This window comes from Antechinus flavipes, chromosome 1 (genome assembly GCF_016432865.1).
Source record: "Antechinus flavipes isolate AdamAnt ecotype Samford, QLD, Australia chromosome 1, AdamAnt_v2, whole genome shotgun sequence".
Lineage (NCBI taxonomy): Eukaryota > Metazoa > Chordata > Mammalia > Dasyuromorphia > Dasyuridae > Antechinus > Antechinus flavipes.
In genome coordinates this window covers 281,653,940-282,230,655 of record NC_067398.1, presented here as the reverse complement: position 1 = coordinate 282,230,655, position 576,716 = coordinate 281,653,940, and the positions used below count along the sequence as shown (strand labels likewise).

The 576,716-nt window shown below is 35.2% G+C and overlaps 1 protein-coding gene and 1 pseudogene across 1 annotated transcript; both read right to left on the bottom strand.

The window, feature by feature from the left end:
* Positions 1-153,672: 153,672 nt before the first annotated feature.
* On the bottom strand, positions 153,673-439,816 carry PGM5 (phosphoglucomutase 5). Its single transcript, XM_051961710.1, has 11 exons — positions 439,147-439,816; positions 422,600-422,762; positions 415,801-415,947; positions 411,894-412,019; positions 409,769-409,959; positions 406,348-406,502; positions 259,179-259,294; positions 248,069-248,204; positions 229,010-229,193; positions 185,592-185,726; positions 153,673-155,195 (listed from the first exon to the last, which is right to left on the bottom strand). The coding sequence occupies exons 1-11, from the start codon at positions 439,405-439,407 to the stop codon at positions 155,106-155,108; spliced, it is 1,704 nt and encodes a 567-aa protein (XP_051817670.1). The 5' UTR covers positions 439,408-439,816; the 3' UTR covers positions 153,673-155,105.
* Positions 350,077-392,368, bottom strand: LOC127545942 (G protein pathway suppressor 2-like; annotated as a pseudogene).
* Positions 439,817-576,716: the final 136,900 nt, after the last annotated feature.

The following is a 576,716-nucleotide window of genomic DNA, read 5'->3' as shown; positions in this document are numbered from 1 at the left end:
TATCTATATATGATATATGTAAATTTATGTGTATATAAATAGTATTATACGTAGTACGCACATATAAATATGTTAATTATATATATTAACTATGTAAGTTTATATTTAGCAAATAGTTAATCTAAAATATGTAATGCAAGTGGATAATAAACTGAGCCTAGGGTTAAAAAAGAAAACAGGTTGTGTTAGACGAAAAATTTTATGGTGCTTTTAATGATTTAAGCTGAGCCCATCTATTTAACACCAATTCTCCCAAATTATACTATATGGGTATGAATCATGAAATACATAATTTCAGAAGAATCAAAATGTCAAATTAATCAAAAAACAAAAGAGAGGTATTGGATTTAATGAGCTTGTACCATATTGGAAACAATAATTTAGGAATAAAAAGCAGCATAAAAGGCATCAGGAAGGACACAGATGACTAGAAAAGGAGGTGAATTCTCCCTGCAACTAGTGTCAAGTGATACATCAAGTGCTACCCTGGTATCTAAAAAAAAAAAAAAAAATACTAAAAGCTCTGGTAAAGGACTAGAATATTTTGGGTACTAGAATCCTCTACATTGCTGGTCACTGTACTAAAGGCTTTAAAAATATCTCATCTGTGGATAGATTTCAATCTGCATAAGTAGAAGGAGAACTCATGCCATTAGACCATGAGCTTCTTGGGAGCAGGGAGTGACTTGCCTTTCTTTGTACCTCTAGTATTTAGTATAGTTCCTGACACATAGAAGGTGCTTGTTGATTGACTAATTTATATACTGACAAGATCCATCAAAATAAATTGAATTAAGAATATTACAACTTCATAAAAAAGGTCAAGAAGGAAATTTGAAGAAAGAAGGATCACTTCTACTTTGGAAGATAAGGAAGATCCCGAAGGATGAGAAGATTGCCAATTGGCCTACCAGGGAAGAATATATATCCAGTCCTGGAAGATATACCTGAACAAATGCAAAGGACATTTGGAATAGGACAGCAATAAAATATAGAGAAAAGTTAGTAGCCCCAAATGCCAATATAAGTAGTAAGCAAAGAAAAGTAGTAATAAAGGGATGCCAGGTTTTGGAAGGCCTTAAATACCAGTCTAAGAGGATTGTATTTTCTATAGCATGTGATCAGATCTAAATTATAGTTTGGCAGCAACTAAAAAGAAGGGAGAGAATGAACTGAATCTGAACTAAACAATTTTTCTGAAAATGAGGTTAACCTGTTGTTTCTTTTCTCCTAAACTGTTTCATTAACCTTTCTATCTCCTTTTCTTTCCCTCTCAACCCACTTGTTTAAGTAACAAAAATATACTATGTTAAAGTGACACCTTCTATGGTCTTTTGAAAGTAGCACTAATTTCCCTAGATCAACTTACTCCTAAAATAATTGTAATAATATGCTGTTAGCCTTGAATAAAAGTAGACATTGTTCTTATTTTACTGGCGTGAAATCCAAAGTTCAAAGAATCAGAGAGACATAGTAAGAGTAGCAGATAGAGGAAGAAGGTGAAAGTTTCATTTCTCATGGTTGGATGCTCTAGTACAGAATTTCTTAAACTTTTTCCACTTGTGCCTCTTCCATCCCCCCCCCCCCCCCCCCCCCCCCCCCCGGCTGAGGTAATTGGAGTTAAGTGACTTGCCCAAGGTCACATAGCTAGGAAATGTTAAGTGTCTGAAGTGTCTGAGGCAGATTTGAACTCAGGTCTTCCTGATTTCAGGGCTGCTGTTGTGACTCCTTTTTGCCTGAAAAAATTTTACATGACCCCAAGTTTATAAGTACATAAAATATGTACTTATATATAAATATATATTTTATATATTCAATATAATAAATATATATAATATATATAAATAAATAAAAATAAAAAACTATAAAATAGGCATACCGATCAAACATTTACTGATAATAAATCATAATTTCATGACCCCCACATTTAGTCATGAGACTCTCTATGGGATTATGACCCATGGTTCAAGAAGCTTTGATATAGAGGACATTAAAAAGCTAGCTAATTGTGTAGTTGCCATTTTCCTGTCCCCAGACTCACCATTAATCTCCTTCTGTTCCTACATGCATGAATCAAGGCCACTTTTTTGCACCCCTCTTCTTCTCCCTCCCCCCCCAAAAAAAAACCTTGTTAGTAACAAGAGGCTGCAGCCAAGCCCAAGTGGATGAGGAGATGGATATCATGGGAGTGAATGTGGATAAAGATTTTAGAGAAGGACCAGCAGTTATCAAAACTAGATAACCATGCAGGGTTCTCCAAAGTCTCTCTTCTCAATTTGAGACAAGAATTGCTTAACTCAAGAGCAAATAATGATGGAAAAATCTCAGAATGATGATCATCTTTGGAGTGATAAGAACCAAGATCCTTATCCTCATCATTTTTTATTTCAGCACCTAAGATCATGGCAGGAACTGTCCCTGCTCTGAGAAGTACCATTCTAACCTTCAAGATGCTCCCTTTGGAGAGACCTGGTATATGTTTTAAAATTAAATGTTTTGGTGGACTAACAATTCTACCACTCAGAGTTCTCCTCCACATTCTTACTCCCTATATTTGGTAAAGGATTCCAAGATATTCTCAAAAGGATCCCTCACACTTAGCTGGGATAAATTGGTAAACCTTACTATATTATGATTCTTATCCAGAAGGAAAAGCCACGAGTCATTGGGACTGCCACTGTCATAGGGAGTATGTTAATCAGTCAATCAATCAATAACTTATGGTGGCTGAGGTACCGGGGACATAAAAAAGGACAAAAGACAATTCATAGCTTTAAAGGAGCTTATACTATAATGGGAAAAACAACTTACAAACAAGTATATACAAAGCAAGCTATATACAGGATAAATAGGGAAATAATTGACAATGGGAAGAAATTGGAATTAAAATGGGTCGCAAAAGTCTTCTAGTGTGATCCTATCTAGTGGATAAATCATGTAATCTTGTTTGCCTCAGTTTCTCATCCATAAAGATGAAATGGAAAGAGAAATGGCATGCCACTCCCAAATCTTTACCAAGAAAATCCGCAATGGGGTTATGAAGTGTCAGACATGTCTGAAATGACTCAACAAAAAGAAGGGATATTAGTTGGGATTAGTTGGGAGTTACAGAGATCAGTAGATGGTGTGGAAAAGGAGAAGGGAAAGTATTCCAAGCATTGAAGATGGAGTGCTTGATTCATATAACAGCCAGGAAGCCAGTGTCATTGGATGGAAGAATACATGTTTCAGAGATAAGGTATAAGGAGAGTAGGAAGGAAGAAGGGGTTAGATTCTAAAGAGTTGTGAATGTCAAATGGAGCATTTTGTATTTGATCTTAGTGGCTAGAGAGGGAAGGAGATAAGAAACCCATCACAAGTCTTCCATGTATTTTCTCCCCTGTGGAACACCTCCAATGTAAAGAAGAAAACAGAGATCATTCCAGGGTTCCTGAGACAGTTTGCAAACCTCTATCAATGCCCACTTCCCTTAACTGCTTCTGATAATTCAAGGAAGGAGAAAGTAGTGTTTGCCAGAATGTTGTTGTTGAAGAGGGGGATATGTCTTATCCCCTCATTCCCCCAAGAATGATTCTAGTAAAATCTTTCAGACTGAGAAGAATTGGCAGTGGAAAGAATAGGGTAAAAAAAAAATCTTTTGAAATGACATGATTGAGGGAAGGGGAGACTGGGGAGTAAACAGTCCTTTTCCTTGCCACTAGGTCTTCCTATCCCCCACTCTACTCTTTGGGAAGAAAGCCTACTGCACTTGGGATGGTGGAGGTGCAGATGGTTAGTTCCTTTGCCTTTAATTCTATGGCAAATCCACAATTTGAAAAATGTGCAAAAATATATCATGAGAAACAAACAGAGAAAAAACTGGTTAATCTTTTAAGGCAGCAAAATTGTTAAATTTGGAATAAAAGATATCTTTCATTTTAAAATGTGGATATGCTTCCACTTTTATTAGCATTGGACCAGAGAATCTGTCTTGATTGAGCATAGTGTTGAGATACTTGCAAAACTGACTACACTTGAAAGACTGCAAATTAATGCCTGAAATTTAGCAGAGATCAGAATTGGAAGAGGCTTCAGAAATTGTTTATACCCATTTTAAAGGGCTACCTCATTTTAAAGGGATACCTTTTCTATTTTGACAAGTGTTACATAAGTGAAGCCCTCTTATGAGGAGTTACTCACCTCATCTAGAATCAACCTACTATGTATGCTTCAAGAACTCTAATTCTTTGTAAGTTTTCTTTTTATAATGGATTAAATCTGTTTCTTTTTGTTGTTTTGGGAGGCAATCTGATTAAGTGACTTTCCAGGGTCACACAGCTAATAACTGTCGGAGGTCGCATTTTGAATTCTTGACTCCAGGAACAGCACTCTATGCACTGTACCACTTAGCTGCTCTAAATCTGTTTCTCAAATAATTTCAATCCATCACTTTCAGCTCAACTCCTTGGGCAAAGCAAAACAAGACTAATTCCTCTTCTACACAACAACTATAATGATATCATTTAAAGGACAACAACAAACTCCTTCAGTAATTTAGAGATGAGTATTATTCTTCCTTTAAGTAGAATATGAATGGAGGTTTGGTCTTAAAGTCAGGAAAACCTTATATTAGAAGTTTTATAAAACTAGGTACATCACTTAATATCTTTTTACCTCAGTTTCTTCATCTTTAAAGTGAACAAGTTGGGCATCTTTTCTAGTGCTAAATCTAGTTTTCCTATGATCTTCTCTTCTCCAGGCTATATATACATCCCTAGATTCTTCCATCTTATTTCCTTGATTCTGGTCCTTTCATCATTTGCTCACTCTCTTCCATACTATATTCTGGTTTGTTAATTCCTGGGGACAATAAATCTGGTCTGACTGGGCCACTTTTCTCACTCTGGATATTGTCATCTTTTAATGTGCCTTTGACTGGATTTCTATAGTTCTTTGGGCCACCATTTCATAATGTTGACATATATTAAGTCTACTAATGTTATGGACCAGAACACTGAACTTGAAACAAAGGATTCTTACAAGGTGCTAAGTCAGTGGGATTGATAGAGACAATGGTTATCTAGTTTAGCATGGTTCAGTATGATTCATTTAATCCTGTGATATAATGATTGGTTTATACTCAGTGTGGAGCATATAAGCTGGGAGCCTCAGCTAGGTTAAGTCAGAGCTGGAGAGATTCAGAGGATAGAGAAGACAGGTGGGAGCTCAAGCTCTTGGAATCAAGGAGAGAGATAGGCCTCTAAAGAAAGCTAACTGGGCCTCAGGAAAGGAGACAAGACTTTGAAAGAGATAATAAAGGATTTGGAATTTAACACCTCATTACTGAACTGAAACAAAAGCTTCCCAAAACCCCCAGAGACCCCAAGAAAACTGAACCAGAGAACATTACATTTTGGCACCTGAATGTGGGACCAAGAACCTACATCTGTGAAATTAGGGTGAGTATAAGAAGGAAACTTTGTAAAGGGCTAAAGTAGTATTCCAGTTAAAATGGGACAAATGTTTAGAAAGGAGATTTCTCTACCACAAGGAAAATTTGTTGAAAGTGTGGTTAAACATAAAAAAAACCAAGGTTTGATTGTAACTTTGGAGCAGATCATTGAACTTTTAGAAATATTACAATACACATCTCCTTGGTTCTCTAAGGAAAAAGAATTAGATCCAAACAAGTGGAAATTAGTAGGAGAGCAACTATGTGAATACTACAATGATAATAGACCTAACTCAATTTCCAAAGAAACACTTTATACATATAACTTAATAGAACTGGCTTTAAGAAATTATATAAATATTAGAATAAGGAAAAAGAAGAAAGAGCAGGAGGGGGAGAATATAGACAAACTAGGTGAAAAGGATGAAGAGTCAGATAAGAATGGAGTTAAGCACAATTCTGATGAAATTAAGGAGTGTAGTGCTTCACAGCAGGAGCTATTAGGGCACTTCCTATCCCCTGACCTCCCTCCCTCAATTAATCTTCATGGATAGAGAGAGAAGAAGGAGGGGAAAGGGCAGTAATACAATCAGTACCACCGATGAAGCAACCTATGACAAGATTACAAAAGGCATTAGTTAAAGCAAAAAAAAAAAAAAAAAAAGATAGTATATATGTGATTTGATAAATGCATTCCCTGTTATTGAAGGGTTCGACTCTTCAGGTCAACAAGGGAGAAGATACACTCCTTTTGATCTGGAAAAAATTAAGGATCTGAAAAAGGGTTGCACTCTTTATGGGGTTACATCATCTTATGTTAAGATGTTAGTAGAGAATTTAGCTTATGAAATCTTAACCCCTAGTGATTGGAAATCTATAGCAAAGATATGTTTAGAACCCTGACAAAACTTGTTGTGGCTTTCAGAGTATCATGAATTTTGCAGGATACAAGCCCAATGAAATAGGCAAACTAGAGTTAATATGCAAATCACCTTTGACCAACTAGCAGCATATGAGCAAATTGCTGCTGCTGCTATAAAAGCTTGGGGCTCCCTCCCAGGAAAAGATGGAAGTGAAGCCTTCATGAAAATAGAGCAAGGTCTCAATGAACCTTTTGCTGATTTTGTGGAATGTTTGCAAACAGCTGTCAGAAGAACCATTGGAGAAAATGCAGCTACAAGAATTATGATAAGACAACTAGCTAAGGAAAATTACTAATGAGGTTTGTAGAAGAATTATATGGGGACTACACAAAGATGCTACTTTAGAGGAAATCATAAGACACTATGCCACACTGGGCACAAATGCTTATTATACCCAGACTATGATGCAAAACATGGGAAGACAGGATCCCTCTTGGCAGGGGACTTATAGAGAGACTCAATGCTTTCAAGATGGAAAAATAGGGCATCAGAAAGCCCAATATAGGCAAAGAGATAGAATGAGAAGACAGGGAGAGAGAAGACCTAAAACCCTATGTTCAAAATGCAATCAAGACTTCCACTGAGCCTCAGAATGTAGATTGACCCAGGGAAATGAGAGGCAGGGCCCAGGTCTAAGACCTCAAACAAAAGACAGCTGGGGCATGAGGGCAGCCGAGGTTACACCTAGAGAATCTGTAGAAGTTCAGTACCCTGATATCAATCATCAAAGAAGCAATCTGATAGAAGAAAGGCATTACATGATCAATCAGCAAAAAACCAATCAGATGGGAGAAAGGAATTATAATTAGGGATAATATAGACTTTTTAACCCAATAGAAGGACAGTGTCCAGTGCAAGCAGCTCCAATGTAATTGCCAGATGATGAGGAGAGATCTAGAAAGTGATAAAATAGAAGGGACTAGATAGGTTAACTGCTTGGGAGAAAAGATTTGCTTATATATTTACAGATGGAGAAGGAATCATATGGGTGCCAATGAGTACCTGGAGAGAGACAGAAAAAGAGAAAAACCTCTAAACAAAGGAGAAGACCTAAGAAACATCTGACACTGAAAGAGCAGGACTGATAATGAGATTATTGTAGGACTTCAAAACCAGCAGGGATCATTGGATTTCCTGAGATAAAAAAATTGATAATAAGACTATTACAGAACTTCAAAACCCCACAGGAATCACTGGATTTCCTGAAATAAAAAATTGTTGATAAAACTGTTGCAGAAACCAACAGGAATCATTGGATCATTGAGATGAAAAATTGTTAAGACTGTTGCAGAACTTCAAAATCTGCAGGAATCATTGGATTCCCTACACACATGAAGTAATGGACAATAGATTGGTTTTGGACTATTTCTGGGACTTATGGATATGTATAATTCTCATATTGATTTATGTTATTTGTCACATCACTACTAGCCTGTGTTACTATGTGCTTAAGTAATTTATGTAATTATGTGTAATACCTCCCATGTTGATGTATTTATATATACCTGTTTCAAGTGAGACCCTTCAGAAACCCACTCAATCTGGCTTGATTTCCCATTTCCCTTTGGTGTTTTCATCTCTCTTCCTGAGATATCAGGGAGGGTGTAATCACCTCCTTTTGTGGTATTTTTCACCCCTTTTTTTGAGGAATCAGGGAAGGCGTGATCAGTTCCTTTTTGGGGTTCTCAACTCCTTGAGAAATCAGGGAGAGTGACCACTCTATGTTCTAAAACAAAAGCAAGCGAGAGATGTTATGGGTTAGAAGTCTAAACTTGAAACAAAGGATTCTTACAAGGTGCTAAGTGGAATTGATTGATACAATGGTTATCTAGTTTAGCATGGTTCAGTATGATGGATTCAATCCTACAACAATGGTTTCCTAGTAATATACCGTGTTTCTCTGATAATAAGACCTATCCCGAAAATAAGCCCTCCCCTTACTGTGTAAGGTTCCTCTAAAATAAGCCCTCCCCCGAAAATAAGCCCTTTGAGATTGCTACTATAGTGAAAGTGATCCCCTGCGCTACACGCTACATTACGGTACCCTCTGTATGCACCGTTCCCTCCTCCCTCCTCCCCCTGGGTGAAACGAAGACCGAGCTCCGAGCAGCATCCAATCAGAGCTGCAGCAGTGACCGTGTCATCCTGTTCTTCCCCAGTGATTTGCTTGCTGGTGCCATTGAGAGCAGTGCTGCGGAGGAGAGCTGAGGCAGGACAACATAAAAACCCAGTATGTAAGCGGGAGTGAGGAGGCATGATGGAGGATAAAATGGGCATGATGGAGGATAAAAGAAGAACTCAGGGGGCATCATGGAGGATAGAAGGAGCATTCAGGGAGCATGATGGGCTTAAAACATTATTGAGGGGCATGATGGAGTGAAAAGAAGGACTGATGGTCATAATTTTATTATTCTGTCTATTTTGACCCCCAGACATGAGTACAAAAAGGAAGAGCTATACTGTTGAGTACAAGAAAGCAATTGTAGAGGAGTCACATGGCAAGAATCTTGCAGTTTTCTGTAAAGAAAAACTTTTGGATCTTCGAATGGTCAGAAAATGGAGAGCAGATTATAATAACCTCAATCAACAGGTGGATGAGGGAAAAGGGAAAAAGTGCAGGTCTGGATCAGGTCGGCAACCCTTTTATCCTGACTTGGAGATCCTCATTGGTGAATGGATTGCTGACAGGAGAGCAAAGGCCTTGGTTGTGCACAGGGCTGATATTCAAGCATTTGCTCTTTCAATGGCACCAGAGTTTGAAATGTCTCAGAAGGATTCAAAGCATCACAACACTGGTTGGACGGTTTCCTTCAACGGTATCAACAACACTGTTTAAGCTGGAAGATGCTGAAGTTATTAAACGTGCACTTGCATTCAAGTCCTTTATTGATAGGATCGACATTTCCAAGTACCAAACCTGCAATATAATTGCTATGGATGAAACGGCAATGTTTATGGGACCAGGATCTCAAACAACAATTCATCACAGGGGTTCAACGTCAATCTACATTCCCACCACTGGCTATGAAAGTGCACGGGTCACCTGTGTTTTGGCAATTCGTTTGGATAGAAAGAAAGCCACACCTCTAATCATCAGTAAGGGCAAGAAAGATAAGATTGAACGTGTATCAGGCATTTACGTTCTTGAAACCGAAAAAGCCTGGTGTACACAAACTGTTATAAGAAAGTGGGTTGATTTAATGCTGCCACTTGTTATGCGAGGTAACCAAAGAGGTCTGATAATCTGGGATTCAGCCAGCACTCACTGCGCTAAAGAAATGAAGAACTTCCTTGCAGAGAGAAGAATAGATCAAGTAATGATTCCTGCAGGAATGACTGCCTATCTCCAGACCCTTGATATTGCAATAAACAAGCCATTCAAGGACCATTTGCACATGGAAGTCAATGACTACATTGAAAATAGAATGGAAAGAAATCAGCGTGGAAACTTTGTGAAGCCCTGTCTGCAAGAAGTCATGACTTGGGTGAAGAAGTCATGGGATAAAATTACTGACAGCTGTGTTGCCAAGGCACTACGAGCAGGTTACCTGGACAAGACATGTTCATTTAAAGAGAGCTATATTGCTGGACATGACAGATTGGGTCCACTTCTTCTGAAGGAAATAGAGGCGCAAGACATCCAGGACGGAATTCAGGGCATGGACACTTATGACAATGTTGTTGAAGAAGATGACATGATCATTATTGAATAAAGGTACTTTTTTTTGTTCGCATTTGCCTGTTTATTAAAATTGCTGTCAATGTTCATTAAAATAAGCCCTCCCCTGAAAATAAGCCCTCTGGTGTTTTTCTGTCCAAAAAAATAATAAGATAGTGTCTTATTATCAGGGAAACACAGTAATGATTGGTTTATACTCAGTTGTAGAGCATATAAGCTGGAAGCCTCAGCTAAGTTGAGTCAGAACTGGGGAGATTCAGAGAACAGAGAAGACAGGCGGGAGCTCAAGTTCTTGGAACCAAGGAGAGAGATAGCCCTCTAAGAAAACTAATTGGGCCCCAGGAAAGGAGACAAGACTTTGAAAGAGATAATAAAGGATTTGGACTTAATACCTGGCTGTTCTTGTGGTGATTACTAAACTGAAATGAAGGCTACCCAAAGACCCCCAGAGATCCCAAGAAAAGTGAACCAGAGAACATTACATATTAATACCTCCCCTTTTTTGCACAAACTATTATCATTATCTGGAATTAGAAAGACCTGAGTTCAAATCCAGCCTTGGACACTAGCTATATGACCCTGGGTAAGCCATTTAAGTGTTGTTTGCCTTAGTTTCTTCATTTGCAAGATTTGCATAATAATAACACCTGATCCTATTGGGGATCAATTGAGTTATTATATGTAAAATGCTTTGTAAATTGTAAAGCATTATATAAATACTAGTTCTCCTTATTGCTTTAAAAGGGCCAAGGACAGATCCCTGGAGGGATCCAAGCAAATATTACCTTATTACTGATTACTATTTTGGTCTTATCAGTTAGCCAGTTCTGTTTTCATTGTAACCAGGTCAAATACTTTTCTTTCAAAAAATTGTCATCTCCAGAGAGAAAACTGATGAACTCTGAGTATAGAATTTTTTAAATTTTATTTTTCTTGCATTTTTTGCATGAATTTTACATGTTTAATGGATATCATATTGATTGCCTTCTCAATGGGTGAGGAAAAAGTTGAAATGACAAAAAGAATTTGGAACTCAAAATTAAAAAAAAATTAATATTACAATGTGTAAAAAAAAAAAATAAAGGCAGCTAAATGGTGCAATAGATAGAACATCAGACCTGGCATCGGGAAGACCTGAGTTCAAATCCCACCTCAGACACTTAACAGTTACTAGCTGTATGATCCTGGTCAAGTTGAAGAGAGTGAATTTTGTATGACCTGAGTGAGCCCTGTAAAATTATGTAAAATCACAAAAAAATGTCCCTTTTTATCTATAAACCCAATGGTCTGGCATCCTCTCAGAGCAAGATAAGCTTTGGTGGGGGAAGTCACAACCCCAGGCAAGATTTCACATTCAGTTGAGACTTCCCTTAGACTCATACATAAAATGGGTCTTCAAAAAATGACTTTTTGCAGTTCACTTTCTCTCTTGAGAATGATATGCCTGCCAAGAGAATCCCTCTTAGTGTTTCTTTAACAATAAAGCCTTTTTTTTACCATAGCCTCTGGGTTTAGCAAATACTTTCACTCAGAACTCCTCTTGGAGAAAAGGGAATCTCACCCATTCCTGCCTAACCTCTTTATCTATACTCTCACCAAAGTCACTTAACCTCAATTGCCTAAAAACAAACAAACAAACAAACAAACAAACAAACAAACAAACAAAAAAAACAACCTGGCACAAAAAAGCAGAGTGATATAATACAAAGAAATACACTTCTGAAATTGAGGAACAGGATTCAAATTTTGTCTCTTTTATTTAGTACTTTGTGATACCTTGGGTATTTAAATTCTCCGGGTCTTATTAGCCTAGTCTGTGAAATGAGCAGATTGAACTAGATGGCCCCTAAAATCCCTGACAGCCTTAGATATAAGATTTAATGAAGCTAGAGAAACGAGGAGTTTCTTCAAGTACACTGGGAGTTTTCAAACACAATAATCTCTATTCTATCCTTTGTACTCTCTATGAAGGATAAAGGAAAGGAATGTCTCCTCTTTTATCTGGGCCAAAAGCCCAGTAACAGTTGTTTAAAATAGCCTGATTGATTATTGAGTATAACTAAGGTTGCAATAGAATATTAGTTTGCAATAGCTGTTACTCAACTTGTTAAATCTGTTTGAACCTCTCTTTCTAGATGTTAACAATCATAGCATTTGTTATCTGAATTACTGAACATACAATCTGGAATTCTTATGATGAGGGGACCCTGAAACTCTGAAAACTCCTTCAAGGAGAAAGTTTTCTTGAATTCTGCCTTTGCAGGGGATCCTGCTCTAGGGAAACATCTTAACAGCTTCATTCTGTTTTCCTGAGAGCCAGGCACCACCCCCATTGATAACAATCACTACTGATTAAGCTTTCCATTGAATTGAAGAGACACTCATTCAATTCTATTCAAATTCCAGCTCAAGCTGAAACCCAGCCATCAAGAGCAAAAATCCCAGTTTGTAGTCAAGATTCCTATTATAAAAAGAGCCAATTTTAAATTCAGTCCTTGCAAAGGAGCTAATATGTCATCCCTGGCATAGCAGCATTCTCTGCCTGCTGAAATGATATTCTCTTTCAGCATTACCCTCTCTTTATCCTCACCTATTTCCCTAATGAGACTTCATACCTCTCCGTTGGGATTTCTCTGCTAGAAACTTTACTTCTCTGTCAGGGCTTTGCCACTAAGGAATTCAACCTTTCTATTCATGCATAACAAAGGCTTCCAGGGCCAATAATAAACTTCTTTTTATCAGTCTAGCTTTTCGGGTTCATAAATTCCTTTATAAAGGACCTCTGCGCCTCCAAAAGGCGCAACTCCCTACTTTGTGCTGAATCCCAAAAGGGATTTAGGGGAGCCAAACCTCTTCATTTGGTTCCCTGAATCCCACCTGCCACTAACCTCATTATTTAACTCCCTGACCACCAGGAACCTTAATCTCATCATTTTGGTTCCCTGAATCTGATCTCATCACTTAGAGATTTTTTGAGATAGTTAAAGCCCAGAAAGTTGAAAGTGTCATAAAGCCTCTTGGTACCAGAGCTGAAACTGGAGCTCTTCATCTCTTAAATGTTAAGAAGAAGTAGTGTGAACTGAATCAGCAGGGAGAGTTTTCAGTAGCTTTTGGAACTTCTAAAATAGGGCAAGGCCTAGGGTACCCACTTGGGATAGGGGGTATGGCTCTTTCCATATATGCTTTTTATTTAAAAAGATGGTTTTATTAATGTCTTTTTTTTTATTATAGTCATTTATTATTATACCGTCCCCTTCCCTCCCCCATGCCATCTGCTTCCTCTTCCTCCCTGATGTCTCTTGTAACCAAGAAAAACAGTTAAGTAAATATAACCAATTTTTTATATTGTCTGACTATATATACAGTCTTCTGAAGATAATCTTACCACCACCACCCTCTCTCTGCTGATAGGAGAAGGTTTGTTACATCATCTTCTCCAGGATAAAATATATTTCCCCCATTACTTGTAGTTCAGTATCTTGTTAGGGATCTTTCTTTTATCTTGTTGTAATCCTGTATATAATTATTTTTCTGCTTCTGCTAATTTCACCCTGTTGTTACTTCAAAAAAATCTCCCCATATTTATCCAGATTCCTTGCAATCATTATTTTGTTCTATTCATCTTTTCTTCACATATCCATTTGTTCAGCCACTTTCCAGTCAATGAAAACTCACTTGGTTTCTGATTCTTTGATTCACACACACAAAATTCTGTTTTTTACTTTTTCTAAACACACAGAAGAAAACAAGATGTAATTTAGAGGATATCTAAATAATCAGGATGAATTTAAAATTAGTATGTTGGATTTATTATATATTTATTTTGTTATATTTCTTAAGTATACTTTAAAACTAAAGCTATGCATAATAGAAATGATAATGGGATGCAGTCCTCTTTTTCTTTTTTATGTATTGAAAAATTCACCTTTATTGGTGTTTATCAAGTAAATATTTAAAGATACTGGGATGAATGCTTGGACATATATTAGAAATTTGTTTCTGTCTTTGATTGCCTTGGGGTTTGCCCATAGTAAGGGAATTATTGGATCAAAAAATATTAACTCTTAAATAATTTCAAATCATCATCCAGAACAGTTAGGTCAATCCACAGTTCTATGAATAAAATTCTGATAACCCAAAAATATAATATATGACTAAAAATAATGAGAATGATTAAAACAAATATTGATTAATTCAACAAATATTTATACATTTATAATACTTATGCATATATGTTATGTATAATGCAATGCAATAACATAAAAGATGATTAAGATAAGCAACATTTACTCCTAAACCTTGACTTGCTTCCAATTTTTTGTTTTATGCTTAGCCTAGTAGGGAACTCTGGGTAAGAAATTCCCTCTGCTAATTTGGATCATCGACTTACAGTCTTTAAGAGTTGCCTGGGGTGTTGAGAGTTTAAGTAACTTGCTCAAGATTAAGATGGCTACAACTTTTTTTTTCCACTAAGAATAACTTTTATTTTTATTATTTATTTATTTATTTTTAAAATTCATATACCACAATTTATTCAGCCATTCTCCAATTGATGGGCATCTACTCAGTTTCCAGTTTCCGGCCACTACAAAGAGAGCTGCCACTCGTCTAATTTCATATTTTAAAAAAGGATATGATTGAAGTCTAAATATGTTTGCCTGACAGACATAATCTTCCCTTACTTGTTTTCATTTCTTTTCTACATTGTATATTCACAATTTCAGACAGTCCAATCTGTTTTTACTATTTTCTGCACTGATCAATTTCATTTCTGTCTCTGTGCCCTTTTTTTTTTTTTTTTTTAATAACTTTTTATTGACAGAACCCATGCCAGGATAATTTTTTACATTATCCCTGCACTCACTTCTGTTCCAATTTTTCCCCTCCCTCCTTCCACCCTCTCCCCCAGATGGCAAGCAGTCCTATACATGTTAAATAGGTTACAGTATATCCTAGATACAATATATGTGTGCAGAACTGAACAATTCTCTTGTTGCACAGGGAGAATTGGATTCAGAAGGTATAAATAACCCGGGAAGAAAAACAAAAATGCAAGCAGTTTACATTCATATCCCAGTGTTCTTTCTTTGGGTATAGCTACTTCTATCCATCCTTGATCAATTGAAACTGAGTTAGATCTCTTTGTCAAAGAAATCCATTTGATGGCTACAACTTTTGAAAGAAAGCTCCTTGAGGAAAAAAGACCATTACCCTTCTTTGTTTATCTCTAATGCTTGACTTATAATGAAGGCATAATAAATATTCATTGGCTGATTTATAGTAAGAGCAATAAAAATTAAATATGTAACCATTGTACCATCTTAAGGAAGAATCAGATATGCTTGACCAGTGTCTCACTTTTCCGGCTTATTGTTCCTTTTTAGATAATTGAAAAATTTTGGTATCTACCATTCTTTCAAAGGAAGTCACCAGTTTCTCTTTTAAGTTAACAGGTTCACAAAAATTAAAAACAGAAAGCTTGTCTTATAACATATTAGAAATAGGACTTATTTTGAACAAATAAAATATAATTAGAGTGTTTCTCCACCATTAGGTTTCTCCAACTTTCAAGAAAAATTCAGTCTTTATGATTTTAAGCACTGATCTAGGTTGGGTTCCAGGGGAAGATAGCTGGGGTCCCCTTGAATTGGTGTTCCTTTCATTGTTTGTCTTGCTGTTCCAGCAATTTTCATCTCCTGCCACTCTCCATGGATAATTCCTGCTGCTGTCCTTCTCTACTAAGTTGCAGTCATCTTGGCATTATCCTTCACAGTTACTGCTTCCTTATTATACAGTGTTTCTCTATTTCTCAAGAGATTGCAATTCTTAGACAAGCACTGTTCTTTGCAGTCTCAGCTTTTTGATCCTCTGGATTTTTAGTTCCATTGACATTTCTGTATTCTTGGCTCTGATAATTACCATGATATATTCAGAAGTCCTGTTTTCCTTTGGCAAATGATATATATCTCCCATGGTTTTAGTCATTCAGCTCTTTCTCTGCTTCCCTGCACACCACTATCTGCCAGGCTTGCTCACCCCAGCACATATTGCTCATTTTATTTCCCTTAGGATGAGCTCACTAACTAGGCCTATTTGGAAACAAGTCTCTGGAAGTTTTTTCAAATTTAAAAAAAGACTCCTCAAAACAAATGTTTATAATGATAATAATAATATAATGACAACAATTGGAATTTATATAATACATTATTGGTTACAAATGGTAAAGAATTAGACATTGAGGGGATTTCCTTTAGCTGGGAATCACTGAACAAGTTGTAGTATTTGAATGTACTGGAATATTATTGTTCTGTAAGAAATGATAAGCAGGAAGATTTCAGAAAAACCTGGACTACTTACATGAACTAATGCAAAGTGAAGTGAGCCTTATGAACAACCATAAGAGACTTAGTTATTCTCGTCATAAAATGATCCAAAACAATTCCAAAGGACTGCTGGTGAAAAATATTATCCACCTCCAGAGAAAGAACTAATGGAGTCTGAATACAGAGCAAAGACTACTAGTTTCACTTTTTCTTTCTTTCTTTCTTTCTTTCTTTCTTTCTTTCTTTCTTTCTTTCTTTCTTTCTTTCTTTCTTTCTTTCTTTCTTTTTTTTTGTTTGTTCCTTTTTTTTACAATATGACAAATTTGGAAATATGTTTTTTTCAAATGTTCGCAAAGCACATTGCAAGCATTATCTCCTTTTCTCCTCATAACAACACTGGGAGATAGGAGCTAGTATTATCCCCTCTTTACAAATGAAAAAACTAAAGCTGGTGAAGATGAACTGACTTGCTGAAAATCACACAGCTGGTAAGTGTCTTTGTTGTGCTAGACACAGCTATTATTGTTCTTATTGTCATGAAATTGATGAGGGGGGACCTGAAAACTCTTTCAAGGAGAAAGTTTCCTTGAATCCTGGCCTCTGTAAAAGACCCTGCCTGAGGGAAATAAAACAAACAACTTAATTCTGTTATCCTGAGAGACAGGCACCACCCCCATTGATAACACTCACTACTGATTAAGCTTCCCATTGAGGTGAAGATTAGCCCAGAGACACTCATTCAAATTTGATTCCAGCCCAGGCTGCATCAGCCCCCATCAAGAACTGCTAGCCTAGGTTTCTATTATAAAATGAGCTAACTTGGGGCTCAGTCCTTGCAGAGGATCTAACATGCCATGCCATGCATAGCAGCAACCCTCTGCCTGCTGAAAGGATATTCTCTTTCAGTGTTACCCTCTCTTTATCTTTCTTACCTATTTCCCTAACAAGACTTTATACCTCTCTTTCAGGATTTCTCTGCTAGAAATTCTGTATCTCTCTGCCAGGACTCCTCCACTAGAAAATTTATACTTCTCTGTCAGGACCTTGCTGCCAAGGAATTCCGTCTTTTTATTCATGCATAGCAAAGGCTGAGTTCCAATGCCAATAATAAACTTCTTTTACCAGTCTAGCTTTTCAGGTTCATAAATTCCTTTATGAAGGACCTCTACGCTACCAGAAGGGGGTTCCCACAACTTCCTGCCCTGCACCGAATCTAGGAGAATCTAGGGGACCCAAACCTCATTATTTAGTTCCCTGACCAGGAACCCTGAAATCTAGACCTCATCAAAATCTCTTTTTATGTGTGATTGCAGTATCTCTAAAATTCACAAAACAGGCTATAAGAAATCTTCCTTTGTAAGTGTCTGACTGGCTTTCACTTGGTCTCCAGATTTAGATAATCACTACTATTCCCTTCCTTTTCCCTCTGCTCCCTGATTTCCTCTATTATCAAAATTAAACAGTACTACTTTTCACTCAGTTCATCCCAATGCAAAAAGAAGGAAAGATGATTGGATTATTAGAAGATATCCAGAAGATGCGTTCAACCCCCTTTATTTTATAAAAAAAGACAAGGAAGGAGGCTAAAAGAATTTCCTGGAATCATGCATTTAGTATTTGTAGAAGAATTTGAACTCAACTCTTCCTGACTTCAAATTAAAAGGGTGCTTTATCAGTACTTGGAGGGTTAGGAGGAATGTGTACATATACACTTTTAAGTTTAATCTGCATTATTAAAACTTTCTGAAATTTAAACAATCAACAAAATAGTCAAAATCTGATTTATAAAGATTGCAGATTTATGAGCTGGAGGTAAAACAGGAATTTGAACATCTATCTTCCAATTTCAGAGTTAGAACAATGATTTAGGAGAGGGCTAGACATAAATATAGAAAGACCTGTCTTCAAACATTTACTTCTGTCTTCAGACACTTACTAGTTGTGTGATCCTGGGCAAGTCACTAAACTCTATTGCCTTAATCCAGGAGGAAATAGCAAACCAGTATAGTATCTTTGCCAAGAAAACCGTACAGACAGTACTGGTGTGCTATGGTCCATAGAATCATAGAGAGACAATTTCTAACTTCATTATTCTTTCTATTATTGGGTAGATATACAATTATTTGAAAGCTATTGTTGCTGCTGCTCAAAATGTTTTTTTGAATTCCTCTTTGGGAATCACCTTCCAATCTTGGTTGCTTTCTACCGAAGAAAATGAATCTCATTATTTAATAATTATGGACTTCTTCCTTAGTCTCATGCCTCCTTCTCTCCTTTTCCCCCCCTCTTTTGTTTCCCCCTGCTTAATCAATTAATTCCATTCCTTTCTCTGCTATTCTGTTGGACAGAGCTGAGATTCCAGACAAATAGGCCATCATAGCTACTTAGTATTCACATAGTGCTTTAAGGTTTGCAAAGTGTTTTACAAAGATTAACTCACCCCTCCTCATCAGTCTATTAGGGGTTATTATTATCCTCATTTTTTAAATGAGGAGACAGAGGCATGTCAGGAATGGCAGATTCCCTGCTTTCTAAAAGGGAGTAAAACCATTTTTTGGGCAAGGATGGAAAGTATATCTTATTTGGAAATTTATCAGGTCATCTTGTAGGCCTTCAAAGATAGCACACAAATGTCTGCAATGTTTCTGGAAGTTATAAGGGGTAACAATTTTTCTTTACATAAGATAATTTGAAGGTGGTGCTGAGATAACAATTTCCTTTAAATTAAAATATTTTATGAAAGCACTGAACCTCTAAACTTAGCTCAGAGTTTTTCTTTAATTGAAAGTGATTGATAACTTTTGCATCTAACTTGAGAGAGAAGAGCTGAACTTTTGAACTTGAGTTTCTTCATTCAGAGAGAAAAGAGTTTAGATTGTTATACAAAATACAAAATAGAATTAATTACAGAGGGATATCAATTATAAAATGTCAAATCCATATTTGATTTTCTCAATATTATCTAATTCAATCCCTTTATTTTACAGATGACAGAGTGAGAACCTGAGAAATAATGTAATTTACCAACATTACACATTATACAATTAGAATACAAATTCTAGAACTAGGGCTAGAATTCACATATGCAAAATCCCAGTCCATTATTCTTTTCACAGCACCACATTGATAGAATCACCAGTAGTCAGGAAACCAGAAGTCAAAAATACACAAAACTATAGAAGTCAAAAAGTTGTATTATTACTTTGTAACTTTGGACAAATTTTGGGCAACTGTGTTCCTCTTTTTCCCATCTTGGCCTTTGTCATTTTGCACATTAAAAACAGCTTACTAGAAACTTAGGAAGAAAGAGACAGTATGACATAATAGTTTGAGAAGCAATGCAATCTGAAGAAAACCTCTAGGGAGTATGCTAGTAAGCATATAGTTATCAGCTCCTTATTAGAAGAGGTAAGGGGAATTGTATGCAGAACACACTTTAAAGTTAAACTACATTGTTAACATTTTCTTCAGTTTATACAATCTATAAAACAATCAATCAAACCCCAGTTTGTGGCTTTTCCACATCCACATGCACCTTTAAAACAGTGAAAATGAGAATCTGGACAAGCCCACTTAATTCCTCAGAATTTCCCTAGACAATCCTTTAAGATGACAAATCATGGGGGATTTTACCCTGACTATAGAATGAGTTTCCTCAAGTGAGAATTCCTTATGGTAATGAAATTATAGGTTAGGGTCAATAATTTTCTATAACTCTAACTCTTAACTAGTCACAAGGAGTCACATGGAATGACAGGAGTCACAAAATTCAACCAAGGATATTATCAGCATCTCTGCTTAGATCATTGTCATTTGTCAACTTCCCAATCTGTTGTTGATGAGGAAGCTTCTTTGCAATCCTACTCACTTCCATGGCCTCAAAAACAGGTACTGAATCCATTTCATTCGTGGCCATTATTTTCACTTTCAAATTCATCTCCTTCTTTCTCAGCAGATCCTTGCTTATTATCTGCCATGTGCCTTCAGATTACATTCTGGAATATATAGTCTTCTCCCACTGGAGCCCACAAAATATTTTGCTTTAGAACTCTCTAATTCACTTATATGATGTTATATATTATACTTGTTTCTGTGTAATGTGCTCCTAATAAATTCTAATATATATGTGACAACAAGGACTATATTTTTTCTAAACTTTATTTCTCTAGGAAAGGTCTTAGATAATGTCTTGGAAAGAAAACTGAATTTGACATCAAGACATATTTCAGTTTGAATTTTTGTTCTATCAACTTAATGCCAACATGATCTTGGCCAAGTAATCTCCTTAGGCCTCAGTTTTTTATGTGTGAAATAAGGTTGAACTAGATCTCTTTTGTCCCTTCTAATTCTCTTGTGGTTCAGGGCTTAGTACAGACCTTTTAAAATATTACTTAATAATGATTGTTTTTTAATTGAACTGATTCTCCTCATCTGAGTAACTAAGATTTTTGTACCTTTTTTTATGATATTCAGTTTTTACATTCTAGTTCTAAGTTAGCATCTATCTTTTCAGTGGCTATATAACATCATGGTATACCTTATCTCTTGCTTCCAAAGACCTTGGTTACCTCTCCTACCCTTTCTTTGGACTATAGACTTTCTGCTTATCCTTCCCCAAAACAATCTCATCCACCATCTGATCTCCAGTCTTTTCTAATATAAGCTCAGCATAACCATAGGCTTTCATATTTTCTCCTGCTTCTCCTGTTGTGAAGCTGGTTGCACATAACCATCTGACCTTGAAGAAGAATCTTGAACCATCTAACCCTATGCCATCTAATCCTATGCCTCCTTCAACAGCTTCTCAGCCTAGACTCATTTCTCAATAGCTAACACATTCCCACTTCCTTATATTGTTCATATTCCAGTGATTCTGAACTCCAGGCTGCCCATGTACCAACCTTTCTCTATGATCATCATTCATCAACCCCTCCTACCCTTGAGGTAATGATCCAAATTTATCATTCAATCTACATCCTTGTAGTTATTATCTATCATACATAAGACTCTCACCCCAAACATTCTCTGCCCTTCCTCTATTATTTTACTATCTCATTTATAATTTTTTTTCTTCACTCCAACTCTTGTTCTGACACTAGGAAACTTTGATATTCATATTGATATTCCCTTAGATACTATAATTTCCCAGTTCTTAAATCTACTTGGCCCTTATTATCTACTCCTCCACTCTACTTCTCCTACAAAAAGAAATGATTATAACCTTTATCTGGCTATTACACACAAGTATTCCACTTTCTTGTTTACAAACTCTGGAAGTTCTTTTATCTGATTATAACCTTGCATTATTCTATTTTCCTTTGTGTGTTGTGGTTGGTTGTAGCTCTATTCTTCCTCCTCATGGCCTTCATGCCTTCTGTTCTTTGGTTCTTTCTCAGGCCATAATTCCTGTCCTGGCTATATTTTTCTCTCTTCAACTCTCTTCTCTATACTCCTAAAGTCCTTGTTCTCTTTGTCTGATAAGACAGTAGAATTTCTTCCACCTTTGTTCAGCATCATATAAATAGAAACATATGAGGTAGAGGGTGGGAGTAAATCAGACTTGGGCTTTGACAAGATATGATCAATTATCTTGCCAAACCTCAAAGCTAAATTTTTTCCACCCTCTAGCTCCTACACAAATATTCATATGTTGCTGAACAGAACTAGAAGAAATCCCAAAACCATGCTGATTGGTTCCACAGCAAATTTGTGTGCTCTCATTAACTGGCTCTCACTATGGCAAGGCAATTATTTTATTTCTCTCTTTGCAATTCACCCTGTCTACACTGTGACTGTTCTAAACTGTTTCATCTCTTCTCAAGTCTCCTGTGGTACTCATTTTCTTAGCTATCTTGCCTAGCACTTCATTTTTATTTTTATTTTTATTTTTATTTTATTTTTTTAAATAACTTTTTATTGACAGAACCCACGCCAGGGTAATTTTTTACAACATTATCCCTTGCATTCACTTCTGTTCCGATTTTTCCCCTCCCATCCTCCACCCCTCCCCCAGATGGCAAGCAGTCCTATATATGTTAAATAGGTTACAGTATCTCTTAGATACAATATATGTGTTCAGAACCAAACAGTTCTCTTGTTGCACAGGGAGAATTGGATTCAGAAGGTATAAATAACCTGGGAAGAAAAACAAAAATGCAAGCAGTTTACATTCATTTCCCAGTGTTCTTTCTTTGGGTGTAGTTGCTTCTGTCCATCATTCATCAATTGAAACTGAGTTAGGTCTCTTTATCGAAGAGATCCACTTCCATCAGAATACATCCTCATACAGTATCGTTGGTGAGGTATATAATAATCTCCTGGTTCTGCTCATTTCACTTAGCATCAGTTCATGTAAGTCTCGCCAGTCCTCTCTGTATTCATTCTGCTGGTCTTTTCTTACAGAACAATAATATTCCATAACATTCATATACCACAATTTACTTCACCATTCTCCAATTGATGGGCATCCATTCATTTTCCAGTTTCTAGCCACTACAAACAGGGCTGCCACAAACATTTTGGCACATACAGATCCCTTTCCCTTCTTTAAGATCTCTTTGGGATATAAGCCCAGTAGAAACACTGCTAGATCAAAGGGTATGCACAGTTTGATAACTTTTTGAGCATAGTTCCAAATTGCTCTCCAGAATAGCACTTCATTTTTAAAAAAATAATGTCATTTGCCAAGAGTTCTCTCTCCTCCTCAGTTCACATTACTCAAATATTTTCTCCTAATTTCCTCATCTACTCCAATCTCAAATGATGTGATGACTCTTCTACCTGGCAAAACTAACCTCTCTATCCTTAATCCATCTCCTCTCAACTCCTTAGCTATATCTATCTATACAGTGCCTCCCTCTCTTTTTCTTTCTTTGTCTCTGTCTCTTTGCCTCTGTCTTTGACTCTCTGTCTCTTTCTTTCTCCCCCTGTCAATTGTCTGTTAACTTTTTCTCATTCTCTTTTGCTGGTTGTTCATGAATATCACTCTCTATAAATGTGATTGTCCCTCATGGCTTTATCCCCTATCCTCTTCTCTTTTTTTCTCTATATTATTTTAGATAGGGATCTCAATTATCTCTTTGTAAGTTATTTTTAATCTCTTTCTGGTCCTATATTCACCTATCATCAGCTAAGTTTTGAATATCTCAAACTAGATGTCCTTTAAGCATATCAATCTCAACATGTCCAAAATAGAATTCTTTTCCTCCCATATTTTGATCCCTCATTATTTTCTGAACTTCTTTTTTATTGTTGATGGCATCACTGTCCTCCCAGAGAGGTGGTATTGCAACATGTATGTAATAGTAAATCCTTCATCTCACTTTTTTCATATACCTGATCAATTGACATATCTTCACATCCTTTCATGTGTATATATACATATATGTGTATATGCATATGCTTATTTACATATACACAGCTGTATACATGTATGTACATACATGGTATATGTGTGTATTCTCTTTTCTCAACTCATACAGTAACTACCCTAGTTCAGGCCTTTAACATCTCTCATTTGGGCTGTTAAAAAGTGTCATTCCTACTTCAAGTTCCTTCTTAAGCCAACTCACCCTACATTCATCCAAGAAAAATGATTTCTCAAAAGTATATATCATCTTTCAACTCAAATTACAGTGGTCATCATTATTCTAGGATCAAATAAACTCTTCTGTTTGTTATTTAAAGTTCACAATCTGTCCCTTTTCTGCAACTATGTTGTATATCTAGTCATTTACAGGTTGTCTCCCCTATTTAGATGTGACTTTATTGAGATAAGGTTTTATTTTTACTTTTCCGTGTATATATAATACTTAGCACAGTGCCTAGCACATAAGAACTTGATAAATGCTTGCTATTTGACTGAATGACCAGATGATGTACCCTCTTATTCTTGGAGCCTCTCTGCTTCAAATCAATTCCAAAAGACAACAGACATTTCATTCTTTGATTTTGTTTCTTGAATCTCCTGTTGGGCAGACTCAATTGTAGAAAAAAAGTGATTGGTAAGTTCTAAGCTCTGTAAATGAATAATCTCAAGATACAATTTTTAGCCTTCTTTTTCAGAGGAATGACTTTCTAGAAATCTATCACTGTTTAATAGTAGAAAATGTTTTACACATACAATAACAATTTTTTAAAAGTTTCCATTTGAAAGCAGAAGAACAAGGGGACTGTGTATGGTAATCAGAACTTTGGAAAAGAGAAAAGAGAGGAGGAAAAGATAATATTAAATAATATAATTTAATAAGTCCTTTTATCCTATTTCTTTTCTTGCTATGACACATGAAGTGAATGAAACTGACTTCTCAGTCATCTAACAAGAATTTTCTGAGCCCCAGAAAGTGTTATATGGCTAAATGCCAATCTTGCACCCTTCTCTTGGTATGGGACCAGGGAATAAACTCAGCTACCTGCTGATAGAATCCAGATTCTGGACTGTATTTGATATTATAGCTTTACAATCACTTGCTCTTTTAAATGATATACACTGTATAGATTAGGCTTTGTTTCACCACAAGGCATGACCCAACATTATAGTACTTTCCCATATCACAAGGAGAGAAAATCCAAGGCCATGATACCATAGTGATGTTGTTCAGTACCTCCTGGCTTTTCTGTGTGCTTTCTTATCAAATAGTCTTTGAAGTCCAAATGTTACACTGACCTAACAAGTTGACAAATGTGTATCAAGAATTACAGAAGTCACAAATTGAGTGCACAGGAATTCTATGTTGATTTTATATTGCTAACAATTTTATTAATGATTTTAATAAAGACATAGATGTGTAACATCGTATTTATCGTATTTTCAGATGACACCAAACTGAAAGGAATAGTAATAGTAATATCTAGCATTTACATAGTACTTTTAGGCTTGCAAAATGATTTACATTCAGTTGACTGGATGACAGGATTCAAAGAGATCTTGACTAATCAGAATTTTTGGCTTAATCAAATAAGATGAAATTAAATATGGGTAAATGTAATACTTAAATACTTCAATTCAAAAAATCAAATTTGCGAGAAGCGGAGCAAAATTATCAAACATGAAGACTGCAGGTAGAACATTTAAAAATGCTGACTGAACTATCTTCAAGTGTAATTGGGAAATATTTAACAAAATAGATAAAAATATAATAAAATACAGATGATGTTACATTTTAAAACCAAGTCAATATGCAGTCTGAAGAGATCCTTTTGTATAGGTTAGTTTATAGTGTTTTTGCATACATTCATGTACTAACATGAATTATAAGCAAAATGAATTAGTTTGACTTTTAGTGTTCATACTTCTAGAAGCATCTTGTCATTTTTTTTCTTTATATGTTGGGCACTTCTTCAAATGACTTATTCCTTTTGGCCATAATTCCTTTAAATAAATACAAACAATATTTTTCTTTCAAAAAAAAAAAAAAAGAAAAGATGCTTCTAGTGTGGTGCCACAGTTTCCTTTTATTGTCCTGCCTCAGTTTCCCTAAATAGTTCTGCCTCAGTTCCTTGAATTGTTCTGCCTTAATCCCCCTGGTTGCAAATCCCCTTTCCTGACCATTAGGACTGAGATAATTAGGGCTATAGCTGGCCACTCTAACATTCCAAAAGATAAAACTCCAAATAGACATCTAAGTTTATTTCAGATAGGTATCTCAGTTACCTAAATGGCATCCTCTACCGCTATCTCTCCAGACTTCCTGGCTTTAGTTGGACACCTCCTTAATTCCCAATTGTAAGAATTTATAGTCCTACTCCCAACCTATCAGAACCAGATTGATGGTCCTTTTTTGGAAATTCCCGCTCTCAGTGTTCCCCACCTTTGTGTCCCCGATCTTGGAGGCACATATATAATTCATTGGAATTTCACATTTGCTGCTGCTGCTGCTGCTGCTCCTGCTGCTGAATGTTTTGAGACATCAGCTATGGGACCAAAATGGATCCTTTGATCCCAGAAAATCTCTCCCTCTCAGAAAGCTAAATAAAATATTAAAAACTCTCTAATCTCTATCTTGCCTCAGTTTCCCCAGCATTACACTAGAAGTATGAATACTAAAAGTGAAACTAATTCATTTCATTTTGCTTATAATTCATGTTAACACATGAATGTATGCAAAAATACTATAAACATTATGCTGCTATGAAAGTTCTCTTTGGGAGAAGGAAAACTCATAGAAGAAATTTAATCAGGGTTAAGAAGAATTTGGGTGGGTAAAGTATTTCATGTCCCAATATCTTTTATGAAAGAAACAGGACTTTTCGTTCTAATGGAAGAATGGCATGGACAACTATTGTTCCAAAGTTTCAAATACTTGCAGGGTATCTTTAAATTCTAGAGGGATTAAATTTATTCTGTTTGGTCCACTTGGGTATAATTAGAAGCAATGTATAGAAATTACAAGGAAGAATATTTTGATGTGATGTAAGGGGGAAAAAAAAACCCAAAATAATAATTAGAACTAACCAAAAGTGAAGTGGATTGCCTACAGAGGTAATAAATTTCTCCATCACTAGAGATCTTCAAGTAGTGACTGGAAGACCCATTGTGGATTACTGCTGTAAAGGGGTTTCCTGCTCAAGTTTGGGATTCTTTGTGGTCTTTTCCAACTCTAAGGTCCTGTGATTCTTTTTAGTTTTTATTAGACTAATTCAATGCCTTCTACACTAAAGTATATTGATTAAAGTAAAATGATTGATCATCATTTTGTTGTTGTAAAGTCATTTTATAGTTGTGTCCAACTCTCTGTAACCCCATTTGGGGTTTTCTTGGCAGAGATATTGGAGTGGTTTGCTCTAGCAGATCTTTCCAAATTGGAATGACTTTGAGTCCAGTCCCAAAAGACTTGATATCTGTTTTCTGAGAACCAACCTTGTTCAGAGAAGTTTAGTTGTTATAAGAAGATTGGATACTGACTAGATGGTGATTTTCTTTGGCCACAACAATTCATGAAACAATTCATGGCCACGAGTCATGGAGATGTTTATATTCTCAGTGAAAGGAAAATCAATATTGATGAAATCACAGATCTTTTGAAATTGAAGAAATTCAATGTCTAAGGATTTCTGCCTATGATAATAAAACCTATTTTCTTAATTAAATTTAGGATTCAGGTTTCTTTATTCAAATGCCTTGAATTTCAGGTCAATTAAGACCTGATGTACATGTGAATTTTGAGGCACTTGGAAAACCTTATTGTCAATAGTAGATTGTGTTTTTAGTAGAATTTTATGAAGCATATTTCCCTTGATATTTATGAACTTTTTTTCCCCATGGGTGAATGTGATGACTGCATATTTTAAAATCAGCCGGAGTCAGGAATTCAGGTTAAGGGAAAATCTTCAATCTTTATTTTTTGTGGAGATGAAAGGGGATTGGAGGTGAAGGGGGACCATGATTGAAATGTGAGCAGCTGTGACAAGAAGCCATCCAGCAGTCTCTCCCTGCCTCTCTTACTGCCCCTCTACCTTCACCCACCAAAATCGTCATTTCCTATACAACACATCAGGACTTGCACAAAGAGTGGGCGGGGGCCATTCTTTCTCCAAGCATATATATTAATAGAGTATGGTCCAATTACTATTTAACCTCACGTGCTTGGGACTCAACTCGAGCCTCAGCCCATTACCTCTCCCACTTTCTTTTGTTTTAGACCACAGGTGGTCATGCCATCCCTGACTCCTCAGGGAGGTCAGAGCCCCCAAGAGGAGGTGATCACACCCTCCCTGACTTCTCAGGAAGGGAGGTGAAAGCACCAAAAAGGAGGTGATCACTCCCCGCCTGACTTCTCAGGAAGGGAGGTGAAAGCACTAAAAAGGAGATGACCATGCCCTCCCTGACATCTCAGGAAGGGAGATGAAAGGCACCAAAGGGAAGTGGGGGTTGCTAGTGGGTTTCTGGGCTGAAGGGTCTTATTATGCACAGACCCATCAGCATGGGAGGTATTACACAAGCACATAGCAATAACGCAGAGGCTATTAGTGATGGCCCTTCCCACAGTCAGTGTAGGCTCGATGTGGTGCAACAGACATGAATTGTATATGCAAGTAGTGGTATAACAAACAATATAAATCAACATGGTGTTGTAAAAGATTGCCAGAAGTCCTAGAAGGAGGGAATGTAAACAACAATCACACATATGCCTTCTTCAGCAGCCAAGAGATAGTCCAAAACCAATCTATTGTCCATTCTTCGCATGTCAGGGAATCCAATGATTCCCCCAAGTTTTTGAAGTCTTGCAAAAGTCTTTTTATGTGTTAGGGAATCCAATGATTCCAGCCGATTTTGAAGTCCTGTGACAATCTTATCATTTCTCAGAAAATCCAATGATTTCTGAGGGCTTTCAAGTCTTATGTCTCAGAGAATCCAATGATTCCTGAGGGTTTTCAAGTCCTACAACAATCTTATCATGTCCCAGAGAATCCAATGATTCCTGAAGGTTTTGAAGTCCAACAATTTTCGATGTTCATGAGTCAAATGCCATAACTGTCATGCTCTTTCAGTGATGAGTACAATCAGCAACAGAACCACCCAATATTTCTTGAGTCTTCTCCTTCGTTTCAAGGGTCTGCTCCGTCTCTCTGTGATGGACAAGGCAAATACAGCTCGTTGGCACCCATCTGATTCCTTCTCCACCTGTAGAGATACAAGCAAACCCTCTCCTCCAAGCAGTTAGCCTATCTGGTCACTTCCATTCATTACTTTCTGGGTCTCTCCACATCACCTGGCGATTATCTAAAGATAGGGGAGCAGCTTGCACTGGACACTGCCCTTCCAGTGGGTTATAAAACCTGTCTGCCGGAGCCAGTGCATCTTTGTCAAAAATCAAGAAGTTAATAGTATAAAGGGTTAGATTTAGAAGTTCTCTAGGGTTACCTGTGGCTCCCCCTTTCTTTTGTTTTTGGAGGAGTGTCTTAATGTCTCTGTTTCTCCTCTCTACTATTGCCTGTCCTTGAGGATTAAAAGGTATGGTGTGTAAAATCTTATACTGTGCACAAAAGTGTGCAAAATGTTTGGAAGTATATGCAGGACCATTGTCTGTTTTTATTGCTTGTGGCACACCCATAATGGCAAATGCTTGTGTGAGGAATTTAGTGACCACTTGGGCTGTCTCTTTTGCTGCTGGTATTGCAAAAGTGAATCCTAAAAAGGTATCTATCACAACGTGGATAAAAGACAGGCGACCAAAAGATTTATAATGGGTCACATCCATTTGCCAGATTTCATTGGGTCTCAAACCACGAGGGTTCTTCCCTGGAGGCAGTGTAAGAGCATGGAAAGGAAGGCAAGCCGTACAGGCTTTTACTATGCTCCTAGCTTCCTCTCTTGTTATTCCAAATTGTAAACGTAAAGCTCGAGCAGCCTGATGATATTTAGAATGAGATTCCTGGGCTTCTTGGAATAAAGGAGTATTAACCAACATAGTTAGAAGGCTATCTGCCTTTGAATTGCCACCAAAAATGGGACCTGGAAGTCCACTATGAGAGTGGACATGCAAAGTATAAATCTTACCTGGATGCTTTCTCACTTGCTCTTGAAGTTTCTTAAAGAGCTGACATGAATTAGAGGCTGCAAATTTTATTTGGGCTGTGGCAATTTTTTGTACCACACCTACTGAATAGGCTGAATCAGATATTATATTTATGTCTCCTGGATAATAAGTAAGAGCTAACATGATCGCATACAATTCATTCTGCTGAGTAGACTGAAAAGGAGTTCCAATTACTCTCTTTATAGTTAAGTCATGAGAGTATACAGCACAAATATTATGTTAAGATGCATCTGTAAAGATAGTTGAAGAGGAATTTTAGAAACCTTTTCTTCAAGAATCCATTGCCAATTATGTGATAGTCAGGTTATCTTTAATGCAGAACCATGTGTAAAATTTGGAGCCATGGCTAATAAAATTTGCCACTCTGGGATGGTCTCACAACACACATTAATTTGTGTATTAGTATAAAAAGTGTATATCTTGTCAGGTCTTGTCCCAGATAATTGTACTGCTCGCTTAATGGCCTTTAATAAAATTCTAGCCACAAGCACTGGGTAAGGAGTAAGACTTTGTTCTGGTTGTGCCAGGAGGTTCACCCACTCTATCACACTGTCTCCTTGATGAAGTATTGCTGTGGCTGCCTCTTATGTAGCAAAAACTGATATTTCCAAGGGTTTTTGAGTGACTCTTTCAACCATATTGGATAAAGCCAGTTCAACTTTTCTCAAAGCCTCTTGAGCTTCTTTTGTAAGCTGATGTGGTGAATTTAAAGCACTGTCTCCCCTTAAAATATCATATAATGGTTGCAATTGATAGATAGTCAAGCTTAACACTGGTTGCATCCATTGGATATCTCCTATCAATTTCTGAAAATCATTTAAGGTGTTTAGCTTCTCTGTTCTTAAGGACAGTTTTTGTACTGTAAGCACCTTACTTCATATCCTAAATATTGAAAAGGAGCATGTCTTTGAATTTTTTTCTGGAGCTATGTACAATTTGTAATTCCTTAGTGTTTCTATGGCCTTTTGTAGACATGCTTCTAACATTTGTTCCTCAGATACACATCCCAATATATCATCCATATAACATAATAGCATAACTTTTGGAAATGCTTTTCTTACTGGAGCAAGAGCAGCAGCAACATACATTTGACACATAGTAGGGCTGTTTTCCATTCCCTGTGGCAAAACTGTTCATTCATATCTTTTATAAGGCTCAGCTAAGTTAATGCTGGGCACTGAAAAGGCAAATCTTTTCATATCCTCCTTATCCAGAGGGATAGAATAGAAACAATCCTTAATATCTATGACCCAAAGAGGCCATTCTCTAGGCAATTGAGTAGGAGATGGAAGTCCAGGTTGAAGAGTTCCCATAGTTTCCATCTGTTCATTCACCTTTCTTAAATCAGTCAGCGTCCTCCATTTTCCAGATTTCTTTTTTACAACAAATACTGGGGAATTCCAAGGACGTATAGAAGGTTGTAAGTGTCCTTGGTCAAGCTGCTCCTGTACTATATCTAATAAAGCCTGAATTTTATCGCTACTTAAGGGCCACTGTTCTATCCACACTGGTGTATCAGTTTTCTATTGGACAGGAACGGGTGAAAGTGTTGGCAGGCCTTCAACAGCAGCCCTGCCTAAAAAACCTCTGTTGCTATTTAGACATGGGGTATTGGGTCTTGTTCTCCCACCCTGTTTTCCCATTCTGTCTCTATATCAACATTGAGCTTTCAGGTGCCCTACTTTACCACACTGAAAGCATTGACGAGTCTCTCTGGAAGTCCCTTGCCAGAAGGGACACTGTCTTCCCATGTTGGGATCTTGGGAAGTCTGCATCATAGCCTGGCTATAGAAGGCATTTGTGCCCACTGTGGCATAGCGTCTTATGAGCTCCTCTAAAGGAGCATCCTTGAGCAGTCCTAGTATAATTCTTCAGCAAACCTCATTATCATTTTCCTTAGCAAGTTGCCTTATCAAAATGTCTGTTACTGCATTTTCACCCTTGGTTCTTGTGATAGCTGTTTGCAAACGTCCCACAAAGTCAGCAAAAGGTTCATTTGGCCCTTGTGTTATTTTTGTGAAGGTCTCACCCTTGTTGTCTTCATTGTGGAGAGAAGCCCATGCTTTGATAGTATTAGCAGCAATTTGCTCATATGCTGCTATGGAATAATTAATCTGTACTGCGACATCTGCATAGGAACCTGCACCTGTTAGTAGGTCACAGGTGATTGCAGCATGAACTCCACTTTGACTATTTTGTTGGGCTTGTATCCTACAGAGCTCACTATATTCAGAAAGCCACAAGTAGTTTTGTCCAGGTTCTAAGCATACCCTTGCTATAGATTTCCAGTCATTAGGGGTCAAGATTTCAAAAGCCCATATGTAGCCCCATAAAGAGTGCAAGCCTTGTTGAGGTCTTTGAAGATTTCTAGATCAAAAGGAGTGTATTTTCTACTTTCTTGACCTGAAGAGTTAAACTGTTGAATCACAGGAAAAATGTGAGCTTGGAGTTCCATTACATCTCTCCCTTCTGCCTTGGCTTTAATCAGTCCCTTTTGCAATCTACTCATAGGAGCGGGTAGATGCTGGGTGGGGAGATGCTGGTGCTGTCACTATCCCCCTCCACTACCCCTCCTTCCTCAATCCCGGAGGGTGGAGTTGACGGAGGAGAGTCAGTTACCTGCTCCTTAGATGGGGCTGAAGCTGCCTCCTGGGATGGAAAGTCACCACACCCTTGAGCCTCACTTAAGTCTCCATGCTCTGTGGGGATATGGTCATTAATCTGTTCATTGTCTTCCTCTTGTATCTCAGGTTTCCTCACCTGGCTATTCCTAGAGCTCTTTTTTTTTCTTCTAAAACTCATAGGATTTTTTAAAGCCAACTGTATTATATTATATACACAGAATGCCTTGATGGAAATTGAATGAGGGCCTTTTTTGTTGTAATATGCGGAGAGCTGTTGCCCAATTAATGTCCAATTATCTGGAGAGATTTGCTCTTCCGCTAAGAACAAGGGGAGGTGCGTTTTAATGTACCTAGAAGTTTAGCTATCTATTCCCAAGTTATAAGTAGCCCTTGTTCTTCTATCATCCTAAGCATGCTTTCTATAGCGCCACTCATCATTTCCTATACAACACATTAGGACTTGTACAAAGAGTGGGCAGGGGCCATTCTTTCTCTAAGCATATATATTAATAGAGTATGGTCCAATTAGTATTTAGCCTCACGTGCTTGGGACCTCAGTGCATCAACTCGAGCCTCAGCCCATCATAGATGAATATAGATTTATTCCCTGTTTAATACCTTACTTGAGAGGAAATGAGGCATGCTGAATATAATGCTTAGATTTAGAAAAACCTTGCTTCAAATCTTTGATGTTTACTAACTACAGCCCAGAAACAATAGATATTAAAAATGATAATACTACAATGATGATAACAACTAATTTTTATGTAGTCCTTTGAAGTGTGTAAAGTTTTTTTATATATGTTAAGTCACTTAAACCTCACAAGAGATAGGTGCTATCTTATCCCTTCTTTATACATGCAGAAGTCAAGCAGTGATGTTACACGATTTGCCCAGGGTCACAAAGCTAATTTAGAATTGGATGACTTCTTAGGAGATCATTTATTTTACCACCTATTTTTCACATATGAAGAAATTAAGGATCCCAGGGTTAAGTGATTTGCTCAAAGTCACACAACTAATATATGTCTATTGTTGCAGTGGTTATGGCTGTGGTTGTTGTTTGTCCTTTGTTCTCAAAGAGAACCAATGACAACACAATGGTGATGTCTTCACTTGTGCAAGAGTTGGATTTAAGTAAAACAGAGTTATACAAAGTTGTCAGTCTCACTTCTTCCTCCAGAGTCTTTAAAGTCCAATGGTAAGACAAATATCAAGATGACCAGTGATGGCCCAGGATGCAGTGGATGACTTTGGCTTTTCTAAATTAAGATCTTTCCCATGTTTTAGTTTGTCTAAGGCCATACCCATTCAATGAATAAGGGCTGAGTAAGAATTGAGACAAATTGATGAGGTTTAGGTTTTGGGGTTCCCTTTCAGGGAACCAAATGATGATAGATTTAGGGAACCAAAATAAAATTAGGGTTTCTGGTAGTCAGGGATTAAATGATAAGGTCTAGGTGGCAGGTGCGGGGTTCAGGGAATCAAATGGAGAGGTTTGGCTCCTTTACACCCCCTTGGCATTCAGCACAAGGGTAGAGAGTTTTGGGGGAACTCCCTTTTGGCGTGCAGAGATTTTCTGTAAAGGAATTTACAGATCGGAAAAGGCCATACTGATAAAAGAGGTTTACTATTGACATTGGAAATCAGCCTTCACTATGCAAGAATAGAAGGGCTGAATTCCTCAGTGGAGGAGTTCTGGCAGAGAAGTGAAGGCAAAAAACAAGGCGAAAAGTCTCATTAGGGAAATAGGTGAGAATAAAGAGAGGGTAACATTGGAAGAGAATATTATTCCAGTAGGCAGAGGCTTCCCTTGGCATAACATGGCATGGCATGGCATGTTCAGAATCTCTGCAAAGAAATGAGTTTAGAATTGGCTCTTTATTATAAAAGAGCTTTGGCTATAAGCTGGGTTTCAGCTTGAGCTGAATTTGAATAGAATTGAATGAGTCTCTGTAATTCAATAGGATTGGAATTATTTTAGCTCAGGACTGAACCAACCCCACCTAAATAACAGAATAAAGATGTTTATCTTGTTTCCTCTGTGGAACAGGGTCTCACAGACACAGGGTTCAAGGAGAATCTCTCTTTCAAGGAGTTTTAGAGAGTTTTGGGGTCCCTTCTTCAAAATGCTAGGTTAATTTAACTTCAAAAGATATCAATCTGGAAGGGAAAGACCCTCAAAGTTTCTAGCCAAAACAGAAAACAATTGCAATAACAATTTAAGTACTTCAAATCTTAGCCATTTCTATCTTATCAATTATGTTATAAGTTGTGAACTGTACAAGAGGCAGAAATTCTCACACAATAAAATCCAATATCGTTGACATACTGATGTAATAAAATGTATTATTATGCTATCAAAAAATAAGACAAATGAACAAAACAAAACAAAACAAAACACTAAGCTGATCAGCCAATACATAACCCGGTCTTGAGGAGTGGCAATAATGAATTCTTTTAAGTGGTCAGGTATGTTTGATTTCACAGAATTCAGTTATAACTATGTAAAATATGAGAATTGGTTCCATTTTACTACAAATGTACAATATAAATTCAAATCATTCAGCCATTTTGGGAATTCATTATTTACACTGATCAAAACCTAGCTATAACTCTTATACACAACTAGATAGAGGATCAAATCCAAAGAATTTGTTAAAAGTGGATTAATAATTTGTTGACACAAACCAATGGTGTTCCCTAAGTGTTGGTATTAAAACTTAGTATAATTTGATCCTTTTCATCTATCCCTGGGATGAAGGCAAATAAAGGATTTAACATGTTTATAAATGTAAACTAGGTTTCTCTGGGCATGTTTTGAACATGTCCAATTTGCTTAGCATGGATCCCACTGCATTCCTTTCCACATGAGTGTGGTCTACATCTTTAAAACAAGAGTGACAGTTCTACATTTTTTTCACCACTTTTTGGTTGTCCCTTTTGAGCAACTCCTATCTTTTGTACCCAGCTAGGATGCCCTGAACTGAACCAATGAGAGGAGAACAAATATTATTCCCCTACTTACTTCTCTTTTATCCTAATTAGGAAAAATGGGCCTGGGGTATTCACTTCTTCTTTGTATTGTTTGTCCTTAATTTCAAGTGTTGGGATTATGGGATTAGGATTTTGAGTCTTGTTGACTTTAGATCAAGAAATGTAGATAGGGTGATGCCAGCCAGACTGGCATGGAATCCCTTGAGATTTGAGTCTGAGGGGGTTTGGGATTTGCAAATGAGACTGTGCTCTACAAGAACTGAGCCATTTTATGAACCTAATCTACTTCCCCTACCATAAACTAAGGTAGTATAGAAAAGGAGAAGGAGTATGCTTCCCACAAATTAAGAAAATAAATTTGTATATTTGTGATTATTTCTTTGGAAGTAATTCTTTCTAAAAGTTTCTGTATTAAACAGATGACACACAAAATTTGCAGTTTGTACTTTGGAAGGTAGAACTCAGATTCAAAATGTCAGGTGCTTGTGTTTTAGTCTGGACTAAGTGTGAAAGAGCACATTTCCTCCAATTTACCAATGAATTTTATGAATTATTTTATTGTTCATAAAAACCTCTGTGTGAAGAGAAAGATTTGGAAGGAAACATAAGTAATATTTTAGAGAAAGAGTGTTTTATAAACAGGAGGAGGTGCCATGTCTGGGTGAATGACATAAGAGTGCATAGAATTTGGGCTGTTATGCAAGCACACCCTTATAGAATCTTTTCATTGGTCCTATGGAAGGTTCACTAAGAATGTTCACTTAATAGATACTGTGTCCCCAGCTTCCCACTCTGACTGTTTTTGCTGAGTGTCCTAAATATTAAGAGAAATCTTTAGGTTTGAAATGAGATTAGTTAATTCCTATGTGTTTATTAAACATTTACTATGTTCTGGGCACTAGATTAAGTTCTGGGTATGACATATGTATCAAGTTGGTATCAAACTTATCTTTTCTCTTAAATTTTCTTTTCTTTCCTATTTCAGAAATATTTATTAGTGACACAATTAGTCAGCCTATGTTTTAAATGTTTGTGTTATTTTTTGCTTTTCCCTTTTCTATTACATTCAGTTGATTATAATTCCATGCCAAATCTAGGTATATAATACCTTTCCCATCCATTAATTCTTTTCTCATTTTTTTTTGTCACCACACTAGTAAAAGCCCTTATTGCCAGACACTTAGACAATGGCAATAGTCTTCTAATGAGGCTTCTTCCCACCTCTTTCAATCTATCTTTCATAACACTGTCTGAATAATTTTCCAGCTACATCATTCCTTTACTCAATAACTTCAATAGTTTCCTACAGTGTTATGGGCCAGAACTCTGAAACAAGGATTCTTACAGAGTGTTAAGTCAATAGAATTGATAAATACAATGGTTATCTAGTTTAGCATGGTGCTTAATAGTTCTCTAGTTCAGTACATGTACTTAGTGCTTAATATAGTTCGACAAGATTCACATTTATGATAATGGAGTATGTAACAGCCAGCATGGACTAGACGAGATTCATTCCATCTTCAGTCAGGCTCTTGGTGGTTCTCCTGGGAGACTGAGAGGCTCGGAGATGAAGCCAGAGAAGACAAGCAGACTGGAGGTAGGAGCTCAAGCTCTTGGAGCCAAGGAGAGACAGATTTATTCCATCTTTGGTCAGGCTTCTGGTGGCTGGCCTGGTCTCCTTCATTTTCTAAAACTAGGTTGAAATGACTTGTTTAAGGTAACACAGGTGGTAATTTGCAGTTTGCTTTTGAACCTAGGTACTCCGACTCCAAAATACAGTGTATTTTCCATTGTATGTAGTTAAATTGCGCCTGCACATGCTCTAACCAAAATATACTTTTTTATTGCCCTGCTTATCTCTTTATCTAAAACTTTATCCAAGAGACTCCCTATATCTGCAATAGCCTTATTTTTCTGTTTGCCAGCTAAAAGACAATCATCTTTTCAAAGCCAAACTCAAGACCACCTCTTCCATGAAATCTTTTCAGATTCTTCTAGTTGTTTGGACTTCACATAGTACTTTGTTCCATGATTCTTCTATATTTGCCCATTTGTTATGCTTGCACAAGAAAAACCAAAAAGAGAAAAAACACACAAAAAAGAAGAAAACAACAACAACAACAAAAAAGTAAAAAATACTGTGTTTTGATGCATATTCAGTCTCCATAGTTCTCTTTTTGGAAGCAGATGGCTCTTTCCATCACAAGTGTATTGGAAGTATCTTGAATCACCACACTGTTGAAAAGAGCCTAGTCCATCACAATTGATCATCACATAATCTTTTTTTTTTCTTTTGGTTATAAATGTACATTCATTTATTTTTACCTATTTCCTCATAAATCATGTAGGAGAGGGAAAAAATGGAAAAAAAAACTATGAGAGAAAAAAGTAGAAGAAAAAGGAAAAAAGTGAACATAGCATGTGTTGATTTACATTCAATCCCTATAGTTCTTTCTGTGGACACAGATGTCTCTCTCCATCACAAGTCTATTGGAATTGTCTTGAATTATCTCATTATTGAAAAGCGTCACATCAATCACAGTTGATCATCACTTAATCTTGTTGCTGTGTACAAAGTTCTCTTGGTTATACTCACTTCACTTAGCATCATTCATATAAATCTCCCCAGGTCTTTCTGAAATCAGCCTACCGATCATTTCTTATAGAACGATAATATTCCTTTATATTCATATACCACAACTTATTCAATCATTCCCCAACTTATGAGCATCAAATAAATTTCCAGTTCCTTGCCCCTACAAAAAGGGCAGCTACAAACATTTTTGCCTATGTTGGTTCTTTCCTCTTTTTTATGATGTATTTGGAATACAGACCCAGTGGAGACACTGCTGGATCAAAGGATATGCACCGTTTTATAACCCTTTTGGGCATAGTTTCAAATTGCTCTCCAGAATGATTGGATCAGTTCACAACTCCACTAACAATGTATTAGTGTCCCAGTTTTCCACATCCCCTCTAACATTTATCATTATCTTTTACTGTCATCTTAGTCAATTTGAGGAGTGTGAAGTAGTACCTAAGAGTTGTATTATTTTGCATTTCTCTAATCAATAGTGATTTAGAGCATTTTTTCATAAGACTAAAAATGGCTTTAATTTAATTTGTTTTTCCTTTTGCACAATGGGTCCTAAAGAAAGCAAATGTTACCTGCATTGTAACAGATTTTGTGTTTAGAAAGGAAGCCCAGAGTGACTATCCCCTTGCCAATCCCAACTTAGACTCTTTAGTGCAATGAGTCAGAATTCTGTACTTGAAACAAGGATTCTTACAAGGTGCTAAGTGGAATTGATAAGACAATGATTATCTAGTTTAGCATGGTGATTAATAGTTCTCTAATTCAGTATGATTGAATTAATCTCACAACAAATAATGGTTTCTAGTGACATAATGATTGGCTTATACTCAGTATGATGAATGGATTTGTTAGAGTATTTAAGGGCCAAAGTCAAACCTGGAAGGGGAATCGAATAGGACCAGAACAGACTGGGGAAGACAAGAGAACTGGAGATTGGAGCACAAGCTCTGGGACTGAGACAGCCTTCAAGACAGTGGTAGTCTTCCTTCCTCTCCCACAGAAACCAAGACACATTCCACAGGACCTCCAGAAAGCTGGCTTGGGTCCCAGGCAAGGAAACTAGACTGAGAAAGAGATGATAAAGAATTTGGACTTTATCCCTGGCTATTCTTGTGGTGATTACTCTGCTGAAACAAAGTCTGGTCCAGAGACCAGAACACTGTACTTTAGGATGTAAGCGCAAATGACAACAGGTCCCTTTCAGGCTTCACTAAGAGGAAACTAAATGATTTCTAGTATTCTTGACCTATCTATACTTTTGGGAAGAATTGTTTTTTCCTTCCCCCTACTCCTTTCACTTCATCTCCTCTTCTTTCCCTGCTCCTTTCCCTTTTCCTCTCCCTTTTCCTTTCTTCTCACTTCCTTCCCCCCCTCATCTCATTATCCTCTCCCCAGGCTCCTCTCTTTCCTTTTCTCTCCTCTTTTCTCCCTCTTTTCTCTCCCTTCCTCTCCTCTTTCTTTCCCCATTTTTCTCCTCTCTCCACTATTTTCTTTTTCCTTCTCCTTTACCTTTTTTTTCTCATCTCCTTTTTAAAAAAAAAACTCTGCTTTCCTTTTCTCTCCCTTTCCCCTACTCATCTCCTCTGTGCTTCTTACCTCTCCTTCTTCTTTCCTTTTCCTTCTCTTCTTTCTTTCCTCCTTTCCCTTCTCTTCGCTTCTGTCCTCCCTTCCTCTCCCCTCCTCTCCCTAACACTAGTATCCTTTATTCATCACTAAAAGTTAATTGTCAGGTTTAGGGAATGGGCAGGTGTTTTCTAGATGATAAGCCTATTGTGTTCCTGGGACTTCAGAATTACTTGAAAATCTTCATTGAGAGAGAATCCACTTCCTCCTGAGGCAATCCATTTCATGTTTTTTGTTTGTTTTTTTGGAGGGAAGGGTTTGTTAGCTAGAAATTTTTTTCTGATAAAAAGCTTAAATTTACTTCTCTGTGACTTCTACCTATTATTTCTGGTTCTGCTAGCCGGGACCAAGCTGGTCACATAAGGACATGAGGATTTTTTGAAAGAATTAGGTATGAAATTTAGTTCTCATAAGAGACTTGAACATAAGTGGAAATTGTTTTCAAATATTTGAAGATCACTTAAGTAGAAAAGGAAGAGTTAGGCTCAATCTGCTTGATGCTGGTGAGGCTTTTGAGCATTGAATGAAAGTTGCAGAATTAAATTTCAAAGTCCAAAAAACATGTATATATAAATTCAAGCTGTTTTCAAGTGCACAGTGTTAGAGGCATTAAACTCTTTCAGAGTTCTTTGAGATAGCCACTTGCCAGGGATATCAAATAAAGAGGATTCCTATTCAAATCCAGGCTGACCTAGGTCTGTGAGGACCTATCTAATTGTACTTCTATAATTCTTTGAAAGGAAATTTGAAGCAATAAAAAAACATCCATAGAGGACTTAAAAATCTACTTGAGGAGAGAAAAGTATAAATTAGAGAAAGATTAAGTTTTAAATTATTGGTGCTGACTAAAGTTCAATATAACTCAGAGAAAAATGCTATTAAGAGACAGCTTGTTTAGAACTGTAGTGTCAAACTCAAATAGAATCAAATGCTTACAGGTGTATATTGACTTAGAAAACCACAAATTAACATTATGTTGCATTGTATAGGGCAGCTGGATGTAGAAGTGGAAAGAGCACTGGGCTTAGAATCAGGAAGATTCTTATTCATGGGTTCAAATCTGTAGTGAGATACTAGCTGTGTGATTTTGGGAAAGTCACTTAACCTTGTTTGCCTCAGTTTCTTCATTTGTAAAATGAGCTGGAGAAGGAAATGGCAAACCACGTTAGTATCTTTGCCAAGAAAACTCCAAAATGGAGTCATGAAGAGTCAAATATGACTGAACACCAATAGACAATGATATTTTCTCACATTTTTAAATTTATTTTGTTTCTTTTCCAAATACATTTTAATCAAGTGGTTTGGGCCACTTAGAGTGTACCTTAGAATATAGAAAGTTGAACTTTCAAACCGAAGATTTGGATTCAAATCCTTATTTTGATCTTTACTAGCTAATTGTGTAACATTAGATTATATACTTATATACTCAGCCTCTTCTGGTCTGCTCATGTTCAAAATGAGAGAGTTAGACTAAATGTACTCTAAATTTCTAATCTTATTGTGTTAACAAGACCTGCAATTCAGAAGGGACTTCATGTAAGAGCTAAAACTAAGCTGGGTCTGGAAGGATTTATTTTTGAGGAGATGAGGAGAATGGGAAAAACAGGATGATGGAAATTAGAGAGGTAGGAACGAATATGGCTTATGTAGGAAACAACATGAGAGACTGACCTTAATACATTTTAATAAATGTTCTTTCAGATCAGGGCTGGGAAAAAGGCAATTATGGCAGCTGGCATGATAAAAACAAGTATCTCATCTCATCAAACAAATGGCCTGTCTGAGTTTAGGTTCCAAGTCAATAATGAAAAGTTCAAATGTGAGAGGCTCATACCATAGACAAATAGAAATGCTGTCATTCTTTTAGGCTAGTGATTCTTACACTCTCTTGTCATTTTTGGGCCTCTGTTCTCTTTTCTCTCTCTTTCATTTTCTCTATTTTTGTTGTCAATTTCTTATCAGCTTAAATTCTCAGCAGAACAAATTTAGAATTAAATGAAGCTTCCCCTCCCCCCCCCCACATTTACATACATACAGACCTTGACCTGGATGAGGAAGACCTGGAGTGGCCTTTTGGCTTTTACTAGCTGTGGAAAATGAGCAAGTTGTCAAACCTTTAGAGGTCTCAGTTTACTCATCTCTAAAGAATAGCAATATTTATTTATATTATAGGTTTATTGTGAAGATTAAATAGCATTTTATAAATCTTCAATGACTATATAAAGGTCACCTATCACAACTACTTGAACTCTAGCTCCACTATTTCTTACTTCTGTGACCTTAGGCAAGTCAATTAATCTATATAAATCCTAGATTCCTAGTCTGTAAAATGAGAGAGTTTGGCAAAATTGTTTCTAAGGTCTTTTCCAGATCTAAATGTTATTATGTTATGATCCATTTATTTAATATAGTATTACGCTGTTATTTAAGTTTTCCCATTGTCTGGGATGAGTCAGGTGCAAGACCCCCTCTCCCCCCTTGCCAAGAAAGCCCCCAAATAGGGTCAAGAAGAAAGGAATAAAATAACTCAATAACAAAAAAAGATTGGGCCTTAAAAAGCTAGGTCCTTCTGATTCCTGACTTTAGTGGGTTTTTTCCATTAAACTAGGTCATTATAACTCCGTCTTGTTCTAAAATTGATCAGGATGTTTTGTCCATTGTGGAAACCAAATAAATATTGATTAAATCTGAAATAATTTTGTTAAGGAGTGAGAAATTAGAAGACCTATTCGTTCTTCACACAAAACCAAGATAATGAAATCCACAATTATTTTATAAGTCTGCACTCCATAGCCTGGAGAGTTAGGTTATTCACTAAGCATACTTGTTGGTTTGTTTAAACCAACATGAAAATTAAATTAAATTAAACAAAATGAATTAAACAATAATTAATCAAATTAAACAACATGAAAAAATAACAAAAAAAGTAAGAGGTAACCTTTGGAAGGTATTGTTTTTGTTTTGTTTTGTATTGCATTGTGTTGTGTTGTTTTCAAAGAAAAAAGGCATTTGTTTTTCCTCACTGGGGTGGTGGCAGTTTGATTTTTGTTTTTTCTAAGGTTAATTCTTTAAGCCCAATGGCAGATTGAGAATTCAGGCCTGCCAAGAACCTGAAAATAATTAAAATATTTGCTTTAGCAGAGGCCTCTGGTACCTGCCTCCATTATGTGCCTCCTAGGTGCCTGTCTCCATTATGTTATCCTCATCCTAGGTACTTCCCCCATTATGTCACCATTCTTGTTATCCTATAAAAGAATCTTGTGTCCAACATTGATGGCTGGATTCTTGGAGACTATAATCTCATTCAGCCCTGGGACAAACCATGGATCCATTTGGTCCCAGTAAATCTCTCTCTTTCAAATAAATTATTAATTGTTCTCTAATCTCCATCCTGTCTCAGTTTTTCTGTCATTACAGGCTCAGGTCTGATCTGGTAAATTCCATCCTGTCTTAGTTTCTCTGTCACTACAGGCTCAGGTCTGATCTGGTAAATTCCTGAAGAGAGACACTTGGAGAAAGCAAAAACAGAATTGGGCTAGTGAAAATGGAGGATTAATTTATCCCAGGAGATAAACCAGCTGAGCAAAGTTTGAAATCAGTCAGCTAAGTTGTGCACAACCCAGGTAGGATAGGAAACTGGTAAGAGGAGATTCAAGTCTGAAAGAGGACTTAATCCTTTGTTAAGGTGAGCTACCTGGGTAACTATGATTGGGACTGAGAGAATTTAAGCAATTAAAGTTTATAAAAGATTCCTATTTCCCTTTGATATTGTAAAACTCTAAGCAGTTTGAGTCCATAAGGGTTATCTCTCTTTCCTTTGGTAAGATCAGATGAGTCTTCCCCCAAAGAGGATAAAATGCTGTGAACCTTGGGAAAGGAACAATCTAAGTTAGCTGGCTCTAAAAATCTATTCCAGGAATATAGCCTTTTAGGAAGAATTTGGATGAAATATCAAAATTTATAGTGATTAAATACTATTGTTTTGTGCCAGAGACCATGTCCTTGGAATCAAAGAGCTAAAGAAGAATGTAATTGCCTGCACATAAATTCTGAAGCTACAACCTTATCGTAAACAAACTATACATCCTAAACTCCTGAGACAAGATGATGTGTGTCCCAGGAAATTGGCCCTATCAGCCCAGGTGGAAGATAACGATTAGGTTCCAGGATGTCTGCCACACATCTGGTGTAACATTCTTTACTTTGCAACCCCCCATTCAGAAATGTATTTAACTAGACCCTCTTCATTCATTAAACTGAGACTTTGTTTCACCCCAACTGGTCTCCCTCCTCATTTCTAACCCCATCCCTTTTCAGGCCTAGCCTCACAGACAAATGCCAGCCTCAGGACCCACACTTTGATGACCTGCGGGACGGGTCAGTTTTGGTTAGGTGTAATGCTGGAGAAACTAAGGTGAGATAGAAGTTAAAGAGTTACAATAATTTAATTTACTGGAGAATAAGTCAGTTGACTGGATTGGACTCTCATCTCCAAGTATCCAGTCCCAGATGTGGGGTATAGAGATTCTTTATAGAGAGTCAGAAACAATGACATAATGAGGAGCGGGTGAGAATGACATAATGGGGAGGCACTGGAGATGAGAAGATTATCTGATATTCTGATGGGGAAAGGTATCTGATATTCTAATAGATTGGGATGGGGAGCAGCATCTGATATTCTAAAATATAAGATCTTTTATCCTTATCAATTATTCTGATGATCAAAAGGGAAGGGTGGTATGATAGCCTGAGGTTTGGAGCAGAATGACTGAAGTAGGGCAGTTCAAGGAGACTGTGGCATTACATGAGCATGCATACATTTTCAAAGAGTCTTCAATACTTCAATATACTTCAATACTTCAATACCGGCTCCTAAGACTTCAGTTTCAGATATTGCCTCCTTGCATCCACCCCAAGGAGGGACCAAGAAAGGGAGCTGGATTGATTTAGAAAAGCTATGTGTGGGTGGGTGGTGGAGAGGAAGAGAAGAGGAGAAGAAGACTGTTTTATCTTCTATTCCTAGCTTTTAGCAAGAGAGGAAGGACTAATTCTGAGATAGGCAAAATTTTTAACTGACACATAAAAAAAAGAAAACAAAATCCTAATATTTCTACGATCCTAGAACTGGTCAATTTGGGTCTGCAGAAAAAAAAAAGTTACAATTTGAGACTAAGTTTTAAATTAATTCACAATATCTCTCAGTCAGCTAAATTGAGTTAGTCTATTATATTTTTATGTAGGCCTAATTTACATGACTAAAAGCCTTCTGAGGACCTGAACTTGAGGCATACAGAAAAACTGCAAAAGGAGAAAAAAAACCCCTCTCTGGAATTTTCTAAGTTTCTTTCCCTTGGACAGAGTTATGGAATTTGTCCTGACTAGGCTGGCATCCCTTGTTGTCATGGATTATTCTGGGTTTATTCTGGTGTCCCAACATTTTTGACATGGGCACCCAGCATTTCTGGCATGGAGGCTAATCACTGGGCTATAGACCTATAGCTGGACACTTGGGTCCAAATTTCTCCAATTCTCTCCCCCAGATCCTAAAGTCTACCAGTTTCTTAAAGTCCTCATTGCATGTTTCCCTCCGTTGTAGATAAACTTGAAAGGGCAGTTTTCTGCCACCTTAAATTTTGGGGCTGTGTCTTTAAATTAGAATTCTGATTCTGAAATAGTATAAGATAATAATAATAGTAATAATAATAATTAGTTAATCATCATTAACTAGTTTGTGCTAAAATTGTAAACTTATTTATTCTGGTATAAGATTTTAGAAATGTTGTGCATTAATATTTAAGTTTTGTTAATAGAAATTTAAACCTGTATTTGATTTGATTTTAAGTTAAAAATTTTTTTTTGTTTCTCTGGTAACTTACCTTGTTAGGTGTCTCCTAATTAGATGAAATAGATTTAAACTTCTTTGTTGCCTGCTAAATTGCACATTGGGCAATTCGAAAAAATTGTATGAACTTTGCTTTAATATTTTGTCAGCCCAGCTGGATACATGATATAAATTTTGTGAAATTTGATCCAAAGTTACTTAGATATTACTTATATTTTGAATCTTAAAATTTGTCTTGCTTTCTCTCTTTAACAAATAAGTAAAAGCAAGAAAATTTGGTGTATAAGGATTTGTAATTGCAAAACAAATTGTATCTGAAAAGTGTTTAATATGTCTAAAGATAAATGAGAAGGTTTTGAGGAGGTGTACCTCTGGAGGGAAGGAGCCTGGCTTCAAATATTCAAGTTAGGTTTTAATGAAATGACACCAGTAGGGAAACTGAGATATAGTCAACCATTTGATAGGATAGGTAGAACCTTTTCAAGAGCTCTGGTGCTGTTGTAAGAGGAGTTAGTGGAATAACAATAGAACAAATTGTACCTAAGTATGCATTGGAAGAGACCATTAATTTTAATAAAAGAATATATTTTACTTCTAAGATTTTATAAGAAATAATGATTGATGGCAGTTCCATATATCTGGGTATCTACTTTCATCAGGGAAAGTGGAAAGAATAAATCACATTTTTAAGAAATAGATGACTAAATTATTTGCCTATTGCTTTGTTAAAGAATTAGAAAGAATTAGTCCCCAGAAGTAATTTGGGACTTTCTCCATATGAGATGCTATTTTGTTTACTTTTATTTGGGAGGAGAAAGGGAAATACCTTCTTTTGAAACAAAGGATGTTTTTAAGGAATTATATACTAGCAGTGTCTTCATTGCTTTCAGCTTTTAGAAAGCAAGGATTGCTGGCCCAGACAACAACTTTGGAGTTTTCAGTTCTAGGAGATTTTGGTGCCTAAGTTCTAGAAGAAGCAGAGTGAGAAGGACATTACCAGACATTACAGATGAGTGAAACTGCTGTCTGGAAGCTGAGAATATTAAGGTTAAAGGATTTGTGGAGAAAAGTGTGGAAGACTATTAAGGACAATTTATAACCTTTAAAATTGACTTTGTACCAAGGCAATTAGGAATGTTTTGGTGAGAGGAGAGATTAATTGTGCTTAGAGGAATGTTAGCAATATTGCTGTCATACCTGTTACTTATATTTCTAGAAAAGTTTATAGAGACTCCTTGATTAGAGGAAGTTGAATGAACATTTTTTAGGATGAAATTATTAATGTTAATTCTGATAGGGTTCTTTTATGTGAAATTAGGACAATATATTCTATATTCTATGAGAGTTTTAATTTAAAGCTGTTCCCATTGTTTAGGAAGATTCTGAGAACAGTGGTCTATGTCTTGGACCCTTTGAACATGGTTAATAACTGAACATATTTTGATATAAATTGGTTATTGAGCATCTTAAAGTTAAATGATTTGTGTAATGTTGAATTTAAAACCTATCTACTTAGATATGACAATAAGCTGTAAACTTTCTAGGATGCATCTCTTACTGATATCAATGTAAGATCATAATCAATACTTATTTAGGATAGATGATCCTTAAGAGCTAAATTTACCTGAAACTTTTTTTTTTTGCTGAGGCAATCGGGATTAAATGACTTGTCGAGGGTAATACAGTAGGAAGTGTTAAATGTCTGAGGCCAAATTTGAACCGGTGATCTCCTGACTTCGAGGCTGGTATTCTATCCACTGCACCAACTAGCTGCCCCTCACCTGAAACTTTGATTGATAAGACTTGCTATTTGGGATAAAATTTCTTGAGACTAGCTGATATTATTTAGAGTTTTGAATTCAGATATGATTGTCTGATGAATCATCAAGCAAGTAATAAATATCTGAAAGAAATATGCCACAAGCTACTCAGAGGAATGTGATTCTGAGTTATAACAAGTAGAGGTTAGTTTCTGGGCAAAAATTGGGAGGACAGCCTTGGCCTTCATTTAAGGTGAGACCTTTCTGACTCAGTTTCTCAGTGGTGTTCCTTTGAATAAGAACTCACCTGATTATTCTTGAGTCTGGTATAAGGTGGAATTGTTACAGCGTACAAAAAGCTAAGGATGCTTTATCCTGTCATGTATGTGTTCTCAGACTTAGGCCTGAAGGATCAATTTTCTATTATAATTATGTCCCTACTTTTTCTCCTTATGGCAAATTTCTATAATCAGGGCAAGTGTTGAATAGAAATTATGAGCACAATTCAATTATGGAAGATCTTGCAGTTTCCTATCTGAAAATAGCATTTCTATTGTTACTGACTTTCCTGATAGGCATCTTTATTTGTGAAGAGTTGCCTACTCTAATTACCAGGGTAACAAATGGATAGGGTGATGATAAATAGCCCCAGATGGGAATTGGGGGTACAGAACCCCAATTTGTATGAATATAGGTTCATTGGACTTCAGGATAGTGGACTAGACCACTCAGACTAGAGAAGCAGTAGTCTAGCATAGGTTGTTGGCTGAAAAAGGTAGAGTTTGTGAAAAATTAAATTTTTGCTGTGTTAAAATTAATAATTAATAGGTAATAAAGGAAACTGCCAAAGATATCAGAAAACTGGCCCATAACCCATTCCAGACTTAGTGCTCACTGATGTGATCTATGATGTGGGGTTTGTCACCAAATGATGACAAGCACCAAAAGTTTGGGATATGGTCATGTGAAGAATTCACAATGACTACTCTCTTTGGCAAAAGGTAGATTTATTTGGGGGAATAGGTTACACCAGTAATGGTAAATATGAAACAGATAGATTCTTCAGAGGAACTCACAATTTCCCAGTAGAAAGTGAGTACCTCATGAAACCTCATTTCCTTAGCTGTCAGGCTAAATCCTGAAAGGGACTTAGCACCCTAAAAGAGTTAGTTAGCTTTAAGGAGGAAAAATGGGGTTGGAAAGCATAGTCGAATTAGGGGAAATACCATGTGGTATGGGGAAGGGAAAAGGTACTATAAGGCAGAATAGTGTGGTAGGTAGACCCAAAACAAGTAGCAGCCATAGGATGGCCCACAAGTACATTTTATAGGGAAAATTTAAGGGTCTCAAGAGCTTGATGCAATTTATCACAAGTAGTACAGACATCATTGATTAGTAAAGATTAAACAATCTGGAGGGGGAGTATTAAAAGGATGAGGTTGGACCCCAGTAGAGAACAAACCAGATCCCAAGGGATTGGAGACTAAGACCAAGATAGTTGAGGAAATGTATCAAAAATGGTGTAAAAGGTCTTCAAAGATTAATAAATAAAGAGGAGGTACTGAATATGATAAATTGACTGAAGACCTCTCATAGGAATGTGATCTTGACCTATGCTCTAATTGGGCCTTGAAATTTTGTAATAGTTGAACTAAAGCTAAAAGCTGCAGATGTTCAATTATCTTAGATAAACATTTACCTCCTGTCTTACCATTTCTTAATTAGCATGTAAGTACTTAATAGGTAAAGAGTTTATTATTTAATAGTATTCTTTTGTTTCTGGGATAGATTTCTGTGTTTAGGGTATAAGCCTAGACTTCCCCAGACAATGGAAGAAAAGGTCAGGAGGATGGGGGCTTCTGGTTAGGGTCAATATAATCTTGTATTTTGCAGTTTTCACTTTGCACTCCTCTACTGACACTTTGTCTAGTAGGAGTTGCTCTTTTTCGTAATAAATCCTTTTTTGCTTTTTACCTTGAGAGTCTGATTTTAATTTGAGTAAGGGGGCGGTTTCTGTCCCATATAAGGGTTTTTGGAAAGCTGTTGTTGAACTTACATTCATGAAGAACTAGGTTTGAATTTTGCCTTAAACACATAATAGCATCACCTACTTCATAGTGTTGTTGGGAGAATCAGAGCAGATATACATAATGTGCTTTATAAACTTCCACGTTTTATATAAATGGATGCTATTAGATAACAAGAAAGACTCTTGGCATCTGGGATCCAGTTAACTTGAAGTTCTCTCATACTAAAGGATTGGGGGAATAGGATGGGGAGCACCTCTAAGTTGCATTCCTTGAGGTCTAAAGCACTAGGCATTCCACCAAAGTCTCTGGCTTATTTATGGAATCATAGTTTTAGATCTAAAAGAGAACTTGGGGACAACCTAATCCTACCTGCTCATAATTCAGGTAAAAAAAATAACCCAGAAAGGTCTGTAATTTGAATTCATGTCCTCTGACTTCAGAACTGGTATTTTTTCCATTGTACCATGTAATAATCCATTAAGGAAGCAGGGAAAAGAGTTCTGGACTTGGGAGTAGGAAGATTTCTCTTTGTGAGTTCAAATATGTCCTCAGATACTTAACAGCTGTGTGACCTTGGATAGGTAATTTCATCCTGTTGGACTCAGTTTCCTCATCTGTAGAATAATTTAGTGAAGGAAATAGCAAAATACTCTAATACATTTGCTAAGAAAACCCCAAATGGGGTTATGAAGAATTAGACTTGGCTGAAAATAATTGGACAACATAACAATATTCCATTTAAATGAAGAGACCCTAATTCTTTAGTGCTATTCTCTGAAGAGCATATTTAGAATGAGTTTAAGTGAGTTTAAGAGATCTGGTAGGGCTAGGTGGTAGAAACAGCTTGGTTTCCGCAATGCCAACGTCAGGGCCAGGGTCTTTTTCTGTTATGTTGTCACTAAAGTATGTAGGGATGTCTGTTAGGGACCAGAACTCTGAAACAAGGATTCTTACAAATTATTAAGTCAGTGGAATTGATAAGACAATGGTTATCTAGTTTAGCATGGTGCTTAATAGTTTTCTATTCAGTACATGTACTTAGTACTTAATATAATTCTACAAGATTCACACCTATGATAATGTAATTATAAGACAGCATATAAGCTTGGACAAACTCGGACAGTGAGAGCCAGAGACAGACTCAGAAGGGCTCAGAGAAAGACTCAGAAGAGCCAGGCAAGGGGGGGTGTGGGAGCCAGATTTACTTACTTCATCTCACACCACCATAGTGGCTGGCCTGGCATACTGCACTTGCCCCACTGAGCCCAAGGCCTGTCTGAAAGACCCTGCAGAAGCAGGCCTTAGGCAAGGAAACTAGATTGTGAAGGAGATAATAAAGGATTTGAACTTCAACACCTGGCTATTCTTGTGGTGATTACTCTGCTGAAAAGAAGGCTACTCCAAGAGCTCCATTAAACCAAATAAGAATATTAAATTTTGGCATCTGAACTGGGACTAAGGACCTACATCTATGACCCAGAAATTAGGATGAGTACAAAAACAGACAAGAAGGAAACTTTGTTAAAAGTAAAAGTAGTGTTTCAGCTGAAATGGTACAAATGTTTAAAAAACAGCCTTCTTTTCCATCTCAAGGAAAATGTGTTGAAAGCTTAATTCAACTCATAAAAACCAAGGTTTGATTGTACCTTGGATGCAGATCATTGAACTCTTCAACATGTTAAAATATACATTTCTTTGGTTCTCTAAAGAAAAAGAATTAGATCCAGATGAGTGGAAAATTAGTAGGAGGGCAATTATATGAATATTACAATGATGATGGTCCTAATTCAATTCCCAAAGAAACATTTTATACCTATAACTTAATACAATTGGCTTTAAGGAACTATATAAGTATTAGAATAAGGAAAAAGAAGAAAGAACAAGAGGGGGAGGTTACTGAAAAAACAGTTTAAAAAGATGAAGAATTAAACAAGAAAGGAGGTTTAAGTACAATTCTGATGAAATTAAGGAGTACGGTGCTTCACAGCAGGAGCCATTAGGGCATTCTCCATCCCCTAACTCTCCCCCCTCAATTAACCCTTCTGGGTGGAGGAAGAAGGAAGAGGGGGAGGATCAGTGACACAATCAGCATCACCTATGAAGCATCCTATGACAATTACAAAAGGCTAAAAAAGGACAGGATATATCTGATTTGATAAATGCATACCCTATTATTGAAGAGTTTGACTCTTCAGGTCAACAAAGGAGAAGATACACTCCTTTTGATCTGGAAAAAATCAAGGATTTGAAAAAGGGTTACACTCTTTATGGAGCTACATTGTCTTATGTTAAGATGGTATTAGAGAATTTGGCTTATGAAATTTTAACTCTGAGGATTGGAAATCTATAGCAAGGGCATGTTTAGAATCTGGACAAAACTTGTTGTGGCTTTCAGAGTATAGTGAACTCTGTAGAATACAAGCCCAGTGAAATAGGCAAACTGGAGTTAATGTACAAATCACCTTTGACCAACTAGTAGGTAAAGGTCAGTATGCAGAAACTTCAGTACAGATTAATTATCCTTTGATAGCATATGAGTAAATTGCTGCTGCTGCTATAAAAGCTTGGGGCTTCCTCCTAGGAAAAGATGGAGGTGAAGCCTTCACAAAAATAGAGCAAGGTCCAAATGAACCCTTTTATGATTTTGTGGGATGTCGGCAAACAGCTTTATATGAATAATTGGAGAAAATGCAGCTATAGGAATTATAAGACAACTGGCTAAGGAAAATGCTAATGAGATTTGTAGAAGAATAATTTGGGAATTACACAAGGATGCTCCTTTAGCTGATCCTTTAGATCATAAGATGCTGTGCCACAATGGGCATAAATGCCTTTTATACCCAGGCTATGATGCAGAACATGGGAAGACAGGGTCTCTCTTGGCAAGGGACTTCCAGAGAGACTTGTCAATGCATTCAGTGTGGTAAAGTAAGGCATCTGAAAACTCAAAATAGACACAAAGATAGAGTGAGAAGACAGGGTGCGAGAAGACCCAAAACCCTATGTTCAAAATGCAACAAGGGCTTTCACTGGGCCTCAAAATGTAGATTGACCCAGGGAAGTGAGAGGTGGAGTCCAGTTTCAAGACCTCAAACAAAAAACAAGTGGGGCATGATGGCAGCTAAGATTATACCCAGAGAGTCTTTGGAAGTTCAGGATTCTTATATGATCAATCAGCAGAGAAGCAATCAGATGGGAGAAAGGGCTTACAATTGGGGAGAATATAGGCTTTTTTAACCAAACAGAAGGGCAGTGTCCAGTGCAAGTAGCTTCAATGTAATCACCAGGATATGTGGAGAGATCCAGAAAGTGGTGAATAGAAGGGACTAGATGGGTTAACTGCTTGGGGGAAAGGGTTTGCTTATATCTCTACAGATGGAGAAGGATCGCCTTGTCCATTAAAGAGAGACAGAAAAAAAGAAAAACCTCAAGACAAAGGAGAAGACTTAAGAAACATCTGATACTGAAAGAGTATGGCTGATAATGAGACTGTTGCACAACTTCAAAACCTACAGGAATCATTGAATTCTCTGAGATGAAAAATGGTTGATAAGACTATTGCAGGACTTCAAAATCTGCAGGATCATTGGATTCTCTAACACAAGATGAGATTATTTCAGGACTTCAAAACTTGCAGGAATCATTGGATTCCTGACACATGAAGTAATGGACAATAAATTGGTTTTCGACTATTTCTGGGACTTATGGACATGTATAATTCCTCATGTTGATTCATATTGTTTGTTATATAATACCTCCCATGTTGATGGATTTGTTTATACCTGTTTCAAGTGAGACCCTTCAGAAATCCGCTAATCTGGTTTGATTCTCCATTTCCTTTGGTGTTTTCATCTCCCTTCCTGAGACATCAGGGAGAGTGTGATCACCGTTTTTGGTGTTTTCACCCCTTTTTTGAGGAGCCAGGGAAGGTGTAATCACCTCCTTTTTGGGGTTATCACCTCCTTGAGAAGTCAGGGAGGGTATGACCACCTATGTTCTAAAACAAAAGAAAGCAGTAGATGTTATGGGCCAGAACTCTGAAACAAGGAGTTTTATAAGATGTTAAGTCAGTGGAATTGATAAGACAATGGTTATCTAGTATCTAGTTCTCTAAGTTCAGTATAATTGATTTAATCTTACAACAAATAATGGTTTCCTAGTGATATAATGATTGGTTTATACTCAGTGTAGAGCAGCTGAGAACAACTCAGTCAAAGGAGACAGAGACAGATTCATTCCATTGTTCACCTTTCTGGTGGCTGGAGGCTGAAGCACAAACCTTTGGACTCAGACTCACTTCATCTCACACCACCGTGGTGGCCTGTCCCCCTGCATTTTCTCCATTGAAACCAAGTCCCCTCTGAAGGCCATGAGAAAGCTTGCTGAGCACCAATAAATTAAAGATTTTAACACCTGGCTATTCTTGTGATTATTCTGCTGAAAAGAAGGCTGTTCAAAGACTTCAAGAAAAACCAAAAAAGAACATTACACTGATATTCTTGTGGTGATTAATCTATTGAAAAGAAGGCTGCCACAGAGACCTCCAGAAAAACAATAAGAACATTACAGGTCTTAGGTCATAATTTGTGCTGAACCAGAATGTACACAGAGTGCTTCAGAAATGGGTCAATGATAATGAAAACTATAACTGGATTCAATCAGGAGTTGCCTATGTGAATTATACCCACTTGTTCTCCTAACTTCCTCCCTAGAAAAGAGTGGCCTGGTTGCACTAAAATGCAAATTATAATGAAGGCTAGGAAAAGGCAAAGTAAATTAGCATTTTTTGAGGGGGAAGGGGAGGAAAGGCATGACATTGTTTTATGCATATGCTTTTTTATAATTCTGTTTATCACCAAAATGCTGAGAACTTCAGTTTCTGTTAAGGGCAAAGGAGGCAGACTTTTAATTAAAACCATATGCAGTAAGCAAATGAAATATTCACTGAACAGTAGGATTGCAGGATTACACTCCACATAAAGAGAAAAGGTGAGTGTGTGGGCAAAGCAGTAACCAAGCAAAGGCTGCAACTATCTAGGGCCTCCTTAACTTGTTTACTGTTAACTGATATAAGAACTTTGAATAAATAGAGAATAAAATCCCAGGGCAGAGATAAATGATGCTGGTAGAGTTAGAATTAGAGATGGCTGACTTAGGATAGTTGGGGCAAGTTTTTGGATCAGGATAGATATGGAATTTGTGGAGGGAAAACTTAAGATAGAAAGATTTAGGAGATTTTGTTTGGTGGTTTTGGATTAGTTTTTCTTCACATTCTACTATATGAGCTCAAATGCCTCCCCAATGTTAACTTCTGCCAGGTGTGGATTTAGAGAGGCATCTCCTGTCTACTTGGCCCTGGAATAGAGACCTTTGGGTAGCAAAGTGTTTGCTATTCTTGTTGTCAGAAACAAGAAAGCAGGGCACTGTCCTGGGTAGATTAGATTATAAACATGGGCAGGTAGCAATGAAATCTGGTTACAGACTCTGTTGGATAACCATATCTGATGGTGTGTGTGTCCGGGGGTCCTTCTGTCTTGATTCTTGAAAAATGATTTTTGGCATTGAGAGAAGTTCTCTCTGACATTTTTATTTAATATAATGACCATTACTTACTTCATGAGCAGGTCACCCATAAATAGACTCATTAATGTTGTGTCTTTTTTGTGAGTGCTTTATTGATACCTAGTATTCTAGGATTATGGTAATGAAGAAATGTCTCAGATTGCTAAAATACCAGAGGCTCCATACTGAGATTTAGTTGGCCTGCTATAATCCCCCCAAAAATAGTTAAAGATTCTTTAACAAATTGTTTGCAAAACAAAATTCAGAATATGTTAGGAGAATTAAACTATTCTAGGCATTTGAGGGAAGAGTGGTGAGCAGGAAGCTACTTACAGGGCTGTGTTTTGCATTGTTTCTGGGATGACCAACAAAGGAGTTGAATTTTTATATTCACAATAAGTATACATAACTAGTACCAGGATACAGAGGCAAGTAGAGACTGAATTAAAATAAAGGGGAGTTTTATTAACCTAAATCGAATGGCACCAGAAAGAAAATGCAAGGCTTATATAGAATGTTCTAATAATGCTGGGCAAGCAGGATACAGAAGCTTAACAAGCAGCTAGCCTAACATCCCTGCAGCTATTATTGTTAGTGAAATGCTTCAAAGATCTGAGTAGGAAGACAAGGGAGGAACCATGACTCAAGGTTTGTCAAGCCAGGAGACAAGGGAGGTAAAGTAAGGTCCCTCCTGGTATAATAGGGACCCTGATTCTAATAAGCTTGTTAAAATATGAAAACATAACTGGAGTCTTGATAGGACAGGAGGGGAGATAGGAAAACATAACTCAATGACTTGTCAAGGACAGGAGATGAGGAGGTGGGGGGCTACAACTAAAGTCCTAAGGGAGGTCAGGACAAGGAGTCAGGGAGGCAGACACCTGAACAATATTTTTCTTTGCCATCCTTCCTTATGCCAGAACAGTATGTGAATGGAGGGTCAGAGCCTCAAAGTTTAGGGTTTTCTTTTAAACTCAGTTTTCCCAGACCTAATTGCAAGAAGGGATTGGGGAGTGGGTGGGAGTAGGGATGGCAGCCCTATGGCCTATTATCCAGGGCCTAACAACATCTATCCACTTTTTAAGGAGATATGGTTAAAAACTATAACTATAACCAAAACCAAAAAACATTGGGGTCAGAATGCATATTTAGTCAATTGTGTATGAGTTTAAGAAAATAATAAATAGTAGCTTAGATATTAAATATGTGGACATGGTTCTAATTCATATGAAATTAAATTAGAGGTCTATAAAATGTGATCAAATCTAGCTCTTTGGCAGAAGTAGGATTCAGGGAATAGGAAGAATAATAGTTTTTTTTATCTAGTACAAGTGAAAAATTGGTATTGAAAAAGAACAAATTATAGTAATGAAATGCAATGTTCTTAGTTCAGTTTTCTGGGGGTCTCTGGAGCAGCCTTCATTTCAATTCAGCAATCATCACAAGAACAGCCAGGTGTTAAAAGTTCAAATCCTGTATTGTCTCCTTTCCTGGGCTGGGCAGCTTTCTTAAAGGCCTTCCAGAGTCTTGGTTTCAGTGGAGAAAATGCAGGAGGAGAGCCTGTTACCAGGAGCCTGACCAAAGATCACATGATACCTGTTTATGCTGGCATCTATATGTTTATATATCATTATATATTAGTTATATATATATCACTAAATATTAGTTAAATCTGACATAAAAGGGAAAAATTATACAAATTTAATTTATCCTGATTCCTATTACTTTAATAGGAATAAACATGAATACTCACTAATAATTCAAGAAAGATAAGAAATATATGATTTCTCCAAGGTGAATAAGTTTCTAAGTTCATATGTTTTATATTTTTCATATTTACTTATTTTATTTTTAATTTATGGAATAAGACAAGCATTTCCATAAAATATATAATAAAAAATTATTTCATATGAAACTGCTAATCTATTATATAAAACTTGGTATTCCTTTTAAATATATAATAAAGTTATCATGTGAATTTTTTCCCCATTTTTTCTCCCCCCTCCAATATGGCTACTACTTGACATATGTATGTGTGTGTATAAAATTATTCTCTCTATATTTCTATTTATAAATTCTTTCTTTGGATGCAGTATGTGTCTTTCTTCATATGTCCTTTATAGCTAATGTAGATATTTATAATAGTCAAAATGACTTATTTACTCAAAATAATTCTTTTTTTTCCCCCAAAATAATTCTTAAAACAATATTGCTATTATTGTATTTTCTTGGTTCTACCCATTTTCTTCTTCATTATTTCATGAAAATCATAATCCAAAAAAGATTATGGAGCTCTTATAGCATAATATTATTCCATATCAATTATATAACAGAACTATGTTCAGCCATTATTTCCAATATGATTAGCCTTATATGTTTAATTTTAATTTTGTTTTTTTTTAAATTTTTTCTAACACAAGTTTTTTTTTCAAAACACTTTCATTTACTCTCCTTTAGTTAGTCATACTATTTAGCTTCCTTTAGTAAAATAATAATAATGATAATAATAATAATAATATTTCTGGAGTCACTTTGACCTTTCTGGGAGAAAAGCCATTCCTTCTCTATGAACCCATGATGATTTCAATACAGGCCTGGGTGTGTGTGTGTGTGTGTGTGTGTGTGTGTGTGTGTGTATGCACATACACAAAGTGACTGGGGGGAGGAACAAAAAGGGTTTGTATGGAAGGTGACACTTAAGTTAAGCTTTGAATGAAACTAGTTATCCTAAGAAGCAGAAGAAAGGAGTCAGAGCATTCTCATTATGGGGGTGTGGGGACATAGCCTTTGCAAAAGGCAAAAAATGCAAAAAAATGCAAAAAAAAAAATTGTAGATGATGAGTTTAAAAGGTTTAAAGCCTGTTTCTTTTGCATCCTTCCACAATGTTGAGAAGACTAATTAGCATACACAGTAGTGCTATAATTAATAAACTAATTTTTCTTAAGTCCCTGACCTAAACACTATTACTGAGGAGGAAGAAAGTGTGTACTCAATTTTGCCCCCTTTAGATAACTAAGGAATGCACATAAAGCTCCTTGGAATAAATGCTATACTAGGCGATGGAGGAGCTACATTCACTTCCAATCTTTTTTTCTCTCCCGCAAACACTCAAAACACATTCAGAGAGTCTTCAACTTCTCTTGCTTTGTTGTTGGTTTCAACTATTTTCTGATGGATTTGTTTAAAAACCTCACTGGGATGAGACAACTCAAATACAATTTAGACACATCTAAATCAGGGCAGGCTAGTTTATCTAATCAGGAGAGAGCAGAGACATGACATCCAGCTATAGCTAGTCCATCCAATAAAAAATAGCTTTAAAGAGAAAGGTTTCCAGATCTTCAGGAGAGCCATTTTGCCAAATAAATGTTCATTCAGGGATGTAACCTAGTTTAGTTGTCTGCTTAGAAAACTTCCCTTCCTGAACATGCTTAGAGAATGTGAGACTTGCAAATCCAATCAGGGATTATACTTTATGGAAGTTAATGATGTCTTCAGATGCTATTGTCACCAAGTAAGAGAAAAGAAGTGAATGGGATAAAGGGAGTGAAGACTTCTCATAAGAATGTGGCCTTGACCTATGCCATCACTGAAGCTTTGCAATAGCAAGTTGTGCTATAGCCAAAATTGCAAGTGTTTAATTACCTTAGATAAACTTACATTTTCCTTCTGTCTGTCCTCACCTTTTTATTAGCATTAAGTTCCTAATATGGTAAAAGATGTGTCATTGGCTAATATTCTTTGTCTCTAGGGTAGATTTTCACATTCAGTATGAGAATCCAGATTCCCAGCCAATGGGAGGAAGGGCAGAGGTGGGTTGGGTTTCTGAGTTAGGGTCTATATAATCCTTTATTTTGCTGCTTGTGCTTTGTACTCCTCTATAGATGACAACTTGTCTATTGTGAGCTGCCCCTTTTTTTGAGATAGTAATAAATCCTTTTTGCTTTTTACCTTGAGAATCTCTGATTTTAAATTGGGTAAGGATCACTGATCCATGCAGGAGGGATAGAATGGCTGATAAGGCAAAAGAGAGAGTGTCTTCCCTTCTGTTTAGAAGACTTCCTTACTCTATGGGTTTTACTAGTTGGATGCTTTAGTTTCAACTCTCAGATTTCTTGATCCTATGGATAAAAAACTTCCTTGTTTCTTTCTTCCTCCCTTCTTCCCTTTTCTTTTTTTTTTCTCTCGCCTTCCTTGCCTCTTTTCCCCCCTCACTTTCCCCCTCTCTCCTTTATTCTTTCTTTTCCCTCTTAATTTCCTCATTTCTAATTTGAGCAATTTTAACTAGATAAGCTCTAATGTTTCTTTCAACTTAAAAATTTAATTCTTATTTGAAGGCATAAATAATTGGTGATTTTATTACTATAATAGAAAAGAGCATAGGATGTAGGGTCAAGAAGACTTGGGTTCCAATTCCACATCAAATACTTAATAGTTGTATAACCCTCCATAAGTACTTAATCTCTTTGAACTTTTGTAAACAGGAGATAATAAATCTACTTTATAGATTTTCTTTTTGTATAAGGATCAGGTGAAGCATTTTGTAAATGCAAGGCATTTTAAAAAAACTTATTAAGGTTCCATGTAAATATCATTATTATCATTATTATTATTACTTTGTTGGTGTGAAAACTCACACAACCAATGCAGGTTGTAATCTATCAGTTAGAATCTGAGCTCTTAGCCAGGGGACTGAAAATTTAGTTTGGGATTTGTTTTTTTAAGTATTTTGATAATTGTTGTCATTTTCTACTTTTCATGACTGAGATTTTCTTGGCAAAAATATTAGAGGAGTTTGATATTTCTTTCTCTAGCTCATTTTATAGATGAAGTAACTGAGGCAAACTAAGGTTAAGTGACTTACCCAGGATCACACAGGTAGTAAATGTCTGAGACCAAATTTGAACTCAAGATGAGTATTCCTGACTCCAAATCTGGCACTCTGTGTGCTTATGTGTGCACCACCCATCTGCCCTTCAATATCTTGATTTCTTTTATAACCCTACTTTTTTTTTTTTTTGCATGAAAAAAATACATTAATAAAGAGAGATCCAAAGGTTTAATCAGATTTCCAAAGGAGTCCATAGCCTACAAAAGTTTAAGAATATCTTACTTTGGGGAGGGTCTTTGAGAAAGGCTGTGGTCACAAATCCTATCACCATGTGAACAAATAGGTAATGAGTCTCTCCAATTTATGTTAGTAGGCAACAGAATGTGTGGCCCAAGCCTTCCTGGCTTGGTAAATCTGACCCACGCTTGGGCTTAGGTTTAGAGGACCTAGGATAGGTTTAAAGGACCTAGGATCACCTCCATGCCATGACAAAGAATTATAGTAAAAAGGATTGCTGTTGGGGCATTTATATAGCAGCTACTATTGCATTCCAGGCACTGCTCTAAGTGCATTTACAAATATAATCTTGTTTGAGACTTTGAATAATCCTTGGAAGAAAGTGTTATTTTTAATCCTCATTTTATCATTGAGGAAACTGAGGTAAATTGAAATTTGGTGACTTACCCAGGGTCACACAGTTCATATCAGAAGTCAAATTTAAACTCAGATCTTCCTGATCTAGGCCTGATGCTCTATCTATTAAGCCACAAATTATTTTCAGGAAAATATTCAACTTTCAGTAAATTACGTCCTATTACATGTTTACATCATTTTGTGTTTGCTCTTTGTTTCTTTTCCTATCTTCTAGTTTCAAATTCTAGGGCTGCCATAGATATAGGGATCAAATTCCCTTTTTAGTCAAGGAATATGAATTGTCCAGATTTTACTGGGAGGAAAGGCATGCCCTACTAACCTTTCCCAATGTTCTATTCAAGAACGAATCCATGATCCCTCCATAACATTTAGGGCCGCCGAAAACTATTCTAGGTGTGTGATTAGCAGCCACCCAAAGCCATAATTCTCTGGCCAACCAGAGAGCTCATTAAGACCAAAGACAAAGAAAGAACTTCAAAGTCCTGCCGTTTGACTGTATGCTGAATGCAAGTTGGTTGTGTAGCTAATTCTTTTATCTCTCAGTGCCCTGGGCAACTATTACAGAAGTTTTGATCCTCTTCTGGCAGAGGGAATTTACTCATTTAAAAAGTTTTTTGTTCATTTGTTTTTGGTGGGCCATCTAGCTACTCCAGGAGTTCTTTACATTAGTGAAACCATAGGTCTAGTTTATTCTTACCCATAGCAAATACAGTGACAAGAAGAGATTTCACTATGCAAATATGGACTATTCTTCCTTTAGATGATCATACCTCCAATGTATAGGGACACGTTCAGATCAAGAACATGATCTTGCATGATCAAGAAATACTCATGGAGTATAGAAAAGAGAGGATACCTTTTATTTACAATACTGCAGCTAGCTTTAGTGCTGATGATATCTATTAGCCATTTTATAAGTTTCTTCATGCCCTTCAGCAACTCCTTGCTGCCATCTACTGGGCATGAGCTGATTGATAAGCTTCTCTCTAACAAAGATAAGATGCTTTTTGGTAAAAAGCCTAAGGCTACAAGCTGTCACAAGAAGCCCAGAAACCTTTCAAATCCTCCAGGATAAGATTTAAATCTTTTAAATTTTTTAATTTTTTGAGTTCTTTCTCTACAAAGTCCTTAGACCCAGAAAATCATTTGTCTTAGGGTTAGAAATTTAAAGAAAATTTCCATTAAATCTCCAAATCTCTGTTCCCAAAATACATTTTATGTACTCCATATCTAGTCAATAAATCAGTCAACATACATTTATCAACTGTCTCCAATGTACCAAGTATTTCCCTAAAAATACTACAGGATCTGAGGGAAGGGAAGGTAGCTATTTTGGTAATGCCTCTTAAGCAGAATGTAAACACTGGGCCAGATACCAAAGGTTTGGTGAAACAGGGAAGTCCATTAGAGCGCTATCCTTGAACAATATTCTTGCCTTTGTTGTACATACATCCTACGGTTTAGGGACACAAAACTCCTGGCCTTAGGAGGACCTGAGTTCAGATTTGGCCTCAGACACTTACTAGCTGTTTGACCCTACACAAGACACTTAACCCCAATTACCTCCAAAAAAATTCGTGATTATAGTTTTAGAGTTGGATAGGAACTTAGAAGTTCAACCCCTTCATTTTATAGATGAGGAGACTAAGGTATCCAGAGGTGAAGTGACTTGCTCTGTAATGCCAGAGAAACTGAGGCAAGATAGAGATTAGAGTTTTTAATATTTTAATAGTGGAGAATTTGGAAGCCATGAGCAAATAATTCCAGAGGCTTTTATGGGGCTCTAGCTATCAAGGAAACAAAAGGAAGGGGGGGGCAGTTAGAGCACTGGGTGAGTGGAAATTCCAAGAAGGACCATAACTTTTTAATTCTGACAGGTTGGGAGTCGAAAGCCTGAGACAGGAAGTCTGAGCCAGAAAGAGAGAGTGCCATCTAGGTATTTGAGATAAGCCATCTGGAGTTTTATGACTCTTTGAAATGTGAGAGTGGTCAGAGACTCCTATTCTCTCAGTCCTAATGGGACAAAGAAGGGAGGGTTGCCACCAGGGAAACTGAGGCAGCACAATTCAGGGAAACTGAGGCATAACATTCCACACTATCTCTCCTGAATATTCAAATAATTGAATTATCTTGGAGGGTCTCAGCACCATGATTTTTGACTGACCATACCTGGAGCAGATAAGTCAAAATAAAATTTAGAAAAAGTGCAAGGACCTATGGCGAGGGCAAGTCTCTCCCTGATAATCCAAAGTTGCTATAACAGCATTCCTTGTTTAGGGCAGTACAGAGACCTCCTTGTTACAAGTATGTCAGGTCCTCTTTAGTTCTGGAGCACCATCTTAGCCCGAGAATCCATTTGAGATGGACAGTTCAATGTGAGTTAGTTCTGCAGTCATTTGTGCACTTAATTCAGCATCTGCTTGTAGAGGGAGCAGCAGTGCTCAAACAATTGTGCTAGCCCTTCTAGTAGGGGCTCTGCACAGCTGTCAGAGACTCTAAGGGGGTAAGAGTGAGGCCTGAAATTGCTCCACCTGTCCCTGCCCAGAGGAACAGGCAGGCTATGGGATACCAGATTATTGAGCAGAGTGTGGGATAATGCACACTTAGTCAGACCATCAAGACAGGCAAACCATGAACTTTCAGAGGCCTAATACCAGATTGCAACGTCCTTTGAGGATGCTGAAATACTACAGGGGTAACAGGACTGGAGAAGTGGATCAGAGAGACTGTCAGTCACAAGACAGGTGCTTGTACCTTGAAGATTTCCAAGGTTGATTTCTAGTTGGTCCCAAGAACAGGTGATCAAAAAGTGGTCCCAGAAACTGAGTCTGCCAGGGCAATTCCAACAGAATAAAAGGTTCAAAGTTAAAGTAGAACCAGCAACCACAGTCCAGCTGGACTTACAAATAATAAACCAAGCAAAGAGTAAAGACAAAAAAGGACTGCTGGGAGGGCTTTCAATTTGAACTAGTGGATTGGGAGTTAGGCAGAAGTGCCTGGGCAAAATGAACAGGAATTAATGGCATTATGGGTGGGTACAGGCTGAACAGGGTTAGACAGGACTGAGATTGTGGGAAGGATTACTATGGAGGCCAGAAAGATACCTGTAACCTGCTGCCTGAAGTTTAACTTTTGTCAAATCCACTTCCCACCTCTCCCTCAGCTGCTGTCGCTTTAATCTAATCCCTAGGTGAGTTGTTTGATGAAGGTGTTTTTCTTTTAGTGCTTTTGGGAAAACCCACCAGCTTTCCTGGTCCTTTATCTCTTATTTTCTCCTTTTGTTTTACCACAGGAATCATCCAAGGGGAAGTAAATAGGGTTCCAATTGTCAAATAGCCATCTCACATACAAATCCTGAAAGTGAATTAAAGTTCTTTACATAACAGACTAGTATAATAGGGGTTTTCTACCTTGGAACTTATCCAAAGATCCCTCAAATAATTACATGTCCTGAAGGGAAGATTGTGATCAATTAGATAATGTAGATACATACTATGAGCATCTTTTACAGCAAGTTACCCAAATTTAACCCAACATTTTTCATCCTAAATCCTAAATACACAGTAATAGGAGAAATCCGAAATACACAGTAGTAGTAGAGGACTCAGTCAGAATTTGGCATTCATTCATCAACCACTTTCAGTTCCTCCCAAATCAATTGAGGCTCAAAGTCCATTAGGGGCAGGGGCAAAGATGGTTTCACCTTCTGAAACTGCTTCCTATTAAGAATTATTACAGTGCTGAATCCTATTCCAGGGATGGGATGTGGTGTGGTATGCTGAAATCATCCAATGGGCTGATCTAGGTCCCAGAAGCAGGTCTGTACAGCTGTAATATGACCAAAATCTAGAACAGAAAACAAATCTATCAAATAAAAGTTAGAATAATTTGATATATAATATATATTATATATAAAAACATATATAACACATTAATAATTAATATATAATTTAATATTACATATATAATTATAATAATAATTCACAAGGACTGCTATAAAATGTGGAAAAGCCTATATAGATTAACCAGCAGCTTCCCATGTAAGGATACATGTTTGTCTCACAAGACAGACAAACGTTATTGTCCCAATAAACAAAATAGCAATTAGGTCTCACAAACAACTATGTCCATTGTCCTCTCATTATTTTAGAAACTTTTAAAGATCTGAATACCTACAGACACAAATATCTAGTAACTGATAGATGACTAAGATAAACACTCATTAGCCTAAGTATTTAGGATATAATGACTACATTTAGTCAGACTGGAAACACCAAGGTATCACATAATTGAATTGCATTAATGGTTTCTACTGAGTATTGAGAAATCAGCCACAGGAGGAAAAGGCAGGGACATGGCTATAATCAGTCAAATTCTTGACACAGGATAAAGTAGCCTTAACTCAGTTTTACTTCAGGTAATTGTCCTTGTAACTTTCAAATGGTGAAACTTTAAAACTCCCAAATAATATTAGCTATTGGCCCAAGAAATTTCACCTCCAATAACAATCCCATTAACCAAAGCTTCAGATGAATCCTAAACAGGTATTTATCATGACCTTATGTTGAGAATAGTAAGAGATTTGTCTCAGAAAGTTCATAGCTTATCTTTCATCTTCCTAAGTAGATGTTTTATAGGGTCAACATTTTGCTCTTAAAACAGAAAAATTCTAAATTACCTATTGTCCACAACAGAAACATATTCAAAGGGACAAAGGCAAAAAATATTATTCTCAGGGTCCTTTTTGGGAAAATCCACCTGCTTTCCTGGTGGATTTCCTGCTCCCTAATGGGCACGACCTCAAGATAACTCAACAGAATCATGAAAATTCATTCAGAAGATCCTAATTTCACATAAAAGAATCTTTCAGATTTAACATTAATTATGTCTTCATTCTTAAAAGTATTAATTAAACTTTTTTGGAAATAACCCTATCAAATTATAGATCACATTTGTTATGCACCTAAATAAACAAACATTCAGTAATTAACATCATGTAAAAGTAGGCTATTTCTTTAAACAATAAAATGCTCTCTTCAGCAAGAGAGCCAGCTGAGTTTGTCTTCACTTTTAGACAGCCACAAAAGTGGTGGTGGTGATGGTGGGGGGGGAAGAGAGGGGGTGAAGTGAGTTAAATTTTCACCTTTGAAGCCAAAAGATCCCTTCCTGTTTTTCCTTCCCCCCACTCTATTTCTCTTTATAATTAACTTTTAGGGTGCCAAATCCTTGTCAGTATTTAGCCAGGCAGTGTGTTTTCTTTATTCAAACAAATGGCAAGTTCCTCCCATTAAAAGACTTGCCTCTTTCTTTCAACTTAACTCTTCCCTTTTTCAACTTGCTTTTTCCTTCTCTTCCTTTCTCTCAATTCCTTCCTGATACTGTCTCTCCTCTACTCCTCCCTCAATTTCCAACATTATCTCCCTGCAACACATCCCATCACTGTCTCTTCTCTAACTGCAACATATTGTATTCTAACCAGATATTTCATTCAAACTGTCAAATGTTTCTGTAAATCAATCTTTCTTATCTCATTTATGTAAAATCACCTCTTTTTTCTTTTCCTTCAAAACTTTTAAAATTCACAATTTACTTCATAAAGCTCAGAGACAATGTTCAACAGAGCTGACAAAATTTTAAGCATAACTTATAATGTTTACAAATTATCCAATATATGCTTCAGAAGGTAACATACTTCACCTAATTAGGGGTGTGACCTCTTCAGATTACTTATCAGGACTTTGTTTTAACAAGCTATTGTTAAACTGAATCAAATCAATACAGCCTTTAAAAAATTTTGTCTTTCAGTAGTAATGGTTCAATATTCAAACAAATTCCTAAGATCTTATACCCAGAATAAACAGATTTAGCATGCACAAGGCAATAGTAATTATTTCTCACAATTTCAAAATCACAGTACCACTTTAGGGGTACCATGTATCACTTGGAAATTAAATTCCCAAAATTCAATAGACCAATAAACCATAAGGATGTGGCTTTTTCCCACTAAAGTAAGTTCCCTAAATCCTAATTAAATGTTACAGACAAACTAAATTGCCATTTGGTTACACACACATATATGCCCATACATACATACATACACATACACACACACACACACACACACACCCCTATATTTTAAAATTGGCTCTCAGACATTTGATTAGATAAAGAGGCTTTTGTTTTATTCCCGTCAGAGTTTTTTCTCCAAAGCAATTGACATCAACTTCTTTTGTTCTCTCTTTTACCTCCCCCCAGGCAAAGCTGCAACTTGAATCAGATATGGTTTTATTGTCCCCCGCGCCCCCCCCCCCCTTTTTTTTTTTCTTATTGGCTTTGGAAGACTGCTTTTCACTCAGGCTTTTAAAAGCAGTCAAGTTTTTTTTCTGTTCCCTTTTCTTTCAAATTAGTGCAAACAGGTTACAATTAGGCCCAATAAGAAGTTAAAAACGACAAGCATTTTTTATGCTAAGCATCTTTGCAACATTGAAGTGACCAAATGCCAAATTTCTCAATTATTGTTCTTAAAACAACAGAACTCCTTAACTCAACACAACAGACAGACCACACATTTAACATTTACATATACAAGCTAGGGGCAAACTCCTGATATCTCAAGAGTGCTGTGGAGGGGAGTTTTCAGCTCGACAATTTCTCCCTGCCAGAAACTCAAATTGAGCCTTTAAAATAGGCTTTCAAACTCCAGTCTGGTGCATTCTCTGTCTTCACAGAGAGTGCCTAGATGTAAAAAAAAAAAAAAAAAAAAAAAAAAATACCCCCAAACCCAGATTTGTGCCACAAGGCACCCAGACCAGATTGTGTTTAAAAAACACTGAGAGTTGTGCTTATAAGCATCCAGATTTATTGTTCAAAGACACCCAGAACCAGTGTTTTAAAAACACCCAGAGCTGTGCACTAAAGCACCCAGAATCAGACAGTACCATGTAGTGTCTTACTGGTACTTCCCAGAGTTTTATGGCTTGTCAGTCCAACTTTTTCTAGCAATCAGATTTTGCTAGCAATCAGACCAGACAGAAAACTTATCCTGCAGGGATTTCAAAACACTTACTCTATTGCGGTTGAAATAGAGGTGTTTGTCGTGAGCTGTTGTTGTGGCTGGAACTGCTCTCTCTGTGGGATTCTGGAAGAAACCAGATGGCTGGTCTCCCTAAAAGAGCCCAGATTCGGCAGGTTCAAGGTTTTCTGTAGAGACCTTGAAACTTGAAACAAAGGATTCTTACAAGGTGTTAAGTCAGTGGAATTGATCAAGACAATGGTAGTTCAGTAAATGTATTTACTACTTAATATAGTTCTACAAGATTCGCACCTATGATAAGAGAGCATATAAGCTCAGACAAACTCAGCCAGAATCAGAACTAGGGAAGACAGAGAAATGGTGGTAGTCCTCCTGTCTCCCCCACAGAAACCAAGACACATTCAGGAGGACCTCAAGAAAGCTGGCCTGAGCCCCAGGCAAGGAGACAATAAAGGATTTGGACTTCTAACACCTGGTTGCTCTTGTGGTGATTACTCTGAACTGAAATGAAGGCTGCTCCCAGAGACTCCAAGAAAACTGAAACAAAAGAACATTACAGAGACCTCTTCTCTAATCTCTAATCTTGCTCTCAAATCTCATATCTTGCTGGGGTTTCCAGAAATGTCATACTGGAGAAACTGAGGCATGACAGAGATTAGGGTTTTTAATATTTTAATAGTGGAGACTTTGGAAGCCATGGCCAGACAGTTGAATGGGACTCTTTGTCTCAAAGCATCCAGCCATGAGCAAGTAATTCCAAAGACTTTTATAGATCTTCAGTTATCAGGGAAACAAAGGCAAAGGTGGGGGGGGGGGAGGAGGGAGGGTGCAGAGCACTGGGTAAGTGGAAATTCCAGGAAGGACCATAACTTTTTCATTCTGACAAGTTGGTAGTAGAAAGCCTGAGACAGGAAGTCTGAGCCAGAAAGATAGAGTGCCATCTAGGTATTTGAGATAAGCCATCTGGAGTTTTATGACTCTTTGAAATGTGAGAGTGGCCAGAGGCCCTTATTCTTTCAGTCCTAATGGGGCAATGAAGAGACTGTTGAGTAAAATAATTGACAGTCTGACATTATCCACTCCTTACCACTTCATTTCACCTTTGATTATCAGACTCTGGAAGAGCTTATCAATATGCAAGACATTGTCAGATGGTTTTTCCCCTTCATTTCAGCAAGTATGGATGAACTCCTTTGATTCTTATTCAGTCGTGTCCAACTCTTCATTGTAAAGGGTCTGAACTCTGGAGAAGTATACTTGAAACAAGGGTACTTATAACAAGGTATTAACTCAGTGGAATTGATAAGATGATGGTTCTTTAGTATACATATATTTAGTACTTATGGTGATGTAATCGTTCTCTAGTTCACACATATTCAGTATGCTATAATGATGTAATTGTAATAGGGTACATAAGGGCTGAGAGGACTGGAAAGGAGACATTCCATTTTTGACCATCTACCTGGTGGCTCTCCTGCCTCCTGCACTCCTCCACTAAGATCAAGACTGGGCCAGAATAAAGACTCTAGACTCTATTCTGACTATTCTCGTGTTGTCTATCCTGCTGAGACCAAGGCTTGTTTAAAGAACCCTCAGAAAGCTAGCCCAAACATTACATTTCATGATCCTTGTGGAGTATATAGCAGGTTGATACTACTGCCCTTGAAGTTTCTTGGCAAATGTATTCAAGTGCTTTCCCATTTCCTCCTCCAAAGAATTAAAACAAACAGGATTAAATGACTTGCCTAGAATCACATAGATGATGTTGAACTCAGATCTTTCTGACCAGTCCAGAACTCTTATGTTAGCCCAATGGGCTACCTAAATAGCCATTTAGCAACCATTTTGATTATTTTCTTTCTTAAATTATACACAGAAGAACAACAAATGTGAATATTCAGTCCCACAGCCATGAAATACCACATAAGCAACAGCATAAATTTAAAAGCATTTACATAAAATTAGAGACACGAAATACTGTTCTGTTCAGAAAGAGATTCCTAGGAAGAACAACAAATTTTAAGGTCTGTCAATGCAGAATAAGGAAACAGGAGGAGGGGAGGAGCTCTGTGGAAAATCAACCAAAAGGAAGTAACCTTCGATGCATCAAGTAAATAGACTTAGACATGCAAAAAGAATCTCCAATAAATCCCCAACTTCAAAGAAATTGTTTTGCTTTGGACAAGGTCTCTTATAAAAACTGAGTGGTAGTATACATAACTTTGTATCTTTTAAAGTCATAAACAAGATGCCTGGCTCTGTCTCCTATATTATTTCTCCCAGGATCTTATATCCTTTTAGAGACTTCTTAGAGATTTCTTAACCTGGAGTTTGTGAATTAAAAACAAAAAGATTAATAATAATTTTGATAATTATATTTCAATGATTTATTATCAAATAATACATTTAATCATTCTAATTTTGATACTATATTTTAGTGTGATTGATTTCCTTGGTTAATACTATATATCCCAAAAGTCTTAGAACATTGTTGAATTTTATGCATTAAAAGAATTATTCCAAGAAGAGGGCTATAGACTTCCCCAGACTGCCAAAAGAGTCCTTGATTTTAAAATATAGATTAAGAGCTTCTGGTCTAGAGGTATGCATGCTAATTAATCCTCTCTATTCATGCCTTCTCCTCCACTTCCTCTGTTTTGTTGGGTCTAGTTCAGGCTAGTCCAATGATTCAGACTAAGGACTAGAATGAAGGGAAAGACTAGTGGTCTTTCAAAGACTTGTGGTCATAAGATGTGATAAAAGATATTTTACTTGCAATGAAAGATTTAAAAGAATACTTTCTATAGTTTACATCACAACTATTTACAATTCTGTGTTGACGAGTATTAATAGTTAAGGTGGATACTGAAATGTCAAAGTATGGATTGTGCTGGATACCTAGAAGGTATATGATGTCACCTAAAGGTAGCTAATAATGTAACACTAGCCTAATAGATTTATAAACACTGGCACTCAGATTAATAAATGGAGATTGCAAAGCATATTTTCTGCCTGGCCTCAAATATCCATTCATACTCAGTATTCACTAACAGATGGCACTTGAACAGATAGGACTTTTAGATATCCTGGCAGGAGAATGTCCTCTTGGTGAGCTCAACAATTAATTTAAGAGGGGAAGGTAAATTACATGGGAAGTACGATAAAGTAGGAAGAGATGATCACCAAAAATAATTTATCACCAGAGTGACATGAGGAATAAGATATAAAATATCACATATAAAATATAAATGATAAAGCTATTAGATATCAGATAAAAAAAGATATAGAATATAAGATATCAGATATATAAATTATAAGATATAAAATAAAAATATTAGACAAGACATGAAAATATGAAATATAACATAAAATTTATAAGATTTGATCTTTGTCCAAGTGATATCAATATAGTACACATATTGAATCAGAATAGGGCAAAATCAGTCAGGGAGCAGGGGCAGAGATTATTATCTGAAAATATTCCTCTGAACTGCTTTTAGATTAGTGCTCAGCTTTGAAGGAGCAGACTATTTGATATGGAAGGTAGTGTTTTTTGGGGAATACCTAGAGTGGGATGGGTAAAAGTACCAGGAAAATTTGACAGAGGAACATCCTACACAAAAGTCAGGCAAGGACCTAATGAGATTTTTGATGACATAGTCAATTGTTTAATGATGGCAATCCAGCATTCAATCAGCATGGGGAGGCAGCTTAAATTTTATTGAAACAACTTGCCTTTAAAAATGCTAATGTCAATTGTAAGAAAGCATTAGCTGGGGAAAAACCAAAAAAGTCTTTAGTAGGAATGATTCAAAGAAGTCAGCATATTGGGACTTCTACTTTTCAAGTGGCAATGGCTGCTGCACTAAATCAGGACAATTTTGATCTAAAAATTTTTCAAATGCTCTTAGATGCTATAATTGTGGACAGGCTCATATAAGAAAAAATTGTATTACTCAAAAGATTGACTTTAAGTCCAAAATGCAGGAAGGACAAACATTTGCCTTCTGAATATCACTCTCAGAATGACAGGGAGGGTGATTTGATATCGGGAAATCATTATGGTCCTAATTCCTTCCTTCCCAGTCAAACACTGGACACTTTCCCTTCTTTCCCCCTCAAGCTGTGCCTGCAAACAAAATACCTTAAAGTCTACTTTTTTGATAGTTCAAGATTTAATACATGCTATCCCAGGAAGTGCCAGCCTTGATTTGTCCCCCTCAGTGTTATACTGAGTGAATATGTTATCTCCTCATTGGAGTCCCACTCAGATCCTTCTTTCTTCTAGTATGCTAAGTCTCATTTTAGGGTGCATGCAGTTCAGGGGTTTTGCTAAGGTTTAAGGTTATGCCTGGAGTACTAGATTCTGATTTTTTTGGGAAAATCTATATTTGCTATGCCATTTTTCATCACAATATTTTTAAAAAAGGGAGGGAGAGCATGGCATAATTATTAATAATACCTTACAAAAAATAGGAAAAGCATCTGAAAAAATTTCAGGGTGGTGAAGATTTTGGAGATATACCGAAAAGAGGTGTTCTAGATGCAATCTATCACTGATTCTAGGCTAATTTTAAAATAGAAATTAGAAGGAATAGTTTAGTTACTCTAAATGACTATCAAAAAGTATTGAGGAATATTAATTGAATAAAACTGTATTTGAAATTGAAAACACATTAATTGACAAAATTATTGAAAATTTTAAGAGGAATTTTTAACCTTAATTCAAAAAAGAAGTCTGAGGATCAGCTGCAAGGAGTAGATGATATTTCCAGATGGTACTGATAAACAATCAGCTTCTTTATATATATTTCACCTGCTACTAAATATGTTTTTAACACTCTGAATATACACATCAGAATGAGTTATATGCAATTATTATTGCATTGTATACTGTTCAAGAACCTCTTAATGTTTTTTCACATAGAAAATATGCTGTTTATGAAATAGCTCTAACTGTGGACATCCTGCTAGTTAAATGACATTCTTTTAATATTAATTATTTCTATTGCTTAAAAGAATGATTTGTGTTTGCACAATAATAATAATTAGTTTATATTTTTCAAGTTTGTGGCTTTCAGCAAAGCAGGAATAGTCTTCTTCCATGTCATTTTTGTCCACGTCTGTGTGCCTGTTTCTGCATAGAATGTCCATGTTGTGTTTGTTCTGTGAGCTAGATTTTATTACCTGGAAAGATTTCTTAAGATCCTTAATTCCCATTTTAAAAAAGGAATAGCCTAACTTTTTCCTATGGATCCCAGTTCTGGTCAAATTTGGGTCTGAAAAAAGAAGTTAGCTATCAAAATTATAGAGCTGCAAAAATGACAGCAAATTTTCAAGATTTTGAGACAAAAGGAATTTGGCAACAAGTCAAAACAACAATTAGAGAAAGCAGCAACTTCTTTTTCCCCAGGCAGTTGGGGTTAAGTGACTTGCCCAGGTCCATACAGCTAGGAAGTGTTAAGTGTTCAAGGTCAGATTTGAACTCAGGTCCTCCTGACTTCAAGGCTGGTGCTCTATCCACTGCACCACCTACCTGCCCAGAAAATAGCAACTTTGTACTACTCCTTTTTTGACTTCTAGGTTGTCTGGAGTCTCCTTTTTTTCCACTGGGAAAGCATCCTAGGTGGGATTAAGGATTGTTAACAAGATTGAGAGAATCTGAGTCTATTTGCTAACTTCTTTAATCTCAGATCATATTAAGAAAAGAGAATGCTAAAATATTGTAGAGAAAGCAGCAACAATCTTGAGCTTACAATCTTGCCCAAACACCTCCCTAACCCATTTTGGGGGAATGGGGATAGAATAGAGGTCAGGTTCCATGGTTAGCATTCTCTGAGCTCTGGCACCTGAAACTACCATCAAAAGGAAATCCTTGCTCCAGTTACTCCAGCCTTCATCAGGTTCTGTCCCAGCAGCTGCTTGGGAACCTCGCATAACAGTATGAGGTGAACTCCTTTGTTTTCAGTAAACTCACTATTCTCTGTTTCAGTTACAGAAATATATTAGTAATGTAATTTATGGCAAATTATTTTATCTCTGTCCAATTTTCTGATTTGTAAAGATAACTGATGATTGTTGTTGGGAAAATCACATGATTGCAAAAGTGCTTAGCATAAAACAAATGCTATATGAGTGTTAACTGCTTTATTGGATAATTGCTTCATGGTTGATAACTTTGTGTGGAATGGAGATAAAGTGAAGAACTTCCAGGAATGTTTAAATTCCTTTTCTATATTTTATTTTTCATTATTTCTAGATATATTTACTTAATCTTATCTTTACTTAATCTTAAATGATGACATTTATCACTATTCAATGTCATCAATGTTTAGACTATTAGTTGAATGTTGTTAGCTTAGTAATCTAAATTTTGAAGGTCTGTTGGACCCATGTCTAACAATTCAATTAAGGGGAGAGGGCACCTATTTTCTTAATGCTCCCCAACCTATGATGTAATCCTTTGTAACCAAACCTATAAAAACTGTATATCTTTCCTAAATCTTTAGCCCTTCTACTGTGAGCTTTCTCTTTCCTTTCTCACGGTGGAATTGCTCATTCTCATAAGAATCTATTAATAAACAACAGCTTTTCTGCTTTTTACTTTGAGAAGTCTCTGAGTAGTCATTTTTGGATAGTAGTTCTATCTCTTACAACTTTTTAAATATGACCAATATACAATGCCAGTGTTGATAAACAATTATTGGGTGTAAATAAATTAAATTAAGCAAATTCAACTAAATTAAGGCATCACTAGCCCTAAGAAGATAGTGCATAGAATCTCTTTCTCTTTCCTCCTCATTCACTCCTTCCCTGACTAGAAGAAGGGTTAATAAGAGGGAGAGAAAGAAAATATACATAATTCAGTGAAATTTGTTGAGATGTGATAGTAAAAGCCATTTTAAAGGAATTTTAATCAAAGCCACTAAAGGGAATTGTAGTCCATTTGCACTAAATTTAGGAACATAGAAAAGCAATTCACATCTACTTAAAAACTGCCCAAAAACCCAGCCTGATTTTGAATTATCTAGAGTCAGGCTTTTCAGGGCCCAGCCACAAAAATTCACATTAACTCTTTCCTGGCTCACAAAAGAGAAATGATTTGTGTAAATTGGAAAATATCCAAATGGCCATTACATTTGTCTGGAACATTTAATTGATATTTTAGGAAATCTCATGAACTAAAGTAAATTTTAAAATTTGTTCTATTTCAATTTTAAAAATTATAAAATATATAATATATATTATATAATTACATATTTTATAATATACATATAGTCTTTTTTTCTCTCTAAAACAAAAATGAAAATTATTTAAGAGAATGGAAATCCTCCCTGAGAACTTCTCAGCTCAACAGTTTGGAGACAGAATAGATTGGTCAGCTAAAAGAAGATGGAAAGTTTATTTAGCCTTGCTAATCCTGTTTTATATTATTTTGTAAATGCAATTTAGAGAATTAGGTATTTATTAACTAAGTTTTTGGAGCTATTGTTGTCATGTTAAGCCTAAATCTGATAATTACTATATACAGTACAGCCCATATAAACATTAAGAAATGATGGGGGTGGATAACAAATAGCACAACACCTTCCCTGAAGCCTCTGTCAACTCAGTTTTCTTAACCTTCAGGCTAAATAAGGTCATCAGCCCTGAGAAATGAGCCTGTTTAGAAGATATATATATATATAATACCCCTGTATTTTCCTTCTATAACAAATAATTTCTATAATCAGAGCAAATGGTTAACACAAGCCATGAACACCATTCAATTATCTACTAAATAGTTTGGTGAATGAGTATTTGACAGTCATCTATCTATTATATATATATATATATATACATACATACATATATATATATATATATATACACACACACACACACACACATACGCACATATATCAAGTATAGTATTTACTAAAAATCTATAAGGTTATTTAATGAGTAATCATTTGTGCCAGGATGAGTTTAAACATATAAAGCAAGTTAAACAATATCCTGTGTCGAAGTTTTGGTAAACTTAAAAAAATTTATCTAGCCCTAAGCTGTGATCAGTAGAAATTCCTATTAGAGATAAAATCTCTTAGGACTATAACTGATATTCCTTTGAGTTTTGAATTTGATTGCCTGATCATTAAGTCACTAATTCACCATTTGAGAGAAATATCATATGTTACCCAGAGAAACTTAATCCTGAACAGGAAGAGGTCGGTATCTGGACAAGAGTTGGGAGCTTCTGTTCAAAGTGGGATCCTTCTGACTCAGTTCCCCAGTTGTGTGTCTTTGATTAAGAACCCACCTAATTATTCCTGGGTCTGATAAGGTAAGAATAATTGGATATGAAACTGAACTAAGGAATCTTTATTTTGTCATGTGTATGCTCCTAGGCTGAAGCCTGAAGAACCAATTCTGATGGTGTTCTAATCATACCCCTGTATTTTCCTTCTATAACAAATAATTTCTATAATCAGAGCAAATGGTTAACACAAACCATGAACACCATTCAATTATATACTAAATAGTTTGGTGAATGAGTATTTGACAGTCATCTATCTATTATAGATACTTATAGATGTTTGTATCTGTATGAAATAAAGAACAATTCACATGATTGCCCATAAGATCTGTTATTTTATTGTTTATTGAAACTAAAGCTGAAACATCTTTAACATTTGTATATACTATGTGTCCTGTGACACAAATATAGTTCATTACATGAAAAGTTGCTGGCCAGTCTCTATTGGTCTCTCTACATCTTATAGCAGTCCTTGTGGACTTATCTTTTTTATCTCAAATTATCCTAACTTTTGTCTGTTTGATTTGTTTTGTATTCTAGGTTTTGGTCAGTTACAGCTGCATTAGCCAGTTCCAAGGAGAGAAATCAACCATTGGATACTTTAATCAGTTCAATCAACTTACCTCCCCAATCAACAAAGACTGGGACCCTGCAGGTGACTTAGCTCTATGACCATTCTCAGCAGGAGATAGTTTCAGAAGATGAGATCATTGCCCCTACTCCCAGAAGACTTTGAGCCCCATTGATTGGAGGAGGAACTGGAACTAATTGGTGAATTGAACCCCAAATTATCCAATGTCTGGATGGGTCTCCTGTTACAATGTATTTAGGACTTAGGATGGCACAAATTTTCACAACTCAGATATGGGGTTCCATGATGTTTTCATGCATCTTAGTAACATACTGTACAAGCATATTTAAAAATATCCATAGATATTTTTAACTACAGATACTGTTTTAAGAAATAGCAATGAAATCCAAATCATGAATGTGCTAGGAGGATATATTGTAAAAATGTTACAATTGTGTTTTATCCCAATATCTTACTTCTATCCCAATGTCTTCTAATTTGCTACCCATGATTCTTATTATTGAACACCCATTCTATGTGATCCATACTGTAATATTCTGGCTTTTAATTCAGTCTGCTATCTGCTTCTATTTTATGGGAGAGTTTACTCCATTTACATTCACAGTTAAAATGACTAATTCTGTATTTTGTGCCATCTTATTTACTCCATTTTCTCTTTCTTTTCTCTTTCCCTCCTCTCCAGAATTTTGCTTCTGACCACCACTTCCCTCAAATAGCCCTTCCTCTTTAGAGTTCCTTTCCCTTTCTTATACCTTTCCACTACTACTTCTGTTTTCCCTTCAATTAGCCTCCTCCTTTCCTTTCCCCTTTCCCCTCCCACTTCCCTATAAGGTGAGACAAATTTCTCTGTGAAACCAATATGTCTAATATTCTCTTTTTGAGCCAAATTTGATGATAGTAAGATTCACACAATATTCCTTCCCCTCCTTTCTTTCCTTCAATTATAATAGATCTTTGCCTCTTCATAAGATGCAATTTCCCTCATTTTACCTCTATTTCCCTCTTTTTCCAGTACAATCCCCTTTCTACCTCTAGTTTCTTTTTTATATTATCACAGTAAAATCAAATTATACTTGCACTCTCTAAGTATACCCATAACAAAGATATAATTTTCAAGAGTTCTTTCCTTTGTACTTTTTTATGCTTCTCTTGAATTCTGTATTTGGAGGTCAAATTTTTTGTTCAGCTCTGGTCTTTTTATCAGAAATAAGTAAAATTCACCTGTGTCATTGAATGTCCATCTTCTTCCCTGAAAGATAATGCTCATTTTAGCTGGATAGTTTATTCTTGGCTGCATTCCAAGTTCTTTTGCCTTTTGGAATATCAGATTTTAGGCCCTTTGTTCCTTTAAGGTGGAAGCTGCTAGGTCCTAGATAATCCTGATTGTTGCTCCTAAGTATTTGAATTGTTTCTTTCTGGCTGCTTGCAAAATTTCTTCCTTGGTTTGATAGTTCTGAAATTTAGCCATGATATTCCTTAGAGTTTTCATTTTGGGGTCCCTTTCAGGAGGTGACCGGTGACTTTTTTCAATGGCTATTTTACCTTCTGATTCTAGGACAGGGCAGTTTTCCTTGATAATTTCCTAAAAGCTAATGTCTAGGCTTTTTTTTTTTCCATCATGGTTTTCAGGAGGTTAATAATCCTTAGATTGTTTCTCCTATATATATCTATTTTCCAGGTCAGTCGTTTTTTTCAATGAAGCATTTTACATTGTCTTCTATTTTTTCAATTTTTTTTGGTTTTGCTTTACTGATTCTTGATGTCTCATTGAGTCATTCATTTCCATTTTTTCAGTTTTAATTTTTAGTGAATTATTTTCTTCAGTTACCTTTTTTTAGTTTCTTTTATACTTAACCAATTGAATTTTTAGATGAGTTCTTTTGTTCTATGGATTTTTTTTTTCCATTTCACAAATTCTGTTTTTCAAGAGGTTGTTTTCTTTTTCCATTTCACAATTTCTATTTTTCAGGGAGTTTTCTTTTTCCATTTCCATTTCCATAGTCAAATCTATTTTGTAAGCTGTTATATGCTTTTTTTCATTTCACTAAATCTATTTTGTAAGGAGTTTTCTTCAGATAATTTCTGTATATCCTTTTCCAAACCCTCTTGCAAAGTTCTCATTTTCTTACCCCATTTTTCTTCCAATTCTCTTTTAAGATCCTTTTTGAATTCTTCAAAGAAAGCCTTGTAAGATGGGGACCAATTCATATCATCCTTTGGTGCTTCATGGGGAGATAATCTGTTTTTAGTGTCTTCAGGATTTGAAATCTGTTCTTCTCTTTCTCCATAAAAATTATGTATGGTCAGAGTATTTTTTGCTTTTTTGCTCATTTTTTTTTTTAAGACTGAGGTCTGCTTTTAGGGCAAAGAAGTGATTATTTAAACTTCCTCTACAGGTGACAGTGGCTGTATTGGGTCAGTACTAGCTAACTTCCTGCACTGGGTGGTCATGGCCAGCTCCCATAATATTCTAGAGTTTAGAGGCTCACTATTTGCCTTTTGTATTTGCATTGAATGTTTTATAGCTAATTGGCTGATCTACTGGCTTGCAACCAGGACAGAGTAGCCAACACTGCTATAGATTCCTCCTGGTAAATTATCTGGCACATGAAGCCCACACCTCCCTGGGTTTGTGCAATGCCTGCACTCGGGTTTCCTCACAGCTGCCTGTGCTCAGCCACCCCCCTTCAAGCCCAATTGAAATAGACCTTCTCTGGAGATCTTACAAAATTATCTTCTGCTGGAAATTTATTATACTCCAAATATTTGTGGGTTCTGTCACTCCAAAAACAGTTCAGAGGCTGGATTTGCTGTTAATTTAAGGGACATGTGAAGAGTTCAGAAAAAAATGTGTTTCCTCTTCACCATTTTGGCTCTCTACCCCCACTTCTTCTCCTTCTCTCCCTGCCCCCGTATTGTTCCAATTCATAAGCCTATTTTCTGAAGGGCTATCTTCTGGGACACTAGATAGATTTTTAAAGCCAGCTACCTTAGATTGTTCCTTTCCCATGGTTCACAATGTCTTGTTCCTTCTGATGGAGGATTCACCAAAGGGAAAAAGGGAACTCTCTTACAGATTAGCATTGTTTAAGAGTCCTCCAACACTAAAGAGAAATAGGAGTACTTTTACATATTTAAACTATTTAGAGTCCCCCAGTTCAACAATTTCTTGCTTACCTGTGCACAATTTATGTGACTGATTCCAAACTTTTCTCTGCTAGCGTATCTCCTGAGCTGAATTAATTCTCTATCTTCATTAGTCCAGTCTAGAGCTCTATTTACTTTAATTTTTGCTTTCTCCAAGTGTCTCTCTTTGGGAATTTATCCAATTGGACCAGGAGTTTCCAAGCCAAGTCCAAGGAAAACTCTCTGGATGGTGTCTGCTCAAGGATTCAGTATAAGAGAGAACCCTCAAGAACAGGAAATATCCCAGAACAAACCCTTAAAGTTGTGTGGGTTAACAACCATTACCTAAATTAAAATCAGAGACTCTCAAGATAAAACGCAAAAAAGGATTTATTATGATCTCAGAAGAAAAGGCAGCTCCCAGTGATAGATGTGTTGTATAGGAGTACAAAGCAAGTTGCAGAACATAGAATTATAAAGATGCTAACATGGAAGCCCCCACCCCCTTCTGACCTTTTCTTTTATTGGCTATAAATCCAGGCTTATATTTTAAAACACAAAAATCTACTCAGAGACTAACAAAAACTCTAGCTAGATATAAAGAATACCAGCCAATGACATTCTTTACCATATTAGGAACTTAATGCTATTTATCTAAGATAAGTCAACACCCATGGCTTTTGGCTATAGCACAACTTGTTATTGCAAAATTTCAAGTTATAATTAGGATATAAGTAGAAGCCACATTCTTATGAGAGGTCTTGGGGATTCTACTAGACTAGATGGCCTTTAAGGTAACTTCTGACTTAATCATCTTATTAGTCATCATTTAGGATTCTTGATTCTTTTCCTGTTATCTTCATTTTGGACCATTTTGTAGTAGCTCAGTGCCTTCTTGACTGTGTAGAGAAGACAAGATAATTTTCTAAAAAGTCTATTTTGCTACTAGTTTGATAAGTAACTTGATTAGGAAACAGAACATTTAGATTTTAGTACTGATTTAGTTACTGATAAGCTGTGTGACCCCATAAGTCACTTTTCCTCTCTGAGCTCAGTTTATTCATCTACAAATTTGTTTGGATTAGTTGATTTTTTAATAATCTCTTTCAGTGCTAGAATTCTGTTTTTGATTCAACTCAGTTGCTTTGGGAAAATGTTGAGAGGAAGAAAAATGAGCACTAGCAGTCCATAGGAGTGTTTGAATTATCTGAATTATTTGAATTATTTTTATTTTTGAATTATTATTATAAATTATTAATTTATAAGTTTTTTCCTATTCCCAGTTATCACTAAGAACCAAAAATTGATTTCATTTCAATTATGATTTAATGTAATGCAATTCTATATTTTCCTATTAATTTTTAAAATTAGTATTTATTTTCTCTCTCTTCTCTCCCTTCACACATTGGGAAAAATGGGGCTGCATCTCTTATAATAAACATGCATAATCAATACAGATGCCCATATTAGTTATGCTCAGAAATATGTCTTGTTTTACAGGTTGAATCCATCCCCTTTATGGTCAGTAAAGGAGCATTTTTAGATATGTGAAATTATCTTTCAGCCATCAGAGAGCACAAGCATGGCTTCATAGATACACCAGTCCCATTGAAGTTTTGGTTCAATATTTCTTTTTTTCCCTCTCCTTTTCTTTCTCTTCCTTCCTTCCTCTTCCTCCTCCTCCTCCTCCTCCTCCTTTCTTCTTCTTCTTCTTCTTCTTCTTCTTCTTCTTCTTCTTCTTCTTCTTCTTCTTCTTCTTCTTCTTCTTCTTCTTCTTCTTCTTCTCTCTTCTCCCTCTTCTCTCCTTTTTTCTTCCTTCCTTCTTCCCTTCCTTCTTTCCTTCCTCCTTCCCTCCCTTCTTCTTTCCTCCCTTCCTCCCTTCCTTCTTTCTTTCTCTCTCTCCCCCCCCCCTTTTTTTTTTCTTTCACAGAAGGGCTATCTGAGAGATGTTACATCCATTCATTTGGGCAATCTTCATGTTTGCCACAAAATACTAATTTCCACTGCCCTCATGCTCCCATTATTTCTTTGTGGTAGCCATATGAGCCAGGACAGACTGCCTTCCCCTCCCCCGACCCAAGACATTTCTGGAGATTATGACAAGATGGCAACATTTAACACTGATTCTTTTTTTCTTTTAGCAAGATCTTTCACCCAAAGATGTATCTATTGGTTGAATTCCGATATTTGGGAGCCAGAGGACTTCTTGATGCCCCCCAATTTAGACTAAGCAAATTGTAATCTCTCACTTATAAGGCAAATCCTGATTAAAATTGTTAGGCAGGGTTTCTTAACCTTGTTCATGGGGAGACTCTCCAAGTTCCATGAATTTGGATGGGAAAAAAAGTAAATCTTTATTTTTACTAACTTCTAATTGAAATTTAGCACTTCTTGTTAGAATCCTTACAAAGTGTTAATTCACTGGAATTGATAGAAACAATGCTTATGTACTTAAGTTTACACCTTTGAGAGTTCACACATTAGCTCGCACATTAGAGTTCACAAGTTGGGAGATTCACAAGTTACACCTCCCACAATCCCACTCTCAGAGGAGGAATCGACCTTTGAATTTACACCTCTAAAAGAGCATATAAAAGGACATGCCTCAGTGAGGATTCAGTTGAGAAGATTGAGAACCAAGAGTCAGAGAGAGCTGGAGGCCGAAGCTGGCAGAGGCAAAAGACAAGCTGCAAGAGCTCTTGGAACCAAGCAGAGAAGCCTCTAAGAAAGCTAACCAGGCTATTTTGAAGGAGACAATAAAGGACTGAACTTTTAACAGCTGGCTGCATTTAAGGTGATTATTACTTTTAACTGAAATGAAGGCTGTGTCCAGAAGCCCCCCCAAGAAACCTGCTCCCAGAGAATGATTATATTTTAAAAAAGAAGAACATTATACTTCTTTCCATTACAAATTTAAGAAAAAAAACTTTATTCTTAAAATGAGATTCAGAAGTCAAAGAAACAAATGACAGCAGAAAAAGCTAAGAAACCTGAACTAGGATAAATTCTTATCATGTCATATAATATTGAATTCTGTCATTTGTAATTTTATTGAAACCACTGATAAAAGATATTGAACAGTAATTTTTTTCCCTTCAAAAAAAGTAAGATGAAATTGTTTTTTATTTTTATGATAGATGGAGGGAATAAAATTTGGAACTCAAAGCTAAAAATATCCCAATTTATGTTAAAAATTGCTTTTATATGAGATTAAGGGAAAATAAAATATTCTTTTAAAAAAAGGAAAATAAAAATTTTAAATTAATAAACAAGACCAAACTAAGGATTCCGATGTCATGCAAAGTGACACAAAGCTGGGAGGGACTATATGTTAACTGTATAACAGGATCAATACCCAAAAGATCTTGCCTAATAGACTACAACAGATAGCCCGAGGGTCAAATCTAGCCTGTTGCCTATTTCTATGTGACCTGTCAGTTAGGAATGGGTTTCAAATTTTAAAAATATAATCATACCAAAACATGTTTAGTCTATGGCAGTTTGTGGACCCAGGGCTAGAGCAATGGATCAGATCTAATGAGATAACATTTAGTGGGAATGAAAGTAAATCCCTGTATTTATTTGTATTTAAAATCAGCTTCACAAATATAAGATTGAGGAGATGTGGCTTGGCAACAGTTTATATGGAAAAAAATCTGAAGATTTTAGTGAACTACAATATATATGGTACAATGTAAAGAGTAGTAGTTTTATATAGAGAAGTGTTATTCAGTCCTCTTTCAGTTTTTTAAACTGAACCTCCCTTTGGAGAACTGAGACAAACAAGGTACAATGATTTGCCCAGAGTCACACAGCTAGTAAGTGTATGAAGTTAGATTTGAACTCAGAAAGATGAGTTCCATTCTATAAATTCTGGCACCACCTGGATTTACTTGAATAGAGAATACCTGGATTTAAATGCCAAGTCTTTGACCTATGTGGTCTTGGGCAAATCCATTAGACTTTCTGCACCTCACTACTTCATTTGTAAAATGAACAATTTGATCTTAATTGCTCAACAATCTTAAATCCATAGGCTCATCATAAGGCTCAGTGAAATCAGGCTGCATGAATGAAGACATAATGTTCAGAAGAAGGGAGATGACAATTCACACCTGGATTATTGTATTTAACTAATTGCCACACTTTAGGAAGAATATTGACAAACTGGAATGTGTTCAGAGAAGGTGAGAAGGTGAGATTCAGAGAAGATATGAGGGTACTTTGAAGCAGGGGATGTGCTGAAATCAGCCTGAACTGGCTAGGAAGAGCCAGAGTTAAATGTTTTTACCTTTTTTCCCTTTTGTTTATTTTTTATTTCTCATGGTGTTTTTCTCTTCCAAAATGATTCATATGGAAATAGGTAAAAAATGAATGTACATATATAACCTTAAAAAAAAAAAAAGACTCATTCAGTCAGGATGGTGAAATGAAGCCAGGAAGCTAGTTGCCCTTTAAAAACACATGAAATCAAACCTCTGAATAGAGTGAAATGAAATGAAACCACTCTCCAGCTCAAGATAGATTGGAAGAACTTCAAGAAAGGTCAATCCTACTGGGATGAAAGGGGTGTTGATCTCAGCTCAGATACTGTTTTGGAAAACCAGTGAGAGACTCTTAATCACAACAGATTAGCAACTGACATCCTTGGTCCTGGCTAAATAGCAGAGCACACCAGTGGGAGAGCCTTCAGTCCCATCCCAGAAAGCAAATTCTGAGAAATCAAGCTGTTTCCGTGAGCAAGACATTAAATACAAGGTGCCTCTGTGCTCAAAGACAAGGCTCAGAGCCACACGGGAAGCTTGGGACAGTGCCCCCTTTACCCCAGGAGCAGAGCTCTACAATAAAAAGCACAAAAAATACTGCAGGCTGCTAGACAAAAACAATTCAAGTATCAAGGAGTAATAGTCAGGATTACCCAGGATCTGGACGTATGTATAATAAAGAATTGGAGGAAAATACCATTTTCCAGAAAGATTAACTACCCAGCAAGACTGAGTATCATCTTTCAGAGGAGGAGATGGATCTTCAATGAAATAAGAGACTTTCAATCATTTCTATTGAAACAAACAGAACTAAACAGAAAATTTGACCTTCAAATATGGGACTCAAGAGAATCATAGAAAAGTAATCAGAGGGAAATTTTACACACACACACACACACACACACACACACACATTATTTAAAGATCAAATTGTTAACATCCCTAGATGTGAAAATGATATCTATAACTTTTGGGACAGTTAGAGGGAGCATACATGGATAGAAGATATGGTTATGAATGGACTCTGATGTAATGATATCAAACAAAAAAAAAGGATTGTAGGGATGTATAATGGTACAAATTAGATCACATGAAGAGTCATAAAGGGCTTATTACAATAGAAAGAAGGGAGGGAAATGAGCATTATCTGAAACTTAACCTCGTTGGTTTGGGCTTGGTTATAGAAATTTATCTTACTATAAAGAAATAGAAGGAGAAAGAGGAAAGAAAAGGGAGAAGCTGGATAGAAAGGTGGGTAATCTGTAAATTCCCTGAGAGCAGGGACTGTCTTCTGAGGCTGGATTTGAACTCTGTTTCTCCTAAATCCAGAGTTGGTACTCTATCTATTGTGTCATCTAGTTGTTCCCCAACCTTCTCATTTTATAAATAAGGAAACAGGGGCTTAGAGAGGGAACCAAACATATTCTAGATTATAAATGTTAATGGAATAAATGGGACAAGGATCCAGACTCCTGATTTTCACTCAGTTTGCCTGAGAGTCTGGGAGGTAGAGAAGGGAGATAGCATATATATATATATATATATATATATATATATATATATATATATATATATATATATTTCAGGATAAGTAAAGGGATGCAAAGAAGACTAGTTTCAAATCTTCTCCACTGCAGTTCTGCTAACTTGACCCCTTTCTGGTACTGAGCAAAATATTAGCAATCAAAAGACTGGGTTCTATCACAGTGGGAATTGACTACAGTGGGGAAGAAGAAATAGTATAATCCTGACATACACCTGTGTGCCCTACAACATATTTGGTATTCAGTCAGCCAACAAAAATTTATTAAACACTTACTATTTGCTAGACACTATGATAAGTGCTGGGGACACAAAGAAAAGTAAAGCCAAAATTCTTGCTATTAAGAGGCTCACATTCTAATGCCATGGATTGTTTACTCTAATCTCTGTCTATAGATTTAAGATGCTTCTTAGCAACAAAAGGGACCTTTGCTATCACCTAAACTATGTATGTCTAAATTCTACCCAAACAACAACTGTTAGATGTGGTGTTTTTCTTCTTAAAGATAATAATTCTCTCTGGGTGAGATCAGGTTTCTTAGGGAGGTTTTCTGGAGGCAGCCTTAGTTTCAGTCAAAGGTAATAATTTCCCCAAATGCAGCCAGAAGATAAAAGTTCAGATCTTTTATTGACTCCAATATAGCCTGGTTAACTTAGAGGGCCTATCTCTCTGCTTGGTTCCAAGAGCTCCCTCTGAATGTCTCCAAATCCAAAGGTTTGTCCTTTAGCCCAGCCAGCCAAGTGGAAAATGGAATGGATCTCTCTTGTCTCAGAGAGAGGGCTTCTGGCTCCCAATCTCCCAGAGTGCTCTTCATCTGTCCCAGCGTGCTCCTCTCCAATCTAATTCAGCTGAACTCTCTCTAATCCGAAGTAAATAACTAACCCGAAGCTAAGAGCCTCTTTATATATGATTTCCCAAAGGTTGACTCCTCCTTCTGGAGGCACAGCTAAGGGAGGTGTGAATTCACAAAGTTACAAAGTTTGTTTTGTGAATTTCCTATACTTGTGAACTCCAATGAATACTGATGTGAACACAAGCATTGTATCAATTAGTTCTACTTAGTACCTTGTTTTAGGTTCTGGCCCAAAACATCTCCTTGTAAGATCAGATCAATGATACTGAACCATACTAAATTAGATAATTATTGTCTCTATCAACTCTAATGATTTAATAGTTTGTAAAGATTCCAACAGTTAGACAGAATGTTTCTCAGAAACAAAAAAATATAATTCTTTTCCTTGGTTTTTGGGAAGATTCATACTCCTAATCTGTGCCCTTAAATGAACAGATTAGATCATAGTGGTCATTCCTCAGGAGGTTTTGACCAAAAATGTCCAATTAAACATTAAATAATTACAGGGATAAGATTTCATCCTTTTTTTGGCAACTTTTTTTTTGGCTTACTGTATGGTGATGGGAACAGAATCTGGTCCTCTGATTTCATTGATGTAAAGAGATTATAGGATTATATATAGATTTAAGGATGGAAGGAACCTTGAAGGCCATATAATTCAACTCTCTTATTTTACAGATAAGGAAGATCAGACTCCAGAATATAGTGACTTATTCAGGATTATAGCCAAACATGGATGTGATGAAGGAATTCAAGTCAAATCATCCTGACATCACAGTTGATTCCTAATCCAGAGAACCACTCTGCCTGACATTTAAGAGAGCATAATTTACTAGTTCCTTGAAAGAAAGAAACAGACAGACAAGCAGACAGACAGACAGACACACACACACACACACACACACACAGACATAGAGAGACAGAGAGACAAAGACAGAGACAGACATAAAGAACTCAAAAGCATTCAGCATTTAATTTAGATGAATGTTTTCCAATGCATTATTAAAAATACTAAAATCTCTCCCAACAATTAATTTGAAGAATGTCATAATCTTAATGTCTTCTAAATGGGTGCAAAATAACATTATTGATATTTTAACATTAACATGTTAATATTTAACAATGTTGTAAACTTTATATATAAATATATAAGCACATGCAGTGCATGCTGCATTCTTCTAAAATAGTCTTTAGGTGGTGCTATGACTATATGAATCCCCCTGCCCAAAAGTGATCCATCTGAGGCATGTCCAAGAGCTTTCTGTTTGAACTATATTTTGCAAAGAGGACTCTTCTGACTTCATTTTGTTACTCTGCTCATATCAGATCTACTCCATATAGAAGCTGAGAAATAGCTTTTTCCAAATGCTTATGACCTGACACACATAACTGCGGAAGAGCAACTTCAGTGAATGAGTACAATGCAGCTTGCAAAAATACAAATTGATGAAACAGAGTGGGAAAGTTATGTCTGGGATCTCTCAGGGTGAGAAGTTATGATGGTTTTTAACATCACAATTTTTTGTAGGAAGGTTAAACCAAAGTGACAGGATGATCTTGTTTCTTGGAGCTGTGGGTCCCTCAAATTCTTCCCTTGAAACAAGGAAAATATTGGGCCTTCTAGGCCTGGGCTTCCCACTCTCTTAGATAGTGTCATCTCTGAAACATGTTTGTTGGAAGCATTTATAAAGAACGATGCTTTCATAAGCAACTGACCTCTGGACGATATTCTTCACTGCCACTCTTGGCTGAAAGCTTATATGTTGATTAAGTTAAATACATAAATGAGTCCTTTTAGTGGGAAAACAAACAAACAAAAAAACCCAAACCTTTCTTCATTTTATTTTCATTGTTTTTTTGATTAATAAGAATTTGCTTTCTCTGTTTGTCTTCTCACCCTCCCCCAAATAAATGGTTAAAAAGAAAACTTCCATAACAAATACATAGTCAAATGAAACAAATTACCACTTTGGCCATACAATAAAATGTGTTTCATTCTGTGCTTTAATACTATTACTTCTTTACAAAGAGATAAGTAGGATGATTCATCTTCAGTCCTAGAGAATCATGATAGTCATTATGCTGATCAAACAAAGTTGTTTTTCTTTATAAAGTTGTGATGGAGTAAATTATTTTTCTAGATCATTCTGCAACTGTCCATTTCATTAATTTTTGTGGCACAATAATATAGTTATATATATTAATTTATTTAATCACTCCTCAATAGGGGGTACCTTGTAAGCATCTACTTTTTGCTACCATAAAAAGAGCTGCTGTAAATATATGTATATTTTAAATATGTGTCCTTTTCTTCTTCTTCTTTTTATCTTTTTGTGATGTATGTTTAGTAGTAGTAGTGTTGAATTGAATAGCATGCATGTTTTATTGACTTTGTGGGCAAAATTTTAAATTACTTTCTAGAATGGCTGGACTACTTCATATCTTACTACTGTACTACCTCCATTTACCTACAGCTCCTCTGGCATTTGTCATTTCCTTTTTTTTTTTTTTTGTCATGTTTGGCAGTTTTATGGGTGAAAAATAAACATCCTAGAGTTGCTTTGAATTCCTTTAACTATTAATTAATTGAAGAACTTTAATATGATTTTGATATTTTACTTTGGGAGAAAAAAGCCTGTTCGTATCCTTTGGTCATGGTTTTTTGGAGAATGTCTTTTATTCTTATAAATTTGAATTAGTTCTTTATATGTCTTAAATATAATATTCAGAGAAATATAATGAAATATAATCTTTCCTATGATATGTTAAGAATTTTTTTTTTTTTTACAATTCTGGTATTCCTTTTACTTCTTTCAATTATCATTTTAAATCTCAGAATTTGCTATAATGGAAAGACCTGACTTGAAGTCCTGCCTTAGACACTTTCTACCTATATGACTCAGGGGAAATTATTTAACTTCTCTGAGCCTCAGTTTCCTCATCTGTAAAATGTAAAAATGGACTTAATGGTTTCTAAGTTGACTTTTAGCTCTATATCTGTCCTTTATCATCTCTTCCCTTTTTCAGGTAAACTACTTGTTGATGCCTCTACTTCATTTCCTCATTCTCTCCTAATCTTTATTCAATCTGATTAGTCATCTCATTACTTTATATCCAACTATTTGTTGCAGAGGTAAAAGTGTGCTTTGGCATTTCATTTGTTTGGGAAGTAGATGTGTTCAGAATTCTAAACTAAATAACAACTCTGACTCAGAGATCTGAGACAGTTGTTGCTTTTTGAATGTGACAAGTATACTATGCTTGAAAGAGGGAAGATGGAGGGAAGGAGAGAAAGGGGAGAGAGAGAGAGAGAGAAAGAGAGAGAGAGTGAGCGAGCAAGTGTGTCCTCTCTAATCTGTTTAAAAATCTCAACTCCAAATTGGTACTTCCATAATTCTCTGATTTTAGCCTTTTAGAAAACAGTATTTGTTCCAACTCTCCCCTGTTATGGGCCAGAACTCTGAAACAAGGATTCTTACAAGGTGTTAAGTCAGTGGAATTGATAAAGACAATGGTTATCTGTTTAGCATGGTGGTTAATAGTTCTCTAGTTGGAAGGAAAAGGGGAATGGGAGGAGTGCTGACTTCTGATACATCCTATGTGATCTTAGGCAAAACACAATCTCCCTGGAACTTAGTTTCTTCCTTTGTAAAATGAATGGGTTTAACTAGATAGCTTTTAAGACTTCTTGCTCTGAATCTTGTGACCAATTTTTTTTCTTAACTGTGGCTGTTTACATTTTGAAATGATAGTTTTAGGTAATTACTGTGAATTGCAACAAATATTAATTAAGAGCTTAACATATTGTGGCACTGTTCTAATTACTGAGGACATTCATAGGAGATGACATTTTGCAAAATGTACACAGATATTTAGTCCATGGTAATTTGAGAAGAGATTAGATAATAGTCAGAGTCTGAAGTAAGTACTTAATAAATGTGCATTGACTAAACTAAGAATTGAGAATTAAAGCAAAAACTATCCAAAGGACATAGCAACTGAGCTGAGTCAAGAAGGAAGACAAGAATTCTGAGAGGTAGAGATGAATGCATTCCAGGCAGGGGAGAGAGATAGTTTTTGTGAATGTACAAAAATGAAAGATAGAAAGCTGAGTTTGGAAATGTATATTGGAGTTAAATTGTAGAGGGGTTTAAATGACAGTTTTTTGAGTTGTAGAATGACATGGTCAAACGTAAACTTTAGGAATATTATTTGGACGTGTTGGGGATAAAGTGTTATGGAAGCTACCTGCTAGTGGCTGCTGGGGATCTAATTCTGGGACCAGCAGAATAGATCCCTTCATGTGAGAGGATGATAACAATACTAGGAGACTGAGAGACAGTTGCATTCTTTGACCTTCTGTTATGCTAATTTAGGAAAGGTTCAGATTCGCTCCTATAAATGACACTTTCCTACTCAATTGAAGTGAAAACACAATTTAATTATACAATACGCGAAATAGATTGCCTACAATAACAACCAATGCAGTAAATAACACATAAAAGACAAAGAATAAGGAGAACTATGATTAAAATAGAAAATAAAGAAAGCATCACCTGTCCGGCGGAGCTCCATCTCTAAGTTGCAATTCTTAAATTGCAGCAGGCTGGAGAACTTCAGATGAACAGCCTTTGAGTCCCGAATGGGGAGAAATCCCAGGTGGGTGAGGCTCTAACTACGATAAAAACTGGACTGAATTTATAGTGCTTGAAAACAAAGAGCCAACTTGCTTATATGTAGAAAGTTATGTATAGGAGAAGGAAATGCCAGATGGGCTTCCAAGATATGACTTGATTAATGTAGATGTCAGGGAAGGGGCCAACCCTCACTGGCATCCATTGTGTCCCAAGGAGTTGCTAGTTCCTGGGATTGTGGAAGTGACGCTAAACACATATGATATGTTCCTGGTCTCATAGGATTAAAGAAAGGCTAGGTTTCCATGGAGAGAGTCACGTTCTTGAAATGGTTTGAAATGAACTTATTAACAAGAAGGCATTTCTTATTCACCTTCCCTCTAGCCTTCAATTTATTTCATTCCTAATTCACAAGCAACATTTGTGTCAATAAAGACTGATTTTCAATTCCTTCAAGTAGGTTATGATTCACAGATGTGGGGGCTTTTGAAGAACTGACCCACCCCTTCACACTTAGGCAGGGTCCTTAACAATAGAGAAGGAAGTAAATAGAAGAAGGGAGACCATTTAAAAGGTCATTATAGTAGTCTAAGTGAGAGTTGATGAATTAAATGGGGAGTAGCCACATGAATGGTAAAAAAGGAATTCGTATGAAAAAAGCAGAAGGAGAATTGACACAATTCAGTAGCAAATTGCTTATGGTCATATTTGGAAGGTATGACATTGGATGACTGAGAAGAAGATAATAATGGGTAGCAGAACTGTTGGCAGCAAAATGGATTGATCACATAGGATTGGTTCATTTCCAATTTTTGACAGAGAATGTGGTTTAGTGCTGGACATGGAATCAGGAGACCTGGGTTCAAATTCTATCACAGATTCCAGGAACTCTGGCCAAGTCATTTAACCTTGTTTCCTTATCTATGAACTGAAGGTTTGGACTCCCTTTCTGCTCTAATGATCTTACAGAAAAGTACTTAATTCACTTTTCAGTCTCTTGTTTCCTCATCTAGAAAATAGGAATGATAATATTGTAAAGGTTGTTGTAAGAAAATTCTTTTCTACCTGTCAGGCAGTACAGAAATGTGAAATATTATAATTACTCCTTGTTTCTCTACTATTCTCTTCACTTGTCCCCAAACATGAGGCCAGTCAAAAGGAAATTATTATTCATTATTATAAGAGAGGATGTGGAATGGACTTGTAGGAAATAGTTGGTGTCTCAGAGTCATGAGCATGTAGTTATTATTTGAATAGAAGGCAGAGGAATGGTCCAATATAGATGTCTGGCAGACTGTAGATTAAAGGGGTCTGTTGGGCTATGGTGGAGGGTGCTTGAAAGTATGTGAAAAAAGTATGAAAATCTCATTTCTCCTAAGCTCCTTGTATATTTATTTTCTTATCAAAACCTATTTTACCAACTTATATCCTAGGAGAGGACGTAAGAGAGGCCTATGTATGATACTTGTCTGGATTACCTTTCCATAATTTGGCCCCAGCATTGTGATTCTATAGAATCCAATCTGACTACAGAGATGTCTCATTCATTTCTTAACATTTGTAGCTCTTCCTGGAAAAAAAGAAAAATGTAACTTTCTTCCAAGAATTAATTGCACCAATATTTCAATAAACACATTCTCATGAAAAGGTAATGCTTTTTTATTTTGGACTTTATAACATCCCTTGAGACTGTTTTTTATCCCCTGAGAGAGGTATTAGTGAGCATCAAGATGAAGAAAAAATTGTCCTTCCAGCATAAGAGAATCAGGAGATAAGAGGCAAGGTTGAAGTAAGATTTACTAGCAAAATACTGAATAGACTAGAGTCCACAATGGTCTAAAAATGTCAGAAGCTTGGTCTCCCCAAGTCTTCAGAAATAGAGGTGCTACAATATTTTTTATGTTAGCAAGGGAAAAAAAAGGAGAGAAAATTAATGTTTTATCACTAGGAAATGGCCAAATTGAACCATGTTAAAGTAATAGAATATTATTGAACTACAAAAAATTATGAATATGAGGACTTAAGAGAAATGTAGAAGACATGTATGAACTGAAAGAGAAGTAAACAGAGCCAAGAGAACATGCAACACAATGATTACAATAATATTATTGAAAAGAATATTAAGGCAGCACTGAACATTTTATAATTGTAATGATCAATCTTGGTCCTGGAAAACAGAGAAAGAAATGCCTTTCCTTCCTTTTCTTTGGGGAGCTAAGGGACTATGGGTGCAGAACATTGCATATGCTGTCAGAAATGTTTGCTATTTCACTTTGTTTTGTTTAACTGTTCTTTGTTTCAAGAGAAGGCTCATTAAGAGGTGTTTTTTTTTTTTTTTTTTTTTTTTTCAGGGAGGGGAGTAGGATAGTGGTAGGGCAGTGGATAGAATGCCAGAAATGGAATCAAGAGAACTGAATTAAAATCTGATCTACACTAGCTGTGTAGCCTCAGTTGGCCTTGGTTTCCTCAGCTGTATATAGTACAGTAATGGCACCTACCTCCTAGGGTCATTAAGGATCAAAGGAGATAATAATTATAAAGCACTTAGCAAAGAGCCTGCACATAGTAAATGATATATTAATGTTAGTGATGATGATGATGAAAACAAATGTGGTCAATAAAAATTTAATTTTTAAAATAGGGGTTCTGCAAGATTCTGTGAAGGACTTGGCTCTTCTCAACAAAGAGGTGATTTAAGGCAATTCCAATAGACTTGGAATGGATAGTGCCATCTGCATCCAGAGAGAGAACCATGGAGATGAAACAATATTTTTACCTTTTTTGTTTGTTTGTTTCCTTGTGTTTTTCTTTCTTGTGTATTTTTTCCCTTTTGATCTGATTTTTCTTTTTCTTGAACACAAATATGGAAATATGTTTTAAAGAATTTTACATATTTATCCTATATTAGATTATTTGCTGTCTTGGGAAGTAAAAGATAGAGGGAAAAAATCTGGAATACAAAATTAAAAAAAAATGAATGTTGAAATGTTTATATGTATTTGGAAAAATAATATACTATTGAAAAAAGAAGTTCTGTGAACCACAGATTTAGAGCTAGAGGGGCTTTAGAGGCCATTCATAATTTGAGAGTATAAAGAAACCTAGCTGCCATTTAATCTAACACATATATGAAAGGAATCCACTAGCCACTTGTTGATGAATTTCAAAGAACTCACTACCTCTCCCAGCAACTATTTCTTATGAGCTGCTCTAATTGTAGAGAGATTGTTCTGATTAAAAATTTAAATCTGTCACTTTGTGATGTAGAAGTCCTGGTCTCCTTTTTGGAAATACTAAGAAATGTAATATTATTGTATCATAAAAAATGATCGAAGGGATGATTTCAGAGAAATCTGGTAAACCTTGTTATGTATTGATGGAGAGTGACGTGACCAAAGCCAAGAGAATAATTCATACATTAACAGTATAAGACAAAAACCTTTGAAAGACTTAAGAACTCTCATCAATGAATTGATCAACCACAACTCCAGAGGCTTAATGAAAAAGCATACTATTGTCGTATCAGTCATATCTTATTCTTTATGACCCCATTTGGAATTTTCTTAGATGTTGGAATGGTTTGCTATTTTCTTCTCTAGTCTATTTTACAGATGAGGAAACTGAGGCAAATAGGGCTAAGTGACTTGCCCAGAATCACACAGCTAATAAACATCTGATGTCAGATTTGAACTCACAAAATTGAGTATTCTAACTTCAAGTCCAGCACTCTCTCCACAATGCCATCTAGTTGCCCGGGGAAGCATGCTACCCATCTTCTGACAGAGGTAGTTGATGGACTAAAAGTGATGAACTCAAGATGCAGAATGAGACATGGATTATTAGACATGACTAATGTGGGGATTTATTTTGTTTAACTGAATATTTGCTACAAGATTTTTGTTGTTATTTTTATTTTCATTGGTGGGAAGAGGAAGAGAAAGGAGAGAAAACAAATACTTGTTACTTGGAAAAAAATTTAAGAAATCAAAAAAGAAAACATTAAAAAGGTATACTGGTCTGTATCTTGTGGTTTTCCTGTTCTTCTTTTTACTGATCAGTTCAGGAAGGGCTCCCCCCAAAAAAATAATTAGAGCATTTGACAAGGGCAAGAGACCTTTGATTTACCCACTTAAAAGTAATACCCTCTGTTGTCGGACTTCCCTCCTGAGAGGCTGTTGCATTGTCTGACCTCTTTCCTCGTCCCTCTGCCTCCAATTTATTTCATTCCTAGTCCACAAGCAATACCTATGCCAATAAAGGCTGTTTTGCAACTCCTTCAGATGTTATGATCCACCGCTGTGGGGGTTCTCGGAGAATTGATCTGCCCCTTCACTTAGGCATGGTCCTTAACAACTGACTAGCTGTGTGACCCTGGGCAAGTAATTTAATCTCTTTAGGAGCCACTTTTCTCATCTATAAAGTAAAAGTATTAAACTTCATGGTCTCTAAGATTCCTTCAAGTTCTAATTCTATTATCCTATGAGGCCCTCTCTCCTCCATCTTTGCTTGCTTATGAACATTCCTTCCTTCAAAACTCTACTCAAAGTTACTTCCCGAATGAAGCCTGCTTTGATCTTTCCTCCATGTCTCCAGCTGAAGATGATATGTCATGAAATTTCTTATAATATTTTCCATATATCACACTCTTCTTTGTTTTATAGTCAATTGTTTACATATCTTTTGCTTCACAATGGGTTGTAAGTGGCTTGAGATTTTAATTTGAATTATTTCTATCTATATCTTTAATCTTTTACTGAGTAGAAATTTTTAAAATTTGTTAATAGTTTTAGTTTCACTATCTATAAAATGAGGTTGGAGCAACTCATAATGTACTAAAAATACATCTCCATCTTCCCACAATGGCTCCAACATTAATTATTTCCATCCTTGGACACCTTTATCAATTTGATGTTTCTTTCTCTTATTAATGATCTGGAACATTTTAAAAATATGATTACAAATAATTTGGAATTCTTTTATGAGGATTGTTGATTGATATCTTTTTATAATGCATCTATTGGGAAGTAACTTTTAGGCTTATATATTTCTGGGATATCAAATTGTTGTCAGATATATTTGATAAAAGGGTTTTTCCTCTTTCAATCCATTATTGTTGTTTTCAAAGAAGATTAATGATATCACAAAAGTAATATTTTAACTTACATATAAATTGAATTTAAGTTAGGCAGAATTGCACAAATTTTTGAGCTTCACTCTCTTCCAGTATCATCAAAGTCCAGTGGTAAGAAAAAAAATCAAGATGACTGATAATGACCCAGGATACATCTTCAAAGCCTGACCAAGATGAAAATGCTCCACAGTCCCTGCTTCAGCCACCTTCATGACCACTGGAACAAATTGTTCTCATCCACCTATTCCTTGGGGAATATTTATATCCTTGGGGTTTGAGGCCTGTCAATTACCCTCTTCCTCCTTATTCTAGTAGTAATAATTTTCTTCATGCAAAAACTTTTAATTGTCAATGTTAATCTATTATCTATTTCTGTTATTTGATTAAGAATTCATCCTCTAACTATTGTTGTGAAAGATAGCCGATCTGATTCTCTTCTAATTTTTTATTGGTATAATTTTTTTTAGGTCACTATTCACTTTGAATTTATTATGGTAAATGATATAAGATGTTAAACTAACCCTAATTTCTACTGGACTTCTTTCCAGTTTTACCAGAAATTCTTGAAGCATAAGTTCCCTCCTCTCCCAGATGATCTATGTTTTTAGGCTTATTGAACAATGGGTTATCAAGTTCAGAAATCTTCCATTGATCCACTTTTCTATTTTTTAAAACCAGTACTTAAATAGTTTTTGATAATGCTCATGTTCTTTTAAAAATGATGCTTTTTGTTTACAAACAAATACTGAGGAACTGATTACTAATCTTAAAAATTAGTGGCTTTAACCAGAATATGTGAGAAGCTATAGAATTGTATCTGCATATAAAGACAAAGACTTAGAGAAAGGTTACATCAGTTGACTTAGTTGTACAAAACAAGATATTGAGCTGCTGAACTGACAAATTGATAAAAAATCATGTCAAAACAAGAAGTGGGGGAAGGTAACTGCAAGCACTGAGTGCATATGCTTAATGAGTTAATTAGTATTAACTTCTCCCCAAAAGAGGAGTTTTCTGCCATTTTTGAACATGGATTGTATGATGAGGCTGGAGATACATGTCAAGGAAGAACATGGGAAGACCAAGAAGTCCATTAGGGGTGACAAGGGAGGAACCTTGTACTTAAGGATAGGAAATAAAAGACTCATTCCTGTGCCTATAAGCATGGTTCTGTCCAGGGATGACCTCTCAGTGGATTGCCAGTTCCTTGCAAGAACCATAAATAAACCAATTTACTGCCAAGTCCTTTTTTATCTTTATAGCATATTTTAACAATATATAACAGCTAGCTAGATAGAAAGATACATAGATCATTTATTAAGTGCTTACAATATTCCAGAATCTGTGCTAGGTTCTGGAGGCACAATTATAAGCAATCAAGACAATCCTCTCTTCAAGGAGATTATTTTCTAATGGGGAAGTCAATGTATAAAGTAAAAAGAGAACTAGGGTAGGCAAAAACATGAAGAGCCTGAAGAACTAGGAGCAGAAGTTCGAAGTTCTAGTTGGAGCAAGATGCAGAAGATATGATTTGGTGATGGCCAGAAAGTAGCATAGAATAGGAGTGGAGGGGGCTAGTCCCAACAAGATAAGACAAGGTTCACCTATCAAAATCCTGGGACCCAGGGGCTGAATCCCAGATATCATAAGAGAAAGATAAGGATGCTGGCTAGAGAGCACACCATATTTTAACCTCAATATCCATCAAGGACCAACAAATAGTTAACATATTTATCAAGATTTTTGCCCACAATTTAGCTTTCTTACAAGTAGGTCAGAAAGCCTTTTTTCATATTTTTGTGAATTGAGAGGATCATAGAATGTGGAAAAAGTGCATAAGAGAATGTGAGCTCCTTGAGACAAGAGTTTCTTTCTTTTTGTCTTTATAGTCTCACAATCTAGTACACTATATGGCAAATAATAGATAACTTACTGTATTTCCCCGATAATAAGACCTATCCCGAAAATAAGCCCTCCCTTTACTGTGTAAGATTCCTCTAAAATAAGCCTTCCCCTGAAAATAAGCCCTATTGAGATTGCTACTGTAGTAAAGGTGATCCCCTGTGCTACACGCTACATTACGGTACCTTCAAGGACCATTTGTGCATGGAAGTCAATGACTACATTGAAAATAGAATGGAAAGAAATCAGTGTGGAAACTTTGTGAAGTCCTGTCTGCAAGAAGTTGTGACTTGGGTGAAGAAGTCATGGGATAAAATTACTGACAGCTGTGTCGCCAAGGTACTACGAACAGGTTACCTGGACAAGACATGTTCATTTAAAGAGAGCTATATTGCTGGACATGACAGATTGGGTCCACTTCTTCTGAAGGAAATAGAGGCGCAAGACATCCAGGACGGAATTCAGGGTATGGACATTTCTGACGATGTTGTTGAAGAAGATGACATGATCATTATTGAATAAAGGTACTTTTTTTTGTTCACATTTGCCTGTTTATTAAAATTGCTGTCAATGTTCATTAAAATAAGCCCTTCCCTGAAAATAAGCCGTCTGGTGTTTTTTCTGTCCAAAAAAATAATAAGACAGTGTCTTATTATTGGGGAAACACGGTATAAATGCTTACTGAATTGATTTGAACAGAGATCATTTAGTGCAAAAACTTCATTATACAAATATAAGAATTGAAAGTTAGGGAGACAAAATGTCTTGTCTATGGTTTGTCAGCAATAAGTGACATAAGTAATAACTGGCAGAATTGGGACTCAAACTCTGGACTTTTAATTCCTCATTCAATGCTCATTTTGAAGTGTTCGAGGGTTATAGTTCATAGTTGGTTTGAAAGAATTCAAAGAGATTCTCTTATATTCACAAAAGACTTTATTAATATAAAAGGCTATACGTTCAAGGGGCTATCAAACTGTGCATACCCTTTGATCCAGCAGTGTCTATTAGGCCTGTATCCCAAAGAGATCATAAAGGAGGGAAAGGGACCCACATGTGCAAAAATGTTTGTAGCAGCTTTTTTTGTAGTAATAAGAAACTGGAAATTGAGTGGAAATTCTCCATCAGTTGGAGAATGGTTGAATAAGTTATGGTATATAAATGTTATGGAATATTATCGTTCTATAAGAAATGATCTGCAGGCTGATTTCAGAGAGGCCTGGAGAGATACACTAACACTAAGTGAAGTGAATAGAATCAGGAAAACATTGTACACAGCAACAGCAAAATTATACAATGATCAATTCTGATGGACTTGACTTTTCAACAGTGAGATGATTCAGGCCATTTCCAGTGGTCTTCCATCTGTACCCAGAGAGAGGGTTGTGGGGACTGAGTGTGGATTGCAACATAGTATTTTCACTTTGGTTGTTGTTTGTTTGCATTTTGTTTTCTTTCTCATTTTTTTCCTTTTTGATCTGATTTTTCTTGTACACCATGATAATTGTGGAAATATGTATAGAAGAATTGCAATGTTTAACACATATTGGATTACTTGCCATCTAGGGGAGGGTGTGGGGAGAAAGGAGAAAAAAAATTGGAATATAAGATTTTGCAAGGGTTACTTGAAAATTATCTATACATGTGTTTTGAAAATAAAAAGCTTTAATAAATTTAAAAAAACACACAAAAGTTTAACAAACCAATCTCTAAGTCTAGTAATTAGTATAAGTTGGGAGGGCTTTATATACTGAAACCTTTAGGCTTTAGTCAACAGACAGACTACAAGAGGAAGTGCCAGGAACAAATAAGGGAGGACCCAGGATATCTTTTAGCAAAGTATTATTATTCAGGGAAGGAATCCTGTAAAAAGTCCAAATGCAGTTGGGACTTTTACTGGCGACAAGTAAGTAGCAATGGACAAGAGGTTTTATTGTCCTGCATTCCTTAGATAGACTTGCAGTTTTGAGTATTCCTTAGACTCTGACCCATCATCTTCTCCTATCTGTCTTTTGGGGATAGGAAATTCTGAGGACAAGGGCAAGGGACTCATCAATTCCATCCCTGCATGGTACAGGAAAAGCACAAAGATTCATCTTGTTCCTCCTCTGAACTAACAATGCTATGTGCCTCTAGCATTGTATTCTTTCATTAGATTATGGAATTTGTGTGTGTTATTCATTTCAAATCAAAAGATATAATAGATATGAAATGCATCACAAACATTAACGTTCTCTAGAAATTCTAGCTATTACTAGCTGTTGTTATTTAATTCAATTTAATTCAACAAATACTAACTAGGCACCAACTATTTGTAAGGCACCACTACACATTTCCCCCAAATAAATTGTAGATATGTTAGGAGGTGTGGTGGAACAGTAACAGAATCTCTTATTCTGCTGAACTCCATTCACCATTTGGAGATACTTCTTGTAAAGATTTTTTAAAATGTTGTAAAGGATAAAGACTACTCATGGTTTTCATAAAGAAAGAATGAACTTTTGTATTTGTCCCCAATGCAACTCCAGCGATAGTGACAGAGGACTGACTCTCCTTATTCAGCACATCTTGGACTAAAAAGAAACACTTTCTGCTTCCAATAGATGGACAGAAAAAGAAATGAAGATGATAGAGGAATTAGAAGGAGTCTGGGAATCTACTCGATTCTGTTGCCATATTAGCCTCAGACAGAAAGGAAAGGAAATTGTGTGTACTCTTTAAGTGTGGAAATAATTAGCAACCTCTCATTTTCTACTTTGATACTAATAGCAGATCTAGTCTAAGGTTCTACAGCTTTTTCCATGACAATGCTTTCTCAAAATCACCCCCACATCAAGGAATAACCTTTGTAAAAATAAGAAATCTCATTGAACTCTAATGGACTCCTCCTGTTTGGCCATGTTTCTCTGATCACCAGGCTGGTTAGCATAGGCCAATAGCACGTCAAACCTAGGAAATGTCAGGAGATATGGGTTAATCATGCAATAATATTTAATTTTATTATTTAAAACAAGTGGGAAGCCCCTTCTAATATTCAACCTAGTTTTCAATCTCTTTAGTGTAAATAGTAATGCATTGCATTGCTAGCATCTATTAGATCTTTACTAAATGCTTGCTGATTGAGTCTATTGAATGGATTAAAAAACCAAACAATATAGGAAACTCCTAGTAGCAAAACTTCCTTTTCCAATGCAAATGGCACATTCTCTGCATTATATAATTTTAGAGAGCTTCCTAGAATATGAGGAAACTAACTGATTTGTTTATAAAGCCACATTATCAATGTGAGGGCTTGTTGAGGCCTTTTCATGTAGGTACTTTAGGTGTCTACTTGATTCACCCAACTTTTTATGGGTTAGAGCAACCTTGTAACAAATAAAATATGTGACAGATCCACAATGGCTATTCTCTTTGGCAAAAGATAGATTTATTTAGGGGAATAGGTTACAAACAAAACAAAGGTATAATAATTGGCACCAAAAGTGGCAAATATGAAAAAGAATTGGGAGAGCATATAATTAGAAAGGAAAGGAATTTGGAAGAATCTATTACAGGAATATGCTATGAGGCCTAAGTAGGCCATTGACTGCAGGTTAGATCCATAGAGGAGTTTAGCAGACTAATCAAAGTTAGCTAGAGTAAGGAGAAAATGTCATTAGAAGGAAGGCACTATGAAGGAGAGAGAAAATAACTCATAGTGGGTTTAATCCTAAAAAGAAGTTAGCAAAGATCTTCATCATGTTCATCTTTTTATAGGAAAATACAGCCTGGAGGGTTTCTCAAGGAAACTTGGGAAGTAAAAGCAAGAAGTCAGAGAGAAGATTCAGGAGCTAGATGGCAGACCAAGTGTGAAGCCCACATTAGCACCCTGGATACTTTAGAATCGGCTGGAGTCAGGATCAGCAAAAGTCCTTGATCTTTATTCTTTTTGGACATGAAAAGAGTGAAGTGAGAGCAAAATGCCACATGAATCCCTTCAGGAGTGACTCTGGTTTTTTCACTCCATCCACCAAATCCTCCACCCAAACTCCTATACAACAAATCAAGCTTGCAGTGTAGTGGGCAGGGCCATTCTTTCTCCAAGCATATACTGATAGAGTATTGTCCAATTGGTAATTAGCCTTACGTGCTTGGATCTCAGTGCATCTGCTTAGTTTCAGCCCATTACAACCAGGTCCTGGATCTGTCTAATGATATACCAATCAAGATAGTCTGGGAAAGCTAATTTTTTAATTGGGAAAGCTGAATTACAATCATTACATTCATCTTCTTCATAAAGGGTATGTGGGTCTGTGTTGCCCATGTAAATTATTTATGATCACATAGATTTGGTTAGATGTGGTTCCAAGGGACATGTAAAAAGCTCTCTCTAAAATTCTCCTTTGCCCACCCTTCTCCAAGGAAAACTTTAATTAAAATTTTTGGTATTATCAGAGAGCAAGAGATGGGGCCAGGAAGCTGATTATTCTGCTTTCCTTAGAGAAGAAGTACCAGGTTAAAATTATGTCTATCCATATCCCTCCCTTTTGACTCCTCAAATATTACTAGTCTATAAGAAATAATTTTTAGGTTCAAGCTATATTCTTGATCACTATTCCTAAGTAGGAAAGGAATGCCTCAAACTATATTTAAAGATCTCTCCTCTCACTAAATACACTAAATGCATCATTGCATATAGTAAATAGCAAATAATTTCATTTCCCCCAACAAATAGCAAATAGAAATCAGAGAAATTTTATAGATTAAAATATATCATACAAAACACTAAGTTAATGAGCTCTCTCATTGGTAGTTAGATAACTCCTCTAAGAAAGAGACAGAGACAGACAAACACACACATACACACACACACACACACAGAAACAGAGATACATAGAAAGATCTCCATTTCACCCACATTAAGCTGGAAATAGGGAAATGATCAAGGCACTGTCTGCTCAATCTATTGGCTTCTTTTCAGAATCTTTCTCTCCTTTGAGGAATCTCTCCATAAAGAGCACCTACAATTATGAATGTCCTTTCTCAAAGCCAGAAATTAGAAGATCTAGGACTTCTTTTCTCTCAACTCTGTCCCTCACCCAGGCAGTGAGGTCATTCTCCATCAAAAAGAAGGGTCTTGTGTAAATGGACTTAAACTCCAAATTACACATATAGGTTGACTGAAGTTCAGATAAAAAAAATAAAGGCATGGTAGCATAAAAAACCGTTTCAGATACTAATAACAGGAGACTAATGTTTCTCATAAGCCCAAATATAGCACCAAAATATTCAAGTTTTGAGACTGATAGATATCTGTCATAAAAATAGGGGAAAGTAGTTGGAAGTAACCTTGTATCCTTAGATTCCTTTTTGTCTTGGGTAAAATTCATTTGCTTAATTCAAATCAAAGAGGATCTTGGTAGTCTACAAAAGTGGCTGACTGTAGGTTAGATAATTTGTTTTATCTTTTCTTTTTTAATTAAAGCTTTTTATTTACAAAACATATACATGGATAATTTTCAACATTGACCCTTGCAAAACCTTATTTTCCAAATTTCTCCCTTCTCCCCATACTATATATATTCAATATGTTAAAATCTATATTAAATCTAATACACACACACACAATTATTTATACAGTTATCTTGCTGCACAAGAAAAATCAGATCAAGAAGGAAAAAAAAACCTGAGAAAGAAAATAAAATGCAAGCAAGCAACAACAGAAAGAGTGAAAAATGCTATGTTGTGGTCCACACTCAGTTCCCACAATCCTTTCTCTGGCTGTATATGGCTTTCTTCATCACTGAACAACTGGAACTGATTTGAATCATCTCATTGTTGAAGAGAGCCATATCTATCAGAGTTGATCATCATATAGTATTGTTGTTGAAGTATATAATGATCTCCTGGTCCTGCTCATTTCACTCAGCATTAGTTCATATAAGTCTCTCCAGGCCTCTCTGAAATCATCCTGTTGGTCCTTTCTTATAGAACAATAATATTCTATAACGTTCATATTCTATAATTTATTCAGCCATTCTCCAATTGATGGGCATCCATTCAATTTCCAGTTTCTTGCCACTACAAAAAGGGCTGCCACAAACATTTTTGCACATGTGGGTCCCTTTCCCTCCTTTAAGATCTCTTTGGGATATAATCCCAGTAGAAACACTGCTGGGTCACAGTTTGATAATTTTTTGAGCATAGTTCTAAATTGTTCTCCAGAATGGTTGGATTCACAGTTCTACCAACAATGTATCAATGTTCCAGTTTTCCCACATCCCTTCCAACATTTGTCAATATCTTTTCCTGTCATTTTAGCCAATCTGAGAGGTGTGTAGTGGTATCTTAATTTGCATTTCTCTGATTAATAGTGATTTGGAGCACCTTTTTATATGACTAGAAATAGTTTTAATTTCTTCATCTGAAAATTGTCTGTTCATATCCTTTGAACATTAGATAATTTGTTTTAAAAATCTCTCACTCAGACATAGGGATTGAAAAGAGCAGATCTACTTTTAGACTGGAGGCATTCTGCCTGTCTTTTGTTGATTATGTGTGCTATTTATGGCTGAAAGGCTCTTAATCTGCCAGTATTTGGTCAGAGGAGTGAGAATGTTTTAGCTACTATACCTAAATACATTTAAGGCCCAGCAAGGATCTGGACCAGTAAAATAACATACCTAAGGCAGAAGAGGCTCAGCAGAAATGTTTTTTGCCTAGTTCAGAAAAAAAAATTTGGCTTAATTAACCCAGTGGAGCAATAGCTCTAGTAAGAAAAAAGTTTTTTAGAGGTTTAGAAGAGATGGTTTGCTTAGCAAAAAGCAGGCCTAGTTGTTAAGAGTTCAAATGTTGGAGTTTGTTCTTCTCAGAGCACAGCCGGTTTAGAGGCTTAGAGCCCTTCGGATGTCTCCAAATCCAAAGGTTCTGTCCTTCAGCCTCTGCCTCTGCTTTCTTCTGCCTCCAACAGAGATGCAAGATCTCTCTTATCTCCTTCTGGGGAGCCCAGTCACCAACTTGCCGCGGAGAGAGGGCTTCTGGCGTAGCTCCACTGAAGTCCGTCAAAAGTGTTCTCTGCAGCAGAGTGGTTCCTCTCGAGTCCAGCGCGATCAGCCAGCCAAGAGGAAAAAAGTGTATTCTGGAATGGCTGTCTCGCCTTATATGTGAACCTTCTGAAAGAATGGGATTATGGGTTTTCTCCCATAGTGCTCTCTGGCCCAAAGAACTTTAAGGTGTGGACTCTCTTGAAGTTAGAAAGTGTACTTTGTGAAGCTAGCATACTTATGGACTCCAATGAGTAAAGGTGGGAACACAAGCCTTGTCTTGATTAGTTCTACTTAGTACCTTGTTTCAGGTTCTGGCCAAAACAACTTCTTGTAAGATTAGATCAACTCTAATTACTTAGCAGTTAGTAAGGATTCCAACACCTAGTGAAAGTAAGTTACTCATTCCATACTGACTCTCAAAGAAATTAAATGAGTTGTAAAGGATTATGCAGCTTAATTCATGCCCAGGCTTTTAAAGTTCTATATCCAACTCTCTGTTATACTATGCTATGTTATGTTGCCTAACAATGATTTGCAGACATGTGGATAGAGTGACTAAAGCATTTTGTTTTGCCAGTGATTCTCTTAATACTTATATATAGTAATTTTGTTTTCCTGGATCTAAGGTTATTTCTTTATATTTTATGCTATTCTGCTAGTATAGACACATTTTATATGCTATCACAACTGAGAATTTGAAAGAAATGGAGAAATAGTTTTCAAATATTAAATAGCCAAATTAGTAGAATATGAAATAGACATCTTAAACAATTGTGATTGGACCTCTTTACAAGAGTTGTTCCTTCCATACCCCTAACATGATTTAGATTTTAAAAAATGAGAAATTCAGGGCTTGATTGATCTAGTAGTGGGACAAACTGTATCTCCCTTCTTATAGTTTCTTTAGTGGCCTCTGGTAATGTTAACAACATTTCCTTAATAAGAGAAAGCCCTTCCCACTCAAGAGCTGCCAGAAGACCAAATAAGTCACTATATACTCCACTTCTGAATAGATGTATTTCCATATGGAGATGAGTAGAGGAACATCTAAGTATTCTTGTGTCTCTATTTCATATCTTTGCTGTGTTAAAGCTAAATAAAACTTTTGTTAATTGTTCAGTTACCTACTTTCCCTAACATCAAATCTGAGATCTGCCTAAAACAAAGCCAATCTCAGAAAATAAAATTGAACTAACCAAAGAAAAAGTAACAAAAGTGCTTTTACAGCTGAATTTAGAGTTCTCTGAAACTTTCATAAAGAAATAATGCATATACTACTCATATTATTCACCAAAATTTAGAGAGAAAACATTCTACCAAACTTCTTTTATATGACAAATAGTTTTAATATCCAAACCTGGGAAGAATAAAGCAAAGAAATAGACATATATACCACTATTACTAGTGAATAACAATCAAATAAAATCCTCGGGGGAAAAAAAATCCACTATAGAAAATGATAATTTTCTATGACCAAATTGGATTTACATCATGGATATAAAATGGATAAACATGAGGCAAAAAATAAAATTATTTAAACCAAACACAAAATATCCCAAAACGCAATTCTATTAATTGAAGTAGAAAGACTTTGTCATAGTACAATTTATGTACATTTTTAAATAAACCTAAAAATCACTGACCTAGATCACTATTTTATATGAATATATATGTGTATATATATATATATATATATATATATATATATATATACTATATACACTATATACATATACATATATATGTAAAACTGAAACAAAAATTTAGTAATATTTATAATAGGGAAACATTAGAAGCTTTTTCAAAAAAATAGATTATCAATGATAACTTTTTTTCTCACTGTGATTTGACACAATTCTAGGCATGTTAGCAATATCAATAAAATAAGAGAAAGCAATTAGATACATTACCAAAAAAGAGAACAAAATTATTCCTATTTGCTAACAAACTGATAGTCTACTTAGAAAATCCCAGAGAACCATCAAAGAAATTAACTGAGACAATTAATAGCTCTAATAATACAATGAGTGACTAAAGCATTTTGTTTTGCCAGTGATTCTCTTAATACTTATATATAGTATACTTTACAAAAGTCAACAGCATTTTGATATGGCAATTATAAAATATAAGAGAAAATAATGGAAAGGCAAATCTAATTCAAAATTACCACAAAATACATAAACATCTTAGAGACTATATTATTAATGTAATAATACTTTTTATTATTTCTTTTAAGGGTGTTTTATAATTGTAAACACCCTTATAAAAAGAAATAATAACTTCAAGAGAAGGGGATATTGAATGCTTAAAAATGGGATGCACAAATCTAACAAAATGAAGATATTACCTAAGTTAAACTATAGATTAGTGCTATTTAACTAGTAAGGGGGTACTTTACAGAGCTAGACAAAACAATAGCAAAGTTTATTGGGAAGGGGGGAAAGTCAAGAATCTCAAGGAAAATAAGGAAAAAGAAAAGTAGAAATGCAAGGTATTTTCAGACTTCAAATTATATTATAGAGCAGTAATGATCAAAACCATTTGGCTCTATTTATTAAAAAAAAAAAAGAAAACTAGATCAAAGGAACTGACAAGATAAGGAAGAATCAGAAATGTAATAATCTATAGTTTACTAAAACTGAGAACATGAATTGCTGGAAGAAGGATTTCCTACCTGATAAGAATTACTGGGGGAAAAAATGGAAAGCCATTAGGCATAAATTACTTTGGGTGAGTAGCTTATGCAAAATGCAATATTTAGTGTATAATAAGCTCAAAATGGATATGTGACTTGAATATTAAAAGTCACTTTATAGAGTCAAAATTTAAAAAAATAAAAAGATCAAGTACTTTTTATAGCTATGGTGGGGAAAAGTTATTAACCAAAGAAGAAATAGAGACAATCACAGAACAGAAAGAAATGGTTAATTTTGATTACATAAAATTGAAAAAATTCTTCCACTAAAAAAATCAGTATAGCCACAATAAAAAGGTAAGCCACTAATTAAGAAAAAAATCTTTACGTCAAATGTCTCTGATAAGATTGTTTTTCTCTTTTGAAATCTTTTTTAAATTGACCCAAGAGTGGTAGGTACCTGTGCAATTCAAGGCAGCTAGGTGTTACAGTGGTTAGAGCACCATGCCTGGGAAAAGGAACACCTGGTTTCAAATTCAGCTTAAGACATTTATTATCTGATTGACCCTGGAGAGGTCACTTAACCTCTATCTACCTCAGTTTCTCAATTTTAAAATGGGGACAAAAACAGCACCAATTTCCCAAGGTTTGTTGTGAACATCAAACAAGATAATATTTATAAAGTACTTACCATATTAAGTGCCTACCACATAGTAAGCACTTAATAAATGCTTGTTTCTTTTAAAAGAAAACCTTATTTTGATTAATTCTTTAAGTGAATAACATCTTCATCAGGCACAAACTCATTGATTTCCTTCTTTTGCTGCATATTCATCATCTTTTAGAAAAAGCTCTGATAGTCAAAATGAAACAAAACAAATGACAACAAGAGACACCCACTGGGAAATAGCTGAACAGTTTGTGATGAAAGTATGAGTGGAATATTATTGAATCTTAAGAAATTATAATAAACATGAGGAATTCAGAGAAACATAAAATGATTTGTATAATTGGTCCAGAGAAAGATAAGCAAAACGAGGGGAACAAATACACACAATGACAACAACAATGTAAAGAAAATAGCAACAAAAGACTGCCAACTTGAAATTCAGATGGTTAATTTTGACTTGACAGAACATGTGGTGACACTTATTACCTGTGTGGCCACAGGGGTTTCATCTTTCTCATCTTTAAAATGAGGAATGTAAGGTTGTCCTCAAAGGTTGCTTCTAGTACCCAGTCTCTTTAATGATTAGCTCTAAGGGTTCTTTTCTTTTGGTTTATGATTTTTTTTTCTCTTTTGATGTATGGATACCAACCATTGATTGTCGTGTATGAATAGTTAGATAGTCTCTTCCATGTTGATACTATTTATTTTCTCTGGTATGAATAAATCATTCATGATTAAAAAAAAAATCATGTCTCCCAAAGTTCCTTCTAGAGCTAAATTTAGGATCTTATGATCCTTTGCAGAGAGGTGGGAGACTACAAATTGCTATTCACACAGGGAAGTTTATCAATTAAAGCAAAAGGCATCAAAAAAAATTTAAAAACCCTAAATGATTTATATTCTAGCCACCCTTTGTTTTTTTAATTATTTTGTGGCTTATGGGATTTTTGTGCTATGGTAACCACAAGGTTTTTTCATTGCTTTTTTATTATATTTATATCATTTGTAACTTTTCTAATTTCCATTTTTTTGTATAAGCACTTCAAGAGATATTTAACATCAGCTGAGTTTCCACTATGATTAGGTCGGAGTTGCTTGCATATTTTTTGTTTTGTTTTTTTCTTTGCCATATCCAGCAGTTGTATTCTTTAAGAGTGTGAACTTGTATTATAAGACCAAGTTCATATTGAGGTGTCTTTGGTGACAGCAAATTGTCCTAACTTTTAACAATCTGACATCTGGATAAAAGGAGGTATCATTTGCTGAGTCAACACGATTAAGCTTCCCTGTACCACCTTCTTTACCCAGGAAATCTTGAGATCATTTTCCCTTTGTACTAGGGTTTCATTTAATGAATTCTGCCCAGAAATTGAGGTTCTAAGATATTAGAATCCTAGTGTTAACTCAATGGAATTTATAGAAACAGTGCTTATGTACTTGGGTTTACACCTTTGGAGTTCACACCTTTGGGAGAATTCACACATTAGAGCTCACACTTTTAAGAGAGTTTACACATTAGAACTCACACATTGGAGTTCACAAGTATGGGAGATTCACAAAGTTAACTTTGTAACTTTGTGAATTCACACCTCCCATAATCCTACTCTTGGAGGAGGAGTCAACCTTTGAGTTTACACCTCTAAAAGAGCATAAAAAGAGCTGAGTTAGTAAGAACATAAAAAGAGCTGAGTTAGTGAAGTGAGTTCAATTGAAAAAGATTGAAAGCCAGAAGTCAGTGAATTTGGGAGATTGACAAGCTAGAGACTGCAGTCGGGCAAAACAAAGGGTTCAGAGCAGTAGAACCAAGATTCAGAGGGAGCTGGAGGCGACAAAGGACAAGCTGCAAGAACTCTTGGAACCAAGAAGTGAGATAGGCCTCTAAGAAAACTAACCGGGCTATATTGAAGGAGACAATAAAAGATTTGAATTTTTAATACCTGGCTGCATTTGGAGTGATTATTACTCTGAACCAAAACTAAGGCTTTCTCCTTAGCAGTTAGTTCTTAGTTTTTGGGGAGAACCTGCTCCCAGAGAGATATTTCAGAAAAAAAGAAGAACATTACACTAAGAATCAGAGGGAAACAGAGAAAACTTGGATAAAATATAAGGCAGAACAACAAAAAAGGTTATAGGACTGAAAGCAAAATCCCTGAGAACAAGTTAATTGATCAATTGATTAATTAATTATGTAAAATAATGGCTTGAAGACAGGAAGAATGAAGAGAAAAGCTATTGTAGAGCAGATCTTGACCAGCTCTGTTCCACATGCACACAGGAGAAAGATGAAAGCAACTTAAATTGAAGCTGAAAGGGAATTAAATTTAAAATGAGTAAAATTATTCTTATACTTGGTTTTAAATACCTGAATGATTTACTGAGAAAAATTATACTTTTTTCTCACTCAGAAAATCTTTCAAAGTGAGATAGATTTTTCCCTTTTGAAAGTCATAACCTAGGCATAAAGAATGAGATTATAAATAAATTAGAGGAACACAGGATAGTTTATCTCTCAGACCTGTGGAAGAGGAAGGAATTTATAACCAAAGAAGAACTAGAGATCATTATTGATCACAAAATAGAAAATTTTGATTATATCAAATTGAAAAGTTTTTGTACAAACAAAACCAATGCAGACAAGATTAGAAGGGAAGCAATAAACTGGGAAAATATTTTTACAGTCAAATGTTCTGTAAAGGCCTCATTTCTAAAATATATAAAGAATTGACTCTAATTTATAAGAAATGAAACCATTCTAAAGGATATGAACAGACAATTCTGAGATGAAGAAATTGAAACTATTTCTAGCCATATGAAAATATGCTCCAAGTCATTATTAATCAGAGAAATGCAAATTATGACAACTCTGAGATACCACTACACACCTGTCAAATTGGCTAGAATGACAGGGAAAGATAAGGCGGAATGTTGGAGGGGATGTGGGAAAACAGGGACACTAATACATTGTTGGTGGAATTGTGAATACATCCAGCCATTCTGGAGAACAATTTGGAACTATGTTCAAAAAGTTATCAAACTGTGCATGCCCTTTGCTCCAGCAGTGTTTCTACTAGTTTTATGCCCCAAAGAGATCTTAAAGGAGGGAAAGGGACTTGTATGTGCCAAAATATTTGTGGCAGCCCTGTTTGTAGTGACTAGAAATTCACTGGAAAGTGAATGGATGCCCATCAATTGGAAAATGGTTTAGTAAGCTGTGGTATATGAATGTTATAGAATATTATTGTCCTGTAAGAAAAGACCAGCAGGATGAATACAGAGAGGATTGGTGAGACTTACATGAACTGGTATTAAGTGAAATAAGCAGAACCAGGAGATCATTATATACCTCAACAACGATAGGATACACCGTGACATTTAATTTGTTTAGGACTGCTTGCCATCTGGGCAAGGGGGTGAAGGAAAGGAGGGGAAAAGTTGGAACAGAAGTGAGTGCAAGGGATAATGTAAAAAAATTACCCAGGTATGGGCACTGTCAATTAAATTTATAATAATAATAAAAAAAAGAAATCAAACCATTCTCCAATTGAGAAATGGTCAAAGGATATGAACAGACAATTCTCAGACGAAGAAATTGAAACTATTTCTAGCCATATGAAAAGATGCTCCAAGTCATTATTAATCAGAGAAATGCAAATTAAGACAACTGAGATAACACTACACACCTGTCAGACTGGCTAGAATGACAGGGAAAGATAATGCGGAATGTTGGAGGGGATGTGGGAAAACAGGGACACTAATACATTGTTGGTGGAATTGTGAATATATCCAACCATTCTGAAGAGCAACTATGTAATTTATGTAATAATTATATATCAACTTAAAGACATACATAATTTTAGCTTTGAAAAAATTACAATCCCTACTATTACCAAAGATGATTTTTTCTTCTTTCTGGAAACAGTTGTACCACTCAACCCATCCTTAATACTAATTCAAGTCTCTTCTCAAGAATTCTTAAGACTGTTCTAACAAGAAATAATTTTTTTCTTCATCCGATTTCACTCTGTTTTTGATAATTTCTCTGGAACTATTTTTAAAAAAAAATAGTATTTTATCTCTATTCCTTGATTAAATGTCAAGAAAACTTTTAACATTCATTTATACAAGATTTTAAATTTCAAAATTTTCTCCCTTCCTCTTTTCCCTTCTCTCTTCCAAAGATGGTAGATAGAGTGATGTAGTTTATAATATGTTATCACATACAATATATTAGTCACAATTGTAAAAGAAAAAACAGATCAATAGGATAAAAATGAGAAAGTAAAGTAAATAAAAAATGCTTTTATCTGAATTCAGAGTCCATCAGTTCTTTATCTGGTTATGGATAGCATTTTCTCTCATAAGTTCTTTGTTCTTGTATTGGATCATTGTGTTGCCAAGAAGAGCTGAGTCAATCGATCATAGTTGATCATTACACAGTGTTGCCAATACTGCACAGAAAGTTTTCCTGGTCTGCTCATTTCACATTCCATCAGTTCATAAAAACCATTTTTCTGAAATCTGCTATTATGGGCATCCCTTCAATTTCCAATATTTAGCTACCACAAATAAGACTTGTATAAATGTTTGGCACATGTATGTTATTCCCCTCCTCCTCCCTTTTTATGGCAAGGCAGTTGGGGTTAATTGACTTTCCCAGGGTCACACAAAATCTTGGGCTTAGGTCCTCCTGACTTAGGGCTGGTTCTCTATCCACTATGCTATCTAGATGCCCCTTTTTCTCCATTTTAAATAATTTCATTGGGATACACACTTAATAGTGATACTGCTGGATCAAAGACTATGCACAGTTTGATTGTCCTTTGGACATAGTTCCAAATTACTCTTGAGAATGGTTGGAACAATCCACAATTCCACCAACAATGTATTAGTTTCTGGAACTATTTCAATTGACTTTCTCTTCTCTGTAAAGGAGCTTTTTGAAACAAGTGTTTCTTAACACTTAAGTTAAGTGTTGTCTTAACATTTATCTAGCACTCTAAGGTTTGCAAAATGCCTTATATATGTTGTCTCATTTAATATTCACATGATATTGACTTGCAATAAGTAGTATTATTATTTATCTCTTTATGGAGAGGAAACTGAGTTTCAGAGAGATTAAGTGACTTGCTTGGGATCGCACAGAATCTGAATTCAGTGGCCGAGTCAAAATTTGAACTCAGGAAGATGAGTTTTCCTGACTTCAGTCCCAGCACTCTCTCTACTGTACCACCTAGCTGTTCTGGGTCAACCTAATCCAGAGTTTCTTAAACTGGGTCACAACCCCATATAGGATCTTGTAACTGAATGTGGGAGGTCATGAAAAATGATTTATTACCAATAAATATTTTATTGGTTTACTTATTTTATATACCTACATATCCCAGGTATGTGTAAAAATTTTTCAGGAGAAAGGGGATCATTCATGGGAAAAGTTTAAGAAGCCCTGGCCTACTCTGCTTTTTAAAAAAATATATTAAATACTTAACAATGTATATCAATAATACCAATGAGACTTTTCCAGAAACCATTTACACTTACATTAAGTGTAATTCACAAGGAAAATAAGAATTTTCTTGCTATTCCTTTTAAGTTCTGATCATAGTTCTTTTCCCTTTCGTTCTCATTCACTTTTCCCATGAAGTTGTAGTACTTATTATATACACTTTTATTTTATTTTTCACTTTGCCTTATTCATAGATATTAAAAAGATATTTCTTTCTTCCTTTTTTCTTCCTTTCCTCTTCCCTTCCTTCCTTCCTTCTTTCCTTCCTTCCTTTCTTTCTTTCACTAATTTATTTTACAAAATCCTACTCTGACACATACTAATAAAAAGCTTTTAAAAGATCCACTTATCTTATCTGCAAAGAAAACAAAAACCTCTGAAGAATGAAGAATTCTTCCATACCATTCTAGGCTAGCTGTTAGAATTGGGAATCAAGGTGATGGCCTATGGGATGCCATAAGAGATCTTCACAGGTAGCCAGTAACAACAAATAACCAAGTATTTATATACTTGATTTATATAATAAGTATTTATATACATATTCATATATATATGTGTATATATATATATATATATATATATATATATATATACCTTTTATATGTCAGATACTGTGCTAAGCACTTCACAAATACTACTTGATCCTCATAATAATCTTGAGAGGCAAGTAGGTACTTATTCCCATTTTGTAGTTACAGAAATTGAGGAAAACAGAGGTTAAGTGACTCATCCACAGTCATAGAGCTAATAAATTCCTGAGGCTGGATTTGAAATAAAGTTGTGTTTGATTACTTGCCCAGAGCTCTATTTACTATGCCACTTGGGCACCTCCAAGTAGATTATAGTGCAGCAGTCTAGCAAGTAAAATCCATAAAGTTCTAAATTGCTCTCCAGAATGTTTGTATCATTTTACAATTCCATCAACAATGCATTAATGTGCCAGTTTTACTACATCCCCTCCAACATTTATCATTATCTTTCCTTTCACTTCAGCCAATCTGAGAGGTATGAGATAGTGCCTCAGAGTTGTTTGAATTTATATTTCGCTAATCAATAGAATTTTAGAGCAGTTTTTCATGTGACTAGAAATGGCTTTAATTTCTTCAGCCAAAAATTGTTCACATGCTTTGACCAATAGAAATGTATTCCCTTGTACTTAATGCTGCAAAATTATGTGTATTCTGCTTCCTCATTCTTCCAGGCTCCAAGGTTCTGCCCCTTCTCTCCCTCCCCTCCCCCCCCCAAGTATTCCCAGATCAACTGTACTTTTCCTCTCCTGTTTGGCAATCTAAAGGATATTAACACTAGTCCTATAGAATGTAAATTTCTTTTTTATTTCTTCTTTTCTTTCTCTCTTTCTCTCTTTCTTTCTTTCTTTCTTTCTTTCTTTTCTTTTCTTTTCTTTTCTTTTCTTTTTTTTCTTTTCTTTTCTTTTCTTTTCTTTTCTTTTCTTTTTTTTGGCAGAAGCAATTGGGGTTAAGTGACTTGCTCAGAATCACACAACTAGGATGTTTTAAGTGTCTGAGGGGCTAGTGCTCTATCCACTGCACCAACTAGCTGCCCTGAATGTAAATTTCTTAGGGCATGGCCTGTTTTAGTTTATTTCTCTGGCACCCAAAATATTTTTAGTTGGACTAGGTCTGTTATGGGCTGAGGCTCGAGTTGATGCACTGAGGTCCCAAGCACGTGAGGCTAAATAGTAATTGGACCATACTCTATTAATATATATGCTTGGAGAAAGAATGGCCCCCCGCCCACTCTTTGTGCAAGTCCTAATATGTTATAGGAAATGACGATTTTGGTGGGTGGAGGCAGGAGAGTGGAAAGGGAAGCAGAAAGAGAGATTGCTGGCTGGTGTCTTGACACAGCTGCTCACATTGTGATTGTGACCGCCCTTCACCTCCGATTCCCCTCTGCTAGCTGGCTTCCTGTCGCAGCTGCCCATGTTGCCATCGCAATCCTTCTTGCCCATATTGCTATAGTAATCCTTCTTCACCTCTTCACTTCAATAAAGATTGAAGATTTTTCCCTTAACCTGAATTCCTGACTCGGGCTGATTTTAAATATGCGGTCATCACATAGGTCTATGATTTCATCAATGTTGTGAGTTCTCATTGAGGAACTCCTTCTTTAGATATAGAAAGATACTTTCTCTGCAAATTATAGTCCAAAGTACCTATAGTACTGAGAGACTTTCTGAGCTGCCACATATATTGCCAATATATTTCAGAGCATACCCGTAAGGACAAATATCAACAAAAACATCCTATAACCTGAATGTTGACTTAGAAAACCACAAATTAACATTATCTATACTGTAGTATATTTTTGTTCATCTTGTCAAGCATTTCTCAGTTATATTTTAATCTGGTTCAGGCCTGTTCAGGAGTTACAGGGGAACTTGTGGCCTATATGAGTTGGATACCTCTTTAGTATACCACCCTGCCTTTTGATGCTTTTTCCATGAAGTAGTAATTTTTAAAATGCTTACTTGTTGAATTAATGAATGAATTTGTTGTACTGGCATAATGCAAAGTGAGACAGTTTGTCAATAGGTTTTATTTATTTAGAACTGTTCTGACAGATCTGGGAGGAAGGAAGAGAAATCCAACAGGAAAGATAATTAATAGAAGTCATAGGGAGTGAGGCCCTTCTTAAGAGGAAGAAGGGACTAAGCTTTTGCCATGCCATAAAGAATAGAGCTGGTAGAGGAATGCTCTCTTGAGCTTCTAATGGAGATATTACCCATAATGGGAATTAAGAAACCATAAAGAAAACAATTCAGAGGAACCAGTGCTTTTTCAAGCACAGAACAGGGCAACTTCCAGGCAAGTAACTGAAATCAACTAAGAACAAGGACCAACTCAGAAGAGCAAAGGAGCTCCCTGGATGCCTCTCTGTGTTTATTCCAAGTTTGTGTTTATAGGTTAATCTTTAAAGGATATTACTACTCTTTTCAATGGTTAATGAATGAATAGCTAATAGGGCCTGCTTCATTTAATTGCCCAAAGGCCAGTTAGTTCCACAGTGAATAAAGACTTGAAATGTGTAGTTAGCAAGGGCTTGTCTGGGAAGCCACTATATCCCAGGGAGCTGACAAGGAAAATCGTAGCAGAAGTGGGACCTGAGCTCCAGAAGTGGGAGGATGCAGAGAGGTAGTCTCACAGCCTTTTGCTGCTTCACCCTCTTGACTAGATTCCTGATCATCTGTCTAGAGGCCTTCTTCATATCCATGGGCTCAGGCCCTAGTTGCAGGGGGAAACTGATCCTGGCCTACTGTCTTTTGCCTCTGGGGTTCCTGATCCTCTTGAATGGCATTTTTTGGAGCACCTACCAGTAGGCAAGCCAAAGCAAGAGCATCTTCAACAGAGTGCTCAGACAACACCTAGGGCCCAGGGGCTTGCAAATTCCTATTGTAGACAGGTATGTAGCTGGGATGCCACAAGTACTGCTGATGGCAGCAGATTGGGACAGGGTTGCAACAAAGCCAGATAGTTGACTTAAAGTTATGGTGTAGGGAGAGAAACTGAACCTCAGATTTAAATTTTATCAGGAACTCCAAGGAAAAGAAATTCTTTCCATCAATGAAGATTGGCACATTTTCTGCAATTTACAGTCTTAAAAATTTCCATTATGTAGCAAGAAGTTTGCCCAGAATCACATATCCAGTGCATGTCAAAGGCATGTCTTCCTGATTCCAAAGCCTACAATTCAGGTTAGACTATGAACCCTTCAAATAGGGAAAACTATCATCTGCAGAAGTTGATCTTAGAAAGGACTTTCCCCTAATGTTTTAATGTCCTCCCTTTAATATCCACCATTCCTCTTATGTCATAAGAATAACTGACTTTTCTTTTTAAGGTTTTAACTGACTTTTCTTTTTAAGGTTTACAAAGTATTTTTCATATTATCTCTTTTGATCCTTATAACTCTCCTAGAAACTAGATGCTTCTGGGATTCTTATCTTCCTTTTACAGATGAGGAAACTGAGGCTCCAGAGAGATTCATAGACCAAGAATTGAAAGGGGCTTCCAAGACTATCTAAGCCAAACCCTTCTTTTCATGGAGGAAGAAGATACAATTAAGGACAGTTAAATAACTTTTCCAAGATCATACACACAAACAAGAAATATCAGAAGTGAGATTTGTATCTAGGTTTTCTGAACTCAGAAGCCGAAGTATCCTGCCTCCTCTCAAAGACTTGTCTAGTATTCTAGAGAAAGTAATTGCCAGATAACAAATTTGAAGCTTGGTCTTCCTGACCCCCAAGGCTCATGCTATCTCCATTAAACCATGTTGTCTTTTATTCTCCATGTTTGTTTGCTTGGAGCTCTAAAAGATGAACTGAGAAAAAAATTTCTAAGGACTGAAACTCTTTTGGAGGCATTTCAAATATTTGATGTCTGGCTCAGGGGGTTGGGGGAGTGTAGATATTTTGGTTCTGGGTATCTATTCTCCCACCCAAATCACATCATTGAGAGAAGTGTTTGTGTCCATGAATGAGTCTGGTCTTGATCCCCAAAAAGGAGTCATAGATTCTGTTCCTCATGTCCTAATAATAGACATCTTGGCAAACTCAAGCAGGCTTAGCTATTCAGGCTGTGCTCCAATTCGAGATCTGCCCTTCTTTCCACCAAGGGTAAGAGAGGGTAATGATTTTCAGTACTTTACAAAGGTGACCATGAGTCCTGGGTATATTTACACCAGAAAGAAATAGTCTGAGCTATTTCTGAGTGATGACTGAAAAGAATGCTGTACAGTAGATAGCTCCTTCAGCTACTTGGCCTTGGCCCTGATAATATTTGGAGAGAGGTTTTTGGTTACAAATAACAGTTCCTGCTCTGTTATGGTTACAAGGCCACACTTATTGTAGGTCCTGTCATGGATAGGTCTATAAATACAAAGCTGAGCAAAGCTTCCTTGTCACTCTTGCCCCACCCCTTTCTCATTCATGACAAAGAAGTCAAGATTTATCACTGAGGAAAATTGGAAGTAGAGGGATAAGATAAAAAAAAATGCTTCAAAAGATTTTTTTTATTATCTTTCAAACTTATAACATTTTTTGCCACTCCATGCATTTTTCATATTCAATTTTGTAGTGTAACTATGGGTACATGATAAGTGATGACCAAGGTAAAAATTATCTTTTTTTTTAATGTATCTCTTGCAAAGGGCCTTGAATATAGTAGATGTTTGATGAATTTACTGTCAATGAATAAATAAATGAATGAGTGAATGAAATAAATAGCAGGAAATTATCTTTTTTTTTTTTGCCAATGAAAAGCAAATTACACATGTTTCCAGCCATAACCATGCTGCCATTTGCAGAAGACTATTGGGACACTTGCCTTAAAAACGATCTTAGATAGCTTTTGTCTATATGGTTTTGTAAAACCAAGTGATTATGATAATTACTACAAGGCTGGTCATTAGATCATTTTCTTCAGTCATAGCAACCCATAAAATGGACAATAACTTAGTCCTATGCAGTTCCTTTCACTTCTGCTGAATCACACAGGTCTTGGGCCATGTGTAAAAATTAATTGAACTGTTAATAATCTTAAAGAATCATCCTTATCCAGCAAATTGCACTTTAACACAGTTTTGTCCTTGGGGAACTCCTTAAAACCAGGAGAGGACCTGTTTGTTAAAGTTACGGAAATAAAGAGACAAGATGAGAAGATATATTGATTATATTATAGAACTATTCAAGTACTTCAAGTTAAGGACTTTGAAAAAAATAGGAAGTGGTTAGTACAGAGTATCCATACTCTTTATCTTGCACTCAATATGTATTAATGGTGAAGGTCTAGACCAGTTGGCTTCATGGGTTAAAGCAGGGGTCCATTAACTATATTCCATGGACTGATTTTGGGCTTTGAATCATATTTTGGAAATTCCTGGGTTGAAGTATTGTTAATATCAGAGATTGTTTGGAATGGTATTATAATCCCAGATTTATTCTCTGAATGGTGTCATTACTCTGAACAGAAAGGAATTGTTTCAATTTGCTACCGTGAAAACAGAGGGGGTGGATTCAAATTCCAACTGAGATACTTACTATTTGTGTAACCTTAGGGAAGATGCTTAACTTCTTAGACTTCAGCCTCCTTATCTAGAATATGAGAAAATTGGACTAGAGAGTTTCCAAGGCTCATCCTAACTCTAGATCTTTGATTCTATGAACTAGAAATTTAATCTTGAGAGGCATCTACAGAGAATATGTCAGTGATGGAAAGTGGGAATTAGCAAGATGATGTGGTTGGGTCAGTAGCACCACCTCAAACCAAATCACATAGATAAGATGATAAAAAAAAAGGATGTCTGTTTCAAAATGAAAATTTCATTAATGTGAGCTATGAGATATAGAGCTTGATGTATTTGGCATCATCTGAAACAAATATTTTTGAAAGCATTTTCATATGTCTATGTGTGCTTTATTGAATAGGCCAGATTTTTATCTTCCATCTTATGAAGACAGCATTGATTTTGAAAACCATATCTCTCTGGAGCAGAAGGAGACTTTCAACATTCCTCCATCCCTGTATACTGTGAGCAGCTTACAATGCATGAACAACACTGACAGTTACAGAGATATCCCACCATCCTATGAAGTTTCAGTGAGAGGCATGTTGGTGGCAGAGATGGCTGCTGTAGTAGCAACAGAAGGAAGAGGAGGAGGAGAGGCAGCAGGGGAACAAGGCCAAGAATGCCTCAGACATTAAGAGCTCCCAGGGACTTGTGACATGTGTACCAAGAGTCAGGTGCTAGTAATAAAAATTGTCAAGAGACTTTGGAAGGAAAAACCATGTCAGTTATCCCAAGTTAGAGTTAGTAGAGAGAATATGCCACATATAAAAATAAATGGTACTTGAAAGGACATGCCAGAGCATTCATATAACCCATGGCAGGATCGATGTTTTGGTGACAGGACTGGATGTAGTCATTTGAGACTGCCCAAGAACTGAAAATGAAGGGACTAAACTTTAGCTCATAAAAGAGATAGGGAAAAAGCAATCCCAAGAATTGCTTGCCTCTTGCAGCCAAATCCATACAAAGCTATACAAATATTCTTTTCTTATTCATCTTAAGAAAAATGAAAATGAACCAGTAAAGACCTCAACTGTGACTCTACTACTTCAAGGGAGAAAGACGATAGGAAATGGATTGTTGTTATTTTCCCCCTGAATGAGAAGTGTTATACTGAGTTTAATAGTTTACCATCTCATCAGGCAAACCCAATTTCACTAATGCCATGCTAGTAACAAATCCCATTGGGCTATTGTGATCCATACCTTTTTAGGACTCAATGTGATTACAAGTCCTGTAAATATTTAAAAGCGACAAAGATATTATTGGACATTCCTTCCTATGAAGAACAAATAATATAGCACCTGGAGGAGTAAGAAATCAAGTACCATTTGTTGTTGAGTTTCTAGGCTCTCTCAAAGATAGGAAGACAATACTCAATGTGTTTTGCTGCTTTAGTACATTCCCAGAAGAAGCTATTTCAAGAGACATTGATATTACTTCCTCTTTTTCTTCACTAATAATTTCCCTAGTGCCTTGTATTTATTTTATTGTCTTGACTCAGTTTCCCTAATTGTCCTGACTCAGTTTCCCTAAATTGTCCTGCTTTGGTTTCCCTGAATTGTTTGGAGTCAGTTCCTAACTGTTTTGCAATACTATCTCTCCCTTCTAATTATGATGATCCAGATCTATCTTTTATTTTAGACATCTTGATCCCAGCCCTTCCCTACTTATCAGAATGCCTCCCCCGACCCTGTCAGGGGGATTGATAGTCTCATTCCTGCTCTTAGTGCTCTGACTCCACCCCTGCCTCGGTCTATACCTGTGGCTGAGCCATGTATATATATATAAATCATTGAGAACTCACATTGTTTGCTGGATTCTTGGAGCCGATAGTCTCATTCAGCCCTGGATCAAACCATGGATCCATTTGGGGCCAATAAATCTCTCCCTTTCAAATAAAATATTAAAACTCTCTAATCTCTATCTTGCTTCAGTTTCTTCAACATTACAAAGGGTGGACAAATTGAACCTATTTCCCTTACAAGACGTTCTCATCTTGGCTATAACATTTTCAGCTTTAAACATTATTTACTCTCTGGCACCCTTTGGTCCGTTCAAATTAGTCTTCTTGTTATTCCTCATACATGACTCCCTATCTACAGTTTCTGTGCCTTTTTAATGTCTGGACATTCTATCCCTGGGAGGCTTTCCCTCCTCCTCATCTTGAGGAATCTCTAACTTAATTCATAACTCAGCTCAAGCACTACTGTCTTTTCCAAACGAAGACTTTTCCAAATCTCTTCTCCCTCCAACTGTGTCATCCTTCTTTACACTTCCTTGTATTTATTTTTTCATATGTATTCTCTATATGGTTATTTGTACATGTTATATCTTTGTATAAATTATAAATAAGCTCCTTGAGAGCAGAGACTGCTTTTTTTCTTCATTTCTTGTATTTAAGAGCTTAGCCAGTGCCTAGCACATTGTAGCTATTTAATAAATGCTAGTTGATTAATTTAATCAATAGTTTTCTTCCCAGTCAATATGAGAGGATTAAAAAAAAATTCTACTGATCACCTAAAGATGGGAACCTCAGGGTATCTGCCACTTGTTCTTCCTTTGTTCTTTGAGAAGACCAGTGGCATCAGAACAGTGATATTTTGACTTGCAATTGAATTGTATTTAAGTAAGGCAGAGCTGTGCAAAGTCATCAGCCTCACTCTCTTCTCCAGAGTCATTAAAGTCTAGTGGGAAGTACCAGGTCAAGATTACTTGTGATAGTTCTGGATGCAGTGGAAGAACTTGGCCTTTTAAAGCTACGTTCTTTCCCAGGTTTTTTAGTTTATGACAAAACCCATTCAGTAATTAAAGACTAGGTAAGAACTGAGGCAAACAATGGCCTGGTTTGCCTTCATAAAAAATTCAGTCTAGGAGGGATTTTGCTTCCAGGTCAGAGGAGCCTCATGAGAAAAGTTATCTCTAAGAAAATAAAAAAAAATATCACATATTTGAAAATTTTAAGTTTATTGGGGAGACACATACAAGGGTCAATGTGGTAGAGGGAGAGGTCACTCTATATAATATAAAGGGAGGCATAAAGTCCATGGCAAGGTGAGAGAAAGGGACCTGAAACTAAGCTTTTGTTTCTCTAATAATTAGAAATGAATATACAAAGTATCCCAAAAATCTTAATGTAGGCTTAAGCTTTAACATTTTAAAATGCACTAAGACTTTTGGGACATGCTGTATAATCACAAAATACCTCTATAAAATCTTTAGTCATAACATTAAAGAGATAGCATGTTAGTTGTTTGCATAGCAATGAGAGGATAAATGAGCAGAGTTAGGAGATAATCTCAGACTCTGGTTTTACTGATAATTAGCTGTAGTAAAAGGTGACTTAACCACTCTAGGCATCCATCTCTTCACTTATTTATAGAGGGGATATACCACAAGGTCTTTAAAGACCTTCACAACTTTAAGCTTTTATGATTATAACTGGAGGTGGGAGGGGAGAATAGGGTTGTAATTGAGGAAGTCCACCAAAAATAATATTCTATTCAAAATTGTCCTGAGGATAGCTCTGTTCCCCTTTCTCTCCTTTTGAAAAATGAGGTCTGAGAGAGAGAAGTTTCATTTCCAGGTATATTTTCCTCCCTTCAAAGATCTGAAGTATAGTTAAGTGCTGGGGGGGGGGGGGTGAGGATTGTGGAAGAAATAGAGAATACATTTGCTTTGAAAATCCTTTCTTCCAAGGGCAGCTGGGTGGCACAGTGGATCCTTAGTTCAAATTTGGCCTCAGATACTTGACACTTATAGTTGGATGAGGCTAGGCAAGTCATTTAATCCTGATTACCTCACAAAAAAAAAAAAAAAAAAAGCATCTCTTTTCTTGTAAATATCCAGTTGATGAGGTTCGGCTTCCCTGGAATCCTGGTCAGGGAACCAAAAATGATTAGGTTCAGCATAGGGCAGAGAGTTGTGGGAACTCCCTTCTGGTGGGTGGAAGTCCTTCATAAGTGAATTTAAGAACCCAAAAAATTAGACTGCCAAAAGAAGTTTATTGGCACTGGGAAGTCAGCTTTTGCAGGCTGACTTCCTTAGTGGCAAGGTCTCGACAGAGAAGTAAAGGTGTAGCAGAGAAGTCCTGGCAGAAAGAGAGAGATAACGTTCCTAGGAGAGAAATCCCCTAGCAGAGAAATTTCCTAGCAGAGAAATATTGACAGAGAGATAAATAGGGTATAGTCCTGTTAGGGAAATGTGTGAGATAGACAAAGAGAGGTTAATGCTGAAAAGAGAATGTCTTTTCAGCAGGCAGAGAATCCTTTGCAGATAGCTATGGCAAGGGAGGTCCCTTGGACTGGCATGATTCCTACTTTGGCCTCTCTGCAAGGAGTTGAGCCCAGTTGCCCCTTTTTATAATTGAAACTTTAGTTAGGGGCCGGGTGCAGTTTGAGTTGAAATCAGAAATGTTCACAAATTGAATAGAAATTTTCCCTTTAAATGTGTGTCCCTGGACTAATCTCCAACTCAATAGAAGTCCATAGAAATCTAAATCTACAGCTCAGGCTAAGTAGGAGTGGTCCTGAAGTCAATTAGTCCCACCCAGATAAACAGAATGAAACCACTTATCTTGATTCCCTGGGGCGGGTCTTTTGCAGAGGGAAGGGTTCAATCAGACTTTCTCCTTCAAGGAGTTTCTATCTCAATCCTCCCCTTCCCCAAGTCAGAGAGACAGAGAGAGAGAGCGAGAGAGAGAGAGAGCGAGAGAGAGAGAGAGAGAGAGTGTTTTGGGGCTCCCCTCATCACAATTACTTCTACATGTTTAAATAGATACTGTACTTAGATTGTTGACATCTAATGGAGAAATGGATTGATATGGAAGGGAGTCAGAGAGCAAAAAAGAGGTAATTTCTGAAAACTTTGGGGAAGATAAAACTGAATGAGTTGCCTCTGAGAAGGTTCTAAACATTTGGAGAGCAAACTGAGAGCAAGTTGAAGAAGCTGAAGCAGAAAGAGGTTAAATGACTTGTTCAGGAATTACAAAGCTGATAAGTGTCACAGATTTCCTGGATCCAGTTCTAGTTCTCTATCTACTGTGCCAACCAGCTTCCATAGTTAGATTTGTGATCATACACATTTGTGACTTCACTGATTCTGACATACATTTTAAGGACATTCTAATTGACCAGTGTTTTTACTTGCAAGTTATTCTTCTCCTCACTTACCTGGCAGGCTAGATATCCTACTCATCTAAAATGATTTTTAACGTACTAGATTGCCTTAGGCAAAGTTGCAAAGCCAGTGATACTCAGTCTTGATGGTTTACTATCTCTGTTTCTGCCTGTCTCTTATCCCTTGCTCTCATTTTGCTCTTCCCAGAGGCACCTCACTCAGGGTTGGCCTACCACAAAGTGACGCAGCTGTTAAAACTCATGAGTGGTAAAACTAAAAAATTAGGTTATTGATATTAATATAAATAAGATACCACAAATCTCAAGTAGGGATTTTAAAATGATAGGGATAGAATTGAACTTGTGGTTTCATTGATATAGGAAACTCCCAGGTAAGGAAATTCCCCTTACTGATAAACATTTTCTGTGTTTTATATTGTTAGGCAAAATTTATATTTGGGATGAAAACACAGACAAACTGGACACAAACAAGTAGTTATCATTTAAGCGCTTGGCTGATTTATTGATATTGACAATATTTAATAAGAGATTTGAGAGCCATCTTTAAGAAATCAAAGTTAGATTGTTCCTGCTATTTCCTGAGGTGGAAACAAGAGAAAACAGATTAAAATAACAGCAAGATAGTTCCCTAGAGCAAATCTACTTAAAACTATGGTTTGGAACCCCATATTAAGTCATGTGACAATGTGGGGATTGTGAAATTGTGTTTTATTATCAGTAAATGTTTAATTTTTGTACCTCTTATATAAATATATATAGGATCATGTAAAAATTTCATAGACAAAAGGGGGTTGTGAGTAGAAAAAGGCCTACTCCAGATGGGTGACAAAACTCCAGAGAACAATCCAAACCAGATTAAATTGTAATTGGAAGGGATAGCTAGGTGGTAGCAGATAAAGCACCAGTCATAGGGCAGGAAGATCTCAAATTCAGCCTTAATTATTTATTATTATTTATTAGCTGTTGGGCAAATCACTTAACCTGAAGTGCCCAGATGAGAGAAAATACAGGACAGCCAAAATAATGTAAATTTAAGAGCATTTATTGCTAGCTAGTAACTGAACCCCACCAGAACAGAGGAGCAGTATCAAGCAATTTCAGAGACACACATTTATAGAAAGAGACATAAAAGTTCCCGAATACATTTGTCATACTAAAGGAATTTCATCCTAAACATAAGACAGTATTTCTTTATGTTTATCAAATCGTCAAGGTCTTAGGTTTTTAGGGCAGCAAATCTGGGAGTGTAAAAATACCATCTGCATTAGGGTGTGAAGAGCTAGTAACAAACTTCTAACTACAGAGTTTCAAGATTATGCTTCTCACAGTCCAGAGGGGTATTCTTCCACTTCACTCCCCCCTTTTCTTGTGACTGTTTAGAGAATGTGATTTTGGTGACCAACAACTTAACAGCCTGGATCCTCTTCCTGATATATGTGGTTCAACAGTTAATCAAATAAGGGGCAATTAGTAGAGCTAGCAGAAATAGAGCAAGGGGCCTATCAGGGAGGTCACCCAGGGAGACCAATTGAAAAGTGACTGATACCAACTGGTTAATTGTTGTTGAGCCTTCTGTTGTTCCTTGATCAACTTTCTGACTTCAGAGAAGGGGGCTCTCTTATTACCCCAGAGTTGTTAGCATAGAAACAGCAAGCTACCCCGAGGGCCATACATACACCTCCCTGCTTAAGATAGAGCAAGTCAAGGCCCCGATGATTCTGTAGGACCACCTCTGCCAAGGAGTTTAGGGAGTTCTCCAAGAAGAATATTTGATTTTCCTTTAATCCTGTACCTGGGAACCCAGGGCTAACAGCTGGCTGTCACCATGGATCATGGCAGCAGTCCCAACAGTCATGGAGGCTGCTATTCCTAGTCCCACTAGAAGGGGGATGATAATAGGAGCAGCCCTCCTTGCCCTAACAGACCAAAATGTTCTTCAGCCCTTTCTTCAGAGTATAAATACTCTTGAGGGAGTATATATACGAGTAGGCAAAGCTCAGGAAATTCTTCCAAGGCTAAAGCAAATTCACTGATACGAGGGGTTAATCCCATGGTACATGCAAAAATAGAACCCTGTCAGGACCCGTATTAGGGAATTTATAGTATTCTTGTGTGGGGGAACCTCAGTAATCACTACATAATGTTTTCTGTATGGAGAATGCTCCAGATCATAGCCTTCTGATTTGATACACTATGCCTCACCCTCCACCCCTCCAAAGTTAACCTGGGAATGTGGGCAGTGCACTTTGGGGGCAGGTTCTCCACTGAGAGTGAAAGAGTCAGGATGGAGTGGGCCTCTGTCCCTCAGGTGATACATATGCCTATGCCTACAAAGTAAGGGGGAGCCAGGTCTAAGTAAAGCCAACAGCTTGTGGCAAGAGTGCAGCTGGTTAGGTTTATCAGTCAGTATACTCCATCAAGGGCTAACATAAATATTTTATAGGGAGTCCTCCGGGGAGTGAAGGCTAAAGGGGTGTTGTTGTGGTTTCCCCCTCCAGATGAAAAGTGCTAGGAGCTGGTCTCAGGGGCAAATGAGGGAGATTACTAACTGCTTTAGGGCCTATGGGGACGTTTTCCCTTGGGAGGGTCCTTCTTTGGATTGTGTATAGGGATCCCAAATCTCTTCCTGCCACATAAAATCTGGTACCTAGGTCCTTCCCAATTCCCAGGCCTCATTATGCCATTCTTTCATTGTGACTGCAATGGGATTGCAGGTGCCTTCCTTCCGACATTGTTGTGGTGTTAACCTATGCACCTTAATATAGGAGTCGTTACCTCCCTCAGAGAGCCAATCTGCTATTGTCTCACAACCCATGATCTGACAGAGTACTGGCCTGACCCCTGATACTCACATGATCTGTCTGTCAGGCACATACAGTACTGGGTTTTCCCCAATCCTTTCTTATGCTCAAAGACCCACTTCCATATGAGGGAAGAACTGTGTTCCCACATCCCCTTAACTTAGAGGGACAATTTTTTTTTCTTCATGAGTGCTATAAAATAATGTCAGCAGGAAGGGGAGAAATTCCAAGAGCTTCCCAAGAGCTGGCATAGATCCAGATAGACCCATGGCTGCCTATAAGTCTCATTTCGGGCCTCCACCTCCCCTCCAGTAGTTTCTATTAGGTTTCACACATATCTATGGGGAGAATAGTGGCTAGACTTCCCCAATAGGGTGGGAGAAACAAGGAGGAGGATAAGGCCATAAAACAGGATAAGATATGAAAACATCATCTTCCGGGGTTGGGTCCTGCAGGCACCTTGGGAGCAGGGCAAGGCTTCATGTGCAAATGATGGATACAAGCCTTATGGTCAGCCACCTTCACTGCTGAGGGATTGGAGAGGATGACCTGGTGTGGGCCGGGTGAGCAGGGTTCCAATGCAGATCCAGGAGGAAATTTTCTGGTCAGGATCCAATCACCCAGTTGGAGGTCCTAGTCCAGCAGGCTGGGGTGGGAGAGACTGGGCAGAAGTTTGATATAGAGCTCTGACTGATGCCTGGATGTCCTGGAGAGCCTGTAGGGACTTGAAAGGGGAATCATTAGTAACATTGTAAGAGCCAACCTGCCCCAAGTGGGGAAGAATGGGGGTGGAGCACCAAATAGGCTCCTACTCGGGTCTCACCAGTTCCCAACAGGAGCTTAGAAATGTGCTCCTTAAATGTCCTATTCTTTCCTTCTACCTGACCCGAACCCTGTAGTCCATAGGCACAGTGCAGGTGCCACTTGAACCCGAGGGCCTGTGCCAGGGACTGAATAACATCAGAAACAAAAGCCGGGCCATTGTCAGACCCGAGGGAGAAAGGGAATCCAAACTGGGGGAGTATTCCAGTCACAAGTTTCTTGTCTATGACCAAAGTGAATTCGGATTTTACAGGAAAGGCTTCAGGCCATCCTGAGAAGGTGTCAACAAAAAACCAAAAGAAAACAATGTCCTTGGACCCGGGTTTCCACGTCCGTGAAATCGACTTCCCAGTGTTCAATGGGTGTGAATCCTCAGGGACACAGAGCAAGCATAGTTGGGGTATGGGCAGGGTTCATTCACCTTGGCACAGGTCAGGCATTAGTGGGCAGCAGTCTCAGTGAGGGATTCCATTCCAGGTAAGAAAAAGAAACGGGAAAGCAGATCATATAAGTGAGTCCCCCCTAAGTGAGTTAGAGAGTGCATTTTTGAAACAAAAGGATAGCTCAAAGCTTTTGGAAGAATCACAAGCCCTTCTAGAGTGTACCCCCAGCTCAGGCCATCAGCTGGGCCAGGAGGACCCGTAGGAGGATTGGTTTCATTGAACTCTCCTTTATCTAGAATTGGCACATTTACAATTTATAACCTTAGAGTAACTAGCCCTAAATTATATCAGTCCTAATGAACAGAAGAAAGGGTTTGAAAATAGGAGAACTGAGGCAGGACAATTCAGGGAAACTGAGGCAGGACCATTTAGGGAAACTGGAACAGGACCATTAAAGGGAACTGTGGCACAACAGTCCAATTCAATGAATCATCTTTCTCTAGATGCCTGGAAAGTCTCAGCACCATAATTTTAACCAACCATATTTGAGGCAAATAAACCAAAACAGAAGTAGAAAAATGCAAGCACTTATATGGCAAGGGCAAGTCTCTCCCTGACAATCCTAGAGTTAATAGCAGTACAAGGGCTCCCTGTTGCAGCATGTCAGGTCCTCTTCAATTGGAGCACCATGTCAGCCAGAGAATCTAATTTGAGATGCACAGTTCACTGTGAGTTAGGTGCTCTGCAGTCATTTGTGCATTTAACTCGGCCTCTGCTTACAGAGTAGCAAGGCTCAAGACAATTGTGCTGCCCATTCAGAGGAGCAACTCACTTGAGGGAAGAAGGGTGAGCTTGGAGTAGCTCCACTTGTTACCACCCAGAGGAACAGATAGGGCTGCTATTAGGAGACAAAAAGGATATAGATTTCTGAGCAGTATGCACAATTAGACCATCAAGCCAGACAAACTTCAAATTTTTAGAGGACTAATACCAAATTGCAATGTCCTGTGAGAATGCTGAAATACTAATTAAGAAAATGGGGTTACAGGACTGGAGCCTGCCAAATCCCAAGGTGCCTGATTCCTGGTTGTTTAAAAAAAATCCCCAAAACTGAGTCTGCCAGGGCAATTCCAATAGTAAGGGGTTTCATAGTTAAAACATAACCAGCAGTCACATCCCAGTAGGTTTAAGCAAGGAGTAAAAATGAAAAAGGACTGCTTTAAGAACTTCCAATTCAATCTGAACTAGTGAGATAGGATGTGGGGCAGAAGTGTCTAGGGCAAATTGAACTAAGGGTTCCCATTCTTCCAGATATTTTTGAAAAAAATCTACCACTTTCCACAATTTCCTATCTCTTCTTCCACTTCCCTTTTTTTTTTTTTTAAAGGAAAGGAATTATATAACTATCCCACATATAAATCCCAAGAGTGAATTCTTATACATAACAGACTAGAATAGTAAGGTTTCCTATAAATCCCTCAAACATAACAACAATAGTTACACACTTTTAACAATTTCCATCCCAATCTTAAACACACAGTAATAAATGACCCAGTCAGGGCTTAACAGTTATTCATCAACCATTTTCCAATTCCCTATATCAGTCTATCAGGGGTAGGGAGCAAAGCTTCTTATTCAAAAACTGCTTCATGCTGATAAAGGGTGAAGACAGTCAGAGATAGAAAGACTCTCCCACAAGGGCTGGTACAAGATGTGGGGAGACCAAAATAGAGTGGCCAGCAGCCACTGTAAGGTTGCTGTAAGGAAACAGGCAAACAGCTGTCAGCTATGGTCCCAATAAAAACAGCAGTTTAGGTTTCACAGACCACTGTGAAGGACTAATTTTCCTCTCATTATTTAGAAACCTTTAAAAAAAAAAACCTTGAATATTCACAGACACAGATAGATGATTAGGCTAAATACTCATTTGCTTAAGTATTTAGGATACAATGATTACATATAATCAGAATGGAAACAGCAAGGTTTGACATAAGTAAATTGCATTAACAATTCTTATTGACTATTGTTCTTATCATAAAAATCAGTCACAGGAGGGAAAAAAAAGCTGGGATATGACTGTAACATAATATAAAAACTGATCTTTCAGCCCATACAAGACACAAGATAAAGTAGCCGTAATCTAGTTTTACTCTAGTAATTGTCCCAATGGAGCTTCAAAACTCCCTATAAATACTAATTACAAGCCCAAGAAATTTTACCTCCAATAACAAATCCCGTTAACCAAAGTTTCAAATAAACCCCAAAAAGGTACTTACCATGACCTTATATTGATAACAGTAAGAAATTTGTCCCAGTAAGTTCACAATTTATCTTTCATATCTAAGTAGACAGTTCTATAAGTTGAACATTGTACAAATAATTTTGCTTTAAAATACCCAATATATAGAAAAGTTCCAAATTGCATATTGCCCATAACAGAAGAAACATTTTCAAAGGGACAAAGAAAAAACTATTATTTTCAGAAGCTCTTTAAATGATGGACATAACTTCAGGATACAATTAATACAATCAATTAAAACTTATACAGAATATCCTAATACCACATAAAAGAATCTGAAAGATTCTTAAAAAATACCAATTAAACTTTTAGAAATAACTCTATCAAATTATAGATCACAGTTATGACCATATTCCTTAACCAAGGAAACCATTATGTATCCAAAAAACCACACCCAAAATATTCAATTAATTGAAAAGTAGGCCTGTTTCTTTAAATCACAGTTTGCTCCTTTCAGCAGAGAACCAGGAGGCTGCAACTTGATTAAAAAAAAAAAAAGACTGGAATACACTTGGGAGGGGGAAGGGAAGTTGGAGCTAAATCTGCACAAAAGATTCCCTCCTGTTCTCCACTCAAGTTTCCTCATACAGAAATCCTTCCATTAAAAACTTTCCTTTTTCTCTTCCTACTTAACAAGAGTTAAGAGAAGACTCTTTCTCTCAGCTACATACTTTAAACAAACTTTAAAACCCTTCTAACTAGGTGCTCCATTGATAAAGTAGCAGAAGCAGTGTGTGTGTGTGTGTGTGTGTGTGTGTGTGTGTGTGAGTTGAATCTTCACCTTTGAAAACAAAAGATCCTCTCCCATTTCCCCTTCCACCACCTCTTCTCTTTACTTATTCCTAAAACTCTTCAAACCTACAATTGCTTCTACAAATCAATCTTTCATAAATGACCATTATTCTCCTTCTTTTTCCCTTCAAAAGTTTTAAGATTCACAGTACAGTGAATAGCAAAATAACTCCATAAAACCCACATGTCCAGCAAAACATAACTTATAATGTTAATAAATTACCCAATGTTTCAGAAGCAAACCAAATAGTATTTTTTTTAAGTTTTTCTTCCTTCTGCCTGAGTGTTTCAAGGCCACTAGCATAAACTTCTTTTCCCAGGTGGCATCAAGCAGAGGTTTTATTGCCATTACTCCTCTCTAGCAGGCTTTGAAAACCTGCTTTTCAGGGAAAAACTTCCCTGCCAGTTTAAAATAAAAAGTTTAAAATCACAAGCAAATTTTTATACTAACCACAGTTACAACATTGAAATAACCAATTGCCAAAATTCTTAATCATTATTCTTAAAACTTAACAGAGCTCTTTAAATCAAACCAATAGAAAGACAAGTCACAAACACAGAATACAAATCACAGAGATGGCACAATTACAACATTAAACAAAACATTTAATATGTTTATTATTAATATGTTAATTATAGACTAGGGGCTATCTGGAAACCTTAGAATAGCCTTGAGGGAAGTTGTTGCAGTTGAGAGTCTTTCCTCCTAGAATCCAAATGGAGATTTTTAGGCTTCCGAGCCTCAGTTTGGTGCATTTCTCTGCCTTCACAAAGAATGCCCAGAGAACCAGATAGTGCAAAAAGGTACTCAGAACCAGAGTTGTAGCACTGGCACACAGAACTAGATAGACACAAGTACACTTAAGCACAAAGAGACAGTAGACAAACAATTCCAGAAACACAACATACAACAACCAACCAGGGTACTCTGACAGCATCCTGTGGAGGCCAGTAGGTGTTACTATTGCATTCAGCATAATCACCCACTATTCTTGAGTACTTAACTGAAATTGAACTGGTTCCCAGAACGCTCGAAATCAATTGAGTCAAATTTATGTCTCTCACCTGGTCCACAAAAGTGCGTTACCGAAGGCCTAGGAACAACATTATCTCGGTGGCCACCCCCTAGAGACGATAATCCCCTTCGCCCTCCAGGGAAAGGGACTGGGGCTGTTGAACAGAGCCAAAGGCTATCTTGCTGAGGCCTCCAAATGAAGTACCCAGAAGAGAGAAAATACAGGACAGCCAAAATAATGTAAATTTAAGAGCATTTATTGCTAGCTAGCGATTGAACCCCACCAGAACAGGGAAGTCAGTATCAAGTGATTTCACAGACACATATTTATAGAAAAAGACGTAAAAGTTCCCTAATACATTTGTCATACTAAAGGAATTTCATCCTAGACAGAAGGCAAAGGTTATCACATTAAGGGTGCCCTTCCTAAACAGGCAATAAGACAATATTTCTTTATGTTTATCAAGTTGTCAAGATCTTAGGTTTTTAGGGCAGCACATCTGGGGTGTAGAAATACCATCTGCATTAGGGCGTGAAGAGCTAGTAACAAACTTCTAACTACAGAGTTTCAAGATTATGTTTTTTACAGTCCAAAGGGATGTCCTTCCATCTCAAACCCATATTGTCTTCAAAAAAAATTAATTGAGAGATGTTAAACAAGATAAATCCATTTCCATTTAAGTTGACACTACTAGAGCCTTGGGGAAATGGGTTTAAGTATTGCTCCTAATATACTCTGACTATATTACCTGGAACAAAGTTAACAAACTCAAAAGACTAATTAATGATTGACATGCAGTGGATGGCAGAAAGGTTTTATAAGAAAAGAAAAGTGTGTGTGTGTGTGTGTGTGTGTGTGTGTGTGTGTGTGTGTGTGTGTGGGATCAATGCAAAATAAATAATGTATATGACAGTTGTGGGAAAAATAATAGGATTGGAAATGGAAGATTTGAATTTGAATCTCAGGAGCTTTGCTACTTAATATTCATGTAAACTTGGGCAACTAAGAGAAACTCCAGGGTCTAATTTTCTCCTTAGTATGATGATGAAATTGTACTAATTCATCTCGTTCAGCTCTAAAATCTATGCTCCAATGAATTTCTCATAAATGGAAAAAGAATCAGACTTCTGCTTAGTTTGGGGTGATGATGAGTAAAAGTTGAGAGGCAACTTTGGTTTTGATGTGAAGATAAACTATCTATACATTAGCAAAGTATGATGAGCTGTAGGGCTTACCTAACTATAGATTTTTCAATACTATATGGGATAACTACAATATATGTATAATAGTAGAAGATAAAAGGTTGCTATTGATGTCCCCCCCTCATTGCTAGGGCTTAGGCTTCCCTGTATTACTTCAAGACTGCTCAAATGCTCATTTCCTGTAAGATATTTTCCCCATCCTATGATTTGGTAGTTCCTTTCTTCCTTTCCTTTGCCAATATAATATGATATAATTAATATAATATAATAGTACACACACAATACAACACACATACATATACATAGTCTTGTTAATTTACAGTCACCTTTGACTCTTCATTTGATGTTTTCTGATCAAAGATATTAGAGTGATTCGCCATTTCCTTCTCCAGTTCACTTTACAGATGAGAAAAACTAAGGTAAACAGGATTAAGTAACTTGCTCAGAGTCACACAAGTAATAAGTGTCTGAGGCCAGATTTGAAGTCAGGAAGATGATCTTTCTGACTCCAGGTCTGGTGCTTTCTTCACTGAGACATCTAGTTTTCTCATATTTTGAATATATCTAGTTATTTACACATAATCTCTATTAGAATGTATCCTCTTTGAGGACAGGAACTGTATTTTTTTGTCTTTCTTTGCACCTTTGCAGTTAGCACAATGCCTGTCATGTAGTGATCACTTCACAAACGCTTGTTGCCTTTTAACTTGTTGTTATCAAAGGTTTGGACTACAATGGCTTCTAATGCTGAGATTTGGGAGATTTTTAAGATTTCTTTCAGTACCAAATCTATTGATCCTGAGATTGGTTCCTGAACAAACTTATTCTTCTGTGTATATTATTAGTCTCTTTTCTTCCAGGTGGAGATTTTTTTTTTGTCTTTGGCTACAGATCTATTAGGTTGTCTCTTTCTTCCCTGCCCTCCTCTTTCTCTCTCTGTCTCTGTAGTTTTTTGTCTCTTTCACACACACACACAACACACACACACACACACACACACACACACACACACACACACACACATACACTTTTTCCTGATCTTCAATCTCATATTTGCTGTCTTTTGGAAGTTTTTAGTTGGATGTCCTACTAACATTTTAAAATCCACACAGCCAAAACTAAATCCTTTATCTTTCTTCCTGAATCCTCACCTTTTTAAAAACTTTCTTATTACTTTCAAGTTCACATATACAATTGCCTCAGAGATTATAGTCTTAGAGACTGAGAAATGGGAGGGACTTCAAGAGACATTTGGTTCATACACATATGAATGTGTATATATTCAGTTATATTACATAAGAAATGAGGACTGAACTAAGGAGACTGCTGTAAGAATGGTGAGATGGGATTAGATAACAGATAGCACATATCATTAAGTACTACAATGGGGTGCATGAGAGTGAAGAGTAGAAGATGATATTGAGGTTCGGGGCCTAGGTGACTGGGAGGATGGTGGTACTCTTGAAAATAACTGGAAAATTTTGGGAGAAAGAAGGACATGGAAGAAAAGATAAAGAGATTTGTTTTGCATGTGTTGAATTCGCACTGCAGACAGAACATTCAGTTCTTATGACAGTTAGTGGTACATACACAATAATAGCTCAGGAAAGAAGATATATGTATGTATTTGGGAAACATTGATCTAGAATTGATCATTGCACTCACGGGAAGGGGATGAATACATTTGAACTGAAGTCTTCTGGCCCAGAGCTCTAGTGAAATGTTATAGAGGGAAAAGGAAAGAGACTACAAGGCAGAAATTTGGAGATATTCATAGGTAGTAGACAACATAGATGAAAAGCTAGTAGAGGAGATTGAAGAACAGTTAGACATGAAAATAATCAGGAGAGAGAAACCCCAAGAAAATGTAGAAAGGAGAAAGCATCTAGGAGAAAGTGATCAACAGTGCCAAATGTTATAGAGAAGTTGAGATCAAAACTGAGAAAACCAGTTATTTCAAAAGTTAAATATTTCAAAGACGATCATGATAATCTTGGTTATAAGCAAGTCACACAGGAATCAGAGTAACTGGGGCCAAGCAGATATGTCAAGTAGATAATCTCTCTATCACTGCTAAGAGCCAAAGACTGATTTATTGACTGTTACATAATTTCACAGAACTTCTCAGAATCTCCTTGAGCCAGAAATGCAAACATTCCCAAGACTTCAAAGCTATCAGGAGAAAGAGGTATTTGGAATTTTGGCTGCTGTTCAAGGATTTCCTGGGCACCCCCAGCCTAACACATCATTGGCAATAGAATGGTGTCATTGACATCAAAGTCTGCCCTTTAACAAGGATTTCCCCTTCCTAATGCTTACTGAATCACTTTTGATCTTTTCCACAACAGGCAGGACATACTTGTAACTAGCTACAAGTACAAAAATTTAGTTATGGGATTGTCAAACTCCACATGAAACTAATGTTTCAAAAAAGCATTCTCCTCATGTCAAAGCACTTTCACTCATAAATCAATATGGAATGTCACTCATCACTATTCATCCTATTCAACAACATGCATGTTTGATCTGGATGGGCTGAAAGATGGTCCAATTACCATAATGGTGGCTCACAAGTTTTCATGGACAGATACAGAATTAAATAGTCATGAGATGAATTGCAATAGCCCCAGTGATGACATATGCTGATAAAAATTTTTAGAACTGGGAAAGCCCTTAGATAGCTTATCTCTCAAATCTAAACTTTATTTTGCAAATGACAAAAGAGAGACTCAGGGAGGTGGTAACTTGATTAAGGTTACCCAACTCATAAGTTGCTAGGTTTAGAAACCAGGTCTCCAGCCTCTTTAATGGTATCTAGGTGACACAATGGATAGAGCTCTGGGCCAGAAGACTTCAGTTCAAATGTATCCTTAGACAATGCCTAGCTGTGTGACTCTGGGCAAGTCACCTAATCTCTGTCTCCATTTTCTTACCTGTAAAATATGGATAATAATAGCACCTACCTCCAAGATTGTGAAGCTCAAATGAGCTATTTGTAAAATAGCAAATTCCTGGCACATAGAAGGCACAAAATATATCCCCTCCCTTTTTTTCTCCCTCCCTTAGACAAAACACTTTCTATATTGACTTCCCCTTTTTATTAACACCAATATTCTTTTAATTATGTGATATAGCTGTTGGAGAATCCTAGGATCTCTGAATCACCCAAAGGAAATGGAAAATAACAGCAGGATGCAACACATTAGAAAGAAGAAAATGTGCAAGAGAGTGTAATAAAGGATATCATCAGAGAAATGCAAAACTGAGAGGGGAAATAGAGGAACCAGTTGCATAACATGAATGACCAATAAATAACCTTGTGTAATTCATTGATATTGTACAGTGTCAAGAAAATGTGAATACAAAAACATAATAAAACCTCTTTTTTTAGTTCACCTGATGATATTAAGAAATACATATTTCTCCAGTTTAAAGTCCTTTCTAGATATATCTGAAGGAAGGAAACTTTAATGGCATTTTTTCAAACTTCTCAGAAAATGAAATCATTCATTAAATTCATCAAAATCCTCATCCCATTTTTCTGGGGTGTAATTTTTTTATTTTAGGGAAGTGTGTGAAGGGTCAAGAAGGAAATTAGTTTTTCTTTCTAGGCTCCAGAAAATGGAGTGAGAATAATGAATAACCATTAATAACTTAGAACAAAAAGTGTTTCCTTAGGATCATTGCTTTCTACTTTATCCTAAATGGATTAGAGGAACAGTTTTCAGAATGTGGTCCACAGATTCCTGGGGGTATTGAGACCCTTTTAACAGTTCTTCAATGTCAAACTATTTTCATAATAATACTAATAATTTTTTTTTACCTAACAAAATATTCCTTCTTGATTCAACTATATATCTATGTGAGGCATATCTATATTTTAGCCAAAACCTATATCAACAAATTAGAAGTCTTTTGAGGTCTTAAATAATTTTTAAAAGTATAAAGAAATACTGAAACTGAACTAGTATATTTAGGACTGTGACCACCTGGAAAACAGAGGGCTTGAATAGTTTTTGGAGATGGATTTTCAGGGGGATTTCCTAAAAATTAAGTGACTCATTCTATTTGGTGAAATAGAATATAAAACAAAATATATAATTTATGTTTTATCATATTTTGAAATTTTCCTGTTTAAGAATGTTATAAAATGTTATCTTCAAATATTTTGTGTTGGAGAATGTATGAGAAAATGCTGCCAGAAAATGCCTCTGCTTTAACCAGATTTTTCTTTTTCTAAATTCCACATACTGAATCCTGACACCAATTCAGTTCAATTCAAATAAATATATGTTAAACACCTACCATGTGTTGTGCACTGGACCAAACAAAAGATGCAAAAGACAGTCCTTGTCCTCAAGCAGATGACAATCTTATAAGTTCTTGTTTATGTTGTTTCCCCTACCCCCAAACGTGGGATGTCCTTTTGCCTGTAATCCATTCATTACAATTCTATACATTATTCAAGGTTCAGATTGTGTCCCTTCCTCTATGAGGCTTTCCCTGACCACTATAGCCTATTATTTTCTTCCATCATTTTTTTCTTTGAACTGACATCACTTCTTGCCTAGATAACTCACTTTGGTAATGATCATATTGCTGCTCTGAATCTGATTCCTTCTCTGTTCACAGAGAACCAAACCCTACAACAGCTTTCAAATTGGAATCCTTGCTTCAAGTTTCTTATTTCCTAGACCATACATCACATTGTTATAGAAATAATTTTCCTTACCCAGAGATCCAACCATGTGAGTCCTCAATTTAGCCAATGCTAAGGTTGCTAGGTGGTACTATGAATAAAGTACTAAGCCCTGAATCAGGAAAACTCCTTGAGTTCAAATCTGGCTTCAGACAAATACTTACTCACTGTGTGACCATGGGCAAGTCACTTCACTCAGTTTACCTCAGTTTTCCTTCTCTGTAAAATGAGCTGGAAAAGGAAATGGCAAAACACTCATATCTTTGCTAAGAAAACCCCAAATGAAGTCACAAAACAGTGGTCAAAATAAAAATGACAAGTTACTTTTTATTGCCTCTAAAAGATAAACTTTGCTTAGCCTCTAAAGCCCTATATAATATGATCCCAACTTATCTTTTCAACTTTATTGTACATTATTCCCTTGCAGTACTCTGTAATCTGGCCAAATCAGCAAACCCCCCCCCCCCAACAAAACACTATCTCCCACCTCTATGTCTATAATACCCTCTCTCCTTACTCTGCCTATATTGTCCCTCTCTTCCTTTAGAGGTGCAGCTCTAGTAGCATCTTCTATGCAAAGCTTTTTCTGATTCCCTCAACTACTTGTGCCTTCCCTCTCAAATTTCCTTATTTTTAACTACTTTGTTATATTTTATTTATTCATGTAATCTGTACTCTTTATGCTGCATTATATATAATTATATATTACATTAGATGTTTGTTCATATACATATACTTATAAGTAGGAATTGTTTCATTCTTTGGGCTCATCTCTTTAGTACCTGTCACAGTGTCTGGCATGTAGTACATAGTAAGTAATACTTGCTGATTGCTTGCTTGGTTGATTGAATGTATATATTGTTTCTTTCCATCTCAATAGAGGTGATGAGAACTACTATATGGGCTAGGTTTTTAACAAGAAAAAACTACTGACTGAAGAAGAAATAGAAGTAGAAACTTTGAAGAGAGAGTGGGGAGTAACTGCTCCATCTTAGAATTTATGGCAGAAAAAGAAAGGAAAGTTAAGAGTAATCTGACATGTGCCCTTGTATTGGGGAAAGCAGATTTCACTGAAAAGATAGGTATGATCCTAAAGCTTAAGGTGATAGTCCAACCAAAAATGAAATACACAAGGCATAAAGATGATCACTTCTAATGTCTGATGTAGAGGGGCTTCTCATCCAAGTGCCAGTTAAACTAAATGTTCACTTAGGGTTCTTTCAACTTTTACTCTCTCTAGTTCTAATTCCAACTTCCTAGAAGATGGGGTTGGTATTTCTTTTTCTTTTATTTAATTTCTCACAGAAATTCTTACAGAAGTACGCAATCATGGGCACTAAATATAGTCTGCTGTATAAACAGATAGACCAGATTAATCTAGAGGATATTTGGGCAGGCAAATGGGGAATGGATGTTGGAGGGTGAAGAGTGGACATTGGACACTGACAAATCCCCAGAAGTCCTACTCCCCAAGAAATCGTATTTCTTGCCATTTCCCATGGCAAGCCTATAGCTTGTCATGATTAGTACTTACGTAATAGAAAAAAGTCAATATTTAGGAGAAGATAACTTGAAATTTTAAAACAAGAGTTGATTGAGGTAACCAACTCTACAAAAGTACAGCCAATTTGAGAAAGATGTTTATAAATACAACTTCTATAAACTCTTTGAGGACGAGGACTATCTTTTATTTTTGTCATCACATTTTCAATACCCTGTCTATATAAGGCATTTGGTTTGAACTTTTGCTATCTTCCAAAGAGCATGGTAGATCTTCACTTCAAAGGAGAGAAGTGTTAACCAGAATTGAAGCTTTATTGAATTTCTAATATGTTCTGTGGCTAGCATTCCATTATCTAAATTTAAACAAGGCAACTCTACTTAAACTTTAAAATGAAAAACAGGATAAAAGATTAGATGCCATTTGGGGTTTGGCAAATTCTCAAAGACAGCTTTGGGGAATGAAATGAACTTGCCATTCCATACACTTAAATGACAATGATGCTATTCAGTTGTGTGGCATTTTCTTGACAAAGATAATGGAATAGTTTATAATTTCTTTCTCTAGCTCATTTTATAGATGAGGAAACAGGCTAACAGACTTAAGTGACTTGCTTACACAGCTTGGTCACTGAGCTAATGAGTGTCTGAGATCAGATTTGAATTCACAAAGTTGAGTTCTCCTGACTTCAGAATAACACTCCCTCTACAATAAACTGTAGCTGTTCTCATTCACTTAAAATGGATTCCCTGTGACATGAAAATGGAACACAGCATCTTCAGATCTTTTCAAAGACAATTATCTTCCACTATGTCAGTGGTTCTTATCCTAGAGCCCATGAATGTTTTTTATAGTAGACAGAGGCAAAGCTCTTTTTAAGTTCCAGAGAAGTTCTAAATTCATTCCAAATATTTTGTTTGTTACATATTTTTAAAATTCTTTTTTTATATATTATTATAACTTTTTATTGACAGAACATATGCATGGGTAATTTTTTTTTTTACAACATTATCCCTTGCACTCACTTCTGTTCCAACTTTTCCCTTTCCTCCCTCCACCCCCTGTCTTCCTTTCCCTTCTTTAGTATCTCTTTGGGATATAAGCGCATTAATAACACTGCTGGATCAAAGGGTATGCACAGTTTGATAACTTTTTGAGCATGATTCCAGATTGTTTTCCAGAATGGTTGGATTCGTTCATAACTCCACCAACAATGTATCAGTGTCCCAGTTTTCCCGCATTGCCTCCAGTATTCATCATTATTTTTTCCTACCATCTTAGCCAATCTGACAGGTGTGTAGTGGTATCTCATAGTTGTCTTAATTTGCATTTCTCTGGTCAATAGTGATTTGGAACACCCTTTCATATGAGTAGAAATAGTTTCAATTTCATCATCTGAAAATTGAAAACAATTTCAAGTTGTTTTCTCCTAATTTTATCAATTGAAGAATGGCTTGATTTCTTCTAAATTAGAGTCAATTCTCTATATATTTTGGAAATGAGGTCTTTATCAGAACCTTTAACTGTAAAAATATTTTCCTAGTTTATTGCTTCCCCTCTAATCTTGTCTGCATTAGTTTTGTTTGTACAGAAACTTTTCAATTTGATATAATCAAAATTTTCTATTTTACAATCAATAATGATCTCTAGTTCTTCTTTGGTCATAAATTCCTTCCTCTTCCACAGGTCTGAGAGATAAATATCCTATGCTCTTCCAATTTATTTGTAATCTCATTCTTTATGCCTAGGTCCCATTTTGATGTTATCTTGGTGTATGGTGTTAAGTGTGGGTCAATGCCTAGTTTCTGCCATACTAATTTTCAATTTTCCCAGCAATTTTTGTTAAATAGTGAGTTCTGATCCCCAAAACTGGGGTTTTGGGTTTGTCAAACACTAGATTATTAAAGTTATTGGCTGTTTTATCCTTGGAACATAATCTTTTCCATTAATCAACTAGTCTATATCTTAGCCAATACCAAATGGTTTTGGTAACTGTTGCTTTATAATATAATTTTAGATCTGGTATAGCTAGGCCACCTTTATTTGATTTTTTTTCATTAATTCCCTAGAAACTCTTGACCTTTTGTTTTTCCATATGAACTTCGTTGTTATTTTTTTCTGGGTCATTAAAATAGTGTTTTTGGGAGTATGATTGGTATAGTGCTAAATAAATAGATTAGTTTAGGTAGTGTTGTCATCTCTATTATATTTGCTCACCCAATCCAAGAGCATTTAATATTTTTCCAGTTGGTTAGATCAGACTTAATTTGTGTGGAAAGTGCTCATAAAGTTTCTGATTTTCCCTTGGCAGATAGATTCCTAAATATTTTATACTATCAATAGTTGCTTTAAATGGAATTTCTCTTTGTAACTCTAACTGTTGGATTTTGTTAGTGATATATAAGAATGCTGATGACTTATGTGGGTTTATTTTGTATCCTGCAACATTGCTAAAGGTGTGGATTATTTCTAATAACTTTTTAGTAGAATCTCTAGGGTTCTCTAAGTATACCATCATATTATCAGCAAAGAGTGATAATTTGGTTTCCTCATTGCCTACTCTAATTCCTTTAATTTTTTTCTCAACTCTTATTGCCAAAGCTAGCATTTCTAACACAATATTGAATAGTAACGGTGAGAGTGGGCAGTGTTGTTTCACTCCTGATCTTATTGATCTTATTCCAGTTTGTCCCCATTACACATGATGCTTACCGATGGTTTTAAATAGATGCTATTGATTATTTTGAGAAAATGTCCATTTATTCCTATACTCTCAAGAGTTTTTAATAGGAATGGATGTTGGATTTTATCAAATGCTTTTTCTGCATCTATTGAGATGATTATATGGTTTTTGTTAATTTGGTTATTAATATGGCCAATTATACTAATAGTTTTCCTGATATTGAACCAGCCCTGCATTCCTGGTATAAATACTTCTTGATCATGGTGTACTATCCTGGGGATGATTTTCTGTAGTCTTTTTGCTAATATCTTATTTAAGATTTTAGCATCAATATTCATTAGGGAGACTGGTCTATAATTTTCTTCTCTGTTTTTAACCTACCTGATTTAAGTATCAATACCATATCTGTGTCCTAAAAGGAATTTGGTAGGACTCCTTCATTCCCTGTTTTTTTCAAATTGTTTATATAGCATTGGGGCTAATTGTTCTTTAAATGTTTGGTAGAATTCACATGTAAATCCATCTGGTCCTGGGGATTTTTTTTTTTTTTAGGGAGTTGATTAATAGCTTGTCCTATTTCTTTTTCTGAAATGGGACTATTTAAGCAATTTACTTCCTCTTCTGTTAATCTGGGAAGCCTATATTTTTGGAGGTAGTCATCCATTTCACTTAGGTTATCAAATTTATTGGCATAAAGTTGGGCAAAGTAATTCCTTATTATTTCTCTAATTTCCTCTTCATTGGTGGAAAGTTCTCCCTTTTCATTTTTAAGATTACTAAATCTTTCCTTTTTAAAATCAGAATTACCAAAGGTTTATCAATTTTATTGTTTTTTCATAAAACCAACTCTTAGTTTTATTTATTAGTTCAATAGTTTTTTCACTTTCAATATTATTAATTTCTCCTTTTAATTTTAGAATTTCAAATTTAGTATTTGATTGGGGGTTTTTAATTTGGTCTTTTTCTAGCTTTTTTAGTTGCAGGCCCAATTCATTGATCTTCTCTTTCTCTATTTTATTCAAGTAAACCTCTAAGGATATGATATTTCCCCTTATTACTGCTTTGGCTGTATCCCACAAATTTTGATATGATGTCCCATCGTTGTCATTATCTTGAGTGAAATTATTAATTGTGTCTATAATTTGCTGTTTCACCCAATCATTCTTTAAGATGAGATTGTTTAGTTTCCAATTACTTTTTGGTCTATTTACCCCTAACTTTTTGTTGAATGTAGTTTTTATTGCATTGTGATCTGAAAAGAAAGCATTTACTATTTCTGCCTTCTTGCATTTAATTTTGAGGTCTTTATGTCCTAATATATGGTCAATTTCTGAATAGGTTCCATGAACTGCTGAGAAGAAAGTATATTCCTTTCTGTCTCCATTCAATTTTCTCCAAAGAGCTATCATACCTAATTTTTCTAATGTTCTATTTATCTCTTTAATTTCTTTCTTATTTGTTTTGTGGTTTGATTTATCTAATTCTGAGAGTGCAATATTGAGATCTCCCACTATTATAGTTTTGCTGTCTATTTCTTCTTGCAACTCTCTTAACTTCTCCTTTAGGAAGTTAGATGCTATACCACTTGGTGCATATATGTTTAATATTGTTATTGCTTCATTGTCTATAGTACCCTTTAGCAAGATATAGTTTCCTTCCTTATCTCTTTTAATTAGGTCAATTTTTGCTTTTGCTTGATCTGAGATAAGGATGGCTACCCCTGCTTTTTTTTTTTACTTCACCTGAAGCATAATAGATTCTGCTCCAGCCTTTTACCTTTACTCTGTATGTATCTCCCAATTTAAAATGTGTTTCCTATAAACAATATACTGTAGGGCTCTGACTTTTGATCCAATCTGCTATCTGCCTCTGCTTTCTGGGAGAGTTCATCCCATTCCCATTTATGGTTAAAATTACGAATGCTGTATTTCCTGCCATCCTAATATCCCCAGATTATGCTTTTCTTTTTCTTGCCCCTCTTTCCCCCTTCCCTTATGGGTCCCACTTGCATCGCGCAGGTCTCCCTCTTTAGGATCCCTCCTTCCTCCCTTTGAATCCCTTCCCCTTTCTTGTACCCCTCCCTTATTACCCTTTTCCTTTTCCCTTTTCCTCTCCCACTTTTTAATAAGGTGAGAGAAGATTCTCTGTAAAACAAATATGTCAATTATTACCTCTTTGAGCCAACTTTGATGAGAATTAGAGTCACACAATGTTCCTCCCTCTCTCTAAGTTCCCTCAGATAGGATAGGTTTCCTTTGCCTCATCGTGGGATGTAGTTTCCCTCTTTTTATCTCACCTTTTCCTTTTTCTGACACTATCCCTTTTCCATTTCTACTTCCCTTTTTTACATTATATCCGTAAAATTAAATTATACATGTGGTTTTTATGTATATCCACAACAGAAATACAGTTCTCAAGAGTTCCTTTTACCTTTTTCTACTTCTCTTGAGTCCTATGGTTAGAGATAAAATTTTTTGTTGAAATCTGGTTTTTTCCTTAGAAACAAATGGAATTCCTCTGTTTCATTAAATGTCCATCTTCTTCCATGGAAAAAAATGCTCAGCTTAGCTGGGTAGTTTATTCTTGGCTGCATTCCAAGTTCTTTTGCCTTTCGGAATATCAGATTCCAAGCCCTTCGACCCTTTAATGTTGAGGCAGCCAGATCTTGAGTGACCTTTATTGTGGCACCTCAGTATTTGAATTGTTTTTTCCTGGCTGCTTGTAATATTTTTTCTTTAATCTGAAAATTCTGAAATTTGGAATTCCTTGGAGTTTTTATTTTAGGGTCTTTTTCAGAAGGTGTTTGAGGAATTCTTTCAATGCCTATTTTACGTTCCAATTCTATTACTTCTGGACAGTTCTCTTTGATAATTTCCTGTAAAATAGTATCTAGGCTCTTTTTTTCATCCTAATTTTCGGGTAGTCCAATAATCCTCAGATTATCTCTCCTAGATCTATTTTCAGGTCTGTTGTTTTCCCAAGTAAATATTTGACATTTTTCCCCAATATTTCATTTTTTTGGTTTTGCTTGAGTGATTCTTGATGTCTCAATGAATCAGTCATTTCTAATTGTTCAATTCTGATTTTTAATGAGTTTTTTTCTTCATTAGCTTTTTTTTACTTCTTTTTGTATGTGTCCAATTGAGTTTTTAAATGAGTTGTTTGGCTCTATGGAATTTTTTTCCATTTCACTATTTTTTTTTTAGTGAGTTATTTTTTTTTTTTTTCCAATCACAAATTCTGTTTCCCTGCACTTCTTAGGAGTTTTTTTTACCTTTTCCAATTCACATTTCAGGAAGTTGTTGCTCTGTTGCATAGCTTCTTTTTCCTTTCCCCATTTTTCTTCTAATTCTCTTTTCAGGTTTTTAATAGTCTCTTCTAGGAGAGCCTTTTGTATTGGGGACCAACAATTGTCTGGAGACTGTTATTAGTCTCCTCGGGGTTGAATAGCTGCTCTCTTTCTTTATAGAAGCTATCCATTGTCCTTTTGATTTTTTTACTCATTTTTTAAAGCCTGTAGGGTCTGCTTTCAGAGCCTGCATGTTACCAGCTTCCTCTGCAGAGCAGTGATAGGTATATGGACCGGTAGCTGTCCTGCCAATGGGCTACAAAGAGCAGTGAGGTACAGGAGTGCTCTGGGAAAGAGTTCCCCACCAGAAAGTAACTCAGGCCTGCAGGGCCAAGTTAGGAAAGTGCCCTGCAAAGAACCCTGCTGTACAGGTTAATGACGGCCCTGGGGCTAGACACTGAGCAGTGAAAGTTTCACTAACCCAAGCCAAAGCCCACCCTGGGGCTGTGGGTATTAGCAGCTGAGCAGTGAATAGCCCTGCAGGGACCAGAAGTGTCTCTTTCCCCCCACTCCATCCCCCACCCAAGCACAGTAGTGCTGGGGAAGTTCAATTGCCCCAGGCTGAGCCCCACATTGTGCAGATTAGAGGCTGTCCTGGGCTGTGCCCCCCTGCCATGCAGATTTGTTCCTGCCCAGCAAAACCCCTGTACTGCAGGATGTGGCTGCAGGGCTGCCTGAGTCACTTTTGGGTTTGGGTGGTTAAAGCCAGATCTTGTTAGGTTCTGGCATTCTTTAGAGTACCCTCTGCTTTAGGCTTTAATTTCTCTGCCAGTTTACTGCTTTGTTATCAAGACAGAGCAGTTAGCCTATAGCAGAATGGTCTCTATAGCTTCTCTAGCCACAGAGATCACCCCTGTCCCTGGTCTGATCAGGACTCTCCCTGCCTGCGCTGGTCTGTTCCTGGCCCCTCAGGACAAACCTTTCCTGGCGATCTTCCAGATTATCTTTGGCTGGTAAGCTGTGTGCTTCTAATCTTCATGAATTTTAGCAGTCAAGCGCTATTTTTGAGGCTGGATTTAATAGTTGATTGTGAGGGGATGAGAAGAGCTTAAAAAGTTGTGTGTGCTTTTTCCACCATCTTGGCACCACCCCCAAATTTTTCTATTTTGTGATCAATAATGATCTCTAGTTCTTCTTTGGTCACAAATTCCTTCCTCCTTCACAAGTCTGAGAAGTAAACTATCCTATGTTCCTCTAATTTATTTGTAATCTTGTTCTTTATGCCTAAATCATGGACCCATTTTGATTTTATCTTGGCGTACAGTGTTAAGTGTGGGTTTATACCTGCTGGATCAAAGGGTATGCACGGTTTGATAACTTTTGGGGCATAATTCCAGATTGCTCTCCAGAATGGTTGGATTTGTTCATAACTCCACCAACAATGCATCAGTGTCCCAGTTTTCCCGCATCCCCTCCAACATTCATCATTATTTTTTCCTGTCATTTTAGCGAATCTGACAGGTGTGTAGTGGTATCTCAGAGTTGTCTTCATTTGTATTTCTCTGATTAACAGTGGTTTGGAACACCCTTTCATATGAGTGGAAATAGTTTCAATTTCATCATCTGAAGATTGTCTGTTCATATCCTTTGACCACTTATCAACTGGAGAATGGCTTGATTTCTTATAAATTAGAGTCAATTCTCTATATATTTTGGAAATGAGTCCTTTATCACAACCTTTGACTGTAAAAATGTTTTCCCAGTTTATTGCTTCCCTTCTAATCTTGTTTACATTAGTTTTATTTGTGCAAAGGCTTTTTAATTTGATATAATCAAAATTTTCTATTTTGTGATCAGCAATGGTCTCTAGTTCTTCTTTGATCACAAATTTCTTCCTCCTCCACAAGTCTGAGAGGTAAACTATCCTATGTTCTTCTAATTTATTTATAATCTTATTCTTTATGCCTTAATCATGGACCCATTTTGATCTTATGTTGGTATATGGTGTTAAGTGTGGGTCCATGACTAATTTCTGCCATACTAATTTCCAGTTTTTCCAGCAGTTTTTGTCAAATAGTGAATTATTATCCCAGAAGTCGGGATCTTTGGGTTTATCAAACATTAGATTGCTACAGTTATTGACTATTTTGTCCTATGAACCTAACCTATACTACTGATCAACTCATCTATTATTTGGCCAATACCAAATGATTTTGGTGACTGCTGCTTTATAATATAGTTTTAGATCAGGTACAACTAGGCCACCTTCATTTCATTCTTAAAAAATTAATTCCCTTGGAATTCTTGACCTTTTATTCTTCCATATGAATTTTGTTGTTATTTTTTCTGGATCATTAAAATAGTTTCTTGGGAGTCTTATTGGTATAGCACTAAATAAATAGATTAGGAAGTATTGTCATCTTTATTATATTCACTTGGTCTATCCAAAAGCACTTAATATTTTTCCAATTATTTAAATATTATTTTATTTGTGTGGAAAGTGTTTTGTAATTTTGCTCATACAATTCCTAACTTTCCTTTGGTAGATAGATTCCCAAATATTTTATGCTTTTGACAGTAATAGAATTTCTCTTTGTATCTTTTGCTGTTGGATTTTGTTGGTGATGTATAAAAATGCTGAGGATTTACGGGGATTTATTTTGTATCCTGCAACTTTGCTAAAGCTGTGAATTATTTCTAACAGTTTTTTAGTAGACTCTCTGGGATTCTCTAATTATACCATCATATCATCTGCAAAGAGTGATAATTTGGTTTCCTCATTACCTACTCTAATTCCTTTATTCTCTTTCTCAAATCTTATTGCCAATGCTAGCATTTCTAAGACAATATTGAATAGTAATGGGGGTAGTGGGCAACCTTGTTTCACTCCTGATCTTATTGGTAATGGTTCCAGTTTATCCCCATTACATATGATGCTTACTGACACTTTTAAATATGTGCTCCTGAGTATTTTAAGGAAAAGTCCATTTATTCCTATCCTCTCAAGTGTTTTTATTAGGAATGGAAGTTGCTTTTTCTGTATCTATTGAGATGATCAAGTGGTTTTTTTAAGTTGGTCATTGATATAGTCAATTATACTAATAGTTTTCCTGATATTGAACCAGCCCTGCATTCCTGTAAATCTTACTTGATAATAGTGTATTATCCTGGGGATGATTTTCTGTAATCTTTTTGCTAATATTTTACTTAAGATTTTAGCATCAATATTCATTAGGGAGATTGGTCTATAATTTTCTTTCACTGTTTTCATCCTATCTGGTTTAGGTATCAGTACCATGTCTGTATCATAAAAGGAATTTGGTAGGACTCCTTCAATCCCTTTTTTTTTTTTTTCAAATAATTTATATAGCATTGGAGTTAATTGTTATTTAAATGTTTGGTAGAATTCACATGTAAATCCATCTGGTCCTGGAGATTTTTTCTTAGGGAGTTGATTAATAGCTTGTTCTATTTCTTTTTCTAAGATGGGACAGTTTAACCAATTTACTTCTTCCTTTGTTAATTTGGGCAAGCTATATTTTTGAAGGAATTCTTCCATTTCATTTAAGTTATTGAATTTATTGGCATAAAGTTGGGTAAAGTATCTCCTAATTATTGCTCTAATTTCCTCTTCATTAGTGGCGAGTTCTCCTTTTTAATTTTTAAGACTAACAATTTGATTTTCATCTTTCCTTTTTTAAATCAGATTTACTAAGGCTTTGTCTATTTTGTTGGTTTTTTCATAAAACCAACTCTTAGTTTTATTAATTAATTCAATAGTTTTTTTTTTTTTACTTTCAATTTTATTAATCTCTTCTTTTATTTTTAGAATTTCAAGTTTAGTGTTTGACTGGGAATTTTAAATTTGTTCCTTTTCTAGCATTTTTAGTTGCAAACCCAATTCATTGACCATCTCTTTCTCTATTTTATGCAAGTAGGCCTCTAGAGATATAAAATTTCCCCTTAATACTGCATTGGCTGCATCCCACACATTTTGGTATGACATCTCATTATTGTCATTTTCTGGGTGAAGTTATTAATTATGTCTATGATTTGCTGTTTCATGCAGTCGTTTTTAGTATTAGATTATTTAGTTTCCAATTATTTTTTGGTCTACTTTCCCCTGGCTTTTTGTTGAATGTAATTTTCATTGCATCGTGGTCTGAAAAGGATGCATTTACTATTTCTGCCTTACTGCATTTGAATTTGAGGTTTTTATGTCCTAATATATGGTCAGTTTTTTTATAGGTTCCATGAAGTGCTTAAAAGAAAGTGTACTCCTTTCTGTCTCCATTTAGTTTTCTCCAGAGATCTATCATATCTAACTTTTCTAGTATTCTATTTACCTCTTTGACTTCTTTCTTATTTATTTTGTCGTTTGATTTATCTAATTCTGAGAGTGCAAGGTTGAGATCTCCCATTATTATAGTTTTACTGTCTATTTCTTCTTGCAGCTCTCTTAATTTCTCTTTTAAGAATTTAGATGTTACACTGCTTGATGTATATATGTTTAATATTGATATTGCTTCATTATCTATGCTATCCTTTATCAAGATATAGTGCCCTTCCTTATCTCTTTTAATTAGATCAGTTTTTGCTTTTGTTTGATCTGAGATCAGGATGGCTACCCCTGCTTTTTTGACTTCATCTGAAGCATAGGAGATTCTACTCCCACCTTTTACCTTTACTCTGTACATATCACCCTGCTTCAAGTGTGTTTCCTGTAAACAACATATTGTAGGATTCTTGCTTTTAATCCAGTCTGCTAATCATTTCCTCTTTATGGGCGAGTTTACCCCATTCACATTTATGGTTAAAATGAGCAATTCTGCATTACTTGCCATCTTGTTAATCCCTGCTTATACTTTTCTCTTTTCCTTCCCCCTTTACTTTCTCCCCAGTATTAAATTTGTGAGCACCTCTTGCTTCTCACAGCTCTCCCTTTTAAGTATCCTTCCCCCTACTTTAGAGTTCCTCCCCTATCCTACCCATTTTCCTCACAATTTTTGTATTCCCTTCCTTTTAGCTTACTCCTTCCCTTTTCCCTTTTCCCCTCCCACTTTTCAATGAGGTGGGAAAAGTTTCACTATAAATCGAATATGTCTAATATTTTTCTCATTAAGCCAGTTCTGATGAGAGTAAGATACACACAATGTTCATCCCCATCCATTCTTTCTCTCAGATATAATAGGTTTCCTTTGCTTCTTCATGAGATATAGTACCTCCACTTTACCCTTTTTGTGGCACAGTTTCCTTTCCACCTCTCATTTCTAGAACAAATTATACATGTGTTCTTTATATACCTTCATCACAGAAATATAGGTCCCAAGATTTCTCTTTACCTTTTTAGATTTCTCTTGAGTTCTATATTTGGAAATCAAACCTTTTGTTTAGTTCCAGTTTTTTCATCAGAAATAGATGCAATTCCCCTATTTCACTGAATGTCCATCTTCTTCTCTGGAAAAAAATGCTCATTTTGGCTGGGTAAGTTATTCTTGGCTGCATACCAACTTCCTTAGCCTTTTGGAATATCAGATTCCAGACCCTTTGATCTTTTAATATGAACGCTGCTAGATTCTGAGTAATCCTTATTATTACTCCTGTATATTTGAATTGATTTTTTTCCAGCAGCTTGTAATATTTTTTCCTTTGTCTGATAGTTCTGGAATTTAGACACTATATTTCTTGGTTTTTTGATTTTAGGGTCCCTTTCAGTAGGTGATTGATGAATTCTTTCAATGTCTATTTTACCCTCTGTTTCTATAACATCTGGAAAATAGTGTCCAGGCTCTTTTTTTCATCATATTTTTCAGGAAGTCCAATATTTCTCAGATTCTCTCTCCTAGATGTATTTTCCATGTCTGTTATTTTTCCAAGAAGGTATTTGACATTTTTTCTATTGTTTCTTTCTTTCTTTCTTTCTTTCTTTCTTTCTTTCTTTCTTTTTTTTTTTTTGGTTTTGTTTGACTGATTCTTTGTGTCTCCTTGAGTGATTCAATTCCATTTGTTCAATTCTGATTTTTAATCAATTATTTTCTTCACTCACTTTTTACATATCCTTTTCTAATTGTTCAATTGAGCTTTTAGGTGAGTTGTTTTGTTCTATGGAATTTTTTTTCCATTTCACCTATTTTATTTTTTAGAAAGCTATTTTCTTTTTCTAATTTACTAATTCTGTTTTCCTTGGAGTTGTTTACCTTTTCCAATTCACTAATTCTGTTTTTCAAGGATTTGATTTCTTTATCTTATTTTTAAATGAGTGGGATGACTTATCCAGATTCTCTTGCCAAGCTTCCCTTTCCTTTTCTCATTTTTCTTCTAGCTCTCTTGTGAGAGCCTTTTAAATTTCTTCTATGAGATTCCTGATTGTTGAGGAGCAGATCATATAACCCTTTGCAGATTCATCTATAGACAGTCTGTTTTTAGTCTCCTCAGGGTTTCAAGTGTATTCTCTATCCATATAGAAACTATCAATAGTTAGAGCCCATTTTAATTTTTTGCTCATTTTGTCAAAGAAGAATCAAAGAAAACAAACAAACAAACAAAAAAAACAAATGCAGTCTGCTTTTTTTTTTTTGGGGGGGGGGGCCTTGATGGTATTACCGAGTTTCCTTTATAGACTGTAGGGGGCACCAGTGAGGCATAGAAGGACAGCTCTGGCTGCGCTGTGTCTGCACGCTGAGATTCTGAGAGTGTGCTGAGACACTCCAGGTGGGTGTGGCCAGATCCCAAGAGACCCTAGCTTTTTGGAGTTATAGTTTTTTACCCCCTCTGTTTATAGCTTTCTTCGCTGATCTACTGGCTTGCTACCAGGGCAAAGTGGCCACACTGTGGTGAAGTTCTCCCTGCAGAAACAGCCTTTCTCTGGTCTACTCAGTGTGAACTACCTGCCATGCTCTTGCTGCCTGCCTGTCTTCAATCTGTGCTTGATCTAACCTACCCACCCATGAGCTTTTCTGGAAAATTTCAAGAATATCTTCTGTTGGTAATTATTTGGGGTTTTTTCAGTCAAGCATTAATTCAGAGGCCTTGTCATGAAATAAAGTATTCTGAGAGCAAAGAAGAAATTTAAAGAGATGCGTGTGTCCTTTCCTCCATCTTGGTCAGAAGTCCCATGAATTTTTAAAAACACATTTTCATGAGTGTATTTCAATATAAATGATTTGCTTTGTATTCCTCTGTATTTTATTTTATGCATTTAGAAATATTATTTTGAAAAGGGATCTATTATCTTCACTAGACTTCCAGAGGGTCCATGACACAAGAAAGGATAAAAAATTCTTTTTAAAGTATCACTTTGAGAAATGGTAGAGGAATAATTCACAACTCTTGATGTGGACTGAAATATTGCATTCCAATTTTTAATTAACAACTAAATATCATTGTGAATTTTGACAGATGCATACATAGAAAACCGGAAAATTTTTACTTCTTGGGGACATTTTTCCAATTGAGCACACTTTCACCATAGCCATAAGATTTTGCCATGCAATCAGATTATCCCAGGCTATCTCAATAAGTCAGTTGATGAGTGTATTTATTTCCAAAGAAGCAAAACATATGCAAATAAGTCTCATGCATAAGATGTTTGTGTTTCTTGTGGAATACAGAGGCATGTCACTACAACTGCAGTATCTTTCCCTGGTAAAGAAAGCAAGATGTGTCCATCTGTTTTCCACATTCTTACAAGGGTTTCCTGGCTCTTTTTCTATCCCAACGTCTATAAATGAGTCAAGTGTCACTCTCAGCAGCCATTTCACACCTTAATATTGGTTCTATATTCTCTTTAACTCTTATCATCAGGGAGAAGGTGAGACGGTTAACTATTAAGCATAATCAACAAGATAGTGTATCTTGGGGGATTTTGACCTCCTAGAATGACTCAATACAAACACGTGTCTTATGACATGTTCAAAGCTTGGGAAAATTAAATATGCCTATTTCCATATAGATTTTCCAATGAAGAGTTTCTCCTCATGGCCATAAATGATAGATTTGTAAGCTTAGGAGAACTTTGGTATTTCAACCCAAATTCTCATTTCTTTTCATTCTTTAGAAAGTAAATGGTTAGATACCCCATTGATATGTACTGTTAGAAAAGTGCAAATGTGTTTGAGAGAAAACTGTGGTGGGGATTCAAGAAGAAGATAGGAAGAAAAGAATTGATGGGAACAGACAGCTGAGGATCAATAGGGTCTTATGGAAAGAGTCTGCTCTTTCCATATGATCTGCTATGGACATTGGAATTGTCCTCCAAATTATTGAGGTGCATTTGCCCTGGATAACTACTTCTAGTTGCCCCAGGGACTTTATGGTTTTAAATTCATCTAGAACCCTCCATACTGGCACTGCTTTTATTCTCTCTCCTTAATTATGAATGTTTGTCATGCTGAACTAATGCAAAACAAATAGGCCACTCAACTTGTTTCTCAACTCACTTCTTCTCTCTTTGTGAATGCTGAGATCTAGAGATGGAAAGGGGGAGAAGTTTAATTGTTTATTGTGAATTACTTATGAGGGAAGATCTGAAAGGATATTGCAGCTCTAATGGACTATTAAATACATAATTGCATTAGTGAGCCAATGCAATTGGCTAAGGCTGAAATGAAATCGATGTCTTCTTTTCCTACCCATCTCGCTCCCTTTCCCAACAACAAAATAACATTTCAAAGTCATATAAGACAATCAGGTCGCAAGAAGGCATCAGCAAAGACAGCTCTCCCTCTTGATGCTCTCTTGTGACCCTGGAGCTATGAGTCTTCCTTAGTTCAGGTGATGACAGTAGGTCCCCGACGACCAGTCCTCTCATGGATCTGGGAAATTTTCAAAGCAATAGCTATAAGAGGACTCAGCACAGCCTGAAATGGAAAAAAACAAAACAAAACAAAACATGGTAAACAAAGTTGTATTCATTCTTATTTTGTATTAAATTGCTTGGTTATTAATTAACCTAGCAATTGAATTAAAAATTGCTAGGTTATAAGTCTGGGCAGCAAGGTGGCACATACTGGAACTGGAGTCAGGAAGATCTGAGTTTTAATCCTATACCAGATAATTAACAGCTGTGTGACTTTGAGCAAGTCACTTAACCTTGCCTCAGTATCTTCATTTGTAAAATAAAGATGATAATAGGTTGGAATAACAGCATACAGATATGATATTGAAAGGATGAGCTAGAATACTTTGGTGGATCTATCAAGTCCAGCAGACTTTAACTATCCCCTCTCATTACATAATACTGGATTTAGGCTAAATGAATACATAGGCCAAAGTCAAAAAAGGAAGGGATGGCTAAGAGTTTAAGCATAAGCAAAAGACAAGAGATTCAGGAATATAAATCAGAATCCTACCTTCGAGTAATTTAAGGGTAATCATGAGTACTGCATAGGCTGAATGCTATTAAGAGCTTAGGACACCAACTCCTGAGGGCAGAGACCCTATAACAATACAGGGTTTCTGTCATGGAAGTGAGTCATTCAGCAGCTTTCTATTCTAGTTGGTTCATCTTAAAAATTAAATTCTAAAAATGTTGTTTCTTCCTTTGGCATCCGAGAAGCCTGTTTACTGGAGTTAGGAATAGAGTGAATAACATCTACAATTAAGCAATTAATTTGTCTTTCAAAAGGTGATATATATTAAGTACTTTGACTAATACTTTATTTAAGGAAGAGGTAGCTGAGTTCAAATTCAGCCTCTGACTTTGACAAATGGATCTACTGGAGAAGAAAATGTTCATTATTTACATCTTGGACACCCCTGAAATTATCTAAGACACAACTTTGAGAATCTGCACAAAACTCTCTAGCTATCTCATCTTCCCCTTATTAAACCTACTTCTAAAGTGCAATAGGATGTAAATTTTCATTTCCTAAAGAAATTGTTTTAATTGCAACAAGAAGAAAGTGCAAAATCATGCTATGGCAACAATAGTTAACTACAGAACTATACTATACTAACTATAGTAAAAAAAAAATAGAGTTGAATAATGTGACTTATTTGTCTTAAATGATGATGTTTCAATTGACTTTAATTCAACCAACATTTATTTAGCATCTCTATATATGAGTACTATCCTCAATTCTAGACATAAAAAAAGAAAATGAACTTGGGAAGTAGGTTTAATAAAAGGAAGGTAAGAGATAGTTACAGGGTTTTGTGTAGGTTCTCAAAGTTGTGTCTTAGATACTTTGAGGAGTGTCTAAAATATAAACAATGAAAATAATTATTTTATATTAAGCAAATATATGTATAGAAAGATGAAATGAACATGCAGCTTAGCATAAAAGAAGTTCAGAACTCTTATTTCAAGCAGCTCAAACTGAAGATTCAGTTCAGTTTGTCACTTTACATTCTATTTTACTCCTATCTTTTCTTTTTGCTTCCTTATTTTTCACTAAAGACTTATTTCACCATATCATACCCGGATTTTTGTTTGTACCATTATTGCTCTGTGACTTGATGGGACTATTCTGAATAGACGGATAGATTGGAGATAGATAGATGGATGGATAGATAAATCTTGTTAAATTTGATGTGTTGTTTAGTCATATTTTCACTCACATTCAACTCTTTGTGATCCTATTTGGAGTTTTCTTGGCAAAGAGAGTCTAGTGGTTTACATTTCCTGCTCCAGCTCATTTTACAGATGAGGAAACTGAGGAAAACTGCACTGAGGACTTACCCAGAATTACATAGTTAGAAAAGTGCCTTAGCATTAGAAAAGTGCCTCACGATGGATTTGAACTTAGGAAGAATCTACCTAACTCCAGGCCCATCCTATAGCCATCGCAGCACATAGATAGATAGACATGATGGATAGATAGATGGATGGATGAATGCATAGATAGATAGATGATAGATTGGTGTCTAATACATATATAGATGATAGATGGATGTATACATAGGTAGACAGAAAAAATAGAGAGATAGACAAAGAGAGAAATCAAGCCTTTCTTAAGCATGTACCATTCATAGTGCACTTTTACCCTTGGGTAACTAATACAATGTCTTGATCAAGAAATTAATTGCTCAAGGAATATCTATGGACTGAATTAATAGGAGGCTGAAGAGAAGGAAGGAGGCTAAAATGTATGTTTGCATTGTAAGAAGTACTGTCTAAGGCAGAATGAAATTAACTATACAAGGTCAAGGAGAGGGACAGGACCTGTTATTCCATTAGTATAGAGAACTACCAAGTGAGGAAAGGCCATCTACGGAAGTTGGCAGCTTAATTTCATCTTAAATAGTTGCCTAGAGCATTGAGAAGTTGTCTGGGGTCATATAACCAGTATGTGTCATAGGCAGAACTCCAACCCAAGTCTTTCTGATTCTGAGATCAGCTATATATCTATTACATCACTCTGTCCATTGATTTTTAAGAGATGGAGAAGGGAAAAGGAGATGATCTATGCAAAATCCCTGAGAGGTAAGGAAACAGATGGTGGAAAAGAGAGGAAAGCAGTATTTCTTTTTTTTGTTGTTTTTCAGTTATATCCAATTTTTTTGTAACCTCATTTATGGTTATTTTGGTTTGCCATTTCCTTCCTGAACTCATTTGACAGATGGAAAAACAGGCTTAATAAGTGGATAAAACAAAGGAAAAATTAGTGGAGAAAGACACAACTTTTCTAATTCGTAAGCAGCAGCACTACTATTGGAAAGTCAAGCCAATAAAATTCTGATGAATAATAATTAAATTCATTCAATTATTTTTTTTATTCAGCACTATTTGGGGAAATATATGCTTATTCTGAAATGTAACTAAAATTAACAAACAAAATCATTTTCCTGGAATTTTTTTAGACTTTCCATAATAGTCTAAATACTAGCTAGCTAAGAGCAGAAAAAATATTTTTTCCTCCAAAGCTATGTCTAAAGAATCATATTCTGACTCTATTAGCAACATCTCAAAGTTTAAAGTCAAGTTTCTAATTACATTGACCTTCAGATCCACAGATATTTTTAAGAATCAAGTATAATGTAGCCAGAAACTAAGTCTTAAGAATTCCAGGTTGACATCTGGTATTGGCTAAGAAATAGACTAGTTGATCAATGGAACAGGTTAGGTTCAAAGGAAAAACAGCCAATAACTTTAATAATATAGTGTTTGACAAACCCAAAGATCCCGGTTTTTGGGATAAGAATGCATTATTTGACAAAAATTGCTGGGAAAATTGGAAATTGGTATGGCAGAAACTAGGCATTGACCCACACTTAACACCGTACACCAAGATAAGGTCAAAATGGGTTCATGACCTAGGCATAAAGAATGAGATTATAAATAAATTGGAAGAGCATAGGATAGTTCACCTCTCAGACCAATGGAAGAGGGAGGAATTTATGACCAAAGAAGAACTAGAGATCACTATTAACCACAAAATAGAAAATTTTGATTATATCAAATTGAAAAGTTTTTGTACAAACAAAACAAATGCAGACAAGATTAGAAGGGAAACAATAAACTGGGAAAACATTTTTACAGTCAAATGTTCTGATAAAGGCCTCATTTCTAAAATATATAGAGAATTGATTCTAATTTATAAGAAATCAAACCATTCTCCAATTGATAAATGGTCAAAGGATATGAACAGACAATTCTCAGATGAGGAAATTGAAACTATTTATAGACATATGAAAATATGCTCTGAATCATTATTAATCAGAGAAATGCAAATTAAGACAACTCTGAGATACCACTATACACCTGTCATATTGGCTAGAATGACAGGGAAATATAATGCAGAATGTTGGAGGGGATGTGGGAAAACAGGGACACTGATACATTGTTGGTGGAATTATGAACACATCCAGCCATTCTGGAGAGCAATTTGGAACTATGCTCAAAAAGTTATCAAACTATGCATACCCTTTGATCCAGCAGTGTTTCTACTGGGATTATACCCCAAAGAGATACTAAAGAAGGGAAAGTGACCTCTATGTGCCAAAATGTTTGTGGCAGCCCTGTTTGTAGTGGCTAGAAGCTGGAAAATGAATGGATGCCCATCAATTGGAGAATGGTTGGGTAAATTGTGGTATATCAAAGTTATGGAATGTTATTGTTCTGTAAGGAATGACCAGCAGGATGAATACAGAGAGGACTGGCGAGACTTACATGAACTGATGCTAAGTGAAATGACCAGAACCAGGAGATCATCATATACCTCAACAATGATACTGCTTGAGCATGTATTCTGATGGAAGTGGATCTCTTCGATAAAGAGAGCTAATTCAGTTCCAATTGATCAAAAATGGACAGAAGCAGCTACACCCAAAGAAAGAACACTGGGAAATGAATATAAACTGCTTGCATTTTTGTTTTTCTTCCCGAGTTATTTATACCTTCTGAACCCAATTTTCCCTGTGCAACAAGAAAACTGTTCGGTTGTGCACACATATATTGTATCTAGGATATACTGTAACCTATTCAACATGTAAAGGACTGCTTGCCATCTGGGGGAGAGGATGGAGAGAAGGAGGGGAAAAATCAGAACAGTGCAGTGCAAGGGATAATGCTGTGAAAAATTACCCTGGCATGGGTTCTGTCAATAAAAAGTTATTTAAAAAAAAAAAGAATTCCAGGTTGATTATCAGTTTATAGGGCTCTAGGTTTCCAGAAATAAAGTAAATTATCCCCCAACAGTATAATACACTGAAATGGAAATACTGAATATGGGAGCAATTTACTTCTATTATAAATCAACTCACTATCATCTGAAAGAAAATACCATTTTTTCCAATAGTGTAAGCCTATTTAGCAGTCTTGAATTGGAATAGGCCTGAAGTTGTTAACTAATATGGCCATTGTAAAAGATTAGTTAGGATAAAGTGAAACAAAATTAAATTGCTCTTGGCTCACATGGACTGATTCTCAAAATACAAAGCTGTCCAAAAGTCCTTATGTGAAGAAAGGGGGAAGGGACACCATTTCAAAGTTTAAAGTGAATAAAACATTCCAGAAAAAAACTTGAGCTGAACTAAAAAGAAGCTATAGTTTTGAACATGCTCAGCAATAACAAGCCTCACAAAAACCAGAATGGCCAGATAAGGTCTGTTTTTTTCATTTACCCTTTCCTGCCTTTGACAATTATTTTGGAATTCCAGGAGCTGGACAGCATTTAGATGACAAATCCAAACACAAATGAAATTGCACGAAGCTGGCTTTCTTCTTTATTCAAATATAAGCTCTATTTGGCTTTAAGAGCACAGGAATCATGTCAAAGTAGAGAGAATAGAATGAGATGCTTGAATCTGGCAAGAGATATATTTACTCATACATCTGAAAGATATTAAGGAAAATTCTACTGTCCTCATTGAAAATAAATGAGCTGATGCTACTAATTTGCAAACGAGGAATAAATACTCTTTTATATCCCTCTCCTTTCCACCTTCCTTTTGAGAAGAGCTAGCTAGATTCTTTCAAAAGTTGAGACCAACCAGGAGATCATCACAACCCCTGTATAGTTTGGAGTAAATAAAAAGTTGAATCAAATTCCCGTGAAGATAAGAACTGTGAACCAAAACAAGACAATGAACAACCAGGTGGACAGTTACATTACTGAAAAGATAAAAAGTGGAAATCTGTATCTGAAATCTTTGAGCATACCCTAGGATGTGTGTGATGGTACCCTACTTCAAAGTCCAATAGAGTTTCTTTAGCTGGAGAGCTTATGGTACCACTGCCTTACTGATGATTGGCAATCTGGACAGCTTCAGCCACTGTCATCATGCTGTAGAATTTGTTATTATTATTCTATAAATTTCTGTTGATGCTATTATTTCATTGACTTTCCTCCCTTCCCAAACTATAATTTAAAAAGAGGTAGACTCAATATTTGAAATAGCAACATCTTTATCCTTTGTTGCTCTCACATATCTCTCTTTTGGGAGGATATTTACTAAGATTGAGAGTTTGCTTTTATGAAGAATATGCATGGGGACATCAAGACAAACTAAAACCAAGTTCATTGCTATAAAATGGTCAACAGAAATGAGATTGCATAATTAAAACCAGAATTAAATTAAAACAAACTGGAGGCTTCTACTCTTTGCATTTTTTTCAGTCTTGAAAGACTCACCTTAAGCACCTTGCCAACATTTGGTTTATAATTTGTTTTATATTACTTCATGAATTCCAAAGGAACATTTCCATGATGTAAATCAGTACAGTCAGTTTTTATTTTTTTTAAAGAGTGACTTATATTTGTAATAATAATGATACCTACCTCATAGGGTTACTATGAAGACAAAATGAGACAATATTATAAAGTGCTTTGTAAACCTTAAATTTCAAGAAATGAATCAGTCAGCTTGAGTAAATATCTTTTGGAGAAAGATTGCCCACATTGGGGATCTCCTTGACATTTATATAGATCTTTTCTCACTCTTTTAATCTGCTCCCTATCCCATGTGCATTGGTGTCATTCAATTAAGATCTTAAGTGTCCAGAGAAGTTAAAGTTACAGCATTTCAAAATTAATGATGATAGTTTGCATGGGCCTGTGCTTTCCATCTAATTCACTAGGATAAATGAGTAAATAAAAGAATTAAGGGATATGATGTGGAGTTAAGGGATGTAAGGGAATGAATATGATTTTTGATGGAGACTCCAGTGGCTTAAAAGCCAGAAGACCTGAGTTTTAATCCCAATTCTGTCACCTTGATCAGACATCGAGTTTCTGTTTCTATATATTAATAACAGAATTCTGTCATGGGATAAAATAAGATCACAAACATCCAAAGTTTTTAGTTCTGTGAGGGAAAAGGAGATTAAAATCAAAGGCATTATGTCTAAGTGTAGAAAATATGTACTTCAATTCTTTATATGGGTACTCTCCCCAGTTCATACAATCAGCTAGGAGAATATAATCAGATCTCAGGTGGCTAAGACAATGCATAGATTTCCTGCCTTTGGAAATTATTCTTTTATCAGTTTCTAAAGTAGCAAATAAGTTGTAGAAGCACATTGGAAAGAAGACAAAAGGATTTTCTTCAAATGCTACCTGAGACCATAAGAAAGAACCCAATTTAGCAGAATTTGCCAGCTCTAGTGACTATAAAGGTAGTGAGAAGAGGATTAAAAGAAAGACGTCACTGTGATCAAAACAATGATCCAAAAGAATTTCAAATGACACATGATGAAAAAAGGCTATCTACCTCCACAGAGGGAAAACTGAAATATAATTTTCTAATTTTTAAAAAATTCTTTTTTGGGAGTGGGGGAGTGGAGCCAAAATGGCAGAGAAGACACACATGACATTCTAAATTCCTCTCATATCCTCAATACCAAATTCAGCTCAAAAATAGTGCTTGACAGGTAAAATTCACGAAGATTGGAAGTACAACAACTTACCAGCCGAAAATAATCTGGAAGATCACCAGAAAAAGTTTGTCCTGAGTGACAGGAGCAGGCCAGCCCAAGCAGGTGATAGAACCAGAGGCTAGCATACAGAACAAACTGGGGTGGAGGTGGTCTCTGTGGCTGGAAAATTTGCAGGGAGGATTCTAGCACAGATTGGCTGCTCTGCTTTGGTTGCAAAGTAGTAGACCAGCAGAGAAATTAAAGTCAAGGGTAGAGGGTGCTCCAAAAAATGTCAGAATCTAACAGGACCTGGCTACACCCACACAGCACCGGATGTGAGTGACTCAGCACAGACCACAGTACAGCTGTGCAGCCGCATTCTGTAGCAAGCAACTTGTGTAGTGGGCAGTCACAAATCTGCACTGCAGGGAGGCTCAGCCCAGGGCAGCCTCTAATCTTCATTGGAAGGGTGCTCAGCCTGGGGCAATAGAACTTCCACAGTGCAACTGCACTCCCCAGGGCAGAGACACTTAGTGTTTTGAAAAGATGAAACTGAAATTTGTTCTGAGACTGTCAATTCACTATTTCAAAATTTTCAATTTCACTGGAGGAAGAGGTGATTGGTTGGTTTTTTTTTTTTTAATGAAATTCGTAGACTTTCTATATATTTTTTGCTTAATGACCTAAAAAGCAGTGTTAGATCTCTCTGGAGGCAATTAGACATCTTCCCAGATCAAGAATCAAAAAAGAACCTGGTGTTTCTGCCCATATTGAGTGATACTGTCCTGGAAGAAATCAAATCCTACTAAGAAGAGACCCAAGCAGAGGCTGCAAGGGCTGTCCAAAATGATTTTAGTAGTATGATTAAAGCAAGTGACTTTTCAAATGATTGACTTGTGTACAGAAGACAGTGAATTATGTATGACATAATTTTTAATAATAGCTTTTTATTTTCAAAATGTATGCAAAGAGAGTTTTCAATATTTACCCTTGCAAAATCTTGTTCCAATTTTTTCCCTCCTTTCCCCTCACCTTCTCCCCTAGACAGCAAGTAATCTATGTTAAACATGTTTCCATAATTATCATGCTGCACAAGAAAATTCAGATCAAAAAAGGGGAAAAAAGAGAAAGAAAACAAAAATTAAGCAAACAACAACAAAAAAGGTGAAAATACTATTTTGTGATTCACATTTAGTCCCCACAGTCCTCTTTTTGGCTTTCTCCATCACAAGTTTATTGGAATTGGCCTGAATCACTTTATTATTGAAAAGAGCCATATGCATCAGAATTGATCATCACATGATCTTGCTGTTGATACTGTGTATAATATTTTCTTGGTTCTACTCACTTCACTTAGCTTAAACTTAGTTTATGTAAGTTTCTCCAGGCCTTTCTGAAATCACTCTGCTGATCATTTCTTACAGAATAATAATATTACATAACATTCATATACCATAACTTATTCAGCAACTCCCTAAGTGATGGGCATCCATTAAGTTTCTAGTTCCTTGCCACTACAAAAAGAACTGCTAAAAACATTTTTGCACATATGTGTTCTTTTCCCTCTTGTGATCTCTTTGGGATACAGGTCCAGTAGAGACACTGCTGGATCAAAGGGTATGCACAGGTTGATAGCCCTTTGGGCATAGTTCCAAATTGCTCTCCAGAATAGTAGGATCAGTTCACAACTCTACTAACAATGTATTTAGTGTCTCAGTTTTCCCACATCCCCTTCAACATTTATCATTATTTTTTCCTGTCTTCTTAGCCAATCTGAGAACTGTTTAGAGGTACCTCAGAATTGTATGACTTATAATTTTGAGAAATTTTAGTACAAAGTATATATATACCAGGGCATGGATTTAAGAATTACACTAAACAGCTAATGTGTAAATTCCTACAGCATCAGGAGTTTTAATAATATGGCAGAATTTTCATAAAATTTGATTTAAAGAAGTATTGTATTGGAGTAACCATTCCATAAATGTTTCAAAAATGTTTTAAAAAATGATTTTAAAAAATTTAATCTATTACATAATCATGGGTTTACTAAAGAATCATTTTTTTCATAGTAGAATATGGAGGAACTTTTGAGAATATTTTGTCTAACTCCCTTATTTTATGTTATTGAAGATATGGGAAAAATAAATAACTTGACCAAGGTCAAATGGGTAACAATAAGCGACAGAGGCAGAATTCAAACTCTGATCTAATTGTAAATTTGGTGCTGCTATACTACATGCTATCTGTTGGAATTAAATTTGGTTACCTCTAAGAACACTTTAAATGGTTTGGTTGCAAATTACTAAGTACTAATTACTTGGTTGCAGATTTTGATTATTCACAGGAGCTCTTCCTTGAAGTTTTCTGTCCATTTGCCCATATGTATTTTGTAACTATGTTTTCTTTGTACTTGGGTATCCTTGAATCACTGATCAATTGAATATTAACAAAAATTTTTAAAAATTGCAAATCTCCTAAAAGAAACCAAGAACTTAAAAGATGATTTAATTCCATGAGTGCAAAAATACTCTACAAAATGTTCTTTTATAAATTCAAAAAATCAGGGAGAGAGAAGTTCTATCTTGAGACAGCATCTTAAAAAAAATCAATTTCCAGGGCTGCTTCACATCTTTCCCAAAGTCCTTTAAATTCCTTCAATATCTCTAAAAATACAAATGGAATTTTATTTTTTGTGGCATTTGCCACTTAGGCTCTATTGGAGGACTACTTCCCTGCAGTTAATTAGAAATACTCTATGGACATACTCTATGATATATATCCAACTTATAGGGGATCAGTTTTGGTGCTCAATATATTTAATATAGACAATGCTTCACTTTAGTTAAAAGTTCTCCTAAAACTGCATTGAAACAAGCCATTCTTCATTTCACATCTTCCCCACCTTCTGAATCTCTTTCCTTTGCACAATGAGATAATACCATTCAATGAACAGTAAAGTAGATTTGTACCATGAGAAGTATGACAATCTATTTCTTGGGCTCTAAGTTCAAGTTCAGTGAAAAACTCAAACAATAAATCCTAAATATTTCTTAACTCTTCTATAAAAGGAAGAAATAATGACAATAATAATTACCCACATTTATGTTGTAAAAACCAAATAATATAACACATGTAATGAGCCTCAAAGGAGCCTAAAGATATCACTTTATTTTTAAATCACCATATAGATGCTAGCAATTATTATTATATAATGGCTTAAGGTTTGCAAAGCATTTTTATTTTTTAAAAATATCTCTATGAGTTAGACAGCATAAATCTTATTATTATTCATCCTACCAATTTTTCCATATGATGAAACTGAAGCAGGTTAAGCCAGTAAATTTGAACTTAGAATTCAAAACCAGGTTGCTCCATTTTTCTAGCACTGTTATCTTGTAAGGGGGAAAATTAGCCATCATCACCTAAAAATCTTAAAGCATTTTGAAAACATTTTAGTATTATCTTTATCTAGGATCAAAAGAGAAAAGTGAAAAGAGAAGATCAGACAAAACAAATGGACTTATTTATACAGCTTCTGTAAATAAAAGGACACTGGAATTGAAGTTGGGTGACCTGAATTCTAATCTAAGTCTTGACATGCATCAGCTCTGTGACTCTGAACACATCTCCCCACCTCTCCAACTTTCAGTTTTCTCAAATAATTAATGAGATTAGATTAGTCCTGCTCTAAATCTTTTTATCTTATGTAGCTAAACCTGAGATATCTCCACCAACTTGTAGGACTGACACTTTTATTCACCCTTATCACTTTCTCTGAAGTGACTACCTGACTCTGCAGATAGATCACTGGGCTTGAAATGAGGGAGATGTTGAGTTCAAATCCAGCTTCAGACACTGGTTGTATAATCCTGGTCAAATCACTTAACCCTGTTTGTCTCAGTTTCCTCATCTGTAAAATGAGCTGGAGAAAGCAATGGCAAACTATTCTAGAATCTTTGCTAAGAAAATGATTCCAAATAGTGTCACAGAGAATGAGATGTGACTGAGCTATTGTAATAAGAGCAACAATTTTTTTTTTTTTGCCTCCTTCTCCCCTTACAGACATTACCTTTCCTCTTCCTCTTTTTCACAAATCACTGAATTCTGGAAGCCCAAGCATCTGTCTGAGATAAGTGTTCTCAAGAATTTTTCTACAAACCCAAAGCATCATAAACCAGAACATAAAGACATAGCTTTGTAGAGCTCCTCTAGGTCTGTGGATTGTGACTATTAGTTAGGGCTTGTCCTCCACATCTCCAAAAAGATTAATAAGACTTTTTTTTCAAATCTTTTTTTTTATTATAACTTTTTATTGACAGTACATATGCATGGGTAATTTTTTATAACATTATCCCTTGAACTCACTTCTGTTCCGACTTTTCCCTTCCCTTCCTCCACCTCCTCCCTTAGATGGCAGGCAGCCTTATACATGTTAAATATGTTATAGTATATCCTAGATACAATATATGTGTGCAGAACCGAACAGTTCTCTTGTTGCACAGAAAGAATTAGATTTAGAAAGTAAAAATAACCTGGGAAGAAAAACAAAAATGCAAACAATTTACACTCATTTCCCAGTGTTCCTTCTCTGGGTGTAGCTGATTCTGTTCAGCATTGAACAATTGGAACTGAATTAGATCTTCTCTTTGTCAAAGATATCCACTTCCATCAGAATACATCTTCATATAGTATTGTTGTTGAAATATATAATGATCTCCTGATTCTACTCATTTCACTCTGTATCAGTTCATGTAAGTCTCTCCAAGCCTCTCTGTATTCATACTGCTGGTCATTTCTTATAGAACAATAATATTCCATAACATTCATATATCACAATTTACCCAACCATTCTCCAATTGATGGGCATTCATTCATTTTCCAGTTTCTAGCCACTACAAAAAGGGCTGCCACAAACATTTTGGTACATACAGTTCCCTTTCCCTTCTTTAATATCTCTTTGGGATATAAGCCCAGTAGTAACTGCTGGATCAAAGGATATGCACAGTTTGATAACTTTCTGAGCATAATTCCAGATTGCTCTCCAGAATGGCTGGATGTATTCACAACTCCACCAACAATACATCAATGTCCCAGTTTTCCTGCATCCCTTCCAACATTCATCATTATTTTTTCCTGTTTTCTTAGCCAATCTGACAAATGTGTGGTATCTCAGAGTTGTCTTAATTTGCATTTCTCTGATCAACAGTGATTTGGAATAGCTTTTCATATGAGTGGAAATAGTTTCAATTTCATCATCTGAAAATTGTCCATATCCTTTGACCATTTATCAATTGGAGAATGGCTTGATTTCTTATAAATTAGAGTCAATTCTCTATATATTTTGGAAATGAGGCCTTTATCAGAACCTTTGACTGTAAAAATGTTTTCCCAGTTTATTGCTTCCCTTCTAATCTTGTTTGCATTAGTTTTGTTTGTGCAAAGGCTTTTTAATTTGATATAATCAAAATTTTCTATTTTGTGATCAATAATGATCTCTAGTTCTTCTTGGTCACAGATTCCTTCCTCTTCCACAAGTCTGAGAGGTAAACTATCCTATGTTCTTCTAATTTATTTGTATTCTCATTCTTTATGCCTTAATCATGGACCCATTTTGATCTTATGTTGGTATATGGTGTTAAGTGTGGGTCCATGACTAATTTCTGCCATACTAATTTCCAGTTTTTCCAGCAGTTTTTGTCAAATAGTGAATTATTATCCCAGAAGTTGGGATCTTTGGGTTTATCAAACACTAGATTGCTATAGTTATTGACTATTTTGTCTTATGAACCTAACCTATTCTACTGATCAACTCATCTATTATTTGGCCAATACCAAATGGTTTTGGGGACTGCTGCTTTATAATATAGTTTTAGATCAGGAACAACTAGGCCACCTTCATTTCATTTTTTTTTTATTAATTCCCTTGAAATTCTTGACCTTTTGTTCTTCCATATGAATTTTGTTGTTATTTTTTCTATGTCATTAAAATAGTTTCTTGGGAGTGTGATTGGTATAGCACTAAATAAATAGATTAATTTAGGGAGTATTGTCATCTTTATTATATTTGCTCAGGCTATCCAAGAGCACTTAATATTTTTCCAATTATTTAAATCTTACTTTATTTGTGTGGAAAGTGTTTTGTAATTTTGCTCATACAATTCCTGACTTTCCTTTGGTAGATAGATTACCAAATATTTTATGCTATCAACAGTTATTTTGAATGGAATTTCTCTTTGTATCTCTTGCTGTTGGATTTTGTTGGTGATATATAAAAATGCAGAAGATTTATGTAGATTTATTTTGTATCCTGCAGCTTTGCTAAAGTTGTAAATTATTTCTAACAGCTTTTTAGTAGAATTTAGTAGAATCTCTGGGGTTCTCTAAGTATATCATCATATAATCTACAAAGAGTGATAATGTGGTTTCTTCATTACCTATTCTAATTCCTTTAATCTCTTTCTCAATTATTATTGCCAAAGCTATCATTGTTAATACAATATTGAATAGTAATGATGGTAGTGGGCAACCTTGTTTCACTCCTGATCTTACTGGGAAAGGTTCCTGTTTATCCCCATATGATGTTTTAAATATATGCTCCTCAGTATTTTAAGGAAAAGTCCATTTATTCCTATCCTTTCAAGTGTTTTTATTAGGAATGGATGTTGGAATTCATTTATCAAATGCCTTTTCTGCATTTATTGAGATGATCATATGGTTTTTGTTAATTTGGTTATTGATATAGTCAATTATGCTAATAGTTTTCCTAATATTGAACCAGCCCTGAATTCCTGGTGTAAATCCTACTTGGTCATAGTGTATTATCCTGGGGATGATTTTTTGATAATCTTTTTGATGATATTTTATTTAAGATTATTGGATCAATATTCATTAGGGAGATTTGGTCTATAGTTTTCAACCTACCTGGTTTAGGTATCAGTACCATGTCTGTATCATAAAAGGAATTTGGTAGGACTCCTTCAATCCCTTTTCAAATAGTTTATATAGCATTGGAGTTAATTGTTCTTTAAATATTTGGTAGAATTCACATGTAAATCCATCTGGTGCTGGGGATTTTTCTCTTAGGGAGTTGATTAATAGCTTGTTCTATTTCTTTTTCTAAAATGGGACTGTTTAACCAATTTACTTCTTCCTCTGTTAATTTGGGCACTATATTTTTGAAGCAATTCTTCCATTTCATTTAAGTTATTGAATTTATTGGCATAAAGTTGGGTAAAGTAACTCTTAATTATTGCTCTAATTTCCTCTTCATTAGTGGCGAGTTCTCCCTTTTAATTTTTAAGACTAATAATTTGATTTTCCTCTTTCCTTTTAAAAATAAGATTTATTAAGGGTTTGTCTACTTTGTTGGCTTTTTTATAGAACAAGTCTTAGTTTTATTAATGAATTCAATAGTTTTTTTGCTTTCAATTTTATTAGTCTCTCCTTTTATTTTTAGAATTTCAAGTTTAGTGTTTGACTGGGGCTTTTAAATTTGTTCCTTTTCTAGCATTTTTAGTTGCAAACCCAATTCATTGATCTTCTCTTTCTCTATTTTATCCAAGTAGGCCTCTAGAGATATAAAATTTCCCCTTAATACCGCTTTGGCTGCATCCCACACATTTTGCTATGACATCTCATTATTGTCATTTTCTTAAGTGAAGTTATTAATTATGTCTATGATTTGCTGTTTCACCCATTCATTCTTTAGGATGAGATTATTTAGTTTCCAATTGTTTTTTGGTCTAGTTTCCTCTGGTTTTTTTATTGAATATAATTTTCATTGCACCATGGTCTGAAAAGGATGCATTTACTATTTCTGCTTTACTGCATTTGAATTTGTGGTTTTTATGTCCTAATATATTGTTAGTTTCCATATATTCCATAGTTCCAATATATGGCATAGGTTCCATGAACTGCTGAGAAGAAAGTGTACTCCTTTCTGTCTCCATTAAGTTTTCTCCAAAGGTCTATAATATCTAACTTTTCTAGTATTCTATTTACCTCTTTGACTTCTTTCTTATTTATTTTGTGGTTTGATTTATTTAATTCTAAGAGTGCAAGGTTGACATCTCCCACTATTATAGTTTTGCTGCCTATTTCTTCTTGCAGCTCTCTTAATTTCTCTTTTAAGAATTTAGATGCTACACCACTTGATGTATATATGTTTAATACTGACATTGCTTCATTATCTATGCTATCCTTTATCAAGATATAGTGCCCTTCCTTATCTCTTTTAATTAGATCAGTTTTTGCTTTTGTTTGATCTGAGATCAGGATGGCTACCCCTGCTTTTTTTACTTCATCTGAAGCCTAGGAGATTCTACTCCCATTTTTTACTTTTACTCTGTACGTATCACCCTGCTTCAAGTGTGTTTCCTGTAAACAACATTGTAGGATTCTCGCTTTTAATCCAGTCTACTAATCACTTCCTCTTTATGGGGGAGTTTACCCCATTCACATTTATGGTTAAAATGAGCAATTCTGCATTACTTGCCATCTTGTTAATCCCTGCTTATACTTTTCTCTTTTCCTTCCCCCTTTACCCTCTCCCCAGTATTAAATTTGTGAGCACCATTTGCTTCTCACAGCTCTCCCTTTTTTCCTTCCCCCCACTTTAGAGTTCCTCCCCCTATCTTACCCCTTTTCCTCACAATTTTTGTATTCCCTTCCTTTTAGCTTACTACTTCCCTTTTCCCTTTTCCCCTCCCACTTTTCAATGAAGTAGAAGAAGTTTCACCATAAATCAAATATGTCGAATATTTTTTCTCTTTAAGCCAATTCTGATGAAAGTAAGATACACACAATGTTTATCCCTCTCCATTCTTTCTCTCAGATCACTTTACCCTTTTTCTGGTACAGTTTCTTTTCCACCTCTAGTTTCTAGAACAAATTATACATGTGTTCTTTATATATCTTTATAGCAAGAATATAGTTCCCAAGATTTATTTTTACCTTTTTAGGTTTCTCTTGAGTTCTATATTTGGAGATCAAACTTTTTCTTTAGTTCTGTTTTTTTCATCAGAAATAGATGAAATTCACTTATTTCACTGAATGTCCATCTACTTCCCTGGAAAAAAAATGTTCATTTTGGCTGGGTAAGTTATTCTTGGCTGCATACCAAGTTCCTTAGCCTTTTGGAATATCATATTCCAGGACCTTCGATCCTTTAATATGGACACTGTTAGGTCCTGGGTAATCCTTATTGTGGCTCCTCTATATTTGAACTGTTTTTTTCCCAGCTGCTTATAATATTTTTAACTTGGTCTGATAGTTCTGGAATTTAACCACTATTTTCTTGGAGTTTTGGTTTTAGGCTCCCTTTCAGTAGGTGATTGATGAATTCTTTCAATGTCTCTTTTACCCTCTGTTTCTATAACATCTGGGCAGATGTCTTTGATAATTTCCTGGAAAATAGTGTTCAAGATCTTTTTTTCATCATATTTTTCAGGAAGTCCAATAATTCTCAGATTATCTCTCCTAGATCTCTTTTCCAGGTCTGTTGTTTTCCAAGAAGGTATTTGACTTTTTTTTCCATTGGTTCATTTTTTTTTTTTTTTTTGGTTTTTAGTGTCTTCCCAAGTCATTGATTTCCATTTGTTCAATTCTGATTTTTAATGAATTATTCTCTTAACTCACTTTTTTATATCTTTTTGTAATTGAGTTTTTAAGTGAGTGGTTTTGTTCTATGGAATTTTTTCCATTTCAACAATTTTATTGAGAGCTATTTTCTTTTTCCAATTCACTAATTCTTTTTTTCAAGGATTTGATTTCTTTATCCACTCTATCTTTAAATGAGTGGGATGACTTCTCCAGACTCTCTTGCCAAGCTTCCCTTTCCTTTTCCCATTTTTCTTCTGGATCTCTTGTGAGAGCCTTTTCAATTTCTTCTATGAGAGTCTTGTGTGTTGAGAATATGATCTGTCATATCCCCCTTTGGGGGATTCATCTGCAGACAGTCTGTTTTTAATCTTTTCAGGGTTTAAAGTCTGCTTTCTAGCCATATAAAAGCATCAATAGTTAAGAGTCTGTTTTAATTTTTTGCTTATTTTGTCAAAGAAGAATCAAAGAAAACAAACTAATAAAACAACAAATGCAGTCTGCTTTTTTTTTGGGGGGGGGGCGCTGGATGGTATTACTGAGCTTTGAGCTTCCTCTACAGATTGCAGGGGGCAGCAGTGAGGCACTAGCAGGACAACAATGGTTGCACTGCATCAGTGCTCTGAAATTCTGAGACTCTGAGAGCGTGCTGAGACATTCCGGGTGAGTGTGGCCAGGTCCTAAAAGACCCTCGCTTTTTGGGAGTTATAGTCTTTACCTCCTATGTTTACAGCTTCTCTGCTGATCTACTGGCTTGCTGCCAGGGCAAAGTAGCTACACTGTGATAAAGATCCCATGATAAAGTCCTGCAGAAATGGCTGAGATCACACCCCACCCTTCTCAGGTCAGCTCAGTGTGGGCTGCCTTCTGTATTCTCACTGTCTGCTGTGCTGCTGCTGTCTGCCCTCAGTCTGCCCCTGATCTAACTGTCCCTACCCATGAGCGAAAACAGACCTTTTCTGGTGAATTTGAAGGATATCTTCTGTTGGTAATTATTTGCATTTTTTTTTCAATCAAGCAATGAGGCCTTGTCATGAAATAAAGTATTCTGAAAGCAAAGACAGAGATTAAGTAGATGTGTGTGTCCTTTCTGCCATTTTGGCCAAAGTCCAAGACTGTCTTTTGTATGTGAAAATGATGTTACCAGCAAAGAACTATATTTTGAAAATAATTTCTCTATACTCCTAACGTATAAAGAATGATGGGATGCCATTCAATTGTATCTATAGTTTCTAATCCTTTTTAGAATCGGGAGGAAACTATTTAGAGCCAAGGTGATAGAAACTAGGAATGATGGTGCTACTAATTATCCCCATTTTTACAGTTAAGGAGATTGAGGCAAATAGAGGTCAAATGCTCTACCCAGCATCACATACAACTACTAAGTATCTGATTTGAATCCAGGTCTTTCTGACTCCAGGTTCAGTACTTTATTCACTATAACAACTAGCTGAATGCTTTAAGTATTGCTTCTCAGAATAGTTCAGTAAAAAGGGCAACTTATTTTTTACTATCTAGATAAAATTTTCAGGGGGGTAATGAACTCTTCCTCTCATACTTGTTTATGGTGGACCTGGAGTACATCTAAAGACAGTAAAAGTAAAGACAGAACAGAAGAAGAATCCTTATTGGAAATTCAGCAGCTCCATATGGGGAGTAACCTGAGGAATCTTCTCAATCAGAGGGAAGTTAGAATGGGTGTGGGTGATTGGGAAATAGTTGGGATCCATCTTCACACTAAAAAGAAATATTTATCAAGTTATTATGTGTATGGCCCTGACACTGATACTCAAGTCACACTCTGGAAATGCTAATTTAATCTTGTGATCTTTTCAGCCCATTTGAGCTACTTATAAGCAATGGGAAACATATGTCCAATTCATATTAGCAGCAAAATGTGAAGTGACATTTTGATAGGCAAAGAGGGAAAAGTCAAAAAGTTACAATAGATCCTTTCCCCAAATATTCATCCAACATGAGTGGTTGAAAAGTAAAAACCCTAAACATTTTCTTCTTCCTCATCCCTTTCCAATCTATCAGGTCTAATCAGAATGAGAAAGATTATTAGATCTGAAATCAGAAAACTGGGTTCAAATCAAGACTTTGTTGCTCCTTAGGAAAATCCCTTTCTCCCTTTGGAGACTCAATTTTTGCATTTATATAAATAAGGGGGTGGGGGATTTCTCCCAGACTATATCATCTTGAAGGTCCCTTCCAGCTTCAAATCTTCCATTCTATAGATTCCAAGTGACTTGGATTAAAATACAATATATTTTAAATGCTTCTCCATACCACTAGAGGGAAACCTAACATACATGACTTTACTTTTTAAAATGATAATTATGAAATCATAAGATCTCAAAACAGTTCAGTTCATGTTTTTTGGCAATGACATATTCAAAATCAACCTAAAGATATAAATTTCATAATAGTTAAAAAAGAGAGACAGAGAGATAGAACCTAGACTTGCATTTTCATTAGTATAGGGAACTCCTAAATAAATAAACTCCCTTTACTAATTCAGGTAATACTTATAATCTTAGCGAATAAGACTTGAACTCATGTTTCCTGGCTCTGAAGGCAGCTCTCTATTTACCATGCCACTTTGCTTCCTGTCATGGGAGTAGTGGTGGGTGTAGTGTGTTGAGAGGGGGATCAGGATAATGTGACTGGTGGGATTAAGGATAATAGTGGTAACAAAAATCACCTCACATTTGTAGAGCTTTTAAAGACATGTTTTTAAGATTTCTCCTTATAACAACCTTGTTGAAAATCTATCATTATAAATATCTGCAGTAAAGATAATTCTGCAAACTATTTCTGTATTCTATTCTAATGTTTGAGAATTTTCACTGAAAAAGAGTTCTCCTTTGTAGCTAATTTAGATCCCTTCTTTCCCAGTTTGAGTTCTTTCCTCAAATTCTATATTCATTTATTTTGAAGAACATCTAATAGTATACTTTGTATTTTTGACTACCATTATCACCCATTACCTCTCCTAAACTAAATGAGTCAGCTTCTCTAATTTTTCTCATGTCTTATACACACACACACACACACACACACACACACACACACACACACATCAAATGTTGATCTTCTCTAATGCGGGAAGAAGAGAGGGAGGGAGACTCCTTGGAATTCAAAATGTAACAAATAAACATTTTTTAAAAGTCTGACAGTTTAACTCTTAAAGTAACATTTATCTTGTTTAGAATGATTTCCAGTCCAACACCAGATATAGTACTATGGGTCTGAATTCAGAGTATAGAATATCATGGGAATCTTACCTCATGACTTCCCCATGTATTATACATTTATTTATATGTGTGTGTGTGTGTGTGTGTGTGTGTGTGTACGTATGTGTATGACAAATACTTAGTTGTATGTATTTAATTCTTCATTGGAGGTTTCTAAAACAGTGAAATTATAGGTCTTCAGTCTAAATTCAGGACTCTTGATATTATATTACTCTTTCCCCTACATCTTATTCTGACACATTTCTTAACAATTAGGCATTCTTTAGTCTTTATGTCCTAAGAATATTACCTGAAATTGCCTTTGATAAACTCTATAGTTTGTTTCAATTTTATGTATGTGTATGTTCTTCCCTGTATTTTATCAACTATAATTTTAATTTTATTATCTAAGAGTTCCCAACTATAGAGCTTAGCATAACATCATATGCAAAAATATACAGGCATATGTTTTTCAGAATACAATATTTCACTCTATTCCTTTTCACTTCATTTTCATGAGGCAATAGGTTTTATGAAGAATTAATTAGTTGTTCTTCACAGATCACAGTTGTGTTTAGTTATTCTCAAAAATGGTCCTGAAACCAGGTTCAGAATGAAGGTCGAGGAGTGAAACATTAATCAATCATCTTGTCTTTATTCCCAGAACTTGTCAGTTCAACAGGAGGAATATGCATAGTTAACAGAAGTGTCCACAATGTCCATGCAGAAAGTGGAAGACCATCTCCCAGGGCCATTGATTCATTGACCCAACTCATTCCAAAATAGTAGATACTCATTGGAAAAGTGCATATTTTTCAAAATTAAATTCTTTTATGATATTATATTTCAAGAGATATTTGGGAAGATGCTGAATTAGAAATCTTTTTTTTTCTTTCTTTCTATTTTTTGCTTTCTAATTGTTGTCTCACAAACTTGTTCCTGAAGAAAAAGATCTTGAATCTATCATTTCATTGGCCTAGGAAATGAACTCTAATAATGGTAGGTACCTTTTCCACAACTTGTTCTAGTTGCTCAAAACAATTGGGAGCTATGTAACTTGCCTAGGACACATTAGAAAGATACACTACAAAGGTCTTGAAGCCAGTTTTCTCTTCATCACATCATATTTCCTTTTATCTCTGAAGAAGAGAGTAGAAATTGCAGTTCCTTCTCTTCTTTGAAGAAATGGGAACTAAAAGTTAGAAATACTGTTTATATGCTGTTAAACTCAATAGATATGCTAGTTTTAAGCAATTTATTTTCCTATTTTTAAAAAGTCTTTGCTCTGCAAATCTTAAAGTAACATAGAAAAATGAGATATTAGAGTGTTAGCATGGTGCAGTGAAGGGCAGCTAGGTGAGGTGACTCAGTAGATTGTAAGGCCTAAAGTCAGGAAGATTCACCTTTCTGAGTTCAAATCCAGTCTGTCACTTAGTAGCTGTGTGACCCTGGGCAAGTCCCTTCACCCAGTTTGTCTCAATTTCCTCTTCTGTAAAATGACCTAAAGAAGGTATTGGCAAACTAACCTCAGTATCTTTGCCAAGGAAGCCCCAAATGGGATCACAAAGAATTGAATGTGACTAAAAAATACTGAACAACAAACAATGCAATAGAAAGAGTCTGATGACCTGGATTCAAATCCTCTTTTCTAATGCCTTCTACTTGTGTGACTCTAGATAAATCATTAATATTCCTGGATTTCAGTTATCTCCTCTGTAAACTGAAGGGATTGACCTATATCCCTTTTAGCCTTAAATCTATGATCCTATTATTATTATTATCTTCTTTCATTCCTTTTTTCATTACTTCCATTGCTTCTTTCCCCCCTCCCTCTCTTTCTTCTTTCCTTTCTTTCTTCCTTATTAGGAATATGTGGGAAAACTGGGACACTGATACATTATTGTGGAACTGTGAATGGATCTAGCCATTCTGGAAAGTAATTTGGGACTGAATTCAAAAAGTTATCAAACTGTGCATACTCTTTGACCCAGCAGTGTTTCTATTGGGCCTATATCCCAAAGAGATCTTAAAGAAAGGAAAGGGATCTAAATGTGAAAAAATGTTTGTGACAGACATTTTCATAGTGGCAAGAAACTGGAAACTGAGTGAATGCCCATCAGTTGGAGAATGGATGAATAAGTTATTGTATATGAATGTTAAAGAATATTATTGCTCTATAAGAAATGATCAGAGGAGGATTTTGAGAGGTCTGAAGAGACTTACATGAACTGATGCTAAGTGAAGTGAGCCGAACCAGGAGATCACTGTACATAGTAACATCAATATTATATAATGATCAATTCTGATGAAAATGATTCTTCCAACTATGAGATGATTGATACCAGTTCCAATGATCTTATTATGAAGAGAACCATCTACACCCAGAAAGAGGACTATGGGAACTGAATGTGGATCACAACATAACATTCTCACTCTTTTTGTCATTGTTCACTTCCATTTTTTTCTTACTCATTTGCTTTCTTTTTTTGATCTGATTTTTCTTGTGCAGCAAGAGAATTGTATAAATATGTTTATACATATTGGATTTAACATATATTTTAACATGTTTAACATATACTGGATTTCCTGCCCTCTAGGGGAGAGAGTGGGGGGAAGGAGGAAAAAAAATCTGAAACACAAAGCTATGGAAGGGTCAATGATGTCAAATTATCTGTGTATATGTTTTGAAAATAAAAGGCTTTATTAAAAAAAGAAATTTAGTATATTTAGTCTGAAGAAGAAAAGAATATGGGGAAGATGTAGTAGTTTTCTTCAATTTCTTAATGGCTATCATGAACAATTAAACTTGTTTTTCTTGGACTCAGAATAAAAGAAATGAATTGATATTTCAAGATATATTTCAACCTGATTTAAGAAGGGGGGCAGCAGAGATGGGGAGAGAGAGAGAGACAGAAAATCATTTAATTAGAGCTGTCCTCAAGTAGAATAAACTGCCTCCTCTTAGAAGCCCACCCTTTTAAAACAAGGCTGTATGGTCAATAATCAAGGTGTGAGTCAGGCGTGAGTTTTATTAGGTGGTCCTTGAGATTCTACCTGAAATTCTAGTGATTCTCCACAGACATTGATACATAAAACAGTGTGTAAAGTGTGTGTGTGGGAGGGAGATTTGGTTTCTCTCCCTTACTCCAATTCAATTGAGGTAGATTAAGATGCCAAATGAATATCACCAAATGAGTCAAAGAGGAGCAGTGTGATTAGATGAGCAATGATTGGTCATATTATCAGATGACCCTTAAAAATATTATCAGTTTCAATGTATGGAGGATAGAGCCAGCAGCTGGGGAAGTACCTAGTTCTTTTCCTTCTCTCAACCTCCCAACAGTCATGGCATTTTGTAGTTAGTACCCAGAAGGAGGTAAAACTCATTCAACAGTTGGAGTGTCAGTTTGATATTTTGAGGCATAGATAAGAAAGCGAAGATACAAATTCCAGACAGACATGAATACAGAGAAACATTTGAGATAAAAAGCAATAGAAAAAGGAGCTGACTATGGATTCATAAGAGTCATTATATCCAATGAAATGTAAACTCTGGGAATCCACTTGAATAACCTGTACAACAGAGATAATGCATTCAGGGGGTAGCTTTGAGATGACTCCATAGGATAGAAAGGCCTTCAAAACTTAGTAGTATCATAAGATTAAGTAATCACATGTGTTCCCTGCATGTTTACCTTTAAGCTACACTGTATTTTAAGTTTGTATCAAATCTTACCACTGTGTATAATTGTAGAAGATGGCATTTCAGATTCACGTCTGTCTGGAATTTGTATCTTCGCTTTCTTATCTATGCTTCAAAATATCAAACTGACACTCCAACTGTTGAATGAGTTTTACCTCCTTCTGGGTACTAGCTAATGCCATGACTGTTGGGAGGTTGAGGGAAGGAAAAGAACTAGGTACTTCCCCAGTAGCTGGCTCTATCTTCCATACATTGAAACTGATAATATTTTGTAGGTCAGATAATAATTTGTAGGTACTGTTTGTATTTAGTCTTAGAAAATACCATTGCTTTATTCTTATTGAAACTGGTTCAAAGAGGGGAATAACACACACTCATCTGTCTTACTTTACAGAAAAGTAGGAAGGCAAAGGTATAAGAGAAAATGGTGAGAAATGGGAGCTGATAGAAGGGAAGGAGGAATATACTTTTAAGGATGAGCTACATGAAAGAGAGAGAGAGAGAAAAAGAGAGAGAGAGAGAGAGAGAGAGAGAGAGAGAGAGAGAGAGAGAAGGATAAAAGAGGGGGTTTATAAAATGAAGGGAAGTACCCGTGATCATAACTGTGAAAAAAAAATTTATAGAAAGTTTCTCTGATAAAGACTTTAGTTCTCAAATATATAGAAAACTGAGAAATTTATAAAATTAAGATCCATTCCCACTGATAAATGATCAAAGAATATAAACAAGTTATATAACATAGTTCCCTAGTCATTTCAAACAATTTATGAATACTTCTTATGAGGAATTTAACTGTGATTCAAACCAGTGCTGCTCAAAATGCTTTAATACATTCAGAAAAGAAATAAAATTTGATACTTTTAAAAAAGAGTATCAAAAGAGAAAATTAACTAGTTAAAATTTGGTATGTTAAAAAAATCTTATACACAGAAAATGGATTGAATTAGTAGGAATAGTTTAATATAAAAGAAGGCAGCTTCATAATAAGCAATCATTGTTTAAAAGGCAGCTCAACTAAGAAAATGGGAGTATTTAAGACTAGGTGCTAGGACAACTAGGTGGCGCCACAGTGCACAGAACAGGAGATCTGGACTCATTCATTTTCTGGACTTCAAACTAGCTGGGTGAAAGAGGGAAAATTTGGAACACAAGGCTATGCAAGGTTCAATATTGAAAAACTGTCCATTCCATATATTTTGAAAACAAAAAGCTTTAAGAAACAAAAAAAGGAAAAACAAACAAACAAAACACTAGTTGTGTGATGCTGGGCAAGTCACTTAATGCTGTTCGCCTCATTTTTCTCATCTGTAAAATAAATTGGAGAAGGGAAAAGCAAACCACTCTAGTATCTTTGCCAAGAAAACTGCAAATGGGGTCACAAAGAATAGAATATGACTGAAGCACAAGAGTAGGTAGAATCATTATGAACCATAGGTCCTTATGGAACTTAAAGGCTTTTCCTTATTCTTTTGTTGAAGCATGGAATAAAAATAAAGATAAAAAGATTAAAGGAGCAATTTTGGCTTCAATTCTATAGCAATGCCAAATTCCATTTCTTGGTAGGTACTCAAGTAATAGTTAGAATTAGCATAAGATGCTTTCTCTTTGATAAATTGAGTTTCTTGTTACAATACTCTCTTCTTCTAAAAGAGAAAGCAGGCAAAATAATAAAGGAAAGTATCAATAGAATTATAGGATAATGAAAGTTAAAAACTCAAGCTTAAAGTGATTGAAACAGATAAATTTAGAGAAAGAAGCTATATACTTAGGTATTCATATTTCTTTAAATCTTGTTCTAATTTGTAACTCTATGTAGATGTGTTATATAAATTGATTAGCATGCAGTTAATTTATGACACCTTTTAAAAAGATCTATTATTATAGAAGAAACAACAGTGATTAAAATGTGCACTTGAAAGATCTAAAATACAGTTAATGTGCCTGGAATTGTCCCATTTAACAGAATTCAGGAACCATCATTCACCTAATGCTCTGCTAATATAAGGCAATATTGCTGATACACTAATGTATCCTTTTCAGGGAAGAGATAAGAGGGGGGGAAAAGTTTACCTTACCCTTAGAGGAAATCCATAATGGGACTGTAGGAGAAGTGTGTGCTGACAGTTTGAAAGTCATTTAGGGTACTGTTACCAGAGAAGGCACAAATAGATATTGGCCTATATCTCCAGGCCAGTTATATCTCTTGTATTTTTCTTTTCCCTTAATTAGGAGAGGAGTGGGTGGGTGTGAAGGGTAGTACAGAATCTGGGAGGGGAAACTGGAAAAGGAGTTTCTAGTTACATGGCTTCTCCATAGATCTCTGAGCTAGTGGAACTATAGATATGTAGGATGACAGGCAAATCATTCAAGTTCAGTTCAACTCATCTTCTTCTTATTAATAGAAACCCCATTTCATTCTCCCATCTCCCCTACTTACTACTTACTATTCCCACTCTCCTTACCCCATATTATGTCCATTGGAAGGGAGAAAGAAGAGCCCCAACTCTTTTCTCCATTAAAATGCCAACAAAGATAAAAAAAAAAGGCTTTGCCTGCATCTCTCTGTAAACATCCATGTACAGCAACTCTAAAGAAGGAGGCCTAGAAGAAAACCGGAAAACAGCCACCTGTTTCTAAACCAAATTCTTTGCTGAACCCAAAAGCAGATGTATTTTTAGTTTTTCCAGTTGAAATAGACTATTGACCCAAAGTCAAGGATTTAGTGGTGAGAATTGCTACAGGCTTCTTTCAGAGAAGGCCTGATAATGCCTCTCTCCCCATCCTTCAAGAGATGACCCAGTTATACTTTTCTCCCAATAAGGAATTTCTAATTTATCTCTTTAGTCTTGGAAACTGCTATGTTTCAGCTGTGTGTACTAAGACAAAAAAAAATAACAGATAGAGTGGGAAATATCAGTTAGGGGATTCCCCAAATATTTTACTTGATAAATTCTGTATTACATACAGAATAGGAAAACAAACATATTGACAGCTGAGTATAATGTAAATGATTAGTAGATATTTTCATAAGAAATCAAGTATATACACAAAAATTCCTAATAGTAGTTTTGTGAGTTTCACCTTCAAGGAAGATGTAAATACATATACACACACAATAGGCATATATACAATTATAAACACAAATGTATATCTGTGTGTGTTTATAATTATATAACTAGTAATACTTGGCTCTTACATTAATATCTTTCTAGTTACTAGTTGTTTAGGTTTTATAACACTATAATCAGTGTGGTATAAAGAGAGAGACAGAGAGAGACAAAGACAAAGAGAGAGAGAGACAGAGAGAGAGAGAGAGAGAGAGAAAGAGAGAGAGAGAGAGACACAGAGAGAAACAGAGAGACAGAGACAGAGAGACAGAGACACAGAGAGAGAGACAGACAGAGAGAGAGAGAAACTAAAAGCATTTGTTTAAATGCTTTTATGTTAAATATTAAATTTGGCAACTGTTCTGCAGTTAGAGAAAGTTAGGTCCAGTCTAACCTCTATGATCCTATATCAAACCTGCATGGGTAGGAGGAATTTCCTATTTCTCAGTGTGGTCTGCAAATCCCTGGAGGTCTCTAGTACCTTTTCAGGAGATCCCTGAAGTCAAAACTATTTTCATACTATTACTAAGATATTATGTCCTTAGTATAGTATTCCTCTTTTTTCTAACTACTTAAGTATGATGCCAGATTTTCTTCATATACTTCAATCAGAACAACATATTACAACAAAGCAGAAGCAACTATGTGAATCCAGCTGTCTTCTCTCAACCCAAGCATTAAAGAAATTTGTAAATAACATGTAAAATAATGCTACTTTTCTCACTAAATTTGTTTTATAAAATATTTGATATTTTTTAAATGTTTTGCTTATGTTAACATATGAGTTTATTATTGACATTTTAAATACATTTTTCTTCATTTTGCATTTACTGCTCAGTCTAGTTTTAACTGCCTGACCCAGAGTAAATTCATCCCTTCTAAACTCATTGCCATACTACTAACTCAAGCCTAGACTGACATTACTTCCTATGCCTTCTCTCTCTTTGATTGGAGGCTGGAGGGTAGAGTACCAAACGCTTCTCAAACCCTTCATGGAGGGAAAAAACTGGATTCAACTTACTCCTCTTTACATTTCTGTCCTTCCTGATTTGAACGCCACAAAACAAGAAGCCCTTGAACCAAGTACCCCCATCCTGTCACCAGCCCTCTTTGCTACCTTCTTTTGTGTGTTGTCTCCCCATTTAGGTTGTAAGCTCTTTGAAATCAGAGACCGTCTTTCTTTTTATTAATTATATCCCCATACATAGTGCAGTGCCTGTATGTAATAGATACTTAAACTTTTGTTGAATCTAAAATATTTTCAAATTTATCAGTTTTAATTCATAACATGGTAAATATTGATAGGTATAACCTACATAAACAAAAGCTTTTTAGCATTCTCAATATTTTTTAAGAATGTAAAGGGTTTTTGAGATCAAAAAATTTGTGAAGCACTGCTCTATACCAACAATATCAGATAGTCCCTATCTCCTAACCCCAACGCAAATAGAACTGGGGGGCCACTAAACCATTTATAAGAATCTTTATCTGTGTATTTAGACTTATAAAATCATGTATTACACCCAATTATATTTGTATTTATTTTGTTAAATATTTCTCAATTACATTTTAATCTGGTTCAGGTTGCCTTCCAGAGTGTTGTAGGCTAAATAGGGTTAGTGAGGGATGAATTTGATACCTCTGTTCTATATGCACAATAGTCATTATCAAAATAAGTACTTGTGCCTTGTCACAGAGGAAAGGTAACATCTGCAATCAAAACTTTTGGAATGATGGGTTAATTTTATCATGGCTACTAAATGGCTGTATATGGTCACCATGAGGCAAAGCAGCTTTTATTTTCTAACCTGGGACTGAATTTCTTGAACTTTCCAAGGGAAAAACTAAGCATGCTTCCTGTTTCAGGAGTACTACCATTCTCAAAGATTCCTTAATTACATTTACCCTTGTGTGCCTAATCAATTGTCCAATTTGTCATACTTAATTCCACAACAACTTCAGCATAAATGTCCTCCCCTCCATTCACATAACCAGTACCCCAATTCAGGATTTCATTACCTCTCTCCTATATTATTTCCATAACTTCCTATTTGGTCTTTTGACCTTAAACTTTTCCCTCTAGAGGGCTGGAACTCTGAAAAGGTGTACTTGAATCAAGGACAGCAAGGTACTTATATAGTTAAGCACCTACTCAATGTGAGATAATTGTTCTCTAAACATACTTAATGTGATATGGTGATATAATGGTTGTACAATGCTGTAATGATATAGTCATACTGAAGTATTTAAGGGGGTCTCAGACACAGAAGGAGTCTCTCAGCCACAGACACAAGAGAAGATGCCAGATTCCAGATTCCAGATTCCAGACTCCAGACTCCCATTTTTGACCAGCCTCGTGGTGGTCCTCCTGCCTCCTTCACTCCTCCACTAAGACTAAGGAGGATCCCAAGGTCCTCCAGAGAGCTAGTTTGGACATTACATTTCCCCGTACCAATCCATTTTTCACCCAGCTGCCAAAGGGGTTTTCCTAAAGTACAATTCTGATCATATAACCCTCATATTCAATATATATCATCAGTTCTCTATTACCTCTAGGATCAAAATTAAATTTTTGCCCCTCAGAACCTGACTCCAGCATATCATTCCAGCATCCTTCCATATTAGTTCCCTTCACATACTCTAAATCTGGCCGTGTTAATCTTCTTGCAGCTCTGGGTATACACAATGTTCCCTCTCCTATCTCAGTTCCTTTCAATGGCTATTTCTCATGCCTAGAAAGTTTTACCTTCTAAACTCTGCTTCTTCAAATCTCTTGTCTTCTTCAAGACTCAACTCAAATGCTATCTTCTATAAGAAGACTTTTCTGAATTTTCTAACTGCTAATGTACTCCTGCATCAAGCTATCTAATATTCAAATTTCATATTTTATTTACATATTTACATGTTGTCTCTTATAGAATACAAGCTCTTTCAGGGTCTGTTGAATTTTTGCCATTGTACTTTCAGTGCTTAGAATAATGCATGGTATACATAGGCACTCAATAAATTCTTACTGATTGATTGATTTGAACCTCAACTTTTCATTCAGTCACTTATAAGATCCAATTGTTACCTCCACAATACCTTTTGCAGCCACGTACACCCTTCTTTCCACTTACCTTTCTAACATCTCAATTCAGTCCTCTTTCCCAGACTAGCACAAAAATCTCCTCCACAGAAAAACCAAGCAACAAACAAAAATCCTAACATGTTTTTGAAATAGAACAGGTATCATGTGACATAAAATATCACAAAATTTAAAGCCAGATATATGCCAGGTGCCAAAAAAACCTATCTGCTTTTGTTACCTGTGGTTCTCTATCATGATTGCATGGATCCTTCTCATAGCTTTCTGCATAGATCCTGATTGTAGTTCTCCTGCCACTGGATGAACTGAGCCTAAATATGAGCCTGGAGGCATTAGAGAAAATGATTCGGAGTCCCTAGGAAAGAGGAAATACAAAACAAGTGAATTAATAAATAAATACATAAAATCAAAACCAGCTGTGGAAACCAGTATATAACTATGTCCTTAAAGACTTCACAACTGGTTGTGAACAAAAAAAGACAAATCTACACTAAATGTGGCCTAGAAAGTAATTAATGTTCTGTAGAGAATAAGACAGAATAAAAACAAAGTTTAGGGAATTATCATTAAAATGGTATTTAATAGACATTTATGTGATCAATGTCAATTTTATGGTATAGTATCGTCATCAAGTTGCCACCATAGAATAATTTTCTCTAATCTCAGGGGCTTAAACTTGTGTGGGGAGGAATAGGTAAATTGATAACCCTTAGGCTAAATCTATAGGACACATCATTATTATTGAAACTCCCTTTTAGATGTATTCTGTATCCTAAAGATTTACAGGACAAGAGTACAGATCATACCAGATAAACTCATCTATTAACAAATGAGTTCCTAATAACTTTGTCTGAAGGGACACCAGCCAAGATTGCACACAAAATTAAGGGAGACAAAAGGGCAAATGAGTTGCTGCAAGTTTGGATCTATGTATCCAAGCTTCCCAACTTTGACTCTCTGGTCTGTCTGGATTACATCAGCACTCAAAGTGACAAAAGCCTTTGTATATGAATGCTTTCCCCCCAGTTAGGTATGGGTGGGAATTCAGAAGCATCTTTTCCTAAAATCATTGTCAACAGATGTTTAATGGACAATAATAATAGTAATAGCTAATATTTATATAGTACTTACTATATGCCAGACCCTATGCTAAGCACTTTACAATTATTATTTCATTTGGCACTTGCAAAAACTTTGGGATATTCAATACTTTTATTACTCCATTTTACTGAAAAGGAAACCAAAGCAAATAGAAGTTATGTGAATCAGCCAGCATACAGTAATAGAAATTAATGAGTAATAGAAATTAATGTTAGAGTAATTTAATTTGATGTTAAACTCTTCCTCCCCACTACTATTATCCCCACTAACACTTTTATTTCTAATTAAGTTTTATTTTTTCAATAAACAAAAATCGTTTCTTTTGCTCCCACATTCCCATCATCACTGAAAAAGAAAAAGTTATAAAGTCTTGTAATGTGTCTAGTCAAGCAAAAAACAAATTCCCACACTGATCATGTCCCACTACAAAATATTTCTCAGTCTGTTCTCTGAGTCCATCACCTCTTTATCAAGAAGTGGTTCACATACTCATCATGAGTCCTCTGGAACCATGGTTGGACAATGTTGATTAGAGTTCTCCAGTCTTTGAGATTGGTTGTTTTCATGCTATTGTTGTTATTGCACAAATTATTCTTTTAGTTCTGCTTAGTCCACTTTGCTTCAGGTCATACAAATTTTTCCAGGTTTCTCTGAAGTTATTCCCTTCTTCATGTCTTACCATACCATCACATTCATATAACATTCATAACTTGTTCAGTCACTCCTCAATTGATGAACACCCCCTCAATTTCAAGTTCTTTTCCATTATAAAAACAGTTGTTATAAATATTATTGGTCTTTTATATATAAACATAAAATATATATGCATATATAAATATAAATAAATATGGGTCCTTTTAAAAAAATCTTCTTTGGGTTTAGTCTTCATATCCATTGCCTCCTATAAATGCATCTCTTTCTGTCTTGGCTAATTTCCACATTCCAGTTAGATTAAAGGGTACAATTGATTCTTCAGTGCCAGAGCTCCACTGACTCTAAAAAGGATCACTGGGTACCTCTTCAGACCTTTGATCTACTCTCATTCTTACCCCAAAATACTTGTTACTGGGATGGGCCATAAAGGTAAAGATGTTGCTACTTCACTTTGACCAAGAAAGTTCAAATTCTGTTTCCTTTATAAATCCCTGTTGTATTTCACTTATTTCTGATTCTTGCTCCTTCCTTCTCCACCTCATCTTATGGATGAGGAAATTGAGGCAAATAATCATAAGTGATTTGTCTAGATTCATTCTATGAAGATGAGTCTTCCTATTCTAAACCTGATGCTCTATCAATTGCACCACCTAATTGCCCCCTTGTAAATCTCTACTTTGAACCTAACTGCTGATGTTAACTAGTTTTGTGACTTTAAGTCCCTTCACAATTGTGGAACAGCTTTTCTCATTTGTAAAATGAAGGCATTCGAAGAAATGATCTTTCTGTGCCTTGAACTTCTATGAATCTTTCCTTTTTTTTTGTGATTATATAATACTTAGAAGCTATACTGTGCTTAAAGCTTTAAAAAAATGCCTTTCACTGGTTATCCCATTTGGTCCTCAAAACACCTGTGAAGTAAGTGCTGGATGTGGAGCCAGATCTCAAAAACAAATTGTTAAATTTTCAGTATGAGCATTTATAGCTTAGAAATCAGTAAATGCTACAAATATGAGTTCAATTTATTATTGATTATTTAAACTTCAAAAAATGATAGAAAAAATTAATGATACAGATGAAGATTAAAACTAGGCACAGTTTTTCTGCCCTAGAAAGACAGTTAAACATTTATCAATGCACCACTGCCTATTTTCATTCCCATTGATAGATGGAGGAAATGTAGTTAAGATTAGATGACCTATTTAGGGCCACATAGCTATTAAATATATATTTAAAAATGAAGTAGGATTCAAGGATTCTAAATTGAGTACCCTGTCCAGTGTATCTACTATCTAGCTTCCTGGGATTCTTTTTGTTCTGCATTTCTCAGACTTTTCCATTAATACCCAGCTTTTGGGATGTGATAGTCCAACTCTATCTCAGTGAACACTGTCACTTGAAAAACACCATAAACATCTTTTCATCCAATTTATTCAGGCCAGGAATCAGTGATTAGTTGATGTCTGGAACTTAATTGTCCATGGTTGGATTGAGTGGCCTTAGTTTTTTTTTCCCCTATAAAATGAAGATAAGAACAATTATACTAACTTATAAGATTGTTATGAGAATCAAATGTAAGATATATTATTCACAGCTGTAAGGCAAAGAACAGGGACTATCCTATCTATCTATCCTTTATATTACTTCTCTCATCTCATCCCACCCCATCGAAGCTTGGGGATAGTCATCAGCACAATTCTAGATAAACTTTGGTGTAATGAATGAACAAAAGATTGTAACATGAGAACAATAAAAAGAGAGCATTGTTTACATGTGTGTTGTAATCCTCCTATTTGCTCTTCTCTTCTTGCTGACTAATGAGAATAGCTGGCTCATGAGAATTGTATCCTAATAGAATTCCTAGAAGAGAGAAAATATGGCAGAAAGAATGAGGCCAAGGAAATACAAGGATCTCAGGAGTGAGGGAATCAATTACTTTAAAAGAATAGCTAGTCTTCAGGGACTTCCGGCCAAGATGGTGAAGAGGAGGCACACAGCTGTGTAAGCTCCGCGTTTTCTCTCACTATCCATTTCATTACAAGCCTCTGAATTAATGCTTAACTGAAAAAACCCCACAAATAGTTACCAAGAGAAACCATCCTTGAGATTACCAAGAAAGGTCTGTTTTTGCTCGAGGGTGGGGACGGTTTTAGATCGGGCGCAGGCTGAGGGTAGTGGCAGTGAGGGCACGGCAGTGAGAGTGGCAGTGAGACTGGAGAGGGGGTGATCGCAGCCGTTTCTGCGGGGAGAGCTTTGCTACAGGATTGGATACTTTGCCCTGGCAGCAAGTTAGCAGCCCAGCAGAGAAGCTAAAAACACCGGGGGGTGAAGAATACAAACCCAAACAGTTGGAGTCTCTCTGGACCTGGCCACCCCTCCCCCACAGTGTCTCAGCAAGCTCTCGGAGTCTCAGAGCGCAGGTGCAGCACAGTAGGGCTAGTGCCTCACTGCTGCCCCCGCAGTCTGTAGAGGAAGCTTGGTAACACCATCCAGCCCCTCCCCCAAAGAAAGCAGACTCCATTTAGGGTCTTTTCCTTTTTTTTCTTTGCTAGTTTGTCTTTGATTCTTTGACAAAATGAGCAAAAAATTGAAGAGGACTTTAACCCTTGACAGCTTCTATAGAGATAGAGAGCAGACTCTAAACCCTGAGGAGACTAAAAACAGACTGTCTCCAGGTGAATCCCCAAAGGAGGAGATCATCTGTTCCTCAGCACAGATGAATCTCATGGAGGAAATTAAAAAGGCTCTCACAAGAGATCTAGAAGAAAAATGGGAAAAGGAGAGGGAGGCTTGGGAAAAGGAGAGGGAGGCTTGGCAAAAGAGTCTGGAGAAGTCATCCCACTCATTTAAAGAGAGACTGGATAAAGAAATAAAATCCTTGAAAAATAGGATTGGTGAACTGGAAACAGAAAACAGCTCTCTAAAAAACAAAATTGGCGAAATGGAAAAAAATTCCACAGAACAAAAGAACTCAATTGGACAATTAGAAAAATATTTTTAAAAAGTGAGTGAAGAAAATACTTCATTGAAAATCAGAATTGAACAATTGGAATTGAATGACTTGAGGAGACAAGAAGAATCAGTCAAGCAAATCCAAAAAAATCAAACAATGGAAAAGAATGTGAAATACCTTCTGGGGAAGACAACAGACCTGGAAAACAGATCTAGGAGAGACAATCTGAGAATTATTGGACTCCCAGAAAAGCATGATGAAAAAAAGAGCCTGGACACTATTTTCCAGGAAATTATCAAAGAGAACTGCCCAGAAGTCATAGGAACACAGGGTAAAATAGACATTGAAAGAATTCATCGATCACCTACTGAGAGAGATCCTAAAATCAAAACACCAAGGAATACAGTGGCCAAATGCCAAAACCCTCAGATGAACGAAAAAATACTGCAAGTGGCTAGAAAAACCAATTCAAGTATCAAGGAGCCACAATAAGGATCACCCAGGATCTAGCAGCATCCACATTAAAGAATCGAAGGGCCTGGAATATGATATTCCGAAAGGCTAAGGAATTTGGTATGCAACCAAAAATAACTTACCCAGCTAGAATGAGCATCTTTTTCCAGGGAAGAAGATGGACATTCAACGAAGTAAGCGAATTTCACCTATTTTTGATGAAAAAGCCAGAACTTAACAAAAAGTTTGATCTACAATTATAGAACTCAAGAGAAATCTAAAAAGGTAAAGATTAATCTTGGGAACTATATTTTGGCTATAAAGATGTATAAAGAATACATGTATACCTTGTTCTAGAAAGTAGATGTGGAAAGGACATTGTACCAGAAAAGGGGTAAAGTGGGGGTACTACATCTCATGAAGAGGCAAAGGAAACCTATTACATCTGAGAGAAAGAATGGAGGGGGATGAATATAGTGGGTATCTTACTGTCTTCAGAATTGGCTTTAAGAGAAAAATTTTAGACATATTCAATCTATGGTGAAACTTCTCCCACCTCATTGAAAAGTGAGAAGGGAAAAGTGAAAAGGGAAGGAATAAGCTAAGTGGAAGGGAATACAGAAACTGGGAGGGAAAGGGGTAAGATAGGGGGAGGAACTCTAAGGCGGCGGGAGGGATACTAAAAAGGGAGGGCTGTGAGAAGCAAGTGGTGATCACAAGCTTAATACTGGGAAGGGGGGTAAGGGGAAAGAAGGGAGAAAAGCATAAACCGGGGTTAACAAGATGGAAGTAATACAGAATTGGTCATTTTAACCATAAATGTGAATGGGATAAACTCCCCCATAAAGAGGAAGCGGTTAGCAGAATGGATTAAAAACCAGAATCCTACAATATATTGCTTACAGGAAACACACCAGAAGCAGAGAGATACATGAAGGTTAAAGGAAAAAGGTTGGAGCAAAATCTACTATGCTTCAGGTGAAGTAAAAAAAGCAGGGGTAGCCATCCTGTTCTCAGATCAAGCTAAAGCAAAAATTGATCTAATTAAAAGAGATAAGGAAGGGCACTATATCTTGTTAAAGGGTAGCATGGATAATGAAGCACTATCTATATTAAACATATATGCACCAAGTGGTGTAGCATCCAAATTCTTAAAAGAGAAATTAAGAGAGCTGCAAGAAGAAATAGACAGTAAAACTATAATAGTGGGAGATCTTAACCTTGCACTCTCAGAATTAGATAAATCAAACCACAAAATAAATAAGAAAGAAGTCAAAGAGGTAAATAGAATGCTAGAAAAGTTAGATATGATAGATCTCTGGAGAAAATGCAATGGAGACAGAAAGGAGTACACTTTCTTTTCAGCAATTCATGGAACCTATACAAAAATTGACCATATATTAGGACATAAAAACCTCAAACTCAAATGCAGTACGGCAGAAATAGTAAATGCATCCTTTTCAGACCACGATGCAATGAAAATTACATTCAACAAAAAGCCAGGGGAAAGTAGACCAAAAAATAATTGGAAACTAAATAATCTTATGCTAAAGAACGATTGGGTAAAACAGCAAATCATAGACAAAATTAATAACTTCACCCAAGAAAACGATAATAATAAGACATCATACCAAAATATATGGGATGCAGCCAAAGTGGTAATAAGGGGAAATTTCATATCTCTAGAAGCCTATTTGTATAAAATAGAGAAAGAGAAGGTCAATGAATTGGGCTTGCAATTAAAAATGCTAGAAAAGGAACAAATTAAAATGCCCCAGTCAAACACTAAACTTGAAATTCTAAAAATAAAAGGAGAGATCAATAAAATTGAAAGTAAAAAAAAAACTATTGAATTAATTAATAAAACTAAGTGTTGGTTTTATGAAAAAACCAACAAAATAGACAAACCCTTAGTTAATCTGATTAAAAAAAGGAAAGAGGAAAATCAAATTGTTAGTTTTAAAAATGAAAAGGGAGAACTCGCCACTAACGAAGAGGAAATTAGAGCAATAATTAGGAATTACTTTGCCCAACTTTATGCCAATAAATTCGACAACTTAAATGAAATAGAAGAATACCTCCAAAAATATAGCTTGCCCAAACTAACAGAGGAAGAAGTAAATATCCTAAACAGTCCCATCTCAGAAAAAGAAATAGAACAAACTATCAATCAACTCTCTAAGAAAAAATCCCCAGGACCAGATGGATTTACATGTGAATTCTATCAAATATTTAAAGAACACTTAACTCCAATGCTAAATAAATTATTTGAAAAAATAGGGATTGAAGGAGTCCTACCAAACTCCTTTTATGACACAGACATGGTACTGATACCTAAACCAGGTAGGCTGAAAACAGAGAAAGAAAATTATAGACCAATCTCCCTAATGAATATTGATGCTAAAATCTTAAATAAAATATTAGCAAAAAGATTACAGAAAATCATCCCCAGGATAATACACTATGACCAGGTAGGGTTTATACCAGGAATGCAGGGCTGGTTCAATATTAGGAAAACTATTAGCATAATTGACTATATCAATAACCAAACAAACAAAAATCATATGATCATCTCGATAGATGCAGAAAAAGCATTTGATAAAATCCAACATCCATTCCTAATAAAAACACTTGAGAATATAGGAATAAATGGACTTTTCCTTAAAATAGTCAGGAGCATATACTTAAAATCATCAGTAAGCATCATATGCAATGGGGAAAAACTGGAACCTTTCCCAGTAAGATCTGGAGTGAAGCAAGGTTGCCCACGGTCACCATTATTATTTAATATCATATTAGAAACACTAGCCTCATCAATAAGAGTCGAGAAAAATATTAAAGGAATTAGAGTAGGCAATTAGGAAACCAAACTATCACTCTTTGCAGATGATATGATGGTTTGTCTAGAGAACCCCAGAGACTCTACTAAAAAGCTATTAGAAATAATTCATAATTTTAGCAAAGTAGCTGGATACAAAATAAATCCCCAGAAATCCTCAGCATTTTTATACATATCCAACAAAACCCAACAGCAAGAGATACAAAGAGAAATTCCATTCAGAATAACTGTTGATACCATAAAATATTTGGGAATCTATCTACCAAAGGAAAGTCAGGAATTATCTGAGCAAAATTACAAAAAAGTCTCCCCACAAATAAAGTCAGACTTAAATAATTGGAAAAATATTAAATGCTCTTGGATAGGTCGAGTGAATATAATAAAGATGACAATACTCTCTAAACTAATCTATTTATTTAGTGCTATACTAATCAGACTTCCAAGAAAATATTTTAATGCTCTAGAAAAAATAACAACAAAATTCATAGGGAACAATAAAAAGTCGAGAATCCCAAGGGAATTAATGAAAAAAAATCAAATGAAGGTGGCCTAGCTATACCTGATCTAAAATTATATTATAAAGCAGCAGTCACCAAAACCATTTGGTATTGGCTAAGAAATAGATTAATTGATCAGTGGAAAAGGTTAGGTTCACAAGACAGAATAGTCAACTATAGCAATCTAGTTGACAAACCCAAAGATCCTAAATTTTGGGATAAGAATTCATTATTTGATAAAAACTGCTGGGATAACTGGAAATTAGTATGGCAGAAATTAGGCATGGACCCACACTTAACACCATATACCAAGATAAGATCAAAATGGGTCCATGACCTAGGCATAAAGAATGAGATTATAAAAAAATTAGAGGAACATAGGATAGTTTATCTCTCAGACTTGTGGAGGAGAAAGAAATTTGTGACCAAAGATGAACTAAAGACCATTACTGATCACAAAATAGAAAATTTTGATTACATCAAATTAAAAAGCCTTGGTACAAACAAAACTAATGCAAACAAGATTAGAAGGGAAGCAACGAACTGGGAAAACATCTTCATAGTTAAAGATTCTGATAAAGGCCTCATTTCCAAAATATATAGAGAACTGACTCAAATTTATAAGAAATCAAGCCATTCTCCAATTGATAAATGGTCAAAGGATATGAACAGACAATTTTAAGATGATGAAATTGAAACTATTACTACTCATGTGAAAGAGTGTTCCAAATCATTATTGATCAGAGAAATGCAAATGAAGACAACTCTGAGATACCACTACACACCTGTCAGATTGGCTAAGATGACAGGAAAACATAATGATGAATGTTGGAGGGGATGCGGGAAAACTGGAACACTGATACATTGTTGGTGGAGTTGTGAATGAATCCAACCATTCTGGAGAGCAATCTGGAATTATGCCCAAAAAGTTATCACATTGTGCATACCCTTTGATCCAGTAGTGTTTCTATTGGGCTTATATCCCAAAGAAATACTAAAGAAGGGAAAGGGACCTGTATGTGTCAAAATGTTTGTGGCAGCCCTGTTTGTAGTGGCTAGAAACTGGAAAATGAATGGATGCTCATCAATTGGAGAATGGCTGGGTAAATTATGGTATATGAATGTTATGGAATATTATTGTTCTGTAAGAAATGACCAGCAGGATGAATACAGAGAGGACTGGTGAGACTTACATGAACTGATGCTAAGTGAAATGAGCACAACCAGGAGATCATTATACACTTCGACAACGATATTGTATGAGGATGTATTCTGATGGAAGTGGATTTCTTTGACAAAGAGACCTAACTGAGTTTCAATTGATAAATGATGGACAGAAGCAGCTACACCCAAAGAAAGAACACTGGGAAACAAAGGTGATCTATCTGCATTTTTGTTTTTCTTCCCGGGTTATTTTTACCTTCTGAATCCAATTCTCCCTGTGCAACAAGAGAACTGTTCGATTCTGCAAACATATATTGTATTTAGGATATATTGTAACATATCTAACATATATAGGACTGCTTGCCATCTGGGGGGGGGGTAGAGGGAAGGAGAGGAAAAATCAGAACAGAAATGAGTGCAAGGGATAATGTTGTAAATAAAATTACCCTGGCATGGATTCTGTCAATATAAAGTTATTATAAATTAAAAAAAAGAAAAAGAACAGCTAGTCTTGATTAGCTATCTAGACTAAAGTTCCAGTATCCTTCATATTGAAGCCTATTCATGTTGAAAGAAACCTGGACATTCAATTTTGGAGCCAGGGAAATGATGTTCTTATAAATTCTACTCATCTGGGACATTTGTTTATGCCAAAAAGAACTAAAGACAGGAAGGTATTCAAAATTAGAATCTTGGTGAGAGACTAGAATCCAAGTCCCTTGCAGGGATACGAGACAATAACACCAAACACTTAAAAACTAATAGTAAAGATGATGATGATGATGATGATGATAGTTTTAACAATAATATTGTGTCCACTTTAAAATAGATATTGCTCTTTGGTATACTGTGCATAATGCAAGTATACAACAAAGAGCTCTAAGATTTGTGAAGCATTTTGCACATCTTATTTGATCCTCAAAACAAAACTATGAAATAGGTGCTATTATATTTTATACATAAGGAAACTGAGGCACAAAGAATTTAAATTTCTATTTGTCCATAGTCACATAGCTGATACGAATCTGAGATGGGATTTGAACTCAATTATTCATGATCCCAAGTCTGGCATTGTATCTTCTTTGACACCTCCCTCTCTTCATATCAGGCATTCTTAACTTTGTTGTGTCATGGACCCTTTTAGCCATCTGATGGAGTAACCCTACTGTGATTACTGACTACATTCATAATTGAAGGAAATGCTAAATTTAAGTCATAAAATAAAGATAAAACATTTTCCCCATTCAGATTCAAGAATCTTTTAAAATACATCTGTGGACCCCATCCACAGTCCCTGAATTAAGAACCTTTAACTACATAGAACTGACATGTGTTGTATAAGAGAGAAAAACAGGGATTATAGGCCAACAAAGACCCAAGCACCAGGTGGAGGAACAAGGAAATTTTCCAAAATAAATACATGAATGGTATTAATAACAAACCTTTGCTTTCATCAGCCCTCCTGCTGAAATTACCTCTACCACTTGTCTGCACAGGTAATATGACTCAAGGAAGTCAGAAAAACCACAGTGAACAAATAGCTGAACTTAAATTAATATATTATTATTTTAAGTTTGATACTTTTTACACAGTTACTCAACTAAGTCTTTATGAATGTATACTATATGCCAGGGCATTTCATTGATTACTGTGATGGTCAGCATTTGTAGTGAAAATTTCTATTTACATTTTATTATATATCATGATATCCAATCTTGTCCCTGAAGAAGTAAAAAGAAAATATAACTTCCTTTTTTCGTGGGACAGCGAGGGGACTTGCAATAGAAAATTGCATGTTTTGTCACATGCATATTTGAGCATTGCTTTCAATTGACTGGTTTCCTTATTACAAAGGAACAAGTATAAACAGGTAGATGGGTTGAGGATATATGCAGAAATATGCCCAACAAATTCCCAAATATCAATAAAACTTTTTTTTTTTTAAATAAGAAAGCTCATTCAAATCACCATTAGAGAAGTTTCTATTTGAATAGACTTTAAGTTTATCAAGGGTAGAGATAATTTTGTCTTTTCTTTGTCTCAGCAAAAGTTATTACAGTTTGGGGGATAGAGCCAAGATGGGGAGGAGATACATGCCATATACTCTCAGCCAATGGAAAATTTGCAGAGAGAACTTTACCCTCCCTTTTGAACTTTACTTCTTTTGTGAGCTACTTTACCTTGGCAGCAAGCCAGTAGATCAGAAGAGAAGCTTTAAACATAGGGGGTAAATACTATAACCCCGAAATGCTAGAGTTTCTTGGGATCTGGCTACATCCACCCAGCACCTAGAGTGATTTGACAGCTCTCAGAGTCTCAGAGCATAACCGCTATGCAAATGCAGTGAAGCTATTGCTATTCCAGTGCTGCTTCACTGCTACTTCCTGTTGTGTGTAAAGGAAGCTTGGTAATACCATACTGCCCAAAAAACAGACTGCACTTGCTTTTCTTTCTTTCTTTCTTTCCTTTCTTTCCTTTCTTTCCTTTCTTTCCTTTCTTTCTTTCTTTCTTTCTTTCTTTCTTTCTTCTTTCTTTCTTTCTTTCTTTCTTTCTTTTCTTTCTTTCTTTCTTTCTTTCTTTCTTTCCTTTCTTTCTTTCTTTCTTTCTTTCTTTCTTTCTTTCTTTCCTTTCTTTCTTTCTTTCTTTCTTTCTTTCTTTCTTTCTTTTCTTTCTTTCTTTCTTTCTTTCTTTCTTTCTTTCTTTCTTTCTTCTTTCTTTCTTTCTTCTTTCTTTCTTTCTTTCTTTCTTTCTTTTTTTTTTGTTTCTTTGTTTCTTTTTTGCCAAAATGAGTAAAAAGTTAAAGCAGGCTCTAACTATAGATAGCTTCTATATGGATAGAAAGCAGACTTCAAACCCTGAGGAGACTAAAAACAGATTGTCTCTAGATGAAACCCCCAAGGAGGAGATGATCTGGTCCCCACCACACAAGACTCTCATGGAGGAAATTAAAAAGGCTCTCACAAGAGACCTAGAAGAAAAATAGGGAAAGGAAAGGGAAGCTTGGCAAGAGGGTCTGGATAAATCATTCCACTCATTAAAAGATAGAGTGGATAAAGGAATCAAATCCCTGAAAAACAGAATTATTCCAAGGAATTGGAATTCCAAGGAAAACAGAATTAGTGAATTGGAAAAAGAAAATAGCTCTCTAAAAAATAAAATTGGTGAAATGGAAAAAAAAACCCAAAGAACAAAACAACCCAATTGGACAATTACAAAAAGAAATAAAAAAACAAATGAAGAAAATAATTCATTAAAAATCAGAATTGAACAAATGGAAATGAATGACTCAAGGAGACAACAAGAGTCAGTCAAGCAAAACCAAAAAAAGAAAAAGAAAAAATTGAAAAAATATTAAATACCTACTTGGGAAAACAACAGACCTGGAAAATAGGTCTAAGGGAAATAATCTGAGAATTATTGGACTTCTTGAAAATTATGATAAAAAAAGAGACACTATTTTTCAGGAAATCTTCAAAGAGAACTGTCCAGATGTTATAGAAACAGAGGGTAAAACAGACATTGAAAGAATTCATTGATCACTTACTAAAAGAGATCCCCAAATCAAAACTCCAAGAAATATTGTGGCTAAATATCAGAACTATCAGACCAATGAAAAAATGCTATAAGCATCTAGAAAAAAAATTCATATGCAGAGGAGCCACAATAAGAATTACTTAGGATCTAGCAGCATCCACATTAAAGGATCAAAGGGGCTGGAATCTGATATTCCAAAAGGCTAAGGAATTTGTTATGCAGCCAAGAATAACCTACCCAGCCAAAATGAGCATTTTTTTTTCCAAGAAAGAAAATGGACATTTAATGAAATAGATGAATTTCATCTATTTCTGATAAAAAAAAAAAAACCAGAACTAAACAAAAAGTTTGATCTCCAAATATAGGACTCAAGAGAAACATAAAAAGGTAAAAAGAAATCTTGGGAACTATATTTCTGTTATGAGTATACATAAAGAATACATGTATAATTTGGTTTTACTGTTATAATATAAAAAAGAAACTAGAGGTGGAAAGGAAATTGTACCAGAAAAAGGGTAAAGTGGTGGTACTACATCTCACAAAGAGGTAAAGGAAACCTATTATATCTGAGGGAAGGAAGGGAGGGAGATGAACATAGTATTTATCTTACTCTCATCAAATTTGACTTAAAGAGAAAACTATTAGATATACTTGATTTACAGAGGAATTTCACCCACTTCATTGAAAAGTGGGAGGAGAAAAATGAAAAGGGAAGGAATAACTTAAGGAGAAGGGAATACAGAAATTGTGAAGAAAAGGGGTAAGAAAAGAGGAGGAATTCTAAGGTAGGGAGAGGGATCCTAAAAAGGGAGAGCTGTGAGGCAAGTGGTACTCACAAGTTTAATACTGGGGAGGAGGGTAAGGGGGAAGGAAAGGAGAAAAGCATAAGTTGGCGTTAACAAGATGGCAGGAAATACAGATTAGTAATTTTAACCGTAAATGAGAATGGGATGAACTCCCCCATAAAGAGGAAGTGGTTAGCAGACTGAATTAAAAGTGAGAATACTACAATATGTTGTTTACAGGAAACACTCTTGAAGCAGGGAGATACATACAGAGTAAAGGTAAAAGGTTGGAGCAGAATCTGCTATGCTTCAGGTAAAGTAAAAAAGCAGGGGTAGCCATCCTGATCGCAGATCAAACAAAAGCAAAAATTGATCTAATTAAAAAAGCTAAGGAAGGGCACTATATCTTGCTAAAGGGTAGCATAGCATAGATAATGAAGCAATGTAAATATTAAACATATATGCACCAAGTGGTGTAGCATCTAAATTCTTAAAAGAGAAATTAAAAGAGCTGCAAGAAGAAATAGACAGCAAAACTAGGGAGATCTCAGCCTTGCACTCTCAGAATTAGATAAATCAAACCACAAAATAAATAAGGAAGAAGTTAAAGAGGTAAATAGAAAACTAGAAAAGTTAGGTATGATAGATCTTTGGAGAAAACTAAATAGAGACAGAAAGGAGTACGCTTTTTTCTCAGCACTTCATGGAATCAACACCCAAAATTAACCATATATTAGAACATAAAAACCTCAAATTCAAATGTAGTAAAGCAGAAATAGTAAATGTATCCCTTTCAGAACATGATGCAATGAAAATTACATTCAATAAAAAGCCAGGGGGAAATAGACCAAAAAATAATCGGAAACTAAATAATCTCACACTAAAGAATGAATGGGTGAAACAGCAAATCATAGCCATAATTAATAACTTCACCCAAGAAAATGACAATAATGAGATGTTATATCAAAATGTGTGGGATACAGCCAAAGTGGTAATAAGGGGAGATTTTTATATCTCTACAGGTCTACTTGCATAAAATAAAGAGAAGGTCAATGAATTGGGTTTGCAACTAAAAAAGGTAGAAAAGGAGTAAATTAAAAACCTCCAGTCAAACACTAAACTTGAAATTCTAAAATTAAAAAGAGAGATTAATAAAATTGAAAGTAAAAAAAAAAACCTATTGAATTAATAAATAAAACTGAGTTGGTTCTATGAAAAAAACAACAAATTAGATAAACCCTTAGTAAATTTGATTAGAAAAAGGAAAGAGGAAAATCAAATTGTTAATCTTAAAAATTAAAAGGGAGAACTTGCCACTAATGAAGAGGAAATTAGAGTAATAATTAGGAGTTACTTTGCCCAACTTTATGCCAATAAATTCGATAATTTAAATGAAATGGGAGAATATTTTCAAAAATATAGCTTGCCTGGATTAACAGAAGAAGAAGTAAATTGGTTAAATAGTTCCATTTTAGAAAAAGAAATAGACCAAGCTATTAACTAACTATTAAAAAAATCCCCAGGAGCAGATGGATTTACCTGTGAATTCTACCAAACATTTAAAGAACAATTAACTCCGATGCTATATAAACTATTTGAAAAAAATAGGGATTGAAGGAGTCCTACCAAATTCCTTTTATGACACAGACATGATACTGATACCTAAAACAAGTAGATTGAAAACAGAGAAAGAAATTTATAGACCAATCTCCCTAATGAATATTGATGCAAAAATCTTAAATAAAATATTAGCAAAAAGAATACAGAAAATCATCCTCCAGATAATAATACACCATGACCAAGTAGGATTTATACCAGGAATGCAGAGTTGGTTCAATATCAGGAAAACTATTAGCATAATTGACTATATCAATAACTAAATTAACAAAAACCATATGATCACCTCAATAGATAAAGAAAAATCATTTGATAAAATCCAATATCCATTGCTAATAAAAACACTTGGGAGAATAGGAATAAATGGACATGTCCTTAGAATAGTCAGGAACATCTATTTAAAACCATCAGAAAGCATCATATGTAATAGGGATAAATGGAAACATTCCCATTAAGATCAGGAATGAAATAAGGTTGCCCACTATCATATTACTTTGGCGTAAGAGTTGAGAAAGCGATTAAAGGAATTAGAGTAGGTAATGAGGAAATTATCACTCTTTGCAGATGATTTGATGGTATACTTAGAGAACCCCAGAGATTCTACTAAAAAGCTATTAGAAATAATCCACATCTTTAGCAAAGTTGCAGCATACAAAATAAATCCATATAAATCCTTAGCATTTTTATACATCACCAACAAAATCCAACAGCAAGAAATACAAAGAGAAATTCCAAAGAGAAATAACTTTCGATAGCATAAAATATTTGAGAATCTATCTGCCAAAAAAAGCCAGGAACTATATGAGCAAAACTATAAAATACTTTCCACACAAATAAAGTCAGATCTAAACAACTGGAAAAATATTAAGTGCTCTTGGATAGACCAAGCGAATATAATAAAGATGACAATACTCCCTAAACTAATCTATTTACTTAGTGCTATACCAATCAGACTCCCAAGAAACTATTTTAATGATCTAGAAAAAATAACAACAAAATTCATATGGAAGAGCAAAAGGTCGAGAATTTCAAGAGAATTAATGAAAAAAAAAATCAAATGAAGGTGGCCTAGCTGTACCTGATCTAAAACTATATTACAAAGCATCAGTCACCAAAATCACTTGGTATTGGCTAAGAAATAGACTAGTTGATCAGTGTAATCAGTAGAATTGGGTTCACAGAACAAAATAGTCAATAACTATAGCAATCTAGTATTTGATAAACCCAAAGATCCCAAGTTTTGGCATAAGAATTCACTATTTGACAAAAACGATTGGGAAAACTGGAAATTAGTATGGCAGAAACTAGGCATGGACCCACACTTAACACTGTACAAGATAAAATCATATTAGAAGAACATAAGATAGTTTACCTCTCAGACTTGGAAGAGGAAGGAATTTGTGACCAAAGAACTTGAGATCATTATTGATCACAAAATAGAAAATGTTGATTATATCAAATTAAAAAGCTTTTGTACAAACAAAACTAATGCAAACAAGTTTAGAAGGGAAGGAACAAACTGGGAAAACATTTTTACAGTACAGTACAGTACAGTATAGAAAACATTTTGGAAATCAGGCCTTTATCAGAACCTTTAATTGTAAAAATGTTAAAGTGTAATGGGCTGAGGCTTGAGTTGATGCACTGAGGTCCCAAGCACATGAGGCTAAATAGTAATTGGACCATACTCTATTAATACATAAGCTTGGAGAAAGAATGGCCCCCGCCCACTCTTTGTGCAAGTCCTGATGTGTTGTATAGGAAATGATGATTCTGGTGGGTGGAGGCAGGGGAGTGGAAAGGGAAGGGGCGGAGATACTGCTTGCTTTTGCCATTGCAATGACCTTTCAGCTCAGATCTCTCTTTCTGCTAGCTGGCTTCCTGTCGCAGCTGCCTATATTGCTATCGCAATCCTTCTTGCCCATATTGCTATCGCAATCTTTTTTCACCTCTTCACTTCAATAAAGACTGAAGATTTTTCCCTTAATCTGAGTTCCTGACTCCGGCTGATTTTAAATATGCGGTCATTACATTAAAGGTTCTGATAAAGTCCTCATTTCCAAAATATATAGAGAATTGACTCTAATTTATAAGAAATCAAGCCATTCACCAACTGATAAATGGTCAAAGAATATGAACAGACAATTTTCAGATGATGAAATTGAAACTATTTCTACTCATATGAAAGAGTGTTCCAAATCACTATTGATCAGAGAAATGCAAATTAAGATAACTCTGAGATACCACTACACACCTGTCAGATTGGCTAAGATGACAGGAAAAGATAATGATGAATATTGGAGGGGATGCATGAAAACTGGAACACAGATGCGTTGTTGGTGGAGTTATGAACAGAATCCAACCATTCTGGAGAACAATCCAGAATTATGCCTCAAAAGTTGTCAAACTGTGCATAGCCTTTGATCCAGCAGTGTTACTACTGGGCTTATATCCCAAAGAGATACTAAAGAAGAGAAAGGGACCTGCATGTGCAAAAATATTTGTGGCAGCCCTTTTTGTAGTGACTAGAAGCTGGAAATTGAATGGATGCCCATCAATTGGAGACTGGTGGGGTAAATTATGGTATATGAATGTTATGAAATATTATTGTTCTGTAAGAAATGACTAGTAGATTGAATACAGAGAGGCTTGGAGAGACTTACATGAACTGATGCTAAGTGAAATGAGCAGAACCAGGAAATCATTATATACTTCCACAACAATAGTATATGAGGATATATTCTGATAGAAGTGGATATCTTCAACAATGAGAAGATCTAATTCAGTTCCAGTTGATAAATGATGGACAGAATCAGCTACCCCCAGAGAAAGAATACTGGGACTACTTGCATTTTTGTTTTTCTTCCCAGCTTATTTTTACCTTTCTAAATCCGATTTTTCTTGTGCAACAAGAGTACTGTATGGATCTGAACACATATATTGTACTTAAGATATATCTTAACATATTTAACACATATGAGACTGCCTGCCATGTAGGGGAGAGAGTGGAAGGAGGGAAGAGAAAAGTTGGAATAAAAGTGAGTGCAAGGGATAATATTGAAAAATTACCCATGCATATGTTGTCAATAAAAAGCTATTTTAATAAAAATTATTACAGCTCCTAGCACATTCAGTTCAGTTGTTTTTCAATCATATCCAACTCTTTGCAATTCCATTGGGATTGTCTTGGCAAAGATACTGGAATGGTTTGCCATTTCTTTGTCCAGCTTGTTTCACATATAAGAAAACTGAGGCAAACAGAATGAAGTGACTTAGCCCATTATTACACGTGGCACACTATCCACTGTACCATTTACCTGAATGGCATATAGTTGGTACTTTCAAAATGCTTATTAATATGAATTTAGTTAAAAGTGGATGTTTTTCAGTGTCCAGAACATGTTAAACTCATCACAATCTCAAAACACTAAATCCAACTTCCTTATGACCTTCCCCGAAACTTAATATTTTCCCACACAGGTTTCTGCTTTAGAATTATAAAGTCATAAATTTTGTTGTTCCATATGTGGACTTCCTGTTGAAATTGTCCTCTAAAACATCTGATAAAGTAATTTATAATAAATATCCTATATATACTCACATATCACCTCCTCTCCAATATCTAGCAAAATTGCCAAAATATAATAGTGTTCAACAAACATTTTGTGAGTTAATATAAAATAAAATCCATATATTAATCAGGACAAAAAATTGGGCATAATTTTGCTAGATTTTTTGTTTGAAGAGTAAAAGTCATATTTTTTTTTAACCAGGTAAGAAAAGAGGATTTATAAGCTAACAAAAGTCAATGTTATAAAATTGTCTGACCAGCCAAAGACACATATACATGTACTAATACACACATATATCTATAAACAAACATATATGACATATGTATTAGAAGTAAATGTAGAATGAAGATAATTTTTTTTGGGGGGGGATGAGCAATTTGTGAGTGGGATGTTAGAAATTCAAGTGAATTTAAATCATGTAGTTTAGGAGTTTTAAGCTCTTTTTTGTATCATAGACTCTTTTGGCAGTCTGGTGACATATCTGAGCGCCTTCTAAGAACAATGTTTTATTGCCCATATCAACAATGAAAGGAAATGCTACATTTCAGTTTGCAATTAATGAAAATAAAGATTTAATTTTTTTTATCATCTAAATTCATACACATCCTGAAATCTATTCACAGACTGTTTTAGAAGAGAGTGTGTTCTATGTGCCCAACTTAAAAACCCTTGTTCATTTCCCCCTCGTTTTTAAGGAAAAGAGACACAAGACAGATCAGTGATGTACCCAATATTATATTGGTAATAAGGGCTGAGCTGTGATTTAAACTCTGTTTATCTAGAGGTAGCTACATATTGCAATGTGTGGAGTGCTAAGACGGGATTCAGGAAGACACTAATTTAAATTTGACCTCAGACATTTACTTGCTGTGTAACCCTGGGCAAATCAGTTAATCTCTATTTGCCTCAGTTTCCTCAACTGTAAAGTGGATATATCTTGTAGGCTTGTTGTGAGGATCAAATAGATAATTATTTTTAAAGCATTTAGCACAGTTCCTGGAACATAAATGCTCATTCCCTTCCTATGGTGTTCAAAATGAGCACCATTTCCTTGATAGGCTCTATTTTATATATTATCTCTCACAGGACACCTCAATAATATGTCTCTAAAGTGTGAAGGGAAAATATTGTTATATAACATGTGAACTATATTTCATAAAGGAAAGCAGTTTCTTAAGGATATTATAAAAGGCTTGGATTAAACTGACACATTCTCTAGTGAAAAACTGGCCAGAACTCTCCATCTTTTTTAGTTTATATCACAGAGTTAACCATGAACTCTCATTCAGAATTTATTTAAAGCAGGCTTCTTAAAAGAGCCCATATTGCAAAAATATTTTAGCAGCCTTTTTTATGTTGGCAAAGAATTGGAAACTGAGGAGTTGTCCCTCAATTGGTAAAATAGCTAAAGGAAGATTTGGTATATGAGTATGACAGAATACTATTGTGCTGTATAATAAGGGAATGGTTTCAGAAAAACCTTGGAAGACTTGTATAAGCAGATGCAAAGTCAAGTAAGCAGAATCAAGATAACAATTTATATAGTAAGAGCAACTCTGTAAAGATAATCTATCTTGAAAGACTTAGTAACTGATCATCTCAATGACCAATCACATTTCCAAAGAACTCATGTTGAAACATGCAATCCAACTTCTAGTTAGAAAGTTGATGAAATTGGACTACAGACTGTGACACATATATATTCACAAACAAACTACTTATATATGTGCACACATACAGCCATGTTTACATATATTTATATATGTACATGAGATAGTTTTTTATACATGACAAATGTGGGAATTTGTTTTGCATTATCTTGGAAATGGATTTTATTTTTCTTTCCTTCTCAATGGATAGGAGGGATGTGGGAAGAGAGTGAACTGGAAATAGAACGAAAGTAAAATTGTATTTTAAATATATATGCATATAGTATGTATACATATATTTGCATATATATGTGAGAGAATGTAAACTTTTTCCAAATTATATCCTGCTCTCTTCTATAACTCAACACTGGAAAGATGCTGAATCTTAACCTATAAACTTGAAAGTTGGGGAAGAATGACTGCCTGAAGCTCACACATCTAAAACTGAAGCCTCCAGAGTCATCTTGTTCAACACTCTGATTTTATAACTGAGTAAGCCAGCTAGAAGGATTTACCCAAGGATATAAACATCATAAACATTACTGATCAATCAGTCAATAAACATTTATTAGGTGGCTATTATGTGCCAAGCATTGTTGTTAAATTCTGGGGATAAAAAGACATAAAAAACAAAAGACAGTTCCTGCCTTCATATCTTCTATATTCAGGATAATATTCAGACATTCATACACAAGTTGAAAATTGATAGACACTAGGTGCTATTGTGTTCTGCCTAGCAGTTTGAATCTGAACTTTGGAAACAAGAAGTCCTGCCATTTCTGGAGCGAAACTTAAATAACCTGGATTTTTTTTCATGTCTCTTCTAACTTGGATTCTTCAATCAAGAAAGGGCCCAGAAGTCATGAAATTCTACCAATTCTGAAGTCATTTGTAGCATTTGGTTGATATTGGAACCAATCAATAATTAAGTAAAAAAAGCTGGCTGCCCAGATATGTATGCCAATGGGCTGATGTGGGAAAAAATCTAATTTAATTAGAACTGTTAACTGTCCTAATACTAGATACTAGAACCCCTTTAAGTTATGCAGGATAACTAAATATTTTTTCCAACTTTGAAGCTTAAAACAGAAAGGGATTTCTTCGTAGGTCTGAATTAAATAGGAAATTAATTTAGACATGGCAAGCTTCTATTAATATGCTCTTCTCTACATAGGGAACTCGATATAAACACTTTCATAATCCTCCAAGGTCTGTCTACTGGAAGGTCAATTAGGGTAGATTTATGTAAGCCCCTGGGTCACACTTCAGGGAATGAGAGAGATATACAAGTTATTATTAGTCACTGTCAATGGGTTCAGTTGAATAGAGTGATAGAGCCAAAGTGGTGGGTTTTGTTTTATACATAGAAAAATTCTACTTCACAGTTATGATCTATACTCTGACTCCAGTCAGCTTCTCCTACATGGAGCCATGGCTACATGGTAACCAGGTGAGAAGGTGGATAATTCAATGGACTACAACTAGAAAGCAATTTAAAGATTATGTTATAAAGACCGTGGGGGTAGTGCTATTACCTTTGCACACAGGATCAAATACTACAGAACTAGAAATGATTTTAGAGATCATCAACCTCCAAATTTTACAGTTATATAAATAGAGGCTCAGAGAGGTGAAAAGATTAATACAAGTCTATCCAAAACTTGATCCAGGTCCTAGGGGACCCCTAAGCGTTGCAAGAGATAGAGCACTGGCCCAGGAATCAGGAGGACCTGAGTTCAAATGTAACTTTATACTCTTTCCAGCTCCTCTGTTTCTCATTTGTATAATGAGCTGGAGAAGGAAATGGCAAATCACTCCAGTAATTTTGTGAGAAAACCCCAAATGGGGCCATGAAGAGCCAGCTACAACTGAATATCAACAAGCACCTCTGTTTCAAAATTTACTATTTTCTACATTAATACCATATTGTCTTTTCAATTAATTGCATCATTAGTTTAGGCAATAACTTATCAATATAATTTATATTGATATATTATAATGCAAGAAACATTAAGTATCCACTGTGACTGAAAATATAAATTGAGACAGTTCTCACCCTTAAGGATCTTACATCTTCTGGGAAGTATATATAATGTTCATAGATAAGTAAACACAGGATATATTTAAAATGCTTATAAAATGTTTTTGGCAGGACTCAACACAGGAGAATCAAGAAAAGGTGGATTTCACATGGGAGAAGCAAAGATTTTGGAGTGATAAAGATATAATGATGGCAGCAGGTCACTTTGGCTGAAGCATATAATGTATAAGGGGAAATGATATGAAATCAATATGGCAAGATAAGTTGGAGCCAGATTGTAGAGGGCTTTAAATGCTAAACAAAGGCAATGGGAAGCCCCATAAGATTCTTGAGCAGATGAATGAGATGGCAGGATTGGAAAAAGGACAGAGTGGAAGCAGGAAGAGTGATTAGGAAACTATTGCAATAGGCCAGGTAAGACATGGTGAGGTCCTAAATGAGGGTGATTATGATATGAGTAGAGAGGAAATATAAGAGTTTCTGAACAAAAAGAATCAACAGAGCTTCTCAACATATTTCACAAAGGGCTGAAATAAAATAATTTTTCTATAGGAAAAAATGCTAGTTCTAAAAGCTTGCCAGCAATCAACACAAAATTGAAAATTTATTTTTCTCTCAGTTCATTTCCAAAAAGCAATAGGGCAAACTGGATCTAAAGTTAACTAGATAGATTCAAAATCTGCCTTGTATAAAACAGCTGCTTAATACATGCTAGTTGGCTTGACCTGAATAGATACATGACTCTGACTCACTTAACTTTACTGTTTCAGTTTCCAAAAGAAGGGATCTGGACTTGTCTAAATCTCCTTCTACCTTAAATGGTTAATTTAGACTGAAAGCAACATCAAAATACTTAGCTATCCTGCATAACTTAAAGGGCTACTAATGTCTTCACAGTTAACAGTCTTAATTAAATTGGATTTTTTTCCCCCACATCAGCCCATTGTCATGCCTTTATGGGCAGTCTGCATTTTTAAAATTATTGATGGGTTCCAATATTAGTTAAAGTGGTACTTAAAAATGATTCAGAATTGATATAATTTCATGACTTCTGGATCCTTTCTTGATCAAAGAACCTAAGTGTTAAAAGAGACATAAAATAAGAATTCAGGTTATTTAAGTTTCACTCCAGAAATGACAGTACTTCTTTTTTTTGCAAACTTTAGATTCAAATTGTTAGGCATAAAACAACAGCACCTAGAGCTGACCTTTATTCAATTTTCAACATGTGTATGAATGTGTGAATATTATTTGGATTGACTCAGCCCAAAACACAATAAAGGAAATCCTTACATTTATATAGGAGGTAACCAAAACTGGATGCCTGGTCTGAAGGGGAGATCTCTAATGTGAGAAAACCTGAGTTCAAGTTCAAGAATCATAGATTTAGAGCTGGAAGAAATCTCTGGAGCCTTCTGGTCCAGCTCCTTTATGTTAGTTCTTACACTTAGCTGTGTGACCCTAAACAAGTCATTGAACATCTCTGAACTTCGTTGTATTGTTTGTGAAACAATGAAAGACTAGAGCTGTTCTTACGTCTTTAGACAGTTGAAAAAAGAAAAAAACCCGCAAAAAATTCTTGCATTCTTTAAAGTGATTTATGAATGCAAGCTATTATTATTAATTTCCACGTGTGGAATCCAAGACCTAAGCATCACAAATGTGATTGGACTTTGTGAATAAATAAATAAATAAATAGAAAGATAAATAAATATAGCAAGCAACTAACACAAAATTGAAAACGTGTTTCATTAAAGAATACATAAGCAAATAAATAAATGAATAAACAGAGAAGTGAATCAATGAAGAAGCAAATAAAAATTAATTAATAAGTGGACAAATGAATCTATAATAAGTAAATACTCATTTCCCTCATTGGGAAAACCTAAGAAAAGATGGTAAAAAACATTGCCTCTTTTATTTGCTTTGACATCAAAGAAACTGGATTCCCTCAAACCATTTTCAATTTTCAAAACATTGACTTTTGTCTTCATAATTGATTTGTGTCTTCATAGATTCATTTAATTGTTTTCAAATGATTTAGAGTTGAAAGGAGTGGTTGAGACTCTCAAGTTCAACTCCTTTCAATTAAATATAAATTTAATTAAATATAAATTCCAGAATTAAATATAAATTCCTATACCTAGCACTCAAAGCCCTTTGGAACCTGTGCCTCTCCTTTTTGAGGTTCCTTGCACCTTAGTCTTCTCCATATACTCTATGATCTAATGACTTTGGACTCTTTACTATTTCTCATTAAAGATACTCCAATTCCTGACTTCAGGCATTTTCTCTGACAGTCCCCTCTGCCTGGAATGCTCTCCCTCTTTATGATCTTGACTTTCCTGCCTTCCTTCAAATTCCAGCTAAAACCCCACCTTCCACAAGAAGCCTTTCCTAATCCTTCTCAATCTAATGTTTCCCCTTTACAAACAATGTCCCAACACATCCTATATATAGTTATTTTGTTCATAGATATTTGCATGTTGTCTCTTCCATTAGATTTGAAAGCTCCCCAAGAGGAGGGATTCTTCTTATTATTTTTGCCTTTTTTTGTATCCCTGATGCTTAGTACAGTATCTGGCACATAGCAGGCATTTAAAAGCTTCTTAATTGACTCTGTGTGTGTGTGTATGTGTGTGTGTGTGTGTGTGTGTGTGTGTGTGTGTTTCATATTATATAACATTTATATTAAATCATATCCTACTAATTATAATATATTAACACTACAATAATTATAATATAATCTATAATAACAATTGTATTATAACTTCTATATATGTATAATACTGTATTTGGATTCAGAAGATTTGAGTCTTGTCATTTGATAGCAAATTATGGGCAAATCACTCACCTCTGTGGACCTCATTTTCTTTCTTCTACTGTGAGGCAGGGTTGATTTAAATGATTTCTAAGGCTTCTACCAGCTTTAACATCCTATGGTTCAACACATGCTCAATTCTATTGGCACAATTGACTGAGGCAAATGTCTGGGATCTGACTTTTGCTTTTAAGGGCTTCTGTAGTCCGCTTCATGTTCCCTGAATGAGTCCCTGGAATCCTACAGGTGGAGAAGATTATACTGAATGTTTCTAGAGAAAAGAAGAAAAGCTTTATCACATTTTAGCATCACTTTGGATGGAGAAAGATTTCTGCCTCATCTCTGGAGACGTGTATAAAACAATTTTTCCACTGCTGGTAACCAGATTTAAGAGGAAAAAAATCCTGAGCTGGCTGAAAACCTTTTTCTTTTTGTGAAAACTAAGGAGGGGGTATACTAAGTGTGAATCTGAGTAAATCTGAAGGACTTAGATAGCAAGTAAGAGTTATTATTTGTGAATGAGTAATGAGAAAAAGCTGGGCTTGTATTTTTCTGTTTCTAATTTGTTAAAGGTGTCTCCAATGAGCATATTTTAATAGTATCAGGTGTTCAACAGACAGCGAAAACTTGGATTAACTTAAATGAGGTAATTAATTATAATAATAAATAGCAAGTATTTATATAGTATCAGGTTCTATACTAAGTACTTTATAAATATTATCTCAGTTGATCCTCATAATTGCTCTTGGAAGCAAATGTTGTTATAACCCTTATTTTACAGACAAGAAAACTGAGGCAAGTAGAATTAAGTGACTTAACAAGTTCATACAGCTGGTGTCTGAGATTGTATTTTTTAAAATAACTTTTTATTGACAGAACCATGCCAGAGTAATTAGGCTTTTTAATTTAAGGTAATCAAAGTTTTCTATTTTGTGATTAACAATGGTCTCTAGTTCATCTTTGGTCACAAATTTCTTCCTCCTTCACAAATCTGAGAGATAAACTATCCTATCTTCCTCTAATTTATTTATAATCTCGTTCTATATGCCTAAATCATGGACCCATTTTGATCTTATCTTGGTATATGGTGTTAAGTGTGGGTCCATGCCTAATTTCTGCCATACTAATTTCCAGTTATCCCAGCAGTTTTTTATCAAATAATGAATTCTTATCCCAAAATTTAGGATCTTTGGGTTTGTCAAACACTAGATTGCTATAGTTGACTATTCTGTCTTGTAAACCTAACCTATTCCACTGATCAACTGATCTATTTCTTAGCCAATATCAAATGGTTTTGGTGACTGCTGCTTTATAATATAGTTTTAGGTCAGGTACATCTAGGCCATCTTCATTTGATTTTTTTTTTCATTAATTCCCTTGAGATTCTTGACTTTTTATTGTTCCATATGAATTTTCTTGTTATTTTTTCTAGATCATTAAAATATTTTCTTGGAAGTCTGATTGGTATAGCACTAAATAAATAGATTAGTTTAGGGAGTATTGTCATCTTTATTATATTCGCTCGGCCTATCCAAGAGCACTTAATATTTTTCCAATTATTTAAGTCTGACTTTATTTGTGTGGAAAGTTTTTTTGTAATTTTGCTCATATAATTCCTGACTTTCCTTTGGTAGATAGATTCCCAAGTATTTTATGCTGTCGACAGTTATTTTGAATGGAATTTCTCTTTGTATCTCTTGCTGTTGGATTTTGTTGGTGATGTATAAAAATGCTGAGGATTTATGGGGAATTATTTTGCATTCTGCTACTTTCCTAAAGTTATGAATTATTTCTAATAGCTTTTTAGTAGAATCTCTGGGGTTCTCTAGTATTCTATCATATCATCTGCAAAGAGTGATAGTTTGGTTTCCTCATTGTCTACTCTAATTCCTTTAATCTCTTTGTTGACTCTTATTGCAGAGGCTGTGTTTCTAACACAATATTGAATAATAATGGTGATAGTGGGCAATCTTGCTTCACTCCAGATCTCACTGGGAAAGGTTCCAGTTTTTCCCCATTGCATATGATGCTTACTGACAGTTTTAAATATATGCTCCTGACTATTTTAAGGACAAGTCCATTTATTCCTATATTCTCAAGTGTTTTTATTAGGAATGGATGTTGGATTTTATCAAATGCTTTTTCTGCATCTATCGAGATGATCATATGGTTTTTGTTTGTTTGGTTATTGATATAGTCGATTATGCTAATAGTTTTCCTAATATTGAACCAGCCCTGCATTCCTGGTTTAAATCCTACTTGGTCATAGTGTATTATCCTGGGGATGATTTTCTGTAATCTTTTTGTTAATATTTTGTTTAAGATTTTAGCATCAATATTCATTAGGGAGATTGGTCTATAATTTTCTTTCTCTGTTTTCAGCCTACCTGGTTTAGGTATCAGTACCATGTCTGTGTCATAAAAGGAGTTTGGTAGGACTCCTTCAATCCCTATTTTTTCAAATAGTTTATATAGCATTGGAGTTAATTGTTCTTTAAATGTTTGGTAGAATTCACATGTAAATCCATCTGGTCCTGGGGATTTTTTCTTAGGGAGTTGATTAATAGCTTGTTCTATTTCTTTTTCTGAAATGGGACTGTTTAGGATGTTTACTTCTTCCTCTGTTAATCTGGGCAAGCTATATTTTTGAAGGTATTCTTCCATTTCATTTAAGTTGTCGAATTTATTGGCATAAAGTTGGGCAAAGTAACTCCTAATTATTGCTCCAATTTCCTCTTTGTTAGTGGCAAGTTCTCCCTTTTCATTTTTAAGACTAACAATTTGATTTTCCTCTTTCCTTGTTTTAATCAGATTTACTAAGGGTTTGTCTATTTTGTTGGTTTTTCTATAGAACCAACTCTTAGTTTTATTAATTAATTCAATAGTTTTTTTTTACTTTCAATTTTATTGATCTCTCCTTTTATTTTTAGAATTTCAAGTTTAGTGTTTGTCTGGGGGGGGAAGGAGGGCTAATTTGTTCCTTTTCTAGCATTTTTAATTGCAAGCCCAATTCATTGACCTTCTCTTTCTCTATTTTATGTAAGTAGGCCTCTAGAGATATGAAATTTCCCCTTATTACCGCTTTGGCGGCATCCCATATATTTTCATATGACGTCTTCTTATTGTCATTTTCTTGGGTAAAGTTATTAATTATGTCTATGATTTGCTGTTTTACCCAATCATTCTTTAGTATGAGATTATTTAGTTTCCAATTATTTTTTGGTCGATTTTCCCCTGGCTTTTTGTTGAATGTAATTTTCATTGCATCATGATCTGAAAAGGATGCATTTACTATTTCTGCCTTACTGCATTTGAATTTGAGGTTTTTATGTCCTAATATATGGTCAATTTTTGTATAGGTTCCCTGAAGTGCTTAAAAGAAAGTGTACTCCTTTCTGCCTCCACTTAGTTTTCTCCAGAGATCTATCATATCTAACTTTTCTAGTATTCTATTTACCTCTTTGACTTCGTTCTTATTTATTTTGTGGTTTGATTTATCTAATTCTGAGAGTGCAAGATTGAGATCACCCACTATTATAGTTTTGCTGTCTATTTCTTCTTGTAGCTCTCTTAATTTCTCTTTTAAGAATTTAGATGTTATACCACTTTATGCATATATGTTTAATATTGACATTGCTTCATTATCTATGCTACCCTTTAGCAAGATATAGTGCCCTTCCGTATCTCTTTTAATTAGAACAATTTTTGCTTTTGCTTGATCTGAGATCAGGATGGCTACCCCTGCTTTTTTGACTTCACTTGAAACATAGTAGATTCTGCTCCAACCTTTTACCTTTACTCCGTATGTATTGCCCTGCTTCAGGTGTGTTTCCTGTAAACAATATATTGTAGGATTCTGGCTTTTAATCCATTCTGCTAACTGCTTCCTCTTTATGGGGGAGTTTACCCCGTTCACATTTATGGTTAAAATGACCAATTCTGTATTACTTGCCATCTTATTAACTCCTGTTTATGCTTTCCTCCCTTTTTTCCCCCTTACCCTCCTCCCCAGTATTAAACTTGTGTGTACCACTTGCTTCTCACAGCCCTCCCTTTTTAGTATCCCTTCCCTCGCCTTAGAGTTCCTCCCCCTATCTTACTTCTTTTCCTCACAGTTTCTGTATTCTTTTCCCCTTAGCTTATTCCTTTGCTTTTCACTTTTCCCTTCCCACTTTTCAATGAGGTGGGAGAAGTTTCACCATAAATTGAATATGTCTAAAATTTTTCTCTTAAAGCTAATTCTGATGGCAGTAAGATACCCACTAATGCATTACTCTCCATTCCTTCTCTCAGATATAGTAAGTTTCCTTTGCTTCTTCATTAGATGTGTAGTATCCCCACTTTACCCTTTTCCAGGTATAATGTCCTTTCCACTTCTAGTTTCTAGAACAAGGTATGCATGTATTCTTTATACCTCTTTATAGCTGAAATATGGTTCCCAAGATTTCTTTTTACCTTTTTAGGTTTCTCTTGAGTTCCATATTTGTAGATCAAACTTTTTGTTATGTTCTGGTTTTTTCATCAAAAATAGGTGAAATTCACTTATTTCATTGAATGTCCATCTTCTTCCCTGGAAAAAGATGTTCATTCTGGCTGGGTAAGTTATTTTTGGTTGCATACTGAGTTCCTTAGCCTTTCGGAATATCATATTCCAGGCCCTTCGATCTTTTAATGTGGACACTGCTAGATCCTGGGTTATTTTTATTGTGGCTCCTCTATATTTGAATTGGGTTTTTCTAGCCATTTGCAGTATTTTTTCCTTCGTCTGAGGGTTCTGGCATTTGGTCACTATGTTTCTTGTTATTTTGATTTTAGGATCCCTTTCAGTAGGTGACCAATGAATTCTTTCAATGTCTCTTTTACCCTCTGTTTCTATGACTTCTGGGCAGTTCTCTTTGATAATTTCCTGGAAAAAAGTGTCCAGGCTCTTTTTTTTCATCATATTTTTCTGGGAATCCAATAATTCTCAGATTGTCTGTCCTAGATCTATTTTCTAGATCTGTTGTTTTCCCAAGAAGGTATTTCACATTTTTTTCCATTGTTTGATTTTTTTGATTTTGCTTGACTGATTCTTGTTGTCTCCTTGAGTCATTCAATTCCATCTGTTCAATTCTGATTTTTAATAAAGTATTTTCTTCACTCACTTTTTTTCTATCTTTTTCTAATTGTCCAATTGAGTTTTTAAGTGAGTTGTTTTGTTCTACGGAATTTTTTTCCATTTCACCAATTTTATTTTTTAGAGAGCTATTTTCTGTTTCCAGTTCACTAAATTCTATTTTTCAATGATTTGATTTCTTTATCCACTGTGTCTTTAAATGAGTGGGATGACTTCTCCAGACTCTCTTACCAAGCCTCCCTCTCATTTTCCCATTTTTCTTCTAGCTCTTTTGTGAGAACCTTTTTAATTTCTTCTATGAGATTCATCTGTGCTGAGGAACAGATGATCTCCTCCTTTGGGGATTCATTTGGAGACAGTCTGTTTTTAGTCTCCTCAGGGTTTAGAGTCTGCTCTCTATCCATATAGAAACTGTCAAGGGTTAAGGTCCTTTTCAATTTTTTGCTCATTTTGTCAGAGAAGAATCACATAAAAACTAGCAAAGAAAAAAAAGAAAAACAACCCAAAAGAAATCTGCTTTCTTTTTTTGGGCTGGGTGGTGTTACCGAGCTTCCTCTACAGACTGTGGGGGGCAGCAGCGAGGCACTAGCAGGGCTGTGCTGTACCTGTGCTCTGAGACTCTGAGAGCGTGCTGAGACATTGTGGGGGAGGGGTGGCCAGGTCCCAAGAGACTCTAGCCATTCCAGGTTGTCTTCTTCACCCCCTATGTTTTTAGCTTCTCTGCTTGTCTGCTGGCTTGCTGCCAGGGCAAAATATCCAATCCTGTAGCAAAGCTCTCTCCACAGAGATGGCTGAGATCACAACCCATCCCACTCCAGTCTGCTCGGCTGTGAGATGTCTGTCAGACTCTTGCTGCCACCCGATCAAAAACCTTCCCTGCCCTCGAGCAAAAACAGACCTTTCCTGGCAAATTTCAAGGATGTCTTCTCTTGGTAACTATTTGTGGGGTTTTTTTTTTTCAGTCAAGCATTAATTCAGAGGCTTGTAATGAAATGGATTCTGAGAGAAAATGTGGAGCTTATGCAGCTGTGTGCCTCCTCTCTGCCATCTTGGCTGAAAGTCCTGAGATTGTATTTGACTCATCTTCCTGAATCCTTAGCACTCTACTAACCTAGCTGTCAGGGAATAGGATCCTGAGATCTGTTCATTATGTCATGCTGCTTTTTTTTTTTTCAAGTCTATACATTGGACACATTTATAAAAATAAAAATAGATTCTCAAATCAAATTATCCAATAATATTAATTCCTGACAATCCTAAAGATGGCAGAGTAAAGACAACAATCCATCTAAACTTTCCCAATATTTCCTTTCAAATTACTGTGCAATAATGCATTAAGATGAACTCAGGAACTAGCTAAATTAATCTATTTATTTAGTGCTATACCAATTAGACTCCCAAGAAACTATTTTAATGACCATGAAAAAAGAACAAAATTCATATGGAAGAACAAAAGGTCAAGAATTTCAAGGGAACTAATGAACAAAAAAATCAAATGAAGGTCGCCTAGCTGTACCTAATCTAAAACTATATTTGTAAAGCAGCAGTCACCAAAACCATTTGTTATTAGCTAAGAAATAGACTAGTTGATCAGTGGAATAGGTTAGGTTCACAGGACAAAATAACCAATAACTATAGCAATTTAGTGTTTGACAAACCCAAAGACCCCAACTTTTGGAATAAGAATTCACTATTTGACAAAAACTGCTGGGAAAACTGGAAATTAGTATGGCAGAAACTAAGTATGGACTCATACTTAACACTGTACACCAAGATAAGATCAAAATGGGTTCATGATCTAGGCACAAAGAATGAGATTATAAATAAATTAGAAGAACATAGGATAGTTTACCTCTCAGACTGTGGAGGAGGAAGGAATTTAGGACCAAAGAAGAACTAGAGATCATTATTGATCACAAAATAGAAAATTTTTATTATATCAAATTGAAAAGCTTTTGTACAAACAAAACTAATGCAGACAAGATTAGAAGGGAAGCAATAAACTGGGAAAACATTTTTATAGTCAAAGGTTCTGCTAAAGGCCTCATTTCCAAAAGATATAGAGAATTACTCTAATTTGTAAGAAATCAAGCCATTCTTCAATTGATAAATGGTCAAAGGATATGAACAGACAATTATCAGATGAAGAAATTGAAACTATTTCTAGCCATATGAAAAGATGCTTCAAGTCATTATTAATCAGAGGAATGCAAATTCAGACAACTCTGAGATACTACTAGGCATCTGTCAGATTGGCTAGAATGACAGGGAAAGATAATGTGGAATGCTGGAAGGGATGTGGGAAAATTGGGACACTGATGCATTGTTGGTGGAATTGTGAATACATTCAGTCATTCTGGAGAGCGATTTGGAACTACGCTCAAAAAGTTATCAAACTGTGCATACCTTTTGATCTAGCAATGTTATTACTGGGCTTATATCCCAAAGAGATATTAAAGAAGGGAAAGGACCTGTATATGCCAAAATATTTGTGGCAGCCCTTTTTGTAGTGGCTGGAAATTGAATGGATGCCCATCAATTGGAGAATGGCTGGTTAAATTGTGACATATGAATATTATGGAAGAAATGACCAGCAGGATGAATACAGAGAAGCCTGGAGAGATTTACATGAACCAATGCTAAGTAAAATGAGCAGAACCAGGAGATCATTATGCACTTAACAACAATACTCTATGAGGATCAATTCTGATGGAAGTGGCTCTCTTCCACAATGAGAGGATCCAAATCAGTTCCAATTGATCAGTAATGAACAGAACCAGCTTCACCTAGTGAAAGAACACTGGGAAATGATTGTAGACCACAACATAGCATTTACACTCTTTCTGTTATTGTTTGCTTGCATTTTTGTTTTTCTTCCCAGGTTATTTTTACCTTCTTTCTAAATCTGATTTTTCTTGTGTAGCAAGACAAATGTATAAATATATATACATATATTGTATTTAATATATACTTTAACATATTTAATATGTATGGGACTACCTAGGGGTGAGGGTGGAGAGAAGAAGGGGAAAAGTTGAATAGAAGTTTTTGCAAGGGTCAATGTTGGAAAATTACCCATGCATATGTTTTGTCAATAAAAAGCTATAATAATAATAAAAAAAGATGAATTCTGGAGAGGTATAGACAACAAAAGGTCAGGGTGAACATTTTTTAATCCAAGATAACTCAGAAGGTTGAAAGAAGAGGTCTGTGACACCAAGGTGAAAGTTGGCCCAAAGCACATGTATTGGCAACATTAGTAGTGGATCTTGAAGGTGGCATGATAGTAGCAACAGCTTAGGAAGCTTTCAACCCTGGGACGGTAAAGGAGTCAGATAATTGCTCAAAAAAAAAAGATCACTTGAACTGAGAGACAATGTTGGGCAACTCCATTGCGCACACACAATCCTGGGCTACAGTTGCAGAAGAGAGGAGTGCCAACTCTTGCCATTAAAGGGAATTAGGGGTCCTTCCTGGGTAAAGATTAAAACACAGAACAAGAGAGCAGTGACCTTACCTCTTGCTTAGATCACACTTTGGAAACACTGAACAATTACAGACACCAAGAACTGACTCTGAAAATAACAGCACATATGAGCCTGAAGCTTGGAAGAGTGCCTCTTTATCTTTACATGAGTAGAGTTGTTGGGAGCCTCAATCTCTAAGCTGATTGGCAAAGCCCAGCACTGAAATCAAATGTGCACAGCACTCATGCAGGAATAACATTTCCTTCTATGATTCTCATTAGTGGACTACTATTTCCTATATTATTTCTAACTGGCTTGATTACAGTACTAAAATATTATCTAAAAAAATCTGGTGACAAGGGGAATTTGGGCAAGTTAATTAGAAATGATTCCACATGCATATTCTATCTTAATTAATCTCTCACTGAGACAAATGATAAAGGAGAGAACACTATGGAAAGCATTGTCATTATCAGAGAGAATCCAAAGGTCCAAGAAATAATGGTGTTTACCAACTTAGACTCAGAAAAGATCTAGGAACCAAAAGATGGTTAAAGTATAACTAGGAATTACCCTAAATGCCTATGTGCACGGTTCCAAGTCAGGGAAATAGAGGAATCAAACAATCCATAGGATTGACAAAGAAGACATAAGTAAACTAACAAAATTCATTGATCTTTAACCTTGTATAACATTTACATTTTCATTATTGGCTCCATGTAATGCAATCAATAATTAACACTTAACCATAAAAAACTTGCTTAAATATTAAATGTCAAATGTAGTTTACTACAATAAGTCAATAAGTCAGCCACATGTCTGAAGACTATGTTGACCTAAAGAAAAGTATATGATCATGACATAGTATAAAAATAAAGCCTGAAGGAGACTGAGAGAAGTGAGAGCATTACTTCCATCAATTCCTCACACAAACTACCCCACAACTCCTGTCTTTCTTTGACGCTGATCCTATTCCTCCTGCTCAGCCCCCTGGAACCCTTGTAGAGGCTGGACCAATGCATAAAGTTAAATATTAAAATAAAGTCCAAAGTTAGGAAATGAATTGGGAAAATGAGCAAACAACAACAACAAAAGAACCTAATCATAGCAATTTTCTGTGATGACAGGGAAGATTAAGACTCAAACTCAGAAGACAACATAAAAACATCTATAAGCAAATCCTCAAATTAAAATATGAATTGGACAAAAGTAGCACCCACCAATCACCTCCTGAGATACCAAAATGAAAACTCCTAAAAATATCATAGTAAAATTCCAGAGCTCCCAAGTCAAAGAGGAAATGCTGCAAGCAGCTAGAAAGAAATTTAAATATTGTGAAGCAAAAGTCAGAATTATACAAGATTTAGCAGTTTCCACATTATATTCTAGAAGGCAAAGAATCTAGGGTTACACTCAAGAATGACCCATTTAGCAAAATTGAGTATTATCATTTGGTGGGAAAGAGACATTTAATGAAATGAAGGAATTGCAAACATTCCTGATGAAAAGACCAGGGCTAGATAGAAAATGTGACATTCAAACACAAGACTCAAGGGAAGCATAAAAGAGTAAATATGAAAGAGAAATCATAAGGGATTTAATAGTGTTAAGCTATTCAAGTTCCTATATGGGATGATACATGAAATAAGGTGATACATCCTAAAAACCTTATCATTATTAAGGCAGTTAGAAGAAGTATATTCTTAGGATATATTTAGAATTATATATTTAGTGTATCAGTATACTTATAAACTTAGTATATTAGCATAGAACCCTAGAGAATCAACTAAAAACTTAGTTGAAACAATTATCAACTTCAGAAAAATTATGACATAAAATAAACTTATATAAACCATCAACATATCTACATGTTATCATCAAAATACAGAAGAAAGAGATAAAAAAAGATCCATTTCAAATATAGACATTACAAATTACTTGGGGGTCTATCTGCAAAGACAAATCCATGAACTATACAAATGCAATATAAAACTTTTCAAATAATTGAAGACAGAAATAAACAATTGTGGTAAATTAATTGTTCATGGATAGGCTGAGCCAATAGAAGAAATAATAAATAAATAAATATATTTATTTACTTATTCGGTGCCATGTCAATCAAACCACTGAAGAATTATTTTATAACTCTAGCAAAAATAATAACAAAATTCATCAGAAAGAACAAAAAATATCAAGAGTATCAAGGGAATCAATGAAAAAAAAAAGTAAAGGAAGGTGGATTAGCAAATGATATTACAAAGTGCTATTCATCAATACCACAGAGTACTTACTAAGAACTAAAATGGCAGATCAATGGAATAGATTGAATACACAATATATAGTTGTAGATGGCTATGATAATCTAGTATTTGATAAACCTAAAGATCCAAGCTTTGGGGGGCAAGAACTTAACTATATGACAAAAAGTTGTTGGGAAAATTAAAAATCAGTTTGGCAGAATAAGCATAAATCAACATCTTACACCACATGTCAAGATAAATTCAAAATGGGTAAATGTTTTATTTTTCCCTCTCAATAGTATTTTATTTTTACAAGTACATGTAAAGACAGTTTTCAACATTCACTTTTGTAAAACTTTGCATTCCAAATTTTTCCCTCCTTCCCACCGAAAGCAATCTCATATAAATGTGTTACTCTTTTTAAACATATTTCCATATTTGTCATTTTGTGCAAAAAAATTCAGACCAAAGACGAAAAAATCAAGGAGAAAAAACAAAAACAAACAAAAAAGGTGAAAATACTACCCTTTGATTCATATTCAGTCTTTATAATTCTTCATCAGGATGCAGATGATATTTTCCATCTTAAGTCTATTGGAATTGCCTTGAATCACCACAATGCTGACAAAAGCTAAATCTATCACAGTTGACAGATCATCACATAATCCTACTATTACTGTGTACTTTGTTTTTTTGGTTCTGTTCACTTTTAGTTCTGTTAACTTCATTCAGCATCAGTTCAGTTAAGTCTTTCCAGGATTTTTTTAAATTAGCCTGCTCATTATTTCTTATAAGAACAATAATATTCTATTACCTTCATATTTCTTACTCAGTCATTTCCCAAATGATTGTCACCTATTAAATTTCAACTTTCGTGACACTACAAAAAGAGCTGCTACATGTGATTGCACATGTGGATCCTTTCCCTGTCTTTTATGATCTCTTTGGGATATAGATTGTGACACTGCAGGATCAAAGGGTATGCACAGTTTTATAACCTTTGGACATAGTTCCAAATTGCTCTCTTGTTGGAATCTTTACAAACTGCTAACTCATTAGGGTTGATGTTTTAGGACAGAGCCTGAAACAAAGTACTAAGTAGAACTAATTGATACAATACTTGTGTTCACACCTTTACTCATTGGAGTTCACACATTTGGGAGATTTCAGGGTTTAGTATGAGATATCTGAATTCACACCTCCCTTGAAGCTCTTAGGGCCAGAGAGCATTATGGGAGAAAACCCATAATCCCTCTCTCTCATATCCCACAATTCCTCTCTCTCATATATATGAAACAGACAGAGACTCTTGGGCAGAGTTCAGGTGAAGATTGAGAAAGGAGCATCAGTTCAGTTGAGGAGAAGCCTTCTCTTGGAGGTGCAACCAGATTCATCTTCATCTCACACCACTGTGGTGGCTGGGCTCCTGCACTTCCCCCACTGAGACCAAGCTGTCTGAAAGACTTGCCAGAAAACTAGCTGAGCCCCAAGTGAAGGAGACAAGAGATTCATTCCATCTTTGTGCTGGCTGGAGGCTGAAGAAAGCAGAGGCAGAGGCTGAAGGACAAACCTTTGGATTTGGAGACATTCAGAGAGAGAGCTCTTGGAACCAAGAGGCAGAAGCAAAAGACAAAGCTGCAAGAGCTCTTAGAACCAAGCAGAGAGATAGGTCTCTAAGCTAACCAGGCTATATTGAAGGCAATAAAAGATCTGAACTTTTATCACCTGGCTGCGTTTTGGGTGATTATTTACTCTTAACTGATACTAAAACTGCCTCCAGAAAACCTCCCCGAGAAACCTATTCGCTCCCAGAAAGAATCATTATTATATTATTTTAAAGAAGAAAAAAGAACACCACACTCTCCAGAAAGATTGGATCCATTCACAACTCCACCAATAATGTATTAGTGTCCCAGTTTTCTCACATCCCCTCCATTGTCATTATCTTTTCCTGTTGTCTAAGCCTAATCTGAGAGGTATGTAGTGGTACCTCAGAGTTTTCTTAATTTGCATTTCTCTGATCATTCCCCTGTTGGAGAGCACATGGAAAACTGGGACACATACATTGTTGGTGAAATTGTGAACAGATGCAGCCATTCTGAGAGCAATTTAGAACTATGCTCAAAAGGTTATTAAACTGTGCATACCCTTTGACCCAGCAGTGTTTCTACTGGGCTTATAATCCAAAGAGATCTTTAAAAAGGGAAAGGAAACCACATGTGCAAAAATGTTTGCAGCAGCCCTTTTTATAGTAGCAAGAAACTGGAAACTGAGTGTATGCCCATCAACTGGATAATGGTTGAATAAGTTATGGTATTCATATACCATATGGAATATTATTCTATAAGAAACGATCAGCAGGATGATTTTAGAAAGGCCTGGAGAGAGTTACATAAACTGATGCTAAGTGAAATAAGCAGAACCAGGATTTCATTATACACAACAATGGTAAGATTTTATGATGATCAATTCTGATGGACGTGGCTCTTCTCAACAATGAGACGATTAAGGCCAGTTCCAATAATCTTGTAATAATGAGAACCATCAACATCTAGAGAGAGGACTGTGGGAACTGAATGTGGATCACAACTTAGCATTTTCGCTTCTTTTTTTGTTGTTTGCTTGAATTTCATTTTCTTTCTCATTTTTTTCTTTTTGATCTGATTCTTTTTGTGCAGCAAGATAACTGTATAAATACATATGCCTATAGTGGATTTACCTATTTAAAAAAATCAAGAGATTTAGAGCATTTTTTCATAAACTTGAAATGACATTAATTTCTTCATCTGAAAATTGTTCATATCTTCTGACTATTTACCAATTGGGGAACGACTTGTATTATTATAAATATGTCAGCTCTCTATATATTTTAGAAATGAGATTTTTACCAAAACCACTGGCTGTAAAAATTGTTTACCTGCTTCCTAATTTTGGCTGCATTGGTTTTGTTTGTGCAAAACCTTTTTAATTTAATGTAATCAGAATTATCCATTTTGCATTCCACAATGTTCTCTTGTTCTTCTCTGGCCATAATTTTCCCTTTTCTCCACAGATCTGAATAGAGAGACTATATACCTTGACCTACTAATTTGCTTAGAATATCAACTGGTATGGATGCATCGACCTTATCTTGGTAAAGGATGTTAGATGTTGGTCAATGCCTAGTTTCTGCCAAACTGTTTTCCAATTTTCCCAGAAATTTTTGTCAAATAGTGAGTTTTTATCCCCAAAGTTGGAGTCTTTGTGTTTATCAGACACTAGATTATGATAGTCATTGCCTTTTGTGTCTTGCATATCAAGCCTATTCCACTGATCCCCTACTCTATTTCTTGGCCATTACCAAAGGGGGTTGTGAATTTATCCAACTACTCTGGAGAGCTATTTGGAACTATGCCTAAGGGCTATAAAAGTGTGCATATACTTTGACCCAGCAATACTAGGTCTGTATCTCGAAGAGATTTAAAAAAAAGAAAAGAAAAGAAAAGGGCCTATATATATATATATTGTGATAGCAAAGAATCGGAAATTGAGAGGATGCCCAACAATTGAGGAATGACTGAATAAGTTGTGGTATATGATAGTGATGGAATACTATTGGACTTTGTCTCACTATAAAAAATGATAAAAAGGATGGTTTCAGAAAAATGTGGGAAGACTTAGGTGAATTGATTCAGAACCAGGAAGAACTAGAAAGAACATCACACACAGTGGCAGCAATATTATAATAATTATCAACTGTGAAAGACTCTGATCAATACAATGATCCAAAACAATTCTGAAAGACTCAAGATGAAAAATGCTACTCACCCTCAGGGAGAAAACTGATGAACTCTTGAGTGTAAACTTAACTATAATTTTTCACTTTATTTTTCTTACATGGCTTTTTAAAATTTTTGCAACATGGCCATTATGGAAATATGTTTTGCATGATTTCACATGTATAATTGATATAGTAACGTTTGCCTTCTCAATGGATAGGGGAGGGCTAAGGGAATAAAATTTAGAACTCAAGAATGTCTTAAAATATTAAAAAGAAGTAATACATTTTAAAAAAGATTAATCTTTTCAAGGGAAGTTTTCACATGTCCACCATGAACATTACAATTATCATTTTCTATCACCTTAAAGTTTATAAAGCAGTTTATTTCATCAGTGAAACAAAACCACATATGATTTTATAAATACTGTAAGGATCTCTCTCTCTCTCTCTCTCTTTTTTTTTTTGGACTCTTGTACAGAAAGACAAGATCAAGTTCCCTAAAGTTGAATTAGGGACCCAGAGTGAAAAGCAAGAAAGAACTCTGCTTTAAGTGATGACAGAATTTAGGATGATGGTGAATTGGGATGTGAATATTAACTTTAGAATAAAGAAAAAGGTTTAAAACTTAAAAAAATGAAAAAGGCTTTATCTAGAATTGGCACAAAGCAGTTAAATGCTTCAGTTATCAAGTTCTCACTCTCCAATATAAAAGCTTCCCCTATATTGGTATTAGTTATTTCAAAAGACAATTCAGACAACTAGATGCTGCAGTGAATAGAAAACTGGTCCTGGAGTCAAGAGAACCTAAATTCAAATCTGGCCTCAGACACTGTGTTAACATTTCCTAGTTGTGTGACTCTGGGCAAGTTGCTTAACACCAATAGCCTCACAGAAAAAAAAAAAGAAAGCAATTCAATCCAATCTCCTAAAGTCATTATACAGATGCTAGTATTTGACCAAAAGAATGGAAACAAAAACAAAGATGAGTTTAGTTGTTCAGGTAATAATAGAAGGACCTACGGGGGAAAAAAAAAAGTATAAAATTCTACTGACAGAAAGAGTAACATCTAGACCACAGGTCATCTTTCTTCTTGAAACTTGAAATTGGACATATATTAAGAAACAAGACAAAATAAAAATTAGTAGTGACTACAACTTTATCCTTTAGTTGTTTTGAAAGGTCTAGTATCCATAACAATTCATTTGCTTTTGTCCATTCTGCTTATAACAAATGGACAAGAATGGGAACTCTGGGAATTCAGATAGAACTTTTCTTAACCACATAAGGATTTTAAAAAATTGCTTATTTGTACAGTAAGCCTAAAAATTCTACCACAGGCAATTCAGTAATAGGCATGCCAAATAAATAAACAAAACTCTGTAGAAAGTTACAATGTAAATTTTTTAGTTGGCTCCTGTTTTAACAAAGGCAGGAGCACCAAAAAAGCCAACATCAGTAAGGCACAGTTGCAGACTTCTTATTGACCTATTTCTCCCTTTGGTATGATCTAGATATAGGGATCCTCAAACTACGCCCATGGGCCAGATGCGGCAGGTGAGGACGATTATCCCCCTCAGCCAGGGCTATGAAGTTTCGTTATTTAAAGTCCCACAAAACAAAGTTTTTGTTTTTACTATAGTCCAGCCCTCCAATAGTCTGAGGCACAGTGAACTGGCCCCCTATTTAAAAAGTTTGAGAACCCCTAAAGAAGGTATTTGATGATTTGAAACAATATTCCAATTGCCAGGGTTGAGTGGTGGGGAAGCCTGTCTCCACTTCTCATGAGGAACACACAGAAAAAGCTATCACATTCTGAGCTGGCAGGGAATCAGAAACTCCTAGGCACGCTATAAGGGAAGAGAAGCATTAGATGGCACACAGCTGCTATGAGTCCTAATCAACAAGCAACTTGTTCCCCAACCCCAAACCAGAATCTGATGAAAGGCAATCTCACTCTTGCCTTAGATTTGGTCATTTGACTTGGCCTCTTGCTCCCGTTTGCCCCAGAATCTGGGGATCTAGACCATGGTAAAGTTATTATTTCCTTTTTTTTACAGGTGAAGAAATTGTGGCAGAGAGAAGTTAAATAATATACCCAGGGTCACACAGCTAGGAAGTGTCTGAGATAGAATTTGGATTCAAGTCTTCTTGACATAGCTCCAAAATTCTAACCACTGCACTACTTGGCTATCTAAATGTCTTTGGCTCATTCTATCTCCCCATATTTCAAAAGTCTTTACATTTTTTTTTCTCCTAAGTATTTCTGCCAATACTTTAAATTGAATCTCAAATAACTATGTGTATCTTTCATTTTTAAATGTGTTTTTAAATAGATAATATATTGCTGGATTCTAATTTTAAACCATTCTGTTTCCTTTTTTATAAATGAGTTACAGGGAATCAGGAACTCCTAGGCATGCTATAAGGGAATTTATTATAAACCATATACATTATATGTATATATACATATTAACATTATAATTAACATTATAATTATTTTTTGTGAATTCCCATCTATTTTATTTTTACTTACTATTGTCCTTCTCAGCCTCTCTTTTTATACTATTCCAATTACCTTACCCTCACTTCTTACCTCATATTCCACCCACCCTTCAAAGAATCCCTTGTGTTTATGTTTACATAAACTTAAGTTCTTCCTGAAAGCCTTTCCATGTGCCTTTACTCAGTGATGACTTTTCCCATCCAGATCTTATGCTAATGCTTTGCTTACACGCTCCTATGCATTTATGTAATAGCTATCTCCTTCACTGCCAAGTAGTGCAGTGGTTAGAATTTTGGAGCTATATCAAGAAGACTTGAATCCAAATTCTATCTCAGACACTTCCTAGCCGTGTGACCCTGGGTATATTATTTAACTTCTCTCTGCCACAATTTCTTCACCTGTAAAAAAAAGGAAATAATAACTTTACCATGGTCTAGACCCCCAGATTCTGGGGCAAATGGGGGCAAGAGGCCAAGTCAAATGACCAAATCTAAGTGTATTTGTTTTGCATATATTTGTTCTGCATATTCTTGTGTATGGAACATATTGTCTCCCTCAATAGAATGTTTGTTAGTTCTTTGAAGGGATTGATTCAATTTTTTTTTTTTTAAATTTTCATGACCCCAGCACCCAATATAGTGTTTGGTACATAATATATATTTAATACTGATTATGTTTATTTGAGAATGCATTCTATTCCATTTCCTAATAAACTTCCTGAGATTAGAGACCACATTATCAAAACTTTACATCTCTCCCATTCAGTGTATACATAATGTTCATTTAATTGAATTGCAGAATTGAAGTTTTCCTTAAAATGAAATGGTTGTCAGTTTGAGACACATCAAATGCCTTGATTCCCACCCAGTACCTGTTTTTTGGTCACAGTGCCATCCACAGGATCCACATATTCAAAACTATCTGTTTTTTCCACAATGTAGATATGGTTCCCCACAGCAAACTGCTGTCCAGTGAATGACTTGTCAGTGACCAAGGCCTCCAGGTCTTGCATGATGTAATACGTCATCTTTGGCTCTAGCTCTTCATAATCAAACCTGGTATGAAAGGAGAGAGACAGTAAAAATAATCATAGAACCAGAAGGTTGGAAGGCACTTCTAAGCCAATCTGATCTTTCACCATTCCTCCCAGACACTAGACTGAAATGAAAAACATTTCATTAAAGTGAGGAGAGGGAGACTGCAATGATGTTATGGGCCAGAACTCTGAAACAAGGATTCTTCACAAGGTGTTAAGTCAATGGAATTGATGGCACAATGGTTATCTAGTTTCACATGGTGATAATAGTTCTCTAAGTTCAGTATGATTGATTTAATCTTACAACAAATAAGGTTTCCTAGTGAGATAATGATTGGTTTATACTCAGTGTAGAGCATATAAGCTGGGACTCAGAGACAGACAGACTCAGAAGGGCTCAGAAAGAGACTCAGAAGGGCCAGATACAAACTCGGAAGAGAACCAGAGCCAGATTTGTTCACTCCATCTCACACCACCATGGTAGCAGGCCTCTCCTACTTAGCTTTTCCACTGAAACCAAGACTCCAGAAGGCCTCTAAGAAAGCTAGCCTGGGCTCCAGGAAAGGAAACTAGATTGTGAAGGAGATAATAAAGGATATGGACTTTAACACCTGGCTATTCTTTGGTGATTACTCTAGGGTTCTCTAAGTATACCATCATATCATCAGCAAAGAGTGATAATTTGGTTTCCTCATTGCCTACTCTAATTCCTTTAATCTCTTTCTCACCTCTTATTGCCAAAGCTAGCATTTCTAATATAATATTGAATAGTAGTGGTGATAGTGGGCAACCTTGTTTGACTCCTGAGCTTATTGGGAATGGTTGTAATTTGTCCCCATTACATATGATGCTTACTGATGGTTTTAAATTAGATGCTACTGATTATTTTAAGGAAAAGTCCATTTATTCCTATATTCTCAAGTGTTTTCAATAGGAATGGATGTTGGATTTTATCAAATGCTTTTTCAGCATCAATTGAGATGATCATATGGTTTTTGTTAATTTGGTTATTAACATGGCGAATTATACTGATAGTTTTCTTAATATTGAACCAGCCCTGCATTCCTGGTATAAATCCTACTTAATCATGGTGTATTATCCTGGGGATGATTTTCTGTAATCTTTTTGCTAATATCTTATTTAAGATTTTAGCATCAATATTCATTAGGGAGATTGGTCTATAATTTTCTTTCTCTGTTTTCAACCTACCTGATTTAGGTATCAGTACCATGTCTGTGTCATAAAAGGAATTTGGTAGGATTCCTTCAATCCCTATTTTATCAAATAGTTTATATAGCATTGGGGCTAATTGTTCTTTAAATGTTTGGTAGAATTCACATGTAAATCCATCTGGTTCAGGGGATTTTTTCTTAGGTAGTTGATTAATAGCTTGTCCTATTTCTTTTTTGGAAAAGGGACTCTGTCAAGCAATTTACTTCCTCCTTTGTTATTCTGGGAAGCCTATCTTTTTGGAGATAGTCATCCATTTAACTTAGGTTATCAAATTTATTGGCATAAAGTTGGACAAAGTAACTCTTTATTATTTCTCTAATTTCCTCTTCATTGGTGAAAAGTTCTCCCTTTTCATTTTTAAGACTATTAATTTGATTTTCCTCTCTCCTTTTTCTAATCAGATTTACCAAAGGCTTATCTATTTTATTGGTTTTTTCATAAAACCAACTCTTAGTTTTATTTATTACTTCAATAGTTTTTTTTTTTACTTTCAATATTTTTAATTTCTCCTTTTAATTTTAGAATTTCAAATTTAATATTTGATTGGGGGGTTTTTAATTTGATCTTTTTCTATCTTTTTTAGTTTGCAAACCCAATTCATTGATCTTCTCTTTCTCCATTTTATTCAAGTAAGCCTCTAAGGATATAAAATTTTCTCTTATTACCTCTTTGGCTGCATCCCACAAATTCTGGTATGATGTTCCATCATTGTCATTATCTTGAGTGAAATTATTAATTGTGTCTATAATTTGCTGTTTTACCCAATCATTCTTTAAGATGAGATCATTTAGTTTCCAATTACTTTTTGGTATATTTACCCCTAACTTTTTGTTGTAGTTTTTATTGCATCATGATCTGAAAAGAAAGCATTTACTATTTCTGCCTTCTTGCATTTAATTTTGAGGTCTTTATGTCCAAATATATGGTCAGTTTTTGAATAGGTTCCATGAACTGCTGAGAAGAAAGTATATCCTTTTATGTCTCATTCAGTTTTCTCCAAAGATCTATCATAAAATTTTTCTAATATTCTATTTACCTCTTTGATTTCTTTCTTATCTGTTTTGTGGTTTGATTTGTCTAATTCTGAGAGTGCAAGGTTAAGATCTCCCACTATTACAGTTTTGCTGTCTATTTCTTCTTGCAACTCTCTTAACTTCTCCTTTAGGAAGTTAGATGCTATACAACTTGGGGGCATATATGTTTAGTATTGAAATTGCTTCTTTGTCTATGCTACCCTTTAGCAAGATATAGTTTCCTTCCTTATCTCTTTTAAGTAGATCGGTTTTTGCTTTTGCTTGATCTGAGATAGCTACGCCCACTTTTTTTACTTTACCTGAAGCAAAATAGATTCTGCTCCAGCCTTTTACCTTTACTCTGTATGTATCTCCCTGCTTTAAATGTGTTTCCTGTAAACAATATATTGTAGGATTCTAAGTTTTGATCCAGTCTGCTATTCACCTTTGCTTTATGGGAGAGTTCATCCCATTCACATTTATAGTTAAAATGACTAATTCTGTATTTCCTGCCATCTTGTTATCCCCAGATTATGTTTTTCTTTTACTTGCCCCTCCAACCTTCTTTCCCAATTTTAAACTTATGTGCCCCACTTTTATCATACCGCTTACCCTCTTTAGGATCCCTCTCTTCCCCACTTTGACTCTTTCCCCCTTTCTTGTACCCTTCCCTTATTACTCTTTTTCTTTTCCCTTTTCCTCTCCCCCTTTTTATTGAGGTGAAAGAAGATTTTCTGTAAAACAAGTATGTCAATTATTTTCTCTTTCAGTCAACTCTGATGAGAGTAAGATTCACACAATATTCCTCCCCTCGCTGAGTTCCCTCTGATATGATAAGTTTCTTTTGCCTCTTCGTGGGATGTAGTTTCCCTCTTTTTATCCCCCTTTCCCCTTTTTTCTGACATTATCCCTTTTCCATTTCTAATTCCCTTTTTTATGTTATATCAGTAAAATCAGATCACACATGCAGTCTTTTTGTATATCCATAACAGAAATACAATTCTCAAGAGTTCCTTTTACCTTTTCTGCTTCTCTTTAGTTCTATGGTTGGAGATCAAATTTTTTGTTTAGTTCTGGTTTTTTCCTTAGAAACAAATGGAATTCATCTGTTTCATTAAATGTCCATCTTCTTCCCTGGAAGAAAATGCTCAGCTTAGCTGCATAGTTTATTCTTGGCTGCATTCCAAGTTGTTTTGCCTTTTGGAATATCAGATTCCAGGCCCTTCGATTCTTTAATGTGGAGGCAGCCAGATCTTGGGTGATCCTTATCGTGGCACCTCGGTATTTGAATTGTTTTTTTCTGGATGCTTGTAATATTTTTTCCTTAATCTGATAGTTCTGAAATTTGGCCACAATATTCCTTGGAGTTTTTATTTTAGGGCCTTTTTCAAAAGGTGTTCAATGAATTCTTTCAATGCCTATTTTACCTTTGATTCTATTACTTCTGGACAGTTCTCTTTGATGATTTTTTGTAAAATAGTATCTAGGCTCTTTTTTTCATCATAATTTTCGGAAAGTCCAATAATCCTCAGATTATCTCTCCTAGATCTATTTTCCAGGTCTTTCATTTTTCCAAGTAGATATTTCATGGTTTTTTCCAATTTATCATTTTTTGGTTTTGCTTGACTGATTCTTGCTGTCTCAATGAATCATTAGTTTCTATTTGTTCAGTCCTGATTTTTAATGAATTATTTTCTTCATTAGCTTTTCTTACTTCTTTTTGTATATGTCCAATTGAATTTTAAATAAATTGTTTTGCTCTATGGAATTTTATTTTCCATTTTACTAAATTTTTTTTTTTTAGTGAATTATTTTCTTTTTCCAATTCACAGATCCTACTTTCTTGCGAGTTTTTTGTCTTTTCCAATTCACAAATCTTACTTTCCAGAGATTTTTTTTTTTAACTTTTTCCAATTCACAAATTCTGTTTCCCTGCAATTCCTTGGTATGTTTTACCTTTTCCAATTCATATTTCAGGAAGTTGTTACTTTCTTTCAAAGCTTCTCTTTCCTTTCCCCATTTTTCTTCTAACTCTCTTTTAAGACTTTTAATGGTCTCTTCTATGAGAGTATTATGTAAAGGGGGACAGGTAACATTCCCCTTTGGGGTATTGTCTGGAGACTGTTTGCTATTAGTCTCCTTGGGTTGTAAACCTGCTCTTTTTCTATATAGAAACTATCCATAGTCCTTTTAACTTTTTTACTCATTTTTTAAAGCCTTTAGGGTCTGCCTTCAGGACAAGGGGGTTACCAGCTTCCTCTGCAAAGCAGGAAGAACTATAAACAGGCTTCAAGCAGTGAGGTATGGGAGTGCTCTGGGCAAAAGTTCCCCCTCCCCCAACTGGAAGTGATTCAGCACAGCCTAACTTTGGAATTGCCCAGTGGAGAACCCCACTCCCACTGTTCGGTTTAGTGACTGCCCTAAGGCTAGAGACTAAGCAGTAAAAGTGTCACTACCTGAGGCCAAAGCGCCTCGTCCCCTCTCCCTCCCCGCTACGCCCCCCATGGGTCTGTGGGTATTAGCAGCTGACCAGTGAATAGCTGGGCTCAGACGGCAAGTGTCTCTGCCTGGAAGCAAATCACCCTGCAGAAAGTTCTATTGCCCTAAGCCAAGCCCCACCACTGTGCAGATTAGAGGCTGCCCCAGGTTTGCCCCCCTGCCGTGCAGGTTCACAATTGCCCCCAGGAAAAGCCCCGTACTGCAGGTTTGGGCTGCAAGCTTGTGCTGGGATCTGCGCTGTCATTTCTGGTTTGGGATGTGTACACACTGTTGCCCAGCCTATTAGCCTCTAGTTCTCTCCATGCTTGCACTGATCTTCTCCCCAGCCCCTCAGGACTAACCTTTTTGGGCAAAATTCCAGATTATCTTTGGCTGGTGAGTTGTTGTACTTCTAATCTTTATGAATTTTAGCAGTCAAACTATATTTTTGAGGCTGAATATAACGTTGGTTGTGAGGGTAAGAGAGGAGCTTAGAAAGCTGTGTGTGCCTCCTCTGCCATCTTGGCTCTGCCTCCCCTGTAGCATTTAATAATTTTGATCACTTTTTCTTCCAAGATGCTTTCTCCTCCTTGTTCTCTCTTGGCTCTTCTCCTAAAAAAGTCTTCTCTCTGATCATGCTTATAATTGTAGAGATCCTTTCAAGGCTCTATCTTTGGCAACTTTTTCCTCTTTATGCTTTTTGCTATTTCACTTGTTGATTTTATCATTTCCTCTAGGTTCAATTATCTTTTTTATGTAGATGCTTCCTACACTACTATATTCAGCCCTGTCTTCTCTTTTGAGCCACAATCATAGATCACCAATTTCCTTTTAAACATCTTAAACTGGATGTTTTGTAGGCATCTCAAACTCAACATATCCAAAATAGCACTCTATCACTATCATTCTCCCCAAATCCTCTCTTCTCTTAACAACTTCCCTATTACTATCAAGGGAATGACCACCCTTCCAGATATCCAGTCTTGAAATACTAGTATCAATCTTAAATCTCAATCATTTTATAGATGCAGTTCATTGCCATATCTTTTTTTGCCTTCATAGATTCTATGGTATATGTCCCCTTCTCTTGACTCACATTGCCACAGCCCTAATTCAAGCCCTTATCACATCTTGCCTAAAATATGTCAATAGATTTCTTATTGATATCTCTACTTCAGTTCTTCTCACTCTAATCCACCCTTCACTTAGCTTCCAAGTTGATTTTTCTCTTTATTTTTAATGTCTTTTTAAAAAAAAATTCAGTAATTTATTTTCCCCAGTTACATGTAAAAACAAATTTTAACTTTCATTTTAAAAACTTTTGAGTTCCAGATTCTTTCCTTTTCTCTCTTTCCATTGCCCTGCTTCGAGAATGCAAGGAATTCAATATAGGTCATAGATATATAGTTATGCAAAAGAAAACAGAAAAAAAAAACCTTAAGAAAAGTAAAGTTTTTAAAAAGTATGCATCAATCTCCATTCAGTTAGCATTAGTTATTTCTCTGGGTATGGGCAGCATTTTACATCATAAGCCCTTCAGAGTTGTCTTGGATCACTGTATTGCTCAAAATAGTTATGTCATTCATAATTGATCATATTACAAGTCTGCTGTTATTTTATACACAGTTTGTTTCACTTTGCATAAGCTCATGGAAATCCTTTCAGATTTTTCTGAGAGCAATCTGCTCATTGTTTTTTAAAGAACGATAGTATTCCAGGGGCAGAACCAAGATCATAGAGAGTAGGCACATCTTTCCTTTGCTCTAAGAGCAGACCTCAAGCTTTAAAAAAAAAATGAGCAAAAAAGCAAAAAGAACTCTGTCCACAGTTAGCTTTTAAGGAGAGAAGAACTGACCTCAAATCCTAAAGATCCTAAAGATAAATCATGTCAAGATGAAACTCCAAAGGGTTACATGAGTTGATCTCCATCTCAAAAGGATCTCTTCTTATTATAATTTTTTTATTGGCAGAACATATGTCTGGGTGATTTTTTTTTGTACAACATAACTCCTTGCACTCACTTCTGTTCTGACTTTTCTTTTCCCTCCCTCTACTCCCTCCCCTAGATGGCAGGCAGTCTTATGCATTTTAAATATGTTATACTATATGCTAGATACAATATATGTGAGCAGAACTATACAGTACTCTTGTTGCATAAGAAGAATTGCATTCAGAAGGTAAAAATAACCTGGGAAGAAAAACAAAAATGCAAGTAGTCCACATTCATTTCCCAGTGTTCCTTCTCTGGGTATAGCTGATTCTTCTGTCCATCACTGATCAATTGGGACTGAATTAGATCTTCTCTTTGTCGAAGATATCCACTTCCATCAGAATGCATCCTCATCCAGTATTGTTGTTGAAGTGTATAATGATCTTCTGATTCTGCTCATTTCACTCAGCATCAGTTCATGTAAGTCTCTCCAGGCCTTTCTTAAATCTTCCTGCTGATCATTTCTTACAGAACAATGATATTCCATAACATTCATATACCACAATTTACCCAACCATTCTCCAATTGATGGGCATTCATTTATTTTCCAGTTTCTAGCCACTACAAAAAAGGCTGCCACAAACATTTTGGCACATACAGGTCCCTTTCCCTTCTTTAATATCTCTTTGGGATATAAACCCAGTAGTAACTATGGATCAAAGGGTATGCACAGTTTGATAACTTTCTGAGCATAATTCCAGATTGCTCTCCAGAATGGCTGGATGTATTCACAATATATGTGTCCCAATTTTCCTGCATCCCTTCCAACATTCATCATTATTTTTTCCTGTTCTCTTAGCCAATTTGACAAATGTGTGGTATCTCAGAGTTGTCTTAATTTGCATTTCTCTGAGCAATAGTGATTTGGAAAACCCTTTCATATGAGTATAAATAGTTTCAATTTCATCATCTGAAAATTGTCTATTCATATCCTTTGACCATTTATCAGTTGGAGAATGACTTGATTTCTTATAAATTAGAGTCAATTCTCTATATATTATGGAAATGAAGCCTTTATCAGAACCTTTAACTGTAAAAATGTTTTCCCAGTTTATTGTTTCCCTTCTAATCTTGTTTGCATTAGTTTTGTTTGTACAAAGGCTTTTTAATTTGATATAATCAAAATTTTCTATTTTGTGATCAATAATGATCTCTAGTTCTTCTTTGGTCACAAATTCCTTCCTCCTTCACAAGTCTGAGAGGTAAACTATCCTATGTTCCTATAATTTATTTATAATCTCATTCTTCCAAAGGCTCTCTTAGAAGATTTCAAAAAGGATCTTAAAAGAGTTAAAAGAAAAATGAGGAAAGAAATTGAGAACTTTGCAAAAGAGTTTGGAAAAGAAAAAACAGAAATTATCTGAAGAAAACTCCTTAAATTAGATTTGATGAAATGCAAAAAGCATATGACTCCTTATAAAATAGATATGAAAAAGAAACTATTTCTTGAAAAGCAGAATTTGTGAAATGAAAAAAAAATGCTATGAAGAAAACAAAACAAAAACATTTCAAAGTTCAATTGGCCAAAAACAAAAGGAGACAAAAAGAAGCTAATTGAAGAAAATAGTTCACTAAAAATTAGAATTGAACAAATGAAAGTGAATATGTTAATGAGACTTCAAGAACCAGTCAAACAAAAGTAAAAGAAAATGAAAAACAGAAGAAAATGTAAAATGCATCATTGGAAAAAAAAAACTGACATGGAAATAGATCTGGGATAAGCAGAGTTATTGGACTTTTCGAAAACCATGATGAAAAAAAGAGTTTAGACATCATCTTTTGGGAAATTATCAAGGAAAAGTACTCTGATATCCTAGAACCAGAGGTTAAAGTAGCTGTTGAAAGAATTCACTGATCACCTCCTAAAAGAGAACCCCAAATGAAAACTTCAAGGAATGTTGCAACTAAATTTCAGAATTATCAGATCAAGAAGAAAATATTGCAAGCAGCTGGAAGAAAACAATTTCAAATATCGAGGAGCCACAATCAGGATTACTCAAGACTTAATAGCTTCCACTTTAAAGGATTGAAGGGCCTGGAATCTGATATTCCAAAAGACTTGGATTACAATCAAGAATCAACTATCCAGTAAAATTGAGCATTATCTTTCAGTGAAAAAAGATAAGAAAAAAATTAAAGAGGTAAATAGAATTCTAGAAAAAGTTAGGTATGATAGACCTTTTGAGACAGAAAGAAATATACTTCAGATCATGATACAATAAAAAGTAAATGCAATAAAAGGAAAGTAGACCAATAATTAATTGGAAACTAAATAATTGAATCCTAAAGAATGAGTGAGTGAAAAAACAAATCATAGACAAGTCAATAATTTCATCCAAGAAAATGATGATAGTGAGACAATATACCAAAGCCAAAGTGGTTATTAAGGGAAATTTTATCTTTAGATGCTTACTTGCATAAAATAGAGAAAGAGAAGATCAATGAATTGGGCATGCAACTAAAAAAATCTAGAAAAAGAACAAATTAAAATCCCCCAATTCAATATCAAATTTGAAATTCTGAAAAAAAACGGGAGATTAATAAAATTCAAAATAAGAAAATTATTGAATTAATAATCAAAAGTAAGAGTTGGTTTTATGAAAAAAAGCAATAAAATAGATAAACATTTAGTTAATTTGATTCAAAAAAGAAAAAAGAAAATCAAATTGTAAGTATCACAAATGAAAAGGGAGAACTTTCCATTAATAAAGAAGAAATTAAAGTAATAATTAGGAGTTATTTTGCCCAACTATATGTCAATAACTTTGATAATATAAGTGAAATAGAGTAAATATTTACAGAAATATAGATTGCCCAAATTAACAGAGAAATTACTTAAATAGTCCCATTTTACAAAAAGAAATCAAACAAGCTAATAATCATTTCCCTAAGAAAAAACCTCCAGGGACAGATGAATTTACATGTGAATTCCACCAAACATTTAAAGAACATTTAATGCCAATACTATGCAAACTATTTGGAATAATAGAGAAAGAAGAAGTCTTACCAAATTCTTTTTCTGACACAGATCTGATGCTGATACCCAAACCAGGGACGGTCAAAACAAAGAAAGAAAATTATAGACCATTTTCCTTAATGAATATTGATGCAAAAAATCTTAAATGAAATATTAGCAAAGAGATTACAGAAAGTCATCCCCAGGATAATACACTATGACCAAGTAGAATTTATACCAGGAATGCAGGGCTGATTCAATAGTAGGAAAACTATTAACATGATTGACGATATCAACAACCGAACTAACAAAATCATGACTATCTCAATAGAGGCAGAAAAATTATTTGACAAAATCCAACACCTATTCTTATTAAAAACATGAGAGAGTATAGGAATAAATTGAGTTTTCCTTAAAATGATCAGTAGCATGTATTTAAAGCTATCAGCAAAAATCATATGTAATGAGGACAAACTAGAACCTTTCCCAATCACATTAGGGGTGAAACAAGGTTGCCTTTCATCACCATTACTATTCAATATTGTATTTGAATGTTAGCTTTGGCAATAAGAGAAGAAAAAGAGATTTTAAGGAATAGGTAACAAGTTAATGGGGAAACTAAATTATCACTCTTTGCAAATGATATGATGGTATACTTAGAGAATAAACTAAAAAACTACTAGAAACAATTCACAACTTTAGCAAGTTGTAGGATACAAAATAAATCCACATAAATCATCAGCATTTTTATATATTACCAACAAACTCTAGCAAGAGATATATAGAGAAATTCCATTTAAAATATTGTATATAATATAAAATATTTGGGTGTCTACCTGCCAAGGCAAAGTAAGGAACTATGTGAATTAAATTACAAAACACTTTCCACACAAATAAAATCAGATCTAATCAATTGGAAAAATATCAAGTGCTCATGGGTGGGCCAAGTGAATATAATAAAAATGATAATACTGCCTAAATTAATCTACTTATTTAGTGACACCCTACAGATCTGGAAAAAATAATAACAAAGTTCATCTGGAATAACAAAAGGTCAAGAATTTCAAAGGAATTAATGAAAAAAATTGCAAATGAAGGTGGCCTACCTGTACTGGATCTAAAACTATATTATAAAGCAATGGTCATCAAAACCATTTGGTACTGGCTAAGAAATAGAGAAGTCAATATATGGAACAGATTAGGTTCAAAGAACAAAACAGTCAATTACAATTGTAATCTAGTGTTTCACAAACTCAAAGACTCCAGTTTTGGGGATAAGAACTCACTATTTGACAAAAACTGCTGGAAATTTGGAAATTAATATAGCAGAAACTAGGCATTGACCCACACCTTAGACTATATGCCAAGATAAGGTTGAAATGGGTTCATGATTTAGACATAAAGAGTAATATTATAAGCAAATTAGTCGAACAAAGGATAGTTTACCTCAGTTCTGTGGAGAAGGAAGAAATTTGTGACCAAAGATTACCTGGAGTATATTATTGAATACAAAATAGATAATTTTGGTTATATTAAGTTAAAAAAATTTTGTACAAATAAAACCCAATGTAGACAAAATTAGAAAGGAAGCAATAAACTGGGGTGGGGGGAATTTTACATTCAAGAGTTTTGATAAATTTACATATTTCTAAAATATATAGAGAATCGACTCATATTTATAAGAATTCAAGCCATTCTCCAGTTGATAAATAGTCAAAGGATATGAACAACTTTGAGATGAAAAAATTGAAATTATTTCTAGTCAAATGAAAAAGTGCTCTAAATCACTATTGATCAGAGAAATGCAATTTAAAATAACTCTGAGATACTGCTACATACCTCTTAGATTGGCTAAGATGAAAGGAAAAGATAATGACAAAGGTTGGAGGGGATGTGGGAAAACTGGGACACTAATACATGGAGTTGTGAAAAGATCCACTAATTGTGGAGTTGTGAACTGATCCAATCATTCTGGAGAGCAATTTGCAACCATGCCCAAAGGGCTATCAAACTGTCCATATCCTTTGATCCATCTACTGGGCTGGTATCCTAAAGAGGTAATGAAGGAGAGAAAGGGACCCACATGTGCAAAAATGTTTGTGGCAGCTCTTTTTGTAGTGTCAAGAAATTTGAAACTGAGTTGGAGAATGGCTAAATAAGTTATGGTATATGAATGTTATGGAATATTATTGTTCTATAAGAAATGATCAGCAGGATGATTTCAGAGAGAACTGGAGAGACTTACATGAACTGGTGCTATGAATCAGGACATCATTGTACATGGCAACAATAAGATTATACGACGATCAATTCTAATGGAAGTGGCTCTTTTCAACAACGAGATGATTGAGGCCAGTTCTAACGGGCTTGTGATGAAGACAGGTAGAGGAGTGTAAGAACTGAGTATGGATCACAGCATAGCATTTTCACTTTTTGTTGTTGCTTTCATTTTGTTTTCTTTCTCATTTTTTTCCCTTTTTGATTTGATTTTTCTTGTGCAGCATGATGATTGTAGAAATATGTATAGAAGAATTGCACATATATTGGATTACTTGCTATTTAGGAGAGGGAGATGTGGAAAGGGATAAATATTCGGAACACAAGGTTTTACAAGAGTCAATGTTAAAAAATTATCCATGGACATGCTTTTTTAAAATAAAAAGCTTTAATAAAATAAAAAAATTTAAAAAGAGCAATAGTATTCCATGTATTCCAATAATTACATGTCACAATTTATTCAATCATTCCCTAATTGATAGGAATTCTCTCAAATTCCAATAATTTGCCCTAAGAAAATAACTGTTATAAATATTTTTGTACATATAAGTCCTTTTCCTTTTTAATCTCTTTTGGGATAAAGAATTTGTAATGGTTTTGCTAAGTCAAAGGATAGGCATGATTTTATAACCCTTTAGAATGGATCAGTTAACAACCCTACCAACAGTGCATTTTCCCCACATTTCCTATGATATTTGTCATTTTCCTTTTCTGTCCTATTAGCTAATCTAGTAGGTATGAGGTGGTACCTCAGAATTATTTTAATATGCACTTCTTTAGAGCATTTTTTCATATGGCTATAGTTAGCTTTGATTATTTTATCTGAAAACTTCATATCGTTTGATCATTTATCAATTGGAGGTATCTTTTTAAATGACTGTTCTCTATATGAACCCTTTATTTGAGAAACTTGCTTCAAAATTCTTCACACTTATTATTGCTAATTGCATTTCCTTCCATCCCCTTTCTCTACCCTTGTTTATTCTATTCTCTCTCTCTCTCCTTGCATTCTATCCATCCCCAGTCTTGCTTCTGACTGTTTCCTCCCTACCCTCCCTTCTAACATCCCCATCTCCTTTCCTCCTACTGAACTGTAGGGTAAGATAAAATATTTTTACACCCAATTGAGTGTGTATGTTCTCTTTTTAAGCCAATTTAAATGAGAGTAAGGTTAATTTACTCCTTTTTATCTAGTCCCTTTTCCTTCTCTTCATTCTAAAAATTTTTTCTTGTCTCTTTTATGGAAGATAATTTACCCCATTTTACCTCTTCCTTTCCCTTTCTTTCAGCATATTCCTCTCACACCTCAATTTTATTTTTTAAGATATTATTTCTTCACATCCAATTCACACCTATGTCCTGTCTATATGTATTTCTTCTAGCTAACCTAATAATGATAAAATTCTTATGAGTTATAAGTATCATCTTTCCATGATGGAATATAAACAGTTTAATCTTATTAAATCCCTTATAATTTCTCTGTTTATCTTTTTATGCCTCTCTAGAGATTTGAAAGTCAAGTTTTTCTGTTCAGCTCTGGTCTGTTCATCAAGAATGCTTGAAAATCCTTTATTTCATTGAATATCCATTTTTTCAAGTTGAGTTTTTTAAAGGATATGTTTGATTGTGTCAACTCCCCAACCTACCATTCCTGCTCAGTGAACTCCAATGGCTTCTTATTATTTCCAAGATCAAATATAAATCCTTTTATTTGGCATTTAAAAATCTTTATGTTTGATTTCTTTCTATCTTTCAAGTCTTCTTTATTCTCCTCCTCATGTTCTACAATCCACCATTGCTAGCCTACTTTTAGTTTCTCAAACACTACACTTCATCTTACATCACATCTAACTGTCCCCCATGACTGGAATGGTCTGCCCTTTCACCTCTACTTTTTAGTTTCCCTGCCTTCTTTAAATACTCCATTTGAGTTCTCCTCACAGAAGATATTTTTCTCTTTCCCTTCTAATCCCATCCCCACTTGCTAATGCTTTCTTCATTCACAGAACCTTTCATTGTCTCCTTATATTTCTTGTAACAAACAACAATAATATACCTTGTATATTCCTAGTTATTTACATGTTGTCTCTCCTATTACAAAGTAAATTCATTGAAGGCAGGGATTTTTTCCTATCTTCAGCACTAGGGCAGCTAGGTGGTGCAGTGGATAGAGTGTTAGGACAGGTGTCAGGAAGACTCATCTTAGGGATTCAAATATAGCCTCAGATACTTATTAGTTGTTTGACCCTGGGCAAGTCACCTAATCTTTGGGGAGAAGGAAATATCAAAACACTGCAATATCTTTGCAAAAAAAAAAAAAAAACCCACCCAGATGGAATAGTTGGACACAACTTATAAAAAGGACTGAACAATAACAACAAAAAAAATACACTAAAGTATTGTTCTAAGAATTTTGTAAATATTATCTAACACATCTTCAGCACATAGTAGGTGCTTAATAAATACATACTGACTGACTACATCATGCTGTTTTTCTTTTACTAGGATTCTAGTCAAAACAAAGTCAAACTGGGACTTTAGGAATTTCATTCTGTCAATCTAAAATACCCTGTCAAGTTTCAGCTTGATATTCTTTATTTCTCGCATAGTTGTATTTTTAGTATCTTCATCACCCTACCTCTCCTCCCCCCAAAAAAGAAACCCACCAAAAATAATTATACTTTACCTAGGAAGACCATATATTTCAAAAGTGAATTTTTTATGTCTTTGACAGTTAAAGATAAAAACACCTAACAAATTGGGCGTTTGCTGCTTTCCCAATTTGCAAAACGACATAGCAGTAATAAATTTCCATAAAATCTGAAGAGGCCCCTACCTGTGTGACCTTAAGCAAGTCACTTAACCCCAACTGCCTTAGCAAAAAAAAAAAAATAATAATAATAATAAATGAAAAAGCTGGGCGCATGATTTGGGCAAATTAGGAGATCAAGGGATAATTTACCTATCAGATCCATGGAGAAGGGGCAATTTATTATCAAAGAACTAGAGAACTTTATGAAAGGGAAAATAGACAACTTTGATTACATTAAATTTAGAAGTTTTTGCATAAACAAAACTTCCCTTTTAATCTTGTTTGGACAGAAAATGTTACTTGCATCCAGAAGAACTATGGAGATTGAATGTAAATCAACACATGCTATATTCACTTTTTTCTGTTTTTTTTTTTCTCCTATGGTTTTTTCCCTTTGCTTTGCTTTTTTCTTCCCAACATGGTTCATAAAGAAATGTGTATTAAAAATAAACAAATTTCAAATAAAGAAGAGAAAAAAATTGAAGAAGCCCTTAGTTATACAGGTCCACAGACATAGAGAACATTGCCATCATTAGATAAAAAGTGCTCAAACCTCAGACAGATTACTTATTTGCTGTTTACAAATATGTTTTCTCCATTCACCAGTGTGACTCACAGTCTAATAGAGGAGACAACATGCTAACAACTATGTGCAAACAAGTTACATCATGGTAAAAATGAAACAGAGAAAAAACAAAAAAACTGAGAGATTGGGAAAAGGTTTTCTGTAGAAAATGACAATGTAAGTGGGACTTGAAGAAAGGAAGCCAGGAAAGCCAAAAATGAGGAAGAAGTCTTGGGAGATGGCCAGTGAAAATGCCTAGTACCAAGAAATGGAATTTGAGGAACAATAAGATCATTGTCACCGGATTGAAGAGTATGTGATAAAGTATACTGTATAAGAATGCTGGAAAGATAGGTTTGATAGGAGACAAGGGATATTATTGAGGAATTAGAATGTAAAACAGAGAGGATTTTATACTTAAACCTGGAGGTGAGAGGGAATGACCAGAGTTTATTGAGTAGAAGGGAGTGATATCAGATCTGTGCTTTTAGCAAAATCACTTTGGTGGCTGAATAGATGCTGAACTGGAGTGAGGAGAGATTTCTGGGAGACAGATCAATCAGCAGGCCATTGCAGTAATCCTAATATGAGGAGATAAGGGCCTTTGTTACTAATCTGCTTATCTGTATACACCAGTGGCTTTTCCAAATCAACGAAATATTTGCACTTTGCATGTTGAATCCATTTGCAATTTCATTAGTACATATGACATGATTCTAACTTGAATAACTCATATATTTCAGTAAATTAATTGATACAAGATCACTTGATCACAGATTTAGAACTGGGTGGTACATTAAAAGTTATGTAATCCCACCCCCTCCCTATTATAGATGAAGAAATTGGGACCCAAAGAGAATAACTTGGGATCTTAGTATCATAGATTTGGATCTAGAAGGGGCCTCATCTAGTCTATGTAGTCAATGGGATTTGTCCTTATATTTCTCATTTTAGTAACACAACATGCACTTTGGAAACACCTTAGCCCTTCAAGAATAGGCATAGTCAACAATTTGATTTTTAATTTTCATTGAGTGTTTCAAGACTGAAATCCAAAGTCACTCAAATATTACTTAAGAATGTCATGGATTACCTTTTTCTTGGATATTTATCTCAGCACATAGCTTTTTCTTTTCTTAAAAAAAAATTAAAGCTTTTTATTTACAAAACATATGCATGGATAATTTTTCAACATTGACCCTTGCAAAACCTTCTGTTCTAAATTTTCCTCTCCTTCCCCCAACCCCTTCCTCTAGATGGAAGATAGTCCAATATATGTTAAATGTTACAATATATATTAAATCCAATTTATGTACATATATTTGTATAGGTATCTTGCTACACACAAAAAAAAAAATCAGATCAAGAAGGAAAAAAAACTGAGAAAGAAAACAAAATGCAAGCAAACAACAACAGAAAGAATGAAAGTGCAACATTGTGGTTTACACTTAGTTCTCACAGTGCTGTCTCTGGGATAGATGGCTCTCTTCATCATTGAACAATTGGAACTGGTTTGAATCATCTTATTGTTGAAGAGAGCCATGTCCATTGGAATTGTCATGTAATCTTGTTGCCACAGCACATGATTTTTCAAGATGCAGAAAAAGATTCTATGAGAGCAAAGCTTACTTTGAAACCTATTTGAAACTACTGAGTTTATACCAAGTTCTAACAAGTCTCAATAGTGTAAGTTGTGGTGATTAGCTATTCAAATATGTTCAGTTCTCTGTGACCTATGCACCATAGTATACCAGTATAGCTCATGTGGTTTGTCATTTCTTTCTCAAATGGATTAAAGCAAACAGGAGATAGGTGACTTGCCCAGGGTCACACAGCTGGTGTTTGAGGCTGGAGTTGAACTCAGTTCTTAACTCCAAGCCAGGTTCTTTTATCCACTGAACCACCTAGTGGCCTCAACAATGTAAAATCAACCAAAATTTCTCTGGAATTTTCCTATCTTAATGGAATGTAAGCTTACATGGAGTTTACAATTGGTGAAACATAAGTTCTGTGAGGTCAGAGACTGCTTTTTGTATTTGGTTTTTGTATCTGTAATGCCTAGCAAAAAGACTTACTCATTCATAATAAGCACTTAATAAATACAATTGAATTGGTGATTATTGTTGTTATTCAACCATGTCTAACTCCTCATAAGCTTTGGGGTTTTTTGGCAAAGATACTGGAATGGTGTGCCATTTCCTTTTCCAGTTGATTTTAAAGATGAGGAACTGATGCAAACATGGTAAAGTGATTTGCTCAGGGTCAGACATCTGGTATATAAGGCTGGAGTTGAATACAGGAAGAGAAATCTAGCCTTCTATCCATTGTTTACCTAGCTGCCCAGGATCAAAGATACTCAAACTTGTCTTTCTTGTGAGCCATCCATCCACCCCTAATCTTCTATAACTCTCACTAGCTGTCATTCCTTGAATAACTAGCTATATCCTTTGAATTAATACTGATATCTATGAATATTTCCCCATTTTCTCCACTTCTTCAAAGTCAGAGTTGATTTTTGGCAACCAGTTTTTTGCTATATGTTCACTGCTGTGATTTCTATCCTGAAGTTGGACTACTGAATTGGGAGAAAGAAAATGAACTGTAGCCCTAGTTCTGCTACTTAATGACAATGTGGTCTTTAGCATGTCATCAATCTTTTGAATCTGAAAAATGAGAGGTTTGGACTATATGACCTTTAAAGTCCCTCCAAGCTCTAGATCTCTGATTTCAGTTGAAGAGAAACTATTCAAGGCAATTGCATACTTGGAAGTCAGTCATGAAGACATTATCTGGATAATGGTAAACATCAGGATATTATGAAGAAATGACCCTTCTCTTTATAAAGATAGAAACTTTTCTATTATGATATATTTAGTATCAACCGAGGAAATTGGGAAAGTAGGTAAAGCTAATGACTAGGCCTGGTAAGTGGATCTGATGGTTATCAGTCATTCTATGTCTGCAAATAGAGTAAGAGTTAAAGCATACCTCACAGAACTCTTAATCTAGTTGTCAGAATCTGAGCGGAAGAACAGAGACAATGAAGAAGAATTGGAAAGAAAAGTGATGGTGGTTCTCAGTGATATATAGAGAATTATGTGCAAGGAAGACTTAGGGCTTAAAACAGGATCAACACAAAGATGGCAGGTAGGTGGTACAGTGGATAGAGCACTAGGCTTAGAATCTTATTGAGTAGAAATCCAGCATCAGACCCTTACTAAGTATGTGACTCTGGGTAGGTCATTTAACCCTATTTGCTTCAGTTTTTTCATCTCTAAAATGATTTAGAGAAGAAAATGGCAAACCACTTCAGTATCTTTGCCAAGAAAATCACAAACAAGGTCATAGTCAGATATGACTGAAATAACAATAACAATAAAATTTATAAACTGATAATTGGCAAAGACACTATTATATATTTAAGTTTTCTTTTCACTGAACCACTCCTATGATTTCCTAATGTCTTAATTGAAACCTCCCTATAAGAATTCTAGTCATCTAAAGCATTGGAAATCACTTTTTAAAATGTTTCTCCAAGTGCTATATTTGTAACCTTGATCAAACTCTCACCTGCAGTAGTAGTGGCGACCAAATTTGGCCCAGTGATCTCGAACAATTTCCTCCACACTCTGTTTTCGGGATGCAATGATTGAAAGCCAGACCAAGACTGCCCAAAGTCCATCTTTTTCACGAAGATGATCAGAACCTAAGAAGAAAAAAATACTCTACTTAGAGCTAATCTTTATAAAAGCAAACTTTAAACACAATCAGAAGTCTATCTTAGAATTTTTTGTTTGATTTTTAATGAAAATAATTGGCTATATCTTTTGAAGTATACTGATATCCATGAGTATATATTTGTATTTCTATAAAAGCAAAAGCACTTGCATTTCAAATAAAGTGCACATGCCTGTACATGTCGATATATATAAATATATACAAAGTGACTTGATATTTCCAATCTGTAATGAATGAAATAAAAGAGCTAAGATAAAATGCATATGCATAGTAATGTCATTCATGTATTGAGACAAAATCTTACTGTACAAATGATGAAGTGAATAGCCATTAGTTTTATTTCACTATTGGGCCACTACATTTTTTAAAATACTTTCCTGATAGCAAACCTAAATGGTAGATAGTATAAATATTATTCATTCTATTTAACAAAAGAGAAAACAAACTAAGAGTACCTAAGTACCCTTTTTAGTATCCCACAGTAAATAAAGGAGGCATGATTGAATGGTGATGTTTTGAACCAGGAAGTTATGAGTCACTATTTTTCAGAGAATGAAACTTTGGGGATTAAGATACCAATCATCAAAAATGGGCAAGTCTTTGAATACTCTCAGACTCTAATTAGTCCTAACACAGTGAAAGAGTAGAGAGAAGAGAGATTTTTTAAAAGAAAGGAAAAAGAAAAGGGAAGGGAATGAAAGGGTAGGGAAGGAAGAAAAGAAAAAAAGAAAAAGGAGGAAGGAAGGAAGGAAGAAAGGAAAGAAGGAAGGAAAGAAGGAAGGAAAGAAGGAAGGAAGAGAAAGAGGGAGAGAGGGAAGGAAGGAGGGAAAGAAGGAAGGAAGGAAAGAAAGAAGAAGAGAAGGAAGGAAAGAACAGAGGGAAGGAGGGAGGGAGAGAGGAAGGAAAGGAAGAAAGAGGGTAGTAAAAAAAAATACTTGAATCTTCCTCACTGATGCTGTGCTGAAAGATTCTCTTTTCTACCTAGTTGCAATTCTGCTTCTTCTTATTGTATATCTACCATGTCATTGTTGTTGACTCAGGGCATTTTAGTAGCAAGATATAAAAGCACCTACATGTCTGAGAGGCAGACACTAGCCAAGGTAGTTTAATTCAAAAGGAAAATGAATTACCTGTCCTGCTTTTGCCAATGCTCATGAATAGGCAGTTGATGAAATATCTGATCAGTGCTCATGGTTGCCTCTTTAAATTGGACCCTCAGCATTACTCATCATACCTCATCTAACAAACTCTTTGCACTGCTACAAAAATGGAAGTCATTTGGAAGGCATTGGTACAGCTCCATGATTAGCTGCCAAAAACAATAAGGCTGGGAAACACTGCCCAATAGGACCACTTCAAAACCTTTTCTCCTTTTATAGCTGAAAAATTACGTTTATTTACTGGCTATAGCAAAATACTCTCTTGTCTTAAGATATGAGCTTTGTTTCTTAAATAATAATAACTTTCAGCTGGATTACATTACCTAGAAATCTAAACATTAGTGGGCATTAAACTTCTATGATAAGACATCATAATTTAGCATCAGAGAGATATGAAATGCTTTTAACTATTTCAAAATAACACTCCAATCATTTGTAGCCTAGTAAACAACCTAGTAAATTTTCTCTTGGCTTAGATTTTCCCTTGTAAGAGTTAAAGATTTGCCAAGTTTCACAAAGAATCAAGTGAAAAAAAAATAACCTAGTCTAATCTAATTATGGGATTAAAGTTGGTCTGAACTACAAGGAAACTACATAGATCTTTTCTTTGGAAGATTTTGGTGTGCTTTTGAGAAAAGGGAAAAAAACAACCTTTCTTAAATGTCTATATGAGGTTGTTGAACCATATTCTTGCTTCACTGATGAATAACCTAAGCCAAAAAGCCGGAATTTGAAGCTTCAAACAACTTGCAGTCATATAGGGAAACTGGTGCTTGGAAACATTAAATTTAATTTGTAAAAATTCTAGTTGAAATCCTCAAGCAGTCAGTTCCTCTTGTGAGCACATCTTAGATTTACATCTACTGATATCTCCAGATCATAGATATTTTTTGTATTCACTACTATCTAGTTATACTGCAAGCCCACTAAGCTGGTGAAAAAGCTAACTTTTGGTTTGGGCACTTCCTATATCTTAATTCATGTGCCTGAGAAGGAAAAGAGAGAGTGACAAGAAGGCAAATTATCACTGAGCTCTGAGATACTTTCCCATCTAAATTCTAGATCTTATGATACAAGGTAAAATAAGCAGAACTAAGAGAACAACGTTGACAATGACCAGAATTCAGATGAGTGCAGATATTCAAGCAAGGCAGTAATTCATTGAATAGGTGATGCCAAATACCAGTTAATGAAATATGAATTCCTTCCCCTCAGTCAGGAGGCAGTGGGCCACAAGTAGGGAATGAAGCATGTGATATTACATTTAGCCAATGTGTCATTTTGCTTTGTTTAACTTTGTTTTTTTTTTTTTTGTTACAAGAAAAGTTTTATGGTGGGTGGAGGTATAAATTGGATAGTACTATATTGTTTTTTTAAAAAGGTATCAGCACATTGTTGGTGGAGCTGTGAACGGATGCAACCATTCTGGAGAGCAATCTGAAAAGCTCAAAAAAAAGGGTCTGCAAACTGTGCATACTCTTTGACCCAGGAGTGTTTCTACTGGGCCTATGTCCCAAAAAGATCTTAAAGGAGGGAAAGTGTTGGAACCCTTACAAAGTGTTAACTCTAATGAGTTAATGAGAGACAATAATTATCTAATTTAGCAAATTCTCTAACTCACTAATGTATTTAAGTAGGCATTGGAGTTCACAAGTATGAGAGATTCACAAAATTAACTCTGTAACTTTGTGAATTCACACCTCCCTTAATCCCTCTCTCGGAGGAGGAGACAGCCTTTTACACGGAACATAAAAAAAGCTTCAGTGAGTCAGTCAGAGTCAGTTGGAAACATTGCCAGGAATTGGAGAGGAGCACTCTGGGAGGAGCCATAAGCCCACTCTTGGAGGTGGAGTCAGATTCATTCCATTTTCCACCTTTGTGCTGGCTGGAGGCTGAAAGACAAACCTTTGGATTTTGGAAACATTCGGAGGGAGCTCTTGGGACCAAGCAGAGAGATAGGCCACCAAGAAAACTAAGGGGGCTATTTTGGAGGAAGCATTAAAAGATCTGAACTTTTAACACCTGGCTGCATTTGGAGTGATTATTTACTTTTAACTGAAACTAAGGCTGCCTTCAGAAAACCTCCCCAAGAAACCTGCTCCCAGAGAACCATTATATTTTAAAGAAGAGAACACCACAGGAAAGGGTCCAACATGTGCAAATACATTTGTGGCAGCCCTTTTTGTAGTGGCAAGAAACTGGAAACTGAATTGGATGCCCATCAATTGGAGAATGGCTAAATAAGTTATAATATATAAATGGAATATTATTGTTCTGTAAGAAACGACCAGCCAGATAATTTCAAAGAAATCTTACACAATTGATGCTAAGTGAAATGAGCAGAACCAGGAGATCATCATACACTGCAACAATAAGAATATCCGATGATCAATTCTGATGGATGTGACTCTCTTCAACAATGAGATGACTCAAACCAATTCCAATCGTTCAGTAATGAAGAGAGCCATCTACACCCACAGAGAGGACTGTGGGAACTGTGTGGACCACAACATAGCATTCTCTTTCTGTTGTTATTTGCTCACATTTTGTTTTCTTTCTCACTTTTTTTTTTCCTTCTTGATCCTATTTTTCTTGTGCAGCAAGATAACTGTATAAATAGTATACATATATTGGATTTAACATATATTTTAACATATTTAACATATATTGGACTACCTGCCATTTAGGGAAGAGGGTGGGGGGAAGGAGGTGATAATTTGGAACAGAAGGCTTTGCAAGGGTCAATGTTGAAAAATTACCCATACATATGTTTTATAAATAAAAAAACTTTAATTATAAAAAGGTATCAGCAAAACTTTTTTAAAGACAGGGATATAGAATCAATCAATAAATAAACATATATTAAGTGACTAAGGTATAAAAAAGAGGCAAAATGTAGTTTAATTCAATAAAAATTTATTAAGCACCTACTGTGTGCTAAGTAGTAGGGATGCAAAAGAAGGAAAAAGACAGTATTTGCCTTCAAGGAGCTTACAGTCTAATGGAGGAAACAACATGGAAACAAATGTGTGTGTGTGCATATATATATTATATAATTATGTATACATATAATAATTATATAATATATATATATACATATATACATAATATATATATATATACATACACACATACACATATATAAAGCAAGTTATAAATAGAATAAAAAAGAAATAATTAACAGATGCTGGAATCAAAAGGTGTTGGGAAAGGCTTCCTTTTAGTTTTTTAATTGTTTAATTAAGTTTTAATTAAGTAACTAAATAAATTAGTTATTTATTTTACATTATTTCATTTAAAGAAAACTCTGGAGATCAGAAAAAAAGAGGAATACTTATTCTTTTAGAGGATGAAACCGAAGCCCAAGAAAATTAATTTTCTTCCTCCATTGAGGAAGTTGAATGAGGGAGTTGAACTAAAAATATTTTAAAAGTCTTACATAGTAATATCATATGCACAATAAGGAAGAGAGAGGGGGGAAAGAGGGGAAAAGGGAGAGAGAAAAGAGAGAGAAAGAAAGGGGAGAGAAAGGCAGGAAGAAGAAGAAAAGAGGAAACAAAGAGAGAAAATGAGAGAGGGGGAGGGGAAGAGAGAGAGAGAGAGAGAGAGAGAGAGAGAGAGAGAGAGAGATAAAGAGAAGAACTCCTTGCAACATGTACAGCAATAATGGGATTAAAAGGCAGAAAAAACCTTGGCTTTTAAGTCAGGGGACTTGGGTTCAAATTCTCCCTCTGATCCATCTGAGTGAATGTTCTTATGTATGTGAGGCTCTCTCTGTCTCTCTCTCTCTCTCTGTGTCTCCCTGTCTCTGTCTTTGTATGTCTCTCTTCTTTGTCTGTCTCTCTCTTTCTCTGTCTTTGTATTTCCCTGTATGTCTCTCTCTCTGTCTCTGACTCTGCTCTCTACTCTGACTGTCTCTCATTGTTTGTCTCTGTGTCTCCCTTTATATCTGTCTCTCTCTTTCTCCTGTGTCTCTCATTGTCTCTCTGTGTTTCTCCTTCCTCTCTCTCTCTGACTCCAATCAAAAACATCAGATCAAAGATCTGAAAAATCAAAAAACATTAAGCTGAGAAATATTAAATAATAGTCCAAATAGGTAAGAGGTCTCCATTGTTTTGCATTTTCTTATGCTCATAACTGCCTAATAACTATAGCTATTAAAATGCCATTCCTGCACATGTAGTTTTAAAACCTACCTCACTGATGATTATCAGTGAAGTAGTTATATCTCTATGTAGTTATATCTCTGAACCTGTATCACTGATGATATAATTTTCTGAAACTTTCATAGCACAGATTACTGATTTCTTTTTTGTCCTACTGTTGATTGAATACTAAACTAAGAAAAAGGTTGTAAAGAAAACTGATTCGTATTCTTAAAACTGGTTTTGTTCCTGCATGTCTCTCTAGACTTTTCTGCCACCACCAATACCCTTCTCACCTTGGAAAAAGACTCTGTCCTTACAATTTTCTCACTCTGGAAGATACCTTCATCCCTGTGGTCCTATCCTCTGAGTGGTGAATTCCTCCTGAAACCCCATTTTGAGCAAATGCCCAAGCCAGTCAAGTTCATTCCTTTCCCTAACATATTCTGGACTCTCTAGAGTGACTTCTCCATCCTCTCTCCTTTTAATTTCTTTTATGAGCTATCTTCCTTCATTAGAATGTAAGCTTCTCAAGGGCAGGAACTCATTTTGTTTTTGTTTCTATTTATATTCCCAGCACTTAGTATAATGGCTGACAAATAGTGACAAATAAATGTTTTATAAACTAAAGGTCCATGAAAAAATATCTTAGAATGGTGAACATAAATAACCTTCCTGTGTGGAAGAAAATTCTTGGAGAAGATTACTATGAACTAGGGTCCTTCTTTTTTGTTCGAATTTGGTGGTGAAGGAAACTCTTAACTCGAGCTGGATGCCGCTGGCCTTCCTTCCTCAGGAAGTGATTCATTCTGTAATCAACCACAGGAACATGACTTCACCTAACCTTTTTGCCTAAATAACTTGTGAAGATTTTGACTAATTGTGCTGATGTAGAAAAATCATTCAAAGATGGTCACTCAGCAGAAGTTTCTAGCAAGTTTTTCCATCTGATAAGATAGGAAACATGAATTAATAGCACATGACTTAAATTGTGCTTTATATGAAGCCAGTAAGAATCAGCTATTTTCTCTAAATTAGATGATTACAAACATAAAATTACATCCAGAGAAGTGGAAAGAGGACTGAGTCAGAAGTCACAAGACTCAAGTTCTACTCCAAGCTCATTCTTCAGTTAGTTAGAGGTGCTTGACTCTTTTGCATAGTATTTCTGGGCCTCAGTTTCCTATAAAATGAAAGGATTGGATCAGATTATCTCTCAGATTTCTTTCAGCTTTATAATCTTATGAATTCTATCAAAAAATATTTTAAAGTTATGAAACAGACTGATCAAAATTTAGTAGCCCCATGAATGAACAAGAGGATTTCAAGGCCATACACATAGCAAAGAATCTCTTCTATGCTCTCCCCCTTAAATGTTTATGTAGCTTTGGATTGAAGATCTCCATTGATGGAGAGTCATTTACTTCCTGAGATAACCCATTCTACTTTCTAGTGACTAACTGTTAAAAATACTAAGTTGAAATCTTATTCAATGAAACTTTCACAATTACTTTGCTCTCAGGAGCCCAAAGAGTCAAATCAAATTGCTCTTCCATATGACAGTCTTTCATATTCTTTAAAATACTTACATTCCCTTAAAGTTTTCCATATTAAACATACCAATTTCCTTTTGATCATATTTCAGATTGCTTTCCCTTCACCTTCTTGATACACCTCTGATTCTCTCCAGGCTATCAATGTCCTTCTTAAAATATGGTAGTTCCAAATGAATGAAAAGCATTTATTAAGCACTTCCTAAAGCTCAGACACTGCTCAAAGCATAGGAAATATAAATCCAAAAGTGAGATATTCCTTGAATTCGAAGAGCTTACATTCTATGATATTTTCAACAAAATATTATGTGCAAACTGATTATTTTATAATCTACTGCAAGAGCTTAGGATAAGGGGCACATTTGAAGAAAAACTGTAGGCTCAACTATACCCCCTGCATTCCTAATAACATTCATGCTTAATAAAATTACCTCTCTCTTTGCAACTTTCAAATTAGAACTATATTTCTATCTATATATGTATGCATATACATAAACATGTATATACATATATGCATATATACAGATGCATATACATATATATATATATGCATACACACCACACACAAATATGTGTATATATGCATAGAACAGCCAAGTGACATAGTGCTAGACCTGGAATCAGGAAGACTATCTTCCTGAGTTTCAAACCTGGCTTCAAATACTTACTAGCTGTGTGATTCTGGCCAATTCACTTAATCTTGTTTACCTCAGTTTCCTCAACTATAAAATGAGCTAGAGAAGAAAATAGCAAACTACTCCAGTATCTTTGTCAAGAAAGCCCCAAATGGGGTGGCAAAGAATTGGACACAGCTACAATGACTGAGTAAGAATAACAAAAAAATGTGCATCTCTATAACAGCATACACATACACATATATGTCTATACACATCCATAATGGATAGGAAAGAGAACCAGGCTCAGAATCAGAATGAACTGAATTTGTTTCCCTTCCTTTTAAAACATATAAACTGAGTGAATGTATAACACTGGGCATGTCATTTAATTTCTTTGTACCCAAAGGGACTCTCAAAGCCTGTAAGTTGTAGAAAGTACCAAATCATATTAATGGACTGATTTAATCATACTACACTGATTTAATCATAGGTCTGACTAAATTTTATATCATTGGTTTAGAGAACTTCTCTATAAATAAACTTTCTATCATCACTGATAGGCAAGTATTTTTTTTTTAACACATTCTTAAAGCATTGCCTGAAAAACTGGAATTTTATGAGCTCGCCTAGAGTATCATAGTCAATCAATATGTATCCTAGACAGACATGAATATGGGTCTTTTTCATCTACTGGCCACATCCTTTCTCCACTATGACATGCTGCATTCACTTATTCTGAACCTCACATATACACAAACATCCCCATTCAGCTATCTTCTTATCCCTAAGTAAATATATATTTTATAAATAAAACTAATTTAAAAATTTTTCCCACTTCCCATCTGAAACATTATTAACATTACCTGAAAGAAAACTATTACAATTGCAGATGCTGCATCTTTGGACAAGGAAAAGTACCAGCTACCTGCCATACCCTCTTTCACCCCAGATCTATATATCTTTCTGAAAAAGTATGCTTATTAGCTTTTCTTTTATACTTCTCTAGCCCCATTATTCTCTCACAGAGGATTGTGTTGATATACTGGTTTCCTAAGGAAATCATACTTGATGTTTTTGAGCCCCAAATACTCACAGATGTACATTCCAAGAGTTGTGGTAAAACTGAGAAAGCACTGGATTTGGAGTCAGAAAAACAGACCCTCATTTCTGCCATTTAAAAGATGTCTTCTTTGGGCTCTGCTCCTAATTTCCCAGACTGTACCCATATACCATGCCAGAGTAGCCTTCTCATTCTGAAATTCAATCTTCCTCCTGCAGTCTCCTCAGCTTAGAAACTAATTTTGTTGCTGGACTTCTCATCCTGAAAATACATTCTTTCCCTTCTTTTGATTGGCTGATTCCTCCTAGAATCTCCATTTTAGGAAAATGCTCAGGTCAGCCATATCTTCATGCTTTTTTGAGCTCCTTCCCCCGTTAAAATGTAATACTCCTTGAATTGTCTTAGGAAGATTCTGAAGATCACCTGGCAGGATAAGATACTAGATACTGAGGTCCTTTCTTGAACTAAACTGCCAAGCATTTCAACTCTATTGAAGAGAGCACAATTCCATTAAGCTAATCACATTGTTTGAATACCAAATGTACACTTGCCAAAAAAAAATTATGGAAACCTCACTCTGGGCAAGTATTCACAAGGTGGTAGAAAAAGTGATACAAGGACATGCTTACTCTTAACTTTAGAAATAATTGCATGACATGGGAAACACTGGCATAGGACTACCCAGCATGGCATGCCCTCATCAGAGAAGTTACTTTACTCTATGAGCAAAACAGAATTGAATTAACCCAAAAGAAATGCATGATGTACAAAATTACAGAAGGTACCCCAAATGTTCACATGGACTATTTGTGTCTAACCCGTGGCAGAGCATTCCGAGATTGTTTTGATCTGATCAGCCACAGTTGGACACAATGTAACTCAACTCTAACTTAGTGATATCATTTTGGTCCTCTGAAAATAAAGGACAACAACCAAACACTCTTTCTGCTTCTATCTGTTGTCCCAGCACTTAAAACACAGTATCTAGCACATAGTGAATGTTTAATACAAACCTGTTGTTCTCTTTGGGCCTTGGGTAAATAATTTAAGTCTATTGCTATTCTTTACATTATTATACTTTTATGGAATTTGGGTTAATCTAAGTAGTAATATCAGACCTAAACACAGTCACAGTTTAGAATATATAATTCTAAATTATATATAATGCCTGCCTTCCAAATAGCTGAAATGAATTTATCTTTTTTATATATTCATATATATCATTTATTTTGCTTTGGAAATTATTTTATTTTCAATTTCCAGAACAAAATAATTTCCAAAACATAGTACAGTGAAAAAGATGATTGCACACAAAACTGCAAATTTATCATGTATAACAGAAATTTATATTATGTATGTTAGAAGCACTGTCCAAAGAAATTGGTCTGCCTTCTTCCTTCTTTCCTCCCATACAGACCAGTCTGAAATGCCAGGGCTTAAAGGTACTTGGTAAGAATAAAAAATACTCAAGAATGAAATCATTTGGAATACAATCTCTCTGAATTATGAAAGGCAATTTCAGACTCAGCTAAGGGAGGTCACTAATTTACCTAAAACCTAATCATACCATTCAGAGATCATCATTTCATTGGGTTCTTCTTTTTTTTTTTAATAAAAAGATAAATAGGGTAAAGAATAGGTTGAAGCAAATTTTAGCAGAAACATCCCACTAAGAAGGGCTTCTAAGTCTTGCTCTTATATAACATGTCACTGGTATTAATAAATATACACACACATAAAATACATATGTACCCACATGGACACACTATAATACATATGCACTTATGTATTTTACATATATACACACATGCATATGTTTATGTGTGTGTATGTATATGTATATATCTATATATAGATCTCCAGGCCTCAGAGTCAGGGAATCTTAGGAAGTTGCATGTTACACTTGCCAAATGCCCTTCATAATAATAAAAAATTGAATTCATAGAAAGGATATATTAAACAATTATTACATATCTGTCACTGTGCTAAGCACTGAGTATACAAATATAAGCAATCAAGACAAGTCCTGACTTCAAGGAGCTTACATTCTAACAGAAATAAGTAACTAGAAGAGAAGACAGTAATAACTCATTCAGGGTTGTGGTTTGGAGATGTCCAAAAAAGAAATGAAGATAACCTTTATACAAAATTTTTGTTTTACAAAGAACTTTCCTTATATCAAATATATAAGTTTTTCATTATAGTTTATTATATGTAAGTATAAATGTGTATTGTATGTGTGTATACCCATAAGGAAACATTCTCAGAGGGATTAATTGACTTTTCCACAGACACATAGATATTAAGTTCACTGGTTGAAATTGAACTCATATTATTTTATTCCAAGTCCAATGTTCTTTCCATATCCCATGTTGTCTTTCATAATATCAGATATAGCAAAGCTTACCTGTGCCAAAACTTTCTTCTCCACACAGAGAACATCTTCCAGAGTCCATCAGATTTGAAAAGAATTTCCAACCTGCTGGGGTCTCATATACAGGGACTTTTAGTGATTTGGCCACCCTAAAAAAAAGAAGAAAAAGTAATACAGCAGTTAATTCATAGACTCCTTTCCTTTTCTTTGTATAAATAAAGGCACCCAGAAATTATTGAATGAGTGCCTATTGTTCATAAGTTTATGGGCAGCACTTGACAATTTATATTGAGAAATGGGGAAGCTGTTTAATTTAGTAGTTATTTGAGATCAAATTCTACCTGTAATATTCAATAATCCTGTGATCAAGGACATAAATTCTCCATACCATAATTCCCTTATTTATTTTTATTTTATAATAACTTTTTATTGACAGAACAGATGCCAGGGTAATTTTTTACAATATTATCCCTTGCACTCACTTCTGTTCCGATTTTTCCCTTCTCTCCCTCCACCCTCTCCCCTAGATGGCAAGCAGTCCTCTATATGTTAAATATGTTGCAGTATATCCTAGAAACAATATATATGTGCAGAACTGAACAGTTCTTTTGTTGCAGAGGGAGAATTGGATTCAGAAGGTAAAAATAAACTGGGAAGAAAAACAAAAATGCAAATAGTTTACATTCATTTCCCAGTGTTCTTTCATTGGGTGTAGCTGCTTCTGTCCATCATTTATCAATTGAAACTCAGTTAGATCTTCTCTTTGTCAAAGAAATCCACTTCCATCAGAATACATCCTCATACAGTATTGTTGTTGATGTATATAACGATCTCCTGGTTCTGCTCATTTCACTTAGCATCAGTGCATGTAAGTTTCTCCAAGCCTCTCTGTATTCATCCTGCTGGTCATTTCTTACAGAACAATAATATTCCATAACATTCATATACCACAATTTACCCAACTATTCTCCAATTGATGGGCATCCATTCAATTTCCAGTTTCTAGCCACTACAAACAGGGCTGCCACAAACATTTTGGCACATACAGGTCCCTTTCTTTTCTTTAGTATTTCCTTGGGATATAAGCCCAGAAGTAACACTGCTGGGTCAAAGGGTATGCAGAGTTTGATAACTTTTTGGGCATAATTCCAGATTGCTCTCCGGAATGGTTGGATTCGTTCACAACTCCACCAACAATGCATCAGTGTCCCAGTTTTCCCGCATCCCCTCCAACATTCATCATTATTTTTTCCTGTCATCTTAGCCAATCTGACAGGTGTGTAGTGGTATCTCAGAGTTGTCTTCATTTGCATTTCTCTGATCAATAGTGATTTGGAACACTCTTTTATATGAGTGGTAATAGTTTCAATTTCATCATCTGAAAATTATCTGTTCATATCCTTTGACCATTTATCAATTGGAGAATGGCTCGATTTCTTATAAATTAGAGTCAATTATCTATATATTTTAGAAATGAGGCCTTTATCAGAACCTTTAACTGTGAAGACGTTTTCCCAGTTTGTTGCTTCCCTTCTAATCTTGTTTGCATTAGTTTTGTTTGTACAAAGGCTTTTTAATTTGATATAATCACAGTTTTCTATTTTGTGATCAGTAATGATCTCTAGTTCATCTTTGGTCACAAATTTCTTTCTCCTCCACAAGTCTTGAGAGATAAACTATCCTATGTTCCTCTAATTTATTTATCATCTCATTCTTTATGCCTAAATCATGGACCCATTTTGATCTTATCTTGGTATACAGTGTTAAGTGTGGGTCCATGCCTAATTTCTGCCATACTAATTTCCAGTTATCCCAGAAGCTTTTATCAAATAATGAATTCTTATCCTAAAAGTTAGGATCTCTGGGTTTGTCAAACACTAGATTGCTATAGTTGACTATTCTGTCTTGTGAACCTAACCTATTCCACTGATAAACTAATCTATTTCTTAGCCAATACCTAATGGTTTTGGCAACTGCTGCTTTATAATATAGTTTTAGGTCAGGTACAGCTAGGCCACCTTCATTTGATTTTTTTTTTCATTAATTCCCTTGAGATTCTCGACTTTTTATTGTTCCCTATGAATTTTGTTGTTATTTTTTCTAGATCATTAAAATATTTTCTTGGAAGTCTGATTGGTATAGTACTAAATAAATAGATTAGTTTAGGGAGTATTGTCATCTTTATTATATTCACTCGGCCTATCCAAGAGCACTTAATATTTTTCCAATTATTTAAGTCTGACTTTATTTGTGTGGAAAGTTTTTTGTAATTTTTCTCATATAATTCCTGACTTTCCTTTGGTAGATAGATTCCCAAATAGTTTACGCTGTTGACAATTATTTTGAATGGAATTTCTCTTTGTATCTCTTGCTGTTGGATTTTGTTGGTGATGTATAAAAATGCTGAGGATTTATGAGGATTTATTTTGCATCCTGCAACTTTGCTAAAGTTATAAACTATTTCTAATAGCTTTTTAGTAGAATCTCTGGGGTTCTCTAGGTATACCATCATATCATCTGCAAAGAGTGATAGTTTGGTTTCCTCATTGCCTACTCTAATTCCTTTAATCTCTTTGTTGACTTTTATTGCAGAGGCTGTGTTTCTAACACAATATTGAATAATAATGGTGATAGTGGGCAATCTTGTTTCACTCCAGATCTCACTGGAAAGGTTCCAGTTTTTCCCCATTGCATATGATGCTTGCTGATGGTTTTAAATATATGCTCCTGACTATTTTAAGGAAAAGTCCATTTATTCCTATACTCTCAAGTGTTTTTATTAGGAAGGGATGTTGGATTTTATCAAATGCTTTTTCTGCTTCTATTGAGATGATCATATGGTTTTTGTTTGTTTGGTTATTGATATAGTCGATTATGCTAATAGTTTTCCTAATATTGAACCAACCCTGCATTCCTGGTATAAATCCTACCTGGTCATAGTGTATTATTCTGGGGATGATTTTCTGTAATCTTTTTGCCAATATTTTATTTAAGATTTTAGCATCAATATTCATTAGGGAGATTGGTCTATAATTTTCTTTCTCTGTTTTCAGCCTACCTGGTTTAGGTATCAGTACCATGTCTGTGTTGTAAAAGGAGTTTGGTAGGACTCCTTCAATCCCTATTTTACCAAATAGTTTATATAGCATTGTGGCTAATTGTTCTTTAAATGTTTGGTAGAATTCACATGTAAATCCATCTGGTCCTGAGGATTTTTTTCTTAGGGAGTTGGTTGATAGCTTGTTCTATTTCTTTTTCTGAGATGGGACTGTTTAGGATATTTACTTCTTCCTCTGTTAGTTTGGGCAAGCTATATTTTTGAAGGTATTCTTCCATTTCATTTAAGTTGTCGAATTTATTGGCATAAAGTTGGGCAAAGTAACTCCTAATTATTGCTCTAATTTCCTCTTCGTTAGTGGCGAGTTCTCCCTTTTCATTTTTAAGACTAACAATTTGATTTTCCTCTTTCCTTTTTTAAATCATATTTACTTAGGGTTTGTCTATTTTGTTGGTTTTTCCATAGAACCAATTCTTAATTTTATTAATTAATTCAGTAGTTTTTTTTTTTTTTTACTTTCAATTTTATTGATCTCTCCTTTTATTTTTAGAATTTCAAGTTTAGTGTTTGACTGGGGGGGGTTTAATTTGTTCCTTTTCTAGCATTTTTAGTTGCAAGCCCAATTCATTGACCTTTTCTTTCTCTGTTTTATGCAAGTAGGCCTCTAGAGATATGAAATTTCCCCTTATTACCACTTTGGCTGCATCCCATACATTTTGGTATGATGTCTCATTATTGTCGTTTTCTTGGGTGAAGTTACTAATTATGTTTATGATTTGCTGTTTCACCCAATCATTCTTTAGTATGAGATTATTTAGTTTCCAATTATTTTTTGGTCTACTTTCCCCTGGCTTTTTGTTGAATGTAATTTTCATTGCATCGTGGTCTGAAAAGGATGCATTTACTATTTCTGCCTTACTGAATTTGACTTTGACGTTTTTATATCCTAATATATGGCCAATTTTTGTATAGATTCCATGAAGTGCTTAAAAGAAAGTGTACTCCTTTCTGTCTCCATTTAATTTTCCCCAGAGATCTATCATATCTAACTTTTCTAGTATTCTATTTACCTCTTTGACTTCTTTCTTATTTATTTTGTGGTTTGATTTATCTAATTCTGAGAGTACAAGGTTGAGATCTCCCATTATTATAGTTTTGCTGTCTATTTCTTTTTGCAGGTCTCTTAATTTCTCTTTTAAGAATTTAGATGCTACACCACTTGGTGCATATATGTTTAATATTGGTATTGCTTCAGTATCTATGCCCTTTAGCAAGATATAGTGCCCTTTCTTATCTCTTTTAATTAGATCAATTTTTGCTTTAGCTTGGTCTGAGATCAGGATGGCTACCCCTGCTTTTCTGACTTCACCTGAAGCATAGTAGATTCTGCTCCTACCTTTTACCTTTACTTTGTATGTATCGCCCTGCTTCAGGTGTGTTTCCTGTAAACAACATATTGTAAGATTCTGGCTTTTAATGCATTCTGCTAACCGCTTCCTCTTTATGGGGGAGTTTACCCCATTCACATTTATGGTTAAAATTACCAATTCTGTATTACTTGACATGTTGTTAACCCCTGTTTATGCTTTTCTCCCTTCTTTCCCCCTTCCTCCCCTTCCCAGTATTAAGCTTATGAGCACCACTTGCTTCTCACAGCCCTCCCTTTTTAGTATTCCTCCCTCCACCTTAGAGTTCCTCCCCCTATCTTACTCCTTTCCCTCACAGTTTCTGTATTCCCTTTCGCTTAGCTTATTCCTTCCCTTTTCACTTTTCCCTTCTCACTTTTCAATGAGGTAGGAGAAGTTTCACCATAAATTGAATATGTCTAAAATTTTTCTTTTAAAGCCAATTCTGATGGCAGTAAGATACCCACTATATCCATCCCCCTTCATTCTTTCTCTCAGATATAATCGGTTTCCTTTACCTCTTTGTTAGATGTAGTACCCCCACTTTACCCTTTTTCGGTACAATGTCCTTTCCATTTCTAGTTTCAAGAACAAGGTATATATGTATTCTTTATACATCTTTATAGGAGAAATATGGTTCCCAAGATTTCTTTTTACATTTTTAGGTTTCTCTTGAGTTCTATATTTGTAGATCAAACTTTTTGTTAAGTTCTGGTTTTTTCATCAAAAATAGGTGAAATTCACTTATTTCATTGAATGTCCATCTTCTTCCCTGGAAAAAGTTGCTCATTCTGGCTGGGTAAGTTATTTTTGGTTGCATACCAAATTCATTAGCCATTCAATCTTTTAATGTGGATGCTGCTAGATCCTAGGTAATTCTTATTGTGGCTCCTCTATATTTGAATTGGGTTTTTCTAGCCACTTGCAGTATTTTTTCCTTTGTCTGAGGGTTCTGGCATTTGGCCACTATATTTCTTGGTGTTTTGATTTTAGGATCCCTTTCAGTAGGTGATTGATGAATTCTTTCAGTGTCTATTTTACCCTCTGTTTCTATGACTTGTGGGCAGTTCTCTTTGATAATTTCCTGGAAAACAGTGTTCAGGCTCTTTTTTTCATCATATTTTTCTGGGAGTTCAATAATTCTCAGATTGTCTCTCCTGGATCTATTTTCCAGGTCTGTTGTTTTCCCAAGAAGGTATTTCACATTTTTTTCCATTGTTTGATTTTTTTTTTGGTTTTGCTTGAATAATTCTTGGTGTCTCCTCGAGTCATTAAATTCCATTTGTTCGATTCTGATTTTTAATGAAGCATTTTCTTCACTCACTTTTTAAATATCTTTTTCTAATTGTCCAATTGAGTTTTTAAGTGAGTTGTTTTGTTCTATGGAATTTTTTTCCATTTCTCCAATTTTATTTTTTAGAGAGCTATTTTCTGTTTCCAGTTCACTAATTCTATTTTTCAACGATTTGATTTCTTTATCCACTGTGTCTTTAAATGTGTGGGATGACTTCTCACAAGCTTCTCACAAAAGAGCTAGAAGAAAAATTGGAAAAGGATAGGGAGGCTTTGCAGACTCTCTTGCCAAGCCTCCCTATCCTTTTCCCATTTTTCTTCTAGCTCTCTTGTGAGAGCCTTTTTAATTTCTTCTATGACATTCATCTGTGCTGAGGAACAGATGATCTCCTCCTTTGGGGATTCAGCTGGAGACAGTCTGTTTTTAGTCTTCTAGGGGTTTAGAGTCTACTCTCTATCCATATAGAAGCTGTCAAGGATTAAGGTCCATTTCAATTTTTTGCTCATTTTGTCAGAGAAAAATCAAATAAAAACTAGCAAAGAAAAAAAAGAAAAAAACCCAAAAGGAATCTGCTTTTTTTGGGGGAGGGGCTGGATGGTGTTACCGAGCTTCCTCTACACACTGTGGGGGGCAGCACTCTGAGACTCTGAGAGTGTGCTGAGACACTGTGGGGGTGAGGTGGCCAGGTCCAAGAGACTCCAGCTGTTTGGGGTTGTATTCTTCAACTCCCGCCCCCCCCCCCCCACTCCGTTTTAGCATCTCTGCTTGTCTGAAGACTTGCTGCCAGTTCAAAGTATTTAATCCTGTAGCAAAGCTCTCCCTGCAGAGATGGCTGAGATCACACTCCACCCACTCTGGTCTGCTCAGCTGTGAGCTGCCTGCTGGGCTTTCACTACAGCAGACTGCCCTCAGCCTGCACCCGATCTAAAACCATCCCCGCCCTCAAGCAAAAATCAGACCTTTCCTGGTGAATTTCAAGGATGTCTTCTCTTGGTAACTATTTGTGTGTGTGTGTGTGTGTGTGTGTGTGTGTGTGTGTGTGTGTTTTCAGTCAAGCTTTAATTCAGAGGCTTGTCATGAAATGGATTCTAAGGGAAAATGCGCAGCTTACACAGCTGTTTGCCTCCTCTCTGCCATCTTGGCCCCATAATTCCTTTATTTAAAATGGAAATAATATTATCTGCAGAACTTAACTCACAGAGTTGTGAGACTCAGCTGTGATAAAATATTTAAATCATTTTGTAACCCTTAAAGGACTATATAAGTGATAAATTAAATGTTATTGCCATTATTATAAAGTTCAGGATATCATACCATGGAAAGTGATTAATTAAACCAATAAATTATATCTGAATTTCTCCTTTATAGCAATGATTCATGATCATGTTCCTATGGATCTAAAGATATAATATAAATAATGAGAAGGCTAAACCATCTCTAAGCTTCCTTCACTTTTAAAGCTATGATCCTCCATCTTAACTTACTGATTTGCACCTCTGTTTGGGATTTTTCCCAAGTAATCTACCTTCCACCTGTTCCTGAATCTCTCCTTCCTATGAAAATAGTAGTGATTTTATAATTTTAGATAATAGAGAACTTGTAAGACAGTAAGTGTTCTGTCCTTTGTTTCCTCAGCTTAAGAAGGCCCTGGATGGTGGGTGACATGGAGAAGAAACAATGGCAAAATATTGCATTAGATCATGGATCTCTCTTAGCAGTCACTGTCTATTAGAATATCAAGAAAATTCCCAGTTTAGAGGATGAAGTTCAAACCAATGACCCAAATCTCATTTTTTCATCTAAATTAACAGTTTTATTTGGCATTTACTTAGGCAAGATGTTTCCCAATAGTTTCCATTATTTCATCTTCAATTATGAATTCCCCTTTTTATTTTTGATACAATCATATTTTCTTCTCTTTTTAAAATTTAAAAATCAGACAAACTTTATTAGCTTTTTAAAAATAGCTCTGGTACTTTTTTTGCTTTCAATTTTATTAATCTCTTCTTTGATTTTCAGAATTTCTACCTTGATATTTAGGTAGATATCTTTTTAAGTTTGTTATTTCAGGTTTTAAAAAATAAAATGGCTAATGCATTTATTTTTTCCCCTTTTTTTTTTTAGTGAGGAGGTTTAGGGATAGAAAATGATTTTTTTCCTAAGGATTACTTTACCTGGAGTATCTGTTAAGTTTGGGTACACTATTGCACATTATTTAATGATATTTTCTATTGTTTCCTATACTTTGTTTTTTGGCACATCAATTCTTCAGGATTCAAATATTTAGGGTCTCATTGATTTTTGTTACTTTATTTCTAAACCCCTTATTGAATGTTATTTTTATCCAAACAAGTCCCAAGTATCTATTATCATCACATTCCAATGAGGAAAAAATAAACTTTCCCATTGATGTGAGAAACAGTGATTAAGTGATCCCAAACAGTGATTAAGTAAGGTTAAGACCTAGGAATTTTCAGAATTTCAAGAAATTTTAGAAATACTGAAAACTTGTAAGAAAGGAAGATTTCATATTTTTGAAAAAGCTAAATAACTCTAGATCTCTTATTTTCCCTATTTTCCCCAATATTATTTACTGCCATACCCCTTCTTGCAATAAGCTGTGACCCTGAGAAACAGTTCTTGGGATTATCTTTCAACACTTTATGAACAAAAATGATGTATTGTTTTAGATTACATTTTGCAAGAGTATTGTCAACAAGTAATTCAAAACACTTCTGGAACCCTAATATATAGCAGTGCACTTCATACTAACTTATTAAATAATCATTCTATATAGTTTCATCTCAATTGTCTAATCCTAAAGAGAAAATAAATATTTTCTTATAATGGTAGGCTAATGGTTTTCAGTCTACCATGGCTGCTTTTAAAATTAATAGCAGAAAACTGACTATGGTATAAAAATATTAAAGGTCAAAGTTATTGAGCCTATATATAAATAGAATCATAGAATCTTAGGGTAGCAAGGAACAACAACAGTCATTTTTATCAACTGTCTAGTCTTTGCAGAAATCTAATAGACAACATACCTAATTTAATCTCTATTTGAACATTTTAATTGCTGAACAGTTCTAACAATATTTTTATGTTCCCCTTATATTGAACTAAAATCCATCTTCCTTCTCATCAATCCTGATTCTTTTCTCTGGAGGAATGCAGACTAAGTCTATTATCTTTTTCACCTGATAGTTTTTTTAAATGTTGAAGGACAACTACTCTTTCCTCAGTTTAAGCTCCAAAAGCTCTTTCAACCATTTCTCATATGATAGTTTTCATGATTCTCACCATTCTGATCACTCTTCTCCATGTGCACTCCAGTTTGTCACTCAACCCAAACTGAATATTGATTCATCTTTGTGTATACAACTTTGAGATCTCACTTATGTTTTTAAATAGAAGAACGTGACATAAATTCATTGTTGGTAGAATTGTAAAATAATGCAACCATTTTGAAAAGCAATCTGGAATTATGCCCAAAGACTTATTAAAATATCTGTTATACTATTTTAGCCACTAATACAATTATTTGGACTATTTCCAAAGATTATTCAGGAAAAAGGAAAAGAATCTATATGTTCTAAAATGTTTATTGCAGTTCCCTTTGTGGTGACAAAGAGCTGGAAATTGCAGGGATGCCCACCAATTGGGGAATGGCTGAATAAGTTGTGACATATGATTCTGATGGAACACTATTGTGCTATAAGTAATAATGATTTAGAATCAGTGCCTTTAGAAAGACATGAAATAATGAAGAGTAAAATCAGCAGAACCAAGAGAACATTATAAAAAGTAATAGTAGTATTATTTTAAGAATGATTTTGAACAACTAAATCAGTATGGCTATTATAAATACCCAAATTAACTACAAAAGATATATGAAGGAAGATGCCACTCTAGAGAAAGAACTGACAAACAGAAGTATGTATTGAATAATTTTACACACACACATACACACACACATAAAACACCATATAACTATATGTCTAATGGTATCCATCTCTAGGGCAGTGGCGGAGAGGTAATTATGTTGCATATTTGTTGTTTTTTTTTTTTTGTTTTGTTTTGTTTTTTTTGTTTTTTTTTTATTTAATAATAACTTTGTATTGACAGAATCCATGCCAGGATAATTTTTACACAGCATTATCCCTTGCAATCACTTATGTTTCGTTTTTTCCCCTCCCTCCCTCTTCCCCCCCCCCCCAAGATGGCAAGCAGTCCTATATATGTTAAATATGTAGCAGTATATCCTAGATACAATACATATTTGCAGAACCGAACAGTTCTCCCACTGCACAGGGAGAGTTGAATTCAGAAGGTAAAAATAACTCGGGAAGAAAATCAAAAATCAAATAGTTCACATTCATTTCCCAGTATTCCTTCTTTGGGTATAGCTGTTTCTGTCCATCATTTATCCAATGAAACTTAGTTAAGTCTCTTTGTCAGAGAAATCCACTTCCATCAGAATACATCCTCATACAATATCGTTGTCGAAGTGTATAATGATCTCCTGGTTCTGCTCATCTCACTTAGTCCATGTAGGTCTCTCCAAGCCTCTCTGTATTCATCCTGCTGGTCATTCCTTACAGAGCAATAATATTCCATATATGTTGCATATTTGAAAAGAATAGCAAGTTGTATACAGTAGATTTGCAAGTTTATGTGAAATCATCTTTTTTATTGTACTATGTTATGGAAATTCTTGTTTTATTCCATAAGTTAAAAAATCAATGGAAATGAGTTTAGCATGACTTATTCTTTGTGAATCTACATTGGATTCTAAGTGATCAAAGTTTTCCTGATTTCAAAGCTAATCACTAAACTTTGAATTTTTCAGATCTTTCCCATGCTATACAAATTTTTCTTTTTTTTTTTAAATTATAGCTTTTTATTGACAGAACATATGCATAGATAATTATTTACAACATTGTCCCTTGCACTCACTTCTGTTCCAACTATTCCCTTCCTTCCCTCCACCCCTCCCATACATGGCAGGCAGACTTGTACATGTTAAACATGTTAAAGTATATATCCTAGATACAATATATGTGTGCAGATCCATACAGTTCTCTTGTTACACAAGAAGAATTGGATTGAGAAGGTAAAAATAACCTGGGAAGAAAAATAAAAATGCAAATAGTCCACATTCATTTCCCAGTGTTTCTTCTCTGGGTGTAGCTGATTCTGTCCATCATTGATCAATTGGGACTGAATTAGATCTTCTCTTTGTCGAAGATAGCCACTTCCATCAGAATGCATCCTCATACAATATTATTGTTGAAGTACATAATGATCTCCTGGTTCTGCTCATTTCACTTAGCATCAGTTCATGTAAGTCTCTCCAGGCCTTTTTAAAATCTTCCTGCTGGTCATTTCTTACAGAACAATAATATTCCATGTCATTCATATACCACAATTTATCCAACCATTCTCCAATTGATGGGCATCCATTCATTTTCCAGTTTCTAGCCACCACAAACAGGGCTGCCACAAACATTTTGGCACATACAGGTCCCTTTCCCTTCTTTAATATCTCTTTAGGATATAAGCCCAGTAGTAACATTGCTGGATCAAAGGGTCTGCACAGTTTGACAGCTTTCTGGGCATAATTCCAAATTGCTCTCCAGAATGGTTGGATTCATTCACAACTCCACCAACAATGCACCAGTGGGCCAATTTTCCCACATTCCCTCCAACATTCATCATTATCTTTTCCTGTCATCTTAGCCAATCTGACAGGTATGTAGTGGTATCTCAGAGTTGTCTTAATTTGCATCAAGTGATTTGGAACACGCTTTCATATGAGTAGAAATAGTTTCAATTTCATCATCTGAAAATTCCTTGGACCACAAAATTTTCTTTTTCACAAATGAAAAATGAAAGGAAACCTCATTAAAAACCAAGTTTCTTTAATATGATGTTTTCTTTATTCTATCTGTGCCTCTGCCTGGAATATTCATCACACCCGACCTAGTCAAAAGTGATCTGTCACCTTTCTTTAAACTACTACAGAAAGTCCAATAAACTAAAGGATACTAAGTACTGGGCAAGACAAGTATAGGGTAAGATGTTTTGACAAAAATTTCTGGCAATACCAGAAGGTAGGCAAGAAGATCATCATTTTAGATCATATATCACAATAAGTTTCAAAGAGATATATGGCCTAAATATAAAAGGTCATATGATACAAAAAATAGAAGGAGGTATCTTAGAATATTCTGGTTAGTGAGAGGATTTTTAACAAAGTAAGAGAGAGATGGGGTCACAGAAGATAAAGTGACCAATTTCTTTTTTTTTTATTATTATTATAGCTTTTTATTTACAAGATATATGCATAGGTAATTTTTCAGCATTCACAATTGCAAAACCTTTTGTTCCAACTTTTCCCCTCCTTCCCCACACCCTTTCCCCCAGATGGCAGGTGGACCAATACATGTTAAATATGTTAAAATAGAAGTTAAATACAATATATAAATACATGTCCAAACAGTTATTTTGCTGTACAAAAAGAATCAGACTTTGAAATAGTGTACATTATAAATATAGTGTACAAATAATGTACAATAGCCTGTGAAGGAAATCAAAAATGCAGGTGGACAAAAATGGAGGGATTGGGAATTCTATGTAGTGGTTCATAGTCATCTCCCAAAGTTCTTTCACTGGGTGTAGCTGGTTCAATTTATTACTGCTTTATTGGAACTGATTTGGTTCATCTCATTGTTGAGGAGGGCCATGTCCATCAGAATGTATTAGTGTCGCTGTTTTCCCACATGCCCTCCAACATTCCACATTATCTTTCCCTGTCATTGTAGCCAATCTGACAGGTGTGTAGCGGTATCTCAGAGTTGCCTTAATTTGCATTGCTCTGATTAATAATGACTTGGAGCATCTTTTCATATGGCTAGAAATAGTTTCAATTTCTTCCTCTGAGAATTGTCTGTTAGTATCCTTTGACCATTTATCAATTGAAGAATGGCTTGATTTCTTATAAATTAGAGTCACTTCTCTATATATTTTGGAAATGAGGCCTTTATCAGAACCTTTGACTGTAAAAATGTTTTCCCAGTTTATTGCTTCCCTTTTACTCTTGTCTGCATTAGTTTTGTTTGTACAAAAGCTTTTCAATTTGATATAATCAACATTTTCTATTTTGTGATCTAAAGTGACTAACTTCAATCATAAAATGGAAAAGCTTTTTGTATGATCAGACTCAATGCAGTTAGAATTAAAAGAGAAGTAGTTTAATGAGGAAAACATTGTTGCATATGCCTTTGATAAAGGCCTGATATTTTATCTATGTAGGACATTCCCAGGAAGGAAATTCACTTTCCAAAGTAGATCAGCAACTGCTTTGCAAATTAAAGTCTGAAAGTTCCCTGAAGCCTTCAAGATTCAATAATTTGCCTAGGATGACATTGCCTCTATGTGTCAGGACCAGTCTCCTTTGCCCTCTCTCTCAGTGTCTTTCTCTTTTGGACACTTCAGTGGGTAACTAGAGGAAGAAACGTCTGTGAGTCCTTTTCACAAATGAATGGACACCCTTTTTCCATGAAATCTTGACAAAATAAAAAAGCTTGAAAATTCAGAAAGTTTAAGTGTCAAATCTATTGTAAATGGTATCATTGTTTGGTTGATTTTGGATTTTGGATGCAATTGGGGTTGAGTGACTAACTCAGAATCCCAATAGTATCTGAAGCTGAATTTGAACTTAGGTCCTCCCAGAGACAGTACTTTATCCATTGCACCACCAGTGCATAGAGCTGATCCTGGTATCCATTTTTCTAAGGCTCAGGTGTTCCTTGATGGGGTAATAAACTTAGACTTACAATCTCTATGCTCAAATAACTCATTTGAAAAATCATAAGGGTAGACATTTTAACCATAAGACTGAAAACATAGAACTGGAAGGGTCTTAAAGACTATTGAGGGAAACCATCTCATCTTACAGAAGAGAAAACAGTGTACGTGATTAGCCCAGGCTCACACATTATCTAAGGTAAGATGTGAACCAGGAGTCTTCCTGACTCCTGGGTTAGGAGTCCATTTATATTGTTTTTACTCCAGTTCAGATATTCTATCCTCATCACTTTAGAGTTGAGGAAACTGAGATTAAAGTGGTTAGTCCAAGGATACACAATTAATAAGTGGCAGGGCAAGCATTTGAACCTGTCTTCTGCCTCCAAATCTAGTCTCTCTGAAATTTCAGTTGTTGAAAGGTACACTCAATTTTTGTTTACATTTTTCACTTGTTTAAGACACAGACAAGAGATCATTAATTGAAATTACTGAAAAACTTAAAAAAGTAGAGCATGCTAATAAACATATATACTGAGGGAGAGAGGAAGGGAGAGAGAGAGAGACAGAGAGAGAAACAGTCAAAGACAGAGACACAAAGACAGAAACAAAGAGAGATTAAATTAATTTAACAAATAAGAATACAAACTACTACCAAACAAAGTATTTAGGGTAGGTGAGGCCTAAGAAAGAGATACAGTGTTTGGGGAATCACATTCTCTGGCAAAGAATGAAATTCCATGCTAAGGAATGAAAAGTTTAAGGGGGGTGGAGGAGAGGACTTACTTGGCTCCCACCCTCACCAATAAATTATTATCAGGAGCAAGAGGTCATCAAGAAGAAGGCTGTATGTAGCTTGCTTTTAAAGGACCAGAAAGATCCACTTTTATAACTATTAGCTAGAATTGTACCTATGCAAGCTAAATTAATCCATTGGATAATTAGCTCTCAAGTTCCCGTACATGAGTTGATGGCCTTGGTCCAGCTAGGAAGGAATCCCCCTCCTCCCTCCCTCTCCTGAAGCTGGGACCCAATCCAAATGCAGTATTCAGTAGATACTAGGCTTTAGGCTAGTTATTGGCAGGAGCCCACACTTGTGTCTCTCTAACACAAAAGGCACACACACCCCCACATCCAGGGGTCTCTGCTCTTTTTGCTCTGTGACTGCCACATGCTAAGAAACAGAGATGTAGGAACAAAGTGGACTTGATGGGAAAAGCCTGGAGTGAAGGAGCAAACAAATGAGGCAGTGGATAGAGCATTGACTCTGGAGTCTGGAGGACTCAAGTTCCAATTGGGCCTCAGACACTAAACACTTACTAGGCTATGTCACCCTGAGCAATTCACTTAACCCCAGTTGCCTCAATAACAATAAAAACAAAAGCTAGAAGTGGAAGAGATAAGAAAGGTAACTGAAGGAAATTGACAATAGGAAAACCATGTTATCTATAAAGTGCCAGCTTTTGGTACTGTGAGGAGAGGGGAGATGAGGGAGTGACCAAGGAATAATAGTGTCCTGAAAGTTACAGATTAATCCTGCTTCCAGCCTGCGCCAAGGGCCTTACTCTCCTAGATATCACCCACATCACTTGCCTCCTATGGGCAGTTGAGCCCAAGAGCCTTGGGAGTGTCATCAGTTTCTCCATACCACATTTCTGGTCCTTTTTGCAGTCATTACTCAGAGTCATCATCTTGGAGATGAGGCCTGACAATTGCTCTGCCCACCCTGCAGGCCACAACTACTGATAATCCAGAAAAGAAAGTTCTTGCCACTAGTCTTTAGCACTGCCAAATGGTTCAACATCAGAAATTCATGTTTTTCTCAAGGGAAATGACACCAAAGATAGTATGTTGCCATTTGCTTTGCTTCTATATCCCAGTCAGCAGGAATTTGTGCATTTCTCTTACAAATGAAACCTTCTGTATATGTTGCCTCTCCAATTAGAATGAGAGCTCTTTGAGAACAGGGACTATTTAATTTTAATTAATCCCCAGCATTGAGCACAATTCTTCATACATAGTAAGTATTTAATAATTTTTTTCATTCATTGATTCAATAGGAAATTTTTCTTTTTAAAGGCCCATTATACCTTCTTCTGTATAAAAAAAAAATTGATGTTATCCTGTGATTTAAAGAAATACATCTTAGATTTGGAGTTGAAAGGGATATTCAAAGTGATCTAGTGCAAGTCCCTCATTTTGAGAATAAGAAAACTGAGATACAGAGGTTAGGTTGATTTGCCCAAGATAACATACATGGGTTGTAGGTTTCAGAATTAATATTTGAACACAGGTCCTCTGACTTTGGAATTAGTGTTCTTCACTCCCTATTATGTTGTTCTTCAGAAGCAGTTCCAATATTTATTTTTAAGTGTGAATGATGGAATCAGATACATTCATTTTGAATTTTCTAGTCCCAGTGAACCCAGACTGAAAGAACTCCCCTGTCCAATAGCTAAGAGGGATAAAAAGGGTAGACAGTCTTCTGAAGGGTAATGTTTTAAACAATGGGGGAAGAGAAAATGAACAAGAACCACATCTTGGGCTCACCTGCTTTTAAAGGGCAAGTGCTATGGGTAAAGTCTAAGATAACTTGTTTCCTTAAGTGTGGTAGTCAGCAATAACCCAGAATCTTAAGTAGGGCAGAGCATCTTGACCTTTATATAGGGTGGGCAGGTCAGGAAATTTATCCCACATTGGAAGATTTCCAGGACCACTGTTCAGTGGCTATATTCCTCTAAGGAAGAAGGCCTGAGCAAGGTTTTGATAGGCAAAAGAGTGAATGGTTTTCATAATGGGTACAGAGCTGTTTCCCAGGACAATGAAAAGTAGGATAGTGTAGAGGGCCAGAACTCTGGAAGAGTATGCTTAAAACAAGGATACTCACAACAGGGTGTTTACTCAGTGTAACTGATGAGATAATGGTTTTCTAGTTCACATATACTTAGTACTTAGTATGGTGATGTAACGGTTCTCTAGTTCACACATACTTAGTGTGCTGTAATGATATAATCATTCTGAGGTATTTAAGAGCTGAGAGGACTGGAAATGAGACTTTCCATTTTTGACCATCTTCCTTGTGGTTCTTCTGCCTTCATCACTCCTCTACTAAGACTAAGGACTTAGGCTAGTCCTGAGATCCTCCAGAAAGCTAGCCCAGACATTACAGCATGGCAGTAATTTAATTGCCATACAGTGTTCACTAGGCAGAGAGGAAGTTGTTAAGCTCAAATTCTAACCTTGCGTAGAGAAGAGGAGAGCCCCTTCCTCTGGTTTAGATCTGTCTCTTCAGTGGTAGTAACATTTTCTTCTGCCTAATAGATGGGAATAGCCCATAAAACAAAGATAAATTGGGAAAGGGGCTGAGTATGCACATGAATGAATTGTGAAAAGGGAAGAATGAAGGCAGGCAAGGGAAGAAAAGAGAGACAAGTATGTGGTCAGTCAGCCAATTAAATGCATGACTTTAGAATATTTACTTCTTTGAAGAGCTGTGCTTCTCTAAAGATATCTCAATTTCTCCAATTCCAGGGACCCTATCTTTCTCTATAGATTTTGCCTTCTCCATCTACTCACACTTTCCAAAGCTTGGAGCTAAGAGTTGAGCAATAAAATTATCAATGGAGGGGAAGGGAAAGTGTACCTGAGGTAACAAGTTCTCCATAGTCTCTCTGTTTGGCTGAGTTTAGAAGAATGGTAGTGAGAAAATTTTGCCGTGGTACAGCAGAGGAGAGAGCCAGTTCCTACTGAAGGACCATGTTTTCTTCTGGCATTGCCTCTGCATGTCTCATGCCCAGAACTTTTTTTTTTCTTTAAATCTTTTTTATTTTTAAGCTGGTAGTGCAATGACTGAGAATCCATTTGAATAAGTGACTTTGTTATTGTTATTATTAACAACAGTTGATTACTAGAAGATTAATAGTCACACATCCTGAATTAACTTGAACCAGATTAAGAACACAAAGGATCTGGGAAACGAATGTGAACTATCTGCATTTTTGTTTTTCTTCCCGGGTTATTTATACCTTCTGAATCCAATTCGCCCTATGCAACAAGAGAACTGTTCGGTTCTGCAAACATATATTGTATCTAGGATATACTGCAACATATCCAACATATAAAGAACTGCTTGCCATCTAGGGGAGGGGGAGGAGAGAGGGAGGGGAAAAAAATCGGAACAGAAACGAGTGCAAGGGATAATGTTGTAAAAAAAAAAATTACCCTGGCATGGATTCTATCAATATAAAGTAATTATTAAATAAAAATTTAAAAAAAAAGAGAAGAAAAAAAAAGAACAAAAAGGATGGTTGATTATTATAATTTTGTATGATACTCCAACTGCCCCTGTGCGATGCTATTTCATAAAAACTGTCAGAGAAATATAAAGGAGCTATAACTCCTATAAGACTTTTTGATAACTACAAACTCTTGCTTTATTGAAAATCATGTAGGAGATGATCCCACTGATGATCCTTTGATCCTACTCTCTACCTAATAGTAGATAGTTACACACACACGCACGCACACACTCACACTCACTCACCTACTTATTCTATGGTATTTATAACTAATTACATGTTTGATTTGTACATGTTTATGAGGTGTGGGAAAATGTACCACTAAAATGAGAATTCCACAAAATCTAAGATATTCTAGCTAATGTCTAATCAGATATTAAATAAAAACAAGTTCAAACTCTCTTTCCTTCAACATTTCCATTGATGAGTTTATTCCATAACACCTTCTTTACTGCCTATATGGGTTGGTTACAACCCAAAAGATTACATATGACTTGCTAGTTAGAAAACATAGCCAGTATTATGAATATGAATTAATATAAATCACTCTGTCTTACTTCCTTTCACAATCATTGCCAATATTATATGTTTGCTTTATATTGGAACCAGAGTAAACAATCTTCAATTCCTTCCATTCCTACCACTTGATATTTTATACAATTGCACTTTCAAGTAAAAAAAAAAAAAAGCAACTACTAAAATCTGGGCCTGTCACAACAGAATGCTTACAACAGCATTAGTTCAAAAATAGCCAGAAACTTCATATACCCTAGGCTTCCAGATGCTGGAGTCTCTATTGTCTGGACTTATCCAAACCAGCTCTTCAAAATGTCCTTATTAAATTATGGGGGATAGAGGGGGAGGGGTACAAAGAAATGGAGAGAATGCTATTCCCCTATTCATGCTATTCATGAATCAAGTTTTAATATCACTGAAACCTTGGACAAGAAGTTGGAACTGGAAGAAATCTTAGAATTAACTATGGCCAAGATCATATACTATCTCTCCCTACCCTCCTACTCCTATATCCAATGCGAACTCAATTTTACCGAGGGAATTTTTACTTAGGAAACTGAGACTAGGTAATATTGAGCATCTTGGACAAGGTTCAAGTAAAATGTGATCTTGAATCCAACAAGAACTTAATATAGGATAACAAATGAATTTGGATCTATACTATGTTTCATTGGCATAAAAATTCATAGTATAAAAACTCCCTCCAATGATTTATCCCTATAGATTTTAGGCTTAGAATTGCCTAGGGGCCTTAAGTTAAGTGACTTGTCGTTAACTGAACCGAATTCCTAATTTCAACAATGGGACTTTATTATGAAATAATGAATCCTCTTTAATGGTTAATAGATATATTATTTAATATGTAATATATTTATTAAAATATTATAATATATTATAAGACTCAGATAATATACAACATATAAAGTACTCGAGTTCCTAAATACTGTAAGTATCAGTTTTTATCATCATTGTCATTGCTATCTTGGCTCAATCATCTTAGAGTTCAGATAGAAATGGTTCCCAAGATATGCCCCTATTGTGCTATGATCCCTTCATAACTAATGCTCTGTGAACTATTGTACAGATAGATAAATTAATTTTTGTAGTTGCACAAAAGCATATATGTAATTCATATATTATATATTTAAAATTATTAAAAATATATCCTGCCCATAACAGCTATTGGCTGCACAACATAGTCCAGTAAACTCTTGATTAATCAACAATCTTTTTTAAGTACTTGCTATGTGCCAGGTACTATGCTAGGCCCCTGGGAAACAAAGACAGAAATAAAACAGTCCCTATCTTCAATAACCTTATCAAGGACAGACAACATGTGTACCATTAAATATTTGCAAAAACCAAAAAACATACAATAGCTACAAGATTATTGTTAGGGTTGAGAAGAAATCAGGAGTAGTCTGAAAGAAAGTCATGCCTGTGCTAATTTCTAAGGAAATTAGGCATAAATCAATGTTACATTTCAGAGGCAAAAGTATTAGGATATGATTTACCAAGCTGCATCATCAGACAAATTACTCACATGATGAGTTCTCTTTGCTGATGAAATTTCAGGTCTAAACCAAATGTGTGCACGTGTACGCGCGCATACGCACACACACATTCATATGTATGTGCATGTATGTACACTGCAGGAGATAGTCATTCATACCTCATTAAACATACACACACACACACACACACACACACACACACACACACACACCCCTATCAACTTTGATTACTTAAACACCCATAGCATCTAATCAGCTTCAAAGGATCATGCTGCCATATGCAACAGAGTTAGAAAGCAAAAATACCTGAACCCTCCTTCAGTCAATTGGTTCTAATTCACTTTTTTTAAAAAAATAAATTGAACACAGACCACCAAATATTGCTCAGAGGGAATAGGGGGAGGTAGAATACCCCTGAGACTCTTAACTTTAAAGAAAACAATCTTATTTAACATTAGAATGAGCCTTGATGGTAGAGCTGTCTTGTCTGGTAATTGTATCAGCTGTTTATAACTAAAAAGATCCCAGAACTCCACTAATCTCTTCCAGGATCACTAGAAAGGACAAGAATCTAGTCATCTTATCCTGCTTCCTTTTCCCCATCCATATTGAACAACAGTCTAGCACCAAAAACTCTCACATCATTACTTATCATAAGTAATATAATCTACTTAGTAATACTGTGAGCCATGGGGCAGAGTCTGAACATAAACTGAAAAACTGAACAGCCTAACACTGTTTCCAGAATAAGAGTTAAAGGTCAACAAACCCAGAAAGGAGTAGTGAGCCTAATTCAAATCATTAATTGTACAGAATCTTTTGAGGTTGGTCCCAGAATAGTTTCTTTTTGTCCTCTTTTACTGTTTTACTGTTTTGTAAACATCCTTTTTCTTCAAATTGATGAATTGTTGTTTTTTTTTTTTTGCTAATTAATTTAAAACTTAAATGCAAAATAGAAAAAGAAAAAAATGAGGATTTAATGAGGATTCAAAATATTAAACAACACATTTCTATTTCAAAAAAGCCTACATAATAAAAATTACATATTGTGTTCATAATTGTCCATCTTTTCTTTGCTTTCTTGATTTTCTTTTGTTTTCTGCTCTATACTTTTTACTTTAATGCTTTTTTCCTCCTTTCCTCCCCTCTCTTCCCCCCCAAAATATGCATAAACACATATATATAGATATAGATGTAGATATAGATATCTATAAACATGCACACACATACACAACACATATACTTTATGTGTAAACATATATGCATAAACATATATATAGATATAGATGTAGATATAGATATCTATAAACATGCACACACATACACATATATATACACACACATATATACTTTCATATGCATCTATGTAAGATTATACACTCATTTTTCCTTTTTCTCTGAAAGGGGATAACATCATCCTTCATAAGGTCAAGTCTTCCTATATTTTTCTAAATCTACCAATTCATCATTTCCTATATTAGTGCAATATTCTAACCTTATACTATTAGTTATTTTAAATAATATAAAACAATATTAATTAATATGGCTGGCACCTTATTTTTCTTCTAATTAAATCTATTTTAGCTTTAACTTTGTCTGAGATCAATGAGTACTATCCTTGTTTTTTTTCTAATAAATTCTACTCCTAATCATTAATGTTATGTTTGTATATATTCTTATTTCCTATTCCTGATGACTCCTCTGCTTTATTTCCACACAACCTTGCCTTGCTATTGTGTGGAAAGGTGAAGAACTTGCAGATTAAGCACATGTTGATCAGAGACTGTTAAGTAGATCAAACCTCAGTTTCGGCTTCTCTGGTCATGTGATTTTAGATGAGGCCTGGACTACATTCCATGGTCCAAAGAAGAGATTAAAAACATATACATGTGTTAGGTTCTTGTTCTTCTTTAAAATATAAGATATGAGATGATGGTTTTCTCTGAGGGAGAGAGCAGGTTTCTCGAGGGAGGTTTTCTTGGAGTCAGCCTTAGTATCAGTTCAGATCAATAATTACCCCAAATGCAGCCAGCTGGTAAAAATACAAACGTTTATTTCTCCTTCCAAGTCTTGTCTCTTTCCTTGGGCCCGGATAGCTAGATTCTTAGAGGCCTATCTCTCTGCTTGGTTCCAAGAGCTCCCTCTGAATGTTTCCAAATCCAAAGGTTTTGTCCTTCAGCCTCCAGCCAGCACAAAGATGGAATGAATGTCTTGTCTCTTTCACTTGGGGCTCGGCTAGCTTTCTGGCGAGTCTTTCAGACCAGCTTGGTCTCAATGGGGGAAGTGCAGGAGCCCAGCCACCACAGAGAGCCTTCTCAATCTCCTGCTCAACTCTCAACTCGTAGCTTCTTCCTTTCAAAACTCTTCTTCCACTACCAGCCAGCCAAGTGGAAAATATTGGAATGAATCACTCTTCACTGGCTTATATATGATTCTTCTGAGAGAATGGGATTATGGGTTTTCTCCCATAGTGCTCTCTGGCCCTAAGAGCTTCAAGGGAGGTGTGAATTCAGATATCTCATACTAAACCCTGAAATTTCCCAAACGTGTGAACTCCAATGAGTAAAGGTGCAAACACAAACATTGTATCAATTAGTTCTATTTAGTACCTTGTTTCAGGTTCTGGCCCAAAACATCTTCTTGTAAGAGCAGATCAATAATCTATCAACTCTAATGAGTTAGCAGTTTGTAAAAATTCCAACATATGTAGCCACAGAAGCTGTACATCACCTTATCTACTGCATTCCACTGACCAAATAGAGAAATACAGGCTTATGTGACCAATCACAATGCAGTGGTCCTCAAACTTTTGTTCTCAATATCTTTATCCTATTAAAAATGATTGAGGATCTGTCCAAAGAGTTTTTGTTTATAGTTTAGTTATAGATATTGATCACATTAAAAATAAAAACCAATTATTAATTTGTAGACTCTCTGAAAGGATTTCAGAGATTCCTCAGGATGCTCTGGACCAGACTTTGAGAACCACTGATATAGAGGGTGGGATTTTGGAGATTCTTTGTTTGAAATGTATAAAAGCTATAAGCATTTTCAAGACTCTGGCCCTATCCTGCTGTGAAATTTGGCTCACAGACCAGGATTGGGTCCACTTCTTGGGATTTTAATAAATAAGTCTGCTTTCTATGAGTGATCTCTGTAGTAGTCAATTTGGATAAATCTTTTTGTCCCAAACACTATTACTTAACTTACCCCCTCTCTTCTTTTTTCCTCTCACTTTTCCCCTCCCCCTTTATCCCATTCCCATTAATCTACACAACTTTTCCCATTTCTGTTAATCCATACACCCTTCTATACTTCCCTCCTTATCCTATATCCTATATCCTATTCCATGTTATATAGACTTTTATACCCTTTGAGAAAGATCACTGAACCAACTTTGCACACACACACACACACACACACACAGAGGAACAGAGATAGAGAAAAAGAAAAAGAGAGTCAGAGACAGAGAGAGGCAGAAAAAAAAAAACCAAGTAGACACAAATAGAGAGACAGAGAAAAAGACCCACAGGAAAGACAGAGACAGACCAATAGAAACAGAAAGAAAGACAGAAAGAGAGAGAGAGAGACAGAGATAGAGATAGAGACACGAGAGACAGAGGCAGAGGCAGAGACAGAGACAGAGACAAACAGAGACAGAGCTACAGAGACAGAGATACAGAGAGAGAGATCATTTCTAACTATGGATTGCTGATAGCTTAGGAAACAGGCATTCATTGAGAAGAAAACCAATCTTCTCTACCTTTCCAATCTTCTTATATATGTGCCCTCTCTCTTCTCTGCACTATGAACATATTACCCTACTTGCCATTTCTCACACACAGTGCTCCACCTCCTGACTTCCTACTTTTGCATAGGCTGGCCCCTATACCTGGAATAATCTCTCTCCTCACTTCTGCCTCTTGGAATTCCAGGTTTCCTTCAAGACTCAACTTGTGTCATCTTCTGCAAGGTCCCCCTAGCTACTATGTCTTTTCTAAGATGACTCAATTTTGCATGTATCTTGTAGTTGTTGCTCAGTCAGTTCAGTTGTGTCTGAATCTTTGTGATCCCATTAGGAGTTTTCTTAACAAGGATACTACAGTGATGTGCCATTTCCTTTTCCAGATCATTTTATAAGAAAATTGAGACAAACAAGATTAAGGTCACACAGTAAGTATTTGAGGTCGAATTTGAACTTGGGTCCTCTGACTCTGGATCTGACACTCTGTGTACTGTGCTATGTAAGAATGTGTACTAAAGCTATGTACGTATGTGCCGTCTCCATAATTACTCTCCTTAATGGCAAGAATTTTCTTTGTTGTTGGTTTTATACCTCCATAAGTTAGTACAACAACAGAACATAGTAGATTCTTTATAAGTACTCATCAATTGATTGACTGAAAATACAAACATTCTTTTTTATTAAAGCTTTGTATTTTCAAACCATGCATAGATAATTTTCAACCTTCACCCTTGCAAAAATTTGTATTCCAAAATTTTTCCCTTCCTTCCCCCCATCCCCTCCCCTAGATGGCAAGTAATCCAATATATGTTAAATATGTATCATTCTTCTATATATATTCCACAATTAAACATGTATCATTCTTCTATACATATTTCCACAATTATCATGTTGCAAATCAAATCAACTAAAGAAACTCAAATTTAAAAAATAAGAAAACAAAATGCATTCAAGCAACAATAAGAAAGTGAAAATGCTATGTTGTGATTCACATTCAATTTCCACAGTCCTCTCTCTAAATGCAGATGACTCTTCATCACAACACTATAGGAGCTAGCCGGAATCATCTCATTGTTGAAAAGAGACATGACCATCAGAATTGATCATTGTATAATTTTGCTGTTGCTGTATATAATGTTCTTCTGGTTCTATTCACTTCACTTAATTCATTTAAGTCTCTCCAGTCCTTTCTGAAATCATCCTGCTGTTATAACACAATAATATTCCATAACATTCATATACCACAACTTATTCAATAATTCCCCAAGTGATGGGCATTCACTCAGTTTCCAGTTTCTTGCCACTACAAAAAGGGTTGCTAAAAACATTTTTGCACATATGGTTTCTTTTCCCTCTTTTATGATCTCTTTAGGATACAGTCCCAGTAGAGACACTGCTGGGATTAAAGGGTATGCATAGTTTGAGAGCCTTTGGGACATAGTTCCAAATTGCTCTCCAGAATGTTTGGATCAGATGGATCAGTTCACAACTCTACCAACAATGTATTAGTTTCCCAATTTCCCCCATCTCCTTCAATATTCATCATTGTTCTTGTCATCTTAGCCAATCTGAAAGGTATGTAATGGTACCCCAGAGTTGTCTTAATTTGTATTTTTCTGGTAAATAATAAAAAAAATATTATCATAAAAGGTGAACCTTTTGACCAAACTTTCCTTTTTTTCCTCCCAATCTTTCCAGACAAATTATTGCCCTTGTGGAGTTCCCATTCTATTCTTGGATATGCAAAGGGTGTAGAAGAGAGATCACTGAACAATGTTGCTGTGTATTGTAAACAATGTTCCTTCATTTCTGTTCACTTCACTCAGCATCAATTTAAAAAATTAAATAAAAATTAAAAAAATTAAAAAACGTCTTTTCAGGCATTTTTAAAAAATCCACCTGTTCATCATTTCTTATAATACAATAATATTACATTACATTCATATGCTTCAATTTGTTTGGCCATATCCCAATTGATAAGTATTTCCTCAATTTCCAATTCTTTGCCACCATGAAAAGAGTTGCTATAAATATTTTCTATATATGTGAGAGCTTTTTCCTTTTTTATGATCTTTTTTTGGGACACAGACCTAGGAGTGGTGTTGCTGGAAGTATGAACAGTTTGATTATGCACTGGGAGATCCAATATTTACATAGTTAAATAACTACAGAGAAGCATCAAAGTAAGAGAAATCCATCTTGAAGTCCAAAAGACTTCTATTCAGTCCTGCCTCTGACACAAAGTTACTGAATGACTCTCAATAATTCACCTAACCTCAGAGCCTTTTGCAATTTCCAAATTATGTAAGCAAGCTTCCAAAACCAAAACCTACCAATATGCATCAACATAAGGAATTTTTACAAGGGAATTCTCCGAACTAATGAAGTTACATGTCTGAACTTAAAAAAAAAAGTGTGTGTGTGTGTGTGTGTGTGTGTGTGTGTGTGTGTGTGTGAGAGAGAGAGAGAGAGAGAGAGAGAGAGAGAGAGAGAGAAGGAAGGAGGAAGGGAGGGAGAGAGGGAAAAGAGACAGAGAAAGAGACAGAAAGACAAAGAGAGAAAGATGTGATGATGATTATGATGATGATGTAATTTGATTTTGCTTACATAGAGAACTCACCAGAAGGATAACGATAGGTTTCTCAAAGGAGATAGAATCTTGAAATATATTCCTTTCCTCTGGCACTAAAAAATTGCCAGGAATCCCAAGTATTTAAATAGGCTATAACAATAAGGAAAACATTATAGAATTATAAGATCATAGATTTATTTTTAAGAATGTTTTTATTTTTTAAATTACATTTTAACATTAATTTTTTTGTTGTTTTTGAGGTCCAAATCCCCTCTCTCCTTCCATTCTTTCCCACCAAGGGGCAAGTACTTTGATGTATATTATACAGATACAGTCATGAAAAACATATTTCCATATTACCATGATACAAAAGAAAACACAGACCAAAAAACCAGCAAAAAAAGTAAAAATAATTTAAAAGTATTCTTTCATCTGCATCCTGATTCTCTATGAGTTCTTTCTCTGGAGGTAGAAAGCATTCTTCATCACAAGTCTTTAGAATTGTCTTGTCTTGTTGTTTTTAGTCCTTCATTTTGAAAGAGGACCAATGACATCATGAGGTGATGTCTTGACTCTCTTGTGAATTGGATTTAAGTGAGGCAGAGTTGTACAAGGTCATCAGCCTCATTTTCTCTCTTCAAGAGTTATTGAAAGTCCAAAAGAAAGACAAAAGTCAAGGTGATTAGTAATTACCCAGGATATAGTGAATGACTGTAGCATCTTCAATGTCTGACCAAGATGCCTTCATGGTTGTTGGAAAAAATTGTTCTCATCTATCTATTCCACTGGGGAAAATCTTCACATGTTTGATGTAAATATCCTTTTAATTTACCAATGGGTTTGAAATCCATTGATTACCATCAATCTATTTTCAATCTGGTTACAATCAATACTATCTGCTGAAACAGTATGGCTACTGCACATGCTATAGCTTCTTGGAACCATGGGTGAGAGTTGAGTAACAGACAGAAAAGGCAGGTGGTACAGCCCAGAAAAAGGGACACACCAGAAGTGCTAGTTTTCCCTATACACATTGTATTGTTGAGAATAGCTAATCATTCATAGCTGATCATTATAATATTGCTGTGTTGTGTATATTATCAGGAGATCATGACACAAAGTATCAGCAATATTTTAAGATCATAGATTTAAAGCTAGAAGATATTTCATAACTCTCTCTTTTTACAGATAAGGAAACTTAGGCACACAAAAATTAAGAGATTTTCCCAGGATCACAGAGAAACTGTGTTTCTGAGGCAGTGTTTGAACTCAAATCTCTCAGATTCTAGACCCACTGTCATCCACAGAATGACTGATCTAGAAAAGATTAACTAGTCTAACCCTCTCAATTAACATATGCTAATGCTAAGACTTTGAAAAGAAGGGGAACTTATCCAAGATCATCTAACTAGGAAAAGAAAAGACCCAGAATTCAAACCCGAATCTCCTTAATCCCAAATCCAGTAGTCTTTGCCACTCCAGGCCATCAAACAACTCCTAATTGAAACATGACTGCAGCTAATAAATGTTAAACAGCATTAGTAGTAATCTAGGAAAATGGGCTCCACTCTCAAAAGTTGTAGGAATTTCAAGGAAACAAGTAAGAGTTTAGAAAAGTGAGGTACAGATTGCAATCTCTTTTGTTTTTTATATTGTCTACATTTCCCAATGTTTTCCACTTCCTGTCCCCATCCCAGAAAATCATCCCTCTTTGACAAAGAATAAAAAAGAGGTAGAGGGAGCAATTCAGCAAATATGGACATTATATGCAGCATTCTACACCTGCAGTCTGCTTCCTCTGCAAAAAGATAGTGTGAGCTGCCTTCTCACATTCCTTCTTTGGTATCAAGCTGGGTCATTATGATTTCATAATATTCTTTTTGGGTGGGTTTTTTAAAAATGTGTTAAGCACCTACTATGGATTAAGTGCAAAAAAACACAATAAAAAAATAGTAGAGTTTTTTCTATTAAAGAGATTACAACATGAATAAATATAAGGGATCTAGATAAAGGGCCTTAGGAAAATTTGAAGAGAGAGAGAACATTGTAAGTTGGAAGAAAAGAGGAAAATTTCTTTGAAGAGTCAAGATAAACCCTGAAGGAAGAGAATTCCAAAAAGTAAAGCCATAAAGGGAATGTACTCAGTGAGAACAAACATAGGTATAATAAAGCAAGGCAAAATTTTGGGGAACAATTAAATCTATGAAAGTGAAATAATATAAAATAAGATTTAATAGGTATCTTAAATTGGAGTCAGTTAATGGAGAATGTCAAAGGCCAGGCAAAGGAGTTTGAATTTTATTTCACAGCGATAGAGAGCCTCCAAAGTTTTCTGAGCAGAGGAGTGATATGAATATATCTGTGTCTTAAGAATTTAATTTAGGGGTACCTACTTGGTGTAGTGGTTAGAGCACCAGCCTTGAAATCAGAGGACATGAGCTCAAATTTGGCCTCAGACACTTAACACTTCCTGGCTGTATGACCCTGGGCAAGTCATTTAACTCCAATTGCCTCAGGGAAAAAATTATTTTAACAATTGCATAAAAGAGGAATTGTGGAAAGGAGAGACTGGCAGCAGAGGAAATTATCACAATAGTTTAGGAGAGATATAGTAAATAACTAAACCAAAATAAAATAAAATAAAAAGCATCCAAAAAGCCCAAAAAGATTTTGAAAAAAAAAAGTTAGCCAACTAGAAAAAGAGATACAGAGTCTTGAAGATGAAAATAATTCTTTGAAAATTAGAATCAGGCAAGGGAAAGCCAATGAAAATATAAGAGACCAAGAAATAACAAAACGAATTATAATGAATGAGAAAATAGAACAGAACGTAAAACATCTTATTAAAAAAAAATGACAGACCTGGAGAACAAATCAAGAAGAGAAAATATAAAAATAATTGGACTGCCAAAAATTGTGACCAAAAGGAGAACCTTGACACAATAATTCAAGAAATAATTCAGGAAAATTGTCCTGGAATGATAGAACATGAGGGGAAAATAGAAGTAGAAAAAAAATCCACTGATCACCATCTCAATGAGATTCTTTGTGGAAAATAGATGGAAATAGTGTTGCCAAATTTCAAAAACCCCAGATAAAAGAAAATTTTGCAAGAAGCAAAGGGAAAAAAAAACCAATTCAAATATGCTGGAGCTACAATTAGAATTGTACAGTACTTATCAGCAGCTACCATAAAAGATCACAGATCCTGGAATCTTATCTACTGACAATCCAAAAGAACTAGACATGCAGCCAAAAATATCATATCCAGCAAAATTATCTATAATGCTAAATGAGAAAAAAGGGACATTCAATGAACTTGCAAATTTTCAGGACTTTCTATCAATGAAACCTGAACTTAACAGAAAATTTAACATATAACAGTTAATATCAAAGATCAATTTCAAAGAACTAAATACAGACAAATTGAATGTTTTTCTTTACATGGGAAATATATACCATATGTTTAATATTCATATCAACAACAAGGTAGCTCAAAAAAAAAGATTGACAGTTAACATAAAAATAGTAATTATGTTATTCAAATGAGGTGCAGAGGAAGAATATACACAGAGGCATTAGGGGGGGAGGAGGGCTCATAGTTCTTAAAATATACTCATATTTGGGATGGATTAACGAGGCAGCATTGCATATATATCATGAAGGGTATAGCACCCTCCAAAAGCTATAAAGAAATAGGGGGGAGGGACAGCTGGGTGGCACAGTGGATAGAGCATCAGCCCTGAACTCAGGAGGACCTGAGTTCAAATCTGACCACTTCCTAGCTGTGTGACCCTGGGCAAGTCACATAACCCCAATTGCCTCAGGGGAAAAAATAAAATAAGGAGGGAGGGATAGGTGGATGGAAAAACAAAGGGTGAAGAAAGAAGACAAGAGAGGGATCCTTAGGTGGGGGGAAGTTAAGTTAAGAAGCAGAATTAAAGCAGAAAATTAGCAGGGATAAGAAAGATATGTGTGCATGTGAGATATGTGTGTATGCATGTATGTATATATCTGTATATGTATACATATGTATACATAAATGTATCTTTTCTTAACTATAGCTTGCTTGGGGGTGGTAGAAGATATGAAAGGGGGAAAAGAAAAAAGTAAATAAGGTGCCCAGCAGAGAACAAAAGAGCAATTGACAAAGAAGTAAAGAAAAACTGGATATTTTTTAATCTAATTTCTTAATCTGATAATTTGTTATATGTTTTGAATCCTCTCATGTTCTGCTGGGCACATGACAATGTTCTCTTTTGTTTTGCTTTATTTTGTATTCCTTTTGGGTTTTTCTTTTTTTATTATTCTGTTTTTTCAAATGAAATAAATTTTTTTTAAAAAAAGAAAAGAAAAAGATTTAGGCTGGCCAAGATGGTGGAGAGGAGACACACAGTTGTGTAAGCTCCGCGTTTTCTCTCAGAATCCATTTCATTACAAGCTTCTGAATTAATGTTTGACTGAAAAAAAACCCACAAATAGTTACCAAGAGAAGACATCCTTGAAATTCACCAGGAAAGGTCTGTTTTTGCTCGAGGGTGGGGACGGTTTTAGATCGGGCACAGGCTGAGGACAGGCGTCAGCAGCGAGAGCATGGGAGGCAGCACACAGTCGAGCAGACCAGAGGGGGGTGTGGTATGATCTCAGCCGTCTCTGTGGGGAGAGCTTTGCTACAAGATTGGATACTTTACCCTGGCAGCAAGCCAGCAGACAAGCAGAGAAGCTAAAAACACAGGAAGTGAAGAATACAACCCCAAACAGCTGAAGTCTCTCAGGACCTGGCCACCCCTCCCCCACAGTGTCTCAGCACGCTTTCAAAGTCTCAGAGCGCAGGCGCAGCACAGTCCTACTAGTGCTTCCCTGTTGCCCCAGCAGTCTGTAGAGGAAGCTCGGTAACACCACCCAGCCCCTACCTGCAAAAAAGCAGATTCCATTTGAGGTTTTTTCTTTTTTTTCTTTGCTAGTTTGTCTTTGATTCTTCTCTAATAAAATGAACAAAAAATTGAGACCTTAACCATAGACAGCTTCTATATGGATAGAGAGTAGACTCTAAACCCCTAGAAGACTAAAAACAGACTGTGTCCAGGTGAATGCCCAAAGGAGGAGATCATCTGTTCCTCAGCACAGATGAATCTCATAGAAGAAATTGAAAAGACTCTCACAAGGGAGCTAGAAGAAAAATGGGAAAAGGAGAGGGAGGCTTGGAAAGAGAGTCTGGAGAAGTCATCCCACACATTTAAAGACACAGTGGATAAAGAAATCAAATCATTGAAAAATAGGATTAGTAAACTGGAAACAGAAAACAGTTCTCTAAAAAAACAAAAATGGCGAAATGGAAAAAAATTCCATAGAACAAAAGAACTCAATTGGACAATTAGAAAAAGATTTTTAAAAAGTGAGTGAAGAAAATACTTCACTGAAAATCAGGGTCAAACAAACAGAATTGAATCACTCGAGGAGACAAGAAGAATCAGTCAAGCAAATCCAAAAAAATCAAACAATGGAAAAGAATGTGAAATACCTTCTGGGGAAGACAACAGACTTGGAAAACAGATCCAGGAGAGACAATCTGAGAATCATTGAACTCCCAGAAAAGTATGATGAAAAAAAGAGCCTGGACACTATTTTCCAGGAAATTATCAAAGAGAACTGGCCAGAAGTCATAGGAACAGAGGATAAAATAGACATTGAAAGAATTCATCGATCACCCACTGAAAAGGATCCTAAAATCAAAACACCAAGGAATATAGTGGCCAAATGCCAGAACCCTCAGACTAAGGAAAAAATATTGCAAGCAGCTAGAAAAACCCAATTCAAGTATCAAGGAGCCACAATAAGGATCACCCAGGATCTAGCAGCATCCACATTAAAGGATTGAAGGGCTTGGAATATGATATTCCGAAAGGTTAAGAACTTGGTATGCAACCAAAAATAACTTACCCAGCTAGAATGAGCATCTTTTTCCAGGAAAGAAGATGGACATTCAAGGAAGTAAGCGAATTTCACCTATTTTTGATGAAAAAGCCAGAACTTAACAAAAAGTTTGATCTACAAATATAGAACTCAAGAGAAATCTAAAAACATAAAGATTAATCTTGGGAACTATATTTTGGCTATAAAGATGTATAAAGAATACATGTATACCTTGTTCTAGAAAGTAGATGTGGAAAGGACATTGTACCAGAAAAAGGGTAAAGTGGGGGTACTACATCTCATGAAGAGGCAAAGGTAACCTATTATATCTGAGAGAAAGAATGGAGGGGGATGAATATAATGGGTATCTTACTGCCTTCAGAATAGGCTTTAAGAGAAAAATTTTAGACATATTCAATTTATGGTGAAACTTCTCCCACCTCATTGAAAAGTGAGAAGGGAAAAGTGAAAAAGGAAGGAATAAGCTAAGTGGAAGTGAATACGGAAACGGGGAGGGAAAGGGATAAGATAGGGGGAGGAAATCTAAGGTGGGGGGGGAGGGAGAGATATTAAAAAGGGAGGGCTGTGAGACGCAAGTGGTGCTCACAAGCTTAAAACTGGGAAGGGGGATAAGGGGGAAAGAAGGGAGAAAAGCATAAACAGGAGTTAACAAGATGGCAAGTAATACAGAATTGGTCATTTTAACCATAAATGTGAATGGGGTAAACTCCCCCATAAAGAGGAAGCAGTTAGCAGAATGGATTAAAAACCAGAATTCTACAATATGTTGTTTACAGGAAACACACCTGAAGCTGGGAGATACATGCAGGTTAAAGGTAAAAGGTTGGAGCAAAATCTACTATGCTTCAGGTGAAGTCAAAAAAGCAGGGGTAGCCATCTTGATCTCAGATCAAGCTAAAGCAAAAATTGATCTAATTAAAAGAGATAAGGAAGGGCACTATATCTTGCTAAAGGGTAGCATGGATAATGAAGCAATATCACTATTAAACATATACGTGACAAGTGGTGTAGCATCTAATTTCTTAAAATAAAAATTAAGAGAGCTGCAAGAAGAAATAGATAGCAAAACTATAATAGTGGGAGATCTCAACCTTGCACTCTCAGAATTAGATAAATCAAACCACAAAATAAATAAGAAAGAAGTCAAAGAGGTAAATCAAATACTAGAAAAGTTAGATATGATATATCTCTGGAGAAAATGTAATGGAGACAGAAAGGAGTACACTTTCTTTTCAGCAGTTCATGGAACCTATACAAAAACTGACCATATATTAGGACATAAAAACCTCAAACTCAAATGCAGTAAGGCAGAAATAGTAAATGCATCCTTTTTAGACCACGATGCAATGAAAATTACATTCAACAAAAAGCCAGGGGAAAGTAGACCAAAAAATAATTGGAAACTAAATAATCTTATACTAAAGAATGATTGGGTGAAACAGCAAATCATAGACATAATTAATAATTTCACCCAAGAAAACGATAATAATGAGACATCATACCAAAATGTATGGGATACAGCCAAAGTGGTAATAAGGGGAAATTTCATATCTCTAGAGGCCTATTTGCATAAAATAGAGAAAGAGAAGGTCAGTGAATGGGGCTTGCAACTAAAAATGCCAGAAAAGGAACAAATTAAAAACCTCCAGTCAAATACTACACTTGAAATTCTAAAAATAAAAGGAGAGATCAATAAAATTGAAAGTAAAAAAACTATTCAATTAATTAATAAAACTAAGAGTTGGTTCTATGAAAAAACCAACAAAATAGACAAACCCTTAGTAAATCTGATTAAAAAAAGGAAAGAGGAAAATCAAATTGTTAGTCTTAAAAATGAAAAGGGACAACTCGCCACTAACGAAGAGGAAATTAGAGCAATAATTAGGAGTTACTTTGCCCAACTTTATGCCAATAAATTTGACAACTTAAACGAAATAGAAGAATACCTCCAAAAATATAGCTTGCCCAAACTAACAGAGGAAGAAGTAAATATCCTAAACAGTCCCATCTCAGAAAAAGAAATAGAACAAACTATCAACCAACTCCCTAAGAAAAAATCCCTAGGGCTAGATGGATTTACATGTGAATTCTACCAAACATGTAAAGAACAATTAACTCCAATGCTAAATAAACTATTTGAAAAAATAGGAATTGAAGGAGTCCTACCAAACTCCTTTTATGACACAGACATGGTACTGATACCTAAACCAGGTAGGTTGAAAACAGAGAAAGAAAAGTATAGACCAATCTCCCTAATGAATATTGATGCTAAAATCTTAAATAAAATATTAGCAAAAAGATTACAGAAAGCCATCCCCAGGATAATACACTATGACCAAGTAGGATTTATACCAGGAATGCAGGGCTGGTTCAATATTAGGAAAACTATTAGCATAATCGACTATATCAATAACCAAACAAACAAAAACCATATGATCATCTCAATAGATGCAGAAAAAGCATTTGATAAAATTCAACATCCATTCCTAATAAAAACACTTGAGAACATAGGAATAAATGGACTTTTCCTTAAAATAGTCAGGAGCATATATTTAAAACCATCAATAAGCATCATATGCAATGGGGAAAAACTGAAATCTTTTCCAGTAAGATCTGGAGTGAAGCAAGGTTGCCCACTATCACCATTATTATTCAATGTCATATTAGAAACACTAGCCTCTGCAATAAGAGTCGAGAAAGAGATTAAAGGAATTAGAGGAGGCAATGAGGAAACTAAACTATCACTCTTTGCAGATGATATGAAGGTATACCTAGAGAACCCCAGAGATTCTACTAAAAAGCTATTAGAAATAGTTCATAACTTTAGCAAAGTTGCAGGATACAAAATAAATCCCCATAAATCCTCAGCATTTTTATATATCACCAACAAAATCCAACAGCAAGAGATACAAAGAGAAATTCCATTCAAAATAACTGTCGACAGCATAAACTATTTGGGAACCTATCTACCAAAGGAAAGTCAGGAATTATATGAGCAAAATTACAAAAAACTTTCCACACAAATAAAGTCAGACTTAAATAATTGGAAAAATATTAAGTGCTCTTGGATAGACCGAGCAAATATAATAAAGATGACAATACTCCCCAAACTAATCTATATATTTAGTGCTATACCAATCAGACTTTAAAGAAAATAGTTTAATGATCTAGAAAAAATAACAATAAAATTCATAGGGAACAATAAAAAGTCGAGAATCTCAAGGGAATTAATGAAAAAAAAATCAAATGAAGGTGGCCTAGATGTATCTGACCTAAAACTATATTATAAAGCAGCAGTCACCAAAACCATTTGGTATTGGCTAAGAAATAGATTAGTTGATCAGTGGAATACGTTAGGTTCACAAGACAGAATAGTCAACTATAGCAATCTAGTGTTTGACAAACCCAAAGATCCTAACTTTTAAAATAAGAATTCATTATTTGATAAAAACTGTTGGGATAATTGGAAATTAGTATGGCAGAAACTAGGCATGGACCCACACTTAACATTGTATACCAAGATAAGATCAAAATGGGTCCATGACCTAGGCATAAAGAATGAGATTATAAATAAATTAGAGGAACATAGGATAGTTTATCTCTCAGACTTGTGGAGGAAAAAGAAGTTTGTGACCAAAGATGAACTAGAGACTATTTCCGATCACATAATAGAAAATTTTGATTATATCAAATAAAAAAGCCTTTGTACAAACAAAACTAATGTAAATAAAATTAGAAGGGAAGCAACAAACTGGGAAAACATCTTCACAATTAAAGGTTCTGATAAAGGCTTCATTTCCAAAATATTTAGAGAATTGACTCTAATTTATAAGAAATCAAGCCATTATCCAATTGGTAAATGGTCAAAGGATAGGAACAGACAATTTTCAGATGATATAATTGAAACTATTACCACTCATATGAAAGAGTGTTCCAAATCACTATTGATCAGAGAGAAATGCAAATTAAGACAACTCTGAGATACCACTACACACCTGTTAGATTGGCTAAGGAGACAGGAAAAAATAATGATGAATGTTGGAGGGGATGCGGGAAAACTGGGACACTGATGTATTGTTGGTGGAGTTGTGATCGAATCCAACCATTCTGGAGAACAATCTGGAATTATGCCCAAAAAGTTATCAAACTGTACATACCCTTTGATCCTGCAGTGTTACTTCTGGGCTTATATCCCAAAGAAATACTAAAGAAGGGAAAGGGACCTGTATGTGCCAAAATGTTTGTGGCAACCCTGTTTGTAGTGGCTAGAAACGGGAAATTGAATGGATGCCCATCAATTGGAGAATGGTTGGGAAATTGTGGTATAAGAATGTTATGGAATATTATTGTTCTGTAAGAAATGACCAGCAGGGTGAATACATAGAGGCTTGGAGAGATTTACATGAACTGATGCTAAGTGAAATGAGCAGAACCAGGAGATCATTATATACTTCGACAATGATACTGTATGAAGATGTATTCTGCTGGAAGTGGATTTCTTTGACAAAGAGACCTAACTCAGTTTCAGTTGATCAATGATGGACAGAAGCAGCTACATCCAAAGAAAGAACACTGGGAAATGAATGTAAACTATTTACATTTTTGTTTTTCTTCCTAGGTTATTTTTACCTTCTGAATCCAATTTTCCCTGTGCAACAAGAGAATTGATTGTTTCTGCATACATATATTGTATCTAGGATATACTGCAACATATTTAATATATATAAAACTGCTTACCCTCTGGGAGAGGGGATGGAGGGAGGGAGGGGAAAAATTGGAACAGAAGTGAGTGCAAGGGATAATGTTGTAAAAAATTACATAGGTTCTGTCAATAAAAAGTTATTATAAAATAAAATTATAAAAAAAAAAAAGAAAAAGATTTAGGTGTTGGTGTGTAATGTCTGGACTAACTCTCTGGAGGACTTCAGGATCAGCCCAAGTTCTTGATCTTGGAGGAGTGAAGGAGGCAGGAGACTCAAAAGGATGGATGGTCAAAAATGAAGTCTGGGGTCTTCTTTGTGTCTGTGTCTGTGGCTGAGAGAATCTTCTGTGTCTGAGACTCCCTTAAATACCTTAGTACTATTACATCACTTTAGCACACTGAGCATGTACCAACTGTTAGGAGAGCCATTACATCACCATATCACATTAAGTATGTGTTTAGATAACCATTATTTCACATTGAGTAGGTGCTTAACTATAAGTACCCTGCTGTCCTTGATTGAAGTACACCTTTTCAGAGTTTCAGCCCTCTACATTGGTGGGACATTGAGGTATATATTATTAGCAGTTGATTAGAGATCTGGATCTAGATTTGAGGGGAGAAGTTGGGACTAGATAAATAGATTTGGTAATCATTTATGTAAAGGTGATCATTGAACCCATGGGAACAGATAACATTACAAAAATCAGAAAGGATCTATACATGTCAAAACATTCATAGAAATAAATTTTGTGTTTTGAAAGAAATAAAAACAAAGTGGGTGCCTATCAATAAAGGAATGTCACATAGGAATGCCATACTATGATGAGCAGCAAATATGAGGAATTTAGATATATATATAGGAAAATTACATAAATGCTGAAGAGAGAAGTTGACTTATTTATTAGGAAAATAATAGATGCAACATTATAGACAATAAGAAGAACAATAAAAAAAGAACAATAAAAGTGGATTGTTGTCTAATAATAATTAACCAACTCATTTAAAAACTCAATTGTACGTATACAAAAAAAAAAGTTAAAAAGCTAATGAAGAAAAAACTCATTAAAAATCAGAACTGAACAAATAGAAATGAATGATTCATTGAGACATCAAGAATCAGTCAAGCAAACCCCCCCCCCCCCAAAAAAAAAATGAAGAATTAGGAAAAAATGTTAAATATCTACTTGGAAAAACAGCAGAACTGGAAAATAGATCTAGGAGAGCTAATCTGAGGATTATTGGACTACCTGAAAATTATAATGAAAAAAAGAGCCTAGATACTATTTTACAGGAAATCATCAAAGAGAACTGCACAGAAGTTATAGAACCAGAAGGTAAAATAGGAGTTGAAAGAATTCATCGGACACCTTCTGAAAAAGACTCTAAAATAAAAACTTCAAGGAATATTGTGGCCAAATTTCAGAACTTTAGACTAAGGAAAAAAATATTACAAGCAGCCAGGAAAAAACAATTTAAATACTGAGGTGCCACAATAAAGGTCCCTCAAGATCTGGCTGACTCCTTATTAAAAGATCGAAGGGCCTGGAATTTGATATTCCGAAAGGCAAAAGAACTTGGAATGCAGCCAAGAATAAACTACACAACTAAGCTGAGCATTTTCTTCCATGAAAGAAGGTGGACATTTAATGAAACAGAGGAATTCCATTTATGTTTAAAGAAAAAAACCAGATCTAAACAAAAAATTTAATCTCTAACCATAGAACTCAAGAGAAGCAGAAAAAGGTAAAAGGAAAACTTGAGAACCGTATTCCTGTGGTGGATATAAATAAAGACCACATGTAATAATTTGATTTTACTGATATAACATTAAAAAAAAAGGGAAGTAGAATGGAAAGTGGATAGCATCAGAAAAAGGAGAAAGGGGAGATAAAAAGAGGGAAACTACATCCCATGATGAGGCAAAAGAAACCTATTATATCTGAGGGAACTTAGAGAGGGGAAGGAATATTGTGTGAATCTTACTCTCATCAGAGTTGGCTCAAAGAGGAACTAATCAACATATTTGTTTTACATAGAATCTTCCTTCACATCCTTAAGAAGTGGGAGAGGAAAAGGGAAAAGGAAAAAAGAGTAATAAGGGAAGGTTACAAGAAAGAGGAAGGGATTCAAAGGGAGGAAGGAGGGATCCTAAAGAGGAAGAGCTGTGTGATGCAAGTGGGACCAATAAATTTAATACTAGGGTAGGGGGTAAGGTGGTGCAAGAAAAAGAAAAGCATAATCTGGAGATATTAGGATGGCAGGAAATACAGAATTAGTCATTTTAACCGTAAATGTGAACGGGATGAACTCTCCCATAAAGCAGAGGCGGATAGCAGACTGGATCAAAAGTCAGAACCCTACAATATGTTGTTTACAGGAAACACATTTAAAGCAGGGAGATACATACAGAGTAAAGGTAAAAGGCTGGATCCCTTGAGATGAAAAATTATTGATGAGACCATTGCAGCACTTCAAAGCTTGCAGGAATTATTGGATTCCTGGCACATGAATTAATGGACAATGGATTCCTTTTGGACTATTTCTAGGACTTATGGACATGTACAAATTCTCATGTTGATTCATGTTATTTGTTACATTACTACTAGCCTGTGTTATATTGCTATGTGCTTATGTATTTTATGTAATTATGTGTAATACCTCTTATATTGATGGATTTATGTATACCCATTTCAAGTGAGCCCCTTCAGAAACTCGCTAATCTGATTTGATTTCCTATTTCCTTTTGTGTTTTCATCTCTCTTCCTGAGAAATCAGGGAGGATGTGACCACCTTCTTTTTATGGTGTTTTCACTTCTTTTTTGAGCAGTCAGGGAAGGCGTGATCATCAAGAGGTCATGACCACCTATGTTCTAAATCAAAAGAAAGGGGGAGATGTTAGAATCCTCACAAAGTGATAAGTCAGTTGCCTAATTTAGCATGGTACTTAGCAAATTCTCTAGCTCACTAATGTATTTAAATACTCAGTGGAGTTCACACTTTTGGGAGATTCACAAGTCAGTATTCAGTATGAGATTCACAAGTCAGAAACCCACATCCCACTCTCTCAGAGGAGGAGTCAACCTTTGGGAGGTCATATATAAAGAAGCTCTTAGAGCTTCAGGGAGTTAGTTCAGTTGAAAAGATTGAGAGGGGAGCGTAAGTCAGTTCAGAAGAAACCCACTCTTGGAGGCAGAACCAGATTCATTCACTTCAACTCACACCACTGTGGTGCTTGGCCTCCTGCACTTCCCCCACTGAGACCAAGGCTGGTCTGAAAGGCTCTCCAGAAAGCTGCCCAGCCCCAGGTAAGGAAACAAGCCTCAGAAGGAGAAAATAAACATTTGGATTTTATCAGCTGACTGTATTTGAGGTGATTATTACTCTGAACTGAAACTATGACTGCCTGCAGAAAACCTCCCTGAGAAACCTGCTCCCAGAGAGAACCATTATATTATATTAAAGAAGAGAACACTACAGATACCTAAACCAGGTAGGTTGAAAACAGAGAAAGAAAATTATCACCCAATCTCCCTAATGAATATTGATGCTAAAATCTTAAATAAGATATTAGCAAAAAGACTACAGAAAATCATCCCCAGGATAATACACTATGACCAAGTAGGAGTTATACCAGGAATGCAGGGCTGGTTCAATATTAGGAAAATTATTAGCATAATCGACTATATCAACAACCAAACAAACAAAATCATTTCAATAGATGCAGAAAAAGCATTTAATAAAATCCAACATACATTCCTAATAAAAACATTTGGGAGTATAGGAATAAATGGACTTTTCCTTAAAATAATCAGTAGTATCTATTTAAAACCATCAGAAAGCATCATATGTAATGGTGATAAACTGCAACCATTCCCAATAAGATCAGGAGTGAAACAAGGTTGCCCACTACCACCATTACTATTCAATATTGTATTACAAATGCTAGCTTTAGCAATAAGAGCTGAGAAAGAGATTAAAGGAATTTAGAGTAGGAAATGAGGAAACCAAATTATCACTCTTTGCTGATGATATGATGGTATACTTAGAGAACTCCAGAGATTCTACTAAAAATTTATTAGAAATAATCCACACCTTCAGCAAGGTTGCAGGATACAAAATAAACTCACATAAGTCATCAGCATTCTTATATATCACTAACAAAATCCAACAGTTAGAGTTACAAAGAGAAATTCCATTTAAAGTAACTACTGACAGTATAAAATACTTAGGAATCTATCTGCCAAGGGAAAATCAGAAACTTTATGAGCAAAACTACAAAACTCTTTCCACACAAACCAAATCAGATCTTATCAATTGGAAAAATATTAAATGCTCTTAGATTGGGCGAGCAAATATAATCAAGATGAAAAACTACCTAATTTATTTATTTAGCGCTATACCAATCAGACTCCCAAAAAACTATTTTAGTGACCTAGAAAAAAATAACAACAAAGTTCATATGGAACAATAAAAAGTTGAGAATATTAAGGGAATTAGTGAAAAAAAATTCAAATGAAGGTGGCCTAGTGGTACCAGACTTAAAATTATATTATAAAGCAGACGTTACCAAAAATCATTTGGTATTGGCTAAGAAACAGACTAGTTGATCAATGGAATAAATTAGGTTCAAAGGACAAAACAGCCAATAACTTTAGTAATCTAGTGTTTGACAAACCCAAAGACCTTAGCTTTGGGGATAAGAACTCACTGTTTGACAAAAATTGCTGGGAAAATTGGAAATTAGTATGGCAGAAACTAGGCATTGACCCCCACTTAACACCGTACACCAAGATAAGGTCAAAATGGGTTCATGACCTAGGCATAAAGAATGAGATTATAAATAAATTGAAAGAACATGGGATAATTTACCTCTCAGACCTGTGGAAGAAGGAATTTATGACCAAAGAAGAACTAGAGATCATTATTGATCACAAAGTAGAAAAATTTGGTTACATCAAATTGAAAAGTTTTTGTCCAAACAAAACTAATGCAGACAAGATTAGAATGGAAGTAATAAACTGGGAAAACATTTTTACAGTCAAAGGTTCTGATAAAGGCCTCATTTCATCTCCATATATGGAGAATTGACTCTAATTTATAAGAAATCAAGGCATTCTCCAACTGATAAATGGTCAAAGATATGAACAGATTCTCAGATGAAGAAATTGAAACTATTTCTAGTCGTATGAAAAGATTCCAAGTCATTATTAATCAAAGAAATGCAAATTAGGACAATTCTGAGATACCACTACACACCTATCAGACTGGCTAGAATAACAGGGAAAGATAATGTTGAATGTTGGAAGGGATGTGGGAAAACAGGGACACTGATACATTGTTGGTGGAATTGTGAATACATCTAGCCATTCTAGAGAGCAATTTGGAACTATGTTCAAAAAGCTATCAAACTGTGCATATCTTTTGATCCAGCAGTATTACTAGTGGGCTTATATCCCAAAGAGATTTAAAAAAGGGAAATGGACCTGCATGTGCAAGAATGTTTGTGGCAGCCCTCTTTGTAGTGGCCAGAAACTGGAAACTGAATGGATGCCCATCAGTTAGAGAATGGCTGAATAAATTGTGGTATATGAATATTATGGAATATTATTCTTCTGTAAGAAATGACCAGCAGAATGATTTCAGAAAGGCCTGGAGAGACTTATATGAACTGATGCTGAGTGAAATGAGCAGGACCAGAAGATCATTATTTACTTCAACAACAATACTATATGATGATCAAGTCTGATGGACATGGCCCACTTCAACAAAGAGATGAATAAAATCGATTCCAATAGAGCAGTAATGAACTGCACCAGCTACACCCAGGGAAAGAACTCTGGGAGATGACTAAGAACCACTACATAGAATTCCCAATCTCTCTATTTTTATCTGCTTGCATTTTTGATTTTCTTCACAGGCTAATTGTACACTATTTCAAAGTCTGACTCTTTTTATACAGCAAAATAACTGTTTGGACATGTATACATATATTGTATCTAACTTATACTTTAACATATTTAATATGTATTGGTCAACCTGCCATCTGGAAGAAGGGGTGGGGAGAAGGAGGGAAAAAGTTGGAACAAAAGGATTTGCAGCTGTCAATGCTCAAAAATTACTTATGCACATATTTGTAAATAAAAAGCTATTAAAAAACACTTCAAAAAAATAAAAGTCACAAGATTGACATTTTAGAAATAAAAAAATATATATACTGTCATGCTTTGATGTACTAGCAAAAAAAATAAGTGGGACAGAAATTCTAAAGATTTTCCTCTTTCATTCATGTATATTTATTTAAAAGAGTAGCAGTTAATAATCAATCAATAAACATTTATATAAAACCTATTTTGTGCCAGGTACTAGTACAGGTGCTGGAGATACAAAAAAGATAAAGATATGTGCCCTCAAGAAGCTTACAATCTAATAGGGGAAGACAATACATAGAAAGAAGCTGAAGATGGGGTAAGGGGAATTATCAGAAGGTATCAAGAAGGCGGAGAGGGAAGTGGTGTGTGATATTGACAGTAAATAGGAAATGAAGTTATCTGGAAAAGTGTCAGTCATCCATAAAGGGAGGCCTTGGGAAGAGTTCATTGCTCTGCCTTCTAGCCCTTCAATCAGAGAGGAAAGATAACTGAAGGAGAAGAGGAAATAGTGAACCTTAAAGCACAATCAGTGTCCAAGATGATATAGCATAAGCTTATCCTTGGAAGAAGTTTGATGTTTCTAGAATAAAAATTAAGCAGAGCACTTGATAGTAAATGAATGGGTCCCCAGCAGAAGGGTCCTTAGGCCACTGAAGAACCATTTGATTACTTAAGTAAAAGCAACTTCTTAAGTGATAAGGTACAATAACAGGGCTGCAAGGAAATGGAGAGGCTGTACTGTAAGAAAAAGATCACCAACCTACCAGGAAGAAGGCTTCCAATCAATCAATACAAATTTATTGACACAATGGATAGAGTGCCTGGCCTGCAGCCAGGAAGATCTGAGCTCAAATTTGGCCTCAGACACTTACTTGAGTAATCCTGGACAAGTCACTTTATCAATTTTGTCTCAGTTTCATTACCTGTAAAGTGAATTGAAGATGTTAATGGAAATCTACTCCAGTATCTTTACCACAAAAACTCCAACTGCGATCACAAAAAGCCAAAAACTGAAAACAACTAAACAACAACAAAGCACCTTTTATGTGGCAGGCATTAGAAGAAGTACAGGAAATAAAACTTGGTCATTTTCACACTTTTGCTGAAGGCCAACCACAAATCCTTCAATAATTAACCTAGTGTCTATCTTACATGTTTTTACAATACTAGTGGCTCAATGGGTTAGTTAGCAGCCCAGAACTGTTGGAGTCACAGCTTGGAAATACAGAAGGCAGCAAATATTTGTACATTTGGCTGCACAGTACTTCATTTTAGTTGACAGGAATTTTACTAGGAAATATTGCTCCAGGAGGCAGAATTCAACCCAAAAACTAGAACTGTGATTGAAAGATAATCTGGGAACAGTCCATCTTCCTGCAAATGAAAGTGTTCTACTTTGTATCACTTATTCCTCTCTGCTTTCTTTATCAAACTGTTCTTTCTTAGCTACATAAACCTCTGTTAGCTCTAGTGCCTGAATGCTGTTTTTCAGCTTTCACTTTCACTGCCTTATAAAAATAGAAGAGTTGAAGGTCAATTACTCTTGTTGTTATTCAGTTGTTTTAGTCATGAATGCCTCTTTGTGACTCCTTTTGGGGTTATCTTGGCAAATATACAGGAGTGGTTTGCTATTTCCTTCTCTAGTTTATTTTACAGATGAGGAAACTGAGGCAAAGAGGGTTAAAGGGTGTGCTCATGGTTGCACAATTAATTAATGTCTGAGGTCAGCTTTGAATTAAGGTCTTCCTGAATCCAGGCAAAGCCTTCTATCCATTCTTAATCCCTAATTTCACAGAGAAGGAAATTGAAGTCTAGAAAAATAAAATGACATTTCCAAGAACACCAGTTAGTGATGGATACAGGGCAAACACTCACATTGTCTGGCTCCTTCACTACTGTTCTTCAACAGGATGGAGTGGAAAGAACCTTGGGAGTTGGAGGGATCTAGGCCCTGGGCCCAGTTCTGTTCCTAACTAGCTATATGAGGTTAGGAAATTCACTTTACTTCTCTGAAATTCAACTCTCATTTCTATAAAAGGAAGGTGCTAGACTAGATAAGCACTAGGAATAAGCATTTACATAGCATCTATTATATTCCAGTTACTATACTAAGCACTTTAAAATATTATGCCATTTAATCTCAAAACAACCCTTTTGGATAAATGCTATAATTAGCCCCATTTTATAAATGAGGAAATTGAGGAGTACAGAGATTTAGTGACTTGCCCAAAGTCACACAGACCATAAGTGTCTGAGGCTGGATTGAAACATAGGCTTTTTGCCTTTAGGCTCAAAACACCTTTGCACTGTGCTGTCTAGATACTTAGATGATTAGATGACTACCTAAATAATTAGATATTTCTAAGGCTGCTTCCAAGTCTGACCTTCAATGACATTTGGCAAAGAAACTCTGAAATGATCTTCACTTTTATCTTCATTTCTCTAGAGCCCAGTATGGTATCTTGTGTTTCATTCAATAAATATTTGTTGACTTGAATCAAATTGTTTCTTAGAGTGTGGTCTTATGTATTCTTATCCAGGGAAATTTGGGTGTGACCCAAGTTGAAAACTGTTTTAAATTGTTTTATGGAGGACTATCTTATCACTGTGTGATACTGTGGAAAGTACTCTTGATTTGGATTTAAAATCTTACTCTGATCCTTCTTACCAATCTGACTTTGAGTAGATCTCAACTGGCTATTACTCTGTACCTTCATTTTCTCATCTGGAAAATGAGAAAGTTTGATTGTATGGTTTCTGAAATTCCCCCAAACTCTAAATCTATAATGTGAGGCTGAAGCAACATATAAAGAATCCTACAAATTTCTACCATATGCTGAGGAGACCCAAATTGTAACACATTTTGATTAAAGAAAATTACAATACAACTAAGTTTTGTATACAAAAAGCCTCTAGTACTATGGACACAATTTTCAAAACTTCCTATAACAGTAACTATTATATGTAATTGTTCCTATTGCTGATTTATTTATAGATTGTAAACTCCTTGGGGATAGGGATTGTTTTGGCAGTTGGGTGGTGCACTGAATAGAGTGCTAGACCTGGCATCAGGAAAACTCTTCTTCCTGAGTTCAAATCTGGCCTTAGCCACTGTGTGTGACCCTGAGCCAGTCACTTAATTATTTGTCTCAGTTTCCTCGACTGTAAAATGAGCTGGAGAATTAAATGACAAACAACTTTAGTATCATTGCCAAGAAAACTCCACATGGCATCCCAAATAGTCAGACATGACTAAAACAAATGAAAAAAAAATTGTTTTATTTATTTTTGTATTTCAAAGGCCTTGGGGTTGATTCCTCAATTTGATGGGAAACACAACAATGCTGTAAGAATGTGTGACATTTGAAGTGTGAATAGAATCATAAATTGAGGGCATCAAATCTAACTCTATTTTTGCAGATAAGGAAACTGAGAAACAAGGATGTCAAATAATTTGTCTAAAGCCACACAGATAAAAATTAGATGAGGCAGGAGTTGAATCCAAGTCTTTCTTACATCAATTCATATATCTTATCCATGACATGCTATCTCTCTCTACATAAGATAGCTCAGAAGTTTCCCCTGTTGTCATTCCTTTAAAAACTACCTAGACAAGGTGTGACATGAACTTTTCATTAAACATAAAAATAATGTCATAGTAAAGCAGTTAGCGCGGTCCTCTGTGATCCCCTTCCTAAACACTGAACCTTGGTCTTTTTTCCTGATTTATACTATTGAATCACACAGACAGAGTTTGCAAGCCATCCCCAGCACCACATGAAATAGAAGGAAAGGATGTTTGGGGTCATTCCCCCCTGCATAGCACTACATTTCCTTAAAAGGTTTCAAATGTACACACAAGCCTGACATTAGAGCAGAACTAAACAATGGCTTAGCCTCTCCTCCATATAAGGTCAAGTATTAAATTGGTACCACCCCTCCTAGTTTACGAAGCAAAAAAAGTAGAGGAATGTGGAGCTCCAGCACACAGAACAGAGAACTCAGGGACATTTCCTAAACCGGAAGATAAAAAGCTCATCTCGTTGGCAAAGGATTCATAAGATCAAAAGGAACCAAATGCTTGCACAGAGTTTTGATAATTGTTGTTTCCTTTATAATAAATTATTTTGCCCTTTACCAAATATCATAGCAATTGCACAAAGCCAATTCATTTTTAGTGTTTTACTGTAGCAAGACAACTAGTTAAGACAATATCCAAACTGATGTTCAGAGGGGAGAAAAGCATAAATAAGAAACCCCAGGCTTAATCCTTCTTCTCACTGTAAACATGCACATATACACATAACCACAGGCAAGCACTGTATTTAAACCCTACCCACTGATTAAACCCTATACACATAGGCATATACACATACATACATACATATACAAAGCAACTATACACATAGACCTGCATTCGTATACATTATGTGTCATTAATTCCCAAGAATGGAAGAAATCTTTCATTTCTAGACAACTATGATGAAAGGAAATATACTTTTTTTAAGCTACAAAGAGATCTTTTAGCAATAACAAAGTTTTTATCTATGTCTTCTGTTGATTCAAAACAAATTTTTTCATCCAATATCTGTCCAAGACTGGATTCAATAAAGCCAAGAAAACTCTGGATGGACCCTGGATTTTGTGAGACATAGTTCATTTATGTCTTGATATAAGTTTTACTATTTATTATCATTTCTTTAAGACACAAATAAGCCTCTTGGATCAAACTAAATATAAGCTATGCCATCACTTTCCACTCTTGCAATAATTCACTTTCCTTAGGTCAGATTCTTTACTTATTATGGAGTCCAGGCAATGCTATCATGCTACCATTTAGATCAGTCTTTTCTGCCTCAGAGGGCCAAATAATTTCAATTGTACACCACAGAATCTCAGAACTGAAAGGGAACCCAAAAAAATACATAGTTTGACCCACACCTGACCCAGAATGCCCATGACATCATTCATGAATCGTCACTGAGTCTTTGCTTGAAGACTGTTAGTGAGGGAGAATCTAGCACCTATATAAATCCCAATATAGCCTATTTTAATGGAGTCATGAGCAAATAAGAACAGGAGAAATTCCATAATATGAACCCTTTCAACACACACAAAACATATACACAAAGCACTGCTAAGAAGACTATATTGAGACTACTTATAAAATAATTGGAATATTTCTAGAGAAGCATCAAAACTAATTAGCAGCACTTTTTAAAAAATTTTTTTAACTTGGAAGAGGGAATTTAAAATAAAATTAAGCATGAAACCTCAAATTCTTAGAACCAAAACATTGGTAATACGAAATCTTGTTTAAGTAAATTTCCTTTTTGGACTCAAATGAAAAGTCTTTGTTGAAAAACATCATGGGACTGAAACTCAATTAATTAATATACTCAAGGTATTCATGTATCTCTGAGCCTTAGAATTAAATACTCTGTGCCAAGCCACCACATACTTGTCTACCAGGTAGTCTCTAGATTTATTAAAGGAGCTGAGGAGGTAGGTAGGGATGGGAAAGGGAAAAGGGGAGGGAAGTCTACACAAGCACTTACTTGCTAAAATAAAACATCCAAAGGCCTTCACTTAAGCCTCACTTCATTCCAATGACTGGAAGTATAATAAAGTTTTCCAATTCTCCTATTGGTTCTGCAAGACAACATGGCACTGAGAAAAGAAGATGACAGAAGATTTACTTTTCTTGCCCAACTCTACCACTAATTAGCTAGGTAACTTTAAACATATCTCTTAAACCTTCTAAACCTCAGTTTCCTCAAAAATAATAATGTTACTTGAACCACCTACTTCAAAAAGTTATTGTAAGTAGTTTTACAAATAGAATGATAAATAAAAGCATTTGAAAATTGGATTTTAGTGGACACCTAACCCTACCTGAAAGAAATTCCCACTGTTACATTCCCAACAAGTAATCATCTAGCCTCTGCTTTAAAGACCTCCAATAAAGGTCTTCTTCTCTACTTCTCTACTACTTCTCTAACAAGTCTGTCACACACTTAGACAATGTAATTGTTAGGAAACTTTCACAAAATTTGTTTCTTGGCAACTCAATTCAATGCTCCTGTGAAAGAAGGCCAAGGATATACTTGAGCTCCAGAAGAAAGAGAGGTATCAGCTTCCCAGATTGACATTCCAGACTTTATAATGGGGGCATTATATATAATTATATATAATTCTTAGCTCAAATCAGAATCAACCTAACATTTGCCTTCCTAGCAGCATCCTTTAGAAGAACATAATTCTAGTTTTATATAGATCTGAATGATTTTCTAGAGTTGGGGAGCATCAGTTTGTCAATATTACAAAGAAGGCTTCAATCATGGGCAGGTTTCCATGATTTGCCACAATAAACATATTTTCTTTAACAAAGTAATAGGTTGTGTAATTTCAAAGGCCTTAACTGAGTCTAGCTTAGGGAGAAAAAAAAAGATAATTGGAACACTTGAGTTGAGGCCAAATTGCCCAAGCTTATTCTTTCTATATTTATATATAATATATATATAACATATATATATATAATTTATATATTCTATATCCTTTCCCCTTTTCTGCTAATTGATGGTTATAAACATTTTAACAGTCTAAATAAAATAAAGTAATGACAAACATTAAAATTTAGTCATTAGAAAATAGACATTTTCCACCTGGTATCATAGACATTGATGATAGAAAATTCAGAATTATACATAGCTTTCCTCCTTTTAGAATGTAACATGTTGGTGAGGGAGGAAGGAAGAGGTGAGGAGTGGAGTCACTTTGTCATGCCTATTCAAAAACTTGTTAGACAGTGGCAAGAAGCATTTATTAAGTGTGTAAGTACAATGGACTAATAGAAGAAATTGGATCCTACTGTAGGTTTCAATTCCTACAAATAAGGGATCTATGATCCAGGGTCAGTTAACTTCTAAAAATCCTTAAGCATTTTTTAAGACAGTATTTGATCTACATTAGTAAAGGGAACTTACTCATTAGAAATTCCCAGTATCAGTGAAACTACCTTTCTAGTTTAAAAAAAAAAAAAAAGGAAGTGAAAAAGAGAAGAAAGAGGAGGACAGAGGATGAGGTAAGAGAAGAAAAATGAAAATAAGGAGAATGTATCAGAAAGATCAGCAATGCAAAGCTACCTCCAAATACCCTAATTCTAACAAATGCTACAGATACCCCCAACTACAGAGTTAGATACAATGTTTCATGCAACAGCTTTACATCCTTTCTTTTGACATCCCTCATCTCCTTTCTTTTATGGCTCAGGCTCATCACTAAATTTTGCCTTCATATTTGGGTCCTGTTACTGCTTGGAAATCTGACCCACTTTTACTATGTGGTCTGAACCTTTTGTCTCTGGCCTCTCTACATTTTGTTAGCTGATCCATTGAATATTTTTCTACTAGAAAAAAGGGTGCAAATCTTAAACCTCCCTTATCCAACATTAGTCACCTGGGACCACAGTATCATGAATTTCAACCAGGACCCTAGAGAATCCTTAGTTACTTTAAAAGGGTCCTAGTTGGGGTAGATTTTTTGGTGTCTGGTAAAAGATCCAGAGCTTCAAAAAAGCTTCAATGGGATCCAATTCCAATATAGATTTAATTACCTACATTCATTCAGTCCAAAGCCAGCCAAATTTAGATTAAGTAGGAACTAAGATATTTTACACCCATTTAGCCTAGTTATGGATATGACAACTTTATAAATATATATTTATATAAATGTATAAACATAAGATATTTAACCTGTTAGGTTAAGTCCTCAGTTGTATATAGGCATTATATTTCTTTATGTCTTGTTCCATAACGTACACCATTTTAAAATGTCAAAATAATACCAGTTAATATTTAAACAGCTATTTTAATAAAGAATTTTACTTTTACTAAAGAAAACTTATTATTATCTTAGATTTATGTCTCAGGAATTAAATGGAATAAATAAGTACTAAAGACCCTTATAACTCTGGAATTCTATAATTGTTAATCTATGCCTCCATCTCATGGCAAGAAGCTTCTGAAAATTTATATGAAGGGAAGTTATATAGCACAGTGGATAGCATCTTGGGCCTGGAGTCAGGAAGACTCATCTTCCTGAGTTCAAATCTGGTCTCAAACACTTTCTAGCTGTGTGATCCTGAGTAAGTCACTTAATTCTGTGTTTCTTAGTTTCCTTATCTGTAAAATAAGTTGGAGAAGCAAATAGCAAAACACTTCAACATCTTTTCCAAGAAAACTCCAAATGGGATCATAAATGACTGGAATGACTGAACAATAAAAAGGGCATACCAGAAACATATTTTATTCAGACACTATCCCATATTTATAAAATGAGAAGCTTAACATATTTCAAGAAAACATAAGACATTAAAAATGATCGGAAATATAGATCTTCTTTGTGATCCTTTTTACAATGTTGTTTATGTCTTTGGTATTGGTAGGGGAGTGGGATGGGGGTGGATTATTTCTACACTAATCAAAAAAAAAAAAGAGATAACAGAATAGGAGTTTTTATTTTTTATTTTTTAAAATAACTTTTTATTGATAGAACTCATGCCAGGGTAATTTTTTACAGCATTATCCCTTGCATTCACTTCTGTTCCGATTTTTCCCCTCCCTCCCTCCACCCCCTCCCTCAGATGGCAAGCAATCCTTTACATGTTGAATAGGTTACAGTATATCCTGGATACAATATATGTGTGCAGAACCGAACAGTTTTCTTGTTGCACAGGGAGAATTAAATTCAGAAGGTATAAATAATCCGGGAAGAAAAACAAAAATGCAAGCAGTTTATATTCATCTCCCAGCATTCTTTCTTTGGGTGTAGCTGCTTCTGCCCATCTTTGATCAATTGAAACTGAATTAGCTCTCTTTATTGAAGAGATCCACTTCCATCAGAATACATCCTCAAACAGTATCATTGTTGAGGTATATAATGATCTCCTGGTTCTGCTCATTTCACTTAGCATCAGTTCATGTAAGTCTCGCCAGTCCTCTCTGTATTCATCCCGCTGGTCATTCCTTACAGAACAATAATATTCCATAACGTTCATATACCACAATTTACTCAACCATTCTCCAATTGATGGGCATCCATTCGTTTTCCAGCTTCTAGCCACTACAAACAGGGCTGCCACAAACATTTTGGCACATACAGGTCACTTTCCCTTCCTTAGTATCTCTTTGGGGTATAATCCCAGTAGAAACACTGCTGGATCAAAGGGTATGCATAGTTTGATAACTTTTTGAGCATAGTTCCAAATTGCTCTCCAGAATGGCTGGATGTGTTCATAATTCCACCAACAATATATCAGTGTCCCTGTTTTCCCACATCCCCTCCAACATTCTGCATTATCTTTCCCTGTCATTCTAGCCAATCTGACAGGTGTGTAGTGGTATCTCAGAGTTGTCTTAATTTGCATTTCTCTGATTAATAATGATTTGGAGCATATTTTCATATGTCTATAAATAGTTTCAATTTCTTCGTCTGAGAATTGTCTGTTCATATCCTTTGACCATTTATCAATTGGAGAATGGTTTGATTTCTTATAAATTAGAGTCAATTCTCTATATATTTTGGAAATGAGGCTTTTATCAGAACCTTTGATTGTAAAAATGTTTTCCCAGTTTATTGTTTCCCTTCTAATCTTGTCTGCATTTGTTTTATTTGTACAAAAACTTTTCAATTTGATATAATCAAAATTTTCCATTTTGTGGTCAATAATGATCTCTAGTTCTTCTTTGGTCATAAATTCCTCCCTCTTCCACAGGTCTGAGAGGTAAACTATCCTATGCACTTCCAATTTATTTATAATCTCATTCTTTATGCCTAGGTCATGAACCCATTTTGACCTTATCTTGGTGTATGGTGTTAAGTGTAGGTCAATGCCTAGTTTCTGCCATACTAATTTCCAATTTTCCCAGCAATTTTTGTCAAATAGTGCATTCTTATCCCAGAAACTGGGGTCTTTGGGTTTGTCAAACACTATATTATTAAAGTTATTGGCTGTTTTGTCCTTTGAACCTAACCTACAGAATAGGAATTTTTAATCTTTTTGTTGTTGTAGATCCCTTTTGCAATCTGGTAGAAACTATGGAATAGTACAGAATCATATTTCTAAAAGCATAAAATAAAATATATGGGATTAAAAAGAAAACCAATTTTATTGAAATTGTTATCAATTTTTTAAATTCATATATTCCAAGTTAAGAAGCCCTGATGTAAAGGCAACTAATAGTTCATAATCTTACGTGATAGTGAGTTCCTCTCACTAAAAATCTTTAAGGACATATAAGACACATGCTCAAGAATACTGAAATAACAATGAAAAAATTGCACAAATTTAATTGAAAATATCATAATATCACATAAATGTAAACTGTCTTTGCAAGTTGGAAAAACTCCAAATTGGGAGGTGGGATGGGGAGAGAAATGAGTAAGGGAAGTATGGAGGACTTGGTCAGTCTGAATCTGATTTAAGTATAATCGCATATAAAGATCATGGAATGATAATTTCTAATTTCTACAAAATACAAGTAATCTTAGGAATTTCATAAATTAATCCGCTCTGTATGAAACTCTGGAACTACAACTGATAGGATTACTTCCAACCTTGGGAAGATTTGATTTATTACAGGTGCTTTAGGTTAACTTTAAGGGGCAGATAGGTAGCACAGTGGATCTAGAGCACCAGCCCTGAAGTTCAAATCTGATCCCAGACACTTAACACTTCCTGATCCTGGGCAAGTTATTTAATTCCAATTGCCTCAGGGGGAAAAAGATTAACATGAGAAGCAATCTCAAGAAATAAGGACTAAATTGTATATCCAGATAACCCAAGACAGTAAACTACAAGAAAAATTATTAAGACATAGAATATAAGGCAAACCACAAAAGTGTTTTTTCTACATACTATATCATATTTCTATAGACTGCCAACAAATACCAAGAAAAATTCATAGAGAAATAGCCTTTCTGATGACAAAAAATATTTTTAATTGAAGTTAACTTATTAAAGTAATTTGTGACATCTACATAAAGACACCTTCAAAACTGATGTTAAGAGAAATTAAGGAATCATTGAACAGAGAAGGTGTTAGTTTCTGCATATAATTAGGTTGAACAACTACAGTAAAAAAGTCAATATTTCACAAATTAATTTAAAGGATTAATACAAATTAAATAAAATACCAATCACAATCAAAACTCCAGCAGACTATTTCACATAACAATAAATAGCCACAACCAAATTCATATTAAAAACAAAAACAAAATAAAAAACAACCTAGGTAGGCAAGAATAATAAAAATGAAGTAGGGAAAACAGAATGGTTGAAGGAGAACTTCAACTATTAGGTTTCAATGCTTATTCTAAAGCAAAATTCATTAAAATTACTTTATGCCAGAGGAGAAAAAGAAAGATATGAGTGGAACAATTAGGGACACAAGAGAGTCAATCATACTCAATAAAAATTACTGGGAATATTGGATGACAAGGTTTTAAAAAATAGGTTTAGAGTTATGCTTCATATTCTGGGTTATAATAAACTGTAGGTAAAATATGCAAATATTTAAATGATGTTTTAAAACTTTGCTTCAAATTTCATCAATCAAACCAAAACAATTAAGCTAAATATTGATATAAATAATGAATATAACTATTTAAAAAAAAACTATGGATTTGACTATACTAACATAAAAATATCTCACATCAAAACAAAAACAAAACTGACATCCATTTTAAAAAAGAAATAAAAGAAACACAGGTAAAATTAGAAGAGAAAACAATTAACTGGGAGGTGGGGTGTAATTCTTGTTGCAAATGTCTCTGAAAACAGTCTCATTTCCAAGATATACAAGAAACTGATTAAAATGTATAAAAATAAAACATTTTCCAGTGGATTAATAGTCAAAGGATATTAACAAATCCATTCTCAAGCAAAGAAATCCAAATTATCCAGTCATTTAAAATATGCCAAATCACCAATAATTAGAAAATGTAAATTAAAACAGTTTTGAGCTTTTACGGCACTATCATCAGATATGATCAAAAAAGTTGACCAAAAAAAGGGAAATGATAAATGTTGAAGTTTCTGGAAGAAAATAGGCACATTGATACACTTTTGGTGGAGCCATAATGTAGTATAGCCACTGTGAAAAGAAATTTGGGGCTAAAGGTAGAGCCAAGATGGTGGAATAAAGCAAGGACTTGTCTAAGCTCTTCCCCAAACCCTTCCAGTACCTTTAAATAATAATGCTAAACAAATTCTAGAGCAGCAAAATCTCAAAATAATATAAGAAAGAAGCAATTTTCCAGCCCAAGACAACTTAAAAAGTTGGTAGAAAAGTAGAATGAGGTCTAGTGCAGACCCTGTCAACATAGCCCTGGTTCTAGCAAACCAGGACCAAGCCTTAGGAACCAGTGAATCGGCAATGGCTGCAGTGACTGCTTCCAAAGCTCTCAGTCCACAGATAGTAAAGGGATTTAATGAACAACAGATCAGAAAGAGATTGCGGGTGGATCTTTGCTAAAATCAAGGCAAAACTCTGTTGTTTTGCCCATATTAAGGTCTAGGTTGCAATCCTGGGTGACTGTTCTAGGGCTCAGAAGAGCATTAACAAAAGCCACAGTGGAGAGATCCTATTTGAAGTTTGGGACAGAAAAGAATATGGTTGCTCACAGATCAGAGCACAGGACAGGAGAATAGCAAACATACTTCTCCTTAAATCATACCACCTTGAAAGAACTGAAAAGTTATATGTCTTTACAAGTATCTCTGAAAACAGGGAGATCCCTGAAACTTGGGGTGGTATACTCTCCACTCTGGAAGCAGAGTTCTACTTAAAAAAAAAAGAGTTGAAAGTTAAGCAATAGTCTGGGGAAATGAGCAATCAATCAAAAAAGATTCTGACCATAGAAAATTGCTATGGTAATAAGGAAGATCAAAACACATACTCAGAAGATAATAAAGTCAAAGCTCTTTTATCTAAAGCCTTCAAGAAAGACAATAATTGGTCCCAGGCCATGAAAGAGCTCAAAAAAGAACTGAAAATTAAATAAGAAAAGTAGAGGACAAAACAGGAAAGAAATGAGAGTCATGCAAGAAAATCACGAAATAAACATCAACAGCTTGGTGAAGGAGATTTCTTTTTGTCTCCTTTACGGAGACATTAAAGGTACTAAAGAAAATAACACCTTAAAAAACAGACTAAACCAAATGATAAAGAAGATACCAAAAGTCAATAAGGAGAAGAATGTTTTAAAAAGCAAAATTGGCCAAATGAAAAGAAACAACAATTCAGTGGAAAAAAAACTTTCTTAAAAAGTAAATTTGGAGTTCCAAAAGTGGAGCAAAAATGGTGGAAAGGACACATGTTTCTTTCTGGCCTTCTCCTACAACTCTCAAACTAATTAGCAAATCCAGCCTCTGAATTAACTATGGACTGGCAGAATCCATGAATATTGGAAGTGCAAAAAATTACCAGCAGAAATTTCAATATAGCTACCAGCAGAAGATAATTTCAATGATTGCCAGAAAAGGTCTGTTTTAATTGGAATGGAGAGAAGTTGACAAGCAAAAGCAGGCTGAGCACGGACACCAGGGCATGCTGTGCAGACCTGGGATAAGGTGCAGACTTCATGTGGCAGTGCAGACTCCATGTGGCGGTGCAGACTCTGCAGGGTGGAGAATCTACACGAAAGAATCTACAGCAGTGTTAACTACTCTGCCTTAGTTGCAAGCCAGCAGATAAGCAGAGAAGTTAAAACAAACAAACAAACAAACATCCAACACAAACACAAAAGATAAATAGTGAATCCTGAAAAGTCAGAATCTCATGGGACCTGGCCACATCCAGCCAGCACTGGGAGCAAGTCAGCACCGAACCATCACAGCCATGAACACTTATAGACGAAGCCGCTGCTTGTAGATGAAACCTGCATGTGTAGAGGAAGCTGCTGCTTGTAGAGGAAATTTGGAAAACCTCCCTTGCCCTAAAAGCAGACCTTAATGTTTTTTCTTAAATGAGTAAAAAAGCAAAGAGAATTCTGACAATAGACAGTTTTATGGTGAAAGAGAACAATAGATTTCAAACCCCGAGGAAACTAAAAGCAGATTGTCTCCAGATGAAGACCCAGATGATATAAATTGGTCCCCACACAAGTCTCTCCTAGAAGAAATTAAAAAGGATCCTTAAAGAGAGCTAGAAGAAAAATGGGGAAAAAAATGACAATTTTGCAAGAAGATTTGGAAAAAGCATATAACACATTAAAAGATAGATTTGATAAAATGGGAAAAGAAAACAACTGCCAGAAAAACAGAATTTGTGAAACAGAAAAAGGAAATAACTCCTTAAAAACAGAATTTATGAAATGTAAAAAGAAAATAAGTCCTTAAAAAACATAACCTGTGGAATGGAAAAAATTCCATAGAACAAAATAACTCATTTAAAAATTCAATTGGATAAATAAAAAGAAGTAAAAAAAAAATGAAGGAAATAATTCACTAAAATTCAGAACTGAACAAATGGAAATGAATGACCCAGTGAGACAAGAAGAATCAGTCAAGCAAAACCAAAAAAATGAAAAAGTAGAAAAAAAGTGTAAAATACCTAATTGGGAAAACAACTGACCTGGAAAATAGACCAGGAGAGACAATCTAAGGATTATTGGATTCCCTGAAATTCATGATTAAAAAAGAGCCTAGACACTATCTTTCAGGAAATCATCAAAGAGAACTGACCAGAAATTATAGAATAAGAAGGTAAAATGACCATTGAAAGAATTCACTGAACATTTCCTGAAAGAGACCCCAATATTAAAACCCCAAGGAATATTGTGGTTAAATTTCAGAACTATCAGACCAAAGGAAAAAATATTACAAGCAGTCAGAAAGAAACAGTTCAAATTCAAAGAAACAAACAAATCAAATAAGGATTACCCAGGACCTAGCAACTTCCACTTTAAAGGATCAAAAGGCTTGGAATCTAATATCCCAAAAGGTGAAGAAACTTGGAAATGCAGCCAAGAATAAATTACCCTGTTAAACTGAGCATTTTCTTTCAGGGAAGAAGATGGACATTCAATGAAACAGGTGATTTCCATTTATTTCTGATGAAAAGACCAGAGCTAAACAAAAAAATTGACTTCCAAGAGAAGCATAAAAAGGTAAAAGAAAAGAACTCTTGAGAATTGTATTTCTGTTATGGGTATACATAGCAAATGCATGTATAATCTGATTTTACTGTTATGATATAAAAAAGAAATTAGAGGTGGAAAGGAGAATGTACTGAAAAAAAGGGGAAAGTGGAGGTAAAATGAGGAAAATTACATTTCATGAACAGGCAGAGAAGACCTATTATAATTGAGGGGGAAAAAGGGAAGATGATGAACATTGTGTGAATAATACTTTCATCAGATTTGGCTCAAAGAAAGAATATTAGACATATGTGGTTTCAGTGAGAAACTTTTCTAACCTTATAGAAAAGTGGGAGGGAAAAGGGAAAAAGGGAAGGAGTAGGCTAAATGGAAGGGAAAACGGAAATAGTAGGGGAAAAGCCTAAGAAAAAGAGAGGGTCTCTAAAGGGGGAGGACTGCTCATAAGTAAAATACTGGGGAGGAGGGAAAGGGGAAAAGAAAAGATAAAAATATAATTTGGGGTTAATAAGATGGCAGGAAATACAGAATTACTAGTTTTAACTGTAAATGTGAATGGGGTGAACTCTCCCAATGGATAGCAGACTGAGTTAAAAGCCAAAATCCTACAATATGTTGTTTACAAGAAACATATTTAAAGCAGAGTAATACATAGAGAGTAAAAGTAAAAGGGTGGAGCAGAATTTATTATGCTTCAGGTGAAGTTAAAAAAAAAAAAGCAGGAGTAGCCATCCTTATCTCATATGAAGCAAAAGCAAAAGTTGATCTATTTAAAAGAGATAAGAAAGGAAACTATATCTTGCTAACATAGATAATTAAGCAGTATCAATTTTTAAAATATCTGCACCAAGTGGTATATCATCTACATTCCAAATGGAGAAGTTAAGAGAGTTGTAAGGAGAAATAGACGGCAAAATTATAATAGTGGAAGATCTCAACTTTGCACTCTCAGAACCAGATAAATCAAACCACAAAATAAATAAAAAAGAAGTTAAAGAAATAAAAAGAATAATACTAGAAAAGTTAGGTATGATAGATCTTTGGAGAAAATTGAATAGAGAAAGAAAGTGTAAAGGGCTGAAACTCTGAGTAGGGGCACTTGGACAACCAAGCACTTAAGACTAATTACTACTGGACAATACTCTATTAGAATATGCTTGGAAAATGGCCTTTTTCACTATTCTATGCTGGCTCAATCATTTGGTGTATACAGAGAACTGTAGGAAGGACTAGGGGGTGGAGTAAGACAGGACAGAGAGACATTGGTGGTGGAGAAAGAAAGGAGAAGTGGTGGAGATCCTGCATCCATCCCCTTCACTTTTACCCCTAAAGACCAAGAATAAAGACCAAGCACTTTTGCTTATCCTGACTCTGGCTGATTCTAAAGTATCCAGAGTGCTAACTCGGTCCTCACAAGAAAAGAAAATACTTTCTTCTCAGCAATTCATAGAACCTATACAAAAATTGACTATATATTAGGACATAAAACCTCAAAATCAAATGCAGAAAGGCAGAAATAGTAAATGCATTTTTTTCAGATCATGATGCAATAAAAATTATAGTCAATAATAGGCTAGGGAAAAATAGACCAAAAAGTAAGTGGAAACTAAATAATCTCATTCTAAAAAAAGAATGGGTGAAACAGCAAATCATAGACACAATAAATAATTTCATCCAAGAAAATGACAATAATGAGACAACATACCAAAATTTGTGGGATACAGACAAAGTGGTAATAAGGGGAAATTTTATATCTCTAGATGCTTACTTGCATAAACTAGAAAAAGAGAACAATGAATTGCGCTTACAACTAAAAAAGCTAGAAAAAGAACAAATTAATACCACTACCCCCAATCAAATACTAAACTTGACATTCTAAAAATAAAAGGAGAGATCAATAAAATTGAAACTTAAAAAACTATTGAATTAATAAATAAAACTAAGAGTTGGTTTTATTTAAAAACCCCAACAAAATAGATAAACCCTTAGTTAATTTGATTAGAAAAAGGAAAGAGGAAAATCAAATGGTTGGTATCAAAAATGAAAAGGGAGAACATTCTAACTTTCCACCAATGAAGAGAAAATTAGTGAAAAAACTATTAGAAGTAATCCACAATTTTAGCAAAGTTGCAGGATGCAAAATAAATCCACATAAATTATCAGCATTTTTAGATATCACTAACAAAATCGAACAGCAGGAGATATGAAGAGAAATTCTATTTAAAATAACTGTTGACCCAGCTTTTGGGATAAGAATTCTTTATTTGACAAAAATTGCTGGGAAAATTGGAAATTAATATGGCAGAAACTAGATATTGACCCATACTTAACACCGTACACCAAGTTAAGCTCAAAATGGGTTCATGATCTTGGCATAAAGAATTAGATTATAAATAAATTAGAAGAACATAGGATCATTTATCTCTCAGACCTATGGAGAAGAGGAAGGAATTTGTGACCAAAGAAGAACTAGAGGTCATTATTGATCACAAAATAGAAATTTTCAATTATATTAAGTTAAAAAGATTTTATGCAAATAAAACTAATGCAGACAGGATTAGAATAGAAGCAATAAAATGGGAAAACACTTTTACAACTAAAGATTCTGATAAAGGTCTCATCTCCAAAATATATAGAGTACTGATTCTAATTTATAAGAAATCAAGCCAATTAATAAATGGTCAAAGGATATGAACAGACAATTTTCGGATGAAGAAATTGAAATTTCTAGTCATATGAAAAGGTGTTCCAAATCATTGTTGATCAGAGAAATGCAAATTAAAACAACTCTGAGATACCACTACACACCTGTCAGATTGGCTAAGATGACAGGAAAAGATGATCACGAATGTTGGAGGGGATGTGGGAAAACTGGGACACTGATGCATTATTGGTGGAATTGTGAATGGATCCAACCATTATGGAGAGCAATTTGTAACTAGACTCAAAAGTTATCAAAATGTGCATACCCTTTGATTCAGCAGTGTTACTACTGGGCTTGTATACCAAAGAGATATTAAAGAAGGAAAATGTTCGTGGCAGCCCTTTCCATACTGGCTAGAAACTGAAAATTGAAGGGATGCCCACCAATTGGAAAATGGCTGAATAAATTGTGGTATGTGAATGATATGGAATATTATATTTCTATAAGAAATGACCAGCAGGATGAATACAGAGAGGTTTGGAGAGACATAAATAAACTGATGCTAAGTGAAATGAGCAGAATCAAGAGATCATTATAGATTTCAACAACAATATTACATGATGATCAATTTTGATCGACATGGCTCTCTTCAACAATGAGAGGATCCAAATCAGTTCCTATTGATCTGTAATGAACAGAACCAGCTACATCCAGAGAAAGAACACTGGGAAATGAGTACGGACCACAACATAACATTTCCTTTCTTTCTGTTATTGTTTGTTTGCATTTTTGTTTTTTCTTCTCAGGTTATTTTTGCCTTCTTTCTAAATCTGATCTTCTTTGTGCAACATGATAACTGTATAAATATGTATACATATTTTAACTATATATATATATGTGTGTGTGTGTGTGTGTGTGTGTGTACTTTAACATATTTAATATGTACAAGACTATCTGCTATCTAGGGGAGGGAGTGGAGGGAAGGAGGGGAAAAGTTGAAACAAAAGTTTTTGCAAGGGTCAATGCTGAAAAATTACCCATGCATATGTTTTGTATATAAAAAGCTACAATAAAAAAATGTCTATAGGATAAAATATTTGGGAATCTATCTGCCAAGGGAGGGTCAGGAACTATATGAGCAAAATTACAAAACATTTTCCACACGAATAAAGTAAAATCTAAGCAACTGGAAAAATAGCAAGTGCTCCTGGATAGTCGAGCAGATATAATAAAGATGACAGTACTACCTAAACTAATCTATTTATTTAGTGCTATATCAAGTAAACTCCCAAGAAACTATCTTACTGAACTAGGAAAAATAACAAATTCACCTGGAAGAACAAAAGTCTAGAATTTCAAGGGAATTAATGAAAAGAAAAGCAAATGACGGTAGCCTAGCTGTACCATATCTAAAACTATATTATAAAGTAGCAGTCATCAAAACCATTTAGTACTAGCTAAGAAATAAAGCAGTTGATCAGTGGAATAGGTTAGGTTCACAAAACAAAATAGTCAATTACTATAGCAATCTAGTATTTAACAAACCCAAAGACCCCAGCTTTTGGGATAAGAATTCACTATTTGACTAAAACTTCTGGGAAAATTGGAAACTAGTATGGCAGAAACTAGGTATAGACCCACACCTAACACCATATACCAAGATAGGGTAGAAATGTGTTCATGATCTAGACATGATATTATGATATTATAAACAAATGAGAAGAACATAGGATAGTTTACCTCTTAGATCTATGGAGAGGAAGGAATTTGTGACCAAAGAAGAACTAGAGATCATTATTGATTACAAAATAGATAATTTTGATAGATAATACTTGATATAAAGTTAAAAAGTTTTTGTACAAACCAAACTAATGCAGACAAGATTAGAAAGGAAACAATAAACTGGAAAAGCATTTTTACATTCAAAGGTTCTGATTAAGATCTCATTTCTAAAATATGTAGAGGACTGACTCAAATTTATAATAGTTCAAGCCATTCTCCAATTGACAAATGGTCAAAGGAAATGAACAAACAAATTTCAGATGAAGAAATTGAAAGCATATCTAAGTCATATTTTTTATATTTAGAGTTCTCTAAATCATTATTGATCAGAGAAATGCAAATTAAGACAACTCTGAGATACCACTACACATCTGTTAGATAGGCTAAGATGACAGGAAAGGATAATAACCAATGTTTAAGGGGATGTGGGAAAACTGGGATACTGATACATTGTTTATGGAACTGTGAACGGATCCAACCATTCTGAAGAACAATTTGAAACTGTGCTCAAAAAGTTGTCAAACTATGCATACCCTTTGATCCAGCAGTGTTTCTATTGGAATTATATCCCAAAGAGATCTTAAAAGACGGAAAGGGATCGACAAGTGCAAAAATGTTTGTAGTAGCCCTTTTTGTAGTAACAAGAAACTGTGTTAGAGTTCAAATGTTGGAGTTTGTTCTTCTCAGGGCACAGCCGGTTTAGAGGCTTAGAGCCCTTCGGATGTCTCCAAATCCAAAGGTTCTGTCCTTCAGCCTCTGCCTCTGCTTTCTTCTGCCTCCAACAGAGATGGAAGATCTCTCTTATCTCTTTCTGGGGAGCCCAGCCACCAACTTGCCGCGGAGAGAGGGCTTCTGGCGTAGCTCCACTGAAATCCGTCAAAAGTGTTCTCTGCAGCAGAGTCGTTCCTCTCGAGTCTAGTGCGATCAGCCAGCCAAGAGGAAAAAATGTATTCTGGAATGGCTGTCTCGCCTTATATGTGAACCTTCTGAGAGAATGGGATTATGGGTTTTCTCCCATAGTGCTCTCTGGCCCAAAGAGCTTTAAGGTGTGGACTCCCTTGAGTAAAGGTGGGAACACAAGCCTTGTCTTGATTAGTTCTACTTAGTACCTTGTTTCAGGTTCTGGCCAAAACAACTTCTTGTAAGATTAGATCAACTCTAATTACTTAGCAGTTAGTAAGGATTCCAACAAAACTGGAAACTGAGTGTGCTGATAAATTGGAGAATGGCTGAATAAATTATGATAAATGAATATTATGGAATATTATTGCTCTGTAAAAAATGACCACTAGGTTGATTTCAGAGAGGCCTGGAAAGACTTACATAAACTGATGCTAAATGAAATAAGCAGAACCAGAAAATCATTATACATGGTAACAACAAGGCTATACAATGATCAATTCTGATGGATGTGGCTCTCTTCAATAATGAGATGATTCAAATCAGTACCACTTGTTCAGTGATGAAGAGAGCCATCTACACTCAGAGAAAGAACCGTGGATACTGAGTGTGGACCACAACATAGCATTCTTTACTCTCTGTGTTGTTGTTTGCTTTCATTTTGTTTTCTTTATCAGTTTTTCTTTCGTCCTTCTTGATCTCATTTTTCTTCTGTATAAATATGTATACATATATTGGATTTAACATATGTATGGGACTACCTGCCAGATAGGGGAGGAGGTGGGGAGGAAGGAGGGAAAAATTTGGAACAAAAGGTTTTGCAAGGGTCAATGCAGAAGAATTATCCATGCATGTATTTTGCAAATAAAATGCTTTAATTTAAAAAAAAAAAAAAGAAGTAAAACTGGCCAAATGGGGATTGGGAATCAACTGAATAAAACAATGTTCTTATACATTTAGAAGGATTGCATATGATTGATCTATATTAGCTTGCTACCTAAAAAAGGGGAGATGGGAAAAGGAGAGAGAAAAATTTGGAATACAAGATTTTCTAAGGCTGGATTTGAAAACTATTTTTGTATTGCATGTATTTTGAAAAATAAAAGCTATTTTTTAAAAAAAGAAAATGATTTATTTAAAAGTAGAATTGGACAAATGGAAAAAAGTACACACAAAAGCTCATTGAAGAAAACAGGACCTTAAAAATTAGAATTTGGCAAATGGAAGCTAATCTCTTTCTGAGAAATCAAGAAACAATAAACTAAAAAATGGAAAAAAGAAGGAGGAGGAGGAAGAAAAGAAGGCGCAGGAAGAAGAGAAAGCAGCAATAAGAAATATGTCATTGGAAAAACAATTGACCTGGAAAATAGAACCAGAAGTGATAATTTTAATATTATTGTACTACATGAAATCCATGATCACAAAAAATAATAATCCAGACATCATCTTTCAAGAAATTTTCAAGGAAAATTATCATCATAATCTAGTACTAAAGAGCAAAGTATAAAATGAAAAAAATCCATCAGTCCCCTCTTGACAGTGTTCTCAAAATGAGAACTGCCAGGAAGTTTATAGGCAAATTCCAGAGCTCCCAGGTCAAGAAGAAAATATTTCAAGCATCCAGAAAAAAAAAAAAAAACAATTCAAGTACAGTGAAGCCACAGAAAAGATAATACAAAATTTAAAGAATTGTACTAAAGGATCAGAAGGCTTGGAATGCAATATTCCACAAGGCAAAGGAACTAGGATTGCAAACAAGAATCACTTAATCTGCAAAAATGAGTATAATTCTCCAGGGTAGAAATGGATATTCAATGAAAAAGATAATTTTCAAGTACTCTTTTTTTTTCAAGAATTTTTTTAAATTATGGCTTTTAATTTTCAAAATATATACATGAATAATTTTCCCTCTACAGAACCCTATGTTTTAGTTTTTCCCTCCCTTCCCCCTCTCTCCCACTTGGCAACTGATCCAATATAAGTTAAATATGTGCAATTCCTCTATACCTATTTCCACAAACATCATGATGCACAAGAAAACAAAATACAAGCAAACAAGAACAAAAAAATGTTGAAAATACTATGTTGTGATTCACATTCAGTTCCCTCAGTCCTCTCTCTGGCTGTAGATAGCTCTCTTCATCACAAGATCATTGGAACTGATCTGAATCTCCTCATTGTTGACAAAAGCCATGTCCATCAGAATTGATCATAGTATATTCTTGCTGTTGCCGTATATAATGATCTTCTGGTTCTGCTCATGGTCTTTCTGAAATCATCCTACCGATCATTTCTTATAGAACAATAATATTTCATAACATTCGTATACCATAACTTGTTTAGCCATTCTCCAATTGATGGGCATCCACTAAGTGTCTGGTTTATTGTCACTACAAAAAGGGCTGTCAGAAACATTTTTGCGGATATAGGTCCCTTTCCTTCCTTTATGATCTCTTTAGGTAACAAGCCCAGTAGAAATAGTGCTGGATCTCTGTTTTCCCTCTACCTGGTTTAGGTATTAGCACCATGTCTGTGTCATAAAAGGAATTTGGTAAAATTCCTTCTTTCCTTATTTTCCCAAAGAGTTTGCATAATGTTGCTCTTTAAATGTATGATGTAATTCACATGTAATCTGGCCCTGGCAGATTTTTTTTCCTTAGGGAGTTGATTAATAGCTTGTTGAATTTCTTTTTCTAAAGTGGCACTATTAAAATAATTTTATAATTTTGATAACCCTTTGGACATAGTTCTAAATTGCTCTCCAGAATGATTGAATCAGTTCATAACTCCAACAACAATATATTAGTGTCTCAATCTTCCCACATCCCCTCCAACATTTGTCATTATCTTTCCCTATCATCTTAGCCAATCTGAGAGATATGTAGTGGTATCAGAAAGTTGTCTTAATTTGCATTTCTCTAACAATAATGATTAAAAGCACCTTTTCATATCACTAGAAATAGTTTTAATTTCTTCGTATGAAAATTGCCTGTTCATATCCTTTCACCAGTTATCATTTGGAGAATGGCTTGAGTTCTTATAATTTGTGTTCAATAATGTAATCAAATTCTTCTTTGATCACAATTTCCTCTTTCTCTACAGATCTAAGAGGTAAACTCTCCTTTGTTCTTCTAATATGCTTATAATATCACTCTTTATGTCTAAATCATGAACTCATTTAGATTTTATCTTGGTATAGGATGTTAGGTGTGGATCTACACCTAGTTTCTGCGGTATTAATTTCCAATTTTTCCAGCAATTTTTTCTCAAATAATAAGTTCTTATCCCAAAAGCTGGGGTCTCTAGGTTTGTCAAACACTGGGTTACTATAGCTATTGACTATTTGGTCCTGTGAATCTAACCTATTCCACTGATTGATTACTTATTTGTCTGGTAAACCATTTTACTTGATTTGATGACTGCAGCTTTATAACATAGTTTTTAGGCCTGGTACAACTAGGCCACCTTCATTTTGATTTTGTTTCATTAATTCTCTTGAAATTCTTGATCTTTTATTCTTCCAGATGAACTTTGTTAATATTTTTTCTAGCTATATGAAGTAATTTCTTGGGAGTTTGTATTCCTGGTATAAATCTTACTTGGTCATGGTATATTATCCTGGGAAAAATTTGCTGTAATCTTTTTGCTAATATTTCATTTAAGATTTTTGCATCAATATTCATTAGGGAAATTTGTCTACAATTTTCTTTGTTTTTCCCCTACCTGATTTAGGTATCAGCACCATGTCTGTGCCATAAAAAGAATTTGGCAAAATTCCTTCTTTCCCTATTTTTCCAAAGAGTTTGCATAATATTGTTCTTTAAATGTATGATGTAATTCATATGTAATCTGGCCCTGGAGATTTTTTCTTAGGGAGTTGATTAATAGCTTATTCAATTTCTTTTTCTAAAGTGGGACTAGTTAAATAATTTCTTTCCTCCTCTATTAATCTGGCAATCTATATTTTAATAAATATTCATTCATTTCACTTAGATTATCATATTTATTGGCATACATTTGGGCAAAATAATTCCTTATTATTACTCCAATTTTCTCTTCATTGGTGGAAAGTTCATTTTTTAAAATTTTTGATAACAGTTGGATTTTCTTCTTTTCTTTTTCTGATCAAATTAGCCAAAGGTTTATCTATTTTGTTGTTTTTTTTTAAAACAGCTTTTAGTTTTGTTTATTGGTTCAATAGGTTTTTTAAATTTTTGATTTTATTAATCTCTCTTTTATTTTCAGAATTTGAAATTTGGTATTTACTTAAGAATTTTTAAATTTGCTCTTTTTCTAGCTTTTTTACTTGCATGCCAATTCATTGATCTTCTCTTTCTCTATTTTATGCAAGCAAGCATCTAGAGATACAAAACTTTCACTAAGAACTGCTTTGGCTGCATCCCATACATTTTGGTATATTGTCTCATTATTATCATTCTCTTCAATGAAATTGTTGATTGTATCTACGATTTGTTGTTTCAACCACTCATTCTTTAAGATCAGAATATTAGTTTCCATTTCTGGATTATTTTCCCCTGGCTTTTTAATTACATGTAAATCTTATTGCATCATCGTCTGAAAAAGATGCATTTACTATTCTGTCTTTCTTCAGTTTAATTTGAGATTTATGTGCCCTAATATATGGACAATTTTTATATAGCTTCCATGAACTGCTGAGAAAAAAGTATACTTTTTTCTGGCTCCATTTAATTTTCTCCAAAGATCTATCATACCTAACTTTTCTAGAATTCTATTTACCTCCTTAACGTCTTATTTATTTTGTGGTTCGATTTCTCTAATTCTGAGAAAGCAAGGGTGAAGAAAGATAGCTTTGCTATCTATTTCTTCTTGCAGCTCTCTTAACTTCTCCTCTAGGAAGTTGGATGCTATATCACTTGGTACATATATATTTGATATTATTATTTAATTATCTATGGTACTCTTTATTTAGTAAGATATAGTTTCCTTCCTTATCTCTTTTAATTAAATCTTACTTTTGCTTTTGCTTCATCTGAGATCAGGCACACTATCCCTGCTTTTTTACTTCACATTAAACATAATAGTCTGCTCCAGCCTTTTACATTTATTTTAAATGTATTATTTTGCTTTAAATGTGTTTCTTTTAAAAACATATTGTTGAATTCTGGCTTTTAATCCAGTCTGCTATACCCTTTTGTTTTATGGGAGAGTTCATCCCATTCATATTCATAGTTAAAATGACTAATTCTATATTTCCTGCCATATTATTTACCCCAAGTTATACTTTTCTCTTTCCTTTCTCCCTTCCCCAGTATTTTGTTTCTGGCCACCATCTCCCTCAAACAGTACCCCCCCCTTATAACTTTTCTTCCTTTCTTATAACTTTCCCTTTCTACTTCTGTTTTCACTTCTATTAGCCTACCCCTTTCTTTTCCCCTTTCCTCTCCCACTTCCCTATAGGATGAGACAAGTTTCTCTGGGAAGTTAAATATAGTTGATATTCTCTTTTTGAGTAAAATCTGATGAGAGTAAGATCCACACAATAGTCATCCCCTTCTCTCCTTTCCCTCAATTATAATAGGTCTTCTTTGCCTTTTCATGAGATGTAATTTCCCCCATTTTACCTCCATTTTCCTTTTTTTCTAGAAAAAATCCCTTTTCTACCTCCAGTTTTTTTGTTATATTATCACAATAAAATCAAATTATACCTACACTCTCAAATTATACCACCACAGAGATACAGTTCTCAAGAGTTCTTTCATTTTTACCTTTTTATGCTTCTCTTGAGTACTGTATTTGGAGATCATATTTTTTTTCCAGCTCTGGTCTTTTCATTAGAAATAAATGAAATTCACCTGTATCATTAAATTTCCATCTTCTTCCCTGAAAGATAATGCTCAGTTTTGCTGGATAGCTGATGCTTGGCTATAATCCAAGTTCCTTTGCCTTTTGGAATATCAGATTCCAGGCCCTTCACTCCTTTAAGGTAGAAGATGCTAGGTCCTGGGTAATTCTGATTGTGGCTCCTCAATATTTGAGCAAGCAATATTGCTTGCAATATTTTTTTTTTTGACTTGATAATTCTGAAATTTAGCTATGCTATTCCTTGAAGTTTCATTTTGGGGTCTTTCTCAGGGGATGATTGGTGAATCCTTTCAGTGGCTATTTTATCTTCTGGTTCTTGGACATCAGGGAAGTTTCTTTGATGATTTCTTGAATGATAATATCTAGGTTCTTTTTTTCATCATGTATTTCAGGAAGTCCAGTAATTCTTAAGTTGTTTCTCCTAGATCTATTCTCCAGGTGAGTTGCTTTTTCAATGAGGTATTTTACATTATCTTCTATTTTTTTCCCCATTTTTTGCTTTTGTTTGACTGATTTTTGATGTCTCATTGAGTCATTCATTTCCATTTATTCAGTTCTAATTTTTAGTGAATTATTTTCTTCAGTTAGCTTTTTTTATCTTCTTTTGCATTTAGCCAATTGAATTTTTAAATGACTTTTTGTTTAATAGATTTTTTTCCATTTCACAAATTCTGCTTTTCAAGGAGTTATTTTTTTTTCTATTTTGTAAAATCTATTTTGTAAGTAGCTATGTTTTTCCATTTCATCAAGTCTATTTTGTAAAAAGTTATTTGCCTTTTCCATTTCACTAAATCTATTTTATAAGGAGTTTTCTTCAGATAATTTCTGTGTTTCCTTTTTGAAATCCTCTTGTAAAGATTTTCATTTCATTTTCCTATTTTTCTTCTAACTCTCTTTTAAAATCCTTTTTGAATTCTTCCAAGAGTGCCTTGTGAAATGGGGACCAATTCATATCACTCTTTGGAGCTTTATCTGAAGATGATCTGCTTTTAGTGTCCTCAGGATTTGAAATCTATTCTTCTCTTTCTCCATCAAAACTAGTTAGGGAATCTAACTTAATCTCATGAGAATGGATGAAGAAAAATAACATACACACTAAATTGGTATAAAAATCTATTTTATCCTACTGAAAAATAAAAAAAAGAATAGGATTTTACAGAAATCTATTTTACCCTACAGGAAAATAGAGATAAAGAGAGGGATAATGGAAGGGAAGATAGATTGTGGAAGGAGGTGATCAGAAGGAAAACATTTTTGAGGAGGAACTGGATGAAAGAAGAGAAAAAAAACAGAATAAATATGAGGGAAATATAGTTAGCAAGAGTGTGAAAAAAGTTGAAGTAACTTTCTCTGATAAAGGTCTTATTTTTCAAACATATTGAAAACTGAGACAAATTTATAAAAAAATAAGAACCATTCCTAAATTGATAAAATAATGAAAAGATATGAAGTTTTCAGATGAAATAATCATAGCTATTTATATCCATATAAAAAAGCCCCAATTCACTATTGATTGGTAAAATGCAAACTAAAACATTTCTGAAGTACTACCATATACCTATTAGATTGACTAATAAGACAGAAAAGGAAAATGACAAATTTTGGAGATGTAGGGAAAATGAGACATCAATGAACTGTTGGTGGAGTTGTGAACTGATCCAACCATTCTGTAAAGCAATTTGGAATCATGTTCAAAGGACTATAAAACCATGCATACCCTTTGACCTAGAAAAACCACTATTGGCTACATGTCCCAAAAGAGATTAAAAAACAAAAACAAAAAGGGAAAGGAAAAGGAAAAAAGATATATGCACATACAAATATGTGTATGTTTTGAATCAGTTGATAGATAATGTCTCTTTATTGGGGACAAAGAATTGGAAATTGAGGGGAGATCCATCAATTGGGGAATGGCTAGATACATTGTTTTATGTGATTATGATGTAATATTATTGTGTTATAAAATTAGCAGGATGCTCTCAGAAAAACCTGGAAAGACTTCCACCAGCTGATGTAAAGTGAAGTGTACTCCATATAATCTCACAGCAATATTGAAAAATGATCAGTTGTGAATGACAATGACAATAACCATTCTCAGCAATAGATTGATCCAAGACAACTCTAAAGGATTTAAGATGAAAAATGCCATCTTTACTCAGAGAAGAAATAATGGTATCTGAAGATACCATTTTTTTTTACTTTTTTTAAACTTTATTTTTCTTGAGGGTTTTTTTGAGGGGTGTCTATGCTGTCTTTCACAATATCAATATTTTGGAAATGTTTTGCATAACTACACATATATTGAATTACCTTAATTCTCAGCGCGGGGGGGGGGGGGGCGCGGTGAGAAAGGAGAAAGACATAGAATCTGGAATTCATAGTTTTAAAAACAAATGTTAAAAATTGTTTTTATATGTAATTAAAGGAAAGTAAAATATTAAATAAAATAAGAAAGAAAAGTAATTTGGAAACTTACACAAAAAGTTACTGTACTGTATATGCCCTTTAATTCTTTTTTTAAATTTTATTAAAGCTTTTTATTTACAAAGCATATGCATGGGTAATTTTTCAACATTGACCCTTGCAAAACCTTCTGTTCCAAATTTTCCCCTCCTTTCTCTCACCCCCCCCCCAAGATGGCAGGTAGTCCAATACATGTAAAATATGTTAAAATATGTTAACTCCAATATACATATACATATTTATACATTTATCTTGCTGCACAAGAAAAACTGAATCAAGGAGAAGGAAAAAAAAAAACCTGAGAAAGAAAATAAAATGCAAGCAAACCACAACAGAAAGAGTGAAAATGCTATGTTGTGGTCCTCTCTCAGTTCCCACAGTCCTCTCTTTGGGTGTTTATGGCTCTCTTCATCACTGAACAATTGGAACTAGTTTGAATCATCTCGTTGTTGAAGAGAGCCACATTCATCAAATTGATCATTGTATCATTTTGCTGTTGCAATGTATAATGATCTCCTGAATCTGCTCATTTCACTTAGCATCAGTTCATGTAATTCTCTCCAGGCCTCTCTAAAATCATTCTGCTGGTTTTTTCTTACAGAACAAATAATATTCCATAACATTCATATATCATATTTTATTCAGCCATTCTCCAAATGATGGTATGCCCTTTAATTTGAAAAGATCAATACTAGGTCTACATCCCCAAAGATATTAAAGAAAGAACAAAAGGTCCTATTATGTGCAAACATATTTAGAGCAAGTGCTTTTGGTAGTGACAAAGAACTGGAACCTAAGGGAATGTCCATCAGAATGGGAATGGACAAATTATGACATATGATTGGAATGGAATTCTATGATGCTGTAAGAAATGAAAAAAAAATTGTTTCAGAGAAACCTGAGAACTGATGCAAAGGAAACACCAATATTGTAAAACTGAACAATTTTTAAAGGCTCAAGAACTCTGATTAATGCCATGATTTATCATGATTTCAGAGCATCAAACATAAAAAATGATACCCATTTGCTGATAGAGGTGATGGATTCAAAAAGCAGTGAGCCATACATTTTGGATGTAGTCAATGTGGAAATTTATTTTGGTTGATTTTGTATATTAGTCACAAGGTTTTTGCTTTTCTTTATTATTTCCCAGTGAAGAAAGGAAATGTGGTAAAGAGAAGAAAATAAGTATTTGATAAATGAAAAATTGTAATTTAAAAATAAAAGCAAACTAGCAAAATATTACAATAATATGTGGGACAAAGAAGACTGACACCTAAAATATAAGATGAATTGATAAATTTGCAATATGCTCTTCACAATGCAAAAATCATCAAAGAACATAAAAAGATGCAAAAAGTGTAAAAAATAACATAAAAATATAAAAAACAATTTTCCAAGGAAGAAATACAAATTGATAATAATCACATTTAAATACTATATATATATTATGCATATATATTTAAATTCCCTAATGAAAGAAATACAAATCAAGACTACTTCAAGACATCACGTTATATTTATTAAATTGGAAATTTTTAAAAAACAAGTACAAAAATTTTTTATAAGATTGAAGGTAAGTGGTAACAATATTTATGGGATTCAAACTGCTGCTAAAGTGACAAGAACATACAGAGGCATTATACAATAAGAGTCCCCAAACTGGCATCTGCTAACCCACTGATCCAATTGTAGAAATCTTATTCTCAAGATTTCACTGAAAGAAAAGATTTCTACCCCAAAATATTCAGTTACTTCCTTTCAGGCATTTCTTTAAATTCTATTTCCATGTAGCATCCAAACTTTGGATATGTATTTCCATAATCTTGACAATTTGCATGTAAAGGATAAGAAATGCTCGGTCTTGAATGTAAAATATACATTGATACTCCTTAACAATTTAGAGTGCAAAGAGTATAAACTATACTTCTCAGTAATAACAATGAGAACTAACATGTATACAGCGTTTTAAGATTTTCAAAACACTATACATTATCTCAGTAATTTACACTACCAAGGTGTTTGGACCACCACTCCCCAATTTCTGTTGTCTTTCCAATTAGAATGTATCTCCTTGAAGGCAAGTACTATCTTGCTTAATTTTGTATCTTCAATGCCAGGCACATAGTAGTCACTTAATAAATGCTAGTGAACTTACTGGATTCAATTTCTGCTCTTCTATTTAAATCCTTGTAACCTTAGACAAAGTCTCTTCATCAATCTGGTAAAATGGAAAGTACATTGGATTTTGAGACAAATCATTGTCAAGGTTTGTTCAATTGTTAAACTCTAAATATGAGTCTAGAATAAGATGAATTCTAAAATTCCTTCTAAAAATACAATATTTATTTTTATGGGGCAACCAGGTGAAATAGTATATAGAGTGTCAGGCCTAGAGTCAGAAGGATCTAAATTCAAATTTGACTTCAAATATTAACATGGTGAATTAGATTTGACTAATTCAATGAACTTTTCAGCCTTGCTCTAAACTAATCACTTATATTTGGCCTCTTAGCAGATTTAATCTCATTCTGCTTTCATTTCTCTATGAGTAGAGGAACCGGAAGAACAATAATGCTTTCCCCCTGTCTAGTTTGCATGCATAATGGGGTAAATGAATGACTTCAATGTCTCCAAAAGCTTTTTAATAAGTTCTTCACATAGAAAAAAAAAATTAACATAACCACAGGAGCTAACAAATAAGTCAATTTCTTAGCATTTCAACTCTGATGAAGGGATTCAGAAAACTTAAATTTGCTATTTGCAAGGTTTGTAGTCTTGGGCAAATTTCTTAACCATTCTGAATCCTGATATCCTCACTTCTACCCATTTCCTAGGTTGTTGTGAGAAAAGAGTTTTATAAATTGAGAAACACTTGAGTGCCTACTATATGCCAAGTATTAGGGATACAAATACAAATGTAAGGCAGTTCCTGACCTCAAGGAACTTACACACTACTAGAAAGATATAATATGTTCACATAGAAGTAAATTCAGAATTGAAGGAGAAAATGAATAATAGTTGTGTCAGGGTTGGTGAGGAGTATTCCAGGAACTGGAGTAGGTGGGGAGAATAACCAATAAGAGAATCAGGAAAAACCTCTTTGAAGAGGTAAATTGAGCTGAGCCTTGAAGGGAACTAAGGAGTTCCAGGAAATAGAAGTAAAAATATAAAGCATTATATAGAAACACCAAATTTCAGAATTCTAGAGCTGAAAAGAATTTTAGAGATAATAGTAATAATGCTGAGGAAATAATCCTTGATTGATAGATTTAGTCCAACCCCAAATGAGAAAATTAAGACCCAGAGAAGAGAATTCATTTGCCTGTGATTACATTATAATTAACAAAACTTGGACTCAACCACACATTGGTTGATTCTAGAATTCTTTCCACTAGTATTGTCACAGCTCTTTGGTGTTTGAGAACAGTCAGGTTTCTCAGACACACTCTAATAGACAACCATCCAGTCACATCAAGTTAACAAGTATTTTTCAAATACTTAATACATTCTGGGCACTATGCTCAGTGTTGAGAATTCACAGAAAGCTCAAAACAGTCTTTATCCTTCAGAACCTCAAAATCTGATGTGGCTTCTATGTCCTCCTTTAAGACTCAGTCTTTGTTTTTGGGTTTGATTACCATCAGTAAGAGAATTCAAGAGCCTTCATGGTCCCAGATATAGCTAGAAAATATATGGTGGCCCATCCACCACTATAAGAAAAACTGAACCTCTGTCACTGAATGCACCAGTCCTGAAGTCAGGAGACTCTGATTTCAAATCTGGCCTCAGACACTTAATGCTTCCCATCTGTGGGCAAGTCACTTATACCCAACTGCTGCTCAGCAAAAAAATAAAATAAAATAAAATAGAAGAAAGAACAGAAAGGGATCATCCTTTACCTCCCTCCCTATACCAGCCTCTACCCCTCCCCTCTGAGTCATTATTTCTTCCATACAAATATCTGAAATGGTTGCATTTTTAGTTTTATCCTTAGCACAACTGTTCTTGGAACTGATCCTGGACCAAGGTCTAGTATTATCTCTGCCACTCAACTAACTTTCCCCAAGACTCATCAACTTCCCATCAGTGAGGTTGGAACTGAACTATGAATGAGGTGTTGTCACAGGAGCTCTGAGTTGCTATCCCTGTCATGACCAATGACACAGTCATAGAGTCAGAGTTGGGAAGGATCTCTCAGGTTATCTAGTCTAACCCTTTCATTTTGCAGATGAGGAAAGGAAGTTAAATGACTTACTTAATGTCACACATTTGAATTACCATTTTTTTTTTGTTGTTGTTGTTGAGTCATATATCATCCCACAAATTTGTGTGCATGGAGTTTTCTTGACAAAGACACTGGAGTTGGCCCCATTTTAAAGATGAAGAACTGAGACAAATAGGAATTAAGTGAAATGTTCAGGGTCATTCTGTTAGTGTCTGAGGCCAGATGTGAATTCAGACCTTCCTAATTCCAAACCCAGTCCTCTATATACTTCACCACCTATGTGTGTAATACAGCCCCACTGTACTGTATTGTCACTTTATGGAACTGATAATTAGGTGACCAAGTAAAGAAGTGCAATGAAGATTCAGAGGGAGAAGGAACACCAGAGGACAATTCTCACTTATACTGAGTATTTTTCTTATCTTAACACTGTCAGTTACAAGGCTCTAGGGAACATGATAAGAATTTTACTGAAAGTAACACAATAGATTCTAATTTAATTTACTTTGAGTTTTTTTTTTAAGTAACTGGGTTAACTTCTTTTTGTCCCAGATTTCTCAATTGTATAATGTCTACTTTGAGAGGTTATTGGGAAAATGAAATAAGAAAATATATTTTAAAACCATAAAAAGTAGGCTAACAACAATAACAATAATAAAATAGCTAGCATTTATATGGCACTTTAAAGTTTCAAAGCATTTTACAAATATTTCATTTTATCTTCACAACAATCATAGGACATAGATGCTTTATGGGTCTACATTGTCTTATGTTAAGATGGTATTAAAGAATTTAGCTTATGAAATTTTAACCCCTAGTGATTGGAAATCTATAGAAAAGACATGTTTACAACCTGGACAAAACATGTTGTGGCTTTCTGAGTATAGTGAATTCTGTAAAATAGAAGCCCAATGAAATAGGCAACCTGGAGTTAGTATACCAGTCACCTTTGATCAACTAGCAAGTTTAGGTCCTTAGGCAGACACTTTATCACAGATTAATTATCCTATAGCAGCATATGAGTATTTTACAGACAAAGAAACTGAGACAGACAGAAATTTAAGTGACATACCCAGGGTTACAAAACTAGAGACTAGATACAAATTTAGGACTTCTTGACTAACCATTAGAGCCTCTAGCTGCCTAAGTCTTATAATTCTTTACAGTTGAGAAAGAAAGGCAGTGACAAAAGCAAAGAAAGATAAAAGAGATTCACATGTCCATGAGAGAGCAAATGTATTGGAAGGGAAAGAGAGCTAACTTCCAAAATAGAAAGATGTGAGTTCAGTCTTTGACTGACACATACTGCTATTATTCCTGTTTATTCCTGATTATTCCAAATAGTGAAACCTACTCAAACAATTAGGCAGCACGGGGAAAACTATGTCAAGAGAATATTCTCATGGCAACTCTAGGTATCTCTGAATTTTCTCCCTTTTACACAAAGCAAGCTTTTTTTTTTTTTTTTTCTTGAGACCTCTTCCATTGAGTATATCCAGGGCAAGCTATCAGTAATTGGGTCTAATTTCAAATGTGCATTTTCTCTCACATTCCTTAACCAGTAAAATGTGACCTAAAAGATCTGTGAGCTAAAAATAATACCACTTGTCTCCAAACATGAACACAGAAAGAACACTTTCAAAGTTCAGAAAATACCTTCCTCAAACCAAAAACAGACATTTAGTGACCACTGAAGAGGGTGGGGAAATTTTGAGCCATCCCTGCTTAAGAGAACATTTTTGGCAAAGGCATGTCAATCCAATTCTTTTCTTTTTCTTTTTTGCATTGCAAGAAACTTAGAGATGATTGGGGAATTTAACTTTGGCCCAGATAAATTCAAATGAGATGAGTGACAATTCAACCCATTATAATAACCATTCAAAACATTCAAAAAATAAGTTTCCCCCAAATCACTAAATCTTAGCATTAGAAAGGATCATCAGTACTATTTAGGCTAACTCTGAACCTGAAGAAGAATCTTCTCTATGGCATTCCTAACAAGTGGCCATCCAGATTCGGCTCAGAGACTTCTAGTGATGTAAAGCCCACTATGTCTTGAGACAAGAAGTCTATTCTAGATCTGTCCAACCCTTAATTATTAGAAGACATTTCCTTTTATGAGGCTTATTGCTTCTAACTTTGTCCTTTCTGGCCATTTGAAATAAGTCTAATTGCAGAGACTGGGAGTTAAAGGAATTAGGTTCAAATCTTGGCTCACGTTCTTACTACATGTGTACCATTGGGCAGCTTACTTTACTTTCCCTTCTGGTCTCATTTTCTTCAACTGTAAAATGAAATGATTGGACTAAATGATGTCTAAGGTTCCTTCTAGCACTAAATCCATGATCCTATATATTATTCCTTGTGGCAACTCTTCAATTAATTGAAAAGAATTAATATATCTCTTCTAAATCTTCTCTTTTCCAGTCTAAACATTCCAACTTCTTTCAATTAATCAACAAACATTAATAATGCTTTATCCCTGGCATGGTGCCAGACAGTGAGCATACAAGGACAAAAATGAAACTGTTCCTGACCACAGAAAATTTCTGTTCTTTTAGGGGAAACAAAGATGCACATGACTTCTAACCTTCATGGGTTTCTAATTTTCTGAATAAAATCAATATGATCATTTGTCCTAAAATGTGGCACAACCAATGCAACACATAATCTAAATGTGGATTTATCAGAGACAAAGTACAATAGTACTCTCACTGATACTTCTTCAATGGTGTCTCATTCAAGTTTCATCTCTTACACGAAGTCTTTCCTTTAACTGCCATTAATCCCCAGCAAAAATTTATTTGTATTTATTTTGTATGTATTCCCCATTTACTTATTTGTTATACCTATACCAAGATATTCATATGCCACTTAAATCATAGGTCCAATTCCTATTCTTCTCCTTATTTCTAGATGCCATTAGCTTCCCAATAAAAATGGAAGTTCCTTGAGGGAAGAGACTATTTTACTTTTAATGTTAGTTTCTTCTGTACCTAATATAGCACCTGGGAGGTGCTTACAAAATGTTTGCCAATTGGATGAAGTGCAGACTTAGAACCAACACTTTTTAGGAAGCTTATCCTTTTCCTGGAAATAATGTAAGCTACAGTAGGATCTACTATGTGCAAGGCCCTAAGCTAATTATCTGACAGTCCCTGCCTTTAAGGAACTTACACTCTAATTAGGAAAGAATACTCAAAAGGAAGTTGAAAAGGGGAGGGGAGGTGCCATCACTTAATGTTGGAGTAAGCAAAGAAGCTGGTGGCAAATGAAGAGAAGGTTGGCATTTTGAGACTTTTAAAAAGAGAGGTTAAGGAAGAAGCTTTTTGCTGCACCCTCCAGCTTTCCAATCAGAGAGGCACTGATGAGGTATGAGTTACACAGCAGAGGCAAATTCCATGATGATGAGTTTATCTTAAGCTGGGCATGAATAAAGAAAATAGAGTCAAACCAATGGGGGGAGCTGTTAGAAAATGTCTTCTATAAATCCTGCCTTCTATAAGGTGTCAGAGTATAATTCTACCATTATAAATAATCTCCAGTTAGATACCAGAGCCATGTTTCCATCTGAGTTAACCTAATTTCAAATTTCAATTTACCTCTTACAGATTTAACAGCAGAGTCAGCTAGGTGGTAGTTAATGGACTTAGCCTAGAATCAAAAATCTTAAGTTGAAATCTAGACTCAGACACTTCCTGGGCAAATCATTTAACTTCAGTTTGCTTCAGTTTTCTGAACTGTAAAATGGACATAATATTACTACTTACTTCACAGGGTTACTGTCAGGATCAAATGAGATAATATTTATAAAGGATTTAGCACAGTGCCTGGCACCCAGTAGGCATTTAATAAATGCTTGTCCTCTTCCTTCCATCCAAATAAAGTCTTAAATAAGACCCCAAAAAAACTATCTATATTAGACTGTCAAATAGATCCTGGTTCCATTTTTTTTTTTTTTTTTGGTATCAAAATAGCAGAAGAAACTCACAAAGGGGCATGCTGTCTCCCAATTCCCAAACATTTAAATAAGCTCACTGATTAAATAAGATCAGTATGTTTCTGGTTTTTCAGACAGTCTGTTGTCCTTCATCATGAAAACAACCATCTTTTAGCACTAAGACTAGGGAAAAAAATAACTTCATAAGACACAATTCCTTTCATGGTGATCCTATTTTTCATTGGATTTGCAGAGTGCCTTTCCTTGGCAAACTTGACTTTATAATTCAATAGAGTCTCTCTACACTATAAGAGGCCTGAGGAGAAGAGGGGGGAGAAGGGAATACAAATAGAGGTATTGATCTGGGATCTTTTTTTGTAAGTAATCTCATTTTGTTTCTGCTAAGAATCTTATTGAAGCTTATTTCCTTTCTTCTTCTCCATAATGTTGTGGTGTTATTGTTGAAGTTTTAAAAATCATCAGATGTGCACACTACAGGAATGTTTTTGAAATGTAAAAATCATATACAACATACACACATATACATATGCATACACACAAACACAAAAACAAAAAAATTTAATTTATATCTTATTCTTTTTCTCTTCTTGTTTCAGCATGTTTTACAAAGTGAATTCAGAAATGATTAAAAAAAAAACAAAGATTAGAGTGCTAACGGAAAAAATTATCTTGGATTCTTTGCCTTTCCATTAATGCACTTAATATTTCTATATATTAATGATCCTATCAATGTTCTGGAGACTTCTTCTCGGCCTTTTTTTATTTGTTACTGTTTATGCATATTAGCATAGCACTCAGGACTTCTGTCTCTTATCCTTTCTTTTCAATATATGACAATCCACTTTCTTGTCCGATCCACATATTTACTTAATAGTTTCCCTTATATAATTTCATCACCATGAACAATGTAGTTTATGTATATCTTCTGAAGACAATTCTAATCACTTGTAATTTGGTCACCATAACTTAAACATTAATTAAGGTCTGAATCTTATCTTTGATGGCTATGAGTATATGACTTCAGGCATGTTATCTAGCCTCTCAGTTTCAGTTTACTTTATTTGTAAAATGGGGATAATACCCCCATTCCAGTCATCATTCCCATTCTCCTCCCTATCACACTATCTCACACACACACACACACACACACACACACACACACCCCTTTGTAGGCTACTCCTGGAACCATTCTGCATTTTGATAACAATTTTCACTTCATCTTCCCATAAATCAGGTCTACATATCAGTTCCTCATCACCATTTCCAATCATGTGACTTAATGAATATTTTTTGAATTCCTTTTTATATAATGTCCCCCTTTAAAAACATAAAATCCTTTTTTTCCTTAAAATGATTAGTAGCATCTATCTAAACCGATCAGCAAGCATCATATTTAATGGGGATATATTGGAGCATTCCCAATGAGATCAGGGATGAAACAGAGTTGCCCACTATCACCATTACTATTCAATATTGTATTAGAAATATTAGCTTTAGCAATAAGAGATGAAAAATCAACTAAAGGAATTAGAGTAGGTAAGGAAACCAAATTATCAGTCTTTAGAGATGATAAGATGCTATACTTAGAGAATCCTAGAGAATCAAGTAAAAAACTACTAAAAACAATTCACAACTTTAGCAACATTGCAGAACAGAAAGTTAATCCACATAAATCATCAGCATTTCTATGTGTTACAAACAAAGTTCAGCAGAATTGAAATACAAAGAAAAATTTCATTTAAAATAGCTATAGATAATATAAAATATCTGAGATTCTATCTGTCAAGACAAAGTCAGGAACTATATGAAAATTTTTAACACCTTCTATATAAATAAAGATCTAAAAAATTGGAAGACTATAAAATGCTCATGGGTAGGCTTAGCTATTATAATAAAAATGACAATTCTACCTAAATGAATTTATTCAGTGCCATACCAATCAAATTCTCATAAAACTATAGAGCTAGAAAAAAATAGTAACAAAGTTCATTTGGAAGAACAAGAATTTGCATGAAATTAATGAAAAAAAAAGCAAATACTAGATCTAAAACTTCTGCCCGTCTTTCATTCTCAATAAAATTCTTCCTAGTTGCCATCACATTCCTCCTATTTGACTTAGAAATCGTCCTCCTCCTACCATTACCCTGAGCTATCCAACTATGAACTACCAACACAACACTTGCCCTAACCTTATCATCTTACTCACTGGGGGCCTAGCATGTATTAAAAAGTAGCAGTCATCAAAACCATGTGGTATTGGCTAGAGGATCGAAGGAATGGATTAGGTTCAGGCTAGTCAGTATATATATATATATAATCTAGTGTTTGATTTGATAAACTCAGACTCCAACTTCTGGGATAAGAATTCACTATTTGACAAAAATTGGAAAATAGTATGGCAAAGCTAGGCATTGACCCACACCTAACATGCTATACCATGATAAGGTAGAAATGGGTTCATGATTTAGATATAAATATGATTTAAGGGTAGCTTGGTGGCACAGTGGATAGAGAACCAGCCCTGAATCCAAGAGGATGGGGGTTCAAATCTGGTCTCAGACACTTAAGACTTCCTAGTTGTGTGACCCTGGGAAAGGCACTTAAAGCCAATTGCCTCAAGAAAAAAAAAAGATACTATAAGCACATTAAAAGAATCAAGGATAGTGTACCCTTCAGATATTGGAGAAGGAAGGAATTTATAATCAAAGAAAAATGAATACAGTATGAAATGCAAATGAATAATTTTGATTATATTAAATTAAAAAGCTTTTGTACAAACAAAACCAATGCAGACAAGATTAGAAGGGAAGCAATAAACTGGGAAATTTTTTTACATCCAAGGGTTCTGATAAAGGTCTCAATTCTAAAAAATATAATTGACTCAAATTTATAAGAATACAAGGCATGCTCTAATTGATAAATAGTCAAAGAATGTGAACAATTTTCAGATGAATAAATTAAAATCACTTCTAGTCATATGAAAAAAAGCTCTAAATAAGTATTGATCAGAGGAATGCAAATTAAGATAACTCTGATGTACCATTACATACCTCTCAATTTTAAGATGGTTAAGATGACAGGAAAAGATAATGATGAATGTTAGAGGGGATGTGAAGTGATCCAGTCATTCTGGAGAGCAATTTGGAACTATGCTCAAAGGACTATCAAACTGTGCATACCAATATCTAGTAGTGTTTCTACTGGGTCTGTGTCCCAAAGAGATCATAAAAAAGAGAAAGGGGCCAATATGGGCAAAAATGTTTTTGGCAGTCTTTTTTGTAGTGACAAGGAACTGGAAACTCAGTGGATGCCCATCAGTTGGAAATGGCTGAACAAGTTATTGTATATGAATGTTATGAAATATTATTGTTCTATAAATGATCAGCATGCTAATTTCAGAAACATCTGGAAAGACTTATATTAATTGATACTAAGTGAAATGAATAGAACCTAGAGTACACTGTACATAGTAATAACAAGTTTATGTAATGATCAATTCTGATGGATAAGGTTCTTTTCAACAGTGAAATGATTCAGGCCAATTCCAATATAGTTGTGATGGAGAGAACTATCTACATCCAGAAAGAGGATTGTCAGGGCTGAATGTGGATGACAACATAGCCTTTTCACCTTTTTGTTTTCGTTTGCTTGCTTTTTGTTTTTTTGTTTTTTTCTCAGTTTTTCTTTTTCTTCCTTCTTGATCTGATTTTTCTTGTGCATTACGATAACTGTATAAATATATATACATATATTGGATCTAACATGTATTTCAACATATTCAACATGGTTCTCTCTCTGGGTGTGGGTGGCTCTCTTAATCACTGCACAAGTGGAACTGGTTTGAATCATCTCAATGTTGAAGAGAGCCACATCCATCTGAACTGATCGTTGTACAGTTTTGTTGTTGCCGTTTATAATGACCTCCTGGTTCTGCTCATTTCATTAAGCATCAGTTCATGTAGGTCTCTGCAAAACTCTCTGAAATCATCCTGCTGGTCATTTTTTACAGAACAATAATATTCTATAGCATTCATATACCACAATTTATGGCTGAATAAATTGTGGTATACGAATGCTATAGAATATTATTGTTCTATAATTTATTCAGCCATTCTCCAATTGATGGGCTTCCACTCAGTTTCTTACTATTACAAAAAGGGCTGCCACAAACATTTTTGCACAGATGGGTCCCTTTCCCTCCTTTAGGATCTCTTTGGGATATAATCCCAGTAGAAACACTGCTACATCAAAGGGTATACACAGTTTGATAACTTTTAGAGAATAGTTCCAAACTTCTCTCCAGAATGGTTGGATCCTTCACAGTTTCACTAACAATGTATTAGTGTCCCAGTTTTCCCGCATCCCCTCCAACATTTGTCATTATCTTTTCCTGTCATCTTAGCTAATCTGACAGGTATGTAGTGGTATCTCAGAGTTGTCTTAATCTGCATTTCTCTGACCAATAATGATTTGGAATACTCTTTCATATGAATAGAAATAATTTCAATTTCATCATCTGAAAATTGTCTGTTCATATCCTCTGACCATTTATCAATTGGAGAATGGTTTGATTTCTTGTAAATTAGTCAATTCTCTCTATATTTTGGAAATGAGGCTTTTATCAGAACCTTTAACTGTAAAAATGTTTTCCTAGTTTATTGCTTCCCTTCTAATCTTGTTTGCATTAGTTTTGTTTGCACAAAACCTTTTTTACTTAATATAATCAAAATTATCTATTTTATGATGAATAATGATCTCCAGTTCTTCTGTGGTCACAAATTTTTTCCTTCTCCATAAGTCTGAGAGGTAAACTATCCTATGTTCCTCTAATTTATTTGTAATCTTGTTCTTTATGCCTAAATCATGAACCCATTTTGATCTTATCTTGGTGTATGTTAACACCATACCTGGATCCATGCCTAGTTTCTGCCACACTAATTTCCAGTTTTCCCAGCAGTTTTTGTCAAATAGTGAATGCTTATCCCAAAATTTGGGATCTTTTGGTTTGTCAAATACTAGATTGATATAGTTGTTGACTATTTTGTCCTATAAACCTAATCTATTCCACTGATCTACTAGTCTATTTCTTGGTCAATACCAAATGGTTTTGGTGACTGCTGCTTTATAATATAGTTTTAGATCAGGTACAGTTAGGCCACCTTCATTTGATTTTTTTTTTCATTAGTTCCCTTGAAATTCTTGATCTTTTGTTCTTGCATATGAGTTTTGCTGTTATTTTTTCTAGGTCATTAAAATAATTTCTTAGGAGTCTGATTGGCATGGCACTAAATAAATAGATTAGTTTAGGTAATATTGTCATCTTTATTGTATTTGCTCAGCCTATCCAAGAACATTTAATATTTTTCCAATTGTTTAAATATGACTTTATTTGTGTGGAAAGTGTTTTGTAGTTTTGCTCATATAATTTTTGACTTTCCTTTGGCAGATAGATTCCCAAATACTTTATGCTACTGACAGTTATTTTGAATGGAATTTCTCTTTGTATCTCTTGCTGTTGGATTTTGTTGGTGATATATAAAAATGCTGAGGATTTATGTGGATTTATTTTGTATCCTGAAACTTTGCTAAAATTGTGGACTATTTCTAATAGCTTTTTAGTAGAATTTCTGGAGTTCTCTAAGTATATACCATCTTATCATCTGCAAAGAGCGATAATTTGGCTTCCTCATTATTTACTCTTATTCCTTTAATCTTTTTCTCAACTCTTACTGCCAAAGCTAGCATTTCTAATAGAGTATTGAACAGTAATGGTGATAGTGGGCAGCCTTGTTTCACTCCTGATCTTATTGGGAATGGTTCCATTTTATCCCCATTACATATGATGCTTACTGGTGGTTTTAAATAGATGCTCCTGATTATTTTAAGGACAAGTCATCCTCCTGTATGAAATTATTGATTGTGTCTATGATTTGCTGTTTTACCCATTCATTCCTTAGGAAGAGATTATTTAGTTTCCAATTACTTTTTAATCTATTTTCCCCTGGCTTTTTATTGAATGTAAGTTTTATTGCATTATGATCTGAAAAGAATGCATTTATTATTTCTGCCTTTCTGCATTTAATTGTGAGGTCTTTTTGTCCTAACATAGGGTCAGTTTTTCTATAGGTTCCAAGAACTGCTGAGAAGAAAGTATATTCCTTTCTGTCTTCATTCAATGTTCTCCAAAGATCTATCATATCTAATTTTTCTAGTATCCTATTTACCGCTTTAACTTCTTTCTTATTTATTTTGTGGTTTGATTTATCTAGTTCTGAGAGCAAGGTTGAGATCTCCCATTATTATAGTTTGGCTATCTATTTCTTCTTGCAACTCTCTTAACTTCTCCTTTAGGAATTTGGATGCTACACCACTTGATGCATGTATGGATAATATTGATATTGTTTCATTATCTATGGTACCCTCTAGCAAGATATAAATTCCTTCCTTATCTCTTTTAATTAAATCAATTTTTGCTTTTGCTTGATCTGAGATCAGGATGGCTACCCTTGCTATTTTTACTTCACCTGAAGCATAATAGATTCTGCTCCAGGCTTTTACTTTTACTCTTTATGTACTCTGTTTTAAATATGTTTCTTGTAAACAACATATTGTAGGATTCTGGCTTTTAACCCAGCCTGCTATTTGCATATGTTTTATGGGAGAGTTCACTCAATTCACATTTACATTTAAAACTACTAATTCTGTATTTCCTGCCATCTTATTAACCTCAATTTATACTTTTTTCTTTCCTTTTTCCCTTTCCCTCCTCTCCAGTATTTTACTTATGAGCACTACTTGCCTCAAGCAGTCCTCCCCCTTTAGAGACCCTCCCTTTTTCTTATACCTTTCTTCTACTATTTCTGTTTTCCCTTCTATGTAGTCTACCCCTTCCCTTTCCGTTTTTCCCCTTCCACTTTTCTATAAGATAGATGTTTCTCAGTGAAATCAAATATATCTAATATTCTTTCTTTGGGCCAAATCTGATGTAAGTAAGATTCACACAATATTCGTCATCCTCCCTTCTTTCCCTCAATTATAATATGCTTTCTTTGCCTCTTCATGAGATGTAATTTCCCTCATTTTACCTCCACTTTCCCCCCTTTTTTTGTTACAATCCCCTTTCCATCTCTAGTTACTTTTTTATATTATAATAGTAAAATCAGATTACACATGTACTCTCAATGTATACCCATAATAGAAATACAGTTCTCAAGAGTATTTTTTTCTTTTTTACCTTTTTATCTTCTCTTAAGTTTTATATTTGGAGGTCAAATTTTTTGTTTAGCTCTGGTCTTTTCATCAAAAATAAATGGAATTCACCAGTTTCTTTGAATGTCCATCTTCTAACCTGAAAGAAAATGCTCAGTTTAGCAGGGTAATTTATTCTTGGCTGTATTCCAAATTCCTTCACCTTTAGGAATATCAGATTCAGACCCTTTGCTCCTTTAAAGTGGAGTACTTTTAGGTCCTGAGTAATTCTTATTGTGGCTCCTCAGTATTTGAATTGTTTCTTTCTGGCTGCTTGTAATATTTTTCCTTACTCTAATAGTTCTCAAATTTAGCCACAATATTCCTTGGGGTTTTACTTTTGGAGTCTGTTTCAGGAGGCATTCGGTGAAGTCTTTCAATGGCCATTTTAATTCTATTCTATGAGTTCTGAGCAGTTCTTTTTAATGATTTCCTAAAAGATAGTGTCTAGGATCTTTTTTTAATCATGAATTTCAGGGAATCCAATAATCTCTCTCCTAGATTGTCTTTCCTAGATCTATTTTCCAGGTCAGTTGTTTTCCCAATTAGGTATTTTACATTTTTTTTTTCTATTTTTTCATTTTTTTCCCTTGATTAATTCTTGTTGTCTCATTGAGTCATTCATTTCCATTTTTTCAGTTCTGAATTTTAGTGAATTATTTTCATTTACTTTTTTTAAACTTCTTTTTGTATTTGTCCAATTGATTTTTTAAATGAGTTGTTTTGTTCTATGGAATTTTTTTTTCCATTTCATAAATTCTGTTTTTTAAGGAGTTATTTTCTTTTTCTGTTTCACAAATTCTGTTTTTCTGGGATTTGCTTTCTTTTTCCATTTTATCAAATCTATCTTTCAATGAGTTTTATGCCTTTTGCAAACCCTCTTGCAAATTTTTCATTTCCTCTCCCCATTTTTCTTCTAGATCCCTTTTAAGATCCTTTTCAATTTCTTTTAGGAGAGCCTTGTGTAATGGAGACCAAGTTATATCATCTTTCAGGGCTTCATCTGGAGACAATCTGCCTTTAGGTTCCCTAGGGTTTGAAATCTGTTCTTCTCTTTCTCCATAAAAGCTGTCTATAGTCAGAGTTCTCTTCACTTTATTGCTCATTTTCTGAAAAAAAATAAGGTCTGCCTTTAGGGCAGGGGATGTTTTTCACGTGGAGGGAGGGAGGGAGAGGTTTTCCAAGTGGCCACAGCTGTGCTGGGTCAGTGCTGATTCACTCCTGGTGCTGGGTGGGCATGGCCATGTCCCATGAGATTCTGGCTTTTAGGGGTTCACTATTGATCTTTTGTGTTTGTGTTGGATGTTTTATAACTTCTCTGCTGATCTACTGACTTGCAACCAAGGCAGAGTGGCCAACACTGTTGTAGATTCCTGTAGATTCCTTCACGTAGATTCTCTGCCATGTGGAGTCTGCATGACCCCGGGACTCTGTGCTGTCTGAGCTGGCGTTTGTACTCAGCTGCTTGTCTTTCTCTGCCTCCTTCTCATTTCCAATTGAAACAGACGTTTTCTGGTGATTTTCAAAATTATCTTTTGCTGGACAATTCTCAGATGAAGAAATTAAAACTATTTATAGACATATGAAAATATGCTCCAAATCATTATTAAACAGAGAATTAAGACAACTCTAAGATACCACTACACACCTGTCAGATAGGCTAGAATGACAGGAAAAGATAATGCGGAATGTTGGAGGGGATGTGGGAAAACAGGGACACTGATACATTGTTAGTGGAATTGTGAACACATCCAGCCATTCTGGAGAGCAATTTGGAACTATGCTCAAAAAGTTATCAATGCATACCCTTTGATCCAGCAGTGTTTCTACTGGGCTTATACCCCAAAGAGATACTAAAGAAGGGAAAGGGACCTGTATGTACCAAAATGTTTGTGGCAGCCCTGTTTGTAGTGGCTAGAAGCTGGAAAATGAATGGATGCCCATCATTTGAAGAATGGTTGAGTAAATTGTGGTATATGAATGTTATGAAATATTATTGTTCTGTAAGAAATGACCAGCAGGATGAATACAGAGAATTTTGGCGAGACTTACAGGAACTGATGCTAAGTGAAATGAGCAGAACCAGGAGATCAACAATGATACTGTTTGAGGATTTATTCTGATGGAAGTGGATCTCTTCGATAAAGAGAGCTAATTCAGTTTCAATTGATCAAGGGTGGACAGAAGCAGCTACACCCAAAGAAAGAACACTGGGAAATGAATATAAACTGCTTGCATTTTTGTTTTTCTTCCCAGGTTATTTTTACCTTCTGAATCCAATTCTCCTTGTGCAACAAGAGAACTGTTCAGTTCTGCACACATATGCTGTATCTAGGATATACTGTAACCTATTTAACATGTAAAGGATTGCTTGCCATCTGGGGGAGGGGAAAAATCGGAACAGAAGTGAGTGCAAGGGATAATGCTGTAAAAAATTACCCTGGCATGGGTTCTGTCAATAAAAAGTTATTTAAAAAAAATTATCTTCTGCTGATAATTTTGTTGTACTCACAAAATTTGTGGATTCTTCTGGCCCAGAGCTAATTCAAAAGCTGGATTTCATAATTAGGATGAGAGTTGTAGAGAAGATCAGAAAAAAACATGTGTTGTCTCCGCCATCTTGGCTCCACCCCACCTCCTGTTTTTTCTCATTTTTTTTCCCTTCTTGATCTGATTTTTTTACACAGCATGATAAATTTACAACTATATATGAAGAATTATGCATGTTTAACATACATTGGATTATTTGCTGTCTAGAGGAGGGGGTGGAGGAAGGGAAGGAGAAAAATTTAGAACATAAGATTTTACAAGGGTGAATGTTGAAAACTATTTTTGTATGTATTTTGAAAATAAAAGCTATTATTTTAAAAAAAATACAAAAACATAAGCATAAACTCCTTAAAGACTTGAGGGCTGTTTTTGCTTGATTATAGCTATATTTTCAACACTTGGCTCAGTGCCTAGTAAGTGCTTAATAAATGTTGTATCTATCAATACATGTAAAGTATTTTAAAGTGCTACATAAATGTTAGCTATCTATCACCTACCATAAGCAGAGAAGTATGATAGACTCTGAGGTAGATATAGAGTTAAAATAAGACAAACAGTCTAGTAAAGGAATAAGACACAAACACACACCACTGTAATACAAAAGCATATATAATAAATACATTTAAAAGATGCAAAACAAAGTATTGTGTGAGGTCAGAGGAAGGAAAGAATATTACTGACAGGCAGGGTCAGAGCAAGCTTCCTGGAGGATAGATCATTTGAAATACATTTCCAAGATCAAGTTGCAAGCAATTCAATAGCCAAAAATGGAAAAGGCAGGCATTCTGGACATAGGGAACAGCATGAGCAAATGTACTAAGGAAGAAAAGTGAAGGTAGGAAGCAAAGTAAGAAAGTCTTTGGTTAAAAAGCAATTTCTTGTTTGGCAATACCATAGAAGGTAATTTTGTTTGGCAATACCATGGAAGGAAATTAAAGGAAATAAAGCAGATTATGGCACTAAGGCATAGTGGCCTCATTTATAAGGGAATCTGAATATCAAGTAAAGGAATTTGAATTTTATTTAGTCCATCAATAAGCACTTAAATTCTTACTATATAGTAGGAACTGTGCTGAGCACTGGGAGAAGAGAGGGAAAAGTTTCTGAAGTGCTTTGAAGTACTATGTGAGCTCTGAAGTGTAAGTCATTTTTTCATGGAGGAGTCTGGAAGGGCAAGAGAAAAAGTAAGTTCAAAGGGCCAATAAAAATTTTTGAGCAGACTACTAATATAATCAAACATAAAAGAAATATTAATTTAACAATATATAGAATGTTTCTAGAGAAATAACCCTGGTTCCTACATATTCCCTATTAGCACAACCTTGGGATTTCATATACTGTATTTGAAAGTAATTCTATTCCCTGATCTATAAAATGAATGTTTTCTAGCTCCAGATCTATCAGCTAAAGATACTGTTATGACATGGGGGAAGGATGCTTAAATACACTGAAATCTTAAACATGACAAACCTGAGAAATAAACTTCTTTTAAATTATTTCTAAGTTCTGGAGAACATATGGGCTATTTCAGGGTAAGGCAAGATAACAATCAAGTAGCTCATACCTAATAAAAAAGTTTAGTCCACACTATCCAAGCCTCTTTTCCAATGATAAAGAAATCCACACAACCTTTGCTGATTGGTCAAGTACAAATATCAAGTATCAGCCAGATTTCACAGCTACAAAGTGATTCATTTATTATCCCTTCAATGATTTTATCATACTCCTTAGAGCAATTGTTTCAAACTTCTCCATTAAGATCTATACCAATGCCTCTCCTCTACTTATTAAAGGATTACACCTCCAACTTTACTGAGAAAAGAGCTCTTCTGTCATGAGCTCCCTCTTTTTTCCTATTTTTCACATGAAAACCTTTCTTCAGTGTTTTCTTTCTGTCATCCTTTCCTCTAGGCCATGCCAGAGTAGTGGCCCTTTTTTTTGCCTAGGAGAACTTGTGCCTTTAATACTATCCTTTCTCTTTTCTTCCAAGAACTTACCCTTTCAATTATTCATCCATTTCATATTTCTCTCTCCAAGGATTCTTTCTCTACTTTGTACCAGTATTCCCAAGTCTTCCCCATCCTTAAAAAATTCTCTTTTGACCCTGACATTTCCTCAATTTGTTTTCCTATATCTTTTTTTTCCCTTTCCTTAACCAAATTACTTGGGAAAGAAATAACTTAATTCATTACCTCCATTTCTTCAAAAACTACCCACTTCTCAATGCTTCCTGGCCCTGACATTCAACTGAAACTATTTTCTCCAAAAGAAGGTTCCAAAAGGTCTCTTAATTACCATATCTGATTGCCTTTTTTTCCCTTCATTCTTCAAACTTTTCAAGTTCTCTTCAGCATTTTATACTAACATCATATCCATCCCCATCCCTATGTCCTGAAAACTCCTCCCTTCATTTCCACGATGCTTTTTCCTCCTTTCTTGTCTCCTTCTCAGTACTATTTGCTGGACCATCATTCCATTCTCTAAGCAAGAATCTTGCCTAAGATTGTGCTTTCCACCTTCTCATCTCTCACTAGCAGTGATCTTATCCAATACCAACATTACAATGATCATCTCCATGTAAATTACTCTCAAACATATATATATCCTGGCTTACTGTCTCTCTTGAACTCTAGTTGTGTCTGAACAACAACCTCCTGGATATCTGCTCCTTCTTCCATGAGATCTTTTCTCATCCTCCTAGCTATTTATAACTTCCTCTTAAAATTACTCTGAATTTATTTTGCATAATTTTGGACTTAATGAAATATCTCTGTTTCTCTTCTGACAGAATGGAAGCTCCTTAATGGCAGGCACTGTTTCATCTTTGTATTTCAGATACTGAAACAGGCCTAATACATTGTAAGTGAATAATAAATGCTTGCTGATTATCTTCCTACTTCTAACACCTAGAAATGTGTTTTGCATATAATGGCTACTTGGTAAATGTTTGTTGAATTGATTTGGATGACTTCCCTTCTTTTTTGTAGAGGAGCAAACTGTGGCTATGAAGTATTTTATGTAATAGCAGGTCTTTACTATAAACAGCTGGGTGATATAGTGAAAAAAGTGTCTGACATAGAGTCAGGAAAACCTAAGTTCAAATCCCTCTCAGATATCTACTACCTGTATGACTCTGGATAAGTCTCTCAATCTCTCACTCTCAGTTTCCTCACCTGTAAAATGAGGATAACGATACACCTACCTCACTGGACTGTGAGATAATGATTGTAAAACACTTAGCACAATGCCTAACACATAGTATGGACATGTTATTTTTTCTCCTTTTTAGGCTTGTTACATAAAATATGTCTTTAGTTAAGATAGAAAGGCCATTGGAAAAAGGCCATATGGAATAAGAGTGACATAAAAATAAAAAAATGTCAAAAATTTTACCTAATTGAATTGTATGAGCAATACTGATGAGTTGATGTAAGAAAACAAATGTCAGTGCTCTAAATTCCCAGAAGATAATTTATTTGAAGGAAGATGATGTTAAGCTACAAATGCTTTTCATTTAATTAAAAAAAAAATAAGAGATTGACCTTAGGGCCAGACCAATTCTGCAAACTTCAAATAACAACTTTAGAGATTCCTAGGCATTGAAACTTAATTGCAGAGCAGAGCCAAAATGGAGGTAAAGGCACACTCGATTTTCTAAACTCCGCTCTTATCCTCACTATCAATATTATATCCAGCCTCAAAAATAGACTTGACTGCTACACCTCATAAAAATTATAAGTACTTCAACTCACCAGCTGAAGATTATCTGGAATCTCCCCAGAAAAGGTTTGTCCTCGGGTTGGGGAGATCAGTGTGACCAGGGAGAGAACTAGAGGCTCTGAGCGAAGCCCCAAACCGGAAGTGAGAGCACAGATCACAGCACAAGCTCACAGCCCCAAACCTCAGTACAGGGCTTTTCCTTGGGGCAGTTGCAAACCTGCAGACAGAGAGGCACAGCCTGGGGCAGCCTCTAATCTGCACAGTGGGGGGCTCAGCTTGGGGCAATAGAACTTTTGCAGGGCAATTTGCTTCTGGGCAGAGTCTTCCAGTCAGAACTGGGATATTCACTGGTTAGCTGCTGATACCCACAGCCCCACAAGGGACTCTGGCCTGGAACAGTGACACTTTCACCACTTAGTCTCTAGCCTTAGGGCAGTCGCTAAACCACACAGCTGGGTTCTCCACTGGGCACTTCTGTAGCTTGTTCTGTGCTAAATCACCTCGGTTGGGGGAAAGGGAAACTTTCACTCAGAGCACTCCCATACTTCAATGCCTGAAGCCATTTTACATCTCTCCCTGCTCTGCAGAGGAAGCTGGTAACCCCCTTGCCCTGAAGGCATACCTCTAAAGGCTTTAAAAAATGAATAAAAAAATGAAAAGGATGATTGATAGCTTCTATACAGAAAAAGAGCAGGTCTGCAATCCCAAAGAGACTAATAACAAACAGCCACCAGACAATACCCCAAAGAGGAATGTTACCTGTCCCCTCTTACATATCGCTCTCACAGCAACAATTAAAAGTCTCAAAAGAGAGTTAGAAGAAAAATGAGGAAAGGAAAGAGAAGCTATGCAAGAAAGTAACAACTTGCTGAAATATGAATTGGAAAAGTTAAAAAATTCCCAGGAAGTGCAGGGAAACAAAATTTGTGAATTGGAAAAAGTAAAAAAAATCTCTGGAAAGTAAGATTTGTGAATTGGAAAAGACAAAGAATTCGCAAGAAAGTAGGATCTGTGAATTGGAAAAAAAAAATTCACTTAAAAAAAAATTAGTGAAATGGAAAAAAATTCCATAGAACAAAACAATTCATTTAAAAACTCAATTGGACATGTACAGAAAGAAGTAAAAAAAAGCTAATGGAGAAAAAAATTCATTAAAAATTATAACTGAACAAATAGAAACTAATGATTCATTAAGACAGCAAGAATCATCAAGCAAAACAAAAAAAAATGATAATTTTTTGGAATTGGAAAATTCCATGAAATATCTACTTGGAAAAATGACAGACTTAGAAAATAGATCTAGGAGAGATAATCTGAGGATTATTGGACTTTCCAAAAATTATGATGAAAAAAAGAGCCTAGATACTATTTTACAGGAAATCATCAAAGAGAACTGCCCAGAAGTAATAGAACCAGAAGGTAAAATAGGCATTGAAAGAATTCACTGAACATCTTCTGAAAAAGATTCTAAAATAAAAACTCCAAGGAATATTGTGGCCAAATTTCAGAATTTTGAGACCAAAGAAAAAATATTACAAGCAGCCAGGAAAAAACAATTCAAATACGGAGGTGTCACAATAAGGGTCACTCAAGATCTGGCTGCCTCCACATTAAAGGATCCAAAGGGCCTGGAATCTGATATTCCAAAAAGCAAAAGAACTTGGAATGCAGCCAAGAATAAACTATACAGCTAAGCTGAGCATTTTCTTCCAGGGAAGAAAATGGACATTTAATGAAACAAATGAATTCCATTTGTTTCTAAGGAAAAAACCAGAACTACATAAAAAATTTGATCTCCAACCATAGGACTCAAGAGATGCAGAAAAGGTAAAAGGAACTCTTGAGAATTGTATTTCTGTTGTGGATATACAAAAAGACTACATGTATAATTTGATTTTACTGATATAACATTAAAAAAAAGAGAAGTAGAAATGGAAAAGGGATAATGTCAGAAAAGGGTGAAAGGAGGGATAAAAAGAGGGAAACTACATCCCACGAAGAGGCAAAGGAAACTTATCATATCTGACGGAATTCAGAGAGGGGGAAGAACATTGTGTGAATCTTACTCTCATCAGAGTTGGCTCAAAGAGAAAATAATTGACATACTTGTTTTACAGAAAATCCTCTCTTGCCTCATTAAAAAGGGGGAGAGGAAAAGGGAAAAGAAAAAGAGTAATAAGGGAAGGGACAAAGGAAGGGGAAGAGATTCAAAGGGGGACAGGGAGGGATCCTAAAGAGGGTGAGTGTCATGATACAAGTAGGGCACATAAGTTTAAAACTGGGAAAAAGGGTTGGGGGGCAAGAAAAAGAAAAGCATAATCTGGGGATATTAGGATGCCAGGAAATACAGAATTAGTAATTTTAACCGTAAATGTGAATGGGATGAACTCTCCCATAAAGAGGAGGCGGATAGCAGACTGGATCAAAAGTTAGAACCCTACAATATGCTGTTTACAGGAAATATTTAAAGCAGGGAGATACATACAGAGTAAAGGTAAAAGGCTGAAGCAGAATCTATTATGCTTCAGGTGAAGTCAAAAAAGCAAGGGTAGCCATCCTTATCTCAGATCAAACAAATGCAAAAATTGATCTAATCAAAAGAGATAAGGAAGGAAACTATATCTTGCTAAAGGGTAGCATACACAACGAAGCAATATCAAGACTAAACATATATGCACCAAGTGGTATAGTATTTAACTTCCTAAAGGAGAAGTTAAGTGAGGTGCAAGAAGAAACAGACAGCAAAATTGTAATAGTGGGAGATCTCAATCTTGCACTCCCAGAATTAGACAAATCAAACCACAAAACAAATAAGAAAGAAATTAAAGAGATAAATAGAACATTAGAAAAATTAGGTATGATAGCTCTTTGGAGAAAATTGAATGGAGACAGAAAGGAATATACTTTCTTCTCAGCAGTTCATGGAACCTATTCAGAAATTGACCATATATTAGGACATAAAGACCTCAAAATTAAATGCAAGAAGGCAGAAATAGTAAATGCTTTCTTTTCAGATCACAATGCAATAAAAACTACATTCAACAAAAAGTTAGGGGTAAATAGACCAAAAAGTAATTGGAAACTAAACAATCTCATCTTAAAGAATGATTGGGTGAAACAGCAAATTATAGACACAATTAATAATTTCACTCAAGATAATGACAACGATGGGACATCATATCAAAATTTGTGGGATACAGCCAAAGCAGTAATAAGGGGAAATATCATATCCTTAGAGGTTTACTTGAATAAAATAGAGAAAGAGAAGATCAATGAATTGGGCCTGCAACTAAAAAAGCTAGAAAAAGACCAAATTAAAAACCCCCAATCAAATACTAAATTTGAAATTCTAAAATTAAAAGGAGAAATTAATAATATTGAAAGTAAAAAAAACTATTGAACTAATTAATAAAACTAAGTTGGTTTTATGAAAAAACCAATAAAATACATAAGCCTTTGGTAAATGTGATTAGAAAAAGGAGGGAGGAAAATCAAATTAGTAGTCTTAAAAATGAAAAGGGAGAACTTTCCACCAATAAAGAGGAAATTATAGAGATACTTTGCCCAACTTTATGCCAATAAATTTGATAACCTGAGTGAAATGGATGACTACCTCCAAAAATATAGATTTCCCAGATTAACAGAGGAGGAAGTAAATTGCTTGAATAGTCCCATTTCAGAAAAAGAAATAGAACAAGCTATTAATCAACTCCCTAAGAAAAAAATCCCCTGGACCAAATGGATTTACATGTGAATTCTATCAAACATTTAAAGAACAATTGGCCCCAATGCTATATAAATTATTTGATAAAATAGGGAATGAAGGAGTCCTACCAAATTCCTTTTATGACACAGACATGGTAATGATACCTAATCCAAGTAGGTTGAAAACAGAGAAAGAAAATTATAGACCATTCTCCCTAATGAATATTGATGCTAACATCTTAAATAAGATATTAGCAAAAAGACTACAGAAAATCATCCCCAGGATAATAGATCACGATCAAGTAGGATTTATACCAGGAATGCAGGGCTGGTTCAATATTAGCTAAACTATCAGTATAATTGGCCATATTAATAACCAAATTAACAAAAACCATATGATCATCTCAATAGATGCAGAAAAAGCATTTGATAAAATCCAACATCCATTCCTATTAAAAACACTTGAGAGTATAGGAATAAATGGACTTTTCCTTAAAATAATCAGCAGCATCTATTTAAAACCATCAGTAAGCATCATATGTAATAGGGAAAAACTGCAACCATTCCCAATAAGATCAGGAGTAAAACAAGGTTGCCCACTATCACTGTTGCTATTCAATATTATTGTATTAGAAATGCAAGCTTTGGCAATAAGAGTTGAGAATAAGATTAAAGGAATTAGAGTAGGCAATGAGGGAACCAAATTATCACTCTTTGCTGATGATATGATGGTATACTTAGGAAACCCCAGAGATTCTACTAAAAAGTTATTATAAATAATCCACAACTTTAGCAAAGTTGCAGGATATAAAATAAACCCACACAAATCATCAGCATTCTTATATATCACTAACAAAATCCATAGTCAGAGTTACAAAGAGAAATTCCATTTAAAGTAACTACTGATAGTATAAAATACTTAGGAATCTATCTGCCAAGGGAAAATCAGAAACTTTATGAGCAAAACTACAAAACACTTTTCACACAAATTAAGTCTGATCTAACCAATTGGAAAAATATTAAATGCTCTTGGATAGGGCGAGCAAATATAATAAAGATGACAATATTACCTAAACTAATCTATTTGTTTAGCACTATACCAATCAGAGTCCCAAAAAAACTATTTTAATTACCTAGAAATAATAACAACAAAGTTCATATGGAAAAACAAAAGGTCAAGAATTTCAAGGGAATTAATGAAAAAAAAACAATCAAATGAAGGTGGCTTAGCTGTACCAGATCTAAAATTATATTATAGAGCAGTTACCAAACCATTTGGTATTGGCTAAGGAATAGATGAGTTGATCAATAGAATAGGTTAGGTTTAAAGGACAAAACAGTCAATAACTATAGCAACCTAGTGCTTGACAAACCCAAAGACCCCAGCTTTTGGGATAAGAACTTACAAAAATTGCTGGGAAAATTGGAAACTAGTATGGCAGAAACTAGGCATTGACCCACACTTAACACCATACACCAAGATAAGCTCAAAATGGGTTCATGACCTAAACATAACATAATATAATAAATATAAACATAAAGATTATAAATAAATTAGAGGAACACAGAATAGTTTATCTCTCAGACCTGTGGAAGAGGAAGGACTTTATGACCAGAGAAGAATTAGAGATCATTATTAATCACAGAATAGAAAATTTTGATTATATCAAACTGAAAAGTTTTTGTACAAACAAAACTAATGCAGACAAGATTAGAAGGGAAGCAATAAACTGGGAAAATATTTTTACAGTCAAAGGTTCTGATAAAGGCAATTTGTAAGAAATCAAGCCATTCTCCAATTGATAAATGATCAAAGGATATGAACAGACAATTCTCAGATGAAGAAATTGAAACTATTTCTAGCCATATGAAAAGGTGCTCCAAGTCATTATCAATCAGAGAAATGCAAATTAAGACAACTTTGAGATACCACTACATACCTATCAGATTGGCTAGAGTGACAGGGAAAGATAATGTGGAATGTTGGAGGGGATGTGGGAAAACAGGGACACTGATACATTGTTGGTGGAATTGTGAACACATCCAGCCATTCTGGAGAGCAATTTGGAACTATGCTCAAAAAGTTATCAAACTGTGCATACCCTTTGATCCAGCAGTGTTTCTACTGGGCTTATACCCCAAAGAGATACTAAAGAAGGGAAAGGGACCTGTATGTGCCAAAATGTTTGTGGCAGCCCTGTTTGTAGTGGCTAGAAGCTGGAAAATGAATGGATGCCCATCAATTGGAGAATGGTTGAGTAAATTGTGGTCTATGAATGTTATGGAATATTATTGTTCTGTAAGGAATGACCAGCAGGATGAATACAGAGAGGACTGGCGAGACTTACATGAACTGATGCTAAGTGAAATGAACAGAACCAGGAGATCATTATATACCTCAACAATGATACTATTTGAGGATGTATTCTGATGGAAGTGGATCTCTTCGATAAAGAGAGCTAATTCAGTTTCAATTGATCAAGGATGGACAGAAGCAGTTACATTGCAAAGAAAGAACAGTGGGAAATGAATAAACTGAATAATATAAACTGAAATGAATATAAACTGCTTGCATTTTTGTTTTTCTTCCCGGGTTATTTATACCTTCTGAATCCAATTCTCCCTGTGCAACAAGAAAACTGTTTGGTTCTGCACACATATATTGTATCTAAGATATACTGTAACCTATTCAACATGTAAAGGACTGCTTGCCATCTGGGGGAAGAAGGGGAAAAATCAGAATAGAAGTGAGTGCAAGGAATAATGCTGTAAAAAATTACCCTGGCATGGGTTCTGTCAATAAAAAGTTAATAAAATAAAAAAAAGAAAAGGAAAAAAATAAAATAAAAATAGTTCAATATATTCTAGAATATTATGCCCTTCTATAAGTGGAATATGTAGTTCAAGAACAGGGTTGGAATAACTTTACAAAATGGGATTTGTGGTGCTAAAGGGAAACCTGTTTTGAAATAGAAGCCAAAACAGTGCCTGACAATGATAATTTACATAAAGAAAAAAGAGGGAACAGAAAGGAAAGGGAACCCCTAACGTTATTCTAGAACTACACATGGAAATAGTTATCATTAGAGAGGCATGATTTCATCCACCTATGGAAAAAATTTGGCAGCTCCTCAAGAGAGCATCCAGCCACATTTTAGAAAATAACAGTACAGAAGAGGAGAAAATCAGGTCTCTTCCCAGTCAGAATTATGCAAGGAAGGAGACACCAAGAGAAAAAGGAAGAGAGAAAAAAGGAGACAGAGAGGACAAAGACAGAGACACATACAATCAGAAGGTCCCCAATCATATAAGCCTAAAAGACTTAAGAGCTAGAAGAAATCTCAAAGCATCATAGCTCATGCATCTAGGGACAATCAGAAATTCATCTAAGCCAAGTCCTTCATTTAAAGAAAAGGAAACTGAGGCCCAGGGAGATTAAGTGATTTGTCCAAATCCACATTGTTTTCAGCAGGTTTCAAACACAGCTCCATAGATTTAAAATCCTGCTCTTTTCACTATACTTTATTTAGTTCTTGGAAGATCAGTCAACAAAGAAACAAGCAACAGAGTCGATCTTGGACTTTCAAGGGAATAATATTTCTAGAAAATGGTGCAAAAATCAGAAACATAAACAGGAAAAAAAAACATAAAAAGGGAGTTAGCTCCCTAGCTTACCATTAAAAATGTAATCTATCACTAGATGCTGCTGAAAATACACTTTTTTGCATACAATTCTTTATAACAAAACATTAATTCTACTAACATGCACTTTTCCTAACACAATAATAATGAAATAATTCATAAAGAACAGTATACAAAATAAAATTGGTAATAGGTAAAATCTTTTCTCACAGGTAATTCCCAAAAATTCTGTGATCTTTTATGTTAACATTTTAATCAAAAAAATTTTCAAACAAAATTCATGAAATCTATAGTACATCAAGACATTTTAAACTCACACATTTTAACCTGAATCTTACCTTCCACTATATCAGATGGCAGTGCAAGAGCACTCTACTGCTGTAAACCTCTCTATCTTGATTACTCTCTAAAAACCAAGGGAGCAGTTGCTGCAACTTTTGTCGCTGATGTCTAAAAGACATCAAGATGGCAAGGTCTTGGTATCACTTTGGACACTCTGTTCTTCATGGTTAGTAGATAGTCTTGGAGATCATAAAGGACACACCAGCTTGAAATAATCTGTCAGCAAAGTCTATTTTGTGTCTGTACCTCAAGGGTGTGGAAGCAGAGCAGAAATGAATTGACATTGAATTTTGAAGCTGCCTTGTAGGATATCAGCCATTCCACAAACTTGCATATAATCTCAATTTTTTTTTCTTTTCTGCATATAGCCACAAATGTACAGATTGCCAATGTGAAAGTAAAAATGAAGTTTCTGATAAAATGATGGGAATGCATGAGATTTCATACTGCCTGCCAGAGAAACTCCTTAGTGAGATTTAACCAGATAAAGAAATGAAGAAATGCTTAAAAATAAATAAAAATACAAGCAAGTAGGCCTGTTTAGTGGAAAGGCCTAATGAGAGAAAGTGAGTGCTATGTATTAAAAGAAAAGAGGGCTTTCCCTCTGTCAGATCATACAGGATTTTAAATGTTCGTGTGTATTTAAATATATTATCAATGGCAAAAGGGAACTACTGAAATTTCTTAAACAGAGTAATGGCATGGTCAGATTATTTTTAGGAAAAAGATTATATTTGTGATTTAATTTATTTGGAGCTCCCAGATGTGTTAATTCCTTTTATCAATGCAGGTGGGAACCTTTGCTGAAATTTGTAATCCCATAAAATTGATAAGACTGGTCTGTGCTCAAACAGCGAGTATATGTCAAAGGCAGATCTTTAACCAAGATCCTCTGGTTTTTGAGGTCAGATCTCTATCTAGTACATCCTACCTTCCTATTAATCTCTTTTAATAATATCAATCTAGACTTCCGGCCAAGATGGCAAAGAGGATACATGCATCTATTTTGGCTCCTTCTTGCCCTCAGAATACTTTTTTTTCATTATATTGCCTCGGAATTAGTGTTTGACTGAAAAAACCCATGAATACATTACCAATAGAAGATATCCTCGAAATTCACCAGAAAAGGTGTGTTTTTGCTTGTGGGCGGGGATGGTTAGACCAGGCACAAACTGCAGGCAGGGAGTGAGAGCATGGAAGGCAGCTCACATTGAGCAGACTGGAGGGGGCGGGGTGTAGTTGCAGCGTTCAAAAAACTTGCAGAGAGAACTTTACCTAGTGTTAACTGGTAAAGCAAGCCAATAGATCAGCAGAGAAGCTATAAATACAGGGGGTAAAGACTTAAATCCTAAAAAAGTGGGGTCTCTCGAGACCTGACCACACCCAGCCAACACTCAGAGTGACTCAGCATGCTCTCAGAGTCTCAAAGAGTAGCTGCTGTGAGGTAGCGGAGCTATTGCTATTCCACTGCCACTTCATTGCTACCTCCTGTTGTCTGTAGAGGAAGCTTGGTACTACCATACTGCCCAAAAAGCAGACCACATTTACTTTTTTGGTTTGTTTGGTTTCTTTGATTCTTTTCTTGTCAAAATGAGCAAAAAATTAAAGCATGCTCTAACTATAGATAGCTTCCATACAGATAGAGAGCAGACTTCAAACCCTGGGAAGACTAAAAACAAAGTGTCTCCAGATGAATCCCCAAAGGAGGATATGATCTGGTCCCCACCACACAAGGCTCTCATAGAAGAAATTAAAAAGATTCTTACAAGAGAACTAGAAGAAAAATGGGGAAAGAAAGGGGAAGTTTGGCAAGAAGGTCTGGATAAGAAATCAAATCACTGAAAAAGAAAATTAGTGAATTAGAAAAGGTAAACAATTCCAGGGAAAATAGAATTAATGAATTGGAAAAAGAAAATAGCTCTCTTAAAAAGAAAATTGGTGGAATGCAAAAAAAAAAAAAAAAAAAACCCACAAAAATTCCATAGAACAAAACAACTCATCTAAAAACTAAATTGGACAATTACAAAAAGAAATAAAAAAAGTAAGTGAAGAAAATAATTCATTAAAAATCAGAATTGAACAAATGAAAATAAATGACTCGAAGAGACATCAAGAATCAATCAAGCAAAGCCAAAAAAAAAAAAAAAAAGGAAACAATAGAGAAAAATGTAAAATAACTACTTGGTGAAACAACATATCTGGAAAATAGATCTAGGAGAGATAATCTGAGAATTATTGGACTTGCTGAAAATTATGATTAAAAAAGAGCCTAGATACTATTTGCCAGGAAATCATCAAAGAGAACTGCCCAGATATTATAGAAACAAAGGGTAAAATAGAATTGAAAGAATTCATTGGTCACCTACTAAAAGAGATCCCAAAATCAAAACTCTAAGAAATATTGTGGCTAAATTCCAGAACTATCAGACCAAGAAAACAATACTACGAGAAGCAAGGAAAAAAACCATTCAAATATAGAGGAGCCACAATAAGGATTACTCAGGATCTAGCAGCATCCACATTAAAGAATCAAAGGGCCTGGAATCTGATATTCCAAAAGGCTAAAGAACTTGGTATGCAGCCAAGAATAACTTACCCAGTCAAAATGAGCATTTTTTCCCAGGGAAGAAGATGGACATTCATTAAAATAAGTGAATTTCATTTATTTCTGATGAAAAAAACAGAACTAAACAAAAAGTTTGATCTCCAAATACAGGACTCAAGAGAAACATAAAAGACAAAAAGAAATCTTGGGAACTATATTTCTGTTATGAATATACATAAAGAACACATGTATAATCTGGTTTTACAGTTATAATATAAAAAAGAAACTAGAGGTGGAAAGGAAATTGTACCAGAAAAAGGGTAAAGTAAGGGTACTACACCTCATGAAGAGGCAAAGGAAACCTGTTATATTCAAGGGAAAGAAGGGAAGGAGATGAACAATTTACATAGAAACTTCTCCCACCTCATTGAAAAATGGGAGGGTAAAAGTGAAAAGGGAAGGAGTAAGCTAAATGGAAGGGAATACAGAAATTGTGAGGAAAAGGGGTGAGAAAAGAGGAGGAACTCTAAAGTGGGGAAGAGATCCTAAAAAAAGGAGGGCTGTGAAAGGCAGGTGGTGCTCACAAGTTTAATACTAGGAAGGGAGGTAAGGGGGAAGGAAAGGAGAAAAGCCTAAGCAGGGGTTAACAAGATGGCAAGAAATACAGAATTAGTCATTTTGACCATAAATATAAATGGGGTAAACTGCCCCATAAAGCAGGAAGCGGTTAGCAGAATGGATTAAAAACAATACTATGAGAAGCAAGGAACAAAACCATTCAAATATAGAGGAGCCACAATAAGGATTACTCAGGATCTAGCAGCATCCACATTAAAGAACCAAAGGGCCTGGAATCTGATATTCCAAAAGGCTAAAGAACTTGGTATGCAGCCAAGAATAACTTACCCAGTCCCTACAATATGTTGTTTACAGGAAACACACTTGAAGCAGGGCGATACACACAGAGTAAAGGAAAAAGGCTAGAGAAGAATCTATTATGCTTCAATGAAATCCAAAAAGCAGGGGTAGTCATCCTGATCTCAGAGCAAAAGCAAAAATTGACCTAATTAAAAGATAAGGAAGGGTACTATATCTTTACCAAGATGCTAATGAAGCAATATCAATATTAAATATATATGCACCAAGTGGTGTAGCATCTAAATTCTTAAAGGAGAAATTAAGAGAGCTGCAAGAAGAAATAGATAGCAAAACTATAATAGTGGGAGATCTCAACCTTGCACTCTCAGAATTAGATAAATCAAACCACAAAATAAGAAAGAAGTCAAAGAGGTAAATAGAATACTAGAAAAGTTAGATATGATATATCTCTGGAGAAAATGTAATGGAGACAGAAAGGAGTACACTTTCTTTTCAGCAGTTCATGGAACATATACAAAAACTGACCATATATTAGGACATAAAAACCTCAAACTCAAATGCAGTAAGGCAGAAATAGTAAATGCATCCTTTTTAGACCACGATGCAATGAAAATTACATTCAATAAAAAGCCATGGGAAAATAGATAAAAAAACAATTGGAAACTAAATAATTTCATCCGAAAGAATAATTGGGTGAAACAGCAAATCATAGACATAATTAATAATTTCACCCAGGAGAATGACAACAATGAGATAACATATCAAAATGTGTGAGATGCAGCCAAAGCAATAATAAGGGAAAATTTTATATCTCTAGAGGCCTACTTGTATAAAATAAAGAAAGAAAAGGTCAATGAATTGGGCTTGTAACTTAAAAAGCTAGAAAAGGAACAAATTGAAAATCCCCAGTCAAACACTAAACTTGAAATTCTAAAAATAAAATGAGAGATTAATAAAATTGAAAGTAAAAAATCAATTATTGAATTAATAAATAAAACTGAATTGGTTTTATGAAAAAACGAACAAAATAGATAAACCATTAGTAAATTTGATTTTAAAAAGGAAAGAGGAAAATCCAATTGTTAGTCTTAAAAATGAAAAGGGAGAACTTGCCACTAATGAAGAAGAAATTAGAGCAATAATTAGGAGTTACTTTGCCCAATTTTATGCCAATAAAAGCAATAACTTAAATGAAATGGAAGAATACCTTCAAAAATATAGCCTGCCCTGATTAACAGAGGAAGAAGTAAATTGGTTAAACAGTCCCATTTTAGAAAAAGAAATAGAACAGGCTATTGATCAACTCCTTAAGAAAAAATTCCCAGGACCAAATAGATTTACATGTGAATTCTACCAAACATTTAAAGAATTATTAACTCCAATGCTATATAAACTATTGAAAAAATAGGGATTGAAGGAGTCCTACAAAATTTCTTTTATGATACAGACATGGTACTGATACCCAAAGCAGGTAAGTTGAAAACAGAGAAAGAAAATTATAGACCAATCTCCCTAATGAATATTGATGCTAAATCTTAAATAAAATATTAGCAAAAAGGTTACAAAAAATCATCCCCAGGATAATACACAATGACCAAATAGGATTTATACCAAGAATGCAGGGCTGGTTCAATATTAGGAAAACAATTAGCATAATTGACTGTATCAATAACCAAATTAAGAAAAATCATATGATCATCTCAAATAGATGCAGAAAAAGCAGTTGATAAAATCCAACATCAATACCTAATAAAAACACTTGAGAGTATTGGGATAAATGGACTTTTCCTTAAAATAGTTAGGAGCATCTATTTAAAATCATCAGTAAATATCATATGTAATGGGGATAAGCTGGAACCATTCCCAATAAGATCAGGAGTGAAACAAGGCTGCCCACTATCACCATTACTATTCAATATTGTATTAGAAATTCTAGCTTCGGCAGTAAGAGTTGAAAAAGAGAATAAGGAATTAGAATAGGTAATGAGGAAACCAAATAATCACTCTTTGCAGATGATATGATGGTATGCTTAGAAAACTCCAGAGATTCTACTAAAAAGCTATTAAAAATAATTCAAACCTTTAGCAAAGTTGCAGGATACAAAATAAATCCACAAAAATCCTCAGCATTTTTATACATCACCAACAAAATCCAACAGCAAGAGATAAAAGAAAAATTCCATTCAAAATAACTGTCGATGGCATAAAATATTTGGGAATCTATCTGCCAAAGGAAAGTCAGAAATTATATGAGCAAAACTACAAAACACTTTCAACACAAATAAAGTCAGACTTAAACAATTAGAAAAATATTAAGTGCTCTTGGATAGGCCGAGCAAATATAATAAAGATGACAATACTACCTAAACTAATCTATTTATTTAGTGCTACGTCAATCAAACTTTTAAGAAAGTATTTTAATGACTTAGAAAAAATAACAGCAAAACTCATATGGAAGAACAAAAGGTCAAGAATTTCAAGGAAACTAATGGAAAAAAAAATCAAATGAAGGTGGCCTAACTGTACCTGATCTAAAACTATATTATAAAGCAGTGGTCGCCAAAACCACTTGGTATTGACCAAGAAATAGACTATAGATCAGTGGAATAGTTTAGGTTTACAGGACAAAATAGTCAACAATTATATATCAATCTAATTTTTGACAAACCCAAAGATCCCAACTTTGGGGATAAGAATTCACTATTTGACAAAACTGCTGGGAAAACTGGAAATTAGTATGGCAGAAACTAGGCATGGACCCACACTTAACACCACACACCAAGATAAGCTCAAAATGGGTTTGTGATTTAGGCATAAAGAACGAGATTATAAATAAATTAGAGGAACATAGGATAGTTTACCTCTCAGACTTGTGGAGGAGGAAGGAATTTGTAACCATAGAAGAACCAGAGATCATTATTGATCATAAAAGAGATAATTTTGATTATATTAAGTTAAAAAGGTTTTGTGCAAACAAAACTAATGCAACCAAGATTAGAAGGGTAGCAATAAACGGGGAAAACATTTTTACAGTTCAAGGTTCTGATAAAAGCCCCATTTCCAAAACATAGAGAGAATTGACTAACTTATAAGAAATCAAGCCATTCTCCAATTGATATGAACAGAGGATATGAACAAAGGATATGAACAGACAATTTTCAGATGATTAAATTGAAATTATTTCTACTCATATGAAAGGATATTCCAAATCACTATTGGTCAGAGAAATGCAAATTAAGACAACTCTGAGATACCACTACTACACCTGTCAGATTGGCTAAGATGACAGGAAAAGATAGTGACGAATTTTGGAGGGGATGCAGGAAAACTGGGACACTGATTCATTGTGGGTGCAGTTGTGAACAGATCCAGCCATTCTGGAGAGCAATATGTAACTATGCTCAAAAAGTTATCAAACTGTGCATACCCTTTGATCCAGCACTGTTACTGCTGGACTTATATCCCAAAGAGTTCCCAAAGAAGAAAAAGGAACCTGTATGTGCCAAAATGCTTGTGGCAGCCCTTTTTGTAGTGGCTAGGGAACTGGAAATTAAATGGATGCTCATCAATTGGAGAATGGTTGGGTAAATTGTTGTATATGAATGTTATGAAATATTATTGCTCTGTAGGAAATGACCAGCACAATGAATATAGACAGGCCTGGAAAGACTTACACGAACTGATGCCAAGTGAAATGAGCAGAACTGGACCTTATATTGTTATTATGAGCAGTTACTGTTACTGGTTCAGTAAAAGCCATAATTCGCATGATGCCATAACCCCCTAGTTCTAGTAGGATGGCAGCTAATACTATGGAACCCGCAATAGGGGCCTCTATGTGTGCCTTTGGCAGTCAGAGGTGGAGGCCATATAGTGGTATTTTTGCTATGAATGCTGTTATGCAGGCATATCAGAGCAAGGAGATCATTCTACACTTCAACAACAATACTGTATAAGGATGTATTCTGATGGAAGTGGATATCTTTGAAAAAGAGAAGATTCAATTCAGTTCCAATTGATCAATGATGGAGAGAATCAATTACACCCAGAGAAGGAACACTAGGAAATGCATGTGGACTACTTGCATTTTTGTTTTTCTTTCCAGGTTATTTTTACCTTCTGAATTCAATTTTTCTTGTGCAATAAGAGAACTATACAGATCTGCACACATATATTGTATCTAAGATATACTTTAACATATTTAACATGTATGAGACTGCCTGCCATTTAGGGGAGAGGGTGGAAGAAGGAACAGAAGTGAGTGCAAGGGACAATGTTGTAAAAATTATCCATGCATATGTTCTGTCAATAAAAAGCTTTAATTTGAAAAAAAGATAACAACAAAAAAAGAATATCAATCTACAAATTGTTTGGAGGACACTTTGGAGAAGTGAGAGGTAGACCAATTAGCAGGCTTTGCAAAGTAATAGGATGATTTCTCCATTACGATTTCTTGAAAGATGTTGCCCAGGCTCTTTTTATCATCATGGTTTTCAGAGAGTTTAATAATTCTTAAATTGTCTCTCCTATATATATTTTCCAGTTCAATTGTTTATTCTAATGAGATATTTTATATTTTCTTCTGTTTTTGGTTCATTGTTTTTGTTTTGTTTGACTTCCATTTGTCCAATTCTAATTTTTGGTGAAATATTACTTCCTTTTACATTTGATCAATTATACTTTGATCTTTTGGCCAATTATATTTCTTAAGAAAATATTTTGTTCAATGGATTTTTTTCCATTTCACCAACTCTTTTTAAGACGTTGTTTTCTTCAGTATTTACTTTGCCATTTCACCAATTTTTCTTTTCTGATGCAGTTTAACTTTATTAACTAGAGATGGCGAGGCAGGACATTACCTTGAATCAAGTCACTTGTGATAAAACAAAAACAAAAACAAAAACAAACAAAAAACAAAACAAAAAAAAAAACTGTGCTGAATAAAAAGGAGACAAGGATTTGATTGGCTGGTAACTGCAATACTTGACTTTCCTGATGGTTGCATCTATACAGGAAGCTGGGGTGTGGCTGAGAACTCAGGGGTTAGGTACAGAGTCTGTGGATGCATGAGGCACAGAGAAGATGAGAAGTCAGACTGCTGGTTAGCATGTTCCAGCTGCTTCTAAAGGGACAAAGTGTTGCCAGGTTGTGAGAATCCTGCTGTTAGTGATCATGCATTGTGCAGAACTGTGGCTGAGGCTATGATAGTCGCTGAACAGCACGAAAAGCTGAAGGAGTTCTAAGCTGTTGATTGGGATCATAATCTGGCTGGGTAGTTCCATAGTGAGTTAGGGCTGGGCTGCCCCATAGGCTTTTCCAGGGCTACCCTGGAATTGACCGTCTTCCTGAAAAAGCTGTTGATCTCACCAAATGAATGTGATTACTTGGGGTCCAAACATCTGCTTGGCCTTATCAGCAGACATGAGAGTTCCTGGTCTGTTGTGTTCTCCAGGGGATTCCTTGCATGCTGAGAAGATGTGTCCTTCTGTGTACAGTCAAATCCTATTAGTATACCGCAGATTTAAGTATTGTCAAGTTACTTTTCTCCTTACAGAGCTTTTTCTCCTCCTCGTGTAAAATGTTCTTGACCTGCAGGAAGAGTTAGTGCTTCTCCTATTGAAAGGCCAAGAGCTTCTCATGCAGTTTAAGGATCTCTTCTTTGGTCTCTTCCAGTGACATCCTTTCTCTCATTTCCTTTTTCTTCCTCCTTACCTGTTCCTTCTTCATTTTCTGCTGCCTCTTCCTCCTGTCACTTTCTCTCCTGTTTCATCATTATATTTCAATGCAATGCCCTACCATGGCATTAGAGAGCTTGGGGAATTCCAGCAAGGCTACTATGATGACCAACAAGTAATGACAATCTAGTCTTGGAAATGAATCTAGTAATCCTCAATAAATCAGCCTGAGAAATGAGGTGGGAAACCAGATTCCATCTACATGCAATGAGGGTTCAGTGCTCTGCTCCTTGGAGGTAGGGCAGAAACCCTCTGCCCCCCTCCCACCCAACCCCAGATATGGGCTCCAAATTTATTTTTTAAGGAGTTGTTTTCTCAAATCATCAGAGCCAAGATGGTGGAGAGCAGATATGCATCTATCTGAGCTTCTCCTAGCGTCCTTCAGATCAACACCAAATCAAGCCTCTGAACTGCTTTTGGAGACACAGAAGCCACAAATATTTGGAGTACAATAAATTTCTAGAAGAAGATACTTTGGAAGAACTTCAGAAAAGTTCCATTTCAATCAGGAAGGAGGAGAGGCTGCTGAGCCCAAAGGCAACTCAGAGAACTGAGACAGGGAGCCAGGACATTGTGGTGCCCATGCACCAGATAATCTGCTGCTAGCCTCATAGGCTATTCCATTCTGATTACAAGCCAGTAGTTCAGTAGGTTTGCTGTGAAACACCCAAAGCAAATAGAAAAGGCAAACAGTGAACCTCTGAACCCCAGAAAAACATGGGACCTGGCCACACATAACCAGCATCAGAAGTCAGTCAGTAGCACCAGCCCCAGGACAAACTAAAATAGCTATAAGACCTTTACCTTAAGAGCAGAGTCAACCTTTAAAATTTTTAGCAAAAAAGCAAAAAGAATTCTGACCATAGACAGCTATTATGGAGAAAGAGAAGAACAGATCTCAAACCCCGAGGATCCTAAAGGCAAGTTATCTTCACATGAAGTCCCAAAGGATGATATGTGTGGTCCCCATTTCACAAGCCTCTCTTGACAGAATTCAAAAAAGGTATGAAAAGAAAGAAGAAAAATGAGGAAAGGAAATCAGATCTTTGCAAGAAGATTTGGAAAAGGAAAAACAAATTATCTGAAGAAAATTCTTTAAAATTTTGGTGAAATGGAAAAAGCATATAACTCCTTACAAAATATGAAAAAGAGACCAAATCATTGAAAAACAAAATCTGTGAAATGGAAAAAAATGGAATGAACAAAACACCTCATGGGAAAAAATGGAATGAACAAAACACCCCATTTAAAAGTTCAATTGGCCAAATGCAAAAGGAGATTAAAAAGCTAACTGAAGAAAATAATGCACTAAAAATTAGAATTGAAGAAATGGAAGTGAATGACTCAATGAAACATCAAGAATCAGTCAAACAAAACCAAAAAAAAAAAAAAAAAGAAAATATAAAATAACTCATTGGAAAAACTACTGACTTGGAGAATTTATCTAGTAAAGACAATCTAAAAAGTATTGGACTTACTGAAAACCATGATGAGAAAAAGAATCTAGACATCATCTTTTAGGAAATCATCAAGAAAACTGCCTGGATGTCCTAGAAACAAGGGGTAAAATAGCCATTGAAAGAATTCCCTGATCAGCTTTTGAAAGAGACCTCAAAATGAAAACTCCAAGAAACATTGTAGCTAAATTTCAAAATTATCAAATCAATGAGAAAATATAACAAGCAGCCAGAAGGAAACAATTAAAATATCAAAGAGCCACAATCAGCATTAACCAGGACCTAGCAGCTTCTACTTTAAAGGATTGAAAGGTGTGGTGATTTTCTTCTTTTAAAATATATAAATATGATGGTTCTCTCTGGGTGAGAATAGGTTTCTTGGGGAGGTTTTCTGGAGGCAGTCTTAGTTTCAGTTAAGAGTAAATAATCACCCAAAACGCAGCCAAGTGATAAAAGTTCAGATCTTTAATTACCTCAAATGCAGCCAGCTGGTAAAAATACAAATGTTTATTTCTCCTTCCAAGTCTTGTCTCTTTCCTTGGATCTGGATAGCTAGATTCTTAGAGGCCTATCTCTCTGCTTGGTTCCAAGAGCTCCCTCTGAATGTCTCCAAATCCTCTGCTTTCTTCAGCCTCCAGCCAGCACAAAGATGAAACTGTCTCTCTTGCCTTCTGAAGTAATTCTCTCCTGGCTCTAGCTCAACTCCGACTCATGGCTTCTTCTGACTTGACACTCTCTTCTCCATGTAATTTGGCTGAATTCTTTCTGAGAGCCTCTGTCTGTATCTTATATATGAGAGAGAGGAATTGTGGGATACGAGAGAGAGGGATTATGGGTTTTCTCCCATAGTGCTCTCTGGCCCTAAGAGCTTCAAGGGAGGTGTGAATTCACAAAGTTATACAGTTAACTTTGTGAATCTTCCATACTTGTGAACTCCAATGAGTAAAGGTGTGAACACAAGCATTGTATCAATTAGTTCTACTTAGTACCTTGCTTCAGGTTCTGGCCCAAAACATCTTCTTGTAAGATCAGATCAATAATCTATCAACTCTAATGAGTTAGCAGTTTGTAAAGATTCCAACAGAAAGACATGGAATCTGATATTCCAAAAGGCAAAAGAACTTGAATTGCAGCCAAGAATCAACTATCCAGCAAAAAAAGAGCCTCATCTTTCAGGGAAAAAGGTGAACATTCAATAAAACTAGGTGAAATTCATTTATTTCTGATGAAAAGACTAGAGCTGAATAAAAATTTTAATCTTCAAATATAGAACTCAAGAGAAGCATAAAAAGGTAAAAAGAAAAGAAAAAATAACTTTCTTTTAAAAGTTAAAAAGCTTATATCCCTATATAGGGAGATGATATGTTTAACTCTTGAGATCTGTATCTCTGTTTTGAGTATACTTAGAGTGTGCAGGTACAATTTGATTTTATTGTGATGATATAAAAAAGAAACCAGAGGAAGAAAGGTGATTCTATTGAAAGAAGAGGAAAATAGAATTAAAATGGGGTAAATTACATCTCATGAAGAGGTTAAAAAGACCTATTACAATTGAGGGAAAGAAGAGAGGGGGATGAGCATTGTGTGAATTTTATTCTCATCAGATTTGTCTCAAAGAGAGAACAGCAAACACATTTAGCTTCACAGAGAAGCTTTTATCACTTTATAAGGAAGTAGGAGGGGAAAGAGGAAAAGAAAGGGGGAGGCTAATAGAAGGGAAAGTTATAAGTAGAAGGGAAAAGATATAAGGCAGGGGAAGGGGCTGTAAAAGGGGAGGACTGTTTGAGGAACTGGGTGGTCAGTAACAAAACACTTGAAGGGGGAGGGAAAGGGGGAAAGGGAAGAGAAAGATGGCAGGAAATCAAGTTAGTAATTTTACCTATGAATGTGAATGGGATGAACTCTCCCATAAAACAGAAGCTTTTGGCAGACTGGATTAAAAGCTAGAATCCTACATTTTGTTGTTTACAAGAAACACATTTAAAGCAGAGTAATACATTCAGAGTAAAGACAAAAGGTTGGAGCAGAATCTATTATGCTTCAGCTGAAGTTTAAAAAAAAAAAAGCAGGGCTAGCCATACTGATTTCAGATCAAGCAAAAGCAAAAATAGATCTAAATAAAACTTAAAGTGACCATAGATAATTAAGTAATATCATTACTAAACATATATACACCAAATGGTACAGCATCCAAATTCCTAGAGGAGAAGTTATGAAAGCTACAAGAAGAAATAGACTGCAAGACTATACTAATGGGGGATCTCAACTTTGCTCTCTCAGAACTAGATAAATAGAACCACAAAAATAAATAAGAAAAAAAGTTAAAAAGGTAAATAGAATCCTGGAAAAGTTATGTATAATAGACTTTTGGGAAAAAATTAAATGGAGACAGAAATATACTTTTTTCACAGCAGTACCTAGAACCTATACAAAAATCGACCGTATATTAGGACATAAAAACCTCAAAATCAAATGCAGAAAGGCAGAAATAGTAAATGTATTTTTTTCAGATCATATTACAATAAAAATCACAGGCAATAAAAGGCCAGGGGGAAATAAACCAAAAATTAATTGCAAACTAAATAATCTAATCCTAAAGAATGAGTGGGTGAAACAACAAATCATAGACACAATCGATAATTTCATCCAAGAAAATGACAATAATGAGACAACATACCAAAATTTGTGGGAGGCAGCCAAAATGATTATTAGGGGAACTCTTATATCTCCAGATGCTTACTTGCATAAGATAGAGAAAGAGAAGATCAATGAATTGGTCTTGCAACTAAAAAAAGCTTAAAAAAAAGAACAAATTAAAAATCCCCAATTAAATACCAAATCTGAAATTCTGAAGCTAAAAGGGGAGATTAATAAAATTGAAAGTAAGAAAACTATTGAATTTGTAAACAAAACTAAGCTAGTTTTATGAAAAAACCAACAAAATAGATAAACCTTTAGTTAATTTGATTAGAAAAAGGAAAGAAGAAAATCAAATTGTAAGTATCAAAAATATAGATTACCCAGATTAACAGAAGAGGAAATAAATTACTTAAATAAATAAAAAATACTTAAATAAACTTTAGAAAAAGAAATAGAACAAGCTATTAATCAACTCCCTAGGGAAAAAAAAAATCTCTAAGGCCAGATAGATTTACATGTGAATTCTATAATAAATAATTAATTCCAATACTATGCAAATGATTTTGAAAAGAGAGAAAGAAATTCTACTAACTTCCTTTTATGACAGAGATATGGTGCTGATACGTAAACTAAGTCGGGTAAAAACAGAGAAAGAAAATTATAACTCAATTTCCCTAATGCATATTGATGGACAGAAAATCATCCCTAGGATAATACACTGTGACCAAATAGGATTAATACCAGGAATGCAGGGCTGGTTCAATATTAGGAAAACTACTAGCATAATTAACTATATCAATAATCAAACTAATAAAAATCATATGATTATCTTAATAAATATGGAAAAAGCATTTGATAAAATCCAAAACCCATTCCTATTAAAAACACAAGAGAGTTGTAGAGGGCTACAGATAGCAGCGAATCCTGAGTGAGGTGTAAGACCCTTTAGTTCAGTAAAGGGAACTCTGCTGATGCCTCTGGTTTGACTCCCCATCTACCCTAGGGGTGTTGTGCCTTCCTGAGAAGTCAGGGGGTGTGACAACTTGTATTATAATTAAAGCAGAGTTATGCTACAGTGGCAAGGAAATATCTGCACACAATAGCAAATTGTTTATGTGGTCCTGCATGCCCAGTATCCTATAATTAGTGCATTCAGGGTGCTATAGTTATGCATATAGTAGGATACATAAAGATGAGAAAATTTTGAATAAAATTTGACCCTCCTGTTTGATCCAACTCTTTGTGAGTTCTACCCCTACACTCCTCACCCATGAAAAAGATTTGGGCTGGTACCTGCTCTAGCTAGTAGATTCAGACAGAGAATATAGAAATAAATGGAGTTTGGTCAGTAGGATCTATTTAAAACCATCAACAAGAATTATATGTTGTGGGCTCAACCTAGAACCATCCTCAATAAGATCAGGTGTGAAACAAGGTTGCCCAATCTCACCATTACTATGCAATATTTTATTTAAAATGTTAGCTTTGGCAATAAGAGAAGGAAAGAAGATTAAAAGAATTAGAGTATAAGATTCTAAATCCTTCATTATTAGAATATGATTTTAGAGTCAAAAAGGACCTTAGAGATATAAGTAACAAATACAAACTTGGAGCAGGAAGAACTGAGTTCAAATTTTTGTGGTCTTGGTCAGATTATTTAATCTGTTGATTTCCTCATCTGTAAAATGGGGTGAACAATAGCAGCTACTTTATTAGGTTGCTGTGAGGATCAAATGAAATAATATATAGGTAAAGGACTATCTAAATGTTAGCTATTGTTATTAATATGTAGTTCAACCTCTTCATTTTACAAATGAGGATACTAAAGAATGAGCTGACAATATGGGCCCAAATCTTATTTATTTAATGGGATTTGTGTGTAATCCTAAATCAAAAACCTGTCACCAATGGAATTACTAATGGGGAAGGGAATTGTCTTTTAATTTCTGTTCAGAAAATAATGGCTTTTTGTGGTGTTCTTGTTCTTTAAGATATATTGGTTCTCTCTTGGAGCAGGTTTCTTGGGGAGGTTTTCTGGAGGCAGCCTTAGTGTCAGTTAAAAGTAATAATCACCCAATTGCAGCCAGGTGTTAAAAGTTCAGATCTTCTATTGCTTCCTCCAAAATAGCCCGGTTAGTTTTTCTTAGAGGTCTATCTTTCTGCTTGGTTCCAAGAGCTCTTGCAGTTGTCCTTTGACTCTGCTTTCTTCAGCCTCCAGCCAGCACAAAGGTGGAAGATGGAATGAATCTCTCTTGTCTCTGAAAGAGGGCTTCTGGCTCTCAATCTCCCAGAGTGCTCCTTCTGATTCTTGTCTCTTTGCCTGGGGCTGGGCAGTTTTCTGGAGAGCCTTTCAGACCAGCCTTGGTCTCAGTGGGGGAAGTGCAGGAGGTCAACCACCATGGTGGGATGAATGAATCTGGTTGCACCTCCGAGAGAGGGCTTCTCCTGAACTGACTTGACTGGCTCACTGAAGCTCTATTTATGCTCCTTCTCTGAGAATGGAATTGTGGCATCCGAGAATGGGATTATGGGTTTCCTCCCAGAGTGCTCTCTGGTCCTAAGAGCTTCTTGCTTATATGAGCTCTCTAAAAGTGTGAACACAAGCATTGTTTCTATCAGTTCTACTTAGTACCTTGTTTCAAGTTCTGGCCCATAACATCTCATAGGATCAGATCAATCATACTGAACCATACTAAATTAGATAATTATTGTCTCTATCAACTCTAATGACTTTACACTTTGTAAGGATTCCAACAGCTTTTATCCAGGAAACAAATGCAAACAGATTTTTTTTTTCAATAGAGAAGAAAGCAAGTGAGAGAGAAAGGGAGGAAGGAAGGAAGGAAAAAAGGAAGGAGGGAAGGAAGGCATGGCATCTGCTCAAAGATAAATTACTTTCATAAAGAGATGCCTAGATTTAAATCTTGAATTTGCCACTTAGCTAAAATGCTGGACTATAAGTCAGAAAGAATAGGTTCAAATTCCTGTTTCTTTACATACTACTGTGACCTTGGGAAGTCACTTAATTTCCTTATGCTTAACCCTTCTAATTTCTAACATGTAGGAACTGGACTAAGTGATGTTAGAAATTCCTTTCAGCTCTAAATCTATGATCATATATATTTTATAATTTTGTAGCACCAAACAGATGTGAATCATTCAAAATGCCAAGCAATATCCGAGATGTAATCTAACCCCATCTCTTCAATTTTAGACTAGTCCATCTGCAGCTCCCATCCAAGTCCATGCTGACTCAATGAAATACACACCTAGAAAAGTGACATAATCTAGGCAACAAGCAGTCTTCATCCACTTTATCTTTTGTACAGGAGTAGCTAATCCACTCTTTTTTTATTGGTAGTATTTATTACAATAATTTTTTATAAGATAAGGATTCAACTCAATCCAATTCACCAAAGACTATGCTAAGTATTACATGGTCTCTTTTTGTGTGGAATTTATGTAGGAACCATAGAACATCTAGAGATAATTATAATTTTATAGTGACCACAGATGGACACCAAAGGGACAAAGTGCTATTTAGGCCAGATGAAGGAAAGATCAAGAACTCCAAATGAGTGTTGCATAAACATGAAAAAGAAAGTACAATTTCACCTATCATTAAGGATTCTCTCATAACAGGATAGTCCCTTGCTGATTCAGTATATTTTTCCCCTTCTTTTTAATGTTGTATTGGTCATTTTCATTCATCACAAATGTATATTTCCACTTCTTTTTAATGTTGTATTGGTCATTTTCATTCATCACAAATGTATATGAAATATTAGAAGCAGGGGAGTGAGAAATGAAGACTCCCAGGTGCCAGACAGCTTTTTCCAAGCTTGTTTTCAAAAAAAAAAAAATGCGTGCAATAGACAATAGTTATTATTAACAAGAATTTGTACTTTGAAAAACAATTAGGATTTTCACCTGTCCTCATCTATGAAAGTCAAATTCTTAAACCACAAGACCTGATTAAATTTTCTGTTTTATAGAAAATTCAGTGAATTGATGTGTATGATTGTAAATATTTAACAAAATATATATATAATATACTTGAATGCTTAATCTGCATCTTAACATTTTCTCTATCAGTTACTTAAATCTAGATTTAAATTTTTACAATTAGCAAAATAATAAACCAAGTCCAGATTTATAGCATTTGTTGATTTCCTAGATGGAAATATTCACTCTGAAAATTTAACAATAGATGATGGCAAGCTAATACAAGTTTATTCCAGCTCATCCTTGCCCTTCTTTCTCTTCCTAGGAGACTAGTATAACAACATAACAATGGATGTTTTCATTCTGAGACTTTCTTTTCCCTGGTATCACCTTTTCTTCCCTGCTTCCCAGAAGTTTTTAAACATAACAGTATAAAGCAGGATTCTGGTTGAGTTTTATAGAAGCTCCTTAGCTTATGATAGCCAATTATTAAATTTTAACTATGAGAATATACACCTTGTTGCAGATGATATGATGGTATACCTAGAGAACCCCAGAGATTCTACCAAAAAGCTATTGGAAATAATTCATAATTTTAGCAAAGTAGCTGGCTACAAAATAAATCCCCATAAATCCTCAGCATTTTTATACATCACCAACAAAACCCAACAGCAAGAGATACAAAGAGAAATTCCATTCAGAATAACTGTTGATACCATAAAATATTTGGGAATCTATCTACCAAAGGAAAGTCAGGAATTATATGAGCAAAATTATAAAAAAGTCTCCACACAAATAAAGTCAGACTTAAATAATTGGAAAAATATTAAGTGCTCTTGGATCGGCCGAGCGAACATAATAAAGATGACAATACTCCCTAAACTAATCTATTTATTTAGTGCTATACCAATCAGACTTCCAAGAAAATATTTTATTGATCTAGAAAAAATAACAACAAAATTCATATGGAACAATAAAAAGTCGAGAATCTCAAGGGAATTAATGAAAAAAAAATCAAATGAAGGTGGCCTAGCTGTACCTGATCTAAAATTATATTATAAAGCAGCAGTCACCAAAACCATTTGGTATTGGCTAAGAAATAGATTAGTGGATCAGTGGAAAAGGCTAGGCTCACAAGACAGAATAGTCAATTATAGCAATCTAGTGTTTGACAAACCCAAAGCCCCTAACTTCTGGGAAAAGAATTCATTATTTGATAAAAACTGCTGGGATAATTGGAAATTAGTATGGCAGAAATTAGGCATGGACCCACACTTAACACCATATACCAAGATAAGATCAAAATGGGTCTATGACCTAGGCATAAAGAACGAGACTATAAATAAATTAGAGGAACATAGAATAGTTTATCTCTCAGACTTGTGGAGGAGAAAGAAATTTGTGACCAAAGATGAACTAGAGACCATTACTGATCACAGAATAGAAAATTTCGATTACATCAAATTAAAAAGCTTTTGTACAAATAAAACTAATGCAAACAAGATTAGAAGGGAAGCAACAAACTGGGAAAACATTTTCACAGTTAAAGGTTCTGATAAAGGCCTCATTTCCATAATATATAGAGAACTGACTCAAATTTATAAGAAATCAAGCCATTCTCCAATTGATAAATGGTCAAAGGATATGAACAGACAATTTTCAGAGGATGAGATTGAAACTATTACCACTCATATGAAAGAGTGTTCCAAATCATTATTGATCAGAGAAATGCAAATTAAGACAACTCTGAGATACCACTACACACCTGTCAGATTGGCTAAGATGACAGGAAAAAATAATGATGAATGTTGGAGGGGATGCGGGAAAACTGGGACACTAATGCATTGTTGGTGGAGTTGTGAACGAATCCAACCATTCTGGAGAGCAATCTGGAATTATGCCCAAAAAATTATCAAATTGTGCATACCCTTTGATCCAGCAGTGTTTCTATTGGGCTTATATCCCAAAGAAATACTAAAGAAGGGAAAGGGACCTGTATGTGCCAAAATGTTTGTAGCAGCCCTGTTTGTAGTGGCTAGAAACTGGAAAATGAATGGATGCCCATCAATTGGAGAATGGCTGGGTAAATTGTGGTATATGAATGTTATGGAATATTATTGTTCTGTAAGAAATGACCAGCAGGATGAATACAGAGAGGACTGGCGAGACTTACATGAACTGATGCTAAGTGAAATGAGCAGAACCAGGAGATCATTATACACTTCGACAACGATATTGTATGAGGACATATTTTGATGGAAGTGGATTTCTTTGACAAAGAGACCTGAGTTTCAATTGATAAATGACGGACAAAAGCAGCTACACCCAAAGAAAGAACACTGGGAAACGAATGTAAACTATCTGCATTTTTGTTTTTCTTCCCGGATTATTTATACCTTCTGAATCCAATTCTCCCTACGCAACAAGAAAACTGTTCGGTTCTGCAAACATATATTGTATCTAGGATATACTGCAACATATCCAACATATAAAAGACTGCTTGCCATCTAGGGGAGGGGGTGGAGGGAGGGAGGGGGAAAAAAATCGGAACAGAAACGAGTGTCAATATAATGTAATTATTAAATAAAAAATTAAAAAAAAATAAATAAATTAGAAAATAAAAAAAAAAAAAGAGAATATACACCTTGGAAATCAGCAAACATATCAAATCAGGCTTGATTTTGTTGATTTCTAGATTTAAGAAAGTATTCATGTATAATATAGAACACACGCACATACATATAGATATCAAAAGCTTGTTGATAAACATTTACCAACACATCACTGACATAAAAAGGAACAGGAACTATGGCCAAGTTCCCTTCCTAATTTTTCTTGTCCAAGAAATTTGTTTTACCAAATCTACTGTCTGCATTCCTGAGGGCTTACTGATCTGAGATAGCTGTTCTTGTGCTATTTTCATCCTTCTGCTAACATATTTGATGTGAATCTACCAGGGAAGTATTTGCTCCTCCAAAAGACAATTTCCCCATTTTCTTTAACTGGAATATGGGCTACAAAACATTCATTTTCAAAGAAAGAACTCAGGAGCCACTTCCCTGGAATAAAGAGTAGATAGGAGAGCTATATCTCAGCTATTGTGGCCTATCTGTAGGCCCTGAACAATCTGTACCTGATTTGCATCTTCATCATTTGTTTTTCCTGCAGTAGAATGTAAGTATCTCAAGGGGAAGGAACTGTCTCATTTTTATATTTGTATCCCCAAAGCTCCCAGGACAGTAGCTGTTATATAGAATCGGAGACAGAGATTGGGACTGAAATTTCATTAGTTTAAGGAATTTATAGAGGAGAAATTTTCCTTTAAAGGAAATCAAGGCTCTTTGAAGTGTGAAAGGAAATTATTGGCAAAGGGTGATCCATCATGTTTAGTAACCACTTCAGTTCTGCTGTAACAAGAATTCCATGTTGTTTTGTGCCATTGTGAAAACTTTGTGTGCAGGTTGTAAAATATTTTTGAAAATACAAAATACATTACTCAATAAGTAATATACAACAAGAAGAATCTTGGCATTTTTCTCAAAAAGTATCTTCTAAATAACAACTGCATTATTGTTGTTCTCTTCATTGTGAAAGCTTTGCCAAATTCCTCAGATCTTGATGCTCTGGCTTGACAAGGTATATGGTTCAGAGTTAGTTTAGGTTATCCTGTGTATTCCTTACATCTTTTGTGTCATGAATAAAAATGGCTAATGACTAATAAATGTCAAAACCCTCAATTTTAAACATAACTTGAATCTTTGCCAAAGAGGCAGATCTTACACTAATGTTAGTAAATAAGCCTACAACAGGAAAGAATTCAATTAACAGTGAATTTAAAGGTATGAAGATATCAAAATGAATTGAGGAGCTCTGTTATTGTGCTATTGGGGATGATGAATGGATATGTTCTAAGTATCATGGGGAGGGAGGTATTTTAAATACTGGAATTCAACAAATATTTATCAAGTACTTAACAAGTACTCAGATTTGTAGAGACTCTTTAGCCTCTCATCCACTCTTTAGGACTTGTGGGCCTTTCCATCTGACCTGCAGCTCTTATATACCATCTTCCCCAATTAGACCATGAACTCTTGAAAGAAAGGAATTCTCAGTCTAATGTTTTCTTTTTGTTTTATCTTCAGAACAGTGCCTGACATATAGTCAGTGTTCAATACTTCATTTTTTAAAATTTCAATATTTATTTTTGTAAGATTTTGTGCTCCAAATTTTTTTCCTTCTTTCCCTTACTTCCCCCCACACCATGACAGCAAGCAATCTGATATGACATACAAGTACAATATTTTTAAATACATTTCCACTTTTGTCATGTTGTACAAAAAAAAAAATCAAACCAAAATAGTAAAAACCATCATATAGAAAAAACAAAAAAAGATGAAAATACTATGCTTTGATACACATTCAGCCTCCATGTTTCTCTCCCTGAAAATAAATGGCATTTTCCACCTCAAGACTATTGGAATTGTCTTGGATCACTGCATTGCTACAAAGAGGTAAGTCTAAACAGTTGCTCATCACATAATCTTACTGTTACTGTGTATAATGTTCTTCTGGCTGCTACAAACATTTTTGCACATGTGCGTCCTTTTCCCTCTTTTATGATCTCTTTGGAATACAGACCCAGTAGTGTACACTGCTAAATGAACAATTTGGTTGCTCTTTGGTTTTAGTTCCAAATTACTCTCCAGAATAATTGGATCATTTCACAACTCCACCAACAATGCATTAGTGTCCTAGTTTTCCCACACCCCTTCCAATATTTATCATTATATTTCCCTGTCATCTTAGTGCTTAATAGTTTTTCATTCATCCAATATTCAAGCTAATGTGTGCTAGATTGTTGAAGATATACACTATAAACATATATAAGTAAATACTGAGCATTTATAAAATAATCCAAAGTAATTTTACAATCAGACCGCAAGTGGGAGGAAATCAGGAAAGGCTTTTTCTAGGAGGTAGCATCTAAGCTGTGTCCTTTGTCTAATTGAATGGCTAGTGGCACAATAGAAAGAATATCAAATGAACCCCAATGTGGAAGATAGATTGCAAAGGAATTCTGGAAGAATAGCGAACAATTAAGAGTCTATTAAAATAGTGAAAAAGAGAAGTTAAAAACATGTTAACTACAGTGGTATCTATGTAAGTAGAGAAAAGGAACATGAGGGATGTTGGGGGTGTAGATCAACATAACTTGTCAAATGATTATACATAGATAGTGAGAGATAACTAAAAAATTACTAAGAAGTTTCAAACCTAAGTGAATGAAAAGATGCTAGAATTCTCCACAGAAATTATGAAAATAAATAGATTTTGAAGGAAACATAATAAATTTTATCTTGGACATATTGAGTTTGTGTTAAAGCTAGATGGAAATGTCTCATTAAGGACTGGAGTTCAGGAGAAAGATGAGGTTAGATATGTCGATTAGGAGTCATATTCATGGATACGATAATTGAATCTATGATAGTTGATGAGATCACTGATAGAACAGAAATCAAAAGAGTATTCAGAAGGGAATATGTTTATCTTTAGAAGATGGGACATAGACAATGACCTGGCAAAGTGACTAAGAAGGAGCAGTTATACAAAAAGAGGAGAAACAGAACAAATAAGTATGTGGAAAATTCAGGAAGGAAAGAGAATCCAAGAGAAGGTAGAAATCAACAACATCTATAGCTGCATAGAATGCAAGAACAAGATGCTTGGTAAGTTTAAAAAGAAAAGTTTCAATCAAGTGGTGGGCTCAGCTAGATGTCATATACTGGGCTAATTAAGTTCATTCATTGAGCCTCAGTCCCCATATCCCCAGGCAGAAGATATTACTTCATAATTTACTTAGAAAATTGAAGTCACCCACAGTAAACTCCCTCTTTTTAACAAAATCATTCCTAAGTTTAAAATATGAGGTAATGTACTTGGGATATGGGGAGTAAAGTGGCTCAAGAACAAAAGAAAAGAATCACAGCAGTAAAAAGAATAATAGGTAATAAATTAAGAAATAATAAATGAATAAACTCAATCAACCCTTCATATGACATCCCCCAGCTACACATGAATAGGAGTAAACAAGCAGATGGTGAAAGTAATCTAAGGTTGGGGTCTGAATAGACATGAGGGCCCAAAGGCCCATGTGAGGATAAGAATAAAAGTGAATGGTTTACCATTTAGATTTGAAAGAGAAGAAAATAAAGCCACGACACAGAAAATGAACTTAGAAAGCAATGAGAAATAGAGTAGCTAGAGGTTGAAGTAAGGATAAAGATGAGATTAAGGAGGGAGAAAGTTATAACCTGAAGCATAAGATGAATTGAAAGAGTATAAAATGTCCCATAGTAGGAAATCCAAAAATTCTTAGCCATTAGGCTTCCAGAAAGCAAAGCTTATATTATAAATAAAGGCAAATATTTGGGAAATTCCAAAACTAAGAATGCAAATGAATTTCCCATGACACAATTTAAAACCATTAAATATGAACCTTAGATATGCTGGCAGGAATCCACTATGGAGCAAAGTGATTTTCCAAAGGCCATGTGCTAAGTCAATGGGAAAAATAGGACTTAAAAGTGTTCTTGATGTTGACAAATCTTCCTCCCAGAGATAGATTTGACAATGACTGACAAAAAGTGTTTGAAGATATAGTATATGTGATGAAGCTGGCCTCTAAAAATGGGAAATGGAAGGGTTTTATCATCAGTCAAAATATTTATCCAATATTATTTCAACAATCTACTCAAACAAGATGGACTGAAATGAGGATAATATAAAACTGATTTATCCAACTTAAGTTTCTTTGAATGAACAATAGACCCAAAGCACTTCCTGACACTTCTACTCATTTACTAAGTGATATTTTCCACTATCACCAATCGTGACATGTGATTATTTCTTTATCAAATGAGAGCACAAAGTTATAAAATTTAAAAATAACTTTTTATTACTCTAGGCTTTGCAGAAGGACAGCTTATTCATAAAAAAGACTTCCACTAGCCTTCCTTCTCAATTGCTACAAAGAATGTGGCAAACTAACCTATCAGAAAATGACTAGGAACATGTAATCAGCAGCATTGTACAGCAGATATTGTACTAAGAAAGACAATACCTGAATGATAAAAATTCCAAAATGAGCTTTTAATTCTTTTTTCATTTTTCATTTTAATTTTAATTCTTTTTAATTGCTACTGTGGACTTGATAACCAATGAATAAGAATCTCTTGCTAATTGTTCCTTACCATTTCAATGTAACTGCTATATAGTCCAAGAACTTCAACACTGATTTATCATTATTGAGGCTGAAATAAAATTATGACCCTAAATAAAATTACATTGTATTTTAAAATGTAAAAATGTCTTTAACATAACATATAAAAAAAGAGAGCAGGAAAGATTTGGCTCTCAGGGGAAAATCTTTGGACTCCTGGTCTATTCCAGATACCATTAGTTCTTTAGAGAGAGTAAAAATCAAAAATAGTGACATATACATGTCAAAATTATCCTGTCAATACTCTAAAAGTGATTTTGGAAATAAAAATGGGGCTTTACAATAGGTAAATACAGATCCTGCTTTTCTGAATCAAGGAAGGAAGAAGGGAAGGAGGAAAGGAAGGAGTGAAGGAAGAAAGGAAGGAGAGAAGGAGGGAAGGAAAGAAGGAAATAGGGAAGGAAGGAGGAAAGGAGAGAAGGAAGGAAGGAAAGAAGGAAGGCAGGAAGCAAGGAAAGAAGGAAGGAGGGAAAGAGGGAAGGAGGGAAGAAGGGAAAGAGGGAAAGAGAGAAGGAAGGAAGGAAAGAAGAAAGGCAGGAAGGAAGAAAAGAAGGAAGGAAGGAAGGAGGGAACAAAGAGGAAAGGAAGGAGGGAAGAAAGGAGGGAAGGAAAGAAAGAAAGGAAGGAAGGAAAGAAGAAAAGAGGGAAAGAGGGGAGGAAGGAAGGAGGGAAGGAAGGAAAAAAGGAAGGAAGGAAGGAAAAAAGGAAGGAAGGAAAGAAGGAAAGAGGGAAAGAGGGAAAGAGGGAAAGAGGGAAGGAGGGAAGGAAGGAAGGAAAGAAGGAAGGAGGAAAGAGGGGAGGAGGGAAAGAGGGAAGGAGGGAAACAGGGAAAGAGGGAAGGAGGGAAGGAGGGAAACAGGGAAAGAGGGAAGGAGGGAAGGAGGGAAGCAGGGAAACAGGGAAGGAAGGAAGGAGGGAAGGCTTCATGATCTGGACATAAAGAGTGATACAAGCAAATTAGAAGAACATAGTGTAACTCTTAGATCTGTGAAGAAGGAAGAAATTCGTGACAAAAAAAAACTAGTTATCATTATTGATCACAAAATGGATAATTTTGATTATATTGAGTTAAAAAGTTTGGGTACAAACAAAACAAATGCAGACAAGATTAGAAGGGTAGCAATAAATTATGCAAATATTTTTACATTCAAGAGTTCTGATAAAGGCCTCATTTCCAAATTCTAAAATATATAGAGAATTGACTAAATTTATAAAAATTCAAGCCATTCTCCAATTTATAAATGGTCAAAGGATATAAATAGACAAATTTCAGATGAAGAAATTGAAAGCATATTTAAGTCATATTTTTTTATAGTTAGAGTTCTCTAAATCATTATTGATCAAAGAAATGCCAATTAAGACAACTCTGAGATACCACTACATACCTGTAAGATTGGCTAAGATGACAGGAGAAGATAATGATAAATGTTGGAGTGGATGTGGGAAAATTGGGGCACTAATACAGTGTTTGTGGAATTGTGAAAGAGTCCAACCATCTGGAGAGCAATTTGGAACTATGCCCAAAGAGTTATCAGTTTATGCAATTGATATTTGACCCAGCAGTGTTTCTATTGGGGTTATATCCTATAGAGATCTTAAAAGAGGAAAAGGGACCCACATGAGCAAAAATGTTTGTGGCAGTCCTTTTTGCAGTGGCAAGAAATTGGAAACTGAGTGGATGCCCATCAGTTGGAGAATGGCTGAGTAAATTGTGGTACATGAATGTTATGGAATAATATTGTTCTGTAAGAAACAATCAGCAGGAAGATTTCAGAAAGGCCTGGAAAGACTTACACAAACTGATGCTGGGTGAAATGAGTGAAATCATTGTACATGGCAACAAGAAGATTATACGATGATCAATTTTGATGGACAAGACTCTCTTCAATAATGAAATAATTCAGACCAGTTCCAATGATCTTTTCATGAAGACAGCCATGTATACCCAGAGAGAGGATTGTGGGAACTGAGTGTGGTTCACAACATAGCTTTTTTACTCTTTTTTAAAAATCTGTTTGCATTTTATTTTCTTTCTTGTTTTTTTCTGATTTGATTTGATTTTTCTTGTGTAGCAAGATGATTGTATAAATATGTATGCATATATTGATTTTAACATATATTGAACTACTTATCATCTACAGGAAGGGGAGAGGGGGGAATTGAAACACAAAGTTTTACAAGGGTTAATGTTGGAGAATTATCCATGAATATGTTTTGAAAATAAGAAGCTTAAATAAAAAAAGAAAACAAAACAAAACAAAACAAATTCCTCTTTGTTTGGTTCTGCCCTTAAATTTATCAAGGGCTCTGGGTGGGTTCTTTCAATGAGCCCCTGACATCTCTTCTCCTTTTTCTATGAGGCAATAGATCTTTTGGTACTTCTTCCCCGTTGGCCAATCCTTCCTCATATGTCCTTCTAGTCCACAATTGAAACAAGTTACTGGAGTCCATACTGGGAGACCCATTCCCCTTCCTTTTTCTAAATCTCCTGTTGGCTAGGATTCTGGCCAAAAATCCCCCCTTCCCATCTTTACCAGGTTGCCCTTGATTTTTCATTATAGACTTAGCAACTGTTTGCACCATCTGAAGCATAACTTTAGTCTGCTCTTCCTATTAGAAGGACTATAACATAATTTATCTTTCTTTCTTCTCCTCAGTCCCTCTGGCTACATATACTTTTGGGCTATTTCTAATAATTCATCCAAGGGATTGATCTGCCACCCTTCTTGCTTCTGGAGCTTTTTGTTTACATATGGCTATGAATTGGTGACAAGACTTTGCACCATGGCATCATTTTCTAACCCAGAATACTTTCTCATAAATTTCTTGAGTCTATTTTTAAAGGCTGAGAGGGTCTCTTCCTTTTATTGTTTAAATTCTGTTACTTTACTCATATTTTGACTTCGAGGGACCACATTCCCAATATCCTGAATAATTATTTGTCATAGGTCCCTCGTACTTTATGAGTTGGATTGTTCTGACCCCAGAATCATTGGGATTCTGAGGGGAAAATTTTTGTTCTTCCCTGGTGGGCATTATCCCAGGTCCTCCCTGTTCTTCTCCAGTGAAGATGATCCCTAAAACTGACATCAATTCAGGCCAGGTATAAATGTTAGGATGAAGGAATTGATCAAACTGTTCTACTAACCCAGAAGGATCTTCTAAAAGGACTTTCATCACTTTTTAAAGTTTTGCACCTTCCATGTGACTTATGGGTATCATTTACAATCTTGATTCCTCCCAGGGAGAGTGGGACCTTTCTAAGTGGGAACAAGCTAGTCTTTGTGGTGAGTGGAAAGTTTTCTTGATCCTTTAATATTTGCTTAATCTCCCTCTGAAAGTCAGGAGGACAGGAAATAGTTAATAGTTTTAAATAGTTTTAAATCAATTGATCTCCCTTCTTCAGCTCTCTTGGTGTGGAATTGAGGAAAGGAATTCTGGAATGAAGGCCTTAGGAGTGGTGGTCTGCTGGGGGGCATAGGGAGGAGGCATTGCCAAGAAGGGGTCCCAAGGATAAAATTTCTCCATCCTCCCTCAAAACAGATTGTTCCACAGTTAGCAACCATAGGGCTGCATATTCACTCCCCTCAGAATTAACAGACTCCTTTGAATTTACATACTGATTAAATTTTTCCAAAGAAAATTTTCCAACACCCAAATCTCAAAAGATTCATATGTTGGCCAGAAGAAATCTCCTCCCAGGGGAACGCTTGCCCAAACAAAACAACAATATTTAATAATTTTCTTTTCTTCCTTCCCTATGTATTTTGGTACATTCTCCAAGATCTTAAGCCCATTTTCTAGAGTGCTATCTTCCAGGATACTATATAGTTTCTGGCCAGTTACTTTAGATTGTTCTTTTCCCATGATTCACAGTTTCCTTGTTCTTTCTAAGGGAAGACTCACCTGATCTTATCAAAGGAAAATAAGAAAATCCTTATGGACTGAACTGCCTAGGATTTCCTCAATATCAAAGAGAAATTGCCTAAATTCTCCCAATTCCAAACCCAGTCACCCAAATACCTCACCAATTTTGGGCAAAATCTCTCTTCCCCTCATCAGTTAGTTTTGTTTTTTTTTTTTTTTTTGACAGAACATATGCATGGGTAATTTTTGAACATTGTCCGTTGCACTCACTTTTGTTCCAACTTTTCCCCTTCCTACTCTAGGGGTGACCCTCTCCCTTAGATGGCAGGCAATCTCATACATGCTAAACATGTTAAAGTACATCCCAAATACAATATATGTGTACAAATCCATACAGTTCTCTTGTTGCACCAAAAAAAAAAAATCAGATTCAAAAGGTAAAAATAATCTGGGAAGAAAAACAAGCAGTCCACATTCATTTCCCAGTGTTCTTTCTCTGAGCGCACCTGATTCTGTCCATCATTGATCAATTGGAACTGAATTGGATCTTCTCATTGTTGAAGATATCCACTTCCATCAGAATATATCCTCATATAGTATTGTTGTTGAAATGTATAACGATCTCCTGGTTTTGCTCATTTCACTTAGCATCAGTTCATATAAGTCTCTCCAAGCCTCTCTGTGTTCATCCTGCTGGTCATTTCTTACAGAACAATAATGTTCCATAACATTCATATACCACAATTTACCCACCCATTCTCCAATTGATGGGCATCCATTCATTTTCCAGTTTCTAGCCACTACAAACAGGACCGCCACAAACATTTTGGCACATACAGGTCCCTTTACCTTCTTTAATATCTCTTTGGGATATAAGCCCAGTAGTAGCACTGCTGGATCAAAGGGTATACACAATTTGATAACTTTTTGAGCATAGTTCCAAATTGTTCTCTAGAATGGTTGGATCCATTCACAACTCCACCAACAATGCATCAGTGTCCCAGTTTTCTGGTATCCCCTCCAACATTCATCATTATCTTTTCCTGTCATCTTAGCCAATCTGACAGGTATGTAGTGGTATCTCAGAGTTGTCTTAATTTGCCTTTCTCTGATCAATAGTGATCTGGAACATCCTTTCATACGAATAGAAATAGTTTCAATTTCATCATCTGAAAATTGTTCATATCCTTTGACCATTTATCAATTGGAGAATGGCTTGATTTCTTATAGAGTCAATTCTCTACATATTTTGAAAATAAGGCCTTTATCAGAACCTTTAAAAATGTTTTCCCAGTTTATTGCTTCTCTTCTAATCTTGTTTGAGTTAATTTTTTAATTGTACTGTGTATTTATTTTTAATACATATTGCTTTATGAATAATGTTGAGAAAGAAAAATCAGAGCAAAAGGGAAAAACCATGGGAGAGATTAAAAAAAAAACACAGAAAAAATAAGTGAATATAGCATGTGGTGATTTACATTCACTCTTCTTAGATCTTTTTCTGGATGCAGATGGTATTTCTGTCCAAAGTCTACTGGGATTGCTTCTAATCACTGAACCACTGAGAAGAACTAAGCCTTTCATAGTTGATTATCACACTGTTATTGTTATTGTGTACAATGCATTCCTGGTTCTGCTTAATTTACTCAATGTCAGTTCATGTAAATATTTCCATGCCTTTTTATAATCAGCTTGTTCATCGTTTTTATAGAACAATAATATTCCATTACCTTTATGTACCATAGCTTATTCAGCTATTTCTCAATTGATGAGCATCCACTCATTTTCTAATTTTGTGCTACATAACTGCTACAAACATTTTTGCACATGTGGATCCTTTTCTTTCCTTTATGATTTCCTTGGGATACAGACCCAGCAATGGCACTGTTGAGTCAAAGGATATACACAATTTTATAGCCCTTTGGGGGTTCCAGATCACTCTCCAGAATGGTTGGTTTGTTTCACAACTCCACAAACAATGCATTAGTAGTACTGATGAGAGTAAAACTCTGTAGGATCTGAGTGAGCCTGTAAAATTATGTAAAATTACTAAAAAAAAAAAAAAAAAAAAAAAAAAGTCTCCTTTGATCTACAAACCCAAATGGTCTTGCATATTCTCAGAGCAAGATAAGCTTTCTTGGGGGAAGTCACGACTCCAGGCAAGATTTCCCACTCACCTGAGATTTCCCTTAGACTCATGCATAAAATGGGTCTTCAGAAAATGACTCTTTGCAGATCACTTCATTCTAGAGAATGATATGCCTGCCAAGAGAATTCCTCTTGGTGTTTCTTTAACAATAAAGCTTTTTACTAGCCTTTGGCTTTGAACTCCTGCCTTGGAGAATGGAACCCCATCCATTCCTGCCTAATCTCTCCATCAGTACCCTCATCCCTCATCATTTGGTGGCCCTTACATGGTGGCCATCCACAAGGGTTTTTCCAGTTGAGGTAAGCCTACCATACCACCCTTTTTTAGCGGGGTATAGCTCAAATTTCTCAGGGCATGCAAGTGAAATTGTCTAAAGCCTTGCATTCATGCAGATTTGTCTCTCTGAGGCAGACAACCTTCTGTGGGGTGAGAAATAACCCTCTTATTGAGGAAAGCTTTTGTCACATCTTTCTGTCTCTCTGGGAATGCCTAAAGTAGACTAGAGCTATAGAATTGGGAAAGCTTGGGGCTTGTGGCAGGATGGGTCAGCTTTCTTTCTCCATTCCTAAAGATTCTCCCTTAGGCTGTCTTTTAAAAAATATAGACAAATTCAGCTAGAGAGAGATTTAAAATAGAAAAAGCTCATCTATTTTTGCAATACTTTCTGGCCACAATATAAATTAGACAACCAGGAGGCATGGCCAATTGATGGCTCAATCAATTTCACTACTATTAGAAAACTAGACTTATTTTGCAGGAGACAGGGTAGGTGGACCTAAATTCCCCATGTTCAGGCCTTCATGGGTCTGTCTCAGGATCCTAAATTAAGATTAAGTCGCAGAATGTTGCTAGTTAAGTTTACTGTGGGGGACCTGGAGATAGACACTGATCCCCTGAATGATCCCCTCTTTTCCACTCCTTTGGGGGTACAAGGAGCATCTACCCTTCCACTATGGCCCTCAGCAGGATGCTCTCGAATCTCCTCCAGAACCACCCCCTTATCAGACGGGGGACCTTGGATCCCACACTATCCAACTCCCTCTCCCCCAGAGCCAGACTCTGAGACTATCCAAACTCCTCGAACAAGAAGAGATGCTTCCTTCTCCTCAACCTGTTCCTTCCCTCCTCCTTCTGAGCCTCTAGTCTTCTCTTACACCTCTCTACAAGCCTGATTCAGCCACAGCTGCTACTCAGGACCTTGATTTGGCTACTTCTTCTAAACTCTGCCCCTTGAAGGAAGTGGTCAAACAGGGGAGGGAGGGAGAGGGGGAGGGGGAGGATCTCTTAGAGTGCAGATACTTTTCCATGTCAGATCTTTCCCAAATTAAGAAGAAACTGGGCAGGTACTTTGAGGATCCCACCAAGTATATTGAGGAAAGGTTTAAAGCCATTACTCTCCAATCTGTCCTGGGGAGATATTAATATCATTATCTCCTCTCGTTGTACCATAGAGGAGAAAAAGAGGATCTGGGACCTGGACCAGAAGTTTGGAGATGACATGGCTGCCTCTTCCCCTGATAGATTTCGAGCAGGGGCCATAGCCGTGCCTATCTCAGACCCCAGGTGGAACTATCAGGATAGGAGCAGGGACAGAGAGAAGAGGGATCATCTCCTAACCTGCCTCATTGAGAGCATGAAAAAGGAGATTAAGAAGCAGGTTAATTACAACAAGCTTAGAGAGCTCACCCAAGCAGCTGAGGAAAACCCTGCCCTCTTTCAGGGTCGCTTTGTAGAGGCCATGAGGAAATACACTAATCTGGACTCCACTTCTCCAGAGGGGAACACTGTCCTTGGCATGCATTTTATCAATCAGTTTTTCCCAGATATAAGACAGAAGCTACAGAAATTGATTCTAGGGCCCCAGACTCCTATGACTCAGTTATTGGAAGTTGCCTTTGGGGTATTCAATAATAGGGACCAAGAGGAGGATTGAAAGGCCAGAACAAAGAACAAAGAATAGGCCCAGATTCTGGCAGCCCCTATTTCCAAAGAGCCCAGGGCGTGTGCTTTAGGTGCAAAAGGCACGGCCACTGCCAGGGCAAGGAATTGCCCTCTGAAAAGTCAGCCTCCAGGCCCTTGCCCTAGATACAAACAGGAAGGACACTGGAAGAGCGACTGCCCAGAGAGCGGTAAAACCACTGCTTGCACCCCCCTCCCCCATCTCACCCTGCAGGCTTCTCAGGACCTGGACTGATGAAGCCCAGGGTTTGGCCATGGCTCCCTTTGCTCCATCCCACTGCCGAACCCAGGGTCACTTTGGACATAGCAGGTATGCTCATCTCATTTCTCTTTGATGGGGGGAGAGGGAGGAAGCGGGGGCGGGAAGGGTAGGGGGGGAGGGAGGGAAAGGTTCTCTTTCTGTTCTGCTCTAGTACTCAAGTCCCACTCCCCCCTCCCTGCATAAGGTGATGGGAATTGATGGAGACACCGGACCTGCTTGGAAACCTTCCCCCTGCCTTGCCAGTTCCGGGACCTATTATTTCCACATACATTTTTAATTTTCACTTCCTGTCTCACCCTGTTAATGGGGAGAGACTTGATGGTGAAGCTGGGAGCCCAATTCTCTCTGTTCAAACTTCCAAATAATCTCTTTGTACTCTTTTCAAGACCCTCCCATATTCCATATGAAATCTGGGAGGACATAGACTGTGTGGGATCAGGGCATTCCTAGAAGAGCCACACATGTTCGCACTCTGATTAAGCTGCGGGATCCTAGTGTATTTCCCCTCCAATATCCAATTAAACAGGAAAACAGGATAGAGTTACAACCTCTGATTGAAAAGTTCCTTAAACTTCTATACTTTAAACTTCTAATTCCCTGCCAGTCTCCCTGCAATACTCCAATTCTTTCCGTCAGGAAGGTGAATGGAAACTACTGCATGTTGCAGGATCTGAGGACAATTAATGAAGCAGTCATTCCAATCCATCCTTTAGTGCCCAATTCATATATGATTCTCACCCAGATTCCTGGGAATACACAATGGTTTTCTACCCTGGACTTTAAAGATGCCTTTTTCTGTATTCCTTTGCATAAGGACTCCAGGTTTCTCTTTGCCTTTGAATGGGCCAGGGGAACTCCCCCACCAGTTAACCTGGACTGTTCTGCCTCAAAGCTTTGAGATAGGCCCCCCCCACCTGTTTGGGCAAGCATTAGCTAAAGATTTAAGGGAACTGGAGCTGCCTGGCAGTAGCCTTATCCAATATACGAATGATATTTTGCTCTGCAGCCCCACCAGAGAGGAGTCCCTAAAAGCAGCCACAAAGACTCTAAATTTTCTAGCCTTGAAAGGCTACAGGGTCTCCTTACCAAAGGCCCATATTGCCTGCCAGTCTGTCAAATATTTGGGCCACAATCTCATCCCCACCTCTCACTCTCTAACTGAGGAGAGGAAACAGGCTATCCTAAGCCTGCCAGATTCTGCCTCAAAGAAGCAGCTGTGTACATGGCCATGCATGGCCGGCTTTTACAGGATCTGGATTCCCAATTTTGGGATTATTGCCAAACCCCTCTATAATTCTATTCAAGGTCACAATAACATTTTTCTTTAATGGGGATCTGATCAGGCCAAGACTTTTAAAACTCTGAAAGCCAAACTGACCTCTGCCCCTGCCCTTGCCCTCCCTGATTTACAGAAAGCTTTCACCCTGTATGTGGTTGAGAGGCATGGGAAGGCATTGGAAATCCTTACCCAGCTTCTAGGAACTGATCCCAGGCCTGTGGCTTATTTCTCAAATAAGCTGGACTCAATTTCCCTAGAATGGCCACCCTGTCTCAGAGCAGTGGCTGCCATGGCCCTGTTAATTGAGGAAGCCTCCAAACTGATCTTAGGTCATCCATTAGAAGTTCTAACTCCTTCACCCCCCAGAGGCCAGAGCATTTTAGAAGCCAAAGGGCATCAGTGGCTCTCGAATGGGAGGTACCAAGCCCTCTTGTTAGATACCCCTGACCTGACACTCCAAGTCTGTCACACTTTGAATCCTGCCATTCTTCTCCCTGATGTCTCTCAACCAGGAGAGATTGCCCATAATTGAGAGGAAATTATAGATTCTGTCTACCCCAGCAGATCTGATTTAAGGGACACTCCCCTTGAGAACCCAGATGGGGAGTGGTTCACAGATGGATCTAGCTTTCTTGAGAATGGGGAGAGAAAAGCAGGTTGTTTAATGGTGACCCTTCATACCATCCTTGAGGCTAAGTCATTACTTCCTAGGATGTCTACTCAGTCCTGGAACCAGAGCTTTAGAATTGGGGAAGGGGATGAGAGTCAACATATACACTGACTCTAAATATGCTTTTCATATTTTGCATGCTCACGGAGCTATTTGGAAAGGAAGAGGCTTGTTGATAGCAAAAAACTCTCCCATTAAACATGCGGGAGAAATTCTGCATCAAAATATTGCAAGCTGTTCATGAATCCAGAGAGGTCTCAGTTATGTTCTGTAAAGGACATCAAAAGGGAGATTCACTTCAAGTTAAAGGGAACAGGCTTGCAGATTCAGCTGCTAAAGCTGCTGCCCTTTCACTATTGACTATGGCACCTTTAATTCCCCAGCTGTCTGAGTCTTTTGTTCCTTCCTACAGCTCACAGGAAAAAGCTCTTGCAGAGGAAAAGGGGTACATCCTTTCTCCCTCTGGTTGGTTTCAAACGTCCTCAGTTCACCTCTTAGTCCCAGAGGCAAGTCAGTGGAAACTGATCTCTGGTTTTCATCAGGCTACGTTCCTGGGGAAAAATGCCCTCCATTCCCTGGTGACATGCATTTTCACTGGCAACAAGCTGAGAGAAACAATCAGGTCTGCCAGGCCTGCCCAATTTGTGCACAGGTGAATCCTGAGGGAGCCAATAAGCCCCCACCTCTCCTGAAGCCAGTCCAGAAGAGAGGCACGTACACTGGTGAGGATTGGCAACTAGACTTTACGCATATGCCCCCTGTAGAGATTTCAAGTTGTTTCTAGTATTTGTTGATACATTCGCTGAGTAGAAGCTTTTCCTTCTAGGACTGAGAAGGCTCAGGAAGTGACTAAGTGCTTTCTGAAAGAAACCATACCATGTTTTGGCTTGCCCAACTCTTTACAGAAGGATAACAGGCTGGCCTTTATTTCTCAGGTAACCCAAGGGGTAGCCAAGGCATTTAACATTTCTTATCATCTCCACTTTGCCTGGTGTCCTCAAGCCTCTGAGAAGGTGGAGAAAATGAACCACAGGCTTAAGAGAGTCCTTACTAAACTATGCCTAGAGACTTGAGAGGACTGGATAAAGACTCTCCCATTGGGGCTACTTCAAGTCAGAATTGCCCCCTGGGAGATAATTAAGCTGAGTTCCTTTGAACTTCTGTATGGATGGCCTTTCTTAACCAATGACATCCTTGTGGATTCTGATTTGCAAGAAGTCACTCAGTTTGCTACTCAGCTCAGTGCATTTCAAAAGGCATTCTCTGAATACGCATATAAGCACTTCCCCAGGCCCTGGGAGGCTCAGGCTCAAATCCCATCTCCTGTCAATCTAGGTGATATGGTATATTTAAAAACCTGGAAGCCCCAAGGATCCAACCCCTTAGGTGTAAAATAGAAAGGCCCATACAATGTCATTCTGACCACTCCAATGACAGTTAAACTGGAAGGGTCCCCCAGATAGACTCATATTTCTAGAATTAAAAATGCTGCTTCTGTTCTCTCTCCTTCAGATATCCCATTGTATTCCTGTGAGCCCATAGAGGACCTGAAGTTTCTCTTTGGCAAGAATCCTGAAAAATCTCTGGAGAAGGAAGGGTGATATTGCCTATAATCTTCTTCCCTCCTTATCCTGAGGACATTACTCCTGATGCTCTCTTTCCAGCTTTCCTGGTCTTACTCTATGGGCACTCGCCAATGGTCAGATTTGGTCAGACACTAGGGGACTCTATGGTCTCTACTGGTCCCTATACTAACTCCTCTTCTGATTATCATCCTTTTGTTCGTATTTTGCCCCTGCATTTTCAGATTGCTTGTGAGATTTGTTTCCTCTAGGCTTCGAGCTGCAAAATTCCAACTTCTTCTGTGACCTGGGGATCATGAGACAACTGATGGGCAAACTCAACATCTACTGAATGTTGTAGCTGCTGTTTTCAGATCTCGTTTCTCTCCTCCAAGCACAATCCCCCATTAGGATCACTCTACAACCATTTTCATCGGTTGTAGGTACAGAAGACCTGAGACCCTTGACCTTTTTCCCAAAAGAATTTGTGCTTATTACTTGAGGGGGGAGATGATGAGAGTAAAACTCTGTATGACCTGAGTGAGCCCTGTAAAATTATGTAAATTCACCAAAAATAAGTTCCTTTGATCTACAAATCCAAATGGTCTTGCATCCTCTCAGAGCAAGATAAGCTTTTTTGGGGGAAGTCACAACTCCATGCAAGATTTCACATTCACCTGAGATTTCCCTTAGACTCATGCATAAAATGGGTCTTCAGAATATGGCTCTTTGCAGATCACTTCTTTCTTGAGAATGATATGCCTACCAAGAGAATCCTTCTTGGTGTTTCTTTAACAATAAAGCTTTTTACCATAGCCTTTGGGGTTAGCAAACCTTTGGAGAATGAAACCCCACCCATTCCTATCTAACCTCTCCATCTGTACCCTCATCCCTCATCAGTACTAGTACCAGTATCAACTGTATTCCAATAAATATGATAATCTAAGTAAAACAAATGAATACTTACAAAAATGTAAATTTCCCAAATTAACAAAAGAGGAAATAAATTACTTAAGAAGTTGCATTTTAGAAAAAGAAACTGAACAATCTCCAGGGCCAGATGGATTTATATGTGAATTCCACCAAATGTTTAAAGAACAATTAATTCTGTTCTAACAATAAATCAGTAATCTTAAATCTTCTAGCTTCGGTGTAATGCCGGAGAAACTGAGGCAGGAGAGAGATTAGAGAGTTTTTAATATTTTATTAATGGGAGAGTAAGATTGACTGGACAGGACTCTCTTCTCAAATTATCCAGTCAGACAGAGATAAAGATATACTGGGACCAAGGAATCCATGTTGGTCCCAGGGCTGGAGGAGACTGTCATCTCAAAGAATCCAGCGCCCAGCATCCAGCCGCCAGCTGCTATCCTCCAGAAATGAATGGAGGAACCCCAACTTCTTAAATACCTTTTCTCTGAACAAAGGAAGGGGTGAGAAGCGCGGAAAAACTGTCAGGATGGAAGAGGCCATAAACCCCAAAAAACCCAGAGACAGGATGTCTGAATACACAGAGATAAAGATGTCAGTGAAATATCTTGGAATATTTTAGAGGGATATTGTAAATTCTTGAGGACAGAAAAGAGTCAGGAGGTCTACTCTCTTGTTTATTTTACTTGGGCTAACAATTTATAACCTTAGAGTAATTGGTCCTCAGTAATGGACCAGAGGGTTTTTTTTGTTTGTTTGTTTGTTTGTTTGTTTGTTTTTTTTTTTTTTTTTTACAATTTAAGGGATTGACAAAGAACAGTTAAAGAAACTGAAACAAGGGAAACTAGTGCAGGGAAACTGAGTCAGGACAATGAAAGAGAACTGTGGCATAACATTGGAGTCTGCTTCAGGGATTTCCCACACTCCCAATCTAAGAACAACAATCTGTCTGATTCTGACCATCAGATAACTTCTGGCCTCAGGATAAGCCCCAAAGACCAAACTTCTGAGACCATTCCCTGATCCTAACCCTACCTCTGAGTCATAGAATTAGCATGTCAATGACAGAAAGCTGGATAAAGCTGTCTCCTCTCTCTTAGGACTTTGCTAAATTCTCTTAGAATTTAGTCTCCTTGTAATGGCATTATAATTACAATAAAACTTTGCCCCTTGACCAAGAAATTGGTTCAAGCCTACAAATTCTTTTGAGACACCTCTGGAAACTAGATCTATGACCCCAAATTTTTGAAGTTCCCTTGCCAATCTCAACAAAAATATTGTGCTAAACAATGGGGACACAAAGAACAAAATAATCCTTGCCTTCCATTGACCCAAAATTTCAACCTCACTCTAATGTAGGGGAAAAAAAAAAACCAAGGCAAATGGAACTAAAAAAAAAGTCATTCAGTTTGAGCCATGAAAACAGAATGGGAAGGGGAGTGCAGGAGCCAGGAAAGGAAGGGAAAAGAGAATAAACTTTATGTGTACATTCTTAAGAATGGGATTCTCTTTTCAACAATGAGGAGATTTGGGACAATTTCAATAGTTTTGTGATAAAGAGAGGCATTTGCATCTAGAAAGAGGACTAATGGGACTGAATGTGGATCACATTCAGTATTTTCACCTTTTTTATTGTTGACTGCTTGTTTTTTTCTATTTCTCATTTTTCTCCCTTTTTAATCTGATTTTCCTTGTGCAGCATCATAAATGTGGAAATATATGTAGAGGAATTGCACATGTTTAACATATATTGGATTGCTTGCTGTCTATGGGAGGGATGGGAAAAAGGGAGGGCGAAAAATTTGGAACACAAGGTTTTGTAAGGATGAATGTTGAAAACTATCTTTGCATATATTTTGAAAATAAAAAGCTATTATGTAAAGAAAAAGAAAGAGGCCAAATATGACTCTTTAAAGTAGGAATATGCTTATCAGAAGCCCCTTAAAGAAAATATTGTATCTGGTCTCAGACACTTAATACTTCCTGCTGTGTGGCCCTGGGCAAGTCACTTAACCCTAATTGCCTCAGCAAAAAAAAAAAAAAAATTGTGAACCCCATTTTAGATTGTAAATATTCCAATTTCTGCAACTAGAGTTTGCCAAGGCAAACACAAAGATTGCAAAGAACAAACTTGTTGGGACCCCGAACCCCAGCACTCCTCTGCCCAGTACCATCTCTTAATTCATTGCCAGGGAATCATATGAGCTCACAGTGCCTGCATTTTATCCCAGTACCCTGAAGTATGTGCCCTATACCCTTAGTACACAGCGGAGTTGGCGCTTTCACCTATCTAGGTTCACCGCATGCCCAGATGTGCTGGCTCCCTCCCTCTCAGGCTACTTCTCAGGGTTAGAAGTCCCATCAGTTCTGCTGAATATTGTGTACCAGGTGTGTGATGGCGTCTAATTGATACAATCTTTGGCAGTGGTTGCTGGTTTCATGAGCTATTTTGTAAGACTGAAACTTACTGCCTTGAATGAAGGACCAAAAAAGATTTCTGGTTTTTGATTTTGATTCCTCCAAGATTGCCACAGCCTCTATCACAAATCACACTCTATCATACTTGTTGAAGAAAAAGTATAATAATAAATTAATTTTTTTCTCTTTTACACTGTAAAAAAGGGGGGAGGGGAGCAGCTAGGTGGGGTGTAATGGATAGAGCACCAGCCCTGAAGTCAGGAGGACCTGAGTTCAAACCTGGCCTCAGACACTTAACACTTCCCAATTGCCTCAGCAAAAAAAAAAAAAAAAAAAAAAAAAAAAAAAAAAAAAAAAAAAGTTCCTTGTAATGGGCTGAGGCTTGAGTTGATGCACTGATGTCCCAAGCACATGAGGCTAAATAGTAATTGGACCATACTCTATTAATATATAAGCTTGGAGAAAGAATGGTCACCGCCCACTTTGTGCAAGTCCTGATGTGTTGTATAGGAAATGACGATTCTGTTGGGTGGAGGCAGGGGAGTGAAAAAGAAAGGGGAGGAGAGCTCAGATCTCTCTCTCTCTGCTAGCTGGCTTCCTGTCGCAGCTGCCCATAGTGCTATCGCAATCCTTCTTGCCCATATTGCTATCGCAATCTTTTTTCACCTCTTCACTTCAATAAAGACTGAAGATTTTTCTCTTAACCTGAGTTCCTGACTCCGGCTGATTTTAAATACGCCGTCATTACAGTTCCTGATTGATGACTATATTCATATATGAGCCCTTCATAAGAGGATCACATTGAAAGCTGATATAAGATGATGTAACATTTTGGAATGAGGTGAAGAATTTCAGAAGATTAGTAAACCTCCATTTTGCTTTTCTTGGAAAAACATTCCCTTGCAACCCCAAATCATACTCATCCAGAATGACAAAGGACTCAAAAGAATGTTATGTCCATAACTGAAAAACTGTCCAATCTCTCATAAATGGAGACCTAGTTTGAGTAAGCAGAAACAAAAGATACATATAGAGGTATATAGATACATTGCCTCAGGGAACTGCAACTAACTACCCAATAACAACAACAAAAAGTCTGTCTGAATAATTCATCAGCATCAAGGGTGCTTTGAATTCTAGGATTCTGCACACCTTATCTCACACAAAAATATCACTAGTAAAGGGGAAAGTGCCAGGGAGTGTCTATTTCTTCTACTCAAGTCATTGTTGTTCTGAGGCTTTAGAATTTTAGTCCTATAAAATGCCTGCCTGATATTTTCTTAGCAAGTTTATATCATCTTCTTTGCAAATAAACAAATAAATAAATTATATGGCAAACCACAGTCAAAGACCTATACTCAGCACTGAGACTTAAAATATTTCCTTTACCTACTAGTAAAGAAATTTACAAAGCCTCCATCAAAAACCCACTTGAGAGCTGTATAAGATATCAAATTAGCCAAAACAAATCAGCAAGTCAGAGCCCTACAGAATTCAGAATTCCATCCAGCAAGCACAACAATCCTTTTAAATGGTCACTTACATATCACTATAGTTCTTTTGTGAAATTTCTAAGGAAGGCCTACAGGTTCAGACTTAAATGGAGATTTACTGGGAAGGGGAGGATAAAGTGAAATCAAGAAGAACTAGGAAATTTCCAAAACAAAGAGGCCAAATGTGTTCTATTGTTAGAATAAAAGCAACTTCTCCCAATCTTGGATTGTTAGTGGCTATCTCCTCTCTGGTAGGGCAACTGCCTCAAATGTTTTTAGGGGTTAGAGGATAGAGCATCATTCTAATTTGTGGATGTGGAATCTCAGAATCGTACTACAGGAATGAAAGAGGATCTCAGAGAATATCTAATTCTTTCTATACTCCTAAAACAATCTCCTCAACCACACACACAAGAACTCAATGAACCCCTACTTGAAGATATGAAGAGAGAAGGAAAGAATTATAACTGAAACCCATTTCTCTTATGTCTGCTCTCTGGGTGATGCAGATGTGGTCCCTTTAAGATTCCTATCTTTCTGATTCCCAACCGCTCCTAGTTAATGTAATTTACCTTTTGATTCACAAATCCTGATCCCTTTGAATTCCAATAGAAGATACAGACCTGTCCTAACCCCCATCTGGATCTGAGCCAACTTTGTGGCTACACTCATAGGCCCCTCTAGCTAAATCTGTCATTATAAAAGGGGCCAAGTGGGGACCCCCTCTTTGCAGAGTTCCCAAACATGCTATCCATGTCAGGACTTTCTGTCCACTGACCCCCTATTTGGTGCCCGCCTTATCTCTACCTTCACCTATTTCCTTAACTATGCTTTAACCTTGCTTCCAAACCCAATAATAAACCTCTTTTATCAATCTAGCTTTTTGGGCCAATAAATGCTTTTATTGGGGACTCGTGCCGCTACTAAACCTCATTTACCGCTGTATCCTTGTGCTGACTCCAATGGGTTTGCAGGGGAGCTCTCTTTGACTCTCCGTACCCCAAACCTGCCATTAGACCTCAACTAAACCCTAATTTCATTTAGGTACGCTATATCTAGACCTCATCATTTGGTTCCCTGTTGAAAGAACCCCAAAACTAGATAATTTAGGGACCAAACCGAACCCTAACCTTTTCAGGGCACTCAGAACCAATCTGCGTTCTGAGCTGTTCCGGCAGTATTCTTCCAGGAAGAATATCTGCATTCCTTCTTTCGTCTCACTCTATCTCTAAAGGTAGGGGGAAGAATATCTGCCTTCCCTCTCATCCGACTTGCATTTCAGGTGAAAAGGCCTCTATTCTTACAGATAGCAGGACCAGGAAATCCAGAACTCTGGACAAGGTAAAAGACTTTTTTTCCCCTTATCTTGCAGTGGAGCCCAAGCCACTCCAGTCAGGCTCGAGTCATTGTTGGAGCTCTAAGCTCATGCACAATTCTTTTCGAATTGCTATGGATTGACAAAAGGCCTTCTTTTGTCTCACTCTTTGTCTCTAGAGATACAGAGAGGCTGCAAGACTTTGAAAAACTAAAAGCTTTTACCTGTCTAGACACACCTCTGCCTCTAAAATCTTTCCTCCAGCAGATGCTTTGCTTGAGGAAACTCCCTGTCCAAATTCTTTTCCAGAGACAAAGGCCCTTCCTTTGCAGCTCAATGCATTTCTAATCTTTTTTCTCTGTCACCAGAAAGCTCTGCTATCACGCAGGAACTCTGAGACACAAGAGGGAGTCTTTAACACGCCCCCTCACCCCTTATACCGTCCTCCTCTCCCTTTCTTCTCCCCCTCCCCCCCCATCAAGGAGACACATGGCCATTCTGGGGACCCCACCCCTCTTGGGGGTCCTAGGCCAGTGCTCTCTTTGATCTGTTCTGGGGAGATAACAGGAGAAACTTAAGAGGAGCAGTGTTAGAGTCCTTTTCCCACTCCATTGTTAAATGCAATGGAGTCTCTAATGGTCAGGCTCTAGCCATGAGGAGAAAGGTCACTGAATTGGGATGAGTTTAGAGATATGTCTCTACCCACGTCTGCTACTCCCTGGGCAGGGATAAGTGATCTCTCCTTCAGGCCTTGCTCTCCCAGCAAGACGTGGGGATTTAGATGAGCTACCCCACCCTCAAGTTCCTGCATGGAATCACCAGAAGAGCCCTCGCCATTTGGCACACACTGTGCTGGGTAAGATGGCATCTCTTCCTCCTCCACCCTTGCTCTGGCCTTTCCTCCCCATTCTTCCATGGAGTGGGGAGTGTAGAACTCAAGTTCTATTTCAGACCTCTCCCATGTGGTTTGGCAACCTGCCGTTTAAATGCTCCTATCCTGTCCTCTTCTTGGGGTACCGTACAGTGGGGAGATTGGGGCCTCTATCTTAATCTTCTCAAATCTCCGGAAAGGTTTTCACCAACTTTTAAAACAGAACTTTGCTAGCAATTTGGACAAGTGGGCCGCGCCCCTCCCAGACCTTTACCTGGCTCTTAAAAGCCGCAGCTTCCAGCCCTCAGGAAGCATGTTTGTCCCATACACTTTAAAATGGGACTCAGTTTCCATGAATAGGTCATCCTGCGTTAGAGCAGTGCCTCCCACCACAGCCTTTTAATTGTAGAAGCCTCAAAATTATGCTTTTGCATGTTCACGAAGCTGTCTACAAAGACTGGGGATTTTAAACTGCTCTCAGTTTTTTTCTTAGCCCCAGGGCACTATTTAAAACTTTTTCTCAGCTACTTGTTGAGAGATAACCTAGCTAACCCAACCCTACAGGTGGGAACTCTTTTGCTCCTACTTTTCTCAGTCCCAAGACCTTTTGCTCTTAGCACACTGTGTTCTATTCTTTTCTGGATTGGCATTCTATGTCCCTGCCAATAATTAAAGGTTTCTTTTCTGGGCTGCAACCCTGGCCAGGTTGCAGATTCAAGAAAGAATGATGGCTGGGGAATAAAATTCCAAATCAAGGCAAATTGAATTCTTTGGCTTCTTTCTTTTCTCTCATTTCTTGACTGCAGCAAGAAATGAGTTAATGAGAGAAACTGGAGCCATTTAAAGCTCAGCTTCAATTCGGTGTACACCTTTAAAGAAAGAGGTCTTTGTCTTTCCTGTTGTCCTTTTCTCAAGCTATCTAGATTTGTTCTCTGTTCTATACTTGGTCCCTGACAAATTCTCCCTTGCTCTGTCATATTTCTACCTCAGTTTCTCTGGTACTGCAGCTCAAGGAGCCCAGGGGCTATAGTATATGAATACTGTCTAAAGTTAGGCTAGGAGCTATTCAAATGGAGACAAAAGCAAGGTCTTTCTAAGCTAAAATCTGAATGCCTTATTCTTTTGCGTGCTGTGCATGCTCTTTAGTATTCTGGATAATTAAACAATTAGATCTCCACACTGTACTTCTCAGATGCCTCATTGTGGACAGTGAAGTCTAGTCTTTTAAAGGTTAGGGTAGTGGAACAAAAGCTTAGATAGGTCCTATTCAAGTGGCACAATGGATCTAGAGCACCAGCCCTGAAGTCAGGAGGCCCTGAGTTCAAATTTGAAGACACTTTATAATTCCTAGCTGTATGACCCTGGGCAAGTTACTTAACCTCAATTGCCTCAGGAAAAAAAGAAAAGAAAAGGCTTGGTAGCCATCAAAACCAACCCCCTTGATTTTTTTTTATTAAAAAGTATTTTATTAAGTATAAAGTATTTTATTTAAAAAGTATTTTTATTAAAAAATATTTTTCTCCCAGTTATCTGTCAAGAAAATTTTTGACATTCATTTGTCTCCATTTTAAAGCTAAAACAACTGAGGCATAGAGAGGTTAAGTAATTTATCTATAGTCATATAACAAATAAATATCAAAGGCAGGATTATGAACCCAAGTCTTCTTCATTTGAAGACCCAGTGCCCTATATATTATTCTGTTTAAAGATTCTGTCAAGTTAAAATTTCAGCTCTACAGGAGCATAGTAGATAAGTTTTATTTTACTTTACTTTGAAATTTTGCTTAGTTTTATGAAATTACTTAATTTTCTAATTATGTAAATCACATGTAAATATCCTTGGCTCTTTCCTCTCTCCTTTTCAACCCAATTCACAGAAGAATCTTTGGAAAGGTAAAGTTTTTTCTAAGGTAAGAAAAGTTAATTTATGGCTACTATCCAAACAAATCCCCATTCCAAATTCAAAATCACCTTTAAGAAAGTGATGATTTTTAGATCATATCTTAGATACCTTTCTTTTAAAAATTTTATTTAAATTTGTGCACTAAAACAAGCATTTCCATAAAAATATAATAAAAAAGATTTTTGTACATAAAACTGAAAATCTATTATCTACAACTTGTTATTCCTTTTAAATATATTTATAAAGTTATCATGTAAATTTCTTTTTTACTTCCCTCTCTTCTCTTCCTTGCCTTCCTTCACCTTTGTAGAGATGGCTGTCATTGAAACAAATACATATATATGTGTAAAATTATTCTATACATATTTCTATTTAGGCAGAGATGCCTTTCTAACATTATTTTCTATGTTGACCTCTCCTATTCCTTTCTTTCTTCAGCAAGAATTCTGAGAAAGCTAATCCAATTTTGAAATAAGAGACAACATAAATTCATCTTTGTACTTCTGCAGATTGCCAATCTAGTTTTTCTAGAATCCAAAAGTTTGGTCAATCTAGCACATTCTCCACCAATTGTCAAGCATTACTACTACCCACTGAAAGCTGTACCAAGTGGAATCAGTGGGCTTAATAGCCACAAACAGATAAAATGCAAGCCTTTAAATCCATTCTTTTACATCAGATAATGAAAGCAAAAATTCACACAAGATCACCTCAGTTCTATAGTATCAATAAAGTCCATACAATCATGTTCAACAAGTAGAGAAAATGAAATAATAGTTCCAAAGGTATAATTGAAACCTCAAGATTTTAAGTTTCAAAGAATGAAAGCTGTTCATGATGAATACTTCTTCCTTACCTATCCAAGGCTGTGCTGGTTGGCATGCTCCTACCAAATCCTCGAATTCCCATCTGACGAAAATATGGAATGCAAGCAAGGTTGGCAGCAATGATGGCCAGTGAATCAGAAGGACTCACAAAAAAGCCATTTTGGCCTAGAATCATGTAGCGGTCCTGTAGGAAGTAAAATAAAGACATTACCAAGTAGAGACATCATAGCAATCCATCCCAATTACTATAGCCAGCTGATTTCTTGCCTTTCCTGTGCCAAAAGTATTTGTAGGGCATTTTTTCAGCCCTAATGGTGGCGTCTCAGAGTTGCTTCTCAATTGCAGGCTTACTTAAAGTATTGAGATTTGTCTAACTAAAATCTCTTTGGGAAAAAAGGTTTGAATATACCAAAATGTCAACCAATTCAGAAACACTTATTAAGGGCCTATTGTGCCAAATCTAGATGGTAGCCAGATAGTTCAGTGATTAGAGTGCTCGGCTCGGAATCAGGGATACTCGAGTTCAAATCTGGCCTCAGACAGTTACTTGCTATATGACCCTGGACTCTGGAATCCACTGGAGAAAGAAATAGCAAACCCCTCCAGTATTTTTGCCAAGAAAATTTTATGGACAGTATGGTCCATGGGATCTTTGAAGAATTAGACATAATGACTAAATAACAACAATGTGCCAGACATTGTACTAATCCTGGAAAACAAAAAGAGGCAAAAGACAGTCCCTGTCCTCAAGGAATTTATAATCTATTAGAGGACATATTATGTGTACACAATATAAATTGAAAATAATTAACAGAGGGAAGGCATTGAATTAAGTGTGGTTAGGGAAGACTTCCTATGTAAAATGTGAGATTTTAGTGGGAACTTAAAGGAAGCCAGAGTAATCAGTGGTTGGAGAGGAAAGATGACAGCATTCCAGGTATGGGAAGCAGTCAGAGAAAATGCCAGAATAGAGAGCAGGAGCAACCTGTTCATGAAAGAGCCTTTTGGCCAGTATCACTGGATCAAAGAGCACATGCACAAGAGCAAAGTATAAGAAGGCAAAAGGTAGGACAAGACTAGATTATAAAGGGCTTTCTTTGAATGCCCAACAAAGCATTTTATATTTACTTCTAGAAAACTGGCAATAGAAACCATTAGAGTTTTTTTTAATAGAAGGTAATATGATCAGACCAGTGTTTTAGGAAAATCACTTTAGTGGTTGAATGGAGAATGAACTGGAGTGGGGATCGTCAAGACAGACAGACCCACCAGTAGTTGCTATAATAGTCCAGGTAGGAGTCTCATACCTGGACTATGAGGCAATGACGGCTTGCATTAGAGCAGTGGCAGAGGAGAGAAAGGGGAAATTTATTAGAGAAGCTGCAAAGATGAAATATGTTCATAGCATCAGAACAAAAAAAGCAAGTGAACAGCCAAACAAATTTTGACACATGATCATAACAAAATATTACTGCATTATAGGAAATGGTGACTAGACAGAATTCAGCAAGGCATGCAAAGACATAAATGAACTGATGCTGAATTAAGTAAACAGAAAGAAGAAAGCAATATAAAATAATATAACCAGAAAGAGGCAGCTAAATGGTACAGTGCTAAGCCTGAAGTCAAGAAGGCTCGTCAAATCTGGCCTCACACACTTGTTAGCTGTGTGATCCTGGGCAAGTCCCTTAACCCTATTTGCCTCAGTTTTCTCATCTGTAAAATGAACTAAAGAAGAAAATAGAAAACCATTCCAGTATTTTTACCAAAAACAAAGAAACAAACAAAAACTACCCAAAAGGGATCACAAAGAGTTGAACATGACTGAAAACAACTTGATGACAGCAAAAGGCAAAAACAACAATAAAATCTGAACAATGCATAAATATAATGACCAAACTTGGTCTCAGAGTTGAAAAATGTACTTCCTCGTTGTTATAGAAATGGGAGATAATGAGTATAGAATATTGCATATACTGACAAACATGGTCAGTGTGTTCTGAATGCCTATAAAGTGCCATGATTAAATGCTTCAAGTTGCCTCAGGCTTTTATTATCATTCTTTCTCATAACTGTATAGGCACTCCTTTAAGGTACCAAAACAGACTGAAAACATAATGATCAAATAACAAGAATCTTAGACTGGGAGGGTAAAGGTCAATCTGCCAAGTAATCAATAAGCAATTAAATCTAAATGCTTGTCCCCTTTAGTCAGTAACCAACCAAGAGACCTTTAGCAAGTCACCTAATTTTTCTAAGTCTCATTTTCCTTATTTGAAAAACATAGTTATTGTTTTTTTAATGTTAATTAAGATTTCTAGCTATTCTGAAATTCTCTATTTGTACCAAGGAATGAATGAAAAGCATTTATCAAATGCTTGCATTGGTCAAGCACTTTGGATAAATGCTCCACATACAAAGAGAAGACAGTCCCTGCCTTTAAAAGGCTCACAGTCTAACTGGGAAAGATAATACATGTAGGAAAGTTCCACTCCAGAGTGGATGGAAAAGTCTGAAAGTCCAAAAAGTTCAGTTACAAAGCCAAAAGCAAGACCCGGGAATCCTTTGGCTTCATTAATGTGATTATGCCATAGAAATGCTTACCACCATTGACAAGGATGTCATGGTCCCAAAGTCCAAGTGGAGAAGGATTTCTAAAATGCCTTGCCATTGACCCTAACATGGTCCTTTATACAAAGTAGGTAATCTGTACACAGAATGGAATCAGTGAATAGATATTGAAAGAAATCTAAGAAATATCTATACTAAGCAAAATTTAGCAAAAAGTAGATTGAAAAGACAATATAATTCAATCATAGGTGTCCATTTATGCATTTTCTATGTGTTCTGAAACTCATCACACTCATTAACTCCCTGGTTACAATTGGCATTATGGAAAGAGATTTAAAGCTAGAAGAAAGTCAAGATCATAAAAAAGTCATCTATTCCAGAGATATGCAAAATACAGTACCATGGGTCACCTGTGATCCACAAGACTCCCAAATATAACTCAAACTAGATTTAAAAGCCACTGAGAAATATTTAGCAAAATAAATAAAAATATAATAACATATAGATAATACTAAAGTTATTTAAAAATCATTTGGGAAATTTTAAAGCCATTGGGAAATAATTTAACAAAATAAACAAAAACATAATGACATAAATAATATTATATTTGAAAACTAAGTCAATATGCGACCTATAAGGATCCCTATGTATGAATTATTAGCACCATATCCTTAAGTCTGATATCATCTGCTCTCATCCAATCCCTTCATTTTATAGATAAACTGAATTCCAGAAAAGTAAAAAGTGACCACACAAGTTGTAAGAGCAGACTTTGAACCCAGGATGTCTAATTCTTAATATATAACTATTTCCACTATATCACAAACAAGTATTTTAGAAAATAGTTAGGAGGGAAGAGAACCAGTCCTTTATACTAACCCCATCAGCATCAAATGCAGCTCCAAAACCATATTCTCCTCCTTTCATTGCCTCTAGAAGTGTGGTTGCATATGTTGGGTTTGGGTCAGGAGGCTGTCCTCCAAAATCCTCCAGAGGAACACAGTTTATTGCAGAATTTGCTGGGGCTCCTAGCTCATCACAAAGGATCTTCCTTACATAGGGTCCCATAACTGTGGGAGAAAAGACAATGTGTCATCCAAATTTCAAATTTTTGCAGGAGAGTGGAGATCTCTTTGTTCCAGTCTCAGAAATACATAGCAACCTATTTAATACCCCCGAAAAAGAAAAAAATCCATTAGTCATAATTCAAAATATAACATGAAACAAGACATGAAAGTTCCATGATCTTTTTCCCCAAAAAATATCTTTGTAGGCCCACATGAAGAGCTATCAGAGACTGTCTTCTAGTGCCCCAGCCTTCAAGAGCCCAGGAGAAGTATGAACTTCTCCTGATTCCACCACCCCACAAGTGCTAATGCTTTCCCTTCGTACTACCTTGTATTCAAGTACTGTATATTTATTTGTGTTTATTCTGCATATCTTTATATTTATTTATTAACTTTCCTGATTAGATTTTAAGCTTCTTTATAATAGGAATTATTTCATTCTTTTGTATTTTTAACCAATGAGCTGAAAATGCCTGGCACATAGTAAGTACATAATAAATGTTCAAAGATAAAGCAACAGAATAAAATGAATAGAGTTTTGAGATTTACATGTTTGAAAAAATTATCAGGATTAAGTGGATTACTTAAGCTTGATCGGTTTGTTTACAACATCTCTGCAAATGTATTATACTTTGCAATATATCTGAATTTTGCATTAATATGTTTTTTGCTTTCTAAACTGTAACTCAACATCAATAAAAATAATTTTAAAAGAAAAAAAATTTTCAGTTCTTGTACACTGTTATGCTAGCTTCACTATAAAATCAAGATAATTTATCATCATATGAAAAATGTTCCATATAAGCATGGATTAAAAAAACGCAAATTAAAACAACCTTGAGATATCATTTTACACTTATCAAAATGAAGGTTAGTATTCAAAATAAATATTGAAGAAAGCATGTTTTGGCTTAAACTTTTTTTCTCTGTAAAGCACAAATCCCATGTGATGCTAATTTCCTTTTTTATGTATAAACATATTTATACAGTTTTTTTGCTGCACAAGAAAAATCAGATCAAAAAAAGAAAGTAAATTAGTAAGAAAACAAAATGCAAGAGAATAACAACATAAAGAGTGAGAATGTTATGTTGTGATCCACATTCAGTTCCCACAAGCCTCTCTTTGGTTGTAGATGGCTCTCTTCATCACAAGATCATTGGAAGTAGCATCAATCATCTTGTTAGAAAGAGTCACATTCATCAGAATTGATCGTCATGTAATTTTGATATTACTGTGTACAATGATTTCCTGGTTCTGCCCATTTCATTTAGTATCATTTCATGTAACTCTCTCTAGGCCTCTCTAAAATCATCCTCCTGATCATTTCTTATAGAACAATAATATTTCATAACATTCATATACAATAACTTATTCAGTCATTCTCCAAATGATGGCATCCACTCAATTTCCAATTTCTTGCCACTATGAAAAGGGCTGCCACAAACATTTGTGATGCTAATTTCCAAAGTGAGCTTCATAAACTTCAGACACACAATCCTTCAAATTGCCACTGAGAGGGGATAGAGCAGATGAGATTCATGATCTAGATTGGGGCTGGACTCCAAATACAAGAGATTCTCAAAGACTCAGAGCAAAGCTGACCACTGTCCTGACACATAACCTATTAAACTTTAACACATTCCTAAGACTTTTGGAACACTTTATTGATGCTCAAAAATAAAAAGAACCAAAGATTACTATTTCATCATATCCACATATAATAACTTCAAATTCACTTTTTTATACTATTTTCACCATCATTAAAAGAAATGAAACTAAAATGCTAAAGTTTTCTAGAGCATTTTTCATATTGGAGAATGACATGATCAGAATGACAGTGAATCTATTATTCCTCATTATTAGAAGAAAATAAAAAGAATTGGTTAAGGGCCTGAGGGGCCTATCTTAACTTGTCTTTCCAAATCACTGAACTCACCTCCATGCATAGCATCTACCCGAATCTTAAGTTGATTAGGTCCAGTCAGCAAATTCTTAATGGTGCTAAAGTCAAAGATGGTCTGAAGGAGGTTGAGATAGATGTCCACTGGATCCACTATCTCCACTAAAGGCAGGAAACAAAAGGAAATCAATGTAGTGAGTCACCTCCTCATCAGATTGTGAGCCTATTGAAAGTAGGTGCTACTTTCAGCTTTTCTTGGTATCCCCAGTACTTAGTATGGTGACTAACATATACTAGATATTTAACAAATATTTGTCAACTAGACTGGACTTGATTGACTAAGTAGCTTAAAAATGAACTTGGCCTTGTGAAAGCTAGGAGACATTTTTCCACATTATAAGTGATCCTAAATCTACAAGTACTTTAGTTGATCAAATTAACTTCTGGTGCCTCAGTTCCTTTAATTCTAAAATAGGGCCAATAACAACAACTACCTCCCAGAGTTGTTTCAAAGGTCAAATGAGATAGTACCTTTAAAGTGTCCTACATAGAACTAGGTATATAGTAGATACTATGTACGTGCTAGTTATTATTATTTCCAGATGCACTTTACAAATTAGGACACAATCATTATTTTATAGTATGGTCATTCAGTCAGTCACTGAGTAACTATATTAACCATCTCAGTATCAGAACAATAGATAGGGACAGCTTGATGACCTGAATTCAAATTTGACCTCAGACATCTAATATTTGGTGGCATGTGACCCTGGGAAAGTCATTTCACCTCAATTTCCTCAAAAAAAGTAGATAATAAAATGTATAAGGGCAGAAAAATGTTACAAACACTGTCATTTTATTAATTGGTTTTTACTAAACTGGTTTTCTCTGTTATAATGTAACTGAAAGGAGGGAAGGTTGTAGAGGAATATTTCCAGAAATGACTGTGTTTTTAAAAACCAAAAGCATCAATATAAATGATCATAAATAAATAAAACTGCCTTTAAAATTATCAGTAGGAACTCTTAATTATTCTTAACATAAAATTATTTTCACCAAGGGGAGAAGGGGAGGAATTAACCACAGTTTAAGTTGCTCTGTCTCTTATTGTGTGATCTTGAATCAGTTGCTTCTCTATTTTAATTTCTCTTTTAGACTAGATAATCTTGAAGGTCTCTTTGATACCAGATATTTTTTAGTTTAAATGATTGTATCTATACACTATACACATATTTTTCCATCTAGTAAACTGAATATTCATTCAGTCAGTCTGATGTTCACTTCTACAAGCAAATGTTTAAAGTATATTTTCTGATGTAGTAAAAGCTATAAATAAAGGAGAAGGGGTGGTCCTTACTTTTCTCTGTGGAAATGCTGGCCAACTTTGCCAGCTTGGACCCTATAGGAAATGGGCACAGATCTTAAGCAGCACTCAAATCTTGCCACTATTTATAGTAATATATATGTTAATAATTTACTATGTATAAAACTGTTTAACCATTTTTATTATTTAGGTATCTTTTCTTTTTAATGTGCCACTGATGAAGGTTTTGAGTGCTGTATCCCAACCTCATTTTCTCTTTAAGCATTATGGATTTTAGTGCATGCTTTTGCCTAGCAAAAAAAAAAAAGTGTTTTTTGGGAACATATATGGTGAATTACAACAGAAGTGATTATAAATTCTGAAAAGACACAACCTTATAGAAAGCAGTTTGGTAGTAATTGACTGAACATTAAACTTTCAAAGCTCCATATTCTCATTCCACTTAAAAAGGCCCCATTGCATCAAGGGCCATCACCAGTTGTCCTGATCTTTGATTTACTCCTAGACCCATTTACTCTGGAGGAAAACAGAAGGCTGATGATTTTGCTCAGCTTTGCCTCACTTAAATCCAATTCACTTGCAAGTCAAGACATCATCTTCCTGATGTCACTGGTTCTCTTCAAGAATGAAGGACAAATGAGTTTAATTCTCTCTCCTCCAACCTTGCCTAAAGATATCATTTATGATAGCATAGGTAAAAGGCTGGGCCCATGAGTCCAAATGTAGCCTTAGACATTAAGTTATTTGACCTTAGGAAAGCTATTTTACTTTTGTCCACCTCAGTTTCCTTGGCTGTAAAATAAGGATAATAATAATACTTAACAAAGTTATTATAAGGTCCAAATGAAAAATATTTGTAAATAGTATGGATCAATGCCTGGCATAGAGTAAGTTTCCTTCTTTCCTGAGAAAGTACAAGCTTCTTAAAGAGGCCTTTCCTGATTGCATCCTCACACACAAAAAAATACTTTATGTTTACTTTTTATGTAATTTAGAAATTTCTATATGTGTGTTTTTCATGCCTCCCTTGATAAATCATAATATATATAAATACAAGGATATCTTTACATTCAACTATGTATCCCCAGTACCTAACAAAGTATGTGGCACATAGTAGACATTTAATAAATGCTCAACGATTAATTCATTATTTAGAGGGACATAAAGCAGTTAAGAAAATTGTTTCCACAAAGGGACTGTCCAATAATTGAGGAAATGGCTCTACAAAATGTAGTGTAGAAGAGTAATGAAATATTTGTAGGTCATAAATGATGAATATGAATATGAAGAATTCTGGGAAACTTAGCTGGACTCGTATGAACTATGCAGAGAAGGGAGAGAACAATTTTAAAAATGACCACAGAAATGTCAAGGAATACACAATGGAGTGACTGATTGTGACTTCAGTGGACTTCACTGAAGCATAAAACTGCATTAAAACTTTTGAGACACTTTATATAGAAAAGATCCATGATTCTCCTTTCACAAGTAAAAAAAACCCTCATTAGCTATCTTCAAAGAAATTGTCTGAGGCACATAGAGATTAAGTGATTCAACCAGAGTTACATGGGTAATAAGTGAAAGCAGGATTATTATCAGCAATTTCATTCTAAATTTTTAAAAATTATTTCTTAAAATTAAGGATTGTTCATGCTTAAGATTTCTCTAGGTGCAGGCAACTCCTAGTAAGAAAATTCTCTTTACCAATGCACATTAGCAAATGTTTGACAACTTATCAATTCAGTCCCATGATAAAATATTGCATTTGGCACCTTTGTTCCTACACTAAATCTTTCCTGAATTATCTGAAGGTTGTATAACATATTCCCACTTACTGTTGAGGGAGAGACTGACACAGAGGAGGGGGGTAAGAAGGGGAAGAAAGAAAGAGAGAGATAGAGAGGAAGAGGAAGGGGAGAGAACAAGGGAAATTTTTAAAAAAGGGAGGGAGAGGGCAGGAGGGAGAATGTTTGAGCAGATCATTTAATGAGATTTTCTAAAGTTTCATAAAAGCAAAGTCAATATGGCTTTTCAAAGTGTTGTCCAAAAAAGAATAATAATGATAATAATTATCATTTACATAGTTCTTTAAGATTTGCAAAGCACTTTATATTTGTTGCTTCACATGGGATATGGAAATAGATTTTGAAAGAATCTTCTAAACTTCCTTATCAAGCTTCCAGGTAGCACCATGGATAGATACTGAAGTTAAATCCAGAAAGACCTGAATTCAAATGCACTTACTTATTTACTAGCTTACTTACTTACTAGCTGTGTGACCCTACACAAGTCACTAATCCTCTGTCTGCCTCAGTTCCCTCAACTGCTAAAGGAACGTAACAGCACCTATCTCCAGGGTTATATAAGGATCAAATGAGATTATATTTTTAAAATTCTTAGTAGGGTACTTGGCCCAAAGTAGGCTTTTAATAAATGCTTGTTTCCTTCTTTCCTTTCTCTTAACAACACACAGATGTCATATATCAATAGCTGTTCTTCAGAGGTTTAGTTCAAATCTCTAATTTAGTTTCCAACACAGTAAAAATTCTGAGACAGTCCCAATTCCCACAATCCATAGAGTTGCTGTGCCATATCATTTGAATTGACAGTTACTATTACCTCTGAAAGGTTTGAATTTGTTCTCCAAATCAAATTCTTGTCTTCCTAGTCGAGATAAATCAATTCGGAGATCTGGACAGATGGCATACTCCTCAATTGTTCTGCTGATCTGGTAGATCTTATCTGAAACTACATCTGGTGCAGGACCTAAAATTTAAAATAAAATGTGCATGAGCACACACACACACACACACACACACACACACACACTTCAATTTTAGAAGCAATAGCCTACCATCCCTAACCAGCAAAGAAAATGATCCATTTGTCCAATACTCATACTCAAGAGAATTCATACTCAAGAGAAAATTGCTCAAATAGCTTAATTTTCTGATGTTCAAATTCCCTTTAGCAAAAACATGGTATTTCAGATTAATAGTTCACATGTTTGAGGAATTTTTTAATTGTAGTTTGTTTTTTTATATCCATTTCTGTGGAAAATAGTTTTACACCTATCAAGAAGAACTGATTATATAATCTATCCCCATCCAGGCTAAGAGATAGAAGCAGAGTATGAAGATCATCAAGCTTAAGAATCTGAGAATAAAACTAATTTTGCAGGTATCCTTGAAAAGCGTTATATTAAGTTTTACAGTTTAGCCCAGTATGTTTAGCTGGCTTATTTAATCAACTTCATATTTCAGTCAATTCGGATGTAACTACAAATGTTTGATATTCTCCCTCAAAAAGAATGAAATAATCTACTTCAGATTGTTTGCCATTTAGGGAAGGAGGGAGGGAAAGAAGAGAGGGAGAAAAATTTGGAATTCAAAATCTTTCCAAAAATGAATGTTGAAAATTGTCTTTACATTTAATTGGAAAAAATAAAATACTATTTTTAAAAATAACATAAGATTTTACTTCTGATATACTCTGAATTTGGTGTCAGGTTGTTGTGACATTACACATGGATGCTTGTGAAATGGATTTCAATGAAGAAGAATTGTACAAAAGTCATCAGCCTCAGTCTCTCTTCCTGAGTCATTGAAGTCCAGGAGCAAAACAGAAGTTAAAAAACTGTCAATGGCTTGGTATGCATTGGATGACCTTGGCATCTTTGATACCTGACTGACCCCAGTCTTCTGGGGTCTTTTGTTCTTCTTTTTTATATAAAATGGTTCTCTCTGGGAGCAGGTTTCTTGGGGAGATTTTCTGGAGGCAGCCTTAGTTTCAGTTGAAAGTAATAATCACTCCAAATGCAGCCAGGTGTTAAAAGTTCTGATCTTTTATTGCTTCCTCCAAAATAGCCTGGTTAGTTTTCTTGGTGGCCTATCTCTCTGCTTGGTTCCAAGAGCTCTTGCCGATAATCTTTTGCCTCTGCCAGCTTCGGCTTCTCTTCTTCCAAATGTCTCCAGCCAGCACCAAGGTAAAAGTTGGAATGAATCTGACTCCACCTCGGAGAGTGGACTTGTGGGCTTCCTCCCAGAGTGCTCTTCTTGCTCTAGCTCAACTCCCACTTGTGGCTTCTTCTGAACTGACTAACCTTAAGCTCTAAGAGCTTCTCCAAAAGTTGAGTCCTCTTCTGAGGGAGTGGGATTATGGGATCTGAGAGTGGGATTATGGGTTTCTGACTTGTGACTCTCATACTGAATACTGACTTGTGAATCTCTCAAAAGTGTGAACTCCAATGAGTATTTAAATACATTAGTGAGCTAGAGGATTTGCTAAGTACCATGCTAAATTAGGCAACTTATCACTTTGTAAGGATTCTAACACCTGACCAAGCTCTAAGTGCTCCATCTCACCTGCTTCAACTATCTGCATGGCCATTGGAACAAATTGTTTTCATCTGCCTATCCCACAAGAGAAAGTCTTCACATACTTAGATTAGGCAACATTCCCCTAATTCATCCATGGATTTGAGGCCTGTTGATTGCCCTAAAACTGGATTTAACCCACCTGCCAAGATGGTTTTACCAGGGTGGCTGCTGTACATACTACAGTTTCTTGAAGCCACAGGTGAGATTTGAGTAGCAAGTAGATACCAAAGGCAGATGAACTGTTCTAAAAAGGGTTCAACAAGTCCTCATAGCAGATACTAGACCTTCCTGAACACTCCATATACTCTGGAGTCAGATAGACATGGATTCAAATCCTGTTTCTGCTGCTTACTGACTTCTTCATCATGAGTAAGTCTTTTAAACTCATTTGTAAGATGGGGGAAATAATGCCTGTAATATCTACCTTTCAGAGTTGTTATGAGATTCTTAAAAAAATAAAATAAAATATGGAAAATGCTTTGCAGATTTTAAGGTCCTAAGTAAATATGAATTGCTGTTTTAAAACATACTTATTTTTATTGAAGGAACAGAAACCTTATATCTAGTTCTTTTCTAAGTGTAAGATTTACTTTTTAACCTCAAGAAAATACTGAACAAGACCATATTTTTCACTTTTAAAAATTCCTAGTCAGCACCTAGCACAACACTGAGCATTGTTGAACCAAAGAAGCTGATCTCAATTCATTAAGGGAAGAATGTTACAAGATCAAGATCTGTTTTATAAAAAGGAAAACCAAGGCGTAGAGAGAAGCTCAATGGAAAAGGTGACCTTGTGAATGACTCAAGTATCCTTCATGTGGTAACATGTTTTGCTGACCAAGACACCACTTGAGCTGGTTACAACAGAAGAAAATTGAGGAAGCTGGAGAACAATTCCTAATTTCTCTCCTTTATGGCATTCCTTTTTTTCTTTATAAAATTGAAAAAAAATGTGTTGGGATTTCTTTGTTTATGTGTTTGTTTTTATGGTTGCTGGATAAGAGAATGTATTAATGTCCCACTGGCTCCTATCCAACCCATGTTTTCAAAAAATATTTCTGGCTGAATATTGATGCCAAAGTCACGGCCAATTTCTCATACCTAGAATAGGATTAGCAGAATGATGCAAGCTGCACAAATTTGCAACAATATTATGAGTAATGTTTTTGAATTATCCTTTTAAGGCTCCAGGCTTCCTATTTTTATGAATCTTTTATTGTTCTTTGGAGACCTTTCTGACATTATGGACTTAGTAGTATAAGTGTTACTTCCATTGACTCAGATAACAACCTTTTAGTAACAAAAAAATTTCATAACTATATAACTAACCTGGCAATTTCTTCTCTGAATCTTGCTAATCTAGTTTTCATACAGCCACATTTTGTACACCCCTTATTCAAACCCAGCCCTTATTCAAAATCTTTCCAGCTTGGTAGATTTTGCCGACCTTTGCCTTCTTTTAGCAAAATCTTTAATTACTTAGGGTTATTTCCTTCCACTTTACAATGAAGCATTAGGTTAGAATTGTAGCTGAGGAATGTTCTAGTTAACAATTGCTAATTTTGACCTTCTACTACCCTCATCACCTTCTCCCATATCTAAACTTTCCTAGAGAAAGCCTCCTGGTTACTGTAAATTCATACTCTTTAACCCATACGAGATCTCAGTACTCTTAATTCGTTCTTTTAAAACATTAAGTATGTAGGACGTGAAAAGTATTGTGATGGGTCCTGAAGGTTCAAAGGTTTTTTAAAAGTCTGGACCACTCTCAAGTAGATAATATTTATTATTACTATTGAGTCATCTTGGTCTTGTCTGACTCTTCACGACCCAATTGGGATTTTCTTGGCAAAGATACTGGAGTGGTTTTCTATTTCATTCTAAAGAGAAGCAGGATTAAGTGGTTGCCCAGGATCACACAGTAAATATCCAAGCCAGATTTGAACTCACAAAGATGAGTTCTTTGACTTCAGGCCTGGACTCTCTCCATTGCATCACCTAGCTTTTGTGCTTCTTAATTTACTGAGATTAAAGTTCCATGAAACTCCTATAATTTCTCTCCTATTTATCTCAAAATTTCTCTACATTTTCATCTAATTTCTCTTCTCCTTTCCAAAACTAACCTCTCTCAATCTATGTTTTGACTTCACTTACCTGCCTCCAAAGATGTCTTACTCCATAAATTAGGTTCTCTTCCACAGATCTTCAACCCTAGGGCTCTTAACCTGAGGCCCATGAAGTGGGTTTTTAAAAATATATTTTTAAACTTTGTTTCAATATAATTTATTTCATATATTTATGCATTTCAAACATTATTTTGAGAAGGGCGCCAGAGGCTTCACTCATAGTGCCAAAGGGGTCCATGACATTAATCTGTTTTAAAAAATTAAACTTATATTAATCACTCCTTTAATTAATTCTTACCTTCTACCCACAGACAGATATATTTAAGTCTCTCTATTTGTATTGAGGGGAAATATCTTTCCCCAACCATGCTACCTCAATCTACTCAATCTATTATCCAATCTTACCTTTCCTTTATTGCCAAACTCCTAGGACAGTCTATACTATTTGTCTTCACTTCCTTACTATTCATTCAGTTATTTCTGAATTCTTTATAATCTAGCCTCTGGCCCCACTTGTGTTTTGAAACTGCTTTCAACTTATTCCAAATTTAAAAATTCTTTTTCTTCAATTTTTTCTGACATGATCACCATCCTCCAAATTCCCCTTTGAAACTTATTTTTCCTTAGGTTTTCCTGGCACTATAATGTCCTAATTTTCCTATCACTGTGTCTATTTCTCTGTCTCAACTGATTCCTCTTCTCTTGTCCCTTAATTTTTGGCTTTCCCCAAGATTCTTGGCGTACGTCTCCTTCCTCTCTATTCTCTATTTTCTGTGGTGATTTCATTCACTCCTGTGTCTTGTTATCACCTTTAGAGGGATGAATTTCAAATCTCTATATCTACCTGAATCTCACTCAAATGCTCCAGGTTCAGTATTTCTAAGTACATTTTATTTTTTTTTAACCTGAAGTTTTTTATTTGCCCCAAATAATACATGTACAAAATGATACAAAGGGTTTATAATATTTGTGTTTTTTCATAATTATAACTTTTTATTAACAGAACCCATGCCTGGATAATTTTTTACAACATTATCCCTTGCACTCACTTCTGTTCTGACTTTTCCCCTCCCTCCCTTCACCCCCTCCCTCAGATGGCAAGCAGTCCTATACATGTTAAATATGTCACAGTACATCCTAGATACAATATATGTGTGCAGAACCGAACAGTTCTCTTGTTGCACAGGAAGAATTGAATTCAGAAGGTAAGAATAACCCAGGAAGAAAAGCAATTTACATTCATTTCCCAGTGTTCTTTCTTTGGGGGTAGCTGCTTCTGTCCATCATTGATCAATTGAAACTGAGTTAGATCTCTTTGTCGAAGAAATCCATTTCCATCAGAATACATCCTCATACAGTATCGTTGTTGATGTATATAATGATCTCCTGGTTCTGCTCATTTCACTCAGCATCAGTTCATGTAAGTCTCTCCAAGCCTCTCTGTATTCCTCCTGCTGGTCATTTCTTACAGAACAATAATATTCCATAGCATTCATATACCACAATTTACCCAACCATTCTCCAACTGATGGGCATCCATTCATTTTCCAGCTTCTAGCCACTACAAACAGGGCTGCCACAAACATTTTGGCACATACAGGTCCTTTTCCCTTTTTTAGTATCTCTTTGGGGTATAAGCCCAGTAGTAGCACTGCTGGATCAAAGGGAATGCACAATTTGATAACTTTTTGAGCATAGTTCCAAATTACTCTCCAGAATGGCTGGATGTATTCACAATTCCACCAACAGTGTATTAGTATCCCTGTTTTCCCACATCCCCTCCAACATTCCCCATTATCTTTCCCTGTCATTTTAGCCAATCTGATAGGTGTGTAGTGGTATCTCAGAATTGTTTCTAAATGCATTTTAAACAACTCTTCCCAGATGTCCCATGTGTTCCTCAAATTCAACCTTTTCAACACTGAAATAATTCTCTTCCTTTTCCTAAAGGCTTTTCCTACAGCCATTATTTCTGTTAATAACACCATCATTCTCCTAGTCATCTAGACTCAAAATCTGTCATCTTTGGTCCCTCCCCCAACTTCTAAGTATACTTATGACATCCTGTCCATGCATATATGTATGTATGTATTAATACATATACATATAAAAGTTGATATATACATATATGTGTAAATCTATAGATAGATATGCATATATAAATATAGACACACATATGTGTATACAATTATACATATAAAAGATGATATATACATATATGTTTGTGTATCTATAGACATGAATGTATGTGTATCTATAAATAGACATGAATACACATGTGTGTATATAAATGTATCTATACATACACATATAAGAGATGATATATACATATATATGTATGATAGATAGATTTAAAGGAGGGAGAAGTGATGCTGAACAAGTCATTGAATCTCTTTACTTTCTGGTTTCTTTATTTGTAAATTGAAGGATCTGAACTAGAAAAAGAGTTCTTAACCTGGAGTATATGGATTAAAAAAATGTTTTGATAATTGTATTTCAATATAATTAGCTTCCTTTGTAATCCTATATATTTTATTTTATATATGTAATAATATTATTCTGGAGAATTCATGGGTCTCTGTGGATTTTCCATAGACTGCCAAAGGGGTCTATGATGCAAAAAGGTAAAGGACTCCTATATTAGGTGATCTCCAAAATCTCTTGCAGCTCTAAAATAAAGTGAACCTATAATTCTATTAAGAATCTCCCCTATTACAATGTGAGCTTTTTGAAGGCAGGAATTATATTTTAAACTGTCTTTATATTCCTATAATTTAACATAGTAATTGAAATTATTGTAGGCATTTAATAAATGCTTATTAACCAACTGTTAAGAGGGAAAGAAGCAAATGAGCATTATGTTAACATATTTCAGATACAAAAATTTGTTCCATTTATTTTAAGTCTACCTACCTCCATTAGAAATGTTAAACTTGACTCCAAACTCTCCCCCTGGTCCGCCAGGGCAATGACTAGCCGTAAGAATGATTCCACCAGCTGCTTTTATCTTCCTGATAATGCATGAAACAGCAGGCGTGGACAAGATGCCATTTTGGCCAATGATCAGCCGACCAATCTAAACCAACCAAAAAAAAAAAAAATCAACCAACTTGAATGAGTTTGAAGGCAATTAAACCATGAAGAATCATATTCAGTAGTAGTCAGAAATCTTTGCCCATAGGATTGTTTAGGGAAAGGCCTAGTGGGGCTAAGTCAAGAACCTAAAAAGTCAAGAGGGAAAGAACATCAGCTCTGAAATCAAAGGACATGGGAACAAATACCATTTCTGATGCTTGCTATTTATCATTTGAACTTGGACAAGATACTTAATCCCCCAAGATTTCTTTCTTCATTTGTAAATGAGAGATTTAGTATATTAAAGTATATTCTAAATAACAAATAACTAAATAATAAATAGTAAAAGAAATATAATCCAAGTGACTGATGTTTATTTCATGCTGAGAAAATTGACAAAAACTGGGAATAGTCAACTTCTGAAAGAGAAGCACAGTAATACACTATTAGTAGAACTGTGAATTGGTCTGTCCATTCTGAAAAACATGGAATTATACCAACAAAGGAATGAATTGTCCATATTTTTTTCCTCAAGTATTTTCTTTGCTAATTGTTTCTCATAGTCTGCTTAGTGAAATCAAAGATAGAAAGAGAGATTCTATATATACCAAAATAGTCATGATTCACAAAAATTGTTTTGTGTAGCAAAGGACTAAAGGGGAAAGTAGATTTCCCTCAATTGGTGAATGACTACCCAAATTATGATGTATGTATGTAAAGGAATATATTATACCATAAAAAGCAAAGATTGTGAAGCATTCAGAGAAACTTTGGAAGATCTAAAAATGTGCATGCATATTGAATACAACAATGGAGATAAAAAGAAAAAAACAAGTCCTAAACACTATATAATTTATACCAAGCTGAACTCAGGAGAAGAACTTACAAAATGCATCTCCCTATAGAAGCAATAGATGGATATGGAATATTACTTATATTGTTAGATTTTAGCTGATGAAAAAAATACCCTGGCATGGATTCTGTCAATATAAAGTAATTATTAAATAAAAATTTTAAAAAATGTAAAAAAAAAGATTTTAGCTGATGAATTGTTTGACTTTACTAAGCTACTTTTTTCAGAGTACTTTTGTTTGTTTATTTAGGGGTTTTTTTTCGTTATAAGGGACAGATCATGGAGTAGGGAAGGAAAAAAACATAATAGAAAATGATGGCAATTTTCAAACAAGAGACAATTCATGAAGCTGTTACCCTGAAGAGCCTCTAAGGTCCATCCAATTAGATCATCAGCCATCTTTTTATTTCTCACCCTTTCACTTCACTCCTCTGGACCATAGACCCATTCAGCTTTCAAACTCTATGCCATCCTGAATGTTAAATACCTCACATGGTCCACTATATCTGTCCACTCTTTTCTTAAATTAGCACCCTCTAGAAATTATCTTGTTTTTCCTATCTCTTCCCCAACTTTCCAGTTCTAAAATCATGGTCATATAAATTATTTTAAGATATAGTACCTTATGGTAAGTTGTGTCCACATGAATTATCTATTATCTCAACAAATGAGTGTGAGCACAAATTGGCAAGCATCCTAATTGTGTTTCACCCTGGCTATCTTCCTGCTATATTCACATTGTGAATGGCATAGATAGATATCATCTTGGCTGTTTCTATGGAGAAGAAGACAGTCAGGAAGTTAGGGGAAGGGATAGGGGAAGGAGGCAGATCCTAGATTTTGGGCACTATTTTCTCTTGTCTCAAAAGGATATTCAGCTAGAGTAATATCTATGATCTAGAGGTACAAGTCTGAGTTTAAAAGGAAAATCTAATCTGTCATAATGGAGAAAGTGGCCCTTAGTTTATTCTTGACATTTTAACTCCTCCTCACTAAATGCTAATTACACAAATGATCACTACAAATACCTACTATTGATAATAACCAATATATCCAAGGTATAGAGTTAGGAGATAGAGTTGTGAGTTTGTGAGTAAAGAACAACAAAAAGGTCAGTATGGATATGTTGGAATCCTTACTAACTGCTAAGTAGATCTGAACTTTTATCACCTGGCTGCTTTTTGAGAAGAAAAAGATCACCACATGGATAAACCATAGAAGAAGTAAAGGAGAGTAATGTATAATGAGGTTGATTGACAGTTAAGTGGGACAGCTAAGTGGTGTAGTAGATAGAGCACAATATGCTTGCAAAGTGGATACAACAATGGAGATAAAAAGGAAGAGCTAAGTTCAAATCTGGCCTGAGATACTTATTAGCTGTGTAACCCTGGGCAAGTAACTTAATTCCAATTGTCAGAAAGGAAGGAAGAAAGAAAGATCAAACAGTTTCATCCCAGCAATCATTACCATGTGATATTGCTACACTCCTTGAATTAGAGCAATAGACCCAAGTCTTTCAGAGGTTATGCTTTAGATCTCCCCAATGGAGGACTACAATCCCAACAAGTGAGTGTGTGAGCACAAATTCAGAGTCTATTTAGTAGACCCAAGCATCCTAACCATGTTTCACCCTACCCATCTTCCTGCTATACTGCTCCATATGCCATTCTTCCCACTCGTTTCACCTTTTGCTTTGGGAATACAAATCCATGATTCCTAAGAGCAGGGGTCCTCAAACTACGGCCCGTGGGCCAGATGCAGCAGCTGAGGACCTTTATGCCCCTCACCCAGGGCTATGAAATTTCTTTATTTAAAGGCCCACAAAACAAAGTTTTTGTTTTTACTATAGTCCGGCCCTCCAACAGTCTGAGGGACAGTGAACTGGCTCCCTATTTAAAAAGGACCCCTGCTAAGAGTGTATGTCAATCACTTACCTTCCATTCACCACATCTCAGTGACTTCACAGATGAAAACCATTAGAATAAAGCTGCTAAGAGTAGGGATTATTTACTTCTTTATAGTTGTATTTCTAGTGTCTAGCACAGTGCCTGATGCATAATGTTGTTCATTTGTGTCTATCTCTTCATGACCTCATAGACCATAACATTCCAAAGATGTTCAGGGATTTTCTTGGCAAAGATACTAGACTGGTTTGTCATTTTCTTCTCCAGTGGATTAAAGCAAACAGGGTTAAATGACTTGCCCAAGTCAAGCAGTGTCTGAGATCAGATCTGAACTCTGGTCATCCTGACTCTAGGCCTAGCACTCTTTCCACTGAGCCACATTGCTGCCTTTCCTAATACATAAATACTTGCTGGTTAACTGAAAAAAGCATTAGAAAGCATATTATAACCATTAAGTAAAAATAATCATTTGAGTCTTTTAAAGGACAAATATCTATTCATTTTGGAATACATAATTTCCTCCCAGTCAGATGGAAGAAAAGGGTAAATGCTTACATAAAGTATTGGAGGAGGCCCTGGACTAGCAATTAGGAAGCCTGAGTTTCCTGGTCTCTGCTTTGACATTTACCAAGTATATGATTTTGAGGCAGTCGTAATATCACTGGACTTCATTTTCCTCACATGCAAAAAGAGGAAGTTGAACTATATTGTCTCTAAAGTATCCTCCACTTCTTATATCTGAGATTTTGGAGTCAGTACTTCGTGTAATGATATGCTCTAAAGAAATACTTCATCCTAGAGAACCAGGATTGGGGAGTAGGCTGGGTAATGCTACGTCCCACTTCCTCCACCATAGTTGCAGTTTGTAAAATCCTATGGTAGCATACTAACCCCACCCAGCTGCTTTAGTGATATTCTTTTAGATTTGAGAGATAATTAGAAACTAAGGTGCTCTGTGAGCTCCTGAAAAAGAGAACACAGAACAATGGAAAGATTATTGGACTGTAATGTTATGCTCTTATGATCCAAATGTCTGACCATCAGAAAGAAGCTGTCTAGCATTAATTTGGCCTTTTTAAATAACTTAGCTTTTTTTTTCATATAAATTACATGATAACATAAGGAGTTAGTATCAGTATACAAGATGACATTAAGTAGTTATTTTTTTAAGGTTTTCTGGATAGGTTAAAGACCAGTAGTAAGAAATTCCTCAAAATGAACCAGACCTTTTGGGTTCAATTACAAGCATTTCAGATCTACTCTATGAATAGACTAAAATATATTGTGCCCTCTCTTTTATTTTTTTAAAGATTATTTTCTCACTGAATAGAGAGTGAAGATTACAAATTTTGAATGTTCCACATTTATTCCTTTCTGATTTATATGTCCTAGAGAAGATATTTCTGTTTCCCTTAAAAATTAATTTTTCTCCTTCTAGAATTGTTTTTGATATTTACTTAATCTTTTTTATGTGTTGTGCTTTCTAAGAAAATATAAACTTCTTGAAGATAGGACATTGATTTTTTTTTCACTCCTCCCCTTATGCCTAGGTTCAATGTCAACCATATTTTAGGTGTTTACTAAATGCTTGTTGAACTGATGAAGAAATATCCACGAGCACTTAGAATGTTAAAAGAGATCCTCTTGCCACCCTCCACCATGAGATTAAGGCAGTCTATACCTTATACATTCCAGAAAGATGGGATATAGTGAATTTCTTAAAACATTTTTTCTGGAAAATCTCTCTCTCTCTCTGTTTCTGTCACTCTGTCTGTCTCTCTCTTTCGCTCCCTCTGTCTCTCTCTGTCTCTGTCATTGTCTTTCTCTGTCTCTGTCACTGTCTCTGTCTCTCCACTATTGATTTTTTAAAGTTCCCTATATCATCATCTCTGTCTCTCTCTGTCTTTGTCTCTCTATGTCTGTCTCTCTCTCCCCCTCTCTGTCTCTATCTCTGTCTGTGTGTCTGTGTGACTCTTTCTCTTTATCTCTTCATCTTTCCCTCAAAAAGACATCACCCACTTACATCAACCCAAGCTGTTTAGAAAGCACTGTCCATTTGCTTAATCTGACAAATGTGCTGCTTTGAAACACACACACACACACACACACACACACACACACACACACGTACACCCCATGGTCTTCAACTTATGTCACAGATATCAGGAATCAAATACCTCTGGTAATCAAAGATTTACAACTCAGCAAAATTATTTAGGACAGCAGAGTGGTGTCTTGTATATTATATTCCCCATGAACATCTGTCACTTTGCCTTAGAGAATTCAAATCAAAAAAAGACCATGACTCCTACCCAAACATTCATTGCGATTGCAGCAGCAGTTACCCTGACAAAGGTCCTGCCTGAATCCTCGTAAGCACTAGGAGCTTGGGCAACTGGACATTTTTAGACATTTCAGGAGCTTAGCATGGAGTCACTTAGCTTCTTCTGGCTCCTTCCTCCCAGTAATCTCTCACATGTTTCAGTCAATTAGTTTGGAAATCCCTGTGAAACAAGAAATTAAGACCTAGACATGGTACGGTGGAAGGAGGCGGGGGGGTCTCTTGCATTTGCTGCAGCTGGACATTTGAGATGGCTTGAGGAGGGAAGTCATAGTTGTGATTATGAGAAGTGATAATTATAGATCAGATTTTAAAGCCACAAAGGACCTTCGAAGATATTTAATATGGACCCTCCCCACCCATTTGACAAATCAAGACCTTAGCAAGGTAACATGATTTGAAGAGACATCCCTTCTGGAGAACCCTCTGAATCAAGTTAAAACCTCATGTAAGAACACTAGTAAATGCTCACTCACTGCAAATTAGCTACAGAAGATGTATTAAGTAAGATAATGAAAAATCACTACCGCTGGGCATAAGATGATTTATATGAATGGGTGTAAATTCAAGTAAACAGAATCTATCAGTTGAACAGAATGGCCTCCCATCCAACACAAAGTCTGTGATCCTAGGACATCATGAACTATGAAAACAGTATATACAATGATTGCAACAATGTAAACAAAAACAGCCAAACCACTGAAGCTGGAGGTTACAAAGGACCCCTGTCTAACTGTAGAGAAAAAGCATTAGAAAATAACTCCTTTCCTGTTTCGTTACAGAAGTCTGAGACTTTAGGTATGGAGCACTACATAAACTGCTCATTGTTTTACTGAATTTTTTTTCCTTTTTAGAAAATTAATTGTTATAAGTAATTGCTCTCTGAAAGGGAATATGTAGGGATTCTAAAAACAAAAGATATCAATCAAAAACAGCTTCTATTACCCCCTCAAAAAAAAAAACTATCTTGGATATGCTAGAAGAAAGGAAAGAAAGGAGATAACCTTGTTTTTTTTGGTTTTTTGTTTTTTTTTTTTTAATAATTGAAGCTTTTTATTTACATAGCATATGCGTAGGTAATTTTTCCAACATTGACCCTTGCTTAACCTTTTGTTGCCAATCTTCCCCTCCTTCCCTCTACCCCTCTCCTAGCTGGCAGGTAGTCCAATACATGTTAAATATGTTGAAATACATGTTAGATCCAATATATGTATACATATGTATACAATTATCTTGTTGCAAAAAAAAAATCAGATCAAGAAGGAAGAAAAAGAAAAACTGAGAAAGAAAACACAATGCAAGCAAATAACAACAGAGAGTATGACAATGCTATATTGTGTTCCACACTCTGTTCCCACTTCTCTCTTTGTCACTGTACAAGTGGAACAGGTTTGAATCATCTCAATATTGAAGAGAGCCACTTCTATCATAATTGATCCTTGTGTAGTCTTGTTGTTGCCACATATAATGATCTCCTGGTTCTGCTCATTTCACTTAGCATCAGTCCATGTAGGTCTTTCCAAGCCTCTCTAAAATCATCCTGCTGGTCGTTTCTTACATAGCATTCATGTATCATAATTTATTCAGTCATTCTCCAATTGATGGAGTTTCCAATTACTTGCCGTTACAAAGAGGGCTGCCACAAACGGACTTTGATTTAATGCAGCAGTGGCCACCCACAATTTGACCTTGCCAGTAGCCCTGGGAAGTGCCCAAAGCCAAGAAGAAGCCTTATGAAAACAGTTATGATTTCCAAATCACTGATGGACTCTGAATAGTAAAACTACTTAGATAAAAAGTCACATAGACTTCTTGTATTTTACTCAGAAAAAAATGCTTTGAAAGCAGTCTCTCTCTCTCTCTCTCTCTCTCTCTCTCTCTCTCTCTTTTTTTGGTTTTACTAAATTTTTTTCCATTTACATATGAAATTAAATTTTAACATGTTTGTATTTAATTTTGAGTCCCAAATTCTCTCCCCCAAATTGAAAAGGCTAGATATAGGTTGTTATGTAAAATATATTTCCATGTTAGCCATGTTATAAAAAAAAAAAGAGAATCCCCCCCCAAAATGAAATAAATAAAGTGAAAAATAGCATCCTTTACTTTGCATTCAAGTGCCACTAGTTCTTGGAGGTGGAAAGCATCTTTCACCACAAATCCTTTGGAACTGTCTTGAATCATTGCAAAGTTATTGAGGACAGCAAAGTTATTCACATCATTGTATAATGTTGCTATTACTGTGTTCAATGTTTTTCTGGTTCTGCTCACTTCATGTTGCTTCGGTTCATGTAAGTGAAACAGGCATTTATAGAAAGTAGATGTCACCAGTTTCCAAGGAGTAGAAAGAACAATGGAAGAGACATGGATACATGGGAATTAAAACTAAAAACTATTCTAAGAATAAAAATAGTTAACATTTATACAGTGCTTTTAAAGTTACCTTATTATGTCACTTGTTCTCCCTAACAAACCTCTAAGATAGTGCTCTCACTGGGGATAGGGATTACTTCTGTGGTTTTGTTCATCTAGTAAATTGGAAAATGAAAAGATCCTCTCTGCCCTTAAGATGAGAGGTGACTTGTTTAGTATCATATTCCCAATATGTATCTGTGGCAGAATTTGAACCTAGATTTTCTTGTTCTTTTGAAACCAGCTCTCCAATACACACCATACTGCCTCTTGATGTATTTTCTATCACTATCAATTTACAGATAAGAAAGAAGTTAATAGGACTTTCCCAGATTGACAAAGCTGGTATCTGAAGTAAGACATGGACCCAGCTTTCCTTTCCACATAGAGTGCTAAATCTGGAGTCTCATTTTCCTAAATTCAAATCTGATCTCAGACACGTTGGACAAGTCACTTAACTCTCATTTAGAAAATGAGCTAGAGAGGTAAATGGCAAACCACTCTATTATATTTGCCAAAAAAATCACAAATGGCATCACAAAAAGTTAAGTATGATTGAAACAACTGAAAAAAAATCAATATCAATTCTGCCAACCATATTTAGATACATAAACATACCTGAAATAAAAGCAAGCACATACACTGTATATGTGTGAGTTAAAAAAAATATATATATATATACACATACATAGCATATATGTATGTATGTATGTATATATATGTGTATATATATATATATGTCTATACTTTCAATGAACACAGAATTAAAATATAGGAGAGGTTGCCCACATATAGTGAAGGTGGATAGGGGTAGATATGTGATTTCATCAATACAGGGAACATCCAGGTGAGGAAATTCCCTATACCAAGACAAGTTTGTATTTTCCAATTTACAGAGTTGCTGTAAGAACTAAGAGGTTTTTAAATTTAGTTTGGAATCTTGTCCTAGCTTATAAATTGTTTTTAGGTGGGAACTACTTCTTAAGCCTCTGTTTTATATATGAAGCTCCTAGCCAATTATTGGAGCTCCTATATGCTCAAAAAGAACAAATGTTTTAGGAAAAATTCTTAGGGCAAGATTCACACATCATATCTTGGATTATATGTATCAGATTTTCAATAAACATAATTAAATTTCTTTACAAAATCGAATAAAGCAGCATTTTTTAAAGTGCCATCTGGGTCTCTGGATACATCTAAACAAAGCTTAAAATAACCCATGCCAGCAGCTGGGAGGCCCCAGCTGTTCATTAAATCTCCCTTCCCTTTCAATTTCTCCAAAATAAGAGTGAATGAGGAACATAGATTAAAAGAGCCAAGAATGGACTGACCAAAAAGAAGACAATTGGACCCCAAAGGCCAATTTCTAATACAAAATTCTCAAAGACAGCCTACTCACAAAATTACTAAAATGGTAATACTCTCTGTCACATATGCTATTGGCAGTGCCCTGACTATGAAAATGAGTAATGTTGCCATTTATTCTGCAGTAGATAATTAGGAGAAAGAAATCAGGGAAACTAGTATCTGCCCTTGGGTTTGAATTCTTCCTCAGTGGATTACCTATGTAACTATAGGCAAGTCTAGGTGGCATAGTAGTTTAAAGTGTTGGGTTTCCTAAACTCAAATCCTAAATCAGACACTTAACTGCTCTAACAACAATTAGCCCTTCTCAATCTTAGTTTTCTCATTTGTAAAATGGGGATAATAACATCAGCTAACTCAAAAAGATTCTTGTAAGGATAAAATGAAAAAATGGATGTACGTACATTGTAAATTTTAAAGAGCCATCTAAATCTTAGCAATTAAGCTCTCTGGGTCTTAATTTCTTCATGTAGAAAATGAGTAGAGCAAAATTGTCTGATGATCAATTATGACAGACTTTGCTCTCCTCAGAAATACAATGTTGTAAGACAATTCCAAAGATTTATGATGGCAAAAGCTATCCACATCCAAAAAAAAAAAAAAAACACAAAAAACAAAAAACTATGGAGTCTGAATGAATATTGAAACATACAATTTTCACTATTTCTTCTTTGTTTTTTCTTTCTTATGCTTTTTCCCTTTTGTTCTAATTCTTCTTTACACATAATTAATATGGAAATATTTAATATGATTGTATATTTATAATCTATGTCACATTGCTTGTCAACTAGGAGAAGGGGGAGGGAAGAAGGAAGAAAAAATGTAAATCAAAATCTTGTAGAAATTAATGTTGAAAGCTAAAAACTTAAAATTTTAAAAAGAGAGAGAATGTTAGTTTGACTAATAGATCTTCAGCTCTAATTTTATGATCTTACAATCCTATGCCCAGATCAGCTCCAAAGAAAGGGAGATTGAATTACAAAAACACCTTTTATATTCTTCCTCTCTTCTTTATCTACTCCATCCAACTCTGAACTGATACAATCAACATTCACCATCATTTGACATATCCCTTGTCATTTGAGCCAGACCAAGATCTATTTGACCTAGATTGCAACTCTCATTCTCATTACAGAAGCCCATCAAGCAAGAACTTCTCTCTGGTCTTATAGGACCAACTAATCAAACACCCAGGACAATTCGTATAAGCAGAAGCAACATTTCCATATCTCATAATCTTATATCATTGGCAATTGAGGGGGAAGCACAAAGCTGAGAAGGTAAATAGAATAATAAATTCAAATCAGATGCAGATGAGGAAAATGAAGCTCAAACAGACTAAAGGATTTGCCCAAGTCCATATAATCAATAAGTGGCAGAGCTGAAATTTGAATTCCTTTAGTTCTATTGTTCTTCATATCTTGATGCCCCAATAGTTCAGTCAATGATTTTAGAAAAACTTGTAAAGGCTTACACAAAATAATGAAAAGAGAAATGAGCAGAATCAAAAGAATTTGTATATAGTAAATTTAAGAGAATAAGCCATTTTATTATTATAAATATCAAAATTAACTATAAAGAACACATGAAAAAGACACTATCTGCATCCAGAGAAATAACTGATGAGTCCAGAATAATTTTACATACACACACACACACACACACACACAAAACACATATGGATTTACAGATATATGTGTATTCATATATATGTATATATATACATATATATGTATGTATGAGTATATATAAATATGTGTATATGTCTAATGGTAGCCATCTCTATAATGGGAAAGGGTGAAAGGGGAAAAAAGGGAGGGGAAAATTTAAATAATATTTTTATTATATATTTCATAGAAATATATGCAGTTTTGTATGCAATCATCTTTTTATTATATTATATTATAGAGTTGCTTGTTTTGTCCCATAAATTAAAAAAAAAACTTTTAAGTGCCAACTATATACCAAGCCCTCTGCTAAGCACTGAGCATACCAAGAAATGCAAAAACTGTTGCTGCCTTCAAGAAGCTTACAGTCTAATGAGAGACACAACCTGCTCACAAATGTGCATAAACAAGATATACATGGGACAAATTGGAAATAATCTCAAAAGGAAGATTGTAGAAGGTGGAATTTTAGCTGGGACTTGAAAGAAGTTAGGAAAGTAAGGAGATGAAATAGAAGAAGGATAGCATTCCAGGAATGGAGGACAGTCAGTGAAAATGCCCAGAATTTGAAGATAGAACATCATAACCCAGGAACAGCGAGGAGGCCAGAATCAGCACAAAACTTTACATCAGACTTTATGGTCTTCAAGAAAGCTGTCCAGCAAGGTTTTCTTTAGCATACACAATCAGCTTTTATCTATCTGGAAATTAGCCATAACTGGATCTCAGGTTACCAGTAGGAGGGCTGACTCAGAAGGGCATAATTTTTTTTATCATGTGCATAGAGAAATTTCTTTTGTGATTATTTTAAGTATCTGTATTTGGTAGTCTAGCTGAGTTCCATCTATTTGGTTTTCTTATAGAATAGTCTGACTGCATTAAGATTATTGGGTTTATATCCCAAAGAAATACTAAAGAAGGGAAAGGGACCTGTATGTGCCAAAATGTTTGTAGCAGCCCTGTTTGTAGTGGCTAGAAACTGGAAAATGAATGGATGCCCATCAATTGGAGAATGGCTGGGTAAATTGTGGTATATGAATGTTATGGAATATTATTGTTCTGTAAGAAATGACCAGCAGTATGAATACAGAGAGGACTGGCGAGACTTACATGAACTGATGCTAAGTGAAATGAGCAGAACCAGGAGATCATTATACACTTCGACAACGATATTGTATGAGGACATATTTTGATGGAAGTGGATTTCATTGACAAAGAGACCTGAGCAGCTACACCCAAAGAAAGAACACTGGGAAACGAATGTGAACTATCTGCATTTTTGTTTTTCTTCCCAGGTTATTTATACCTTCTGAATCCAATTCTCCCTGTGCAACAAGAGAACTGTTCGGTTCTGCAAACATATATTGTATCTAGGATATACTGCAATATATCTAACATATAAAACTGCTCGCCATCTAGGGGATGGGGTGGAGGGAGGGAGGGGAAAAATCGGAACAGAAACGAGTGCAAGGGATAATGTTGTAAAAAAAATTACCCTCGTATGGATTCTGTCAATATAAAGTAATTATTAAATAAAAACTTAAAAAAAAAAAAGAATTCAGGTTATAAAGTTGTTATAACTTATCTTTTACCCAGGAAGAATCTTAGAAAGAATTAGGAACAACTGGGAACACAAAGGGTAATATCACATCTTTAGCTTAAAGGAAGTTCAGAAAAAAAGAGATGAAGAAAGAAAAGAGAAATGTTCATGAATAGCCTGATCTATTTAGAAGAAAGACAAATAGAGCTGACGTGGCATTGAGTACTTAAATTCTAGCTACACAGATTAGAAGATGCATTTAGGGAAAAAAAAAAACTGATCAGGAAAAAAGTGGGAAGAGATCCTGAGACAAAATTTTAAGTCAAAGTGAGATAAATAAAGGAAATATTTGGAAATTTTATTTTATTAAAGCTAAGTAATACAGTACTTATAAGTCTTTTTTTTTCCCACTTTGTGTGTTTTGTACTCATTTGGCTCATTTTATAGTGCAAAATATTTATATTTTGGATTATATAATAATTGTAAGGCACATAGCAGTGTCTGGCACATAGTAAGTGCTATGTAATGTTAGTTGTTATTAATCCCATCCTGAATTTTTACTATCAATGTAATCTTTTCAGATATATGGCAAAATAGATAATAGCACTAGATCTGAAATCAGGAAAATCATCTTTCTGAGTTCAAATCCACCCACAGATATTTACTAGTTTAGGGACTCTGAGCAAATCATTTAACTGTTTGACTCAGTTTCTTTGTCTGTAAAATGAGATGGAAAAGGAAATGGCAAAACACTCCAGAATCTTTGCCAAGAAAATCCCAAATGGAGTCATAAAGAGTTAGAAACAACTGAAAATGACTCAACAAGGATGTAATCTTGAATAATTCACTTAACTTTGTGGATCTGATTTTCCTCATCTGAAAAATTAGAATTGAATTGGATGGTATCTGAGCACCTTTGCAATTTTAATTTCTATTGATCTAAGGTCTTTCAAATATCACTAAGAGTAACTCAGGAATCACATCTACTAGTTCTTTCAAGATTGGGATGTGTTTTTTTTTTTTCAGAGCTTCATGACTTGGACTTATCCAAACTAGTTGGAGCTCTCTTGTTATCTTCTTATGTATCATTAATAATGAGATTCAATTCTTTAGTCAATTGTGTTTCCTTTTTTCACAAAAATTATTCTATTTAAAAAGTTTTTTAAAATTGTTATTCAGTCATATCTGACTCTTTGTGACCCTATTTGGAGTTTTCTTGTCAAAGATACTGGAGTGGTTTACTATTTCCTTCTCCAGCTCATTTTACAGATGAGGAAATTGAGTCAAACAGTGACTTGTCCAGGGTCACACAGCTAGTAAATGTCTGAAGCCAGATTTGAATCTAGTTCTTCCTGACTTCAGGCCCAGCACTCTATCCACTGCATACATACACCCACACACACACACACATACACACACACACACACACACACACACACACACACACACACATATATAGTAAAATAAAAGTTGAATAGTCCTATCTTTTTTCAACTATCTGTTGCTATCTCATCCACCTGAGAGGTATCCACCTATATCATTATATAACTCTCTTTGATATTTTTCCTTCCAATATAATTTTATAAATACTTTCATGATTTTTGAAGTGTTTATATGCTAGGCAACAGACAATAGAGAACCACTGCAGACTCTCCTTCTCCCTTCCCCTCTCCCTTTCTTTCTCTCTCTCCTCCTTCTCCTTCTCCCTCTCCCTCTTCTCCTTCTCCTTCTTCTCCTCCTCCTCCTCCTCTTCCTTCTTTTTCTCCTCCTCCTCCTCCTTCTTCTTCTCCTTCTCCTTTTTCTTCTCCTTTTCCTTCTTCTTCTTCTTCTTCTCCTCCTCCTCTTCCTTCTTTTTCTTTTCCTTCTCCTCCTTCTTTTCTTTTTCCTCCTCCTCCTCTTCCTCTCTCAATATGTCTTTGTCTTATTGTCTCGTTGTCTCTTTCTCCCCCCTCCCCTTTTTTGGCTTGTATCACAGTATCCTTCACCATGAGAAATAGTAGGACTTTGAATGTTCAAGTTGGCCACACAAGAGGATACTCAAGAATCATACACAATGATTTCTCTTCAATAGAACAGCTGCTTTAAGAAGTTCTTTGCAAGCTCATGGTGTGGCAGGTTTTGGGCTGATGCACACATGTAACAGGTAAGTTTTTTGTTGTTGTTGTTGTTGTTTTGGGTTTTTTTGCAAATACCATACTAATAGTTATACTGAACAAAATTACAAATTTTCTTTTATCTGAAATAATACATAAAAATTTTCATGGCATATCTCTGGAAATTTTATAGCACATTCTTAAAAACATCTGGATTAGAAAATCTTAACTTCTAACAAGAGCTCAAAAGTCCTCACAATAAAGGAAACTAAGAAACTTCCCATGCAAATCAACAAAGAGTGATTTTAAAAATATTCCTGTGCTCAGTCAATAGCAGACAAGCTCTGTTTCTCTCATTCCCTTGAAAGAATGGCTCAAGAAAGAATACGAAAGTCACACATCTACCAAAACTAGTTATTTACAATCATTCTACAGAAAATGGTTTTGTCAGATCAAAGTAAAAGCCTATTTACCAGCTTCCCTCCAACTTTCTGCTTAAAGCCAGCGTTCATCAATTGCAAATGAGGAGGCAGATCATTGGTATCCCCAAAGCAGTGTTGCAGGCTATGGTCAACTCTCAAAACTGCTCCCTTGTTTTCCCCAATCTCTTTGGTTATTCATCAAAAACTTCTCTTTTCCCATAGGTAATATATGCTTAGGAAGGGTGAGCCTGAAAGTACAGACTACTATAAAGTTAGCCTTTTTTAAACAATCAGCATTGAAAAAAATGAGAGGGAGGGAAGGAAAAAGAAAGAAAATAGGATTCACTACCAGGTTATGTTTCCTTTTTAAAGAGGCTTATTCTTGCTCATGAAGAGGTAAAAAAAAATTTCACTTAAAGAAGAGTTTTATTAGGACAGTCTGGCTCTACCAACAACTCCCTCTAAAAATAAAGATTTAGGTACTGAAATCTCTGAAGCTCTAGAATGATTCTTACAGGATATCCCAAGATTTGCTTAAAAGTTTGGGGGAGAGAGAGTGTGAACTGAAGGGATAATTTTTTAAAAAGCAAGGATGAAGCAACTGTGACTATGTGGAGAAAAGAAAATGGGGTAGGGAAGATAGGGATTGAAAGCCTAGAGGTACATATTGGAAAGGAACACTGATATGGAAGTGAAAGAAAATAACCATGAAAACTCCAGGAGAGTGGGAAGAGAATTCATGAATTGTTAAATCTGTCAGTTAATAAACATTTTTTATTAAATGCCTCCTATGTGCCAGCATTCTATGAGTGCTAGAAAAAAAAAAGATTAAAAAAGGTAAAAAATGCTCCCTGCCCTCAAGTAGTTCACAATTTAATGAATCAAATGCCAAGAGGAAAGAAATGACAATAAAAACTTAGAATCATTTTGTAGATTTATGACCTAAAAGCATTGTCATATAGACATTGATATAGATTGATAGATATCCTCAATCTACTTACAGACATTCTACATGTCACTAATGGCTAGCACATAGCATGATAGCTCAGGGTCATCCACACTGCCCCCCATCCTATCCTGAACAAATGAATGGTGAAAGAAAGCCTACTAGTTTAACAACAATTCATTAACACAAATAAATATGAACAGTGTTTTCAGAGACTAAATGGGCTAGAGAAATCACTGAGGGCAAAAACTGTAAAAGGGAAAGAGAATTGTAAAATTACACAATAATTTGGGTATTACCATAGAATTAACTAGTCCAATTTCTTTTGACTAAACTAGTTCTCCTGTCTGGGAGGCCAGAGCTCTTCCCTTGGGAAAGGTCGAAGGGGAGGGGGGGGGGGGTAGAAAGTAGAGTGATGTAACTAAAATACGGAGGAGGATAGTGTTTACAGGTGTCTTATGAAAGTAAGAGGGGAGCAGGGAGAGCTTTGTTGTAAATCAAGAAAAGTAATGAGAGTTGGGCAGAGGATGCTTAGATGTGAGCAGAATGAGGCACAGTACATAAGGAAAATTAGATTTAGGTAGCACATACTAAGTGAACTCAATAAATTGAGATGAGGAAAAGGTGTATGACGAATTACAAAAATAGGATATAATAGTGAGAAAGAAGGCAGCAGTGGGAATCAATGTCGGGGGAAAACGTGAATGGCAATGAAGATTATTAAATAGAGAGTAAGAAGTGTGGGGTGAGTTGCAGTAGAGAGAAGGTGAACTATCGGGATGCCTAGAAATGGAGGCTGGGAGAAGCTGAAGCAGGAGGTGGCTAAGGGAGGAAGGCCAACTCACCCCGTTGGCCGCAGCCATCTGGACCACAATCTCGGTGGCTGCCTTGCTGAAGTATCTGCCATCACTCCCCACTACCATGGTGCAGCCCTGGCGGTCTCGAAGGTCAATGGACGAAAGGACACTTTGCACGAAATTGGGCAAGTAGTTGCGCTGGCTCTCAAAGAGGCCGGTGGGTCTGCGAAGCCCCCAGCCTCCCGTCGGCTTCTGATCCTCGTAGGGAGTAGTTTGCACCGTCAGCACCGGGATGGGGCTCCCCTCCATTGCTGCCTAGTCCTGATCGCCACTAGCCCTGGACGTGAGTCTTGGACGGAAATCTCTGAATCACTGATCCTGATCACCCCCTGTAACCTGGAGAGCGTTCCTACTTCTCTCTGTTCTAGCCTAAACTTTTCTTTTCCTCAGATGAGTCTTTCCTCACCTCTCACTCTCCCCTCACACACAGCCATGCGTCCAGATGTTCCCACCCTTCTCCCCTCCCTGCCGCTGCCCCGCAGTTTAGCTACTGCCTTCCAGGAAAATGTCCCCCTGCTCCCAGAGACAGCCAAAACTTCTCCTCCAATCCCCCTGCCCTCTCTGGAGCTGATTTCTTCCCGGCAGGAAGAAGCATCTGTATTCTCTTTCAAAGTTTCCAATACACTCCTCTCCCAGTCCTCCCCTCCCCCTTCCTCCCGGGATGCCTTCTAGGCGGTGTCCGCCCTTTCTAACTCTCCCACTGGGACTCTCCACTCCATCCAAACTCCTCCTTCAAATTTAGCCAGGAGGTGGGGGTGGGATGGATGTGACGGGAGGGAAGGAGCTATCTGAGAATTACGAGACTTCCCTCCCCACCTCCTAAAGTTCCTGCCCTTTCTCTTTTTCGGTCCCTTCTCCCAGTCTCCCCAGGAGTGCACTGTAACACTCACAGGTTTCCCTTTTGTACAAGGGCAGGGAGAGGTTGGAGAGAGGGCTGAAATCTTTCGCCATCAACTAGCCGGCTTGGCCAAAAATAACCCTGGAAAGAAGAGCAGAGAATTGTAATCCCCTGCCAGCACTGAAATTGGAGGCTGTGTGTGTGTGTGTGTGTGTGTGTGTGTATACGTGTGTGTAAACATGTGTGTGTCTATGCGTGGGTACAAGTGAGTGTGTGTGTCTGTGTGTGTATGTGAATGTGTGTTCCTGCACTGACATTTGTTACTGGGAATCACATACTGTCAAGCCCTCCAAACCAATGAGAATTAGAACATAACAGCTATTTATCCTCATCAACTAACCACACACACACTCACACCCCACCTCTATCCCTCACATACATATAGAATCTTTGGCTCACTAATTTAGAATTAGGAAAAACTAGAGAAGTCATTAAAGGCAGCCTCTTCCTTTTATAGAAGGTATCTTGGACAGCTAATCTTGGATAGATATAGTAAATTACAAGAGGTGACACTATACAGTTAAACTGTGTCCCTGAATCCTCATGGGCCCTAAGATGTTTTGGTGGGAGAAGGGGAAAGCCAGCAGAGAAACATCTGCAGCAAGAAAATTCTGAGTCTCTGCTCTTTCTACCTAATAGTCTCATTTTTCCTTCATTTTCCAACTTTCCCCAACAAAGTTCACATCCAAGAAAAAAGTTTGTCATCTATCTTCTTTGTTTTTAAAATGTTAGAATTTCTAGTTTGTCTTCGTACATATATTCTGATTCAAAAGGGATGAAGCTGATTTTGGTCTGCGGATGCTAGGAAGTTTAGGACTCTTCTGCTTAACTTGTAATAAAATCCTAAAAACAAGAACATACCACATACCCCTATCTCTCCTGCCTCCAAACTATCCTGTACTACTATATCAATCTTTCTAACATCCTATATTGATTATATAATTCATGAAATCAGAGACTTTCAGGGTTTTAGAGTTGCCAACTCTATAATCATTGCCAACTAAATAAGTCCAAACTCTTTAGCCTAGCATTTGAAGGTCCTTCATACTACCTATTCAATCTCACCATTATTAACCCATATAACTTAAATTCCAACATGAATGATTTACAAATAAATTTTTATACAGGTCTTCTGCTTACTTGCATTTACTCTTTGCCTGATATAGCTTTCCCACTACCTATAAATCTTAAATGCCATCTTCCAAGAAATCTTTGCTGATCAGCCCAAGTTGAAAGCAATCTGTCCCCTGAATCCCACTATCCCAAATGAATAAAAGTAGCTTTGAATCATTTTAGTCATGTTTGACACTCTGTGATCACTTTTAGAGTTTTCTCTGCAAAGATACTGGAATATTTGCCATTTTCTTCTCTAGTTTATTTGACAGATGAGGAAAGTGAGGCAAATAGGATTAAGTGACTTGCCCAGGTTCACCCAGCAAGGAAGTATCAGAAGTCAAATTTGAACTCAGATAATCCTGATTCCAGGACTGGCGTTCTATCCTTTGCCTCATCTAGCTGTCCATTTATGTGGTATTATAGACAAAATCGATGTAAGAAGATCAGGAAAGATTTCATATAAGAAGTTAAATTAATCTTGAAGTAATTAGGGATTCCAAGAGTCAAACATAAGGAAAAGTACATTGCCAGGCAAGAATAACCAAACCCATTGAGATGGGAGATAGAATTCTTTGTATACAAACTAGTAAGAAGGCCAGTTTGATTAGACTGTAGTATTCATTAAAGACAGCAATGCAGAATAAAACCAGTAAGATTGTGGTTAGGTTGTAAAGGACTTTAAATGTCAATCAATCAACAAATACATTTATGCATTACTGTGTCCTAGTCTCTATTGTGTTGTGTAAACAGCGAAAGAGTAAAAATAGACCCTGCCTTCAAAAAGTTTAATTTCCAATAAAGGATGCAACATATATAAACCAGAAAATACAAGATAAATACAGAATAAAGAGAGATGATGATAAAAGCAACTGAGGTGAGAGGCCCAGGAAAGATCTTTTGGAGAAGGTGTCATTTGAATTAAATCTTAACAAAAGTCAAGACTTATAAGAGAAAGAAATCGGAAAGGAGAACATTTAAGCCATGGGGAATGGCTAATGCAATGGCTCAAGGATGAAAGATGGAGGCTTATGTGGTATAAACAAATAGGTCATTATGGATGGAACATATAGAGGGGATTAGAATATAAGAAGATAGGATAAGTAAGAAGTGAAAGCAGTGAAAGCTTTAAAAGGCAAATAAATTTGAATTTAAATCTAGAAGTAACAACTAGAAGTTGGGATTGGGAGTGAGTGGTAAAAAGTGGGGAATGATGTGTCCAGTTTATTAAAATTATTTTGACAAATGAGAAGAAGATGGACTAACATGGAAATACACTCAAGACAGACTGTTGCAATAAGACAGGGCATATCTCTTCCTGGTCATCTCCTCATCATGCTTTCCCTACTCAGATGGAAACTCAGACTCCTTCCTCTGAGTCACCTCTGTGACACCTTCTTCTGAGTGCCAGATGAGGTTTCCACTTATTTTTGTGGGATACAGGCCTTTGTGCAACTGGAAACTTGAGAAAATTTCCTGTACCCAAAACACCTGAAAAAGACTATAAAAGAAAGTTTTTTAAGGAAAAAAGAGCAAAAAATCCTTTTTGAAAATTTCAACCTTTTTTTGGTTTGTTTTGAGTTGCAAATTCTTTCCCTCCCACCAGTCGCTTCTTCAAACAAAATTTTGCTTTCCAGATTTTTCTGAAACTATGACCTACATGATTTTTAGAACACAATAGTATTCCATGACAATCATGTACCACAACTTGTTCAGCCATTTCCCAAGTAATGGATAAAATCTCAATTTCTAACTCTTTGCCACAACAAAAAAGGTGCTATAAATATTTTTGTATATATAGTTATTTTGCTTTTTCTTTGATCTCTTTGGATAACACTTATTAGCAATATTATTAGGTCAAAGATCATGCCCAGTTTTATAACTCTTTGGGCATAGTTATAAATTATTCTCCAGAAGAATTATATCAGTTCACAACTCTACCAATGGTATATGAATAAACCTATTTTTCCATATCCCTTTCAGCATTTGCATTTCCTTTTCTGTCATATTAGCCAATTTAGTGGGTATAAGCTTGTTTTAATTTGCATTTCTCTGATCAGTAGTGATTTAGATCATTTTTTCTGAAAACTACCTGCTTATATCCTTCAACCATTTATCCACTGGAAAGTAACTCTTGGTTTTAAAAATTTGGTTCAATTGAAAAGTGAATTTTTTTTGCTTTTTTTTAGTAACATTTTATTATTTCTAATTATAGTAATTTAGGGCATTTTCCACATGACCATATTAATTTCTCCTTCTGAAAACTGCCTGTTCATATCCTTTGAACCTTTTATCATTTAGAAAATGGCTTTTATTTTTTAAAATTTAATTCAATTGAAAAATGATTTTTTCTTTTTTTATAATAGCATTTTGTTGTTTCTAATTATACATAAAAATAGTTTATAACATTCATTTTCATCAGATTTTGAATTTCAAATTTTTCTCCTTCCTTTCCTTTCTTCCCCAAAACAATAAGCAATCTGATATAGGATATACATGTACAATAACTTTGTCACATTTGTCATGTTTTAAAAGAAAAATCAAAACAAAAGGGAAAAACCATGAGAAAGAAAAAACAAAAAAATAAGGTGAAAATAGTGTGCTTTGATCTACGTTAAATCTCCAAACTTCATTCTCTGGATGCAGATGGCATTTTCCATCACAAATCTATTGGCATTGTCTTTGATTACTGCATTGCTGAGAAGAGCTAAGTCTGTCACAGTTGAATATCACATAATCTTGTTGTTTCTGTGTGTAATATTCTCCTGATTCTGCTCACTTCATTCAGAATCATTCATGTAAGTCTTAACAAGGTTTTTCTGAACAATAATATTACATTATATTCATATACCACAACTTATTTCCTAATTGATGGACATCCCCTCAATTTCTAATTCCATTAATTAAACATAATCAAAATTACCCATTTTATCTCCTGTGATCCTCTTTATTTCTCAGTCATAAAAGAAACTCTTGAATACATTTCCCACAGAATAATTTAGAGTCTAAAACATGAAGGCTTTTCCTTTCATGAGTTTTGCAAAGAGCTTCCATTTATAGGAAAGACCATAAGTATACATCATATAACATGTATCATGTTCTTGTCTATATATGCAGAATAAAAACAAGAAAATAAAAAGAGAAACTACACAAAATTTTAAAAGAATAAAAAGGAGAAATATAAATAAACACAAAATGGTTAAATACAAGGTAATTTGGGGAAAGGGGATTGGGAGTTGGAGGAATCAGGAAAGGCTTTAGGTAAATCAGGGCTTCTTTAACTTTTCCCACTATATCTCCTTTTTGCCAGAGAAATTTTTACCTGACCCCATCTTGAATCTGAACTAAGGTATTTTTGGCAGTATTCATGTTTGTACAATGCAAAGTTACCACATCATGTGTTCAGAATCAAGGCTGCAGTGAAGTCCCGTGTAACACTGGCAAGAGCCATCAGAAATACCTCAGATTCATTACATGTTTGATTTTGAATTAATTGCATTTAATTTTACTGCTGTCAATTTTTTTTTGCAACCCCCATATTCAGTTATGTGGGATCATGATCCAGAGTTTAAAAAACCTTTAATATAGATAATAGCTCTTTGGAATCATTTTGAAGGAAGAGAAAGAACTCTGAGTAGGTGAGTAAGTAGTTGATTCCAGACATGGGAGATGACTGAAACAAAGGCAAGGAGGTAGAACCAGGGAGAGTGGAGGGTGATATTTCAGAAACAAAAAAAGACCAATTTGGCTGTATCCTAGAATGTAGAAATGAGAATAATATATAAGAAAGATGTATTTTGGTTACGTTGAAAAAGGCTTTAAAAGCCAAATAGAGAAAAATTAAATGTTAACCTAAAAGCGATAGGGACCCAGTGGAGCTTATTGAGTAGGGGAGTGAAATGATCAGATATGCCCTTAAGGATAATCACTATGTCAGTCTTGTGAAAGTTAGACTGCGAAGACTTGGGTTAATTATTTAGTCTATTGACCAAATGCTATTGAGCTTTCATATGACCCTCTCACTTAGCAGCAGTCATCTTTCATCAAAGCATGTATAGGGGAAAAGGGAATCAATTGTTGAATTAAAGAGAGAAAGGCTATAAATTTTATATATATATATATATATATATATATATATATATATATATGTAATAAGAAAATATGTAGGCATACCTATTTGTTCAGTGGTAGCCAACTCTCCATTACTCCATCTCTGTGTTTTTCTTAGCAAAGATACTGGAGTGTTTTGCCATTTCTTTCTCTAAGTCATTTTACAGATAAGGAAACTGAGGTAAACAAGGTTAAGTGACTTGTCCAGGATCACACAGCTAGTAAGTGTCTAAGGCCAGATTTCAACTCAAGTCTTCCAGACTTCAGGCCTTGTGTTCTAGACACTGTATTACCTAGCTATCCAAGTCACATCTCAGATTACACTAAAACTCAGGCATAATGAGAATGAATATATGATAAGGAGGCTGGTTTTGAATTCAAATCTTCATGATTCTAACACAACAATTATCCTTCAGCCTGGTTTTTCAACTATCTATGAACTTCTCTGCAAATCCCTCCTTTCAGTTTAATTACATTTATTTTAATTACTTAATTTTTCAATTCATAATTTACAAAGTTGATTGGGAAGTAGATCAGGAAGGGAAGTCAGGGCTTCTAGGCTATTATGGCTTTATTCCCCCCAATTTCCTGGTTTAACACCTGGATGGAATTTTTCAAATTTTCGTAGCTTGTCAACATTCTCTGCTGTGCCAAGTGGGAACTCTGGTTTTTAATAGTTCTTTAGTCATGCATGATCTTAGACTGAAGTTTTCTCCTAAATCAGTGCAAGGGGAGAGGGGAATGAAGGGAAAATATCAACAATGACTAGATTTGGAATTCTAGTGTTTTGTATGTAGTAGATATGCAATAAATATTTATTTTATGAATTCCTCATATGTGTCTATATTATTTCTGGGATTGTAATTTAATATAAAAAATACCCATCTATGAGCTCCACCAACTGAAACCTCAGTCTATCCACTTATCCATCCATCATCCATTCATCTATTCTCTCATTCATTCTATGAGGGAGTCTTCACTTCTGGGGAAGTTTCTTCTCATTCTAATCTACACAATACGGTGGAAAGACTATTGCATTTAAAACACAGGAGCAGGATTTGAATCCTCATTTTGCCATTTGCTACTTGACTATAGCTGGAGTCAAGAAGATTTAAGTTTCAGTCTCATCTCAGGCATTGATTGTAAACCTGGGAAAATCACTTAATTTTTCTGTGCCTCAGTTTGATTATTTGTAAATTGAAGGAGCTGAATTTAATGACCTCTTAAGAGTCTTTCTAGTTCAAAACCTGTAATCTTATTGTAAGTTACTTAATATCTCTAGGCGTTATTTAAATTAAAGGAGTTGTTGTAGATGATTGTTTAGGTTTATTTGTCATCCTAAATGTACTGCTTCCCTTCCTTTTTGCCAGTAAATTTTTCTTTCATTATAAAATTTTTAAATGTTTACTGATTACCTTTAGAACCTATAGAAAAGTCCACTCACTTCCAAAATGGAAGTAATACAAACAGCCACATCTCTTCCTAGCAACTCATAATAGTGACAGAAGAAAATCAGAAAAATTGTTACTGTTTTGGATAGGACTTGATCTCTCATTAACTATCTGTGTAATTTAGGTAACTCCTTTCTCTCTATGCCTAAGATTAGATTTCTATCAAATGAAAAGGTTGGGTAGATGGAAATTCATCATGAATCAGGGGCTACTAGAAACAGGACTGGAAATCAGAAGGTCTGACCTTGAATCCTTGCTCTGTTAGTTAATACCCATGTATCTTCAGACAAATTCCTCCTTAATCTGATCCTCAGTTTCCTCAAGAAGTTTAGACCACACAGTCTCTCCCAACTTCACTTCAAGTTTCGATATTTAGCAGGTGGTCAGGGAGATGGTAAGCAGGCATCTGAGGTTTGTTTAACTGTTCCCCGGGGCAGCATCACACAGTTTATATCTGCAGGCTTCTACCTATAAACTTTTCTTTCTATTGAATTAAGAAGGTTAGAAAGGAGGAGAGGGCAAGGGCAGAAGAGTGGAACTAAAACCTTTCAATAATGCATTTTTGAAACCTTAGTCTGGCTGGCTGACTATTAATCACCATCAAGTCACTTGGTATATAACCAGCCAATTAAAATCATCACTAGCTGACTTAATGCAAATTAATAACTCTGTTTAGTTCTGGGCTAGTTATCAATGGAAAGAAGAGGGTATTCCATTTGCTTTCTATAGCTATTTCTGTAGCCTTCCTACAAAATCCTGCAAACAACTCAAGATTCTCCAAGTTTTAAAATTAGGTTTATTTTTCTATATAGCATAAAGACAAGCTATTTCTGCCAGGCTTCTTCCTTCTAGAAACACCTAATTATCATAAAAATTATCCATATTTATATAATGTCTTAATGCTTACTTTATCCAAAAAAGGTAAAGAGAGAAGTGCCAAATTATCTTAACTAAAAAATAGAATAGTAATAGCTTCAATGATTTTAACTGGGAGGGAAAGCTTCCCCAGGATGTCCCATACTTTGAATATGTATTTAATAGAATCCTGGCCAATAAACCCAAGTCTTTATAAAAGCATATCCATAATGCCTCTGATACCATTCCCACATAGACATGTGTTATTCTTTCTTTTGTAAAAAATTGAATTGAATTTATTTTTGGTTATAGTTTAAGTTCTGAATTACCTTCTTTCCTCTCTCCCTACTCCCCACTTGAAAGGACCACTATTTGCCAATGTATTACCCTTTCAATGTGCTCTTCTGAGTGATATTGGGCAAGTTCATTAATTCTTCTAGGTCTCAGCATTCTCATTTGTAAAATAAAGAATTATGTAGCCTCTAAGATCCTTTCTCACTCTAAATCTACAAATTTATGATTCTTCTGCCTGGAATCCATGAAACATGTGTTTATTCACTTTAATTTTTCCTCCCACACAACAATGATCTTTCTAAATCTCTGCAAACATTAGTTTTTAATTCAATATATGCACAGGAGTATAATCTGAGAGCTGGAAGCAACCTTTTAAATCATCTATTCTTGTATCACCACTTCTCATCATACAGATGAGAAAACAAAAGCCCAGAGGAGTATAGGAAGTCTTTTACAGTTAATTCTACTTTGATGCCCACCCCACCTTCCAAATCCAGTCTTCTTTCCATTATACCAACAACTGTTGTTGACTAACTGCAATTATGAGAAGGAATACAAGAAGTATAAGATGAGGGATACAAAAGCAGGTGGCATAATGTCAGTAAAGAGCATTCCAGTCCTCTTTTTGAAAAAGTTCAAAGCCCTATAGTTGTCTGCCAGATTTATAGATAAGAAAAGGATGAAGGTCAAGAGAAGATATAGAGAGCATTATGTAATCATAATGTAAAATGGATAATTTAATTAAATAAAATTAAAAAGATTTTATACAAACAAAACCAATGCAACCAAAATTATAAGGAAAGCACAAAACTGGAGTGGGAGGAATTTTGCAATAAGTGTCTTTGATAAAGGGTTTCATTTCACTAATATAGAGAGAATTGAATCAAATTTATAAAATTGATAAGTTGTAGAAGTATATAACAGGCAGTTTTCAGACAAAGAAGTCTAATTTATCTGAAATACAAATTAAAAATTCTGAGATACCAAATCACACATACCAGGTTGGCTAATAAATGAGAAAAACAGGATACTAATGCACTTTTGGTGGAGTTGCAAACTGATCCAACCATTCTGGAGAACAGTTTGAAACTATGCTCAAAGGGCTATGAAGCTGTGCATACCCTTTGATTCAGCAAAACACTGCTAAATTTATATCCCAAAGACTCCCCCCAAAAGGAGGAAAGGAGCTATTTGACAAAAATATTTACAGCAGCTCTTTTTGTAGTGGTTAAGAATTGGAAATCAAAGGGATACTCATCCTTTGGGGAAAAACTAATGGAATTAGGGAATGACTGTGATATATGACTTTAATGGAATATTATTGTGATAAAAGAAATGACAAGAAGGATAATTTCAGAAAAATCTTGAAAGACTTACATGAACTGATGCATAGTGAAATTAACAGAATCAGGAGGGTATTGTACATGGTAACATTAATATTGTTTGAATGACTTACATTTTTCTGCAATACAATGACTCAAAACTATCCAAAGGACTATTGATGAAGCCTACTATATGCCTCCAGAGAAAGAATTGATATTATTTGAATACAGATTGAAGCATGTTATTTTTCTCTTTCTTTCTTTTCACTTTAGTATTTTTATACAAAATGACTAACATGGAAATGCTTTACATAATTGCATAATTATAACCTATGCAACTTATTGAGCTTACCTTCTCAATAAAGGCTGAGGGGTGGGGGTTAGGGAGGAAAGGATAGAATTTGGAACTCAAAACTTTAAAGAAAGATTTTTTTAATGAAAAAAAGAACAAGAAAAAGTTCAAAGTTCTACTGTTGGTAAAAGGTTATTTACACTCCTCAACCTACTCTTAATATACCACCTTCCTGATGATGCTTTCATAAAATAACCAATATATAACATCCCTCCCCTCTTCTCTCTAAATATCTAATTGAACCTTGCTTTCACTCAAGGCAAAAATATATTTAACTGAATTATTTTTTAGTTTGTGAATTTCTTTATCATTTGTTCATGAACCTAGAATCAGAATGTTTGAGCTGGAAAGGAATTTGGCTTATCTGGTCCCAAATGATAACTCTAATTGAATGATATTATAATGGAAAGGGTACTGGAGTTGCATTATATTAATGATCCCCCCTTAGCTTCCCTAAAAATTCAACTTAAATACTATTTTCTATAGGAAGTCTTTCCTGATTTTTCCAGTTGTTTATGCTCTATCCTCAAATTACTCCAAATTATTTCTCTGTATATATATAAAATCCCCCAGTAAGCTCCTTGAAAATATGGAATATTTAATTTTTATTTTCATATAATGTCCAGCTCCTACTATAATTTCTTGCACATAGATAAGCTTTAACAAGTGTTTCTTGAATTTCACTATTAACTAATTGTAATTTTGGTCCCCAGTTACTTAATGGCTATAAGACTGTTTCCTCAACTAAAAAATGAAGAGAGTAATATCTGTCCTACCTTTCCAGACTCTTGGGAAGACTAAATAAGATAATATATGTGAACTTAAATACTCAAATGATTCTGTGATCTCATGAATTCAGGCCTTCAATGAGGAAGAACACAATCCCATTCACGTGCAACTCTTCTACATATTTTTTCAAGAGTTCACTACAAGGATCCCACCCTAAATACTGGAGCTTCTTCTCTCTTTCTCTAATACCACAACATATTTTCATGGTAACTTGTGAAATAGATTTGAATGTATTTTGTAAATTGTAAGACGCCATAAAAATGTAAGCTATTATTTTTACTAGCAATGATACTTGTTATTCATCAATAATTATTATTTCCCCACAAATTTCCTACTCCAACAGTTTATCATGGCATGAAAGTGACCTTGTGTTACTTGTTATGGGGTTTGTTATGCCAACAAAGCATAAATCCTAGGCAAGACTACTATCTAGAAAAACTTTGAGTAGATAAATTAACAAATAAGTATTTGTAAAGTATTAGGTATCTGATTGTGGTAGACTGACTCTGTTTTCCAGGGGTCAGCGTAGCTAATCATGCTTGTTGTCATTAGTAGGCTAATCATCTGGTGATATAACCAATGAAAAAAGCAAACAAAAAATTTTTTTAATTGACCTCATTTTCTAAATGAAAGCAATTAAATTTAGTGAGATTTCATGAATGTAAGTTGGAGATCATGCTTGTATGTCATAGTAGATAACATAACTGGAAATAAATCTGAAAAGTAGCACAGGGTTGTCTTTAATAACTCTCTGCTGCCTACAGAAGAAATTTCAAACTTCTTTAACCAGCAAACTCATTTCCCCTACAGAATCACTTTACCAACCTCATCTCAAATCATCAACACTCCATCCAAATTCGACTCTTCAATTGTACATATAATCTATTCCAGATTGTTTGCTGTCTTGGGGAGACAGTTTGCAGTTTTGGGGAGATAGTTTTCAACATTGAAATGTTGAAAACTATCTTTACATGTATTGGGGGGGATTTTTTTTTTAAATAGAAAAAAATTATATCCTCAGATTATATTCTACATTTTCCTATCTTTACCTTTGTTATGCCAAGCAAAGGCTGAAAATTCCTCCTCCCCTTCTATATATATGAAATATCCCTCATAATTTTTTTTCAAACTCACTCAAATCAAAGTCTCCAGGAAGAATTCCCTAATCTCTTCAATTTGACCTAACATTTCTACTTTCTGTAATACACTTACTGTGTATTTTTTTTATTATATTCTTTTGGGAATGTGTGCAAAGATTGTCTCATGTATACATAATTGCAACTCTAATACTTAGCACAGTGCTCTGCACACAGCAGGCATTTAATAAATGTTTTCTTGATTATATGGAATGCGGTGAAAGGTGTTAATTTCCTTAACTGAAATAAGGAATTTTATTTTCAAGGAATAGAGATTCTGGAGGCAATGTGATACAAATAAGTGTTTTACAAATAACTCTGTTATCATTCCTTTCTATGAGGTTGGTCCATGAATAAAGTTAATGCCTATATTCCACTTAAAAATGAAACTAGCAAAGGGTCAAAAAGCTCACTGAGGAAAATAATTTCTTAAAAATCAGAATTGAGCAAATGGAAGCTAATGCTTTTATGAGAAATCAAGATACAATAAAGCAAATGCAAAAATTGCAAAATATCTCATTGGAAAAACAATTGATCTGAAAAATATATTCAAGATAGATTTAAAGCCTGAAAGCCATCATCAAAAAAAGAGCCTGGACACCATTTTTCAAGAAATTATCAAGGAAAACTGTCCTGATATTCTAGAACCAGAGGATAAAATAGAAATTAAAAGAATTCACTGATTATCTCCTGAAAGAGATCTCTGAATGAAAACTCCCAGGAATAGCATAGACAAATTCCAGAATTCCCAGGCCAAAAATATTACACCCACCCAGAAAAAACAATCCAAGTATAGTGGAGCTGCAGCCAAGCTAACACAAGATTTAGCAGTTTCTATATTAAAGAATTGGAGGGCATGAAATATGATATTCTCATGAGCAATGTAGTATAGACCTTCAAGGGATAAGGTGGATATTCAATGAAATAAAGGATTTTCAAGCATTTGTGATGAAAAGATCAGAGCTGAATAGGAAATCTAATTTTCAAATACAGATCTCAGGAGAAGCATAAGGAGATTCAGGAAAGGAAAAATATAAGGGACTTCACAGGATTTTCTGTTTACATTTCTATATGGGAAAATGATACTTGTAATTCAGGACTTTTTCATTATTGTTGCAATTAGAAGCAGTATATGTAGGTATGAGTTGAACATGAAGTAATACTATCTTTTAAAAAGAAAATAAAGTCAAGAAGTGAGAGGAATTACTGTGAGAAGGGGAAAGAGAGAGGTGGAGTGGTGTAAATTATCTGCCATAAAAGAGGCAAGGAAAAAACTTTTGCAATGGAGAAAAAGAGGGGAAAGGGAACGAGTGAACATCAGAACTGAATCAAGAGAAAAATAACATACACTCACTCAATATTGGTATAGAAATCTATCTTACTTTGCAGGAATATAAGAGGGCAAGTGGATAAGAGAAGGTGATATAAGAAAGAGCTCCTTGGAAGAAGGGTTGGTCAGAAGCAAGACACTTATAGGGAGAAACAAGGTGAAAGAAAAGAGAGAATAGAATAGATGGGGAGAAGATACACTTAACAACAATAATTATGAAAATAATTTTGAAGCAAAAGTTTCTCTTATGAAGGCCTCACTTCTCAAATGTATACAGAATTGAATCAAATTTATTAAAAATAATAATATGATCTATCTCCAAAGGCATATAAAAGCATGCACATCATTTGATCTAACTACAATTTGTAGGCATGAATTCCAAGAGATTTTTAAAAAAATCTATATGTGTAAAAATCTTTATAGGAATTCTTTTCTCAGGGCAAAGAATTGGAAATTGAGGGGATACCCATCAATTGGGGAATGAATGAATACATTTTGATGTAATTATGAAGGAATGCTATCAGAAAAACCTGGAAAGTCCTCTGAGCTCCAGCAAAGTGAAATTTACTGTACACACAATAATAGCAAAGTTGTGGGAAGATTAACTGTGAATAACTTTGCTATTCTCAGCAATTCAATGATCCAAGACTAGATTGAAGTATTTTCTTTTTTTTTTCCTTTTTGATCTGATTTTTGTTGTGCAACATGATAATTGTGGAAATACTATAGAAGAATTGCAAATGTTTAACATATTGGATTACTTGCCCTTCAAGGAAGGGAAGGGGGGAGAGGGAAAATATTTGGAATACAAGATTTTGCAATGGTGAATGTTGGAAATTATGTATGCATATGTTTTGAAAATAAAAAGCTTTCATAATTTTTTTAAAAAGAAAAGGGAAAATGAGGGAAAAAAAGAAATCAGTTTTGCATTATACATTTATAACCTATATCACATTGCTTGCCTTCTCAATTAAGAGAGGAGAAGGGTGGGAGAGAATGTGGAACTCCATTTTAAAAGTAAATACTGAAAACTGAAATATTATTATATATGTATATTACATATATTTTTTTCACATTTAATTTTTTGGGGGAAATAAAATACTAAATTTAAAAATAAGTTACTTCTCAACCTCAGGTATGCATCCCCTACTTTGATTAAATTAGGAGAGCATTTGTCTTACAGAAGAGAGAAACTGAGTATCCAGAGGAGTTAATTGACTTATTCAATTATTTGACTAACAGAACAAAAAATAGAATTCTTCTCTTCCATTCTTACCTCTCTTCTATCTTTCCACCAGGCCACATAACAAATTTTAAATTATTAGGTCTTTTACCTTATAATTGAGTTGGGAGAAGACTACCTCTAAATATAATGTTTATATTAGAAGAGAAAACAAAAAAAAATGTTAAAGTTCATGTAGTTTATTATATGTAGCAGAATATTTATGGGGCAAAGGACTACAAGAAAGGAGAGAATTTTTCTAATTCTGTTTAAACGATAAAGCCACATTTGTTATTTTATAAGGCTTGAAACACCTGCAGATATTGTATAATATTACTCTTCCTTTCCCCCACATATTTTCCTTAGGGAAATTAATTTCTATCCAAATTAACATTAGAAATTCTCAGTTGGAATAGTCTGCACAAGCACTGCTATTAATCTTTCCTCAATATTTTGGCTTTTCGATTTTATTTCAACAGAAATTACCTAAAAGCCACCCTTCTGTAATCCATACTGCTTCATTTATTTATCTGTTTATTTATTTGTTTGTTTGTTTATTGGAAATTCAGCTGAAAGAAATTTGAGCAAGGCTAGCTAAGTTGACATAGACCTTTGTACCATTTACAATAAGAGAAGAGTATGACATTTTTTTTTTAATGAAGGCAGTTATTCTGCTTATCAAAAGGAATGATTTCAAATGACAGTGAGCTAATCCTCCTAATAGTCCTTTATCTCTTAGTAAGCATGTTGAAAGTTAGATAAAATATTCAAGTAGTACCACCTAGTGTCAGAACATGGAACTGCAAATTTCTTCTAGCTTTTCAGTTCTGAAAAATGGGAAGAAAGAAATCTCAGAGCTGATAGAGTCTCTCAGAGCTCAGTGGTTGAATTCTGTATCTGAGTAATTTCTCTTCTGAGAGCAATGATCTCTTCTGTAACACTCTCAACTATTAAACCATAGGGCCTTTGTTTATTATTTTACTTAGAAGATATCCACTAAGAAAAAATCATTATCTTCTAAAACATTCCTATCTCTGGTTAGGTCTAATTGTTAAATAGTTTTTATATCAAGTTACAATATCCTCTACCTTTTTTTTGCTATCATAAAAGAGGGGAAAGGACCCACAAGTGCAAAAATGATGGAAATTGAGTGGATGCCCATCAATTGGGGAATGACAATAAATTATGGCATATGAAGGTAAAGGAATATTATTGTTCATATAACTAAAGAACTAAAAATTCAACTCAAGGTAATACATTCTGTTAATGCCAGTGGGAAAGGAAGGCTTAAGTGAAATAGAAAGGAAGAAAAATCCACTTTCTTGTTTTTTGCAATGCTTCCAATGAATCTTTCTACCTTCTTCAAGAATCCTCCTTTTCTTACTCTCATTTTTCATATTCTAAAATACTTCTTTTCATTGCAAGAAGATTTTGGCACTGAATGATCAATGAGAAAGATTAGGCAAAGTAACTACACAGATTCTTCCTCATAATATATTCCAACCCTAAAATTGTCTTTCTCATATTTACTTCCTACTTGGAATATGCTTTTATCGTGAATATATATGTTTTGAACTGATTCTCAACCTTGGCCTTTGCAACAAAGGTCCATTGGGAAAAGACGATTTCAAGAGGCTATTGCCATGACTACATTTCCATACATATAATATAACTTTTTTTCTGGCATTCTAAATGTATTTTAAAATATTAGATAAAATGGTATTATGTTCCATAGAGAATGCCCCAATTTCATTATTCCCAATGGCAATCATTGCACTTTAATATCTTCTATTCCTTGCAAGCTAGATAAACAATAATGAAGTAGAGTACATTTACCTAAGGAATCAGGGCACCTCCTAGGAAAGCTTCAATCTTTGGCATATCTGAACAAAGTTTTTTGCTCTTCCTTGTCCCAATTGCCTAGACTGGCTCTGATTAAGCCATATTATAATAGAGCTTGTTTCTTGTCAACTTGTTTCTTTTGACAGGAAAAATTCAACTCAGTGGAGTGCATTCTACTAATACCAGGGAGGAAAGGAGACAAGTATAATAATCAAGAAAAAAATCTACTTTCTCAGTCTATTGCAATGTTTTCAATCCAATGAATCCTCCCATCTTCTACAAGAATCCCATCCTTTCCACACTCTCATTTTGCAGATAAGAAACAACTTCTTTTCATTGCATAAAAACATTGAAATTGAATAAAAAATCTGAAAGAATTAGGTGAGTTACTGATATAGCTCTTTCTAATATAATTTTCAAAACCCGAATTCCTCTTTTTCACATTCACTACAATACAGTAGGAAAATCACATCTTTCCTTTGGTTGTACTTGGAATATGCTTTTGTACTGAATGCATGTCTTCTGTGGTGATGCTGGACCTTTGCAATTGAAGTCTATAGGTGAAAGACTATTCCAAGTATTGTTGCCATGGCTTCAGTTTCAAAGATACAATATGGTGTTCTTTCAGACTTTTCATGTGCATTTTAAAGCATTAGAGAAACCATTGCTATATTTGATAGAGAGTGTCCCAATTTCATTATTATCAATAGAAGTCATTGCTCTTCAGTATCTTCTGTTTCTTACAAACTTGACAAAGATGATAAAATAGAGTAAGGTTCCTAAAAAATCAATGCAAAGAAAACTTCATTCTTGGGCCTTTCTGAACATAACTTCTTGTTCTTTCTTTCTTCTCCTTATTGCCTCATTTGGCTCCAGCTTAGCCATGTTCCAATTGCCATTTTTTCTTGTCAACTTGTTTCTTTGACAGGAAAAAATGCAACTAAAGACAATGTGTTCAGTTAATGCCAGGAAGGAAAAAAAGCTATTTAAGACCGCAGACAAAAAAGGAAAATCTGTTTCCTCTCTCTCTCTTGCATTGACCCCAATTCAATGACTCCTTTACCCTTAAGTAAGAATTTTAAGTTTTCCACATTCTCATTTTGCAGATATGACAGGGCTTTTTTTCATTTCATGGAGACATTGGCATTGTATAAGCAGCCCAAGAAAATCAAGTGAAAAACTGCACTAATTGTCCTTGAAACTGCGTGGACTCATCTTATTTTCCAAGCCTGAATTCATCTTCTTCATTTCAATATGACTGGTTAAATCATGTCTATTCTTTGATTCTACCTGGCTTTTGCTCTGAATGTATGTGTTCTACAATGATGCAGAACCTTGTCCTTTGCAAGGAAACTTCGATAAAAAAGGACTTCCAATTGGTCATGTCCATGACTTCATTTCCATAGATGCAATATGATTTATCTTTCAAGTTTTCCAAGTGCATTTTGAAGTGTCAGACAAGGCATTGCTATGTTTTATACAGAATGCCCCAAATTCATTATTCTCAATTGTGGGAGGCATTATACATCAGTGCAAACTTGACCAAACATAACAAAGCAGAATAGATTTTCTAAGAAATCAATGCACCTGCTAAGAAAGCTTCATTCTTTAATCTTTCTGAACATAGTTTTTTGCCCTTTTTTTCTTCTCATGATTGTCTATTGTTTCAAGTAGGTTTAGTTCCAATAACCCTTGCTCCTTATCAGCTTGTTCATTTTGATAGGAAAGATGCAACAAAAGGCAAGGCATTCTGTTAATGCCAGAAAGGAAGGAAAAGAAGCCTTTAGGACAGCACTAGAAAAGGAAAATTCATGTATCTATTATATGAATAACATCTATTATTCATCTATCTGTTATAATGACTCCAATCCAATTAATGCTTCTTCCTTTTGCAAGAATCCCATGCTTTCCACACTCTCATTGTATGTTTATGAAAGGACTACTTTCATTACATGTAGACATTGGCATTGATTAAGCACCTTCAAAAATATGGAAAAGGAAAAAAAAACATTCTTCCTCATGTTATTTTCCAAGCCTTAATTCATCTTTTTATATTTATTTCAATACAGCTGGTTAATCTGTATATTTCCTTTGGTTCTACCTGGAATATGCTTTTATCCTGAATTCAAATTTCTGCAATGGTGCTGAACCTTGGCCTTTGTAGTCAAAGTCCATTGGGGAAAAAACCATTTCAATTGCTTGTATCCATGGTTTCATTTCCACAAATGCAATATGGCTGTTGTTTCACACTTTCCAACTGCATTTTGAAATATTAGAAAATGTATTGCTGTGTTTGATAGAGAAAGCACCCATTTCATTATTCTTAATAGAAGTCATTGCATTTCAGTATCTTTTATTTCTTGCAAGGTTGATTAAAGATAACAAAGCAGAGTAAGATTCTTAAAATATCAATGCACCTGCTAGGAAAACTTCATTCTTTGGCCTTTTTGAACATACCTTCTTGATCTTTCTTTCTTCTTCAAATTGCCTCGATTGCCTGTAGTTCAGCCAGGTTCCAATAGTCCTTGTTCACTGTCAATTTGTTTTCTTTACCAGGAAGAATGAAACTCAAGGCAATGCGTTCTGTTATTTTTCTTATCTATAATAATAACTCCAATTCAATGAATGTTTCATCCTTCTGCAAGAATGTCATGCTTTCCACACTCTTGGAAAATAACATTAAGAAAATTGTTTGCAAGGACAATTGTTGCAGTTTACTTTAACTGTTTTTTTTTTTTTTTGGAGGGGAAACTGCTCATTCAATGTCAATATATTCATGCAGTAAAGAGAAATCTTTTCATATATTCAAAATGAGAGTGTGGAAAGCATGGGATTCTTGCAGAAGGGAGAAGTGTTCATTGGACTGGAATCATTACAATAGACAGGGAATATGGATTTGCCTCTTTTGACTGCTATCCTAAAGCATCCTAATATATATATATATATATATATATATATATATATATATATATATATATATTTGTAGATATAAAAGAATTTAGCATCATTGCATGAATACATTGGCTTTGAATGAGCAGGCCAAAATAATCAGTTAGAAGAAACTGCACCCATTGTCCTTGAAAACAATCAGCCTCATATTATTTTCCATGCTTAAATTGATCTTTTTCACCTTTAATTCAATGCAATTAGTTAAACATTGTCTTTCCTTTGATTCTACTTGAAATACTTGGGATGTACTAGGGACTTTTTGCCCAAAGTCACACAGCTAGGAAGTGTTAAGTGTCTGAGGTCATATTTGAACTCAGGTCCTCCTGACTTCAGGGCTGGTGCTCTATACACTGTGCCACTTAGCTGCCCCTTCCAAACATTTTGAAACATAGAGAAGGCATTACTATGTTTGGTAGAGGATGACCCAATTTCATTATTCTCAATAGAAGTCATTGCATTTCAATATTTTCTATTCCTTGCAAGCTTGATCAAAGATAACAAAGCAGAGTAGGTTTCCAAAGTAATCAATTCCCCTGCTAGGAAAGTTTTATCCTTTGGCCTTTCTGAATATAGCTTCTTATTCTTCCTTTCTTCTCCTGATTGCTTTCATTGGCTCTAGTTTACCATGTTCCAATTGCCCTTGTTCCTTGTCAAATTTGTTTTCTTTAGGAAGGAAAATGCAGCTCAAGACAATGCAGGAAACACTAGTTGGAAAAAGAAAGTCCATTTTTCCTGTCTATTGCAATGATTCCAATCCAGTGAATGCTTCTTCTGCAAGGATCCCACATTTTCTACACTTTCACTGTGCAGATATGATAGGATTTCTTTCATTACATGAAGACATTGGAATTGATTAAGCACCTCAAAAAATGCAAATAGAATGCACTGATTTTCCTTGAAAACACTATTCTTCATGAAACTTACCAAGCTTGAATTCATGATTTTCACAATCACTTTAATACAACTGGCAAAACAATGTCTTACCTTTTTTCTACTTGGAATACTTTTGCCCTGAATACATGTATTCTTCTATGATACTGAACTTTGGCCTTTGCAGCCAAATCCTGTTCAGAAAACATTATATCAACTGGATGTGTCCACAGATGTAATATGGCTTTTTTTTTCAGACTTTCCAAGTGCACTTCAAATGCTTAGAGAAAGTCTTGCTATATTTGATAAAGTATGCTCAAATTTCATTATTCTCAATAGAAGTCATTACAGTTCAGCATCTTCTATTCCTTGACAGCTTGATCAAAGGTAACAAAGAAGAGTAGGTTTTCAAAGTAATCAGTGCATCTGCTAAGAAACCTCATTTTTTGGCCTTTCTGAACATAGGTTTTTGCTTTTCCTTTCTTCTCCCCATTTACCTCCTTTGACTCAAATTTAGCCATGTTCCAATAGCTGTTTCTCTTCACTAACTTCTTTTTGTTGGAAAAAAACAAAAACAAAAACAAAAAACTGCAGCAAAAGGCAGTGCATTCTGTTATTGCCAGGAAGGAAAAGAAGTCTTTAGGATAGCAGTCAAAAGAGGCAAATCCATATTCCCTGTCTATTGTAAGGATTCCAGTCCAATGAACACTTCTCCCTTCTGCAAGAATCCCATGCTTTCCACATTCTCATTTTGAATATATGAAAAGATTTCTCTTCACTGCATGAATATATTGACACTGAATGAGCAGTTTCCCCTCCCCAAAAAACCAGTTAAAGTAAACTGCAACAATTGTCCTTGTAAATGATTTTCTTCATGTTATTTTCCATCTTTTTTTCATATTCAATTCAATATAGCTGATTAAAGCATGTCTTTCCTTTGATATTACTTTTAACATGCTTTTGATCTGAATATGTTTGTTTGCAATGATGTTGAAGCTCAGTCTCTGCATCCAAAGCCTGTTGGGAAAACAATACTCATATTAGATGTATACAGGCCTTCATTTCAACAGATAAAATATGGTTGTTCCTTCTGCTTTTCCAAGTGCTTTTAAAGCATTTGAGAAAGAATTGCTATGTTTTATAGGAATGATCCAATTTCATTATTCTCAATAGAAGTCATCCACTTCAGTATCTTCTATTTCTTCCAAGGTTGATCAAAGGTAATGAAGCAGAGTAGGTGTCCTACTACAACTTCTAGGAAAATGTCATCCTTTGGACTTTCTAAAAATAGCTTCTTGTTCTTCCTTTCTTCTCTCAATTGCCTCCATTGCCCCAAATGTAACTATGTTCCAATAGCCTTTGTGCCCTGTCATCATCTTTCTTTTGTCAGGAAAAATGCAACTCCAGGTAATGCATTCTGTTAATACCAGGAAGAAAAAGAAGCTTTTAAGACAGCAGTTGAGAGAGGCACATAGGATTACAATAATTGCAATCCTATTAATGCTAACCCTTCTCCAAGAATCTCATGCTTTTCACACACTTATTTTGCAGATAACAAAGGATTTCTTTTCATTGTATGAATATATTAGCATTGAATGTGCAGTCTCCCCCAAATTAGAAAAATAAACTGCAATGATTGTCCTTATAACAATTTTCCTCATATTATGTACCAAGCTGAATTCATCTTTTCAACATTCACTTCAATACAATTGGCTAAACCATGCTTTTCCTTTGATTCTACCTGATATACACTTTTGCTCAGAATGCATGTCTTCTGCAATGATGTGAAGCTTGGCTTTTGTAGCAAAAGGCCTGCCATTCTTCCAACTAGATGTGTACCTGCCCTGATTTCTATAGATAAAATATGGTTGTTCCTTCTGCTTTTTCATATACATTTGGAAATATTAGACAAAGTGTTGCAAAGATTGACAGAGAATGCCCAAAATTTCATTATTCTCAATGGAAGTCTTTGCACTTCAAGTATTTTTTATAACTTGCAAACTTGATTAATAAAGTCGAGTTGGTTTCCTAATGAGTCAGTAGATTTGCTAGGAAAGCTTCATTCTTTGGCCTTTCTGAATAAAACTTCTTTCTCTTCCTTTCTTCTCCCAATTGTCTCCATTTGCTTTAGGTTAACAATGTTCCAATAATTCTTGCTTCTTTTTAAGTTATTTACTTTGGTAAGAAAAATGAAACTCAAGGCAATGTATTCTGCTAATTCCGGGAAAGAAAAGGAGTTTTTAGGACAGCATTCAAGAAAGGTAAATCCACTTTTCCTCTCTATTGCAATGACTCTAATTCAAGGAATTTCCCCCCTTTTGCAAGAATGCCAATTTACCCACTGTCTCATTTTGCAGATGTGAAAAGATTTCTTTTCATTGCCTAAATAGATTGGCATCAAATAAGTAGCTCCCCCCAAAAAACAGGAAAAGAAACTACACCTATTCTCCTTTTTTTTCTTTTTCTTTCTTTCTTTCTTTTTTTAATAACTTTTTTTTTATAATAAATTTTATTTTATTTAATAATAACTTCGCATTGACAGAATCCATGCCAGGATAATTTCTACACGACATTATCCCTTGCAATCACTTATGTTTCGTTTTTTCCCCTCCCTCCCTCCTCCCCCCCCCCCCAGGATGGCAAGCAGTCCTATATATGCTAAACATGTTGCAGTATATCCTAGATACAATACATATTTGCAGAACCAAACAGTTCTCTTGTTGCACAGGGAGAATTGGATTCAGAAGGTAAAAATAACTCGGGAAGAAAATCAAAAATGCAAATAGTTCACATTCATTTCCCAGTATTCCTTCTTTGGGTGTAGCTGTTTCTGTCCATCATTTCTCCAATGAAACTCAGTTAAGTCTCTTTGTCAGAGAAATCCACTTCCATCAGAATACATCCTCATACAATATCGTTGTCGAAGTGTATAATGATCTCCTGGTTCTGCTCATCTCACTTAGCATCAGTCCATGTAGGTCTCTCCAAGCCTCTCTGTATTCATCCTGCTGGTCATTCCTTACAGAGCAATAATATTCCATAACATTCATATACCACAATTTACCCAGCCATTCTCCAATTGATGGGCATCCATTCATTTTCCAGTTTCTAGCCACTACAAACAGGGCTGCTACAAACATTTTGGCACATACAGGTCCCCTTCCCTTTTTTAGTATCTCTTTGGGGTATAAGCCCAATAGAAACACTGCTGGATCAAAGGGTATGCACAGTTTGATAACTTTTTGGGCATAATTCCAGATCGCTCTCCAGAATGGCTGGATTCGTTCACAACTCCACCAACAATGCATCAATGTCCCCGTTTTCCCGCATCCCCTCCAACATTCATCATTGTTTTTTCCTGTCATCTTAGCCAATCTGACAGGAGTGTAGTGATATCTCAGAGTTGTCTTAATTTGCATTTCTCTGATCAATAGTGATTTGGAACACTCTTTCATGTGAGTGGTAATAGTTTCAATTTCTTCATCTGAAAATTGTCTGTTCATATCCTTTGACCATTTATCAATTGGAGAATGGCTTGATTTTTTATAAATTTGAGTCAGTTCTCTATATATTTTGGAAATGAGGCCTTTATCAGAACCTTTAATTGTAAAGATGTTTTCCCAGTTTGTTACTTCCCTACTAATCTTGTTTGCATTCGTTCTGTTTGTACAAAGGCTTTTTAATTTGATATAATCAAAATTTTCTATTTTGTGCTTGGTAATGGTCTCTAGTTCATCTTTGGTCACAAATTTCTTTCTCCTCCACAAGTCTGAGAGATAAACTATCCTATGTTCCTCTAATTTATTTATAATCTCGTTCTTTATGCCTAGGTCATGGACCCATTTTGATCTTATCTTGGTATGTGGTGTTAAGTGTGGGTCCTTGCCTAATTTCTGCCATACTAATTTCCAGTTATCCCAGCAGTTTTTATCAAATAATGAAATCTTATCCCAAAATTTAGAATCTTTGGGTTTGTCAAACACTAGATTGCTATAGTTGACTATTCTGTCTTGTGAACCTAACCTTTTCCACTGATCAACTAATCTATTTCTAAGCCAATACCAGATGGTTTTGGTGACTGCTGCTTTATAATATAATTTTAGATCAGGTACAGCTAGACCACCTTCATTTGATTTTTTTTTCATTAATTCCCTTGAGATTCTCGACTTTTTATTGTTCCATATGAATTTTGTTGTTATTTTTTCTAAATCATTAAAATATTTTCTTGGAAGTCTGATTGGTATAGCACTAAATAAATAGATTAGTTTAGGGAGTATTGTCATCTTTATTATATTTGCTCGGCCTATCCAAGAGCACTTAATATTTTTCCAATTATTTAAGTCTGACTTTATTTGTGTGAAAACTTTTTTGTAATTTTGCTCATATAATTCCTGACTTTCCTTTGGTAGGTAGATTCCCAAATATTTTATGCTATCAACAGTTATTTTGAATGGAATTTCTCTTTGTATCTCTTGCTCTTGGATTTTGTTGGTGGTGTATAAGAATGCTGAGGATTTATGGGGATTTATTTTGTATCCTGCTACTTTGCTAAAATTATGAATTATTTCTAATAGCTTTTTAGTAGAATCTCTGGGGTTTTCTAGGTATACCATCATATCATCTGCAAAGAGTGATAGTTTGGTTTCCTCATTGCCTACTCTAATTCCTTTAATCTCTTTCTCGACTCTTATTGCAGAGGCCAGTGTTTCTAATACAATATTGAATAATAATGGTGATAGTGGGCAACCTTGCTTCACTCCAGATCTTACCGGGAAAGGTTCCAGTTTTTCCCCATTGCATATGATGCTTACTGAAGGTTTAAAATATATGCTCCTAACTATTTTAAGGAAAAGTCCTTTTATTCCTATGCTCTCAAGTGTTTTTATTAGGAATGGCTGTTGGATTTTATCAAATGCTTTTTCTGCATCTATTGAAATGATCATATGGTTTTTGTTTGGTTGGTTGTTGATATAGTCAATTATGTTAATAGTTTTCCTAATATTGAACCAGCCCTGCATTCCTGGTATAAATCCTACTTGGTCATAGTGTATTATCCTGGGGATGATTTTCTGTAATCTTTTTGCTAATATTTTATTTAAGATTTTAGCATCAATATTCATTAGGGAGATTGGTCTATAATTTTCTTTCTCTGTTTTCAGCCTACCTGGTTTAGGTATCAGTACCATATCTGTGTCATAAAAGGAGTTTGGTAGGACTCCTTCAATCCCTACTTCTTCAAATAGTTTATTTAGCATTGGAGTTAATTGATCTTTAAATGTTTGATAGAATTCAGATGTAAATCCATCTGGTCCTGGGGTTTTTTTCTTAGGGAGTTGATTGATAGTTTGTTCTATTTCTTTTTCTGAGATAGGAGTGTTTAGGATATTTACTTCTTCCTCTGTTAGTTTAGGTAAGCTATATTTTTGGAGGTATTCTTCTATTTCATTTAAGTTGTCGAATTTATTGGCGTAAAGTTGGGCAAAGTAACTCCTAATTATTGCTCTAATTTCCTCTTCGTTAGTGGTGAGTTCTCCCTTTTCATTTTTAAGACTAACAATTTGATTTTCCTCTTTCCTTTTTTTAATCAGATTTACTAAGGGTTTGTCTATTTTGTTGGTTTTTTCATAGAACCAACTCTTAGTTTTATTAATCAATTCAATAGTTTTTTTACTTTCAATTTTATTGATCTCTCCTTTTATTTTTTGAATTTCAAGTTTAGTGTTTGATTGGGGGTTTTTAATTTGTTCCTTTTCTAGCATTTTTAGTTGCAAGCCCAATTCATTGACCTTCTCTTTCTCTATTTTATACAAATAGGCCTCTAGAGATATGAGATTTCCCCTTATTACCGCTTTGGCTGCATCCCATACATTTTGGTATGATGTCTCATTATTATCATTTTCTTGGATGAAGTTATTAATTATGTCTATAATTTGCTGTTTCACCCAATCATTCTTTAGTATGAGATTATTTAGTTTCCAATTATTTTTTGGTCTACTTTCCTGTGGCTTTTTATTGAATGTAATTTTCAATGCATCATGGTCTGAAAAGGATGCATTCACTATTTCTGCCTTACTGCATTTGAGTTTGAGGTTTTTATGTCCTAATATATGATCAATTTTTGTATAAGTTCCATGAACTGCTGAAAAGAAGGTGTACTCCTTTCTGTCCCCATTACATTTTCTCCAGAGATCTATCATATCTAATTTTTCTAGTATTCTATTTATCTCTTTGACTTCTTTCTTATTTATTTTGTGGTTTGATTTATCTAATTCTGAGAGTGCAAGGTTGAGATCTCCCACTATTATAGTTTTACTGTCTATTTCTTCTTGCAGCTCTCTTAATTTCTCTTTTAGGAATTTAGATGCTACACTACTTGGTGCATATATATTTAATATAGATACTTCTTCATTATTCATTCTACCCTTTAGCAAGATATAGTGCCCTTCCTTATCTCTTTTGATTAGATCAATTTTTGCTTTAGCTTGATCTGAGATCAGGATGGCTACCCCTGCTTTTTTGGCTTCACCTGAAGCATAGTAGGTTTTGCTCCAACCTTTTACCTTTAACCTGCATGTATCAGCCCGCTTCAGGTGTGTTTCCTGTATACAACATATTGTAGGATTCTGGCTTTTAATCCATTCTGCTAACCGCTTCCTCTTTATAGAGGAGTTTACCCCGTTCACATTTATGGTTAAAATGACCAATTCTGTATTACTTGCCATCTTGTTAACCCCGGTTTATGCTTTTCTCCCTTCTTACTTCCTTACCCCCTCCCTTCCCCCCCTTCCCAGTATTAAGCTTGTGAGCTCCCCTTGCTTCTCACAGCCCTCCCTTTTTCAGTATCCCTCCCCCCCCCTTAGAATTCCCCCCCCTCAACTTGCCCCTTTCCCTCCCAGTTACCGTATTCCCTTCCACTTAGCTTATTCCTTCCTTTTTCACTTTTCCCTTCTCACTTTTCAATGAGGTGGGAGAAGTTTCACCATAGATTGAATATGTCTAAAATTCTTCTCTTAATGCCAATTCTGAAAGCAGTAAAATACTCACTATTTTCATTCCTCTCCATTCTTTCTCTCAGATATACTAGGTTTTCTTTGCCTCTTCATGAAATGTAGTACCCCCATTTTCCCTTTTTTCTAGTACAATGTCCTTTCCACAACTAGTTTCTAGAACAAGGTATACATGTATTCTTTATACATCTTTACAGCCGAAATATAGTTCCCAAGATTAATCTTTACCTTTTTAGATTTCTCTTGAGTTCTGTGCTTGTAGATCAAATTTTTTGTTAAGTTCTGGCTTTTTCATCAGAAATAGATGAAATTCGCTTATTTCGTTGAATGTCCATCTTCTTCCCTGGAAAAAGATGCTCAATCTCGCTGGGTAAGTTATTTTTGGTTGCATACCAAGTTCCTTAGCCTTTCGGAATATCATATTCCAGGCCCTTCGATCCTTTAATGTGGATGCTGCCAGATCCTGGGTGATCCTTATTGTGGCTCCTTGATACTTGAATTGGGTTTTTCTAGCCGCTTGCAGTATTTTTTCCTTTGCCTGAGGGTTCTGGCATTTGGCCACTATATTCCTTGGTGTTTTGATTTTAGGATCCCTTTCAGTAGGGGATCGATGAATTCTTTCAATGTCTATTTTACCTTCTGTTTCTATGACTTCTGGGCAGTTCTCTTTGATAATTTCCTGGAAGATAGTGTCCAGGCTTTTTTTTTCATCATACTTTTCTGGAAGTCCGATGATTCTCAGGTTGTCTCTCCTGGATCTGTTTTCCAGGTCTGTTGTCTTCCCCAGAAGGTATTTCACATCCTTTTCCATTGTTTGATTTTTTTGGATTTGCTTGACTGATTCTTCTTGTCTCCTCGAGTCATTCAATTCCAATTGTTCGACCCTGATTTTCAGTGAGGTATTTTCTTCACTCACTTTTTTTAAGATCTTTTTCTAATTGTCCAATTGAGTTCTTTTGTTCTGTGGAATTTTTTTCCATTTCGCCAATTTTGTTTTTTAGAGAGCTGTTTTCTGTTTCCAGTTCACTAATCCTATTTTTCAAGGATTTGGTTTCTTTATCCACTCTCTCTTTAACTGACTTCTCCAGGCTCTTTTGCCAAGCCTCCCTCTCCTTTTGCAGAGCCTCCCTCTCCTTTTCCCATTTTTCTTCTAGCTCCCTTGTGAGAGCCTTTTTAATTTCCTCCATGAGATTCATCTGTGCTGAGGGACATAAGGTCTCCTCCTTCGGGGATTCACCTGGGGACTGTTTGTTTTTAGTCTCCTCAGGGTTTGGAGTCTGCTCTTTATCTGTATAAAAGCTGTCCAGGGTTAAATTCTTTTTCAGTTTCTTGCTCATTCTGTCTATTTATCAAAGACAAACTATCAAAGAAACAGAAGGAAAAAAACCCCTTGAATGGAGGCTGCTTTCTTTGGGGGAGGGGCAGGGTATTCGTGAGGCACGGGTCCTACTGTGCTATGGCGCCTGCGCGCTGAGATCCGAGCGCTCTGAGATCCGAGCGGGCTAAGACACTGTGGGGGAGGGGTGGCCAGGTCCCGAGAGACTCCAGCTGTTTGGGATTGTATTCTTCACCCCCGGTTTTTTTAGCTTCTCTGCTGGGCTGCTGACTTGCTCCTATAGCAAAGCTCTCACCGCAGAGACGGCTGCGATCGCGTCCTACCCCCTCTCCGCTCTACCCGGTTCTGAGCTGCTATCTGTGCTCTGGTTGCAGCTGCTGCCCGCAGACTGCTTCCAAATACCGTCCCCGCCCTCGCGCAAAAACAGACCTTTCTTGACGAGTCTCAAGGATGGTTTCTCTTGGTAAGTAATTGTATGGTTTTTTTTCAGTCGACCATTAATTCAGAGGCATGAAATGAAATGAATAGTGAGAGAAAAACACGGAGATTACACAGAAGTGTATTTCCTCTCCGCCATCTTGGCCGGAAGTCTTTTAATAACTTTTTATTGATAGAACGCATGCCAGGGTAATTTTTTACAGCATTATCCCTTGCATTCACTTCTGTTCAGATTTTTCCCCTCCCTCCCTCCACCCCTTCCCCCAGATGGCAAGAGTCCTTTACATGTTGAATAGGTTACAGTATATCCTGGATACAATATACGTGTGCAGAACCGAACAGTTTTCTTGTTGCACAGGGAGAATTGAATTCAGAAGGTATAAATAATCCGGGAAGAAAAACAAAAATGCAAGCAGAAACTACACTTATTCTCCTTGCAAAGGCTTTTCCTTTTGCTATTTAACAAGCCTGAAATCCTCTTTTCCACATTCATTTCAATACGATTGGCTATACCATGATTTTCTTTGATTTCACCTTGAAAACACTTTTGCCTTGAATGCATATATTCTGCAATGATGTTGAACATTGGTCTTTGCTTGCAAAGACAAAGTCAGAATCATTGCAGAACATATACATTCACCCCAAAACCATATGCCAAGTAGAATCAAAGTAAAGAAATGATCTGTCCAGATCTATTGAAGTGAACATAAGAAAGGGTGAATTCAAGCTTTGAAAATATTATTAGGAACATAATATCAAGTATAATTGTACAATTTCTTTGCTTTATCCTTACTGAATGTCTTTAATGCAATGGAAAAAAAGTGCATTCCTATACTAAAAATGAGTCAAGTGTGCATCAATTTTCTCCAGAACTAGAATTAGAATTAATTATATTGGAAGCATTGCAATACAGAAAGGAGTGGATTTTCCTTTACTGACAACTGCCCTGGCGGGGAACCCTGGTTTTAATAGAATGCATTACTCTGCAAAGAGTTATTCCTCCCAAAGAAAGCAATGAACAACATGTATTGAAAGAAGCCTGATTCAAGACAATAGCAGCACAGGGAAAAGAAAGTCATAACAAGAAGTGATGTTTAGAAATGAAAAAGATTGAATCTTTCTATGTAGGTGTGTTGATTCCCTAGGAAACAGATGGCTTTGGAATCTTTGTTCTAACTTTAAAGGTATAGAAGATACTTCAGTGAAATGATTTCCATTGAGAGGAATGAAATTTGGGCATTTCCTTTCAGACAACGCAACACCTTATTTAACATTTCAAAATGCACTTGGAAAAGCAAAAAAGAGCCATTTATGGAAAAGAAGCTATGAGAGCAGCAACAAAATATGATGTTAACTCAAAAGACTTTGGATACAAAGTTAAAAGTTTGGAAACATAGAAAACAATATGCTTCCAAACAGAGTGTATGCCAGGTAAAATCAAAGGAAAGAAATGGAAGATTCAATTATATTGAAATAATCAGAATCCTTAGAGAACAATGCATTCAGTCCAAGAGTGTATTCCAAGTAAAATCAAAGGAAAGGAAATGATCTGACCACATGTATTGAAGTGAAAGTGAGAAATGTGTTTTCAGGCTTCTATATTAATATTAGGAAAAGTGCTATCAAGTATAATCTGTGCAGTTTCTTCACCTTATCCTTTCATGCAAGTCATTCAATGCCAACACCTTTATGCAATGAAAAGAAGTGCTTTCCTATGTTAAAAAAGAGAGTTAATATTGCATTAATTTTCTGGAGAAGTTGGAAGGATTCATCTCATTGGAAACGTTGCAAAACAGAGAGCCCTAGATGTTCCTTTATGGACTATTGAATGTTCCTGCCTGACATTAGTAAAATGCATTACTTTATTTGAATTATTTCTGACAAAGAAAACAAATTAATAATGAACAAGGTGGATTGAAAGAGGGCTAAAATCAAGTCAAAAGTAACCATTGGGGGGAAAAAATGAAGAATAGAAAATGATGCTTAGAAAGCCAAACCACTGAAGATTTATGTTCAAGTGTATGGATTTTTTCAGAAACATGCTCTGCTTTGGAATCTTTGATCTAGCTTTCAAGGTAGTACGATTATTTCTTTGTAGCAGAATGAAATTTGGGCATTCTCTATCAAACAAAGTAACTCCTCCTCCCATGTTTCAAAATTCACTTAAAAAGGCAAAAAAGAGCCATATTACATCTATAGAAAAGTAGCTATGGCAACAGTAACAAAATATAGTGTTGTCCTACGACTTTGGCTGTAGAGTCAAAAGTTCAGAAACATAGAAGAGAATATGCTTTCAAACAAAGAGCATATGCCAGGGAAAATCAAAGGAAAGAAATAGTAGGCACAATTGTATTGAGATGAACTTAAGAAATGCAAATTCAGGCTTTGAAAATAATAGCAGGAAAAGTGGTAACAAGTAGAATCTATGTCATTTCTTCACTTTATCTTTTCATGCAAGTCATTCAATGTAAAAGTCTTTATGTAATGAAAAAAAGTGCTTTTCTATGCTAAAAATAAGAGTTAGGAATAGAGCAAGCAATAGTGCATCAAATTCCTGCACAAAGTGCAAGGATTCATTGTATTGGAAGCATTGCAATACAGAGAAGATTGGATTTTCCTATATTGACTACTGCACTTTCTTCCTTGGCTTTAGCAGAATGCATTGCCTTGAAATAAGTTATTCTTACCAAAGAAAACAAATTAAGAACGAATAAGATGCCATTGCTAAACTCAAGTCAATACCAGCATAGAGAGAAGATGGGAGGAGCAGAAAGCAGTGCTTAATAAGAAAAAAGATTGAAGCTTGCTGTGGAGGTGAATTGATTTCTTAGGAAACATTCTCTGATTATGATTCTTGGATCTAGCTTGATAGGTACAAAAAATACTGGAGTGCAATGATTTCCATAGAGCACAACGAAATTTAATCATTCTCTATGGGACAAAGCAATTACTTTACTAAGGTTTAGAAATGCACATGGAAAGGTGTAAAAAGAACCAGATTATATCTGGAAAAGAAGCAATAAAATATAGTGTTGTCCCAAAGAACTTTGGGTGCAATGGCAAAGTTTCAGAATGGTTGTAGAACATATGCATTCAATCCAAGAGTATATGCCAAGTAAAATCAAAGCAAAGAAATGGTCTTCCAGCCTGATCTATTGAAGCAAATATAAGACATGTGAATTCAGTCTTTTAAAATATTATCAGGAGCAATGGTATCAAGTTTATTCTGTGCCATTTCTTCATCTTATCCTTTCATGCAAGTCATTCAATGCCAATATCTTTCTGCAATGAAAAAAAAGTGCTTTACTATGCTAATGATGAGAGTTGGGAGTGCATCAAATTCCTGCAGAAGTTCCTACAAAACACAATGTTTAAAGGATTTTGATTGCAAAGGTAAAGTTGAGAATCAATGCAAAATTTATTCATTGTATTGAAAATGTTATAATACAGAGAGGAGTGGATTTTCCTTTCTTAACTACTAAACTTTCTTGCCTGACATTAGTAGAACGCACTTTGAACAGAATGATTCCTGCCCCACAGAAACCAAATTAATAACAAGCATTGTTTAAAGTATTGTTCAAAGGCTTAAACTCAAGTCAATGACAGCATAGAGAAAAGTATGTAAGAACTAGAAATAATGGTTAGAAAGGGGTAAGATTGAAGGTTTGTTTACAAGTGCATTGATTCCTGGGAAATGAATATAAACTGCTTGCATTTTTGTTTTTCTTCCCGGGTTATTTATACCTTCTGAATTCAATTCTCCCTGTGCGACAAGAAAACTGTTCGGTTCTGCACACATATATTGTATCTAGGACATACTGCAACCCATTCAACATGTAAAGGACTCTTGCCATCTGGGGGAAGGGGTGGAGGGAGGGAGGGGAAAAATCGGAACAGAAGTGAATGCAAGGGATAATGCTGTAAAAAATTACCCTGGCATGAGTTCTATCAATAAAAAGTTATTAAAAAAAAAAAAAAACAAGTGCATTGATTCCTTAGGAAACATACTCCATTTTGAAATCTTTGATATAGCTTGAAAGGTATAGAAGATATTGCAGTGCAATAATTTCCAGTGAGAAGAATGAAATTTGGGCATTCCCTATGGTTTCAAAGGCAAAGGTCGGAATCATTACAGAACATATAGATTCAATCCAAGAACATATGCCAAGTAACATCAAAGGAAAGAAATAATCTGCACAGATCTATTTAGATGAATGCAAATTCAGGTTTTAAATATATTATCAAGAATAGTTGTATGTATGGCTGTGTTGTTTCTTCACCTTGTCATTTCATGCAAGTAATTCAATGCCAACATCTTTATGCAATGAATAGAAGTGCTTTCTAATGCTAAAAATTAGAGTTAGGAATGCATCAAATTTCTGCAGAAGTTGGAAGGATTGTATTGAAAGCATTGCAATATAGAGGAGTGGATTTTCCTTTATTGACTACTGCATTTTCCCCCAAGGAATTAGCAGAATGCATTGCTTTTAATGGAATGCTTCTTGCCAAAGAAAACAAGTTAAGAAAGAAGTTGATTTTCTTTAAAAGGTCAATGGCAGCAAGGAGAAAAAGTAAGAACAGGAAGCAAGGGCCAAGAAAGGGGAAAGTTTGAATCTTTCTGTGCAGGTACATTGATTCCATGGGAAACATGCTTTTCTTGTGAAATTTTCATATAGCTTGAAAGATATAGAGGATACCAGTGCTATGATTTCCAATGAGAAAAATGAAATTTGGGCTTTCTCTATGGGACACGTAATGACTTCTCAAAGGTTTTGAAATGTATTTGGTTAAAAAAAAAAAAAGGAAAAAGGATCATATTACATCTATAACAATGAAGCTATGGCAACAGCCACATAGCATAGTGTTGACCTAAAGGACTTTGGAAGCAAAGGCAAAGGTTCACAATCATTGCAGAACTTATTTGTTCATTGCAAGAACATATTCCAAGTAAAACCAAAGAAAGAAATTACCTAGACAGATATTACTGAAATGAATGAGAGAAATATGATTTCAGGCTTTGAAAATAATATCGGAAGAAGTGGTATCAAATATAATCTGTGCGCTTTCTTTGCCTTGTCCTTTCTTGAAAGTCATTCAATGCCAATGCCTTAATGCAAGGAAGAGAAGTGCTCCCTTGTACTAAAAATGAGAGTTGGGAATACATCAAATTCATGCAAAATGATAGAATTTATTATATTGGAAGCATTGTGATACAGAGAGGTTTGATTTTTCTTTTATTGACTATAGCACTTTACCCTACTGCAATTAGTAGATTGCATTTCCTTGAAATGAGTTATTCTTGTCACAGGAAACATGTTAGGAATGAAGAAGTTGTATTGGAAAAAGGTTGAATTCGAGCCAATAGCTGCATAGGGAAAAGAGAGGAAGAACAGAAAGCAATGTTTAATAAGGAAAAAGATTGAAGGCTGACATGCAATATGGGACAAAGCAGCACCTTCTCTATTATTTTTGAAATTCATTTGGAAAAATGAAAAAAGAGCCATATTATATCAATGGCAATGAAGTCATGGCAACAGCCAAGTAAAATAGTGTTGTTTTAAAAGACTGGCTGCAAATGCAAAGATTCAGAATCATTGCAGAATTTATTCATTCAATGAAAGAGTGTAATCTACTTAAAACCAAAGGGAAGAAATGATCTAGTCAAAATATTGAAATGAACTTGAGAAATGCAATTTCAGGCTTCAATAATAATATCAGGAAAAGGGTATCAAGTATAATCTGTGTGATTTATTTGACTTTATCCTTTCCTGCAAATCATTCAATTCCAACGTCCTCATGCAATGAAAAAGAGTGCTTTCTAATGCTAAAAAAAAAAAAAAAAGCAAGAGAGATTGGGGATTACATCAAATTCTTGCAGAATAGTATTCATTGTATTGGAAACATTTCAGTACAGAGGATTGGATTTTCCTTTATTGACTACTGTACTTTGCCTCCTGGCATTAGCAGGATGCATTTCCTAGAAATGAGTTGTTGCTGCCAAAAAAAAGAGTTAACAATCAATAAGGCATATTTCAAAAGACTAAACCTAAATCAATGGCAGAACAGGAAGAAGAAAGTAAGAATAGGAAGTGATGGTTAGAAAGGAGAAATATCAAAGTTTCTTGTGCATGAAAATTGATTCCTTAGGAAATATGCTCTACTTTTGAATCTTTCATCTAGCTTGAATGATGTAGAAAATATGGCAGTCTGTTGATTTCCAAGGAGGAAAAAAATTTGGGCATTCTCGATGACCCAAAGCAATGACTTTTCAGACATTCCAAAATGCACTTGGAAAAATGGAAAAAGAGACATAATACAACTGTAACAATGAAGACACTGCAATAGAAACATGAAATAGTGTTTTCCATAAGGATGTTGGCTGCAAAGGCAAAGAGTAAAACCAAAGAAATGAAATAACCTGCAAAGATGTATTGAAATGACTGAGAAATGCGATTTTGGCTTCAAGAATAATATCAAGAAAAGTGGCATCAAGTATAATCTATGAAGTTTCTTTGCCTTATCTTTTCACGCAAGTCATTTAATTCCAACATCCATATGCAATGTAAAGATGTGTAATATTCAGTGCATTGGAATCATTGCAATACAGAGAGGATTGCTGGTGCATTGATTCCTTTGGAAACATACTCTACTTAGTAATCTTGAATCTAATTTAAAAGATATAGAAGATATTGCAGTGTGATGATTTCCAGTGAGAAATTCCAGCAGAAATTGTGGGAGTTCTTTGAATCAAGTAATTCCTTCCATAGAAAACAAGTTAGTAATGACCAAGATGTATTGGAAGAAGGCTAGACACCAGCCAATTACAGAATAGGGAGAATAAAGTATGAGCAGGAAGTGATGGTTAGAAAGGCAAAAGATTTAACTTTCTGCCCAGGTGCATTGATTCCTCAGGAAATGTGCTCTGCTTTGAAATCTTTGATCTAATTTGAAAGATAAAGAATATCAGTGCAATGATTTTCAGTGAGAAGAATAAAATTTGAGCATTCTCTATGACACAAAGCAACAAGTTCTCAGATGTTTTGAAATATCCAATGAAGCTGTGGCAATAGCCACATGAAATAATGTTCTCCATAAGGACATTGGCTGCAACGGCAAAGGTTCAGAATCATTGCAGAACATATTCATTCATTGCAAGATCATTTAACAAGTAAAATCAAAGGAAAGAAATGACCTAGACTGATGCATTGAGATGAACATAAGACATGTGATTTCAAGCTTTAATAATAATATCAGGTAAGGTGGTATCAAATAAAATCTGTGCAATTTATTTAAATAATCCTTTCATGCAAGCTATTCAATACCAATGTCCTTAAGCAATGAAAAAAAAAAGTGCTTTTCTCTGCTAAAAATGAGAGTTGGGAGTGCAACAAATTTCTGCATTAGATGGTGGTATTTATTGTAGCATTTTCCTTTATTGACTACTGCACTTTTTCCCCATGGCATTAGCAGAATTCATTTCATGAAGTGAGTTATTCCTGCCAAAGAAAATAGGTTAATAATGAACAAAGATAGGAGGCTAAACTGAAGCCAACTGCAAAATAGGGAGGATAATATAAGAACATAAGGGATGGTTAGAAAGGGAAATGATTTAAGGAAGCTTCATGTGCAAGAGTATTGACTTGAGTGTGTCCTGCTTTGGAATCTTTGATTTAGCTTGAAAAGTAGATGAAATACTGCAGTACAATGATTTCCAGTGAGAAGAATGAAATTTAAGCAATCTCTGTAGGACAAAGGAATGATTTTTCTATGGCTTAGAAATACACTTAGAAAAATGGAAAAAAAAGATATCACATGACCATGTAATATAGTGTTGTCCTAAAACACTTTGGTTGCAAAGACAAAGGACCAAAGTAATTGTAGAATGTCCTGATTTGTTGAATGATCATATACCAAGTAAAACCAAAGGAAAGAATTGACCTACCCAGATGTATTGAAACGAACATGAGAAATGCAAATTCAGTAGAAATATCAGGGAAAATGATATCAAGTATAATCTATGCAGTGTGTAGTCTTATCCTTTCATATAAATCATTGAATGCCAATATCCTTATACAATGAAAAGAAGTAATTTCTTCTGCTAAAAAAGAGAGTTAGGATTGCGACAAATTCCTGAAGATCAAAAAATTCCTTTTCTTGGAAGCACTGCAATTCAAAGATGATTGCATTTTCCTTTATTGACTACTTTACTTCCTCTTCCTCCCCAGCAATAGGATAATGTATTTACTTGCATTGAATTATTCTTGCCAAAGAAAACAAGTTAATGGTAAATAAGGTGTATTGCAAGAAGATGAAACTCAAATCAATTGAAATGTAGGGACAAGAATGTGAGTACAATAAGCGATGGTTATAAAAAGGAAAGATTGAAGTCTTCTAAATGGGTGCATTGATACCATAGAAAATGTGCTCTACTTTGGAATCCTTTGATTTAGTTTGAAAGGAAGAGAAGATACTGTAATATGATGATTTCTAGTGAGAATAATGAAATTTGGGTATTCTTTATGACCTAAAGCAGTGACTTCATAGACATTTTTAAATGCACTTGGAAAAAGGCAAAAAGAGCCCAGATACAGTTGTAACAATGAAGACACTGTAACAGAAAGCAGAAATAGTATCCTTCTCAAGGATTTTGACTACAATGCCAAAGATTCAGAATCATTGCAGAATGTATTTATTCATTGCAAGATCATATAACAAGTAAAAAGAAAGGAAATGACCTGGCCTGATTTATTGAAAGGAACATGAAAAAATGTGATTTCAACTTTCAATAATATCAGGAAAATTATATCAATTATGATCTCTGAAGTTTATTTGTCTTATCTTTTCATGCAAGACATTCAAATCCAAGTTCCTTTAGCAATGAAAAGTGCCATCTAATGCTAAAAATGAGAGTTAGAAAAGCATCAAATTCCTTCAGATGATGGTAATATTCAGTGTATTATAAGCATTTCAGTACTGAGAAAATTGCATTTTCCTTTGTTGACTGCTGCGCTTTCCCCCCTGGTATCAGCAGAATGCATTACCTTGAAATACATTTGACTTGCTGAAAAAAAAATCAATAATGAATAAGATGTATTAGATGTTGGCAAACCTCAATTCAATGGCAGTTTAGGGAGAGAAATGAAAAAAAAAGCTGAAAAGGATGTTTAGAAAGCAGAAACTTAAATTTCTTGTCCTTAGGAAACATGCTCTGTTTTGAAATCTGGGATCTAATTTGAAAGATATTGAAGATACAGCAATGAAACAGCAGTATGATGATTTCCAGTGAGAAAAATAAAATTTGGCATTCTCTAATGACAAAGAAATAGTTTCTCAGAAGTTTCAAAATGAACTTGGAAAAAAGGAAAAAGATATAATACAACTATAACAATGAAGCCTTTGCAACAGAAACATGAAATAGTATTCTCCTCAAGGACTTTGGCTGCAATGGCAAAGGTCAGAATCATTGCAAAATGTATCCATTCATCACAAGCATATTAGATGTAAAACCAATGGAAAGAAATGACCTGGACTGATAAGTTGAACTGAACCTGAGATAAGTAATTTCAAACTTCAGTAAGATTAGAAAACTAGTATCAAACATAATCCTTTAAATCCTTTCATCTTTAGGAATTTGATGCTCTCTCAACTTTTAGCGTAAGAAAGCATATCTTTTCAATGAAAAGAACATTGACATTGAATTATTTGCATGAAAGGATTATTCGAATCAACTACATAGATGATACTTGATACCAGTTTTCCTAATCTTATTGAAGTTTGAAATAGCATTTCTCATGTTACACTACATAGATGATTGCTTCTGTACTTTCTCTCATAGAAACATCAGAATTAACTTCCTTGAATTAGATTATTTGAAAGAAAACAAGATCATACCAAACACATTATAAAGGAATAAGCCTAAACTCAGTAAAAACACACAAAGGGAGGAGGAAGTAAAAACAGGAAGAGATGGTTAGAAAGGGAAGAAACTGAAGATTTTAATGGAGGTTTCTTGACTCTGCTAGAAACATACTCTTCTTGGGAAACTTGGATCAAGCTTTAAAAATAGAGAAGATAAAGCAATGCAAAGATTTCCCATGACAAAAACTAAATTTGTGCCAGTGTTATGGGAGAAAGGATGGATATCTCTAACTTTTCCAAAGACACTAGGAAAAATGGAAAAAGTGCCAAATTATATTTATAAAAATGAAAGAATTGCAAGAGCCACATAAGGAAATGAGATTTTAAAGGACTTTTGCTGCTGAGGCAAAATAACAGAACACATTCTGCATAACACATTCATTTGTAAGAAGAAAGAATAGCAAGTTAAATAAAAGGAAAGGAAAGACAGTGATGGATGTATTAAAATGAAGGTCAGACCACAACATAGAAAATTTTGATTATATCAAACTGAAAAGTTTTTGTACAAACAAAACAAATGCAAACAAGATTAGAAGGGAAACAATAAACTGGGAAAACATTTTTACAATCAAAGGTTCTGATAAAGGCCTCATTTCCAAAATATATAGAGAACTGACTCTAATCTATAAGAAATCAAACCATTCTCCAATTGATAAATGGTCAAAGGATATGAACAGACAATTCTCAGATGAAGAAATTGAAACTATTTATAGACATATGAAAATATGCTCCAAATCATTATTAATCAGAGAAATGCAAATTAAGACAACTCTGAGATACCACTACACACCTGTCAGATTGGCTAGAATGACAGGGAAAGATAATGGGGAATGTTGGAGGGGGTGTGAGAAAACAGGGACACTGATACATTGTTGGTGGAATTGTGAACACATCCAGCCATTCTGGAGAGCAATTTGGAACTATGCTCAAAAAGTTATCAAGCTGTGCATACCCTTTGATCCAGCAGTGTTTCTACTGGGCTTATACCCCAAAGAGATACTAAAGAAAGGAAAGGGACCTGTATGTGCCAAAATGTTTGTGGCAGCCCTGTTTGTAGTGGCTAGAAGCTGGAAAATGAAAGGATGTCCATCAATTGGAGAATGGTTGGGTAAATTGTGGTATATGAACATTATGGAATATTATTGTTCTGTAAGGAACGACCAGCAGGATGAATACAGAGAGGACTGGCAAGACTTACATGAACTGATGCTGAGTGAAATGAGCAGAACCAGGAGATCATTATATACCTCAACAATGATACTGTTTGAGGATGTATTCTGATGGAAGTGGACCTCTTTGATAAAGAGAGCCTTAATTGATCAAAGATGGGCAGAAGCAGCTACACCCAGAGAAAGAACACTGGAAATGAATATAAACTGCTTGCATTTATGTTTTTCCTCCTGGGTTATTTATACCTTCTGAATTCAATTCTCCCTGTGCAACAAGAAAACTGTTTGGTTCTGCACACATATATTGTATCTAGGATATACTGCAACCCATTCAACATGTAAAGGACTCTTGCCATCTGGGGGAAGGGGTGAAGGGAGGGAGGGGAAAAATCGGAACAGAAATGAATGCAAGGGATAATGCTGTAAAAAATTATCCTGGCATGCGTTCTATCAATAAAAAATTATTTTAAAAAAATGAAGGTCAGAAAAGTCACTGAAGACTTCCATGATATTGTCTGAAGAGATGGCATCAAAGTCAGTCTATTCAGCTTTTCCTTTAATTCACGTAATTCGATTTGAATATCATTATACAGGGAAAAGCACTTTACCATGAAAAAAAGACAATTGTATATGCATCAAAATTCTACATATGATGGCAATATTCAATATATTGGCGACACTGCAGTACAAAGATGATTGCACTATTCTTTATGGACTATTGTACTCTCTCCTGTAGAAACATCAGAATGAATTCCCTTGAATTATTCCAAAGAAAACTAGATCATAACATACACAGTATAAAGGAATTAGCCTAAACTCAATAGAAACACACAAAGATAAGATGAAGTAAGGATAGGTTAGAAACAGTAACAACTGAAATTTTCTGTGGGAGTTCATTGTTTCCACTGAAAACAGGCTCTTCTTAAGAAGAGCAGTGTGAAGATTTCTCATGACAAGAATTGTATTTGTGCAAATATTAAGGGAGAAAGGACAAATATGGCTAACATTTCCAAAGGCACTAGGAAAAATTTAAAAATTGCCAAATTATATCTATAAAAATGAAAGAATTGCAACAGCTACATAAAGAAATGATACCTTAAAGGATATTTGCTGCAGAGGCAAAGTTATAGAACCACTGTACAACATAATCATTTGTAACAAGAAAGATTAGCAAGTTAAACAAAAGGAAAGAAAAGACAGTTATGGATATAGTAAAATGAAGGTGAGAAAAGTTACTTAGACTTCTATGATATTGTCCAGAAAGATGGAATATAGTGCAGTCTATTCAGCTTTTTCTTTATTCATGCAATTCAATTTGAATATACTTATGCAGGGAAAAGTGCTTTCCTTTGCTAAATATGACAAATGGGAGCCCATCAAAATCCTATATAGCATAGTAGTATTCATCATATTAAAGGCATTACAATACAAAGAGGATTGCACAAAACTTTATTTACTATTGTACTTTCTCTCATAGAAACATGAGAATGAATTTCCTTGAATGGGATTATTCCAAAGAAAAAAAATCACTCAAAATGTGTTTTTGAGTTCATAATGCAATAAAAATCACATGCAACAAAAGATCAGGGGAAAGTAGACAAAAATTAATTGGAACCTAAATAACCAAATCCTAAAGAATGAATGGGTAAAACAACAAATAATAGACACAATCAATAACTTCATTCAAGAAAATGACAATAATGAAACAAAATACAAGAATTTGTGGGATGCAGCCAAAGAAGTTATAAGGGGAAATTTTATATCTCTAAATGCTTACTTGCATAAAACAGAGAAAGAGAAGATGGAAGAATTGGGCTTACCCCCAAAAAAGGTAGAAAAAGAACATATTGAAAACCCTCAATTAAACATCAAATTTGAAATTCTGAAAATAAAAAGTGAGATTAATAAGAAAACTATTGAACTAGTAAATAAAACTAAAAGTTGGTTTTATGAAAAAAACTAGAAAAGAGAGAATACTTATGCTAATTTGGTTAAAAAAAGGAAAGAAGAAAATAGAATTTTTGTTCTCAAAAACTAAAAGGGAGAACTGTCCACCAATGAAGAGGAAATTAGAACAATAATTAGGAATTATTTTGTCCCACTATATGACAATAGAGTACTTTACTATGCTGAAAAGACATAATTGTATACATCAAAATTCTATATTGGATGGTGCTATTCAACATATTGGCAGCAGTGATGCACAAAGCAGCTTGCACAACCCTTTATTGGCTACTGTACTTATTCTTATTCATAGAAACATAAGAAGAAATTTCCTTGAGGAGAATTTTTCCAAAAGAAACAAGATCATACTGTGTAAAGAAATAGTGCTAAATTTAAAAGAAATAAAGAACTAAGAAAGTAGGGAGGAGAAGCGATGGTTAGAAATGCTTAAAGAAGCTAAAGATTTCTGTGAAGGTGGATGGATCCTGCTGGAAACATGCTCTTTTTAGGAAACTTGGACCTAACCTTTAAATTAGGGAAGAAAATGCAGTACAAATACTTTCAATGAAAAGAATCAAATTTATGCGTTATGTGAGATTGGTTGGATAGCTCTAAGATTTCAAAGATCAAAAGACAAAATTGAAAAAGTGCCAAAATATGTCTATAGAATGGAATCATTGCAAGAGCCACATGAAGACTGGACATCCAAAGAACTTTTGCGGCTGAGTTAGGCAGCAGAAAAATTGCACAACATATTCTTTGTAACAAGAAATAATAGGAAGTCAAACCAAAAGAAGGGAAATTCAATGATGGCATATTGAAGTGAAGGTGAGAAAAGGCATTTTAGTCCTCCATGATATTGACCGGAATGATGAATCAAATGCAGTCCATTTCACATTCCTGTTCATTACCGTAATTCAATTCGAACACCTTGAAACACAGAAATGTGCTATACTATGCAAAATATGGCAATAGTACATATATGAAAATTCTATTCCACATATTGCCAGCACTGCAATACATAGTGGATTGCACAATCCTTTATTGCCTATGGTATTTGTTTGGTCAAAAATGTAAGAAGGCATTTCTTTGAACTGGATTTTTACAAAAGAAATAAGATCATACAATGTAAAGAAATTACCTAATCTCAAAAGAAATGAATAAAGTACTAAGAAAGCAAGAACAAAAAGTGATGGTGGGAAATGGAAGAAGATGACATTTTAGGTCGAATATCATTGATTCCACAACTTAGATGCTATTCTTAGGAAAATCGAATTTATCTTTAAAAACAGAGAAGATAATGCAGTGAGATTACCCATGACAACAAATCAATTTGCACAAGGATTCTGTGAGAATATATTCTATGTGAGAATGGTTGGATTTCACAAAGGTGAAACAATGCAAAAACAATTGAAAAAGTGGCAAATGATGTGTGTAAAAATGGAAGACAATTGCAAGAGTTGTGGCTTTTGATGTCTATAAGGACTTTAGCAGCTGAAGTGAATTGATAAAGGTATCGCACATCCTATTCATTCACAAGAGAGAATAGCAAGGTAAACCAAAAAAAAAAAAAAGTATATGGTTGTATTGAAAGGATAATAAGAAAGGCATTTCAGTGTTCCATAATACTGTCTGGAAAGGTGGCACCAAGTACAATATATATTGCTTTTCTTTCCCTTTATGTATTTCAATTTGAACAATGTTATACTGGGAAAAATGCTTTACTATGCTAAAAAAAAAAAGACAATTCTATGTGCATCAAAATTCTCACAGAATCCTTGTGCAAATTGATTTGTTGTCATGGGTAATCTCACTGCATTATCTTCTCTGTTTTTAAAGATAAATTCGATTTTCCTAAGAATAGCATCTAAGTTGTGGAATCAATGATATTCGACCTAAAATGTCATCTTCTTCCATTTCCCACCATCACTTTTTGTTCTTGCTTTCTTAGTACTTTATTCATTTCTTTTGAGATTAGGTAATTTCTTTACATTGTATGATCTTATTTCTTTTGTAAAAATCCAGTTCAAAGAAATGCCTTCTTACATTTTTGACCAAACAAATACCATAGGCAATAAAGGATTGTGCAATCCACTATGTATTGCAGTGCTGACAATATGTGGAATAGAATTCCACATATTGGCAGTACTGCAGTACAAAGCAGGTTGCACAATCCTTTATTCTCATAGAAACATAAAAAGGAATTTTCTTGAACTGGAATTTTCCTAAAGTAAAAAGATCATACTGAACACAGCATAAAGGAATCACTGTAAATGCTATAGGAATAAATAAACACTAAGGAACTCAGAAGAAAAATGATGATTGGAATAGGAAGAAGCTAGTGTTTTCATTTGGAGGTCCATTGAACCTGCTGGAAAGGTACTCTTTTTAGAAAATTTGGATCTAGCCTTAATTCAGTCTGAAGATTTCCTATGAAATAATGCAGTAAGAAGATTACCCATGGCAACAAATCAATTTGCACAAGGATTCTGTGAGAATATATTCTGAAAATGGTGGATTTTGCAAGGTTTCCAACAACACAAAAATAATTGAAAAAGTGGGAAATGATGACTGCCAAGAGCTGTGGCTTTTGATATCTATAAGAATTTTAGCAGTCAAAATGAATTGATAAAAAAAATTGGATCATATTCATTCACAAGAGAAGAGCAAGTTAAATTTAAAAATATATATATGTTGTATTAAAAGGAAACTGCAAAATGCTGTTCAGTGTTCCATAACACTGTCTGTAAAGATGGCACCAAGTGCAATCTATCTTGCTTTCCTTTATCTTTATGTAATTCGATTTGAAGAGTGTTATACTGGGGAAAATGTTTTACTATGCTAAAAAAGACAAATCTATGTGCATCAAAAATCTATATAGGATGGTACTCTTCCACATATTGGCATTACTTCAGTACAAAGTGGTTTGCACAATCCTTTATTGTCTACAGTATTTATTCTCATAGAAACATAAAAAGGTAGTTTTTTGAATTAGAATTTTCCAAAGACAAAATGATCATACTGAACACAATGTAAAGGAATTATTGTAAATGCTATAGAAATAAATAAATGCTAAGGAACTCAGAAGAAAAACAATGATTGGAATAGGGAGAAGCTAATGTTGTTTTCTGGCAGTCCATTGATTCTGCTGGAAACGTACTCTTTTTAGAAAACTTGGTTCTAGCCTTAAACTAGGAGAAGATATTTCAGTCCAAAGATTTCCCATGAAAAGGAATCAACATGCACAAGTATTATGTGAGAAATTTTAGATATCACTAATGTTTCTAAAGTGACAAGATAAAATAGGAAAAGTGCCAAAGTACATCTATAAACATGGAAGAAGCTCATGAGGAATTGATGTCCTAAAAAGCTTTTGCAGTTGAGGTATAGTTACAGAAGTATTTTACAACAGATTCATTCATAACTAGACAGAATGTCAAGATAAACCAGAGGGAGGTAAAGACAATGATGAATGTACTGAAGTGAAAGTGAGAAGAGTTTTTTAAAGTCCTTCATGATAAAGTCTAGATAAATGGCATTGCATGTTATCCATTCAGTTTTCTTTCAAACACGTAATTTAATTCAAACATTGCTACACAGGGCAAAATGCTTTACCTATGCTAAAAAGACAAAAGTGTGTGTAGCAAAATTCTACATAGGATGGTGCTATTCAATACATTGGAAGAAAGGCAGTACAAAGCTGATTTGCACAATCTTTATTTCCTACTGTGCTGATTCTTATTTATAGAAACACAAGAAGGAATTTCCTTGAGTTATATTTTTCCAAAGGAAACAAGATCATACTGTGTAAAGAAATTATCCTAAATTTAAGAGAAATGAATAATGACTAAGGAAGTAGGGAGGAGAAGCAATGGTTGGAAAGGTTTGAAGAAGCTGATGATTTCTGGGAAAGTGGAATAGTTCGACCTAAATAGAGAAAATGTGGACTTATAAAATAGAGAAGAAAATGCAGTACAAATATTTCCCATGAAAAGAATTATAAATCATAAATTTATGCAAGTATTATGTGAGAATGGTTGGATTTCTCTAAGGCTTCTAAAACCACTAGACAAAATTGACAAAGTGCCAAATTATATCTATAGAAACGGAATCATTGAAAGAGACACATGAGGAATGGACATCTTTAAAACTTTTGCAGCCTAGTTAAGGAGCAGAACAATTGCACAAGATATTCTTTTATAACAAGAAAGAATATCAAGTTAAACCAAAAAGAAGGAAATTCAAGGATGGCATATTGAAGGTGAAGTGAAGAATAAGGCATTTAAGTCCTCCACAATATTGACTAGAAAAAACAATCAAGTGCAGTCCATTCTGCTTTCCCATTCATTCCCATAATTCCATTTGAATGCCTTGATACTGGGAAATGTGCTACACTATGCAAACAATGGCAATAGTGTGTACATCAAAATTTTATTCCACTAATTGGCATCGCTGCAATACATAGTGGATTGTGCAATCTTTTATTGCATTTTCTCAAAGGAAACAAGATCAAACTGTATAAAGAAATTACCCAAAATTTAAGAGAAATGAATAATGATTAAGGAAGTAGGAGAAGCGATGGTTGGAAATGCTTGAAAAAAATGATGATTTCTGTGAAGGTGGATGGATTCTGCTTGAAACATGCTATTTTTAAAAAGTTGGACCTAAATAGAGAAAAACTTGTACAGTCTAGTTAAGGAGCAGAACAAATGCACAAGTATTCTTTCATAACAAGAAAGAATAATAGCAAGTTAAACCAAAAAGAGGGAAATTCAATGACAGCATAGTGAAGTGAAGGTAAGATGTAATTGTTTTATCAAAAATGTAAGAGGGCATTTCTTTGAATTGGATTTTTACAAAGGAAACAAAATCATTCAGTATAAAGAAATTGCCTAATCTCAAAAGAAATGAATAAAGCGTTAAGAAAGTAAAAACAAAATGCAATGGTGGGAAATGGAAGAAGATGATGTTTTAGGTCAAATGTCATTGAGCTTACACACTTAGGAAACTTGGATTTATCATTAAAAACAGAGAAGATTACCCATGATAACAAATCAATTTGCCCAAGAATTCTCTGCGAATATATTCTATGTGAGAATGGTTGGATTTTGCAAAGGTTCCAACAACACAAAAACAATTGAAAAAGTGGCAAATGATGTGTGTAAAAATGGAAGATGATTGCAAGAGCTGTGGCTTTTGATGTCTATAAGGACTTTAGCAGCTGAAGTGAAATGATAAAAGTATCACGCATCATCTTCATTCACAAAAGAGAATAGCAAAATAAACAAACCAAAAAAAAAAGTATATGATTGTATGGAAAGAAAAATGACAAAAGGCATTTCAGTGCTCCATAATATTGTCACGTGGCACCACGTGAAATTTATCTTTCTTTCCTTTACCTTTATGTAATTCAATATGGGGAAAATGCTTTACTATACTAAAAGACAATTCTATGTGCATCAAAATAATACACAGGATGGTACTATTCCACATATTGGCAGTACTGCAGTACAAAGCAGTATGCATAATTCTTTATTTTCTACTGTACTTATTCTCATAGAAACATAAAAAGGCATTTCCTTGAATCTGAATTTTCCGAAGGCAAAAAGATCATACTGAATACAGCATAACAGAATTACTGTAAATGCTATAGAAATAAACTCTAAGGAACTCTGAAGAAAAATGATGATTGGAATAGCAAGAAGCTAATGTTTTCTTTCATGGTCCCTTGAATCTGCTGGAAATGTACTCTTTTTAGAAAACTTGAATCTAGCCTTAAGCATGGAAAAGATAATTCAAAAGATTTCCCATGAAAAGGATTAAATTTGGACAAATCTTATGTGAGAAATTTTAGATATCAGTATTGTTTTTAAAGAGACGAGATAAAATTGAAAAAGTGTCAAATTACATCTATAAACATGGAAGAGGTTCATGAGGAATTGATGTCCTAAAGAGCTTTTGCAGTTGAAGTATAGCTACAGAGGTATTTTACAACAGATTCATTTGTAACTAGAAAGAATAGCAAGATAAACCAGGAGGTAAAGACGATGGGTTTATTGAAGTGAACGTGAAAATAGTTTTTTTTTTTTTAAGACCTTCTTAATAAAGTCTGGAAAAATAACATCACATGCTATTCATTCTGCTTTCTTTCATATACATTGTGATGACCACGTATTTAAAATCAGCCAGAGTCAGGAATTCAAGTTAAGGGAAAAATCTTTAATCTTTATTCTCGGTTGTAATGACCACGTATTTAAAATCAGCTGGAGTCAGGAATTCAGGTTAAGGGAAAAATCTTCAATCTTTATTGAAGTAAAGAGATGAATAAGGATTGTGATAGCAATATGGGCAAGAAAGATTGCAATAGCAATATGGGCAGCGGCTACGGGAGGCCAGCTAACAGAGAGAGATCTGAGCTGAGCAAACCATTGCAATGGCAATCCAAAAGTCTCTCCTTCCCCTTCCTTTTCCACTCCCCTGCTTCCACCTACCAAAATCGTCATTTCCTATACAACACATCAGGACTTGCACAAAGAGTGGGCGGGGGCCATTCTTTCTCCAGGCTTATATATTAATAGAGTATGGTCCAATTACTATTTAGCCTCATGTGCTTGGGACCTCAGTGCATCAACTCAAGCCTCAGCCCATTACACTCGGTAGAAGTGAAGAAGGATTGCAATAACAATATGGGCAGTTGCAACAGGAAGTCAGCCAGCAGAGGTGAAGGGGGATTGCAGGTGAAAAGGGGATTGGAGGTGAAGGGTGGTTGGGATAACAATGTGATCAGCTGTGATAAGACATCAGCCAGCAGTCTCTCTTTCCGCTTCCCTCTCCATTCTCCTACCTCCACCCACCAAAAATGTCATTTCCTATACAACACATCAGGACTTGCACAAAGAGTGGGCAGGGGCCATTCTTTCTCCAAGCATATATATTAATAGAGTATGGTCCAATTACTATTTAGCCTCACATGCTTGGGACTTCAGTGCATCAACTCAAGCCTCAGCCCATTACAATATGTAATTTAATTCAAACATTGCTATACTAGGCAAAATGCTTTATTATGCTAAAAAGACAAAAGTATGTGCAGCAAAATTCACCATGGGATGGTGCTATTCAATATATTGGAAGAACAGCAGTACAAAGCAGATTGCACAATCTTTATTTTATATTCTACTGATTCTTATTTATAAAAACATAAGACAGAATTTCCTTGAGTTGCATTTTTCCAAAGGAAACAAAATCATACTGTGTTGGAATCTTTACAATTGCTAACTCATTAGAGTTGATGTTTTGGGCCAGAACTTTGAAACAGATATATATGGTATACATAAATCCATCAATAGGGGAGGCATTACACATAATTTACATAAGCACATAGCAATATAACACAGGCTAGTAGTAATGTAACAAATAACATGAATCAACATGAAAATTTAAGTACTGCAATAGTCTCATCAACAATTTTTCATCTCAAGAAATCCAATGATTCTTGCAATTACATAAAATACATAAGCACATAGTGATATAACACAGGCTAGTAGTAATATAACAAAGAACATGAATCAACCTGAGAATTTACACATGTCTATAAGTCCTAGAAATAGTCCAAAAGGAATCCATTGTCCATTAGTTCATGTGCCAGGAATCCAATAGTTCCTGTAAGCTCTGAAATACTATAATAGTCTCATCAACAATTTTTCATCTCAAGGAATCCAATGATTCTTACTGGTTTTTCAAGAACTAAAACAGTCTCATCTTGTGTTAGGAAATCCAATGAATCCTGAAGATTTTTAAAAGTTCTTTTAACAGTCTCATTGTCATCCATGCTCTTTCAGTGTCAGATGTTTCTTAAATCTTTTTTGTTTTGAAGTTTTTCCTTTTTCTGTTTCATTTCAGGGAATCCAATGATTGTTGCTGGTTTTTCAGGAACTGAAAGATTTTAAAGTTCTTTTAACAGGCTGTGCAGCCATTGTCAGCCATCTGATTCCTTCTCCACTCTAATTTCTGGTTAAAGAGTCTTTTCCACTGGAACAGGATCACAGGTTTTTCCACTGGATCAGGATCAGAGGCTTTTCCACTGAAATCCACTGAGAGGTCTGTCAGCCCCACATTCAGGGTGCCAAAATGTAGTGTTTTTTTTTTTTTAATATAATATATGATGATGGTTCTCTCTGGGGGAGAGCAGGTTTCTCGGGGAGGTTTTCTGGAGGTAGCCTTAGTATCAGTTCAGATCAGTAATTATCCCACATGCAGCCAGCTGGTAAAAATACAAATGTTTATTTCTCCTTCCAAGTCTTGTCTCTTTCCTTGTGCCCGGATAGCTAGATTCTTAGAGGCCTATCTTTCTGATTGGTTCTGAGAGCTCCTGTAGCTTTGTCCTTTGCCTCTGCTCCCTTCAGCCTCCAGCCAGCACAAAGATGAATGTGTCTCTCTTGCCTTCGAGAGAGGGCTTCTGGTTCTCAATCTCCCAAAGTGCTCTGTGTCTGCACCAGAGTGCTCCTCTCCAATCCAGTTGAACTCTCTTCAGCCACCAGCCAGCCAAGTGGAAAATATTCAAATGAATCTCTCTTCACTAGGCTTATATATGACTCTTCTGAGAGAATGGGATTATGGGTTTTCTCCCATAGTGCTCTCTGCCTAAGAGCTTCAAGGGAGGTGTGAATTCAAAGTTACAAAGTTTACTTTGTGAATCTCCCATACTTGTGAATTCCAATGAGTAAAGGTGTAAACACAAACATTGTATTAATTAGTTCTACTCAGTACCTTGTTTCAGGTTCTGGCCCAAAATATCAACTCTAATGAGTCAGCAGTTTGTAAAGATTCCAACAATACTGTGTAAAGAAATTATCCTAAATTTAAGAGAAATGAATAATGACTAAGGAAATAGGGAGGAAAAGTGATGGTTGGAAATGTTTTAAGAAGCTGATGGTTTCTATGAAGGTGGATGTATTCTGCTGAAAACAGGCTCTTTTTAGCAAAGTTGGACCTAAATAGAGAAAAAACTTGTACTTATAAAATAGAGAAGAAAATACACCATGAATATTTCCCATGAAAAAAATCAAATTTATGCAAGTATTATGTGAGAATGGTTTGATAACTCTAAGGTTTTCAAAACCAGGAGACAAAATTGAAAAACTTCTAAATTATATCTTTAGAAACGTAATCATTGCAAGAGCACATAAGAAATGGATGTCTTAAAACTTTTGCAGCAAATTTAGTTAAGAAGCAGAACAATTGCACAACATATTCTTTCATAACAAGAAAGAATAATAAGTTAAACTAAAAAGAGGAAAATTCGATGATGGCATATTGAATTGAAGCTGAGAAAAGGCATTTTAATCCTCCACTATATTGCCCGGAAAGATGAAACAAGTACAATCCATTCTGCTTTCCCATTCATTCCCATAAATTTGTGGGATGCAGGAAAAGTGATAATAAGGGGAAATTGTATATTGTTAGAGGCTTACTTGAATAAAATAGAGAAAGAGAAGATCAATGAATTAGGCTTGCAACTTAAAAAGCTAGAAAAATAGCAAATTAAAACACCCCAATCAAATACTAAACTTGAAATCCTAAAATTAAAAGGCAAAAGTGATAAAATTAAAAGTAAAAAAAATTATTGAATTAATATATAAAATTAAGAGTTGATTTTATGAAAAAGCAAATAAAATAGATAGACCTCTGGCAAATTTGATTAGAAAAAAGAGAGAGGAAAATCAAATTGTTAGTCTTAACAGTGAAAAGGGAGAACTTTCCACCAATGAAGAGGAAATTAGAGCAATAATTATGAGTTACTTTTCTCAATTTTATGTCAACAAATCTGATAACCTAATTGAAATGGATGACTACCTTCAAAAATATAGGCTTCCCAAATTAATAAGGAGGAAGTAAATTGCTTAAATAGTCCCATTTTTAAAAAGAAATAGAAAAAGCTATTAATCAACTCCCTAAGAAAAATCCCCAGGACCAGATAGATTTACATGTAAATTTTTACCAAACATTTAAAGAACAATTAACTTTAATGTTATATAAATTATTTGAAAAATAGGGAATGAAGACTCCTACCCAATTCCTTTATGACACAGACATGGTACTGATACCTAAACCAGGTAGGTTGAAAACAGAGAAAGAAAATATAGACAAATTTCCCTAATAAATATTGATGCTAAAATCTTAAATAAAACATTAGCAAAAAGATTACCAATAACCAAATTAACAAAAACCATATGATTATCTCAATAAATGCAGAAAAAGCATTTGATAAAATCCAACATCCATTCCTAATAAAAATACTTGAGAGTATAGGAATAAATGGACTTTTCCTTAAAATAATCAGTAGCTGGAACTATGCTCAAAAAGTTATCAAACTGTGCATACCCTTTGACACAGCAGTGCTACTACTGGGCTTATACCCAAAGAGATACTAAAGAAGGGAAAGAAACCTGTATGTGCCAAAATGTTTGTGGCTGCCCTGTTTCTAGTGGCTAGAAACTGGAAAATGAACGGATGCCCATCAATTAGAGAATGGTTGAGTAAACTATGGCATATGAATGTTATGGAATATTATTGTTCTGTAAGAAATACCACCAGGATGAATACAGAGAGGTTTGGAGAGACTTACATGAACTGATGCTAAGTGAAATGAGCAGAACCAGAAGATCATTATATATCTCAACAATGATACTGTATGATGATGTATTCTGATGGAAGTGGATTTCTTCAACAAAGAGATCTAACTCAGTTTCAATTGATCAAGGATGGACAGAAGCAGCTACACCCAAAGAAAGAATACTGGGAAATGAATGTAAAGTGTTTGCATTTCTGTTTTTCTTCCCAGGTAATTTTTTACCTTCTGAATCCAATTTTTCCTGTGCAACAAGAGAACTGTTCAGTTCTGCACACATATATTGTATCTAGGCTATATGGTGACATATTCAACATGAATAGAACTGCTTGCCATCTGGGGGAGGGGGTGAATGCAGGGAGGGGAAAAGTCACAACGGAAGTGAGTGCAAGGGATAATGTTGTAAAAAAATTACCCAGGCATGGGTTCTGTCAACAAAAAGTTATCAAAACAAAACAAAACAACTGATTCAACTGTAAAAATAAAATAACATAAAAGGTGTATCCAACCAATCAAGAATAGGCTCCATGTTCTTTTCAACTTCAGTCTTACCACACACCCCGAGATCCATCTCAAACCAGTAAGGGGTAACCAAGAGATAGTTTAGTCTGTACTACCCATACTTAATAGGCTACTTGCATGTTAACTAACATGCTCCCTGAGAGTTTTCCACTACCTTTGAACATGGGACATATGACGAGGGAAGGAGAACATATGTAGGAGGACATGAAAAAAGCTGAGAGGGAAACACTGCTGCTCCACAGAATAATGACCAATTAGGAATATCTGGGAAGAAACAGGGAGGCACATGGGAAGGATTTTGGTTAATATAAGCACCTTCTCTCTTCTTTCTGTACTGGCAGGCTCTTCCACTATAAGGACAACCCCCTTCCTGCAGGAATGTAATAAACACCACTCACTCGCTCTGGGAAAAAAAATCAGTAGCATCTATTTAAAACCATTAGTAAGCATCATATATAATGGGGATAAACTGGAACCATTCCCAATAAGATCAGGAATGAAACAAGGTTGTCCACTATCACCATTACTGTTCAATATTATATTAGAAATGCTAGCTTTGGCAATAAGAATTGAGAAAGAGATTAAAGGAATTAGAGTAGATAATGAAGAAACCAAATTATCACTTTTTGCAGATGATATGATGGTATGCTTAGAGAACCCCAGAGATTCTACTAAAAAGCTATTAGAAATAATCCACCCCTTTAGCAAAGTTACAGGATATAAAGTAAACCCACATAAGTTATCAGCATTATTTTATATCACTAACAAAATCCAACAATTAGAGTTACAAAGAGAAATTCCATTTAAAGTAACTGCTGATAGTATAAAATATTTGGGAATCTATCTGCCAAAGGAAAGTCAGTAAATATATTAGCAAAACTACAAAACACTTTCCACACAAATAAAGTCAGATCTAACCAATTGGAAAAATATTAAGTGCTCTTGAATAGGTCAAGCAAATATAATAATGATGACAATACTACCTAAACTAATCTGCTTATGTAGTGCTATACCAATCAGACTCCCCAAAAAACTATTTTAATGACCTAGAAAAATAACAACAAAATTCATCTGGAAGAACAAAAGGTCAAGACTTTCAAGGGAATGAATGAAAAAAAAATCAAATGAAGGTGGCCTAGCTGTACCAGATCTAAAACTATATTATAAAGCAGCGGTTACCAAAATTATTTGGTATTGGCTAAGAAACAAACTAGTTGATCAATGGAAGAGGTTAGGCTCAAAGGACAAAATAATCAATAACTTTAATAATCTAGTATTTGACAATCCCAAAGTCCCCAGCTTTTGGAATAAGAATTCACTGTTTAACAAAAACTCCTGGGAAAATTGGAAATTAGTATGGCAGAAACTAGACATTGACCTACACTTAACACCATACATCAAGATAAGGTCAAAATGGTTCATGATCTAGGCATAAAGATGGAGATTATAAATAAATTAGAAGAACATAGGATAGTTTACCTCTCAGATCTGTGGAAAAGGAAGGAATTTGTGTCCAAAGAAGAACTAGAGATCATTATTGATCACAAAATAGAAAATTTTGATTACATCAAATTGAAAAGTTTTTGTACAAACAAAACTAATGCAGACAAGATTAGAAGGGAAGCAATAAACTGGGAAAATATTTTTACAGCTAAAGATTCTGATAAAGGCCTCATTTCTAAATTATATAGAGAATTGACTCTAATTTATAAGAAATCAAGCCATTCTCTAGTTGATAAATGGTCAAAAGATATGAACAGACAATTCTCAGATGAAGAAATTGAAACTATTTCTAGCCATATGAAAAGATGCTCCAAGTCATTATTAATCAGAGAAATGCAAATTAAGACAATTCTGAGATACCACTCCACACCTGTCAGATTGGCTAGAATGACAGGGAAAGATAATGTGGAATGTTGGAGAGGATGTGGGAAAACAGGGACACTAATAAATTTTGATGGAATTGTGAATACATCCAGCCATTCTGGAGAGCAATTTGGAACTATGCTCAAAAAGTTATCAAACTGTGCATACCCTTTGATCCAGCAGTGTTACTACTGGCCTTATTTCCCAAAGAGATCTTAAAGAAGGGAAAGGGATTTGTATTGCAAAAATGTTTTTTTTTTTTGTTTGTTTTTTTTGTAGTGGCCAAAAACTGGAAACTGTGTGGATGCCCATCAATTGGAGAATGACTGAATAAATTGTGGTATATAAATATTACGGAATATTATTGTTCTGTAAGAAATGACCGGCAGGATGATTTCAGAAAGGCCTGGAGAGACTTACATGAACTAATGTTGAGTGAAATGAGCAGGACCAGGAGATCATTATATACTTCAACAACAATATTATATGATGATTAATTCTGATGGACGTGGCCCTCTTCAATAATGAGATGAACCAAATCAGTTCCATTTGTTCAATAATGAATAGAACCAGCTATACCCAGCAAAAGAACTCTGGGAAATGAGTGTGAACCACTACATAGCATTTCAAATTCCTCTACTTTTGTCCACTGCATTATTTTTGCTTTCCTTCACAGGTTAAGTGTACATTATTTCAAAGTCTGATTCTTCTTGTGCAGCTTTAAAATAACTGTATGGATATGTATACATATATTGTATTTAACATATACTTCAACATATTTAACACGTATTGGTCTACCTGCCATCTGAGGGAGGGGGTTGGGAAAAGGAGGGGAAAAATTGGAACAAAAGGTTTTGCAATTGTCAATGCTGAAAAATTACCCATGCATATATCTTGTAAATAGATAGCTATAATTTAAAAAAATAGAGCCATCTTTAAAAGTAGATAATTTTGATTATATTAAGTTAAAAAGCTTTTGTACAAACAAAACTAATGCAGACAAGATTAGAAGGGAAGCAATAAACTGGAAAAACACTTTTACATCCAAAGGATCTGATAAAGGACTCATTTCTAAAATATATAGAGAATCGACTCAAATTTATAATAGTTCAAGCCATTCTCCAATTGATAAATGGTCAAAGGATATGAATAGTCAATTTTCAGATGAAGAAATTGAAACTATTTGTAGCCACATGGAAAGGTGCTCCAAATCACTACTGATCAGAGAAATGCAAATTAAAACAACTCTGACATACCAGTATACACCTGTCAGATTGGTTAAAATGACAGAGAAAGATAATGTGGAATGTTGGAGGGAATGTGAGAAAACTGGGACACTGATACATTGTTGGTGGAAGTGTAAACAGGTCCAACCATTCTGGAGAGCAATTTGGAACCATGCTTAAAAAGTTATCAAACTGTGCACACTCTTTATTACAGCAGTGTTTCTACTGGGATTATATCTGAAAGAAATCCTAAAGGCGGGAAAGAGACCCACATGTGCAAAAAAATTTGTGGCAGCCCACTTTGTAGTGGCAAAAAACTGGAAACTGAGTGGATGCCCATCAATTGGAAAATGGCTGAATAAATTATAGTATTTGAATGATATGGAATACTATTGTTCTGTAAGAAATGACCAACAGGATGATTTTAGAGAGGCTTGGAGAGACTTATATGAACTGATGCTAAGTGAAATGAGCAGAACCAGGAGATTATTATACATAATAACAACAAGATTATACAATCATCAATTCTGATGGAAGTGGCTCTCTTCAATATTGAGATGATTCAAACCAATTCCACTTGTGCAGTGATGAAGAGAGCCATCTACATCCAAAGAGAGAATCGTGGGAACAGTGTGGAACACAACATAGCATTTTCACTCTGTCTGTTGTTATTTGCTTGCATTGTGCACTGGTGTATCAGTTTTCCATTGGATAGGAACAGGTGAATAGGCCTTCAACAGCAGCCCTGCTTAAAAAACCGAAGTACTCATTTTTAACCCTAATTGTTGTAAAATGTCTCTTCCCCACAGATTGATGGGAATTTTTTCAACTATAAAAGGAGTAAAAACTCCTGTTTTGCCTTCAAAAGTCCATCTCATAGGGGCAGCACTAACTTCAGCTGCTATTGATCCTCCTACTCCAGACATATAGGTGTCTGCTTTAATCTTTGGTCAATGACTGGGCCAATTGGCACCTCTAATAACTGTACGATCTGCACCTGTTTATACCAATCCTTCCAATGGTAGACCATTTATATAGATCATGAGCATAGGTCTTTTTCTTCCTTCTTGATCTGATTTTTCTTATGCAACAAGATAATTGTATAAATATGTATAATATATTGGATCTAACATGTATTTCAACATATTTAACATGTATTGGACTATCTGCCATCTGTGCGAGAGGCTGGGGGAAAGAAGGGGAAAATTTGCAACAAAAGGTTATGCAAGGGTTAATGTTGGAAAAATTATTCATGCAGATGCTTTGTAAATAAAAAGTTTCAATAAAAATGAGTGAAATTTGGGCATTCTGTATTGGAGAATGTAACAACTTCTTGAATGTTTCCAAATGCACTTGCAGTGCTGGAAAAGTGCCATATTATAATCTATAAAAATCAAGCCATGGCAACAAGCCACTTAATCAAGTCTTTTCCCAAAGGATTTTGGCTGCAATGACAAAGGTTCAAAATCATTGCCAATATATGCTTTCACAGCAAGAACATTTCCCAAGTAAAATGTCAAGAATGAAATGGTATAGCTTGATGTGTTGAAATAAAGACAAGAAAGACAATTTCAGACTTTGAAAATAATATCAGGAAAAAATGCATCAAGTGTAATATATTCAATTTTATTGACTGATCCTTTCATGAAGATTTTTCAATACCAACATTTTTATGCAATGAAAAAAGGTCCTTTCCTATACTAAACACAAAAGTTAAGAGAAGATATATTTTTGCAGAATTTGGAAGGATCCATTGCATTTGAAGTTTTGTAATACACATAGGAGTGGAATGTTCTTTATTGATTACTGTACTTCCGCCCACCCTGGGGAAATTAGCAAAATGCATGATCTTGAATTGAGTTATTCTTGCCAAAGAAAACGATTTAATAACTAGAAAGTGTACTGGAAGAAAGTGAAACTCAAGGAAATGGAAGCCCTAGGATCAGAAAGAAAGATCAGGAATTAAAGCTCAGAAATGAAAAACACTGAAACTTTATGCACAAATACGTTGATTCTACAGGAAATATACTCCGTTTTGGGATCTTTGGTCTAGCTGGAAATGTATAAAGATTACTGAAATGCAATGTTTCCATTGAAAACAATGAAATTTAGATATTTTCTATTAAACAAAGCAATGTCTTCTTTAACATTTTGAAATGCACATGGAAAGCCGGAAAGAGGAGCCATAACATATCTATGGAAATGAAGCCATAAAAACAGATTCTTGTAATAGTCATTTCTTAATGGACTTTGACTGTAAATGCCATGTTTCAGAATCATTGCAGAACATAAGCATTCACAGTGATAGCTTATTCCCAGGAGCATCAAAGCAAAGTCATAGCATATCCAGTTATAATGGAGTGAAAGTGAGAAAGACAAATCGAGGCCTGGAAAATAATATGAAGTGGTATCAGGTATAATCTGTGGAGTCTCCTATCAGAATTGACTCAAAGACAGAATAGCATCCACACTCAGTTGGGCATAGAAATCCATCTTATGCCACCAAAAAATGGGTGGAGAAAGGTATAAGACTAATGTGGGGGTGATAGTAGAACAGGCAGATTGGGGGAGAGGGTAGTCAGAAATCTCACAGTTTTGAGGAAGAACAGAATTAAAGAGAGAAGAGGGATAAGATGAGGGATAAATCCTTAGCAATAGTAAGTGTGAAAAAAATTTTTGAAATAGAAACCTTATTTATCAAACATATAGAGAACATATATCAAACATAAAGAGTCAAATTTCTACAAATAAGAATCATTCCCCACCTGATAAATGATCAAACAATATAAACAGTTTTTAGATGAAGTAATCAAAGCTATATATATATATATATATATATATATGCATATATATATATATGTATATATATATATATATCCATATATTACATGAAAAAATGCTCTGTCACAATTAAAAAAATAGATTTTTAAAATTTTTCTTTTTTGCAACTCACTTAACTTTTCCTCTAAGAATCTGGATGCTATACAACTTGGTGCATACATTTTATTCTTGATATTAGCTCATTACTTTTTTTTTTTTTTTTGGCAAGATGTAGAATCCTTCCTTATCTCTTTTAATTAGATCTATTTTTGTTTTATCTTTACTTGTGATCAGGATCGCGACATCTGCTTTTACTTCAGTTGTAGCATAATAATTTTTGTTCCAGCATTCTACCTTTGCTCTGTATGTATCTCTCTGCTTTAAATGTGTTTCTTGTAAACAGCATATTGTAGTATTCTAGATTTTAATTCATTCTGCTATCTGCTTCAGTTTAATGGGACAGTTCATCTAATTCACATTCATAGTTAAGATTACTAATTTTGTATTTCCCATTACCCTATTTTCCCTGGGTTGTTCTTTTCTCTTTACTTTCATCCTTCCCTTCCTTACCAGTGTTTTGCTTCTGACCACCACCTTTTTCAATCTTTGCTCTTTTTTTCAACGCCACCCCCCCTTTTCTTATCTCTTTCTCCTTTTACTTCTGGCTTCCCTTTTAATTAGCTTCATCCTTTTCTTATCTCTTTCCCTTCCTACTTACCTAGAGAGTGAGACAGGTTCGTACACCAAACTAAGTATGTATGATAATCCCTTTTCAAATCTGATGAGATTAGGGTTCAAACAATGCTTATCTTCCTCTCTCCTTTCAATTGTAATAGTTTTTTTTTTGCCTTTTCATGTAATATAATTTATCCCATTCCATCTTCCTTTTCCTCTTCTCCCAATACAATCCCCTTTCCATCACTAATTTTTTTTTATATCATCACATTAAAGTTAAATTATACATACCTACATACTCTAAGTATACCCCTTCTAACTGCCCTGATAAAAATACTGTATTTTAGAGGTACAAGTATCATTTTTCCACAAAATTTAACTTTTAAAAACAGGTTTTTCTTGCCATTTTTTATGCTTCTCTTGAGTCTTATATTTGAAGATCAAATTTTCTGTTGAGCTCCAGTCTTTTCATCAGAAATGATTGAAAATTCCCTATTTCACTGAATGTCCATCTTTCTCCTGAAAGATAATGCTTAATTTTTCTGGGCAATTGATTCATTTCTAATCCAAACTCCTTTGCCTTCTGAAATATCATATTCCAGGCCCTTCGGTCCTTTAAGATGGACATAGCTAGGTAATCCTTTGTGGTTCCTCAATATTTGGATTATTTCCTTGTGGCTACTTGCAATATTTTCTCCTTGATTGGGTAATTCTGGAATTTAGGTACAATATTTTTTGGAGTTTTCATTTTGGGGTCTCTTTTAGGCAGTGATGGGTGGATTCTTTCAATAACTGTTTTGCCCTCTGTTTCTAGGTTACCAGGGCAGTTTTCCTTGATGATTTTTTGAAGAATGTTTTTCTGGCTCTTTTTTTCATCAAGTCTTTCAAATAGTCCAGTTCTTGGAATCTTGGATTGTCTCTCCTGGATCTGTTTTCAAGTCAGTTGTTTTTCCAATGAGTTATTTTACATTTTCATCTATTTTTTTTTTCTTTTCTTTTTCCTTTTTTTTTTTTTGGTTTTTGTTTGACTGATTCTTGATGTCTCATTGAGTCATTCACTTCCATTTTTCAATTCTAATTTTTAGTGAATTATTTTATTCAGTTAGCTTTGTTTAACCCTTTTTTTGCATTTGGTCAATTGTACTTTTAAAGGAGTTGTTTTAAGTGGATTTTTTTTCCATTTTGCCAATTCTGTTTTTAAGGAGTTGTTTTCTTTTTACATTTGCCAAATTGATTTTTAAGAAGCTTTTTTAAAAGTATATGTTTTCCTATTTTGCCAAATTGATTTTTTTTTAACATTCTATAAATATCCTGTGCTTCCTTTTCCAAACTGTTGGCTTCCCCACACAAATTTTCATAATTCTCCTATTTAGTTCTCATTTCTTTCCCCTGTTTTTCTTCTACTTTAAGATACCTTTTGAGCTGGTGATCACTTCATATCCCCTCATGAAGTATTTTGCCTTTGCTGTCTTCTTCTGGGTCTGTGTTCTGCTTCCATAGTAGATTTCTATAGTCAGAGCACTTTTACCATTTTTGCTCATTTTAAAAAGCTGAGCTCTGCTCCTAGGACACAAAGGAGATTTCCCCAAGCTTCTTTTGCAGGGTGACAGGGGCCTTTCATTGACTGTGCTGGGACTGGTGGTATTGTATAATTTTTCATTGCTCTGGATGGGCCTGGCCAAATTCTGTCTGTTATGTTGGGGTTCACAGGTTCATAATTTGCCTTCCATATTTGCAATGGATGTTTCATAGCTGGTCTGCTGATGTATTGGCTTTCTGAACCAGGACAGAGTAGCCTACACTGTTGCATTTTGGCTAAGAGCCTCCTGCTATTTTCTCTACACTGGGCCTCCCTGCTTTGGGTTTCCCCACACTGTGCCTGCACTGGACCATGTTCCCCCCTATCCAATTGAGATAAATCTTTCCTCAAATTCTTCCAAGACATCTTAAGCTACCAAATTTATCACACTCTGAATATTTGAAAGTTCTGTCACTCTAAAATTCGTTCAGAAATTTGATCTAGTGTTGGAGGAAGCTAGGGAGAGCTCAAGAAATGTCCTTGTCTACTCTCAGCCATATTGACTCCACCTCCTTAATGCATTATTAGCTGCAGAAATACCAGCTAAAACAATTCTGAAGTCCTACCTCCTGTCTAGTAGATTGTCTACAGAAAAGGAGAGCATGTGAGAAAAACAACACATTAATGACCTGCTGGTAGAACTGTGAAGTGATTCAGGTATTCTATAGAGCAATTTGGAACTATTCTCAAAGGGCTATAAAATCACTGATTATAAAATCTTTTGACCTAACCATACCAATTATAGCTCTGTATCCCAAAAGAAATAAGAAAAAGGACCCACATGTACAAAAATATTTATAGCAACTCTTTTCTGAATAAATGGAGGGGATGCCCATTAATTGGGGAATGACTGAATGAATTGTGATATGTCATTATGATGGAATAATATTGTACAATAAGAAATTTAGGATGCTGTCAGAAAATCCTGGAAAATTTATATGAACTGATGCAAAGTGAAATGTTCTGTGTGCAGAATAACAGCAATATTGTAAGATGATCAGTTGTAAATGGCTTACATGTTCTCAGCAATATAATTATCCAAGACAAGTTGGAAGGATTTATGATGAAAAACTGCTATCCATCCCCAGAGAAAGCATAGAATATGTCTGTATAGAGATTGAAAGACTGAAGTACTTTAATTTCTTTAGTTTGCTATAGTTTTTTTTTTAAACAACATGACTAATATGGAAATGTTTTGTATAATTATATATATAAAACCTTTATCAAATTATTTGCCTTTTCAGTGGGAGATGGATTGAGGAAGGAGGAAGGGAGAGAATTTAGAACTTAAAGTTTTAAAAATGAATGTTAATTTTTTTTACATGTAACTGGGAGAAAAGAAAATCTAAATAAAAATTTAAAATTTATCAAAAGTTGAATTCATCACATTTTCTTAACACACACACACACACACACAGAGAGAGAGAGAGAGAGAGAGAGAGAGAGAGAGAGAGAGAGAGAGAGAGAAAGAGAGAGAGAGAGAGAGAGAAAACTTTTCTTCTTCTGAACATCCCTGTTACTTTTCAGATCACCACCACCATCCTCCCTGTCACCAACACTGGCAATAATCTTTAACCTCACTTCCGTTAATCCTCTCTGTTTCCCCTACCCTCGTCATATCCAATCTATTTTTACCTTCATAATATACCTTCATATTTTCCCTTTTCTCCCCTGATACTGTATTGCCCTGGTGCAAGTCCTCATTATCTTACAATGGATTATCACAATAGCTTTCTGATTAACCCCCATGACTCAAGATTCTCCCCATCCAGTCTATCAAAGTGATCTTAAAGTGTAGATATATTCATGTTACCTTTTATTAATGAAATATTAGTCAGTCTTTAAACTGTAAATAGTTGGAATAGCAAAAGGAAGACTGAGAGACAGGTTTTAAAGATCAAGTATCAGTTTAATTAATCACTTTCAGAGTGAGGAATACAATTTGCAAACTGGAAGTTCACCTAGGCAGGAGAGCTTTACCTGTGGCAAGAAATACAGAGATTCTATACATAAATCATAAGTTGGAAAGAAGGAGGAAAGTGAATTACAATACTATCATTTTCCTTTAACAAACCCATGAATACAGAAAAGTTATAGGTATTCTCCAATACTGTGAGAACAGTTCTTAAGTAATTGTTTCAAATCATGTGGATCATTACTTGGTCATTACCAAGTAAAAACAGGACCAGAGTTCTATGACAGGAGCAAGTTCTACAATCTTTGATTGCTTTGATACTTCACTTAACCTGTACAGGAGAGCATAGTCAAGAATTGATTGATTATTTCAAGCTGCATTGTAAAACTCTGGCTCCCAAGCCAGAAAATCAGTTAAGAGATATCCAAATTATTAGCATATTCATTATACATGTCATCTTAATAATTATGAAAATCATAATCATAATTTTTTTCAAATTCCCTCCTTTCAATCAAAAGGTTGTAATGATCTTGATATCAATGAGAAACATTCATTTGAGAAATTACTTCTTTTATGTTAAAATAAGTGAGTTAAAAAGTAAATTTACAAGGCAAAAAGGAAGAGAAATATTAGATCAGGGAGGGAAAAATGGCAAATGCTGCCAAAGTTTTCAGGCAACTTAAAGAACAGGTCAAAGGAAGGTAAGGGGAAGACATTAATTGTCTTTTGAAGGAAGGTTCTAATCCATAATCCATAAATCTGCTTGCTTGTTTAGAGTACTAAAATCTTTCTCTATCTGAGAGGATTGGTTGACATAGAAACAACATTCCTCCTAATAATGGCACAGAGTGTACCCTTATTCTCAGCCATTAGAGCAGAGGTCCTCAAACTTTTTAAATAAGGGGCCAATTTACTGTTCCTCAGACTGTGGGAGGGCTGGACTATAGTAAAAACAAAAACTTTGATTTGTGGGCCTTTAAATAAAGAAATTTCATAGCATTGGGTGAGGGGGATAATCGTCCTCAGATGCCACATTTGGCCCGCGGGCCGTAGTTTAAGGACCCCTGCATTAGAGTGTCCAGCACCCTACAAATGAATCAACCTGCATTTGGAACTTGGGGACAAGTTTCCTGTATGCTCCAGACCCATGATGTCTAGTTCTGTCAAGAGGTTCTTAGCAGACAGATATAGGGAGCCAACAGATGCTAATAGGACTGCAATTGACAAAGAAACAATCCTTCACTGGAGATGAAGGGACTATTCTAACCAGAGAGGAACTTCAGCAAATTGAATCCTTGGAAATAGAGACAACTTAGGTATAATATAGCAAAAACACAGAGGCCTTCCCAGAAAGGAGGAAGGTTGTGATATAATGTAGAACCACATAAGAAAAAATACAGAATAAAAGTGGAAAAAAGAAAATTGCTACTTTCATGAACATTAAAATTGATACTGAGAGAATAATAGCTGCAAACCTCAGGTCATGTTCCAGTTTCTTGAATTGATGGTCTGTATTTGATGTCATCTACTTCTCATTCTGGGGTCTTGGAAACAGTTGTCTACCTCAGATGTAGACTGCTTTGGACCTATTTGATTTTCAAGCTTAAGTCACTATAGGTTCAGCAATCCAGGTGGGCAGTACTGTCCTTTTAAGATGTGGCAGGTGAATCCAGGATTTCATCCACTCTTTGGAGTTTGGCAGCAGTGGAGTGAGCAGGACTTCAAAGGGACCTTTCCACCATTGCATCATGGAGTATTTTTTTTTTAATATGGCATTTCCAGTAGAATTGTTTTACAAAGTTGGATCAGGGACTGAACTTCAGCTGTGATTCCTAAAGAATGGGATTGTGAGACAATTTGGTAAGTGTTTGATATTTTCTGAGCCAATACAATAGAGTATTGTAAAAGGGATTCTTTGGCTTCCCACCCATGAGTACACGTGACCTTAGGCATCCTATTATTATATCATAGGGACTAAGTTTATGGGAATAAAATGCTCTAGATCTGCAGCTTAGATCTAAAGGAAGGATATTCCCTCTCCAGAGAATTTATCAAGAAAGTAAATATATCATTAACTTTCATCAATCACTGATGACTGGAGGGTGGTAGGCCAATGGAGGTGCTGAGTGATTGGACAAGATGAAAGCAGCTTAACTAATGAAGTTCTTGTAAAACGGGTAAGTCTATTGCTATGAATTTCCTTAGGAATCATCCTAAAATGAAATTATTTTTTTTAAATATAAAAATAGTTCATTTTTCCAAGTACATGCAATGATAGCTTTCAACATTCACCCTAGTAAAAACAGTGTTCTAAATTTTTCTCCTTCTTTCTCCTTCTTCTCCCTTTTCTAGACAGCATGTAATCCAATATAGGTTAAACATGTGCAATTATTCTAAACATATTTCAACATTTATCATGATGCACAAGAAAAATCATATCAAAAGGGTAAAAAATGAGAAAGAAAAAACCAAACAAGTAAACAACAACAACAACAACAAAGATGAAAATACTATGTTGTGATACATATTCAGTCCCCATAGTCCTTTCTTGGGTGCAATTGGTTTTCTCCATTACAAGACCATTGGAATTGGCCTGAACCACATTGCTTTGAAATAAGTCATGTCCATTAGAATTGATTATCACATATTCTTGTTGTTGATGTGTATAATATTCTCTTGGTTCTACTCACTTCACTTAGCACCAGTTCATGTAAGTGTTCTCAGATCTTTCTGAATCAGTCTGCTGACTGTTTCTTATAGAACAATAATATTCCATAACATTCACATACCATAGCTTATTCAGCCATTCTCCAACTGATAGGCATTCACTCATTTTCCAATTCCTTGACATTTCAAAAAGGGCTGCTACAAACATTTCTGCAAATGTGGGTTCTTTTCCCTTTTTTATGATCTCTTTGGGATACAGCCCCAGAAGAGACACTGCTGGATCAAAAAATATGCACAGTTTGTTAGTCCTTTGAGCATAGTTCTAAATTGCTACCAAAATGGGTGGATAAGTTCATAACTCTCCAATAATGTATTCCAGTTTCCCTACATACCCTCCAACATTTATCATTATCTTTTCCTGCCATCTTAGCCAATCTGAGAGGTGTGAAGTTGTACCTCAAAGTTGTCTTAATTTGCATTTTTCAGATCAATAGTGAGTTAGAACATTTTTTAATATAACTATAGATGACTTTAACTTCTTCCCCTAAAAATTATGTGTTTATATCCTTTGACTATTTCTCAATTGGGGGATGGCTTATATTCTCATAAATTTGAGTCAATTCTCTATATATCTTAGAAATAAAGTCTTTATTAGAAATCTTGCATGTCAAATCCCCCCCCCCCAATTTTTTTGCTTCTTTTCTAGACTTGGTTTTGTTTGTTCAAAAACCTTTTAATTTAATATAATCAAAATTACATATTTTGCATTTAATAATGTTCTCCAGTTGTTCTTTGGGCATAAATTCCTCTCTTCTTCACAGATCTGAGAAGTACATTAATCCTTGTTCTCATGTTTTGCTTATTGTATCAACCTTTATATGTAAGTCATGAACCCATTTTGACCTTACCTTGATATAGGTATTGGTCAATGTCTAATTTCTGCCATAGTGTTTGGAATGATTTTTTTTTTCCCTGAGGAGATTTTTTGATAGCTTAGAGGCTGTGACAGTATGAAGGGAACACTTCCACCCACCAGAAAAACATACAGACCATAATCAATGCATATTTGTAATCATGGGCTGGTGACAATTGAATGAAATCAATTTATCAGATTTCAAAGAGTGAACCTTAGAGAGGAAACTGCCCATGAGCTGGCTTCAGAAATTTGGACACATTATGATAGTGGTAGATGGGACACATCTCATAGGTGGTTACAACAGTTTTGTGAAAACTCCCCCACTAATATTTCTGGGTTAATTCCACCAATTTGTCAGGTCCCCAGTAGCTGAATTAATGAAGATGCTCTATCATGGAAAGGGATAAGTTCTTAGGGAGTATTACAAATCCATTTCAGTTAACTCATAATCCCATAGTTTAATCAAATTTTTATCACTCCCTGTGAAGCTTTTCTTGCTTTTTGAAAAGCATTCTCTTTTGGATTGTAGCTATCTCTTCTTCCCTTAATCTAAGAAGCTTAGTCAGGCCATTTGGGTGAAATGGATATGCTAAGGCCATACCTATGGGAAAAAGTTAAAGTTCCATAAAAGCTTCTGCTATAGAAGCTGTGCAATTTATTTATTTGCTGAGGCAATTGGGGTTAAATGACTTGCCCAGGGTCACACAGTAAGGAAAGTGTTAAGTGTCTGAGACCAGATTTGAACTCAGGTCTTCCTGACTTCAGGGCTGATGTTTTATCCACTGTGCCACTTAGCTGCCCCCCCCCACCTCAGTAATTTATAGAGTTAAAATTGCAGTCAAATAATTTCAGCCATATCATTTCCATGGGCATGAATGATGTTTTCTCAGCTGTGTTGTGCTTTAATTGCCATGACTGGGGAAACAATAAACAGTTTAATAGAGTAGAAACCTGTTTTTGATTTTAATGGTTGTCATAAGGAGGGAGGAAGCTCTGTTTCCATAACATCCCAATGTCATGTGCTCCTCCAAATGCATATGTGCTATCAGTATAGATATTAATTCTTTATTGCTTTGAGTTTAGCTTGTTGTGCTGAATAGGCATTAGGTAGTGATGAATCTTCAACCAATTCTGTGATAGTGGTGATGCCATAGCAACCAACCAAAGCAGTTAAAGTCTGCTTTTTCCAAGGGAGTTTCCTTCAGATCCTTCCAGGGAGAAAGCAAGATATAAATGACACAGTAATGTTCTAAAATCTCATCCTCACTTTCCACCTTAGGCAGAAAAGTGTGTTTACATGTTTGACGATTAGATTAAGCTTGGATAATAACATCATTTCCAGATTGGCTAGCTTGCTAGAAGACAAATGCTGACATGACATGAATTCAGGAGTGTGTCAATGGCATGGGGAACATATTCCATTAAGGAAGAATGAAGACAAATATTCTCAGTGACACAGACAATAATGGTTTTGGTCACCACTGCCCAAAGGGGAGCTTGGGAGGCCCTTTAATAAAGTTGTCCAAAGTTTTATTACAGTTTCCCACAGGACAAAAGTTTTTACTATATTTCTGTGTTAGTATACCCATTGGATTTCTTTCTTTCTCAGAGATTAATAAATCAAATGAGAGAGAGTAATTAGAGAGGCCTAAAGTTGGTGTGTGTTGAAGGACAAACTTCAAAAAATCAAAAGAGTGTAAACTTCTGAAGAAAAAGCCAAGAGCTCGGGTATAGAATTCTTTAGAAGTTCCTAAAGGGTTAAGGCAATACCTGAAAAGTTAGGAATTCAGTGATAGTAATAGCCTGCCAGATCAAGGAAGACACTGATGTTTAGTGTGGGGCACAAAAAACTGAGTGATAGCTTTAAGATGGAACAAGTCTATACAAAGATTTAAGGCAGAAAGGAACTTTACAGAAGGGAAGGCAAACTAGAGTTTGTCCCTAGATTTATGATCTTTTTCTGCTAAACCATTAAGATATACAGAGGGTTGAACAGAAAGGTCTTGGGAAAGTGAACAAAAGAGAATGGGGACACTTTCAGATGTGGATGGTGTCAGGAATAAAAGAATCAAAGGAATGGTCCCTACTGGGTGGCCCATAATTTATAGAGAGTAGCCTCAGACATCAAGACAAAAGATGAAAGGCACCAATCCATAAAATAAAAATAAAAAGAAGTACTGAAATATGTGCTGCAATGGTCTTATTAGCAATCCTCACAACTGAGATACACTCTTGACTCTAGGGAAAGAGAATGGGGAAGGTAGAGGTATTTAAAACTAAGAGTGTGGCAAAAAGTGTCAACTAGAACAGTCACCTCTTGTCCCTGTAAGAGTAAGGAGACATCACCAACAGGAGATATGAGCATAATGGGCATGATCTGAATATCCCCCTTCAATATTTTCTGGGATGCTTTTTCTTTTTTTCTCTTCAGCATCCAATCCAGTCCCCTTTAACATTCTTTCCTACAGTGACCAGTACAAGTAAAATAAACTTCTGGCTTGATTGATTTTGATGCTATAGGAGGGAAACAATAAGGGACAAGGAGCTGAAGAAAGATAAGGGTGGGGATAGTAAAGAATGGACTGATATAACTACAAAGGAGCTGCAGGAAAAATATTTCCTTTTTGTTTCCCTAAATTCCTTTTTACTGTTTCCCCCTATTTTTTCTGGTTATATGTGTATATTAGCTGCTTAAAAAATATTTCTTTATGAATCACGTTGGGAGAGAAAAATCAGAACATAAAAGAAAAACTATGGGGAAAAAAACAGAAAAAAAGAAGTGAACATAGTTCCCTTTCTAGATGCAAGTAGAGTTTTTTATCCAAAACTTTTTGGGATTGCCTTTGATCACTAAACTATTGAGAAGGATCAAGTATTTCATAATTGATCATTGCACAATCTTGCTGCTGTTGTGTACAATGTATTCCTAGTTCTGCTTGTTTCACTCAGCATCAGTTCATGTAAATCTTGCCAGGACTTTCTAAAATCAGCTAGTTCATCATTATTTTATATAACAGTGATATTCTATTACGTACATATAATACAACTCATTCAGTCATTCCCCAATTGATGGGCATCTGCTCATTTTCCAATTCTTTGCTACCATAAAAAGAATTGCTACAAATATTTTTGCACACTTGGGTTCTTTCTCCTCCTTTATGATTCCCTTGGAAGAGAGACCCATTAGTAGCATTGCTGGGACAAAAGTTATACACAGTTTAATAGCCATTTGGACATAGTTCCAGATTGCTCTCCAGAATGATTACATTATTTTCCAACTCCACCAACAATGCATTAGTATCTCAGTTTTTCCAAATCTCCTCCAACATTTAGTTTTATCTTTTCCTGTCATCTTAGCCAATTTGAAAAGTGTAAGGTGGTACCTCAGAGTTGTTTTAATTTGTATTTTTTTTTTAGTTAATAGTGATTTAGAGCATTTTTTTCATATGATTATTGATGGCTTTAATTTCATCATCTGAAAATTGTCTGTTCATATCCTTTGACCATTTATCAATTGGGGAATGTCTTGCATTCTTATAAATTTGACACAGTTCTCTATATATTTTAGGAATGAGACTTTTATCAGAAAACACTGACTGTAAAAATTTTCCTCCTGCTTTGTACTTCCCTTTTATTTTTGTTTGTGCAAAACCTTTTTAATTTAATGTAATCAAAGTTGTCCATTTTGCATTTCATTAATTCTTTAGTTCTTCTTTGGTCATAAATTCTTCTCTTCTCCAGAGGTCTAATAGATAAATTATTCCTTTATCTCCTAATTTGCTTATGGTATCACCCATTATGCCCAAATCAAATAATATGCCCAAATTATTTTGGTATGGGGTGTGAAATAAGTCTATGCCAAGTTTCTGGCATATTATTTTCCAGTTTACCCAGCAATTTTTGTGAAAAATGAGTTCTTGTCCCAGAAACTAGAGTTTGGAGTTCATCAAATACTGATTATTGTGTCATGTATATTTAATCTGCTTCTGGTATGAATCTCATTTGGTCATTGTGTATTATCCTGTTGATGAATTGTTTTAATTTCTTTGCTAACATTTTTTTTTTTAATTTTTGCATCAGTATCCATTAGAGAGAATTTTCTTTCTTTGTTTTGGCTCTTCCTGGTTTAGGTATCAGTACCATATTTGTGTCATAGAAGGAATTTCGAAGGACTTCTTCTTTATCTCTTTTCCCAAATAGTTCACATAGTATTGGCCTTAATTGTTTTTTAAATGTTTGGTAGAATTCACTGTAAATCTATATGGTCCTGGAAATTTTTTCTTAGGGAATTCATTGATGGCTTGTTCAATCTCTTTTTCTGAAATGGGATCATTTAAGTATTCTATTTCTTTATCTTCATCTGGGCAATCTTTTTGCAAGTATACTTTCATTTAACTTAGAATCGGATTTATTGAAATACAATTGGGCAAAATGGCTCCTCATTATTGTTTCAATTTCTTTTTCATTGGTGGTAAATCTATACATTTCATTTTTGATACTGGTAATTTGATTTTCTTCTTTTTTTTTTCTAATCAAGTTAATAAAGGTTTATCCACTTTGTTATTATTATTATTTTTTTATAAAACCACCTCTTAATTTTGTTTATTAGTTCAATGGTTTTCTTGAAGATAACTCCCACTTGGTTATACTGTATTATCCTGCTGATAAATTGCTGTAATTTCTTTGCTAATATTTTATTTAAAATTTTTGCATTAATATTCATTAAGGAAATTGGTCCATAATATTATTATTCTATTTGGGGCCTTCTTTGTTTAGGTTTCAGCAATATGTGTGTCATAAATGGGATTTGGTAGGACTCCTCCTTCCCCTATTTTCCCCAAATAGTTTATATATTATTGGAATTAATTGCTCTTTAAAAGTTTGGTAAATTTCATTTGTATATAAGTTTGAAAATTAAAAAAAAATATTCAAGGATAGAGTCAAGATGACTGAGTGAAACCAGAAAACTGCTTGAGCTCTTCCAATTTGCCTCGAAAACCATATGAAACTCTGAACAGAGTCTGACAGAATGAAACCACTCTCCAGTTCATGATAGATTGGAATAATTTCAAAAAAAGTCAGTCTCACTGGGGCAAAAAGAGTGTTCAATCTAGCTCAGATAGACTCTGGAAAAGTCAATGAGATGGTCTTAACAACAGCAAATCAGTAAGCAAGACCCTCATACCTAGCTCAGTAGAGGAGCAGATCATTGGGGCAGTATCCACTCCCAGGTCAGAGGGCAAAGTACAAGAAGAAGGCTGTTTCCTAAAAAAAAAAAAAAAAAAGCAGGCAAAGCTACCCCCTGCAAATACAAGGAGCTCTTGAATGTAAAGTCAAGGCTTAAAGCTGCACAAGAAACTTGAAATAGCACTCCTTTTATCCCATGAGCAGAGCTTGACTATAAAAGTTAAAAAAAAAAAGAAAGAAAGAAAGAAAAAGAAAAAGAGGAAATACAAAAGAATGGTAACAGGGAAAGGAACAAAATACCAACTTAAGATGGGGACAAAATGCCCGCAGAGGAAATCTCAAAGAGTGATATGAATTGGTCTCAAACTCAAAGAGGCTTCTTGGATGTGCCCATAAAAAAACTTTCAAAGGCAAATAAAAGAGATAGAAGAAAAAATGAGAAGGGGGATGAGATGTATGCAAGAGAGAGTCAATAGCTTGGAAAAGGAAGGCAATTTCTTAAAAAATACAATTGGCCAAAGGCAAAAAAAAAAAAAAAACGCACTGAAGAAAACTACACCTTCAAAAGTAGAATTAACCAAATGCAAAAAGAGATGCAAAGCTAACTGAAGAAAATCTACTTTCTTAAAAACTAGAATGAGGCAAATGGAAGCTAATGACTCTATGAAACATGAAGAATCAGTCAAACAAACTAAAAAGAATTTAAAAATGGAAAAAGTGTGAAATACCACAATAGAAAAACAACCAACCAGGAAAATAGATCAAAAAGAGACAATTTAAAAATGATTGCTCTACTTGACGGCCGTGACCAAAAAAAAATAGAGCTTGCATAAAACATTGTTCAAGAGATCAACACTCTATTCTAGAAACAGAGGGGAAGTAGTCATTGAAAGAATGCATTGATCACCTCCCAGAAAGAGATCCCACATGAAACATTATTGCAAAACTCCAAAAATGTAATATCTAAGAAAAAAATACTGCAAGCTGCCAGACAAAAGCAATTCAAGTATCAAAGTAATCATTCAGGATTACTCAGGATCTGGTAGCTTCTACAGTAATGGATTAGAGAGCCTGGAGTACCATATTCTGGAAGGAAAAGGACCTAGAATTCATAATCAAGAATTAACTATTCAGTAAGACTCAGAATCACTTTTCAGGGGAGGTATCAGATCTTCAAAGAAGTAAGAAACTTTCAATTATTTCTATTGAAAAAAACAGAACTCAACAGAAAATTTAATCTACAAACAGAAGATTCAGGAGAAGCACAGATAGGTAAATAGGCAAAAACACATATACACAGATGTTATTTAAAGGTTAAACTGTTTACATCCCTAGATGGAAAAATGACATTTATAACTCTTTAGAATTGTATTTCTTACTGGGGTAGGCAAGGGGAGAACATCATGGATGGATGATGTAGTTGTGAATGGACTCTGATGTAATGATAACACAGAAAAAGACATTAAGGGATGGAAAAAGTCTATCAGAAAAAGAAGAAAGGGCAAGTATAATGGAACAAATTAGATTACATGAAGAAGCACAAAAGACCTCTTACAATCAAGGGAAAGAAGGGAAATGATCATTATTTGAGGTTTGATCTCATCAATTTTGGCTCTAAGAGGGAATAACTTAATAATTAAGTTGAGTATAGAAATTTATATAACTATATACAGAAGTAGAAGGGGAAAAAAAAGAAGTGAAAAGGGAGAGGTTAAATAGAAGGGTCAGCAGAAACATTAGGAAAAAAGGTAAGAGAAATTGGGAGATGATAGAAGATAAGATAGTGGATAGGGTGAGTAAAAAAAAAACACTCTTAAAGACAGGGTGGAAAGAAAGAACAAAATTATTTACAGGAGAGAAAATAGGATGGAGGGAAATATAGAGCTGATAATCATAACTATGAATGTAAATGGAATGAACTCTCCCATAAAACAAATGAATAGCAGAGTGGATTAAAAAACAGGACACTAAAATATGTTGGTTACAAGAAAGACATTTGACAGAGAGATGTATTTATGTGCAAGCAGAGTGAAGGTAAAAAGCTGGAAAAGAATTGATTATGTTTCAATTGAAGGGGTATCAGGGGTAGCAATTCTGATCTCTGATAAAACAAAAGTAAAAATTAATTAAAAGAGATAAGGAAGGAAAGTAAATTTTGATCAAGGCAACCATAAACAATGAAGAAGTAATGATACTAAATATATATGGATCAAGTAATAGAACATACAAATTCCTAGAGCATACATTAAGCCAGTTACAGGAAGAAATAACAAAACTATATTAGTGAGGGACCTCAGCCTTCTGCACTCAGAATAAGCCAAGTCTAACCACAAAATAAGCAAGAAGGAAACTAGGGAGGTTAATAGGATTCTAGAAAACTTAGAAACAGAGATAGAAAGGACCTTTTTCTTGGCAGTACATGGCATTTACACAAAAATTGACATTGTATTAGGGCATAAAAACATCATAATCAAATGCAGAAAGGCAGAAATAGTAAATGCTTCATTTTTAGACTATAAATAAATAAAATTATATTCAATAAAGGGCCTGGGAAAGATAGACTAAAAACCAATTGAAAACAAATTAATCTAATTCTAAAAATTGAGTGGCTGAAACAACAAATCCCAGAAATAATCCATAATTTCATCCAAGAGAATGACAATAATGACAGAACATACCAAAACCTATGAGATGCAGTCAAAGCAGTTCTTAGGGTAAAATTTTATCTCTAAATAGCTACATTAATAAAATAGAGAAAAAGAAGATCAATGAATTGGGCATGCAATTAAAATCACTAGAAAAAGGACAAATTAAAAATCCCCAATTAAATACCAAATTAGAAGTTCTGAAACTCAAAAGAGAAATTAATGAAAGTGAATTGAAACTAAGAATTGGTTTTATGAAAAGACCCAACAAAATAGATAAACCTTTCATTAATTTGATTAGAAAAAGGAAAGGAAAAAAACCCTAAATCACTAGCATCAAAAATGAAAAGAGCTAACTTATCATCAATGAAAAAGAAATTAAAGCAATAATCAGGAGCTATTTTGTTCAGCTGCATGGCAGAAAAACAGACAATCTGAACAAAACGAATGAATATTTACAAAAATATAAATTGCCCAGATTAATAGAAGAGGAAATAAATTATTTAAATAGTCCCATTTTAGAAAAAGAAATTGAACAGATTATTAATGAACTCCCAAAGAACTTTCCAGGGCCAGATGAATTCACAAGTGAATTTTACCAAATATTTAAAGAACAATTAAGGTCAATACTTTGTAAAGTATTTGGAACAATAGGTAATGAAAGAATCCTGCTAAATTTCTTCTGTGACACAAATATGGTACCGAAAACTAAACCAGGAAGAACCAAAACAGAAAAAGAAAATTACAGATCAATCTCCCTTATGAATATTGATGTAAAAACTTCAGATAAAATGTTAGTAAAGAGATTACAGCAACTTATCAGCAAGATAGTATACTGTGATCAAGTGGGATTTATTCCAGGAATGCAGGGCTGGTTCAATATCAGGAAAACTATTACCATAATCAATCATATCAATAACAAAATCAACAGAAATCATATGAAAATCTCAATAGATGCAGAAAAAAGCTTTTTACAGAACCCTTCCTATTAAAAACATTAGAAAGCATAGGGATAAAGGGAGCTTTCCTTAAAATAATAAGCAGTATCAATTTAAAATTTGAGATGAATATAAACTGGAATACATTTCCAATAAGATCAGGGGTAAAACAAGGATATCCCTTATCACTATTATCACTTTTATTCAACATTGTACTAGAAATATTGACTTTAGAGCAATAAGAAAATTAAAATGAATTTAAGGAATTAAAATAGGCAATGAAGAAATAAAACTATCATTCTTTGCAGATGATATGATGATATGCTCAGAAAATCTTAGAAAATCATCCAAAAACCTACTTGAAACAATTCACAGGTTTAGAAAAGTTGTAGGACATAAAATAAACCCATGCAAATCTTCAGTATTTTGGTATATTAATGCCAAAGTCCAGTAGTACAATATAGAAAAAGAAATTCCATTTACAATAACTATAGACAAATTAAAATGTTTGGCTATCTATCTGCTAAGATAAATCCAAGAATTATGAGCACAGTTAAAAAACACTTCTCACACAAAGTCAGATCTAAAGAATTAGAAAAATATCAATTGCTCAGCTAATGTAATAAAAACAATTCTGTTTAAATTGATCTACTTGTTCAGTGTCATACCAATCAAAACTGCCAAAAATTATTTTATAGCACTAGAAAATGTAATAAAATTTGCCTAGAAGAACAAACGGTCAAGAATATCAAGGGGATTAATGAAAAATAATACAAAGGGTGATGGCTTAGCAGTAGGAGACCTAAAACTAAATGGCAGCAGCCATCAAAACCATTTGGTACTGGCTAAAGAAATAGTGGTGGATCAATAAAACAGATCAGATATATACAACACAATCATTAAGGCCTATAGCAATCTAGTGTTTGATAAATCTTTATACTCCAGCTTCTGGAATAAGAACTCACTATTTGACAAAAATTGCTGGAAAAACTGGAAAGTAATATGCCAAAAACTTGGCATAGACTTACATCTCACAGCCCATGCCAAAATAAGGTATGTGTACATGATTTGGGGATAAAGGGAAACACCATAAACAAATTAAGAGAACAAGGGATAATTCATCTATTAGATCTTTAGAGAAGGGAAGAATTTACAACTAAAGAACTAGAGAACATTATGAAAGGCAAGATGAACGATTTTGAATACATTAAATTTAAAAGGTTTTGCATAAAACCAACAGAAACAAGATTAAAGGGGAAGTACAAAGCTGGGAAAAAATTTTATAGCCAGTATTTCTGATAAAAGTTTCATTTCTAAACTATATAAAGAACTGTGTCAAATTTATAAGAATACAAGTCACTCCTCAATTGATAAATAGACAAAGGATATGAATGGACAATTTTCAGATGATGAAATTAAAGTCATCTATACTCGTATAAAAATAATGCTCTAAATCACTATTGATTAAAGAAATGCAAATTAAAACAACTTTAAGGTACCAACTCACACCAAAAATGTTTGTAGCAGCTCTTTTTGTAGTAACAATGAATTGGATAATGAGTAGATGCACTTCACTTGCAGAATAGCTAAATAAGCTGTGGTATATTAAGATAATGAATATTATTGTTCTATAAAAAATGATGAACAAGCTGATTTTAGAAAGACCTGGAAAGATTTACATGAAGTGATGTAAACTAAAGTGAAAAAAGCAGAACCAGGAATGCATTGTACACAATAACAGCAAGATTGTACAATGATCAATTATGAAAGACCTGATTCTTTTCAGAGGTTCAGTGATCCAAAGCAGTCCCAATAGACTTTGGACAGAAAATGTCCTCTGCTTCCAGAAAAATACCTATGGAGATTGAATGTAAATCAATACATGCTATGTTCATTTCTTTTTTCTCAATTTTTGCATGCTATACCAATTGGTGCATATATATTTAGTATTGATAATACTTCATTACCTATGGTATGCTTTAGCAAGATGTAGTTTCCTTAACTCTTTTAATTAGTTAATTACTTTTAATTTAAGTTAATTTAATTAATTAATTGCTTTTGCTTAATCTGAGATCAGGATTACTACCCCTGCTTTTTGTACATTATCTAAAGTATAATGGATTCTGCTACTGCCTTTATCTTTATTTTGTATATATCCCTCTCTTCAAGTATGCTTCTTGTAAACAACATATTGTAGTGTAGAATCCTTTCTGGCTACTCTGTTATCTGCTTCCATTTTATAGAAATGTTCATACCATTTACATTTATACCTAAGATTATTAACTGTAATTTCCTGTCATTCTATTTTCTCACTTTATGTTTCTCTCTCTTTTTTTAGCCTTTCCCTCCTCACCATTGTTTTCCTTCTGATCATCACTTCCCTCAATCTGCCCTCTTTTTTCATTTTCCCCCCTTCCTAATCTCCTTTCCTTTTTACTTCCCTATAAGGTGAGATGAATTTCTATGTCAAACAACTATGTGTGTTATTTCCTCTGAGCCAAATCCAATGAGATTAAGGTCCAAACAATGCTCATTCCCCTCTCTTCTTTCTGTCAACTGAAAGAATTTTTGTGCCTCTTCACATGATGTAATTTATTCTATTTTACCTCCCTTTTACTCTTCTCCCAGTACAATCCCTTCAACATCCCTCATTTCTTTTTTACATCAATGAAAGTCAATTTATACTTACATCCTGTAAATGTACCCCTTCAAACCATAAGATAAGTTAGCCTAACTAAGATACAATTCTCAAAAGTTATGTGTATCATCTCCCCATCTAGGAATGTAAATATTTTAACCTTTAAAAATGTAGTTTGGGAGGGGGGCAACTGAATAGCACAGTGAATAGAGTCCTGTCCTTGGAGTCAGGGGCGGGGACCTAGTTCAAAATTAGACTCAAACACAACATTTACTAGCTGTGTGTCCCTGGGCAAGTCCCTTAACCCCAATTTGCCTCACAAAAAAAGGGGGAAAAGCCATAGTTTTTTCTTCCCATTTTAACCTTTTTATGCTTCTCTTGAGTCTTGTATATGAAGATAGATATTCTGTTCAGCTCTCATTTTTTCATCAGAAATAACTGAGAAAACCCTATTTCAGTGAATGTCCATCTTTTATCCTGGAAGATAATGCTTAATTTTCCTGGATAGTAGGTTCTTAGTCTTTTAGATCTTTATTTTTGCCTTTGGGAATATTATATTTCAGGTATTCCTGATTGAATTTCTTCAATATTTGCATTATTTTCTTGTGGCTGCTTGCAGTATTTTCTCTTGATCTGATAATTCTGGAATTTAGCTATAATACTCCTTGGGGTTTTCATTTTGAGGCCTCTTTTAGGAGGTGATGGGTAGATTCTTTCAATGATTATTTCGCCCTTTGGTTCTAGGACAAGGCAGTTTTTCTTGATGATTTCTTGAAAGATTTTGTCCAGGTTCCTTTTTTCATTATAACTTTTAAGTGGTCCAATAATTCTTAGATTGTTTTTTTGGGATTTTTTTTCCAGGTCAGTTGTTTTTCCAATGAGGCATTTTACTTTTTTTATTTTATAATTTTGTTTGACTGATTTTTGATATTTCGTTGAGTCATTGAATTCCATTTATTCAATTATAATTTTTAGTGAATTATTTTCTTTACTTTTTTTAACCTCCTTTTGCATTTGGCCAATTGTACTTCTAAAGGAGTTTTGTTAAGTGGATTTTTTTTTATGTTGACAAGTTTATTTTTTAAGAAGTTGTTTTCTTCTGTATATATTTTTTCCATTTTGTCAAAATTACTTGTTGAAGTATAGTGTTCGCTTCTTTTTTATAAAATGATCGTTCTCTGAGGGAGCAGGTTTCTTGGGGAGGTTTTCTGGAGGCAGCCTTAGTTTCAGTTCTGATCAATAATCACCCTCAAATACAACCAGGAGTTAAAATCCAGTCCTTTATTGTGTCCTTCAAAGTCTTGGGCTTCAGCCCCTAGCTCCCTCCGAATGTTTCCAGCCCAGCACAAAAGTGGAATGTGGAATGAATTTGTCTCCGCCTCTGAGAGTGGGGTTCTGTCTCTCCCAGAGTGCTCTTTGCCCCTGAGAGCTTCTTGCTTATATGCTGTACACTGAGTACAATCATTATATCACTGGGAAACCATTATTTGTTGTAGGATTAAATCAATGCTAAACTAGATTTAACCATTGTCTTCTCAATTCCACTTAGTGCCTTGTTTCAAGTTCTGGCCCACAACATCTCCTTGTAGAATCAGATCAATCATACTGAAATAAATTAGATAATTATTGTCTCTATCAATACTAATGACTTAACAGTTTATAAGGATTCCAACATTAAGGAATTCTATTTTTCAGTGTTTTTTTTTTTTTTATTTCACCAATTTATTTTTAAGGAGTTGTTGTCTTCAGTCAAGCTGTTGACTTTTTTCTCTAAACTATCACCACTCCTGCATAGCTTTCATTTCTTTTCTCCATTTTTCTTCTATCTTTTAAAATCCTTTTTGGACTCTTTCAAGAGAATCTTTTTGAGCTGGAGATCACTTCATATTTTCCTTTAAGGCTTCACCTGCAGGCATTTTACTTTATCTATCTTCTTCTGGGTCTGTGTTCTGATCTTCCATGCTCCATAATAGCTTTCTGTGGTTGTTATTCTTTAGCTTTTTTGCTCAATTTAAAAAGCTGAGCTCTGCTCCTAGCACACAGAGGAGATTGTCTCAAGTTTCTTTTGCAGGGGGCAAGGGCCTCTCACTGGCTGTGCTGGGGCTGGTGCTGCTGCAGGATTTCCCACTGTTCAGGGTGGGCCTGGTCAAATTCTGTCTGTTTTACTGAGGTTTATGGGCTCACAATTTGCCTTCCATATTTGTACTGGGTGTCTCATAGCTAGTATCCATTGGCTTTCTAAACCAGGACAGAGGAGTCAAAATTCTTGCAATTTGGATAAGAATTTTACCCACACTGCTTTTGCACCTGGCTCTCCTGCTCAATTGAGACAGACCTTTCCTATACCAGTTCAAACTCCCAAGAAATTATTGTACAGACCTAGAAAAAATAACAACAGAATTCATCTGGAAGAACAAACAATCAAGAATTTCAAGACAATTAATGAAAAATGCAAGTCAAAGTGGCTTAGCTGTACCATATCTAAAATTGTACTATAAAGCAGAGATCATCAAAACCATTTGGTAGTGGCTAAGAGAGTAGTCGATCAGTGGAATAGGTTAGGTTCACAGGACAAAACAGTCAATGATTATAGTAATCTAGTGTTTGACAAACCCAAAGACCTCAGCTTTTGGAAATTAGAATTCACTATTTGACAAAAAGTGCTGGAAAAATTGGAAACTAGTATGGCAAAAATTAGGAATTAACCCACACCTAACATCGTATACCAAGATAAGGTTGAAATGGAGTCATGATCTAGACATAAAGAATGCTATTATAAACAAATGAGAAAAACATAGAATAGTTTACCTCTCAGATCTGAGGAGGAAGGAATTTATGACCAAAGAAGAACTAGAGATCATTATTGATCATAAAATAGATAATTTTGATTATATTAAGTTTAAAAGTTTTTGTACAAACAAAACTAATACAGGCAAGATTAGAAGGGAAGCAATAAACTGGGAAATCATTTTTACATTCAAAGATTCTAATAAAGTACTCATTTCTAAAACATATAGAAAATTAACTCAAATTTATGAGAACTCAAGGCATTCTCCAATTGATAAATGGTCAAAGGATATGAGGAGACAATTTTCAGGTGAAGAAATTAAAATCATTTCTAGTCATATGAAAAGGTGCTCCAAATCACTATTGATCAGAGAACTGCAAAGTAAGAACAACTCTGAGATACCACTACACACACCTGTCAGATTGGCTAAAATGACAGAAGGATAGGGATGTAGGAAAACTGGGATACTGACACATTGTTGGTGGAAGTGTGAATGGATCCCACCATTCTGGAGAACAATTTGGAACTATGCTCAAAAAGTTATCAAACTGTGCATACTCTTTGACCCAGCAGTGTTTCTATTGGGCTTATATTCCCAAGAGATCTTAAAGGAGGGAAAGGGACCCACATGTGCAAAAATGTTTGTGGAAGCCCTTTTTGTAGTGGCTAGAAACTGGAATCTGAATGGGTGCCCATCGATTGAAGAGTGGCTGAATAAATTATGGTATATGAATGTTATGGAATATTATTACTCTGTAAGAAATGACAAACAGGATGACTTCAGAGAGGCTTGGAGAGATTTACATGAACTGATGCTAAGTGAAATGAGCAGAACTAGGAGATCATTATACATGGCAACAACAAGACTGTATGATGATCAAGTCTGATGGACGTGGCTTTCTTCAACAATGAGATGATTCAAACCAGTTCCAATTGTTCAGTGATGAAGAAAGTCATATACACTCAGAGAGAGGCCTGTGGGAACTGAGTGTGGACCACAACATAGCATTTTCACTCTTTCTATTGATGTTTGCTTGCATTTTGTTTTCCTTTTCAGGTTTTTTTTCTTTCTAGATCCGATTTTTCTTGTGCAGCAAGATAACTCTATAAATATGTATACATATATTGGATTTAACATATATTTTAACATATTTAACATGTATTTGACTACCTGCCATCCAGGGGAGGGGGTGGGGGGAAAGAGGGAAAAATTTGGAACAGAAAGTTTTGCAAGGGTCAATGTTGAATAATTACCCATGCATATGTTTTGTAAATAAAAAGCTTTAATTAAAAAAAAACATATTGAATGTTGCTGTTCAGCTAATTAAAAATGGTAACACAATAAATTAAGGAGTCTGCATTTCTTGGGATCCAGCCTAATAATTTCAGGTGGTAAGATTTTAAGTTTATTAAAATAAACTCTTTGTAACAGGACTTTGAAGAGAGAAATTTATCTTTTTCAGGTGAGCATTAAAAACAAAATTCTGGATACATGAGCTCAATTCTAGCACAGACTCTCTAATCTTTGTAAGCTAATCTCAGTCATGCAAATCACAAGTCCTCATTTTCACTTAATACTCTTCCACAGGTCTTGGCCTAATTTTTTTGATACACACATACACACACACACACACACACACACACACACACACACACACATACATGACTACTACCAAACATAATTATCAACTAGAATATATATTCTAGTTGATAATTATGTTTGGTAGTAGTTCAGAGAATTCTTGGGCACCAAATATTCTCAATATTGTGGTACAGATACATGAGTCTTTTATATCTCTGAAGATCATTTTACCAATGTGCTCCTTCAGGTAACATAATACTCTTTGGACAGTATAAATCAGAGAACAGATATTAATCTGTAAAGAGTAATGCCAGAGTAATGATGATAAATCCTACTTCTCTAATTACTTTTGCCCCTTCTTCTCTTCATAGCAAGAGGCTATGGATTATAAAAGCTTTAGAAACATCACTACTCACTGTTTTCTACATTTCTATATACATTCTATAGTTAGATGCTAAAAAATGGGTTATTGAAAACAGCAGGAAAAATGGAGAATTTTTTTTCACCTTGATATTGTTGGGTAGTGCTATAGGACTCATTCAGAAGAGTTCCTTTGATGTGTTCCTTTGTCAGCCATATCAGAAGCTCTTTGCTTCCAACTCTATGTGTATAGCAAAAGTGACAAAAAGACAGACTAATCTCTGAAATGTGGAAAGAATTTCTACAACTCAAGGCAAGTTAACCATATATCAATCTTTTTGCCAATTGAAATTAAAGTTAACAAACCTTTATCTTCCATTAGGATTCACATTGGAGAAGCATGAATTAGGCTTTAAGTTTGTCTGTGAGTGGGGATGGGAATAGGAAGAGTTTCTACTACCTTTGAAAAGTCCTTTCTTAGAGTGTTCCAAATCACTATTGATCAGAGAAATGCAAATTAAGACAACTCTGAGATATCACTACACACCTGTCAGATTGGCTAAGATGACAGGAAAAAATAATGATAAATGTTGGAAGGGATGCGGGAAAACGGGGACACTGATGCATTGTTGGTGGAGTTGTGAACGAATCCAGCCATTCTGGAGAGCGATCTGGAATTATGCCCAAAAAGTTATCAAACTGTGCATACCCTTTGATCCAGCACTGTTTCTATTGGGCTTATACCCCAAAGAGATACTAAAAAAGGGAAGGGGACCTGTATGTGCCAAAATGTTTGTAGCAGCCCTGTTTGTAGTGGCTAGAAACTGGAAAATGAATGGATGCCCATCAATTGGAGAATGGCTGGGTAAATTGTGGTATATGAATGTTATGGAATATTATTGCTCTGTAAGGAATGACCAGCAGGATGAATACAGAGAGGCTTGGAGAGACCTACATGGACTGATGCTAAGTGAGATGAGCAGAACCAGGAGATCATTATACACTTTGACAACGATATTGTATGAGGATGTATTCTGATGGAAGTGGATTTCTCTGACAAAGAGACTTAACTGAGTTTCATTGCAGAAATGATGGACAGAAACAGCTACACCCAAAGAAGGAATACTGGGAAATGAATGTGAACTATTTGCATTTTTGATTTTCTTCCCGGGTTATTTTTACCTTCTGAATCCAATTCTCCCTGTGCAACAAGAGAACTGTTCGGTTCTGCAAATATGTATTGTATCTAGGATATACTGCAACATATTTAACATATATAGGACTGCTTGCCATCCTGGGGGGGGGGAAGGAGGGAGGGAGGGGAAAAAACGAAACATAAGTGATTGCAAGGGATAATGTCGTGTAAAAATTATCCTGGCATGAATTCTGTCAATACAAAGTTATTATTAAATAAAATAAAATTAAAAAAAAAAGAAAGAAAAGTCCTTTCTTAACTTTTCTCACTTCTTCTCAGTTATCAACCAATTCCTAATAAAGTATTAGCTGATGTACCCAGGATTTCTCTCTCTCCAAGGAAGATTTTAATTGAGTTTCTCCTGCTACTTGGCTTCTTAGCTGCCTTCCTTCAAAGCGCCTCCATACTCCTTACATTCTTATCTAATGTCTAAAGATTAGTTATTAACTAAAGGCTAGTTAATAAATTGACATTCTTAACTTTTAGCTTCACAATTGTACTCTTAATGGTTCAGGCAGCAGTAAGAAAAAAATCCCAAGCTTTTGATCTTAGCTTACTTGGGTGACATGCATGCCAAGTACTCCATGTACTCCAAGACTAAGAGTACAATTTTGGCATCCTCCCTACTTCAACCACCTCTTTCTTGAACTTTTTTGAAGATGGGGAGAAACAATCATTCTCTTTTTCATTTGATATGTTGATACTAGACATACTCTGGCATGAAGCACTTTGCCATGCAAGTTAGAAATACTAAAGGGTAAGAACACATACTTGCACTTTCTTTCAAATTCCTGCCACAAGCAAAATTTGTTCTTGTTGCTCTTATGTTTATAAACTGTTTAAGTTTATATGACCTATCAAAAAAGGGAGATCTTGCAAGAGTTGCACTTTCAATTAATAAAACTGAAGTACAATGAACCTGAAAAAAGATTCTAAAAGAGCTCCCAAACTAAGGAGAAAATATTGCAAGCAGCCATGAAAAAAAAATTAAATATAATGGGGCCATCCATAGTTGGGTTCACACAAGATATGGAAATTTTACAAAAATGAATGTTGAAAACTATCTTTACATGTATTTAGAATAAAAAACTATTGAAAAAAAGAATCGTGCATCTAATTAAGAAATACATCTGTGAATATATTTTAAAACAAAAATATATGACATAAATATAAACAAGTCTGATAATAAAAGAGGATTTGGAATAATGTAAGGAACATTTCATATAATAATGGAAGTTAGAAGAATCCTGTATTCCCTTCCTTACTTTAACATTAGCTGAGTAATATTGGAGGAGGAATGATGTAGTAAATAACACTTCATGTAATGATGGAAGTTAAAAGAATTCTGTATTCACTTCCTTACTTTAACATTAGCTGAGTGATACTGACTGAGTTCCTCAGTTTTTTTTTTAGGAAAATAGTAGCAATGAAAGCTGCAATGCCTTCCCCACAATTACAAGGCACAATGTTTTGCAGACCTAAGAGATGTTTGTAAATTCAAGTTCTAATTATTTCAGATCAAAGATCTCCTGAAATTCTAAGTTCTTTGTTTATACAGGGATAGAGAAGGGGAATGAGCTTGCAGAGGAGAAACAAAAGCATGGAATAAAAAAGAGTAAAAAGGCTGATGGATTTGGAATGAGAGTAGCTAGGTTCAAGATGCAGCTAGATGGCTAGAGTGAATAGAACAATGGGCAGAGAGTCAGGAAGACCTGAGTTCAAATCCAGCTTGAGACACTTAGTAGATGTATGATCCTGGGCAAGACATTTCTGTTTACCTTAGTCCACTGAAAAAGGAAGGGATAAATTATTCCAGTATCTTTACCAAGAAAACCTCATGGACAATTTTAGTATACAATGGTCCATAAAACATAAAGAGTTGTAAATGACTGAATAACAGTAATAACAGCAATAACATCTAGCTTCAATCTAGGTGCTTCCATTTGCTAGCTGTATAATCTTGGGTAAGTTGTTTAACTTCTCTGTACTTCAGTTTTCTCATTTGTGAAATGAGGGGATTGAAATAAAATACCTTTACTTGACTTTCCATTTCCAGATTAATTATGTTTCTTCCTTGTTGGTCTTTATTCTATAACTGAATAAAATAGAAACACTGGAAAGGTATCATCACATAGAAGTAGGGAAATCCAAAACCTTTTGAAAACCTTTGAAACCAGTGATTTAAGAAAGTTGAAAAAACAAAGAATAGAATAAAGTAAAGACAAAGAGGCTTTGAAATGGGCTGGACAGGAAAGAAAAATATTGTTTAATTCTTCTGACCTAAGTCTGGACTACATGTGAAAATCTGATGTTTGAAGGCAATGTAGACACATTATTTAAAAATAATCTTGAATTTTAAAATTTTGCTTTTTTCTACCATGTTAACGCTAGAAAAAAAATCTTCCTCAAAAGATTCTAATATAATTTAATATATGCTATATAATAAATATATAAAAACAAATATAAATATACTATGTATAAATAAAATACATATATATATATATATATATACATAATTGTATATACATTTTGTTATTTTTTCTTTTTTCTCCCCAAAATTTGTGGTCAATCACAAATTACATTTGTTCCTTTACCTCTTTCAGCTTATCCCCTCCCTAAAAAATTAGAGTTTATAGTCCCCTTAATTCACCTTCCTCTCATCCTACACACACACACACACACACACACACACACCATCTTCTAAAATAATATATCTCTTCCCACAGTGTGATTTTTATGACTATCAGTTGCCTGTTTGACCATAAGCTAGTGGAGAATCCAGTCTAACTCTTTGCTGACAGTTTGTAGTGCAAATAACTGGGACTGTGGGTTTAAAATTAGAACAACTTTGCAAATAGAAAGAAAGTTGAGACTTCTCAATCAAAAGATTTTTTTAGCCTAAACCAGAAAAAAAAAATGCTAATTCCAGGAAGGACTGCTATTATATAAGTGGACCCTGAACTTTCAAATTTAATTTATCAAAATAGTCCCCTTTTGCAAAGACTAATTTACTTTAATCTAATAATTTACATGTTTCATGTGAAGTGGAGCAGCAAAATAAAATTCATTTCTAATATTCAACATAAATGTGAAGAATTTCTTAGAATTCTACTATTTTTGGCTTGACTGTCTATTTCTCTTTACTTCTGATTCTCTCCTAAGGAAAGTAATTTGCCTACTAAATCATCAAATATTTATTTGTGCTTAAAATGTGCCAGACAGTGCTGGGCACAAAGAAGAAGGTCCAAATTTTCTCTGGCATCTCTAGATTTAGAATTTTAATTTTAAGCTAATGAATTTCATTCAATTAATAAAAAATACATTTATCTTGCAACTCATATATAGGGTGGCTTAATAATTTTCCCAGTGCTACCACCATCTCCAAGAATCCATGTCTTTTCTTAGAAGCAATCCCTCCCTTTTCTCTTGATCCTTACTCCTTAGCCCTGCCCCTTTCCCATTGTTAAGTATTTTCTTTCTTAAGTTATCTTCATTTAATTAGCATATATATATACAATACACCTTCCCAAATCCATACATTGTTACTCTATTTCTTAGAGTGAAAGATCATAGAAGGAAGGAAATAATATTTATTGTCTACTATGTATCAGACATTATTTTAACTCCTTTCCAAATATTTTTTATTAATTCTTTGATCCTCAAAATAACCCAGGAAAATAATACTATTATTCCCATTTGACAGATTAAGAAACTGATACAGTTTTAGTTTTAGTGACTTGCCTAAAATTGAGAAACTAGAAAGTATATGTGGACTGATTTGAGAGCACCAGACCTGGAGTTAAGAAGGTGGAAGTTCAAATCTAGGCTCAGACACTAGCTATGTATCCCTGAGAAGCCCACTTAAAATCCTATTTGCTTCAGTTTCTTCATCTGTCAAATGAGCTGGAAAAAGAAATGGCAAATGACTCTAGTATCTTTACCAGTAAAATCCCTAATGGAGGCACAAAGAATTGGATATGATTTCAATGACTGAACAACAAGTACAATGAGCCTATAATCTTTGATTGAGCCATAATCTTGAGCCTAGAATCGTTGGTTACCTCATTTCCTATAAAGCTAGAGCTGTGTGGAGGAAAAGAGGAGGAATGTAAAGAAGAAAAAGGGCACATTTCCTGCATATCTATATCCGATGATAAAGTACATGTTAGAGATAGGGACAGGAGTTGTGATTTCACTAGAATAAAAAATTCTTTCTTGAGGAAATTCACTTTTTCAATGCAATTCAGCAAGTAGATTCTCTGAAGCTTTGTTTCTCTTCTTGTAGTATTTAGAAGTTAAATGACTTGCTCTGATCACATAATTAGTATGTGCCAGAGGAAGGACATAGAATCAGGTCTTCCTGGCCTTTAATACAACTCTCTGTTGTGCCAAGTTCTCCCTAAAGTATGTGATAATTAAAAGAGCAACAACATATGATAAAAATAAATACAGGACTTAAATCAAACAGGAGTTCAATATAGAGTCCTAATGATGAGATGGAATAGATTCCATGAAATTTTTTTTTAAACTTTGGTGGAAAAAGTCAATCTGTTGCAAAACTAATGATGTATACGCCAACTCCTAAATGAGGCAATGTACTCAGAACATTTTGAATTCGTCTAAGCCACATTATCAAATTCTAAAGTGTATAATATCTATTTACTTGTCTTACAATTATAATGCTGTTGTTGTTCAGCCATGTCTGACTTTTCGTGACCTCATTTGAGGTTTTCATGGTAGAGATACTAGAGTGGCTTGCCATTTCCCTTTTCAGATGAAGGAACTGAGACAAAGTTAAGTGACTTGCTCAGGGTCACACAGCAAATAAGTATATGAGGTTAGATTGAATTCAGTCTTCTTGACTCCAGATCTGATTCTTTATCTACTGTACCATTTATTACTAAATATTCAACTTTTCCTCAAAGGAGAAAGCACTTTTCTCTTTATGACTCTATGGCTATTAATAATTGTATGGCTATAGTAATTGTATTAATAATTGCTATTAATTTGCCTCTGATCTTTATTTGCTTAGGAAAAAACTGAGCTTACCCCAGGAAATAATACCTCATATTTATACATTTATTTTATGGTTTGTAAATATTATAACATTATGTAATGTTTTGAAATAATATTTCTTCCCAACTTTGGGAAGCAGTTAGTATAAGAACTAGAATTCTATTTTATCAATAAGGAAAAGGTTCAGAGAATAGGTTGTCCACAATTAAGAAACTTAAGTTTCCGAGATGGGAATTAAATTAAGACTTTTTGTTACCAAGAGCAGTGCTTTTTTCCTTACATTAAACAGTTTAGTTTAGTATAAGTTTATATGTTAGCATAAGCTTTTGATAAGTTTATAAAACATAATGTTTTAAACAAAAGACTGAGTTACTTTGAAAATAGAGGTATAGGAGTAGACATAAAGCAGCTAGATGGAACAGTGCACTGAATGCTCATTCTAGAGTGAGGAAGACCTGAATTCATATTTGTTCATACACACTTTGTATGACCCTGAGAAAATCACCTAACCTCTGCCTTCTTCAGTTTCTTTATCTGTAAAATGAGAATAATGATAACATCTATCTCCCAAGATTATTGTGCGAATCAAATGAGATAATATTTATAAATAAATGGGTAAAAATTAAAGCATTATATGCTAGCTATTATTAATGTAGTTTCATTACAATTATATTACTAAATAACAGAAAATATAGATGTTAGTCAAATTATTTGTCTCTTGATAGACTGAGGAGACAGGAGTCATCATCCACAGCGATGGCTAAAGCAAACAAAAGATACCATGGTTGCTGATAGACAAGAAAGATGGCAATATGTTGGCATAGCGGGTTCTTAGATCAACAGCTATGCCAACATCTTGCCTCCTCTCCAGTTCTGAATAAATGAAATGATCCCTTTCTTTATAGCTTGTCCATTTTTGTTGGATATTATTTATTGTAGCTCTTCCATCTGAGAGAAAACACATTCGTTAATTGAAAATGCAAGTTTATTTTGAAACAGTCTTTCTTAGAGAGCCAAAATTTGAAAATTCATTTAAGACACAAGTTGTGAGAGCTTTGATCCAAATGGATCCTGAAAATGTTTACTGAGGCAAAATAATTAACAAAAATTTGAAGTCAGTAAATAAAAAATGATGATAATTAATTACAGGTTGTTACAACCATATTTAAAGTATAACAAAATGACTTCCAGAACACACATTGTTTTTAAATTCAAAACACTCTATATCAACTATTTGCCATTGAATTGCATCACAGCAACATTTTTTCCATTTAAATAATTTATTATTAGATCATTTACTCTTAACAATACCTTTAAGTTGAGCATGATAGTGTATACCTATAATCCCAGTCAATGGGAGACTAAGGCTGATGATTTCTTGAGCCCCAAACTTCTGAACTTAAATAGGCTAAGCCATTTAGATGTCTACACTAAATCTGATAATTATATAGTGAGCTTCTGGGAGTAAAAGCCCATCAGGTGAGGTAAGAACCAGAACTGAGAAGTAATGCAATCTGATCAATAACTTCCAGTCAGGGAAAGATAGTTCCAAACTTTAATTTTTTTTAGTCTCAAAACTACACCCTTTATTTACACAAAGTCGACAAGATACCCATTTGACCAATTTAAACATGGAAACTAATTTTAAAATTCTTCCCAGCTACCAGTAAACAGAAAATTCATAGTTTATTAATATGGATGATTCAAATCTTTAGCACATACATACACATAAACATGTGTTTTTTTGTGAGGAAGGTTAGAAGGCCCTTGATGTCATCATTTATGTATTGAACTAACTACAAAACAAGAAAAAACAAAACAGAAAAAAAGACAGAAAAGGAAAAGAAACAAAACAAAACACTTGTCATATATCCAGCAGAACAATAAATTTCCATTATCAAGAAAGCATATATAATAGAAGAAATTATATTCATGAGCATCTGTATTTGCTTCCTTGTAGCTGCTTGTTCTCTGTTGCATATTTTATTTTATTCTTTTTTTCCTTTTCATTTCTTTCCTACCTCTCCCAAATAGGTCACAGTTAAGCACAGATATCTCTATCTCTATCTATCTATCTATCTAAATATTCATACCCACCTACAGATCCACACACATAATTAAATCTTTGTTAGACTTTGTCTAAGATCAGTGATTATTAGTCCTACTTTTTCTAATAAATTTTATTTCTGATGTCTGTTGTAGTGTTTCTGTATATCTCTTATTTCCTATCCCTGTTAACTCTTCTGCTTCCCTCTTTATCTCACTCCCCATTAATTTATACACTGTTAATCTAAATACTCTCCATTATCCTACACTACCCTTACTTCCCCTTTGTCCTACTACCAAAAATTTACACATCCTTCTATATCCCATCTTATCCTCTTCCTTCCCCCTTTATATTTTTAATAGACTTGGATGGTGCTGTTACCCTTCATGGTGTATACACATACACACACGCAAATATATATATAATATATATATATATTATATATATATATATATATATATATATATATATATATATATATATCCCCTATTTTACCCATTCCCTATGTGACTAGGTTTTAAGAACTACCATCTCTACTCTCCACTCTAATGGTTATGAAATGGGTTTTTCTCTCTACCTCATTAGTATTTTTACCTTTTTCTAGATGGCATTGCTTTTTGGAATTATATCACACTCAACTCTACCCCAGTCTTTCTTTTGATCTATCCAATTACTGATGTCAATATTAAATACATGGGGGCAGACCCAAAGAGTAGAGATATCTCTATCTGAGCTCCTCCAAGTTTCTTCAAATGAACAGCAGATTAAATCTCTGAACTAATTTTGGAGCAACAGAACCTACAAATTTTTGAAGTACAACAAATCTCCAGAAGAACATACTTTGAAAGAATTTCAGAAAAGGTCTGTTTCAATTGAGCAAGGAGAAAGGCTGCCGAACTTAGATCACAGTGCAGGGAGCCGAAGGTAGAGAGCCAGGGCATTGCAGATTAGGATTTTGCAGCATCCACACATTGGGAGTCTACTGCAAGGTTCTTAGGCTACTCTGTCCTGGTTATAAGGCAGCAAATTAGCTGTGAGACACCCAAAGCAAATACAAAAGGCAAATTGTGAGTCCCTGAACCCCAGATTATGGGACCTAGACATGCTCACCCAGCAGCAGAAGTCAGCAGCACTGGCCCCAGGGAAAATTGGCTGTCTCTCCTTTGCCTAAGAGCAGACCTCAACCCTTAAAAATGAGCAAAAAAGGCAAAAAAACTCTGGGAAAGATTTTATGGAGGAAGAAAATAACAGACCTCAAACTCTGAGGATTCTAAAGGCTAATCAGCTGCAGATGAATCCCCAAATGGTGATATGATTTGGTCCGCATTTCACAAGGCTCTCTTGGAAGATTTCAAAAAGAACCTTAAAAGAGAGTTAGAAGAAAAATGAGGAAAGGAAATGAGATCTTTGCAAGAGGGCATGGAAAGGAAAAACAGAAATTATCTGAAGAAAACTCCTACCCTGCCCCTCCCCCAAAGAAAGCAGCCTCCATTCAAGGGTTTTTTTCCTTCTGTTTCTTTGATAGTTTGTCTTTGATAAATAGACAGAATGAGCAAGAAACTGAAAAAGAATTTAACCCTGGACAGCTTTTATACAGATAAAGAGCAGACTCCAAACCCTGAGGAGACTAAAAACAAACAGTCCCCAGGTTAATCCCCAAAGGAGGAGACCATATGTCCCTCAGCACAGATGAATCTCATGGAGGAAATTAAAAAGGCTCTCACAAGGGAGCTAGAAGAAAAATGGGAAAAGGAGAGGGAGGCTCTGCAAAAGGGGAAGCAGGCTTGGCAAAAGGAGAAGGAGGCTCTGCAAAAGGAGAGGGAGGCTTGGCAAAAGAGCCTGGAGAAGTCAGTTAAAGAGAGAGTGGATAAAGAAACCAAATCCTTGAAAAATAGGATTGGTGAACTGGAAAACAAAATTGGCGAAATGGAAAAAAATTACACAGAACAAAAGAACTCAATTGGACAATTAGAAAAAGATCTTAAAAAAGTGAGTGAAGAAAATACCTCACTGAAAATCAGGGTCGAACAATTGGAATTGAATGACTCGAGGAGACAAGAAGAATCAGTCAAGCAAATCCAAAAAAATCAAACAATGGAAAAGGATGTGAAATACCTTCTGGGGAAGACAACAGACCTGGAAAACAGATCCAGGAGAGACAACCTGAGAATCATCGGACTTCCAGAAAAGTATGATGAAAAAAAGAGCCTGGACACTATCTTCCAGGAAATTATCAAAGAGAACTGCCCAGAAGTCATAGAAACAGAAGGTAAAATAGACATTGAAAGAATTCATCGATCCCCTACTGAAAGGGATCCTAAAATCAAAACACCAAGGAATATAGTGGCCAAATGCCAGAACCCTCAGGCAAAGGAAAAAATACTGCAAGCGGCTAGAAAAACCCAATTCAAGTATCAAGGAGCCACAATAAGGATCACCCAGGATCTGGCAGCATCCACATTAAAGGATCGAAGGGCCTGGAATATGATATTCCGAAAGGCTAAGGAACTTGGTATGCAACCAAAAATAACTTACCCAGCGAGATTGAGCATCTTTTTCCAGGGAAGAAGATGGACATTCAATGAAATAAGCGAATTTCATCTATTTCTGATGAAAAAGCCAGAACTTAACAAAAAATTTGATCTACAAGCACAGAACTCAAGAGAAATCTAAAAAGGTAAAGATTAATCTTGGGAACTATATTTCGGCTGTAAAGATGTATAAAGCATACATGTATACCTTGTTCTAGAAACTAGATGTGGAAAGGACATTGTACTAGAAAAAAAGGGAAAGTGGGGGTACTACATTTCATGAAGAGGCAAAGAAAACCTAGTATATCTGAGAGAAAGAATGGAGAGGGATGAAAATAGTGAGTATTTTACTGCTTTCAGAATTGGCATTAAGAGAAGAATTTTAGACATATTCAATCTATGGTGAAACTTCTCCCACCTCATTGAAAAGTGAGAAGGGAAAAGTGAAAAAGGAAGGAATAAGCTAAGTGGAAGGGAATACGGTAACTGGGAGGGAAAGGGGCAAGTTGGGGGGGGAACTCTAAGGGGGGGGAGGGATACTGAAAAAGGGAGGGCTGTGAGAAGCAAGGGGAGCTCACAAGCTTAATACTGGGAAGGGGGGTAAGGGAGGAAGAAGGGAGAAAAGCATAAACCGGGGTTAACAAGATGGCAAGTAATACAGAATTGGTCATTTTAACCATAAATGTGAACGGGGTAAACTCCTCTATAAAGAGGAAGCGGTTAGCAGAATGGATTAAAAGCCAGAATCCTACAATATGTTGTATACAGGAAACACACCTGAAGCGGGCTGATACATGCAGGTTAAAGGTAAAAGGTTGGAGCAAAACCTACTATGCTTCAGGTGAAGCCAAAAAAGCAGGGGTAGCCATCCTGATCTCAGATCAAGCTAAAGCAAAAATTGATCTAATCAAAAGAGATAAGGAAGGGCACTATATCTTGCTAAAGGGTAGAATGAATAATGAAGAAGTATCTATATTAAATATATATGCACCAAGTAGTGTAGCATCTAAATTCTTAAAAGAGAAATTAAGAGAGCTGCAAGAAGAAATAGACAGTAAAACTATAATAGTGGGAGATCTCAACCTTGCACTCTCAGAATTAGATAAATCAAACCACAAAATAAATAAGAAAGATGTCAAAGAGATAAATAGAATACTAGAAAAATTAGATATGATAGATCTCTGGAGAAAATGTAATGGTGACAGAGAGGAGTACACCTTTTCAGCAGTTCATGGAACTTATACAAAAATTGATCATATATTAGGACATAAAAACCTCAAACTCAAATGCAGTAAGGCAGAAATAGTGAATGCATCCTTTTCAGACCATGATGCATTGAAAATTACATTCAATAAAAAGCCACAGGAAAGTAGACCAAAAAATAATTGGAAACTAAATAATCTCATACTAAAGAATGATTGGGTGAAACAGCAAATTATAGACATAATTAATAACTTCATCCAAGAAAATGATAATAATGAGACATCATACCAAAATGTATGGGATGCAGCCAAAGCGGTAATAAGGGGAATCTCATATCTCTAGAGGCCTATTTGTATAAAATAGAGAAAGAGAAGGTCAATGAATTGGGCTTGCAACTAAAAATGCTAGAAAAGGAACAAATTAAAAACCCCCAATCAAACACTAAACTTGAAATTCAAAAAATAAAAGGAGAGATCAATAAAATTGAAAGTAAAAAAACTATTGAATTGATTAATAAAACTAAGAGTTGGTTCTATGAAAAAACCAACAAAATAGACAAACCCTTAGTAAATCTGATTAAAAAAAGGAAAGAGGAAAATCAAATTGTTAGTCTTAAAAATGAAAAGGGAGAACTCACCACTAACGAAGAGGAAATTAGAGCAATAATTAGGAGTTACTTTGCCCAACTTTACGCCAATAAATTCGACAACTTAAATGAAATAGAAGAATACCTCCAAAAATATAGCTTGCCTAAACTAACAGAGGAAGAAGTAAATATCCTAAACACTCCTATCTCAGAAAAAGAAATAGAACAAACTATCAATCAACTCCCTAAGAAAAAAACCCCAGGACCAGATGGATTTACATCTGAATTCTATCAAACATTTAAAGATCAATTAACTCCAATGCTAAATAAACTATTTGAAGAAGTAGGGATTGAAGGAGTCCTACCAAACTCCTTTTATGACACAGATATGGTACTGATACCTAAACCAGGTAGGCTGAAAACAGAGAAAGAAAATTATAGACCAATCTCCCTAATGAATATTGATGCTAAAATCTTAAATAAAATATTAGCAAAAAGATTACAGAAAATAATCCCCAGGATAATACACTATGACCAAGTAGGATTTATACCAGGAATGCAGGGCTGGTTCAATATTAGGAAAACTATTAACATAATTGACTATATCAACCACCAACCAAACAAAAACCATATGATCATCTCAATAGATGCAGAAAAAGCATTTGATAAAATCCAACAGCCATTCCTAATAAAAACACTTGAGAGCATAGGAATAAAAGGACTTTTCCTTAAAATAGTTAGGAGCATATATTTTAAACCTTCAGTAAGCATCATATGCAATGGGGAAAAACTGGAACCTTTCCCGGTAAGATCTGGAGTGAAGCAAGGTTGCCCACTATCACCATTATTATTCAATATTGTATTAGAAACACTGGCCTCTGCAATAAGAGTCGAGAAAGAGATTAAAGGAATTAGAGTAGGCAATGAGGAAACCAAACTATCACTCTTTGCAGATGATATGATGGTATACCTAGAAAACCCCAGAGATTCTACTAAAAAGCTATTAGAAATAATTCATAATTTTAGCAAAGTAGCAGGATACAAAATAAATCCCCATAAATCCTCAGCATTCTTATACACTACCAACAAAATCCAAGAGCAAGAGATACAAAGAGAAATTCCATTCAAAATAACTGTTGAGAGCATAAAATATTTGGGAATCTACCTACCAAAGGAAAGTCAGGAATTATATGAGCAAAATTACAAAAAAAGTTTTCACACAAATCCACTTCCATCAGAATACATCCTCATACAATATCGTTGTCGAAGTGTATAATGATCTCCTGGTTCTGCTCATCTCACTTAGCATCAGTCCATGTAGGTCTCTCCAAGCCTCTCTGTATTCATCCTGCTGGTCATTCCTTACAGAGCAATAATATTCCATAACATTCATATACCACAATTTACCCAGCCATTCTCCAATTGATGGGCATCCATTCATTTTCCAGTTTCTAGCCACTACAAACAGGGCTGCTACAAACATTTTGGCACATACAGGTCCCTTTCCCTTTTTTAGTATCTCTTTGGGGTATAAGCCCAATAGAAACACTGCTGGATCAAAGGGTATGCACAGTTTGATAACTTTTTGGGCATAATTCCAGATTGCTCTCCAGAATGGCTGGATTCGTTCACAACTCCACCAACAATGCATCAGTGTCCCCGTTTTCCCGCATCCCCTCCAACATTCATCATTATTTTTTCCTGTCATCTCAGCCAATCTGACAGGTGTGTAGTGATATCTCAGAGTTGTCTTAATTTGCATTTCTCTGATCAATAGTGATTTGGAACACTCTTTCATGTGAGTGGTAATAGTTTCAATTTCTTCATCTGAAAATTGTCTGTTCATATCCTTTGACCATTTATCAATTGGAGAATGGCTTGATTTTTTATAAATTTGAGTCAGTTCTCTATATATTTTGGAAATGAGGCCTTTATCAGAACCTTTAATTGTAAAGATGTTTTCCCAGTTTGTTGCTTCCCTACTAATCTTGTTTGCATTCGTTCTGTTTGTACAAAGGCTTTTTAATTTGATATAATCAAAATTTTCTATTTTGTGATCGGTAATGGTCTCTAGTTCATCTTTGGTCACAAATTTCTTTCTCCTCCACAAGTCTGAGAGATAAACTATCCTATGTTCCTCTAATTTATTTATAATCTCGTTCTTTATGCCTAGGTCATGGACCCATTTTGATCTTATCTTGGTATGTGGTGTTAAGTGTGGGTCCTTGCCTAATTTCTGCCATACTAATTTCCAGTTATCCCAGCAGTTTTTATCAAATAATGAAATCTTATCCCAAAATTTAGAATCTTTGGGTTTGTCAAACACTAGATTGCTATAGTTGACTATTCTGTCTTGTGAACCTAACCTTTTCCACTGATCAACTAATCTATTTCTAAGCCAATACCAGATGGTTTTGGTGACTGCTGCTTTATAATATAATTTTAGATCAGGTACAGCTAGACCACCTTCATTTGATTTTTTTTTCATTAATTCCCTTGAGATTCTCGACTTTTTATTGTTCCATATGAATTTTGTTGTTATTTTTTCTAAATCATTAAAATATTTTCTTGGAAGTCTGATTGGTATAGCACTAAATAAATAGATTAGTTTAGGGAGTATTGTCATCTTTATTATATTTGCTCGGCCTATCCAAGAGCACTTAATATTTTTCCAATTATTTAAGTCTGACTTTATTTGTGTGAAAACTTTTTTGTAATTTTGCTCATATAATTCCTGACTTTCCTTTGGTAGGTAGATTCCCAAATATTTTATGCTCTCAACAGTTATTTTGAATGGAATTTCTCTTTGTATCTCTTGCTCTTGGATTTTGTTGGTGGTGTATAAGAATGCTGAGGATTTATGGGGATTTATTTTGTATCCTGCTACTTTGCTAAAATTATGAATTATTTCTAATAGCTTTTTAGTAGAATCTCTGGGGTTTTCTAGGTATACCATCATATCATCTACAAAGAGTGATAGTTTGGTTTCCTCATTGCCTACTCTAATTCCTTTAATCTCTTTCTCGACTCTTATTGCAGAGGCCAGTGTTTCTAATACAATATTGAATAATAATGGTGATAGTGGGCAGCCTTGTTTCACTCCAGATCTTACTGGGAAAGGTTCTAGTTTTTCCTCATTGCATATGATGCTTACTGAAGGTTTAAAATATATGCCCCTAACTATTTTAAGGAAAAGTCCTTTTATTCCTATGCTCTCAAGTGTTTTTATTAGGAATGGCTGTTGGATTTTATCAAATGCTTTTTCTGCATCTATTGAGATGATCATATGGTTTTTGTTTGGTTGGTTGTTGATATAGTCAATTATGTTAATAGTTTTCCTAATATTGAACCAATTTCATCTATTTCTGATGAAAACATCAGAACTGAATAGAGAATTTGATTTTCAAATACAAATTGCAAAAGAAACATAAAAAAGAAAATAACCCTTTCAGAAATTAAAAGTCTTATATCCCTATATGGAAAGATGATATGTTTAATTCTTGAATTATCTCTACTATGGGTATACTTAAAGGCTGCAGGTATAATATGATGTTAATTAATAATTTTAAAAAGGAATAAGAAGAAGAAAGATGATTCTACTGAAAGAAGAGGAAAATGAACTTAAAATGGGGTAAATTACATTTCATGAGGAGGCAAAAAAGACCTATTGCAATTGAGGAAAATCAAAGAGGGGAATAAGCATTGTGCAAATGTTACTGTCATCAGATTCGGCTCAAAGAGAAGATATCAGACACATTTAGTTTCACAGAGAAGCTTGGCTCATTCTGTAGGCAAATAGGAGAGGAAGGGAGAAAGGAAAGGGAGAGACTAATAGAAGGGAGAATAGAAGTAGAAAGGGAAAAGTATAAGAAAGGGGGGTGGAGCCAAAATGGTGGAGAAGGCACATATAATATTCTAAACTCCTCTCATACCCTCACTACTAATTATTAAATTCAGCCTCAAAAATAGCGCTTGACTGGTAAAATTCATGAAGATTGGAAGTACAACTTACCAGCTGAAGATAATATGGAAGATCGCCAGAAAAGGTTTGTCCTAAGCAGCAGGAGCAAGCTGGCACAAGCAGGAAGAGAGGAGAGGCTAGCATATGGAGTAGACTGGGGTGGGGGCAGTCTCCATGGCTGGAAAATTTGCAGGGAGGACTCTACCACAAGTTGGCTGCTCTGCTTTGTTGAAAAGCAGTGGACCAGCAGAGCAATTAAAGCCAAAGTTAGAAGATACTCCAAAAAAACCATCAGAATCTAAAAGGATCTGGCCATACCCATACAAAACTGGGAGTGAGTGACTGAGCATAGACCACAGTATAGCTGTGCAGCCACATTCTGCAGCATAGAGCTTTTACCCGGGGCAGTCACAAATCTGCACAACAGGGGGACCAGCATGGGGCAGCCTCTAATAAGAAGTTCTGCAGCTCAACTGTGCTCCCCAGAGCAGAAATACTTCTGGTGTGCAGGGCCATTCCCAGGGCAACTGCTAATCCTTTGCCTGGGATAGTGACACTTACCCTGCTCACCCTCTAGCCCCAGGGCAGTCGCTAATCCACACAGCAGGGCTCTACACAGGGCACTTCTGCAGCTCGTGCTACCCAGGCCTGAGTCACTTCCAGTGTGGAGCTTTTCCCAGAGCACTTCTGCAGCTCAGCCACTCTTTGCAGCCCATTGGCAGGATAGGTACTGTCCATATACCTATCTCTGCTCTGCAGAAGAAGCTGGTAACCTCCTTGCCCTAAAGGCAGACCTAATGACTTAAAAAAAAAAAGAGTAAAAAAGGCAAAAGGACAATCAATAGCTTCTATACAGAAAGAGAACAGGTTTTCAACCTCAAGGAGACTAATAGCAGACAATCTCCAGACAAAACCTCAAAGGGGGATGTAACCTGGTTTCCAGCACACAAGGCTTTCTAGAAGAAACCACAAAAAAATCTGAAAAGAGAACTAGATGAAAAATGGGGAAAGGAAAGAGAAGCTGAGTAAGAGAGTACAGAAAAGACTTTTAACTCACTTAAAGAAAAATTTGATGGAAAAAGAAAACAACTCTCTGAAATGTAATTTGGAAAAGGTAAAGAACTCCCAGGAAAGTAGGATTTGTGAACTAGAAAAAGAAAATACCTCAGTAAAAAAAAAAAAAAAAAAAAAAAACGTGAAATGGAAAAAAATTCCATAGAGCAAAACAACTCATTTAAAAACTCAATTAGATATATATGAAAAGAAATAAAAAAGCTAATGAAAAAATCACTCATTAAAAATCAGGATTTTCTGGACTTTTGCTTAAAATAATCAGTAGCATCTATTAAAAATCATCAGCAAGCATCATATGTAATGGGGACAAAGTGGAACCATTCTCAATAAGATCAGAAGTGAAACAAGGTTGCCAACTATCATCATTATTATTCAGTATTGTACTATAAATGCTAACTTTGGCACTAAGAGTTGAGAAAGAGATTAAGGAATTAGAGTAGGTAATGAGGAAACTAAATTATCACTCTTTATTGATTATATGATGGTATACTTAGAGAACCACAGATATTTTACTAAAAAGCTGTTAGAAATAATCCATACCTTTAGCAAAGTTGCAAGACACAAAATAAACCCACCTAAGTCCTTAGCATTCTTATATATCATTAACAAAACCCAACAGTTAAAGTTACAAAAAGAAATTCCATTTAAAGTAACTACCGAGAGTATAAAATATTTAGGAATCTATCTGCCAAGGGAAAATCAGGAGCTTTACGAGCAAAACTACAAAACACTTTCCACACAAATAAAGTCAGATCTAACTAATTGGAAAACTATTAAATGCTCTTTGATAGGGCGAGCTAAATATAATAAAGATGACAATAATCAAATGTAATGGGGATAAACTGGAACCTTTCCCAGTAAGATCAGGAGTGAAACAAGGTTGCCTACTATCACTATTATTATTCAATATTGTATTAGAAATGCTAGCCTTGGCAATAAAAGTTGAGAAAGAGATTAAAGGAATTAGAGTAGATAATGAGGAAACCAAATTATCACTCTTTGCTGATGATATGATAGTATACAGAACCCCAGAGATTCTACTAAAAAGCTATTAGAAATAAAAGCAAACTCATCAAATTGAAAACTTTTTGTACAAACAAAATTAATGCAGACAAGATTAGAAGGGAAGCTATAAACTGGGAAAACATTTTTACAGTCAAAGGTTCTGATAAAGGCCTCATTTCCAAAATATATAGAGAATTGACTCTAATTTATAAGAAATCAAGCCATTCTTTAATCGATAAATGGTCAAAGGATATGAACAGACAATTCTTAGATGAAGAAATTGAAACTATTTCTAGCCATATGAAAAGATGCTTCAAGTCATTATTAATTAGAGAAAGGCAAATTAAGACAAGTTTGAGATACCACTCCACACCTGTCAGATTGGCTAGAATGACGGAAATGATAATGCTGAAATGTTGGAGGGTATGTGGGAAAACAGGGACACTGATACATTGTTGGTGGAAATGTAATATATCCAGCTATTCTGGAGAGCGATTTGGAACTATGCTCAAAAACGCATCAAACTGTGCATATCCTTTAATCCAGCAGTGTTACTCCTGGGCTTATATCCCAAAAAGATATTAAGGAAGGGAAAGATACTTGTATGTGCAAGAATGTTTGTGGCAGCCCTCTTTGTAGTGGCCAGAAAATGGAAACTGAGTGAATGCTCATCAATTGGAGAATGGCTGAATAAATTGTAGTATATGAATGCTATGGAATATTATTGTTCTGTAAGAAATGACCAGAGATTGTCAGAGCCAAGATGGTGGAGAAGGCACATGCGACTTTCTAAGCTCCTCTCCTACCCTCTTGACCAACATTAAATTCAGCCTCAAAAATAGTGCCTGAGTGGTAAAACCACGAAGACTAGAAGTACAGCAACTCACCAGCTGAAGATAATCTTGAATTTTGTCAGAAAAGGTTTGTCCTGAGGGGCCGGGGAGAAGATCAGTGCAAGCAGGGAGAGAACTAGAAGGTAACATATTGTGCAGAACAGGCGGGAGTGGTCTCTGTGGATAGAAAATTACAGAGATGACACTGGCATAGACCAATTGCTCTGCAAAACAGTAGATCAGCAGAGAAGCCACTCTAGAAAAAGCCAGATCCTCTCAGAGTCTGGCTATACACACCCCAAACCGGAAGTGACAGCACAAATCACAGCACGATCTTGTAGCCCCAACCCCCAGTACAGGGCTTTTTCTTGGAGCAGTTGCAAACCTGCACAGCAGAGGGCCACAGCCTGGGACAACCTCTAATCTGCACAGTGCGGGCTGGGGGGGAAGGAAGGGCTGGCCTGGGACAATAGAACTGTAGTAGTGTGATTTGCTTCAGGGCAGAGACACTTCTGGTCTGAATGGGCCTTTGGCCTCCTGTAGTGATACTTTCACTGCTTAGTCTCCAGCCTTAGGGCAGCTGCTAAACCACATAGTGGGATTCTCCAGTGGGCACTTCTTTAGCTCAGCCTGTGCTGAATCACTTCCGGTTGGGGGAGGGGGAACTTTTACCCAGAACACTCCTTGCTGCCTGAAGCCTGTTTACATCTTTCCCTGCTTTGCAGATGAAGCTGGTACCCCCTTGCCCTGAAGGCAGACCCTAAAGGCTTTTAAAAATGAGTAAAAAATCAAAAGGACATCGATAGCTTCTAAACAGAAAAAGAGCAGCTTTGCAACCCTGAGGAGATTAATAGCAAACAGTCTCCAGACAATACCCCAAAGGGGAATGTTATTTGCTGCTCTTTACAGAATGCTCTCCTAGAAGAGACCATTAAAAGTCTCAAAAGAGAGATAGAAGAAAAATGGGGAAAGTAAAAAGAAACTTTGAAAGAAAGTAACAACTTCCTGAAATATGAATTGGAAAAGGTATAAAACATACCCAGGAATTGCAGGGAAACAGAATTTGTGAATTGGAAAAAGTAAAAAAAAAACTCAGGAAATTAGGATTTGTGAATTGGAAAAGAAAAAGAATTTGCAAGAAAGTAGGATCTATGAATTGGAAAAGAAAATAATTCACTAAAAAAAAAAAATTAATGAAATGGAAAAAAATTCCATAGAGCAAAACAACTCATTTAAAAATTCAATTGGATGTATACAAAAAGAAGTAAAAAAAAAAAGCCAATGAAGAAAATAATTCATTAAAAATCAGAACTGAACAAATAGAAACTAATGAGTTATTGAGATAGCAAGAATCAGTCAAGCAAAACCAAAAAAAAAAAAAAGATAAATTGGAAAAAAACCATGAACTGAACTATCTACTTGGAAAAATGACAGACCTGGAAAATAGATCTAGGAGAGATAATCTGAGGATTACTGGACTTTCCAAAAATTATGATGAAAAAAGAGCCTAGATACTATTTTACAGGAAATCATCAAAGAGAACTGTTCAGAGGTAATAGAACCATAAGGTAAAATAGGCATTGAAAGAATTCATCGAACACCTTCTGAAAAAGTCCCTAAAATAAAAACTCCAAGGAATATTGTGGCCAAATTTCAGAACTATCAAATTAAGGAAAAAATATTACAAGCAGCCAGAAAAAAAAAAAAAAAACAATTCAAATTCTGAGGTGCCACAATAAGGATCACGCAGGATCTAGCTGCCTCCACATTAAAGGATCGAAGGGCCTGCAATCTGATATTCCGAAAGGCAAAAGAACTTAGAATGAAGCCAAGAATAAACTACCCAGCTAAGCTGAGCATTTTCTTCCAGGGAAGAAGATGGACATTTAATGAAACAGATGAATTCCATTTGTTTCTAAGGAAAAAACCAGAACTAAACAAAAAATTTGATCTCCAAGCATAGGACTCCATAGAAGCAGAAAAGGTAAAAAGAGCTCTTGAGAATTGTATTTCTGTTTTGGATATACAAAAAGACTACATGTATAATTTGATTTTACTGATATAACATAAAAAGGGGAAGTAGAAATGAAAAAGGGATAATGTCAGAAAAGGAGAAAAGGGAGGATAAAAAGAGGGGGAAAAGAGGGAAACTACATCCCAAGAAGAGGCAAAGGAAACTTATCATATCTGAGGGAATTTAGCGAGAGGGAGGAACATTCTGTGAATCTTACTCTCATCAGAGGTGACTCAAAGAGAAAATAATTGGCATAGTTGTTTTACAGAAAATCTTCTCTCACCTCATTAACAAGAGGGAGAGGAAAAGGGAAAAGGAAAAGAGTAATAAGGGAAAAGTACAAAAAAAGGGAAGAGACTCAAAGGGAGAAGGGAGGGATTCTAAAGAGGGTGAATGGTGTGATACAAGTAGGGCACATAAGTTTAAAACTGGGAAATAGGGTTGGCGGGGGGCAAGTAAAAGAAAAGCATAATCTGGGGATAATAAGATGGCAGGAAATACAGAATTAGTAATTTTAACCATAAATGTGAATGGGATGAACTCTCCCATAAAGCAGAGGTGAATAGCAGACTGGATCAAAAGTCAGAACCCTACAATATGTTGTTTACAGGAAACACATTTAAAGCAGGGAGATACATATAGAGTCAAGGTAAAAGGCTGGAGCAGAATCTATTATGCTTCAGGCAAAGTCAAAAAAGCAGGGGTAGCCATCCTTATCTTAGATCAAGCAAAAGCAAAAACTGATATAATTAAAAAAGATAAGGAAGGAAACTATATCTTGCTAAAGGGTAGCATAGACAATGAAGTAATATCAATACTAAACACATATGCACCAAGTGGTATAGCATCTAACTTCCTAAAGAAGAAGTTAAGAGAGTTGAAAGAAGAAATAGACAGCAAAACTATAATAGTGGGAGATCTCAACCTTGCACTCTCAGAATTAGACAAATCAAACCACAAAACAAATAAAAAATAAATTAAAGAGGTAAATAGAATATTAGAAAAATTAGGTATGATAGATCTTTGGAAAAAACTGAATGGAGACAGAAAGGAATATACTTTCTTCTCAGCAATTCATGGAACCTATTCAAAAATTAACCATATATTAGGACATAAAGAACTCAAAATTAAATGTAGGAAGGCAGAAATAGTAAATGCTTCCTTTTCAGATCACGATGCTATAAAAACTACATTCAACAAAAAGTTAGAGGTAAATAGACCAAAAAGTAACTGGAAACTAAATAATCTCATCTTAAAGAAGGATTGGGTGAAACAGCAAATTATAGACACAACAAATAATTTCACTCAAGATAATGACAATGATGAGACATCATAACAAAATTTGTGGGATGCAACCAAAGCGGTAATAAGGGGAAATTTTATATCTTTAGAGCCTTACTTGAATAAAATAAAGAAAGAGAAGATCAATGAATTGCAACTAAAAAAGCTAGAAAAAGACCAAATTAAAAATCCCCAATCAAACACTAAATTTGAAATTCTAAAATTAAAAGGATAAATTAATAATATTAATAGTAAAAAAAAAAAAAAACTATTGAACTAATAAATAAAACTAAGAGTTGGTTCTACCAAAAAAAAAAAAAACCAATAAAATAGATAAGCCTTTGTAAATCTGATTAGAAAAAGAAGGAAGGAAAATCAAATTAATAGTCTTAAAAATAAAAAGGGAGAACTTTCCACCAATGAAGAGGAAATTAGAGAGATAATAAGGAGTTACTTTGCCCAACTTTATGCCAATAAATTTGATAACCTAAGTAAAATGGATGACTACCTCCAAAAATATAGGCTTTCCAGATTAACAGAGGAGGAAGTAAATTGTTTGAATAATCCCATTTCAGAAAAAGAAATAGAACAAGCTATTAATCAACTCCTTAAGAAAAAATCCCTAGTACCACATGGATTTACATGTGAATTCTACCAAACATTTAAAGAACAATTAGCCCCAATGCTATATAAACTATTTGATAAAATAGGCAATGAAGGAGCCTTAGCAAATTCCTTTTATGACATAGACATGGTACTGATACCTAAACCAGGTAAGTTGAAAACAGAGAAAGAAAATTATAGACCAGTCTCCCCAATGAATATTGATGCTAAAATCTTAAATAAAATATTAGCAAAAAGACCACAGAAAATCATCCCCTAATACACCATGATCAAGTAGGATTTATACTAGGAATGCAGAGCTGGTTCAATATTAGCTAAACTATCAGTATAATTGGCCATGTTAATAACCAAATTAACAAAAGCCATATGATCATCTCAATAGATGCAGAAAAAGCATTTGATAAAATTCAACATCCATTCCTATTAAAAACTCTTGAGAGTATAGGAATAAATGGACTTTTCCTTAAAATAATCAGTAGCATCTATTTAAAACCATCAGTAAGCATCATATGTAATGGGGACAAACTGCAACCATTCCCAATAAGACCAGAAGTGAAACAAGGTTGCCCACTATTACTGTTACTATTCAATATTGTATTAGAAATGCTAGCTTTGGCAATAAGAGTTGAGAAAAAGATTAAAGGAATTAGAATAGGCAATGAGGAAACCAAATTATCACTCTTTGCTGATGATATGATGGTATACTTAGAGGACCCCAGAGATTCTACTAAAAAGTTATTAGAAATAATCCACACCTTTAGCAAAGTTGCAGGATACAAAATAAACTCACATAAGTCATCAGTACTCTTATATATCACTAACAAAATCCAACAGAGTTACAAAGAGAAATTCCATTTAAAGTAACTACTGATAGTATAAAATATTTAGGAATCTATCTGCCAAGGGAAAATCAGAAACTTTATGAACAAAACTACAAAATACTTTCCACACAAATTAAGTCTGATCTAACCAATTGGAAAAATCTTAAATGTTCTTGGATAGGGCGAGCAAATATAAAAATGATGACAATACTACCTAAGCTAATCTATTTGTTTAGCGCTATACCAATCAGACTCCCAAAAACTATTTTAATGACCTAGAAAAAATAACAACAAAGTTCATATGGAAAAACAAAAAGTCAAAAATTTCAAGGGAATTAATGAAAAAAAATCAAATGAAGGTGGCCTAGCTGTACCAGATCTAAAAATTATATTATAAAGCAGCAGTTACCAAAACCATTTGCTATTGGCTAAGAAATAGATTAGTTGATCAGTGGAATAGGTTAGGTTCAAAAGACAAAACAGTCAATAACCTTAATACTCTAGTGTTTGACAAACACAGAGACCCCAGTTTTGGGGATAAGAATGCATTATTTGACAAAAATTGCTGGGAAAATTGGAAATTAGTATGGCAGAAACTCGGCATTGACCCACACTTAATACCATACACCAAGATAAGGTCAAAATGGGTTCATGACCTAGGCATAAAGAATGAGATTATAAATAAATTAGAGGAACACAGGATAGTTTACCTCTCAAACCTGTGAAGAGTAAGGAATTTATGACCAAAGAAGAACTAGAGATCATTATTGATTACAAAATAGAAAATTTTGATTATATCCAATTGAAAAGTTTTTGTACAAACAAAACTAATGCAGACATGATTAGAAGGGAAGATATAAACTGGGAAAACATTTTTACAGTCAAAGGTTCTGATAAAGGCCTCATTTCCAAAATATATAGAGAATTGATTCTTATTTATAGGAAATCAAGCCATTCTCCAATTGATAAATGGTCAAAGGATATGAACAGACAATTCTCAGATGAAGAAATTGAAACTATTTCTAGTCATATGAAAAGATTCCAAGTCATTATTAATCAGAGAAATGCAAATTAGGACAATTCTGAGATACCACTACACACCTGTCAGACTGGCTAGAATGACAGGGAAAGATAATGTGGAATGTTGGAAGGGATGTGGGAAAATTGGGACACTGATACATTGTTGGTGGAATTGTGAATACATCCAGCCATTCTAGCGAGCAATTTGGAACTATGCTCAAAAAGTTATCAAATTGTGCATATCCTTTGATCCAGCAGTGTTACTACTGGGCTTATATCCCAAAGAGATTTTAAAGAAGTGAAAGATACTTGTATGTGCAAGAATGTTTGTGGCAGCCCTCTTTGTAGTGGCCAGAAACTGGAAACTGAGTAGATGCCCATCAATTGAAGAATAGCTGAATAAATTGTGGTATATGAATATTATGCATTATTAATGTTCGGTAAGAAATGACCAACAGGATGATTTCAGAAAAGCCTGGAGAGACTTACATGAACTGATGTTGAGTGAAATGAGCAGGGCCAGAAGATCATTATATACTTCAACAATACTATATGATGATCAATTCTGATAGACCTGGCCATCTTCAGCAATGAGATGAACCAAATCAGTTTCAATGGAGCAGTAATGAACTGAATCGGCTACACCCAGTGAAAGAACTCTGGGAGATGACTAAGAATCATTACATTGAATTCCCAGTCCCTATATTTTTGCTTGTCTGCATTTTTTATTTCCTTGACAAGCTAATTGTACAATATTTCAGAGTCTGATTCTTTTTGTACAGCAAAATAATGGTTTGGTCATGAATACTTATTTTGTATTTAATTTGCACTATATATATAATATATGTTAAATACATTAAAGTATAAATTAAATACAAAATTAGTATTCATGAAATTAACATGTATTGGTCATCCTGCCATCTGGGGGAGAGAAAAGGGGGAAGGAGGGGAAAAATTGGAACAAAAGGTTTGGCAATTGTCAATGTTGTAAAATTACCCATGCATATAACTTGTAAAGAAAAAGCTATTAAAAGAAAAAGAAAAAAAAGAAATGACCAGCAGGATGATTTCAGAAAGGCCTGGAGAAACTTCCATGAACTGATGCTGAGTGAAATGGGCAGGACTAGAAGATCACTATATATTTCAACAATAATACTATATGATAATCAGTTCTGATGGACGTAGCCTTCTTTAACAATGAGATGAACCAAATCAGTTCCAATGGGGCAGTAATGAATTAAACCAGCTATACCCAGTGAAAGAACTCTGAGAAATGAGTATGAACCACTACATAGAATTCCCAATCCCTCTATTTTTCTTCGCCTGCATTTTTGATTTCCTCCAGAGGTGAATTGTACACTATTTCAAAGTCCGATTCTTTTTGTACAGCAAAATAATTGTGTGGACATATAAACATATATTGTATTTAACATACACTTTAATATATTTAACATATATTGGTCAACCTGCCATCTGGGTGAAAGGGGAGAGGGAAGGAGGGGAAAAATTGGAACAATAGATTTTACAATTGTCAATGCTGAAAAATTACCCATGCATATATCTTGTAAATAAAAAGCTATAACAAAAAAAAGAAAGAAAAAAAGGGGAAGGGGCTGCAAAAGAGGAGTGCTGTTTGAGGAAGAGGGATCAGTGACAAAACACTGGGGAGGAGGAAAAGGGAAAGGGAAGAGAAAAGTATAATTGGAGATAAACAATATGGCAGGATATACAGAGATAGTAATTTTATCTGTGAATGTTAATGGGATGAACTCTCCCATAAAACAAAAGTAGATAGCATACTGGATTAAAAACCAGAATCCTATAATTTGTTGTTTACAAGAAACTCATTTAAAGCTGAGGATACATTTAGAGTAAAAGTAAAAGGCTGGAGCAGAATCTATTATGCTTCAGCTGAGGTAAAAAAAAAATAAAGCATGGGTAGCATGCTTTTGATTTCAGATCAAACAAAAGCAAAAAAGATCTAATTAAATGAGATAAAGAAGGAAACTACATCCTATTTAAAGATACCATAGATAATGAAGTAATATTAATACTAAACATATATACACCAAGTGGTAGAGCATGCAAATTCCTAGAAGAGAAGTTAAGAGAGCTGCAAGAAGAATTAGATGAAAAAACTATTCTAGTGGGAGGGATGTCTACCTAACTCTCTCAGAACTAGTTGAACCAAACCACAAAATAAATAAGAAAGAAGTTAAGGCAGTAAATAGAATCTTAGAAAAGTTAGGAATGATAGACCTTTGGAGAAAATTGCATGGAGATGGAAAAGAATATACTTTTTTCTTGGCAATAGATGGAATAAATACATAAATTGTAGTAGGGCATAAAAACCTCAAAATCAAATGTAGAAAGGCAGAAATAGTAAATTCTTTTTTTTTTCAGATCATGATGCAATAAAAATTACATGCAATAAAAGACCAGGGATTAACAGACCAAAATTAATTGGAAACTAAACAATCTAATCTGAAAGAATGAGTGGGTGAAACAGCAAATCATAGAAATAATCAATATAATTTTATCCAAGGAATGACAATAATGAGACATCATACCAAAATTTGTGGGATGTAGCCACAGTGGTTATTAGGAGAAATTTTATCTCTCTCATTGCTTACTTGCATAAAATAGAGAAAATGGGCTTACAACTAAAAAAACTAGAAAAGAACAAATTGGAAACTCCCAAATAAATAGCAAATTTGAAATTTTGAAAATAAAAGGATAGATTAATAGTACTGAAAATAAGAAAACTATTGAATTAATAAATAAAACTAAGAATTCTAAGAATTTGTTTTTTGAAAAGCAACAAAATGGGCTAGAAACTGGAAAATGAATGGATGCCCATCAATTGGAGAATGGCTGGGTAAATTATGGTATATGAATGTTATGGAATATTATTGTTCTGTAAGAAATGACCAGCAGGATGAATACAGAGAGGACTGGCGAGACTTACATGAACTGATGTTAAGTGAAATGAGCAGAACCAGGAGATCATTATACACTTCGACAACGGTATTGTATGAGGACATATTTTGATGGAAGGGGATTTCTTTGACAAAGAGATCTGAGTTTCAATTGATAAATGATGGACAAAAGCAGCTACACCCAAAGAAAGAACACTGGGAAACGAATGTGAACTATCTGCATTTTTGTTTTTCTTCCCGGGTTATTTATACCTTCTGAATCCAATTCTCCCTATGCAACAAGAGAACTGTTCGGTTCTGCAAACATATATTGTATCTAGGATATACTGCAACATATCCAACATATAAAGGACTGCTTGCCATCTAGGGGAGGGGGTGGAGGGAGGGAGGGAAAAAAAATTTGGAACAGAAACGAGTGTCAATATAAAGTAATTATTAAATAAAAATTTTAAAAAAAAAAGAAAAGAAAAGCAACAAAATGGATAAACATTTAGTTAATTTGATTAGATAAAGGAAAGAAGAAAATCAAATTGTTAGTCTCAAAAATGAAAAGGGAGAACTTTGCACCAATGAAGAGGAAATTTAGAGTAATAGTTTGGGGCTATTTTGCCCAGTGATATGTCCATAAATTTGATAATCTAAGTCAAATGGAGGGATATCTATAAAAATATAGGTTGCCCAAATTAATAGAAGAGGAAATAAATTATTTAAATAGTCGTATTTTAGAAAAATAAATAGAACTAGCTATTAATCAACTCCCTAGGAAAAAATCTCCAGGGCCAGAAGGATTTACATGTGAATTCTACCAAACATGTAAAGAACAATTACTTTCAATACTATACAAACTATTTCAAAAAATAAGAAAAGGAGTCCTACCAAATTCCTTTTATGACACAGTATGTGCTGATACTTAACTTAGGTAGAGTGAAAACAGAGAAAAAAATTATAGACCAATTTCTCTAATGAATATTGATGAAATAATCTTAAATAAAATATTAGCAGAGATTACAGAAAGTCAATCTCAGGATAATATCCCATGACCAAGTAGGATTTATACCAGGAATGCAGCATAATTGACAATATCCATAATCAAAGTAACAAAAATTTGATAAAATCTAACATTCATTCCTATTAAAAAATGGAATTTTCCTCAAAATGATCAGTAGCATTTATTTGAAACCATCAGCAAGCATCATATGTAATGGGGACAAACTAGAATCATTTCCAATAAGATCAAGGGTGAAACAAGGTTGTTCACTATCACCATTAATAATAAATATTGTATTAGAAATGCTAGCTTCGACAATAAGAGTTGAGAAAGAGATTAAAGTAATTAGAGTAGGTAATGAGGAAACCAAATTATCACTCTTTGCAGATAATATGATGGTATACTTAGAAGAACTGTAGAGAATCTACTAAAAAAACTACTAGAAACAATTCACATCTTTAGCAAAATTGTAGGATACAAAATAAGTTCACATGAATCATCAGCATTTTTATATATTACCAAAAAAGTCCAACAGCAAGAGATACAAAGAAAAATTGTATTTAAAATAACTGTTGGTAACATAAAATATTTGGGAGTCTATCTTTCAAGGAAAAATAAGGCACTATATGAACACAACTACAAAACACTTTCCACATAACAGTAGGATTTAATCATTTGGAAAAATATCAAATGCTCCTGGATAGGCCAAGCAAATATAATAAAAATGACAATACTACTTAAATTAACCTACTTATTCAGAGCCATATCAATCAAACTTCAAGGAAATTATTTTACAGATCTAGAAAAAAATAATAGCAAAGTTTATGTGGAAGAACAAAAGTTCAAAAATTTCAAGGGAATTAATGAAAAAAATGCAAATGAAGGTGGCTTAGCTGTGTCAGACCTAAAATTATATTATAAAGCAGCGGTCATCAAATCCATTTGGCATTAGCTAAGAAATAGAGTAGTCAATCAGTGGAATAGCTTAAGTTCACAGGACAAAACAATCAATGACTACAGTAATCTAGTGTTTGATAAAGCCAAATATCCCAGCTTTGGGGATAAGAACTCACTATTGACAAAAACTGCTGGGAAAATTGGAAATTAGTATGGTAGAAACTAGGCATTGACCTATATCCAACACTGTATACCAAGATAAGTTTGAAATGGTTTCATGATTTTATGTATGTCTACATAAGGAGTGATATTATAAGCAGATTAGAAGAAAAAAAGGATAGTTTACCTCTCAGCTCTGTAGAGAAGGAAGAAATTTGTGACCAAAGAAGAACTAAAGTTTATTACTGAACACAAAATAGATAATTTTGATTATATCAAGTTAAAAAAGATTTTGTACAAACAGAAGTAATGCAGACAAGATTAGAAGGGAAGCAATAAACTGGGAAAACATTTTTACATTGAAGGTTTCTGATAAAGGCCTCATTTCTAAAATATATATAGAACTGACCCAAATTTATAAGAATTCAAGTCATTTTCCAATTGATAAATGGTCAAAGGATATAAGAAGGCAATTTTCAGATGAAGAAATTGAAACCAGTTTTAGTCATATGAAAATCACTATTGATCAGAGAAATGTAAATTAAGACAATTCTATGATACCACTACACACCTCTCAGATTGGCTAAGATGACAGGAAAATATAATGATGAATGTTTGAGGAGATGTGGGAAAATGGGACACCAATATATTGTTAGTGGGATTGTGAAATGATCCAGCCATTTTGGAGAGCAATTTGGAAGTATGCCCCAAAGAGCTGTGATCCAGCAGTGTTTCTACTGGGCCTATGTCCCATAGAGATCTTAAAGAAGGGAAAGGGACCCATCTTATGCAAAAAATGTTTGTGGAATCCTTTTTTAATAGTGACAAGAAACTAGAACCTGAGTGGATACCCATCACTTGGAGATTGGCTGAATAAGTTATGGTATATGAATTTTATGGAATATTATTGTTCTATAAGAAACGATGAGCAGGATGATTTCAGAAAAGTCTGGTGAGACTTATATGAATTGATACTAAGTGAAATGAGCAGAACCAGGAAATCATTGTATGTGGCAATAAGATTATATGATGATCAATTCTGATGGACATGGCTCTTTTCAGCAGTGAGATGATTCAGGCCAATTCCAATGATCTAGTGATGAAGAGAGCCATTTACACCTAGAAAGAGCATTGTGGGAACTGAGTGTGGATCACAACATAACATTTTCACTCTTTTTTGTTGTTGTTTACTTACATTTTATTTTCTTTCTTATTCTTTTTTTTGATATGATTTTTCTTGTGCAGCAAAATAGTAGTATAAATATATATGCATACATTGGATTTAACATATAGTTTTACCATATTTAACACATATTAACTTGCCTTCTAAAAGAGGAGATGAGAGGAAGGAAAAAAAACTGAAATACAAGGTTTTTCAGAGGTCAATATTGAAAAATCATTCCATTCCATTTTGAAAATAAAAAAAAAACTTTAAAAAAAGAAAAGAAAAAATAATATTAAAAATATGGTATATATTTTCATTCACAACATCTAAACAATTTGTCCATGTTGAGTTCCTTAAAGTTAATTATGATATTAGCTATTTTATATTAAATTTTCTATTAAGTATGGGTTTGGTTAAAACATAGTCCTGAAAATCTATTAATTCATTGAATGTCCATTTTTCTCCCATTCAATATTATGGATAATTTTGGCCAGGTGTGACATTTTCGGCTGCAGGCTTAGGTTTTTTTTTTTTTTTTTGGAGGGTAGTGGAGCCATGATAGTAGACTAAACCCAAGAAACTGCTCAAAGTCTCCCAGTTTCCCTTGAAAACCACTCAAAAATTATGCTGAACAGAGTCTGATGGAATGAACTATTCTCCAGCTCAAGATAGACTGGAAAAACTTCAAGAAAGTTCAGTCTCACTGGAACGAAAAAGGTGTTCAAACAGACTCTGGGAAAGTTGGTGAGAGGGTCTTAACCACAGCAAATCAGCAGCTAAGATCCTCAGCCCTGGCTCATTAGAGGAGCAGATTTGTGGAGCAGCCTTCAATCTCAGCTGAACTCTGGGAAATAAGGCTGTTTCCTGAAAAGAGAAGGCAAAGCCATCCTCTGCAAATACAAGGGGCCGTTATATTGAATGTCAAGGCTCAGATCTGAACAGGAAGCTTGAGACAGCACTCCCTTTATCCCAAGAGCAGAGCTCAACCATTAAAAAAAAAAAAAAAAAAAAAAAAAAAAAAAAAAAGAGGAAATACCAAAAGAAAAGGAAAGAAAATGAATAGGAAACAGAAAAGAGCCTTGACCATAGAAAGCTATTATGGTGACAGAGAAGACCAAATACCAACTCAGATGATGACAAAATGTGCACAAGAAGAAATCTCAAAGAGTGATATGAATTGGTGTCAAGCTCAAAGAGACTTCTTGGAAGTGCTTATAAAAGACTTTAAAAGGCAAATTAAAAAGGAAGAAGAAAAAATTAAAAAGGAAATGAGAGGTATGTATGAGAGAATCTTGGAAAAGGAAGGAAAAACTATCTGAAGAACACAATTCCTTAAAAAGTAGAATTAACCAAATGAAAAAAGAGATAATAAAAGCTAACTGAAGAAAATTACACATTAAAAAGTAGAACAGGGTAAATGAAAGCTAATGATTCAGTGAGACAGCAAGAATCAATCAAACACATTTTTAAAAATGAAAAAAAATGGAAGAAACCTTAAAAAAAAAAAGCTGACCTGGAAAATAGATCCAGAAGAGACAATTTAAAAATTATTGGCCTATCCTAAAGGCCATGACCAAAAAAAAAAAAAAAAAAAAAAAAAAGAACCTAGATACCATTCTTCAAGAGATCATTAAGGAAAAGTGCCTAGAAACAGAGGGGGAATTATTCATTGGAAGAATCCATTGATCACCTTTGAAAAGAGATCCCACAAGGATAATCCCAAGGAACATTGTGGTGAAACTTCAGAACTACAACCTCAAGGAAAAAATACTGCAAGCTGTCAGATAAAAACATTTCAAATATCAAGTAGCAACTGTCAGGATTACCCAGCTTCTAGCAGCTTCTAAAATAAAGGACTGGAGATCCTAGAATATCATATTCTAGAAGGCAAAGGACCTAGATTGCCAGTATATTTTATTCCAGAACCTATGTTCATTTATTTTGCCGCTAATAAGTCCTATACAATTCTAAGTGTAGCTCCAGTATATTTGAATTGTTCTTTTTTTGTATTTGTTTGTTTCTTGAAAATTTTTCTTTTTAATCTGAGGAATTCGAAATTTGGGAATAATATTCCTATGTATTTTCTACAAAGGATCTCTTTGGCAATCAGTGGATTTTTAAATTTCTATTTCCTCCTATTACTACAGGAAAATTTTCATTGATTATTTCTTTCATTATTGTGTCAAAAAATATTTTGGTCACAGTTTTCAGGTAATCTAATTATTCTTATATTTTCTCTTCTTGATATGTTCTCTAGATCTGTTGTTTTTCTTAGATGTTTCAGATTTTGTTATTCCTTGGTCTCATAATTTTGCTGGCTTCCCCTAGCTCAATTCTAACTTTTAAAAATTTAATTTTTTTCTTTAAGATCTGGATCTCCTTTTCTAGTTGATTAATATCATTTTTCTTCTGTGGCTTTTATTTTTAATTCCCTTTTCTGTGGAGCTAGTCTGAAGGTGTTTGAACTTCACACTGGATAATCACTGTTCTGGGGTCTTTCTTTAGCTCTTCTTAAGTTATTCCAGGAGGGGATCTACCTCAAGTCTTCTTTGTTGTTGTTGTTGTTGTTTTATCAGACTATGTTCACCCTGAGGTACAAATTTGTTCTGTTTGTGGGGGGAATCTGGAGAGCTTGAAATTTTCTAACCTATGCCATTATCTTCCCAGAATCTTCTCTCTGTAACCATTTTTCATAGATTTTAAAAGCCCAGAGCTGGTGCTGACAGAATTGTGAATTACTTTTGCACATGAATTTTGAGATTAAAATTCAGTCTAATATTTAGAATCATTGTTATAAAGATATTTTGGCCTTTTGGTTCAATAAATATACACTATTAAATGAGATTCCACAAAAGAACAGATAGAATGTGTTTAATTAAAAAGACTCATGTTAGTCATTTCCCCCCCAAAACTGTTGTTTGATAAATTTTTGAGAGATTCATTAGAATGTCTCACTAGGACAAAATATGAAATTAACAATCCATATGATAGTAATGAGAGAGAGAAAGATGCTATAAGGAAGATTCAACTATGAATGAAACTGAGCTGGGAGATAGGTTGGCCATTGAATTCATGAGACATAACGAGCTGAACTGGCCAAAAAAAAAAAAAAAGTGTAAAGTGTGAAACAGTACCTCATTTTAGAAGTATCTTGAACATCAGCAAGGGTCAGAGGAGGGAGATGACAAGAAGGAAGACAGAAGCTGAGAAACACTTTAATCAAAATTTAAGAGAAAATACTAGGTGACACAACTACCTCAATTCATTACATTTTTCTGTTGAAGATAGCTTCAATAATAGAAATAAAAGCCTTTTCAAATTCTCAACAATTTCTCATTTTTTGAGTGAATGTCCAAAGGAAGAAAATTTTCTTCTCACACTTAAAAGAAGCAACTGATGTTAAGTACTGAGTAATTATACCAACAATTCTCATCCCTATAATTCAAATTATTGCTATAACTTTCTTTGAAACATTATCAAACACCATTTTTGGGGGAAAATGTTGCTCTTAATTTTTATAATTGTTATAGCAGAAAGTCATTAAACTAGGTAAACTTAATTATATCTTCAAAATGTCTTATTTTATAAAAGTGAATAAAAGTTGCCAACTTTATATTATAACCACTGAATACTCCAAACAGTAATGAAAATAAGCAGGAAAGCATATCTAATGGATGTCTATGAAAAATGAAAGTTCATTTTATTTATTGATTGTTTCTCAAAGTTGGTATTATGGGGGAGATTATAAATTCTTATATTATAATTCATTAATTAAGAATTTATCTCAATAGTAAATATAAAGAATATAAGTAGGAAATGAGTTAGAAATTATGTATATCTCTTTTCAGCATTGTTACAATCTTTTCCCAAACATGTTATGTGAATAGTTTTCTATAGTAGATGACATAATTAGACTATTTACTACACAATAAGATTATAAACATATGCAAAATCAAACTGTCTTTATATAGATTTTGAAAATTTTTCAAGAGAAACTTTTAATACAATCCAACTGATTGATTAAATATATATATATTTTTAAAAAGTGATGTGTGTCTACTCTGGCAGCAACATATTAAATTTCACAAAATGATGGGACAGGTATGTAAAACTGGAAATACAATATACTTCTAATATTAAAAAATCTGCAGCTTATGTTCAAAAAGCTTGAATCCATTTTTCAACTCTACTATATGGAAAATTTTGTGGTTCAATGAAGTATAAAACTGGAGAGAAAAGGTTAAATTTACTGAATGTGTGTTGGTATTGCTTTGGAGAATAGACAACTTAAAAGAATGTGCTCACAGATGCTCATTTACTGATGTGAGATTGCCTCAAAAGGAAGATTGCTTCACAAGAAAGTGCATTTTAGGGGGAATTAGATGGATGGAGAATGAATTAATATCAAAAATACACTAAAGTGGAAAATCCTTTTGCTGTTTGACAATATGATAAAAAAAAAATCTAGTGGAACCAAAATAAGGTGGTTAAAAATATGAAGAATACATTACTTTTCTTCCCAATACAAAGACACACAGCATGATAACATGATATCCAAGTCTCCCAAACAGCATTCAGGTTATTTATGTTTAAACCCTAAGAGCTGCATCTCTCATTAGATGAGAAAATAACAAAAAAGAGAATAACTTTCTTTGTGTGTATATGCCTATATGTTGTTTCAGACAGAGACAGAAAAAGAGAGAAACACACATCAGAGACAAAAAGACAGAGAAACAGATATATAGAGAAAAATAAAGTCAGAGATAGACACAGAGATAGAATCAGAGAAAGAGACAGAGACAGAAAGAAACATTTAATTTCTTATCATATTTGCCTACCATAAATAGCTTTATTGTAGAATGAAATGATAGTCATGGAATTTATTTTATCCATGTACTCTAGGAGAAAAATTTAAAGGAAAATAATAATTTAGTTGGATTTAATGTAACAAATATTGACAAAGGAAAGTTTAGGATCTAAATTAAGCAATAAGTAGGTTGGGAACACCAGGACTTCAGGCAAATTCACAAATGTGTAGAAGTTTAAGGACTTCTCACTTCCTTTTCCCAAATTCTTGTTATTATTCAGTTGTCTCAATTGTGTCTTGACTTTTCATTAACTCATTTGGGGTTTTCTTGGCAAAGATAATGAGTTGTTTGCCATTCTTTTTCTAGCTCTTTGACAGATGAGGAAACTGAGGCAAATAAAGTTAAGTGACTTGCTCAGGGTCCCACAGCTAATGTTTGAGGCCATATTTAAATTCAGGAATCTTCTTAATTCCAGGCTCAGAATTCTATTCTTTGTGACAACTAGCTGCTTGCTCTCCCTCAAAGCTCTAAAGCCTCAATAAATATATGTTGTTATTATTTTTGTAATTTATCAGGATATTTTCTGAAGGGTAGCTGTATGAGAAAATGATACTGAATTGCTAAAAAGAAAAAAATTATAGACATCCCAAAGCAGACACAAAAAAGAGTGGATTTGTGATGCTTTTGTTGTTATTGCTACTGTTGTTTTGTCTTAAGGAAAAGGTTACTGTCCATAGGCATGGATTGTTCTTTCATTGAACTCCTCTTCCACCATGCAGTGCAGAGATCATTCTCTGAAAGGATGGAATCAAAGTCAATAACTAAAGAAATTTAAAAATTTCTTGTAGGGAGCCAAGATGGCAGAGCAGACACACATGACTTTATAAGCTCCTCTCATCCCCTCACAACCACCTATTAAATTCAGCCTGGAAACTTGACTGCTAAAATTCATGAAGATTAGAAGCACACAATTTACCAGCCAAAGATAATCTGGAAGATTGCCAGGAAAGATTTGTCCCAAGGGGCCAAGAACAGACCAGCACAGGCAGGGAGAGTCCTGATCAGACCAGGGGTGGGGATAATCTCTGTGGCTAGAGAAGCTATAGAGACCACTCTGCTATAGGCTAACTGCTGTGCCTTGATTACAAAGCAGAGAAATTAAAGCCTAAAACAGAGGGTACTCTAAAAAAACGCCAGAACCTAACAAGATTTGGCTTTAACCACCCAAACCCAAAAGTGACTCAGGCAGACCCATAACACAGCCCTGCAGCCAAATCCTGCAGTTCGGGGCTTTTGTGGGGGCAGGTACAAATCTGCACGGCAGGGGGGCACAGCCCAGGGCAGCCTCTAATCTGCACAGTGTGGGGCTCGGCCTGGGGCAATAGAACTTCCCCAGCAAGACTGGATTCGGGGCAGAGACACTTCTGGTCCCTGCACTGCTCAGCGCTAATACCCACAGGCCCAGGGAGGGCTTTGGCTTGGGTTAGTGAAACTTTCACTGCTCAGTGACTAGCCCCAGGGCAGTTGTTAATCGGTACAGCAGGGTTCTTTGCAGGGCACTTTCCCAGCTCCACCCTGCAGGCCTGAGTTACTTCCTGATGGGGAACTCTTTTCCAGAGCACTCCTGTATCTCACTGCTCTTTGTAGCCCATTGGCAAGACAGCTACCGGTCCACATACCTGTCACTGCTCTGCAGAGGAAGCTGGTAACCTGCTGACTCTGAAGGCAGACCCTACAGGCTTTAAAAAATGAATAAAACAATCAAAAAGACGATGGATAGCTTCTATACAGAAAAAGAGAAGCTTTTCAACCCTGAGGAGACTAATAACAGACTGTCTCCAGATAATTGTTGGTCCCCAATACAAAAGGCTCTCCTAGAAGAGACTATTAAAAACCTTAAAAGAGAACTAGAAGAAAAATGGAAAAAGGGGGGAAAAAAGCTATGCAAGAGAGCAACAGCTTCCTGAAATGTGAACTGGAAAAGGCAAAACACTCCCAAGAAGTACAGAGAAACAGAATTTGTGAATTGGAAAAAAAAAAAATAACTCACTAAAAAAAAAAAAATTAGTGAAATGAAAAAAAATTCCATAGAGCAAAACAACTCATTTAAAAACTCAATTGGACAAATACAAAAAGAAGCAAAAAAAAAAAGCTAATGAAGAAAATAACTCACTAAAAGTCAGAACTGAACAAATAGAAATAACTGATTTATTGAGACATCAAGAATTAGTCAAGCAAAACCAAAAAAAATGAAAGATTGGAAAAAAAATGTCAAATATTTACTGGGAAAAACAACAGACCTGGAAAATAAATCTAGGAGAGATAACCTGAGGATCATTGGACTACCTGAAAATTATGATGAACAAAAGAGCCTAGATACTATTATACAGGAAATCATCAAAGAGAACTGCCCAGAAGTAATAGAACCAGAAGGTAAAATAGGTGTTGAAAGAATTCACTGAACACCTTCTGAAAAAGACTCTAAAATAAAAACTCCAAGGAATATTGTGGCCAAATTTCAGAATTTTGAGACCAAAGTAAAAATATTACAAGCAGCCAAGAAAAAACAATTCAAATACCGAGGTGTCACAATAAGGGTCACTCAAGATCTGGCTGCCTCAACATTAAAGGATTAAAGGATCTGATATTCTGAAAGGCAAAAGAACTTGGAATGCAGCCAAGAATAAACTACCCAGCTAAGCTGAGCATTTTTTCCCATGGAAGAAGATGAACATTTAATGAAACAAAGGAGTTCCATTTATTTCTAATGAAAAAAAAAAAACAGATTTAAACAAAAAAATTGATCCTCAATCAAAGGACTCAAGAGAAGTAGAAAAAGGTAAAAGGAACTCTTGAGAACTGTATTTCTGTTGTGGATATACATAAAGAGTACATGTATGATTTTATTTTACTGACATAACATAAAAAAGTAGAACAGGAAAGGGGATGGTATCAGAAAAAAGGGAAAGGGGGAGATAAAAAGAGGGAAACTACATCCCATGAAGAGGCAATGAAAACCTATCATATCTCAGGGAACTTAGAGAGGGTGAGGAACACTGCATGAATCTTACTCCCATCGAAGTTGGCTCAAAGAGAAAAAAATTGACATATTTGTCATACAGAGAATCTTCTCTCACCTCATTAAAAAGTGAAAGAGGAAAAGGGAAAAGGAAAAAAGAGTAATAAGGGAAGGGTACAAAAAAGGGGAAGGGATTCAAAGGGAGGAGGGAGGGATCCTAAAGAGGGAGAGCTGCGCAATGCAAGTGGGACCCACAAGTTTAATACTAGAGAAGGGGGTAAGGGGAACAAGAAAAAGAAAAGCATAATCTGGGGATATTAGGATGGCAGGAAATACAGAATTAGTAATTTTAACTGTAAAGGTGAATGGGATGAACTCTCCTATAAAGCATAAGCAGATAGAAGACTGGATCAAAAGTCAGAACCCTACAATATGTTGTTTACAGGAAACACATTTAAAATAGGGATATACATACAAATTAAAGGTAAAAGGCTGGAGCAGAATCTATTATGCTTCAGGCAAAGTCAAAAAAGCAGGGGTAGCCATCCTTAGCTCAGATCAAGCAAAAGCAAAAATTGATCTAATTAAAAGAGATAAGGAAGGAAACTATATCTTGCTAAAGGGTAGCATAGACAATGAAGTAATATCAATACTAAACATATATGCATCAAGTGGTATAGCATCTAACATCCTAAAGAAGAAGTTAAGAGAACTGAAAGAAGAAATAGACAGCAAAACTATAATAGTGGGAGATCTCAATATTGCACTCTCAGATTTAAATAAATCAAACCACAAAACAAATAAGAAAGAAATTAAAGTGGTAAATAGACTATTAGAAAAATAGGTATGATAGATCTTTGGAGAAAACTGAATGGTGACAGATAGGAGTATACTTTCTTCTCAGCAGTTCATGGAACCTATACAAAAATTGACCATATATTAGGACATAAAGACCTCAAAATTAAATGCAGGAAGGCAGAAATAGTAAATGCTTCCTTTTCAGATCACGATGCAATAAAAACTACATTTAACAAAAAGTTAGGGGTAAATAGACCAAAAAGTAATTAGAAACTAAATAATCTGATCTTAAAGAAGGATGGGGTGAAACAGCAAATCATAGACACAATGAATAATTTCACTCAAGATAATGACAATGATGAGACATCATAACAAAATTTGTGGGATGCAGCCAAAGTGGTAATAAGGGGAAATTTTATATCTTTAGAGCCTTACTTGAATAAAATAAAGAAAGAGAAGACCAATGAATTGGGCCTTCAACTTAAAAAGCTAGAAAAAGACCAAATGAAAAATTTCCAATCAAATACTAAATTTAAAATTCTAAAATTAAAAGGAGGAATTAATAATATTGAAAGTAAAAAAAAAAACTATTGAACTAATAAACAAAGCTAAGAGTTGGTTCTTTGAAAAAAAAAACAATAAAATAGTTAAGCCTTTGGTAAATCTGATTAGAAAAAGGAGGGAGGAAAATCAAATTAGTAGTCTTAAAAATGAAAAGGAAGAACTTTCCACCAATTAAGAGAAAATTAGAGAGATAATAAGGGGTTACTTTGCCCAACTTTATGCCAATAAATTTGATAACCTAAGTGAAATGGATGACTACCTCCAAAAATATAGGCTTTCCAGATTAACAGAGGAGGAAGTATATTGCTTGAATAGTCCCATTTCAGAAAAAAAAATAGAACAAGCTATTAATGAACTCCCTAAAAAAAAAAAAAATCCCCAGGACCAGATGGATTTACATATGAATTCTACCAAACATTTAAAGAACAATTAGCCCCAATGTTATATAAACTATTTGAAAAAATAGGAAATGAAGGAGTCCTACTAAATTCCTTTTATGACACAGACATGGTACTGATACCTAAACCAGGTAGGTTGAAAACAGAGAAAGAAAATTATAGACCAATCTCCCTAATGAATATTGATGCTAAAATCTTAAATAAGATATTAACAAAAAGACCTCAGAAAATCATCCCCAGGATAATACACTATGATCAAATAGGATTTATACCAGGAATTCAGGGCTGGTTCAATATTAGGAAAACTATCAGTATAATTGGCCATATTAATAATCAAATTAACAAAAACCATATGATCATCTCAATAGATGTAGAAAAAGCATTTGATAAAATCCAACATCCATTCCTATTAAAAACACTTGAGAGTATAGGAATAAATGGACTTTTCCTTAAAATAATCAGTAGCATCTATTTAAAACCATCAGTAAGGATTATATGTAATGGGGACAAACTGCAACCATTCCCAATAAGATCAGGAGTCAAACAAGGTTGCCCACTATCACCGTTACTATTCAATATTGTGTTAGAAATGCTAGCTTTGGCAATAAGAGTCGAGAACAAGATGAAAGAAATTAGAGTGGGCAATGAGGGAAAAAAATTATCACTCTTTCTGATGATATGATGGTATACTTAGAGAACCCCAGAGATTCTACTAAAAAGTTATTAGAAACAATTCACACCTTTAGCAAAGTTGCAGGATACAAAATAAACCCACATAAGTCATCAGCATTCTTATATATTACTAACAAAGCCCAACAGTTAGAGTTACAAAGAGAAATTCCATTTAAAGTAACTACTGATAGTATAAAATATTTAAGAATCTATCTGCCAAGGGAAAATCAGAAACTTTATGAGCAAAACTATAAAACACTTTCCACACAAATTAAGTCTGATCTAACCAATTAGAAAAATATTAAATGCTCTTGGATTGGGCTAGCAAATATAATAAAGATGACAATACTAACTAAACTGATCTATTTATTTAGCGCTATATCAATCAGACTCCCAAAAAACTCTTTTAATGACCTAAAAAAAAATAACAACAAAAGTTCATATGGAAAAACAAAAGGTCAAGAATTTCAAAGGAATTAATGAAAAAAAAAATCGAATGAAGGTGGCCTAGCTGTACCAGATCTAAAATTATATTATAAAGTAGTGGTTACCAAAACTATTTGGTATTGGCTAAGAAATAGACTGGTTGATCAATGGAATCGGTTAGGTTCAAAGGACAAAACAACCAAAAAACTTTAATAATCTAGTGTTTGACAAACCCAAAGACCCCAGTTTTGGGGATAAAAACTCACTATTTGACAAAAAATGCTGGGAAAATTGGAAATATGTATGGCAGAAACTAGGTATTGACCCACACTTAATGAGTTCATGACCTAGACATAAAGAATGAGATTATAAATAAGTTGGAAGAGCATAGGATAGTTTACCTCTCACACCTGTGGAAGAGGAAGAGAATTTATTCCCAAAGAAGAACTACAGATCATCATTGATTACAAAATAGAAAATTTTGATTATATCAAACTGAAAAATTTTTGTACAAACAAACCTAATGCAGACAATATTAGAAGGGAAGCAATAAACTGGAAAAACATTTTTACAGTTAAAGGTTCTGATAAAGGCCTCATTTCCAAAATATATAGAGAACTGACTCTAATTTATAAGAAATCAAACCATTCTCCAATTGATAAATGGTCAAAGGATATGAACAGACAATTTTCAGATGATGAAATTGAAACTATTTCCACTCATATGAAAGAGTGTTCCAAATCACAATTGATTAGAGAAATGAAAATTAAGATAACTCTGAGATATCACTACACACCTGTCAGATTGGCTAAGATGACAGGAAAAAATAATGATGAATGTTGGAGGGGATGCGAGAAAACTGGGACACTGATGCATTGTTGGTGGAGTTGTGAATGAATCCAACCATTCTGGAGAGCATTTGGAATTATGCCCCAAAAGTTATCAAACTGCGTGTACCCTTTGACCCAGCAGTGCTACTACTGGGCTTATACCCCAAAGAGATACTAAAGAATGGAAAGGGACCTGTATGTGCCAAAATGTTTGTGGTAGCCCTGTTTGTAGTGGCTAGAAACTGGAAAATGAATGGATGCCCATCAATTGGAGAATGATTGGGTAAATTGTAGTATATGAGTGTTATGGAATATTATTGTTCTGTAAGAAATGACCAGCAAGATGAATACAGAGAGGCTTGGAGAGACTTACATGAACTGCTGCTAAGTGAAATGAGTAGAACTAGGAGATCATTATATAGTTCAACAACGATATTGTATGAGGATGTATTCTGATGGAAGTGGATTTTTTCGACAAAGAGATCTAACTCAGTTTCAGTTGATCAATGATGGACAGAAGCAGCTACCCTAAACAAGAACACTGGGGAATGAATGTACTGTTCGCATTTTTGTTTTTCTTCCTAGGTTATTTTTACCTTCTGAATCCAATTCTTCCTGTACAACAAGAGAACTGTTTCTACACACATATATTGTATCTAGGATATACTATGCCATATTTAACATGTATAGTACTGCTTGCCATCTGGGGGAAGGGGTGGAAGGAGGGAGGGGAAAAGTTGGAACAGAAGTGAGTGCAAGGGATAATTTGTAAAAAAATTATCCAGGCATGGGTTCTGTGAATAAAAAGTTATAATTATGAAAAAATAATCTCTTGTAGGAGGAAAATATGAATGTCTAGACCTAGCAAACAGCATCTGTGTTTCAAAGGTAAGGGCTTGGGAGGGAAGGAGTACATTTTTTAAATTTTCACTTTTAATCTCTAAACCTATGTAGAACAAATTTTAACTTGGCATCATGAAGTCCAAGCATAGCATGATAAACAAAAACAAAAACAGAGCAAATAATACAAATGTATTCGTGATTTGTATGAACTAAAGATGAAAGAAGATGGGTGACATGTTTGGACATCGTAAAATAGATAAATTATCTAGAAGGTGTCCATGTAAAGACCTATACAATATTAACAAAGCTCACAGCTTAGATTCAAAAGTGAATTCAAAAGATACTCTCAGGCAACCTCAATATGAACTCAACTGAAATATATTGACAAAGAGGCATTGAGCAATGTTAGTGCAGATTTGTTTATAGATGTGGAGGGGTTTGTGATATAATTTAGGATTAGAAATGGAAATTACAGAAATATTAAAAAGAGTCTCAAGTAGTCTAGTTTTATTGATTGAAGCAGATTATATAAGAAAGTAGTAGAAATTGTACAATTGGCTATAAAGAATATGCTCTGCCAGATATTTAGAAATATATTACTAAGTGGCTAAGGATACATACATAAATTCATTTTGTTATATAAAGGAATAGGCCCCATAATATACCTACAAATTCCCAAAGATTCTTGAAAATTCAGAAAACTTTACTGAAATTGTAAATTGTAAATTGTAAAGGTGTCACATTGTAGTCTTCAGAATTCCCAAGTGTAGCCTGAACCAGATTAAAATGTAATTAGGAATGATTAAATAAATAAAATACAATACAACATAGTATTAATTTGTGGTATTCTACTTTTTTTTTTAATTTTTATTTAATAATTACTTTATATTGACAGAATCCATGCCAGGGTAATTTTTTTTACAACATTATCCCTTGCACTCGTTTCTGTTCCGATTTTTTTCCCCTCCCTCCCTCCATCCCCTCCCCTAGATGGCAAGCAATCCTTTATATGTTGGATATGTTGCAGTATATCCTAGATACAATATATGTTTGCAGAACCGAACAGTTCTCTTGTTGCATAGAGAGAATTGGATTCAGAAGGTATAAATAACCCGGGAAGAAAAACAAAAGTGCAGATAGTTCACATTCGTTTCCCAGTGTTCTTTCTTTGGGTGTAGCTGCTTTTGTCCATCATTTATCAATTGAAACTCAGTTAGGTCTCTTTGTCAAAGAAATCCACTTCCATCAAAATATGTCCTCATACAATACCGTTGTCGAAGTGTATAATGACCTCCTGGTTCTGCTCATTTCACTGGTATTCTAAGTCAATATATAATCCACAGGGATCTGGTTAGTGTAATACTAGCACAGCCGAAAAGAATCCCTAATTTTTAAAATCTCATTTTGCCTCACATAACATTTTTGAATTATATTTTTGTAAAGGTTACTTAATCTCACCAAGCCTCAATTTCCTTATACATCATAAATGAGAGAGTTGGACTTAATGACTTCTAGGTTCTCTTTCAGTTTTAAATCCATCTTTTGGGAAGAGAACCTTTAGGAAAGTGGTGGGATTGTAGGGTGGTACAAGAAATAGGGAATGTATGACTGTGAGTGATAGTAGCTTCATATTCCTCAAGTGCTAGCACAGCTACTGATAATGTTATTGGTCCTTCATTCTTAAAAATGACCAGTGACATAAGAAGAGTGACTTCTTGATTTGCAAATGAACTGTAGCACAGCTGTGCAAAGTCATTAGCCTCACTCCTCCGAAATCATTTGAGTCTAGTGGCAAGACATGGGTCATGATAACTTAGCAACTGACAGGAAGAACTTAAAGCTACCACAAGTTCTGGGTTTTTTAATCCTTTTTTTCTTTTTAATGAGGCAACAGGAGTTAAATGACTTTCTCAGGGCCATAGAGTTAGTACATGTCAAGTGTCTGAGGTCACATTTGAATCCAAGTCCTCCTGACTCCATGGTCAGTGCTCTATCCATTGCACCACCTAGCTGACCCTGACAATTTGTTTTATGGCAAACATCCATACAATGTATGCATACAGTGATACAGGAACTGTGGAGTACTCAGAGCTTGGTCAGAGTTTGGTATATCTAACAAGTATAAAAAATGCAAAGGCCATCACTGCATTCCAAGCCATTGACAGTTATCTTGTCTTTTGTTTTTGTCCCCAAACTTCAATGACTTGAAGAAACAGTGAGACTGATAACTTTGTGCAACTCTGCTTCAGTTCAAGCACCAGTCAATATATCACTCTGAGATGTCATCAGTTCTCTTCAAAAATGAAAAACAAATAACAACTATGTCCAAAGCACTGTATTATATGATCTAGAAAAAGTCATGTAGATATGTATAGAAATTCACAAAGTAAAGTGATAATGAAACTCCATTAACACAGGTCCATCTGACTGACTGAAGAAATCTTTCAAGGGTCCATTTGCAATTTCCTGGGATGTATACTGAATATCATAAAAATCTCATATCTCTGATCAAATGTGCTTTTTTTGAATTTTTCATAGAACCAACTTACCTGAAGATTTTGTAAGGCTATTTTGTATATTCTGGTTCAATAAAGTGACACAGTTTATAGATTGTCAGACTTGAAGTAAACATGAGTTTGGAACCCTGTCTCAGACACCAGTTTTGTGAGCCAAGGCAAATCATTTAATCTTTCTCAGTTTCTGATTTTTCAAATACAAAATGGGCACAAGTCACAGGATAGTTGTGGAGATCAACTGAAATAAAGTTTCAACATCACATTAAAACTTTGGGGACATTCTGCATGTGCAATATACTTTGTAAACATGAAAACTATCTTAAATGTAAGCGTTAAGTGCCACTATTGTTAAACAATGTCTATTGCATGCAAGGGAGGGAAATCAGTTCATTCAAGAAGCCATATATTACAAACAAAACTAATGCAGGCAAGATTTGAAGGGAAGCAACAAACTGGGAAAAATATTTACATTCAAAGGTTCTGATAAAGGTTTCATTTCTAAAATATATACAGAATTGACTCAAATTTATAAGAATTCAATCCATTCTCCAATTGACAAATAATCAAAGGATATAAACAATTTGCAGATAAAGAAATTGAAACCATTTCTAGTCATACAAAAAAAGGTACTCTAAATCCCTACTGATCACAGAAATACAAATTAAGACGACTCTGAGATACCACTACATACCTGTCAGATTGACTAAAATGACACAGGAAAAGATAATGACAAATTTTGGAGGGGATGTGGGAAAACTGTGACACGAATACATTGTTGGTGGAATTGTAAACAGATGCAACCATTCTGGAGAGCAATTTGGAACTATACTCTAAAAGTTATCAAACTGTGCATACCCTTTGACCCAACAGTGTTTCTACTGGGCTTATATCCCAAGGGGAATTTAAAGGAAGGAAAGGGACTCACATGTGCAAAAATATTTGTGGCAGTCCTCTTTGTAGTGGCAAGAAACTGGAAACTGAGTGGATGCCCATCAATTGGAGAATGGCTGAATAAATTGTGGTATATGAATGTTATGAAATATTGCTCTGTAAAAAACGACCAGTAGATGATTTCAGAGCGGCCTGAAGAGACTTACATGAACTGATGCTAAGTGAAATGAGCAGAACCAGGAGATCATTATATATGGCAAAAACAAGAGTATATGATGACCAATTCTGATGGACAAGGCTTTCTTCAACAATGAAATGATTCAAACCAGTTCTACTTGTTCAATGATGAAGAGAGTCATCTTTGCCTAGAGAGAGGACAGTGGGAACTGAATGTGGCTCACAACATAGCATTCTTACTCTTTTTGTTGCTGTTTGCTTACATTTTATTTTGCTTCACTTTTCCTTTTTTTTTTTTACTGGTTTGATATGATTTTTCTTGTGCAGCATGATAATTGTATAAATATGTATGTATATATTGAATTTAATGTATCTACCATATTTAACATATTTTGGACTACTTGGCATCTAGAAGAGTGCATGGGGGAAGAGAGGAAAATTGGAACATAAGGTTTTGCAAGGGCTAATGTTGAAGAATTGTCCATGCATATATTTTGAAAAATAAAAAGTTTAATAAGAAAAAAAGAAGTCCTATACTAAATATGTCAGAAGCTAAACGTTCCTTCATGTGATTTTCCTTATACTTTTGGACTGATCTAGAAAGTTTTCTTTCAATTTTTCCAACTCTCTAAATCTTTCCCATCTTCCAAAGCTTCACTAAAAACTCATCTTTTCCACAATTCCTTCTTGAGTTAGTTCAATACCTAGAGATTTTTCTATTTCTTGAACTCTATTCCTTAATGCCTTACACTACTCATTTGCAAATTTACCATACACTATCTCCTATCATTTTGTGTGTGCATTGCTTTCTTGGATTGTTTGTTATTCAATGGTTGCACTGTTCAGTTTTTCATGTTGTGTGGTATAACCTGGTATAATATACAAAATCAAAATCAAAATAAAGTGGGAAAGGTGGAAGAAGATGATAATTTGTGGAAAGAAAAATGCCAAATGATTTACAGGTAGATTCAGATCATGGCATGATTCATGATTAATTCATGAATGACATCCCTCAAGCAAATGTAGAAGAATTGGGTTTCCTTTTGAAAATTCACTCAGAAAAGCATTAAAAATTTAGAATCAGAAGGGAGGCTATCTATTCCAGCTTGATTACTTTACAAATAGGGAACTATGATGTAGAAAAATTAAGTTTACTTGTTTGACTTGATGATATACAACAGAGCTAGTATGAATCAGGGTTCTATGAATATAAATCTAGCATTCTTTTTTTTTTTTTTTTTACATTTCAACAACTTCTCTGTAATTTCTAGTCTTATTTATTTATTATTTACAAAACATATGCCTAGGTAATTTTTGTTTTTTCTTTATATATATTTATTATAGCTTTTTATTTACAAGTTATATGCATAGGTAATTTAACAGTATTGACAATTGCCAAACCTTTTGCTCCAAGTTTTCCCCTCCTTCCCCCATCCTCTGCCCCCGATGGAGGGTTGACCAATACATGTTAAATATGTTAAAGCATATATGTTTTAACAGTTATTTTGCTATACAAAAAGAATCAGAGTTTGAAATAGTGTACTATTAGCCTGTGAAGAAAATCAAAAATGCAGGCAGACAAAAATAGAGGGATTGGGAATTCTATGTAATGGTTCACAGTCATCTCCCAGAGTTCTTTCGCTGGGTGTAGCTGGTTCAGTTCATTACTGCTCTATTGGAACTGATTTGGTTCATCTCATTACTGAAGATGGCCACGTCCATCAGAATTGATCATCATATAGTATTGTTGTTGAAGTATATAATGATCTTCTGGTCCTGCTCATTTCACTCAGCATCAGTTCGTGTAAGTCTCTCCAGGCCTTTCCGAAATCATCCTGCTGGTCTCATTTCTTACAGAACAATAATATTCCATAATATTCATATACCACAATTTATTCAACCATTGTCCAAATGATGGGCATGCACTCAGTTTCTAGTTTCTGGCCACTACAAAGAGACCTGCCACAAACATTCGTGCACATACAGGTCCCTTTCTCATGGGTAATTTTTCAACACTGACTCTTGCAAAACCTTCTGTTCCAACTTTTCCCCTCCTTTCCTCACCCTGTACAAGAAAAATCAGATCTAAAAAGAAAGAAAAAAAGCCTGAGAAGAAAAACAAAAATGCAAGCAAACAATAACAGAAGGAGAGGAAATGCTATGGTGTGGTCCACACTCATTTCCCATAGTTCTCTTTCTGGGTGTAGTTGACTCTCTTCATTACTGAACAACTGGAATAGGTTTGAATCATCTCATTGTTGAAAAGAGCCCTATCCATCAGAGTTGATCATTGTATAATCTTGTTGTTGCCATGTATAATGATCTCCTGTTTATTTCACTTAACATCAATTCATGTAAGTCTCACCAAGCCTCTCTGAAATCATCCTGCTGGTCATTTCTTACAGAACAATAATATTCCATAACATTCATATACTACAATTTATTCAGCCTTTCTCCAATTGATGAGCATCCTTCAATTTCCAGTTTCTAGCCACTGCAAAAAGGGCTGCCACAAACATTTTTGCACATGTGAGTCCCTTTCCCTTTTTTAAGATCTCTTTGTAGTAGTAGCAGTAGTAAAACTGCTGGATCAGAGGGTATACACAATTTGATAACTTCTTGAGCATAGTTCCAAATTGCTCTCCAGAATAGTTGGATTCATTCACAATTGCACCAACAATGTATCAGTGTTCCAGTTTTCCCACATCCCCTCCAACATTTGTCATTATCTTTTCCTGTCATCTTAGCCAATTTGAGAGGTGTGTAATAGTATCTCAGAGTTGTTTTAATTTGCATTTATCTCATCAATAATGATTTGGAGCATTTTTTCATATGACTAAAAATAGTTTCAATTTCTTCATCTGAAAATTGTTCATATCCTTTGACAATTTATCAATAGGAGAATGGCTTGCAAATCTAGCATTCCTTCCTATCTGCCACACTGAACTCAAAACATTCTGTTGTGCTTCTGGATTTTAAAGAAATCTCATGTTAATTAAAACAACAATAACAACTCCAGATTGGATCTGTGTTTCTGTCAGTGTAATAAGCTCCTTTTAAGGAGCACCTTCTCTGCAACTCCTAGAATATTTTCTGCAGGCACTGAAAAATTAAATGATTTCCTTAATATCATGGTCAGTTAATATTTATATTGTTTTCAAATTAATTACCTTCTTTAACCTTAGGTTTGTTGGAATTTGAATTGGAAAGAACTTTCTTTCAACATTTTGCCCAAACCCTTACTTTATTTTATACATATGCTTTCCTAACTAAGCAGCTGGGTGGCTCAGTGGAGTGCTAGGCCTGGAGTCAGGAAGACTTGTGCAAGACAAGACCATGTAGATATTTCTGCAGTAGATTTGTACCACATGTCTCATGGGTCTCTTATTATGAAAGAACTTTGTAAAACCTAACTATCTATATTACCATAAACAATTATTATCATCATAAAATTTTTTACTCAAGGATACTCTTCTTTCTGAGCTCAAATTTGGGTTTAGGTACTTATTAATCATGTGATCCAGGGCAAGTCATTTAACTCTTTTTGCCTCAGGTTTCTTATCGATGGAATGAGGTGGAGAAGGAAATGACAAACCATATATTTGCCACTGAAAATGACTGAACAACAACAAGAAAACTATTTGGAGTCTAACATGTAGTATGTAGCATCAGATATTCCTGCTCCATATATTAATTTTTTTTCAAAATCAATCAATACATTTTAAAAAGTCAGTATAATATATACAATGTTCCTCAATGATTGTAACCCCAACCTCAAACCCCTGAGAAAGTGTAGGAAAAAGTGCTTTTTTCATATCTCTTATTTGGGGACATGCTTATTCTTCCTAATTTTACTATAGTCATTTTTTATTATTCTATGATTGTTGTTTTTTTCATTTACATTGTGGTAGTAATTGTGTATATTGTTTTCCTGGCTATGTTTACAGTATCAAGTCACATTAAGTCCTTCCATCCTTTTCTGTGCTTATAAAAGACTAATGTTAGTCTTTTATTACAGAACAATAATATTCCACATATTCATAAACCACAATTTGTTTAGCCACCAATGAGTCTAACACATACTTTCAAATCATTTCAACATGATTAAGTGTCCAATATTCTCTCCATACATCTATTTCTTGTCCAATCTTCTCCTCTCTTTATAAGAGCAGTGTGATTCTTGAAATGGATGTTTTCTCCTACTCCATATATCAAATATGTTGAAATTCATACATTTCTTCAAGGGCAAATTTAGATGGCATCCCCTCCCCAACTATCTCTAGAGCCTATGAAGTCTTCCCTAAGGCTCCCAGCTTAAAATGATCTCCTATTCTCAGATTTCTCAAAGTTCTTTATTTAGGCTTACTTCTCCCTTTTCCTCTTATCTCCTCTCTTTTCTATCACAGTTCTCTATAAACATAGCTCTTTCCTATTAGACTCTAAGCATGATAGATGTTATCATTGTCCTTTTTGTTTAAAACTTCATGCTTAACAGCATAACTTAATTTTTAAAAAATAAACTTAATAGTAACTCTATGAGGTAGTACTTCCATTTCAAGAAAGCCTATATAATAAACATTACACATTGTTTTCAAAACTGCCCAGCTTTTCTTTGCTTCCTTAAAGATTTTCTTTTGTTCTTTGTTGTGAAGTTTTTACTTTATTTTTCTCCTCCCCTTCTTCTCCCTTTCCCATTCATATATATGTATATATATATATGTATATATACATATACATAGATTGTTCTGCAACTTATACCTTGCATGCTATATTAAAAAAAAAAAAGAATGTGTTCTCCCTTTACTTCTAACTTTTAACAATCCCTGAGCAGCCTACAAAGCTCAGCTCAAGTTCCATTTACTCCATGAGGCCCTTTGTGATCTGCCTCAAGTACTGATGCAAGTACTCCCTGTCCCTGCAAATTATTTTGAAAGTACCTCACTGTTCTAGATTTGATCCTGGTCAGAAACATACATGAAATTATATATATTTTATATTCATTTTTATGTGTACATTTTATTTCCTCCTAATAGAATGTAAGGAGGAACTGATTCTTTTATCTCTTTCTGTCCAGTGCCCGGCACATAGCGATAGTTAATAAATACTTTTTGATTGATTGGTAGATATTGGGCTGCTTTTCCACCAATAGTAAGTTGCATATATGATTATATCATGGTTATGTGTTCTCTAAACTTGGGAGTTATTTTCAAACACCTTCAGTTTTTTGTTGGCCCTATTTGTGTTTTTACTTACTATGAAATCATTCGAGAATTTCTTCTAAATTTTACCCAGATAGCCCTTCAACAAGAGAAGATTTTCCCCTAACTAAATCATCTTCCACTGAAATCAAACTTTGATGACTCATCATAGCGTGGGTGTAACCCTGAATGTCAGAGGCAATGTCAGGGACTCACAAGCTCTGGCAGGTCTTATGAAGATCTAAAGGTTTTAGCACACAAGGTCAAGTAACAATATGTATCTATCACATGGGAACTCATTGGGCTTGAAGTATTGCTCTAAATTATATTTATAATTGCCTACACTATTTCCTTTAGCTGAATAAACACAATCTTTAATTACTGTAACTAAACACAGATCACCTCTACCCTCACAGACTCCTGTAGTAGACTGGGAGTTAAGTCATGGTACAATTTATCCAACATATATGCATATCTGACTCAATAAGGAACTTTCTGTAAATGGATAACTTAAGGTATAGGCATGGACTTTAGGGAAAGAGAACATTTGAAAATGAAGGGTCTCCCAAGGAGCATATACACTATTTTAATGGCTTCTCAGAACTGATATAATTCCCAGCTTCCTAAAGAATGTCTGGAGTTACTAAGCTCATCCTGATAGGGAGCAACAAAACCCTGGAAAGTTTTCCTGACCAAATCTCTTTTTAGCACTGCTTTAGTATTATATACTTTACATCAAAGTAAATCATTTGCTTGTTTGCATACCCAGATTCCAAGTGCCTCACTGTGCTAGATTTGATCCTGGTCAGAAACACACATAAAATTATCACTAAATAAACACATATACACATATATGTATGAAAGATGAGCAACACTAATAAAAATATGTAATATTGATTTATCAATGCTTCTTGCTAGTAGCAAGTATATAAACATATATACACACATATCATATTCATGTGTATTGATTTATCACTGGGTATGTATGTACATATAAAAATACATATAAATGTAAAAATAACTTTGTTATTGTGTATATGTTTCTAGCCAAGAGCAAATAACATAAACATAGATATAGGCATAAATATATATGTAAACACATAATTCCAAGTCCTTTATATACATATAATATATTCATGTATTTGCAATAGACACACATAGTTATCTATTTAAGACAAACATACATATTTGTTATAAGTGTACATGCATATATAGATATATAAACATGTTTATATATATCTACATATGTGTATATGTGTGTGTACTGTGTAATCACTACAGCAATGTACTTAAAAATATTTTTATTTTTCTCTGGTATACTCATGACTCTTTATACATTATGTATATGTTTATATGAAAGAAGATTGTCAAAAAGGTGGCTGAAAATTCTTCACTATAGTAGAATTTAAAATAAAAAAGGAAAATTCTAATTGGTTAAATCTATCATTTCTCACTTTGTATTTTCTTTAATTAATCATTTTTAACAAAATAAAAATAACTGACTCACTAAAGACATTAGCATTTTTAAAACAATTTTACTTCAAATAGAAGCATATTAGATTTGTGGACTTTTCACATAACAACAAAACCAAACAGTGTTGAGGAAAGATAAATGTTTTTTATGAACGCTGAGCAATCATTGTAAAATACGCTTTGCTTATTCAGCTGATGCTTTAAAAGAACTTGGAAGAAGCTCTTGAAAGCAATAATTTTTTGTATATTCTAAATTTAAAAAAACTTTAAAAAATTAAATTTTAGTTTTT

Excerpts from the sequence above, each read along its gene's own strand:
- PGM5 (XM_051961710.1), bottom strand. The coding sequence starts at position 439,407 with ATGGAGGGGAGCCCCATCCCGGTGCTGACGGTGCAAACTACTCCCTAC. Across the intron at positions 406,503-409,768 it reads CTGCATTTGATGCTGATGGG|GACCGCTACATGATTCTAGG; the intron begins GTTAGTATAAAG and ends TACTTCCTACAG. Across the intron at positions 259,295-406,347 it reads ACCAGCACAGCCTTGGATAG|GGTGGCCAAATCACTAAAAG; the intron begins GTAAGGAAGAAG and ends TCTTTTTTTTAG.